General features: G+C 40.6%; 1 protein-coding gene and 1 long non-coding RNA gene across 6 annotated transcripts; both read right to left on the bottom strand.

Moving 5' to 3' along the window:
* Window positions 1-23614: 23614 nt before the first annotated feature.
* On the bottom strand, window positions 23615-35200 carry LOC140116575 (uncharacterized). Its single transcript, XR_011852827.1, has 3 exons — window positions 35146-35200; window positions 33583-33728; window positions 23615-24176 (listed from the first exon to the last, which is right to left on the bottom strand). It is a non-coding gene; the product is annotated as an uncharacterized lncRNA (long non-coding RNA).
* Window positions 35201-105061: 69861 nt separating this feature from the next.
* Window positions 105062-486988, bottom strand: CFAP47 (cilia and flagella associated protein 47). 5 transcript variants are annotated; one of them, XM_072135929.1, is made up of 65 exons: window positions 486847-486984; window positions 482491-482654; window positions 480013-480164; window positions 473045-473160; window positions 465905-466043; window positions 463099-463324; window positions 460629-460789; window positions 456453-456583; window positions 453416-453651; window positions 451595-451784; window positions 444668-444890; window positions 442938-443090; window positions 441766-441952; window positions 440516-440612; window positions 439994-440210; window positions 435520-435764; window positions 433737-433867; window positions 433349-433471; window positions 429011-429142; window positions 426604-426681; window positions 424208-424352; window positions 422530-422624; window positions 412880-413048; window positions 410919-411019; window positions 408493-408652; window positions 407415-407613; window positions 402691-402897; window positions 388507-388604; window positions 386554-386697; window positions 368362-368581; window positions 366074-366286; window positions 360094-360175; window positions 356588-356725; window positions 350196-350382; window positions 342633-342730; window positions 342432-342548; window positions 340529-340663; window positions 328651-328763; window positions 323894-324044; window positions 322285-322373; window positions 316907-316993; window positions 313344-313396; window positions 302737-302882; window positions 301497-301605; window positions 281232-281449; window positions 277748-277940; window positions 272176-272372; window positions 269075-269218; window positions 267025-267198; window positions 265295-265406; window positions 262312-262437; window positions 247248-247345; window positions 194775-194950; window positions 193367-193474; window positions 192944-193055; window positions 186418-186522; window positions 172095-172251; window positions 163003-163098; window positions 141850-142009; window positions 140223-140317; window positions 132463-132621; window positions 125087-125258; window positions 123804-123965; window positions 118028-118196; window positions 105062-105337 (listed from the first exon to the last, which is right to left on the bottom strand). In XM_072135929.1, exons 2-65 carry the CDS (start codon window positions 482650-482652, stop codon window positions 105128-105130), a joined length of 9498 nt encoding a protein of 3165 aa, XP_071992030.1. In that variant the 5' UTR covers window positions 482653-482654; window positions 486847-486984; the 3' UTR covers window positions 105062-105127. The 5 variants fall into 5 exon arrangements, with proteins under 5 accessions (XP_071992030.1, XP_071992031.1, XP_071992032.1 ...); XM_072135930.1 differs by having other exon boundaries at window positions 486811-486984; XM_072135931.1 differs by lacking the exon at window positions 486847-486984 and adding an exon at window positions 486739-486819.
* Window positions 486989-487587: the final 599 nt, after the last annotated feature.

The raw sequence follows: 487587 nt of genomic DNA on the forward strand, positions 1-487587 counted from the left end.
TGGGTGGAAAGCAGCAGTATTTTGGAGGATCCAGGAAGCCACTGAAAACCAGCAGAACAAGTGAAAAAGGACCAATTTGCTTCCATCAGCCCATGACCATATCATTGACTGCTAATACTCATGCTAGGGACCCAGGAAATGAAGGCCATCCCACAGGGTCTGTAATGTTGGATTTTTCTCACATAATGCAAAAGACACAACACATGGCCAAAGCCTTAACAATATGAGCACCTCATATATGAACAGGCACCTGCAGAGTAAACATGAGCTACAGTGGCTAAGAAACCAAAATAGCTTGCCAAAACTTAAGGCTCCCCTTGCTTCTTCAGATGGCATTGCCGATCCCAGGGATTTCCAAGTCACAAGGCCACACAAAAGGAGGATGTGATAACTCTGTCACCTCAATAACCATCACCAGCAGCAGCACCACCACTACCGTCACAAAGCTTGTGCACACTATTCGCTCAAACATACATCCCCCAAAACATGGAGAGAAAGCAAAAGTTTTGCCCTTCACACGCAAAATCCCTGGTCCTGAATACTAGCATTTATAAATTGCTGGCCTATGAAATGCTACAATATAGGCTTGGGGATATGGAAACATTTAAAGATCTGATGGTGGTGCCTGTTTAACAGTATCACAGTATCAAGTTCCCATCCACCACTACTTTTCCCGGCAGGCAGTCTGCACCAACAGGTTGTGAACAGCACCTCAAGTTGCCTCCTACTCCTACCCCATTTTCTATTTTCCTTTTTCCAAATCCAGTTAGTGCAGCAAGTTCCAGGCCAACTATACAGATGTCAACAGAAAATAAAGAAAGGATGGCACTCATACATAGATATGTCCTGTAAATTGCCCAATGTATAATATGCAGAAAGCAAAAGGTGGGCGACACTGGAAAAGGTATACAGCAGCACTCTGCAGTAGACTTGTGCCATGCGCATACTGCTGGCGCAAGTCCACTGCAGAGTGCAGGGAGATGCCGAGCAATGATTAGTAAACAGCACACTTAGACCGCAGCTCATTTTGCCAGCTGAATATACAGTTACTAAAACTGAACATATCTTTTATGGTGTCATCAGGATTTGTAAGAGACTTTGGCTGGACTATTGCATAAACATAGTTGAGTGCTAGGTCACATTCACGGGGTTGGTGCTTGAAGCGTGAATACCTGTGTGTAGATACATTGTGCACAAGCGCATAAACGGTACACCAGTTCTGCGCTCTTTACCACTGCACATAGTCCAGGTTGCAAAATGAATTTTGTTGTGAAATTTCAGACAAACCTGTTTAAAAAGCATTTCGATAAACCTGCTGAACTCAAGTTACTGCCCTTTAAGATTGGTGATTCAATAAGTTGGCGAAGTTGGTGAAAGCTATTTATGTATGAATCTCTGGATTCCTTTGAGACCAGGCATGACCTACTTACTATGCTTCCATAAAGAGTTCTGTGTATCTCCTTTTTATAGACATCCAGAAGAAGCTAAAACTTAGGTAAGTGTCTGCCTTGCTGTGCTGATTCCAGATATTATTTGGCCACTTGCTGAGATGGATAATAACACCACGTAGAGTTATCAGATTTAATACTTGTTGTCTGTTTGTAAAAAGTGGAGGGAACTCTCTGAAAACTGTAAATGCCAATAGGACTGGTCTAAGCCTTTGAAATGTATATCTCCTAGAGAGTTAGTTATGTTATTCAGATATGGGTGGGGGAAGTTAGTGATGTAAACTGGCACTGTTGAACATAATGGGGCACATTTACTAAGGGTCCACGGACCGCATTTCCTTCGGGTTTCCCGACTATTCCCGATTTGCACCGCATTTAACCGGGGCTTTTGGCACATGCGATCGGATTTTGTGGCAATTGCGCTGACTTTCATGCGTCACAAATCAGGGGGTGTGGCCGTCGGACAACCCGACTGATTTGGATTAAGCACAATGCACTCACATACACCGGGAAGAAGAAGGTGAACACCAGCGGACCTCAGCGGGGAAGCGACACATGCAAGATATCGGGTGCACGATCTTAGTGAATCGCGCCGGACTTCATCCTCATTGGACAACGCACCTCGGGGATCGCGAAAGTACCGGGTAAGTAAATGTTCCCTAATGCTTCCACTCCCTGGCTGTATGGTTTATACTTTCATCACAGAATAAAAAGAGGTTTGAGGATTCTAAAACTCTGAATTAACATAATAGAGCACAGCTGGTGCAGTTCACACTTCCAAAAATGTTTGTCTCGCTAAAGACTAAGGATCCTACCCCATGTACATAAAAATTGAAGTCTGAGCATACGTATTTGCAGAAAAGTTTATTTGTAAACAAGTGACATTTTGGCGTGTAAGCCTTCTTCAGATACACTGTACACTAAGACAGTGCAGCAGTACAATACCCAGCGCCCTATGCCCCGTTTATGGGAGTGTGCAGTGTATCTGAAGAAGGATTACACGCTGAAACTCCACTTGTTTACACTACCTTCTGATCAAATAAACACACTTTTCTGCAAATTTCTACAATCAGACTTTTTATATAATACGTCACAGTTATCTCAGTTTATGAATATTTTTGCCCGCTCTTATTATCTACAATGGGCTCAGATTGAGGCAGTGATCTGTCACCCTATAGCTATAGAAACCATACAGTGGCTTCCATTGTCTGACAGACCAATGCTAATGTTCCTCACCCAAACACTACAGGTTAAAGGGGTTGGTCATTTTGCCTCAAGTTTTTTGTAATGTTTGTGTAATTGTTGGTTGTTCGGGGGGTTCCAGATCCTGACACGGTTTTGCTAGGGGCTCAAATTACTAGAGTTTCTAAGTTTATTAACCAGTTCGCGACCGCCCACCTTGATTCACGGTGGCAGTCCGGTCGCGCTGCATGGAGAGGGCTCACGGGCTGAGCCCTCTCCATAGCCGGTAAGTCTTTGCTGCATATTGCATGAGCGCCGCTATCTTACCTGGGATCGCCGCTCCCCGTGACGTCATCGGGGGCGCCGATCCGTCTCCATGGTAGCCTCAGGTCTTCCGAAGACCCAAGGCTATTTCATCTTAACCCCTTCATTACAATGTGCTGATAGCACATTGTAATGAATGAGGAGGAAAATCCCCATATACTGCCATACTGTAGTATGGCAGTATATGGTAGGATCGATCAGACAACCTAGGGTTAAAGTACCCTAGGGAGTCTGAAAAATAGTATAAATAAAAATAAAAAAAGTAAAAAAAAAAAAATTTTTGCCATTTTGAAAAATATAAAAAAATCTATAAAAAGTGATCAAAAGGTCGTACAGTCCTAAAAATGATATCATTGAAAATATTATCAAATTTCGCAAAAAATGACACCACCCACAGCTCCGTACACTAAAGTATAAAAAAGTTATTAGCGCCAGAATTTGTCAAAATCAAAAAAATTATTTTTGTACAGGAGGTTTTAATTTTTGTAAATGTATGAAAACATTATAAAACCTATACATATTTGGTATCCCCTTAATTGTACTGACCCAAAGAATAAAGTAGACATGTCATTTGGGGAGCTCAGTGAAAGACGTAATATCCAAGCCCACAAGAAATGACGCAAATGCGTTTTTTCACCATTTTCACTGCATTTGGAATTTTTTTCCTGCTTCCGAGTACATGTCACACAGCTCTTTACGTGTAAAAATAAAAAAGTTATAGATTTTTGAAAGTGGGGAGTGAAAAATGGACATGAAAAAACAGGAAAGGGCCCGATCCTTAACCGGTTAAATGTTTGTGTTCTTGGTTTCCAAAATGAATATTGCAAGCTCATGGCGGAAACCAGATATCATTAAATCACAAGAGGTAAATTGTCTTGGATATTAGTTGACAAGAAAATTTTCAGGATCTGGGGACCTTGGAAGTTCCATTAGGGCACACTCTAACCATTTCTGTTATACTATTAGAATCCTTCTCTATTGCCTTCATCTTGTCCCTACCGTTCCTACATTCATTCCCTTTCCCTGACCTCACCACTTTTTTGTTTACTATTTTTTACTACATATATATTACATTTTCTGTTATGTAATGTGACTTACTTTGCAAACTGAATATGTCTAATGGACCATCATTGGTCACTATCAATGGCATTAATGATGTGTTAAGATTATGACTGTGTATCAGTTCTGCTCCATTTTGGTTAGGTCAATAATACAGAGGATGTACCCATGTGGTAATGACATTGTATATTTATAGCAATTCATTAAAACAAAACATACATTTTGACCTACATTTCTGGCACAGGGTTTAAAAGGGTTTATGCTCTTAGATATATTAGAAATATAAATATTACCATTACTTTTCTATTCTATCAGGACCAGTTATTACTAAAACAAACTGTATTATTAGTATTCCTGAAGCTGATAGCATAAGCAAAACATTATAATTCTCTATGCCATCAAATTGCAGTGAAATACACTTAGTCATTCCCTATGCATCATTGTTTTTGAACAGAAGTAAATATTTTCTGTGCAATTACTTGTAAAGCAGTATCTGAAAAAGCTTAAGGGAATAAAACATTAACCATCATCTTGTCAATTAAATACTTTGGTAAACAAATGCATGAATAAATAAATAAGCCAAAAATATTTGTAGTTTAACCCCTCATCTCCTTACTAGAGATGAGCGAACATACTCGTCCGAGCTTGATGCTCGTTCGAGCATTAGTGTACTCGAAACTGCTCGTTGCTCGGACGAATACTTCGCCCGCTCGAGAGAATGGCATCTCCCGCCGTTGTGATTTTTGGCGGCCAGAAACAGAGCCAATCACAAACCAGGAGACTCTGCACTCCACCCAGCATGACGTGTTACCCTTACACGTCGATAGCAGTGGTTGGCTGGCCTGATCAGGTGACCCTGGAATAGACTAGTCCCTGCCCGCGCTGCTCGTATCATTCTCTGTCTGGATGCCGCTAGAGAGAGAGTTGCTGCTGGTCAGGGAAAGCGTTAGGGTGTTCTATTAGAATAGTGTTAGGCAGGAGTGATTCTACAAGAACCCAACAGCCCTTCTTAGGGCTACAATAACGTTTTATTTTACTTTTTTTTGGTTTGCCTGTGGCTGGGCTTGCTGCCATTAGTAGTGCAGCTAGTACCATATTGTGAGGAATTTGCAGGGAGACTTGTGTTTAGCTCTTAGTGACACACATATCCACCTCAAACACCGAAGTGGGACAATTTATTAGGGGTTTGATTTGAATTACGCCGAGTCTGCTGATTTTTTTTTTTTTTACGTTTATTTCTTTTTATAACTTAAAGTTATCTGGCAAAGCAGTGTGCTTTGAGTGTAGGCTAGAAAATAGCCATAGGAGAACCCCAACGGCTTACTTAGGCCTACAATAGCGTTATATTTACCTTTCTTTTGTTTGCTTGTGGCTGGGCTTGCTGGCATTAGTAGTGCAGCTAGTACCATATTGTGAGGAATTTGCAGGGAGACTTGCTACCGTTGTGTTTAGCTCTTAGTGACACACATATCCACCTCAAACACCGAAGTGGGACAATTTACTAGGGGTTTGATTAGAATTAGGCAGAGTCTGCTGGTTTATTTTTTTTTACGTTTATTTCTTTTTATAACTCAAAGTCATCAGGCACAGCACAAAATCCAGTTGTGTGCTGTCAGTGTAGGTTAGAAACTAGCCATAGCAATAGGATAGCATCGTTTTGTTTAAAAAAATAAAAAATAAAAAAAATAAACACAAAAAAAATTTGTTTAAGTTTACACTTTAATTTGGAAAATGTTTAACCCGAGGGCTAGGGGTAGAGGACGAGGGCGTGGACGTGGGCGTCCAACTTCATCAGGGGTCAGAGGCCGTGGTCCTGGGCGGGGTGAGACACCACCTGCTGATGAGGGAGCAGGGGAACGCCGCAGAGCTACACTCCCTAGGTTCATCATGTCTCAAGTTACTGGGACTCGTGGTAGAGCACTGTTGAGGCCAGAACAGTGCGAAGAGGTGATGTCGTGGATTGCGGACAATGCTTCTAGCCATTTGTCCACCAGTCAGTCTTCAATGCAGTCCACCGATGTCACCGAAATCAGCACTCCTACAGCTCCTCCACCTCAGCCTCCTTCCCCCCAGTCTTCCCCCTCCCAGCAAAATTTGGCATTTGAACAACAGGCATACTCTGCCTACTCTGAGGAACTGTTTTCTGGACCCTTCCCACAGTCACAAACCACTTGTCCGGTTGCTGCTGAGCTATTTTCCGATGCCCAGGTTTTCCACCGGTTGCAGTCTTTGGGTGATGATGACATTATTGACGTAGTGGAAGAAGTGTGTAAAGAGGTGTCGGACGATGAGGAGACACGGTTGTCAGACAGTGGTGAAGTTATTGACAGGGCAGGAAGTCCGAGGGGGGAGCAGACAGAGGGATCGGAGGATGATGAGGTGGCAGACCCAAGCTGGGTTGATATGCCGGGTGAACACAGTGCTTCTGAGACGGAGGCGAGTCCTATAGCACAACAGGTTGGAAGAGGCAGTAGTGGGGCTAGATGGAGAGGCAGGGCCCGAGCTGGTGCATCAGCGCCAAATGTTTCCCTTAGTCAAGCTCCCGTGGCGAGGGCTAGATTTTCAGAAGTCAGGAGGTTCTTTAAAGAAACACCGGATGACCGACGGACTGTGGTGTGCAACCTGTGCCAAACCAGGATCAGCAGGGGTTCCACAACTACTAGCTTAACTACCACCAGTATGCGCAGGCATATGAATGCTAAACACCCCACTCAATGGCACCAAGCCCGTTCACCTCCGGCCGGTCACACCACTGCTCCTTCCCCTGTGTCATCTGCTAGTCAGCCCCCTGCCCAGGACCCCGTCCCAAACACCTCCCATGAGAAAACCCCATCTTCGCCTCCACGATCCTCCACAGCATCCACCAGCGTTCAGCTCTCCATACCCCAGACGCTAGAGCGCAAAAGGAAGTATAGCGCAACCCACCCACACGCCCAAGCCCTCAACGTCCACATCTCCAAGTTGCTTAGCCTGGAGATACCGCCCAAGAGCTATTACAGGGCATCACGGCGCTGACCGATCTGTGGCTGGCACCGCTGAACCTGAAGCCAGGCATGGTTGTGTGTGACAACGGCCGTAACCTGGTGGCGGCTCTGCAACTCGGCAGACTGACACATGTGCCATGCTTGGCCCATTTGTTAAATCTCATAGTTCAGCGTTTCCTCAAGACATACCCCAATCTGTCTGATTTGCTCACGAAGGTGCGCCGCATCTGTGCGCATTTCAGGAAGTCCAGCACAGATGCTGCCACTCTCAGGGCAGCGCAGCGCCGCCTCCAACTGCCCGCTCACCGACTGTTGTGCGATGTGCCCAAGAGGTGGAATTCAACATTAACCATGTTATCCAGAGTTTACCAGCAGCGCAGAGCGATTGTAGACTGCCAGATGTCAACTTCCACCAGAACTGGTAGTCAGGTCAGTCAGCTTCCTCAAGTCTACAATGAGGAGTGGACGTGGATGTCTGATATCTGTCAGGTGCTGAGTAACTTTGAGCAGTCAACACAGATGGTCAGTGGCGATGCCGCCATCATCAGCCTCACCATCCCGCTGCTTGGCCTGTTGAAAAACTTTTTGGTCAGCATGAAGTCGGAAGCTTTGCGCTCGTCACAAGAGACGGGGGAAGAAGATTCCCTTGTTGATAGCCAAAGCACCCTTAGGTCTGTTTCTCAGCGCATATCGGAGGAGGTGGAGGAGGATGAGGAGGAAGAGGAGGAGAATGTTGGCGAGACAGAAGAGGGGACCATTGTTCAGTTCTTCACTGTTCAGCATGTATGGGCAGAAGAAGAGGAGTTGGAGAAGTTGGAGGAGGAGGAAATGGGCAGTCAGGCCAGTGAGGGGAGTGAATTCTTGCGCGTTGGGACTCTGGCGCATATGGCAGATTTCATGCTAGGCTGCCTATCCCATGACCCTCGCGTTCAAAGAATTTATTCCAGCACCGATTACTGGGTATTCACTCTCCTGGACCCACGGTACAAGCAAAATCTTTCCACTCTCATCCCTGGAGAGGAAAGGAGTGTGAGAATGAATTAATACCAGCAGGCCCTGGTGCACAAGCTGAAACAGTATTTCCCTTCTGACAGCGCTAGCGGCAGAGGGCGTACTTCTGCGGGACAAGTAGCGAGGGAGAGTAGGCGAGCAGGCAGCTTTTCCTGCACTGGCAGGGGTACGCTTTACAAGGCCTTTGCCAGTTTTATCTCACCCCAGCAAGACACTGTCACCTGTCCCCAGTCTCGGCAGAGTAGGGCTGATCTTTACAGAAAGATGGTGAGGGAGTACGTAGCTGACCATACCATTGTCCTAAATGATCACACAGCTCCCTACAACTACTGGGTTTCAAAGCTGGACATGTGGCACGAACTGGCGCTGTACGCCTTGGAGGTTCTTGCCTGCCCTGCCGCTAGCGTGTTGTCCGAGCGGGTTTTAGTGCAGCTGGTGGCATCATCACCGATAAGCGTACACGCCTGTCGACTGACAGCGCTGACAGGCTGATGCTTATCAAAATGAATAAAGCCTGGATTTCTCCGGATTTTCATTCTCCACCAGGTGAAAGAAGCTCAACCTGAATAATGTATGCACTCCTCCTCCTCATTGTCCTCCTTCTCCTCCTCTTTGTACACTAAAGCAGAGGAAACTGGCTATTTTTTGCCAGGGCCAACTGGCTCTAGCTATAGTACTCTATGTATTTAATTTTTCTGGAGGGCAACCTACCCGGTCCTCTGTTTTAAGCAATTTTTGGGAGTGCCACATACAGGCACTCAATCTATTTAATTTTTCTGGAGGACCACCTACCTGCTCCTCTGGTTTGAAAACTTTTTTGGACTGCCACATACAGGCACTATCCAAATTAAATTGTCTCCATAGCAGCCTTCACATGTCGTCTTTTTAGCTGGCTCCACACGTTGTCTCCATTGCTACCTCCACACGTCATCGCCATAGCTGCCTCCAAAAGTCGTCCATATAGCTGCCTCCATACATCGTCCCCTTATCAAACGAACTGTGTCAGGCAGAATTTTGGGTTATTTTCATGGATTCCACATCAAACTTGTTAACTTTGTCGCCACCCTGCTGTGTAATCCACAGAATATACTGGCAAACTTTTATCATTTACCGATATTATTTCAGCGCTTCTTGCGCATCTGTTTACATTCCCCTCACCTGCCATTACCCAAACTTATAAGAACGCTACTACACTTGATCTTATACAAAAGGTTCTTAGAAGTGCTGTTTGGGGAGTAGCCTAGAGACAGGGGCTTGGATTGGCGAAAGCTCACCTGGCAGCGGAGCGCCAGCTCCATCTCAAGATCCAACTAACATAGTTTTAACTGCAGTACCTTTAATCTACTACTAGTTCACTGCCTCCATACATGGTCCCCTTATCAAACGAGCTGTGTCAGGCAGAATTTTGGGTTGTTTTCATGGATTCCACATCAAACTTGTTAACTTTGTCGCCACCCTGCTGTGTAATCCACAAAATAAACTGGCAAACTTTTATCATTTACCGATATTATTTCAGCGCTTCTTGCGCATCTGTTTACGTTCCCCTCACCTGCCATAACCCAAACTTATAAGAACGCTACTACACTTGATCTTATACAAAAGGTTCTTAGAAGTGCTGTTTGGGGAGTAGTCTAGAGACAGGGGCTTGGATAGGCGAAAGCTCGCCTGGCAGCCAAACTGCAACCAAAATCCACTTATTTACCGTGAAGTGCCAACGTGGCATTTTAAGCAGCATCTTATTGCTACCTGTTCTTCCACATCTTTCAATTGTATCAGCCGCCTAATGCCACTAATAGAGTTGAAAGAAAGAGGGCAAATAGCTTCTCTCCAGGGTCTCTCTGTACAGGAAGAAAGGTGGGTCCAGCAGGATGACCTCCAAAGATAATGCAGTTCTGTCAACACCTTCTTACTTTCCCCGCAGTTCCAAACAGCCAATGAAGTGTCACTTTAAAATAGCGCTGAGAGCAGCATCTCATAAGTTGCCTGCGACTGCAGAAAGATTTGGTGGATTTGGTCCTGTTTGGTGAACTCTGTCCTGCAGTGATGGCCTGAGTGCCAACAGATAGGGCTCTTAGTGCCACCTCTGGCACCCGTGCCATAGGTTCGCCACCACTGGTATAGAGGATGGAAGGGTGTAATTCATGTATAGAGTCACTGTATAGAGGACTTGGGTAGGTGTGATTCATGTTTAGAGGACGGGGGATGTAGTTCATGTGTAGAGCCACTGTAATTTATGCCACTGTAACAATTTATGTATAAAGCCACTCTTTATGGTTGTGAGGACTGTATTTAGGGGGAAAGAGGGGATGCTGTATAGAGGGCCAGCAATGGAGAAAGACGGTCACTGTATAGATGAAATGGGCCAAAACTGAATGAAATTGGCATTGTATAGTGAGTGGTGCTGTAAAGTGCTAAATATAGCTTTAGTAAGGAGGTACTCTGTATATATATATATATATATATATATATATATATATATATATATATATATACATATATATACATACATACACACTCACCGGACACTTTATTAGGTACACCTGTCCAACTGTTCGTTAACACTTAATTTCTAATCAGTGGTGGCAATTCAGTGCATTTAGGCATGTAGATATGGTCAAGACAATCTCCTGCAGTTCAAACCGAGCATCAGTATGGGGAAGAAAGGTGATTTGAGTGCCTTTGAACGTGGCATGGTTGTTGGTGCCACAAGGGCTGGTCTGAGTATTTCAGAAACTGCTGATCTACTGGGATTTTCACGCACAACCATCTCTAGGGTTTACAGAGAATGGTCCGAAAAAGAAAAAACATCCAGTGAGCGGCAGTTCTGTGGGCAGAAATGCCTTGTTGATGCCAGAGGTCAGAGGAGAATGGGCAGACTGGTTCGAGCTGATAGAAAGGCAACAGTGACTCAAATCGCCACCCGTTACAACCAAGGTAGGTAGAAGAGTATCTCTGAGCGCACAATACGTCGAACTTTGAGGCAGATGGGCTACAACAGCAGAAGACCACACCGGGTGCCACTCCTTTCAGCTAAGAACAGGAAACTGAGGCTACAATTTGCACAAGCTCATCGAAATTGGACAGTAGAAGATTGGAAAAGCTGCGACATTCGGATGGTAGGGTCAGAATTTTGCGTCAACAACATGAAAGCATGGATCCATCCGGCCTTGTATCAACGGTTCAGGCTGGTGGTGGTGGTGTCATTGTGTGGGGAATATTTTCTTGGCACTCTTTGGGCCCCTTGGTACCAATTGAGCATCGTTGCAACGCCACAGCCTACCTGAGTTTTGTTGCTAACCATGTCCATCCATTTATGACCACAATGTACCCAACATCTGATGGCTACTTTCAGCAGGATAATGCGCCATGTCATAAAGCTGGAATCATCTCAGACTGGTTTCTTTAACATGACAATGAGTTCACTGTACTCAAATGGCCTCTACAGTCACCAGATCTCAATCCAAGCATCTTTGGGATGTAACAAAACACATGGAGCGTGTTGCTCACTCACGTGAACCTTGCTGAGCCGCAGGAAACACTAGTGTAGTCCGGTGCACGAATCCAAAGGACTTGTCGGAACGCCCCAACGTAGTAGAGAAGACGAAAATAAAGGTGAGGATCGGCACTCCAGGCTGACTAAAACATGGTACTTCTTTATTCAAAATTCCTTAAAATCCATAAAGAGGTCATAGTGCATAGTCCATAGACCTACGCGTTTCGAACATTAACATTAGTTCTTACTCATGGTCTGAGAAACATTGGCAAGGACTTGCATTTAAAAAGAGGATACAACAGGTGGAACTAACTACGTTGATTAGCACATGCGCGAAGTGGAATAGCCGAGTGTGTTGATGTGTAAACATGGAAACAAGGTGTTAACTATTAGCAAATTTGTTGCAATACATTTGAAACATATATCGGTTGCAGTGCTTGTAGTGGACAAAGTCACATAATATATTAATAGAGATACATTGTGTCTGTTTTGTTATTAAGACCGCTGGGCATACGTGTATCTAACTGGAGGATCCACAACATTTCTCGATTACGGAGTTTGTGTGTACGATCTCCGCCTCTGCTAGGGGCGGTAACTCTTTCTATGCCAGTAACCAGAAGGTACGAGAGATCCCCGTCATGTCTTTCTAAAAAATGTTTAGATAGACTAGATATGTTCTTGTCAGTCAAGCGTATTTTGGAGCCGTCCGTCATATGTTCTGCAATCCTTTTCTTTAGAGGGCGGATTGTACTGCCCACGTAATGAAGATTGCATTGTGTGCATTCCGCTAAATATACTACATATTTTGTGTTGCAGTTAATAAATGATTTTATGCTCCATTCTCTGTTGGTAATGATATTAGAAAATGTAGTAGTGTTACGCATGTGGCTACAGCAATTACATCTGTTGCCCCCACATCTGTAAGAGCCTTTGACAGAAAGCCATGTGCAATGGCCTCTGTTATGCTGTGAGACATATGTTGAGGGGGAGACTGTGTTGCCAATTGTGCGTGCCCTACGTGATATGAACTGGCATCCATTGTTCAAGATTTGTTTTAGTTTGCTGTCTGCTGTCAACATAGGTAAGTATTTCTTGATTATGGTTACTATTTGTTCAAATTGATTACTGTATGTGGTAGAAAAAACCACCTCAGCATGAGTATTAGATTTGCGTCGGCCGTCAGATAGTAGTGATCGTCTCGTTTTGGTCTTGGCTATATCTATAGCTCTTTGTATGTCAGATTTGTGATATCCTCTTTCAGTCAACCTTGCAGTTATAACGTCACATTCTCGAGAAAAGGATACCTCTGTGCTGCAACTCCTGCGAGCACGAATGAACTCGCCGACTGGCAAATTCCTTACCACATGACGGGGATGACAGCTAGAAGCTTGTAACACCGAATTACCATTGGTACTTTTACGGTATAGTTCTGTCTGTATTGATTGTGTCCTTGAATCACCCATCAACATGACATCTAAATATGGGATTTTATGTCTATTAGTTTCATAGGTAAATGATAGGTTACAGTCGTTGTCATTAATATACCGTATAAACTCAATGACGTCCTGCTCACATCCGTCCCATATGAGCAGGGCGTCATCTATATATCTTCCGTACCAGTGTATTTTACTGATAAAAGAGTTAGTACTGCTATACAGGTAGTTGCGTTCCCACCAGGCTACATAAATGTTAGCCAATGATGGCGAAAAACAAGACCCCATCGGGCACCCCTGGATCTGCACATAAAAGGTTTTGTTAAACGAGAAGAAATTATTGGTGAGTAGTATGTGGGTAACTGCAAGGATATATTGTTGTAGCTCATAAGAATAATCAGTAAAAAGACTCATATGTTGTTCTAGAGCTATTAGTGCTTTATCATGAGGTATATTAGTGTATAGTGAGACTATATCACACGTAATCCACAAAAACCTCTCTCTCCATTCTAATTTCTCCATAATTTGCAATACTTGTTTAGTATCTTGTATGTAGCCCGGTAAAGCTTTCACCATGGGCTGCAGATGAGAGTCTAGCCACCCACTAAGTCGTTCCAAAAGAGAATTTACTCCAGAAATAATGGGGCGTAAAGGTGGGGGAAAAATATTTTTGTGTGTTTTAGGAAACGCATGAAAAATAGGGCACAAAGGGAAATCTGGAACCAAAAAAGAAGCCTCTTTTTCTGTGTGCAAACCCAGGGATAACCCCCACTGTATGTTTGCTATTACCTTCTGTTTGATGTCATTGGTGGGGTCACTGGTTAATGTTTTATATACCATGTTATCATTTAGCATAGACATTATACATTTTTCATAGAGGCCACTGTCCATAACAACAATAGAACCGCCTTTATCCGCCATGCGGACGGTTACATTTTCATTATTCTGAAGCTCCTTCAGTGCCTTCTCTTGTGCCTTGGACAAATTGCGGTGTAAATGTTGGTGTTTGTTGTTAAGTTCCTGTAGATCCCTTTCCACCAGCGTTTGGAACATGTCCATTTCATTAGTTCTAGACCCTATAGGGTAGAATTTGGTATTTTTGATGGATATTGATGGCACATTATTTTGCTTGATTTTATTCTCGTCTGACAATTGTTGCAGATTATATATTACACATTGGTCCCGGAAAGTATGGTCTTTAAACTCGTTATATATATCCTGATGGGGTATCTCTGGAACGTTAGCTGTTTGGTTTAAATCCACCGGATCTTGGTTGTAAAAATGTCTCTTAAGGGTCAATAACCGTACAAATTTATTAACGTCCAGCAGTGTATGGTATAAGTCAAAATTAGTGGTAGGTACAAAGTTAAGACCTTTGGCAAGAACCTGTTTTTGTTCTGTGGTGAGAACACAGGCAGATAGATTTAGTACGGTCAATTCTTCCGCTTCTTGTTGCTGTTGGAATTTGTCGCCCTGGTGTTGTATTGTGCGCTTGTGTCTTTTTCCTGCACGTCTTGTGCGTTTTTTTGATTTTGGTTTTTGGAGTTTTTTTGATGTTGTTGTGTTTTGTTGTTTTTTGTCTGATCTGGCTTGTAAGTTTGTCGGGTTTGATTATTTGCAGTTGCACCTTCACTATCAGAGTCCTCTGAGACCGCATCTGTTGACTCCTGTTCAGATGACGTAAAGCCCACTTTATTTGTACTCTGGGAATATTTACGTCTATTTGTGTTTCTTAAGATGGATGATGTGGCACGGTTGTGTCTCCTGTAGGCATGCCACGTATACACACAATCTTTCTCATAATCTCGCAAATCTCTGTTGAATTTATTCTGTTTAATTTGTGTTATGGCATTTTCCATGTCTGTAATATTATCCTTAAGTTTCGCATCTAGATCCTTAAATTCCGGTTTTTCTACATGCGGTTTGAGAGATTCACGTATTTTTGCAATGTCCTCCTCTATGGCTGATAACTTGTCTTTCTCCATAGAGATGATGAGTTTCATTAGGTTCAAGGAACACTCAGACAATATTTGGTTCCATTGTTTGGAAAAATCATCATTATATATTACAGTCGGAAGTTTCTTGATCCTAAGACCCCTCGGTATCATTGCTCTTTCTAAATAGGACTGTAGTGTTGTATAGTCCCACCAAATTTTCACTTGGTCCGACATCTGTATTTCCAATTCCTGCATCAAAAACCGTACACTTGAATTTTCTGTTCCTTGTTTTGAAAAGATTTCCGCTGCTCGGTTTCTTCTCGTGCTATTATCCACATTTTCAAAGGCAGTGTTATTAGTATCCATAGTTCCTGTTGTATCTTGTTTAAAAACACCTACGCAAATATGAAAATTCTAGAGAAAAAATATATGAATAGATATATACCCAAAAAAACTGTGGGGAGGCCAAGACTCACATAAAAAACAATTTTACGGTGTTTCCTGATATATGTATAGGTATCCTATTGTAGCATGGATACTCTAAGCAAGAGGTTGCACTGAATTATACGCATGCAATATATAAAGGGCTCATGTGCACAAGGTTCCGTTCACACTTGAAAAACTCATTGTTCACAGAGTCATTATCTTGAAAAAAAGAGAAGGCAATCGGCATGTAGAAGTGCGAAGTGAGGTGCAAACTGCTTCACCCGACAAATTTCAACAATAGGCAACAAAACACATGGAGCGTGTTGCTCACTCACGTGAACCTTGCTGAGCCGCAGGAAACACTAGTGTAGTCCGGTGCACGAATCCAAAGGACTTGTCGGAACGCCCCAACGTAGTAGAGAAGACGAAAATAAAGGTGAGGATCGGCACTCCAGGCTGACTAAAACATGGTACTTCTTTATTCAAAATTCCTTAAAATCCATAAAGAGGTCATAGTGCATAGTCCATAGACCTACGCGTTTCGAACATTAACATTAGTTCTTACTCATGGTCTGAGAAACATTGGCAAGGACTTGCATTTAAAAAGAGGATACAACAGGTGGAACTAACTACGTTGATTAGCACATGCGCGAAGTGGAATAGCCGAGTGTGTTGATGTGTAAACATGGAAACAAGGTGTTAACTATTAGCAAATTTGTTGCAATACATTTGAAACATATATCGGTTGCAGTGCTTGTAGTGGACAAAGTCACATAATATATTAATAGAGATACATTGTGTCTGTTTTGTTATTAAGACCGCTGGGCATACGTGTATCTAACTGGAGGATCCACAACATTTCTCGATTACGGAGTTTGTGTGTACGATCTCCGCCTCTGCTAGGGGCGGTAACTCTTTCTATGCCAGTAACCAGAAGGTACGAGAGATCCCCGTCATGTCTTTCTAAAAAATGTTTAGATAGACTAGATATGTTCTTGTCAGTCAAGCGTATTTTTGTGCAGATCCAGGGGTGCCCGATGGGGTCTTGTTTTTCGCCATCATTGGCTAACATTTATGTAGCCTGGTGGGAACGCAACTACCTGTATAGCAGTACTAACTCTTTTATCAGTAAAATACACTGGTACGGAAGATATATAGATGACGCCCTGCTCATATGGGACGGATGTGAGCAGGACGTCATTGAGTTTATACGGTATATTAATGACAACGACTGTAACCTATCATTTACCTATGAAACTAATAGACATAAAATCCCATATTTAGATGTCATGTTGATGGGTGATTCAAGGACACAATCAATACAGACAGAACTATACCGTAAAAGTACCAATGGTAATTCGGTGTTACAAGCTTCTAGCTGTCATCCCCGTCATGTGGTAAGGAATTTGCCAGTCGGCGAGTTCATTCGTGCTCGCAGGAGTTGCAGCACAGAGGTATCCTTTTCTCGAGAATGTGACGTTATAACTGCAAGGTTGACTGAAAGAGGATATCACAAATCTGACATACAAAGAGCTATAGATATAGCCAAGACCAAAACGAGACGATCACTACTATCTGACGGCCGACGCAAATCTAATACTCATGCTGAGGTGGTTTTTTCTACCACATACAGTAATCAATTTGAACAAATAGTAACCATAATCAAGAAATACTTACCTATGTTGACAGCAGACAGCAAACTAAAACAAATCTTGAACAATGGATGCCAGTTCATATCACGTAGGGCACGCACAATTGGCAACACAGTCTCCCCCTCAACATATGTCTCACAGCATAACATAGGCCATTGCACATGGCTTTCTGTCAAAGGCTCTTACAGATGTGGGGGCAACAGATGTAATTGCTGTAGCACATGCGTAACACTACTACATTTTCTAATATCATTACCAACAGAGAATGGAGCATAAAATCATTTATTAACTGCAACACAAAATATGTAGTATATTTAGCGGAATGCACACAATGCAATCTTCATTACGTGGGCAGTACAATCCGCCCTCTAAAGAAAAGGATTGCAGAACATATGACGGACGGCTCCAAAATACGCTTGACTGACAAGAACATATCTAGTCTATCTAAACATTTTTTAGAAAGACATGACGGGGATCTCTCGTACCTTCTGGTTACTGGCATAGAAAGAGTTACCGCCCCTAGCAGAGGCGGAGATCGTACACACAAACTCCGTAATCGAGAAATGTTGTGGATCCTCCAGTTAGATACACGTATGCCCAGCGGTCTTAATAACAAAACAGACACAATGTATCTCTATTAATATATTATGTGACTTTGTCCACTACAAGCACTGCAACCGATATATGTTTCAAATGTATTGCAACAAATTTGCTAATAGTTAACACCTTGTTTCCATGTTTACACATCAACACACTCGGCTATTCCACTTCGCGCATGTGCTAATCAACGTAGTTAGTTCCACCTGTTGTATCCTCTTTTTAAATGCAAGTCCTTGCCAATGTTTCTCAGACCATGAGTAAGAACTAATGTTAATGTTCGAAACGCGTAGGTCTATGGACTATGCACTATGACCTCTTTATGGATTTTAAGGAATTTTGAATAAAGAAGTACCATGTTTTAGTCAGCCTGGAGTGCCGATCCTCACCTTTATTTTCGTCTTCTCTACTACGTTGGGGCGTTCCGACAAGTCCTTTGGATTCGTGCACCGGACTACACTAGTGTTTCCTGCGGCTCAGCAAGGTTCACGTGAGTGAGCAACACGCTCCATGTGTTTTGTTGCCTATTGTTGAAATTTGTCGGGTGAAGCAGTTTGCACCTCACTTCGCACTTCTACATGCCGATTGCCTTCTCTTTTTTTCAAGATAATGACTCTGTGAACAATGAGTTTTTCAAGTGTGAACGGAACCTTGTGCACATGAGCCCTTTATATATTGCATGCGTATAATTCAGTGCAACCTCTTGCTTAGAGTATCCATGCTACAATAGGATACCTATACATATATCAGGAAACACCGTAAAATTGTTTTTTATGTGAGTCTTGGCCTCCCCACAGTTTTTTTGGGTATATATCTATTCATATATTTTTTCTCTAGAATTTTCATATTTGCGTAGGTGTTTTTAAACAAGATACAACAGGAACTATGGATACTAATAACACTGCCTTTGAAAATGTGGATAATAGCACGAGAAGAAACCGAGCAGCGGAAATCTTTTCAAAACAAGGAACAGAAAATTCAAGTGTACGGTTTTTGATGCAGGAATTGGAAATACAGATGTCGGACCAAGTGAAAATTTGGTGGGACTATACAACACTACAGTCCTATTTAGAAAGAGCAATGATACCGAGGGGTCTTAGGATCAAGAAACTTCCGACTGTAATATATAATGATGATTTTTCCAAACAATGGAACCAAATATTGTCTGAGTGTTCCTTGAACCTAATGAAACTCATCATCTCTATGGAGAAAGACAAGTTATCAGCCATAGAGGAGGACATTGCAAAAATACGTGAATCTCTCAAACCGCATGTAGAAAAACCGGAATTTAAGGATCTAGATGCGAAACTTAAGGATAATATTACAGACATGGAAAATGCCATAACACAAATTAAACAGAATAAATTCAACAGAGATTTGCGAGATTATGAGAAAGATTGTGTGTATACGTGGCATGCCTACAGGAGACACAACCGTGCCACATCATCCATCTTAAGAAACACAAATAGACGTAAATATTCCCAGAGTACAAATAAAGTGGGCTTTACGTCATCTGAACAGGAGTCAACAGATGCGGTCTCAGAGGACTCTGATAGTGAAGGTGCAACTGCAAATAATCAAACCCGACAAACTTACAAGCCAGATCAGACAAAAAACAACAAAACACAACAACATCAAAAAAACTCCAAAAACCAAAATCAAAAAAACGCACAAGACGTGCAGGAAAAAGACACAAGCGCACAATACAACACCAGGGCGACAAATTCCAACAGCAACAAGAAGCGGAAGAATTGACCGTACTAAATCTATCTGCCTGTGTTCTCACCACAGAACAAAAACAGGTTCTTGCCAAAGGTCTTAACTTTGTACCTACCACTAATTTTGACTTATACCATACACTGCTGGACGTTAATAAATTTGTACGGTTATTGACCCTTAAGAGACATTTTTACAACCAAGATCCGGTGGATTTAAACCAAACAGCTAACGTTCCAGAGATACCCCATCAGGATATATATAACGAGTTTAAAGACCATACTTTCCGGGACCAATGTGTAATATATAATCTGCAACAATTGTCAGACGAGAATAAAATCAAGCAAAATAATGTGCCATCAATATCCATCAAAAATACCAAATTCTACCCTATAGGGTCTAGAACTAATGAAATGGACATGTTCCAAACGCTGGTGGAAAGGGATCTACAGGAACTTAACAACAAACACCAACATTTACACCGCAATTTGTCCAAGGCACAAGAGAAGGCACTGAAGGAGCTTCAGAATAATGAAAATGTAACCGTCCGCATGGCGGATAAAGGCGGTTCTATTGTTGTTATGGACAGTGGCCTCTATGAAAAATGTATAATGTCTATGCTAAATGATAACATGGTATATAAAACATTAACCAGTGACCCCACCAATGACATCAAACAGAAGGTAATAGCAAACATACAGTGGGGGTTATCCCTGGGTTTGCACACAGAAAAAGAGGCTTCTTTTTTGGTTCCAGATTTCCCTTTGTGCCCTATTTTTCATGCGTTTCCTAAAACACACAAAAATATTTTTCCCCCACCTTTACGCCCCATTATTTCTGGAGTAAATTCTCTTTTGGAACGACTTAGTGGGTGGCTAGACTCTCATCTGCAGCCCATGGTGAAAGCTTTACCGGGCTACATACAAGATACTAAACAAGTATTGCAAATTATGGAGAAATTAGAATGGAGAGAGAGGTTTTTGTGGATTACGTGTGATATAGTCTCACTATACACTAATATACCTCATGATAAAGCACTAATAGCTCTAGAACAACATATGAGTCTTTTTACTGATTATTCTTATGAGCTACAACAATATATCCTTGCAGTTACCCACATACTACTCACCAATAATTTCTTCTCGTTTAACAAAACCTTTTATGTGCAGATCCAGGGGTGCCCGATGGGGTCTTGTTTTTCGCCATCATTGGCTAACATTTATGTAGCCTGGTGGGAACGCAACTACCTGTATAGCAGTACTAACTCTTTTATCAGTAAAATACACTGGTACGGAAGATATATAGATGACGCCCTGCTCATATGGGACGGATGTGAGCAGGACGTCATTGAGTTTATACGGTATATTAATGACAACGACTGTAACCTATCATTTACCTATGAAACTAATAGACATAAAATCCCATATTTAGATGTCATGTTGATGGGTGATTCAAGGACACAATCAATACAGACAGAACTATACCGTAAAAGTACCAATGGTAATTCGGTGTTACAAGCTTCTAGCTGTCATCCCCGTCATGTGGTAAGGAATTTGCCAGTCGGCGAGTTCATTCGTGCTCGCAGGAGTTGCAGCACAGAGGTATCCTTTTCTCGAGAATGTGACGTTATAACTGCAAGGTTGACTGAAAGAGGATATCACAAATCTGACATACAAAGAGCTATAGATATAGCCAAGACCAAAACGAGACGATCACTACTATCTGACGGCCGACGCAAATCTAATACTCATGCTGAGGTGGTTTTTTCTACCACATACAGTAATCAATTTGAACAAATAGTAACCATAATCAAGAAATACTTACCTATGTTGACAGCAGACAGCAAACTAAAACAAATCTTGAACAATGGATGCCAGTTCATATCACGTAGGGCACGCACAATTGGCAACACAGTCTCCCCCTCAACATATGTCTCACAGCATAACAGAGGCCATTGCACATGGCTTTCTGTCAAAGGCTCTTACAGATGTGGGGGCAACAGATGTAATTGCTGTAGCCACATGCGTAACACTACTACATTTTCTAATATCATTACCAACAGAGAATGGAGCATAAAATCATTTATTAACTGCAACACAAAATATGTAGTATATTTAGCGGAATGCACACAATGCAATCTTCATTACGTGGGCAGTACAATCCGCCCTCTAAAGAAAAGGATTGCAGAACATATGACGGACGGCTCCAAAATACGCTTGACTGACAAGAACATATCTAGTCTATCTAAACATTTTTTAGAAAGACATGACGGGGATCTCTCGTACCTTCTGGTTACTGGCATAGAAAGAGTTACCGCCCCTAGCAGAGGCGGAGATCGTACACACAAACTCCGTAATCGAGAAATGTTGTGGATCCTCCAGTTAGATACACGTATGCCCAGCGGTCTTAATAACAAAACAGACACAATGTATCTCTATTAATATATTATGTGACTTTGTCCACTACAAGCACTGCAACCGATATATGTTTCAAATGTATTGCAACAAATTTGCTAATAGTTAACACCTTGTTTCCATGTTTACACATCAACACACTCGGCTATTCCACTTCGCGCATGTGCTAATCAACGTAGTTAGTTCCACCTGTTGTATCCTCTTTTTAAATGCAAGTCCTTGCCAATGTTTCTCAGACCATGAGTAAGAACTAATGTTAATGTTCGAAACGCGTAGGTCTATGGACTATGCACTATGACCTCTTTATGGATTTTAAGGAATTTTGAATAAAGAAGTACCATGTTTTAGTCAGCCTGGAGTGCCGATCCTCACCTTTATTTTCGTCTTCTCTATCTTTGGGATGTGGTGGAACGGGAGATTCGCATCAAGGATGTGCAGCCTACAAATCTGCGGCAACTGTGTGATGCCATCATGTCAATATGGACCAAAATCTCTGAGGAATGCTTCCAGCACCTTGTTGAATCTATGCCACGAAGAATTGAGGCAGTTCTGAAGGCAAAAGTGGGTCCAACCCGTTACTAGCATGGTGTACCTAATAAAGTGGCCGGTGAGTGTATAGGTTCCATTATACTGTAAGCAATTGTGGTATCTTTCAGGGCACAGTGGGGAGTTGCGCTACCAAGAACTGACACTACAGGGGGTGCTATAGAGGCTGTAATGAGGTTGCAATGTAGAAGACAGTAAACAGTGAGTCATCAGATAGAATTATATTATAATCTCTTAGATAATCTGCAGAGCATTTCATTTTTAATTTGGTTAATTAGTTTTTATGTATTGTCTTTCATTACATATATTTGTGCGGGTATACTTTTGCAGTGTCATAGGTAGCAGTATGGTGATATTTTTATTCGGTCATGATGCAGGGATAATGTTAGTGGTATCGTGGTATTATTCAGTCATGATCCAGAGGTAATGGTACTGGTCTTGTGGTGTTATTCAGTCATGATGCAGTGGTAATGGTAGTGGTGTGGTGCTATTATTCGATCATGATTCAGGGGTAATGGTAATGGTGTGGTGGTAATATTCAGTAATAATGCAGTGGTAATGGTAGTGGTGCGGCGGTATTATTCGTCATGAAATAGTGGTAATGGTAGTAATGTGGCGGTATTATTAAGTCATGATGCAGTGTTAGCGATGTTGCAGAATTATTCAGTATTAATACAATCGTAAAGGTAGCAGTGAGGAGCTATTATTCACTCATAAAAAAGTGCTAATGGTAGTGGTGTGGTAGTGCGGTAGTATTCAGTCATGATATAGTGTGGTGGTATTATTCATTTCTAATGCAGTAGTGTCTGTTCCTAAGTATTTTCCTTAAAGAGGACCTGTCACCTAAATTTTCGTCACTAGGAGCTGCTTACTAAAGTAAGCAGCTCCTAGTGCTTGATCAAACGCCGCAGTGTTATAGTGATAGCGTTACCAGAAACCTCCGGTAACGCTATCAAACACTGCGGAGGGGTGCAATGTAATCATCGGACAGCTTGCAAAGCTGTCCGATGTATTCATGGGGGGGCGGTCCGAGGCGCTGCCTCTTCCCCGGAACGCCCTGCTAGCTCCATAGGCCGGCAGTGACTGCCGCGTGCTAGGCGGCAGTCACCGCCCCTAGCCACGCCCCAACCCCGCCCCCTCATGAATACGTCGGACAGCTTTGCGAGCTGTCCGACAATTACATTGTACCCCGCCGCAGTGTTTGATAGCGTTACCGGACGTTTACGGTAACACTATCACTCTCACACTGCGGCGTTTGATCAAGCACTAGGAGCTGCTTACTTTAGTAAGCAGCTCCTAGTGCTGATAAATTGGGTGACAGGCAGGGCCAGATTAAGGGTCCCAGCGGTATGGAGCACCTCATTTAAGATGGGGCCCCCCAGCTCGGCAGCCAACGCTGGGCCCCCTTCCACAACAATATATGTGAAAAAAAGATACCACATAGTTATCCTATTACAAATATCAGCGCCATACTACTACCAGATAATGATACCACAATACTGTTACCAATTAAAACTATCATAAAACCAATATTCCAAACTATTCCAAAAGATGCCTCGAAACTGCAACCCACAGCATCACCACAACATAAATAAAATACCAACATCCTGATACTGAACACAAGACTCTGTACACAGACCAGTATTACCAATGATTTACCACATATAAACTCCATTTATTGATGAACTTGATGAACACCACCGAGCAAAGGGCAATATCACTAATGACACCTCTGTACCAGGACCAAATAATAACATTACATCCTGATTATCACCACTACATAATGACTGGATAATACTGCAATACTATATGATAACCTATACAGACAGACCAGTATGTACCAGCATATAGTAACTATATAGTAGTAGATCCCAGTCCTCAGGTGACGCCCCTGATGTTGTCTCTTCCCTCCTGTCTAATCTTCAGGGAGACTTCTTGCAGCCAAGACTCATCTCTGCAGGTTTATAAAACAGAACTGGTTGGCATCATCCTATATACATATATTTAAATACCCCTTACAACACAACTGACCACACTGTGCCCCCACATATATCATATATACCCCTCACACTACAACTGACCACACTATACCCCCACATATATATCATATATACCCCTCACACCACAACTGACCACACTGTGCCCCCACATATATCATATATACCCCTCACAGTACAACTGACCACACTGTGCCCCCACATATATCATATATACCCCTCACACTACAACTGACCACACTGTGCCCCCACATATATCATATATACCCCTCACACTACAACTGACCACACTGTGCCCCCACATATTTCACATATACCCCTCACACCATAAATGACCACACTGAGCCCCCCATATATATCATATATACCTGTCAGGTTCGCTAGGGAGATTGCTGGGACTTCTGGTTCTTCTGGTGGTACCAGCAGCGTTCTCCGAACCCCGGCGCGTATCCGCGCAAATTCCACCTCTCGTCCTGGGCAGCGGCTGCTAAGATCTCGCGCTGTCTAGGAGTGGCTGGGACTTTGAACCTCTGCTTGGTGCTTGGTTGTTTCTGCACCATGAGGGGTTAATTCCCAGATGCTGTCCAGCACCTATCAGGTTCTGGAGGTGGAGTTCTGGCTGCATAAATTGCAGCTTCACTAGTCACCAGTGCCAGTGTTTGAAAATCCCTTTCTCCACCTGGTTGCTGCTAGTTTGTATTGCTCTGTATCTGTATCTATATTGTTGCTAACTCGGCTAGTTTTGGACTTTGACTCTTGCTTACTGATTCTGCTTTTGACGTACCCTCTAGTTGTGACTCCGGCTTGTTTACGATTCTTTTATGTTTTATGTTTGTCAGTCTGTTTGTGTTCCCCTTCCCACACTTACCCAGAATATTTCGAGTCTTCAAGTAGTCGCCCCACGGTTTAGCGTGGGGGGGCTATAGGAAGGGACAGAGGTTGGGGCAAGCTCAGGGCACACTATCCCCTGTCTTTTGTGTACCAATCCTAACAGAAACACTGGCCACACATAGGTCTGCATCCTGTATCCGACCTGCTACATTCTCTCCTTCCATGGAGCCTTTGTCAGCTGTGGTCGCTCAGGTCCAGACCCTAACTCAGCTTGTTCAGGATCTAGCTTCCCGTCTCCAAATTCAGGAATCTATGCAGGTTCCACGGCAGACATCACCGCAGGATCCACTGCCACCCACGCCTGAACCTAAGGTTCCTCTCCCTGACGTGTTTTTTGGTGACCATTTTTTTTTCATTTCGGGAGGGCTGTAAACTTTACTTTTCTTTACGCCCTCGTTCATCGGGCACAGAGATTCAAAGGGTGGGCGTGGTAATTTCCCTGTTGCGTGGGGATCCGCAAAATTGGGCTTTTTCTCTCCCACCTGACTCTCCATCCCGTTCTTCTCTTGACGCTTTTTTTTCTGCTTTAGGCCAGATTTATGACGAACCTGACCGGCGAGCACTTGCAGTTTCCCACCTTAGATCTCTGTGTCAGGGAAAACGGACAGCAGAAGATTATTGTGCCCAGTTCAGACAGTATGTGACTGACTCTCAATGGAATGACTGCGCCCTAAAAGACCAATTTATGTCCGGACTGTCAGACAGAGTACAGGATTTAGTCTTAGCTTATGCCGAGCCTCAGACATTAGATGATGCTATGACTCTGGTCATCCGAGTTGATCGTCGCCTAAGATCCAGGCGATCACCTCGGGTGTCCTCGGACTGTCAGCCAGCGGCCAGTCCGTCTCCAGGTAGTCCAGAATTGGAATCCATGGAGCTGGATAGCATCTCTCCTGCACAGCGGAAGCAACATCGAATAAGACGCCATCTTTGTTTCTACTGTGGAAGTCCTGATCATCAGATCAACACCTGTTCCAAGAGGCAGCAGCAGGAAAACTTCCGCTCCTAAGCAGTAGTCGGGGGGACTGCTTAGGAGCTCAGGTACTCCCTATTGTGTCTAGAATGTATTTACCTTGTACGGTTAAGTTTCAGTCTGTTTCCTGCACTGGTCGCGCCTTTTTGGATTCAGGTGCTGCGACTAATTTAATCGATTATAATTTTGTCTCTCAGTTTTGCATGTCATTGATTCCATTGTCCACTCCTATCCAGATGTCGGGTGCGGATTTGACCCCTCTACAGGCAGGGTTGATCAAATTCAGAACCCCGCAGATAAAGCTTATGGTAGGAGCTATGCATGAAGAATGGTGTTCTTTTCTAGTTATGGAAAACCTGTCTGAAAATGTCATTCTTGGTCTACCCTGGCTCCGGATCCATAATCCGGTAATTAATTGGGAAACTCTGGAGCTGGTTCATTGGGGTCCTCACTGTAAGGATCACCTGACCAGAGTTTCACTATGTACAGTAGTGACGGAAGATCAGGGTCTTCCAGGTTTTCTCTCGGACTACTCAGATGTGTTTTCAAAACCCTTGTCCCAAGTCCTTCCTCCTCACAGGGAGTTTGATTGTAAAATTGACCTTCTTCCTGATGCTAGATTGCCAAAGGGTCGTATATATAACCTGTCAGTACCAGAACGGGAGGCACTGAAGAGTTATATTGATGAGAGTTTGGCAATCGGACATATTCGTCCCTCTGAGTCGCCCACTGGGGCCGGGTTCTTTTTTGTTGAGAAAAAAGATGGTGGTTTACGGCCGTGTATTGACTATCGAGAATTAAATAAGATAACGGTAAAAAACTCAGGTCCCCTCCCCTTGATCCCGGATCTCTTAAATCAGGTTTCTGGGGCCCAAGTTTTCTCTAAATTAGATCTCAGAGGGGCTTATAACCTGATTCGGGTCCGAGAAGGGGATGAGTGGAAAACCGCATTTAATACACCTTTGGGGCACTTTGAATACCTGGTTATGCCCTTTGGTTTGAGTAATGCCCCAGCGGTTTTTCAAGGCTTTATGAACTCCATTTTTCATGATTACATCGGTGTGTTTATGGTGGTGTATCTAGACGATATTTTGATTTTTTCTCCTGATATGGTTTCTCACCAGCAACATCTCCGCCAAGTACTTACCAGGTTGCGCAAAAACCACCTCTTCGCTAAGCTGGAAAAGTGTGTTTTTTGCGTCCAGAAGGTTTCCTTCTTAGGTTATGTTGTGACTCCCTCTGATGTACAGATGGATCCGAGTAAGGTTCAGGCGCTCACGGACTGGGTTCGGCCTACCAATCTTAAGGCCCTACAACGATTTTTAGGTTTCGCTAACTATTATCGGAACTTTATAAAGAACTTTTCTGTGATCGCCAAACCCCTCACGGATCTGACCCGTAAGGGTGCTGATCCAAACAACTGGTCCCCTGCCGCTTGCTCAGCGTTTGAAACTTTAAAAGCGGCATTCTCGTCAGCCCCAGTTTTGGTTCAACCTGACCTCTCTCTACCGTTTGTTGTGGAGGTTGATGCCTCCGAGGTAGGAGTAGGTGCAGTGTTGTCTCAGGGGTCCTCCACTCTCACCAGACTTAGGCCCTGTGCATATTTCTCTAGAAAGTTTTCCTCTTGTGAGAGGAATTATGATATTGGTAATCGAGAGCTCCTTGCCATTAAGTGGGCATTTGAAGTCTGGCGACACTTTTTGGAAGGAGCTCTTCATCCGATAACTGTGCTCACAGATCATAAGAACTTAGTATATTTGGATACTGCTAAGCGTTTGAACTCACGTCAGGCTAGGTGGGCCTTGTTTTTCTCTCGCTTTAATTTTGTGGTCACCTACCGACCTGGGTCAAAAAATGTGAAGGCTGATGCCTTGTCCCGTAGCTTCGGGACTCCTGAGCTTCCAGCGACTACGGACAGTAATATTTTGTCTCCAGGTGTTGTGTTGGCAGCTGTCTCCTCCCACCTCTCCTCTCAAATTTTAGCAGGACAAAAATCTGCACCCAAAGACCTTCCGGAAGGCAAATTATTTGTTCCTCTTTCTTGTCGTTTGAGAGTGTTGGAGGAGACGCATTGCTCAGTATTGGCAGGTCATCCGGGAATGCGGAGTACCTTGGATCTCTTAAAGAGAAGTTACTGGTGGCCTCACATGACTAATGATGTGCACGCATTTGTCCAAGCCTGTCAGGTCTGTGCGCGAGGAAAGACTCCCAGGAGACGTCCTGAGGGGCCTCTTCTTCCGCTTCCAGTTCCCACCAGGCCATGGTCTAAAGTGTCAATGGATTTTGTCACTGATCTGCCAGCATCTCAAGGCTATACAGTGATTTGGGTGGTAGTGGACCGTTTCTCCAAGATGGGACACTTTGTTCCATTAAAAAAGTTACCTTCAGCTGAAGAATTGGCTGATTTGTTTATACAGAACATTGTACGCCTCCATGGTATACCAGATGATATTGTGTCTGATAGGGGCGTACAATTTGTTTCCAAATTTTGGCGAGCATTTTGTTCTAGACTGGAAGTTAATCTGTCATTCTCCTCAGCGTTTCATCCTGAGTCTAATGGTCAGTCCGAGAGAATGAATCAGGAGATGATTCAATATCTGCGACTCTTTGTCTCGGACAGTCAGGACCAGTGGGTGAAATTCCTTCCGTTGGCAGAATTTGCTATTAATAACCACTGTAGTTCGTCCACACAGGTATCTCCGTTTTTCTGCAATTATGGTTTTCATCCACGTTTCTCTTTTTCATCTGTGCCTGTCTCTAATATTCCTCGAGCGGAAGCCATTACATCCAAGTTGCGCTCGCTCTGGTCACAAGTTCGGGAGAATATTCAGAGGGCACAAAATTCTATGGTCCAACAAACTGAAAGAAGGCGCACTAAATCTGATACGTTTGTGGTGGGGGATAAAGTGTGGTTATCAACAAAAAACCTTAAATTGAAGGTCCCCTCTTTGAAGTTTGCGCCCAGGTTTGTGGGTCCGTTTGTTGTTACTCATATTGTTAACCCGGTTTCCTTCAAGATTACACTTCCAGCAGGGTGGCGGGTCCATAACACCTTCCATAAGAGTCTTCTGAAGCGCTATGTTGAGCCTGTTTTGCCTCTTTCTGACCCTCCTTCTCCATCTATTGTGGAGGGGAATCTGGAATTTGAGGTGGAAAAGGTGGTGAATTCCAGATGGGTAGGTAACTCCCTGCAGTACCTGGTCCATTGGAAAGGTTTTGGTCCTGAGGATAGGTCTTGGGTTCCGGCTAGAGATGTTCATGCTCCACGGTTACTCAGGTTATTTCATCAGACCTACCCTCAGAAGCCATCTTTAAGATCTAGGGGTCCGAAGGCCCCCCGTCAGGGGGGGGGTACTGTCAGGTTCGCTAGGGAGATTGCTGGGACTTCTGGTTCTTCTTGTGGTACCAGCAGCGTTCTCCGAACCCCGGCGCGTATCCGCGCAAATTCCACCTCTCGTCCTGGGCAGCGGCTGCTAAGATCTCGCGCTGTCTAGGAGTGGCTGGGACTTTGAACCTCTGCTTGGTGCTTGGTTGTTTCTGCACCATGAGGGGTTAATTCCCAGATGCTGTCCAGCACCTATCAGGTTCTGGAGGTGGAGTTCTGGCTGCATAAATTGCAGCTTCACTAGTCACCAGTGCCAGTGTTTGAAAATCCCTTTCTCCACCTGGTTGCTGCTAGTTTGTATTGCTCTGTATCTGTATCTATATTGTTGCTAACTCGGCTAGTTTTGGACTTTGACTCTTGCTTACTGATTCTGCTTTTGACGTACCCTCTAGTTGTGACTCCGGCTTGTTTACGATTCTTTTATGTTTTATGTTTGTCAGTCTGTTTGTGTTCCCCTTCCCACACTTACCCAGAATATTTCGAGTCTTCAAGTAGTCGCCCCACGGTTTAGCGTGGGGGGGCTATAGGAAGGGACAGAGGTTGGGGCAAGCTCAGGGCACACTATCCCCTGTCTTTTGTGTACCAATCCTAACAATACCACTTACACCACAACTGACCACACTGTACCCCACATATATCATACATACCCCTCACACTACAACTGACCACAATGTGCCCCCACATATTTCATATATACCCCTCACACTACAACTGACCACACTGAGCCCCCCATATATCATATATACCCCTCACACTACAACTGACCACACTGTGCCCCCACATATATCATATATACCCCTCACACTACAACTGACCACACTGTACCCCCACATATATATCATACATACCCCTCACACTGTGGTAATATGTAGAAGAGCCCAGAGGTCTGGATTACGGAAGGTACCTGGTGTCGGCGCTCATGAACGGACTGCTCCGCGAATGGTTGACTACTTAAAATAGTGTTTTATTGAAAATGCAACGCGTTTCGGCCCGGGAAACGGGCCTTCGTCAGGCATAAAACATTATGAAGTACACACATTCTCAGTTGTATATATACATATATCTGCCCGGTGACCGGAAATGGTCATAGGGGGGGCACGTTAGAACTGCCGGTCAGTCTAAAACAGTATTAAATACATTGAACATAACTAGATATAAAAAAGATATAAAAATGATAGAGTTCCTGGTTATAAAAGACAATTATATAATCATAATTAGTCAAAATGCAGGTCTAAAAGATAAACCGGATGGTAGAGGTTACTTGAAGTTACTTGTGACGTCCGGCTTCCGGTTTGCCGATTGACTTCCGGATAGCCGGCGTCCCGTTGCTAGGCAATGTGGCTGTTACCTGCCGAGCTCAAGACCTTCCGGTGTATGTTTGGTTGCGGGGCAACCCTCGTGTTATGGTATAATCAGCACGGGAGGGAGATACAGTGTGGACACACAGTGTATTTCAGTAAGTAGTTTAAAACGATTAATGGGTATTAATGAGTCAGGAAGGGGATACACAAATTCATATTGTGGAATCAGAACTTTTCTTTTATAAAAAACTAAATGTAATTAGAATTAAAATGTTGATAATAATAAATAAATAATAAATATGAGGAGAGATTAATGCGGATATAGATAATAATTATTTTGTTATATTGTTTCGAGTTTTTCATTTAGACCATTCGGTGTTAGGGTATTTAGCTTATATATCCAGAATGCTTCTCTTCTATTGAGGGTTTTGGTTCTGTTGTGTTGATGGACAGAAATCTGTTCTAAAGGAGTCACAATAAGGGTTTCAAAAGAACAGTTCTTTTCTATAGTCAGGTGCTTGGAGAGACTGTGTTGTAGAAAGCCCGTTTTGGCTCTGTGTCTATGTCCGTTCAATCGGACTCGAAGGGATTGCACCGTCCTCCCCACGTACTGGAGACCACAAATGCAGTCTATTACGTATATGACGAAGTTGGAACTGCAGGACAGATTCTGTTTAATCATAAACCTTTCTCCCGTGAGTTTTGATGTCAGGTGTTTTGCTCCCACGTTAATGCTTTTGCAACAAAGACACTTTGGATGACCACATTTCTTCACTCCGTTAGATGTATTCTTAGTTGTTTGGTTCATTTCGATCTTTCTTAGTTTGTTAGGGGATTCCACAATATGAATTTGTGTATCCCCTTCCTGACTCATTAATACCCATTAATCGTTTTAAACTACTTACTGAAATACACTGTGTGTCCACACTGTATCTCCCTCCCGTGCTGATTATACCATAACACGAGGGTTGCCCCGCAACCAAACATACACCGGAAGGTCTTGAGCTCGGCAGGTAACAGCCACATTGCCTAGCAACGGGACGCCGGCTATCCGGAAGTCAATCGGCAAACCGGAAGCCGGACGTCACAAGTAACTTCAAGTAACCTCTACCATCCGGTTTATCTTTTAGACCTGCATTTTGACTAATTATGATTATATAATTGTCTTTTATAACCAGGAACTCTATCATTTTTATATCTTTTTTATATCTAGTTATGTTCAATGTATTTAATACTGTTTTAGACTGACCGGCAGTTCTAACGTGCCCCCCCTATGACCATTTCCGGTCACCGGGCAGATATATGTATATATACAACTGAGAATGTGTGTACTTCATAATGTTTTATGCCTGACGAAGGCCCGTTTCCCGGGCCGAAACGCGTTGCATTTTCAATAAAACACTATTTTAAGTAGTCAACCATTCGCGGAGCAGTCCGTTCATGAGCGCCGACACCAGGTACCTTCCGTAATCCAGACCTCTGGGCTCTTCTACATATTACCACAGCGTCGTCTGAATCCTTGGAGCAGATAACCGTGAGGAAGGAGGAACCGGCAAGCCACATAGGACAACTCTGCATATAAGCGCTAACATTAGCGCTACAAGGTGAGCGCATGATACTTACCCTATACACCTGTATTCTCTGTATCAACCTACTACACTAGGAAAGCGCCTGTTTGTTCCTCTCTCCCTTCCTATTCCCTTCTCCCATTGAGTTACCCTGGTTATTTCGGGGGCACCATACGGAGGGATTCCAGTATTTTTACACATACCCCTCACACTACAACTGACCACACTGTGCCCCCACATATATCATATATACCCCTCACACTACAACTGACCACACTGTGCCCCCACATATTTCATATATACCCCTCACACCATAAATGACCACACTGAGCCCCCCATATATATCATATATACCACTTACACCACAACTGACCACACTGTACCCCACATATATATCATACATACCCCTCACACTACAACTGACCACAATGTGCCCCCACATATTTCATATATACCCCTCACACTACAACTGACCACACTGAGCCCCCCATATATCATATATACCCCTCACACTACAACTGACCACACTGTGCCCCCACATATATATCATACATACCCCTCACACTACAACTGACCACACTGTGCCCCCACATATTTCATATATACCCCTCACACCATAAATGACCACACTGAGCCCCCCATATATCATATATACCCCTCACACTACAACTGACCACACTGTACCCCCACATATATATCATACATACCCCTCACACTACAACTGACCACACTGTGCCCCCACATATTTCATATATACCCCTCACACCATAAATGACCACACTGTGCCCCCCATATATCATATATACCCCTCACACTACAACTGACCACAATGTACCCCACATATATCATATATACCCCTCACACCATAAATGACCACACTGTGCCCCCACACCACTACCATTACCACTGCATCATGTCTGAATAATACCGCCACACCACTACCATTTCCCCTGCATCATGACTGAATAATACCACCACACCACTACCATTACCACTGCATCATGTCTGAATAATATGACCACACCACTACCATTATCGCTGCGGTATGACTGAATAATACCACCAGACTGCCACCATTACTACTGCAAAATAATACCACCAGACCGCTACCATTACCACTGCAAAATAATACCACCTAACACATACTCAATAAAAAAACAGTACCAAAAAATGCATTAAAATTAAAAATGAAATGCTCTGCAGATAAACAAAAATATTTTAATATAATTATATCTGATTACTCACTGTTTACTGTCTTCTTCATTACAACCTCATTACAGCCTCTATAGCGCCCCCTGTAGACTGGGATCTCTTCTTCATCCGGTGTAACTCTTCCAGCTGTGATGAATTCGCCCCTAGATGTCTTCAGCTCTTGGCAGCACATCTGTGCCCTTAAAGATACCTCAATTACTGACAATATCATGGATATATATATAGACAGCACCTGCTTACTAAAGCTATATATGGCACCCCCATTTATGAATGAACAGTACCCCTGCTATAGGCCACTCACTGTACACTGCCATTTACATTCATTTATATAAAGCTGCCCCTGCTATACAGCAACCGCCACTTAACAACTAAACCCAAAACATATAAATGACACCTCCTCCCGTCCCCTATACAGTGGCTCCTCTATATATAAATGACACCTCCTCCCGTCCCCTATACAGTGGCTCCTCTATATATAAATGACACCCCCCTCCCCTATACAGTGGCTCCTCTATATATAAATGACACCTCCTCCCGTCCCCTATACAGTGGCTCCTCTATATATAAATGACACCTCCTCCAGTCCCCTATACAGTGGCTCCTCTATATATAAATGACACCTCCTCCCGTCCCCTATACAGTGGCTCCTCTATATATAAATGACACCCCCCTCGTCCCCTATACAGTGGCTTCCCAATATATAAATTACACCCCCCCCTCGTCCCCTATACAGTGGCTTCCCTATATATGAAAAATTACACCCCCTCGTCCCCTATACAGTGGCTCCTCTATTTATAAATTACACCCCCTCGTCCCCTATACAGTGGCTCCTCTATTTATAAATTACACCCCTTCATCCCCTAAACAGTGGCTTCCCTATTTATAAATTACACCCCCTCTTCCCCTATACAGTGGCTTCCCTATTTATAAATTACACCCCCTCGTCCCCTATACAGTGGCTTCCCTATTTATAAATTACACCCCCTCGTCCCCTATACAGTGGCTTCCCTATTTATAAATTACACCCCCTCGTCCCCTATACAGTGGCTTCCCTATTTATAAATTACACCCCCTCGTCCCCTATACAGTGGCTTCCCTATTTATAAATTACACCCCCTCGTCCCCCATACAGTGGCTTCCCTATTTATAAATTACACCCCCTCGTCCCCTATACAGTTCCTTCTCTCTCTCTCTCTCTCTCTCTCTCTCTCTCTCTCTCTCTCTCTCTCTCTCTCTCTCTCTCTCTATATATATATTACACCCTCTCCCGTCCCCTATACAATGGCTCCTCTCTATATAAATTACACCCCCCACTCCCCATACAGTGGCTCCTCTATATAAATAACCCCCCTCCACTATACATTTGCTCCTCAACATATATAAAATACACCCCCCATATACAGTGACTCTTCTATATATAAATTACACCCCCCTCGTCCCCTATACAGTGGCTTCCCCCTCTGTCTCCTATACAGTGCCTCCTCCATATATAAATACCCCCCTCCACTATACATTTGCCCCTTAATATATATAAATTATCTTCTATCTTCCTTTCTGGGCCCCTGTAAAACAATAAAATAATAAAAGTCCACTCACCTTTCCAGACGATCCCTCGCAGCGCTGACAGGATGATCTGCACCAAGGCTCTTCATCCCCCTGCAGTGTGGAGACACAGACGGCGCGATCTATGAGTCATAGATCGGCCGTCTGTGGAGGACTGAAAGTGCAGGCAGAGGTCACTCTACCTGCACTTCTGCCACTCTATGGTATCTGTCCCTTAAAGGCACAGTACCATATAGTGTGTGCGTGTCAGTATGGGGCTGCTAATAGCGTTTAGCAGCCCCATACTTAGCAGCTGATACCTGCGGGGGCCCCTGTAGCATGTTCTTGTGTACAGGGCCGGATCTACAGCGCCAGATGCCGGGGCCCCATAGAGAGAGGGCTGAACCCGGGGCCCGGCGCAAGTGCTCCAGGAGCGCCAATGTAGATCCGGCTCTGGTGACAGGTCCTCTTTAGATATAAAACAGGACAAATAAATATATCATATTTACTCCAAAAGCACTGAGAAGTTTCTGTACATGCTTAGATATATTCCAGGTAAAAACAAAAAATAACTACACTGGGGTTTTTGCCAAAAGCCAGTCTTATGGGAGAATAAGTGAATAGCCAGCTTTATGCAAAGCCAAATGCTGAGATCAAGAATTAAAGGTCATGGAACAATGTCTGTCCACGTATTGTTTGTTTCACTTTGGTAGAGATGTGATTCATCCATCAATAATATAAAAAAGAGATGAGAGATTCTTACAAAATCACTGTAAGTCATGCTAACCTTTTAGTTCTTTCCAGCAAATAAAATCAAGGGGATTGCAGCAGTTTGAAAAAGCAGATCAAGGAGTATTATAAGTGCTTGAGTTCTATTCTTCTATGGTCAATCATACTCTTTATTATACATAACTTTGAAAAAAACTAGATCACTTGATTTTCTAGTAACCATTTTCTAGATCTTGAACATTCCCAACAACATAGCAGGGTGTCACAGGTGCTCCTGCCCCTCTCTGCTGTTCCAGGTCCCAGGCGATCCACTCTGACAGTGCGGCACTCGTGTCCCTGCCTCGTAGGGTGCGCGCACCAGCTTCAAGAAATTTAAAGGGCCAGCGTGCCGATAATTGGCGCTGGCTGGCCAGCCACATTGCTTAAATTTTCAGCCCCTTCCAGTGTCCCCTGCTGGATCTTTATGCCTCAAAGCCTTAGAAAAAGCTCCCTAGCGATTATCCTGCATTTCTGTGTCTCCAGCATTCCTGTGTATTCCTGTGTATCCTGCATTCCTGCTCCCATGTGTTCCTGCTCCTGACTTCCCGTGTCCTGTGTCCCGTGTGCCTGTGTTCCCATTCCCATCTGCCAGGACCTCCCGTTGGTGACCCTAGATTGGACTTGATGTTGCATCTCTGCTGCCTGTCCTGACCTTGTGCCAGGACCTGACCCCAAGAATGTCTCCTGCTAGGGTTCCTCGACCTCGGCTGCCACCACTGGCTAGTCGCACCTGTGGAACGACCTGGTGGTACCCTGCCGCTGCAAGTCCAACCCGCTTTGCGTCAGGCTCTGGTGAAGACCAGGTGCCACTTAGACTTTAGTCTCAGGTGTTGACTAGTGCCACCTCCTGCGGTGGTCTAGTGGATTCACACATCCCGAATCCTGACACAGGGAAGCCATAAATGGTTAAAGTAGATTTTATTATAATTTATATTATTTATTGTTACTAAAGGTTTATAATACTACTAAAAAATGTATTACATGCCAGCATATTTTTTTAGTTAATTTTGACAGAATAAAATTACTTGCCTTTTTATAAACTGACAATATAATAACAATAGGATCACCCATGCACAATACACTGTCTACACCCAAAAACCAGTAGGGCTGCTAACCAGGAAGCAACATTTAACCATTTAAGTTTCATAGCGACTTACAGTGATAACTATAAAATAATTAAACAAATCCTCTCACAGCATTGGCCTATCCTGTTAAGCGAACCATACCTTAAAGATATACTACCCAACCAGCCCAATATATCTTTCAGAAGAGCAGCAACGCTGAGAAACTTTCTGGCACCAGGATTGTTTAGATCCCTACTCCGGGGTTCATATAAGTGTGGCAAACCAAGATGCTTCTGCTGTGACAACATTACATATAAAAGAAATCCTTTGAACACATGAATCCTTTGATATTAAGACTTTTTTAAACTGTGCATCTGACTTTGTGATTTACCTCCTACAATGTCCTTGCAAGATGCAATACATTGGACGCACTACTCAGGAACTCCGTATGAACAGCCACAGAACAAATGTGATACGAGGATTCCTGAAGCACAGTGTATCATTCAATTTCCTGTTACACCACAAGAAGGATTTCAGCAAGATTTCCATTACGCCCATCAAACAGATCCCGTCGATAATACTGAATAGATTTCAAATGCTAAGACAGCGGGAGTCTTTTTGGATCTACAGGTTATGCACCCTTACCCCCAAGCTCTAAACCACACTGTGGAGGTGTCCTTTTGAGTACTTTACAATCAGACCTTGCACCTGTGCACCTTCTTCGGGGCTAAAACGGCTTGCACAGCTATTTAAGAAGTGTGTGTGCTTGGATAAACAGTCTGTTAAACAGTCCGACTGATTCTAAGTGCCTTATTTAACTTTCAAATTGTGTTGCACGCCCTTTGTTAAAGATGCACCACAAAAAAGATGATGAAGTCAGTCAGTAATGTTTATTCATACTTTATTAACTGTTTATAGGTGTACATATATATTTATTTATTGATTTATTTATTATGTTCTGTATATGGCACATATGGTTTACACCAACCTTTTCATTCACAATTGTTCCATACTAATTGTACCTTCTGTCTTGTCTTGTTTTATTATTTTCCTAGTATTGTTGACCTGTTGAAGAAGCTAGCTCAGCGTCGAAACGCATAGTCTGTCTATACTTAAATAAATGTATTTATTCGTAGGCTTATGGATATAAGCCTCTACCTGGAAACGCTCCAACATTCCCTGTATTTTTGAAAAAAAACACAATTTCCATGCACAATATAGTCGGTACGGAAAGTGCTCATTAATTTACACCCCGCACCCCGTCTTGACAGAAAATTGAAATTTTAATAAATTAGAAAAAATATCAACAACAAAAACTGAAATTTCACATGTCCATAAGTATTCAGACCCTTTTCTGTGACACTCATATTTATTGAGATTTATTTGGTTAAAAAAAAAAAAATTCCCTCATGAATATCTTCTCCTGTCTCCTTCTCTCAAACTCCCACCTCTCCCCCCTCCATTACAAGACAAGGTCACACACAGACATTCCTTCCAACAAGCAGCAGTTTGGAGAGACTTGCTTTACATGTTACAGGCAATACAAGGTCTTTATCAAGGGAGGGAGGAACTATGTGTGCTTGTTATAGCTCAGATGTAGCAGAGCTGAAGTGTGTCATTGTGTGGTAAATGCATCTCATGGATCTCATCATCTCTCTTCTGATTTCTCTTTCTATGTGTCAGATACTAGTACAATGTTCAGAAGCTAAATAAAAGTGTAGATAAAACTGTACCCTGATGATATAAGCACATTGTCAGCACACAGCATCTCACAGCACTAGAGGGATTATCAATTAGAGAAACCCCTGCCCACACTCTGGAATTTTACAATAACCATCACTGAGTGATTTGAAGCTAAAACAGTAGTAAAACTGAGTAAAATTGGAAAGTAAGGGGGTTAAAAATGTTCTTTATTGTGTAAACATCACTAGGGGATTCAAATTTGAGAACTTTATTTCATGGGAAAACCCCTTTATAAATATATAAAGGAACTTAATAATAATTCTTTATTTATTCTTTATTGCAGAGCAGATTACGCAGCGCTGCAGAGAGCTTGTCAAATCAGTCCCTTTCCCCAATGGGGCTCACAATCTATTTAACCTACCAATATGTTTTGGAGTGTGGGAGGAAACCGGAGGACCTGAAGAAAACCCACGCAAACACTTGGAAGAAAGATCAGGTAATATAAGTGGAGACAATTTTTGCAGAAGCAAGAGCTTCCTCTGGCCCGTAGGACTATGAATTAGAGGAAACCCTTCCCCTAGTTCAGAGTACTATGGATAAGATGAGGCTTTTAACTGCAACAAGCTGGTAACAGCTTTGGAGGTGTATAGTTTGCATAGACAGCCTGCTGGTTTAAATCAACCTAATGATTTTATACTGTATTTTTACTGAGGTTACGTTTGCCTCGATTTAGAGGAGGAGTGGTGGCCCTCCCCTCTCCATAGCGAAATATTTTACATAGAACCAATGTTCCTTACTAAGGTCATTCTTCAGAAATAAACTCAGAGATAATTACATGGATATGGTTAGAGCCTTTCTACTGGGTGCTATAGGTGTGCAAAATGTTAATAGTTCTGTTTGATTAAAGTACATAGTGTCAATCTAATCATATTGTAGTCTGTTCTTTTTCTTAGCATAAAATTAATTTTACAAGGTCATTTGCCAAAACAATGCATCAAAAACACTTTAATATCCAGAATATGGTATCTTTTAGAGATGAGCGAACATACTCGTCCGAGCTTGATGCTCGTTCGAGCATTAGCGTACTCGAAACTGCTCGTTGCTCGGACGAATACTTCGCTCGCTCGAGAAAATGGCATCTCCCGCTAGGGAGAGAGCTGCTGCTGGTCAGGGAAAGCGTTAGGGTCTTCTATTAGAATAGTGTTAGGCAGGAGTGATTCTACAAGAACCCAACAGCACTTTTTAGGGCTACAATAACGTTTTATTTTACTTTTTTTTGGTTTGCCTGTGGCTGGGCTTGCTGCCATTAGTAGTGCAGCTAGTACCATATTGTGAGTAATTTGCAGGGAGACTTGCTACCGTTGTGTTTAGCTCTGAAGTGGGACAATTTATTAGGGGTTTGATTTGAATTAGGCACAGTCTTCGGATTTATTTTTTTTTACGTTTATTTTTTTTTATAACTCAAAGTAATCTGGCAAAGCAGTGTGCTTTTAGTGTAGGCTAGAAAATAGCCATAGGAGAACCCCAATGGCTTACATAGGCCTACAATAGCGTTATATTTTACTTTTTATTGTTTGCTTGTGGCTGGGCTTGCTAGCATTAGTAGTGCAGCTAGTACCATATTGTGAGGAATTTGCTGGGAGACTTGCGACCGTTGTGTTTAGCTCTTAGTGACACACATATCCACCTCAAACACCAAAGTGGGACAATTTATTAGGGGTTTGATTAGAATTAGGCACAGTCTGCTGATTTATTTTTTTTTACGTTTATTTCTTTTTATAACTCAAAGTAATCTGGCAAAGCAATGTGCTTTCAGTGTAGGCTAGAAAATAGCCATAGGAGAACCCCAACGGCTTATTTAGGCCTACAATAGCGTTATAATTTCCTTTTTTTGGTTTGCTTGTGGCTGGGCTTGCTGGCATTAGTAGTGCATCTACTATCATATTGTGAGGAATTTGCTGGGAGACTTGCGACCGTTGTGTTTAGCTCTTAGTGACACACATATCCACCTCAAACACCGAAGTGGGACAATTTATTAGGGGTTTGATTTGAATTAGGCACAGTCTTCTGATTTATTTTTTTTTACGTTTATTTCTTTTTATAACTCAAAGTCATCAGGCACAGCACAAAATCCAGTTGTGTGCTGTCATTGTAGGTTAGAAATTAGCCATAGCAATAGGATAGCATCGTTTTGTTTAAAAAAAAGAAATAAAATAAATAAACACAAAAAAAAATAATTTAAGTTTACACTTTAATTTGGAAAATGTTTAACCCGAGGGCTAGGGGTAGAGGACGAGGGCGTGGACGTGGGCGTCCAACTACTGCAGGGGTCAGAGGCCGTGGTCCTGGGCGGGGTGAGACACCACCTGCTGATGAGGGAGCAGGGGAACGCCGCAGAGCTACACTCCCTAGGTTCATCATGTCTCAATTTAGTGGGACTCGTGGTAGAGCACTGTTGAGGCCAGAACAGTGCGAAGAGGTGATGTCGTGGATTGACGACAATGCTTCTAGCCATTTGTCCACCAATAAGTCTTCCACGCATTCCACCCATGTCACCGAAATCAGCACTCCTCCAGCTCCTCCACCTCAGCCTCCTTTCCCCCAGTCTGCCCCCTCCCAGCAAAATTTGGCATTTGAACCGGCATACTCTGAGGAACTGTTTTCTGGACCCTTCCCACAGTCACAAACCACTTGTCCGGTTGCTGCTGAGCTATTTTCCGATGCCCAGGTTTTCACCGGTCGCAGTCTGTGGGTGATGATGACATTATTGACGTAGTGGAAGAAGTGTGTAAAGAGGTGTCGGACGATGAGGAGACACGGTTGTCAGACAGTGGTGAAGTTGTTGTCAGGGCAGGAAGTCCGAGGGGGGAGCAGACTGAGGGATCGGAGGATGATGAGGTGACAGACCCAAGCTGGGTTGATAGGCCTGGTGAACACAGTGCTTCTGAGACGGAAGCGAGTCCTATAGCAGAACAGGTTGGAAGAGGCAGTGGTGGGGCCAGACGGAGAGGCCGGGCCAGAGCTGGTGCAACTCGGCAGACTGACACATGTGCCATGCCTGGCCCATGTGTTAAATCTCATAGTTCAGCGTTTCCTCAAGACATACCCCAATCTGTCTGATTTGCTCACGAAGGTGCGCCGCATCTGTGCGCATTTCAGGAAGTCCAGCACAGATGCTGCCACTATCAGGGCAGCGCAGCGCCGCCTCCAACTGCCCGCTCACCGACTGTTGTGCGATGTGCCCACGAGGTGGAATTCAACATTAACCATGTTATCCAGAGTTTACCAGCAGCGCAAAGCGATTGTAGACTGCCAGATGTCAACTTCCACCAGAACTGGTAGTCAGGTCAGTCAGCTTCCTCAAGTCTACAATGAGGAGTGGACGTGGATGTCTGATATCTGTCAGGTGCTGAGTAACTTTGAGGAGTCAACACAGATGGTCATCAGCCTCACCATCCCGCTGCTTGGCCTGCTGAAAATCTCTCTGGTCAGCATGAAGTCGGAAGCTTTGCGCTCGTCACAAGAGACAGGGGAAGAAGATTCCCTTGTTGATAGCCAAAGCACCCTTAGGTCTTTTTCTCAGCGCATATCGGAGGAGGTGGAGGAGGATGAGGAGGAAGAGGAGGGGAATGTTGTCGAGACAGAAGAGGGGACCATTGTTCAGTCCTTCACTGTTCAGCGTGTATGGGCAGAAGAAGAGGAGTTGGAGGGGTTGGAGGAGGAGGAAATGGACAGTCAGGCCAGTGAGGGGAGTGAATTCTTGCGCGTTGGGACTCTGGCGCATATGGCAGATTTCATGCTAGGCTGCCTATCCCGTGACCCTCGCGTTCAAAGAATTTATTCCAGCACCGATTACTGGGTATTCACTCTCCTGGACCCACGGTACAAGCAAAATCTTTCCACTCTCATCCCTGGAGAGGAAATGAGTGTGAGAATGCATGAATACCAGCAGGCCCTGGTGCACAAGCTGAAACAGTATTTCCTTTCTGACAGCGCTGGCGGCAGAGGGCGTACTTCTGCGGGACAAGTAGTGAGGGAGAGTAGGCGAGCAGGCAGCTTGTCCAGCACTGGCAGGGGTACGCTTTACAAGGCCTTTGCCAGTTTTATGTCACCCCAGCAAGACACTGTCACCTGTCCCCAGTCTCGGCAGAGTAGGGCTGATCTTTACAGAAAGATGGTGAGGGAGTACTGTAGCTGACCATACCATTGTCCTAAATGATCACACAGCTCCCTACAACTACTGGGTTTCAAAGCTGGACATGTGGCACGAACTGGCGCTGTACGCCTTGGAGGTTCTTGCCTGCCCTGCCGCTAGCGTGTTGTCCGAGCGGGTTTTCAGTGCAGCTGGTGGCATCATCACCGATAAGCGTACACGCCTGTCGACTGACAGCGCTGACAGGCTGACGCTTATCAAGATGATTAAGCCTGGATTTCTCCAGATTTTCATTCTCCACCAGGTGAAAGAAGCTCAACCTGAATAATGTATGCAAATTAAATTGTCTCCATAGCAGCCTCCACACGTCGTCTTTTTAGCTGCCTCCACACTTTGTCTCCATTGCTACCTTCACACGTCATCGCCATAGCTGCCTCCAAAAGTCGTCCATATAGCTGACTCCATACATGGTCTCCATATCAAACGAACTGTGTCAGGCAGAATTTTGGGTTGTTTTCATGGCTTCCTCATCAAACTTGTTAACTTTGTCGTCACCCTGCTGTGTAATCCACAAAATATACTTGCAAACTTTTATCATTTACCGATATTATTTCAGCGCTTCTTGCGCATCTGTTTACATTCCCTTCACCCGCCATAACCCAAACTTATAAGAACACTACTACACTTGATCTTATACAAAAGGTTCTTAGAAGTGCTGTTTGGGGAGTAGCCTAGAGACAGGGGCTTGGATTGGCGAAAGCTCGCCTGGCAGCGGAGCACCAGCTCCATCTCAAGATCCAACTAACATAGTTTTAACTGCAGCACCTTTAATCTACTACTAGTTCACTGCCTCCATTCATGGTCCCCTTATCAAACGAGCTGTGTCAGGCAGAATTTTGGGTTGTTTTCATGGCTTCCACATCAAACTTGTTAACTTTGTCGTCACCCTGCTGTGTAATCCACAAAATATACTGGCAAACTTTTATCATTTACCGATATTATTTCAGCGCTTCTTGCGCATCTGTTTACATTCCCCTCACCCGCCATATCCCAAACTTATAAGAACACTGCTACACTTGATCTTATACAAAAGGTTCTTAGAAGTGCTGTTTGGGGAGTAGCCGAGAGACAGGGGCTTGGATAGGCGAAAGCTCGCCTGGCAGCGGAGCGGCAGCTCCATCCCAAGATCCAACTAACATAGTTTTAACTGCAGCACCTTTAATCTACTACTAGTTCACTGCCTCCATACATCGTCCCCTTATCAAACGAGCTGTGTCAGGCAGAATTTTCAGGTGTTTCACCAGATACATAGTGGAACTCGGCCCATCTGTCGCCGCCATGCTGGAGACATGAAGTTGCAATCATAGCAGCGCAATATGGATGCCCCATACTGTCGCTCTTAATCATGGAACCATTTCCGAAAAAACTATTAAAAATAGAACCACTATGCTATTCCATTATTCCTAGGTGAAATATTCAAACGTCCCGGCTTTGAAAATTATAATTGTTTCAAAGTAAACGCTTCTGGCCCCCAGGCCCATTTTGGGTGGGGAGGAGCCGAGAGACAGAGGCTTGGACAGGCGAAAGCTCACCTGGCAGTGGACCGCCAGCTCCATCCCAAGATTAGGCAGCCTCAGAGGCATCCATGCATGCTGCCCCTGCTGTTTCCTGTCCATTTTGCCTCCACGATCCTCCACAGCGTCCACCAATGTCTCCATGCGCAGCTTTCAACTCTCTATACCCCAGACGGTGGAGCACGAGAGGATATGCAGCACATCATCCCCTTATCAAACGAGCTGTGTCAGGCAGAATTTTCAGGTGTTTCACCAGATACATAGTGGAACTCGGCCCATCTGTCGCCGCCATGCTGGAGACCTGAAGTTGCAATCATAGCAGCGCAATATGAATGCCCCATACTGTCGCTCTTAATCATGGAAGTCATCTCCATGGCTGCCTCCACATGTCGTCCCCTTATCAAAAGAGCTGTGTCAGGCTCATTTTTCGGGTGTTTCACCAGATACGTTATGGAACTTGGTCACTATGTCGCCACCATGCTGTGTTATCGACTAAATATACCGTCAACCTTTTGTTCACATAGGAAATCATTTCAGCGCTTCTTGCTCACCTCCTTTGGTTCCTCTCTGCCACCCATTGGTTTGAAGCCTGAGTCCATTTAGGGTATGTCGCCATGACACTCTCTAGCCTGCCGCTGCTGCCGCTGCCTCTGCATGCCATCCCCTATAGTGTCAGAGTCAATTATTGCATGTTTTAGATGCTATCTAGCCTCATTCGGTCACTCTGTCATGGCCATGCTGTTGCCCATAATTTTGGCATAATGGTACGATTAAGCAGCCTCAGAGGCATCCATGCATGCTGCCCCTGCTGTTTCCTGTCCATTTCCATGGTGTTTCCATCCTTTTCTGAAGTTCCCAGGTGTTTGGCCAAGCTTCCCTGTGCAGAGCCTTGGTCCCCTTGAAAAATGCTCGAGTCTCCCATTGACTTCAATGGGGCTCGTTATTCGAGATGAGCACTTGAGCATCGGGAAAAGTTCATCTCGAATAACGAGTACCTGTGCATTTTAGTGCTCGCTCATCTCTAGTATATTTTCTTTAGCTTCTGAAGTAATGTATAAATAGACAGTTTGCTTGTCTGTTCTGGCTAACCCCAGCTGATACTTTCCAACTTATGTTTTAAAGCTGTTTTCATGTCTCTGCTCCAAGAACAAAGTTCATGGCATTATTAAAATCTCTTTTATTGAACAATGAAAGGTTATCTAAGTCATCGGGCTGAAGTAAAGCGTTGACTCCTGCACTGAGAAATATTGTAAAAATTATCATTGTATTGACTGAAAATAAACATTCTGAAAGGTACAAAGTCCAACCATTTAAAGAAGTGAGTGATTAAAGGGGCTGTCTCACAATTGATATAAACCCGTTATACACATATGTATAGTGCGGTGATCACATGTTTGTATATATTCTATGAGAAATGAATCATCTACAGGAATTACCGTATATACTTGTGTAGAAAGCCGTCCCGAGTATAAGCCGAAACCCCTAATTTTGACACAAAAAAATGCATTGGGGAATGCATTGGTCAGCACCCTAGAGTATATAACCTGCCAGTCCCCTGTAGTATATAGCCAGCCAACCCCTGTAGTATATACCCTGCCAGCCCCCTCAAGTATATAGCATGCCAGCCCCCTCAAGTATATAGCCTGCCAGCCCCCTGGAGTATATAGCCTGCCAGCCCCCTGGAGTATACAGCCTGCCTGCCTGCCCCCTCAAGTATATAGCCTGCCTGCCTTCTCCCTCGAGTATATAGCCTACCTGCCTGCCCCACGAGTATATAGCCTGCCAGCCCCTCTCGGTCCGTCGCAAGCTGACATCATAGTATGTGCTGATGCGGCTGACGTCACGAAGACTGTGATGGACCAGGACCCGATGTCGGAGCCGCGATGGATGCTGGGGAGCATTACAAGGTGAGTTCACTTTTTGTTTTTTTCCTTGATTCGAGTATAATCCGAGTTAGGGTTTTTCATCACATTTTTTGTGCTGAAAAACTAGGCTTATACTCGAGTACATATGGTAATACACTAGGATCTGGGTACCAGATCCAAGTTGCTTACAATATGGGCACCCTGGCATCAATACATGTCAAATGACTAATAAGTTTTCCAGATATGATTGCCCCAACTTCTCCCCCTGTCTTCTGCAAACAGATGGCGGAGGGTAGTTCAAGGATCTTATTTATGGTAAAAGCTATTGTGAGGACCCTGGTAACATTTCCTCCCCATTACAGCTCTGCTACTCCCCCTGTCTTCCCTCACCCTCTATCTTTATCAGTGTCTTGTCAAAATCTTTACAGGTTTTTAGGTTCTACAATTCCATTATCCTTTTTGTTATATATATTATGTAGTTGTCTTCAGAGAAATTCATATTAAGACGGACCTGTGTCTCTTATGTATTTTGACTGATGTAAAGTCAATTTTTCCAATTGCTTGCTTCTGATATTGTCACTACCTGTCCAGCAACCGCAACCAGGCTTGGTGCTAGCTGTCAGACTAGGTAAGTGGTGGCGAACTCACCCTGCGACGTCCCTGTGGGCTAGGGCCCTGCCTGAAGCAGATAAACCGCCCTGATAAGGGAGAACCCACTATCAGGAACCTGACGGTCCCTGAGTGACCCTACAAGATGACAGGGAAGACTTACTGCTGGATGATGGAGCGGACTGTTAACCGGAATACAGGTATAGACCAGTGATCACACTGTTACACGGAACCGACACAAGATTGAGGGACAAACAGTAGATACTGGCAGACAAGCGGAGACAAACAACTAGGTCAAAACTAAGATGGCTGCAAAGGTACAGAATTGAATACAAAACACAGAATACAAAACAAGATAGTAAAAGCACTAGATACACAAGTAAGACTGAAATAACCAGCAAGGTATGATGGGAGTAGGCATGTATATAAGGCAGTTCCCGGTCACGCCTCCAGCAGCACTCTGGGGAAACTGTCCATCAGGCTAGTAACAGGGCTGAAATGCAAGGAGCAGGGTGTGGCTCAGTAAATCCAAACACAAACACTAAGTCACAGTTCACACACAAATAAACGTCATCTATTACGCAAACTGTGAATAGTGCGATGTTTAGGCACGGACGTTACAGATATATATTTTAGTTCTTTGTTGTTATATTTCTTATAAAAGTTAAGAAACAACAGTTTGAAAAACTGCCGATCTGATATCTGACACTCTATTTAAAAGTTGCCATTTTGTTAGCCATGTTTGATGCCACTATTAAAAGTAATTATAGCATTTAAGTTATTTTGCAAAGATAAATGATACTCTGTTAACTGTGGCACTGATGGGTTTCCTTGGTACTTGAGGGCTTAATATTGCAACTTGGAGTTTAAAAGAGTGCCTTCTCCACTTTGTCAGGTATAATAAACTGCAACATCATTATTTAAAAGTAAAACTGTCTTTCCCATTAAAAATATTTCTGCCACATGCTTGAGCATAATTGGCTTTGACTTTGGTGGCCAGCCAAAATGCCTCTAATGTGTTGTGCCATTCTGGACCCCTTAGGGGTATGCAAGGTCAATTAGCTATCGTTTTTCATGGACACCCCCTAAACACACAGATACTGGGAGGCACAGGACGTGAACCCCTGGTATGGCAGAACACTTGCGCAGAACCCTGAGTAGCCCTCCTAACCCTTTTAACTTCCTTCTAACCCTTGGCAAGTGCAAGGAACACCTTGCAAAGGATTAACTACAAAACCTCAGATGAATTCTAACCTCTCAATGGGAGGTTGTAGGTGTTCAGTTCCGGTGCCATCAAACTCGTCTGGATCTCCAATATCTTTTGAGACTGAACATGACCCACTTACTATACTCCTATTGAAATATGTATCTTCTCATCCCCAGAATAGATTGAGACCCAGCTGGGTGTTTGCTGGGTCTCTGGTGTATCTGGTTTCTGGCTAGAGATGACCATAATTTCATAACTGGCATATTAGGTTATTGGCCACATACGCTTTTGAAGTTTTGGAGGGAACTCTAAGAAAAAACTTTAGTGCAAATGAGTCTATATGAGGGTGTGAAGTAAGCTTTTTAGGCTCTCTTCCCAGATGATTAATTATTCTCTTCAAAATAAGGCTGTAGTGGTGATGGATAGTTGTGACATGTACTGATGTATATGAAAAGACCTGACATGTGCCCCCTTGCTGTAGACTTCTATATTCATCACAGTTCCCTTTGTATTACAATGATTTTATTGGTTTTGCATACATAAAATAAGTGCAAAATCCAGCATAAGAACCATGATTTCTCCTTATTATTAACTTAAAGTGAACATGTCACGTTTCACAAAATACTAACAACCACAGGAAATGTATGAAATAATCTTTCTGGAATTCATTCTTTCATATTAAATCACAAGTTTACCTATGAATAATCTTCTCTAGTCCATATTCAAATTAGCAGAGAGGAGTCAAAACTTTCAGAGGCCGATGGGGGGGAGGGGCAATTTCAATATAATAGTAGCTAGAAATATGCTTTTGGTGTCACATTAAAGAGAGGAATTTCCTTTTTTAAATTTTGTCAGGATTGAGGTTCATTGAGCTGCAAAACTGGAAATATAGGCAGTTAAAGACAGAGATGGAAATACAAGCTGACCAACTATTTCCTTAACTGCCTGTATCCGCGGTTCTATAGCTCACAAAACCACAACCCTTATGCCGTTTAAAAGATTAGATTCTTATCTTTAATGTGAAAAGAATAAAAGTGGGGTGCTCCAGAACAGAGGCGTTCAATGTAAGTGTATTTAAAAAATATGATCTACATATATATAGTTTCCATCAATTTTCTATGGTATTGGAAAACTCCTTTATTGCATAGAGACATTAACCCGTTAGGGACGTGACCCTTTTTCGTTTTTCACTCCCTACCTTCAAAAATCTGTAACTTTTTTTATTTTTCCATGTAAAGAGCTCTGTTTGGGCTTGTTTTCAGCGTAACAAATTGTACTTCATAGTGACAGTATTTATCATTCCATGCCGTGTACTGGGAAGGAGGAAACAAATTCAGAATGCAGTGAAAATGATGAAAAAACGCATTTGCGCCGTTTTCTTGGATTTTGCAGCTTTCACAGTGCGCCACAAATGACATGCCTATTTTATTCTTTGGTTCGGTACGATCACGGGGATATCAAATTTGTACAGCTTTTATAATTTTTTGCGACTATTGATAACGTTTTTAATGCTATCATTTTGAGGACTGTATGGACTTTTAAACACTTTTTATAGAATTTTTTATATTTTTCAAAATGGCAAGAAAGTGGAATTTTCGACTTTGGGTGCCAATCTCCGTTACAGGGTTAAATGCTGGGAAAAATTGGCAATATATTTTGATAGATTGGACATTTTGGGACACGATTATACCTAAAGTGTTAATGATTTTTACTGTTTATTTATATTTATGTCAGTTCTATGGAAAGGGGGGATTTAAACTTTAACTTTTTTTTACTATTTTTTCATTTTTAAATTTAAAAAAAAAAATGTTTTACAATTTTTTACCATTATTTTAGATCCTCCAGGGTAATTTAACCCTGCAGGGTCCAATTGCTAATACTATGTACTACTGTATTGCAGTATATAGCTATTTTACTATGATTTTTAGTAGCCTGCCCTCTGCTGGCTATTAGAAATCATTGCACATGGCAAGCCTGCGGGTCTCAATGAGATTCTAGGCTGCCGTAGCAATCGATCGGCATTTAACAGTAAGTTAGGTGACGTGGTCGGGTTCGACTGCAGCACTTAACAGGTTAACTGCCGCAATCGGTGCCAGTGGCCAGTGGCAGCAGTGACAGGCGGGTGTTGGCTGTTTTATACAGCTCGTGAGCTCTCTCCATACACCCTTTGTCGCATGAGGACGATATAGTTCGTCCTTGGACAGCAAGGTGTTAATCAATGTTTATAAGAAAACAAAAGCTGGGCTTTATTTGTGGCTAGCAACCTCATCTTTTCTTTTCAGTGCAATTATTAACCGGTTCGCGGTTCGCGTCGCGCTGCATGGAGAGGGCTCACGGGCTGAGCCCTCTCCATAGCCGGTAAGTCTTTGCTGCATATTGCAGCAAAGGCTTACCGGTAACATCCGCGATCGGTGCTAGCACCGATCGCGGGTGTTTTTACAGCGTGGGCTGCCGGCAGATAGCGATCCATCTCCATGGTAGCCTCGGGTCTTCCAAAGACCCGAGGCTATTTCGTTTTAACCCCTTCATTACAATGTGCTGATAGCACATTGTAATGAATGAGGAAGAAAATCCCCATATACTGCCATACAATAGTATGGCAATATATGATAGGATCGATCAGACAACCTAGGGTTAAAGAACCCTAGGGAGTCTGAAAAATAGTATAAATAAAAATAAAAAAAAGTTTAAAAAAAAAAATTATAATAAAAAAACCTAAAATTTCAAATCACCCCCCTTTCCCTAGAACTGACATAAATATAAATAAACAGTAAAAATCATAAACACATCAGATATCGACGTGTCCGAAAATGCCCGATCTATCAAAATATGATAACGGTTTTTCAATGCGTTTAACCCCGTAACGGAAAATAGCGCCCAAAGTCAAAAATGGCCCTTTTTTGCCATTTTGAAAAATCTAAAAAAATCTATAAAAAGTGATCAAAAGGTCGTACAGTCCTAAAAATTATATAATTGAAAATATTATCAAATTTCGCAAAAAATGACACCACCCACAGCTCCGTACACCAAAGTATAAAAAAGTTATTAGCGCCAGAAGTTGGCAAAATCAAAAAAATTATTTTTGTACAGGAGGTTTTAATTTTTGTAAATGTATGAAAACATTATAAAACCTATACAAATTTGGTATCCCCTTAATCGTACCGACCCAAAGAATAAAGTAGACATGTCATTTGGGGCGCTCAGTGGAAGACGTAATATCCAAGCCCACAAGAAAATGGCGCAAATGCGTTTTTTTCACCATTTTCATTGCATTTGGAATTTTTTTCCCGCTTCCGAGTACATGGAATGGAATATTTAATACCATCACTATGAAGTGCAATTTGTTACGCAGAAAGCAAGCCGTCACACAGCTCTTTACGTGTAAAAATAAAAAAGTTATAGATTTTTGATGGTGGGGAGTGAAAAATGGACATGAAAAAACAGGAAAGGGCCCGGTCCTTAACCGGTTAATGAAGATATATGCCCTTGGTAGGTGAAGTACATGTAATACACACTTTAGATATATAAAGAGGAAAGAGATTGTCGAATATAGTAGACATGTCTTGATAATAAGATGTTGTATGTGATGTTTTTTCTTTGTATCTTCCTGTGTTGTATTTGTGTCTGGCTGTAGTTGATTGGTTATTTGTTGAACCCATACATTGGCCCAGACATTTAATCAAGTGTGTTGCTGATGCCGTTCCCAATATTTCTTCAGCTATCTACTTGCATAGAAAATTACAGAAAAGAAAACTGTGTTTACCTGGAAAGAAATAAGCACATCTTCTGTTTTATTCCATGAAATGCCACTCTGCATTAGTTTGATCTATACATTTGTGAGGACCCTATCCTCAAATACTGAGAATGATAACAGGAATAAAATTGAATCTGTAGAGAGAAACCAATGATCCATAACAATGTGAAATTAAAGTATCCACCATTATTTATTTGTTGTTCCACAAAAGAATCATCAATCACATTACTACAGTTGAAGTCTTTTATACTGCAAAGCTTTTTGAAATTACTACGTGATATTAATCTCCCTGGTCCAAGATATATGACACATGGTGATATTACAAGATCTAACCTGCATTCAGCATGTTATAGAGCAGGACTAATATTTATTGGTGCCGTTCTTCCTTGCACTCCTCCCCCTGCGGACCGCAAAAACAGGTCAGCCGGAAGAGCCGCGCCCCGCCGGTCTCCAACAACCTTTACTAGTTAGGCCCACCCATCGCCTCCACCAGGCCACTGAAAAAAGCAAGTAACTTTATATATAGTTATATGTATATTTGTGTATATATTTATGTGTGTATATACGCATATATGTCTGTGTGTACACATATACGCATATGCCGCATGTGTTTATCTGTTGTATTTGTATGTATATGATGTGTGTATATGCTCTATATATACGCAGTATATGTAGATGTTGTATATACTGTATGTATGTGTGTATAAGGATATATATATGTATATGATGTATGCATAATATATGTATGTATATTATGCGTATGTACTATGCAGTATGTGTGCAAATTTGATGTGTATTTATTGTATGTGTGTATAAATGTATGGATGTGTAAATACTGTATGCATGTATATACTTTAAGATTTTTGATATACTGTATGTTAGAGTGTATATATCAGTGCATAAATGTGTGTGCATAAGTGTATATGACTATATAAAAGTGAGTCTAGTGTATGAGTCTAGAACTTTATGTGTGAGTATATAATATAAATGTTTGTATGTGAGTGTGTGATTGTATAAATGTGTGTTTACAATATAAATGTGTGTTTACAAATATGTTTATTTAATTTTTAAAGGGAAAGCGGGGGGCCATGCAGAAATCTGCTATGGGGCCCAAGCTCTCCAAGTTTCGCCCTTGTTGGGCTTGGCAGAGTCTTCTCATGAATAGATTCTCTTGTCTACAGACTGCAGTGTGCTCTCTGCCCATTACAAGAGAAACTCACACACACCGACACTTCATGCCAGCAAGAGTGCTGACAGTTTGTGTTATAGGTGAGTTAGCAGGGTGTCATTGTATTTTATATCCATCTCATGGATCTCATCATTTCTCATCACTGATCTGTCTCACCTCTCTTTTTCTATGTGTCAGATACTAGCGAATGTTCAGAACCTAAATGAAAGTGTAGATAAATTCTGGACCCTGATAATCTAAGCACATTATCAGCACACAGCATCTCATAGCAAACAGGGATCATAATGTGTCTGTCTAGAGGTAAGTGAATTTGCCAATAAGTCCATTGTCAAGATCACAGATTTAGGTTCAGGAAAGGAGACTATTGGGTCATTCTGGACCACGCTCTGACATGACTCATCATATCTCACGCTGACACTATTCACTAGTTAAATCAATCACTTCAGGTAACGTTGTTGAATCGTTAGAACACAAGAAATTGTATTATATTAAAGTTTTAATATCACAAAGGACAGTGCTTTCAACGGCTTAATAAAATAAAAGGGATAAAAAGTCTGCTGCCTGGGAAAGCAGGAATACCCAATCAGAGTCGCTACTGAGGCACCGGACGACCGGAGAATCCTCTGGTGGAGAATCCTCTGACCATGGGGCTACAGCGCCAGGTAAGTTTTCCTTTCATTGTACCCGCAGGCTGGCAGACCTGCAGGACACAGCAAACAGCTGTGGTGGCGAATGGTGGGGCTTCGTCTGTAGCATCTTTCTGGGAGCTTTCAGTCCGGAAGATACATTCATTTTGTTGCCCTGCCACTCATAATTACTCACACAGCACAGTGAAGGTCACACTGATGATAATTACCCTAGCATTGGTTGGTTGAGCTGTCATTCAACCCTCAGCCAATCAGTGCTAAGGTTATTTCTGCCCCCCCCCCCCCCCAGCAGAATAGAAAGAGAGACCTGCTTTCTTCGATTATATGCAGAGGTAGCTGGCAGCCTGTGATACAGCAGACATTTTTAACATCCTGCAGGTTTTATTTTTATTCTAGCTCTTTGTAAGTAATCTGGGATCTGGACTGTGATTGTTAAATCATTATTATCATTTAAAAATAGGTCAGTGGTGGGGAGGCAGTGTGTCAATGTATTAGAAATATCATATACATATAGTAGCTCATCTTCTTACATACCACCCATAAGAGACAGAGGGATCCTCCACCCTGCCACTGACAGTAAGGAAAATGCTGCTGTGGGTGGATGGCCCTCAATCAGTTGCCAGATATTCCAATTGAGGTTAAGGCTCCAACTTCTCTACCACTGTCAGTAAAAAGGTGTGAAAGCTCTTTTGATCACTCAAAGGGGTTGTCTAGTCATTCAAAATGTCTTATATATGGCTGGCGGGCCACAGCCTTAGGTGTCCCTGTGCCTAAAAATACCTGATCTATCAAAGACAATAATCAGTTATCCCTGACAGTGAACACTAACAAAATAAAACATCCAAATCTCTGCTGTTTTGGCAATTTTCCACACTTATACATTTTAACCCCTCAGGCCACTGTGATGTTGGGGAACGTCATGGTGAGCTTCTGTCCCCAACGTCATGTGGATTGCATGACAGCCAAGCCTTTGCACGAGCATCCGGGATCGCGATAGTCGCAATCCCGGCTGTTTAACCCTTTGTTTGTGAAATCTTTTTATTGTTATTTTACATTTATAGTGCAAACAGCAAATACAATATGATATCCTTATAACAGTGATGCATTATAAACAGAAAATGGAAAAACAGTGAGGCAATTTACTATTTACTAAGCAAAAATGCCTTGATCAGGAACCATCGTAGAGAAATAATATACAAATGACAATAATGAAATCAATAAAGGGAGGTGTTGGATGGGGTATATGGCGGGTGAGGATCCCAAAAGTAGCCTATGCGGTCTACCCTAATAATGAAGGATCAGGTATGGAGAGTAGGCAGTTGGGGACAGACACCGACTCACTCCAATAAGGAGGGGGGGTGAGTAGAACAAGTATGAAGGGTTATGAAATGTGGGGGGAGTTCCCCTGTATGCCAAAGACTTAAAGGGGTATTCCCATCTGGGCATTTACATTTAATTAAATTCATTTGCCATATGTAAACATTTCTTCAATTGGATGTTATTAAAAAAAATGTTCCTGTGTGCAGATAATTTCTCATAAATGTAGCCATGTTGTCCCTTAGAAACGAGATAGCTTCCTTGGATACGACCACATCATACTCTGGCAGCGGTGGCCAGACTTGCGCTATAGAGTCCTGCCGGACCACCAGGATTCAGAGATCATTACCACAGGACGGCTGTAGGATATGCAGTAACTCCAGGACATTTTATATACAATAACCTTTTGTTTCTTTGTGCACTCAATCTATCAGTCGTGGCCGTATCCGAGGAAGCTAGCTCGTTTCTAAGGGACAACATGGCTACATTTATGAGAAATTATCTTCACACAGGAACATTTTTTTTAATAACATCCAATTGAAGAAATGTTTAAATATGGCAGATTAATAAAACTGAATGTAAGTGCCCAGATGAGAATACCCCTTTAACTCATTCTATCTTATTGTATACAGAGATGTGGGCACTATAAAGAATCTGTCTCAGACTTCCTTGACCACAAAAATTATTTAATTTATGCAACATACAACAATATACAATAGTGATAAGAAATAATATTCAATAAAGTGTTTTACAGGGAAAATATTGTTATTAATGGTTTCTGGTATTATTATTAGTTCATCAAACGTTTGATACTATAGTCGTTCTTTCCTGATTTGTGGATAAATTCATACGTATGAAAAAATTAAAAATGTATAAAAATATTTAAAAATCAATATAAAGCAACGTTTAAATTAATATGTGTAAATACTGTATATAAAAAATAAAAAATAGAAATAGAATGTGTATTCAGTCTTTGTGACCAAAATGATGGGCCCTATGCCTGTTGCATTGCTAAGTTAAAGGTCAACTTAAACAGCTATTAGTTATTGCAAAATTCTTATGGAATTACTATTGTGCAAAAAATTTACTGTTGTTGTTGGACGTTAAATAGTCCAGCACTCACGATTTGTAGATATATCACCATACTGGCAATGTTATTGTCCTCAAGGCTGTATCAAGTTCCTCGGTGTTTTCTCTCTGCGTCCGTTTGACAAGCCTGTTATGTTGGGACATGGGGAACGAGCTGAAGAGCGTCCGAGGTTTGAATAAGTTTCTTGCGTTCTGTGATGACGTTTGGAACGCTGTCTGGAGTGTCGGTGTTCAGCTGGCAAGTCTTCACCACGTGCAGCCCAAACAAGATGATGCCGGCACATACAGTGTGGAGAGGTTTACCTCTGGAGCAGGGCATCAGGTATCGCAGCGTCTTTTGCTGGGAATCTCTTTTAATCAATCTTGGTGCCGGTTTGATGGTAACAGAGGTTCTTTTTCTCTTTTTGTGGATACTTTTTGTATCAAAGGTGGTTCACCGTTTGTATCATAAATAAACTGCAGTATTTTGTAAACAAAAGGCCACGCTGGCAAGCTTGTTCCTGTCATTTCCCTAGCTCTCAGGGAACCACAGGAAATCAGATAAACTTGGTGTGTATAAAAGTCATGTCACTTAGCTTAATTGGACAAGAATAATGCCCCCATCAAGTGGGTCAGTTCATAAAAGTATTCAGACTTTTCCTGCTTGACTTTGGACGCACGGTCTGCCTGTCTGCAGCCTCTGGGTGAGCAGGTAGTAAGGCGACGTCAGTGATCTGTAACCAGGATGGTATGTTGTTGGGATTTAGGCCAATGTCAGCGCAGATAAGGTCTTCAGGTCTCCAAATTATTTTTGTTGCGCCGTTGATTTGGAAGGATAGACCAAATGGGAAAAGCCAACAGTATTGGATTTTCTTTTGAAGGAATGCATCCATAATGTGCCGGATAAGCCTTCTTTTGTTGATTGTTACAGGAGGGATGTCTTGAAAGAATGCCAGGGTTGCTCCTTCGTATTGAAGATCTTGAGAGTTTGTAGCATTATGTAAGATGGCATCTCTGTGGGTTGAGTTAAGGATTTTACAGATGATATCTCTTGAAGGTTCATTGTCTTTGGGTTTAGGGCGCAACACCCTGGGGGCTTGAGAGACACTTTCAGGCAACCCCTTGATTCTATGGTTATTGCGTCAACCCCTGTTATCTTGATCTTTGACATAATTCAGTAGGCTATTAAGGTGTCATTTTCTATTATTTATCAGGAGTCCATTGCTAAAGATGTGGCTGCGCCGTGAGGAGGGATGTTTGATTCTCTTCTGGTTGTTCCAGGCAACTTCCCAGGTGCCCTATGTCCTTATTGATGTCATGGAGTTCTTTCATCACCAGTTTAAGGGCATTTTCTATAATTTTTTGCATGGATTTCTGAGATGTTTGGATGGATGAGTCCATGTTGCCTTCATCACCTTCACTTTCAGACGTCGCAGACTGCAAATGAGGATACTTGGGTGTGTTCTGTCTTCCTAAGGGGGATTTTTACGAAGGTATTTATCTAAATTTGGGTCTTTTTGTGTTTCGGAGTGCAACAAGGGTCTTTGTTGGATCCTTTAACCATTCTGTGTCTTTATTTGTCCCAGTCTTTGTAGACGGTGTGTGTTACAGGCAGGGTAAGGTTGTCTAGTTTAAATGGTCTGATTGGTGTTGTTCACCACCCCAATCCCCTAGCACTTAGCAAGCTGTGCCATCTTCCATGCCAGGTAGTAAAGGTGATTGGGGAGCAGATGTCGTAGTATAGATTCTCCTGGGAGAGTTAGTGCCCCCTTGGGAAGCTTGAGTGGGGTTAAGGCTGAAATCCCGGTGTGGAGTGAGAATAAGAGATGGCATAGCAGAGAACGGGCAAACGGACCTGGTGGTTGTATATCAGCGTCCCGTTTCGCCTGGTAACCGAAACTCCCTTTGCAGCCGGTTTAATGCTCTCACAGGAACACTGACCTGATGGATGTGTTTCAGTGGCCTGGATTTTAGGGATCCACTGTCGGCAGGAAAATAGTGATTGTCCTTTCCCTCCTGATGGAGTGGAGTTTGTTTCTTCCCCTTTAAGAGATGAGGGGCTTATTCGCTAAAGGGCTGAGATGAAGGTGCTTAGTCCAGATTCAACCCTCCTGGGAGTGTTAGGTGTTAGCCGCCCACCAGAGTATAGAAGGGCTCCTGCAGGTCCTGGAGTGCTTCCAGCTTGGCCTATAACTTTATGCCCCGGCTTTTTGGGCTTAGCTGCCGGATTTGCTGCTAAGTGGGTTTGCAGGACAACTGGGGGTTGGGGGGGATCGGGTGGCTGTAATGCTGGTGTTCAGGCATTGGGGGGAGTCTCAGCTGGCTGGAGAGGTGCACCACTGGGGTTGGGCCAGAAATCGAGGTCCCGGCTTTTCAGGCCAAGTGGCTGGAATCGCGGCTGGGTGGATTTGGATGGCAGCTGGATGTAGGGAGGGGGCTTGGGTGGCTGCCAGCCGGTGTTCGGGTGTTGGAGGAAGTCTGGGAGGAGTACGGAGGGGTAGGGAGGCACTGCTGGAAGTGGGCCAAAACTTGTGGCCACGGTTTTTTGGGCCTATAGGAAGTAACTTGGCTGGAGTGGCAGAGTCTCCGAAATTTTCTGAAACCTGCTCTAGACAAGACTCGGTGGTGCTGTTGGTCCACTACAGGTGAGGAAGGGCCGAATCTGTGTCTGTGGCACTTAGATGTTCAGGAGCTCCAAAATCATGCGTCCTGCTCTATTGGCAGTGAGCCAAGCCCCCCTGTTTAACCCTTTGGGCACCACGGTCAAACATAAAGCACCTAAAGATGCCCAGAGATGCCTTACATTACTGCCTGCTGGGTTGGACCAATCAGTGCATTTATCAGCCTATGCATTTGCATAGGCTGACTGTTCTAATATGTTGACAAAAAAAGTAAAAAAAGAAAAAGTTTAATAAAAAAATTTCTTAATACAAAATACAAGTCCCCTAAATGCCCCACATAGTGTAAAACTCCCAAACACAATAAAACATGGGGAGCGTGTGGGGAACGCCTTAAAAAAAAAATAAAAAACAAAGCAAAAGTTATGATTTTTGAGCATCCAACAAAACAAAAAAACACCATAAAAAGTGATAAAAAAATCACATACCTGTATTTTTTGGACTATAAGGCACACAAAAATCCTTTGATTTTCTCAGAAAACAAAGATGCGCCTTATAGTCCAGTGCGCCTTATACACTCACCGGCCACTTTATTAGGTACAGCTGTCCAACTGCTCGTTAACACTTAATTTCTAATCAGCCAATCACATGGCGGCAACTCAGTGCATTTAGGCATGTAGACATGGTTAAGACAATCTCCTGCAGTTCAAACCGAGCACCACTATGGGGAAGAAAGGTGATTTGAGTGCCTTTGAACGTGGCATGGTTATTGGTGCCAGAAGGGCTGGTCTGAGTATTTCAGAAACTGCTGATCTACTGGGATTTTGACGCACAACCATCTCTAGGGTTTACAGAGAATGGTCCAAAAAAGAAAAATTATCCAGTGAGCGGCAGTTCTGTGGGCGGAAATGCCTTGTTGATGCCAGAGGTCAGAGGAGAATGGGCAGACTGGTTCGAGCTGATAGAAAGGCAACAGTGACTCAAATCGCCACCCTTTACAATCAAGGTAGGCAGAAGAGCATCTCTGAATGCACAGTACGTCAAACTTTGAGGCAGATGGGCTACAGCAGCAGAAGACCACACCGGGTGCCACTCCTTTCAGCTAAGTACAGGAAACTGAGGCTACAATTTGCACAAGCTCATCGAAATTGGACAGTAGAAGATTGGAAAAACGTTGCCTGGTCTGATGAGTCTCGATTTCTGCTGCGACATTCGGATGGTAGGGTCAGAATTTGGCGTCAACAACATGAAAGCATGGATCCATCCTGCCTTGTATCAACGGTTCAGGCTGGTGGTGGTGGTGTCATGGTGTGGGGAATATTTTCTTGGCAGTCTTTGGGCCCCTTGGTACCAATTGAGCATCGTTGCAATGCCACAGCTTACCTGAGTATTGTTGCTGACCATGTCCATCCCTTTATGACCACAATTTACCCAACATCTGATGGCTACTTTCAGCAGGATAATGCACCATGTCATAAAGCTGGAATCATCTCAGACTGGTTTCTTGAACATGACAATGAGTTCACTGTACTCAAATGGCCTCCACAGTCACCAGATCTCAATCCAATAGAGCATCTTTGGGATGTGGTGGAACGGGAGATCATGGATGTGCAGCCGACAAATCTGCGGCAACTGTGTGATGCCATCATGTCAATATGGACCAAAACCTCTGAGGAATGCTTCCAGCACCTTGTTGAATCTATGCCATGAAGAATTGAGACAGTTCTGAAGGCAAAAGGGGGTCCAACCCGTTACTAGCATGGTGTACCTAATAAAGTGGCCGGTGAGTGTATATGGACTATATATAATAAATGGGAGGTGGCGATTTATCGATCAGGATGTACTGTATATAACTGACGTGTGGGGGCTTATGAATAAAATAAAACTGATGATTTGGGGGAATCTATATTTGGGGGCAAGATCGTAATTAAACTGGAGGAAGCGGCTACATGGGACACTGTATATTATCAAACTGAGGGGAGATATAAATATGGCCGGCCAGATAGTAATTAAACTGTATATGGAGTATGGTATAAGCTGGTATGGCTGTACATGTGTATTTTGGAGCTGTATATAATTTATTTGGAGGGAGTACTAGATTTAAGCCTTTAAATCCCGCATGTTTTGGACTATAAGCCGCACATTTTAGCAAGAAAAAATCTTGCTTATAGACCGAAGGTCAGGAGGATCCCGCACTGCCAGACCCTCCTGACCGCTGTAATGGAGATTGGCTGATGCCCTGACCTAGCGCTTTATCTGATCTCCCAGAGAGGAGAGCTTCCCCACTGCTCTCCCCTCTCCAGGGTGTCCTACAGGACCTGCAGTGATGTCAGCATCATGTGAATGATCACATGCCTCTTACATCACCACAGGTCTGATACTGCCATGCTGTGTTGGGACAGTGTAATAAGAAGGGGAGAATGGGGAAAGGGGTTAAGGGTTCTATATGTGTGTAGTACTTCCCAGTGTTTTCCTGGCTGTGTATGTATTCATATGTGTAGTACTTTCCAGAGTGTTCCTTATGTGTGTATAGTAGAGCTCTGTATGTTTTCATGTGTGTAGTACTTACCAGTGTGTTCCTTATATGTGTATAGTAGAGCTGTGTATGTATTCATATGTGTAGTACTTCCCAGTGTGTTCCTTATGTCTATAGTAGAGCTGTGTGTGTGTACTTGTATACTATGTATATAGTAGCGCCCGGTCAGTGTGTGTGTATAGTAGTGCACAGTGTATGCAGCAGTGGTGAGTGTTCCTATTTCTTTTTGTGTGTGTGTGTATAGCTGATCTGTGTGTGTAAATGTATGGATGTAGCAGAGCTGTGTGTGCTTTAGTGCAACCAACAGGGATATTTAAATTGGTTTAAAATATATTTTTCCTTTTTTGGAAGCCTTAATCTGGGGTGCGTCCTTAAGTAAGAAGCGTCTTATAGTCTGGAAAATACGGTACATTAAAGGGGGGACTGTATAAATACAAATTAGGATATACAGTATATCTGTGTATATATTTATTAAGGGATGCTGTATATATCCTTTGGTCAGGGTGGCACTGTATATAAAATCATTAGGGATTGTATGTTGCTTTATAATAACAGGGTGGGTTATGCGGTGTTATGCATACTATAATTCTAGTATATATATACACTCACCGGCCACTTTATTAGGTACACCATGCTAGTAATGGGTTGGACCCCCTTTTGCCTTCAGAACTGCCTCAATTCTTCGTGGCATAGATTCAACAAGGTGCTGGAAGTATTCCTCAGAGATTTTGGTCCATATTGACATGATGACATCACACAGTTGCCGCAGATTTGTCGGCTGCACATCCATGATGCGAATCTCCCGTTCCACCACATCCCAAAGATGCTCTATTGGATTGAGATCTAGTGACTGTGGAGGCCATTTGAGTACAGTGAACTCATTGTTATGTTCAAGAAACCAGTCTGAGATGATTCCAGCTTTATGACATGGCACATTATCCTGCTGAAAGTAGCCATCAGATGTTGTGTATATTGTGGTCATAAAGAGATGGACATGGTCAGCAACAATACTCAGGTAGGCTGTGGCGTTGCAACGATGCTCAATTGGTACCAAGGGGCCCAAAGAGTGCCAAGAAAATATTCCCCACACCATGACACCACCACCACCAGCCTGAACCGTTGATACAAGGCAGGATGGATCCATGCTTTCATGTTGTTGACGCCAAATTCTGACCCTACCATCCGAACGTCGCAGCAGAAATCGAGACTCATCAGACCAGGCAATGTTTTTCCAATCTTCTACTGTCCAATTTCGATGAGCTTGTGCAAATTGTAGCCTCAGTTTCCTGTTCTTAGCTGAAAGGAGTGGCACCCGGTGTGGTCTTCTGCTGCTGTAGCCCATCTGTCTCAAAGTTCGACGTACTGTGCATTCAGAGATGCTCTTCTGCCTACCTTGGTTGTAACGGGTGGAGATTTGAGTCACTGTTGCCTTTCTATCAGCTCGAACCAGTCTGCCCATTCTCCTCTGACCTCTGGCATCAACAAAGCATTTCCGCCCACAGAACTGCCGCTCACTGGATGTTTTTTCTTTTTCAGACATTCTCTGTAAACCCTAGAGATGGTTGTGCGTCAAAATCCCAGTAGATCAGCAGTTTCTGAAATACTCAGACCAGCCCTTCTGGCACCAACAACCATGCCACGTTCAAAGGCACTCAAATCACCTCCTTCCCCATACTGATGCTCGATTTGAACTGCAGGAGATTGTCTTGACCATGTCTACATGCCTAAATGCACTGAGTTGCTGCCATGTGATTGGCTGATTAGAAATTAAGTGTTAACGAGCAGTTGGACAGGTTTTCCTAATAAAGTGGCCGGTGAGTGTATATATAGTATATATATAATCAGTATTTAATGAAGGGATGTTTTATATGTCTAGGAGAGTGAGATAAGTTGTGTTGTGAGGGTGGCCATGAATCCAGCATTACGTCATGGATGGGAGAACCCGAAATAAAGTCCTCTATGAAAAAGATTGTCATCTATAAGATACTAGATGCAGACAATGGGGCAAATTTACTTACCCGGTCCATTCGCGTTCCAGCGGCGGCTTCTCCGCTCTGGATTCGGGTCCGGCCGGGATTTAATAAGGTAGTTCTTCCGCCGTCCACCAGGTGGCGCTGCTGCGCTGAAAGTAAACTCATCGCGCCGGAATGCACCGAGCTGGACCAGGTGAAGGTAAGCGGTCCTTATGCGACACATTTTCGGTTTTTAAATGCGGCGGTTTTTCCGAATACGTCGGGTTTTCGTTCGGCCACGCCCCCCGATTTCCGTCGCGCGCATGCCAGCGCCGATGCGCCACAATCCGATCGCGTGCGCCATAATCCCGGGGCAATTTAAGTACAAGCGGCGCAAAACGGAAATATTCGGGTAACACGTCGGGAAAACGCGAATCGGGCCCTTAATAAATGACCCCCAATGTCTCTAAGAATCTGTGGACACCTTTAAAAGAATAGAGGTAGGCTACTGCAGGAGGAGGGAGGAAGACATTTTAATTTTCGCCTCAGGCACCAAATGTGCTAGAATCATCCCTGAGTGCACGTGTTTGTATGTAGACTTTGGTGTAGATTTGATTTTCTGGTGTAGGAGCCTAGTTTTAACCTCTTAAAGGGGTATTCCCATGAAGACAATTTTCCTGTACTGAGGATAACAAAATAACACATTCTCTAATTCACTGTTATTAATAAAAATGCAGCATTTCACAGATATAAGTCCAACCTGTCTCTATCAGTCCTTATGTATTCAATTTCAGTTGCCTCTAGACACGACCCAGTAACTTCTGTCTTAGGATCGGGCCGCAATCTTGGATTGGTATTTCCAGTGTACAAGAAGATAAGTGATCCGGGGGAATTGGGATGCAGGCAAATATCTGTAAGCTGTAGCAGAGCTTACAGTGTAACAGTGTAAAAGTCTGCAGCCTCTGAGTAATAGGCATCATGCAACTCATGTATCTCTGATCTTTTCTCATCTCTCTCTTTATGTGTCAGTGTGTTAGTACAGAAGCCAGATGAAAGTGTATTTACACCTGTAGGCTGATAATGTAACTGCAACATCCCCCACCAGGGCCTATCCATTTTCTTGGGGCCTGGAGGCAACCAGGGCTCAGAATACCGGAGTGGCTGGCAGTTGCGGCCTAGGCATGCTAGTGTCACGGTGCTTGGTATGGGGACCGGAGGGCTGTCCCACAGCCTGGCAGGTCTCCAGCAGGTGGTGTGAGCAAGAAATTGTAGAGAGGGAGAGGCTGATGTACTGGTTCTCCCTGGGGCAACCCCTTAGTGTGTGTAGTATATGTCCCTGGATTATAGATGGGGCGCCCTTGATGGTGACAGCCGTAGTAGGGACCAGGCAGAGGAAACGTTGTGAAAAAATAACTTACAGTTCTTTATTCGAACCAACAGCATTCGATTCCGTACACATGGCCGGATTACTGGGAAGGTGCTCATGGATAGTGAACCACAGGAGTTTGGTCACCAGCCTGGTTGCAGATGCAGGCTGGGATGTAGCTGTGTTTCCAATGCTGGAAACTGCAGCTTTGTCCTGGGTCTTCGGTTTGTCTGTGCTAGTGGTACACTGACACTCTGTAAGCTCTATATTGAGAGCTGAGGCCTAGGAGGCCTGTAGTAAGTGCATGTGCTCTAGGAGCTGCTTCTCTGTCAGAACCTGGATCCTAAGAGAGCTTGTTATTTCCTGTACAGAGGTTTTGTTACTCCCTCTGGTCAGGTGGTGGCTCACTCTCCAATCACACTCCAGTTCACAATGAAGCATGTAATTGAACAATAACATTATGCAATAATATTAAATAAGGTTAACCCTTGCCTATCCAGGCAGTATCTACCACTGCATATTACCTCTTGGTGTACTTAATGGTACAAGGGGCTTATTCGCAACCACTCCTCTGCCATGCGCATTGGCAGGGGTGTTGCATAACCACTTCACAGAACTAGATGGATAATACAGTAAAGTGTCTGCTCAGAGAGGCCTAGAGTGTGATAGTAGGTAAAACAGCAATAAAACTTAGTAAAATTGTAAAGTAAGGGGTTAAAATGATATTTATTGTGTTAACATCACTAGGGGACTCAGATTGAGAATTTTCTTTCATGGGAAAACCCCTTTGAGTACATGGCCTAAAATGGCCTTTGGGACGCAGCATTTTTTTTCCCTGCTCAAATTCCAAAAGGCATAACTAGACAGATCCTGTTTCCTCTGGCTCTCTCCTTTGTTGAGTGACTAAATAGGCAGCAAGGAGAGCTGTATGTAATAGCCGGTCTCCTGCTGTGGACGGCAACTTCTGGCACACTGAAAGTGACACCGTGATCAACAAGACAGGATAGCTTGTCCTTATGTGGGAAGTTCCCGATAACTAGGACAATCTATCTTGTCCTGTGTTAATACATACAATTTTTAATAAATGCATTTTTTCTCTGGCCCAAGGAGCACCGGTCTTGATAAATGTTTTCCTATTTTTCATATTTTAATAACTATTTCTTGTATCTGCACACTTTAGCTGGAACTCATATGTTTTCCAAGTATGGTTGAAATCCATATTGTATATATTCCGTAGTTGAAGGGTGGACCCAAAAATTATTTGCACTGATGGGCCTAGAGGATTCCAGTCCAATACTGTACACAATCAACTCTATCTGCTAGGGATCAACAAAAGAATGACAATTTCCTATGTCCAAACGTATACTAAATATCACTCTAACATCCTCCCAGCCCCATCCTGTGAAGACACAAAAGAGGCAAGGAATGGGTTAATTGCTGTTTAACATACTTATGGTTAACATACTTTTAACATACTTAAGGTCAGAATCTTTTTATGCCGATATCTTGCCATGCGGGCATCCTACAGACTTGGCCTTACTTCCAAATGAAGGATCCCCTCTATATAACATAAAATACCTTAAATTGTGCATGTGTAACTACAAGTCGTACAATTACCTTCATGTTTTTAGCCATTTTAGTTGACTGTGTACACCATTAATTGGTTCACTATGTTGTAATATGAATGTTTTGTTATACTAAACCTATCCTTAAATGTTATGTATAATAAAACATTGAATGCCATCTCACATACATATAATTACATTATACACATTTTACATTATAACACACATTGTTATTAGTTTATTTTTATTTCATGCCTTGATTTGATGGAAGTAAGTTTGCGGTGAATAAACTGACATGAGAATACACCATATGCCAAGAAGAGACTGAAAAATGTGTGATAGAAGCCCTGAGGGAGAAAGTATGCCTAGTGTGAGGAATTCTCACCAGATAACATCAAGCTGTATTGTTCGCTACCTCAATGAATGTGAAATATGCTTTGAAAAATATAACTTTTGAAAAATTCTTTAAGAAACTGAAAAAATAAACATTATAGAAACTATAGATTAATAGTCTATCCTTTCCCCTGTAAGCACACCATGGCACATATGTGTCTGATTATATGGAAATATATTTTACATGTATTTAATCTTTTTAATGAACAAACTGCAAAATGAAAGTTAAGTAAATTATTCCTGTATCTGTAAGATAAAGAATCCAGGCTTTCAAACATCCCATATTTAACAAAAAAAAAACCTCAATAGCACTTAGTAAGTAGAGTAACCAATACTTCATATGATACACATAATTAATCTTTATCAGTCATACACAATGACCAGAAAAAAGTATTTAAAAACACCCCATTAAAAGAGATACACATAAAAAAAAACCAACAGACAGTGATAATATCTGGACTGGGAGTTATTATATATGAAATCAAGGTTAAATACACATAGGGGCAGATTTACTTACCCGGTCCATTCGCGATCCAGCGGCGCGTTCTCTGCGCTGGATTTGGGTCCGGCTGGGATTTATTAAGGTAGTTCCTCCGCCGTCCACCAGGTGGCGCTGCTGCACTGAAGAGCATCGGAACGCACTGGAATACACTGAGCTGGGCTGAGTGAAGGTAATTGCAATTTTCGCGACACATTTTTTTTTTAAATGCGGCATTTTTCCGAATCCGTCGGGTTTTCGTTCGGCAAAGCCCCCCCCCCCCCCAATTTCGTTGCGTGCATGCCGGTGCCGATGCGCCACAATCCGATCACATGCGCCAAAATCCCGGGGCAATTCAGGGAAAATCTGCGCGGATCAAAAATATTCGGGTAACACGTCGGGAAAACGCGAATCGGGCCCTTAGTAAATGACCCCCATAGTCTAGTTTAATACTCTAAATCACCCCAAATTATTTTGAGACAGCTATGACACAACCATAATACCAACCAGAGGCCATACTACACAAGTCCAGTACCACACTGTCCAAACACCCCGACGTACGTTTAACACCCTGCTTTGTCAGGGGGTACCGGAACAAAGTGCCACAGAGCCATTTAAAGACCATATACAGGTGGAGATAATTACCAGTAAGGGCTTTTTTTGTCACGGTGCATGTCAGGAAGCCTCCACGACATCTCAGAATTTGGTCACCAGCAACACAGATCCGGCACCGCCTTCCAAACAATGCAGGAGCCGCTAAGCACGCCCACCGGAAGGTGGCCATCTTGCAAGTGGGCAAAATTGCCCTATCCTCATAGATCACCATAGAATACACCATATGCCAAGAAGAGACTGAAAAAAGTTTAATGGAAGCCCTGAGGGAGAAAGTATGCCTAGTGTGAGGAATTCTCACCAGGCTATGCTATCTCAATGAATGTGAAATATGCTTTGAAAAATATAACTTTTGAAAAACAGTTCTTTAAGAAACTAAAAAATAAACATTATAGCAACTATAGATTTATAATCTATCCTTTCCCCTGTAAGCAGACCATGGCACATATGTATTTATTGTCTGATTATATGGAAATTGATATTTTATAGGTATTTAATCTTTTTAATGAACAAACTACAAAATGAAAACTAAGTAAATTATTCCTGTATCTGAAAGATAAAGAATCCAGGCTTTCAAACATCCCAATTTAACTAAGAAAGTCTAAACATACATATTGAAAAGCTGCTAAATTAAAGTTTTCTGGGTGAAAATGGTATGGATGTCGTCCAATGTAAATTACTTTGCCAGGTACAATTTCAGATAAGTTTATCTAAAAGCTGTGTGAGCTTTTAGAATCACAGTAAAATGATCTGAAATAAAAAAGTAAAATATAATTCCTAAAAAGCATTTCCCGTATTTTTCGCACAATAAGACGCACTGGACCATAAGACGCACCTAGGTTTTAGAGAAGTAAAATAAGAAAAAATGTTATTTTCCCCAAATAGTGTGCTAAAATATTTTTTAAAGTAACAGTAAAGTAATAGCGGCGTACGGAGCAGTGCGATTCAGCCATGTTTCTCTTTGTAGAGGGGCAGGGGCAGGGGCGAACAGCGCTCACCCCCTCCTCCTCTCCAGGGCTACGGTACAGTGGCCACAGATTCTTGTGGGACAACCTAAGGGGACTGTGTAGGAGATATTTTTATTAGGGGTCATTGTGTGAAATTTGGTGAAGTTTTAATAGTGTACTTTGTTCGAGGAGAATTAATGGGGAAACTTTACTAGGGGACATTTTATGGGACACTGTTACCTGGTGCTAAAGGAAGACTCCCGTGCTGACACTACAAGTGTTCCAGCAGATTCAGCTCTATACAAAACACTGGGTGGTCGAGGCGAGTGTTGTTCCTTTGACCCAACACTTATTGGCTAAGGCTTGGTTAGCAGCAAGCTCAGTCGACCATTGTTGGGGGCAGAATACTCCAGTCAGCATGCACTGCATGCTGCCGCTGTCTTAAGTTGCCATGGGCTGTGCTTACTGCCAATAGTTTTCACTGGCAGAGCCAGGGCCAGATTGAGGATAACCAAAGGATAGATGTGGTATAGCCAAAATAGTAGATCTATTCCATATGTGCAGTTTTGATGTGTTTGTATCTCTTCAGCACAGTGGTTTGACCAAGTGAGACTGTAGACTAGGTTAAGGAAGTTTTCATCCTCTTACACAGTCAACAGCCTCTCCGTTGGCCATCCCAGAACCCTACAAATGTGCTGTCGAGGTGCAATCACATTGAAATAGCACTTTCAACAGTTGTGGATTTCCATATATTGGTGAGGCTATTATCCAACATAGTGTCATTAAGTAAAAATACAAAAAAAAGAAAACAAAATGGTACCAATAAAAATTTATAAACATAAAATTATAAACAAATTATGTCTCCAGAATTATACTGACCAGGAGAATAAAGTTATAACGTTATCATGCTGCATGGCAAACAACTTACCGTATATACTCGTGTATAAGCCGAGTTTTTCAGCACAAAAAATGTGCTGAAAAACGTCCCCTCGGCTTATACACGAGTCATATAGGAAGTTAAAAATACTTAAAAAATAATAAACTTATATACTCACCCTCCGGTGGCCCCGATGTGCAGCGCTGCTCCCCCAATGTCCGCGCCGCCATTGTTCTTCTCCCATGCGGCGCCTAGTATGACGTCAGCAGCGGCGCGTCATACTAGGCGCCGGCCGAGAGAGAGAGCAATGGCGGCGCCCGGCAGTAGAAAAAAGACGGGCGCGGAAGCCTGAAGACGAGCCGCGCGGACATCGGGGGAGCAGTGCTGCACATCGGGGCCACTGGAGGGTGAGTATATAAGTTTATTATTTTTTTTTAATGCTGGGGCACGCTGTATACTACTGGGGGCAGGCGTATACTACCGGGGGAAGGCTGGGCTGGGCTATATACTACTGGGGGCAGGCTGTATACCACACGGGGCAGGCTAGGGTGCTGTATACTACTGGGGGCAAGCTGTATACTACTGGGGGCAGTGCTGTATACTACTGGGGGCAGTGCTGTATTCTACTGGGGCAGGCTGTATACTACTGGGGGCAGGCTGTATACTACTGGGGGCAGTGCTGCATACTACTGGGGGCAGTGCTGTATACTACTGGGGGCAGTGCTGCATACTACTGGGGGCAAGCTGTATACTACTGGGGGCAGTGCTGTATTCTACTGGGGCAGGCTGTATACTACTGGGGGCAGGCTGTATACTACTGGGGGCAGTGCTGCATACTACTGGGGGCAGGCTGTATACTACTGGGGGCAGTGCTGCATACTACTGGGGGCAGTGCTGTATACTACTGGGGGAAGTGCTGTATACTACTGGGGGAAGTGCTGTATACTACTGGGGGCAGTGCTGTATACTACTGGAGGCAGTGCTGTATACTACTGGAGGCAGGCTGGGCTGGCTGTATACTACTGGGGGCAGGCTGGACTGGCTGTATACTACTGGGGGCAGGCTGGACTGGCTGTATACTATAGTCAATATGTTTCCCCAGTTTTTGGTGGTAAAATTAGGGGTCTCTGCTTATACTCGGGTCGACTTATACTCGAGTATATACGGTAAATCAAAAAGTCCAAAAAACTGTCAGGATGTAATTATTTTGTAAATTTATTCTTAATTAAGGTTTAATACAATTTAATCAGCAGAAAGTTTCACATAAGCAAGTATTTATGGAAAAGTATAAAATGTATGTTTTCGTGACTCTACCTCCACCCTTACATTCTTTAGTCCCCTGCTTCAGTTGATGGAAATATGTGTTTTCAACCATACTAGCTATGTAATTACAGGCAACCTCTGAAAACCTGAGTACGTCGGCTCTGTCTGCAGCATAAAACAAACATATGGGAGATAGCTAGAAGGAAATGTATTCATATTAACTTTCTTAAAAGAATAAATAGTTATTGTATACAAGAAACTTTAGTAACTCTTTGAAAAAGAATATTTGCATCAAAACATTGAGGGAGATGTAACAATGTGGCACAGGCTCAAACAGTTTTTTGATGTGCCACATTTATCACTGTGATGATAAATTCTGGCGCAGTTTAAAACTGTTGTGTTGTACTTTATACCTTTAAAGTCTAAAAGTATTCGGCGCACAGGCTATTCCCAAACTGCTTTTCCACAGGCCACGCCCCCTTAGTAGGACCAGTCAGAAAAATATTAATAAATATGGCGGAAAGTCTGAAAGTCACCAGAAGTCTGAAATAATTGGCTTAATACATCTCCAGCATTATGGGACACTTTTACTTGGAAAGTAGGAAACTGCACTAAAAGTGAATTGTCTGTGTATAATGCTGCTTGCGGTGATTCACTAAGATTGTGCGTCAGAAATCATTTCCCGGCACTGGCCTGACAGAGTTCACCATATTTTATGTGTTGCACCTTTAACATATGACGTGTGACACAATTTTCAAGTTAAATATGTCGCTCGGTCCGAATCAGTGGGACTGACCAACGGCACGCCCCCTAATTTGTGCCGCATGGAGGCCAGCACAGCTGCAGCACAAAAGGGTCGCATGCGCCAAAATAACAGCGCAGACACTTCTTAAATACCTGTGCAAGCTGATTTAGCCTAGAAGAACGAGCACAGTCTGACCAAAGTGCGCCGCAAAGCCCTTAGTAAATGTGCCCCAATGTCTTAAAACATCCCAGTAGGTAGCACTAAGTCTGTAGATGTACAATCAGTGAAGGGAGTCTCAGAAGAGAGCCAACAAAACTCATCTTTGTTACCCATAATGGGGGATATTTATCATATCGCCCCGCTGCTGCAAATTCGCAGCCCTATACATCAAGAGGCTTCTGCCTCTTGATGTATCGGGCTGCCAGTAGCGCAGCGTTTATCCTACGCCAGGCAGGGCCTGGCGTAAAAAAAAGCGCAGCCAGCGACTTTTCACGTATGAAAAGTCGCCGGCAGCAGCGAGTGCGGAGGCGCGGGGACAGTAATGCCCCGCGTCGGCCCACTCCCGTCCGGCCGCGCCCCCCGCTCAGCCGGCCGCGCCCCCCCCTTCACGCCCCTTCACGCCCCCACTGGCGTGAAGGTGGCAGATTGGGGAAAATAATCGCAAAAGCTAGCAATAAGCTAGCATTTGCGATTATTTCAGGGCCTCTGCGCCACTGGCGGTGCGCAGAGGTCCTGATAAATATCCCCCAGTGTGTTCATTGCATTTTGCAACAGGAAGACTTCTGCATGGTCAGAGCTGTCATAGCTCTCTTACATATACTCTTTATTTACAGAGCTGCTCCAATGATCTCACATTTACCTGATGTGTATGCAAAGAGCACAGCAATTTTCTTCATCAAAGGTTACGGCATAAATATCAGTAATTGAGTTAAATGTAACAGCGATGGTCTTTACAATGCCAGGTGTTCGTCTCTGAGTCCTGTCAGCTAAAATAAACAACTGTGTTTTTCTATAATCCCTAATTGCATTTCAGTCATTTTATTTAAATAACTTGTTTAAAGATGGAGCAATTTAATGTTACCCAAATGTTACTTCAATGTCTGAGATGTAATTTATAAAAGAACCTGAGACAAGATAGCAGACCGCATCTGAATTCTTCTGGTGACTGGATAATCATGGTAATCCCCATGCATATAGCTTACTCAATGTGAAAGTGAAATGCTCTACATTCCCTTGACTGATGATTTCTCCGTAGTTATCAAATCTAATTTTCGGTATGTAAAAATAAAATATTGATACAGTGTCTTTGATGCGCTGTTGCTTTGCTTTCTCATAATCATTTGATTTTGTTCACATGAATGGTGTCATTGATGTATCTTTGTATGAACATTAACTCTTTATTGCCAATGGGGTTAACCTTTGGTCCATGATGGTCCTAACATATTAAAATTCTCTAATAATAACACTACTCTGCCCAAGGTGCGCAGAATGGTTGCTATATAGTCTTACAGTTAGGCAGTTTTAATAAATTACGGTGTGATATGTTAGGTCTCATTTTGTCTTGCCTTGTACGGTCTAGTAAGATTGTCTATGTTACCCATACTAACTAACCACTGTGCTGCTAACTAAATGTAAAATGACCTATGATTGGTTGCTATGAACAACGTCGGCAATCCTACTGTTATTTAGTGTGGATAAATGGCGCTCATCATGGAATTTGCAACATTTTGTGCCATATATGGCACTTTTAAAAAGGTGGGCAAGGCACAAGGGGGGGGGGAGTTGTCAGGGCACAGATGCCCTGGTAGGCCATATTTAATATAACCTGCACCAAAAAACTGTCTCTGGTTAAAGTTGAAATCTATGCTACTTCCGGATTTAAACTCCAGAACTGGAGTGCTGTGCCCTCATTATGTAGAGGTTAGAACCTTTTAGTAATTCTGGCATAATGAATGCTGGGTACATGGATAGTTAAAAGTAGATCCAATGTGCCAGTTTTTGGATCTAATAAAATCATTAAATAAATCATTAAATAAATGAACAACAGACAGAGATTCCTGCTAACAGGAATTGACAATTGATTTAAAATAATAGTACACTGCAATACTGAGTAATATAGACTAGTAAAATGTTACTAGAAATAAACAAAGAAGTGTTATCTTTTTACAATATATCTATGTGTAATTTAGTGCTTTTACAATCCAGAAGATCTCTTGTGCTCAGTAGTCATCAAAGCAATTCTTTGACTATAAGTCCTGCCTTTGGAAAACAACAAATTCTGAGAATTTTTTGCCCACATTTATCAAAAACATGAATTGTGGCGCATGTTCTTTATGAATCTCCACTGCTCCAACAGAGTGCACCAACCTTTTTTGGTGTACCATTAACATAGGACATGTAACACAATTCTGTCAGATACTGCATGATAAGTGTGGTGCATGGTCCGTCTGTGCAGCGGAACACCCCTTTCAGTGCAGAATTTAGTGTTGTATCGGGTACAGTGCAGCTGCAACACAAATGTGTCACATAAATACATGTGCAAGCACTTTGCACTGAAAACAATGTGCAAAGTCAGACAAAAAACTGGCGCAGGGGCTTTAATAAATGTGGGGCATTAAGTGCAAAGTTCTTCATTTATCATGTTTTGTTTTCAACAAGACCTGGCTCCTTCTATTTAGCCCTCTCTAGTCACATATCCTGATTTCGGCCTTGATCTTTGGCTACTACTGTTCATCTCTTGACTTGACTGCCTGGGATGAACAACCACAGCTTTTCTCTTTGATTTCTTACCTTGTCTTTGTATTATACTGCATAATTATTGCCACTTATTAATATTTCTAAATTAGTTTTACCATATACATTAAAAAAAACTGTTTTAAAATATTAACATGAACAATTAACATTACAATGAATTGTAATGTGATTATTTATATATAGTATGAAGGCATTTTAAGCATTAATAACATATTTCAGGACTAGAAAAATACGATTATGGAAATGTTTTATTTAAACATTTATTTTGTTTCTTTTTTTTTAATGTTACTATGAAATATTTTTATCCCACTTTCAAAAATCTTTCTCTAAATGTATTCATTGGATTTTTTTGTTTGTGATCCGCATTTAAAATGTTCACCCCAGAGCACTATATTACTGTATATTAAGTCATGAAAGAATAGCATAAGTCAACCAGATTTACAGTATAAACACAGCGTTCTTTGTTCTACAGAAAGTCATTTACATTTATTTCTAGTATCACACGAGTCAAACTGCCATATATTTCTTATTTGGGTGATGTATGCTTGTAGAAGGAAAGAATCAGGAGCAAGCTATACATATAGCAGTGCAGTAATAAGAATTATGGAACCACAATAGATTTATGATACTTCAGCATAGACCTGCAGTCCTGAGAGAGTTTATGAACTGTTCTTTGTATTATGTCATAGAAAAAAAGGGACTAACAAGAATCTGTTTTAAGTTACTGCTAAGCAATAAACTCCCTTGGAACATGCTGTGTTGTAGTGTCACATAAACGGCAGAAGACACTTAAAAACAAGTAAAAAAATGGATAATGTTATGAATACTAAATAAGAGAATTCATACTTTTAGGCATTATTCTATAATTAGACACAAATAATATAATAATCAAACTCTTTAGAGAATCATATTCCTGAAGGTGACTTGTGAGTAGTTCATTTATATTGGTCATCAATGAAGAATGTATCTTGAATGATTGGCAAATATTTAGCAGAAATATTAACACATTCACAGCTGGTCCACAAAAAATATGCTGAGGACTGAGCTCTTTTCATACTAGGGTGGGGTCTGCTGCATTATCAGGCAAATATCTGCCATTATCTGGTGCAATAGGTGCTTATGTAATAGTAAAGTAGCATCTTCACAATGTTATGTAATACAGTAATAACTATAATATATACGCAATATGACCCCTAAGGTTTATGAAAAGGTGGAATACTGTCACGCATTTGAGGCCAAAGACAGTGGCCTCCCTGGACCACTGCGGAGAATGATGGTACTAGCCGCAACCCGGGAGCGGAGTCTAAGTGGACCCCTGGTCTTCGCCAGAGCCCGCCGCAAAGGGGGATGGTCTTGCTGTGGCGGGTGAGCCACCAGGTCGCTCCACGGGTGCGACTAGGCCCGCGGTGGCAGCCAAGGTAGGGACACAGGGTAGGCAGGACCTTTGGAAGGCAGGACCTTTGGAAGACAGGACCTTTGGAAGGCAGGACCCCGGGAAGGCAGGACCCCGGGAAGGCAGGACCTCAGGGTGGCAGGACCTCGGGAAGGCAGGACCTCAGGAAGGCAGGACCTAGAGAGCGGGGACCCGTGCGGCCTAGTCCAGGATGGGAGCCAGGATGAGGAAGATTGGGACCAGGAGTGGGGAGAGGTGAGTGTGGGTCTGGGGCATGCCACAGAGCAGAGCATGGGTGCACCCACGATCCGAGATATGGATCGCGGGGTCACTTATGACAAACACTAGTAAAAAATATAAAAAAAATTTAAAAATTCCAAGCACAGAATACAGTTCTAAATAAACAAATAAAATCATAAACATATAAGGGATCCCAACATCTCAAATAGCAAATGTATCAAAATGTAAGAAGAATACGTATCCCTTAGGTTTACTTGATGGAAATGGAAAATACTTAATGGAAAATATTTAAATGTCATAATCCCCACCTTTTGCCACCCATAAAAATGTGGATAAAATGTTCCCATTTGACATTCCGAAAATAGTACCAGTTTAAAAAATTGTCTCTATATAAGTTCTGAAAGCCAGAACATATTTTCAAGAAAATCAACAACTAAATGATCAAATAAATATGATGTTGATCTTCTCTGTGGTGACCAAACAGATACATCTGGTTTTATAAGTCAAAGTGATGATATCTATCCTCATGAAAAAGGATGTGAGTTACACGGCGCCATCTGTAGCCCCTGCTGCCTAACTCCTCTAACCTAAATAACTATTGATCTGGTTCCATGTGCCATTTTTCCTGCAACCATAAGGTTTCAATCATTTTGAAGAGCATTTCAATAGAGCTCTGAAAGCAATTGTACGAAATTAAAGTCTCTTGAAATTACTGTGATCTGTGGCAAAGTAATAAAAAGTAATAAATTGTAAGTTTCTCAGAAGAGCACGGCAGACATATATACCCACACTTGTGAATTTATAACAAGCCATAACAACTGTACTGTAACATTATCGTTTGATCCAGAGGTTCAAAATAAGTTATGGCTGTCTCAGGACAGAAGCTCCTGCTTTGTCTTTCTACTAGAAATGACATTATCATTATTTTATTTGCTCATAGCACAGATGGTGTTTTCTTTGCTCTATGGCAGTGATGGCTAACCTATGGCACTGGTGTCAGAGGTGGCACTCAGAGCCCTTTCTGTGGGCACTCAGGCCATCACCAGAGATGACTCCAGGTATCTTTCTGCAGTCACAGACAGCCCAGGACTTGCTGTGCACAGAGCTATTTTAAAGTGACAGCTTTACCTGGGACTATTTTCTGCTTTATTTGTGTCCTCAGGGGCTGGTATCAATGAAAACTGTGACAGAGAAGGGAGTATAAATCACAAATGAATTTCTGTGTTGGCACTTTGCGATAAATAAGCGAGTCTTTGTTGTAGTTTGGGCACTCGGTCTCTAAAATGTTTGCCATCACTGCTCTATGGGATACAACATTACATTAGATAAACATGGTTGTTGCAGTAGAAGTGTAATCGCTTCACATTTCTAACCTTTTGTGGTAAACCACATGCATAAATAATGACAACTTCAGCTAAACTAGTATAAATACATGAGCGTTGCATTTTTTCAAGTAACATATTGTAATATAATTTTTTTCCAGATTTCCTAGTTCAGGCTTTGTATGTTGCGTGTAATAAAAAAATTAAATGTGTACACCCATTTTCTTTGTCTCCAATTGGAGTTTGACTTGAAAGGGCTTGAAAGTCCTCAAATCTGAATTCTAAGATAACTTTTAACCATTTACTAATTTTTGGCTTCTTTTGGTCTTCTGTAGCTCCACAGCGCAAAATTCAGCTCTGTGGGCAGGTACAAGCTAAGAAGTCACATGTCACTATCATGATGTCACTAGTCTGAGTGCCTCTTACACTAGTTAAAGGCACTAGTAAGATTTACTTGTGACTTTTGGAAACCAAGTGATACATCCTGTAGTGTAAGGGGGAGTATCAAGCGGGCTCAAGGACTGAGCCCTCTGCATACTCACTGGGTGTTTGCTGCACAAGGGAGCAAACACCTTTCACTAGCACCCTTGATCGGTGCTAGCAGCAATTAAGGGTGTTAACCTTTTGATCGACGCTGGCAAAGCTGCCGATGGCATTAACGAGCCGGTGGCACATGGGCTCCTCCATCTTTGCTCGGATTGTTGCTCTCCATGACATCATCAGGGAACTGCAATCCGATGTCATGCCTCGGGTCACACATAGATCTGAGGCTATCATATTTTAGGCTATCTATTACAATGTGCAATTTGCACTTTGTAATAGATGATGTGCCAAATCGGTATATACTACCATACTGTAGTATGGCAGTATAAGGTAGGATCAATAAGACAACCTAGGGTTAAAAGACCCTAGGGCAGTGGTGGCGAACCTATGGCACGGGTGCCAGAGGTGGCACTCTGAGCCCTCTCAGTGGGCACTCAGGCTGTTGCCCCAGCACAGAATTCACCAGAAAGGACTTGAGGAATCCTGCTGGAGGCCCAAGTAGCCCAAAACGTGAAGCATCTTGGTCTACCTGAGACAGCAGGAAGAGAAGGTGAGGACATAGTCAGATTATCATTGGAGCCATTGGAGCTCCTGTTCTTGGCCCCACAAATTTTCATGTTCAGGGAAGCTCCAATGGCAATCTGAACTTTCCCACCTTCTGTCAACAATATCGGTGTCCTCAGGACCGTAGAAAGCTGTGGTATAGCAATGAGCAAGAAGATTTTAATAATTTAATGCTAGAATTGCTGTGTTGGCACTTTGCAATAAATAAGTGCAGGTCTCGTTTGCATTTTGGGCACTCAGTCTCTAAAAGGTTCGCCATCACTGCTCTAGGGGGGTCTGAAAACTAGTAAAAATAAAAAAAAATTTAAAATAAATTATATTAAAAAAACCTAAAAATTCAAATCACCCCCCTTTCCCTAAAACTGATATAAATATAAATAAACACATTATCGCCGCGTACGAAAATGCCTCATCTATCACATTATAATAACAGTTTTTCACTGACTACAGGAGGAGGCTGGAGGATAGGAGACTACAGGAGGAGGATGGAGGACAGGAGACTACAGGAGTAGGATGGAGGACAGGGGGCTACAGGAGGAGGCTGGAGAAAAGGAGACTACAGGAGGAGGCTGGAGGACAGGAGACTACAGGAGGAGGCTGGAGGACAGGAGACTACAGGAGGAGGATGGAGGACAGGAGACTAAAGGAGGAGGATGGAGGACAGGAGACTAAAGAAGGAGGCTGGAGGACAGGAGACTAAAGGAGGAGGATGGAGGACAGGAGACTACAGGAGGAGGCTGGAGGACAGGAGGCTACAGGAGAAGGATGGAGGACAGGAGACTACAGGAGGAGGATAGAGGACAGGGGGCTACAGGAGGAGGCTGGAGGACAGGAGACTACAGGAGGAGGCTGGAGGACAGGAGACTACAGGAGGAGGCTGGAGGACAGGAGACTACAGGAGGAGGCTGGAGGACAGGAGACTACAGGAGGAGGCTGGAGGACAGGAGACTACATGAGGAGGCTGGAGGACAGGGGGCTACAGGAGGAGGCTGGAGGACAGGAGACTACAGGAGGAGGCTGGAGGACAGGAGACTACAGGAGTAGGATGGAGGACAGGGGGCTACAGGAGGAGGCTGGAGGAAAGGAGACTACAGGAGGAGGCTGGAGGACAGGAGACTACAGGAGGAAGATGGAGGACAGGAGGCTACAGGAGGAGGATGGAGGGTAGGAGGCTACAGGAGGAGGATGGAGGACAGGAGGCTACAGGAGGAGGCTGGGGGGCAGGAGACTAAAGGAGGAGGATGGAGGACAGGAGACTACAGGAGTAGGATGGAGGACAGGGGGATACAGGAGGAGGCTGGATGACAGGGGGATACAGGAGGAGGCTGGAGGAAAGGAGACTACAGGAGGAGGCTGGAGGACAGGAAACTACAGGAGGAGGCTGGAGGACAGGAGACTACAGGAGGAGGATGGAGGACAGGAGACTACAGGAGGAGGCTGGAGGACAGGAGACTTAAGGAGGAGGCTGGAGGACAAGAGACTTAAGGAGGAGGCTGGAGGACAAGAGACTAAAGGGGGAGGCTGGAGGACAGGGGGCTACAGGAGGAGGCTGGAGGACAGGAGACTTAAGGAGGAGGCAAGAGGACAGGTGACTAGAGGAGGAGGCTGGAGGATAGGAGACTACAGGAGTAGGATGGAGGAAAGGAGACTACAGGAGGAGGCTGGAGGACAGGTGACTACAGGAGGAGGCTGGAGGATAGGAGACTACAGGAGGAGGCTGGAGGACAGGAGACTACAGGAGGAGGCTGGAGGACAGGAGACTACAGGAGGAGGCTGGAGGACAGGAGACTAAAGGAGGAGGCTGGAGGACAGGGGGCTACAGGAGGAGGCTGGAGGATAGGAGACTACAGGAGGAGGCTGGAGGACAGGAGACTACAGGAGGAGGCTGGAGGACAGGAGACTACAGGAGGAGGCTGGAGGACAGGAGACTACAGGAGGAGGCTGGAGGACAGGAGGCCACAGGAGGAGGCTGGAGGACAAGAGACTAAAGGAGGAGGCTGGAGGACAGGGGGCTACAGGAGGAGGCTGGAGGAAAGGTGACTACAGGAGGAGGCTGGAGGATAGGAGACTACAGGAGGAGGCTGGAGGACAGGAGACTACAGGAGAAGGATGGAGGGCAGGAGACTACAGGAGGAGGATAGAGGACAGGGGGCTACAGGAGTAGGCTGGAGGACAGGAGACTACAGGAGGAGGCTGGAGGACAGGAGACTACAGGAGGAGGCTGGAGGACAGGAGACTACATGAGGAGGCTGGAGGACAGGGGGCTACAGGAGGAGGCTGGAGGACAGGAGACTACAGGAGGAGGATGGAGGACAGGAGACTACAGAAGTAGGATGGAGGACAGGGGGCTACAGGAGGAGGCTGGAGGAAAGGAGACTACAGGAGGAGGCTGGAGGACAGAAGACTACAGGAGGAGGATGGAGGACAGGAGGCTACAGGAGGAGGATGGAGGACAGGAGGCTACAGGAGGAGGATGGAGGACAGGAGGCTACCGGAGGAGGCTGGGGGACAGGAGACTACAGGAGGAGGATGGAGGACAGGAGACTACAGGAGTAGGATGGAGGACAGGGGGATACAGGAGGAGGTTGGAGGACAGGGGGATACAGGAGGAGGCTGGAGGAAAGGAGACTACAGGAGGAGGCTGGAGGACAGGAGACTACAGGAGGAGGCTGGAGGACAGGAGACTACAGGAGGAGGATGGAGGACAGGAGACTACAGGAAGAGGATGGAGGACAGGGGGCTACAGGAGGAGGCTGGAGGACAGGAGACTACAGGAGGAGGATGGAGGACAGGAGACTACAGGAGGAGGCTGGAGGACAGGAGGAGGCTGGAGGACAGGGGACTACATGGGGAGGCTGGAGGAGAGGAGACTACAGGAGGAGGATGGAGGACAGGAGGCTACAGGAGGAGGATGGAGGGTAGGAGGCTACAGGAGGAGGATGGAGGACAGGAGGCTACAGGAGGAGGATGGAGGACAGGAGACTACAGGAGGAGGATGGAGGAAAGGAGGCCACAGGATGAGGAGGGGTGGGGATAGGAGTACAGATAGAATTATGTATAAGTTTGGGGAGATAAAAGTGGAAAACCAAATGTAAAGGCAGAATAAAATTAAAGATGGGTTTTATATGTTGCAGAGTTGCATTAGGGGTTATTATATTGGTCCACGGGAGGGGGGGGGGGAATTAAGAGCGTTGTACCATGTAGGGACCATCAAGTTCGATATTATACTATGCCTGCGGGTGGGGCAATGGGCGTGGTTTAGAAAAAGCAGGAGGGGCTTTGTGTCCCTCCTTCTCTTGCCCAAAAGTTGGTAGGTATGCATATAATAGGTATATGTGTGTATGTATGCATGAGTTAGCAATGTATAATGTGTGTAAGTCTCTTCAGTATGAGTGAGTAGAATATATATATATATATATATATAATGTATATACAGATATATTTGCAGTATGAGTGAGTATATGAGTGTATATATATATGTAATATATTTGAAAATAATCAGAAATCCAGAAGCATCATACAGACAATATTATCACATAGGGCGCATGACCCTATGGCCTTTACTAAATAAGTGGGTACTTTATTCACCCAAGAGTGACATTTCAGACCCTATTCAGGATCCTTTTCCAAGCAATGTTACAGATCAAACACTTCATATAAATAGAGGACAGGGGGCTACAGGAGGAGGATGGAGTACAGGAGACTACAGGAGGAGGCTGGAGGACAGGAGACTACAGGAGGAGGCTGGAGGACAGAAGCCTACAGGAGGAGGCTGGAGGACAGGAGCCTACAGGAGGAGGCTGGAGGACAGGAGACTACAGGAGGAGGCTGGAGGACAGGAGACTACAGGAGGAGGCTGGAGGACAGGGGGATACAGGAGGAAGCTGGAGGAAAGGAGACTACAGGAGGAGGCTGGAGGACAGGAAACTACAGGAGGAGGCTGGAGGACAGGAGACTACAGGAGGAGGCTGGAGGACAGGAGACTACAGGAGGAGGATGGAGGACAGGATACTACAGGAGGAGGCTGGGGGACAGGAGACTACAGGAGGAGAATGGAGGACAGGAGACTACAGGAGGAGGCTGGAGGACAGGAGACTACAGGAGGAGGATAGAGGACAGGAGGAGGCTGGAGGACAGGAGACTACAGGAGGAGGCTGGAGGACAGGTGACTACAGGAGGAGGATGGAGGACAGGAGGCCACAGGAGGAGGCTGGAGGACAAGAGACTAAAGGAGGAGGCTGGAGGACAGGAGACTAAAGGAGGAGGATGGAGGACAGGAGACTACAGGAGGAGACTGGAAGACAGGGGGCTACAGGAGGAGGCTGGAGGACAGGAGACTACAGGAGGAGGATGGAGGACAGGAGGCCACAGGAGGAGGCTGGAGGACAGGAGGCCACAGGAGGAGGCTGGAGGACAAGAGACTAAAGGAGGAGGCTGGAGGACAGGAGACTACAGGAGGAGAATTGAGGAGAGGAGACTACAGGAGGAGGCTGGAAGACAGGGGGCTACAGGAGGAGGCTGGAGGACAGGAGACTACAGGAGGAGGCTGGAGGACAGGAGACTACAGGAGGAGGCTGGAGGATAGGAGACTACAGGAGGAGGATGGAGGACAGAAGACTACAAGAGGAGGATGGAAGACAGGGGGCTACAGGAGGAGGCTGGAGGACAGGAGACTACAGGAGGAGGCTGGAGGACAGGAGACTACAAGAGGAGGATGGAAGACAGGGGGCTACAGGAGGAGGCTGGTGGACAGGAGGCTACAGGAGGAGGATGGAGGACAGGAGACTACAGGAGGAGGATGGAGGACAGGAGGAGGCTGGATGACAGGGGACTACAGGAGGAGGATGGAGGACAAGAGGAGGCTGGAGGACAGGAGACTACAGGAGGAGGCTGGAGGACAGGAGGAGGCTGGATGACAGGGGACTACAGGAGGAGGATGGAGGACAGGAGGAGGAGTACAGATAGAATTATTTATAAGTTTGGGGAGATAAAAGTGGAAAACCAAATGTAAAGGCAGAATAAAATTAAAGATGGGATGGATTATATGTTGCAGAGTTGCATTAGGGGTTATTATATTGGTCCACGGGAGGGGGTGGGGGGCAAATTAAGGGGCGTTGTACCATGTAGGGACCATCGAGTTCGATATTATACTATGCCTGTGGGTGGGTCAATGGGCGTGGTTTAGAAAAAGCGGGAGGGGCTTTGTGTCCCTCCTTCTCTTGCCCAAAAGTTGGGAGATATGCATATAATAGGTATATGTGTGTATGTATGCATGTGTAAGCAATGTATAATGTGTGCAAGTGTCTGCAGTATGAGTGAGTAGAATATATATATATATATACACATATATCTGCAGTATGAGTGAGTATATGAGTGTATATATATATATATATTTGAAAATAATCAAAAATCCAGCAGCATCATACAAACAATATTATCACATAGGGCGCATGACCCTATGGCCTTTACTAAATAAGTGGGTACTTTATTCACTCAAGAGCGACATTTCAGACCCTATTCAGGATCCTTTTCCAAGCAATGTTACAGATCAAACAATTCAGGTGTGTACATTAACACTGTTTACATATCTCAACTAAATAATAATAATAATAAACCAATATATACAACCGCTAATCACACTTTCGTTGGACTGTGCGTTGCTTTTGGTATCTGTACAGTTCTGACAGGTATTTAACAGGTGTCTGCGCTGAGATTGTGTGGCACGCAATTAGATTGTGGCGGATTGTTTAGTGTCTCAGTTCTTCATGCACGTTTTCAATGCAATTTCAATGCATTTTTAACGCGCGTGAAAATGACTCAGGACTGAGGTCTATCTTTTCTATGGCAATTGATGCTTGAAAATTGCAAGTGTGGAAGGGGCCTTAGGACAGGGTCTGATCAGGGTGCAATCAGGATTTGGACAGTGAAAAACTGACATTTAGCATCAGAGTTCAATTAGTTTTCAGTCTTTGTTTGTTCAATGTCTCAGTTTTTCACACTCGTTTTCAACACATTTTCAATGCAATTTCAATAAGTTTTTCACGCGCAGATAACCCATGTGAAAAGGACTCAGGACTGAGCTCTATCTTTTCTATGGCAATTAATCAGTGAAAAACACATTGCCCTTGCATGTGTCTCAGAGTGCAATGTGTCTCCATAGACTTGTATGGTGCATTTTTCCCGCGCGTGACTTGCAAAAGTAGAGCATCCCGAGATTTAAACACGCGTTAAAAAACGCACATGTGTGAGTGAAAAAGAATGCAAATCTGAAAAAGCCCATTGATTACAATGGGGCAGATTTACTTACCCGGTCCATTCGCGATCCAGCGGCGCGTTCTCTCTGCGCTGGATTCGGGTCCGGCCGGGATTTAATAAGGTAGTTCCTCCGCCGTCCAGTAGGTGGCGCTGCTGCGCTGAAAAGCATTTTAACGCGCCGGAATTCACCGAGGCCGTCTGAGTGAAGGTAAGCGCGTCCCGAGCGACACATTTTCCGTTCTTAAATGCGGCGGTTTTTCCGAATCCGTCGGGTTTTCGTTCGGCCACGCCCCCCGATTTCTGTCGCGCGCATGCCGACGCTGATGCGCCAAAATCCCGGGGCAATACAGGGAAAATCGTCGCAGATCGGAAATATTCGGGTAACACGTCGGGAAAACGCGAATTGGGCCCTTAGTAAATGACCCCCAATGGGTCAGAGTGCAATGCAAGTTCCGCGCGTCAAAAGCACATGCAGAACAGACGCGTGAAAAATGCAATTGTAGAAGGGGCCTCACTGGGTTTTGAGTCATTCTCTGCTTCTGCTTCTTTGAGCATGCCCAAAACTATACTATATATGTATTCAAAACCTATCACAGGTTCCAAATATGGTTCAGCACCACAAACTGCATAATCCAGTTTCATGTGCTTTACCACCACACATAGTTCCTTATAAATATTATCATCAAAGCCCATTAATGAATATAACAATACTTCTAACTGAAAAATGGAACACCTGATAAAACGCCATAGGAGATATTTCTTCTGTGCTAAACTTATGGGGCAGATTTATAAAGCTGTCTGAAAGTCAGAATATCCTTAGTTGACCATGGCAACCAATTACAGCTCACCTTTCATTTTACCAGTGCTCATGAATATTTTAAAGGGGAGCTGTGGTTGGTTGCCATGGGAAACTAGAAATATTCTGACTTTTAGACAGCTTGGACAGGTATTTAGAAGGGGATTGTGTTGCACAATCGTGCCAGCTTTCATGCAACAAAAATCAGGGGGGGGGGGGGTTGGATGATCCAACAGATTCAGACTGAGCACGGGATTTAACTTCAAAATTGTGTCGCAAGACACGCACATTTATGCACTGGAAACAAGAAGGTCAGACCTGAGTGGGGAAGCAGAGGATGCAGGAAATTGGGCGCATGATCTTAGTGAATGGCGGAACAATGCACTTCGGTTGAACTCCTCGGACAGGTAAATATTTCATCTGTGTAATTTCTGGAATAAGAAGTTATCATCACTTATGCTCCTACATGTACAATATATTATATGCAACATTCCTGATTAAAAAGATTTCTTTTGTTTGATTTATCAAATGGCTATACTTCATTAGAACAATATCAGATATCTAAGGCAACAAGAGGAGGAAAAGTTTTTACATGACTGCCTTCAATGAGTAATCCACATTTAAATCTTCCGGTTTCAAAGTGCCCAGATGCCATGAGGTGTTCAGGTTACGTCAGCCTCAGTGCATCCAGCTAATCTGCATCATTTTTAAATCTCTTTTTGCAACTAATAGTGCCATTGCAGCACTTACTAAGTACATTTCCAGGAAGTTCATAACAGAGAGGTCATGTTCCAAACTTCTACCATCAGTTAAAATGGATGGTAGATGTCCTTTAAATTTGTATGCATATATGATTGAGTAGGGATTCTTACATGCAAAATACAAGCAATTTTATCTAAAATTAAGTAAATTCAACATTAAATAAGGAATGCACATCCCATAGATTCAACCATATCATTTACTTACCAAAAATTAGGCCAAAGGGGTCTTTGAAGATTTAATGGTGTGCTTGGGATCGTTGTCCTGACCCAGTTTCAGGAAAGTCTTGGATACTTAGTCTCACTTTTGGTTTCTGTACACTCTTTGCAGTTGATTTAATAACCCCTAGTCACCCAGGTCATGTAGCTGAAAACCAAGCTTTAATAGTGACTCATCCAACCCATGCTTGACAGTTGCTATGAGATGTGTGAGCTTGGTTGTTGCAAAATATGATGTAGTGTATCACAAACAAACACGTCCACTTTGATATTTACTGTCCAAAGGACATTGATCCAGAAGTATTTTGGTTCACTCGTAAGATGCTTTCACACATGAAATGGAAATTGATTGATTTTGAGTTGTACTCTAGAGTTTAAGTTCATCCTAACCCCCCACGTTAATGTCCATGATTGGTTCTGGCACCGATAGTGGGCACTAACTCTTTAAATGCTGCTGGCAAGTCTGGGCCAGATGAATATCCCCTTTGAGTCTTTGGTTTTAATTATCTCGAAATGCACAAAATTTGCCCCTAAAAATGCCGACAAACTCCACATAAATGTGGTGGATGATGTGGAAAATATAGGCCATGCCTACTTGCGCCAAGAAAAGACAGACGAGTTGGGATAGTCGGAAACAATTATTCTTTCTGGCGCCAACTCATTATAAATGATCTTCAACAATTATGCGCCATAAACAAACGTAAGTTCCCAACACTTTTAGGGGGTAGATACGATAATACATCTGCCCCATTGTATATCAGTTTCTAAATAAATATAAAATGCATGTAGTATGCTTTAAATTTATTATGTATAAGATTGTAAGCAGTATGCATGATCTCGAAATGCAGCCACTTAATTCCAGATTAAACCTCTCAAGCACATTTAAGAACTATTCTTTTCTCTCTGTTTTAGAAATTGTATGTGTTTTATAACATTGCCTTTTCAAAAGAAACAAACTAGGGATTTATACAGGACACAGAAAATTGCAAGGTGTACAGGTTGTTTTACAGGGAGAACACTGCCCCGCGTAACCTGAAATGATTATTTCTGAAACAAAATATCTGAACCCTTCACCAAAATAAAAGTACTTAGTGATAACAAACACAGCATACTATGTAATAAACAAGTTCCTAACAGTCTTGTATCTTTCAAAGCCGCATAGGACAAACTTTAGCCTAGAAAAGTCATTTGCTGTACGTAAAGTATTGGTATAAAACTTTTGATACTTGACAAATGCAGAACTTAATATATAAATCAGAAAATGAAGTGTTTGTTAGTCCCAGGGCTGTGGTGGCATGGAATGAGGAGCTCTGTCCAAATTGACAGAAAAAAAAAATGTTGCTAGTGTCAGAAAAGAAGCTAAGTTTCTTGTGCCAATATATAATAAATATAGTGCACGTTCCACAGTGAAAAAAAAACATGGCCACCAGAAAACTGGTGCAAAGCCAAAAATAAATACACCTCACTATCTAATATTGATCCCCAACTTAAAGGTACGGATTTAATAATTAATACACCTTACACTGGATAACAGAGCATTCACTTGTAAAAATAGTTCTACGCCAATTTGGCATTTTGCTAATAGCTTTTTCACTTAATTATCCCATATACATTATGACTTGTTTTGGCTAAACATACATATGTTGTCAAAGTGGTGATGAAGGAAATTGCTGACTGGCATCTGGGGTGGCAGCTGATCTCCCCTTAAACTCAACATGCCAGATCTTTTTTTACTGCCAGCATTATCTGTTACAGACTGCATAATATTTCTTATAATAAGCAATAATCTTTATTAGTGTTGATCAGACCTGAAGTCCCCTGGATAAGACCCCGAGAACCATTAGAATTTAGGGTCCAGCCTTGGCTCAATTTCTGCTGGTAACACCCATGATTGGTGCTGGCAAAAGCTTTCAGTGGAATTGAAGCCAATTCAGGTTGCACAGGGTGCCACCATTCTGGGGAGTATCATCGGGAGCAATGACGCACCCCAAAATTCTGGCATGCAGCGTGTGTGAAGCCACAGGGGCGCCTTTGACGTTGGCATTCATAGAGTTAACACTAGCAATTGATTCCAGCACTGAACACAGATGTTACTGGAGGGACTTGGGTTCGGTTTACATACCCAAGGAGATGTATCAGATTTAAATTTTTTATAGGTCCCCTTGTCTCTAATATCTACAAGTGGATACACTCTGCATTCAACTGTCGCCAATTATTTATAACCACTTAATGCCCAAGCACTTTTGTTACTTAGTGATTCACCAAAATTTTATCTGCTTGCTTCCTTGAATCTTAGTGTGGATTCTCACCATCACACTTTCAACTCCTCAAGTAGTGAATGAAATATCCTTTCTAGCATTCACTTTTTATGTTAAATCTCAAGCATTTACCATAAAACAACTCATCCAAAGTCATGGGACAATAAGCAGGGCAGATGCATATTTGATTGAGACAAATTTTAGAGCCTGCAATAGAAGTGTCACTTCAAACACAGGGGATTAGAAGTGACACTCCCCTTGGAGCCTCTAAATTTTGGTTTTATAGTTCCTAGAAGCATGCTGTGTTATATAAAAGATAGGGATCTTTTCTTTCAGATCACATTAAGCATGTGGTTCTATGAGCTACAGAACCGGAGATACAAGCAGTAAAATAATAGGTAGGAATTAAATCCTTATTTTTTCATTGACATGAAAGTATTCAACCTTGCTTTATGTAAAAGAAACTGTAGCTGTTCAGTTCTTCAGTTCACAACAGGCTTGTACCCAGAAAACGACAATCAATGTAGAAAAGAAAAGTTGCATCTCCAGCCAAAGAATTTCCTCCACCATCAAGAAAGACGATTCCACAACACCAACCAAATTCATCAAGAGCCTCAGCTGTTCGCGATCCACTGTGGACCAGCAGGTAGGTAATCAGTGCGAAATAGGAAGTTGTTCACGGCATCAGTAAAATTACAACATCTTTATTGTTTCTTGATGATAAAAGCATTACTTTTATCACATAGCATTGAGAGAGAAAGTCACTATGTAATGCTTTTATGATCAAGAAACAATAAAGATGTTGTGATTTTACTGATGTTGTGAACAACTTTCCTTTTCACACTTGTACCCAGTATAATATGTATTTATATTATTTTATACAAGTGTAATAAATGAATGGTAGTTCATTATTTCATTCTATCATTTAGAATAAAATGGATGCATTGGCATACTTCTGGAAATGTTCTATATATCCAGAGGTATAAACCAGATGCACTTACTCCAGGCACTGTGACTGTGGTAATATTCTAATATTTGTCATCTGTGCCTTCCTTCCTTTTAAAAAAACATTGAAAATTATGCTAATTAGCCCGAAGGGCTTTGGGGGTGTTACCGTTCTGCCTGCACAAGCTGTTATTGCACTACAGCAGCACGTCTCTCACATGTAATCTCAGCAGCAGTGATCACACAGTGGGAGGGGGAAGTGCTCCTTCACAATGTAATGCCCTGTGGAGCTTCTGATTACGTTCCCATAGCCCCTCTCGCTCATTAGCATAATTGTAAACATTGATTTTAGAAAGAAGGAGGCAACGGATAACAAATATAAGAAGATTACCAAAGTCACATGTCAGGGGCTGTGGTATGAGTAAGTGGCCCTGATTTATCATGCTTGATTTTGATGGTAGATTTTCTTTAATGGGAAAGACTAAAAAATGTTAAGTAAAAATACTCAATGCATCGCATAATTCTAAGAATCATCTGTAGTGAATGAAATGAAGCATTTACACCAGCCTTGTAAGACTTTTGATTGCAATAGTTGCTATAAAAAATATTAACTTGCTCTGACTACCTAATAAATCTCTAGATTCTAATGTTAGCCAGAAGCATTTCCCTGAAAGCAGTTTCCCTCCCGAGATATATTAATATTCATTGGTTTCAAGAAGTGAAGAAGACAAATGAGCACTGAGGCTAAAGTCAATTAAAACTATAGCCAAAGTACAATAAGTGCTTCTTATTCATGGGACCAGGGTATACAACTTGAGTCTTTGAGGGACGCTGACTGGACAGATTTTCCAGTGCAAACATAATGACCATGGAAACCAAATGAATTACTTGTGAAATTCCGAACTCCCAAAACTATAAGCTATCATAAAATGACCACTGCTAGCCATTAATGTACTTTCTCCCATCTGTCTTTGACCTTATAAATGTTATTATTAGAATTAATTTGCAAGGACCTGCTTTAGAGTGTCAAACTACAATAGTGTGCAAAGACAATTCCCGGCTAATGTGCTGGAGGTTAATACAAAACAAAATTACACAAAATAAGGGACATTTCTAATGGCATTTTAAAGAAGTTGCGAAAATTTCTATAACTAATCTAAGCATCAAGTTATGCATAAATTAGAGTTGATAAATCTGTTGCAAAAAACAACAATAGGTGTTTATAGCCTATTTGGAACACCGTATATACTCGAGTATAAGCCAACCCGAGTATAAGCCGAGACCCCTAATGTCAACAAAAAAAACTGGGAAAACCTATTGACTCTAGTATAAGCCGAGGGTGGGAATTGCATTGGTCACAGCCTCCCAGTATATAGTCTGCCAGCCCCTGTAGCATACATCCTGCCCAGCCCCTGTAGCATACAGCCTGCCCAGCCCCCTTAGTATACAGCCTGCCCAGCCCCTGTAGTAGAAAAAAGAAATAAGACTGCACTCGCCTTTCCGACCTCCCCCGTAAGTCCTCTTGTGTCTCAGACTGTCTCAGACAGAAGAGGACCTATGGGTGACGTCAGAAAGGTGAGTTTTGACTTTATTATTTTAGTTGACTCAAGTATAAGCCGAGTTAGGTTTTTTGAGCATAATTTTTCTGCTGAAAAACTAGGCTTATACTCGAGTATATATGGTAATTGGGAAAATATTGTGTGAATAAGCGAAAAATAAGCCACCAGTTCAGGGAATAATATATAATGTATTTGTAATACCAACTCTATAGTTTGTTATTCATCCCTATAATGACACCGAAGGTGAAAGACATGGAATGAATTGCCCTTAGTTTCTTTAGCACATACATATTAAATTCAGATGTTCAGGTCTGATGTTCTGGTACAAATTTCCTCCGGTTTTAATGGATTCTTGACAGCTACAAGGTCTTTACGTTTCAAACTGCTGAGATGTTACATAGAAAGGATGAACAGAACACCTGCAGATTTTTCAGATCTTATTTTCTCTCAGATATTTTATGAAAGAGTTCATAAACTGCAGACTTTCTGCCTTGTGAATTTGAAGGGAAATCCCCAATATGTGTTTCATGTCAACATTTTTTGGTTGAGCTATATGTGAAATTCATGAAGATATTCACAGTGAAATATGAATGAAAATCCACAGGTTTTTTTATAGAGTAAAAATGGTACTCAAATCAAGAGGAAAGTTTTAGTTTTTTTTCAGTTTAATAAACGGGATTACAGACACTAAAATATTGTTACTCACTGTATGGCGGTAGGGTCCCTCACGGTATGGCAGTAGTGTTTCTCACTGTATAGCGGTAGTATTCTTCACTGTATAGCAGTAGTATTCCGCTCTATATGGCGGTAGTGTTCCTCACTGTATAGCGGTAGTATTCTTTACTGTATGGCAGTAGTATTCTGCTCTATATGGCGGTAGTGTTCCCCACTGTATGGCGGTAATGTCCCTCACTATATCGCGGTAGTGTTCCTCAGTATGTGGCAGCAGGGTCCCTTACGGTATGCTGGTAGTGTTCCTCACTTTATAGCAGTAGTGTTCTTCACTGTATGGCAGTAGTATTCCGCTCTATATGGGGGTATTGTTTCTCACTGTATGGGGGTAGTGTTCCTAACTGTATGGGGGTAGTGCCCTTCACTGTATGGGGGTAATGTCCCTCACTGTATGGCAGTAGTGTTGCTCACTATGTGGCGGTAGCTTTCCGCACTGTATGACGGTAGCGTTCCTCACTGTATGGCGGTAGTATTCCTCACTGTATATCTGTAGTGTTCCTCGCTATATGGCGGTAGTGTTCCTCATGAAAAGGTGGAAGTATTCCTCACTGTGTGGCGGTAGTACTCCTCACTATATGGCGGTAGTGTTCCTCATTGTATGGCTGTATTCTTCACTGTATGGAGGTAGTGTTCCTCACTATAGGCGATAGTGTCCCTCACTGTATGGCGGTAATGTTCCTCACTGTGGGGCGGTAGAGTTCCTCACTGTATGGCGGTAGTGTCCCTCACTGTATATCAGTATTATTCCTCACTGTATGTCAGTAGTGTTCCTCACTGTATGGCGGTAGTGTTCCTCACTGCAGGGCGGCAGTTTTCCTCACTATACGGTGGTAGTTTTCCTCACTTTATGGCTGTATTCTTCACTATCTGGAGGTAGTGTTCCTCACTGTATGGCGGTAGTGTTACGTACTGTATGGCAGTACTCCTCACGGTATAGTGGTAGTGTTCATAACTGTATGGCGGTAGTATTCTTCACTGTACGGTGGTAGTGTTCCTCTCTATATAGTGTTAGTGTTTCTTCCTATGTGGCGGTAGTGTTCCTCACTGTATGGCGGTAGTGTTCCTCACTGTTTTTCGGTAGTATTCGTCACTGTATGGCAGTAGTGTTCCTTACTATATGGTGGTAGTGTTCCTCATTGCATGGCTGTATTCTTCACTGTATGGAGGTAGTATTCCTCACTATATGGCGGTAGTGTCCCTCACTGTATGGCGGTAGCGTTCCGCACTGTGTGGCAGTAGCGTTCCTCACTGTATGGTGATAGTGTCCCTCACTGTATGTCACTAGTGTTCCTCACTGTATGTTGCTAGTGTTCCTCACTGTATGGCGGTAGTGTTCCTCACTTTATGGCTGTATTCTTCAATGTATGGAGGTAGTGTCCCTCACTGTATGGCGGTAGTGTTCCTCACTATATGACGGTAGTGTTTCTCATTGTATGGCTGTATTCTTCTCTGTATGGAGGTAGTGTCCCTCACTGTATGGCGGTAGCGTTCCTCACTGTATGGCAGTAGTGTCCCTCACTGTATGTCGCTAGTGTTCCTCACTGTATGTCGCTAGTGTTCCTCACTGTATGGCAGTAGTGTTCCTCACTTTATGGCTGCATTCTTCAGTGTATGGAGGTAGTGTCCCTCACTGTATGGCGGTAGTGTTCCTCACTGTATGTCGGTAGTGTTCCCCAAAAATGGCGGTAGTGTTCCTCACTCTATGACGGTAGTTTGCCTCACTGTATTGCGGTAGTGTTCCTCATTGATTGTTGGTAGTTTTCCTCACTGTATGGCTGTATTCCTTATTGTGTGTCGGTAGTGTTCCTCACTGTATGGAGGTAGTGTTACGCACTGTATGACGGTAGGTTCCCTCACGGTATAGTAGTAGTGTTCCTAACTGTATGGCGGTAGTGTTCCTCACTGTATGGTGGTAGTGTTCCTCTCTGTATGGCGATAGTGTTCCTCACTATGTAGCGGTAACATTCCTCACTGTATGGCGATAGTGTCCCTCCCTGTTTTGCGGTAGTGTTCCTCATGGTATGGCAGAAGTATTCCTCACTGTATGGTGGTAGTGTTCCTCACTATATGGCGGTAGTGTTCCTCACTATATTGCGGTAGTATTCCTCACTGTATGGCGGTAGTGTTCCTCTCTCTATGGCGATAGTGTTTCTCACTATGTAGCGGTAGCATTCCTCACTGAATGGCGATAGTGTCCCTCCCTGTTTTGCGGTAGTTTTCCTCATGGTATGGCAGAAGTATTCCTCACTGTATGGTGGTAGTGTCTCTCACTGTGTGGTGGTAGTGTTCCTCCCTGTGTGGCGGTAGTGTCCCTCAATGTATGGGAGTAGTTTTCCTCAGTGTATGGGGGTAGTGTCCCTCATTGTGTATGGGGTAGTGTCCCTCATTGTGTATGGGGGTAGTGTCCCCTCAGTGTATGGGGGTAGTGTCCCTCAGTGTATGGGGTTAGTGTCCATCAGTGTATGGGAGTAGTCATCCTCAATGTATATGGCAGTAGTGCTCCTCACTTTATGGCGGTAGTGTTCCTCACTGTATGGGCATAGTGATCATCACAGTATGGCTGTAATCTTCACTGTATGGTGGTAGTGTACCTCACTGTATGGCGGTAGTGTTCCTCACTGTATGGAGGTAGTGTTACGCACTGTATGGCGGTAGTGTTACTCACTGTATGGCAGTAGTGTTCCTCACTTTTTGGCTGTATTCTTCACTGTATGTGGGTAGTGTATCTAAATGTATGGCTCTATCCTTCACTGTATGGGAGTAGTATTCCTTACTGTATGGGAGTAGTATTCCTCAGTGTTTGGGGTTAGTATCCCTCATTGTGTATTGGGGTAGTGTCCCTCATTGTGTATTGGGGTAGTGTCCATCAGTGTATGGGGGTAGTGGCCATCAGTGTATGGGAGTAGTTGACCTCACTGTATAGCAGTAGTGCTCCTCACTGTATGACGGTAGTGTTCCTCACTGTATGGGGTTAGTGATCCTCACTTTATGGCTGTATTCTTCACTGTATGGCGGTAGTGTCCCTCACTGTATGGCGGGAGTGTTCCTCACTGTATGGTGGTAGTGTCCCTCACTGTATGGGAGAAGTTTTCCTCACTGTATGGATGCATTTTTCACTGTATGGCAGTATTGTTCCTTACTGTATGAGGGTAGTGTCCCTCACTGTATGGGGGTAGTGTATCTAAATGTATGGCTCTATCCTTCACTGTATGGGGGAAGTATACCTCACTGTATGGGAGTAGTATTCCTCAGTGTATGGGCTTAGTGTCCCTCAGTGTATGGGTTTAGTGTCCCTCAATGTGTATGGGGTAGTGTCCCTTATTGTGTATGGTGGTAGTGCCCCTTAGTGTATGGGGGTAGTGTCCATCAGTGTATGGGAGTAGTCGTCCTCACTGTATGGCAGTAGTGTTCCTGACCGTTTGGGGTTAGTGATCCTCACTGTATGGCTGTATTCTTCACGATATGGCGGTAGTGTACCTTACTGTATGGGGGTAGTGTTCCTCACTGTATAGGGGTTGTGTTTCTTATAGTGTGGCAGTAGTATTCCTCACTATGTGGCGGTAGTGTTCCTCACTGCGTGGTGGTAGTGTCCCTCTCTGTGTGTCGGTAATGTCCCTCACTGTATAGCCATAGTGTTCCTCACTGTATGGCGGTAATGTTTCTCACTGTATGGGGGTAGGGTTCCTTACTGTATGGCGGGAGTATTCCTCACTGTATGGCTGTAAAGTTCCTCACTGTATGAGGGAAGTAGTCCTCACTGTATGGGGGTAGTGTCCCTCACTGTATTGCGGTAGTATTCCTCACTGTATGGGGGTAGTGTACCTAAATATATAGCTCTATCCTACACTGTATGGCGGTAGTGTTCCTTACTGTATGGCTCTATCCTTCATTGTATGGGGGTAGTATTCCTCACCGTATGGCGGTAGTGTTCCTCACTGTATAGTAGTAGTCTTACTCACTGTATGGGGGTTGTACTCCTCATAGTATGGTGGTAGTATTCCTCACTAGGTGGCGGTAGTGTTCCTCACTATATGGCGTTAGTGTTCCTCACTATATGGCGTTAGTGTTCCTCACTATATGGCGGCAGTGTTCCTTACTGTATGGCGATACTGTTCCTCACTGTTTGACGGTAGTGTCCCTCAATGTATAGGGGTAGTATTCCTCAATGTATGGCGGTAGTTTTCCTCACTGTATGGCTGTATTCCTCACTGTGTGGCGGCAGTGTTCCTCACTGTACGGCAGTGGTGTTCATCACTGTGTGGTGGTAGTGTTCCTCACTGTGTGGCAGTAGCTTTCTGCACTGTATGGCAGTATTGTTCCTCACTATATTACGGTAGTATTCCTCTCTGTGTGGCGGTAGTGTTCCTCACTGTATGGCTGTAGTATTCCTCACTGTGTGGCGGTAGTGTTCCTCACTGTATGGTGGTAGTGTCCCTCACTGTATGGGGGTAGTGTCCCTCACTGTATGGGGGGTAGTGACCCTCACTGTATGGCAGTAGTATTCCTCACTGTATGGGGGTAGTTTACCTAAATATATGGTTCTATCCTACACTGTATGGAGGTAGTGTTCCTTAATGTATGGCTCTATCCTGCACTGTATGGGGGTAGTATTCCTCACTGTATGGCGGTAGTGTTCCTCACTGTGTGGCAATAGCTTTCCGCACAATATGGCAGTAGTGTTCCTGACTGTATGGCTGTAGTATTCCTCACTGTATGGCGGTAGTGTTCCTCACTGTATGGCTGTAGTATTCCTCACTGTATGGCGGTAGTATTCCTCTCTGTGTGGCGGTAGTGTTCCTCACTGTATGTCTCTAGTATTCCTCACTGTATGGTGGTAGTGTTCCTCATTGTATGGCGGTAATGTTCCTCATTGTATGGCGGTAATGTTTCTCACTGAATGGCGCTGTTGTTTCTCACTGTATGGCGCTATTGTTCCTCACTGTATGGCAGTAGGGATACCAAATTTGTATAGGTTTTATAATGTTTTCATACATTTACAAAAATTATAACCTCCTGTACCAATATATATATATATATATATATATATATATACACTCACCGGCCACTTTATTAGGTACACCTGTCCAACTGCTCGTTAACACTTAATTTCTAATCAGCCAAGCACATGGCGGCAAATCAGTGCATTTAGGCATGTAGACATGGTCAAAACAATCTCCTGCAGTTCAAACCGAGCATCAGTATGGGGAAGAAAGGTGATTTGAGTGCCTTTGAACGTGGCATGGTTGTTGGTGCCAGAAGGGCTGGGCTGAGTATTTCAGAAACTGCTGATCTACTGGGATTTTCACGCACAACCATCTCTAGGGTTTACAGAGAATGGTCCGAAAAAGAAAAAAACATCCAGTGAGCGGCAGTTCTGTGGGTGGAAATGCCTTGTTGATGCCAGAGGTCAGAGGAGAATGGGCAGACTGGTTCAAGCTGATAGAAAGGCAACAGTGACTCAAATCGCCACCCGTTACAACCAAGGTAGGCAGAAGAGCATCTCTGAACGCACAGTACGTCGAACTTTGAGGCAGATGGGCTACAGCAGCAGAAGACCACACTGGGTGCCACTCCTTTCAGCTAAGAACAGGAAAATGAGGCTACAATTTGCACAAGCTCATCGAAATTGGACAGTAGAAGATTGGAAAAATGTTGCCTGATCTGATGAGTCTCGATTTCTGCTGCGACATTCGGATGGTAGGGTCAGAATTTGAAGTCAACAACATGAAAGCATGGATCCATCCTGCCTTGTATCAACGGTTCAGGCTGGTGGTGGTGGTGTCATGGTGTGGGGAATATCTTCTTGGCACTCTTTGGGCCCCTTGGTACCAATTGAGTATCGTTGCAATGCCACAGCCTACTTGAGTATTGTTGCTGACCATGTCCATCCCTTTATGACCACAATGTACCCAACATCTGATGGCTACTTTCAGCAGGATAATGCGCCATGTCATAAAGCTGGAATCATCTCAGACTGGTTTCTTGAACATGACAATGAGTCCACTGTACTCAAATGGCCTCCACAGTCACCAGATCTCAATCCAATAGAGCATCTTTGGGATGTGGTGGAACGGGAGATTTGCATCATGGATGTGCAGCCAACAAATCTGCAGCAACTGTGTGATGCCATCATGTCAATATGGACCAAAATATCTGAGGAATGCTTCCAGCACCTTGTTGAATCAATGCCACGAAGAATTGAGGCAGTTCTGAAGGCAAAAGGGTGTCCAACCCGTTACTATAATGGTGTACCTAATAAAGTGGCCGGTGAGTGTATATATTTCAAAATGGAAAAAAAGGGCCATTTTCGACTTTGGACGCTATTTTCTGTTACTGGGTTAAAAGCAGTGAAATAACATTATATTTTGATGGATCGTGCATCTTGGATGTGACGATAGCTAATTTGTTTATGATTTTTACTGTTTATTTAAACTGAGGCAGCCTCGGGTCTTCGATTTCGTCACGGGTAGCAACGATCCTCAGCTTTTTGAAGCTGCCGGTAGTTTTGTTGGCGGCGTTCTGCTGGTTGACACCCGCGATCGGTGCTAGCACAGACTGCGGGTGTTACTGGTAAGCCTTTGCTGCAATATGCAGCAAAGACTTACTGGCTATGGAGAGGCCTCAGCCTGTGATCCCTCTCTATGCACCCACAGCCGGCATGTGACGTACCGGCACATGCCGTGATTCGTTTCGATTTGGTTTGAATCGCATTTTCTCTGAAAATTCGGCGAACCGGGTCGAATCGAATTTTCACTAATTCGCACATCTCTAATTGTGAGTCATCTTAGATCTCACTGATAAACCTCTTAGTTTCCCTTCTTTCAGCCCCAGTACAGATATCATATCCATTACACTTTGTGCTATACATCCCAGTTCATTCTTTGATTGGAGCAATACTGCAGCTTCATTCATACAAAAACACAAGGATTTGACTTTAATGATCCGTGACCTTGGCAGTTATACACTGGTTTATAGCAGAGCTTATAGAAAGACATCCTTTGAGAATTTTACTAGTCTCAGATTTAATACTGTTAAAAGCAAAGTTACTCAAGAGAGATTACTTGAATAGCATCGAACACACTTGCGGTCTGCACATAACTCTTTCTCTTATCAAAATTCTTACGGCAAAACATACTTAAGCATCACATGAAGTTATATATCTTGCTGCTACTAAAGTCCAGTGGCCAGGATGCAAAATATAAAATATAGTTATATATAAAAAAGACTACTTTTCCACCTTTCTAATATGCAATAATTACTTATTTCGGAAACCCAGCACATACCGTAAATGTATTATGTGGATAGTTGATTGACTCCACTTAATTTCGTCAGAATAAAATCATCCACCACGGCCAACCAATATGAAAGAACAATTGGATTACCAATGAAAATAAAAGTTTACCTCATTAGTAGTAGGCCTTCCAGATCTCCATGCTTTCCCTCCTACTTATCAATTATAAATTGGAAATTATCAATCATAATTCTTTATGTACAGCTTTATTTTTATGAATAGTTTAGACAGTAGCCCATCTAATCCATCTCTCATCTATCTCTCCTCAATGTCAGTCTCTCTACCCATTGCATAACAAAGTTAGTTTAATACATTAACATGACTGTCCAAAACCCGTTCTCTACATACATCTCTGACCTAATCAGCCAATAATCTGGCTATTTAATCTTCAATCTTTGCAAGACCTTCTACTCCAGTCTCATACTATCCACTTTATACCGATGTATAGCAGCATATTACATCAGGCATTGTATGCATTTTGCATAGGTCTACAGGCACAATATAACAGGTATCCGATTAAGGCAGCCCATTAGAGGGCATTACCAGAGCACCTCAGTGCGGAAGCATCACAGGGAGCAGAACATGTCTTATTTTCCTGCCCTGCTCTCTCCCACCTTCCTCTACCTTTGTAATCTAGCAGCAGCAGGAAGTGCAAAGGGAGGGGAGAGCTCTTTGTAACAGCGAGCGAAAAAACATCATTGAGGTTCTATGGGAACACCCCCATAGCTCCACATGCTCATTAGCATAATGTAAAAAATATTTTAGAAGGAAGTAGGCCATAAATAACAAATATAAGAAGATCGTGACATTTACAGTGTCTTGATCTATGTGTGAGTGTCCCTAGTTTATCATAATGGATTTTGATGGTAGATTTTCTTTAAGCTCTCTACTTTCAGGTGTGTCTTTTTGAGTTGACACATGCAATTTTGCCCCACTCATCTAACAGTTGGAAACCTATTACCATATCGGAAGTCAAAACCAATATCACTGATAGCTTAGTAAAAGGTAAGAAAAAAATACAACTGTACTATAATAGTGAAGCAATGTTTGTTAAAGAATGCAAAGAGCTGAAGTTGTTGGAGGTGGTGAAAGTTGATTTTTCCATTAGGGAGTGGGAGCAGAAGAGTGATTTGGCCTTCTATGTTACATAACCCTATCAACAATGTACAAATATGAAAATCCTGTGGATGAAGTCTTAAACACTCAGACATAAAAATGGAATGTGTAAATGTAAGCTGAATGGGTTTACATGAATGTATACTCAGTTTTTTTTACATTTTTGTACAGGTTAAGAAAATATGTTAATCTTTGTGATTGATTCATATAAGTTACAATCATTGTTCCCTGTAGACTTTATAGAGACAAACCAGATGAGAATCTGTAAAATGCATGTTTTTGGGAACAGAAGATCATAAAGAACATTTGTATTTGTCAGATCCACATTCACCCTCTGATTACAATCCTGAGGGATATCTGCACATTGGGGATGGTGATTACACAGGTTTCAGAAAGTGGTTTGCTAAATGTCATTTTCATTTGATTTTATTAAATCACTTGAAGCTGGCAACGTTTTTTGACATGTGCACACTTGTCACAAAACAAACGTGAATCCTGCTGCTTTCAGCCATCTACCACAAAGTACTTGAGACCGGCCAGCAATCAGCGGCTGCTGGACCTGCAAGTGCATTGCAATTGACTGAAATATTTCAAACTGTTATCTTTCCCCTGGTCCAGTATTGTGGCTAGTGGTGGGTCCACAGCATCGCTGCTAAAACATGATTTTAAGTTAGCTCACATAATTAGTGACACCACGGGAAGTTCAGAACATTTACAACAACAAATTATACAGTATATCCTACTCTGAAAACAAAATGAAATATACAAATATAAAAGTCATGAAAATGATCAAAGAGTTACTAGCTGATTAACATCGACTATAAGTTAAATCTACATTTTGTTTATGTTTCTTGTTATTTGTATTACATTTTTTAAACTATATTTAGTTGCAAAATACGGAAAGCTCTTTAGACAAGTGCAGAAAATGTTTTAAGTTCATCTTACAATTCTAGCAGAACAAACAACAAAAGAAGTGAACAGTGGAAAGGGAATAAATTAAGGAAACAATAAAGGTAAAATAAAAAATAGACTAGGGATCCACGAGTAAGAGTCCTTATGATGAAAATCAACCAGTGCCCTGTGAGCATTTGTCAGGTAATCAGCAACTAATGGGACGGTAACACAATACATGGTAGGGCATGAATGGGAGGAGGACAGCCAGGGTAGCTATATCTTGCAGTATCGGTATTGCAGATTTTATACATAACTGTGAAACTCTACTGAGTATGGTTCAACAAACCTGTTGTTTAGCAGCACAAGAAACAATTAGGGGACTCAACCGATTAAAAAACAGCCATTGCACACAACCTTATTAGCCCACGTAACTGTCAGCACCTGCCTAGCAACTGCACAACCACCACCGCTAGATAAATGGTTAAGGTTGAACTAGATATCACAGGGGACTGAAACTAGAGATCTACAGATCACGGGAGACAGAAAAAACATTAACCAGCAAGAAGTCCAGGATAAACTGGCCACTTATAGGAACTAGGCACTGCCTCAGGAGGAAAGAGCAAGCAATTACAGGTCCAGAGTATTAACTCTTGCAAGACAAAATCTTAGGGGTGTGGCAAACAAACACAAACATTAAAGCACACTTCACACACTTATTATTGCCACAGTGCAGCGTTTTGGCACAGACGTGACAGTACCCCCCCCTTTTAAGAGGGGCCACCGGACTCTCACCATTCCCACAGAGGTTGGGAGGGGGCAATGGTAGCAAGAACATTATCAGAGCACAAGGTTTTTTCAGAGGAATTGGTCTGAGCATTATCTTGCATGGCCTCATGCACTGGATGAGATAAGCTGAAATCCCCTTTATTGGGGCACTTAGTCCCTGGGGAAATATCAGTCTCACAGTTGAGAGACCTGTGCGAGGTTAATGACACTGCAGACTCTTTGACCAGAGCTTTAACACAATCCAAAGAATACTTAGGGAACACATATAAGTACAAAGCAGGCATGAAAGGCTTGGCAGGATACACGGTGGCCCAAGGCAGGCTTGGCAGGATACATGGGGGTCCAAGGCAGGCTTGGCAGGATACATGGGGGTCCAAGGCAGGCTTGGCAGAATACACGGTGGTCCAAGGCAGGCTTGGCAGGATACACGGTGGTCCAAGGCAGGCTTGGCAGGATACACGGTGGTCCAAGGCAGGCTTGGCAGGATACATGGGGGTCCAAAGCAGGCTTGGCAGGATACATGGGGGTCCAAAGCAGGCTTAGCAGGATACACGGTGGTCCAAGGCAGGCCTGGCAGAATACTCGGTGGTCCAAGGGTAAGTAAGGCTTGTTAATATGTCAGCACCTGGCCAGAAACTGCGCAACCACCATCACTAGATAAATGATTTAGACTGAACTAGATATCACAGGGGACTGAAACTAGAGATCATAGGGGACTAAAAAATTAACCAGCCAGGAGTCCAGGCTAAATTGGGCACTTATAGGAACTAGGCACTGCCTCAGGTGGAAGGAGCAAGTAATTACAGGTCCAGAGTATTAACTTTTGCAAGACAGAATCTGGCAAGAGTTAATACAGGGTGTGGCAGACATTAACAGAAACATTAAGGCACAGTTCAGACACCTCTTAACGCCACCTACGGATAGTGCAGCGTTTTGGCAGTAACAAAAGAGGTATGGTTTTTCTTGTTCCATCCTGGAAAACATATTTGCATATTTGCCAAAATCCCCAAGTGAAGCATTGATAGCTATAAGTCTCCACGTGTCTACACGGTGGCCTTAATTGGCAAAGACTCTGTAAGGAGAACTCTAACTTATCGACAATAGTCAAAAGCCTCTCACTCAGCTAAGCCAGTTATCTACACTGAACTGAAGAGATGCAACCACATTGAAACACTGCTACAGTTAGGAATCTGTTCTCTCTGGAATAGATATACTGGTTTGGCTTTAATCCCACATCATACCATAAAACTTCCTGATATTCATGCTTCATGTTAAAGGGGCTTCCTCAGAAGGTAGCAAGAGAGGCATTGTTTTCCTTGTCCCATCCTGGAAAACTTGTTTGCATATATAAGGGTTTCTATAAATTAATAGCTTTATGTGAAAAAAAAAAAATTTCACACTACACTTCCAATGTATAGGCAACAAAGCAGTTGATATCATACAGCAACAGATAGCTTCTTCCTCCCTCCTCCTGTGTCCTGCCACTACATTTTCCAAACTGCCCTCTAACATTATGTCACAGCGTCACAGGACTTTTACAGTGACCCAGTTAAAGAGCCCTTACAGTTTTATTTGAGACCACAAATAGAGCCAAGGATTAATGAAGAAGAATCTCCAAAGGTCTTTAAAGCAGTGCCTTCTACACTCAGATTTTCCCTACATTCAGACAACAGGGCATCCCACTTTATGAGTTGCTCACTGGTAATCTGCCTGCTTTTGCAAATTGCCTGGTAACGTATATAGAGGACTTTGAAGAAAGTTTCAAATATATGATGTGCCAACTACCATTATTGATTGATTCTGTCAGGGAAGGACTTATATTCAGGGTGTAGAATTGTTGCACTATATGACAATTAGTATGTCTTATTAGTCCAGGCAGCTTTTACAGCTTGATAAACTCTGACCTGAAGAATGTTCTGTGATGACTACAACAGACATTTGGTCATCTGTTCTCCACACCTACCCTCATGCCTGTATCAGGACTTGGAAACAAAGAACTCTTTAAATATTCCTGGAATCTCTCATTAACACTTTGTCCAATCCTGAATGACCTTGTGGTCTTATTAATCAATGGGAGGTTCTGAAACCTGAACCAAATAGAACATATACAAAACATTGTGAGATTCAGATATATGGGGTTCACTCTATACATCTATTTGGACGCACTGTACACTATACATCTTTTTGGATGCACTGTACATCTTACGTAATTAAAGCGTTTACTTTAATTTTGGTTCCTGTATGCTCTGCGAACTCATAGCTTTGTAAAGTGTGGTAAGCTGTGTGACTGCTAGAGAGCCGAGTGTGCATGTCTAGTGGTGTAACAAGGTGGCTGCTTGAGAAACAAGAGTGGATGTAGAGTGGGATACTTATTGGTCCCAGTATAAATGCAATAAGTGGTGGCCGCAAATTAATAATTGGAGTGCTAGAGATGTATGAGGTATAATTTATACTAAATTTGTGTCCTGAGTAAAAGGTATGCACAAGTTGGAGTTGGGCTAAATTAACCTGTACATTTGCACCCCAAGTCACGTGATGAGGGAGCGGTGTCCTTGCCATGACGTTTCACTACAGCAACTTTATACCACTTTATCTTTAATAAACTGTTCAAAAGGGGTTGATATTTTTATTAATCTTTAAAAATCAGTAATATCAGCAGAGTGGCGCGCCACAGACTCAGCTCTGTGCATCTCTCTACTGACCAGTTTCTAAAGCCATAAGATAATGTCAAATTCTTATTTTTTTTGTCAGTAAGACACATTTATCTTCTATTCCAGATGTGCACAGTTGCAAATGACATTTATCATTCCAAATTGTCTAAAATTTGCTTCATTTTGTGGCGCAAAAAACTCCAAACTAATCTATACTTGAGGAAAACTTAGAAAATGGAACAAAGTTACTTCCAACATTTGTGCGACTTTTTCGGGACATTTGTAACAAATGTCTCAGAAAGAGATCTTAAAAAATCACCCATTTAACACTAGGAAAAAGTGAGATTCATTATCAAAGAAGCAGACAGAAAAACGACAAAAACTAGCCAAAACAAACAGAGGTAAGATAAATGACGCACTATGAGCTGATCTTGTTCCAGCCAATTCGGGAAATTTATTTTCCAGGAACATCCATTTGTGTGCATATCTGCAAAGCTGCTACATGTCACCAGTAGCTGCAGCAGGGAAATTACTGGCCACAACTTATTTAAGCTGCTTGCTGGATGTGCCTGTAGTGGAACCCAAGGCAGTCTTAGAGAATCACCAGAGACAACCAAATAATGTTATGAGTGGCACAGAAAATATTAACTTTAATTCTTTTTAATGTAAATACATTCTTCATATACATTTTATAAAATATAAGAAAAACATTACTTTGCTTTAAATAGTAGAGATGCCCCCTTAACTGGGGAAGACACTGCAGTTGTTGTAAGGTTGAGGTTTTCACGTAGAAAGTTACGTTTCTGATATGTCATTGGCTTTATGACACCCCTGGAGCATATTTTTGCAGAAACATTTACAGGAGGAGTGGTTTTTGGAGGAATTCCATTGATCTCATAGGTCCATTGCATTGATGAAGTCTATAAAAGGGAAAAATAGATAAAATGTTATAATAGCATCACATAGTTTTTTTTTATATGATAGGTTTTCTTTGCCAAAAATATTGCACCTGTGTGTGGCTGTTTTGACACGTCTCACATTTCTGGTAATAAGTAAGGATGAGCTGACCCAAACTGTAATGTTAGGGTCCCCAATACTGACTTCATCCTGGACTTCATCCTGGATTTAAGGTTCAGCATTCAGGTTCTCCTCTGCCACATTATGTCAACGCCAATCCCAGGGAAAGTGGGGGCCAACCAGTAGCATTTAAAAGGTCAATAACATTGATTAGTGCTGGCACTGATAACGGGTATTAAAAAGTGATGAGTGAACTTGACACTGCCTGGGATCTGTGCCAGCACTAATAATGGGTGTCACTGGCAGGTGTTTGAGGTTCTTTTGTTCGAGGGTCGGCCAAACTAGATGTACCCGAAGAAAAGAAAACACAGTGTGGCTACCATATACAGCCAAAACACATTCATGTTACCAGCAATGCAATGTAGCCTCATGATAAGCCTGTATTCTCATGATAAGCTAGTAGCTCTTTACATGGCTTTTCCAAAAACACATACTTTAAAATTCTGTTACAGGGCTGAATATGGTAAACAGGTTACATGTAAGGCTACATTCACACAACCGTAGGGGCATGTATGTATGGCCAAAAGCTTGCAGTCACACATACGTTCCCCCATATGTCGGCAATGGGCGCACAGACCGATACGACATATCCGATCTTTCTTTAGTTTAAATTAAGTTTAAATTATTTATTCCACCATCACATCTGTCTTTTTTTGTATATTCATCATAACTTTCCCCATGTTACGGTACCGTGCACTATATATCACTATAGAGAGGGGAGGGGTAACCCCTCCTCCTCTCCATGGGGCCGGATGTATGCCCTCCTGGTTGTAGCCGTGCGGGCATACATTTGTGTAAATGTAGCATTACTGTGACAGATCACCTATTATAATATTTTTAAAGTCCATTTTGGCTTTATGAAGTCATACTGACAGTTTAATCTATGTGTACTAAGATGTTATACCCCCTTGCACACAACACTTTTCCTATGTGATATTTAGATAATTATTGTTGTTTCTGTAAAATGTTTGTGTCCATTATTAGATGCCATCAGTTTTTAACCTCAAATCAGCACAACTAACAGTAAAACTGATCCAAAGATGCTGATTTGAGGATAAAAACTGATATAACTAATACATGCGAAGGCCCTTAAAAGGCTTGTCACACCCACTTTTACAAACTTGAGTGAATATTGTAGAAATACAATTTATGTGCATGTGGGCTCGAAAAACTTGAAAATGTTATTCCTCACCTTGTATCTTTTTCTACTCTTCCATATAGAATGTGAGCCCTCACATGCAGGATCTTTGTAGTTTTTGTATTTTGTACTTGCATTTGGTAGTGTCTTAATGTAAAGTATGTGAATCCCTTATTGCTTCTACAGCATAATGGATTTATGGTGCCCTAGAAATAAATACCACATACACTCAAGTGTAAGCCGACCCAAGAATAATAATATTACGACAAAATACTGGGAAAACGTATTGACTCACATATTGGTCACAGCCTCTCCGAGTAATAAAATGCCCAGTAACCTCCCACAGTAATGAAATGCCCAGAAGCCTCCCCGAGTAATGAAATGGCCAGTAGCCTGCCATAGTAATGAAATTCCCAGCGGCCTCCCCCCAGTAATGTAATGCCCAGAAGCCTCCCCCTATAATGAAATGACCAGCAGCCTCCTCCATTATGTAATGCCCAGCATTCTCCTCAAGTAATGAGAAGAGCATGCAGCCTCCTTAGTAATTAAATGCTCCATGCAGCGCTCCCAGTAATTAAATGCCCATTCAGCCTCCCCAGTAATTAAATGCTCTGCAGCAGCCGTTCTAGGTAGTGAAGTGAAATACATCATGTAGCGCCCTCAGTAATAAAATGGCCAATGCAGCAGCCCCCTTCAGTAACAAATTCCTCTGCAGCAGCCTTCCCCATAAATAAAAATCCCCATGCAGTGCCACCATATCCCCTTTTTTGTATAAAAAAAATAAACTTACATACTTACCTTCCAGCGCTCCCTGTGGCTCCTTTTCCCTCTCGTCTTCATGTAACAGAGTAGGCAGAGACGCTTCCATACATTTTGCCCGTGCACTCACTATGAAGCGGCAAAGTTGCCGCTGATGACGTTGTGCTGTGTTCGTGGGCAGAGTGCAAAGACGCCTCTCTGCACACTCTGTTACATGAAGATGAGAGGGAAGAGTTTTATTGCGGGGAGCGGTACCGTATTTTTCAGACTATAAGATCCTCCTTACAATAGGATATATCCCATATTTGGACACCATAAAAAGGAAAAATATATCTGACACCAATTAAATATCCCGTCACACACATCTCTGCAATAGCTCCGCTACCTACACACAGAGACAGATGTGCTACATGCACACAGCTCTGCTACTCTTGGACACCCCATCCCCACCCTCATTAGTTTTTAACCCCTTAAAATGAATAAACCCCCTAAATACCCTCAGCTCCTAAATCTGCTTTCTACCCTTTTTGTTTACCCTACATACCTGTTTTAAATAATACCCCCTTCACCTTCCCGTGCTGCTCTCCAGCCCCACAACTACTCACATCTACTCACAGCATCCAGCTGCAGAGCACAGGCATTTCATCAAGTGTACACAGTCTATTTTTCCAGGTTATGTGACTTGAGACTGCCACGTGACCTGATGACACAATTGCAGGTCCAGTTGACCAATAGAAGGAATAAAGACATGCACAGAAAAGCTCATCAATACATTCTTCCAGGTTATGTGACTTGAGACTGCCATATGACCTGATGACATCATTGCAGGTCCTGTTTCTTACATGATGGCAGTAAGAGGAGAGCGGGTGCACACGGACTTCTCTCATAAAAATCGGCTCTTTATCAGGTCTGGCAGTGCTGGATCCTCCTGATCTTCTTACCATAAGATGTAAGCACTTTTTTGCAAAAAAGTGCCTCTCTCTTCACTCGTGTATAAGACACGTTGGGTTTTTTCTGCATATTATTTGTGCTGAAAAACTCAGCTTATACATATAGATATGGTAGATATTTTATGTAGTCACCTATTTAATAAAAGGAATATTCCTTTTATGTTCACATACCACAGTCTACCAGTACCATTTACTCTAAAAACAGACGCTCCCCGCTGACACATTTCCATTACATTACATTGGGAACTCTTTCCATTGTTTATATAATTGATAGTATAAAAGAATTCAGACATAAACTATCCATACAAGATGTAACTAAAATTATCTTCTCTTTTATAAACACCTTAAAATGGAAATAGTTAACATGAGTGTGGTTTACCCCATTTACAAAATCAATTAAAATTTGTTAATGTTTCCAAATCCTTAATAACATTGGACGGTCCATAAATGACTCATTTAGACTGCAGATGGCAGTTTAATATAATGATCATGTTTAATATAATACCAATGCAGAGGACAGAAAAAAAGGTCACGAAGAAAAAGATGTAAAAATAAAAGTGTAAGATAATATCATTTTAATGACCACAGACTGGACTATTAAGTTTCTGCTGTATTATTTTATCATCATTATTATTATTGTAATTACATTGGGAAAATATTCTGGCAGCTTAATTAGTTATTAACGGTACCCTTGAGGGGGCCTCATTATTAATCAAAACCCTAAAAACACAGTACATTGCACATTCCCCCCAGAAACCACTACTACGTAACACTGTATTTGTACAATAAGTAACATAAACCCCAGGCTCCAATACAGTGCACAAACAATTTGATAATGATGAGGCAGCCAGCCAGGTATTTATATTTATCTACTGCACAGGGCAAGCCTTCTTGCCTTTTTGCTCCCTGAGGTGAAAAGATTTTAGCTATTATAATACTGCCCCTAGGTACAAGAATATAATTACTATAATACTGCCGTCTATGTACAAGAATATTACTACTATAATACTGCCCCCTATGTACAAGAATATAACTACTGTAATACTGCCCCCTATGTACAAGAATATAACTACTATAATACTGTCCCTTATATACAAGAATATAACTACTGTAATACTGCCCCCTATGTACAAGAACATAACTGGTATAATACTGCCGCATATGTACAAGAATATAACATAAGACAAATGAATACAAATATACAAAAAAATACAAAAGAAAAAGGATTCCATAGGCACCCGCACAAGTAGTAAATATAGTATTCCATTTATTAGTTATCTATTGTTAAAATGCCAAAAACACAGATATTAAAAAGTGTAGACTGTATGCAACCTTTATGCCTCTATGATTACAGACTAGAAACTAATCTTTATGTAATCTGATCCTGTTATTATCATTCCTTCAGGGGGATTTATGACCACATTATCATGTTTTTGTACTACTAACTATACACTTTTAAAGAAGAACTGGAAAACAAAAAACATTAGGGGAGATTTATCATAAGTCTCTTAAAGCAGAACTGTTCTAGTTTCCCATGGCAACCAATCAGAGCTCAACTTTTATTTCCCCACAGCTGTTTATAAAATGATTCCATGGGTAACTAGAACAATTTTACGAAAGAAACCTGATGATAAATCTTCCCCATTGTGTTATCATAAACCATCATTGTTGTTTTTTTCTATAACTGCAATAGCTGAAAACTTACATGCCAATATAAATGAAATTCCTTTATTGGAGTGGTTTAGTTGTTAATGCTCTGCTTTCCTTCTGTCTCAGCCTCTCTCCATTCTTCTCTGCATTCTGGTTGCTGTGAACTGTCCATAGAATAAAACAGGATACAGACTCGGGTGAGGGGGTGGGGCTAAGCATCCTTGCTAGGTCTGGTCTTTGCTGACTAATTACAGGAAGCAGCTCCTTCATGTCTGTTCTGTCCAGTTTACAGTCTTTTCTCATGTTAACACACACAGTCCACCTCCTCCTCCTGCAGCTACTCAGTATAATAAAGAATCTATTATCATCCATAAGCCTTTCCTTCACACAACCAACTTCTCTCTAGACTTTGGCACAAGGTTTTCATGTTCTATATCTCCTCTGTTCTCTGTACTCCTCATCCCTCACTGTCTTGGGAAGAGCAGAGAGTGATGGCATCTGCTGAACAGCGTGGCTGAAACATCCATCTTAGCATATAGTATGAGATTTTATATCAGTGCAATGGTGTATATGTATAATCTGTGTGTTTAGGTGACTTTGAATTTATCAGGTTATAGTCACAGCTGTACTTCACAGCAGTAACACCAAGGAGATGATTCAACCTGAGATTATTTGTCCTGATTAGCTGAGCTGTTAGTGGTGGAGAGGAGAGCTTAGCCTTATGGGAAGTGAGGGGAAACTGCTCTGGCCTCATTCTCCTTATCTGATGTCACAATCAAGAAGTGCTCGTCCACTTCAGGAGAAGCTGAAGATAATTTTATTAGTATGGCTGATATCCTGAATCTCATGCTAGGTAGCATCACGATATAGGTATGGTTGAAAATTTTGTCATAGGCTCTCTCCAAACTATTTTTGGACAGGTTACTTCGGAGTTGTGCATTAATTGTGCCTGTGGATCATAATGCATGCATCAATTTAAAATGCTACTTGTCATTGTATAGCCTCAGCTCAGTCTGTGCTCACATCTAACAACTATGCAGCAGATCCTATTAAGTTTTGCCTGGAAAATTGTTTTGCATATAGAATAATTTTTTGCAGTCAAATGACAGATGCCATGATGCAACGTGACAGACATTATAATATTATTTTTGTGCCCCTATGATGGAACAGAAAATGTGACTGATAAACAGCAACCTAAATTTGAATCTTACATAACATGTTTGGCTATCGTATGATCCTAAGCACTGAAATGTACTTTTTTTTGTTCTTTTTAAAACTGGGATCAGGAAGTGAAATGCACAGTAGGGGGGAGGGGGTTATCATTATTTTTCTGTGCTTTTTTGGTGGAAAAAACCTGCAAAAAAGGAGCATAAAGGTTTTTGCGACTTTTCATTGCTAAAAAGGTGTGTAGGACTATTCTGGCGTAAACATAGAAATGCTGTTAGTGCAACATCGTGCAAAGCAACATTCATGACTTGTGACTTCTTTTAAAAATTGCATAAAAGTTGTATAGTCACTCCAGCCCCCTGCTGGTGTACATACTGTGACTTTTTCAGCATTCTGCACAATTTTTGCGACTTTTTGAGAGAAAAATGCTGGACACATATAGAGCATAAGAACATTTATTAAAGGGCCAAAACCACGTTAATGAATCTGACTAGCAGCTCTAAAGACAGACATAGAACTCTCCCAAAGATCCAGGCTAATGATAAATCTCCCCCAATGGGTTTCAGGCAGAATCCTATAATAAATTAAACTAAAAACCAACTTGAAACAACTGAAAGTGGAGTACTGCAGCATAATTTCTGGTTTATCTGCAGCACTGGCTTATACTGCCTATTAATGAACTAATGGCTGATTATAGTAGCCTCACTTCAATCAAGTAATGTGCTGATTTCAATCTGTACAACAACACTGGTTTTAATAAGCCTTCAACCCAGAGGGGATCCTAATTGCTTTGTTAAGTGAAGCTGAAGGTGAAACAGTTTATCTTTTTTGGATTCATGGAAATGTACCCTAGGGTTATGCTCACTGTGAATATGATTCATTAACCTCTGTTAAATCTTAGTACAGATCCAAAAAAAAAGCGGCCCAGATTTACATTTGCTTCACATTTATTCATTTTAACAAAATGCTGTGCTTTTGTTATTTTATGCAAGCAGGGAAGAAATCTTAAGCATTTTCATTGTCTCAATTGTATCCTAATGACTAAACAGGGAACCAAATGAACTTAACATTTTATTCTGCATAGAAAAATAAAATAGATAAATAAATAAATAAATAAATAAAAGGAAGCATGCATGTATGTTACATTCAGTTCTTTCTATTATTCTGCTTATACTGTACATACTGTATCAGAGCTGACACCAGAAACAGAACATCTAGCAATAAGTTGCTTGTCAACCTATTTGTCAACAAAGTGCTTGATTTAACATCCATTGGTGAGCGTAAAATAGTCAGGTCACAGCAATCTAATATTGATGGCTTATTCTATTTATAGGTCATAAATATTCTGATCTGGAAAATACATTTAATATTATCATTTCTATATGTTAGCAATTTAATCAGAACCTAAGCCATTATGGTTAAACAGCACTGAACTGGATTTTCATTGGCCAACCAGATAAAATTATTCTGACAAGCCTTGCTTTGTCTATACAGATTATGTATTTTCCACATTTTTTTTTTTTTTAAACCCAGGTATACAATATAATTCATAAAGTTTAATAGAAGATAAATGCACAACAATCTTAGTTGCTCCAAACATAGGTTTAAATGTGCTGTTTCTGTTGGGCTATTGGAGCTCATTTGTCATAAGAATCAAAACCAAACAGTAGATCCTCCATTACTTTGATGAGATAGAAAAAACCTTGAAAAATAGCTTGAAAAGCAACACATTATGCCTTGTGTAGCCCTGCTCCCCGTTATTGGGTCCAATGAAATTTAAGTTCATAATGAGGAATATCTTGTGAAAAGAATAAATCAAGTTTTTACTTGGATTAAATATAAAGGAGCAAATACTTAACAATAATTTAAAAAAAACAATGGTAGGAATAAAATAGAAAAACCTAAAGCTTGCTGTGCCACTGGAATTGGCACCCTTTACATTAAATTAGTATAGGAACACAGTGGGGGGTTTTACTACTTGTGCCGCAAGGACGACTGTCGGCATCGGAGATCAGCCCGATCGAGCACAGCCTGATGTATTAAAGTGGCGGCTGTTAGTGATTACTGGGTAGACAGAACTAATCAGTCGTGCGCCAGAAAAATGCCGACATTAATGAAGTGTGCGCCCAAATCTTACATGGACTGCGCCTTAATTTTGCTCTCAGACCAATTTTTTCCTGGTCTATTGTGTGCCTAAATTTGCGCCTAAAAATGTCGGCAAGATTCAAATATATGTGGAGGATAATGTGGAAACGTTAGGCCACGCCCAATTGCGCAAAAAAACCTGAAGGTGTCGGGATAGACGGAAACATCTGTTCTTTCTGGCGCAAACTCATTATAAATCTGCAACAATTCTGCACCCAAAAAAACGTAAAATCCGGCATTTTTTGGGCGCAGATACGATAATACTTGTCCCCCGTTATGTCTCGTCTGTGGTAATTTACAATTGAGAATCACCTGTGATTATTGTCAATGCCTGTGTGACATGAATGAGCCACTGAATAATGTCTTCAATGTTTTAAAAAGCCACACAGTATGCCCTGCTTCTTTGTCACACTGATGAAAAGAAAGCATCTGAGGACATCAGAACTGCTATTAGCAAACACAAGATTTCCAGAGGGAAATCACAGTTTTAAGAGTGTGTAATGTTATCAAGAAGTTTGCCAAGCATGGAACCATCATGAACCTCGCTGGACGGGAAAGAGGAAAATTGACAAGAGATATCTTTGAGTGTTCATGTGAATGGTGGAAAAAGCACCACATCAAACATAAAAGATCTGAAGGCCAACTTAGAACTCTCTGGGGTCATGGATTCAACAAGCACTAAGTGAAGCACAGTAATCTTGAAGAGCTTCATGGGTGAAGGCCAAGGAAGAAACCATTGCTGAAGATAAGAAATAAATAACAACTTATCTTTGCCAAAGAGTACCTTGACAAACCACAATCCTTCAACAATATTCTGGGGACTGATGAAAAGAATATACCGTATTTTGCGGCTTATAAGCCGCACCGGACTATAAGGCGCATTAGTCCGATGCGCCTTATATATGTAATAATTACATATATAAGGCGCATCGGACTATAAGGCGCGGGGTCTGGGGGTGTGGCGGAGGTCCGGGGGCGTGGCGGAGGCCCGACGGGACGCGACGGGACGCGACGCCGAGACGCGACGCCGAGACGCGACGGGGAACGCGGGGAAGGTGCGGGGAAGGTGAGGGGGAGGTCGAGGAGGGCAGCGGACCATACTTACATAGGTCCCCGCTACCGGAGACAGCAGATCTCCAGCGGGAACTGCAGACCACGCGGCAGAAGTTGTTCATGCCGCGTGGTCTGCAGTTCCCGCTGGAGATCTCCGGTCTCCGGTAGCGGGGACCTATGTAAGTATGGTCCGCTGCCCTGTGCCCAGCGCCATACATAGGGCGCACCGGACTATAAGGCGCACTTTGGATTTCCACGGAAATCCAAGGCTTTTAAGTGCGCCTTATAGTCCGGAAAATACGGTAGAGCTTTTTTGTAATGCAAAGCAACGGTTGATTTACAGATGAAATGAAGCTCATAGGGAGAATAATTCCCTATCAACAGTTGAGGGTAGTGGAGGACCCATAATGCTATGAGCTGGTTTTGCTACCTCAGGTACTGGAGATCTTGATTGTATCACTGGAATCTTGAAATTATCAAGGGCTTTTAGAGCAAAATGTCCTACCCAGTGTAAGAAAACTGGGTTTGAGTTGAAGATTATGGGCCCTACCAGAGAATCCTGTGTCCCAAGCTGCACCTCTACCACTTTCTCAGCCTGTAATCTAGCTAGTCTCTCCTGCCCTGCTCTTGCATTGACATCTATTTTGCAACAACCACTGACTCCTATTTGCCCTGCTTCTCTAATACTGAAACGCTCCTCTCCTATACTGACTTCTTCGATCCACTGACCACACGCACTGCCTGCTAAAAACAGAAACCTGATCATGATACCGTCCAAACACAGTCTTTTACATGGAAAAATAAAAAAGTTATAGATTTTTGACGGTAGGAAGTGAAAATGAAAATTCAAAAAACAAAAAAAAAGTATCCTATTTGATATAGAACCCATGATATATCACCCTTTAAGCTTCTAAGCTTGACTCATCTTTGCTTATGTTTAGCGGGATGAGATGGCATGTTCATTAATATTACTTTACACCAGTCCATGGTCATGAGATGTCACATAGGTGCAAGTCTCACTGTATCACACTCTCTTTGATAGTAAAGAGCTTTGACATCATATGACCATGACCATGGCCAAGTGCTTATTCCCAGGAAACAATGATTAACATTGCTAAATGACAGCAAATAGAGATTTAGAAAGCCATGAAGAATTGATACAGATAGTATAATGCAAATTGTATAACTTTTAATTGCACAAACAATATCAATTATATGCTCAAATTTGCTTAAGCCCTTTATGCATTATCACGTTGTAACAGGATTGATTATTTATTGTCTTATCAATGTGATATACTGTATATAAAATAGACCTATTCTAATTCTATTTTTATGTGAACACTCTATATTGTAAGATTGATTGAAAAACAGTCCGTCAGTGCTGACTTCTCCCATGTTCTATTTATTGTATATCCAGTTTTGGTCAGGGCTAAAACCCCATCTCATGCTCAAGCCTGCACCTCACTGCTGAACCTTGCAATTAAATTTAGTCTAAGGATTCAAGGCTCTATCACATCTATAGTCTTGCCTTGGCTGGAACAAAAGATGCTGTGATCCAGCATGAATATAGTGCTAATTTGGGTCTGTCGAGGTTTGGTTCTGTCATGGGGGACAGGAAATGGCTCCCCAAAAGATAATTCAACTCATTTAATCTCATCATTACCATAGCCAAGTATCAATTAATTATTTTTTCCATCAATTGTGTTGTTCTTCATTATACAATGTCATTCTTTAAATTTTGTTAATTACACAATTTCATTCTTTCACTTTTTTTTCAAAAAAATTTGCCTACAGATATAAAAGTTAAGGATGTATGAAAAGGGCTCATGGGCTATGCCCTCTTCATATATGATGGGTGTTGGCTGGAGTATGCGCTAATTACTATGTACCCCACGATGACAGTGCAGGGCTGCTAATGGCTTAGGAGAAGGAGCGGGCAATAACAGCAGCTTCAAAATTTTTAAATGACTTTGATCAGGAGTCTGGTAGTCTTTTACTGCATGACTACTGCTGTAAACATACCGGGCACAGCTTATGTGCCCACGTCTTCACTGGACAAAACTCTCTGACCAAATAGAGCAACCCACTGCCACCATAAATGTACTGTTTTTTTCAGTTTGCGCCAAGGGGGTCAAACCATATGTTAGAGGTAGACACAAAAACTCTCTTTATTAATTGCCTTTTTCATTTTCAACGCCATTTGTAAAACAGTTGTATGAAAGTTGGAAGAAAGTTAAATTAAATAATGAAAACATTTTGCCTATTGAACTAAATAATAAAATACCTCATGAGCTCCTTATTGATGCATTTAATGAAAATTACTATATGGACCAAAATCTTCACAATATAAAGTTTGTTTTGTCAATTAATTTGTCACTTACAATAATAAAGTAGCATTTGCCACTATCTGAGACTGGTAATAAGCAGACCTCCAATTCTAAATCAAAATACAGATAACTAAGTGGTCACGCCAAACACGGAATGCAATGTTTAAGTGTTGTAATAACTGATATATAGTGCCTGCAGAAAACAGACCCTCAAAGAATGTATTATCAATCTAAAATATGACAAACTTTAAGGTACCAGCTTTGCTTACTGTGTCTTTATTTATGAAGACAAGCTTCATATGTTTCTTTTGCTAGAAGTTTTCTATTTTGCTTTTGAAATAATTTGATCTAGGGCAGTGGTGGCGAACCTATGGCACTGGTGCCAGAGATGGCACTCGGAGACCTCTCTGTGGGCACACGGGTTGTCTCCCAGGCACAGAGTTTGCCTGACATGGCACCTTGCTGGAGTCTCAGGCAGCCCAATAGTAGTGATCTGCCATTTTATAGTGATCCATTCTGTGCTGCATGGTCCTGAAGGTGTGGACAGGGTGGAATTGGAGCTCAAACATTCCGGTAGCAATAAGTTTGTTACTACATAAATTGCCGTGTTGGCACTTTGGGAAAAGCTAGTGTGTCTTGGGTCTCATTTTGGGCACTCGATCTCTAAAAGGTTCTCCATCACTGATCTAGGGTATGCATATGAAGAAAGATCAGTCACTATTTCTGATGGGCTCGTTTTAGTCACTGAATCTGGAAACTATGGATTTTCAGGATTCTGGATTTTTTCTTAGAACTCTACATTTTGGTGTTCTGCTGTTATCATTCCTGGAAATTTATAAATGAATTGACAACTGGGTAATACCATTTGGGGTGTGTCCATGCACAATTTGACATTGTCCAATCAATGCAGTTACGTTGGTGTAATGATCTGAACTAGTACAGCTCATTAAAGCACCACACCATGCATCTCTTCAGATTGAAAACTTCTAACACATAATCAAAGACCCAAAATTACAGAGATGTTGCTGGGAACCGAATGCATTGCACATTATTTGATGTAGATGTAATCCTATGTATTTTCAAAGGGTTAAATCTGAGGGGTAATGTGCAGATTGGATTCTGGAGTTAAAATCTTGTCATTGATATGTACATTTATGTGTGTGGAAAGTTTACAAGTCCAAAGTGCATATCTGCCATTTGAGAACATTTCCCTGTAGGTGGAACAGGTGCTCAGGTCCAGAACAAGCCAACTCCATTTGGACTTACTGCATAACTAGTACTACTCATGTGTCAACCATTTATGAACTTTGCAAAGAGTTAGTTATGAACAGACATTCAAAGTACCTGTATTACTAGCGTAGCTCTCTGTTTCTTGCTGTACATTGCAGGTTTAAAACCAACAGTTATTAATGTTCCTGCAGTTCCAATGGGAAGAAGTTCTCCAGATTGAGGAGACACAGAGAACTCCAGATCACTCCCTTGAATAAAATATGCACTGAATGGTTCTGGGTACCTGGTAAAAAGAGGAAGAAAGTATTAAGCTGTAATTAGGGTTTTTATTTTCCAGCTTTGTTTTATTAAAAAAAGTAATCAAGATGCTACAATATTAAACTGAAAAGAAAATACAACGAAAGTACAGGTGTGATTTTAACCCTACATAATCCCAGGATGTCTCGGAAGCATATCTCTTTCTACTTTGCTGATTAGCAAGATAGAAATGTCAGTAGTAAACTGCAGTTCAATCCGTCACTCTGTTTTGGCCTCAAATGCCATTACACCTATGTCACGCAGCATCGTGTGCCCTGGGAAATAAGCAAAGGTCATACACCTTAACAGTAAGTGTTCCAAAGACTGATTGAAGTAGTTTATACTTGTTGTACATGTCCTGGGCAATATGTTACACTTTTTTCTTTTTATACACAAATTATCAGAAACGGTCACTTTTTACTTGATAGAAATGTACTTATACATTACACTCTTCATCCCAGTAATGTTTGACCATATTTTAAATTTTCTAAAGTAATAGGTTTTATGCACAATTTAAAATATTTCTCTGGCATAAAGATTACACTTAATTAGGGAAGACTTTCAACAGAGAATGTAATTTATTATTTTATATATATTTTTTTATATATTTATTATATATCCTATCATGTGTAAATTAGCAGTGTTGTGAGTATTTCATAAATTGTATATATTCTAAAGCCCAGAATAAAAATCCAAATGATATTTGTGTAAAAGAACACTTATCAAAATTAGAGAACACTTTCAGATACCAGCAAGTTATTGGTGTTAATTTGTCTCCTGGTGCTTATATCCTAAATTATTTAACAAACACTTTTTAACTGGTGACCTAATTTTCCAGTTTTACCCGTCCTTCAGGCAGCAGGTTGTCCAGGTGAAAGCAAATGGCTGACCCTATCAGCCATAGCAAGAGAGGTTGGTCATTTCAAGTCTGTGATTTTTATAATATTGCATCTTTTCAACTCAACTCATTCAAGTCCCTCAAGAAGGCCGGTCACCCTCGAAAGACAAAGGCAAGAAAGGACAGGATAATGCAGAGAATCTCCATGGGTAATCTTTTGAACATTGCACCTGGAATTGCTTGCAAGTTCAGCACTGAACAGGGTAAGGATCTGTGTCATCATGCAGTGTCTTGACATTTAAGTGCATTCGGACTGAGAGCCACTCTGCAGTGGCCAAGCCTCTTGTTATCAGAAAGAATCAAAAGGAAAGACTCACCTTTGCTAGGGGAATGCTGTGCAGACATATAAATGGTCCACAGTTCATTTTAGTAAACAAAGCAAGTTTAATTTAATTGGGTCTGATGGGAAACGTGTGGTGGCTCCTAAAATACCTAAGAGACTGTTTCAAAGCTGTGGCACCTGGGGGGATGAAGAAGCCCTGTACTGAACCTAAATGGTATTCCTGTATATTTTTTGGTACCATGCCATAGGTGGTAGATATAATATTTCTCTCTATCCAAGACAGACACGAGAGTACAGGATTTAATTTTGGGATGGATTAGTAGCCGCGGGTGCATATGCATTAGTAGCATCTTAAGGGCCCTGTTTTTATTCAGCATATTTATTTTAGTGATCACTCTGCACATTCAAATTGATTGGTAGTGAATAGCTCACAAACTATCAAAAGTCATATGCAAAATTCTGGAGGGAGAATTTTTCCACAATCAGGATAAGACATTTCCAGACAAATTTCTGTGCAGCTTGTTAGAGATTGTTATCTGGAGGAAGCAGGAAGAGTACTTTATAAGCAACACGTAGAAGAAAGTAACGGCACTCACCCACTTGTTAGAAAAGTGTAATGTCCTTTATTCAGGTGAAGAAGCATAAAATCACATGCAGGGAGAAGCAAGCCTTGGCAACGGGTCCGTTTCGCAAATTGGCTTGAGAAAGCGTCACTGAGCGCGAAACGGCCCCGTTGCCAAGGCTTGTTTCTCCCTGCATGTGATTTTATGCTTCTTCACCTGAATAAAGGACATTACACTTTTCCAACAAGTGGGTGAGTGCCGTTACTTTCTTCTACGTGTTGCTTATGGACTTTTATGTTTATTAACTGAGCACCACAGCATGGTCTTGTACCGTGATCTCTGGTTCCAAGATTGGTCTGTGGCTTAATGTGTGTCGAGTGGGGATACTGCTCTGATGGAAGATAGTGCCTGCCAGTTTTCCTTCATGTGAACTTTCCACAGAGTGTACTTTATGTCTAAGTGGGCCTAAATGCTTTGGATTTATTAGCACCAACTTTTAGCAATGCTTTATAGTATCAAAAAAGTGGATAAGATTTAAATATTGGGTGAACATTGTAGTAAACTTACAGAAAATTGTGAGAATATCAAACTTGTTTGGAGTTACCTTTAAAGGAAACCTACCACTTACAAGTGGTAGGTTTAGACACATATACATGGCACCAGCTCAGGGTGAGCTGGTGCCAGAGCATATTTTTGTTAGGGGAACAAAGCCCCTATCGCCGTTTTATAAGTTATATTAACTTATAACTCGGCGCACCGCACTTGGGCACGGCGCACCATGCGCGTGCCCGTGCGTGCCCCGGATTCTAACGTGCTGGAGAGGCGGTGACGTCACCGATCTCCCCGGCACACGCGCGCCTGCGCAACTTAGCACGGGGAAACAGGCCGTGCTAAGTTGCGCAGGCGCGCGTGTGCCGGAGAGCTCGGTGACGTCACCGGCTCTCCAGCACTTTAGAATCCGGCGCACGCACGGGCACGCGCATGGTGCGCCGTGCCCAAGTGCGGTGCGCCGAGTTATAAGTTAATATAACTTATAAAACGGCAATAGGGGCTTTGTTCCCCTAACAAAAATATGCTCTGGCACCAGCTCACCCTGAGCTGGTGCCATGTATATGTGTCTAAACCTACCACTTTTAAGTGGTAGGTTTCCTTTAAGGCAAACCTGTCACCAGGAATGTAATTTTTAGCTGCTGACAGGGCCCTATAACCTATGCTATGATGATTTTAAAACTGCCTTTGTCAGCATTCTGAATGATTTCAGTACTTTATAAAACTTTTTTTCACATTACTTGGCTTTCTGCCATCAGCTTGGGGTGAGTCCTGGGGAGGAGCAGCTCCCCACTTTTTTCCACATGCATTGAACAGGCGGGGAAGGGAGTTCACATTGAAGGTGGTTGCATGGAGAAGAAGGAGAGGGCATCAAGGAGACTGAAGGGGGGGGGGCAGGTGAACCAGCCTGTATGCCTGTGTCTCAAACTCTTTGATGCATTATTCCTGTATCCATCCCTTTCCATGAATTAAAGTTTTTTTTTAAAGTACTGAAATGATTCAGAATTCCAGAACAAATTTTTAAAATCAGTATAGCAAAGACTATTGGAACCTGTCACCAGTTACAAAAGACATTCCTGGTGTTCCGAGAATTAAACATAGACTATTGTTGTTAAACAAAATGGGTAGGAATCAAAGTATAAAACAGTTTCAAATGTTCAGAAAGCAATGCCTTGTAGCACTGTTTAGCAAATAAATTTGACTCATCAGAACACAAACATTGGGGCAGATTTATGAAGCTGTCTGAAAGTCAGAATATTTCTAGTTGCCCATGGCAACCAATCAATGCTTAGATTTCATTTTACCAGTGCTAATGAATATTTTAAAGGGGAGCTGTGATAGGTTACCATGGGCAACTGAGAATATTCTGACTTTCAGACAGTTTGATAAATCTGCCCCATTTTTTCCATGTTAAGAAAAAAAAGAAATATGAAGCTCAGGTTTTCAACGTTCCATCACTCAAAATCTGAATGCCTACATAAAGTCCAGGCAAACATTTTTAACATTTTGTGACCTATGATGGTAGCATCACACTATTAATGTTACCCATGCCAAGACTCAGTCCATCCAACAGTGAACCCTGGGATTTTAAGTTAAAAAAAAAACTTTTGTGCTTTATTCACCAAAGATCGTAATGTTTCTGCTTTTTACACATGGAGCACAATAGTTTTTAACTTAAAATCCCAGAGTGCTGCTGTTCTTTGGATTATCTATCTATATACTGTATTATATTAAAACAAAGTAACATAGAGATGTCTCTTGTTGCAGTGTTATGTCTAAAATAATAAGCAACAAAGCAATGATTGCTATAGCGACACACACTGTCCTGTTGAAATCAGGATTAATTATAATAACTAAATAGCCATTTCACATAACAGAATTTCTTGTTCCATTTAATTGCTGCTTTTGACCTTATACAACTTTTCATTGCTTAGCTTAGGAATCTAGTTGTGATGAAAACTAAATAAATAAAGTCATATTTAATGTTCTAATCAGAAACTAATCCTCCCTTGCAACTGAAATGAAATTCATACAAACAACCTGCTCCTACAGTGTGACTTAACCTTAGCAAATCTTTACCAATTAGAAAAATAATTTAAAGCTTAAATGCCTACTAAAATAATTATAAGCTGGAATACAAGACTAATTAACAATTAATATCAACCTGATCATTAAAAGTTGGAGAAATAAATAATTAGTTTAACAGTTGCAAAAATTGGATCTGATTATGTAATGCTGCAAGGAAAGGGCAATGTAACAATACAGTGTTATCTCAGACAGGGCAGAATGTGCACTTATCCCACCATGTGGGAAGCTATTAACTATAGCCTCTTCTAGAACGGAGAGTTTTTGGTCATTATTTCATATATACAACTTAACCAAATAGAAATAGTGATGGCCTGGCTATTGTTATGAACTTTATAATACATATACACAGGTTTTTATATTCCCAGTTAAGCAAGACTTCAAAAATACAATACATGGATGGATTTTCTATGTGATAAACCACAGTAAAACCTCAATAAATAAACAATTGTTAAATAGCATATAAATCTATATAGACATTCCATTGCTGGTGACATACTAGTAGAAATCTGAAACATGCATTCCTTAAAAAAGTTAGCATGTCTTGTCTACCATATGACCCAATTATGGCACTAACCTTTTCCAATCTACAAAAGTGTACAAAACTTTCTAGTAGGACATAGTAGGTGAGTCTTTCAGCACAGTATATGCAGTGGCATATCCACATAGCAAAAATAGCACTATTATTCCAATTCCAATTTTACCTTCGACAAGGAAAAAACATATACCCTATATGTGACATGCCCTAAATAAACATAATGCAATGTAGCATGAAATAATGAAGATATGTAACAAGGCAGTCATATAAAGGGTACACAAGCCCACGTAATCCATATTGTAATGATGACTGCCAAAAAGAACATTCAACATCATTAGATAAAATTTTAAAGAAGTGACCTGATTTTTACAGATTCTAAAAATTGCAAGACATTTTTGGACAGGTGGGAGGGATTTGCCGGGAAATACCTACATGACGAGACGATAATCTTCCATATTAAGGTTTCAAATACTGTGCTATGGGTCAATGTGTAAAAAAAATAATATAATTTTTAGAATATCTCCAATGCTCAAAGGGAAAAGGGGTGGGAGCATCTTAGACATAGTGGGAAGGAGATGATATGTTGGTTTCTTTGCTTTATTTGCTACAAGAAATAAAAATTAAAATAAAAAAAAAACAGTAAAATATAGAATGAAATAAAAAGGAAATTCTGGTACCTTGTCTGACTAGTTAGTCTGAAACCAACTGCCGATTCTTTGTTGAGTCCAGCTGCTTCAATCTGAATTATATCATCCACATTTGGTTCAGTGGCAACAAACTGTATAGGAAATTTCCATATTCCACCGGTTACACACTGTACAATTAGTAGAGCAGAGTGCCTGATATGTATAAAATATAACGCAATAGAAGAAAGAATTGTTAGATATAACAGATGCATCAAATCGAGGCACAATTGTGTGTACAAAGGTTTATAATAAAAGTTATGTGCACTGTCTTACATTCTATTTATGTTTGAGTAATGTCCATGCATATGGTTATAAAGTGTTGCAGATTATGATGCCGCTATATAAATACAGCTTTATTATTATTTATTATATAGTTCCTTACAAATCTATGAAATCCCAGCTGAAATCAAGAAGTACATGCTATAACGCTATCAAGCTGATGGATTGTATGTACCTATCAAACACTATTCCAAACACTATTCCACACTAAGTACATTTTGTGTAACAAATAACACATTGATGCTGTATTTGCTTCCAATTAAATGTCACATAAACTACATACCGTATATACTCGAGTATAAGCCGACCCGAGTATAAGCCGAGGCCCCTAATTTTACCACAAAATACTGGGAAAACCTATTGACTCGAGTACAAGCCGAGGGTGGGAAATGCATTGGTCACAGCCTCCCCAGTATATAGCCAGCCAGCCCCTGCCCCAGTGTATATAGCCTGCCAGCCCCTGCCCCAGTGTATATAGCCTGCCAGACCCTGCCCCAGTGTATATAGCCTGCCAGACCCTGCCCCAGTGTATATAGCCTGCCAGACCCTGCCCCAGTGTATATAGCCTGCCAGCCCCTGCCCCAGTGTATATAGCCTGCCAGACCCTGCCCCAGTGTATATAGCCTGCCAGACCCTGCCCCAGTGTATATAGCCTGCCAGCCCCTGCCCCAGTGTATATAGCCTGCCAGCCCCCGCCCCAGTGTATATAGCCTGCCAGCCCCTGCCCCAGTGTATATAGCCTGCCGCCACTGCCTGACAGATCGCACAGAAGATATACAGGGGTCACCGGAAAGGTGAGTTTAGATATATTTATTTTTTGACTCAAGTATAAGCCGAGTTTGGGTTTTTCAGCACATTTTTTGTGCTGAAAAACTAGCCTTATACTCGAGTATATAAGGTATGTGTCTATTTCCTAAAATATTAATGAATATGCATACTTATAATGTGAACAAGAATAAAATCAAGCATGAAATTATACATATGTAATACTTTACCTCATTGACTTATTGGGTGCAAAAATGATGTTGAAAATTAATGTGACGATCCCAGATGGTGTATCACGTTCCTTCCTCACTAGCTCAATTCCCACAGATGGTTCCAGCTGAGATTTTGATTCTTCAGATTCATACCTAATTTCATATAGAAATTCTTCTGTGGTACTAAAACCTAATATTAGAAACAAATGGTTAATAGTTTTGCTGACAGTTTCACAAAGGTGATATATTGGCTTCAAGCCTTACATTGTAACATGTAATAAACCGAGTGGAAAGTAAAAATTTAACAAATACAGTAAGTGGCAAGATGCACCAAATCTAGGAAACCATATACATATATATGTGTATATATATATATATATATATATATATATATATATATATATATATATATATATATATATATATATATATATATATATATATATATATACATACCATATGCACAAAGGGGACGCAACATGTAATAGTGTAAAGTGCAACCACACTCCCTCAGAGATTAAAGCCTTAAAATAGCTAAAAAAGTTTTATACCAAAGATCATATAAGCATAGTAACCAAAGTAACTGATGAGGCACAATCATGTTGGCACATACTTCACAAGCTGTTACAAAATAATGAACTTCTCTTTCACATAAGACTGCTAAAACCAAGCTGGTAGGCATTTGATATCAGCAATACCAGGGTGCCCTGACAATACAGAGCATTCAGAGGGGTACAAACAATTTATCCACAAGACTATTTTTGGGTGTAAAATCTTGAGAATTAGCAATGTTGGTGGCAAGCAAGACACCAGAGGACAAGTATATTTCAGGAGTAGATTTGTGGTACTGTAACCAGAGCATTTGCCTTTTAGAGTATCAGAACTATAAAGAATAAATGGTCTACGACTGCCATCCTTCTCCCCTGTACCCAAACCTTATCTCGGAAGACCCAAAAGAATATCAGAGGACAACATAAAAAGAAACACTATGAACTCGGAGTGACTTGAGCCAACCTTTAAGGATACCTGAGGGGTTTTAACACAGATTGTCCCACCTCTCAATGAAGCAGATTCCACTCTGGTAATCAGGAGAGGAGGATCTAACTAATTCCTGTGTAAATTCCGTGCAAATGCACAATCAATAAAGTTAGCAGCAGCCCATAAATTTAATGAAGCCGACACGGATGTAACAATATTTTATCACATCATATGCTTCTATAAATTAATAACACATAGAGTAACCACAGTCTTACTTTAATATATCAGTTATGAAGAAACAAAAGTAATCGCAAACTTTAATATGAAACAGTACAGAATGTTCATAACTTTATGACAGATAAGAGAAACACAAAATTAAAAAAGAACACTTCTTTTGTGTTTTAAGTGTTCCCCAAGGCAGTTTTATAATAGTATTGTTTCCAAAGATGTTTCCTAATTTTAAGCCCTTTCTACAGGGTATGTTGTTTCTAATTGGAAATAGCACTGTCAAAAAAATCTGAAAACAAGTAACATATAAAACAGAAAACCGCTCATTGTTTCGCAAAATAAAGTAATCTATGAATATATCATTTAAAAAATCTATTTATTCTAAGGAAGGAATCGTTTTAATACATTGCTCTCTTCCAAGCTGATTATGTTGCAGAAAATGGGGTTAAAAAGATAGCATACATTGTCATTTCTATAGACTAGATAATTCTGATAATGTGTAGTTGTCATAGGAGCTGTAACATGGTAGCTATATTCTTGTAGGGATATACTGTCTTATAAAAGATATACAGCATACCGTATTTTTCGCCCTATAAGGCGCACCGGACTATAAGGCGCATTAGTCCGATGCGCCTTATAGAATGCATATAAGTGTATATCTCTTTAATATCATATAATAAAGTGAAACCTCCCTTGGATAAGTACCGTATTTTCCGGACTATAAGGCGCACTTAAAAGCCTTGGATTTCCGTGGAAATCCAAAGTGCGCCTTATAGTCCGGTGCGCCCTATGTATGGCGCTGGGCAGCGGACCATACTTACATAGGTCCCCGCTACCGGAGACCGGAGACAGCAGATCTCCAGCGGGAACTGCAGACCACGCGGCAGAAGTTGTTCGTGCCGCGTGGTCTGCAGTTCCCGCTGGAGATCTGCTGTCTCCGGTCTCCGGTAGCGGGGACCTATGTAAGTATGGTCCGCTGCCCAGCGCCATACATAGGGCGCACCGGACTATAATCTTATAGTCCGGAAAATACGGTACTTATCCAAGGGAGGTTTCACTTTATTATATGATATTAAAGAGATATACACTTATATACATTCTTGGTTACACAGGGAGTAACATGCTATTTGAGGTATATTATATTCCATAAAGAACAGCATTGCAATAGTTACATTCTGTGAGGATTCAGATGATATAAATTGTCCCCTTATTTAAAAAGTCCCTTGGCTGAGCACCACACCTTGGTGTAATGTTTTGCGGATGGCTGCTACCAGCTTGGTCATATTATCCTTTGTGATTCTTTCAGGTAATCTGATGTAATTTGCTGTGTTTCTGACCTCTTGCCTTTGACTATTCTTTTGCCTCACAGTTTTGGTTTGCTTGCTGTCTGATGTGTGTGTTTATTTTGTATCTGTACTTTGAACTAGAGATAAGTGGACCTGAACTTTTCATTCAAATGCACCCCACCTGACCCAAATAAATGTCTGATATGGCTGTTAACACCACTAGCTACTAGCCATGGCTAGTACTAGCCACGGAACAATAACAATAAAAAACATGGCTAGTTGCTATGGGCATTAATATGGCAGATTAGCTGACTGATAGACACCCAAATCGGCAATAGGCGTAGGTCTCGGGGTATGCAACCGGACGGGAAGTTTGAGTCTACTAATTTTTACTGTAAACTTATCCATGATCGGGATTGGCAACCAAACTTCCTTTCTTCATTGACACTCTGTCTGTAGCCCATCTATGACTTACAGATACTTCAAACTTCTTCTCAAATCACCAAAACTGTGTTTTGGGTATTTCAGTTTTATAGTATTCACTAAATGGGACAAATACTAAGTAGTAAAGATTTTACTACTTTTACTACTTCAGACATTTTCAGATGCAGTAACTGCACTGCACTGATTGTTATTATTTTCTCTATTTTAATAGCCAATTCGGCAAAGTTGCATAATTTGGAGTATTCATTATTTTGTGGTTTAATCATGCAATTATTGGACCAAGTATAAGACAGACTGCAAGTCTGTAATATTCTCATGCCTTACTTCCAAGTTGGGATTAAGTATCCATCAATGTCTGAAGACTAGTATACGAAAAAATACCATAAAAACAATGATACAACAGTGTCACTGTTTACAGGGAAGCAGGAAAAGTATAAAAAAAGCAAATACAAGTATGATGTCAAGGATACAATAATTATGCTCTTGTTACTAGTAATGCATAGGTACTCGGTAGAAAGTACATAGTATTGAAGATCTTAATAACAAGAGAGCCACCTGTAAACATACAGTATAAGAAGAAAAACAAAACAGCAGCAAACTTTATACAGCCTACAGTGGTTCATAGGTTTGTACACATTGTTCCTACAAAAGGTATCTCTAAGGCCTCATTCTCATTCGATACTTATAACTCATAACTAATATTTCAGGAAAAGTGGGGAAAGGACCTTAAAATGCACTTCACTTAAGAACAATGCCATTTCTTATTCACAATCGGTAAAAATACATTCAAATGGGCAATGATATATCCTGGAACTTCAAAAACCCTTGTGTAGCCTTCTTAAGAATATAGCTAACATTCAAGTTCCATGGGGCAGAAGTTGCCCTACTCTCTCAGCCTGGAACACCTTACAAACCACGACATAACCATAAGCTCACGTGTTTTATTGGTAACAATTCAACTATTTAAACCATTTCAGAACTTACGACATCCACGCACAGTTCTTTTCTTATGCAACTCCATAAAGTCCACATCTCAAATAAGAAAAAATAAGTGCTTGCAACATATTTGTCTCCTTTGGCTTTAATGGGTATGTGCATTCTGTGTTTTTTACTGACAACACTAAACTAATAAATAATTTTTACAATCCTTAGTAAAGTGTGTTGCATTTGCAGTATTCACCATCCACTACTGATTTGACATGCAATGTGAGGAATAAATTCTATGTGACAGCGCACAACTGTATGTTTACCCAGTACAACTGTTCTCCAACTGCATTATTAACAATATAAAATCACATTTTCAATTCTACTAAACCAATCATCCATAAACATTATTGTATTGTAAAAGATGTCTCAGCCTCTTACAGGTTTCACCTGCATAATCATTTTCCATAATTCTTTCCGTTTAATTATGTCGACTATGTTTATTCAGCCAATGTTGCCTGACATGCTTGATATTATTGAGAATCTCCAGGGTTTATTCTTGGCTAAGTGGCTCAAATATGGGATTACTGATTTGCCTATTTACATTTCTCTACTTTGCGATTATTCTGCCCTATTTATGAACTGGAAAATTGTCTTAATACACAAAACACACATGTGTGATTTCAATACTACAATATTATTTAGAGAAGCACATTTCTGCAGACATGTTTAAGTTGGTAGCTAACAAAGTATGAATGTGCAGCAGATGGTTTTATGACAGGCATCAGGTTTATATATGACTAGTACTATTATAATACCACCAAGTACATTATGGAATCTGTCAATATTTTAAATGATTCTAGATTCGTATGTGTCAGAGCATTTCATTATTAGTCTCTTAGCCTGGAAGAATGTCATGTTCCAATCAATACCTGCCTTTTCATCCAAACACAAGAATCCGTAAACAAGTTTTATTGCGATGGCATAAATAGACTCTGATACCAGTGGCAAGATTACTTCTCTCAGTGCAGAAAAACCCGTAGCCGCTTGAATTAATAAAATACCATACTGCGGCAGCATTAAATATAATTTTATTCTCCCTACTGTACCTCAAGCTGTTCTCTTGGTAATTAATTGAAGTCAAGAATGCAATAGGCACTTGCTATGAGGATGTACATTAATGTGACATAGTGGAGACGATTAAGTAACAGCACTTAAACTTGCACCAAAGGGCACTAATTAATAACCCCATAGAGTTGTCATTGTTTGTGAAGACATTGAAGTATGAATCAAAGCAACAGCAGAAAAGTCCTTTAGGCAAAATCTGCAGCAAGGAATTTGTGCCAGTGTTTTTCATTACATATAAAAATAGAATTCGAAAGTTTTGTGCACATATTTTCACATGCTAACAAGGTTTAAAGTTTACTTTTAGCTTAACTATTCAGTTGGATTTACAAGCAGATACTGAATCATCCAAGGAGCAACATTTGTATTTATTTACTTTGCCTATACAGCAGAACCAACGTTTACTGCAGAACTGTGTAGATATTGATATCAGGCACAATCTAATTTCCCTACCTGAATCACACACTGGAGCCAATTAACATATGGGTCTGTTTTGAAAGCGTTAAAGGAATATCCAGAGGAGACAATTTACAAAGACCATATACAGTACATATTGCCCTTGTTTAGATTTGGTAAACAGTAAGCCCCCATTCTGCCTCAATCAAAAATTTTAAATATACTGTAGCATACTGATTTGCACAGAGAATAGAATTTGGGAAGCTGTGGAGGAGGGTTGAGAACTGGATACAGCAGATCAGCTCTCAGGAACTTGAATAGTGGCTGAGTTGCAATTGCTAAACATAAACATTACTAAGAGAAGGCTTTTTTTGTATCTTGTTCCATTCTCAGGGCACCAACATCTAAGAACAGCTGATTGATAAGGTGTATGGTATCAGCCCCCACTTATTTGATTTGACGAGCTATCCTAACAACATCTAGTAATCCAAAAATTAAATCCAATTAAAATATGCAAGAAATTAAAACTTCAAAAATGTTCTACTATGGCGCCTGCTATAATAAAAAATCTGATGTAAATACTTTTGTGTAAAAACTACAAAAGTGCTTAAGGAATGATACCTTTATTGGCTAACCAGAAAAATTATATTTGGTGCAAGCTTTCAGGGCACACAGGCCCCTTCTTCAGGCATGGATACAAATGAAGCACTGAGAGAAAAACACAATATTTGAGGGATGTTACAATCTCCAAGCCATTCTTCATAAGGACAACAGGCTAAAGGACATATTCCCGGACCTACCCCTCCTTGCTTACAAACAGCCACCAAACATAAGGAATCTCCTGGTAAGAAGTGCCCTCTCACCACCAACACAGACGGGCACTTTTCCCTGCCAGAACAAAAGATGCAAGACGTGTGTGCATGTTCTATCATCAAGCACAGTCCACATCCCCAACACACAACAGGAGTATAAAATCCCAGGCACATTCTCCTGTAGATCCTCCAATGTTGTGTACATGATACTGTGCATGAGGTGTCACACAAATAATATATACATTGGGGAGACCCAACAAAAACTTCAGAGGAGGATGAATTCTCACAGACACACCATAAGTGAGGGGATGGACACACCTGTGGGAAAACACTTTTCTGGACCAGGCCACAGCGAGAAGGATTTAAAGGTCCTAATACTGAAAGGTGACTTTAAGGACAGCAGAGAAAGGAAAACCTGGGAGTTCAAACTGATGATGACCTTCCAGTCACTGACACAAGGCCTCAATATTGCACCTGGATTTATGGCTCATTACATGGACTGACTTCAATCCCCACAAGAGACTAACTCCAGACCCCTGCCATCCTAGCCCCCCACCCCCTGCCCATCACCCTTCTCTGTGTAACATAACCTCTAGTTTTATTGCCCCAGCTTATCTTAATTGAGTCTCACCATATGTACTAATTATCTTGTTGTAACATCCCTCAAATATTGTGTTTTTCTCTCAGTGCTTCATTTGTATCCATGCCTGAAGAAGGGGCCTGTGTGCCCTGAAAGCTTGCACCAAATATAATTTTTCTGGTTAGCCAATAAAGGTATCATTCCTTAAGCACTTTTGTAGTTTTTACACAAAAGTATTTACATCAGATTTTTGATTTTTCCTGGCTAACACGGTACGTCAACAATTTTCTCAACATGCTATAATAAAAAGAAAATCTTAGAATAGTACATTTTCATTATTTGATCCCTGCCAGCTGCTTGACAGCTTCTAGAAAAAAAAGTTTTTTTTAATTTTATTTTGCACTACTTTTTTATGGTAAATGCATTTTCAGACATTCTTATGTTATACGTATATGAAGTCATTTGTAAAACTACAGTTGAAATATCTAATGAACAACTTGACAGTTTGACACAAGTGGGGAACTGAAAGACATAGGACAGGTTCACAGTCTGGTCGTAGCCTGATCACATACTGTAAAATCTGTCTAGTATAGAAAACAATTTCATGCTTCATGTACTAACCATTGCTGACTTGAACCTCTTCTTGTACATATAGTGCCTTTTCCATTGGTTTTATGTTTTGACTTGATGGCAACATAGCAGATTGACCGGGAACAACACCAGTTAACAATACTTCTACTCTCTCTTCAGTCCGAGATCTTGCCTTGCAACACACCACAGCTGGAAAATGAACCATAAAAATATTCCAAACAAATAGATGTTAAGTTTTGAAAGAATTCAATCACAAATTCATACTTTAAATGTATACTTTATTATGTTACATATTTATAAACCAAAAAGGGCCTCTACAGATGGTGAAAATAAATCCCAAAACCCACTCATGAATGACAAACAAAATAAAAAGAGTCAAGCAGTAAGCAATATATAAAAATGGAACCTCAATGAAGCCAAACTAACATAATGCAATCTAGTCTATCAATATTAAGTAGACTAGAATGGCATAAACCCCTTACAATATCACAAGATTATAATAAATAGTTAATACCAATGTCTATAGACTAGTATACGAAAAAATACCATAATCAAAAAACAATGATACAACAGTGTCACTGTTTACAAGGAAGCAGGAAACGGAAAATGAAAGCAGCAAGAACTAGGGAAACTGGGAAGGGAAAACTGTCCTTTACTCTACGGTTAAGCTAGTCCCTGCCTGGGGATGATAACTAGCTTACCCGGACTAGCTCTGGACCCGACAACTCCTCTCTCTCTGAACGCGAAGACCTTTCCAGATAGTAGGGAAAGGACTAAAGTATCCTAGGGTCTGGTGTACTAAATTTCGGCCCCCCTAAATAAACAATTACTGCAAGTAAAATCTTGGCGGACAAGCAATCCCTGCATGCACACAAACACACAACCGAGACTGACTGCTGGAAGAAGGGCAATAGAAAGGACAAGAATATTGGGTAACACCCAGAGCAGGTCCAGAAAACACTCACCAGAAAACAAACACAGACAAAGGATGACAGACAGGAAAGTAGTGAATAAATACAGGTGAAAAGACAAACATTAGTTTACTATTTATCACCTGTACTTTTAATTTCACAATCAAAAAAGCTTCAAATCTTTAGTTACGCTTTAGCTTTATAGACTATGTACATTGGCATCTCTGTTAAATAACTTGAAATTAAATGAAATGGGGTTATTTGTCCAGTTTTGGTGTTTATCTGTGATTGCATTCACCTAAATGTTCTGATTCATAATACCATAGAATTCAAAGTGAGTTTATTTTCTTTACTTTTGTTTTATATTTATGGTGCACCTACTGTACTGTATACATTCTTAATTTTACCATCCAATTAAAAAAAAATTGGATGGAGTGAGCATGATTCGGTTTTCAAAGAGACAGAAGGAACCATAACAATTTTTGGACAATTGGTGGATAAAGCACCAAGTTAAAGGAAACCTACCACTTCTGAAGGTAGGTATGAGATGTAAACACCGGGCACCAGCTCAGGGTGAGCTGGTGCTGGAGCTTACCTTAGCTAGTGTTTTAAACCGCTATATCGCGGTTTAAACACATTTTGATTTACAGCCCCAAGGTAGCTTCAGCGCTGTGCGCGGCCGTGCGCGTGTGACGCCTCCGGCACTTCCTATGGAGGCGCGCACGGCCGCGCGCAGCGCCGAAGCTACCTTGGGGCTGTAAATCAAAATGTGTTTAAACCGCGATATAGCGGTTTAAAACACCAGCTAAGGTAAGCTCCGGCACCAGCTCACCCTGAGCTGGTGCCCGGTGTTTAAAACTCATACCTACCTTCAGAAGTGGTAGGTTTCCTTTAATATTATTTTTTTCGATTTAGGGTGCACCCATTTTTTTTTTGCTGTGTAATGCTGGTCACATACCTGAGACATAACCCCAAGTAGATCACATAAATGATGCTGCTACTTTTTGATATTGCTTTCTTCTTATATACAACTGTATTACTAAATACTATACTTAAGGGAACACACACACACAGTGATTAACTGCATTCTGTCTTACATAGAGATAATTTTTTAGCTTAGGAAGCCCTGACTCACTGTGTTCTTCGGAGCAGTGGTGGTGCGATCAGGTCAATGGGAGCACCAAATATTGTAAAGCAAGCACTTAAATCTTGTAATATTTGGACTTTAGACAGCATAACATTAGATTATAGAGTCTTAAATTTTTTCCAGATTTATCACGTTGGCTGATGCTGTATTAAAAAGTTTGTGCATTTTAAGACAGTCTCGTATAAATATACACCTATTAGATTGGTGTGAATCAAATGATGCATGCACCAGCATTTTGTCACAATTTTGATTTTAGAATGTTGTTTCCTAGGGCCGCAAGTGCTTTATATTTCTATCTTTTTCAAATGTATATGTTTTTGGTTTTTTTTTTGCATGAGTTGCTATTGGAATGTTCAATAAGCAATGGAGGGCCTGGAAAAAAAAAAACTATCTAAGTGTGAACATAGCCTTAAGCTATATAGTGTAAGTATGACTAAACTTTTTTGTGGAACATTTTCTCTATTAATAAATTTTTTTTTTCATTTTTGAAGAAATGTCTCTCTTTCGGAAGAAACTCATTAATCTTGAGCTCTGTTCAGTTTTCTATGTTTACAGATCATTAAATTGCTCACAGGTGATTGCAAAGTGTGAAACCAGCAGGAGATTGTTTCCCTCAGAAAATAATCAAGAAATCGAGCTTCATATAACTGAACTTTAAAAACATTCAACCTTTATACTTTTACATTCCACACACAGACATACAAGATATATTTCTCAATATCTGAAATCAGAATAAACCTTTTTATTACTGTATGCAAAGTCAAGTTTCATTAGTATTTTTAGTAAATTTCATTAGTATTTGGTACCATTTCCCTTAAAGGGGTATTCCGGGAATATGAACATCTGATACAAAAACCCATGATGCTATAAATAAATGAATATAACAAAACTCAATGTCATTAGTTAGAAAATGGAGCTTAAACAGTTTGATTTTATGATTCATAAAATTTTATGGCCTCTCTATGAAGTTTTAACCAAGATGGCTGCCACTGGAAACTGCAGGTCCCTTGCTCCTATAGTTCTCACTAACTCCTCCACCATCTTATTTTCTGCCCCCAGTGAGGATGCAACTGTCCTGCTTTGTTACCATAGTAACGATGTGTAATTGCCATGATGGCACATCACCAAAACACTGGCTTTACTGGATGCACTGCAACCAACCGACGACAGCCAAACATAGTGGTGATCACATGACCCGTCCAGGCAGGTGCAGGCTATGTGATGTGGACATGTTTCCAGCAGCCATCCTCTGTCCTGTGTCTTCTCCGCACAAAGGAAATGAATTGACTAATTAAAGGGCCAGTAGCATTTTAATTTTCCATCACAATGTATGTCAGCAGCATTTTAAATAACAGCTAATTACATATAGGCTTATATTTTAATGTTTAATATTTTGTATATGAATTATGCCTATTTCTGGAATTCACCTTTAAACTGTATTACTCGTGTGAATTCCATAGGCTTCTCACAATAGTTGGTCGAAATTTGGGCCCACTTATTCTGACAGAACTGGTGTAACTGAACCATATATGTAGGCCGCCTTGCCCGCACTTGCCTCTTCAGCTTTGCCCATAAATTTTCAGTAGAATTGAGATCAGGGCTGATGGCCTCTCCACAACATTAACTTTGTCAACCTTAAGCCGCTGTGTAATCAGTTTTGCAGTATGCTTGGGGTCATTATCCATTTGGAAGACACATTTGTGCCAAAGCTTTAACTTTGTGGATGATATCTTGAGATGTTGCTTCAGTATTACCACATAATGTTCTTTTCTCCTGCAGCCAGTGGCGTAACTACCGCCGTAGCAGCCGTAGCAGCTGCTACGGGGCCCATGAGGTTCAGGGGCCCGGGGATGCACGGACCCTGTGGTCAGTGCTTTGCCAAGTGGTCCGGCAGTGCACTGCCAGGTGCCTGGCACATCGTGTCCCCGGGCCCCTCCCTCTGTGTTCCGGCTACCGCCCACCTCTCTCCTGGCCCACCCTCCACTCCTGGATCGCCCAGTCCCTTCCCCGTCCGCCGGCACAGGTAACCGCGGCCTGCCTACCCCCTGCATAGCGAGGCACAGTTGATGACCACGCCCCCCGCCCCAGCGAACGCACCCCTCTCTCCCTCCCGCTCCAGCCAACGCATCGCCCTCTCCCTCCCGCCCCAGCGAACGCATCGCCCTCTCCCTCCCCCCCCAGCGAACGCATCGCCCTCTCCTTCCCGCCCCAGCGAACGCATCGCCCTCTCCCTCCCGCCCCAGCGAACGCATCGCCCTCTCCTTCCCGCCCGGCGAACGCACCCCCTCCCCCGCCCGAGCGCACAACCATAAACCCCCCCCCCCCTCCTGCCCGAACACCCGCCGGAACAACCGCCTGACGCCACGGCCGGGTGGTCACCTACACATCCTAAAAGGTAAGTAAATACATATGTATTTATCGGTCTGTATATGTATATTGTATAAATATATATGTATATACTGTGTATATTGTATATATATATATGTATATACTGTGTATATTGTATATATGCATATACTGTGTATATTGTATATATATATATATATATATATATGTATATACTGTGTATATTGTATTTATGTATATACTGTGTATATTGTGTGTATATATATATATATATATGTATATACTGTGTATACTGTGTATATTGTGTATATTGTATATTTGTGTATATTGTATATATGTACATACTGTGTATTTTGTATATATGTGTATACTGTGTATATTGTATATATGTATATACTGTGTATATTGTATATATGTACATACTGTGTATATGGTATATATGTACATACTGTGTATATGGTATATATGTGTATACTGTGTATATTGTATATATGTGTATACTGTGTATATTGTATATATGTGTATACTGTGTATATTGTATATATGTGCATACTGTGTATATGGTATATATGTATATACTGTGTATATTGTATATATGTACATACTGTGTATATGGTATATATGTACATACTGTGTATATGGTATATATGTGTATACTGTGTATATTGTATATATGTACATACTGTGTATATTGTATATATGTGTATACTGTGTATATTGTATATATGTGTATATTGTATATATGTACATACTGTGTATATTGTATATATGTACATACTGTGTATATTGTATATATGTATATACTGTGTATATTGTATATATGTATATAGCGTGTATATATGCATAGATGCAAATGCTGTATTTATTGTGTGTATATATATAAATATATGTATATGTATGTGTGTTTTTGTATATGCTGTGCATATAGTATGTATGTATATGCTGTATATACTGAATGTGTGTGTATTTGTTGTATGTGTGTATATTCTGTATGTATATGCAGTATGTGTGTATTTGGTCTTTTTATACTGCATGTGTATATATGGTCAGTGTATATACTGTGAGTTTGTATACACTCTGTATTAGTGCACAAATGTGTGTGTATACTTGTATGTATATGGGTGCAACTATACACGTGTAGAACTTTATGTGTGTGTATATAAGTATATAAAGGTGTGTATAAATTTGTGTAATTGTAGAAATATGTCTGTGTAGGGGCAATTCACAAGAACGTATGGGGGACGTATATCTGGCTGCAATTTGCTGACGGATATACATCCCTCATAGGCGACTATAGTGCCTCGGCTCGGTACGGTGAGCACAACGAGTACTCACTGTTTCGAGCTGTGGCCGCAACAGAGATCTGTGGCCATAAGAATGACCATGCGGCTCTATACTCTATGGAGAGGGGAGGGGTGAGCCGCGATCACCTACCCAGCGCGTCTGATGTGTGCCTGCCAGGCTCTAGCCTGGCGTGTACACGTTTATGTGAATGCAGCCTACATATGTCTATTTTTTTGGAGGGGAAGGGGGGGCCCCATGCAGAAATCTGCTATGGGGCCCAGCCTCTCCTAGTTACGCCACTGCCTGCAGCAAAACACCCACAGAACATGATTCTGGCAAGCTTCTTCCTTTTTCCTCAAAACATAACAATGGTCATTATGGCCAAACAGTTCAATTTTAGTTTTGTCAGATCACAGGATATATCTCCAAAAAATAATGCCTTTTTGACTCTGTGCATTTGCAAACATTAATCTGGCAGTTTCTTTAGGAGCAATGGATTCTTCCTGGCAGAATGCCCTTTCATCCCATGTCATACAGTACTCATTTCACTGTGGATAATGACATACTGTTACCTGCTTCAGCAAACATCTTTGCAAGGTCTTTTGCTTTGTTCTTGGGTTGGTTTGCACATTTTGGACCAAAGCAGATTAATCTCTGGGACACAGAACCTGTCTCCATACTGAGCGGTATGATGGCTGTACATCTTCTTTTTATTTGAACAATGTACCTTCATGTATCTGTAAATTTTACTCAAGGACGAACCAAACTTGTGCAAATCCACAATTCTCTTCCTGGTATGTTGGCTGATTTCTTTACACGTTACCATGATGTTACATAAAGAAGCAATTTGTTTCAACTGTGCCTTAAAATACATCCACAGGTGTGTCTCTGATTATCTCAGAGTATGCCAATAAACTAATTAGAAGCTTTCAAATACATGAAATAGTCATATGTACTGTCCCAAATTGTTTAAAGGCATAGTAATCTTGTGTATAACAAGTGTATATACACTTTTGACTTTGCAGAAAGTAAAAAAAATAGCCTTAAAAATGATCTCTCTCTTTAATTTCAGAGAAATGTGAGAAAAAATGCATGTGTGTCAATCCATAGGTCTTCAAAAGGAGTTGAAAATTTCTAATGTGTAGGTGCAATTAATTGTTGTAGGAACAAGCTTGAAATTATTAAAGGGGTATTCTCATCTAAGCACTGATATTCAGTTTTATTAATCTGCCATTTATATACATTTCTTTAATTAGATGGTATTAACATTTTTTTACCTGTGTGAAGATAATTTCTCATAAATGTAGTCATATGGTCCCTTAGAAACAAGACTGTGTCCCTGGATATGACCACCTCTGTAGGAGAGGTTGCACAAAGAAACATAAAGTTTCTGAAAGTATATGAAATGTCCAGGAGTTACTGCATGTCCCGCAGCCGTCCTGTGGTACTGATCGATGAAGCCAGGTGGTCAGACAGGACTCACTAGCGCATGTGTGGCCACTGCTGCCAAAATCTGAGGTGGTTGTATCCAAGGAAGCTATCTCATTTCTAAGGGACAACATGGCAACATTTATGAGAAATTATCTTCACACAGGAACATTTTTTAAATTAACATCCAATTGAAGAAATGTTTACATATGGCAAAGGAATTAAATGTGAATGCCCAGGTGGGAATACCCCTTTAAGGTTACAAACTGATGAAGCAATGCAGAGATTTATCTATATAAATAGATGAATATCTCTATATTGCTTAAACAGTTTGTGATCTATTTCTGCACCACTGTTATTGGTTTGGGAGGTATTTTGGAATAACGAAGATGGAAGATCATCAATAGTGGAAATGTTTTAACATTACATGCACTTTAGATATGTGTCTAATGCCTACACCTGGAAATATTAAAGACAGCATTCATTACAGCTAATGAAAAAAGTTCCAATATTTTAGATAGGGCTTGTGAGATAAGCAGTTAAAGTTAATCTACTGAAAGCGTTTATTTCTGCTAATTATGTTACTGCTACATTAGTAATTATGTTATGCTATGCTAATTATTATTTTATCGTTCGAATAATCAACACAGTCATATGGATATTACGGAAAATACCTGGAGCTGAGTTGGATGGCTGAGATTCTGGAATTCCATGAATTGGATAAATCCATCGGATACCTGAAATGCTTCCATCCTCTGTCTTTGAAATGCTGTTTAAAACATTTTGATATATTTAATTCAGAAATAGATAATATTCTAGTGTATGATTCATAAAAATGTAGTAATATTAACATTTTACCAGTTTTGTAATTTGTTGGTAGGTCAAGAATTTTATAATTGCTAAACTTTATTTGGTGGATAAAGTTATCGTAGATTATAATACACCAACTCAATGTCAAGGTCATCAACTAGGTAAATGAGTAAAAAAAATAAAGGTGGGGGATAAAAATAAAAAAGTAGATAACCCTTCAAATGTTGCCTCTTCAAATCACTGCCCTGCCTCCTTGTACTTAGAGACCGTCTGCTAATATTCAACTACAGACATATAAAGCTCTATGTACAGAAGGGAAATATTGTGTTACATTCACGACATGTGACCAGCGTGACATAATTTCAGGTACTTTTGCCTTCTAAGAATAGCAAACTGTACACCATGTATGTGATTACATGAGATCACAGCAGCCTCCATTGAGGATGGAGAAGAGTAGAAGTCCATCGAGACTGCTGTGACTTCATGTGGTCAGATATATGCACATTATTAAGAGCCTAAAGTACCTAGGATGATGTCACTCTGGTTACATGACATAAACTGTGACCAATAATGAGGCATAAGGCATGGGGAGAATTAGATGGGAGGGGCTGGCCAAGCAGGACACCGCTCCTCTGATGGCAGCTAATATAAGATAAAAGGTGATTTATGTGAATGTAAGCGAAACTATTTTTAGCTAAAAGAAGGGTGTCAGTAAGGGAATACAGTTCTATAGGAACCTGTCACTAGCTGTATATGTGCAAATGTGGTTCCCTTTAAAGGACATCTACCATCATATTACCTGTAAGTAATTTATTCATGGTAATCATAGCATTCCCTCTGACTTTCTGCTATAATTTCACACAGCAAGAAAATTGCAGAGGGAAAGCCGGTGATGTCACTGACACTGGGAACCATGAAAAAATCGACAGAGCCAGGAGGTGCTCAGCATATTTTTGAAAGCAGGTAATTTGATGATAGATGTTCTTTAAGTACTATTGGTACAGAGATACAATTTATTTATTATTAATAGTAAACAAATAGGATAAAACATTAAAAATTTAGAAATATAAGGAAAAATGTATTAGGATATAAGTAATGATCCCATGGTATATATTCATCAGCAATTATACACAGAATATTTCAGTGATGCTTATGGAGTACTGTGTGTATTAATTTTTATAAAAGGTTGTCAGTTTAATAGGGACTTAATAAGAATGCAACATTTCATGTGACATATGTCTACATTTTCATGCTTCAGATGTGTTATCCTCTCTATCCCGGTATAAAATTCCAAATCAATGTAATCCCAGGAGTAGTTTAGCTAGCTGCAAAGCAGGTCTTAACTCACATTTTTTAGTTTTATTAAATTTTCCTGTAGGAAATACAGCATATTTAAGGAAAAAGTCAACTGCTTACTTCTACTTTCATTAATGAATTTATAGTAATGTTCTGTTTTGATTTGTCATTGCTTGTTTTATTGCCAGAACTCACCTTTTTAATTCGGTACTTAAATCTTCAAAATTCCCATGTTCCCAATTGCTTCCGTTTGCTTTCACCATATTGACAACTACCAAGGCATCATACAGTTTCATAGTATCTGGTGCAAAAAGAACCGGGATATCCACCTTCTCTTTGGCAGCTAAGGGAATACCTAGATATAGTTCATACCAAGTTAATATTATACATACATTCAGAAAAGTGCATACAATATACAGACATGATGACATGATATTATACTTATTAAATAAGTAATATTTTGAATACAGTGAATAAGGGTTTTCACAAAAAACATTTATCACCTATGCATATACATATGATTTTTGAGGGTACAACTCTAACTGATCAACACAATAAGCACACCAACCCCCGCACTTTGGCTTATAGAGGTACATGAGAAAGGTCATCAATGTTGTTTCCAGGAGTTCCCTTCAACTACATTAACACATATATATATCTTTTTTTATGAATATTGTTTTGCACATTAAACCCTTATCACTGACACTAGTTTTCAGCTCAATGACCAGACTCGATTTTTCAAATCTGACGTGTGTCACGATAATTGGATATAACTTCAGAACGCTTTAACATATCCAGGTGATTTTGAGACTGTTTTCTCGTGACACATTGTACTTCATGTTAGTTACAAAATTTAAGTGATAAGTTTTGCGTTTCGTTCTGGAAAAAAAGTGAAAATTTGGCAAAAGTTTGTAAAAATTCTTCATTTTTCCAAGTTTGAAATGTTCTGCTTTCCAGACAGGAAGTAAAACTACCCAAAAAGCTTGATAATTAACATTAATGGAATGTCTGCTTCATGTTGAAATGATATTTTATATGTCCTCTCATTTTTCTAGGATGTTATGAGGCGCAGAACTTTAGGTGCCATTTTTCTCATTTTCATGAAAATTGCCAAAACTCACATTTTAAGGGACAACTCAGCCTCCAAGTGACTTTGAAAGGCCTAAATAATAGTAAAACCATATATATTACCCCACTATAGAAACGTCACTCCTCATTGTGTGTAAAACAACTTCTATTAAGTCTATTAACCCTTTAAGTGTTTCACATGGGTTAAAACAATATGGACCTGCGATTTAGAAACTTTCAAATTTTTTTGGGAAAATACATTCATTTAGGCCAAAACTGACAGTTTCAGAATAGATTAAATGATGAAACGCTCTGCAACATTTGATTCTCAATTCCTCCCGATTGTAGCGATACCCCATATGTGGTGGTGTCCTGCTGTATGGGCGCACGGCCGGGCATAGGATGAATGGAGGCGCCCTTCACAGAAGATTTGTATTGTCACATTGTACGACCTATAAATTTTTTTTTTTGGTAATGTGAACATATGAGGCTTATTATTTACGGGATGAGATACAATGTATAAATAATTCATTTTGGGAGTCTAAAGCTTATTCATGAGATTGTATTAACTATTTCAAGCGGGACACAAACAAAATCATTAATTTTTATTTGGGATTTTAGCATTTTTTTCCCTCCGTTTACCGTAATGTAAAAATAATATTTTATCTTTATTCTCTGGTTCACTACGACTGCGGTGATACCTCATTTATATAGTTTTTCTCATCTTTGCTCAATTTTCCTGAGAAAAACCAATATTGGAGAAAATCGCATTGTTTTTACTATTGACAACTTTTTATTGCCGTAACTTCTGTATTTTTCTGTTGTCAGATCTGGTTGAGGGCTTATTTTTTTGCACGTTCTTTTCGTTACGTTCTTTACGTTCTTTTCAGTCGTATCATATTAGGGAATGTAACTTTTTTTGATCACTTTTTAGAACATTTTTAGTGATGGTGTTTGATGAAAAATTGTATATTACGGGAAGTTTTTTGAGTTTTTTTTTTACGGCGTTCACCGAGTGGGTTCAATATTGATTTAGATTTATTGTACAGATTGATATGGACGCGGTGATACCAAATATGTACGTGTTTTTGTGTTTTATATACTCTATTTGCATTTTATGTGTAACTGGGGAGATTATGGGACTTTTATTTTATTTATTTATTTAATTATATTCTAAAATGACTAAATCTTTTTTCATTAACTTTTTTACATTTTCTACTTCTTGGCTTGAACAAGCGATCCTCCGATCGCTTGTTCAAGCCCTTACACTGCAATACACTTGTATTGCAGTGTATAGTGTAAGTAACTGAGCATGCTGAGCATGCTCAGTTACATACAGCCAGGTCCTACCAGGAGGCTGAACCCGCACAGAGAGGATTCTGTCTTGTCTTCTTTTTTAATCTTAATTGAATTTTCTGTATCCTAAATTGCACTTGTGCCTGTTAGTCTAACCTTGACACTGACCAGTGTAAAGGAAAAAAAAATTGCAGAGTGGGTTATCCTGCTTCTTACTGCCAAGTTTATCACCTGAGACCTTTGCACACTTTTTTGCCACTTTTCAAAAGTTGCAGATGCCCAATACAAGTGACTTTAGTCTAAACAGCTGGACTCCTTAGATAAGTAAAGCAAATCCACCCGAAAACTGTTCACCATGAGTTGTGGAGAAGATATGGAAATGTTGCAGAAAAATGTGCAAATTCACAACTGCTCAAAAATCAGAGACTTTTTCATACTAAGTAAAATAAAAATAAATCTTGCCTTGGAGTCAGTTCTAACCCCTTACCATATAGGTCAACAGATTGACTGTAGATACAGAATATAACACCCCATGCAGAGCCCTGGTCTATTATATAAATCATTAATAAACTAGAGCTGATCATGATGGGGGTTGTTCATACTACATTAAAGTTATATTGGAGCTGCAGAAATTGAAAAAATATATAACGTAATTCTAAATGCACTACTAATTTGCTTCAACTTAGTAATTTTCCATCTACAGTGTGCAACGGCCACACGCCAACCCCCCGGCCCAAACTCACCTCTCTCCGACGCTCCTGCTTCCCATCCCCGATCACTTTTTTTTTAAATGGCAAAAAAGTGCCATTTTTGACTTTGGGCGCGATTTTCCGTTACGGGGTTAAACGCAGTGAAAAACCATTATCATAGCACATGGTAATGAATGGGTTAACCCGAAGTAGCTTCGGGTCTTCGTGAGACCAGAAGATACCATGTTGACGGATCGCCGCTCCCCGATGATGTCACGGGGAGCGACGATCCACGGAAAGATGGCAGCACCGATAGCGGGTGTTACCGGTAAGCCTTTGCTGCAATATGCAGCAAAGACTTACCGGCTATGGAGAGGGCTCGGCCCACGAACCCTCTCCATGTACCGGGACCCGACGTATGACGTACTATTATGTCACATGTCGGTAAGGAATGACCTGGGGGCACCCTGCCACAGCAAGACCATTTGGCCTTGAGGCGGGCTCTGGTGAAGACCAGGTTCCCCTTAGACTCCGGTCCCGGGTGTCGGCTAGAACCATCTTCGTCTCCCGCAGTGGTCCAGAGGTTTCACTGGTTCACAGACTCCTCCATACGGACTCTTCCTACAGAGACTCTAGTTCTTTTGTCTGTGTACTATTACACAGTGTTGTATAAATTCCTACAGTCAATATAATCGCAGGAAATCTTTATGGTTTTGCAATATAAAGGTATCAATCCCATAATCTGTAATAAAAGCAGGGTTCCCAATGAGAAATCAGTCCCCCATAAGAGCAGCCCATGCTCCTTTCTCTATCCTTTAAACTGCTACAGCTGTGAGAAACAGAAAGTAGTCATAAGCTTGGTATGGAAAGCCTTCCCAGAGGTTTGACCTTCTGGAAGGTTTCAAATCTACTGCATGGATGATGTTCTTTCTATTTTTTATTGACCATGGAGTCTATATAAGAATTTTAAAAAGCTGTAGCAAAAATGTATTCTTTCCAGGGTTGCTATGAGCAAAACTCAAAAATGGAAGCCAACCCCACAAGTTAATCTTGACTACAAAATAGGTCAGTAGAGAATACAAGTTTTCCTTCATTGAATCATTACACTCTTGTTTAGTTGAAAATCGAAGCTATTTAAATCTCTGGACCACTGCAACTGGGTTAATGTCAGTTACTGCTGAAATAGTAATAAGGCATAGGGACTGTCACTCCTCCTCTATTCACTATCTCTAACCATTCTGAAAGTAGCTGTATCTGCCCTGCAGCAGTGAAGTGGGTGTGAATCCTCTTTATGTGCCCTTAAGTTGAGTCTTATTTAGTCAGCCCACACTTCCCATAATGCCTTGTGTTTTCTCATTAAATAAGTTAGTAGTAAATCCAGTGAGATCCCTACAAATAAATCCACTGAACACTGCCTATTGCACATACAGGGTGCATATAGTGACTTGCCTGGAAGCTTCAATCACATAAAGGAACATGGAGAATAAAATAAATAGTTAAAAACAGCTGTGAAATACTTACATAAAGTGTGGAGTGGTGTGTGAACAGTAATATTTAATAACTTCTCTGCTTTGCAGAACGTTTCCAGAGAACAGAAATGGAGGAGTGTTCGATAGAGGAATGTATGATACCACTTGAGATGCAGAGAGATACAGAGAAACTTTTGCAGAATGCCAAACTGGGAACAAGGGACTGATAGGAAACAGGGGAGACATTTACCTAACTATTCTGTGTAGAAGACTTTTGCTTTCACATAGCAGTACACATGTAGATACTCAGGGAGGTCATAAATTGAGAAGGATAGCAAAGAAATTGCAGGATATAGGCAATCAACATAATAGTAAAGTTGTTGTACTATTGATTTGTGGAAATAATATTAGAGTTACTCTTTAAGCTTTTCAATGCAGTCAAAAAGGAATGCTAAATGTATACAAAAAACACAAGCAAACCTCTGACCTGTGGGTCAAGGATACAAGCATGTATAGTATGCATAATGTATAGATGCAGGTTGGCAGTGCTAATGCACATGTATTTAACCTCACAAGAATTCATCTTTTACAGACACAGATATGTGTTAATATGGTACATAGAATGTTGTCTTCTTGACCACCCTGTGATGGAAGGGCTTAAGTCCCTTTAATACCATGGGTGCCATAGCAGCTGTTATGGCCGATATCTCTTTCACTGCCAATGATATTTTATTGCTATGAATCTATATTTTTCAGTTTCATTTTCATAAATATTTATAATTTTGTTGTCAGACTGTGTTAAGAGCATACAATAACAGCTTGATACAATCACATCTTTATAAAGAAAGCTGAGAAATCAACACACTTCTCAAATAGTATATCAGCAGACATTGTTAAAGCCCTCCATCTCATTAATCTTCTCAGATGAGGAAACAGACTGCTGAATATTTCTGACAAAGGGAAAATGAATGTGCCTTTGTTTCAGGTACAATTGGATTTTTAGGCTCGTCTTATGTTTGATCAGGTGTGACAGATAATTACATTTTTATTGTTTAATACTTTTCTTTTTCCTATAATGTACTTATTATAATTAAATGTAAACTCTTTAAAGAGACATAGAGGAATTTTCATAGGAATTATTGCTATATGCTATATTAACCCCTTCACCGCTACTGTCCAGCTATCTACGTCGTATTTGTGCATACCTCTTGCACATTTATAAACATCATGACGGTGACCAGTAATATATAGTATATATGTTTTTAATTTTCAAATTAACTCAAACGGGGATACTGTATTTATGATAGCCCCGCATCTGCATTTTCACGGCCTCTTGATGTATCCAGTGGGGTGCTGTACAGCATTCATTCTAGAAATAAATGCAGCTGGCGACTTTTCACTTGTGATTGTTATGATATGTAAACTTTCCGATAGATATTATTGTTCATTATTATTAAAGATTGTATTATTAAAGAATTGCATAACAGAACTGCAAAAATTGACATGGCGTGCAGGCACCAATCACCCTATGTGGCGAACGGGTTTACTAGAATATGACTGCATTACAACATGCTGTTATACCTGCCTTATTAAGTAACCAAAGGAAGGGGATACATAGAGGTAAGTAATACTGCTAGATTAGGGTTTGTAGTTTGTACACAGTTGGCAGCAGAATATTAAAAAAAAGGATACCGCAAAGTAGGACCAAAAGTGGATCATGTTTTTAGGACTATGCTCCACCACCACAGGTGAAAATTCCTAGTATTTGCTTTCCCTTTGAACACCCTTTGACCGGGCAACTTCTTGTTTGCTAACAATGACATTGGCATGGAGATATCCCTCTTTCCAAAGGTGACAAATCAGCTTCTGCATCACATATGTTAATGAGATTAAGATAATAGGGTAATAATAAGTCAGAATGAAAAGTTACTATAAGAATCTCTCTCCAAGAGCATGTATTCTCAGTAAAGAGTATACAAAAATCCTTAAGCCTCAAGCAAATCCCCAATTGTGCAATATGGGCTGCAACTAGGGGAAAATTTGTGGCCAATATTGCATAGGTGGATATGGGCGGGTGAGTACTGTTCATCCAGCCCATTTCCATGGGAACTGAGTGGAATCTTGGCTCACTAAAAGTGCGGTGAGACACTATGGACACGCACAATGGACTCCTATGGGGCTAATTTATGCAGCTAACACATGGCCCCCATCTACAGTTATGTGCAAGAGGTCTAAGAGGTATGTTGGGCTTGTATATCTCCCTTGAAAACAAAATGATTGGACATGTTGAAATGCAGCAGTAGATCTATTATCCCACAAAGTGCTTTCAACAAAATCAGGAAGTTTGGCCAGGGGTTATCAATATCTTTGTCCACCTAAAATTGGAAAAAGCAAGGAGCTTCACAAACCATTAACGTATTGGGGTTTATTTACTAAGGGTCGCAGATTGCACTTCCTTTGGACTGTTTGTCTGTTTCGGTGATTGCACATCTTGGACAGGTATTTAATAACTGTCTGCGTTGGCATTGTGTTGCACGCAATTTGTTTTTGACTAAGCTGCGGTGGCTTTCATGCAACAGAATTCGGGGAGCGTGCAGTCGGGCAATCTGACTGATTCAGACTGAGCTTGGGATTTAACTTTCAAATTGTGTTGCAAGACAATGCAATTACTTGCACCACAAAGAAGAAAGTGAACTCCGTTGGACCTGAGCGGGGAAGCGACACATACAGGATATCGGGGCACAATTTAGTGAATCACAGCATGGTGCATTCTCGTTGGACAATGCACTTTCGGGGACAGTAAATGTGCCCCATTGTGTATAAGTATGGCACTGATATCTCATAAGTTCAATGCCTCCATTCTAACTTTAAGAAGTTCTGGATAAGCACTAATCATCTTTTGTTTATTTTGCATTCAAAATAAGTATTTGTCTCACCACAGGCCGATGATGAAAAGATTACAAATAGCGAGTCATATGCAAAATTCTCAAGAACCGAAAATTAACATTACCGGAAAAGAAGCCTTTAACTGTGATTTATGCATTTTCCAAAGTTCTGTATAAATCAGACAGTTGTATTTTAGAAAAAGGGAGTTTTCTTGCATCTGCATAAAAAGAAAACCTAATATAATTGATGTCATGTTTTTAGAATTGCACATATTTCTCGCAAGTAAAATGGAAGTATGATCTTATGTTTTCAACACAATGGAATGGAAGAGCACTAATGAGCACTGAAATTATTATTTTCTTCTCAGATTTATACAGCTGCTAACACCTTCTTTAAAACATTTTCAATTTTTAGACATAATTTTGGCTGAATATTCATAACTAGAGATGAGCGAACACTAAAATGCTCGGGTACTCGTTATTCGAGACGAACTTTTCCCGATGCTCGAGTGCTCGTCTCGAATAACGAACCCCATTGAAGTCAATGGGAGACTCGAGCATTTTTCAAGGGGACCAAGGCTCTGCACAGGGAAGCTTGGCCAAACACCTGGGAACCTCAGAAAAGGATGGAAACACCACGGAAATGGACAGGAAACAGCAGGGGCAGCATGCATGGATGCCTCTGAGGCTGCATAATCGCACCATTATGCCAAAATTATGGGCAACAGCATGGCCATGACAGAGTGACAGAATGAAGCTAGATAGCATCTAAAACATCCAATAATTGACCCTGACACTATAGGGGACTTCATGCAGAGGCAGCGGCAGCAGCGGCAGGCTAGAGAGTGGCATGGCGACATACCCTAAATGGACTCAGGCTTCAAACCAATGGGTGGCAGAGAGGAACCAAAGGAGGTGAGCAAGAAGCGCTCAAATAATATCGGTACATGATAAAAGTTTGCCAGTATATTTTGTGGATTACACAGCAGGGTGGCGACAAAGTTAACATGGAAGCCATGAAAACAACCCAAAATTCTGCCTGACACAGCTCGTTTGATAAGGGGACCATGTATGGAGGCAGTGAACTAGTAGTAGATTAAAGGTGCTGCAGTTAAAACTATGTTAGTTGGATCTTGGCATGGAGCTGGCGCTCCGCTGCCAGGCGAGCTTTCGCCAATCCAAGCCCCTGTCTCTAGGCTACTCCCCAAACAGCACTTCTAAGAACCTTTTGTATAAGATCAAGTGTAGTAGCGTTCTTATAAGTTTAGGATATGCCGGGTGAGGGGAATGTAAACAGATGCGCAAGAAGCGCTGAAATAATATCCCTAAATGGTAAAAGTTTGCAAGTATATTTTGGGGATTACACAGCAGGGTGGCGACAAAGTTAACAACTTTGATGTGGAATGCCCTGTAATAGCTCTTGGGCGGTGTGCCTTTTATCGCCTAGGCTCAGCAGTTTCAGCACCGCCTGCTGTCGCTTAGCGACGGCACTGCTGCTGTGCCTAGAGCTACCGACTGATGGCGCCATGCCCACGGATGGTAATTCGGAGGAGGAGGAGGTGGAGGAGGGGTGGGAGGAGGTATAGTAGGCCTTTGAGACCTGGACCGAGGTAGGCCCCGCAATTCTCTGCGTCGGCAGTATATGACCAGCCCCAGGGTCAGACTCGGTCCCAGCCTGCACCAAGTTAAGTGTAGTAGCGTTCTTATAAGTTTGGGATATGGCGGGTGAGGGGAATGTAAACAGATGCGCAAGAAGCGCATGATGCGCATGGAGCTGGCGTTCCGCTGCCAGGCGAGCTTTCGCCAATCCAAGCCCCTGTCTCTAGGCTACTCCCCAAACAGCACTTCTAAGAACCTTTTGTATAAGATCAAGTGTAGTAGCGTTCTTATAAGTTTAGGATATGCCGGGTGAGGGGAATGTAAACAGATGCGCAAGAAGCGCTGAAATAATATCCCTAAATGGTAAAAGTTTGCCAGTATATTTTGGGGATTACACAGCAGGGTGGCGACAAAGTTAACAACTTTGATGTGGAATCCATGAAAACAACCCAAATTTCTGCCTGACACACCTCGTTTGATAAAGGGACGATGTATGGAGGCAGCTATATGGACGACTTTTGGAGGTAGCAATGGAGACAACGTGTGGAGGCTGCTATGGAGACAATTTAATTTGGATAGTGCCTGTATGTGGCAGTCCCAAACATTTTTCAAACCAGAGGAGCAGGTAGGTGGCCCTCCAGTAAAATGGGATAGATTGAGTGCCTGTATGTGGCAGTCCCAAAAATGTTTCAAACCAGAGGAGCAGGTAGGTGGCCCTCCAGTAAAATGGAATAGATTGAGTGCCTGTATGTGGCAGTCCCAAAAATTGTTCAAACCAGAGGAGCAGGTAGGTGGCCCTGCAGTAAAATGGAATAGATTGAGTGCCTGTATGTGGCAGTCCCAAAAATTGTTCAAACCAGAGGAGCAGGTAGGTGGCCCTGCAGTAAAATGGAATAGATTGAGTGCCTGTATGTGGCAGTCCCAAAAATTGTTCAAACCAGAGGAGCAGGTAGGTGGCACTCCATTTTGGAATAGATTGAGTGCCTGTATGTGGCAGTCCCAAAAATTGTTCAAACCAGAGGAGCAGGTAGGTGGCCCTGCAGTAAAATGGAATAGATTGAGTGCCTGTATGTGGCAGTCCCAAAAATTGTTCAAACCAGAGGAGCAGGTAGGTGGCCCTGCAGTAAAATGGAATAGATTGAGTGCCTGTATGTGGCAGTCCCAAAAATGTTTCAAACCAGAGGAGCAGGTAGGTGGCCCTCCAGTAAAATGGAATAGATTGAGTGCCTGTATGTGGCAGTCCCAAAAATTGTTCAAACCAGAGGAGCAGGTAGGTGGCCCTGCAGTAAAATGGAATAGATTGAGTGCCTGTATGTGGCAGTCCCAAAAATTGTTCAAACCAGAGGAGCAGGTAGGTGGCCCTCCAGTAAAATGGAATAGATTGAGTGCCTGTATGTGGCAGTCCCAAAAATTGTTCAAACCAGAGGAGCAGGTAGGTGGCCCTGCAGTAAAATGGAATAGATTGAGTGCCTGTATGTGGCAGTCCCAAAAATTTTTTAAAACAGAGGACCGGGTAGGTGGCCCTCCAGAAAAATGGAATAGATTGAGTGCCTGTATGTGGCACTCACAAAAATTGTTTCAAACAGAGGACCGGGTAGGTGGCCCTCCAGAAAAATTAAATGCATGAAGTACTATAGCAAGAGCCAGTGGGCCCTGTCAAAAAATAGCCATTTTCCTCTGCTTTACTGTACAAAGAGGAGGAGAAGGAGGAAAATGAGGAGGAGGAGGAGGAGTGGATCAATTATTCAGGTTGAGCTTCCTTCACCTGGTGGAGATTGGAAATTCTGAGAAATCCAGCCTTTATTCATTTTAATAAGCGTCAGCCTGTCAGCGCTGTCAGTCGACAGGCGTGTACGCTTATCGGTGATGATGCCACCAGCTGCACTGAAAACCCGCTCGGACAAGACGCTAGCGGCAGGGCAGGCAAGAACCTCCAAGGCGTACAGCGCCAGTTCGTGCCACATGTCCAGCTTTGAAACCCAGTAGTTGTAGGGAGCTGTGTGATCATTTAGGACGATGGTATGGTCAGCTACGTACTCCCTCACCATCTTTCTGTAAAGATCAGCCCTACTCTGCCGAGACTGGGGACAGGTGACAGTGTCTTGCTGGGGTGACATAAAGCTGGCAAAAGCCTTGTAAAGCGTACCCTTGCCAGTGCTGGACAAGCTGCCTGCTCGCCTACTCTCCCTCGCTACTTGTCCCGCAGAACTACGCACTCTGCCGCTAGCGCTGTCAGAAGGGAAATACTGTTTCAGCTTGTGCACCAGGGCCTGCTGGTATTCATGCATTCTCACACTCCTTTCCTCTCCAGGGATGAGAGTGGGAAGATTTTGCTTGTACCGTGGGTCCAGGAGAGTGAACACCCAGTAATCGGTGCTGGAATAAATTCTTTGAACGCGAGGGTCACGGGATAGGCAGCCTAGCATGAAATCTGCCATATGCGCCAGAGTACCAACGCGTAAGAATTCACTCCCCTCACTGGCCTGACTGTCCATTTCCTCCTCCTCCAACTCCTCCAACTCCTCTTCTTCTGCCCATACACGCTGAACAGTGAAGGACTCAACAATGGTCCCCTCTTGTGTCTCGCCAACATTCTCCTCCTCTTCCTCCTCATCCTCCTCCACCTCCACCTCCTCCGATATGCGCTGAGAAACAGACCTCAGGGTGCTTTGGCTATCAACAAGGGAATATTCTTCCCCCGTCTCTTGTGACGAGCGCAAAGCTTCCGACTTCATGCTGACCAGAGAGTTTTTCAATAGGCCAAGCAGCGGGATGGTGAGGCTGATGATGGCGGCATCGCCACTGACCATCTGTGTTGACTCCTCAAAGTTACTCAGCACCTGACAGATATCAGACATCCACGTCCACTCCTCATTGTAGACTTGAGGAAGCTGACTGACCTGACTACCAGTTCTGGTGGAAGTTGACATCTGGCAGTCTAGAATCGCTCTGCGCTGCTGGTAAACTCTGGATAACATGGTCAGTGTTGAATTCCACCTCGTGGGCACGTCGCACAACAGTCGGTGAGCGGGCAGTTGGAGGCGGCGCTGCGCTGCCCTGAGAGTGGCAGCATCTGGGCTGGACTTCCTGAAATGCGCACAGATGCGGCGCACCTTCGTGAGCAAATCAGACAGATTGGGGTATGTCTTGAGGAAACGCTGCACTATCAGATTTAACACATGGGCCAGGCATGGTACATGTGTCAGTCTGCCGAGTTGCAGAGCCGCCACCAGGTTACGGCCGTTGTCACACACAACCATTCCCGGCTTGAGGTTCAGCGGTGCCAGCCACAGATCAGTCTGCGCCGTGATGCCCTGTAATAGCTCTTGGGCGGTGTGCCTTTTGTCGCCTAGGCTCAGCAGTTTGAGCACCGCCTGCTGTCGCTTAGCGACGGCACTGCTGCTGTGCCTAGAGCTACCGACTGATGGCGCCGTGCCCACGGATGGTAGTTCGGAGGAGGAGGTGGAGGAGGGGTGGGAGGAGGAGGAGGCATAGTAGGCCTGAAACACCTGGACCGAGGTAGGCCCCGCAATCCTCGGCGTCGGCAGTATATGAGCAGCCCCAGGGTCAGACTCGGTCCCAGCCTCCACCAAGTTAACCCAATGTGCCGTCAGCGATATATAGTGGCCCTGCCCGGCAGCACTCGTCCACGTGTCCGTGGTCAGGTGGACCTTGTCAGAAACGGCGTTGGTCAGGGCACGGATGATGTTGTCTGACACGTGCTGGTGCAGGGCTGGGACGGCACATCGGGAAAAGTAGTGGCGGCTGGGGACCGAATACCGAGGGGCGGCCGCCGCCATGAGGTTGCGAAAGGCCTCGGTCTCTACTAGCCTATAGGGCAGCATCTCCAGGCTAAGCAATCTGGAGATGTGCACATTAAGGGCTTGGGCGTGCGGGTGGGTTGCACTATATTTGCGTTTCCGCTCCAGCGTCTGGGGTATGGAGAGCTGAACGCTGGTGGATGCTGTGGAGGATCGTGGAGGCGACGATGGGGTTTTTGTGCCAGGGTCCTGGGCAGGGGGCTGACTAGCAGCTGACACAGGGGAAGGAGCAGTGGTGTGCACGGCCGGAGGTGAACGGGCTTGTTGCCACTGAGTGGGGTGCTTAGCATTCATATGCCTGCGCATACTGGTGGTAGTTAAGCTAGTAGTGGTGGAACCCCTGCTGAGCCTGGTTTGGCAAATGTTGCACACCACAGTCCGTCGGTCATCCGGTGTTTCCTTAAAGAACCTCCACACTTCTGAAGATCTAGCCCTCGCCGCAAGAGCCCTCACCACGGGAGCTTCACTAGTTGACAGTGGCGCTGATGCACCAGCTCTGGCCCTGCCTCTCCGTCTGGCCCCACCACTGCCTCTTCCAACCTGTTCAGGTCGAGGACTCTCCTCCGTCTCAGAAGCACTGTGTTCACCCGGCCTCTCAACCCAGCTTGGGTCTGTCACCTCATCATCCTCCGATCCCTCAGTCTGCTCCCCCCTCGGACTTCCTGCCCTGACAACAACTTCCCCACTGTCTGACAACCGTGTCTCCTCATCGTCGGACACCTCTTTACACACTTCCACTACGTCAAGAAGGTGATCATCACCCACAGACTGTGACTGGTGGAAAACCTGGGCATCGGAAAATTGCTCAGCAGCAACCGGACAAGTGGTTTGTGACTGTGGGAAGGGTCCAGAAAACAGTTCCTCAGAGTATGCCGGTTCAAATGCCAAATTTTCCTGGGAGGGGGCAGACTGGGGGGGAGGAGGCTGAGGTGCAGGAGCTGGAGGAGTGGCGATTTCGGTGACATGGGTGGACTGCGTGGAAGACTGACTGGTGGTGGACAAATTGCTCGAAGCATTGTCAGCAATCCACGACATCACCTGTTCGCACTGTTCTGGCCTCAACAGTGCTCTACCACGAGTCCCAGTAACTTCAGACATGAACCTAGGGAGTGTAGCTCTGCGGCGTTCCCCTGCTCCCTCATCAGCAGGTGGTGTCTCACCCCGCCCAGGACCACGGCCTCTGACCCCTGCAGTAGTTGGACGCCCACGTCCCCGCCCTCGTCCTCTACCCCTAGCCCTCGGGTTAAACATTTTTAAAATGAGAGTTATAACTTTATTTTTTTTTTTACTTTTTTTTGTTTTTTTTTGTGTTTTTTTTTTTTTTTTTGTGTTTTTTGTTTTTTTTTGAGTTTTTAAAACCAAACAATGCTATCCTATTGCTATGGCTATTTTCTAGCCAAGTATCAAAGGAAGCACAGTACTATGCCAGATGAGATGACACTGAGTTATTGCCTAATAGAAATCCAACCCCTACTGAATTTTGCCACTTCGGCCTTTGCTATGGATATGTGCGCCACTAAGCGCAGAACACAGCGGTCGCAAGTCCCACTACAAATTGCTCAGAATTGGCAAGTACATGCACTGCAGAAACTACAGCCACCAGCAGATCAACCAGAAATCAAATATATAGAACGCTACTGTAGGCTTCAAGATCAAGAAGCTGTTTGTATTCTCCTATGGCTATTTTCTAGCCAAGTATCAAAGGAAGCACAGTACTATGCCGGATGAGATGACACTGAGTTATTGCCTAATAGAAATCCAACCCCTACTGAATTTTGCCACTTCGGCCTTTGCTATGGATATGTGCGCCACTAAGCGCAGAACACAGCGGTCGCAAGTCCCACTACAAATTGCTCAGAATTGGCAAGTACATGCACTGCAGAAACTACAGCCACCAGCAGATCAACCAGAAATCAAATATATAGAACGCTACTGTAGGCTTCAAGATCAAGAAGCTGTTTGTATTCTCCTATGGCTATTTTCTAGCCAAGTATCAAAGGAAGCACAGTACTATGCCGGATGAGATGACACTGAGTTATTGCCTAATAGAAATCCAACCCCTACTGAATTTTGCCACTTCAGCCTTTGCTATGGATATGTGCGCCACTAAGCGCAGAACACAGCGGTCGCAAGTCTCACTACAAATTGCTCAGAATTGGCAAGTACATGCACTGCAGAAACTACAGCCACCAGCAGATCAACCAGAAATCAAATATATAGAACGCTACTGTAGGCTTCAAGATCAAGAAGCTGTTTGTATTCTCCTATGGCTATTTTCTAGCCAAGTATCAAAGGAAGCACAGTACTATGCCGGATGAGATGACACTGAGTTATTGCCTAATAGAAATCCAACCCCTACTGAATTTTGCCACTTCGGCCTTTGCTATGGATATGTGCGCCACTAAGCGCAGAACACAGCGGTCGCAAGTCCCACTACAAATTGCTCAGAATTGGCAAGTACATGCACTGCAGAAACTACAGCCACCAGCAGATCAACCAGAAATCAAATATATAGAACGCTACTGTAGGCTTCAAGATCAAGAAGCTGTTTGTATTCTCCTATGGCTATTTTCTAGCCAAGTATCAAAGGAAGCACAGTACTATGCCAGATGAGATGACACTGAGTTATTGCCTAATAGAAATCCAACCCCTACTGAATTTTGCCACTTCAGCCTTTGCTATGGATATGTGCGCCACTAAGCGCAGAACACAGCGGTCGCAAGTCTCTCTACAAATTGCTCAGAATTGGCAAGTACATGCACTGCAGAAACTACAGCCACCAGCAGATCAACCAGAAATCAAATATATAGAACGCTACTGTAGGCTTCAAGAAGCTGTTTGTATTCTCCTATGGCTATTTTCTAGCCAAGTATCAAAGGAAGCACAGTACTATGCCAGATGAGATGACACTGAGTTATTGCCTAATAGAAATCCAACCCCTACTGAATTTTGCCACTTCAGCCTTTGCTATGGATATGTGCGCCACTAAGCGCAGAACACAGCGGTCGCAAGTCTCACTACAAATTGCTCAGAATTGGCAAGTACATGCACTGCAGAAACTACAGCCACCAGCAGATCAACCAGAAATCAAATATATAGAACGCTACTGTAGGCTTCAAGAAGCTGTTTGTATTCTCCTATGGCTATTTTCTAGCCAAGTATCAAAGGAAGCACAGTACTATGCCAGATGAGATGACACTGAGTTATTGCCTAATAGAAATCCAACCCCTACTGAATTTTGCCACTTCAGCCTTTGCTATGGATATGTGCGCCACTAAGCGCAGAACACAGCGGTCGCAAGTCTCACTACAAATTGCTCAGAATTGGCAAGTACATGCACTGCAGAAACTACAGCCACCAGCAGATCAACCAGAAATCAAATATATAGAACGCTACTGTAGGCTTCAAGAAGCTGTTTGTATTCTCCTATGGCTATTTTCTAGCCAAGTATCAAAGGAAGCACAGTACTATGCCAGATGAGATGACACTGAGTTATTGCCTAATAGAAATCCAACCCCTACTGAATTTTCCCACTTCGGTCTTTGCTATGGATATGTGTGCCACTAAGAGCTAAACACAACGGTAGCAAGTCCCCCTGCTAATTCCTCACAAAATGGTAAAATATGCAAATTAAAATAAAAAAAGTAGAACGTTATTGTAGCCCTAAGAAGGGCTGTTGGGTTCTTTGAGAATCACTCCTGCCTAACAGTAAGCTAATAGAACACCCTAACGCTTTCCCTGAGCAGCAGCAGCTCTCTCCCTAGCGGCATCCAGAGACAGAATGATCCGAGCAGCGCGGCCAGCGGCTAGTCTATCCCAGGGTCACCTGATCTGGCCAGCCAACCACTGCTATCGACGTGTAAGGGTACCACGTCATGCTGGGTGGAGTGCAGAGTCTCCTGGCTTGTGATTGGCTCTGTTTCTGGCCGCCAAAAAGCAAAACGGCGGGAGCTGCCATTTTCTCGAGCGGGCGAAGTATTCGTCCGAGTAACGAGCAGTTTCGAGTACCCTAATGCTCGACCGAGCATCAAGCTCGGACGAGCATGTTCGCTCATCTCTATTCATAACGTATTTAACAGTCTTATAGCCCAAAAGTCAGGAGGATCTAGTGCTACCAGACCCCAATGACCTCTGTCCGCCCTTCACCCGATCTCTGTGAGGGCATAGCCTCTCTCCCTTTCCCTGCTCATCCCAACAAGACCTACATGGTGTAAGGAGCATGGGGGGAACATGTATCATTACAAGGGTCTTAACCACTTCGCGTTGCAGCCTTTTTTGTTAATTTCTTGTTCCCCACCTTCAAAGGTTTGTAATTTGTTCATGTTTCTGCATGAGGGCTTATTTTCAGAGTAATAAATTGTAATTCTCAGTTACGGTATTTATTAATTCATGCCATGTACTGGGAAGGGTGAAGAAAAATCTGGCATCACGGTGATACCAAATTAATGTAGGTTTTATTGTGTTTCCATACATTTTTACATACAATATGAATACAATAAAATATAAAAACATTTTGTACAAAAAAAAGTATGATATACTGTATAATAGCTTTTTCATGCTTCGCCGTATGAAACTGTGTAAGATACAGTATAAGAAATAAGCTGACAATTTATTGCTACCATTTTGAGGATCATGTGACCTTTTGATCACTTTTTATTACATTTTTTATGTGATGTAAAAAACAGTACCGCACTATATGAACATAGTGGGGCACATTTACCATACACCGGCGCTAAGTACACCAGTGTATGATGTTTCCCTGCCTTGGCCCTGCAAACAATTGTGCCGTAGTCTGTGCCTGTACAGATGGAAACAATAGCTAGTGTCTATGCCCACTCCCACTGTAATGATAGGGAAAGACTCTGGGGGTTATTAACAGGAAGAGGAAGGGGGAAATGCTGAAGGAGGAGGGAGAGGAGGAGACATTGTAATAGCATGTGAAGCTACAGCATGCAGGGGCTCTGATAACACCCCCAGTGCACTTCTGACTCGTGAGTTTCATTTCAAACATTGCTTTTACAATGATTGAGGCCATGGATAACCAATTACCCAAGATTACCACACTCACGGTGTCTGGATCTATAAGTGTCCCTGGGTTATCGTGCTTGATTTTGATGGTAGGTTTCCTTTAAGCTAATAATACAAAGGCTTTACAACACTGGCGCATGTGAAAAACATGTTCAAAAAATGTTTGATGAACATGAACATGAACATAGCCTTATAAGTATTCAATGTATTGTTACCCAACACAATTTCTAAAATTTCAAAACAGAAAAAATATAAAATACAAAGCTGTCCAAGATGCAATCATTATTTAATTATGCCTTACAACATCTTAGTACAATATATTTAGTATTTTATCAAATAAAAGGGGTTTGCAGGGGTTAAAAAATCATATGGCTGTAAAAATAATATACTCACCCCTGAAATTCCTGCTTTAACAGATACATGGCACCACAGGTAGGGCCGGCTCCAGGTTTTAGTGGGCCCCTGGGCAACAGAGTCTTAGTGGGCCCCTTTGTGGGCCACCCTCCAGTAGCCAGAATGCAAACACACTGACCCCCCTCCCCCTGCGGACACACTGACCCCCCCTCCCCCTGCGGAATACACTGACCCCCCCTGCGGAATAAACTGACCCCCCCTCCCCCTGCGGAATACAATGACCCCCCCCTTCCCCTGCGGAATACACTCACCACCCCCCTCCCCCTGTGCAATACACTGCCCCCCCCTTCGCCTGTGGAATACACTGACCCCCCTGTCCCTGCGGACACACTTACCCCCCCTCCCCCTGCGGAATACACTGACCCTCCCCCTGCGGAATACACTGACCCCCCCCCTTCTCCTGCGGAATACACTGACCCCCCTCCCAATGAGAAATGCAGTGACCCCCCTTCCCCTGGGGAATACACTGACCCCCCTCACCCCCTGTGGAATACAATGACCCCCCCTCCCCCTTGCGGAATACAATGACCCCCTCCTGCGGAATACACTGCCCCCCTCCCTCTGCGGAATGCACTGACCCCCCCTTCCCCTGCGGATTACAATGACCCCTCTCCGGGAAAGAAAAAAAATCTCACCTTTCCTGGTTCCCCTGGAGCAGCGCACGAACAGGCTCCATCTTTCTTCAGCCTGGGCCTCCCATACGCACCGGCCCCGAAGCCGGCACACGTGATCTGATGATGTCACCATGTGCGCCGGCTTCAGAGCCGTCGCATACCATGCGGTGCACCGCTTCAATGGAACCAGGACAGGTGAGCTCTGGATTCTGCTTCTATGCTCTACACTGGTACAATTGATCCGGGGGCTCCAGTGGGCCCCTCCAGCTCCCCGGTGCCCCGGCACTTGCCCGGGTTGGCCAGGTGCTGGCACCAGGACTGACCACAGGCCTCTGTATACAAACAGATATCGGCAGTGATGTACAACGCCAGTAAGTATGTTTATTGTTTTTAAACCACCCAGCAATATTTTATTTTCCCGAACATGTACATTTTTGTACATGATGACTATTATTTAACTTTAAAGGACACAGATCACCATTATACCTGTTTCCAGCTGTGGCATATTTCTCTCCTTCTTACCTCAGTGTATGTATTAAAGTAATTGACAATAAGGAGAAAATGTTACCTTACTTCTATAGCGGGACATGAACTGTCAACAATACCCTTATATACATTTAACCCATTAGCGCACCGCGATTTACAATAACGTTGTGGTGCTATGGAGGGTTATAGAGAGAGCTCACGAGCTGAGCTCTCTCCATACACAGCGGGTGTCAGCTGTATAATAAGGCTGACCTGACACCTCCCACTAACTTCTGGGGTTGATGCTGGCACTGATCAAGGCAGTTAACTTGTTAAGTGCTGTGGTCTAAACCGACCATGGCACCTGACAGTGCTGCCGGTGGGTGTTGCCATCTTGGATGGCTGATCAGCGCCCCTTGAAATCATTCCAGGGCACCGATTTATTGCCATGGCAGCTTACAGTATCATGAAGACTCGTAAGCCTGTTATGGATTACTATATACGGTACTTCAATACAGTAGCATCGCTGTATATAGAATACGTGATCAGACCCTCCAGGATTAAAGTACCCTTGGGGTCTGAAATAATAGTAAAAAAAAATAAGAACCCCCTTTCCCTAGAACACATATAAAAATAAACAGTAATAATCATAAACATGTTAGGTATTGCCAAGTCCAAAAATACCAGTTCAATCAAAATGAAAAAGATTTTTCTCGGCCATGAGCACTGTAACAGAAAATAGTGCCTGGGCCATTAAAACAAACTAACTTGTTAATGGCACTCTATAATGCAACATATACATAAAGTTGATGAGTACAAGAAAATGAAACTTAAATGTGTGTGTGTACCCCAGGTATCCTTGTGTTTCCTGGAGCATACATATCACTCTTACACACATGCCTGCTCATCTAACCCTAAGAACTAGATCTGCATTAACTAACCAAAAATACAGGGTAATGCAGGAGCAGCTTTAGGGGGTAAAACAATGTAATTTAAATCATAAGATAATTACATTTTAAATGTATAACTAGTTTTGAAGTTGAGCTGATCTTTTTCCAATGTTTACATTAAATGGGTATTCCTAATTTCAGCAAATGAATGTTATTGTTTGTATGATGAAAAATTATACGATTTTCCAATACACTTTCTGTATCAATTCCTCACTGTTTTCTGAATCTCTGCTTGCTGTCCTTTTATGGAAAGCTTCCAGTGGACAGAAATCTGACCATAGTCATGTGATGTCACACAGACAACAGAGAGTAATCAACGCTGTGTGATATAACAAACCGGGCACATGTGTGACCATGGTCAGATTTCTGTCCTCTGGAAAAAAACGATGAAGGTTTCTATAGAAGGACAGCAATCAGAATATAGAAAACCACGAGGAATTGAGACAGAAAGTATATTGGAAATTTGTGGAACTTTTTATTACACAAACAATAACATTTATTTGCTGAAATGGAAATCCCCTTTTAATGTCCTTTCAATACCTGAATCCCTATACATTCCTTTAGGAATCAGTACGGTAAATATGGAGTGGGGTATGGGAAGATAAAGAGAAAAAAAACAACTCAAACAAATTGCTGATAGAGAATAAAAGACATTGAAAGTCCTAAAACAAGAAAGCCAAGTGGGAATAGGAAATAGCAAAGGGCTGTGTTCCCAAATGTGAACTTTGCCCTGCCCTTGGGCCTCCCTATCATTTGATTAGAATACACTTCAGATAGGAATACCATTCCGATAACATTTTTGAGTAAGCAACATACTAGCTTACTGCACAAGTGGTTAACACTCCAACAAGAATAGATACGCTGATAACTGTACATAATGTATAACCATACACACGAGGCAGATATTTAAAGTAAAGAAATATGCGGACATATTAGATTTGCATACAAGAACCAGATAAAAAAGACACAACACCTGCATATGAAGTAAGATGATAACACCAATGTGCTATTTCTTCAACTATGTCAAGATAAGACAACTAAAATAAATACCTTGTGTTTGCTTCAGGGGCAGACAGAACGCTGACTCTTTATTGATGGAGTGGCGCAGAACAGATGCGCTAAGCCGATGCATAGTCTGTTCTTGATCTGAAATATGTAACAAAAAAAGATGGAATATTTTCTTATACTTCAATGTCAAACTCAAGGAAATAAATTCACTGATGGTTGAAATGTGATCAAAGGCCTTTTCTAATGAAAGTACTTCACGGATGAATGTTCTTCAAAGTACACTCTCAAATAGGAGGTGACAGCATCTCCCTTTCCTTTCTTTTCCCTTTGCATTTTTAATCATGTTGCTTGTCATGCCTGTGATAATTTGAGGTTTAACCTGAAAATCACACTAACTATCCATACTAGAAATTACAAAAGTAATCAAATAGCACTGAAAATATTAAAACACTGAACCATCGTTTCTACATTACCTTCGGACAGTCTGGCATTTACATTATAAATATTGGCAGAAAATAATTTCAAAAAATTAGTTTCCATTTTAATCTTTACTATGTTAATAGGATACTATACTTTATACTAGGATATAAATCTTAGCTCAATCTTAGAGCACTTTTCATAGTACATTCATTTTTTTTAGGTAACTTTTGTCTTTAGGCAGAATTTTTAAGCCATTTGTTAAATGCGGATATGCCCTAGTTAAAAATGGGATATTATAAGTTCTGGTCCACTGAGCTATTATACCTCACGGCACAGAATACTATTGTGATGTGTGTATAATAGGTCACTGAAAGTAATTACATGTGTAAGAGTCCACTACACTTAAAAGTCTGCTGAATACATACAGATAATGATGTTCCTATTGCCCCCGCTTCGTCCCATTAACCCATTTACTGTAGAACTAACACTACTGCAATATACATTGGCTGTCATTCCTACAAAGTTGATATGAATCAACCTCCCCCCCCCCCCATGACTGATGTTAGCTGAAGTATAAATCAGTTAAGGAAAGAGAAAGTAGTAGACACAGGAGAAGGAGAAATTACCCTCTTCAGTCCATCCCCCTCTCTCATCACTAATATACATAAGCTAAGAAAGAACATAGGAGAAGACACAAGTATAGGGAAATCTGTCTACTTTGATCCATTCTTTACACTAATTACTCATGGTTGCTGAGAAGAGAGAGAAGGATTTTATAAATATAGTAGACTTAAGATTAAAATACAACTGTAACAACCTGGATTTGGTTGAAGTCTAGCCATAAAACTTCCTTTGGGAATTATAATTGTACTCCCCACATACCTGATTTCTAGTAATGTGACCTTGTGGTTACTTTGAATTAACATTGGCTATGATTGGTCAAAACCATATTTTAATTGTTTTCCTAACCCATAGAGTTTTTCAGCATTATCATTTTGTTCATACATTTGATAACAAAAATTGGAATGAGAAACTGCCTATTATAAAGATTTGGAATTGGCAGGACAGACTTCCTTAACATATTTTCCAGGTTTGAAGGGGAAGAAAATGTGATAAATTCTTAAATAATATTGATACCCATTCATATTAAGTGGTCTCCAACTGGTTGGACAATGACATTCTGTACATGCTGCAACTTATCACTGGCCAGTTATTGGCTGTAATGACCATGTGTGCGTGTCTGGTATACCATCACTGCAGCAAAAGTCAACAAGAGTTATTCAGCTGTCATTATGTGCCATTTACCAGGTAAGTTGAACATTTTTATTTTATTTCACCACATTGCCTGTCTCTTGTAGAAGCTATCAGCAACCCCACTAAGCCTCATATAAATGTGAGTCGTTAACACCAGCCAATAGACTCCAAAACCTAGAACAATCAGATTATAACAATAATAGTAACAATTTCAATAAGTAAAAAAAATCTGGTTGTTTTAATTATATGCAATTTAATATAAACAAACAAGTAGAACAAAACGAATTCTCACTAGATCTCACTCTTACAAATATGCTTCCATTTGTATTTCCAGTTACTAAGGCACAAGCCAAGCAGAAGAACATGATCAATGAATTCTTTAATCACTTCGGAATTGTAAGCACAAAGCACGCACAGTACTGCTTGTATAAATACTGAAGAAAATAGACATTAAGCCAATCCTACATTCAAAATGTTCTAGGATGCATAATCCAACCATTCACTCCTATTTGTCTTCCAGAAAACTGACACAAAAATAACCAATGCCATTTTCTAAGCAAATCAGGAAATCAATGCTCTGCTGGAAATTGTCTAACTGAACATTTGTACACATACAGATGTAGAGGACCTGAACTTGTGATGTTAAACAAATCATTGTAATATTATTATGTGTGGTCTTAGGTTTTCAATAGTTTTGCAGGTTAGCTTGGTTGAAGTTATTTACCAAAACTGATGCTAAAGAAAACATTATATAAATATTTTGGGATTCATTTGGCAAGGAAGGGGGGCCATATGCTAGATTTCCATGTGCATCCTACTTAGCACAGAACAACCTCTTACCCAAAACTGTACATAAGCTGTAAAAACTCAGACAGACTGGCTTTAAAGGATGATTTTTAACACTTTTGCAGACCCTTTGGAACCACAGGCTTCATAGAGCTCCCACCAAAAAGAATCTTTGAGACATAACTTCAAAAGAGAGTTATGAATCCTAGCCAGATATCTGGTACGTTTCTGGGATCTTGGAATCAGGGAGAAACCTGGTCTGTTCTCACCCAGTTTGGGAGCCCATAGATGAGGAGATGTAATATGATATGAGCTCACTAATAAACTCTCTTTTTATCAGAATGTACAAAACTGTTGTTTTAGCTACATCTAATTTGTCTTCTGTCTGATGGATTTTACTTTTTTCCCGCCTAATGGTGGCCTCATTCAAAACAATTGAGATCCTTTGACCACATGTTGAGGGTTCAGAGCTAACACTTCCAAATGCAAATGAAACTTCTGCAATCAACCCCACATGTCTGCTAAATTCATGATGGGTCATACAGGGAATAGCCCGTGCAACCCACTACTTAGCCATTTAGATAACTGCCCAATGGTCAGTTGGTCCCTCATAAAAAGAGAAAGCTACATATTGAAGAACTTTAATTCTAAGAAGAACTTTAGATTCACTTAATCTAAGAGTCTGTATTGATTACATAACTGTGTCTTGCATATGTTTTGGTAAGCAGCTAAAATCAGGGTTGCATTATAGGGTGGACATCCGGAAAAGGAGCCCTAGGACCTCCACCAGTGAACAGGAGGAGGAGGTCTCCACTAACCTCCTTTTCCTGAGTTACACACTCCCTCTACTATCCTAGTTCCTGGTCCTCGAGCCAACCTGTTAAGAAGCACCTGTTAATATACAGATGTGTATCATGAGGTTCTGCAGCAGATGAGGTGTGTATTATGAGGTTCTGCAGTAGGTGAGGTGTGTACTATGGGATTCTGCAGTAGATGAGGTGTGTATTATGAAGTTCTGCAGTAGGTGAGGTGTGTATTATGAGGTTCTGCAGCAGATGACGTGTGTATTATGAAGTTCTGCAGTAGGTGAGGTGTGTATTATGATGTTCTGCAGTAGGTGAGGTGTGTATTATGAGGTTCTGCAGCAGATGAGGTGTGTATTATAAGGTTCTGCAGTAGATAATGGTATGTATTATGAGGTTCAACAGCAATTTCAGTTTGTAGTATGAGGTTCTGCAGCATTTGATGTATGTATATTGATGATGTGCAACAGTTGAGGTATAAAGGATGATGTTGGGCAGCAGCTGAGGTGTGTATGATGAGGTTGTGCAGCAGCTGAGGTGGTTGTGCAACATCTGAGGTGTGTTTTATGAGGATCTGTAGTCAACAACTTGGGATTTGTATGTGTGTGTGTTTAGACCGACAGGAAATTAGTATGTGAAATATAGCTGTGAAAACTAAGATCTTGTAAAATGGAAAGGAATATTTGAAAAACTACACATAACTGATCAGTAATTCATAGGTGAACTTTATAATAAATAATGAATGAGCAGGAACATTGTAATATTTTTCCAGTGCGTAAATGAAGTTTACCTGTACAGCTTCCAGACATAACAATTCTCAAGGATATAGATTTCTCAAACAGAAATTAAAGCAGACATAGCTGCCTGGGGGAGCCACAGCTGCTTCTGCACACATTGAACTGCAACATTTGTTGGAGATAAAGTGCTGGGTAATTTTCTTTCTGCCGCTCTTTGTTACTATTGTTATCACATTTACATTAACAGGGCAGAAAGCAAAAAGTTTCTCAACAGAAAACCACTTCTCTATGACCTCTATTTTAATCTGTCTTTGCTATGCAGGGAAGCAGTTGCATCCGCGCTGCCTGTCATTTGTTTCTGCCCAAGTATGCATGCTCTTCAATCCTTTTGAAGGAAGAATAGTGTCTTAGCAGATGTTGCTCCAAAAATCTATTAGAGGAAAGTGAGAGTCTGGTAAAACAAGCCCTAGGACTTCCCGCTGGAAAAATTAGTTCAGGGTAGTTTAGCACATTTTTGCTGGAAGCTAAGGAGAAATTAAATTAAATTAAACTCTGTAGGTTAAAAGTTCAGATTTAACCCCTTTCATTTATTCCATCTTCTCTATAAAAGAAAAAAACCTGTTGTATAGGAATCAAGTGATGTGATATGGCACAATTTGAACTCATTTGGAAGCTTCACTCGCTATAACAAAATAGAAAACTTTCAGTTTTTGTTTCCTTTTTTGTTAAGAGACAAATAACTATGCTTGGTTTTTCATATTTCCATCAGTATTGGTGGAAAGTGATACCATTATTTATCAAGTATTTTTGACAGCTTCAAGACTAGTACAATAAAGGGGAGTGGTGTCTCAGCAACACACATTATACAAATGTTGGTCCATACACCAAACATACAACATTCATAATTAGAAACTTTAAAAAATTTGATAGATTTAATTAACTTTTAAATTTTAACAACATCCACTGTGCATGTATAGCATGTAGTAATTTACCCTAAATGGAAAGGACTCACAGGCTCATAAGAGGAGACACCCATTGCTATGCCAGCAACCTTTACATTAGTATGTTTGAACCAGACTGTGCCACTTAAAAGGTAGAGGCCTCAACATCTTGGCCACGATCAACAGCCCTTTCTACGGTGATTTCAGGTTACCATAGTAACAGATAATTTTTGATAGTGAGTGTGGGCAGCATTGTGAAAAAGAAATTCTGCTTAGTTTGTAAAGAAACGGGCTGCAAAGTGCCCCCTAGTAACTGTTTTACTTCTCTGTTGCGAAGAGCTATCTGACAACCAGAGCTGAAGACAGGACTCTCTTTACTCCTCTGTTTGTTCAAACAGCTGTGAGCGGTGACTGTTGACCCCTTCTGCTCTTCCCGTGTGCATTATTATACTATGAGCATTATTTTTAAACATTAAGCTGACAGTGAAGCTGTTAATCCTAACTGCTCATAACTATGATAACAAACACAGGGATATCACACAGGGATATTAGATGAGCCTGTTTCTTTACAAATCAATCAGGATTTCTTAACAAAGCATATAAAAGAAAATTCCTCTCACACAATATTAAAAATTATCTGAAAAGGTTGTTTAGTTTAATAAAGTAAAAAAGAAATATGTTAACAATCCCCCCACAAGCACACACAGCACAAAAATGTGTGAGTCGTGGCAGACTTAGATTCTTCAGTTAACCCCCACAAATAAAAGACACACACTGTACTCTACATAAGGCTGAGTGCATAAATATGAAATTAAACGCTGAACTCCAATTGAAACAGGAACTCAAGGGAACAAGAAAAGTAAATTGACAGCACTTTGGAATATTGTAATGTATTTATTAACTACAATTTAACCCCTTAACGCAAAAAGACATTCCTGAACATCCTGTAGTGGATTGGGAGTATGAAGTGGGCTCACAGGCTGAGCCCTCTTCATATTCACGTGGTGTTTGCTGCACAATGGAGAAAACACCTGTCGCTAACATGCTAGCACCAATTGCAAGTGTTAACACTTTGATTGCCACGGGCAAAGACCCAAGGCCTTCAGGTTTTAGGCTATCTATTACAATGTGAGATTTGCACATTGTGATTAAAGATGGGCAAATTTAGGTAAATTGGATTTGATCCTGTTCGCTGAATTTTCAGAGTAAATTCGATTCAAACTGATCACGGCTGTGGGTGCATGGAGAGGGCTAATGGGTTGAGCCCTTTCAATAGCCAAGGCTGCTTTGGTTTAACCCATTCATTATGATGTGGGAAATCAACATATACTGCCATGCTGTAGTATGGCATTATATGACAAGATTGATCAGACAACCTAGGGTTAAAGCACTCCAGGGAATTTGAAAAATAGTAAAAATAAAAATTAAAAAGAGTTTAAAAAAAATTAGAATAATAAAACCTAAAATTTCAAATCATACCCCTTTCCCTCGAACTGATAAAAAAAAAAAAACAGTAAAAATAAAAAAAAAATTAGCTATCGATGCATCTATAAAATCCCGATCTATCAATATATAATAGCGTTTTTTCACTGTGTTTAACCCTGTAATGGAAAATAGCTCCTAAAGCTGAAAATGGCATTTTTTTTACATTTTGAAAAAAGATTTAAAAAATCAATAAAAAGTGATCAAAAGGTCATGCAGTCCTTAAAATAATAACAATAAAAACATCACAAAAAGTCGCAAAACATTACACAACCCATAGCTCTGTACACCAAAGTATAAAAAAGTTATTAGCGCCAGAAGATGGCAAAATAATTTTTTTTTAATTTTTGAGATTGTATGAAAACATTATAAAAACTATACAAAGTTGGTATCCCTACCGCCATACAGTGAGGAACACTACCCCCATACAGTGAGGAGCACTACCGCCATATAGTGAGGGACACTACCGCCATACAGTGAGGAACACTACTGCCATACAGTGAGGAACACAACCTCCATAATATGAAGAATACAGCCATACATTGAGGAACTCTACCCCCATACAGTGAGGGACACTACCCCCATACAGTGAGAAACACACCACCATATAGTGAGGGACACTACCGCCATACAGTGAGGGACACTACCGCCATACAGTGAGGAACACTACCGCCATACAGTGAAGAATACAGCCATACAGTGAGGGACACTACCGCTATACAGTGAGGAACACTACCGCCATACAGTGAAGAATACAGCCATACAGTGAGGAACACTACCGCCATACAGTGAGGGACACTACCGCCATACAGTGAGGAACACAACCTCCACACAGTGAAGAATACAGCCATATAGTGAGGAACACTACCGCCATACAGTGAAGAGGACTACCGCCATACAGTGAGGTACACTACCCCCATTCAGTGAGGGACACTACCGCCATACAGTGAGGGACACTACCGCCATACAGTGAGGGACACTACCGCCATAAATTGAGGAACACTTTCACCATACAGTGAGGAACACAACCGCCATACTTTGAAGAATAAAGCCATACAGTGAGGAACACTACCGCCATACAGTGAAGAAGTCTACCGCCATAAAGTGAGGTGCACTACCCCCATACAGTTAGGAATACTACCGCAATACAGTGAAGAATATGCCGCCATACAGTGAGGAATACTGCAGCCATACAGTGAGGACTACTACTGCCATACAGTGAGGAACACTACCTTCACACAGTGAGGAATACAGCCATACATTGAGGGACACTACCCCCATACAGTGAGGGACACTACCACCATACAGTTAGGGACACTACCGCCATACAGTGAGGAACACTACAACCATACAGTGAGGAACACTACCGCCATACAGTGAGGAACACTACCACCACACAGTGAGGGACACTACCACCATACAGTTAGGGACACTACCACCACACAGTGAGGGACACTACCACCATAAAGTGAGGGACACTACCGCCATATAGTGAGGAAGACTTCTGCCATACAGTGAGGAACACTACCCCTTTACAGTGAGGAATACAGCCATACAGTGTGGAACACTGCCGCCATACAGTGAGGGACACTACCACCATACAGTGAGTGACACCACCACCACCATACAGTGAGGGACACTACCTCCATATAGTGAGGGACACTACCCGCATACAGTGAGGAACACTATCCCCATACAGTGAGGGAAAGTCAGTAAATTTGAAATATCACTTTTTTGTCATTTTCCTAAATATTAGAAATATAATAAAAAGTGATCAAAAGGTTGTACAGTCCTCAAAATAATAGTTTTGAAAACGTCACCAAAAGTTGCAAAAAATGACACCACACACAGCCTCGTACACTTAAGTATGAAAAAGTTATTAGCACCAGGTGACAGCAAAATGAAGAATTGTTTTTTGTACAGATGGTTTTAATACTGACCCAAAGAATGAAGGAGACATGTCATTTGGGATGCTCAGTGAAAGCATAAAATCCAAGCCCACAAGAAGATGGAGCAAATCCGTTTTTTCACCATTTTCATGTATTTAGAAATGTTTTCTCGCTTCCCAGTACACGGCATGGAATATTAAATTCTGTCACTATGACGTCCAATTTGTTATGGAAAAAAACAAGCCCATACACAACTCTTTACATAGAAACAAAAAAAGTTATAGATTTTTTAAAGTGGGGGGTGAAAAATGAAAACACAAAAAAGAAAAAGGGCCTTGTCTTTAAGGGGTTAATTGCCAATTCTTTATACAGCTGTCTATCATACTGAAATATCTCCATCTGATTTGACACTCATGCACAATATATACACTTCCCACTATAAATCAGAAATAAATGGATAAATCAGCCTCACACCTACTATTTCATCATTAATGACAAGTTAAAAGACAATACAATAATGGAGACTAATAAATGTGCAGCTGCCGATTCTACCTGGCAGTGATAATGTCCTTTAACCCCAATGAATGCAGAGTGCTGTGATAAGAATTTTTTTTCTCAATTTCTTAGCTATTCATTTTCATTATGATTTTCAGACAGTGGATGTATTGAGATATTCATCATTATTAAATACTGAAGCGTGTTCATTTTCACCATCTCATTATTATACATCTAACCTTTTGATTCTGTGTGCAAGTTTTAATTCAATTCAAAGCATTGCTGGTTTGTAAAAAATGCACTTTTATTGTTAAGAAAGTACATTACCTGTTAGAATAACATCAATGAGAACATTTTCATTTGTTGGGTTCTTAAAGGAAATGTTGATTGAGGCAAGGCTTCCAACATTCGTGCTAATGCTTGCTGGTTCCATAGGTTGAGGGATGAGGCCCACTCCTGATACATGAAATGTCCATTCTTCAAACTGTTCAAAAATTAACAGTTTTAATACGATGAAAACATAATACGAAAGATAGATAGATAGAGTTTGCACAGTTGCATTTACAATCACCAAATGTTGCACACCTGCTACATTTACTTAGAAACTCCACTAAAAGTGCTCTTTCCATGTATAATGCTGGGTGCGACCGGCTCATTAAGAACATACACCAGATCAAGAATCTGACGCTTCCCCACACTGGACTGACAGAGTTCACCAACTTTTTTGTGGTGGACCTTTAACGTAGGGCGTGTGACACAATTTGCAAGTTAAATCCGGTTTTCGGTCAAAATCAGTCAGGCCAGCGCAGCTGCAGCACTAAAAGGGTTGCTTGCAACACAATACCGTGCAGACACTTCTTAAATACCTGTGCAAGTTGTTTTAGCCTAGAAGATCAAGCACAGTCCGACAAAAGCGTAGGGCAGAGCCCTTAGTAAATGAGCCTCTTTGAGGCTAAATATTAACCTTGTACTTTCAAAAATAGACTTATTAACCCCTTAACGCTCTGCGCCATAGCTCTACCACCAAGGACAGGTAGCATCCATCCTAATGTGGTGAGTGTTTTTCCCAGTGCGCTAGTATAAGTGCAGTAGCACAATTTTTTGTCCCTGCAAGACCAAATTTCTTTTGGTCTATTTTCTTTTAGAGCGTCCAATAATGGCTATGACACATATGAATTGTGTTGGAATTTCCACTCCAAAGCCAAAGTAACACTCCTTTTCGGAGCAGAGTCGAAGCAGGTGGAAAAAGTCATTTTTTCTGGTGCTTCCAGCTAAATACGTTGGAAAGCAACATGCGGTGAGAGCACCACAAAACTGCTGAAACCCCATAGTAAATGTCCCCCACTGTGTCTGATGCTGGATGAATAATCTGGTGCAGTATAAGACTGGTGTGGCCATGCCCTCTTTTTGAACAAATTGGAAAACTCTCTAAAAATGGTCTAAACATCTTAATGAATGTGAAGAAGCTTTTTTGGCAATTTGGACATATAAGGGCTTATTTTTTGTGACATGAGATGAACTTTACAAATATTTCATTTTAGTGGCTCATTAGCTTATTGATGAGATTTTATTAACTTTTGAATGTATGGGTAAAAAGAAAATTGTCAATTTTAGTTTCCTTCCTTTTAGAATTTTTTGGGGGTCGTACACCATACACTAAAAATATTATATCATCATTATTCTATAGATCACTACGATTACATTGATACCTCATTTATATAGTTTTTCATTTATTTTTACAGTTTTACTAGAAAAAAAACTAATTTAGAGGAAATCTCATTTGTTTTTGCATCGCCATATTTTCAGAGACGTAACTTCAATATTTTTTGGTTGACAAAGCTAGTTTAGGGCTTATTTTTTTACATGTTGAGTTGTCCTTTTCAGTGGTACTATTTTGGCGCACATAACTTTTTTTGGCGATTTTGCAGGGTTTTTTTTACTTTATTACATGTGTAAAGGGAATGTTTGTGTTTAGCGGACTTTATTTAATTCTTTTTATTAAAATGTGATTTTATTTAATGTTTTTAACTTTTTAATTTACTTTTACAGGTTGGCTTGTTCAAGCTCTTCTTCGCCTTACACTGTGTAATGTAACACACTGAGCATGCTGGCTCCCGGAAGAGGATCGCACAGCCCCGGGACACTGGCAGTCCCTGGGCTGCGATCGGAGCAGCGACCCCCCCTGGTAAGTGCCGCAGGTCAGCGCGACCGTGGCATGTTAGGGGTTAACACCCTCGATCTGAGAAATCTCAAATCGCAGGTGTTAGAGGCGGGTTTCGGCTATAGTATACAGCCGACACCCGCAGCTTCTGGTGCCAGCTGCGTTTAGGAGCCGGCGCCAGAAGCTTGACGTAATATTACTGCATAATGCGGGAACGCACCTCCAGCCATGCAGTACAAATGTTGGTAAGGGGTTAAAATATTCATGAGCCCTGGTAAAAATGAAAGCTGAGCCATGGGGAACTAGAAATATTCTGACTTTCAGACAGCTTGATAAATCTGCCCCAAAGTCTTGTAAATTAGGAGACATGGCACACTAATCAACAATAACACTAAGCCCAATAGCCAGTGATTACCATTACATGTTACAATGGTATCTGTCCAGAGGTGGGATATAGAAAGCAGCAGGAAGCAGGAAAACTAGGATAGGATATAGATCTGAGTGACTTTGACAAGGGCACAAATTGCTGAAGCAAATGCTGAAGTTACTGCTGAAGTTAATTCTTTCTCTGAAAGAAATGTATCACAGCTTGCTGGGCAGGGGGTGCAATATACAATGTTGTAAAGGAGGTTTTATGGTTGTGGTTGATGGGTCGATATTTAGACACTACAAACACTTTCATAAAAACAGAAAAAGATTGGCAGTATTTTTAAACCTTGATATCACAATTTTTTCTTGGTATAAAACACTGGGGTTGCTCATGCAGAACATGCAGAAGAAGCATCTGGCTAATCCGTTCTCTGCCCCTTTATGGATGACCCCTTCTGGGAAAATCATGGCTTCACAATATGGTTTTCCATGCTATGGCACCTGTGTCATTTGTATTCTCTTTCATTGTCATATGTTCTGATTGAATAATCTTCTGATTATCTTGAACAGATTGTTAATTTAACACTGGTATTGCTTTTTATAGCTTGGCATTTCTGTTGTTGATATTATACATTTACATAGTAATGCATCAACTATTTTATCATTTCTGCCCCAAGAAATATTAAACTTGCAAAGGTGGAAAAAGTTTAGATTTGTTTTTTTTTTTTATAAAAAATTCAGATTAATGATCAAATTCCTTTTGTTGATGTAGGCAAAGAGGTTCAGAGTTATAGATCAACTCCAAAAAAATTCAATATGGCGCTCGTATTTCATAGAAAACAATGTAGGCTTTTTATTTATAAAAATGAATTTAAAAATGTACAAACATTTAAAACAAGAAAAATTTGTATATACAAAAGTGATACGCGTTTCAAGACAAGGACTGGGCTTGTCCTCAGGGCTCCATTTCAGTGCCTACTTCTGTTCTCGCTGTCCTCCACATCATATACATTATATACATTTATCTCCCTTGTATGATACCAGTTTGTATTTTTATTTCTAAAACTAAATTGCCTCTGTTTCATGATATAAGTGGTTGTGGTGGGGTGATTCCACAGTGGTGGATTCCAGCTTTCATACACACCTATCTCTGGTTTATTTTGCCAACCTTACTACTGATCCCTTCCCTCTTCTCCTTGCTCCCTACCCTCTCAGTCAAACACACTTTAACTGAAAGTTCCATTATTGAACTTCATGAAATTGACTTTGAGCATTGCCTTCTTTAATGACAAAAGACTTAATATCCTTGAGAAGAGATTGGATGTTCTATTTTCATAAACATTGTGCTCACATACTGTGCATACAAGAATGCATTTTAAAATGGTTCATGTGTCCCCTATTAATAGGCAATACTATCCTATGTCCATTCACAGCACAAAACCACTGAGAAAAACTAAGAGTGTCTCTATATTCATTCACAAATCCACCCCATGTTTACAAGTCTCTGCTTGACAACTTATCCCCTTAACTTCTTGGTGCCTTAAATTCCATCTCTGATTCAGTTCTCTTCTGCTCCTCCTTTCTATATGCACATATTACGGAAATCTCCAAAGATGGTAAGGACCCTCAATTATGTTCAAGCTATATACCCATTTCCCTAATCTACTCTAATAACAAGATATACTCTAAATTTCTCAACAATCAAGTAGCTTTTCTCCTGGGGCCCCGGTTCGCCTGGACCAAGTAGGTCGCAACCAGGCATGCTGAAAACATATTAGAGCCTTATATAACTACCTTGGAGCACAAATCAGGGTAAATGGTTACGGTAACTCCCCCTTCACAATCGGTAACGGGACTAGGCAGGGGCTCTCCCTTTCACCCGAGCAAATACTACAGACACTGAAACAAGCTCCTAAGATTCTCTCACACTGATCATAGATAACCCTTGACTTCCTCCTGGACAACATGGCCACCTTCCTAGCTCCATTGTGGTCTGATACTCCTCTCACTTTCAGATAATTTCTATATACAAATAATTTCTATGAAAAAATGTGTACTGCCTTCTCAACTACAATTAGACCAATTTCAGTGATCTATTCCTTGTATTTAGATAATTGGGCTGAATATGACATAGTTTATGTGGATGGATGGCAAAACATATGACTCAGAGAACTAGGCTAAAATGTTTGAACTGAGCCATAGGTTTTCCATCTCATGTAAAGGACATGAAACTAACGTTTAAATCTTATCTAGATGCTACTGAGTGCCAATAAGACTACATTTAATTTACCCTTCTTGCCCAGCAGAATGTTGGAGATGCAGACAGACCCGGCTACCGTGCTTCACATTTGGTAGGAATGCTCTTTACTCCAAGCAATATGGCCACAAGCTTGATATTGACCCTGCTGCCCTTTTGCTTTCTCTGTTCCCAATTTCTGTTTCCGATATGAGACTTACTGTTGATGCTAACTGTACTGCAGAAAAACATTTATTGGTATGGGGCCTCTTGTCCGATTTCCAGCACTCTCCAACATTTGATAATATAGGAGAATTATTGCCTGCCTATGTATGCTTTTTTTTCAGGCAAGTCACCATGACATTACACATTTTAAAGTAAAGTAGAACACAGCAATACAATAACTAATTTTGGTTAACTACACTGCAAAAAGTGCAACTTATCCCAATTGTATACTTTCAGTCATGTTAACCAGTTCTACATCTTTAAATCCAACAGTCAAGGGGATTTGTTTCCACCGGTAGCGTACATTTATATTCTGAGAGAACTTCTACTTAGACTAGACATTTATCATTAAGGCTGAAATTAATTTTACGTACAGGGGTTTCACCCTTTCAGTATTGAAAAATTGTTTTCCATTTCTTACTTTATTTTTAGGCATCATATTATTTTGCTGTATTCCTGCACCAATCACATCTGGGTATGGTGCTTTTACAGAAGAACTTAATCTTGCAGAAGTTCTGACATGACAGATACCAGATTTTTATATTTATTGCTGACAATACATATGTAGAACCTCATTGCACTAGCAAGTACTTTACAGTGAAAACAGATTTTCTTTTCATATCTAAAAGACATGAATTCAGAATTTTTCTTGTGTTCTGCTCTTCTTTGTCCAGGTTGAATACTTCATAAACAGCTAAATCTCTGGTGACCAAATCATGTCTCCAAAGAGATCCTATGCCAATTTCATTAAGGATCAGGTGCATCGGATCAGCACATATTTCAACAATCTTTGTAGATGTGCCAGCTGCTTATGGGTAGTCCTGGTATGCTTGTTGATCGTATCAGGTTTACTGTGTCCACAATTCCCTAATGGATCCATGTTTGTAATTGAAGATTTAGGAGCAGCTGTACCAAAAATAATCCTCTTAAGCTAAGATACTATAAGCTTTGATAATGAATTTTATCAAAACTTCCTTTATCTTCTGTGTGCCACTGCATTGACACATACCATATATTGTAAATGATATTATCATGTATTTTAGCTCATGTAAATTTAAAGTAAATCTACCAACAGGATGAAGGATTGTAAATCAAGCACACTTACATACAGGTGTGTGCCCCCTCTGACAGGAACTGCTTTTCTTTTAGCTTCTCATGCCCCTGTTTTTACCAAAAAAAATATCATGCACATTAACTTGAGGGGCTCCAACCTCAATTAACAGCTATGGAGCCCAGTGGACGTGCCCAGTTGCCCAATCACTGAGGGATTCGGTGACATCAGTTTTGTCTAGCATAATAGATGTGCCATTTCCTCTGGCCCCTGAGGTACGCTTGCTAGGGATATTGGATGAGGAAGCATGGTAGCATCATATGAGGATATCCTTTTATTTGGCGAGGAAAGTGTTTCCACTACGGTTGATGGCCCTGGGCCTGCCAACATTTTGAATGTGGAGAAAACTCTTTCATTCATCTAAACTGTCTAGTATATAAGGGCAGAGGATGCCCAGAGAAATTTCAAAAGGTGAAACACAATTGCTTCTTTTACAACTCAGATAAGTGCCATGAGACACTAGTGTCCTACTATAAATAAACAAAAGGATGTGTACGGGACGAAATTGTCATGGGTGCCCCTGCGACCCTTGCCTCGGGTCGCAGGTGCATCCTTGTACCTCCATGTGCCACGCTGGACGTCTTACCTCGCCGGGATCCAGCGGCGTCTCCTGTGGCACCTGTGGACCGACCTGGTGGTAACATGCCACAGCAGGTCCAACCCACTTTGCGGAAGTGGTGAAAATCAGGTGCCACTTAGACTCCGGACAAGTCACGGCCGCCCCGGAAGCAACTGTTGGCTGCTCAGCAACAGCGTCCAGTGCATACGACACCTCCCGTTTCTACAGCTTCATGGTCTCCTGCTAAACCGAGGTTGTGTCTATCCATACCCTCCAAATATGACATTGAGGCAAAGTTGTGCAAGGGCTACATTACTCAGTGCTCCCTACATATCGAACTCATGCCTATGCAGTTCGCCACAGAGCGGGCTAAGGGGGCTTTTGTGATCAGTCTTGTTTCTGGAAAAGCCATTGCATGGGCTACTCCCCCCTGGGACAGAAACAATCAAGTCACTGCTATTCTCACTGCGTTGCTCACTGAATTCCGGTCTGCCTTCAAGGAACCTGCCCAGGTGTCTTCAGCTGAGTTCACACTACTGAACCTGCTTCAAGGGGATTCATCTGTTGGTTACTATGCAGTTTGGTTCCGTACTCTGGCCTCTGAGTTAGCCTGGAACGAAGCAGCCCTGATTGCTTTCTGAACAAGTTAAAGACGCGCTGTCTGCTCGTGACTTGCCGTCTACTCTGAGTGGTCTCATCTCATCTGGCCAATCGGATTGATATCCGGTTTGATGAGCGTTCTGAGGAGCAATGTCTGGAACAGCTGCAGACCAGGTCCCGACATTTTTCCCGCCTGGCTACTGTCTTCCAAAGTCCATGGCTGCCCCCTGCAGAGTCTGCTACAGAGGAACCAATGCAGGTAGATGGAGCTCGTCTGACCCCCCCAGGAGCCTTCCAGGGGAAGACAGGAGAATCTCTGCATTTATTGTGCTAGTCCAGAGCACTTTCTAGAGACTTGTTCAGCCCGTCCACATCGTCCTGGAAAACGCCCGCGCCTAGGGTTCATGAGAACCAAGCTTCCCCTCGTCTGAATGTCCCTGTTCTTCTCAGTTTTGGAACAGGCAAACCAGTTCAAGTCTCAGCCTTCCTGGACTCTGGCTCGGCAGGGAACTTCATGGATGCTTCCCTGGTCTCCCAGCATCACTTTCCGGTGGTTCACCTAGAGAAGCCACTGGTTATTTTTTCCATCAGTGGACAGGTTCTCCATGACCCGATCCCGCACCGTATGGAACCTAAGTCTCTGCAAATTGGGGCGTTGCACAAGGAGAGACTGACATTTTATGTACTCCCCCAGTCTACGTCTTCTGTGCTTTTGGGTCTCCCGTGGTTGCAGCAACACGCTCCAGTGCGCGACTGGCAGACTGGGGAAATCCTTCGTTGAGGAGAAGAGTGCCTCTCTCACTGTCTCATGGCTCTCCATCCAGTTCCCTCCATGTCATCTCCAGACTCCTCCAAGCAGCTGGCAGGTCTTCCCGCTTCTCATAAGGACTTTGCCGATGTTTTCTCTGACAAGCAAGCAGAGATTCTGCCCCCACTCGGGCCCTAGGACTGTCCCATTGACCTGTTGCCGGGCACATCTCCACGAGGTCAGGTATACCCGTTATCTGTGCCTGAAACTGCGGCCATGTCGGCCATGCCTACATCAAGGACAATCTGCAGAAGGGATTCATCCGCAAGTCATCTTCCCCTGCCGGTACCGGATTCTTCTTTGTGGCCAAGAAGGATGGCTCTCTTCGCCCATGCATTGACAACTGCTGCCTCAATAAAGTCAGAGTGAAAGACAGTTACCCATTGCCTTTCATCACTGAACTTTTTGATGGACTTCAGGGTGCAAAGGTTTTCACCAAACTGGATCTGCGAGGGGCATAAAACTGCACCCGCATCCGTGAAGGTGATGAGTGGAAGATGGCCTTCAAGACTCGTGACGAACATTTTGAGCTTCTTGTAATGCCCTTTGAACACTGCAATGCACCAGCAGTGTTCCAGGAATTTGTCAACGATATCTTCTGAGACTTGCTCTACACTTGTGTCATCTGGTGTTTTCTCCTGAGCTACAGTCTCATCTGGTCCACAGCCGTTCTTAGGCGCCTAAGGGCCAATCACTTGTATGAAATGCCAGGTTCATCAAAGTGGCCTTCCGTTCCCGTAATACATTATTTCTGACAAGGGTCTACAGATGGATCCTGCCAAGCTGTCTGCTGTGCTTCAGTGGCCTCGCCCAGTGGGTCTACGTGCTATACAGTGATTTCTGGGCTTCGCCAACTATTACCGGCAATTTATTCCACATTTCTCCTCTCGTGTATCTCCTATTGTGGCGCTGACCAAGAAGAACGCCAATCCAAGACTCTGGCTTCCGGTGGCTGAAGAAGCTTTCTCTAAGCTGAAGTTTGCCTTTGTCTCTGCTCCAGTTGTCATACAGCCTGATACTGAGAGACCGTTCCTGCTTGAGGTCGATGACTTATCCATTGGTACTGGAGCCGTTCTCACCCAGAAAGGGCCCAAGGGTCGAACCCTCACCTGCAGCTTCTTCTCTAAAACCCTTTTAGGAATTAATCAATAGGTGATTGCTCATCATCCGGTCTGTATCTATACTGACCACAAGAATCTCCTGTTCCACCAGACCGCTCAGCATATCAATCCTCGACAAGCTAGCTGGTCTTTTTTCTTTTCCCGGTTCAACTTCTTGATTCATTTCCATCCAGCTGAGAAGAACATCAAAGCGGATGCCCTCTCTCGTGGCTCTGATTTTGTTGGGGAAGAACCGGCTCCTCATCATATCATCTCCGGAACTTCTGGTTGTTGCGGCTCTTGCGGACCTACGGCAGCTTCCTCCTGGCAAGATCTATGTCACACCAGCTCTTTGGAAGAGGATACTAACTTGGGGACACTGCTCATGTGGCTGGGCACCCTGAGGTGCTCTCATATCTCGTTACTACTGGTGGTCAGATCTAGTCAAAGACATTCAAGATTTTGTGAGTTCCTGTACTTCCTGTGCCCCTAAAAAGTCTTCTGGTTCTCAGCCAGCAGGTCTGCTCCTGCCGTTGCCGATACCGAGTTGCCAGTGGATTCACATAGCCATGGACTTTATTACAGATCTCCCATCTTTCTCCGGTAATACAGTCATCTGGGTGGTAACGGATAGGCTCTCCAAGATGTCCCACTTTGTGCCTCTGTCTGGTCTGCCGTCAGCTCCACGTCTTGCCAGCTTGTTCTTTCCTCCACATCTTTTGGCTTTGGTTTATTTCCATGTTCTGGTGTTCCTTGTGCAGCCAGCAAGTTAAGCTGGACATCTCTTCTGCCTATTATCCGCAGTATAACAAGTGGAGAGGGTCTGGGCTGCTATCTTTGACACTTTGTCTCTGCTCATCAGGATGATTGGTCTACCCTCTAACCTTTGGCAGAATTTTAATAAAATTCTCTGGACTCTGAATCCCCCTTCTTTGCCGCTCCCCTCTTTGTTGTCTTCAGGCAACATCCAATCGCTACTTCGGGCGTCCGCTTGCACCAAGACCCAGGCCGGCAAGAGACGCAGGCCTCCTCCAGTGTGGCTGTCTTCAAAATATGTCCGGCTGAAGATTACCAGCTACAAGCTTGGTCCTCGCTATCTGGGTCTATTTGAGGTGCTGAAATGCATCAACCCTGTGGCCTACAAACCGCCCCACCAGGCGCATCCCGAACTCCTTCCCTGTTGAAGCCTGTCATCCTGAACTGCTTCTCCCGGCAAGTACCACCTCCAGCTCCTGAGGCAGACTCCTCTGATGAAAAAAAAAGTTAGTACTCACCCTCCGGCACTGACCCCTGATGTCCTCTTCGGTTTCCCTGCCAGGCCGGCAGATGCACAAACTATGACATCAGCAGGTGGCAACACTGCGACGTCATAGTTTCTGTGCAGACAACTTGCATACACAAGCATCTGAATGCCCGGTCGGGACCCAAAGGGGAGAAGAGGGAACCAGGGTTCAGTGCCGGAGGGTGAGTACTAACTTTATTTATTTTATATAGCCGAGTTCTACTTGAGTATGTATAGCAGCTCTTTAAATGCCGCTAGCAAAGTCTGCAGCAGCGTTTAAACCTCAGTGGATGCCTGGATGCATCAGACCCATAACCTTCCTCAGCACTGGCACATGGGAGACCACCATTATTGAAATGCAGGTTTTTAAAATACAGGTTCAGCAGAACTTGAATTTTAACAGGTATGCTAATCACAAGTTATGGCGATTGGAAAATAATGATGGATTTCTGTTTTCCCCCAAAAGGATCTCATTATGCAAATGAAGTTCATTTAAAAAATGTAAATGACCCAGAGCAAAAAGATTTATATGTTATTAAAGTTCTACAATGTTTTTAAATTTACTGCACAGATAGGCTTAATAAAAGTTCAACAGAAGTATATAGGAAAAACTATTAAAAAAAGAGACCTCATATAGCTTTGGTGACCAGAAACTAAGAAAAGTTATAGCTTTTAGAAAGCTTTGATTTAAAAATACTGAAAAATAGCCAAGGAAATACTGTTGAACATCAGTGTGGAGATAAGGGGCCCATTTTCACTTTTTTAGATAATTCACTACACTTCACTTTCAAAAACCCATGGAAACCCATTTTACAATGTATGGGCACATATATCATAAGTCTGGCTTTGTCTATCTGTTTTTATCACATAAAATTGGTAGAAATTTGGGAAATTGGGAAATATGTCAGAGGTGGTTGAGAGCAGAAATGTTCTACTTGCCCATGGCAACCAATCAGAGCTGAGCTATCATTTTCCCACACCAGTTTATTAAACTAAAGCTGAGCTCTTATTGGTTGTCATTAGCAACTAGAACAGTTCCGCTCTCAGACACTTCTAATAACTCACCAGTGTTTGAATATACTGTATGTATAGTCACCCTTACAATAGAAGTGCAATGTAGAAAAGTGTAAATACAGTACTTTAAAAAAGACCTGTTATTATCTTGAGTAAACTAAGTTGATATTTTATATAATAAAAGTATGTAAACTTCTACAGTCTGTTTTCCCCCATAATGGAAATTTTAAATGTGAATGAAAAATGGTGAGAGAATGCAAGATCTTTATTGTGAAGGACTTTTTCATGCAGTTTAAACCAGAAATAAATGAAGCAGATAATAACTCTGAGCAGTTTCTCTCAATTCAGCAAACAGGCACAATCAGAAACAGTTAAAGCTTACCCTAGAAGAACTATCATTAGTTGATTTTAGATTAGTCAGCTACCCAGCTATGAGATGGCTTAAATTGCTAGAACTGTCAGTTCAGATACATTTAATCAGTGAAATCAAGGGAGGAAAATCAATGCCATTTCCCTCTAAGGTTAAAAGTTGCATCAGAAGCTACAGAGAGTAAAGAAAATAAAGAGAGAAATCATTTTTGTACCATTGTTTGAGATGTTCTCACATTGGCTATTGATCATGGACATGGCATTTGTTGTGCTTTCAATGTGCAGGTAACAAGCCAGGCACAGTAGGTCAGTTTCAATGTCATGGACTTCACTTTACACAAGAGTGATGCATTAAACACACAAAGATGTAAAAGTTAATGGCAGGACCCAGGCGGAAAAGGTTAGAGCCAGATAATAAAAAGGTTATGAAGGCAAGGATAACTGAGACAACCTTGGATAATCATCCAGAAGAGCAGTTTAAACCCATTTATCTTGGTAAAAAACAAACTAACTTTCTTTTAGCCACATACTATATAGCTTTTTCATTTTTATGTCTCTTAGGAAATAAAGTTTGTAATGCATAAACTCTCTATTACTCTTTGTGTACTGTACAGCAGTGTGCTGTGTGAGGGCAGTGTAACCTATATGTACAGGAAAACAGACTGCACATAGCTGTGTACTGCCTGTTCTGGAAATGTTGTGTAACCAAAACCACTATTAAAATCCCACAATAGGCTTTGTCTTACACTTTTTGTAGCAAAGAGGTGGTCTACATGTGCATTCACCAACATCTTTGTTGTTTCTTTAACTTTTACAGGTTATACTGGAAAATGATTGTAGCAAGTATAATTAATACTAGTAAGGATGCATTCACACGGCCGTCTGTGGGGATGTATATGCGGCTGCAAATTATATGTCCACAGACTGCAATGGCAGCTCGGTGACGGTATGGTGCCACACATGTGTGGCACCATTCCATGCCTTACAATGGGAAAAGATAGAGCATGCTCTATCTTTTCCCGTGTGTGCGGCTGTGTGCTGCTGTTTTCTATGGAGGGTCACACAGACGTGTGTATATACCCTAAATTGCATAGAAAGCCACTAGAAAGACCTACGTAGACCGAAAAAGCCACAAAGTAGATGCATAGAATGGGAGAGAAATGAAACCCCCTTATATGACTGAAACCCCCTTGTTGTCCTTTTACAGTAACTCACTATTTGTCAGGGAAAATATCAGAAAATATCACTCTCTACAATTTCTTTTTCCATAAATAACCATACCTTTGATCTTGAAAATCCAAAGACTAAATATTCATTTCAAAGAATTTTTGTCTTTGGGGCTAGTTTAAACTGTCTTTAGTAAACACCCAAAATTTATAATTTTGATAGAAAATCAATCAATCAATCAAATTGTGTCAGTAATAATGTTATATTGAAAAGGGAAATCACTTAGCCTATTGCGTTTTTACTTTTATACACAGTAAAAGTTATATATTGTGCATGCACTTAATAAGTATTGCAATGAGATTAAAACTTAGAATTTATTTTATCATCTCCCTTCGACTTTGTCCCTGAAAGCATTAAAGAAGCCAAGTACTTCATTATTTATAATTTACATTAAAGTGACCTACATAACATTAAAGCTCCGATTCTTATACTGTATACTTATATTTCTTCTAATCATTGAAATAGTAAGTGGCCACTCAACAGAAACCTTCTTGCAGCTTAACTGACCAAAGCCCCCTTTTGATGTCATATTAGATTACCTCACTGAAATCCGCCTATTTGATTGAAACCCTCTTGTGATATTGCAGTTGCATATCAAACTGAAATTAGGCTACATTCACATGACATTGTTCCTTCCGTACCGTAGTATGGCTGGCACATGGTGGCGCATGGGAGAAGATGAGGGCTGCTCATCCCCGCCCCTCTCCGTAGCGACATATGGTGCGCTATATTACGAGAAAAGATAGGACATGTCCTATCTTTCTCTCGCACAGCAATCTGCGCCCATTGCCGTCTATGAGGGTTGTATATACGAGTATATACCGAGGCCGCATATACATCCTTCATACAGCAGTGTCAATGTAGAAATCTTCTAGTGAAATCACAGAAATGTACCTAGCTACAACTTCCCTGTTTGACCGCTATAATCATGTAAAATAATTTCAGTCAACAGTAATAATCAGAAGAAATGGCCAATCCATGTGAAAGGGTTAATGAAGTACAGTGTATTTAGGGGAGTTAAGCTGAAGGCCAATGAAAATAATTGCAGAGGCAATGTGGAATTGGTAGATCCACAACAGAAGGACCATAAAAGAGGACAACCTTAGGAAGTAAAACCTGTCCCACTATTATATTTTATTTCTACCTTATGGATACACAATGAGATTATTATTATTGCTCCAGACAATCAGTGCCCCATTGCTATGTATAAAATAGTGGAGATTCTATCATACTATTCAATGTGTACTATGAATTTACCACGAATCACAGAACATGAATGATTATGTATAACTGACAAAATAAGTATAAATAGAACCTGAATACTGAAGAAAAACAAGTCGACAAGTCCTCATCTCAGTAATAAATGATACCCTTAAATATAATGAATTAAAGGCTGGATAACGCATGATTTATGGTGACCTGATTGTTTATGTCTGTCGAATATTAATGAGATTATCATAACAATTCATCTTTATCTCACTATTATTATTGGATGTCAACAAAGATAATCTTCCCACCTGTGTGCTGCATAATGATATGTGAATACGAGTTTGGAATACTGTAAATAAAGCCAGTCTTCTAGAACCTACCTGTGGATTTTTAAAAGTTATAGATGCTGTTTGCCTTCCTTTTCCAAGGGATGATGGACAGAATTGAATGGGGACTTCAGTGGTGGAATTAGATGACATCAAAAGCTGTAGAAAAAAAGTGTAATATTTATTCAGATCACATATTACATTCAGATTACAGATTATAGTAAAATAACACATACTAGCATTATGTTTTTTATGCGTAACCTGTGTGCACTATATAAATAACAAAATTATTATTATTATATTTCTATTACATTTTCTCTATTTACTGAATATTTATTGTAATTAAAGTGTGTATTGCTAAATCAATAGTCACCACAAGGTCAACTGATGCCATATGACATATCTGCAACCATTATTTTTAGAAAAGTTAAATATAGCTTGTTACAGTATTTGAATACTAGTGCTGAATATCTATAAAATTATTTTGCAAGAATTCTTTCAACCAACCTGGTTAATATAATAGGTTAAAGGGGTTGGCCACTTTACCTCATGTTTTTTGTAATGTGTTTGTAAGTGTCCGATCGCTAAAAATTTAATACTAGTTATTCCCAGCGTTTAACTGAAAATAGCACTAAAAAGTCCAAAAGAACCCTTTTTTGCCATTTTGCAACATCTAAAAAATCAAATGGCCCTACAGTCCTCAAAATGGTAGCAATCAAAATGTCTTTTCAACGTCTTTTATTAGCACCAGAGGGTGGCAAAATGAAGAATGTACATGTTTTAATTTTCTAAAGTGTATTTTATACAATAAAACTATAAAAATAAAAATATATACATTTTTTATCCCCATGATCATACAGACCCAAAGAAAAAAAGAGACATGTCATTTCGGGCACAAAGTGAAAACCAAGAAAATGGTGCAAATGCCTTTTCCCACCAATTTCACTGCATTCGGAATTTTTTTCTTGCTTCCCGGTACACGGCACGTAATATTAAATACTGTCACTATGAAATGCAATTTGTTATGCAGAAAACAAGCCCCCACACAGCTGTTTACATGAAAAAATAAAAAAGTTATAGATTTTTGAAGATGGGTGTGAAAAATGAAAACGCAAAAACAAAAAAGGACCTGGTTGTTAATATCCTGCCTCCCACACTTACACACACATTACAAAAAAACATGAGGTAAAGAGGCCAACCCCTTCTGAATTTTAAGCATCTGTAATAGCCTAAGTTACAGTGGAAATTACCCCCTGTGGGGGCAAATGTTTGATCAGAGCTGGACTGAGTCTGATCAGACCCAGTAACGCTAATTAACCCCTGCAGAAGTGACCACTGGGTCTGTAATGTAATGGGTCTGTAATGCTGGCAGCAGTGATGCTCTACTCCTCTCTGTATTACGCTACTTCAGGGTAGTGCTGTGAAGATCGGAGAAGTAGGAATGGTAATATACTACTTCTCACTAGGGTTTCCAGCTGCCTCTGACCGCTAGAGACCCGGCCCTGCTCCCATGATAAGCAAGGGAGCAAAACAAAACTGCAGCAATGTCAAAAGATGTTGCTGCAGACTCGGGACCCATGCTCGCTGATGTCTAATGTCAGTTGCCAGTCAGGACAAGGTAAAAGATTATTCTGGGAATTTGAACTTATGAAACCCATTATGAAACCCATAAAGATATAAATAAATTAATACAACAAAACTTATTGGGGGGCATTTATCATTTTAATTTGGTCTTTGACTATTTTTTGGGGGGGTTTGTCTCATAACATTGTTCTTTTTTTTTTTTTTTTGCATTTTTCACAAAATATGTCACTCTAAGGAGAAATGGATCTTAATAAATTTGGTAGTGTTTTTTGTCCTATTTCTACACCAGATGCCAATGGAGTCATTTTGCTAAAAAACATGTGTGCAAAAACAATGTCATAGACAAAAAACCCAATGATAAATTCCATCGACTGTCATTAATCACAAAATGGAGCTTAACAGCATTGTCATTTTTCGATCTGTAGCTTGTTTATTTTTCCATGTAAAGAGCTGTGCATGGGCTTGTTTTCTGCGTAATAAATTGCAATTCATAGTAACGATATTTAATATTCCATGCCATGTACTGGGAAGCAGGAAAAAAATTCTGAATGCAGTGAAAATGATGAAAAAACCGCATTTGCGCCATATTCATGTGGGCTTGTATTTTATGGCTTTCCCTGTGCACCCCAAATTACATGTCTACTTCATTCTTTGGATCAGTATGATCAGGGAGATAAATTTGTATAGGTTTTATAATGTTTTCATACATTTACAAAAATTAGAACCTCCTGTACAAAAAAAACATTCTTCATTTTGCTGTTTTCTGGCGCCAATAACTTTTTCATACTTTGGTGTACAGACCTATGGGTAGTGTCATTTTTTGGGACTTTTGATTATATTTTCAATGCTATTATTTTTAGGACTGTGTGACCTTTTAATCACTTTTTATAGAATTCTTTATATTTTTCAAAATGGCAAAAAAGTGCCATTTCCAACTTTGGGTGATATTTTCCATTACAGGATTAAACAGTGAAAAACCATTATTATATTTTGATAGATCAGGCATTTTTGCGGCAATACCTAATGTGTTTATGATTTTTCCTGTTTATTTCCAGACTTCTAAGGAAAGGGGGGTGATTTTAATATTTTGTTTTTTTTATATAATTTTTTTTAACTTTTTTTATTTTTACTATTTTTCATACCCCCTAGGGTACTTTAACCCTTGGTTGTCTGATTGATCCTACCACATACTGCCATACTACAGTATGGCACAATATTTTGCACACCATCTATTACAATGTGCAAATCACACATTGTAATAGATAGCCTAAAACATGATAGCCTCGGATCTTTGTGTAACCCGAAGCTGTCATGGCAATGGATCGCTGCTCCCTGATTACCTCATAGGGAGCGACAATCCGAGCCAAGATGATCCTACACGCCGCCAGCTCGTTAATGCCGCCGGCAGCTTTCCCAGCTGTGCTCAAGGGGTTAACACCCACGATCGGTGCTAGCACTGATCGCGAGTGTTAGCATCAGGTGTTTGCTCCATTGTGAAGCAAACACCTGATGAGTGTGAAGAGGACTCCCCCCTAAGCAACATTTGTATGGTGGGTGGTCAGTGGATGGTCGCGCTGCTATTCATAATTTCATATATCAACAAAGCTTTTTATGCAAAGTGACAGTTGTTCGTTGAATGAAAAGACATTTATTTCACATAAAAACAGTAAGTTTAAGAATTCATCGGTAAAAGATTGGACGACGCGTTTCGGGGTGTATTAACCCCTTCTTCAGGTCCACGAGGTTCTATAGGTTGTAATAGTGTATCATCAGATTTTGGGTGTTCACGCGGAATTTATACAGGGGTACAATTTATGATTTCATAAAAGATGACATTATTGTCTATAGTCAATAAAAATACATAAAATAAAGTAGGAGTACTACTTAGTGTACATAGTTAAAAGGTATAGTAATAGATAGAAACAATCATTATTATAAAGCCAGTGTCCAGAGGTATAACAAAAGTTTAGATTCATTATTATAACAGAGAAAAGACATCTATTGTTACAACTCATAGAGCTCATAAGTGGGTGTACTGACCTTTCTGTATGTCAGAGATCGAATGAATAAATCTTTTTTTGGGAACCAGTACTGTTTTGTGGATACTAAAATCACAAAACAGTACTGGTTCCCAAAAAAAGATTTATTCATTCGATCTCTGACATACAGAAAGGTCAGTACACCCACTTATGAGCTCTATGAGTTGTAACAATAGATGTCTTTTCTCTGTTATAATAATGAATCTAAACTTTTGTTATACCTCTGGACACTGGCTTTATAATAATGATTGTTTCTATCTATTACTATACCTTTTAACTATGTACACTAAGTAGTACTCCTACTTTATTTTATGTATTTTTATTGACTATAGACAATAATGTCATCTTTTATGAAATCATAAATTGTACCCCTGTATAAATTCCCTGTGAACACCCAAAATCTGATGATACACTATTACAACCTACAGAACCTCGTGGACCTGAAGAAGGGGTTAATCCACCCCGAAACGCGTCGTCCAATCTTTTACCGATGAATTCTTAAACTTACTGTTTTTATGTGAAATAAATGTCTTTTCATTCAACGAACAACTGTCACTTTGCATAAAAAGCTTTGTTGATATATGAAATTATGAATAGCAGCGCGACCATCCACTGACCACCCACCATACAAATCTTTGCACATCAGGACCTATTCCTGTACAACAGAGGACGCAGCAGCTAGATGCCATTTTTTAGAAAACTTTCCTCTAACATCCCTTCTATTCCCCTCTACCTCCTAGGAGCGCGGTGAAACCCCCTTTTTTAACCCTAAGCAACATGACCTACCAAAACTTTTTTTTGCGTTAAGGGGTTAAATAGTTTGCTTTTATGATTGATGTCTTTCTAAAGTATGAGCTTCAGAAAGGTGAGCAGATGCGGCACATCCTTAAAACAATGTTGATCTTTATTCAGGTTTCATTAAAACATCACGGGTGGTAGAGATATCGCCTACGCGTTTCGAGCACGTTGAATATGAATTAAGCTTTTTCCTGGAATACCCCTTTAATGCTTGCTACTTTTTCCTGAAAACAAACTCCTTTGAGATAGCAAATTTGAATAAAATTTCATATCACACATTATATTATATTATCTATCTGCATTAAAATAATAATTTTTAAAATTTCTAAAGAAAATTAAAGATCAGCTAATTGTTCTAGAAATACAATTCCCAGTTTCACACTAGAACTAAGTTATGAAAAAATAAAGTCAATTGAATGGGCTTTTCAAAGGGTCTTTCCATTTTATAGCAATTCAATGCCTGATGACATTTAAGCCAGTGTTAATGAATCAGACACACTGGAGATATTTTTAACTCTCTGGACAGTTCACTTGCAATATGCAGAAGTTAAAAGTCATGATAATTTATTCCAATTCATTTCTATGTAAATGATTTGTGTTACATAAAGTAAACCTAAAGCAGTATTCAGAGAACTATTCAAAAAGATAATAAATATGATGAATCTCCTTCATGTGAAGCGAAGTTATAAATGACCAATAACAAACAGTTGCCTATTAACTATGGGTTAGTAGATTCTACAATTTTGTTATAACAAATAAGACATGTAATGTGCATTTCTTCTTTACAATTATGTAAATATAGTAAAAGTGAAAGAGAGAACACTTCAAAAACTGCTTTATATAGTGTATCATATTCCTGTTGAATGCATTAAAGGGGTTTGCCCATGAAAGATCGTTCTCAAATGTTAATCCCCTAGTCATGTATCCACAATAAAATAATTTTTACCCCCTTACTTTACAATATAAGTCAGTTTATTGCTGTTCTTAGCTCCTATAGCTCCTATATAGTGATGGGCAGTGTAAACCCAGCGTGTGGATGAGGACTCTCTAAGCAGACACATCATGATTCCTCTGTACTATGAGATGCTGTGTGCTGACAATGTGCTTAGATTATCATGGTACATGGTATTTGTACACTTTCTTTTTTCTAATTGTCAGATACTAGTAGAATGTTCAGAAGCTAAATGAGAGATAAATCAGGAGATGGATATACAGTAAAACACAATGACACACTCAGCTCAGCTACCTCACCTATAAAGCACACTGCTACCTTCCCTCCCTTCGGATCCACTGCTGGACGGGAAGTGCCTCCTTTAAAACTGAGACAGCTTAGTCAGGCCTTAAAAACACAGAATTGTTTGTTTTTCCCCAAATTCCAATAGCTGTAGCTTTAAAACTGGTTTCATCATGTAGCCATGAGAGCTTTTTTGTGATGTACTTAAGTTTTACTTAGAACGTAAAAGTTATAAGTACAATATAATAGACAAAATGAGGTTTAAGTGTTTTGAAAAGCATAATATATTTCTTGGGATGAATATGAATTTTTGGTGATGCTTGATGTTATAATTGCCCCTTCCGCTGCACCTGATATATCCAGAGGTTCTGGCCGGAGAATTCTACACCACATTCCACATCCTTCCATGCCCACTTGATGTGGGGGTGTTGTAAGGATAAAAATAGGTTGGGAAATGTGATTTTTATCAAGGCTAATATACCAGATGATAAATGCCCCCTTTGTGTACTTTTTATACATGCGTAGTATGCTTTTTTAGGGTAATGGTCTGTGAAGACAGAGCAGGGGAGCCTCTGGTAGAGCCCTACTGGCTCATTAGAATAATTTTAAAAGTTGATTTTTAAAGGAAGGAGGCCATGGATAACAAATATAAGATTACCACTGGCTACAGACCTCTAGATTTTTTGTAGGTGGGAAAACTTATTAAATCAGCCATGTATCAAATTCCTATTTTCCCCACTATATTGTAATTTATTATCAAAAGGATCATTGTTTATATATTATATGCTTTAAAATGAAAAACAGTTTTTGACTATTTGAACAGCAGGGTGAGATTAAGTGTAATAACTTGTTTAGAAGCCTGGCTGAATTGCCATAGCAAGAGTATGATTTTATGAAGACATCACTCGGCTTAACTTTTACTTACTGGTTTAGTGTTTTCCAGTTCCACTAAGAAATGTTCAGGATTACTGTTAACAGCGTGCAGCTCAAAAGTTTCCTGTGTAGGATTAATAAGAGGAAGAGAGATACGGGTCCACCTGTAGGGTAGCAAAAGTGGAAATCTCACATTTCATGAGTAGTAAATAAGGGATCATGTATGGAGATATAAAAGTCTATTTTTTTATATAAAATATATAAAAAGTACAAACTAGAAACCGGTCAGAGTTAGAAATCTATTCCAAAATAGTAATTTTTGCTGTATTTTCTCTAAGTAGTTTGTTTGCAATGCATATGAATAAAGATAATATGAATAACTTTCTGATAATACAAATAATTTTACAACTTTTTGTTTCAATTTCTTAATGTTCTTACTAATCTAATGTAGTATTACTATTCCAAGTTCACTTACTTTCCAAGTTCACAGAATATTTCAGGAATTTTAACAGAATCAGGCTTCTCTGATGTTAGCACTAAATTGTACCAGAATTCGCCAAAAGTTTCACACTGGAAAACCACACTGGAAAAATATGGAATTTACAAGTTAAACAAAGGAACGGATTAGTCCAAAAATATTTAGCTCTCATGTTGAAATTTATTATAAATTTTAAGTAATCAAAAATGATTGCTCAAAGAATACTCTAGTTAGAGCAATGATAAAAAAATATATAGTTAAAGGGGTTGGCCCCTTTATCTCATGTTTTTGGAATGTGTGTGTAACTGTTAGGGGCAGGATATTAGGTAATTTACTAATATACATATATTAAAAGTTCTGTTCTTCTTTCTTGATATGTAAATTGAAGCCTCCTGTCTTGTACTCATCATCCAGACAAGACAGGAGAACTTTATTATAGTATTCCAGAATATAAGATCAGGGTTCTGGCAGGGCAATTGTTTATGGACAGATAGAGAACACATGACCCTCCAAAAGGTGTCATAAAAAGGAGATTAACAAACATTTAGCCTTCCTCAAGTCATTATAGGCCAGGAGTGGGATGATGGTGTAAGGGGATGTTGTAATTCTTTCTAGGTAGCAGTGTTACTCCAGATCCTTAGGTGGATTGATTGCTTATTTTGACTTCCCCAGGCACTACCAACGTCACATAATGTACTAAGCTCTGTTTTTATACCTTTTATTTTATATTCCTTTTTTATTTAAAAAAAGCTGTTTGTTCACATTGTGGATTAAATTATTAACAAAAAACTGTCTAGAATGCCTTGTGCCAAATTTATAATGGCTTTTGGGCCTTTTTTAACACTTTTCTGGCTTGTTCCGACAAAGGAAGGATGGCCTCTGGAAAGGGGGAATGGCCTCTATAAGCAGGTTGTCTCCACATTCTTTCTTCTTCTACTTCGGACTATCTCACTCACTCTCTGAATTCATACGACAGGGAGTGCAGAGGGAGCCGGATGAGTGTGGAGAAAACTAACACAAGGTGCAGCTGCCACCTCCCTGGGGAATCACCACACACTGCTGGGAGGGTATCATGTAATGTAAAATAAACTATTAAAACTACAGAAATGATTCAGAATGCTGACAAAGGTATTTTTTTAATCAGCATAGCATAGGTTATTGTAACCTGTCATTCACCATAAATGACATTCCTGGTGACAGGTTCGCTTTAAAGGCAGTATCAATTCAGTGCCACCCCCTATTGCATTGCACATAGTTTTAACATTATTGTTATTATTATTATTATTATTACAGCAAATCTAGCAAAATATGACTACTAGATGTTGTTACATGTGGAAATTAAAAAATACACTTTTTATATAAATTCCATGGGTAAAAAAGAATTTATTTTCCTAATATTACTTACCTCCCATTAGAAATCCCTGTTTTAGTTGGGGAAAACTTTGCTACATAGGAGAAAGTTTCCCTTGGATGAAGACTGAAAACATTATCCCCAATGACTCCATCACCATTCACTAGTACGTGGAAATGAAGAGTATCCATTGAGGGGTTTGTAATTGGTATATTTATCCCAACATTTTTCTGCAGAAAAAAAAATCAATCATTTAAACCATTGTACTTGAAAATATCTATATTTATGAAAAATAACTATTTTTTTTAAACTTTTGTTTGTATTCTGAGGAAACTAAGTGTTGTTATTGTCTAGGCTCTCAGTGTTTCTAAGTTTAGAGTTGAATAACTTGGGGGCTAGCCAGCATCTAGAGGCTAGACAAATTGCTAATGCTCAGTTCACATAGGGCTGGTTATTGTTTTTTCTGTTACTTGTGGTACTCCTCTCAGTTTTCCTGACCATGTGTATCCCAGCCTAAGCCAGAATTTAGTTTAACCCCAGTCTGAGCCAAAACCCTTTGAAACCCTATCCTGAGTTGGAACCTTGTGTACCACCAATCTGAGCCAGAACCCTGTGTATCCACAGTCTGAGCAGGAACCCCATGAACCCACATCTTGAGCCAGAACCCTGTGTACCTTCAGTCCGAGCAGGAACCCTGTAAACCCCCATCCTGAGGCAGAACCCTGTGTTACCTGTACCTGGCCATTAATCCTTTTTGTGCTCCTTTCTGTTTTTGGAACCCTCTACCTGACTTAAACCCTTTCTGAAGTCACCTTCATTCTCTGTCTGTACTCCAAAGTTAGTTTAGGAAATGCCGACCAGAAGTTGTATTAGGGTTTCCAAGGCTTGTTAGGTAGGTGACAGGGGTTGAGAGTAAGTTTACGGCATGCCTCCCTTGCTCTACAGTGACATTTATGATTAAAAGTTCTCTTATTTTAAAAAAAAATCTGTTCCAACATACATCCCAGCCATTAAAACGGTAAGCAAAGACATTATTTTGAAGTAGAATACATCACAAAAAGGGGAAAATACATTGATAACTGTAATCTTATCTGAAACCGAGAAATGGTAGGGCCGATTCTTCGGTATTTTTTCGGTATTACATTTTAATCAAGACAGTCCAAGCAAGAGGACATAGTGACAAAATTGTAGAAGAGCATGAACCACACATCTAAGAGGGTCTATGGTTTATAGAGTAAAACAGCACATTTAATGCTTCCTACTATTCATTGTGAATAATTAACTGGTCTTTGCCACATTGTAAATAATGCATTTGTAAACAGGAAATCTCAATATTATTTGTCTTTTCTAGGAAGTATTGTTTTTCATTAAATATTTTGCAACTCATTACAGTTCACTTCTTATGCATTTGACACTTTAATGAACTAGTGATTTAATTGCACATTATTCTCAAGAGAAAATGTTAACATCAGGAGAAGCAGAAAGTACAGAATGACACTGCTTTGTTATCTGTATAGTTGTCTGAATAATGAACATCTACCTGTATCTCTAAAAGTGTTCAAGGGAAATCAATGGTACAAAGGGTAAAAAGAATAATGTACCAGCCACTAAATAGTACAAACTATCTTCTCTAAAGAGACCTTATGGAATAACATTAGTAGTTTAACTTAAAGAGCCAAAGAAGCATTTGTATAACACAGAGTAGCAGAAACCAATATCATGTATTGATAAAGCATATTAATAGGAGCTTATCTTTCTTAAACAGAAATAGAAAGAGATAATATTTCAGATAGTGTTAAAGAATAAATGTAAGGATTTTTTTCCCCACAAATCAATAGCTCTTGGGATGTAAAACAACTTTGCCTATTATCTTTGTTACCTATAGCCAGCAGTTTATTTGCTATACCCCTCAGATTATCTCATTGCTGCAATAGCTGCTTCCTCTGCCTGTGCTGACAAGCCCTGGAATCCGTAGTATAAACAAACTCTTCAAACTCTAGGGACTCCTTCAGGGGCTGCTGCTTCCTGCTCACAGAAAAGGAGGTCATGTGACAGAGCTCTCTCTGTGTATGTAGCATACCTGGATGTGTTCAAGACTGTGGATACAGTCTCCTGCACAGAACAGTGAGGTACAAGATCTGCCCTGTTCCTTAGCAGTCTCTCCATCCCAGTCTGTGATTCTAAAGAACTTTCTCTCTCTCTGCACCTCTTGCTGCATCCCTTGTCATCGGCAGTATCAGCTCTGTGCAGATAAATCATTAACGCTTAATGCTCACACAGCACAGGATGTAGACTTCATGTAACTGGTTTACTTATGATTTCTTTCACTTATTGCATGTTCCCTGCTCCTCCATGGGATTGAAGCTGCCAGGTCAGTCACCTTATAATCCTTTATGTGCACTGTGCAGTGTTCAGTAGATTTATTTATGAAAAACTAAATGGATGTAATGCTAAATTACTTTGAGAGAGAACACAAGGCATTATGGGATCTGTGGACAAGCTAACTAGCGTCAGCTTGAGGGCATAGAGAGACAGACATTAGTCTCCGCCCACTACACCTCTGGTAGTGGTAAAAGTGCTAAAAATCCAAAATAAAAATTGATGATTTTGTTTGTGTTCCCCTTGAAATAGTTAATAAAATCTCATGAATAAGCTTTAAACTCCCAAAATTAATTCTATACATTGTATCTCATTCCGCAAATAATAAGCCCTCATATGTTTGCATTACCAAAAAAATTTAAATTTATAGCTTGTACAATGCGCCAATACAAATCTGCTGTGAATAGTGCTGTTTTCATTCTATGCCCAGCCATGTGCCCATACAGCAGTTTACCACCACATATAGGGTATCAGTACATGAAGGAGAAATTGGGCATCAAATATTGCAGAGTGTTTCATCATTTAATTTATTCTGAAACTGTCAGTTTGACCTAAATGAATTTATTTAAGAAAAAAATTCAAAAGTTTCTAAATCGCAGGTCCATACTGTTTTAACCCACTGAAACACTTAAAGGGTTAATAGACTTAATAGAAGTTGTTTTACATACGTTGAGGGGTGAAGTTTCTATAGTGGGGTAATTTATGGGGTTTTACTATTATTTAGGCCTTTCAAAGTCACTTGGAAGCTGAGTTGTCCTTCAAAATGTAAGTTTTGGGGATTTTCATTAAATGAGAAATATCGCACCTAAAGTTCTGCGCCTCATAACATTCTAGAAAACTGACTTGATGCATAAAATATCATCTCAACATAAAGCAAACATTCCGTAAATGTTAATTATCAAGCTTTTTGGGTAGTTTTACTTCCTGTCTGGAAAGCAGAACATTTCAAACTTGGAAAATGAAGAATTTTTACAAACTTTTGCCAAATTTTCACTTTTTTTCTGACCGAAACGCAAATCTTATCACTTAAATTTTACAACTAACATAAAGTACAATGTATCATGACAAAACATTCTCAAAATCACCTGGATATGTTAAAGTGTTCCGAAGTTATAACCAATTATCGTGACACAGGGCAGATTTGAAAAATCGAGTCTGGTCATTAAGCTGAAAACTAGTGTCGGTGATAAGGGGTTAATACATCTCATAACAAACATCACAGTTCTGTTAAATTGGAACCATAGGTCATCACATCATCAGACAGTGAATTTAAATTTCTTATTTAGTCAATGCTTCTGTGTATTAATAGAAAACATTGACAGGGAAAATCATGTCTAGCTTCCTCTACGAAGAGCTTTTTACACTCCTTATTCAGTAAGCCAAGCAGTCTCAAGGGTGACAGTGTAAGATCGAAGTGGAAGGTTGTCAGTATGAAAACCCCTGGGCTCATATACTGTAACAGATTATTTCATAAACATAGGTCTAGTTAGAAATCTACAAACAGATCATGTTGAAAAGACAAACTAATATAAACTTCTTTTTACAACAGAACATTTTTTTATAGTAAGACTGTACGATATTATGCGAAATGTGAGATGATAATGGTCTGATGTTATGTGATTGACACAGTGAATACAGGTCATGGTGACACAATTACTACTTCCCAGAGTAACTGGAGCAGCAGAAACTGCAGCGTTATATTTTCTATTTGATTTTTAAACCCAGAAGAAAACAATGCCAACTACTAAGTAATTCAGTTTCTGACTTTTTACATGATAAACATTATGATGAGCAAGAATAGTCTATTATCTACCAATAAGTGGTGGCACAAAATGACACTATGAGGGAGATTTATCATAAGTCTCTTAGAGCAGAAGTGTTCTAGTTGCCCATGGCAACCAATCAGAGTCCAGCTTTCATTTTCCCACAGTCGTTTATAAAATTAAAGCTTAGCTCTGATTTGTTTCCATGGGCAACTAAACCACTTTTACCTCAGAAACTTGATGATAAATGTCCTATATTATATCCATTGTATACAAAGGAAATTTGCCATAATGATTTGCAGTGGTGAGCAATCGGTGTCCTGTAACACCCTTCCTTTGAGTACTCGAGTCTGTCAGCTTTAACATAGTTTTCAAGGTTATAGGTAGTGAAGATCGACTCAAGGGAATCTCCAAGCAATTTGGATAAGCACCAGTATGATTTGGAGGAAAGTCCTCAGACTACTGTGTTGATTGATGTCTGTATTCAAACTGTTCGCCAACCCGCCCTTCCCAAACACACATGCTGTAATATCTAACCAGAAGCCCCATACTGCTCTTATTCAGAGATGGTAAAAGGACTGTTGAGAAGAACAGTAAAGAGATCTCACACACATGTCTAACCCAGTGCACCTAGTCCTGTCATAATCCTGGATTGTAAATGCATTTTAATTACAGTTCTGTGTATGATTACACCAAGGCTACTGTCTGTGAGTGGTTGAAAGCAATCCATGCAAATGTCACAACCCTTACTCACACTGCAAGGGTTTCCTACGGTTATAATAACAATTTCTAACTGGAGTAGTCATACAGGTAGGTAAAATTTAACTTTTATTAAAGAAATCTTTAAAATAACCCCAGTGTGACATACATAACATATGTATCCAGAATGTGCAATGTGTTAGATGATATTCTGCAGAGCCAAAAATGAGTTATATTTTGCTGCGGATATAGGCAAATTATATTAACTCATTATTAGTGTGGGCAAAGTTGTCTGGGTTGAAGCAGCGGCAGTTTGTATTAGGCTGCCATACGATCCCTCCATGATCTGAGGTCATATTGCTTCTAACCCAATTGCCCAATTCTCGGCTCAGAATGGCTACAGATAGCTTATAGTCTCATAATCCCTATGCTCAAGCTTTACGCGTTTCGCCCAGGATACGAGGGCTCATCAGGAGACATAGAGCTGGGACGCAAAGCACTGTTGTGTCTAATCTAGCACATACAGACGGAGACAACATAAAACATAGAACGCCGGCTTCCTGATGGTGGGCGCCGGCGTGTATTAGTCGTAGCCACTGGCGCGGCGGATCAGCTGTCCTTATATTAAATCATAACCATATTAATCATATTAATCATAACCAACTCATCATGGACCTTCAGGTGTTCATATTAGAACATAACTATTTTTAATTTGACGGACGCTTCTTCCACCAGCTCAGGGGAACTGCAATGGGGAGCCCAGCGGCTCCCACATACGCTAACCTATTCCTGGGCTGGTGGGAGGAGCGTTTCGTCTTCACCGAGGAAATGGATGCATGGACATCTAAGATATGTCTTTGGACAAGATTTATAGACGATGTCCTGCTGCTATGGACAGACACCAGAGAATCATTGTCTGTAGATGGAGGAGGATCAGGTAATCCTAATTGTGCATGACCAATCACCCTTCCAGGAACTTGTGATAGTATTCAGGAATACAATATAAGTTCTTTGAAGGTAGATTGCTTATGGACAATTATAGATCACATGACCCTCCTTCTAGGGTAATTGTAATGTCTAATTATGTAAAAGATATTTCTGAAATAAGAACTGTACATTTGAAGAAAGCGGCACAGAACATGTAATAAATTATATTGATAAGATAACCTTAAATCTGTTCCCCTGCAAAAAAACGTAAGTAAAATGGCCAACCCCTTTAAGCTATGAGGATCTTTTTGCATCATTATATAGATACAGAATTTCTATTTTAGTGCTATAAATTTAAAGGATTTACTGAATATGAACATCTAGAATCCAGTAAAGGGTACACTAAATTACAAAAAGCCATGCAAAGGGCATATTAGTGCTTCATTTGTCTTGGACAGTTAAATTAAATTATAGGCAAAAAATACACATCTGCCTTAATGAAAAGCATACATCATGATTAAACTATGAAATATAGATAATGTTACAGTCAGGCCACAGTCACAAAGGGTTGTAGTCACAGGAGCAGAAAAATCTTACACGACTGTGTCCGCAGTATGTGGAAGCTATTCATGTAAGGAAAACTGTAATGTTGATAGATTTGTGTTGACCGTATCAGCAGTAAGCCTGTTAACTGTCAAGTCTGAAAAACCAAATCATTAGTTTTGGATTGGCATGCTGGCTTCATCCCTTTTCAGTGACTCTTTCGGGACTGGTTATGAAATGGCAATCATGTCAGTGAATGTTCATGAATAAAATGATTGCTTAAAGCAAGTGGGAACTTGTACATAGCTCAATGTGATTTATAAATGTAACTATCATCTCTACTCAGGGCCATTGGGGTGAGTCATTAGGCTCTTCTCTTTTTCAGCAATTTTATCCTCATTGTGTTATTCACTAGTTAGTAAATGCGTAAAGCAATCATAATTTTCTCTGTATTTATAGAATATGAAACCTTTGTTTTGAAAACTGAGAATTCAATGCAAGATCATGGTTGTGATATAATAAATATATCAAAGGAAAACAACCAGAAGCCTATTTGGGGCTTAAAATTTGATTTTGCACAGTTTTGAATTGAATTGTACTTACTCACTTGCTGTCAGTGCCCTTTCCCCAATGGGTTTATTTTCATTTTATGGTGGTTGGGTGATTTGAACTTTTATTTAATCTTTTTTTTTTACAGTTTTTTTTAGACCCCCCTAAGGTACTTGATCCATAGGGTGTCTGATTTCTCATACCATGTACTGCAATATGACTTCTGGCCTCATGACCCATTATGTATTAAAAACTCTGTATGTATAAATAGGGCTACTTCCTACATCCTTAACAACACTGTGACATACAATTCTGTTGTATCATTAGTTTTGGATACAATTATAAAATGTTAAAATGAATGACAGCGACCTTTTACTCTGCAAACATAGTTAAAATCTAGTCAAACAAAGACGTTTGGAAACAGAAAACCCTTGTTAATAAATAGCAATCAATTCTCCTGACATTTACTTTAGTAAAAACTTTTCTCACAAATCTATGTTCTACAATACCTCAGCTATTCCTCCTGGAAAGGTTTGAATAACATTATAACTTAGCGTGTCAATTCTGCCTGAGGCATGTCAATAGACCGTGACCTTGAAAACCTTAATACAGATCAATCAGCGCACACGGTGTAAGAAAAACCCTTTTGACAAGCAGAATACTTATGAGCCATTGCCAATGTACTCACACATTTCCAATAAAAACGGAAAGAAGCAGTGGAATGTAATAATCTAGAAATATACTTAAAAAATTCTATCTCATTGGGAATACACATACCATATATACTCGAGTATAAGCCTAGTTTTTCAGCACAAAAAATTGTGCTGAAAACCCAAACTCGGCTTATACTCAAGTAAAAAAAATATATAAAAACTCAACTTTCCGGCTTCCCTCGCTGCTGGCTATATACTGGGGAAGGGGGCTGTCTATATACTGGGAGATATGGGCTGGCAGGCTATATACTGGGGGGCAGTTGCTGGCTATATACAGTACTATGTGGCAGGGTCCGCCAGGCTATATACTTTATCCTTCAGTCCTAACAGATTATAGAGTGAGAATGATAAATCTCAAATTTAATTTTAAAGCTGTGAATTTTTAACATGCCCACCGGGACCTAACAAGGATTAGGGTAGTTATAGCCCCTAATAATCAGCACTCCTGGTTGATACCAGTCCCAGGCTGATGGTATAGGGTAGGCTGGTGATGGTAAATGTGGATAACCTGGGAACACATGTGGAGACAGATGATTCCAAATTACAGCAAAACAGTAGTGCCGGATCTGTCCCAGGTAGCAGGCAGGGCTGAGGTAGAACTGGAGGCTGTAACTGCCCTTTTTGATTACTTGTTTTTTAATCAGTTTTCATTATAAACACTAAAAGAACATAGTTTACACAGATACAAACTTTGATAAGTCAGATCACCTCTTTCCATGGGTAGATTTAAGGATCTTTCTGAGCGATCGATCACCTAAACCTCTCAGGCACATACAATGTAATTCAGAGAACAACGTTATTTCATCTATTAAAATCCATGCAAGCAATAGATAGTTGCCTGAACGACTTCATGAATGACTACATGAAAGCCGTACCATGAGTAAGAGTATATCGAAACGCGTAGGCTTTGCCTGGTAGTTGTTCATGTGCCTTTACAACTATTTATTGCTTGTCATACTCTAAAACAGTTTGCAAAGCACATGCAAAAAAAAACTCATATTACTGTACAGGAAAGTGAAAGAGGTATTTCCCAATATTCAAATGCAAGATTTCAATATAGCCAGTGTATACGAGCTAGTATATAGAAGTGGTTTCAAGAAAATTACCGTAAACACCTCCAGTCTGCTATACACTAAATGAGCTATTAGTGGAAAGTATTTTTTTTCTTTTTCAGGCTGTGCATATAATTTTTCCAGTCTTACAAAACAATTCACTGAGAATGAATACACTCAGAGCAGTTGCTTGTGATATTTTAATAATCTTGACATTATACATGGTTTGCCAGAAGGCTACAGGGCTTTATAGCAGAAAAGCCACTTCAAGAACATCACAGAATACTTCCATCATTTTGCTACTTACATCCTTTGGCCAGAAAAAATATAAAATGTCTCCATAAATTCAGAGCAAGGGTTTAATATACTTTGGCATCCTAAGATTTAATATCAAGACATGTCAACATATATAAGGGATGTTTAAAAAGTATATAAAGTATATAAATATAGTATATAAAGTATATAAAGTATAAACAAAAACACAATGTTGTGATATAGGTGACAAGCTTGTCACACAGCTACATTCCTCTTCACCACAAGAAGTGATGGGTACATATTTAGAAGGAGTTTATATAATATTTTCCTTGTTTTTACACCATCATGCTGAGAAAAGAATGTAAAAATCTATAGAAAGTAGTATTTGAATATTTATTTCTATTTATTTATGGTTACACAGTATACAGGCGGACCCCTATTTAAGGACACCCGACTTACAGACGAACCCCTCTGCCCACTGTGCCTCTCGTGAAGTAAGGTGTAAGGTGTCTGTAAAGAAGCTTTATTGATAATCCTTGGTCCCGTTACAGCAAAAAATTTAGAAACTCCAACTGTCACTGGGGCCAAAAAAAATTTTGTCTGGAGCTACAATTATAAAATATACAGTTCCGACTTACATACAAATGCATAATATGTATAGATAATTTAAGGAGTATGTAAATTTGCAACCTTTTAAATGAGATTTTCAAGGGTTGTAACTAATTTAATGATTTCCTTTAAACGTCTTATTATTTTAGACCCAATGTTTGCTTTAATGCTTTATTTCTGATTGAAGGAGTTTCTAGACTTCTTACTACAACTACTGTATTTCCCAAAAGCCCCACAACTCAGCACCTGACTGAACATGTGACACAACAGAACTCTAAGCTATCTGCTGCACTAAAGACAACTGTACCTGCAGTAGAGAGATACTGGGACAGACCCGCTACAAGATAAATGCCATTAAGTCAAGCTAAATGTTAAATATGGCCTCCCTATGAGGTACCAACGAGGCTAAGTTTTAATTTTCCTAATATGGGACACATATTTGCTTATTTGTTCCCAAAAACCCCAGCGAAGCATGGATGGTCTTTACAAAGAACTTGTCACCAGGAATGTCATTTTTACCAGGTTAAAATAGCCTATGCTATGCTGATTTTTAAAAATGCCCTTTTCAGCATTCTGAGACATTTCAGTAGTTTATATAAGTTTAACCCCTTCATGACTGATGGTAATTGGTGCTTGAATGTCCATGTCAATTTTTGATAATATCTCAGGAAAAGCTTTACATATCATAACAATTTTCACTTTCTTTTTCTCATGACAAGTGAGACTTTAAGTTGATGGGATAGTTTTATTAATTACATATCTTTTTCTTTAAAGAATTTGCCAATAATTGACTACAAATGTAAAAAAATATGCTTTTTTGTCATTTTTTTAAAATAAGCAGTAACTTTTACCAAAATATGTAATAAATGTGTACAGCATTCTTTCATCACCCTTTCCCTGGTTGAGCTACAGGTGCAGAAGGTGCATGTACTTCTGCAGTGAAAGTGAAAGTCTCCTGCTGCTTCTTCGATATTCTTCAGCTGACAGCCGGGAGGGGCGTACACTTCAAATGCCTACATCTACTGAACCCTTGCACATAGAAACACATACTTATGTCATATTAACCAGGAGAGTTTGACAAAGAGATTGTCTATGAATGCTTAAGAGAACCGGAGATATTCACTCTTAATGTTACAATCGGGAATAGAAAGTTGTGCATAAAAATATATATTTTTTAGTGCAACTTTAAGGGTAGATATCTCTGGCTATGGTAGACATCCATACACAATAACTCATATTAAAGGAGATATTCTTCTGTTTAAAATGACATAAAAGGGTTCAGGAGATCTAGGCATTTGAAGTAGGACACTGTCAAGACGTTTATAGATCTCATTTCTGCAAAGGGCATGTGCAAATAGGAGGTATATAGCCAGATGCAGCCGTGAAGGGCTTAATTTACATTACCTGGCTCCCTGCCAGCAGAATGTGGTGAGTCCCTGGCAGCATGAGCGAGCGAGGTGAAGCCAAGCGAGGGGCGTGAATTCATGCCCCTCATCTGACGTCCCCTCCTTCACCCAACCCAGGTGCGGGGGCAAGCAAAATTGGCAGCCCGGAGTGCCAGGCATCTTCTTCTTGAATCTGGCGCCACCTTAACTTCTCTGTGTGCACCATTTTTTTAGGTGCACATTGTTCATGCTGCAGAATTGTAACACAGACAGAATTGTGGTTCACGTTGGGGAAAGAATTGTGGTGCACTGTTCTACTAAGCAGTAACATTTTTGGTGCACATTTTTCCTGTCTTGTCAGGTACAGGGCAGCCGCAACACAAAACTGGCGCAGATACTTATACATGAACAAATACATGTGGAAGCAGTTTGCACGTTCTTTTGAGACACTTTAATAAATGTAGGCCCATGTGTTTTTGGAAACTTTTCAGAAAACACATTTTAATTAATATTCTGGATTGCTACTCTATTGTTACAGCTCCTTTAGGAGTCTTCATGAAATAATAGCGATGTTAGTTGCCATTTAAAAAAAATATACACTGTGCTGTAATTCAGAAACAAGTTCAATAGAATAGAGCAAAGTTGGGGGGCGTGGCCAGCCATGGAAGAGTGAGGAGGGGGGCGTGGCCAGCCATGGAAGAGTGAGGACGCACGGAATCTGAGCTCCGCTGTGCACCCCTCTTCATCCAACGCCATCAGGCATCCGGGCATGGGGAAACCCACCAGAAAAAGGCTACTTAAGACCCCACAAACGAAATCGACAACCAAGAAGGGTATTGGCCATTTCTTTACCTCCACTCCGGAGAACATGGACCTTGTGCCCCCGACCACGAGGAGCCAAGATGGCCGCCACTGCCAGCCAAGCTCTCCACTGCGACCAGGCACAACAGAAGCTGCGCAGCACGTAGCCCTCGAAACCGGGCCGACAACGGGAGTGGACACAGCTCCGACCTTGCCCAGTTGCTCGGCGCCTCTCCCGGGTGGCACACCGCCGGAGCCAGCGGCCCGCGCCGCAGAAGGTACAGTGGCGCGCACCGAGCCTGTAGATCTGGCGCAGCCCGCGACCGATCCCCGAGCCTCCTCATCCCTGCCGCCGACACAGACAGTGTCCCAACCGCGATCCCTCGTGGGCACATCCATAGGGACAGAACAGACTCCCGACATGGCCCACGCCAACACCCAACGGCAGGTACCTGACAAGGGGCCAGAGGAAGAGGTGCTGACTCCAGAACAAGGAGCAACGAGGGCCAAAACCCGGGTTGACACCCCTAGAGGAATCCAGCTTACATCTGGGGCAGGAGTTCCAAGGCCTTCAAGCCCCAGCAGCTCAGGCCCAGGCCAGAAGCCTTACAGTGAGTACGGGGCTGGAGTCCCCTTAACCTCCCCCAGGCAAGAAGCACCATACCTTGGGGCTGTGCCCACTTCTGTGCATTCAGGACATATAACTAATCAACATGTGGGAACAATCACCACTCCCAAGGCACAGTTGCATGACCCCATATGTACACAACCTACTCCCACTGAGGAGAGAATACCCACCTTGTCAGACCTCCACACCTTGCTTGCCTCCTTACCTACTAAGGCTGACATGTCCAACTTCGCAGCGCAGATAACCGCCGACTGCAAACAGGAATTTGCTAAACTTCACTCTGAGATCTCAACGCTCTCCAGTAGGATTGATGTCCTGGATCAGGCCAAATCTTCCACAGAAGCATCACTTGAGACCTTACAAGACACAGTCCTGCGACAACAGACCCAGCTATTTGCCATACAGCAACATATAGATGATATTGAAAATAGAAGCAGACGCAACAACCTGCGCATCAAGGGTCTTCCAGAAAGCGTCTCACAAGCTACTCTGTTCTTGACATTAACCACCATTTTTAACGGCATCTTAGGACGCCCACCTGACACATACATTGAAATTGACAGAGCACACCGCGCTCTGAGACCCCCTGATCCAAACGCTCAAACAGCTAGAGATGTCATCTGTCGGATTCATTTTTATGCGTTGAAGGAGCAGCTTCTGTTCAAAATCCGCTCTCAGAAACAGATAACATACCAAAGCACTGTCATTAAAATCCTACCGGACTTGTTCCACTATACGCTAGCTCAACGGGCTGCCCTCCGACCCTTGCTAGACATGCTACGGGAACGCGACATACCCTACAGATGGGGTTTCCCCTTCGCTTTACAAGTCCGCCAAGGAGGCAAGGAATTCTCCCTTCGCTCAGCTGACGACCTGCCATCCTTCCTACGCAACCTGAATTTACCTGCAGTCCACTTATCTACGTGGCCCTCTTTTTCCATACCACCCAAAGGAAACATCAACCCACATTCAGCCAACCTGACGCCACTGGGCCTCCCGAAAAAAAGCCCCAGGAAGCGTCCTCATCGTCCCAACGGCCAGGATTCCGTTCCTCCACTCGGACACACGGGTCCGAACCGCCACAGCAACAGTCCCTGAGTCTGAATCTGAATGCTTCTCCTTCTCATGAACCTGTACCCTTCCTGATGTAATGTATACTGGTTTGCCCACTTTAGCTAGTATCAACATATTTTTGTCATTGCCTGATGGCCTATATTCTTGCCATCCTATCCAAGGGGGTTCACTCACGGCTCAATTGGCTAGAGTCTACCACCCTGTTAGTTTGAGGATCTCGGTCGACACTGGTTGTCAGTCCGACACCCTCCATAACACTTGTTATTAGTTACTGCTGCAGCTGCCCTTTTCTTTGAGGCGCTGCTCGTGTCTTGTTTTTTGTTTTGTTTTTCTTCCCCCCCCCTTTTTTTTTCCCACTACTTTCCTTTTCCCCCTCTCCTCCCCAACCTAATCCCCATCCCCCTCCCATACCCTTCCTCAAGTATAACAATTATCTCAACGTCTAACTCTTCTCTCCCTTAGTACCTAGAGGTGTGGAAATTCTATAACGTGATAACTCACCTTACCGATGGCTGACCTCAAGATAGCTTCCTTCAACGCCCAGGGACTCAACTCCCCCTCCAAAAGAGCCCAGGTATTGCACCACTTCCACAGGAAAAAGGTACAAATCTTATGCCTGCAAGAGACACATTTTAAAGTTGGCCATTCTCCTTCGATGAGACACAAACACTATACCTCCTGGCATTTTGCTAATAATCCTCAATCACGCTCCTGTGGAGTGGCCATAGCGATACATAAATCCCTACCCCACACAATAATTGATTGTACAGTGGACCCCAACGCCAGATATCTCTTGCTTACCATCGACATAAGCGGTCACATTTTCACCATTCTCAATGTCTACGCACCCAATCAGGGTCAGGTGGCTTATATACTTAAGCTACTCAACGATGTACTTCCCCTGATACAGGGTTCTGCTATACTATGTGGAGACCTAAACCTAACCTTAGATCCTACCCTTGATAATTCATCGGGTAAATCCAGCATCGCTTATTCAGCTCTGAAAAAAGTGAAACGAGCCCTCAGACACCTACAATTGTGTGATGCCTGGAGGATACAACATCCCTCGGATAGGGATTACAGCTTTTACTCTTCCCCACATGGTGTTTATAGCAGACTAGACTACATCCTAACACAACATAGCACTCTTCCCTGGTTAGTCTCCACTTCCATTGATAACATACTCCTCTCGGATCACGCACCAGTTTATTCCTCTTTTAGACTACCTTTCTTGACCAAGCGAGAATGGTCGTGGAGGCTAAACGAATCACTTTTACTAGACCCCCTTTGCACTGCTGAAGTGTCTCAAACTATAAACAACTATATTCAAGAGAGAGAGCAGGACACAACACCCCTCTTGACTAAATGGGACACACTCAAATGGCTCATAAGGGGTGTATTCGTCAGACACGGGACCCGCCTGAAAAGGGAAAAGGCTCATAAATTGCAATTAGCCCTACAAAGGGTTTCCTCCCTTGAAACGCAACATAAACATGCACTAGGGACTTCAACGCTACGTGAATTACAGATGGCCAGGTTGGAAGTCAGACGCCTGCTTGACCTGGCGTATGGTGGAATGCTGCAAATTTGCCGCAGTAAGTTTTATGAATATGGCAATAAATGTGGGCAAATGTTAGCTAGAGCCCTAAAGAGAAGGGCAGCCCAATCCTTCATCTCAAGTATTAAGTCTGCCCCGAACACAATAGCACACTCTACCCCAGATATTTGTGAGGCTTTCCAATCCTTCTATGCAGACCTATATAATCTCCCGGCAGCCCCACCTCCCACCAGAGACATGAGCATACACCCCCCTTCCCCGTTTACCCCCCTCACAGTAGGAACCATCTCAGCCCTAGAACAACCCTTCTCACATGCAGAACTAGAGGCGGTGATCAAAGCCCTCCCTGGAGGTAAGAGTCCGGGCCCTGACGGATACACAGGGAAATTCTATAAACACTTCCTGCCCATTTTGAGCCCTATTCTACTGAAAGCATTTAACAGTGTCTCCCCGGAATCCCCCTTCCCCCCCCAGGCTACTTCCGCACATGTCGTAGTCATCCCCAAACCAGGCAAAGACCCTCAATCCTGCACTAGCTATAGGCCAATTTCGCTCCTAAATGTAGATCTTAAGATTTTTGCCAAGCTTATAGCCAACCGATTGAACCCCCTTTTGCCAGATCTTATTCATAAAGATCAAGTAGGGTTTGTGCCTGGCCGAGAAGCCCGCGACAACACCATAAAAACCCTTGACATCATGAAATACGCCCAGTCCCATAAGATTCCTATGATGATACTATCCCTGGACGCGGAGAAGGCCTTTGATAGGATCTCATGGTCCTCGCTAAGAGATACACTATGTAATATAGGAATTGGTCCGGGTTTCACTGCCAAAATACTGTCCCTATATAAAAACCCATCAGCCAGATTAAAAATCAATGGTACCCTATCCGCTCCCTTCTCCATCAGCAACGGAACCCGACAGGGATGCCCCCTCTCCCCGCTCCTATATGTTCTGGTGATGGAGCACTTGTTAGGAGCCATACGCGACGACCCTAATATCCAAGGTATCTCCATCGCTGGAACCGAGTATAAATGCTCGGCTTTTGCAGATGACCTCCTGGTCTATATCACCAACCCTACCCAATCCCTACCAGCCCTGATGTCTACACTTTCAGTGTTTGGGAAATGGTCCAACTTTAAAGTTAACACGACAAAATCCGAAGCACTGAACGTATCACTCCCCCCCTCTGAAGTTACAACCCTTAGGGCAAACCTCCCTTTTGCATGGCCCTCTGGGGGCATTACATACCTGGGTGTTAAGATCTCCAGCGACCTATCCAAACTGTTTAACAACAACTTCTCCCCCCTCTTGGCCAGCTTCACCTCAGACCTGGACACATGGCGGAAAAAAGACTTCTCCTGGTTCGGCAGGCTAAACATTCTCAAAATGACCCTCCTACCTCGACTGCTATACCTCCTACAAACCATCCCCATTGCTATCCCCGCCACCTTTTGGGATAGAACCAGAAAATGCTTCTCCAAATTTGTCTGGTCCACAGGACGCCCCAGAGTGAAGAGAGAAACTCTGATACTACCAAAAGATAGAGGGGGGTGGGTCTACCAGATTGCCGCCTTTACTACTTGGCAGCAACATACGCTAGAGTGCTTGACCTTTTTCATAACAAACACTCCAAAACATGGGTTTCACTGGCACAGGGTATATGCCCCAGGGAAATTTCCACCCTTCCATGGACCTGGTCCCCTGCTTCCAGAGATGCCATCCCTCTCTCATTTTCTACCGAACACACACTCCGAATTTTAAAAGGTCTGGGTTCTAGGTACTCTCTGGTGGACAGGCAAGGTCCCCTCACACCCATCACAGACAATCCCCTCTTCCCACCTGCCCTCCACAAAGGCGAATTCCTAACGGGTGCACAACATAAACCCCTTCGTTTCACACATGTCCTGGCGGGTACCAACCTACAACCACTCTCAGTGCTTTTACCAAGCAGCACGCCAACAGCCACTCACCATTTTCAATATAATCAACTCCAACACTTTCACACCTCCATCAAATCACACTTCCAACTCTCTCGCACCTTGACACATTTTGAACAAATGTGCATTGCACGCTCTCATACGCCCCACGCCCTTTCAGAAATGTACAAATTATTAACCACTCCCAACCGCACGTCCACACCTCCATTTTGTAAAGCCTGGGAAAGAGAACTGGGGACGACATTCACAGAGGGACAATGGTCACAATACTTCTCCTTAGCTCAGAGAGCAGTTATAGCCTCCAAACATCAAGAAACCAGCTACAAAATTTTGACAAGATGGTACAGGGTACCTTCACTTCTACACAAAATATATCCAACAGTCCCGGACAGATGCTGGCGTTGTGGGTCTGCGAGTGGTACAATGTCCCACATTTGGTGGCAATGTCCTCGCCTACAAAGCTTTTGGTCCAATGTACTCCGAGTCATTGAAGAAACCACAGGCCTTAAAACCCCCAACTCCCCTGAGGCAGTCCTATTATTTATGTTCGACATTCCCGTCTCAACATACAAGAAATCTCTGGCCAAACATCTCTTGCAGGCAGCTAAGACAATAATTCCACGGAAATGGAAATCTGACTCCCCTCCCACTTTGAGTGAATGGTTCGGGGAAGTTGCCCTGACGCACAGAATGGAGGAATTGATCGCTCAATCTCCAAAAGATCGCACACGATTTTCAAAAACGTGGTTTCATTGGAAGCAGTTCCTGGGCTCCCAGTCCTACCGCACACTTCAAGATTGAGGTTTCTGTGGAAGTGGTGCAACCGGGGAAAAGAAACACCTCGACTACACTTCTAGTACCACCTAGTGCCCTTGCTACCCCCCCCCATCCCTCCCATCCACTCCTATCCCCAGTCACCCAACCTTGTTTTCCTTTTCTACCCCCCCCCCCCCCTCTATCTTTTATCTTCCCTACCTATACTTGCATTGCATAGCGGCAGTTTTGCTTGTTTTAACTCTGCCACAATTATTATATATCTTCTGAGAATAAGACAATGTATAGGCAGAGGCCGGTTCTCACCATTTGTTCTTGCTATAAATGCCTTCTCCTTACCTGTTTAATCTGTATGTTGACTTGTTAACTATGCATGCCCTAAAGGCAATAATGCATTATCTTACGTTACTTTGTATGTACCTTAACTCTCTCAATAAAACCTTGAATGAAAAAAAAAGAATAGAGCAAAGTTAGAACTAGTGATGAGCGGACACATCAGTATTCAGTCCTGGTGGGTTTCTGAACCCAGAGCCAAGTCCAAACACTGGTGATTGGTGCTTGCTCTGATTGCATGTGTTAAATGGTTCTGCTCCCCTACTGGTAACACCTATGATTGGTGCGGGCACCGATTGTGGTTGTTTTTCTTTACATGACACAGGCGACTTTGTAAAGGATAACACCCACAATTACTGCCAACTCTGATTGTGGATGTTACTACTGAGGGGGTGTTCGGGTCTGCTTATCACTACTTATAACACTGCAGAAAAACCATAGACCAGCCACGTTAAAGACAGAATACAAATCTAAAAACTAATTGACTAAATGAATATTAAGAACCAGTTGTCATGGGGATGATCGTACAAATTTTATGTTCTAGGAAGCAGTCTATGAAAGTTTCACCAAATTACTGAAAAATACTTTAAAAAGGATTAACTGTTTTCTTTAAGAAATATTAAATGTATCTTATGGTAGAACAAGGACACTGTGCTATTCTCATTTATGGGTAGACAAACGTTTTTTATTCATTGTTCTTATAATGTTCTCAAAACAGATTATTCTGCATTTAATAAATTGTCTCAGAAAATAATAGTAGTATTTAATAGTCGAGTAGATTAGATGAGACTCATTTGTAATATGAGTCAAATAAGCCAACAGGGGCTCCAGCCTAATGATTGAAAAAAGCCACTATCACCTACTGATGAGATTCAATTTGCTGCAAAAGACTAATGAATACAATATCACTACAATTACCCTACTTAAAAAATGTAATTTCTCCAGAAGACTTCTTATTCTAGACAGCATTTAAATAATATTACACAACAGTTAAATAGAAGAGTATAAGGGAAATTTACTGAACAAACAATTCTGTAAAGCAGCACAGCTTTCTACATGACAAGGTCAGCTACGCTGGTGTGTTTAAGAAGTCCTACATCCATTTTCCCTGTAGGAGTTCCATTAAATAAAGATGGATGGGTCCAGACTTCACACACACAGAAATATGTGTTCTTCCTTGTCTTTGATAATACAGCTCGTTACAAAGAAGATCCTTAAAAGGTCACTGGGATTTTTTTTATCTTGAGAGATTTAACATTTTTAAATGTCATAGATAACACAGCACGCTCATATTAGGACATGGGCCTTCTGTAAAAAGGAAAGGTGTCTTATTAACAGTTCACAGTTTTATCATACAAAAGACCCTCAATGCTTTTTATGGGCTTGTAATAAAGTAATAAAGTATATGGAAAGGTCAAACTCATTGAAGAGGATTCAAAATTTCAACCTTCACCTTAAATGCTTTACTTAAAAATGGTAGTGTTAAAAATTAATTCTATTAGTTCAGATTTACAGGCTACTGCTTATGGCAGCACTGAACATGACAGCAACATGCTTAATGAGGACCTGTCACCCATAAAAAAGGCAATAAATGCTCCTAGTGCCAACCCATTTTTAGCAGTGATTTTTATCAGTACCCTCCAATAAAGCTAGAAGACACTGGCAGGAAGTACAATAGAAATGCACTCAACGTGTTCGGCGTATTCATGAAGGGGTGGGACTAGGAGGTGGTGACTGCCGCATGAAGCTCGGCAGCCACTGCCGGCCTATGGAGTGAGAAGGGCGGTCCGGGGAAGAAGCAGCACCTCGGACTGCCCGCTCATGTATACGCCAGACTGCTTTGAGCGCGACTCGGCGTTCCTATAGTACTTTGCGGCAGTGTCTGCTAGCTTTATCAGAATGTTCAGATAAAGCTAGCTTTTTATCACTGCTAAAAATGGACCAGCGCTAGGAGCTGATTACTACTGCTTAGTAAGCAGCTCCAAGTGCCTTTTTTTATAAGTGACAGGTCCTCTTTAACCCCTTAAGGACCAGGCCCTTTTTCGTTTTTGCGTTTTTATTTTTCACTCCCCACCTTCAAAAATCTATAACTTTTTTATTTTTCCATGTACAGAGCTGTGTGATGGCTTATTTTCTGCGTAACAAATTGCACTTCGTAGTGATGGTATTAAATATTCCATGCCGTGTACTGGGAAGCGGGAAAAAAATTCTAAATGCAGTGAAAATGATGAAAAAACACATTTGCGCCATTTCTTGTGGGCTTGGTTTTTACAGCTTTCACTGTGCACCCTAAATGACATGTCTATTTCATTCATTGGGTCAATACGATCACGGGGATACCAAATTTGTATAGGTTTTATAATGTTTTCATACATTTACAAAAATTAAAACCTCCTGTACAGAAAAAAAATTCTTCATTTTGCCGTGTTCTTGCGCTAATAACTTTTTCATACTTTGGTGTATGGAGCTGTGGGTGGTGTCATTTTTTGCGACTTCTGATGACGTTTTCAATGCTTCTATTTTTAGGACTGTTCGACATTTTGATCACTTTTTATAGAATTTTTTCTATTTTTCAAAATGGCAAAAAAATGCCATTTGCGACTTCGGGCGCTATTTTCCGCTACGGGGTTTAACGCAGTGAAAAGCGGTTATTATATTTTGATAGATCGGGCATTTTCGGACGCGGCGATACCTATTGTGTTTATGATTTTTACTGTTTATTTATATTTATATCAGTTCTAGGGAAAGGGGGGTGATTTGAATTTTTATGTTTTTTTAATATAATTTTTTTTTTTTTACTTTTTTTAATTTATTTTTTTTACTATTTTACAGACTCCCTAGGGTACTTTAACCCTAGGTTGTCTGATTGATCCTACCATATACTGCCATACTACAGTATGGCAGTATATGGGGATTTTGCATACCATCTATTATAATGTGCAGATCGCACATTATAATAGATAGCCTCGATCATGACAGCCTGGGATCTTTGTGTGATCCCAGGCTGTCATGGCAACGGATCGCCGCTCCCCGGTGACGTCACGGGGAGTGACGATCGGAGCCAAGATGGCGGCGCCCACGCGCCGCCGGCTCTTTAATGCCGCTGGCAGCTTTGCCGGCGGCAATCAAAGGGTTAACACCCGCGATCGGTGCAAGCACCGATCGCGGGTGTTAGCGACGGGCGTTTGCTTCATTATGAAGCAAATGCCCGGTGAGTATGAAGGGGGCTCAGCATGTGAGCCCTCTTCATACTCCCACATGCGCAGTAAGACGTAAGGGTACGTCTTATTGCGCTATGGGGTTAAGGACTCCCAACTCAGAGATGACCCCAAGTTAGAGACGAACATCTCTGCCCACTTTGACCACTGATAAAGCTCTCTGGATTCTTTAATTTAGTCCCAAGCTGTAATGTGTCTGTAATGAAGTTTCATTGATTACTTTTGTTCTCAAGGCAAAAATATTTAAACATCCAATTGTAACAGGGACAAAAAAACCTTTGTCTGGAGTAACAATTATAAATTATACCTGATCCCACTTACATACAAATACAACTTAAAGGGAACCTGTCACCAGGAGCTCATTTTTGGTCTACCCCCATTCCCCCATAGCCAATGCTTAGCATATTCCCAAACTGTTTTTAAAATCAATCAGGGTTTTTTTTTTAGATAAAAAAGAAAAGTTAAATAAGTTAATTAAAACTCCCAACTCCCTCATCCCTCCTTTCTCCTCAATTCTCTACCCTCTAGGGCACAACTATGTACCCGACCCTTGCCTCCTCTTTTTCTTGTTTCATGATTTCAGATAGGGGATCTGATAGTTTTGATGTCAGTAATACCTTAATTTCACTTATGGTACAGTTTCCAATCTCCAAGGCTGATAGATCTCTATAGTAATTTCATCTTGTAATCTCTGCTCACATTGCAGGGTGAAATTACTCTAAGGAGCCTATCAATTTACCACATAAATCCCCTCCATCTCTCCTATATGATGGATTTATGCTAGATTTACTCCCCTAGGTTTCTAACACCCTAATGTCTTGATATAGTTCGCAGCCACCTCCTACACTTAACTAGTCAATAGGGTCCTAGCCTTACAAGTTACAGTACAGTTCTGTACAATGCCACTAGCTACTTAACAAGCTCTATATTTCCCTGAAATATATAGGTAATGCTATCTCTTCAGAAGTACAAGTAAGAGACTTGTATTTCAAATTCAACACACACTAGTGTAGTGCTATACAAAAAGAGCAGTCAGAATAAGATAAAAAAAGACTATACATACAGTAAAGTGCATTGTAAACAAGCTTAAAAGTAAACTAGATAAAATAACAAATAAAAGCTTACTGGTGCATAAAGTATTATCTGTTATTGTACTGGTGGTGGTCATCATGTGTCAGTATTATATGTCCTTTGTATAGTTGTATGGTTAGTAATATTGGATTATATAGCAATGTTGCCACGTTGAAATAGATACATGGGTTTTGGTATGAAGTTTGGACACTCCGCCTCTGAAAGCTTTACATCACAGCCCTAAGGGGTTAAATATAAATAGTAAAAAAGAAAAAAAATTAATCTGCCCTGATCTATACAATGATTTTCCCATGTGGTAAACCCTCTGGGAATAATAGTACAAAATATAGCCATAACTTTTTGTTTGAAGTCCTCCTCAGTAAGTAACCCATAATAGGTCTCTACTTTAAGCCTTAAAGAACTCAATTTTCTGAAGAGATAGTGTTACTGATCTCAATTTTAAGTGATCTTATAGCCAATTGGGCAATTTTTAATTTTTATAAATCGATGCATATAGTATTGGTGGTGGTAGTGAAATAGTTGAGTGAGTGTCAGGACTAAGAGAGTGCAATTTAGTGTAAAGGCGCCATCTCCATCTTGCTTAGGTTAGAGGGGCTATATGTGCTAAATTGTGAGGTTCTTTAGTGTAAGTACATTCTGTGACGAGACCTGAGAGTGGTGGTTCATTTACAAATGCCATAAAGTAAAAATGTCCAAATCACCACTTTGTCAGTTAGGGATGTCTCATTTGGATAGAAAGTAGGAGCTATATTAACAAGGCCCTTAAAAAGATGAGGCAACTAGGTTTTCTTTTTGTCAATTTTATAGCATTTGGAATTTTTTCAAGCTTCTCAGTTCATTGTATGGAATATTTAATGCTTCCACTTGAAAAAAAATAATGTGACCAACAAATAAGCAGTTTTTTGTAAGTAAAAACAGAAATGCACAAACACAAAAGGGTTTTAAAGATAACTTGTCATCAGTATTTGAGATTTCCCCTAATAAGATGTTTCTGTAACCTTTTTTTAAAGGTAATTTCAAATTTACTTTAATAATAACCATTACTGGACCTACTCATTTTTAAAAGTATATAAAAGTATGCAGACGGAAATTGACTTTGATTTCAGCTGTTGTCTACAGTAAGAAGGGGAGGAGAGAGGGAGAAAAAGAGTTGTTGGAGTAGTGAGAAGATAATGATGATGCCTAAATGTCTCAATGCAGTTTGTTGGCAGGGTGGCAAGTATACGTTTATCAACTTTAAAAGTGACTAGAACCAGTAATGGTAATTATAAAAGCAGATTAGGAATTAGGAAACTGTTATTAAGTGAAAATCTGAAGTCAATATGAAACGTTCCCGTAAAAGATCTGCCGAAGGAAAAGTTGAAATTGGAGACCACAAGTCACCAAATTAAAACAGCAACACAGACCTGTAGACATTCATCTAGCCTTTAATGTGCTGTTTAATTTTCGCCTTTTGACAAACGCACAACCTGCTCTCTTAACTCCTGAAACTGTGCCAAAAGCCCAATAAGTGAATGGATTATAGCTCAACAGTTTCTGTCAGGGTTTTGCAATACCCTGTACATATTTACTCATGATGTATTTCAATAACCATTAGTCACTTTTTTACCGTAGTTTTGCTGTTATTTTTAAAATGAATATGCTTTCAGCGCTTTTAAGTCAAAATAGATCTATTTCAAAGATGAGTATTTTGTTGTATTGGCTAGTCGTATTAGAACATCGCTGATTTACATGAATGCTTGATTGTGTTTCTGTTATATACGTCACCTTATGTCATTGTGCTTTTTATGTACTATTCAACAGATTGGATGTTCATCCAGACATCCATTGTTAGCTTTATGCCCAGATTTTATATCATTGTGCATCTGTTTAACAATGTATGCTCACACTATTCACTTTGCTGCCTTTTTTCAAGAGTTTCACAAAAATGAAAAAAAATATATACATTCTGTAAAAATGTATACTTCATAATTGACTTATCATTTCTTAAAATTGATGTACTTTGTGCTTTATAAAACCACATTATGATGCAGATGATTATTTAGATTTCAACTACGGAATAGAAATATAGATAGGCTAAGTAGGCAATAAAGTGAAAAAGCAAGGGGAATTGGACTAGCACTTGGTTTGTGAGAAACCATTGATCAGAAAAGCATCATAGAAGAAGTCAATATACAGTAGATAAGGGCTTCATTCTACTACTTTTCCTCTGAGGATATTGATTCACTAGTTTAATGATTTTTGAAGTCCCAAGGAAATCAGTAAATCACCTGTAAACATATAGATTCATATATAGATTCTAGATGTGTGAAGTCAACTATTCATGATTTTAGATTCTATAAGTAAAATATACGGAATTCTGTGAACAGCAAGTTTGTGTAGTAATTCATATTTGAAAACTTTTTATAAGAATACAGACACTGCAAACATTCATGAATTTCAATGGGCTCTTAAACAGAGCAAAATATTTCACTTCTCTGATTTACTGGATATATGAATTTTCTGCTCGGGAATCATTTTAAAACAAAGAAAGAAAAACAGTCAATGTAATCTTATTCTGAAATAATTAATGTCTCTGAGGCATAAAAAGGATTTTATTTTCTGAAACTTCTAAAATATGTTATCTCACACTAACATATGCAGTCTTTCTTGTGGAATTGTGCTGGAAAGGAAACAAATTAGGCACCTCACAGATTCCTTTCCCTCACTGATCCTAAATATTGCCTTGACTTGCACAGCTCATTACTATAATTTTCCATTTACTAGTAAAGAAAATGAATGATTTAACTTCTGGTATAATGCTGCATATTTCACAGCTACAGTCATATGTGCCCACCTGACACACTTTACATGCCCCATTCTCATTATACAGTAGGTGCAGTTTTCACAGTTTCTACAGCTATTTATGACATATTTTCCCTTTAAGGGAAAATTTTAATAGACTTTTTCACTTCACAGATGAAATTATATTAGACACTTGTTGCTAAAGAGTAATAGAGGGTTCAGATGACACACGGCTTAAAGGAAATCTACCACTTGACTCGGGCTGAAATGACCTGAGCACACCACCCTCCGGGCTCTGTACTACTGATCTCAGCACACAGTTTGATTAGAGACAAAAAAACGATAATGTATTCACAAAAAGGATTATACAATATATTCAAATGAGGCTCATGTCACCAGGCCAATGCTGCGCACCTCCGATAATTAATTATCCATGCATCCATGTTTGTTCCTATCATACTAAAGATGCATCAGGAGACAGCTATAGACTATCATTTCTGCCTGCTGAAAGGGCAGTGGGATAATTATTTTATAAAAAATTGCACTTTACAGGGGTAACATTTATGATACCTAGAGATGGGTCAGATGGGCATATAAGACCAATTTCTTGTGATCCCTGTGCCTGTGCAGTACTTTGGTGAAATCGCAGCTGTATACCTTGGTTTTATTGCGTGAGAATAGAAAATCAGGAAAGTATTACTGTTCTAATATTGCTGTTTCTATCAGAAATCAGTGAAATGAAGAGATTAGTTAAAGGTGTAATATTTACATTGCAATAAACAACGGATTAAAACAAAACAAGTGAAGTAAAGTGTATCTAAACAAATTCAACCTTTATGTGGAAATATTTTTTAAACATAAATCATGCTTAATCCTTTAAATGATTGTTATCTAAATTTACATGTGGAGTATCTACTTATTTTTCATGTATAACCTTAAAGAGGACCTGTCAGGGGGTCCTTATAGACCTATGGTTTAGTGTCTCAAATCGTCCTTTAGCAAGTCCCTCCACTGGCGCTATAAAAAAAAATTATACTTACTCAGAGATCACCATATTGAACCCACCTCTTGTGATCCCCTCGCCTGCGCAGTACTTCAGTGAAGCCGATGCTGTACACCCCAGCTTCATTGCATGAGCACCGAAAACCAGGTAAGTATTCATGTTTTTTATTTTAATAGTGGGCACCTGGGAACTTCTGAAAGGCAATTTGGGACACTATATCAACGGTCCATAAAGACATATGGGTGGTTTGGTGTACAAATCGCCCATACAGGTCCTGTTTAAGATAGGCAAAACCTTTCCCTTCCTAGAATTAATTAGAAATATTAAACAGATCCCTGAAGAAGTCTTTCTAGGTACACTTGATGTTTCAAGTCTGTATACATCCATTGAACATCAAAAAAGTATCTTAGCTGTAAGAAAGATGTTAAACAAAACTGACTACCTTCCCCCAGTTATTGAACTACAGTATATATGGAATTATCTTTTATCCTACACAATAACCATTTTTTGTTCCAAGAGTCTCTTTTTACAGATCAGAGGAATAGCTTTGGTTTCCAAAGTTGCCTCCATATGCTAACTGCTACATGACAGAATGTGAGAAATGATTTGTATATTGCAATGAGACTTTACAGATAAATGCAAACTGCTGAAAAGATACATTGATGATATCTTTTGCATATGGGGAGGGCTTGGTTGACTGCTAAATGGTGTTCCATCAAACCATGAATACTATATGGCCTGGAACTACAATTTGAATTACCATAGTCAAAAAATTGATATCCATGATACCACTGTAATCAAGGATACCACAGGCAAACCTTCCATTTTAACCAGATAGGCAGAGGTGATCTTCTTTCATATTCCAGCTGCCATCCATTACCATGCAGGAAATTACTACCCATCCCCAATATGAGCATACTTAAAGAATATTCACAGATGAAGGACAGAGGGGCATTAGATTGATTACAATTACAATTGTCTGAAACAATTGTCCAGCAAGAGATTTACTTTTGTACATGGGTACCATTACACAAAGCCATATGATTCCATTGGCCACTTCTCCAAAAGGGATTTCCACAGATCCTGGAATTCTAATCACCATTTCCTCCATGTTACAAACAACCACCAAACTTACATGATAAGCTTGTAAGAACAGATAAAGGATCACTTATACCCACACCTAAAATGGGTACTTTTCCCTGTTTAAGTTGTGCATAGTGAAATTATGTGCAAAAGGTGACCATATACAGCATCCCCAAACTGGCAAACGAATTCCCATTGAAGGTTATTTCACTTGCTATAGCACATATGTGATGTACCTGATAAAATGTCCATGCAGTCTCATATATGTGGGAGTAACCCTGGCTTCATTGATCATGGAAAATAACCAGAATCCATGTTCTAATCTTTACCAGCCGGCTCATACATACATTAAAGTAAACAACTAACAGTCACAGATGTAAAGAGATTGTTTGGGGCATGTTGTAAGCTTTTCAGACATTCTGCACCTTTATTTTAATTTCTAAACCATCTGTTATTTAAGACCTCTTCATGCAAATTAGGTCTCAGTGCACCAGGGGAGTGATTGTATCTGCTTGTCTACTCGTTTTAATTTTACTATGATCCTCTGTACCAACAATTAGTACCTCTTTACACAATGTCTAACACCCCTTGATGGAAGTAGTTATAGAAAGAAAAAAAAAACAAGTGCACAAGGAACAGCCATGTCCTTTGAATTGAGAAGCTTATTTGGATAAAGATAAAAACACAAATCTCTAATATAACTGTTGGCTTTAAATGACATCTACCATCAGATTCCCTAATGATAGATCATTACTACACAACGCCCGTCCTGACCCCCTTTGCAGTTATCTGATTTCAGTATCAATAGGAACAGCCGCATTTAGAAGAAATTATTCAAGCCATGTCACAGTGCCTGTTCCACAATAGCCATGTCACAGTGCCTGTTCCACAGTAGCCATGTCACAGTGCCTGTTCCACAGTAGCCATGTTACAGTGCCTGCTCCCTAGTAATCATGTCACATTAAGGTAACAATAAAAAAAAATGTTGTAGCTCAACAGATGCAGATTCCGGCTTGTGCGCCTCTGACACTCTTACCCAAACGTTTTGTGGCTGCACTATTTATCCTCTTATATCTCGGGTTCTGACTACAGCGTTTTTTTTAAAAAGGACTATGTATTCAGAGCACATTGCCAGCTCCCCAGTAGCCATCGATCTTACCTCTTGACCAATGGCTTTCTGTGGCAGCTCCTGCTGTAGTGCGGCAGAGCTAAGCTGTACTGTGCACTGGGACTAGCAAATGGGACGCTACAGTGCACTCTGGGCATGCAAGTCAGTGCAGCGTGTAGCTGGAAAGGAGCCGGATCGAATTTGACCCACGAACCTTGCATTTGACGCCTGTGACCTACAGTGTCCAGGTAGACAATGTTTACACTTTATTAATATAATCTTCTTTATGAAAATGCAAACTCTCATTTATTATCTTCAAAAACATTAGACTGGACTAAATGGATCTTGCTTAGGCATATAATCAGGTTACACTTATATTTTCATTTTATAGTTCTGTATTTTACCCAGGAGCAGAACAAATATCATTCTCTTTTGTTCCAATTCATGCAGTATTTATGGCATTATGATAAAATTTTGCATCTTCAAGCATTTTACATTTGTAGACATAGAGTTAAATGCTGACAAAGATGATAAAAGACTTTAACTTTGTGAAAGCTAACAATCTAGAGAACATCTCGATGTTTGTCTAAATCACTCTGTCCTCTGGGGACTAAGCATGATGTATAGATATGTGCCATGCTTTTAATATCTTTCCTTTTATATACCTCATGGGTGTGCCTGTTCTATCTATAGTACCACTGTGCCCAGCTGGACAGCCATGCTTCAAATCTTTGGGGACTACTGGTAAAAGAGCCCCATCCATATAAATTACTCTATATCTAAACAATTGATGATGTGAAAAGAAAAAAGAAAATACAGAGTGGCTTGATAAACAAATTCAAGTGAAATGCCACAATAAGTACTAAAGATTAATTTATAATTCTAACATGGAAAGGGGGGGGGGAGAGTGACAGACAAGGATTACTTATACACATACAATTCCAAAGCTAAGGCTAAATTCACACTGCCGTGAGCCCGCCGCACCGTAGAACCGCGGGCACACGGCAGCACGGGGAGAGGAGGAGGAGGTGAGCGCAGCTCACCCCCGCCCCTCTCCATAGAAAGTAATGGCGCACGGCGTCGTAATACGGGGAAAAATAGGACATGTCCTATCTTTCCCCGGGCTACGGAGCGGTACGGTGCCGCACGTGTGCTGCACCGTACCACTCCAGTACAGGGCCGTGAGCCCATAGAAGTGTATGGGGGACATATATCGGCCGTATATACGTCCCCCATACTGTAGTGTGAATGTAGCCTAACATCCAGGCAAATACACTTACAATCAATCCTGAAAAGACAAGTGTATTCCTAGGGTACAAAAGAAATTAAACATATCAAGCTGCTTTTGACTTTATATAACTCTATATGTAAAACTTTTTAACACAGAATGGACATCATGTAATGTAAAACATAACACTGAGCTTATTAATAGGTAAATAGCAATAGTGTTATTTAATCAAGTCTGATTCAGCACAACTGAGGGAGAACTGGTTATCGCAGTCATAATACAGATGCTTTACCCTTTCAGGACTCAGCCTATTTTAGCTTCAAGGAGACAGCCCCATTTTTCAAATTTAACATGTGTCACTATAAGTGGTTATAGCTCTGGAATGCTTCAATATATCCAGGGAATATTGTGATTGTTTTCCCACATTTCCAAATTAACCCACATTTATTAAAGCTTCTGCAAATGCGTTTTGTCTGATGTTACACGTTCTTTCAAGTGTAAACTGCTTGCATATGTATTTATAAAGTGTTCGGGTATAGTGGCTGCACTATATAATTCACTGGAAGGTGCATTCCAGTTCACAGTCAGATCATGCGCCACATTTATCATGCAGTTTCCAAGAGAATTGTGTCGCACACCCTATGTTAAAAGTGCACCAAAATAAATGGTGCACTCTGCCGGAGCAGTGCGGGGTGTGGCAAATTAAGAACATGCGCCACAATTCATGAATCCGGTGCCCTCTGCAAACTACACAGGCACACTGCACCTAGTGCAGTTTGTACTATTTTTGATTAATGCAATTGTACTTTAAATGAACAAAAATGGAAATTTGAAAAAAATTATTCTCCATTTTCAAAGTTCTAAATTCTGTACTTTTCAACCAAATAGTCATATCACCCAAATGAATTCAAGTCTTACATTTCCCAAATGTCTTCCTTATGTTGTCATGGATTTTTAGACTAGATTTTTCTAGAATGTTAAGAGGCTTAGAATTTGGGTGCAATTTTTCATACTTTTTGGAAAATCGCCAAAACCTTTATTTAGAGGCACCTGCTCAACTTTCAATTGACTGTGAGAGGTCTAAATAATAGAAAAACCCTGTAAACTAGAACTAGATGGATCATAATGGGGCAGATTTACAAAGCTGTCTGAAAGTCAGAAAATTTCTAGTTGCCCATGGCAACCAATCACAGCTCAGCTTTCAATTTGCCAGTGCTCATGAATATTTTAAAGGGAAGCTGTGATTGGTTGCCATGGGCAACTAGAAATATTATGACTTTCAGACAGTTTGATAAATCTGCCCCAATGTGTCTGTTAAGAGAGGCCACGTCCACACCCCAGGATTTAGCACTGAGCAGCCAAAGGAGTGATAGGAGCCAAAAAAAGCATAAGTAAGGGGATAAAATTATCTTTTTGGTGTTAACATCAGTAGGTGATTGAGATGTGGGAATTTTCCTTCATGGGAAAACTCCTTTAAACAGAGGTTACCAAAATGAAAAAAAAGGGAATAGTTACACGGACTGTGCAAGTTAATTCAACACAGAATCACAAGATACAACGATTAGTTTCAGGTGCGATGAAAATTACAGGATATTATTTATTAATAATTCTGTTAAATCTTTTGCATGCAAGACATCAATCTCATATATTACTTAAAGACAGACAGTACATGTAGCTATAGCTAGTTATAGATGGAAGATAAACACAGTTTTAGTTGATCTCATGTGTTTTGTTTTGTTTTTTACGCTGGGCATTGAATACTTGCAAAGTTTGACAATCCAATTTCAGAAAAAAAGGACTGACTCAAAAAAAAAAAACCTAACTCAAGACTAATTTCCATAATTATCGCTGGAAATACAATAGCGGGTAGAAAAGGTTCCATTTTGATTTCTGCTAAGGAACCTTTAAAGTATACCTCTAAGTAGTATGAGAACTATTTCTATGTACAGTAAACACTGCTGTTATATCCTAAAGGAATGTTTGTGACATTTTTGACATCTTTTGTATTGGCGTTACATAGAATAGCCTGTTTGATAGTTAGAATGTAGAATCACAAGTTACTTTAGTGTTAGAAACAATGGCTAAACGAGAACCTAACATATGTATCGCTAATTGGTGAAAATCTACATGAAATGTTATATTTATAACAGCTTTAATATACTTCCCCATTAAACTGATATCAATCATTTAAATGAAGGGCTAGTGTATTAAAACCATACACCATTCTCTTGTGTTTTCATGTTTATCATCCCTCAATGCCAATTTTTTTCTGCACAGCTGGAAAAACACATTGTTGCGACAATGCCTACTGTACTGTGAATGGTGAACTAAGCCAAGTGAAGCTGAATGTCTTAGAAGAGTAATTGTTACATTATTTCAGAATAAATACATGTTGAGAAAATTGCTGACATTATTCTTAAAAGGGCAGCAAATACAATAGAAAACATCCCTAAAGCCCACAGAAATGAAATACGGAAAATGGGTAACAATGAAAGAAAGTAATCAGTTGTGCTCAGTATTAAAAGGTTACTACTTATACTGTAAAGGTGAAACTTAATCACATGTACCTTGCAGCAGATATAGAAGAAAAATACAAAAGCTGCAACAAATCAGTATCTCGGACAATATACGTGTATTCACTACAATATTCCACATTAAGTGCCTAAACAAATATGATATAGTTAATTTTAAAAAATGAATTGAGGGTTAATGACCCGAATATACCGCCCATGGATGAACAAGATTCTACATAAAATTCCATTAAAAATGATAACAGTACCAAGTGGAAATAAATTCACATAAAAAGATGACAATATGGTAAGGAACCAAGTACTCTAAAATGTTAATGAACTCATTTCTTAATGATAAACTAATAAGTTTCTCATAAGAATTAAACATTGATCTACTTCCCCCCTTAACAACTTGGCCATTTTGCACCTTTCTGACATGGCACATTTTTTCAAATCTGACATGTGTCTGTAAGTGGTTATAACTTTGAAAGACTTTGACATATCCAGGTGATTTTGAGACGATTTTCTCAGGAGACATTTGTACTTTGGGGGTCATTTACTTACCCGGTCCATTCGCGATCCAGCGGTGGGTTCTCCGATGCTGATTCGTGTCTTCCGGCAATTCACTAAGGTAGTTCCCCCGATGTCCACCAGTTGTCGCTGCTGCGCTGAAGTCTGTCAGAGTTCACTGAAGTTCACCAAGCTAGGCTGGGTGCAGGTAAGTGCGTGTCGAAAAAGGGTCCTAGTACCCGAAACGCGTTAATAGGACTTGTTCCTTAATATTCTTCATGCAAACTGCTTTTATTGTTCTTGTATTTGGTTTTAAACTTTTAATAAATTGGTTTCCTAGACACAATTTTTGTTTCCTTGGAGTATCCACTTAAGCCCCTGTAGTGCTCGTAGCTTTTTCCGATATTTTCTGTATTTATTACCGGTGTCTATATTTGACAACCAGTTCTCTTTGAGCACTGGGAGCTGCTTTATACCTTTCCTGGAAACTAGTGTCACACCAGTGGACCAAAAGTATTGGAACGTGTATTGGACCCCAGGTTGGGCTATTTATGCATTCTACCAAGGATTTCACAAGGTGAGCACATTATACATGTTAACTAGGATTATCCATTTCCCAGACGATATTATCCGAGACGCCATCCTCTGTACCTTTTTTCTTGTTTCCTTGTTAATACGTGGTAAAAGAACAGATAAAAGAAAGTGGTAATGTGTGGTTTTTTTTATCTTAAAGAGGTTCGTCACTCTTTTACATAAGCTGTCCATGTGTCTTTACTGCCTTAATACTACCTTAATGATCCATGAATGTTCATCAAATGATTTAGCTTCCTGCTACTTTTTTTTTTTTTAGTCAAACTTATTTTTATTGATTTTTGTATACTTTTACAAAAACACACAACAATTATCCATAACAGGCAGTCAAATGTACATTCTGAGGAGATACATACTGAATTGACCAAGCATGGCCTTTATTATCCCACAATCCTGGAGTACAATAGACCTAAGGAAATCTGCCATAATATAAGTTTCAAGTGAACAACTTATCATAACATAGCAAGAAAGAAAACTAACAAAAAGAAAATAATACCCCCCCCCCCAGAGTCATCTCCCAAGGGTAGAGCATATGTGCCCAAAAATGATAGTAGTACTCCCTACTTTACCAATGTATCTGAGTAACTAACTGACTTATACAGCTAGGGAGAGTTGATACTGCAAACTTGACCTTATTTGTAACAGCTGTTGCGATGGTAGACCTGCCGTATCCATCCATTTCCCCCAGATCTTTTCAAATTTAGCTATGGAGTTCCTTTTCAAATAAGAGCCATATTCCAGAATGATCACATTATTAACCCTATTTATATATTCCCGCACAGTTGGGGGCCGTGGCCTAATCCAATGTGCAGCTATCAGCTTCCTCATTTGATATAAGGATCGCTGAATCCCCACCGTTTGGAATTTCAGTAAATTCTCTATTTCCAATATCCCAAACAAACAGGAGAGAGGTATAGCTGGTATAGTTACCGAGAACACCCTGCCTAAGATTTCTAGCACTTCTTTCCAAAGACTTTCCAGTTCCCCACATTCCCACATCATGTGTAGGATGCCCGCTTCTTCACAGCCACATCTAGGGCAGTTCGAGTCTCCACGGGCCCCGATTTGATATAACAACTGTGGCGATCTATATGCCCTATGCAGCATGAAAAGATGAGACATCCTATGGGCCTCGCTAGGGGATAAGGTAGGCACCATCTCTAGACAGTCTGACCATTGTTCATCAGTTATAGGACCTATATCTCTTTCCCATTTAACGCGACTCTTAACCTGTGCATTGCCTAGGGAGTCGTTCAATAAAACAACATTATAAAAGGAGATTAGTCCCTTAGTTGTAGTAGATGTCAATACTCTATTCAAGGCCCCGCAAGGTCCCACAGTAATCTGACTTGTACGATTCTGGGTATCATATGCATGTCGCAGCTGAAGATATTGGTAGAACCATGCCTGTGGTAGCTGATATGTATTTCTCAGCTCTTCAAATGTCTTACATATACCATTAGAGCATAGATCCTCCAAAGTAATAACACCTTTACTTTCCCATGGAGAAAACCCCTCCAAACGAAAAATTTCAGGCAAAGCAGGGTTCCTCCATATGGGGCTGAAAGTGGTATATTTAGAGACTCTCATTATAGCTTTCGCCTTAGTCCATATTTTCCCCATCAATGTCAAAGTAGGTTTTTTACTTATCTGACCACCTCCAAAGTTAGCTTCTAATGCGTGCGCTGGGGTGGGAAACCCAGTCCAGGACACAATCAGTCTGCCTGCTGAGTTAAGCCCCTCTACCTTTCCCCATCCCACAAAATGCTGAATCTGAGAGGCTAGAAAATACATCCATGGATTAGGGATAGCAAGTCCACCATCTGTTTTACTCCGCTGAAGAGTGTCTAAACTAATACGTGCCTGCTGTCCCTTCCAGATCAGTGTGCGAAACAGCCCTTGGATTCTGTGAAAATAAGTCTGCGCTATCCAGATTGGGGAGTTGTGTAAAATATACAAAAGTTTCGGCATGAGGACCATTTTAATTAAATTTCCCCTTCCTATTGGGGAAAGAGGCAATTTGCACCACATCTTGATTTTAGTCGATAAACTAGCAAGTAGCGGTTCTAGATTATCCTTTATATAATCCTTTGGCTGTTTAGTTACCATCACCCCCAAATACTTGATTTTGGATTTCACCTGTATAGGACCCAAAATATGAGGGTCCCCCGGTATCGGATCAAGGGGAAGTAAAACTGACTTATTCCAGTTGATACTAAATCCTGAATACGATCCAAAGTTGCCAATTATATCTATCGCTCCTGTGAGGGATCTATCCGTGTCGCCAAGGTATATTAACAGGTCATCCGCGTACAGGGAAACGCGTTCCTCCCTATCTCCACCTCCGAATCCCTTTAGTTCCAAACTGCTTCTAAGTAGGGCTGCTAAGGGTTCTATTGTGAGAGCAAATAAAAAGGGAGAAAGCGGACAGCCCTGTCGCGTCCCCCTTTCCAATTCAAAGGCGTCCGAGACCAGGCCATTCACCTTGATTCTTGCTTTCGGACAGTTGTATAACAACTGGACATTTCTGATGAATTTAGGGCCAAAACCCATTCGTCTCAGAACGGCCCATAGAAAGTCCCACTCGACGCTGTCAAAGGCTTTGGCAGCGTCGAGTGAGAGAACCGCCCTACCAGTCCTTCCACATCTCTCTGCCTGTATGTTAAGGTATAAACGTCTTATATTAACCGCTGTGGACCTGTCTGGCATGAATCCAGATTGGTCCGTATGCACAAGTGAGGTAATAACATTAAGGAGACGATTGGCCAGGGCTTTAGCTAATATTTTAACATCCACAGGGAGTAGGGATATTGGACGATATGAATCCAAGCTCTGTGGATCCTTTCCTGGTTTAGGCACCAGCACTACTATCGCTTCTCTCATCGATGGTGGGAGGGTGCCCTGCTCTTCTGAGTCTTCAAATACCTGCAATAGCCTAGGCAGTAGTAGCTCCTGATGTTTTTTGAAGAACTCCCCTGGCAGCCCGTCTAGACCCGGGGCCTTGTCATTAGGAAGAGATGTCAGTGCGGCCTCTAACTCTTCAAGAGTCAGGGGGGATTCCAAACCTTCAACTTGTTCCCGTGTTAAACTAGGCAGATCTATAACCTCCAGATATTCTTGTATGTCATGTGCACTATAACCAAGCCTGGATTTATAAAAATCACGGTATGATGTATGAAAAACCTCCAGTATTTCTTTATCACCCGTTATTATGGAAGAGTCTGGGGCCTGTATCTCCCTCACCTGTATAGTGCCCCTCTGAGCAGAAATTATAGTTGAAAGTAAGTGACCCACCGCTTCTCCTTGGACAAAGTATTTTTGTTTAAGGAAGAATCTTTTATCCTCCGCTACCTTCAATGTATGTTCTTTCAAGAGGGTCTGGGCCTCCCTCCAATTAATTTCTGTTGCTGGTATTGGATTCTGCATATATATCTGTTCAGTAGAAAGAACCCTCTGCTGTAAATGCATCGTGAGTTCACGGGACCTAGCCTTATGTCTATTAATCTGTTGTCTATAGATCCCCCTGATGTACATCTTCATTGCATCCCATACCAAGCCAACAGTGGTTGAATTATCATTATCCTGAAGAAAAGTTTCTATTTCCCTGTTAAACAAATCCCCTTTATCTACCAGTTGTATCCAAAAGGGGTTTATTGGCCAGCTTCCTACCTGGCGTGGTACTACAGAGGGGACAGCAACGGCGACTCGGACTGGAGAATGGTCCGATACACTTCGTGGCAGATATTCAACTTCCCGAATATATCCATGCATGGGCGGTGATATTATAGCCATGTCTATTCTGGAGAGGGTGTTATGTGAGCTGGAATAACATGAGTACTGCTGTACGTCAGGATGTGTGACCCGCCAATAGTCATACCATCCAATCTCATCTAACATTCTAGCCAGTACAGTAGCGCCTTCAGAACCCACTTGTGTCGCGCCCCCAAATCTATCACGTCCTACAGAAAGGACCATGTTATAATCCCCCACCATCAGAACCGGTACCTGTGGCAATCCATTAACAAACGTAAGTACCTTTTTAAGAACCTCACATGTAAACGGCGGAGGAACATATAGCGCTACTGGTATTTGGGGTACCTTGTGAATAGAACAATGTAGGCACACAAACCTCCCTTCTGCATCTATCAAAGTTGAGAAACATTCAAATGGAATTGTATAAGGGATTAAAATACTAACCCCTCTAGAATGTGTTGAGAATGTAGAATGATAAGTATGTGATAGCCATTTTCTTTGCAAGCATTGCGTGTTTTCTTTCGTTAAATGTGTTTCACATAAACAGAATATAGCCGGTTTATGCTGCTGTATCGTAGAAAAGACTGCCATCCTTTTTGTAGCGTCTCCCAGACCTCTTGTATTCCATAAGATTACATTATATTCCCTAGCCATTACATTTAAGGTTCACCAGATATGTTAAAGGAGTAACCTTATCATTGTTAGGAATGTTCCCCAGGAGATGACTCTTCCCTCCCCCCAAATAAAAAATTCCCCAACCAATATTCCCTCCCCCAACACTTAAACTCACAATAATGACATTCTCCCCGTTGCGGGAGATAGGGGCAATACATTTGCCTTCCCGTACCATCGTAAAGTGCCAAACTAACATTTGTGACCTATTCATATAGAACATTTACTGTATGTACTATACAATACTAACATTGCTTAGCTGAGCTCCTGCCCTTGCTAAGGTTTAACATACTCATATTAGCAGATTATTTTCCAAAACATTAGAAGTTAACTAACCCAAGACCATATTAGACAGAAGAAGAATCATAGGAAAACAAAAGTGAAAACAAATCGTTTCTCACGACTCCTCTCGAACCGCATCACGAAGCCGTCTTTCATTTGCATCCAACCATTTTGCAGCTTCTGTTGCCAAATCGAAAAAATGAGTCGTGTCAAATGCCACAACTCTCAGCTTTGCAGGGTAGAGCATGGAATATGGGACCTGTAATGCCCTCAGCCTTCGTTTCACTTCCACAAATTTCACCCTCCTTTTTTGAACCTCTGCAGAAAAGTCCGGGTAGACAGATATTTTCTGTCCATTGATAGTTAAATCCGGGTGATCTCTTGCCGCTCTTAGAATGGAATCACGATCTTTGTAATGCAGAACCTTCATGATGAGTGATCTAGGTGCAGCTCCAGGTGGTAAAGGCCGAGATGGAACCCTGTGGGCTCTTTCTATTGCAAACATCGGGGACAAAACTTCATTCCCCATTTTTTCCCTTATCCAGGCTTCCATAAACGCCACAGGATCCTTGCCTTCCGTTTTCTCAGGAATACCAATGATCCGCAAATTATTACGGCGTAAACGGTTTTCAAGATCATCCGATTTCGATATAAGCAAGGACACATTGTGTGATAAGCGCTTCAACTCTTTATGGACAGGGGGCAGTTGGTCTTCAATATCACTGACTCTGTCCTCCACCGCATGGACTCTCTCGTTTGCTCTACGGAGATCTTGACGGATTAAGTTGACATCTTCCTTCAGGCCTCCAATGTGATTATTCATAGCCAACAAAGCTGAGCCACAATGAGCCACAGCCAAAAATACATCTTTAATAGTAGGTTCGTCAGGAACTTGCAGAGAGGCTTCAAGATCCGCTGCAGGACCAGGTTGCAATGGTCCTTTGGGGCCCCTTTTTGAGCGCTGGGGTAAAGGGTTGTCTTCCACATCCCCATCAGAAAGTGCCGACTCAGACCCCATCAGTGAGGCTGTCCCTTTAGCAGTAGCCGTGGATGTTCCTGCCCCCTCCCGCGCAAAACGCTCCAAGCGTGCAGCTATATCATGGAACTGTGCTGTGGAAGCATCTTTTTGTTGTTTTGCTGGGGTGTTAGGGCCACAATCTTTCCCCTCCTTTTTCCGGGCCCCTGAGCGTGACATAGTAGGCTAATAGTCCTGGTTATAGGTCCGGTATCGTGGGACTAAATAAATACACCAGGTATTTCTTTAAATGGAGCCCCCTCTGTGTTAACCTTAATAGGGTGTTAATATATCCACCGCTCCTCTGTAAGTTGTGCTCCCCTAGTATATAAAATAGGAAGCAATAGGCAGTGACATGCAGCTTCTGCCTTCTAATACTGGGCCTCCACTCACACTGTGGCACGATTCACTCTGCCTGGAAACAGCCCTCTGGTGCCCCCAGTCTTGCGGTTTCAGTGACCGGAGCGGAGTTCTGAGCCACCGCACTCCCCCGGTATCTGTTATGTCACCTCACTGTTGCACCGCGCCACGCGGTCTCCACATGGACAAGATGGCCGCCGGAGCTCCGGATCCCGCTCAGGGAAGCAGCCGCGCACCACTCACTGCCTCTCCGTTCCGGTCCTCAGGTGAGGAGCAACTACAGGAGCGTTCCTCCGTTCTTTCCCCCGGTGAGAGGGTGCAATCTGCCAGTATGCAGGATAATTACTCAGGATGGTCGGCAGGAGCTCTGCTTCGTGCGACTTACTCCATCGCTGGTTAGGACACGCCCCCCAGCTTCCTGCTACTTACTTTAGTGCTGCCTGCAGACTCTCCATGTAGGAGGGGCTGAAGGAGGAGATTTATGACTCGTCTTACTCTCCACCCGCCCCTCACTATCTGTCTGTAAATGAGACAGACTGTGAGAGAAAGAGACACAGTAGATGAAACCATAAGGACTGACTAAAGGAGGCAGAAACAGGAAGTTGTGTATATATGTAGAGTGCAGCATGAGGAGAACAAAAAAAAGTTGAAGCTTTCGAAGGAGGCAAACTTATAGATACATATATACCTAGAGACATGTATATATAAATATGTGAAAAGTGTCTTATTGGTAGAGTCTGACTACTGGGATCCCCATTGACCACTTGGATTGAGGTTGGCTTCTCTTCAGTCTTCCTATAGAGATAAATGAATTGGGCTTGCACATGCTTGACTATCGTTTCATTCATCAAGGGACCTCACAGCATCATTTACCAGTTAGCACCAATAATATTACAAGAGAATATCTATGCTTGTAATGGAAAATACCAAATACCATACTTCAATTGATTATTATAATATATCAAAAATTACCAAATATAACTCATATAACATACAACTCATTCTTTACTAGTTTGAGTTATGACCAATGTCAATAATGCTTAAAAAATGCATCAAACATGCAATGTAGTCATTCAGTATAGTTTTTTTTGTAAAATAAATGAGGTCTTCTCACATTGATCTGACTCTAAGAACATCAATCATCATCATATCAGCTATGTATTAATCATTAAACAAGCTAAAGTAAAGATACCTAGAAGGTAAGCAGACTCCATCATAGGAACAAAAAAACCCTAAATTTAAAGGGAGCACAGCAGTGCTCAGTTGAAAGTTATGGTTTCTTCACTTACTACCAAGCACATACTGTACCCTGGCATTGCAACTCAGCCCCATTCATTGAGACAAATTTAAGTGTTGTTACTGGTCTGTGAAACAAACCTTCATAGCATGCCCTGACATCTATAGGGAGTGTAGGAACCTATTGACAGAATAGTGATCACAAATACTCTAGCTATATATCCATTATTTCTACCACGAGGAGCGGGCTGAAGGACAGATTTCAAAGGACCCCGAAGAACCCAGGTGATTAGAGAAGAATTTGCATTCATGAAGCAATCTGCAACCTAAATCTTAACATTGTCTGAACACAGTGACAATGAACACAGTGACAATGGTCATATTTGTCAGGGCCCCTGCACCACGTCTGCGCCACACAATGAAAGAATCAGAAATGCTGGCTTATTGCTAGCACTAGCGATTATTTGCCCTGATCCACCAGTGGGGTGTGAAGGGGCATGAAGCAGCATAGCCGGCCAAGCAGAGGGCGTGGGCTGCCGGGACAGTGACGCCCCGTGCCGGCTCACTCGTTGCTGCTGGCATGTGAAAAGTCCCTGGCTGCATTTAAAATAAACGGCAGCCTGCCCTGTACATCAAGAGGCAGAAGCCTCCAATGTATCCCCCAATGTTTTTAGTTAATTTTAAAAGTTAAAAAAAGTATGCATCAAAAACTAATGTGAAGTCCTCTTATCTATCTAATACCTTAATGGGGCCAGTATTAACATGTGCTATTTTTTTAATTGGAACCTAACTATTAAATAAAGCAGTAGGAGACCAACATGAAAATGTGATCATTGCTGTAAATCCACAGCACGCACCTTCCTAATTATAATGTGATATGTCACCTTTACATCTAGCACTGTGGGTTGAACATGAAATATGACTATAGTTACATATGCAAATCTGGTCAGAATAAATGTAGGACAAAATGCCATACTCCAATGTGTGAGATGTGATAGGTGTTAGAAGAAAATAATCACTTGCAAAGAGAAGTCAATGTTCTCAGTTATTTAGACGCAGAGCGGAAAAGTCTGATAAGAAAAAAAATACAAGCAATAACATTAAACCCGCTGGGAAATTTGAAGTGATATTATAAAAAATACACAAAGTTAAGCAAGGTCAGTAGCAGAGGAAAAAAGAAAACATGAAAAGTAAAGCATGACAGCATAAAATATATCCTGTATGTAGGTCAATCCAAGCAGAAGACATTAAATGCTTTGTGTATCTCATGGTCTAGGAGAAAAAGTAGCCAGGGTGTTTATAGCTACCAATGAGAGTCTATGTTGGATTTATTTCAGTACAATTTAGGAACCACAACCTAATCCTGATTGGATGCTTTTGACAAAAAGGTCAATTTTTCTCTGAGACATTTTGATTCATGATGCTCATAGTGTAATGGGGGATGCTGGAGGCTTGCCTGTTTTCTAAGAAACTGTGCTCACATAACTGACATAAAAATTCCAATTTTTGCGTGACAGTAATACTACGTCTTAGCCTTTTAAGAACACAGCAAATGTAGAAAATCTAACTCAACCTATACAGCACATGTACTGGAGCACTTTCATAGCAAATCTACCATGAGCGACGAACATACAAAGCTCAAGACAGTGTTAAAGGGGTGTTCCCATTTTGGCAAATTAATGTTATTGTTTGTATTATAAAAAGTTATACAATTTTCCATTATACTTTCTGTATCAATTCCTGAGAGTTTTCTAGATCTCTGCTTGCTGTGATACTATAGAAATCTTCTATGATTACATCCAGTAGACAGAAATCTGTCCATGGTCACACAGATGCACGGCTCGTTATAACCCACAGCTCTGATTACTCTTATGATACTAACGATCTGCGCACCTGCGTGACCATGGTCAGATTTCTGTCCACTGGTAGCAAAAATAAAAGCTTTCTATAGGACAGCAAGCAGAGATCTAGAAATCCATTAGGAATTGATACAGAAAGTATATTGGAAAATTGTATAACTTTTTATAAGACAAACAATAACACTAATTTGTTGAAATGGGAATTCCCCTTTAACCCCTTAACGCTCTGCGCCGTAGCTCTACGGCGCAGAGGTATAAGGGATGTATGAAGAGGGCTCACGGGCTGAGTCCTCTTCATACAGAGGTGGGGGTTTTTGCATTTTGCACAAAACCCCCACCGCTAATAACCGCGGTCGGTGCTTGCACCGATCGCGGCTATTAACCCTCTAAACGCCGCCCGCAAAGTCGCGGGCGGCGTTTAAAAGACGGCGGCGCGCGGGCACCGCCATCTTTTTTTCGATCGCCACGCCCCCGAACGTCATCGGGGGGCGGCGATCGGTTACCATGGTAGCCTCGGGTCTTCTTTTGACACGAGGCTACATGGTTTATGCAGGTTCGTTACAATGAGCCAGTGGCTCATTGTAATGTATGACCTGCAAAAACGCCATATATTGCAATACTGTAGTATTGCAGTATATGGTAGGAGCGATCTGATCATCTAGGGTTAATGTACCCTAGATGTTCTAAAAAATAGTGAAAAAAAAAGGAAAAAAAAAGTTTAAAAAATAAAAAAATTAATAAAATATTAAAAGTTCAAATCACCCCCCTTTCCCTAGAACGGATATAAAACATAACAAACAGTAAAAATCACAGACATATTAGGTATCGCCGCGTCCCAAAATGCCCGATCTATCAAAATATAAAAACGGTTACGGCCGGCGGTGACCTCCGAGGCGGGAAATGGCGCCCAAATCTCCGAAATGCGACTTTTACACCTTTTTACATAACATAAAAAATGAAATAAAAAATGATCAAAATGTCGCACAGACCTCAAAATGGTAGCAATGAAAACGTCGCCTCATTTCGCAAAAAATGACCCCTCACACATTTCCGTGCGCCAAAGTATGAAAAAGTTATTAGCGTCAGAAGATGGCAAAATTTTTTTTTTCTTTTTTGTACACATTCGTTTAATTTTTGAAAATGTATTAAAACACAATAAAACCTGTATAAATTTGGTATCACCGCGATCACACCGAACCAAAGAATAAAGTAGGCGTGTTATTTGGAGCGAAGAGTGAAAGTCGTAAAAACTGAGCCCACAAGAACGTGACGCACGTGCGGTTTTTTTTCAATTTTTCCACATTTGGAATTTTTTTTCAGCTTCGCAGTACACGGCATGTTAAAATAAATAACATTACGGGAAAGTAAAATTTGTTACGCACAAAATAAGCCCTCACACAGGTCTGTACACGTAAAAATGAAAAAGTTATGGATTTTTGAAGTTGGAGAGCGAGAATTTAGCCGAAAAACCCTCCGTCCTTAAGGGGTTAAGCACTGGCCTCTGAGAGCTGAGTAACTATACTTTTATGTGTATGAATTGCAAAAAATGTAAGTGTGGTAGCTGAATTTGGTTCATTCCTGTATGAGAATTATTTGCTAAACAAAGCATAGACCCTTCTGCATTAAGTAAAAGCTGTAATAGGATTCTGTTTCGATATTACAGCAAAGGGGAATGGATGGGGGGAGTTTGAATGTAGAGATCAAAGAACACAGCAGTTGGAGGAGAAAATAATCACATATAGGTTTTGTGTGTCTTACAACCTCAGTCAAAGCTTCCTTCTTTACTCACTGTCCTGTGTCTGGCTGACCATAAAGCAACTGGCTACAGCTAGTACCTCTTTTAGTACCTCTATCTACAGTCAGACACCATCACATTCTCTGTGTTTTCTGCTGGATCTTCTAGAAATCCTTCAGGCCGCGTCCATACAGTCCCAGAAAATAATTTTCATTCATTCATAATATGGTACACAGTGTAGAATGCAGAATACTATAGAATGATGATGCTGGACAAAGACTACTTTGTAGAAGAAACATTGTCCATATTAACAGAAAAATAAGTGCCTTAATAAGTTAGCTGCCCAGGTCATCTTCCCAGGTAAGGGTATTACCCACTTCCCATACCATGACTCAACTATATATCGTGGTGTGGTTAAGGTTATATGAGCTATACAGCGCAGGTGTATGAAGTATTACACAGTATGTCAAAAGACTTGGAACTCTTTAGTAATGCAAAATGTACATTCTTTTTTATTACGTAGAGAGTATAGCAATTCAAATAACATTTGCAATGTTTAGGTCAGCCCTCCATCAGGTTTGGATTACTGAAGACTGCTGAAGAAGATGGCACATTGCTTGTGCCTCCTATGCCTTAAAGGGGTATTTTCGTCTGGGCATTTACATTTATATTCATTAACCCCTTAGCGCTCTGCACCGTAGCTGTACTGCACTGAGTCCCGCGAATAGCTCTCAGCGCAGTACAGCTACTGCGCAGAGATGATGCCGGTTCAGCGCTGCACAGCAGCTGAACCGGCATCGTTAGCCGCAGGATTTCAACGGTAATCTACCGCTGACATCCCCGGCTAACACCCGCGGTCGGAGTGGGCTCCGATCGCGGGCGTTTAACCCGTTAAATGCCACGGTCAACGCGCCCGCGGCATTTTACATGCCTTCCGGGGGTCTTTACCCCATGATCGCCCCCCCCCCCCCGCGCCGTTTTCGGGGGGGAAATCGAGGCTATGGCACCTCTGGGGTCCGATCGGGACCCCAGAGAAGCCTGAAGGCAGTGCCTTTAAGATGGCGTATATGATGTCATCTTAAAGGCAAAGTGTCAGCCTATGCATCTGCTAATACCCTGCAATACATCAGTATTGCAGAGTATTATCATGAACAAGCAATCAGATGATTGTTTGTTCATATCCCATGGTGGATCAAGTAAAATGTTTTTCAATAAAAAATAACTTTATAAATCACTAAAAATGCCCATAAGCCCCAAAACATATAAAGAGACATATAATTCTCAAAAAAGTCTAAATCATAACACAAACCCCACATATATAGTATCACCGCATCCGTAACAATCCATAGAATAAAACTAACTAACTACTGAACCCATATGATGAACGCCATAAAAAAAACGTTAAAAACCCGCCAAAAATTATGATTTTTACCTATTATATCCTACTAAAAATGCAATAAAAAATGATCAACAAAACATTTGTACTCCAGAATGATACTGTTGCAAAGAACAACATGTCCCGCAAAAAACAAGCCATCAACCAGCTCTGTAGCCAAAAACGTAACAATGTTATGCCACTTGGAAGACGGCGATGCAAAAATGATAGATTTTTCCCCACATTAGGGTTTTATTTGGCAAATTTAGTAAAACATAAGAAAAAATATTCATATCTGGTATCCCCGTAATCGTATCGACCCATAGAATAAAGATAATAGGATTATTAGTATATACGATGAACACGAAAAAAAAAAAGTTAAAAATCCAGTACAGAATTGATGCTTTTCTACCTCAAAAAAAGTTCCAAAATTTTCAACAATAGGTGATACCAACCCCAAAATGGTAACACTGGAAAAAGCTTCTCATCCCGCAAAAAAATGCCATCCCAAATAACGGAAAAACGAAAATTTTATAGCCTTCAAAAAGGGGCAACGAGAAAACTAAAATCCTGGCAGCTGCAGGGTGCTCCTTCCCTTCTGCGCCTCGCTGTGCCCCCATAACACAAGTAATGTCCACATGTGGGGGGTCGCTGCACTCAGGAGAAATTGTAGAACAAATTTTATGGTGGTTTTTCTCTTTTTTTCTTTTAGAAATGTGTAAATTTTAGGGCTAAATGAACGTATAACCGACAAAATTTGACCATTCTAAATTTCACCGCCATTTTGATTCAATTACTATGAAGATCTCAAGGGGTTAACAATCTTTGTAAATGCTGTTTCTGATAGTTTGAAGGGTGCAGATTTGGAAATGGGTAGATTATATAGGGGTTTTTTATGTTAAATATGTAAAATTTAATTTCAAACAGTATTTATCCCCAAAATAGTCAATTCTGAAAATACAGAAAATCGCTATTCGATTTGTAGGCCGCGTGACGTCAAAATAAATTATCCAAACATTTCAAAAATTATGAAAATGTAAAGTAGACAAATGGGAAATGTTATTCAGCAAGTTATTTAGGTGGTAAATCGATCTGCCTGAAAACGCGGTGATTTTGAATTTCGAAAATGGCAAATTTTTCTAAAAATTCATCATTTTTTTCTTTTTTTTTGTAAATAAACGCAAAACTTATCAGCCAAAATTTACCACTAAAATGAAGTACAACATGTGGGGAAAAACAATCTCAGAATCTCTTTGATAAGTAACAGTGTTCAAAAGTTATAAACATATAAAGAGACGCAGGTCAGAATCCAAAAAATGGGACTGAGCCTTAAGCTGTAAAATGGCTGCGACCTTAAGGGGTTAATCTGCCATATATAATCATTTCTTCAATTAGATGTTATTAAAAAAATAATTTCTCATAAATGTATGTCATATGGTCCTTTAGAAACAAGACTGTGTCCATGGATTCGGCCACCTCTGCTGTAGTGATTTTACAAAGAAACAATAGTTTTTTTGTATATGAAATGTCTGAGGAGTTACTGCATAACACAATAACATATTTGTTGGCCTCTGCTGCCAAAATGTGAGGTGGTCATATCCGAGGAAGCTATCTTGTTTCTAAGGAACAACATGGCACTACATTTATAAGAAATGATCATCACATGGAAACATTTTTTTAATAACATCCAATAGAAGAAATGTTTACATATGGCAAATGAATTAGATTAAAAGTGAATGCCCGGATGGTAATACCCCTTTAAGCAATCCATGCCTGATAGAGGTCAGACTAAAGACCGAAACGTTGCACATATTTTTTAGATTGCTGTCACAGTTCTGGGTCTGTGGACCCTCTGGACCACCGCGGGAGATGATGGTTGTAGCCGACACCCAGGACCAGAGTCTAAGTGGCACCTGGTCTTCACCAGAGCCTGCGGCAAAGCGGGATGTTCTTGCTGCAGTGGTGTGCCACCAGGTCCTTCCACGGGTGGGACTCGGCCCGTGGTGGCAGCCAAGGTAACAGGGAGCAGGAGGAGATGCAGGCCACAGTCCAAGCCTGGGGTTGACAAAAGGAGAACGGCTTGGAATCAGGAGCTGGCACACGACACAGGCAGACAGGAACGGACAGGCCCACGGATGCGTGCTGGTGGCTTGCAGGACACAGGAGCCACCAGGGAACACAGGAGTCACCAGGAGAAGCTGGGAACACATGGAAGTTCCTCAGGGCACAGAAGATAGGGCTTTCACTTACAGGAAACAATGCTGAAGATATGGCGGGGCAGGAAGGGAGATGCCAGATTATAAGGGCTGGGCCGGATTAGCCAGCGCCAATCAGGAGGACGCTGGCCCTTTAAGGCTGGGAGAGCCAGCATGTGCGCCTTAGTGATCAGGTATGTGCACGGCCTAGTTGGAAAGCAGGAGCATTGGAGAGGTGAGTCCGGCCTGGGGGGTTGCTGCGACACACGGAAGGGAACTGGTGCAAACCCGATCCGAACCGAGGATAGCGGGTGGGGCCATGGCAATTGCTATACTGTGTACTTAATAAAAAATTATCTAGATTTTTCTTCAGTAAGGAGTGACAAGTATTAGGATATACTCTATTAGAATGGATTGCTTGTGCACCCAAAGTACCCCATATGCAGTTAAGTGTACTATATCTACATATGCAGTATTATACAGCAGACATCTGCTGTTAACTGCTGTAATCACTAATTAGATAAAGTATATTACTAAGCTGGGAGGCTGTATATTGGATATGGTATATTACTAAGCTGGGAGGCTGTATATGGGATACAGTATATTAGTAAGATGGGAGGGCTGTATATGGGATACAGTATATTTCTAAGCTGGGAGGCTGTATATTGGATACAGTATATTACAAAGCTGGGGGAGCTGCATATGAGATACGGTATATTACTAAGCTGGGGGGGGGCTGTATATGGGATACAGTATATTACTAATCTGGGGGTCTGTATATGGGGTACAGTGTATTACTAAACTGGAAGGCTGTATATTGGATACAGTATATTACTAAGCTGGGAGGCTGTATATTGGATACAGTATATTACTAAGCTGGGAGGCTGTATATAGGATACAGTATATTACTAAGCTGGGAGGCTGTATATGGGATGCAGTATATTTCTAAGCTTGGAGGCTGCACATGGGATTCAGTATATTACTAAGCTGGGAGGCTGTATATGGGATACAGTACATTACTAAGCTGGGGGCTGTATATGGGATACAGTAAATTACTAAGCTGGGAGGCTGTATATGGGATACAGTACATTACTAAGCTGGGGGGCTGTATATGGGATACAGTATATTACTAAGCTGGGGGGCTGTAAATGGGATACAGTACATTGCTAAGCTGGAAAGCTATATATGCGATACAGTACATTACTAAGCTGGGAGGCTGCATATGAGATACGGTATATTACTAAGCTGGGGGGGGCTGTATATGGGATACAGTATATTACTAATCTGGGGGTCTGTATATGGGGTACAGTGTATTACTAAACTGGAAGGCTGTATATTGGATACAGTACATTACTAATCTGGGAGGCTGTATATGGGATACAGCATATTACTTATCTGAGAGGCTGTATATTGGATACAGTATATTACTAAGCTGGGAGGCTGTATATTGGATACAGTATATTACTAAGCTGGGAGGCTGTATATAGGATACAGTATATTACTAAGCTGGGAGGCTGTATATGGGATGCAGTATATTACTAAGCTGGGAGGCTGTACATGGGATACAGTATATTACTAAGCTGGGAGGCTGTATATGGGATACAGTACATTACTAAGCTGGGGGCTGTATATGGGATACAGTACATTACTAAGCTGGGAGGCTGTATATGGGATACAGTACATTACTAAGCTGGGGGGCTGTATATGGGATACAGTATATTACTAAGCTGGGGGGCTGTAAATGGGATACAGTACATTGCTAAGCTGGAAAGCTGTATATGCGATACAGTACATTACTAAGCTGGGAGGCTGTATATGGGATACAGTATATTACTAAGCTGGGGGGCTGTAAATGGGATACAGTACATTGCTAAGCTGGAAAGCTGTATATGGGATACAGTATATTACTAAGCTGGGGGGCTGTATATCTGGGGACAGATTTTATTTAAGCTGGAGGGGATGGGTATATAATTTAATTGGGGGCCAATAATGAGGCCTTTAGATATATGAGAGCAGGGCTTTATAAAAATAAATTATTATATATATGCAGTATATATTCATTAGGGTGTGCTATATATTTACATTGGTCAGGGGAGCACTGTATATAAAACATATGTAACACAATAACAGGGTGGGATATATTAGTTATAGGATATAATAGATTACTTTGAACTAGGTAAACCCAATGTTGGGGGGTCTGTATTAATAAATGAGGGGTGTTGTATATTGATTGGAGTGATGAGCATGGTATTATTCCAGTAGAATATATATATATATATATATATATATATATATATATATATATATATATATATAATGAAGGGATGTTTTATATGTGGGGAAAGTGAGGTCAGTTGTGTCGTGAGGGGTATATATTATTAAGGAGCACAGTGTTGTTATCCAGGAGACTTCATACTGTAAGTGACTGTGGTATTTTTAAGGATGCCGGGTGGAGATGTGCTGCACGGAGCTGAAGATATCTGGCTGTGAATTCAGCAGTGATATGTAATGGATTGGAGAATACCGAATAAAGTCCTACTGATGGAAGAGATTGTCATCTATAAGGTACTAGATGCCACTAATGACTCACAGAACATGTAGTCGGTCACACAGTGTCAGTGAGCCTGTGGGGATGTTAATTGTTAGTAAAGTTTTCAGCATTACTGAACAGGGAGCTGGCATTGGAACAGGAGTAGGGGGTGGTGGTTAGTGCAGCATTTTAATATTCGCCTCAGGCAGCAAATATGCTAGAATCGGCTCTGGGTGTTAGGCTTTAGTATAAACTGTAAAAAGTTTTTTTTTTTTTTTTAAAAAAGACTATTACAATTTTTTTAATGAAATCTAGAAATTCTAAAATCACTCCCCGTTCCCTAGAATGCATATTTAAAAGAAGAAACAAAGTGCTAAATATTTTATGTATCCTCACCTCTCAAAATGTCCAGTCTATCAAAATAAAAAACTAATCCCATACAGTAAATCCTTAATGAAAAGACTGAAGCGTGTTAAAAGGGAGAATAGTACCCAGGATGGTTTAAAAAAAACTTTCAGGGGTATTCCTATCTGGGTATTGGCATTTATTTGAATTCATCTGCCATATACATACATTTCTAAACTTGCTAATGTCAATGTCCATATAAGAATATCTCTTTAAGCTCCTCCTGCCAAAGAATTACAACTCACATTGCTTTGTATGCCAATCAGGGATGCATTTGCCATGAGGTGGGATGAACATGGACCCATGAGGGGGGGCAGCAGATAATTAGTAGTAGAGATGTACAAAATTCTAGCAAGTCCAAACTACTGTAAAATAAATTACATAGGCGTAACTGGCAATGCAATTGATGTGCTGAGCTGTGCAGCATAAACCAATGTTCCTGCACCCCTCCGCATGACATAGGCCTGTGTGACGTCATCATTTCTATTTTTTCTATTTTTAATTATATTCTACTCGTATTTATATATGCTACCTATTTAATAATTAGGGGGGCAGCTGTTGCTGTATACTCTTTCTATATATAAATTAGGGAATGGGCTCTGGCTGTATATGCTACCTATATATTACTTAGGGAGGGGGCTCTGGCTATATATGCTACATATATATTAATTAGGCAGGAGGGCTCTGGCTGTATATGCTACCTATATATAAATTATGGAGAGGGCTCAGGCAGTATATGCTACCTATATATTAATAAGGGAGGAGGGCTCAGGCTGTATATGCTAGCTTTATATAAATTAGGTAGGGGATTCTGGCTGTGTATGCTACCTATACATTAATTAACGTGGAGGGTCTGGCAATATATGCTACCTATATATTAATTAGGGAGGGGGATTTGACTGTATATTAAACATATGTATTAATTAAGGAGGGGTTATGGCTGTGCATGTTATCTATATATTAAATAGAAAGGGGGTCTGGATGTTTATGCTATAAATCAGGGAGGGTCTCTAATACTGTATATATATATATATATATATATATATATATATATTTTATTTTTTTTTTCTTATTGGTTCTGTACATATTTTAATTTATTCGGGGGATTATATTCTGTAAACATGATGATTCATTTGTACATTCAGTTGTGTTAGCGGTATACATTATGACAGTATACTGTAAGTGACTGTGCCATTTTAAGGTGCACAGTATGGGGGATTTGCTGCATGGAGCTGAAGAAGTCATAATGAAATCCTGTTTCTATCAGAGTTGATCATAACCTGTAAGGCACTAGATGCCACTAATGTCTGTGTCACTGACTGACTCCTAGTGTGTGATGTTCTCAATTGTAAGTATTGTTGTCAGCATTTTATCATCAGGTTCTAGATGCTTTTTCTGGATTTGCTTGCAATTTTTGTTGAGCCAAATACAGCAGGGGATCTGCTATCTGTAGGCTGCTTGGGTGGATACACTTCACTTTTAGCCTCAGGCAGCAAAAAGGCCAGAATCGGCCCTGATGCCGCATTATGAAAACATGAAAATATAATACAAATATATATATTGAGGGGACTTGTCGAGGGAACTGTACTCTTAAAGTTGTGAAACAAAGTCTGCAAGAAAAAGGGTAAATTGCATTATGTTTGTCAATTCCATAGCATTTGGAATTCTTTCCAGCTTTCCAGTATATAATATTAAATAAAGCCACTAGGAAGCACAATTTGTCCCACAGATAACAAATCCCTCATCTAGATCGGAAAAATGGAAACAACTTTAAATGACGGGTTAAGCATGTATAAAAAACACAGATAGGTCAGTTAAAATTAGAATTGCTTCTTCCGAGAGGCCACTTCACTGCTATATGCTGAGGCAGGACCTCACACAATAACACCATATGCATATGTATCAGGCTCTATTACCACATGATTATTTCTTTTTATGTAATAATTTAATTAGAATTTTAAAAAGTTATATATTAGAAGTGGATATTTCTTTAATACTCACTAAAACAGAACACGTAACATCAATTGTCCCCTCTGGTGGTGCGGGCATGCTGTGTATTTCCAACGAAAACCAGACTTTGTACGGTGATGATTTTGTACCTAAGAAGAAAACAAACATCATTTCACTATATATATATATATATATACACAAACACACACAAACACATAGGTAGGGAGACAGAAGAAGTTGAAAAGTTGGTTCCATGTCACTGAATGGGCTGTGAGCCTGCACAATACAGGTGGTCCCCTACTTAAGAACACTCGACTTACATACAACCCATAGTTACAAACGGACCTCTGGATTTTGGTAATTTATTGTACTTTAGTCCTAGGCTACAATGATCATCTGTAACAATTATCAAATGTGTCTGTAATGAAGCTTTAGTGTTAATATTGATTCTTATGACAACCAAACATTTTTAAAATCCAATTGTCACAGAGACCAAAAAAGTTCTGGCTGGGATTACAATGATAAAATATACAGATCCACTTACATACAAACTCAACTTAAGAACAAACCTACAGACCCTATCTTGTATGTAACCCGGGGACTGCCTGTAGTTGCACATTCCAATTGATACAGATGCTTATAGCCAATTGATGTAGGTTCAATGTACCTGTTTTTACAGGGATAGCTGATTAGTGCAGGTATGAATACATCCCATCCTCCATGCTTTCATATCAAGCTGAAGGTCAACAATATACACTCACCGGCCACTTTATTAGGTACACCATGCTAGTAACGGGTTGGACCCCCTTTTGCCTTCAGAACTGCCTCAATTCTTTGTGGCATAGATTCAACAAGGTGCTGGAAGCATTCCTCAGAGATTTTGGTCCATATTGACATGATGGCATCACACAGTTGCCGCAGATTTGTCGGCTGCACATAAATGATGCAAATCTCCCGTTCCACCACATCCCAAAGATGCTCTATTGGATTGAGATCTGGTGACTGTGGAGGCCATTTGAGTACAGTGAACTCATTGTCATGTTCAAGAAACCAGTCTGAGATGATTCCAGCTTTATGACATGGCGCATTATCCTGCTGAAAGTAGCCATCAGATGTTGGGTACATTGCGGTCATAAAGGGATGGACATGGTCAGCAACAAGGCTGTGGCGTTGCAACGATGCTCAATTGGTACCAAGGGGCCCAAAGAGTGCCAAGAAAATGTTCCCCACACCATGACACCACCACCACCAGCCTGAACCATTGATAAAAGGCAGGATGGATCCATGCTTTCATGTTGTTGATGCCAAATTCTGACCCTACCATCCGAATGTCGCAGCAGAAATCGAGACTCATCAGACCAGGCTACATTTTTCCAATCTTCTACTGTCCAATTTCGATGAGCTTGTGCAAATTGTAGCCTCAGTTTCCTGTTCTTAGCTGAAAGGAGTGGCACCCGGTGTGGTCTTCTGCTGCTGTAGCCCATCTGCCTCAAAGTTCGACATACTGTGCATTCAGAGATGCTCTTTTGCCTACCTTGGTTGTAACGGGTGGCGATTTGAGTCACTGTTGCCTTTCTATCAGCTCGAACCAGTCTGTCCATTTTCCTCTGACCTCTGGCATCAACAAGGCATTTCCGCCCACAGAACTGCCGCTCACTGGATGTTTTTTCTTTTTTGGACCATTCTCTGTAAACCCTAGAGATGGTTGTGCGTGAAAATCCCAGTAGATCAGCAGTTTCTGAAATACTCAGACCAGCCCTTCTGGCACCAACAACCATGCCACGTTCAAAGGCACTCACCTTTCTTCCCCATACTGTTTCTCGGGTTGAACTTCAGGAGATTGTCTTGACCATGTCTACATGCCTAAATGCACTGAGTTGCCGCCATGTGATTGGCTGATTAGAAATTAAGTGTTAACGAGCAGTTGGACAGGTGTACTTAATAAAGTTGCCGGGTGTTGATGAGGACAGGGCTGGAGATAAATCTGTCATGATTAAGTAAGAATCACACCACTGGACACTTTAAAGGGAGGCTGGTGCTTAGCATCATTGTTTCTCTTCTGTTAACCATGGATATCTCTTAAGAAGCACGTGCAGCTAATATTGCACTGCACAAAACTGGCCTAACAGGGAAGAGTATCGCAGCTAGAAAGATTGCACCTCAGTCAACAATCTATCGCATCATCAAAACTTGACTGTACCATGACTGTAAAAAGAGTTTTTCTTCTTATTTTAATCCACACCAAAAACAACAGCAGAGAGCAGAAAAATCCAGATAGACTCACTTTTTGACACGTTTCCAGTCAAAATCGACCCCCAAGTCATAAATACATAAATAGTGAGTATACAGCTGAAGGTATTTGAGGAAAAACCCAAAAAGCTCCACTCAACACTATTTCACATTCATGTTGTATACAGTAGATATAAAACATTTGCAAAAAAAAAAGCAATTTTTAAAATAAAACACTGTGATTTAAATAGTTCAAGATCAAGTCATTACATAAATTTAATCATTTTGGAAGGATGCAATCGATTAACAAAATCCAATACTCCTCCCTATTGAGGAGGAGCCATCTTAGATCTCTTTCATTTCAAATTGAATCTCATGTAGGTTAAATCTCCTGCACAAACATAATGAAAATATTTTGATACATTGGAAATATAAACATTGTTATTGGTCGGGTCAGACCCTCCAATATGTTCTCTAATCCTGTCCTTTAATCATCTCCTGGTGTATCCCACATACAAAAGCTCACAAGCCAATCCTTCAGTTCCGTTTCCTTCTGACCTAGTGTTGTAATTTATAAAACTTTCCAGATTAACATTTTTGTTATCTATTTTGGACGGAACAAATCTTGTTTGATGCAATAGTTTGCACCACAACAAAAAAACTCTTTACTATCTAACCAAGTTCATCCACAAGATATTGGTCGAAATTGTTTATGGGTAGCTTAGAGATAAAAGGGGATCTAATGTTGTTCCAAACATCATCTTCATAAAATAAGGGAAGATATTTTTATATCATCTCCCTTACTTTATGGTATTTCATGCTGTAGGTGGTAACATAAATTTTTAGGGTTATGTTTACATTTTTGAACAAAGAGCAAATCATTACTTTTCCTGTTACTGATTATAGTTCTAGCTCTTTTTAAACTCGACTGTGAGTACTCAGGGAGTTTCCCCATTTGACTTACCCACTTTATCAGCATGCAGCCCTCAACAACATGGCGCTGGATCACCAGATGTAATTCATGCAGTGAGACCAGTATCTGAACAGCTGCTCAAAACATTATTGGGGGACCCGCACTCTTCCATTCAAAAGGAGATTCAAGGAGCGCTACATACGTTCCGTACTGAGTGTATGATGTTAGGAGAAAGAACTGCACATGTTGAAACCAGGATGGCGGAATTTACAGCAGCCCATAATGATCTAGTAGACGCTTACAACAACCTATAGGAAGAAGTGAGGGAATTGCGTTGTAGCTGGCGGACATGGAGAACTGTTCACACAGAAATAATGTGCGGTTTATGAGGATCCCCAAAACAGTGAAACCAGAGCAACTGGAAGAGTTTCTTACTGATTTTTTTGTTGCATTATTACCAGATACTCCTCAAGCAGATCTACTGATAGATAGGGTGCATAGACTACCCAAAGAGCGGTACAGAGTAAAATCCCATATTTGATAAATAGTGCTAATGAGAAGGTGTTTGACCCTTAAGGTATAGCTGACGAAATGGCAAATTTTTATGCCACATTATATAATCTTAAAGAAGACGTCCATACTGTACAACCTGAAGAGGAGGAGATAAATAATTTTAACACGTTAATAAGTTTAACACCAGAACAGTCTGACCAATTGGCAGTGCCCATCACACAGCAAGAAATATCCCTAGCTGTTAAATTGCTTAAGCGAAATAAGTCTCCGGAGCCTGATGGACTGTCAAACGAATACTTTAAGGTATTTTCGGACATATTGACTCCACACCTGGAGGTCATATTTAATGCTATTCAACACACAGGGTATATTCCTCCAGAAATGTTAAAAGCCAAAATTGTCACACTCCCGAAACCAAGTAAGAAACCGGATAGGCCCGGAAACTTTTGCCCTATATCATTATCAAACTCAGATTTAAAACTATACTCCAAATTTTTAGTTATTCATTTAGTTATTTATTCCTATCTGGTCTAATACATCATGATCAGGTTGGATTTGTAAAAGGTAGATTATCTTCAGATGGCACTAGAAGATTCATTAACATTATAGATTATGTGGGACAGCGTCGAAAGCCTTCTCTGCTTCTCTTATTGGAGGTGGAGAAGGCGTTCAACAGGATTCATTGGGGATACCTAAGAAGAGTATTACATAATTTTGGTTTTAGGGAAGAGGCACTTGCATGCTTTATAGCATTATATACATCTCCATCTGCCTCAGTGGGGTCTGGGGAATGCGTTTCTAAGATGTTTTCGATTACTAATGGAACCCGACAGGGGTGTCCATTATCCCCACTTATTTTTACATTAGTAATGGATCCTTTGGCTCAAGCTACCTGGACCGTATACCTTCCCAGTGTAAAGGGAGGTTTAGGATTACCTCATTTGATAAGCTATTACAACACAGCTATTTTAGAGCAAGCGTGTCAAAAATGGGATTAACCAACAAACATTGTATTCAGATTGAAAATGAGGCATTTGCGCAATCTCTGTTGAAAGCTAGGTTATGGGCTTCAGTATTCAACAAGGGAAGGGACCCCTGTTGTACACTTCTAAAGCTAGTCTAAAAGTTTGGAATGTGTACTCTATGGATTTCCTTTTGATACATTTACATATTATAGATATGCCGGTATTGGTGGGAATAGATCTTATAGAGATACCATTGGGAGACAGAACTATAGTATTTCATGTGACCACTACGGAACTTAATTTAATTGCATTGGAAGACTATAAAAGTATTCGCTTTTGCCGAGATGACTAATAAAGTAAATGTTAATTGTTTGATGGAACAAGCAGTAGCTAGGGATGAAGGCACACAAGATAAGTTTAACAGGAAGTGGGAAAAATGGATAGGTTCAATATACTACCAGGTGTCACCAAGTTTTGATTACAATGAGTAGATATTACCATATAATATAATATATTGGAGAGGAAGAAGATATATCTATAATTATAAGGTGGTGTCAGAGATGTGAACACAAAAAAATGTGTATTCTACGGAGAAATGCGATGTATTCCTTTTGCTGTCCTATATACTGGTTATGTTGTAAAAGTTTTTCATTTGATATGTTCTATGATATCGACTGTGATAGGAGAAAACATAATTGTATGTTATAGAAACAGTTGTTTCTTATATTTCTATATGGTAAAAGATAGTCAAAATGCAAAATGTATATCGAGTGAGAATGTACAACATGATATAAATGTATGACTTGTACTTATATATTTGGACTCAAATAAAAATAATGTTAAAAAAAGAAAAAGAGTTTTCATTTAGATATTTAATAAAGTCTGGAAAGGCTGCCTCCTCAGTTGACCACACTATAAGCATGTCGTCCATATAGCGACCATACAGTGCAGTGAGTTTTCCTGGGCCACTGAACCAACAAAACCACAATGAATAATGTCTATGTTGATATACCGCACATGTGAGTTGAAGATAACACTAATTAGCCTGGGAATTTCACCACTGTAATTTCCTATTATTTAATGTGTAACTAAACTTTTTGACACAATTAGAAAAATCCATAGAGCAGATGATAATAGTAAACTTTATAATAAACTTTATTAAAGGAATTAATGTGCACCCCTTTATGCTCCTTTGTGTAAAACATCTTTCTGTCCTGTACACTATTGACAGCTGACAGATAAAAGGAATTCGATAAAGATTCTAATGACTTAATTCTTTACAGACAGTCCCTGGATAGTACAATCTTCTTTGAGAGATGAATTATTAAAGGGAATATTCTCTAGGTATGGAAAGAGTTAAATATCCTATCCTTATCTGTCTGAAGTGGACAAGATCAGATTGTTGTTCACTACAGGAGAAAGCAGCAAAATAAGAAGCTTTTTTTCTTAATTAACAATATTAAAAATATAACAATCATCACCTGATTTATTAATTTCTGAAATAACTTTCTTTAAAGGTTTAGTTATACTCTGAGTAAATCCAGTCAATAGACACTTTATTCTAAAGTTTGCAACAGCTGTTTTTTTTACATATTATATTACCTTTACTGGATTATGGTTCTGTTTAATTTTTATTATATAGATTTCATACTAAAATATTTATTAACTTTTCAACCAACTTTAAAATTTGTATGATTTACATCAAACAAACAACAAGACTGAAGCTTACTGGGGTATCAGATTACATTTAAGCTTAATTGAGGAGGAAGGGAGCAGTAATTTACAGGAACAAAAACACCAACCAGCTTCTGCAAGGACAGACAAGGCTACAGAAATTAAATCTACTGGAATATGAACCAGCCACCAACCCACCTGAGCCTTTTAGCTAAAAAACAAGAAAAAAGATAAAAACTTGTTTTCTATAATGGTACAACAACAGATTCAAGAAAAAAATGTTAAATAAGAAAGCTAAAAGATTTTTAAGTTACAAATTAAGTTCTCATTTTATCCAAATAGCTGTGCTTGACAGCTGGCAGTGACCATATGCAATGTGCCATCTAAATTTAATAGTCTAGAAAGTGAAAGGCTAAAGAAATATCCAATACATAACACCCCTAAAATCTAAACTTGACTCTGCATATATATATTGCCGACAAGGTCAATAAAACCATATGGTTTCCTTTGGCTGCAGAATGATAGATTTGTTCTATATTTTATATTTTATGTATTGCCTTTCATTAATTATAAGTAATGTCCCCAAGTTGCTCTAAACCAGGGGTCAGGAACCTTTTTGGCTGAGAGAGCCATGAACGCCACATATTTTAAAATATTATTCCGTAAGAGCCGTACAATATGCCCATGCCCCCAAGTAGATAGGTAGTCCCAATGTCACGGGTGCCCCTGCGATCTACATCTCGGACCCAGACACACCCATGCCCCTCTCTGTGGCAGCGCCCCTTTCTGAGCTCACTCACCTCATGTTCCCACTCCCGTCCTGGCTGGCACTCGTTTGTTTTAAGGGCCAGCGCACCGCTGATTGGAGCTACGCTCTTCCCGGGTTCCTATAAAGACCGGCGGCTCCCAGCATTCCCCGCCAGATCTTAGTGCTTCATGCCTATGAGGAAGCTTTCCACAGTGTTTCCTTCCCAAGTGTTGACCTCCTGTTGTTACCCCGCACCTGTTCCTGATTCTGCTCCTTCGCTGCCAGCCCTGACTTCTTGATCCATCCCCGACCTTGCATCACTGCCTCCTGCCTTGACCGTCTGCCTGTTCCTGACCAAGAGACTGCCTAGTGATCCTGCACCTCGACCTTGGCTGCCACGCCTGTGGAATGACCTGGTGGTACCACGCTGCAGCAAGACCATCCTGCTTTGCGACGGGCTGTGGTGAAGACCAGGTGCCACTTACATTCCGGTCCCAGGTGTCTGCTTACATCATCGTCCGCTGTGGTCCTGGGGGTTCACTATTCCAAATCCTAACACCCACCACATGCCTCCCAGTACATAGGTAGCCACAGCACATGCCTCCCAGTAGATGGTTAGCCACATTGATCAGTCTAAGGCCCTTCCACACTTCAGAGTGTAATGCAAGTTCTGCGCGTCAAAAGCACGCGAGTGAAAAACGCATGTGTAGAAGGGGCCTAAGAGACACACAGCAGCCATCACTGTTTATTAAAGACCTGTCTGAGAGCCAGATGCAGCCAACAAAAGAGCCATATCTGGCTCCCGAGCCGTAGGTTCCCTACCCCTGCTCTAAACAAACTAACAAAGGAAATAATTGCATTTAATAGTCAATGGTCCAGTGAATTCATGTACTCCCTGACCGGTTTTGTCCATGCGGTAGAAAGTCAGTGGAGAGCTTTGTAATCACATCTTTGCATATAATTTTATAGATTTCTCATTGAAAAAGTTCTTCCCTCCTGAGTAACTGCTGTAGTAATCAAACAGAAGCCAGATACAGCAATGAATAAGCTGAGGAGTGGGGCTGTGCTTTCTTTCACACACCAATGCTTCAAATCTTTTGCTTGTGCTGTTGCTACTAAGAGTCCTATGGCTACTTACAATACACACAGAGGTATTGTTCAACTGCTCTCTAGGACACATGCAAACATGGTGTAGACAATTTATGCATTTGTTCTTAATAAGCAAAAAGTAGATAACTTCTTCCAGTTACCTATGGTAATAGCTCACGGTAAAGAAAAGATCCAGCATGTTGAAATAACAGTTGCCCAGTAGTGGGCCTTTCACTACCTCTATCAACTCCAACTCTGTGCCTCCTTTAAAAGGTGACAATCCCTTATATCAAGTAACTATTTTATGCAAAGTTAATTGAAAATATAACTAGAGAACACACATATGGAATCCAAATAAAAACTGTAACTTCAATAGCCACAGTGAATTGATTTGAACCTTGGTATTTAAAGCTAACAAGAACAAAGTGCTTAAATAATCCAGTATATAGTAGTTACTGGCGTCCTGAACTTTTGAACTTAATATCATGAAAGCAAATGTACTACTATAGCTATGAAGATTTAGGTGTTAGAAATTAAAGAAGAAAATAGTTTAATAATGCATAACCCTTAAACACAACACAAGCAGCCGTAGGCAGCTCGTAATGAATTACTAAAGGCAGTAAGCATGTTAAGGCAATTGTTGTGAAAGTAACAGTTCTCTACTGATATGTGGTAATAAGAAAGGCTTGAATAAGCAATGTTACTTATTTACAATCTCAATGGAACAAAAAGGCCAAAGTAGCTGTAAATGTAGATTCATAGAAGAAAGAAAATGATTGGAAGGGTAATTATTTAATAATGTTATATATTACAGCTATTCTCACAAGCAGTTCCTGAGAACAAAATTTCTCGGCTAAACTATTAAATCACATCTCCATGACATTGTTTATTGGCCAAGTTACATGATTAAACAGCTAATAACAACCCTTCCGCACATCAGACAATATATAAAATGTAGAAACTGAAAAGTGTGCCTTACAAAGAAGAGCAATTAAGCCAAAAGAGAACTCCAATAAATGTCAAACAAATTATATCCATGTATTATAGCTATGCTTAATGGATCTGTAATTGTATTCCCAACATCCTCTGAAATATTGACACTGAAATCAAAGGTCAAACGTCTTACTCCAGTCATAAGAATGAATGCTGCTTAATATATGGGTAAAGTAACTCATCAGGAAATTGGTAATTATTTGTTCAAAGAAAAGGTGTAAAAATGCTAATCTTACCAATAAAACACTTTGTCGCTTCACAATAATCAAACACAGCGTTCTCACCTACTGGTCATTAAAATAATGAAAAATCATGGTACTTGTAGATGTATGTGAACTATTTCTAAACCAAATAAGAATCACATTTTCTGATGCCACAGAATAAACATACAAGTGTATATATAGATGATGTCTACATCATTTACTTCATCATTTTTATGTGGGTAGCACACGACCACATTCACTACAATACAATACAATGGCAATACAGCCATCCATTTACATGACCGTATTGCAAACTGTACTGTACCGTTCCATGAGCGGGATGTAAGAAAATATAGAGCATGTCCTTTTTTCTCCAGTATTTCCGTTCTGTACGCCCCATAGAAGTCTATGGGAATGTTTCAAATATAATATGTGTATGTACATGTGGCATCCAGGGATTTTGGGGTCAAACCACCACCTATTTTATATGTATATGGTCACGTACACATACAGTACAATCAAAAACCAGCATTTATATACGGCCAATTATGGCACTGAAATTCATGACTGAAAAAAGCATACGTTTGTGGGAAAGGGGCCTTAGACTGGCATTTTGTAAACTGGTCTTAGTCCAGAATATGTCGGAGTTAAGTGTGCCAAATTTGTGAAGAGGATCCAAAATAGACCATCTTCCGTTGTTTTTAAAGTTAAAATATTCAAGTTAAAAATTCAAATTCCATGTATATTAGCCATAAGTAATGGAACAGACTGTAGAAACCAGATTAAGACTAGTGACCTAAGTTACAATAGGGCCCAGAAACTCTATACAGCTCTGAACTACAGCTACAACTACAGCTGGATACTGGCTCAGAAACAAGTTCAGTTTCAGACTGGGGTTCACGCTACTGGCTCAGGCTGGATATTGGCTTAGATACAAGTACCAGTTCAGACTGGGGTTCAGGGTACAAGCTCAAGTTGGATATGGGCTCAAGTAAAAGTTCAGGGTTTCAGGTCCAACAAAACAGAAACAGACAGTAGTACTATAGGTCACAGGCATCATTCAAACCACAGCTGAGACCAACATTGAGCTCCAAATTTCCCGAAATCGGATACTGCATGGCATACTGCAAGACAGCCCTTGAAGTGGCTGACAAACTCTAAATTCAGCATCCATTCAGAGGATTCTGAAGGTTGTAGTGAGAACTGAACTGATAGGGCAGGGCACTGTATGTGTGGGATTCCTCTTGCTTAAAGGGGTATTCTCGTCTGGGCACTCACGTTTAGTTTTGTTACATCTTACATATATAAATATTTATTCAAATAGACGTTATTAAAAAAAATGTACCTGTGTGAAGATAATTTCTCATAAATGTAGTCATATGGTCCCTTAGAAACAAGACTTTGCCCTTGGATACGGCCACCTCTGCTGGGGTGATTGCAAAAGAAACAAAAGTTTTTTTTGTATATGAAATGTCTGGGAGTTACTGCATGTCCTACAGCCGTCCTGTGGTAATGAACGCTGAATCCAGGAGGTCAGACAAGACTCAACTGGCCACCGCTGCCAAAATGTGAGGTGGTCGTATCCGAGGAAGTTATCTCATTTCTGAGATACAACATGGCTACATTTATGAGAAATTAACTTTACACAGGAACATTTTCTTTTTATTAACATCCAATTGAAGAAATGTTTACATATGGCAAATGAATTAAATTAAATGTGAATGCCCAGATAAGAATACCCCTTTAAGGTCAAAACTGGGATAAAATATTCAGAGTAGTACTATGCATAATGTGCTGATATATGTGCATTATTGTTCTGCACTCGTAAGACATTTGTCGGTGGGTGGTTCACCTTTCTCATGTGTGTCTGCTGTTTGCACTTTATGTGTGTACAACATGCTTAGGATAGCTCAGTCATCAATATCTGATCAGACTCCATGCAGCCTTGATTAGTTACAACTGGAACCAAACAGCACCTTATAGTGAATAGAGATCAACAAACATTGTGCAATTGTAGTTCACTCAAGAACATGAGACTGAACTTACTGTATAATTACTGGCTGCTACACAGTATACAAAGCTATGAAACTCCAATAAATCAGATTATGGTTAGGTTTTTCCAGTCATTGATTACTCTTTTTCAATCATTTCCTGCTGCGCACAAGGTGGTGCGCTCATTCCACACCTCAATGTATTCTTACTCAGGGTGTTCATTACATTCATGTTACATTTTCTTTCCGAGACCATAATACATTAATTGTTTCAAAATAAATAAAAGCAATTAAAACAAAGTTTTAAGAGGTCCATTGGCAGAATTGTTCCCTAGAGTATATTTGTGTCTCTATGTGTTTCCCTTGAGTGTATTTTTAAATGCACAAAAGCATCTTATAGTATTGATTTTAGGTCACATTTTGATAAGGTGACAGGCATGAATGTTCACAAAAACCCCAACAAACTGCAACAAACTGAAAAGAAACATTCAAGCCAAATTTTGTATAACATGGGTCACTTTTACCATAAGGTGAATGATCATCTGCAGATGTCTTACAGTCTAACCTTCTGCCCTTATGAAAGTGATTTCCTCTGCCTAAAACAACCCAATTCTAGGAGCCAAACTCTGACAAAGACATGTCCTTTATATTTGTTATCTTCCACCAGAGAAATAATATTATATCAAATGACACGATTCCGAATAGCGATGCATTAGACATTATGACATACTGAATGCAGTTACCATTCATGGCTAAATTTGAGTCTGTTAAGATAACTGCAGGCAAAACACTAAAGAGCATCTGTGCTGCAGGTTAACGGATAATTAAGGGAAAGTAAAGATAGAGAAGTAATTAGAGAACAAAATCTAATCTGTCTAGCAGCTTGGAGCAGGCATTTCATTTAGATGGGATTGCCCCCTAGAACTTTCAAATCCCAAAGTATTTTTTAAAGGGAATTTAGTTTGTTATGCACATTTATTAAAGATGAGAAAATATTGGCATAAATATATGTGTCATTAGAGGCACTTCTGATGTCAAGGAAACATAACTACAGGTATTATATTGCTCATGCATACCCCAGTATGTACAATGTCTGTAAATAGACAGCATACAATTTCCTCCTCACTGCTTTTGCTGTAGACACTAAGCTGAGAACATCTTATGTGAGACAGCATACTAAAAGCTAAGGGCTGATGTGTTCAGGCAAGCGGATTGCCATCACAAAGAAGTGTCACATCCTAAAACAGAGATGTTAAAAGGCAAATCAAGTGTTTTTTCCACTCAAACAAACTATTTCATGTCCGTGACCCAAACAATGCAAAGCTGCAACATATCAATTTCACACATTGCAAGTGTTAGAAAATCTCCAGCAAATAGTTATAAGACTGCACTCAACATATCTCTGTACAAATCGTGCTGGGAATTGGACTTGTTTGTTGAATATATTTGGTTTGCTTAAAAGGGGTTATGCAAAAATTAATATGGAAATACAACAAAAAGATATTTTTGACTAATTATGAACATAATTTGCTGCTCCTTCCATTCTGCTTGCTGTATGACTTAGTTGTCATTCATCACATCAACAGTGGAAAGCGTGCCAATGATTGTGTGTACCGATAGGTCTGGAGATCAAGGACCAATGTGTCAAATGTAGAAGAGAGAAAGACAGCAATCTCAAAATTTTTTAGTGTTAAAAATTTGAAAATCTTCTTAATTTAAGTGCATTATAAGATGTAGGTGTATTTGAGGAACAAAGCCCCAGTGACCTACAAATTTTAGCCCTCACACCTTACTCATGGTTTGACCCCACACATGCTAACTGCTTAAATAAGTGAATGCAAATTATATTCAAATAGAGATAAACTCATACAGAAAATACATTAATAGAAACTGGAAAAAGACACGTTATATACAATGAAGTACAAATGGTAAAGACAGACAGTGTTTCTAAACGAAGACAGCTCCTGATGAGGTTAATAGCACAAACCTTTATGCTCACTGTAGTTAATAACAATGGGTGCGATCTTGTTTCGTGTTTAGCCTGTATGGCTGCATGGTTTCACAAAGTTAAAATCCATTTGGCCTCATAGCTCAATTTTTTTTATTACGATACCTTCCACGTATTGGATAGATTTGTAAGTCTGATTTGTTTCTAAACCTGAACATGAAAAACCAAGGGGCACATGTATATTTTTCTTATCTTTTTCAACAACTTTTTAGAAACGTATGTGGCATTTTCCCTTCAAACTTTACCATGGGCAGGTTTTCTGTAGTGTTTCTGAATTATCGTCCAATTCCAGTTGGATACAGCAACGTTTTTTTTTAAAAAGTCACACAGTTTGGCACAAAATAATAACTGCCTTTTCTAGCAAATAGTTCAGAGCTGTTTGCGACTTTTTTGGGACTATTTTCGACTTTTGTTAAAAAAAAACACAAACTCACAAGAATCTTAACAAATATGTATTACAATGCAAGGAAACTTGATGACAAATCTAACCAGCAGAAGAAAAAACGCTGGAACACAAACGCGAAGTTAAGATACAGGTGCCCCCATGTGTATTGGCAGGATGACATTCTCTAAAGTGACAAGAATAGTCAGAAAAATATATTGCTATCAGACAGGTGCTTCCAAATAGCTCAACTAATAACCATCTATTGCTCCTAAATGGCTCAACTAATAACCAATACACAAACAATGGACTTTACTTTATGTGTGTCCTTACCTGAGGTACTGTATATTGTAATATGCTGTCAATAACTGGGGGTAATTTATCAATAATGGTGCAGAGTAAGGGAGCACAGAGTTATACTACACAGTCTTAGGCTACATGCACACTGCCACGTACCGTGTGCATGTGTGCTGCACCGTACCGCTCCCATATGGTGCCGTGAGCCCATAAAAGTGTATGGGGGACATATATCGGCCATATATATATATATATATACGTCCCCCATACATGTGTGTGAATGTAGTCTAATACTACATCATATCTACCACTATGACTGATGCTGTATGTAGTATGATGTCTCATGCTTGTGTAGCATAACATTGTCCAGTTGTGCTTTGCAATCTATTAGTTAGTCTAGCTTACAATAGAAATCTGCATAATCTTTAGCGAATCCTTTTTTTTTATGTGAACTAGTCAGAAAGTGCCTAAAACAGTCTAATACTCTTATGTGGTGCAAGGCATTTCAGACAGTATTTTGCCGCAAATTACACCAGAATTGTCTTACGGACACTTTAATAAATCTACCCCTATGTTTAGATGGTCTTTGACATTATTTTTTATGTTTATGCAGTTGTAATTTATCTGTGTGTGTATATATATATATATATATATATATATATATATATATATATATATATATATATATATATTATGAAGTTCTCAAGGCACTTTTGAAGACACATCAAGTAAAGTCATGCTTTTTCTCCCTTGTGTTTGAAGAAGTTATTTTCTTCTTTTTGATGATAATACTGACAATGCTAAGATCTAATATCTTGTTGAATATTTAAACGATTTTATTAAAACATGATATCAATAAAATAAAACAGTAAAATCAGTAAATCAGTAAAAGCTGCAATGACGTCACTTTATAGGGTAACCACAATAACATAAAATAAATAGCACAGAAAAAGAAAGTCTAAAGACTAGTTTATTATTTCAGCACTTTTGAACAATGAATATTCTTACTTGATGTTCAAATGTTTAGCTGACATCCAGGAACCATTAAGAGACTGGAGCATTACAGAAATTCACATATTGACAGATCCTTATTCCCAGTGCAATACATACCTGCTATCCCTGCATTAGCAGACTGAATTCCATCTATTTGAACAGCTTCAGTAGCATCTGCAGAAACTGGTGGGCTGCCACATGTATATTGCTCTTCTTCATCTTCCGCAACAAATGAGATTATACCTAATAACAAGTGGATACCAGATGCTGTATTAATAGATATATTTATGTTTAGCGAGAAACTTCACACTTCTGCACAAATTTAACTTTTATGAAGGTTGTAATCTAATAGAACAAGAATAAATACATTTTCAGATATATAGATAGATAGTAGTATAAAGCCAAAGCCTATCAAGGACAAACGAAAAGAAAATACATCCACTAAAGGGGAGAATTTGTGTCACGTGAACTGCAATGTTATTTGTAATGTTTAGAAAAATATATATATTTTAAGGAATTAAAGCACCTTTCAGTGTAGCAGGGCAAAGTCCGGTGCAATAGGATGACAAAGCATTTTACTCCACTGCTACCATCAATAACATTCAGTATTTTCCTGTACAGCATTTTAATGTGGGTACTGACATTGAGTGTAGGAAAAGCTACAATTGATGTCCACTATTCTGGTGAGTGGGTAGTTTAGCTGTGTTCACCCACAAAACCCGGCCCCTGGCGGGTGAATGAGTGCCACAGTGTACTCTACGTTTTAAACAATTAGTTGCAAATTTGATGTCAATATATGTGTGCAAAATACAATGGTATTCAATTCTAATTGTTCATAAATAGTATCCAGTGAATTATATAAGTTCATTATAATAAGCAGAAGCATCTGGGCTGCCAGTGTCCTTTACCTACCCATCAGTTTTTTTCTGGCCATTGATGCTATATACCCCTAACTACTTGTAAGAGTTTACTGGCATATAAAATATGCAAATACATTTTCCAGGATGGGACAAGTAAAACCACACCTCTTTTGATACCTTGTATGGCAGCCCCCTTAACATCAAGCATGACTTTCAGGAAACCTACCAATGTGGAATTAAAGCCACACCACTATATCTAGGAAGAGCAAAGGAGGAATGATTTTCCTGTCCAATAAAGAAAACTTATTTACATATTACCCAGAACCCCTTAATGGTACAGCAATGGTTGCAAGGCTCCACATGCCTGCAAGGCGTCCTTAATTGGAAAAATCTCTGTAATGAGAAATTTTACTCCTGATCCTGGTATATTAAGGAATTCTAAAACATGTCTACTATCTACCACTCATGTAGAATGTTGGCACTATTTTAGGCAGCTTCTTCAACAGAAAGCTACCTGAACAAAGGTTTCTAAGTTGCTATTGTTCTGCAAGTGTTTATACTCTGTCTTTTTGAATGTTTTTTACCTGTTTTGTAGAACTCAGACTTGTTTTTACATCCGAATATGTGCCAAATATCCAGACTTATAGCTTGTTTAACAGGCTAAGGCTACATGTACACGAACATATGCAGGCCAATCCGCACCCGGGCAGGCATGAAAAGGAGGAGGGGTGACCCCCTCTCTGTAGCAATGCATTTGGTATGGGCAGTAACATGGGGACCTGTCCTATCTTTTTTCCGTATATGGAGCATTACGGTGCCGCACATGCGGCCATTGCCATCTATGGGGGACGTATGTCGTATAACATATGTCCCCCATACATTAGTGTGAATGCAGCCTAAGCAATAGCTTCCTTTCCTGACCTTGGATTGTACTGTGACCACATACCTTCCTGTCCCCAGGTGACATATTCAACTGTCCTTTGTCCTTTGAGACAACTACACTAGAGATGGTAGCCTTACTACGTTATCACATTAAAGTCCTGATCCCTATACAGGGGCTAGATAGTAAAAACCAATGGGGTGAACTGAATAATGCCAGAGGGAGTAGCCCATAGCCAAAATGGATATGGAGTACAGAAGGCCCAAAACCTGCTTTAAAATTAAAGTATTTTTTTAACTTTTTTCTTCTATTTGTCTACTCCCTCTACGTGATTTAAAAAAAAATATCTGCAATATAGATATATATAAAATAAAAAAATGTCCTATAATATTTATATTCATTTTTAACACTTAATTCTTAATGGAAAAGCAGAGTGATCACATGCTGAGCTTTCTCTATGTAGGGCAGGTAATTATTTAACTATACAGCAGACACCTACCATCAATACTACGCTTGCCATCAGTGCCACCATCTTGGCTGTGATTGTCCCCCCCCCCCTTCCTCTTATGCCTGGTGACCACTTTTTGGCTTTTAATCACACATAAAAATTAACATAGTCCCAATATGATATAAATGAAAATGTCAGGTGTTCCCATAAAAATTACACCTTATCCATCAGTATAGATTGGAAAAAAAGAAAAAGATAAAAGATTTACATGATTTAAAATGTGTTAAAACCTACTGCATATGCTGTAAATTACGTAATCAAAGAATAAAGGGGATGAATTATTTAAACTGCATAGTAAAACAAAGAAAGTAAGAAAGTTGCACAAATTTGTTATTGGATCCATTTCACCGCAATTGGATTATTTTCCAGCTGTCCAGTACATTGCATGTTTTACTAACATTTCTTATTCAGAAAACAATCCTTCACACATCTCTTTAAACAGAAAACTAAAAGGAGTGAGGGGGGGGGGATAAAATGGAAAAGCAACGATAGAAAACAGCTGCAGCGGCAATATGGCAATATGTAGTATGTGCATTGCTTATGTAACAATTCTGACAGAAATCTTTAATACATGCAAATCAGTGGAAATATTCATTTAATGACATATGTTTTCAATGTTCAATATCAACTGGTAACAACCTAAATATGTTTAATTTTACTTAAATGTTGCGCTATGTGTGCCTCATCAACAACAGAAAAAATGAATAAAATGGACACACCTACTGCTAAGGTTACATAAAATACATTTTCCATTCACTGCTGGTTATTCTTTTTGTATACATTGTGTGGGTATAAATAAACTCTAATACTTGTCAATATAATTGATGTCATACTTGTACAGGATCTCATTACCTTGGAACAATCCACGTTTCCATGGTGATACATTCAGAGTATAGGAAGATGATGTACCAGGTTTGACGGTTATTGTTTGGGATCCGCCAATAATTGGAATGTCTGACACCACCTTCATTTGAATAAATTAAAGCAGGTATAAATACAAGCTATAAAATAAAACTGAATTCTATCTTAAATATCAATATCATTTTATGACATAATGGATAGGAAACAACGCTCACGGACAGAATGGATAAGCTATAAAGAGGCATCCGTGAACTAAACAAACATCATCCATTGTTTAACTCATGATACTGCATAAAGTAAGAGAGAATAGCATCTGCCTGTGCAAATAAAAAAGGAATAAAAACATTTATGTAGATCATCTTTTATATAAAGTGCACGTAATCAAACAAAATAGCCCTAGTTTAAGAAAAACTGGAGATCTTGGTATCTTTCCAACTACTACATGTACAATACTAACTGGGTTTGAATGAAAAGATACATCAACCCCTGTAGGTAGTTCAATTTTTAAAAGAATTTCTTAATAATGTAGTTGGTCCATCATTTATTAGCACAATGTCACACACATAGTGCAGAAAGTAGCCCAATCATAGTGCAGTTTATATTCCTTTGATGGAAGCTGAAACATACATTTGTGAGCACAATTTTCCATATTTACTTACATCTGTGACACAGACAGGGGCTGGATATGTCAAATATGGCTAATAAGGAGGAATTCTTAGAAGAACTTGGAAATCTGAAAATCTTCCCCACAGCATCATTATTTGTTTGGGTGGAGTTTGGATCTGAAAGATTCCCTGTTGGCTGGGCAAGTTTTATATATTACGGTATATCTTTTTTGCAATATGCTTTAACAACTGTCTGGATCCCTAAGCAGGTCAAAGGACCATAAGACCCTTTTAAATATCATGCATTGCAGACATTTAGCATGGGTTTGTTCTATGTACCATGTTGGAAGTCCAATGGTCTAGGGACGAAATGTGTCCTATTGTCTTTGGCACTTCTTGCTCAATCCATAGGATGAGCTGAAACTAGAGCTGGTGATACAAGCCAGTCCCCAGTTCTTCTGACCAGAACTCATAGGGTCTTGATAGCTTCTTAACGGTATGGGGTCTTATCTTTATATGATGAATTTGTGATTTTATGTATTATTTACCGTACTAACTTTTTGTGGCAAGTATAATGTTTGGTTTTACCATCAAAACTTTGCTGTGGCAAGAAAATAACAAAAACTGTATTCCCTAGGCAATACAATTACCACTAATCTTATAGACTTGGTTTACATTTTACTAGTTTTGCATATACTACAGAAAAAAAGTTTTGGGCCTTCATTTGTCCCCCAGATAACAGCAGTGCCCCTGTGGGATGTTGATGGGCGAGAGAGAGAGATCCTCCTTTCTATAAAACGTCTTAGCTTACATTTCTAGCAGATGAGCTTCTAAAGGGTTAACCAGAATAGGAACTTTTGAAATCCTGGGTGTTAGAGATTTTTGGCTGGAAGCAGTGCTTGATATCCTACTAAACTTCTTTCGAAGCACTGTAGTAGAAAGTAGCACATCCATAGAAGCACCTTCATCAGCCGTTGTACAAACATAATATGGAAGTTACTAAGGTGTTAAAGATTATAAAGCAATTAGAATAAACAAGAAAAACTATCAATTTGAACAATAAACACAATGGCTAACTTATTATTTCAAGTATCTGACAAATATTCTAAACCTTACCTTGAAAGTCAATCTGTTGTTGGTATAATTGGGTACCATAAGGACTTTCTGTGTAATTTGTCTTACTTGGCAATCTATCACGATATGATCAAGAGCCAGGGGTTCTTGGCCAATACCTCTGAGGCCAAATATATGTTCAGTACCATCTGTTTCATTTTGAAGAATTAGTTTACCCTGTTAAAATGGGAAGGTGTTAAGCCTTTGGCTGTAAAGTTTCATTTTTTAATTTCCAAACTGCTCCTTATGAACAATTAATTTACCGAACAGAAAGAACTGAATTTTGGATGTTCTTCATGGTTTGGTTTTACATTATTGCCAGTAGCTAAGCAAATAGGAATATACATTCATAAAGCTAGTGTATATTTTATTCCGATTTTAATTCATGGATCAAGAATTCAAAGAATTTAAACTATAATCCATTAAGCTTCACAGGTATTTCAAAACATAAATAATTTGGATGCTATTTAAAAATAATTTGTATATTATATTATTTGTATACTGTATATTTTTGGCCTTTGGACAAAATACTCCTAAAATGTACAATGAGAACATTCGGTCTGCAATCCTGCCAGAAGCACTCCGGAGTGAACTCCACTAAAGTTGGCTGGCCAGTATGCCAGTAGGAATCCGCCAGCAGGCATACATATTTCATGCAATAAGCAGATAAATGATAGAAAATGGACAACTAAGGAATTGATTATCCATTAGTAACACTTCTCTATACATCCATGCGTCCCATTCATGATAACAGGACACCTATTTTATACATATTCATATACATATACACATGGGGAATTGTGCAACATTTTTCAATCTGGCATAATGCTCCTGTTAAAAGAAAACAGGATATATATTGTAGAACCCTCAGGTAGGTTATGAAATGTTCCTTTTTAGAATTACTGTTTTTGAAATCTTGGCCACTTTCAAATTACTTCCAAAGTTATGTAAAAATGGAATTTCCTTTATTTTATGTGGAAATTCCCTATTGTAATTGCAATTGGGTAACTTTTGAGGGCTAAAGGGGGAGCATCATTTTAGCTGTCTTTGGGTCTTTAGTATGTAGAAGCATGTCATTGTTGTTATATTAAAGATAAGAATCTCATCTTCAGATAGTAACGGGCATGTGATTCCATTATCTATGGAACCAGGAAGTTAAAGCAATAGTTGGGAACTGGATCTTTATCTGCAGCTCATATTTGTATTTAGCTGCCTGTTTCTCTGTAAATAAAAATGTAATCCAATAACTCCTTTAAGATGCAAATAATGTTTCTTGTAGAAAATATTGCAATATAAGTGAATTTGTGATGTTCTTGCTTAGTCACGTCTTTGTCAAACACACTAGCCATATATCAAAGATCGGAGGATCAAAGAAGATAAGCTGGCCCAGGATATGGACATCTGCATGTCCGGAAAGTTTGACAAAGGCCTAAATAGGCGAAAGGTCACAAATTCATTCATATTACCATATTGTCTACAATAAAATATTATTCAATATACAATAAAACATTTTTTCAATGCTTGGATTACATTTTGATTTACTACAATTGGGGTGGCTACCCTTATCCAATAGCGCCAATAATTGATTGAGGTGTGGGCGCACACCCTGGAATTTGCCTGTATCTGGTTTTGAAGCTCATATCAAGCCGGGGCCAATCTAACAAAAGTTATCTTTAATGATACCAAAACATGGCTCTTACTCTTAACCAAAGATTGAGGTATCTGAAGAGACACTCTGCTCATTTGCAACGGATGAAATTTCACATGGAGGACCCTACCTGAAGTTGCTGGTAGTTTTATGGGTTAAATTCTGCCATGCCTTTAAGGATTACACTGCCATTGTCAGTGCAAGTATTTTTATACAATTTTTATAACAAAGATCAATTGAAATAATTGAAATTTCTTATTACATATTAAAAATAAATTTTAGATTATTTTCATCCCACGCTAAAGGTGCATAGTGTTTTTTTGTTCTAACGAAATGTTAATTGCTAATAAACAGCTAAAAAAATACTTTTTGTCATTGCTTCTTTTCATGGGTCACAATACTTACAGTGCTACTACTTTCAACAATAGGCTTAAACATTAAAGGATAATGAGCTTTTTCTCCTGCTGGGATATGCAAGAATGGAGGACCATAGAATCGATCTCCTTTAAGAATGGCTGTCAGTTTCCAGACTTGATGAGTCATATTGCTCTAAAAATAGAAAAAAAATTATGTTTACTCCTAGGAACCCAAAACTCAAGAGCATGCTTAGAAAAAGAAAATGTCTAATGATGGCTATGACACCAACCCAGACACACTTTAATTCTTTTACATCTAGCTAATGATGTGGGACAGATCGACAAATCCTCATTAACACTGCTTTAAAACACTTGATACAGTATACAGTGTACCAGTCAATATTATTTTTTTCATCCATATAAAGTCATAAAATGTTAGCTCTAAAAATAATTAATAGAAAAATAGAAAAATGTAACTTTATTACACCAGACCAAATAAGAGCTAAGTCTTCATGGATGATTATGTAACAACACACAAAAAACATGCTGTATGCATATGGGGGATGCATTCACAGAATGGTTAATAAGTTAATTAAGAATCTTTCAGATCATTTAACTTGCTCTGGGGTTTGAACAAATAGAAACCTTGCATGCACTGTATTACAGAACAGCACAAAATATGGAAAAAGAAAGGAAATGAACCAGAAAATGACCATAATAAATACACACCAAAGTATAATAATGTAGAGCAAAGTGGCACATAAATGTACAAACTAAGTAAACACAGAAGGGTAAGAAGTCCAGAAAATAAGATGAAAACATGTTTAATTTGATGTCTTGCGTCTAAATATGAAAATAGTAAATTTAGCCACATCTAAGATATAAAGCTAAGTGTATGTATGTATGTATGTCGCTAAAGGAATCTGCACCGTTGAGTTTACAATTACCAAATTTTGCACAGTCACTGTCTGTGACTCAGGGAGTGTCATAGTTACAGTTTTGAGACGAAAATTTCACCACTCGCTTTCCAAAATCCACTTTTAACCACCATACACAGGAGCCATTGTCTGCTACTGGCAGAAACAGACACTCGAAGAGTGTCAGAGACAGACAGTCACTGAAAGAGACTGCCAGAGATAGACAGTCACTGAAAGAGACTGCCAGAGACAGACAGTCACTGAAAGAGACTGCCAGAGACAGTCACTGAAAGAGACTGCCAGAGACAGACAGTCACTGAAATTGACTGCCAGAGACAGACAGTCACTTTGTGCATGTTGCTCCACATTATTTAATAATGTCACATGCTTAATTAATTAGGTCCGTTTTCAGGATGTGCACATGGTGCACTTGACTTAATGCTGTTGCGACAGAATTGTGTTGCATATGAGTTATAAAATTATGTCTGACAAAATGCAACCACAACATAATTGAGTCACACAGACAAAATAATTACACATGAAAGACACTTTTATATACAAACCAGGACAAAAACTGGCATACACACAATAATAAAGTATATCTGCACCAATGTCTTTTTGCTGCTGGGAACTAAGACCCCAAACTTGGTAAAATCAGACCTATTCACACATAAAATTACAAATTCATTTACTTTTTCTATTTCAGAGATAAATCCAGGATTTATCTCCTATGCTTTAGTTTCATGGATATTGCATTGCATAAGAGAAAGAGAGTAGGTACGTCTCATTTTACCATGCAGGCACTCACTGACATAGGGCTCATTCAGGTGGCAGTGTGCGTTGGGGACCAAATCCCGGGGGGTTAGCGCTCCTCACCACTCCATAGGAAGAAAAGCGGTCATGCCACAAATCTGCCAAAATATGGGACATATTTGGTGGCACAATGCACGGACACAGAATGTGTGCACACCGCATTGTGTCCAGAAGTCTTAGGGGGCCATGGTCTGATCGCAATCATGCACCATACCAGCCTTCGGATGAGCTCTTAAAGGAAACCTGTCACCAGGGACCTCATTTTTACTGAAGACAGGTTACAGAAGTCCATTACAGCTGCGTTGCAAATAGGCCTTTCTGCTTTCTCTAAGCATTAGCATTACAAAATAATTGTGTGTAATAACTTACATTACACCCTAACAGAAACCTCTGTGTTTTCCTAAAGGTTGGTCTTTGGTTTGGATGCATTTCAAAAAACAGCGTGTAACTTGTGTGTACTGCAGACTGCTCAGCTCTTGCCCCCCCCCACCTTTGAGCTCAGATTTCTGACAGAGAAGGCATTCAAATTTACCTATAATCAGAACTCTCCGCCAGGTCAGACCTAGTTTAAACAGGTCTATTCTGGCAGTGATTGTGCCCAGATTTACTAGGAGGATGGATCAAGTCTTAATAAATTCCCGTTAATATTTTTATCTGTGATTTTCAAAGATTTGATTAGTTCCATAAATGAAAAATTAATGGGATCAGAAATCATCAAAGATTTTATTTTGCTAATTATGCATGCCCACACCACCTCCCTCACAAGGGCTGTGAATTCTCCTGGAGCGTTCTGTGCTGCTAATTATAATTATATTTTATTTTCTAGGTGATCCCGGCATGTCAAGACTAGTGATGGAAAGCACCGAGATTAAGATTAAGAGGAGCAGATCTGAGTATTTATAGGTTTTTATTTGTTTTTTTTAGAGAAGGTCTCTACTCCCTGCACTTCCTGCTGCTGCTAGATTACACAGGCAAGGGGAAGTGGGAGAAAGCAGAGGGTTGGTTATGACATTTTATGTCATTTTAACAGCCTGTGAATCTGAGGGCATAATCAGAGCCCCTCAGGCTCATAAGCATAATAAAAGTTGTTTTTAGAATGAAGGGGACAATGGATAACAAATATAAGAAGCTTACCACAGTCATGTTGCCTGAATCTATGAGTAAATGTTTATCAAACTTTTATTTTGATGGTAGATTTTTTTTTAAATGGGTGACATTATTTTAGTTAGAATTAGATGAGAGTAGTCTAAACTTGCATGGTTTGCATGAAAATACAAACTTAAAATTCATGCAGCACAATGTTTAAACATCTAATATTTTGAAATTAAATACTTCATCAACAGCAACAGATATAAGTCCAGTCTTCAAGATGGATACATTGTAATATAGACCGGTAATGAAGCCATGTGGTGTAACTTACTATTGGAATATCTTGAATCAGTGCTTCACAGGCTGGGGTAATAAATTCCAATTCTGTTTCAGCGCTGCATGGGTTGACGACACATTCAATCATAAAGACTCGTACATCATGAGAGGAACGTAGCAAAATTTTACAGGTATAGCAGCCAGGTTTCTCAGGGACAAATTTCATTGGAAGTAAAACTCCTTTTTCTTTATCTGCACCAAAACAATAAATAATTACACAAGATACATTACCCTTCCACATAATATCCAATGCAAATTTGGCAAGAACTATGCAATTTATCTTGGTTTGTCAATGCAGAACAGAATAATTCATTTAATAAAACTATATACAACACTAAGAAAAATCCTGGTTTTATTCAAGCCAAGTATACTAGTTTTTATCCCTTGTTTACAGAGAACTGTAATAAATTATGTTGACCAGTAAATAATAAATCTTGCGTCGGGTATACAGTCCAAGCCGTGTATGGAAGAAACATTTTTACAAATATAAAGTAACACAACAATAACATTGATTTGAGTGAACATTCAAAGTGATATACATCAAAATATCTACTGTATATCATCTATAGCAACTGATCTGAGTTCAGCTTTTAGTTTGTAAACAATACTAAATATACAGCAAATGTACAGCAACAAAGTTCTCACTTAATTCATCTTATCTACATCTAACTTAGTGTATCTTCTGAAGATACTCAACTCTACAATGCTACCAAGATCAGCCAATAATATGTGGTTAAAACATTGAGCAAGAAAGTCAGCTTGGTAATATTGATGTACTGTTTGATATATTTATTGTTATTATACTTTTACACGTAATTCATTTTATTCCTCTATACTGAACTCTGGCAATACTGGGTTTTTGCACTACACAATGGACATAGCTGCTACACCATGGACATGGATCCCAATATCAGCTAATTTATTAGTACCTTTTGTTGGACCTCAACCAATCTGATGAATGATCTGTCTTAGGGATGAGGCATCAAATTCTTTAGTCCAGAAAAACCCCTATAACAGTGGTGCCGAACCTCTGGCACAGGTGCCAGAGGTGGCACTCAGAGCCCTCTATATGGGCACCCTTGCCATCACCCCAGGGCAGGGTTCGCAAGATAAAACTCAAGGCCTCTTGCAGTCCCAGGCAGCCGAGCACCCTAGAAGGAAGCTACAATGATAAGCCAAACTTCCTCTCCTTCTTTCTACTGCATTGGTGTCCTCAGGTGCCTATACAATTTAAACCTGTGACAGAGCAAGGAGTAATAAGTTACTGCTTAAATTGTTGCATTGACACTTTGCGAAAAATGCGTGGGTTTTGGTTGTAGTTTGGGCACTCAGTGTCTAAAAGGTTTGCCATCACTGCCCTATAAGCTTTTAGAAATACTGTATATATTCCACTATAATCAAAGATTTTCATAACAATTTTTGTACTGAAAAAGCCCCACTCGACTTATACTTGATAGATAAAAAAATAAAGTTTGTACTCAACCTCGGTGCCCTCTTCTCCCTGCAGTTCCTGGCTGGGCCGGCAGATGCACGTCTATGCAATCTGCTGGCACAGAAACAATGATGGCTACTGACGTCATAGTTTCTGTGCTGGCAGATCATATAGACGTGTATCTGCCGATCCGGCTGGGAACCCGAAGACGTGCTTCAGGGAAAAGAGGACGCAGGGAGTCAGTGTCGGAGGGTGAGTACTAAGTTTTATTTTGAATGGGGCTCCCTGCTGGACATTTTATTAATAGGGGCACTCTGATGGACATTACATTAATGGGGGCACTCTGCCAGACATTACTTTTATGGGGGCACTTTTCAGGCCATTACTTTTATGGGGGCATTCTGCTGGACATTTTATTAATGGGGGCACTCTGCTAGACATTATATCAATGGGGGCACTCTGCTAGACATATCAATGGGGGCGCTCTGCTGGACTTTTTATGAAACAGAGGGGCTGCTGTGGACATTTTATTCATGAGGGGAGACTCCTGGACATTTTATTGATGATGGGGGGCCTACCGGACATTTTATTAGAGAGTAACGGCTGCATTTCCCACCCTCGAGTTAATACGTTTTATCAGTTTTTCGAGGTAAAATGAGGTGTCTCGGTTTATACTCAGGTCGGCTTATACTCGAGTATATAAGATATGTAAGCAAACCAAGTACCTTACTAAAAAGCAGCATCAATAAATATAACTAACTCGTGGTTGCATTCTTGTAGAAAATGACACAGCAAGTAATTTACAGTGTACTGCTTGAAAAAGATTACGGGAGAAGTTATATAACTCATTGACAAAATTTCAGTTTATAAAGCATAAATTGTAGTTGTAAATTAGATTCAGGGCTACGGAATGTGAGGATCACTTGGAGGCATCAATATCTTTGTCTTCCAGGAACTGGATGTGGCTTGGGCCACATGATGAATTAAATTGTCCTCCATCACAGAATTTCAGGGACTGGTAGAGAAGTGAGACTCATTTCAATGTGTCTGATTATGACTCTTAAGGATTTTATACTAAAACTTAACAGAAGTCAAAGTATTGATGATTATTACATGGGATTTTGTACAACCATATAAACATTTGCCTCCGAAGACCAATACTGACCCATTGCTTAATTGGGAACGCTAGTAGATGTTGAAGGTAGTATAATGTTCACAACTATATAATGGCCATAGTGTCGCTGTATTATTTGGTCCTTGTATAGTGCTATTAAATAGTAACTGTATGACTGTACTTATAAGCTCTGTTGCAGTGCTGCAGACTTTGTTGGTGTGATGACCTTTTTTCTGTGAACACCATCATCCATATACAGTAGACTTTACTGTGCCATCTGCAATAAGTTTAGTTCTGGCTTTGTACCTATGTAATATGCTTTTTTCTGGTGCTGTACCTTTGTCATAAGCTTATTTGTGGCACTGCTTTTATACTATTTTGGCACTGTTTGGATTTTTCTACACATTCATTGGGGATTGAGTCCTGAATATTTTGTGACCCTTTCTATGCCCTTGGTGAGTACCATGATATACACAAACAATTACTATATACATCGGCTATTTATCTTAACTGTCTTACTGTGCTCACATGTGTGCCACTGTACTGTACCATGCATGGGAAAAAGATAGAGCATGCTCTATCTTTTTCCGCATTTACGGCCAGACCATGCCTTGTTATGGAGAGCTCTGCTCACCCCTCCGCCTCTCTAGCATGCTGCTGTATGCCCACCCATGCTATGGCTGGACGACCATACGGCAATGTGCAAGAAGCCTTAAAGTAAGACTGGCACTGTTGCCTATTGCACCCAACCACATCTCAGTTTCTGTTGATTTAGTTGAAAAATGAGGCTGGGATCTGATTTTTAATGATAATTGTCTATACTTGGCAGTGTAGATAAATTGGGATTTTTCAACATTTACTTCACCAATAATCATGAGGTTTATCATAATCCATAAGTCCATAAATGTTAAAGCACCATACTAGACACAATAGCAGGCTGTTTCACCGAGGGCTCTGCATACCGTGTGACGTTTCGGAGGTAACGCCTCCTTCCTCAGAGGAATGGTCTGAGGAAGGAGGCGTTACCTCCAAAGCATCACACGGTATGCGGATCCCTCGTCCCATTTTTATTCTGAACCCATGACGACGGAGGTGAGCCCCTGCCTTTCGGAGATCTGATGCACCTTGGTATCTGGTACTTCGGCCACCAGCGTGGACTAGGCAGCACCCAATGCACACTCTCACAGTGTTGTGCCTGATCGCACAACTATTGAAGGTGAGCGCATTACCTTACTAGTAAGGACACTATTGGGTTATCCCAAAATTTATTGCACCATTTATTGTTTTTTCTTCTTTTTAGTAATCTTGAGATTTAAAGGCCACTATCTGACAAACACATTACAATCTTAAATAAAGTATGTAACATAGGCTCATTGTCAATTAATGCTTATATAATAAGCTAAACAGAAAACCAACCATTTCCTGTACATTCTATAATATCTGAATTGTAGAACAGCTTATACCTAAATTCTAAGGCCATGATTAATCCTTCCAATGTATTTAAGTTTAATCCCATGATCAGTAATTTGCACTTAAATTGCTACCATTATCCAATTTAAACTAAATATAATAGAGCATTACACCCTCAAAGTGTAATGTGTAAAATCTTACCTTTGTTACCAGTCTACAATGGCAGAATAACATGTAATCTACTAAATCAATTTCAAAATTACAGTTATTTTCTGAACAATGAAATGTTCACCTGTGTAAATTAAACTTCAGAAAAATAATTTGACAATTTTCATAATATGTCAATGTTATCTAAACCTGAAAATTACACCTACAGCAATATAAACGGCTCTGCACAAAGAAATAGATTAACATTTCAAGGGCAGATTCACAGTGAAAATTTACCATGTGCCATACGTTTTGCCCCCCAGGACTAGTCAGCCAAAATTGCCAACTTTGATGGGACTGACAGTATCTTGTATATACTGGAGTGTGGGGCATTTCCTATAAAAGTGTGAGGCCATCTTTAAAAAAAATCTCTCTCAAATTAAATTCAGAACACTTAGGGGGAATTTGTCATATGTTGGCGCTGATATGATAAAGCCCCCCCTCCCCGTGTCCTGGTGGATACATCAAGAAGCGTAGAGCCTGCTCAATCTCTATGACATACATACATGTCAGGATGCTGTAAAAGACCTCTGGACTTTGCACTCACTTATATTATATTTGTTGTTCTGCTTTCCCACTCTTTTCTATATTTATACTTATATGTATATATATATATATATATATATATATATATATATATATATACTATATATACACTATACTCTACTAGTTACTCTGTGCTGCAATGACTGCTTTTAACAATACACAATGTAAGTAGTGCAATGTATTATGTAAATGATAAAATTATCAAATAGTGTAGTCCCCAAGGAGGACTAAAATAATAATAAGAAAATAAATAATAAGAAGATATTACAACATCTATTTCCCCAAAAACTGAAAATTAAAATAAATAATAAGAATACACATAATGGTATTGCCTCGTCTGTAATCACCCAAGATATAATGGTCACATTATTCAATCAGAGAATAGTAATCCCCATTAAAAAAAAAATATGAAAAGTGGCACCTAAAATTTATTTTAGTTAAACCAACTTAGTCTAAAGCAAGGACTGGCCCTTTTATTAACTGTGTTTATAACTTATCTTCAACTCCTCAATTTCTATGAACAGATTAAAGAGCACTACGATTCCATTAAAAGGATGAAGGAGAGCAAGATGACAAAATGCACATGTTTTTTGTTGTGTGTCAGAGCAAAGTAATAGAATATGAGTGTCCCTGAATAGATGAAATGTTTAAGTGACTTCATCAATTTAAAAACCTTGTCATTTAATAAAAAAAGAGTAAAGGTACGTGTGTGGGGTTTTGATTTTGTTTATGAGCTTAACTTGCTAGCAAACTCTAAACTTTGAGCCTCCTGAATGCATAAAACAAAGCAAACTTTTTGATTATTACTAAAAAAAATATCAACATACATTAACTAATGTTACAATGTACCTATATTACCTTGCTTTTCAGATAGCTGTCCTTCTTCCACAGATACTGGATTATCAGTAACCTGAATTCCTCCAGAAACTGGAATGCTGATTTTCTTTGGTACCTCAAAATACTGTGGCATGCTTACTTCTACATTATAATCAATTGTCTGGCACTTTTTGGAAGCAGAGGAGAATGAAGAAGACCGTAATGAAACTTTTACCTTAAAAAACATAAAAGAAAACTTAAAATTAAAAAGATATCATATATTTTTTAAAAACTTCTGTAACATAATGAGATGGCACCGAAAGTAACTTATAGCCAGAACTCCAGTTTATTCAATTAATAAAAATCTGGTCTTTATTTAATTCACATAAAACTATGCTATAACACCTAAGATAAATTAGGCTAAGGCCCCTTGCACACAAACATATCCTTGACTGGGCTACCAGCGTGGTCACAGTGCTGTGAGACAGCGCGTGCTCACCGCACTATGATCAGGGGACATACATCAGTGGGGGCCGTGACGCGCGCATATCAATGGGCCCTATACATTTGTGTGCATTGGGCCTAAGAACCAAGCTAAAAACAAAACTAGCCTGACAGAAAACCCGAAAGAGAAAACAAAATCTCTCCCATTAGACTGATCAACTGATTTGGCCAACTTGATGACTACCATTGGCTTTAAAATGACAACTCTAGATGACTTTCAGATGGTTGGTTAGTGTTTGTTGACAGCTTCAGGAAGTTACATTCTTTAAGAAGCTGAAGTGATACGAGTTAGTGATTGCAGCTGCATTCTGTATATGTTTGCATATTGCAGTTGATGATACTACATCAAAATATGAATACAGTAAGCAATGCATTGTCAAATTACATTACATAGCAGCAAATTTTTAATACCCCCTCCCAAAAATTGATAACGCATTCTTAGCATGATTTCCTTGACTGAGGGTAATTTTTGTGCAGATAAGGTACACAACCGAAAACAGAATGGTTGTATTGCATATGCATTGTTTCACATTAGCATTTTGTTAACTGAAATACAAATATAATGAATCCATTTGAAGTCTCATAACTCATTTCCATTCAGTTGCCTTTCACATTGTAATTATTTTAAGTCCATTTTGACCTTTAAAACACTTGAAAAATATGGGCAATACAAGACCATGGCAGTACAACAAACAAATAGACAGAAATGAATTAAATAGGATTTAGCCTTTACAGCAGAATATGTGTCACTGCCCTTTCCAGCTGGCATTCAAATTTATTCTAATATATTCTGATAAAATTTTGGAAAAAAAATGATATATATTAGTGTTTGGATCAGTTTTCAAATATATCTCAAAGGTTGACCATAAATATTAAAAAAACTGACAAGAGGCTAATAGCTCTTTGTCAAAATAAATCTAATAGGTATTACCCACTTAACCACTTGCCACTGATGTCCTTTTTGTGTTTCCATTTTTTACTCCCCTCCTTTCAAAAACCATATTTTTTTTATTGAACAGTTCACAGAATTGTATGAGTGCATTATCTAATAGCGCATGCAATGGACTTGAAAGCTGGAAAAAAATTCTAAATGTGGTCAAATCAATAAAAGTATGCATTTTGCGCATACTTGATCAGGGTCAGCCTGATCACGGTGAAACCAAATTTTTAAAAGTATTTATGAAGTATTTATGCATCTTAAAACATTTAAATCTTTTATTGTACTGAGCTATGTAAGGTTTCTTTTTTTATGGGGTCGAGCTGAGATTTCTATTGATACCATTTTGGAGACAGCAAAATTTTGGTCAATTTTGGTCATTTTTTTTTAGGCATTTTTTTCCATTACATGGTTCGCTGCAGGGACTAACTGATTTTACATTATAAAAAGCATAAAGCATAAATGGTTCACACCCATAACCGATGCCTTAACCAATCATTTCATATTAGATGTGGAGATTTGCATGAGGGCTCAGTCCGTAATGGTATACTATGTTTCTTCACATGTCATTAAGATACAATAATAAGGACCCCCATTGACTTTACTATACTTGGTTGAAGTTAATTTATTTACTTCTTTTTTAAAGAAACATTTGATTGTGGTCCCTGCACACACAGCTATTTTTATTTTTCTGGAAATAGTTCAGGTTATGATAGTACACTTTGTAAAATACTTTATTTATTTTCTTGCTTTATTCTCCTTTAGTGAGCAGTGTATAATAATAATAACGCTGGACTGAAGGCTAGATACGAACTTTCATACCATGAGAATATTTAACTTGTAAATTTAGTTATGTTAGGAGATAAAAACAGGGACTGTCTGTCTAGAGTTAAGTAATAAGAATCTCTCATCTGCAAGTTCTAGACACTTCTAAAAGCAGTAAAAAGAAAAGGGGTAAAAAAACATAAACACATTTCTCTAACTTGTCTGGGACAGCCCGATGACTTTAGACATTAGCGGCGCAGGTCCCGAGTCTGCAGTGACGTCTTTTAGTTTAGTTTTCTACTGCTCTCACGCTAGGACCATAGGGAGAAGGCAGATGCGGTTCATTACCGCTGCTGCCGGCTCTATAGACTCGATGGTCACGGTCTGAAGGGGTTAAACAGTGCTGCTGGATCTTATTAGACCCAGTACAGCTCTGATCAGAATTCCCAGCCACAGGTTGTATTTTCCTCTGTAACTGAGGCTCTTATAGATGCCTCAGTTACAGGGGAAAACTTGTAAAAGAAAAAAAAATAAAGTAAGATAAAAAAAAAAAGAGGAAATGTCCTCCAGGGGTCTTTTATGACCTCATGGAGGACATATAAAGTAAAAACACACACAAAAATACTAAAAAAAAGCATCAACATAGTCACCCTGTTTGCCTGAGACTATACATATTGTATATCAAAATACTGAAACAAAATAGAGAATTCATTAATAATGTTCATTTTGAGTTTATTTGAACATATTTTAAAAAGTACTATAAATAACAAACAAAAGCCTTTTTTCCACATTTAACCTCAAATAAAAATGAAAAATGTTGAAACTTTTATTACCTTTTTAACTAGCTTGATGTGTCCCAAAAAAAACACAGCATTCCCTAAAAATGCCCGGTCACTACAGCCTTTTCAGGCTCTTTGTAAATTACAAAGTTTACTGTTATCATCTGCACAATTGATTTATACAACTTGGTTAAAAGTTTAGTTATACCTGAAGTTCCTCATACATGTGAGATGACATGCCAAATGTTTGGTTCTCGCTAATCTCTGCATACAGATTCTAAAAATTCATTAATATGAAAGCTCAGTGAGCACTTGACAGTCCAGCTAGCAAGACAGAATTCAGCAGAGATTTCAGAGTGAAATAGATTAGAAAGGAAAGAGGGAAGCTGATAAGAGCCGAAGTAAGTGGATAAGAAATCACACTGCTTTGATGAGACATATTACAAACATTTCTTCACTTTTATTATTGATTTATGCATAGTCTGTTAAAAAGTTAGTTAACATTCCTGTAATCTAATATAAATACTTTCCATTGACATACCTCTTCGACGCCATCTCCTGCTAAAGCCACAGCAGCTCGCACACTACTACTCTCCAAAGTGCCAGTAACTTTTCTACGTTCATACTCTAATAAAGTCATCTGCATCTGAGCTGCAAGTGCCAATGCCTTCTCCCTCCTTTCATTCACCAATGGAATTTTCAGATCTTCCTCCAGGATGCTATTTTCTTTGCATTTAAAGTAACAGATCTTCTGTGCATCTGTATTGCAAAAATATTGAAAAAATATTACAGCAAAGCTTTACTGATTTACAGTACATGATATTTAGCTATTGTTCAGGATAGTGGTAAGAAAGCAAACAAATCTTCCATCAAAGAAAGAACTGTCAGAAAAGTGGTGACCGAAAAACTATTAGAAGAATTCAGAATTTATTGTTGAATGTTATCTTAAAATTTTAAAAAAGCAAAATGTACAAGCATTTAATAGTATTTACACTTAACTCGATCCCAACCACCTACTGACTTTAGAGTCTGCTGCGGCGTCTATAAACTTTACACTGATTGGTGACTGTTGTAACCTTCAGGAAACTTTATGATAACCTTTCTCTGTGATACAGTTATTTCTGTTATGATCGGCATGGTTTTTTGCAAAAAAAGGTATACTCTGGTTATTTTGTAAAACACTGTGACATGGTGTATCCCTTATGAAAAATCCATCAAATGTTGATCAATGGAGAATACATTGTTTCTGAAAAAATAAAAGTCATATTATATTGTTCTCTAATTTATATATCCAATATGTATAGATACCTACATATATACAGTGGCATAACTTAAAGCTGATGGGCCCCAGTGCAAAGTCTGTGCCAGACCCCCAACTATAATGTATGGTTTATAGTACTAGTCTTCTCATATGGGACAGTGACACTTGGGGCGTTCTTGCCCATTGCCTGTGCAATCTTTAAAAATCAGCGAACATTTACCAGCAAATGTTCACAGTTTTTTACTGTATTATAACTACATATGGTCAGAACTGGCATATTTTTTTCGAACAATTACCTGAGAGCCTGCTGGTCAAGGCACTTAGGTAATTGTGGGACAATAAGTCTGTGATTCTCAAACCAACCAACAAGGGTGGGGCATTTGTATTCATGGATAAATTAGATTACATCAATGAAGCATACCGTCAACTGTCTGATCAGGAGGTATACATCCCCCATCCCCCATGATCCATTTCTATCATTTAGGTAGAAAATTCAGGCCACACTAAGGGTACACTTACAAACTGGCACCATAGACAACTTTATGATCAAATTTCTCACCAATCCACATCCATTTACCCAAGTGTCCTACATGTTACCTAAGTTTCATAAGACTCTTCAGAACTCCCCTGGTAGATCTATAGTAGCATCAACTGACTCTATCCTAGAACCATTCTCCACAGTACTAGAAGAAATCCTTATAGCACAGCAAAAAACTTGCTTGACAATACATTTTTACAGACAACCAGATCTATCTCCAATTTACCTTCAGAGGTTTTTTTTAGTCAGTTGGGATGCGACAATCTTGTACGTATCCATTCTACATTAGAAAGTATTGGTATTACACAAGAATGAAACACCATCTACACAAATGTGCTTTGTGACTGATCATCTTAGGTTGGTTTTACAGGAGAACTACTCCCGGTTTAAAGACCAATTTTACCTTCAGAAACAGGGAAAAGCCATAGGGTTCAGTGGGTCCCCCCATATGCAAATTGTATCATGGATTCTTTTGTGATCCAAAGAGCAACACAAGTTAAATTTTATATTTAATTTCCTTAAGGGCACACTAGACAAGGAGTACACCCAATATATATATATATATATATATATATATATATATATATATATATATATATATATTTATAAAATTCAAGGGTAGGGCTGCAAGTATGAGCAATTCGTATGTTAGTTAACTTATGTGTGGGCCTAATAAGACCTGAGAGTTCAAATGCACTTGATGGTAAATGGATCCCAGACCAAAGACAAAAGCATCAGGGGTGTTCCGATTATATTAGGTGTAGACACACCCCTGCACTCCCCAATGAGGGCTCATAGGTCCCTTCTACCTCGTATTAAGTCCAGGACTTTGGTGAAGTCAAAGCTTCTCAAGGGGAAGTTGTAGGTCAGGATTCTGGTATAATTGGATCCAGGTGAGTCACTGGATAACATTGATACTAAACTTGGTCCCATCCCAAGATATGTATAGCTCTGGACTCAATGATGCTAGAGCCTTGGCAATTGGGGCACTGTGATCCCCTGACGATAACAATTCCAAAAATGTAGTTCCCCTTGGGCTTGGATGGACCATAACTCCATAAATAACATATTGTTCTGAAAGTTGTATGACTCATTGCCCCAATTAGTCAATGAGGCTGTGGAAATTTTTGAAGCTACCCTTCCTGGAGTGATAGCTAACACCCTAGCTAGCTCAATTAGGCTAATTAAGCTGAGATTGGGTGAAGTGAGGGACATGGGTGGAGGGTTCACCGATGGCTTGATGAACGGGATAATATCTGTGGATCTCCCTTGTTAATCATATGCTCATTGGACACCCTTCTCTCACTCCACAAACATATTAATTCCATCTTTTCTACGCTGAAATTTACACTACAATATGAAAAGGATTACATCAGTTTTCTAGTTTTCTGGATACCATAGTACACAAAACTCTTTCTGGCCAACTTACCACTGATATTTACAGAAAACCTAAAGACCACAACAGTCTACTACACTATAAGAGCTATCATCCACTATCCACTAAGAAATACATTTCCAGATTGACATTTATGAGATTAAAAGGCTGGTTACTAACCCTACTACACAAACTCTCCGGTTACAGGGAATGACTAATCGATTCCTTTCTATGAGTTACCCAGAAAGGGTTATCCAACAGGCACTCAATGTAACATCACCAAATCCACCAAGAAATCTCGCTAAGAAACAGGTCCCCTTCATACACACTTTCCACCCAACTGCCAATAAAATCCTCAGTATTTTACAAAGTCACTGGTCCATCCTCACAAAAGCATTTCTTGGAGTTGAGGAATTTCAGAATCACATTCTTACCGGCAAACATGGCCCTACGAATTTACGTAATATCCTTTTCAGAGAAGATATAGGATCCAATAGTGTCAGGTCCAGACAACTATTTTTAGGGTCTATTTGAAAACTTCCTGCCTGCATAGTTCTCAATGCACCAATCTACAAAGGGGTAAATACTTTGTCGGTCCACATACTCAGAGGAGATTCCCGATCAAGGACAATTTTGTTGTGTACTTGATCAAATGCCCATGTGGCCCTGTGTGTGCAGGTGAGACACATAGGACAACATAACCCCTATAACCCCTACCAGCACATTTCCACAGCAAGAGACATAACCTGGCACAATTGAGATATCAGGTCAAAGAGAATGTCCCTCAACTCAAACATGGCGATAACAGGCACAGCTTTTGAAAAACATGAGGTTTTTTGGATCAACACACCACAGAGCCTTGAACCAAAAGGTCTGAATCAGGACTATGATATTCAGAGCTTCTTATAAGCGCTATGACTTTTTAGACAATTTATGCCTATACTGGTCACCTTCCATTAATGTTCGAATTTATCAGTCAGTAGGCGAATCCCTTCTTATATGTGCTATTATTGTTCATGTCATTATGTATATATTTTACCTATATGCTTTACTAATTATATGTTCTTGATTTTCTTTCAGATTCACTAGTAGATACCTCTATATTCCCATTGGGAAGGATGTCACACATAGTCTGTATATATGTCCATGTACTTGTTTACTTGCCGCTACACATGTTCTTTGTTGTTGTTTCTACCCCGTGCATACATATCTATTTTACAGATTAATTTCACTGTCCCCTTATGTATTCAGCACGTTTTTACATTAACATATGACCATTCTTACAATATCACATACCACAATATACTCTTACTATCATTCTACATATCTGTATAGACACATGCTCAATACACCACACAATACAGTATATCCCCTAGGACATTCATTACAACACTCCCTACAGCATATACTCTGTAGCATTCCACATACATACCTCACAGCCCTTTGTACTCATATTCCAAGCAAATACATTCAATACCCGAACACGCGAGTTCAATCCTACAGTTAGGCTTTATCACATCCATGGCCTCTGTACCTTCTCCAGCTATCTTTACTATGCACATGCCGCGTGTCTCTTTCGAGCTCAGTTTACTTCCACGCTATGAGGTATCCTTGAATACTGTCCCCGCCCAGACTACTTCCTTTATAAAGCCCACACACACATTACAACACTAATGCCATACCAAAGTGTGGCTGAACCATTACATCCAGCGTTCCCTATCTTTAACACAGTTTTCAGTAGTGAGTGTCCATTATTAACTTGTTTTCTTTTATACTTAGTTATTATGCTTATGTAGCTCGCAATATCACAGATGTCTGAAATAGCTCATGTAGAACCGTTTCTTCTATGAAACTGCCATTTATAATCAGAGGACGTTGTGGACATTATATGTGTTTATCATTGCAGACATTATATGTGTTGATCACTGCCTTGCATCCAGGCTAACTATGAACATTATGCCTTGGATCTGATAACTTTGTACTTGTGTATTACTGGATATTCATAGAAAAGATCTTCTTTATGTTGCACATAAATATTTCTGTATTAGAGCTCCCTAAGATATTTACTATGTACCATATATACTCGACTATAAACCGTCTCGAGTGAAAGTCGAGGTACCTAATTTTAACACAAAAAACTTTGAAAAACTATTGCCTTGAGTATAAGCCGAGTGTGGGAATTGCATTGGTCACAGCCGCCAGCTAGTATATAGCCTGCAGCCCTGTCCCTCAGTATATAGCCTTGCTGCATATTGCATAAACCAGCTATTGCTAATACTCGCGGGTATGAACCTCTTTGATTGCCACCAGTGGCATTTAAAAGATAGGGGAGCGTAGGTTGCCAGCATCTTTGTTGAGATCGCCTCTCCCAGTGAAGTCAGCAGGGAGCGGTGATTAGTTGCCATGACAGCCATGGGTCTTCGCCAGAGGCTGTATGGCTTCTGGAGATACGTTACAATGCGCCAGTGGCCCATTATAATAAATTCTATCTAAAAATGCCATATATGGTTGGAATAATTAGACCATCTAGGGATAAAAAAATAGTTAAAAAAATAAAAAAACTAAAAATTCTAATCACCCCCCTTACCCTAGAATGGATATAAAACTAAATAAACAGTAAAAATCATAAACATGTTAAGTATCACTGCGTTCCAAAATGCAGATCTATCAAAATATAAAAACGGTTATTCCCTGTGGTACACCCCATAACCGAAAACAGTGCCCAAATGTCCAAAACACCTAATTTACACTATTTTACATCACATAAATCGAATAAAAAGTGATCAAAAGGTTACACAGTCCTCTAATTGGCAGCAATGAAAAAGCACAAATTTTTTGTTCACATTGTTTTAATTTTTGAAAATGTATTAAAATACAATAAAATCAATATAAATTTGATAATACTGTGATTGTGCTGAACCAAAGAATAAAGTAGACATATCATATGGAGAGCACAGTGAAAGCTATAAAAACTAAGCCCACAAGAAAGTGACATAAATGCATTTTTTCACCATTTTTCTAGCTTCCCAGTACACGGCATAGAATAATAAATAAGTCACTGAGAAGTAAAATTTGTTACACAGAAAAGCCCTCACACAGCTGTGTACACAAATGGGTAATTAAAAACTTTTTTTTCATTAAGTTTTCAAAAAGTTATGTACAAAAGCAACATTGTATACAAATTTGGTATATGAGCATACATTCATGTATACAGCACTGTTTAAGAGCATGCATTTCAATTATACGCTGTGCTGTTAGGGTAGGGGGAGAGGAGGAGATACTTGTAGGAAAGAGTCTTACTTACTTAGAGTAAGGTAGAGGAAGGGTATTTTCAAGGATAAATAAATTAACAACAATCTAACCTGTAGAACAAAAAGCACTGGTTGTAGATGACTTCTTTATAGAAACTAGTACTCTTCTAAGGGAAGTTGTGCACTTGTGTTTGTAGTTGTATTTGACCTTACTTAGTAGTTCTTTCTAGGTTCCTGATAGGTGTTTTCCTGTACTACTGCTACCTGGGCTGGCATGAGGAGAGAAGCGGGTGAGAGTTTGTGCTAGAAATTCCATTAACTCTGAATTTTGACCAGGGCTCCCATATCTTGGAGAATTTATGGTGTGACTTAGTTTCCCAATGAGCCAGTTCCTCCATTCTAAATATGCAGTCCACCCTGGACAGCCACTCTACGATTAATGGTGGTTCAGGTTGGAGCCACCTAGAGGGTATTACCAATTTGGCTGCCTGAACTAGAAGTATCACTAGATGTTTTTTTTTTTTGGGTCGTCATGAATTGTTTTTTTTTTTTTTTTTTTGCTGTATTTTCTTTTTTTTTTTTTTTTTTTTTTTTATTAATTTTTTCAAAGGAAACAAATACACATGGAAATATATGCCTTTTCACAGGGTGAAGATACATCTAGAATTAACAAGCTTTGTTGTTTAGAATATTGTCACCATAGACATCTATAAGTTCTTATGTCCTGGATAAAAACACCTGGAGTGACTGTTCGTCACTAAATAGTTAGCCACTCTTTCTTCTAGTGCTCCAATATCCAGTTCTTTCTTTCCTTGTTGTTGAAGAAATTATGGTTTAAAGTCTTTCCATGTATATAACACATGTTATTACAAAACAAATAGAAGGCAATTTGCAATTCTCCAAACTTAGTTGACGTTGTTTAGCCTTCCTTAGCGTAAAAACAATGAAGTCAGTTAAACATAACCAAAATTAACAATAATGACCTGAGATACATACATATGCTTGTTAACATTATTCAGCGAAGTACGGGCTTGTTGTCCATATATTCCAGTCTTTCGTGTACTTGTGGTGCGAGTGATTTTGGAAGGAGATAGCCCTCTCATATCTGCAGCTAGTGTTAACTAAAGAAATAATCTCTTCAACTTTGGGACAGCTTGTCTCCTTCCAATGTCTTGTAATAATGAGCTTGGTGGCCATTAAGAGATGTGTTGCTACATTCCTACAGGCGGGGGGGAATTTATTGACATCTATTAAGAGCAAAGCTGTGGCTGGTGATATTTTAACCTTATTCTGGGTGATTCTGTTGAGCATTTCATTTATCGCGTTCCAGAGGCCATGGATGGCAGGACATGCCCAAAGAATATGTAACAGCGTACCTGTTTGTCCACAGTTTCTCCAGCATAAGTTACATGTAGAGGGAAAGATTTTATTGAGCCTGTAAGGGGTGAAATACCACCTCAGGTGTGTCTTAGTAACTGCTTCTAAATGAGATGTGCACCTGAGATGCGCGTTCGCCATGTGCAAGGCACCCTTCCACTGCTCGTCCGTAAATTTTGCATTAAGGCTTTGTTCCCATCTTGTCATATGGGAAAGTTTAGAAAATGTTTTCTTTCCTTCTAGCATATTATAGAAGATTGAGATCCCTTTTTTAAAGCTAGAGGTGCTTTGTAATAGTTTAGCTAAGTGATCATCGTAAGTGGGGCCTCCGGGTGCTAGGTCCTGCAAGAAATGGCGAATGCGCATATATGAATAAAATTCCTTTACTGGAATACCGTGTTTTCTCATGAGCATATTAAATGGTGATATTGTGTCTCCTGACCAAATGTCCGCTAGAGAGTGGATTCCTAAGTAATACCAGGCGGAAATATTCAAGTCAGGAATGTTCAGTTCCACCAGGTCTAGCGGAATTTGTTGTAGGGGGATAGCTGTTATGGCTTTGGAGCGTTTTCTCAATTTGCACCAAGCGTCATCAGTTGCTCGGATGGTAAGACACTTAGACTGGGGTGGTGTGATATCCCAAGCAAGGGATAGAAGCCTAGTTCTAAGAGAGCCTTTGGTCTGGTATTCTTCCTCTATTGAGCGCCACACTTGATTGGGCGAGCTTATCCACCAATGTTGCGATTGTTCTAGAATAGCGGCTAGACTATAGTCTTGTAAGTCGGGGACCCCTACTCCTCCCACCGTCCTATGTTTGGTTAAGGTTTTGAAGGATATTCTTGGTTTGCTATTTTGCCAAATGAATTTATTAAGTTGGGCTTTGGTTCTAGTGAAAAAGGATTTAGGTATAGAAATGGGGATAGTGCGGAAAAGGTACAGGTATTTAGGCAGAATTAGCATCTTGTAGGTTGCAATCCTGCCAAACCATGTCAAGGTGTATTTAGAGTATGTTTCTATCTCAGTGTCGATTTTAGCTATTAGAGGGGTATGATTAAGTTTAACAAGATTATTCACTGGGTATGTGAGTTTAATGCCTAAATAGTCAACTGACTGGTCCTTCCAATCTAGTTTGTGTGTGTTTTTAAGAGAGGCTAATTCCTCTTTCCCTATGTTAATGGGGAGGACTTGCGATTTTGAGTTGTTGATTTTATATAAAGAGACTTTGCTAAATTCTGACATTTTATTAAAGATATGGGCTAGTGAGGTATCTATGTTGGTAGTTATTAGGATAATATCATCTGCAAATAATGCAATTCTGTGGTCCTGTCTCCCTATTTTTATTCCAGTAACATTTGGGTGGGATCTGATAGCAACTGCCAGAGGTTCTATAGCTAAAACAAATATTATAGGGGACAGGGGGCAACCTTGTCTAGTGCCATTTGTTAATAGAAATTCCCGGGAGCGGACTCCATTTATAAAGACTGTTGCTGAAGGGTGAGAATAGAGAGCTTTTATAGCCATAAGCATGTGTCCTTCTATGCCAAACTCCCTCAATGTGGCAAAGGCGTACTCCCAATTGACTCTGTCAAACGCCTTTTCGGCGTCCACAGTAACAAAGGCAGCTGTAATCTTATGATGTTCACAATATTGTAATAAGTTGATAATGCGTCTTGTATTGTCTGAGGCTTGTCTGCCTGGAGTGAAGCCTGCTTGATCTGGAGTCACTAGGCCTGGAAGAACTAATTTTAGTCTATTAGCCAATATTTTTGCATATATTTTTACATCCTCGTTTAGGAGGGATATTGGACGAAAATTAGCAGCTCTATCTGGGGTTTTCCCCGGTTTTGGGAGTGTGATAATTATTGCTTCCAACATCTCCTTAGGAAATTTTCCTGTTGATGCTGCTAAAGAGTATACTTTAATCATATAAGGTGAGAGTGTAGATGCAAACTTTTTATAGTATAGGCCGGGGAGACCATCAGGGCCTGGAGATTTATTAGATGGAAGTGTTCTAATTGTTTTTTCTATTTCGGATGTTGTTAATGGGGTATTTAGCTGTTGTAGTTGGCTAGCACTGATCTTAGGAAGATGCAGTTTTTTTAGGAAGGAGTCTATAATTTCTGGGGAGAGGGGGGGTATTCCGTTTTCTCTAGTTAAATTGTATAAGTTGGAATAATAGTCCATAAAGGCATCTGCTATGTCTCTTGGAGACATTAGTTTAGCTCCTGAAGTATGATGATACACAAACGGGATTTTAGATTTCTGACTGCGCTGTTTAATGCGTCTTGCCAAAAGTGCTCCTGCCTTTTGGTCCTGCGAGTAGTATCTAATTTTAAGTTTTTGTAAGGCTGTGGAGTATTTGTGTAAGAGAAGAGTATTCAGTCGTTCTCTTAGTTCATTGATGGTTGTTGTAAGTGATGGTGAAATTGCTTGTTTATTTTCTCTTTCTAGAAACTGCATATGCATTAGAATTGAGGTAATTTCTCTTTCTCTTTCCCTACGTAGCCTGCTATTGAGGATTGTAAGTTCCTCCTTTACAAACATTTTGTGAGTAAGCCATAAAGAAAAGGGGCTAACCTCTTCTGATTGGTTGCTTGAAAGAAACCCCTTTAGCTTATTTTCCATTTCTGAGCTATGTTTTGTGGATGCTATAGTAGACATGTTAGCCCTCCATATAAAATCTGTATTGCATGAATATACATCAGAGAAGGTTACTGTTATGGGAGCGTGGTCTGACCACTGAATGCTACCTATAGTGGAGTTGGATGTTTTGTCCACCACATATCTATCTGCCAGGATCATGTCGATTCTTGAGTATGTTCCGTGCCTAGCGGAAAAGTAAGTGTAATCTTTTTCCGAAGTATGTTGTACTCGCCATACATCAAATAGATCGTTCTCCCATATAAGAGGATTTAAGGTGAAGTTTCTGTGGTGGGTGTGGGATGTGGTGTCAAAAGAGTTGTGGCCGATTGAGTTAAAGTCCCCACATATAAGCAAGGATCCTCTCTTAATCTCTTTTATTTTCTTAAAGAGTTTAGTAAAAAAAACTCTTTGTCTCCTATTGGGGGCGTATAGGTTCACAAGAGTGTACTCTATGTTATTAACCCCTTCACGCTCCGTGACGGATATATCCGCCACGGAGCTGTGAAGGTTGTATGAAGAAGGCTCACGGGCTGAGCCTTCTTCATACAGTGATGGGCTTTGCTGCATATCGCAGCAAAGACCCATCGCTATCACCCGCGGTCGGTGCTTGCACCGATCGCGGGTGTTAACCTCCTCTTTGCCGCCGGCAAAGTCGCCGGCGGCACTTTAAATTTGGCGGCGCGTGGGCGCCGCCATCTTACCTCCGATCGCCGCTCCCCCGAACGTCATCGGGGGGCGGCGATCGGTTGCCATGGTAGCCTCGGGTCTTCGTTTGACCCGAGGATACATGGCTTCTGCACATGCATTACAATGAGCCTGTGGCTCATTGTAATGTATAGTGAGCAGAAATGCCATATACTGCGATACAGCAGTATTGCAGTATATGGCAGGAGCGATCAGACCATCTAGGGTTAATGTACCCTAGAGGGTCTAAGAAACAGTGGAAAAAAAGAGAAAAAAAAAAGTTTAAAAAATGTAAAAAAATAATAAAATATTAAAAGTTCAAATCACCCCCCTTTCCCTAGAACTGATATAAAATATAATAAATAGTAAAAATCACAGACACATTAGGTATCGCCGCGTCCCAAAATGCCCGATCTATCAAAATATAAAAACGGTTACGGGCGGCGGTGACCTCCGGAACGGCAAATGGCGCCCAAATGTCCAAAATGCGACTTTTACACCTTTTTAGATGACATAAAAAATGTAATAAAAAATGATCCAAATGTCGCACAGTCCTCAAAATGGTAGCAATGAGAACGTCGGCTCATTTCGCAAAAAATGACCCCTCACACATCTCCGTGCGCCAAAGTATGAAAAAGTTATTAGCGTCAGAAGATGGCAAAAAATTTTTTTTCTTTTTTGTACACATTCGTTTAATTTTTGAAAATTTATTAAAACGCAATAAAACCTATATAAATTTGGTATCACCGCGATCGTACCGAACCAAAGAATAAAGTAGGCATGTTATTTGGAGCGCAGAGTGAAAGTCGTAAAAACTGAGCCCACAAGAACATGACGCACATGCAGTTTTTTTCAATTTTTCCACATTTGGAATTTTTTTGCGGCTTCCCACTACATGGCATGGAATAATAAATAACATCATGGGAAAGTAAAATTTGTTACGCACAAAATAAGCCCTCACACAGCTCTGTACACGGAAAAATGAAAAAGTTATGGATTTTTGAAGATGGAGAGCGAGAAATCAGCGAAAATACCCTGCGTCCTTAAGGGGTTAATAGTGCAGAGTACAATTATGTAGCGACTATGTGGGTCTATGCAGGTCTGGTTGATGGATATAGCTAAGGAATCTTTAAAAGCAATCAGAACCCCTCTTTTCTTTTTGTTGTAGGTTGACCAGAGTACCTTTTGGAATTTTGGATGTGATATTTTAGGAGGGTTTTTCTGGCATATGTGTGTCTCCTGGGCGCATACTATATCTCCTTTGCTAGCTAGAGCCTCTTTCCAAAATAGCGATCTTTTGAAAGGGCTGTTCAACCCTTTCACATTCAGTGACATTAGTTTAATGCTCATTTTTAGTATCTATATGGGAGCGTGTGAGATGAGGTGCCACCTGGTGGTAGTGTCGTGCATCAAGCCCTAAATTTAAATGTAGAATAGTTATACTGACATATTTCAGGTCTAACAAAACATGAGTGTTAAACATTACAGAGTAACACTAAACTTAACAGTACGGTACAAATTCTTAAGATATAAGTACTCAGTTAGGGGGTAACAAAAATGAACCAAAGTTGTGGAAACGTGTGCCTCTCAGCCACGTCCTTACCCGACATCAAATGACTCTTATCTGCTGGAAGAGAGATAAATCATGTGGCTCCCCGGGTATGCCATTCTGGATCTACCCTGGGTGTTTCGGATGCCCTGTTTCTTGCTCTTTCGATGGCCTCTTTAGGGATGCCCCAGCTTGCAAGAATATCCAGGCCTTCCTCTCTTGTTTTGATTACAACGATGCTGTTCTGACGTTTCACCAATATTTTGGTAGGATATCCCCATCTATATGGAATTTCATTGTCCCGCAAGAGTGAAGTAATAGATGTGAAGCTTCTCCTGGCTTGTAATGTTGCCGCTGATAAGTCCACAAACAGCTTAAGTGACTCATATGGGGATGGCAGCGTTGAGGATTTCCTTGAGAAAGAGAGCAGCTGTTCTTTGGTATGAAAAAAGGTAAACCTCGCTAGTACGTCCCGGGGGACCGTATCTGGGAGATTTGGAGGTTTAGGAACTCGATGAGCTCTGTCAATACTCATTTCATAATCCGCAAGATCTGGTATTAAGGCCTTGGTCATCTGTTGAACATACACTCTCAATTGGGAGTTTGGCACTGTTTCTGGGATGCCTCTTATCTTTATATTATTACGCCTGTCCCTGTCTTCTGTATCTATCTGCTTTGCTTGAATTAGGGACACTTTGTCCTCTAGCTCATTATGGGAATCGGCGAGTTCATTGAAGGAGTTAGCAAATTCCGCCATCTTGTTCTCTACATGAGAGACTCTTTCTCCTATCTCATCTATAGTGGATTGTAGTGGTTTAATCAGAGATGATAGGTCCTTTTGTAAGGAAGATCTTAAAGCCTCAAGCATGGATTTCAACATACATTCTGATACATATTGATCCGATGTTTGAATTGAGGCAAACATATCATTTTCTGCAGATAGTGATCCGCCATTTTCTGTATCAGTTCTCACCTCAGTGCTGATTTCTTGACATTTCTGTTTCTGTTTAGCTGGGCTGCTTGTTGGGGACCTGGAGTTTACTGGTGGAGAAGTGGATCCCTCAGAGCTGCTGCCTTGTTGCAGACACAGGGGAGGCATGCTGCAGTCATCTTCTACATGTGCTGGTGAGGCTGCATTTGATATAAATGACAGATGGGAATTAGTGCTCCATCTGTTCGGCACCTCAAACATAGGGGAGGATCTTCTTGGAGCCGCAGCGTTTGTGCTCTGCGGAGTATGCCGATCACTCCTTGCTTTTGCAGGTGCTGCTGTGCGCGCCACACTGCCGGCGCCATCTTGGCTGCGGCTCGTACCGCCGCTGAAAAATTGGCCTATCGGCCGATTACCGGGGTCTTTCGCTCCCCTTTTCCTCCCTGCTGGTACCGCTGTCATTCCTGAGGCTTTACCCGGCATTTTCACCGGAGGAGCCGCTGTGTGAGTCGCTCGGTGGATGTCGGGCGGACGGAGCCCAGCGCTCACGCGGCCATTACTCCTTGCGGCCAAACCACGCCCCCGGTCGTCATGAATTGTTGGGCAGCCATAGCAAAACCATTTCAGGGGATAAAGATATTGGGGTATTCGTGATATTGTGAATAGTGTTCTCCACCTCGGTCCAATATGGCTTCAGCACTGCGCATGACCAATAAATATGGACTAGAGAGGCATTGGGGGAATTGCATCTCCAATAGACGTCTGAATGTGTTATCACTATCTCTTTTAATTTTGTTGGGGTGTTATACCATCTGGTCATTATTTCATAGGAATTCTCTTGTACTCTAACACACCGAGAAAAACCGTGGGAATTATTATGTATTGTCTTCATTTGTTTGTCTGTTATGGGCATCCCTAAATCCTTTTCCCATAGGCCTAGATAGGCAGGTTGGACCTCTGGGCTCTGGGCACCAGAATATCATAGAAGTTCAAAATTAGTTTAGGCTGTGTAGTGGGCTTCAGAAGCCAATTTTCTATCCACAAGGGGTCTTTCAGAATTGGGTGACGTTTGTGAAGTTCCTTTTTATTTATACTAAATTCTGCCTCTTGTAGGAAGTTGTGGGGCATATTAGTGTTTTTTTATATGAAAAAGTTCTGTAATGTCTTTTTTGTGAAAGATACAAAGCGGGATCCTACAGAATTGGTTCCATAAACTAGTGGTTGGGTTTGCCGTGGGTTTTAGATAAAATGGTAGGAGGTTGCTGGGTAGAAGGGAGGGGGGTTATGTAGAGCTGCTAATTGTTCACTCACCCATTTGATTATTTTGTGTCATCGCTACAAACCTTCAAAACAATATGTAACAGAGCTACAGTAACTTTCTGCAGCTTCAAAAAATCTGATCTTTTATAAGTGTTTGGGACCTTAGTCTGCAAAATTTGGGGAGGGGGCCAGAGGGCTGATCCCACTGATTTAAAACTCTCTGGGGGAAGGGGGAGTCCAGCACATGGTGGTTTGCGCCTGATCGGGTACTACAACTCTTACAACACTTACACTCTACACAGCCGTTGGTGGTCTTCCTATGTCTGGGCGACTTCCCTTTCCCTGCTGGCAGCTCCATGAGCTGCTCGGGGACCGGCAGTCAAGATTGAATGTCCAGAAGTTCCATGTCTAGGATGTCCGACGCCTTGCTGAGATCTTTGGGACCTTTGATGGTAGATCTACGGCCCACTGATTGAAAGGTTAGGCCAAAAGGGGATAACCATTTAAACAATATCTTCTTATTTCTCAAGTGATCAGTGAGATGCTTTAAGGAGTCTGCTTTTATACAGTGTTGAGGGAGCTATGTCCCGGTATATGGACACTTGCTGTTCCTCGAAACTGATATCTCTTTTTTCTCTTGCGGTCCGTAATAAGTCAGCAGTATCCCGGTAGCTTAATAGGCCGCAAAAAACATCCATGGGAGGCTCAGATTCCTTAGGTGGTGGTCACAGGGAGCGATGTATATGCTCAATTATGATGGAGTTTGCCCTCTCTGTGCTTAGCAAGCTCCGAAATAGCTGTTTCGCTGTGGTGGTGTGTGCTCATGAGAAATAGTTTCAGTTTTCCACGTATTCTCAAGTTTTTCCACCTACTACGATTTCCCTGGTTCTCTATGAGGAGTAAAGCAGTATTGAGGGCATCAGCTTGCTGGGATAGGTTATGGGCGATAGCCTTGCTGTGGTCTATAATGGCGGCCTGTGTATCCTCCATTATCTCCACCCTCTGCCCAATGGCGCTTACCTCTTTATGTATAGCGCTGAGTTCCTCCATGATAGGTGAGAGTGTCTGGGCCAGCATCTTTTTCAGAATAGGTCCGGAAAGAGGAGTATGTTTCCTCTATTGTGCTATCGGCCTCCGAGTCTTCTTGTTGTTCCGCCTCCTCAGCAAGCGTGGTGGCCATCTTGCAGAGCTTCGCGGGTGGCGTGGTAAGTTTTTTGCGGAGGAATTTTTCCATGTCTCCTTGTCCTCTGCTTACTTTGAGTGTCTATGGTCTGCCTAAAGCCTTTTCTCGAAGCGACATATCCATGTTGCAGCAGAACAGGGTCGCTGATTAGTATGCAGCAGAGTTGTGTTGCGGGAGCTCGAAGGCATGCGTCCGCCATGCAGCTCAGTTAGGCTCCACCAAAAATGAATAATTAAAGACTTTTGAAGGTGGAAAGTGAAAAACGAACAAAAAAAAGCTCCCCTTAAGGGGTTAATGACAGCATTTCATATTCCATGCCATCCCATTTTTTGTGGGATGTTATGACGTTTTCATTGCTACCATTTTGGGGACCTTTTTACCGCATATTTTATGTATTGCAAAATGACAATAAAATGTGATAGGAGAAGGCATATGTTCATCACAGCTAGCTTAAAGGGAACCTGTCACCCGTGACCTCATTTTCACTAAAGACAGGTTGCAAAAGCCCATTACAGATGCAATGCAAGTATGTCTTTCTGCCTTTTCTGTGCATGTGCATTACAATATAATTTTGTGTTTTAATTTACCTTCCACCCTGACAAAATCCTGTTATGAGTCCTTGGTCTGCTTTGGTTTGGCTACATTAAAACAAAAAAAAAAAACAAGTGACTTTTCTGTGCTGCTCACTCTCTCTCTAGGCTCTCAGCCCTCACCTTTGTGCTCTCTTGTACAACCCCTCCTGCGTGGTGACAGAGCTCGCACTATGGTGAGCTGACATCAGTGGGGGAGGAAGGAGCTGTACAGGAGCAGTAAGGTGGAGGAGTGAGTGAGCAGAACAGACAAGTCACATTTTTTCTTTTTTAATACAGCCAAACCAAAATAAACTTGGAACTCAGAATAAGATTCTGTCAGTGTGCAAGGAAAGTTAAAAATAATAATACTATTATGTTGTAATGCAAATGCACAGAAAATGATAAAAGACATCTTTGCAATCCAGCTGTAATGTGCTTCTGCAAACTTTCTTTAGTAAAACTGAGGTCCCTGGAAACAGGCTTTAACTGTTGTCAGCCCAGGACAACGTCAGGAAGAAACAAATGGGTGGAGGAAATTAAGGAGTGAAATAAAGCAGTGTTCAGACTACTGAATGACTGAATGCAAACTATGTACAAAATCACAGTCATCAGCTCATCTTCTTCAGAGGATGGCACTGAAGTTTGATCAGTTACAGATGTTGCATGCAGCATTATAGACTCAGTATTGCTGCAACAGAAATTTATGAAGAAAGACAAATAGTTAGATGTATAAATAATCCCTACATTTATTTACCAGACAGGAGGTGTATAGACAGCACAGTCAGATGAGGTGCACACATTACTAAAACAACATGTATGGACATTTAGTTTTTCAATGCTTAAAGGCATGAGTTTCAGATTTTTTTTCTGACTGAGGCATGTAAGAGTTTGTTTTTGCAGTAAGAGTTGTATTTTCAAATGGATAATTGTTAGGGTAAAAATAACATAATAACACTTTCCTGCAGAGGAGCAGAATAAATTGGCTGTTTACACTTTTTTTTATTAAATTCTTATGCATATCTATACAGTATTTTAATGTGCTAAAATTAGTTTTTAGGTTACTATGATTAAGGAGACCAAATATGTATAGGTCTTATATTCTGCTAAAAGCAAAAATAGCATATCTATATTCATAGTATCATAGTATATGAGGCTGGAAAAAGACGCAAGTCCATCAAGTCCAACCTTTAAGAATTAAATAAATGTTTTATCCCCATAATCCGTGATATTTTTTCTCTCCAGAAAGGCATCCAGGCCTCTCTTGAACATGTACATAGAGTCTGCCTGTGGCAGAGAGTTCCATAGTCTCACTGCTCTTACAGTAAAGAACCTTTGTCTATGCTGATGGTAATCGCCTCTCCTGTAGGCGTAGAGGATGCCCCCTTGTCCTGGTCACAGGCCAAGTATAAAAAGATCTTTGGAGAGATCCTTGTACTGTCCATTCAGGTATTTGTACATTGTAATGAGGTCTCCCCTCAGTTGTCTTTTTACTAAATTACTGAATAATCCCAAATTTTTTAATCTGTCATTGTATTCTAGTTCCCCGATTCCCCTAATAATCCTGGTTGCTCTCCTCTGCACCCGTTCCAGCTCTACTATATCCTTTTTATACACTGGTGCCCAAAACTGTACACAATATTCCATGTGTGGTCTGACCAGGGATTTGTATAAGGGCAAAACTATGTCTTTATCATGAGAATCTATTCCTCTCTTGATACATCCCATCATGTTATTTGCTTTAGCAGCAACCACCTGGCTCTGGTCACTAAAATTAAGTTTACCATCCACTAATACCCCCAAGTCCTTTTCAGCTCCAGTTTTAGTTTCCATGGCCCAAGTGCATAACTTTACATTTATCTATGTTAAACCTCATCAACCATTTCTCTGCCCACTCCTTAAGCTTCCACAAATCCCTCTGTAATGCTAAACTATCGACCTCAGTATTTATTACTTTACACAGCTTAGTATCATCTGCAAATATTGAAACTTGACTGTGTAAACCTACTACAAGGTCATTAATAAAAATATTAAAAAGAAGTGGCCCCAATACTGACCCCTGTGGCACTCCACTGGTAACATCAACCCAATCTGAGAATGTGCCATTAATGACCACCCTCTGTTTTCTATCACTAAGCCAATTACTTACCCAAATACACAGATTTTCTCCTATTCCAAGCAGTCTCATTTTATATACCAACCTTTTATGTGGCACGGTGTCAAATGCCTTTGAAAAGTCCAGATATACAACATCCACAGCGTCTCCCAGATCCAGTCTTGAACTTACCTCCTCGTAGAAACCAATCAGATTAGTCTGACAGGACCGATCTCTCATAAACCCATGCTGACGCTGGGTTATAAGGTTGTGCACAGTGAGATACTCCATCATATCATACAATTATACAGAAAACATTTTAATTATTAAACATTCCAAATTGAGCAATTTATAATGTTGACACAGCTATTTAAATCTGACATATCTGGATATATTTCTGGACTCAGATCACAGTTCTAATATCTGCAGTTTAATTTCCATTCTAATGATCTAGTTTTAGAATAATTGTTTTGGCTGTTTCAACGCTAAAATCTCCATGTAAATTGCAGAATTAAGCAATTTGCTCTTGTCAAGATGTATACTTGTTTGCTCTTTCTATATTTTTATTCTTTTTATAGTTAGTGTTTTACTGTGGTTTTACTATAATGGGCTCTATAGTTATCATGTCAAGTGCCTCTTCATGTACACTGGAGATCAAAATTAGGGAAAAATGTATCATCACTTTCAGAAATAATTTAATTTGAAGGATTTTTGTAAGGTGTACACTACCCCACTAGGACAGTGCTTTACAAAATTACCTACTGAATATTGTAAAAAAAACCTTTATTTTGAAAAAATGATCATAATTAGAGAAAATCAATGACTGTAGGACAGAGAAAGAGTATAACATTTTTTCTGAAGATTACAACAGTTACTAGAGGGACGTGTTCAGGGTTATTGCATTGAGTATCCAATTTATTCTGGGGGAAAACGACAGAAGGCATGTGTATGACTTGAATCCAGGATTCTAAAGTTCTCCCAGATTAGTTTATACCTCCCTCTTTTTGGATTTATTTCTAGTCCTAGATGGTCCCCTGATGATTCACCGCAACTGATGATGAAAATCGTAGGGAAAGGAAGGACGGGGAGCACTTCTTCTTGAAATACCCATAGGGCAATACAGTGCACTTGTTGAGAGATGATATGGGTACTGTCCTTGTCAGGACAGGAGCAAGTGGGGCTATAGGGACTGTATAGTGTTGAGGGTGAGTATATATAATATTCCCCTCCCTTAGGTCTACCACAGGAATACACATCCTGAAGCCTGATACTCGTCCTGGTAAGACTGCTCCATTTTTTAACCTTTATGCTGGTTTGTTTTCTGCATATGTGTATATGAGTTTTGGAAGTGACTTTTTAACCATTTATATTAGTAAAAGTTAAGTTTTAAGTGAATAGTCTTTTCCTTTGGCGGGAAGAGAAACTAACTACATGAGGCAGGGTTACCTGACTGTATTGTGCAAAAGAATAAGAAATGATTTTTCATTCACGCTGCCACCTAAAAATATACTAAAAAGACCTCTAGGGATGTAACATATTTCAGAAGAAGGTACTGTTGTGGGATTGGGGGGGTCAGTGTGGCTACGCGGGGTAGGTCATTATGGCAACAAAGGGAGGGGGGCAGTGTGGCTATGTAGGGGATACCGTGTGGCTACACGGGTTAGGACAGTGTGGCTACTAGAGGGAGGCCCATGAAGGGGCCCACCAAGGCTCTGTCTCCAGGGGCCTACTAAAACCTGGAGCTGGTCCTGTCTGTGTATATTTTTTTCTTTTGTCATTAGCAAATGAGTATGTAAAAAGCATACATTCATGCGAATTTATAAAACAATTTCATATAAATTGTTAAACAACCTTACTAAGGATACATACACATGAAAGTATGCTTTTTGCATACTCACTTGCTGATGACAAGAGAAAAAGACTACCCGAGCCACATACTCAGGTAGGAGTAGGACCTGCTCCATAATTTGTGGCTGTTATTAACAGCTAGCATATGCCCAAAATACAAAAACCTTAACTGTGTCTTCTGACCAATAGCAATGTCCCCAAAACTTTCAATAGACTAAATATTAACCTAAAAAAGTGTTTACCTGGATTTCCATTCTTCACGTGGAAAACATTCGGACTAATTACAGGACTGAACGAAGAAGGCAGAGGTGGAGTACCAACTCCTTCAATCATGTATACAAAGTCACCAATCTAAAATAAATTTGCAGGGAAGAAGAAGTATTATAACTGTGAGTCATGTGTTTGTCATTGTATAGAGATTTATGAAAGAATGGAGTTATGATTAGAATCTCAAAGGCTATCTGTTTATAAGAAGACACATGTATTTTGCAGCTTTTTGCAATTACTGCATTACATACAATTAATTATATGAAAACATCAACAGCAACGGGCAGATAGTATATAATTATGGGCAAATCAGTTTTCCGAAAATAAAAAGTAAGTATTGTATAAATTAAAGTCTTTTACCAAAATTATATTGAAAAGGTTAATTTGTGATTTAATGTTAGTAAAATCAGTTAATCTTAGCTGAAGTAAAGGGTATAAAACAACAGATTAAGTGAAATGTACTGTTTTTCTGTGGAGTATCTGTAATTTGTGTCACTAAAGCTAAACACATAAATTGTGTTATCTGTAATATAACTCTCAAACTCCATAATTAAACACTGGGAGCTGCCTCATACCTCTCTAATCAGGTTGTCTGTCCATGATGTTCTCCACTCTCACCATGTACATATAATGTGACAGCCTTTTTCTGAATGATTAATGGTACCCTTCACATAACTGATCAGAAAGTCTTTCTCACATTGGAGACCACTACATTAACTTCACTGAGCTGAAGTTTTTCTAGCAGGTGCAAAAAATGGATAGATGCTTGAAGAAGGCAAGGAATAAACTTCTATAGCTAATTCACTTTATTTTTGTAATGCTGACTCATCTTTACACAGATAGATAGATAGATGTAAGGGGATTTTCCCCTTTTCTGTCCCCTCTGAAGCTAGTGATTGGCTTTCAATAGCTCATCCTCTTATAAAAACCTTTTTGGAAGTCGCAGGAGCAAGCACTGTGCCACTAGCACTGCTACAAAATGGTTAATTTTATCACAACACTGCAGTAAAACTGCTATTAGGGCATAAAGAATGGTCTAAAATGGTTTTACAATCTTTAAGTTCTCCTTTAACAGCCAAAAGGAACACTATGTGAGCCCATGTGTTACATTGAAAGGTCAGGAAACTAAGGCCAAGAGACTGTAGGCTGTACATTTCTTTTACTTTATGGCCAGTGAGAGCACATGCTATATAAACAAATATACTGAACACTTACCTCTTCACTTGTAAAAACAATAGTGCAGAAGCGTTTTCCAAGTCCGAATGGAAGAAAATTAACTTGCAAGTTAGTGGAAATGCCTTCTTTTAAGAAAATAGTGTTTACTGGGCAGAAGTACTGACGCAGCAGATTTGACTTGCATTCTGTAAGCAAAGGAAAGCACCTTTTACCACAAACATTCTTTTACCTAATTCTGAAAGTTTTGAATAGAGATGAGCGAACATGCTCGTCCGAGCTTGATGCTCGGTCGAGCATTAGGGTACTCGAAACTGCTCGTTACTCGGACGAATACTTCGCCCGCTCGAGAAAATGGCAGCTCCCGCCGTTTTGCTTTTTGGCGGCCAGAAACAGAGCCAATCACAAGCCAGGAGACTCTGCACTCCACCCAGCATGACGTGGTACCCTTACACGTCGATAGCAGTGGTTGGCTGGCCAGATCAGGTGACCCTGGGATAGACTAGCCGCTGGCCGCGCTGCTCGGATCATTCTGTCTCTGGATGCCGCTAGGGAGAGAGCTGCTGCTGCTCAGGGAAAGCGTTAGGGTGTTCTATTAGCTTACTGTTAGGCAGGAGTGATTCTCAAAGAACCCAACAGCCCTTCTTAGGGCTACAATAACGTTCTACTTTTTTTATTTTAATTTGCATCTTTTACCATTTTGTGAGGAATTAGCAGGGGGACTTGCTACCGTTGTGTTTAGCTCTTAGTGGCACACATATCCATAGCAAAGACCGAAGTGGGAAAATTCAGTAGGGGTTGGATTTCTATTAGGCAATAACTCAGTGTCATCTCATCTGGCATAGTAGTGTGCTTCCTTTGATACTTGGCTAGAAAATAGCCATAGGAGAATACAAACAGCTTCTTGAAGCCTACAGTAGCGTTCTATATATTTGATTTCTGGTTGATCTGCTGGTGGCTGTAGTTTCTGCAGTGCATGTACTTGCCAATTCTGAGCAATTTGTAGTGAGACTTGCGACCGCTGTGTTCTGCGCTTAGTGGCGCACATATCCATAGCAAAGGCCGAAGTGGCAAAATTCAGTAGGGGTTGGATTTCTATTAGGCAATAACTCAGTGTCATCTCATCTGGCATAGTAGTGTGCTTCCTTTGATACTTGGCTAGAAAATAGCCATAGGAGAATACAAACAGCTTCTTGAAGCCTACAGTAGCGTTCTATATATTTGATTTCTGGTTGATCTGCTGGTGGCTGTAGTTTCTGCAGTGCATGTACTTGCCAATTCTGAGCAATTTGTAGTGAGACTTGCGACCGCTGTGTTCTGCGCTTAGTGGCGCACATATCCATAGCAAAGGCCGAAGTGGCAAAATTCAGTAGGGGTTGGATTTCTATTAGGCAATAACTCAGTGTCATCTCATCTGGCATAGTAGTGTGCTTCCTTTGATACTTGGCTAGAAAATAGCCATAGGAGAATACAAACAGCTTCTTGAAGCCTACAGTAGCGTTCTATATATTTGATTTCTGGTTGATCTGCTGGTGGCTGTAGTTTCTGCAGTGCATGTACTTGCCAATTCTGAGCAATTTGTAGTGAGACTTGCGACCGCTGTGTTCTGCGCTTAGTGGCGCACATATCCATAGCAAAGGCCGAAGTGGCAAAATTCAGTAGGGGTTGGATTTCTATTAGGCAATAACTCAGTGTCATCTCATCTGGCATAGTACTGTGCTTCCTTTGATACTTGGCTAGAAAATAGCCATAGGAGAATACAAACAGCTTCTTGAAGCCTACAGTAGCGTTCTATATATTTGATTTCTGGTTGATCTGCTGGTGGCTGTAGTTTCTGCAGTGCATGTACTTGCCAATTCTGAGCAATTTGTAGTGAGACTTGCGACCGCTGTGTTCTGCGCTTAGTGGCGCACATATCCATAGCAAAGGCCGAAGTGGCAAAATTCAGTAGGGGTTGGATTTCTATTAGCCAATAACTCAGTGTCATCTCATCTGGCATAGTAGTGTGCTTCCTTTGATACTTGGCTAGAAAATAGCCATAGGAGAATACAAACAGCTTCTTGAAGCCTACAGTAGCGTTCTATATATTTGATTTCTGGTTGATCTGCTGGTGGCTGTAGTTTCTGCAGTGCATGTACTTGCCAATTCTGAGCAATTTGTAGTGAGACTTGCGACCGCTGTGTTCTGCGCTTAGTGGCGCACATATCCATAGCAAAGGCCGAAGTGGCAAAATTCAGTAGGGGTTGGATTTCTATTAGGCAATAACTCAGTGTCATCTCATCTGGCATAGTACTGTGCTTCCTTTGATACTTGGCTAGAAAATAGCCATAGGAGAATACAAACAGCTTCTTGAAGCCTACAGTAGCGTTCTATATATTTGATTTCTGGTTGATCTGCTGGTGGCTGTAGTTTCTGCAGTGCATGTACTTGCCAATTCTGAGCAATTTGTAGTGAGACTTGCGACCGCTGTGTTCTGCGCTTAGTGGCGCACATATCCATAGCAAAGGCCGAAGTGGCAAAATTCAGTAGGGGTTGGATTTCTATTAGGCAATAACTCAGTGTCATCTCATCTGGCATAGTAGTGTGCTTCCTTTGATACTTGGCTAGAAAATAGCCATAGGAGAATACAAACAGCTTCTTGAAGCCTACAGTAGCGTTCTATATATTTGATTTCTGGTTGATCTGCTGGTGGCTGTAGTTTCTGCAGTGCATGTACTTGCCAATTCTGAGCAATTTGTAGTGAGACTTGCGACCGCTGTGTTCTGCGCTTAGTGGCGCACATATCCATAGCAAAGGCCGAAGTGGCAAAATTCAGTAGGGGTTGGATTTCTATTAGGCAATAACTCAGTGTCATCTCATCTGGCATAGTACTGTGCTTCCTTTGATACTTGGCTAGAAAATAGCCATAGGAGAATACAAACAGCTTCTTGAAGCCTACAGTAGCGTTCTATATATTTGATTTCTGGTTGATCTGCTGGTGGCTGTAGTTTCTGCAGTGCATGTACTTGCCAATTCTGAGCAATTTGTAGTGAGACTTGCGACCGCTGTGTTCTGCGCTTAGTGGCGCACATATCCATAGCAAAGGCCGAAGTGGCAAAATTCAGTAGGGGTTGGATTTCTATTAGCCAATAACTCAGTGTCATCTCATCTGGCATAGTAGTGTGCTTTGATACTTGGCTAGAAAATAGCCATAGCAATAGGATAGCATTGTTTGGTTTTAAAAACTCAAAAAAAAACAAAAAACACAAAAAAAAAAAAAACACAAAAAAAAACAAAAAAAAGTAAAAAAAAAAAAATAAAGTTATAACTCTCATTTTAAAAATGTTTAACCCGAGGGCTAGGGGTAGAGGACGAGGGCGGGGACGTGGGCGTCCAACTACTGCAGGGGTCAGAGGCCGTGGTCCTGGGCGGGGTGAGACACCACCTGCTGATGAGGGAGCAGGGGAACGCCGCAGAGCTACACTCCCTAGGTTCATGTCTGAAGTTACTGGGACTCGTGGTAGAGCACTGTTGAGGCCAGAACAGTGCGAACAGGTGATGTCGTGGATTGCTGACAATGCTTCGAGCAATTTGTCCACCACCAGTCAGTCTTCCACGCAGTCCACCCATGTCACCGAAATCGCCACTCCTCCAGCTCCTGCACCTCAGCCTCCTCCCCCCCAGTCTGCCCCCTCCCAGGAAAATTTGGCATTTGAACCGGCATACTCTGAGGAACTGTTTTCTGGACCCTTCCCACAGTCACAAACCACTTGTCCGGTTGCTGCTGAGCAATTTTCCGATGCCCAGGTTTTCCACCAGTCACAGTCTGTGGGTGATGATGACCTTCTTGACGTAGTGGAAGTGTGTAAAGAGGTGTCCGACGATGAGGAGACACGGTTGTCAGACAGTGGGGAAGTTGTTGTCAGGGCAGGAAGTCCGAGGGGGGAGCAGACTGAGGGATCGGAGGATGATGAGGTGACAGACCCAAGCTGGGTTGAGAGGCCGGGTGAACACAGTGCTTCTGAGACGGAGGAGAGTCCTCGACCTGAACAGGTTGGAAGAGGCAGTGGTGGGGCCAGACGGAGAGGCAGGGCCAGAGCTGGTGCATCAGCGCCACTGTCAACTAGTGAAGCTCCCGTGGTGAGGGCTCTTGCGGCGAGGGCTAGATCTTCAGAAGTGTGGAGGTTCTTTAAGGAAACACCGGATGACCGACGGACTGTGGTGTGCAACATTTGCCAAACCAGGCTCAGCAGGGGTTCCACCACTACTAGCTTAACTACCACCAGTATGCGCAGGCATATGAATGCTAAGCACCCCACTCAGTGGCAACAAGCCCGTTCACCTCCGGCCGTGCACACCACTGCTCCTTCCCCTGTGTCAGCTGCTAGTCAGCCCCCTGCCCAGGACCCTGGCACAAAAACCCCATCGTCGCCTCCACGATCCTCCACAGCATCCACCAGCGTTCAGCTCTCCATACCCCAGACGCTGGAGCGGAAACGCAAATATAGTGCAACCCACCCGCACGCCCAAGCCCTTAATGTGCACATCTCCAGATTGCTTAGCCTGGAGATGCTGCCCTATAGGCTAGTAGAGACCGAGGCCTTTCGCAACCTCATGGCGGCGGCCGCCCCTCGGTATTCGGTCCCCAGCCGCCACTACTTTTCCCGATGTGCCGTCCCAGCCCTGCACCAGCACGTGTCAGACAACATCATCCGTGCCCTGACCAACGCCGTTTCTGACAAGGTCCACCTGACCACGGACACGTGGACGAGTGCTGCCGGGCAGGGCCACTATATATCGCTGACGGCACATTGGGTTAACTTGGTGGAGGCTGGGACCGAGTCTGACCCTGGGGCTGCTCATATACTGCCGACGCCAAGGATTGCGGGGCCTACCTCGGTCCAGGTCTTTCAGGCCTACTATGCCTCCTCCTCCTCCCACCCCTCCTCCACCTCCTCCTCCGAACTACCATCCGTGGGCACGGCGCCATCAGTCGGTAGCTCTAGGCACAGCAGCAGTGCCGTCGCTAAGCGACAGCAGGCGGTGCTCAAACTGCTGAGCCTAGGCGACAAAAGGCACACCGCCCAAGAGCTATTACAGGGCATCACGGCGCAGACTGATCTGTGGCTGGCACCGCTGAACCTCAAGCCGGGAATGGTTGTGTGTGACAACGGCCGTAACCTGGTGGCGGCTCTGCAACTCGGCAGACTGACACATGTGCCATGCCTGGCCCATGTGTTAAATCTGATAGTGCAGCGTTTCCTCAAGACATACCCCAATCTGTCTGATTTGCTCACGAAGGTGCGCCGCATCTGTGCGCATTTCAGGAAGTCCAGCCCAGATGCTGCCACTCTCAGGGCAGCGCAGCGCCGCCTCCAACTGCCCGCTCACCGACTGTTGTGCGACGTGCCCACGAGGTGGAATTCAACACTGACCATGTTATCCAGAGTTTACCAGCAGCGCAGAGCGATTGTAGACTGCCAGATGTCAACTTCCACCAGAACTGGTAGTCAGGTCAGTCAGCTTCCTCAAGTCTACAATGAGGAGTGGACGTGGATGTCTGATATCTGTCAGGTGCTGAGTAACTTTGAGGAGTCAACACAGATGGTCAGTGGCGATGCCGCCATCATCAGCCTCACCATCCCGCTGCTTGGCCTGTTGAAAAACTCTCTGGTCAGCATGAAGTCGGAAGCTTTGCGCTCGTCACAAGAGACGGGGGAAGAATATTCCCTTGTTGATAGCCAAAGCACCCTGAGGTCTGTTTCTCAGCGCATATCGGAGGAGGTGGAGGTGGAGGAGGATGAGGAGGAAGAGGAGGAGAATGTTGGCGAGACACAAGAGGGGACCATTGTTGAGTCCTTCACTGTTCAGCGTGTATGGGCAGAAGAAGAGGAGTTGGAGGAGTTGGAGGAGGAGGAAATGGACAGTCAGGCCAGTGAGGGGAGTGAATTCTTACGCGTTGGTACTCTGGCGCATATGGCAGATTTCATGCTAGGCTGCCTATCCCGTGACCCTCGCGTTCAAAGAATTTATTCCAGCACCGATTACTGGGTGTTCACTCTCCTGGACCCACGGTACAAGCAAAATCTTCCCACTCTCATCCCTGGAGAGGAAAGGAGTGTGAGAATGCATGAATACCAGCAGGCCCTGGTGCACAAGCTGAAACAGTATTTCCCTTCTGACAGCGCTAGCGGCAGAGTGCGTAGTTCTGCGGGACAAGTAGCGAGGGAGAGTAGGCGAGCAGGCAGCTTGTCCAGCACTGGCAAGGGTACGCTTTACAAGGCTTTTGCCAGCTTTATGTCACCCCAGCAAGACACTGTCACCTGTCCCCAGTCTCGGCAGAGTAGGGCTGATCTTTACAGAAAGATGGTGAGGGAGTACGTAGCTGACCATACCATCGTCCTAAATGATCACACAGCTCCCTACAACTACTGGGTTTCAAAGCTGGACATGTGGCACGAACTGGCGCTCTACGCCTTGGAGGTTCTTGCCTGCCCTGCCGCTAGCGTCTTGTCCGAGCGGGTTTTCAGTGCAGCTGGTGGCATCATCACCGATAAGCGTACACGCCTGTCGACTGACAGCGCTGACAGGCTGACGCTTATTAAAATGAATAAAGGCTGGATTTCTCAGAATTTCCAATCTCCACCAGGTGAAGGAAGCTCAACCTGAATAATTGATCCACTCCTCCTCCTCCTCCTCATTTTCCTCCTTCTCCTCCTCTTTGTACAGTAAAGCAGAGGAAACTGGCTATTTTTTGACAGGGCCCACTGGCTCTTGCTATAGTACTTCATGCATTTAATTTTTCTGGAGGGCCACCTACCCGGTCCTCTGTTTGAAACAATTTTTGTGAGTGCCACATACAGGCACTCAATCTATTCCATTTTACTGCAGGGCCACCTACCTGCTCCTCTGGTTTGAAACATTTTTGGGACTGCCACATACAGGCACTCAATCTATTCCATTTTACTGCAGGGCCACCTACCTGCTCCTCTGGTTTGAACAATTTTTGGGACTGCCACATACAGGCACTCAATCTATTCCATTTTACTGCAGGGCCACCTACCTGCTCCTCTGGTTTGAACAATTTTTGGGACTGCCACATACAGGCACTCAATCTATTCCATTTTACTGCAGGGCCACCTACCTGCTCCTCTGGTTTGAACAATTTTTGGGACTGCCACATACAGGCACTCAATCTATTCCATTTTACTGGAGGGCCACCTACCTGCTCCTCTGGTTTGAAACATTTTTGGGACTGCCACATACAGGCACTCAATCTATTCCATTTTACTGCAGGGCCACCTACCTGCTCCTCTGGTTTGAACAATTTTTGGGACTGCCACATACAGGCACTCAATCTATTCCATTTTACTGCAGGGCCACCTACCTGCTCCTCTGGTTTGAAACATTTTTGGGACTGCCACATACAGGCACTCAATCTATTCCATTTTACTGCAGGGCCACCTACCTGCTCCTCTGGTTTGAACAATTTTTGGGACTGCCACATACAGGCACTCAATCTATTCCATTTTACTGCAGGGCCACCTACCTGCTCCTCTGGTTTGAACAATTTTTGGGACTGCCACATACAGGCACTCAATCTATTCCATTTTACTGGAGGGCCACCTACCTGCTCCTCTGGTTTGAAACATTTTTGGGACTGCCACATACAGGCACTCAATCTATCCCATTTTACTGGAGGGCCACCTACCTGCTCCTCTGGTTTGAAAAATGTTTGGGACTGCCACATACAGGCACTATCCAAATTAAATTGTCTCCATAGCAGCCTCCACACGTTGTCTCCATTGCTACCTCCAAAAGTCGTCCATATAGCTGCCTCCATACATCGTCCCTTTATCAAACGAGGTGTGTCAGGCAGAAATTTGGGTTGTTTTCATGGATTCCACATCAAAGTTGTTAACTTTGTCGCCACCCTGCTGTGTTATCCACAAAATATACTGGCAAACTTTTACCATTTAGGGATATTATTTCAGCGCTTCTTGCGCATCTGTTTACATTCCCCTCACCCGGCATATCCTAAACTTATAAGAACGCTACTACACTTGATCTTATACAAAAGGTTCTTAGAAGTGCTGTTTGGGGAGTAGCCTAGAGACAGGGGCTTGGATTGGCGAAAGCTCGCCTGGCAGCGGAACGCCAGCTCCATGCGCATCATGCGCTTCTTGCGCATCTGTTTACATTCCCCTCACCCGCCATATCCCAAACTTATGAGAACGCTACTACACTTAACTTGGTGCAGGCTGGGACCGAGTCTGACCCTGGGGCTGGTCATATACTGCCGACGCAGAGAATTGCGGGGCCTACCTCGGTCCAGGTCTCAAAGGCCTACTATACCTCCTCCCACCCCTCCTCCACCTCCTCCTCCTCCGAATTACCATCCGTGGGCATGGCGCCATCAGTCGGTAGCTCTAGGCACAGCAGCAGTGCCGTCGCTAAGCGACAGCAGGCGGTGCTGAAACTGCTGAGCCTAGGCGATAAAAGGCACACCGCCCAAGAGCTATTACAGGGCATTCCACATCAAAGTTGTTAACTTTGTCGCCACCCTGCTGTGTAATCCCCAAAATATACTTGCAAACTTTTACCATTTAGGGATATTATTTCAGCGCTTCTTGCGCATCTGTTTACATTCCCCTCACCCGCCATATCCTAAACTTATAAGAACGCTACTACACTTGATCTTATACAAAAGGTTCTTAGAAGTGCTGTTTGGGGAGTAGCCTATAGACAGGGGCTTGGATTGGCGAAAGCTCGCCTGGCAGCGGAGCGCCAGCTCCATGCCAAGATCCAACTAACATAGTTTTAACTGCAGCACCTTTAATCTACTACTAGTTCACTGCCTCCATACATCGTCCCCTTATCAAACGAGCTGTGTCAGGCAGAATTTTGGGTTGTTTTCATGGCTTCCATGTTAACTTTGTCGCCACCCTGCTGTGTAATCCACAAAATATACTGGCAAACTTTTATCATGTACCGATATTATTTGAGCGCTTCTTGCTCACCTCCTTTGGTTCCTCTCTGCCACCCATTGGTTTGAAGCCTGAGTCCATTTAGGGTATGTCGCCATGACACTCTCTAGCCTGCTGCCGCTGCCTCTGCATGCCGTCCCCTATAGTTTCAGGGTCAATTATTGGATGTTTTAGATGCTATCTAGCTTCATTCTGTCACTCTGTCATGGCCATGCTGTTGCCCATAATTTTGGCATAATGGTGCGATTATGCAGCCTCAGAGGCATCCATGCATGCTGCCCCTGCTGTTTCCTGTCCATTTCCGTGGTGTTTCCATCCTTTTCTGAGGTTCCCAGGTGTTTGGCCAAGCTTCCCTGTGCAGAGCCTTGGTCCCCTTGAAAAATGCTCGAGTCTCCCATTGACTTCAATGGGGTTCGTTATTCGAGACGAGCACTCGAGCATCGGGAAAAGTTCGTCTCGAATAACGAGTACCCGAGCATTTTAGTGTTCGCTCATCTCTAGTTTTGAAATATATTATGGATTCTCTAAGAGAAAAACTAGCTGAAAATAATAATACTGACTCATCATAGATACACATTGTTCAAGATTTTCATATAAAGGAATAGTGTCTCAACAAAGCCAACCCCTTTCCCCATTCCCTGAGATCTCCTGATATCTTTTTCACAATATTTTAGTAAGGCTATATATGACTTGAAGGTTAAGAATTACGTTCGAAATACCATGACATCCTGAACTTTTCAGTACAAACATCTCTTCAAAATGATAAAACATTTTTCTTCGATGAGCAAGTTAGCAGAATCATTGGATAACTTGGGGGTACCAATTGCATTTTGCCTTTTAAATTAAATGTATTAATGTAACAAATCACTATATGTTAAGTATTAAATTATTCTATATGTGGCATTACAGTAAGAGTAAAAATAAAGATCTGAAATAGTACGAGGTGCAAAAAGTCTTGGATTACTGCAATAGCTTCTACAGAATAACACAAGCTTCATGGAATTCCGGCTATACTCAAACATCTCTTCACTGTCAAGATGACTTAACACATTGAACAGACTTTATATAGGCTGATATACAATTCTTTGTGAATCTTCCTTTTGATCAGCAGGGACATGTCACATGCTAAAAAATAGCTGTATGTTCTCTGCTTCAGAAAATGTAATGCCACAATTATTTAAGATCACATTGAAGAGCCTACACGAGTATTGCTATGGCAAAATAGAAGTGTTTCATATATGGTAGTTCTATTTTTAATGCTTCCATACTTTGACATTTCCATATTCAATTCATTCACATGCAACTTTTCCATTCCAATGCACCATTCCATTAGCATCCCAAGCAGCTCTATTGTCAGGTTGAGCTGTTGTGATTTTGCATTGCACCCAGAAAATGTTTAACATGAAACCATCTCTGTAGAGGGATTTGAAACATGGTCATCAATTACAAACAGGCTGCACAAGCACCATGTAAAACATAGGCCTCTGGACTTATAAGAGGTTCCCCTACTATATAGGTCAATACATTTAAGCATATCAAACAAATGGGGGCATGTACAGGGGCTCACTGGCCAAAAAATAAACAAAAACATTGTGGATATGCAAGATTTTCATAGGCTGCTTTGAATAAGGTACACAAATGCATTTCTACCCTACTCGGAAATTAAGGAACACTGATACTTACCTTGATTTGAGTCACAAATTACCCTAGAAAGATCATTATATGTAGTCTTGGAACTGTCAAAACAGGAAAAAAACACAAGGTAAATGTAATATATCTGTTAAAGATTGGTAACAGTAATAGCTTAAGACAAATTTGCAATAATAATTGAATTAAGTGACATGATAAAATCTCTGCCTACAGAGAAGATGTGGCTGCCATGTTCTTGAGAATGATTCATCTGAAGGTTTCTATTGCTAAAGTTATCTGAATAGTTTCAATCCCTTGATCAAGATCTGAGGACCCCTCCTCTATGTTACACTCTGGTTCTATGTGATCTCAATGACAGTTTAGTTGCAGTTCCTTCATTTTTTAGCCTCAGAAATATCAGTGACCTAGCCACAGGATAGGCTACTAATAAGGTACTGGTTGAGGTGCAATACCTTCCAACATTGACTATCTGCTATTTAACACTATAAAAGGAGCGGGAAAAGAAGACAACACACAGAGTTACTCCAATGATACTTCCATAACAATTCAATCCTATGGCAATTGAAGCTCAGGCTCCATTTTCCCACAGCAGTGTCTAAAATCAAGCTGAGCTCTGATTGGTTCCCATTAACAACTAGAAACTTTCTGCTCTCAGACACTTCTGATAAATCTCCCTGAATATCTCTATTTAACTGTCTTCTTTTCTCTTTGAGCATGAGATCAGCAATTCTAATCCTAATACTGATGTATAAGGCTGCTACTATCTAAATCACTGATGGACAATTCACTGTAGTACTAGATTTTCTCACACATGCTATGGTTTATTTTATTGAACAACAGTTTAAAGAGGAGATTACCACTCATAGATAAATCATTAATATTAATTGAAGAGGAAACACACCGCTGGTTATGTTTTTAGTTGAGGACAAGGACTCACACACCATACAATATATTAATATAATGTCATTTCAGATAAACAAGTCAAGGTGGAGTTGCAGCATCTAGCCCCGTAACTAGATGGTGGTCCAGAATGAGTAAACAAGCAAAGTAAAAAAGAACAGGGTAAAATCGAGTAATGCACTAAACCAGAGTAAGCTGAAACAATTGCGCTCCAATGCCGGGAGGAGTGGCGCTAGCGTGCAGCCACTCCTCCCAGCATTGGGGAGCAACGGTTTGGATACCGACCAGAGATCGATCTCTATCATCCCCCTCTTGCAGATTTGGACCTGATGAAGACACCAATACAGTGTTGAAACGCGTTGTCAAAATAATAATCACTAATAAAACTTCTAATACCTTACTCTGTTGCGCGTCACTCAATTTTACCCCATACTTTTTTAATTTGCTTGTTTAATCTTTCCGGACCACCACCCGGCTCAGGGGCTAGATGCTGCAACTCCACCTTGACTTGACCATCATCTTATTATTCTCCACAACACAACTCTACCCCTAACACCAAGCGATTCCCGCTGCCGGCCCAGCTCCGGTGCCGAGCTAAACTGGCATTGTCTCAGCGCCGTACCGTGCCTGATTTTGTAGGTACCTAATTTTACCACAAAACATGTGGGCGCAGATTCATTAATTGTATACTCGAGTATAAGCCAACCCAAGTATAAGCCGAGACCCCTAATTTTAACACCAAAAACTTGGCTGACATAATACTGTGTGCCAATGCCGTTGCACATAGTAGGACGTCAGCAAGCGGCTGACATCACAATCCCTGCAATGGACGGCACTTGGACACGGGGAAGATACCGGAGCATCAATCGATTGAAGAGGACCCCTTGAGGGGGAGTACATGGTTTGTTTTTTTTTCTTGACTACAGTATAAGCCGAGGTAGGGTTGTGCTAAAAAACTTGACTTATACTCGAGTGTATACGGTACTGTACTTGGAGTTGCACATCCACAACATACTGTACTTAGGGGAACAAATCCATTACATACTACAAAATTTGTGTTCATTTCTATATATATATATATATATATATATATATATATATATATATATGCTAACAACTGTTCCACTGTTATAGTCAAATAACAAGAGAAGGAAAAAGACTTTTTGACTTCTCTAAGGCAAAATGATATTTTTCAAATCTTATTTTAAACGCCTTCTTGGGATACATTGGATATGAATTATTGCTCTCAATATAACACTTCAAACAAGCTCATGAACAACGATGAATTACTCAGAATTACAACTATCATAAAAATGATGATTCCCTTGTTACTGACTATTCTTTTCAAATTCTCAATTCTGTATTTGCCACACAAACATAATGATAGGTCTATAAATATAATAACGCACATAAAAACATTCTGTGAATTATTCCACAATAGATAAAAAGACAAATTCAAAAGCCAAAAGAAAGCCTTCTTCACTAAACATGTGCAAAATGAAGTATTATATGTTTCATTTCCAGTAATACTAAAAGATTACTCTAGAATAAAACATTACTTTTTGTGTCCATAGCTATGTAGACTATGTAGATTGGAGGTAGCCACACTTTACCCTTTAACAGTCCTCCAGCATGGGAGTTAGTGTGTATATTGGCTCTCAACCCTATTCCAAATAGAGGGTAATCAAAAGGGGTGTTTAGAAGGGGACTTTCTATGTATTCCCCAAAGAGGCACACTGACATAGATTGTGATCAGGGGGCAACTTATTTAGCCTTTCAAACAAATAAAATGACATTTCATATAATAATATGCATAACAATAAGGATCATATGTTAAATACTCTGATAAAAGCCAACTTTGGGATCATAAATTATATGTCACAAAACAATAAAATAACCAAGTTAGGTAATAATGAAGTATGAGTGCATATACAATATCACATATAGTAACACATCACTCAGCTCTGTACCATATATATATATTATACCTAGTATCATATATGATACTTAATAACACATTACTCAGCTCCAGCACTGATACATCACCTAAAATGTAAATATGTTCAAGATCACCACTTGTTGTTGGTGGACAAACACTTTTTATTACATTTTATTTTTATATTAACAGGCATTATGCCAGTCCTAATTTTGTCCAAATTACACAGGTCAACAGCTCTCTTAGTACTTGTAGATAGCCATTCATCAGTTTAGTTCCAAATAATAACAACAGGTTTTTTAAGGTTTTCTCAAAGACTTATACTACATTAAGCACTCTTGATTGAGTAATTTGCTGAGTAACACTAACAATTGCTAAAATATTTTTGTACCATGTTAGCCAGTGGTTAAAGATGAGAGATGAGAGTCCTCAATTGATGATACCTTTTATTGTACCAGATTTCAGTGAAGGAACAATAAAGATCTCACTCCCCAAGTGCTAGAACATTTATTGCTATTAGTGTTTACTTTTCTTCATCCATTGATTGTCCTGTTTCATATCACTTGTCTCATCAGCCATAGCCTTACGATGTCATGTATATCAATTTGTGTTCTATTCAGATGTTGCCTTATACCATGCCTGATGAAGAGACTCAGTAGTCTTGAAAGCTTTCAACTGTTATCACCTTTTTAGTTAGCCAATAAAATTTATCATCAACTGAGGTTTCTCATCTTCATCTTACTAACAATTTAGAAAGTACCTGAAATTTTTTTCATCTTTAATTTTTACAATTTCATCTTGGAAATCTGGAAACGGTAAGTGTTTTGTAGATTCCACTAAAATTACTCTGTAATATAAGAAAAAAGTTGCTCCGATAAACAAAATAAATTTTACATGGTAATTCAAAAATCTTCATTTTGACATAAAGTTCGAAAAATTACACATGCCATGTTATTTTGACAAAATTATTCAATTTACATCTTGAAGTTCAACACTTAAATACTTGATTTCAAAAGAAGACATTGCCTAAGATAAGATGTTTTGCAATTTTATGGCTGTCAAATAGAGCTATGATGTTCTTAGGCTTCACAAAAAATGTTAAAAATGCATAATAATCAGATTAGCGGTTGTGTACATCATACTAATATGAGCAGAATGTTAGAAAATTGACTATAGTACAGAGTCATTTCGATGTTGAAAAAGCATTAGCATTAATATTAGGCTTGAGGGAAAGTTACGTTTTTTAAAAAAAAGTCTTTGTACTTTTTTCAATTACACTTAATAGGGAAAGAAATCAATTAAATGTTCCTTTTATCTTTACAGTAATGCAATGTTAGAAATCTCAAATATGATAATACACGGAAATACTAAGTATACATAACCTTAATGGCCGTTACAGCATGCAAAATATTTGTAGAAGTGCTATATCATGAAATATTATAATTACCGCTCATTAACGCTTGTTCTCTTCAACAGATTTTAAATGACTCTTAATGAGTACTAACTGCTAATGCAACATGCGGAAAATATAAAACCACTGTTTAGGAAAAGCTTTTAAGATTTCCCAATATCTTCTATTTAAATGCTAGGAAATTGCAGGTTATTCCTGTGAACAATGGCCCATATTTTTAAAAACTTTCTAAAATAAAAATAGATTTTTTTGCCCAAAAGCAGCCAGAGATTTGATTTTCTACATTGCTCTAAAAAATTAAAAGCTTCAGTTCTTGTACTGCAGCCAGATCTTGTTGCAGTGTGGCAAATAACCTATTTAAGAGCAATCAGAAAAGTGAATGTGCATTGATCCTAAGTGGTGCAGTGGTAAGTGGGACATAGGATTAAGTGAAGGAGTTCTTTTTTTGGATCCAGCAACAAGTGCATTTAGAAAAAAATTCTGATATTCTTTTGTGTGGGAGGTATAGTGTTGGTTAAGTCTATGAGGCATTCACCCTTGTGGTGCTACCTAATTAATAGAGGGGTGTAATCTAATTAGCAGCATTTATATACTTCTGTTGTCAGTTTGTCTGGTGGTTTGCAGCCAGATCTTGTTGCAGTTAACACAGGGGCTTAGTGGCAAGTAACCTATTTAACCACTTCCCGACGAGGCCCTTTTTTTGCGTTTTAATTTTTCAGTCGCCACCTTCAAAGAGCAAAAACTTTTTTATTTTTCCATTACAGAGCTGCAGGAGGGCTTGTTTTCTGCGTAACTTCCTAGTGATAGTATTTAATATTCCATGCCATGTACTGGGAAGCAGGAAAACAATCCAAATGTAGTGAAATTGGTGAAAAAACGCATTTGCTGGGTTTCCTTGTGGGGTTGAATTTAAGGGATTTTACTGTGCACCCCAAACGATATGTACACTTTATTCTTTGGGTTGGTGCAATAACGGGGATACCAAATTTGTATAGGTTTTATAATGTTTTCATACAGTTACAAAAATTAAAACCTCCTTTACAAAAAAAGAAATATTTTTATTTTGCCATATTCTGGTGCTAATGACATTTTTATACTTTGGTGTTCAGAGCGGTGGGTGGTGTCATTTTTTGCAACTTTTGATGCTACCATATTTAGGACTGTAAAACCTTTTGATCACTTTTTATTGAAATATATTTTAATAGATTGGACATTTTTGGAAGCGATGATGCCTAATGTGTTTATGATTTTTACTGTTTGTTTATATTTATGTCAGTTCTAGGGAAAGGGGGTTGATTTGAAAAAAATAATTAATATGATTTTTTTAAGCTTATTTTTATTATTTTTTTTTTTACTACTTTTCAGACCCCATAGGGTTCTTAAACTCTTGGTTGTCTGATCGATCCTACCATATACTGCCATACTACAGTATGGCAGTATATGGGGATTTTCCTCCTCAGACATTACAATGTGCTAATCGCATGTGGTAATGAATGGGTTACAACGAGACAGCCTTGGGTCCTTGGAAGATCCGAGGCTGTCAAGGTGACCAATGGCCACTCCCCGATGATGTCACGGAGAACGACGATCTTCACCCAATGTCCCATCATTCTTTTGAAGCCGCCGGCAGCTTTACCGGCTGTGATCGGGTGTAAAATTAGACTGCTGGAACTAGGGAAAAATCTGTGTATTTGGGTTAGTAATTGGCTTAGTGATAGAAAACAGAGGGTCGTCATTAATGGAACATTCTCAGATTGGGTTGACGTTACCAGTGGAGTGCCACAGGGGTCAGTATTGGGGCCACTTTTTAATATTTTTATTGACATTGTAGGGGGTTTACACAGTCAAGTTTCAATATTTGCAGATGATACTAAGCTCTGTAAAGTAATTAATACTGAGTTCTATAATTTAGCATTACAGGGATTTGTGGAAGCTTGAGGTGTGGGCAGAGAAATGGTTGATGAGGTTTAATGTAGATAAATGTAAATTTATGCACTTGGGCCATGGAAACAAAAAAGTATAATTATGTTCCAAACATTCAATTACTTGGTAAAACTGGAGCTGAAAAAGACTTGGGAGGTATTGGTGGATGGTAAACTTAAGCAAATAAAATTATAGGATGTATCAAGAGATGAATAGATTCTCACAATAAGGACATAGATTTGCCCTCTTAGAAATAACTTGACCACACATGGAATATTGTGTACAGTTTTGGGCACCAGTGCATAAAAAGGACATAGTGGAACTGAAACAGGTGCAGTGGAGAGCAACCAAGATTATTAGGGGAATGGTGGGATTAGGATATGATGACAGATTAAGAAACTTGGAGTTATTCAGTTTAGAAAAAATACGACTGAGGGGAGACCTCATTACAATGTACAAATACCTGTATGGGCAGTACAAGAATCTCACCAAAGATCTTTTATACCTAGGCCTTTTACCAGGACAAAGTGTCATTCTCTACAACTAGAGGAGAGGCGGTTCTACCTTCACCATGGACATTAGTTATTTACTTGGAGAGCAGTGAGATTATGGAACTCTCTTCCATAAGAGGTTGTAATGGCTGATAATTTGAATATGTTCAAGAGGGGCAAGGATGACTTTCTGGAGAACAATAATATCACATCCTATTGGAATAAAACATTTTGTTAACAGTTTCTGTTGATCCAGGCAGTTATTCTGACCGCCATATTAGGGTCGGGAAAGAATTTTTCCTTGCTTTAGGTCTTGCAGTTTTCTTCTGGATCAACGCCAACCAATGTTTGAGTTGCACTTGATGGACTGATGTCTTTTTCTAACCTTTTATTGCTATGATACTTTTGTATACACGTAAACAGGTAATTGTGATCCCCAGAATGAACCATGTCATATAGATAGTGTTGTCGCAATGTTTTCAGTGCTAAGATGACATGAGACAGCAACTAATAAATATTAGACACTGGTCATTTAAAAAAAATAAACAACACAAAACATACCCGATGTTATACTACATACTACTCTATATCTTGTAACATTGTAAATTTGTTGTAACATATGAATAATTATGCTTTTAAAATCATGGTTACCAAAAGAATATTCCTACAAAAGCTCCTTCTGACTTTCCATATGTTTGGAAATGGATATGACACAAGTAAAATGAAAACTTCATTTTATCATAATTGTCTAGCCATCTTTTATACAAAATATAGATGTATGTATAAAAATCATCATGAACCAGTCATTTTTTTATGGTATCATATTATAATATCATAGTACAGTATATAAGGCTGGAAAAAGATGCAACTCCATCAAGTCCAACCTTTAAGAATTAAACAAATGTTTTCTTCTTTATAAACCGTGATCATTTTGCCCACCAGAAAAAACAAGTACATAGAGTTCGCCATAACAACCTCCTGTGGCAGAGAGTTCCATAGTGTAACTGCTCTTACAGTAAAGAACCTTTGTCTATGGCGATGGTAGAACCACCTCTCCTCTAGGCGTTGAGGATGCCCCCTTGTCCTGGTCAAAGGCCTAGGTATAAAAAAATCTTTGGAGAGATCCTTGTCCTGCCCGTTCAGGTATTTGGTCTCCCTCAGTTGTCTTTTTTCTAAACTGAATAACCCCAAGTTTAGTAATCTGTCATTGTAGTCTAGTCCCCCCATCTCCTAATAATCTTGGTTGCTCTTCTCTACACCCGTTCTATTATGTCCTTTTTGATACAAGGTCAAAACTATGGGGGATATTTATCATACGCTGGCACTCGTTCTGCCTCTTGATGTATCGGGGCTAATTGCAGCGCAACGTCTATCCTACACCAGGCAGGCAATTTTTCACGTATGAAAAGTCGCCGGCAGCAGCAAGTGCGCAGGCGCGGGGACAGTAACGCCCCACGCTGGCCCACTCCCGTCCGGCCGCGCCCTCCGCTCGTCCGGCCGCGCGTCCCCTTCATGCCCCACTGGCGTGAAGGTGGCGGATCGGGGCAAATAATCGCAAAAGCTAGCAATAAGCTAGCATTTGCGATTATTTCAGGGCCTCTGATAAATATCCCCCTATGTCCTTATCATGAGAATCTATTCCTCTCTTGATACATCCTCTCTTTAGCAGCAGATGCCTGGCTCTGGTCACTAAAATTAAGTTTACCATCCACCAATATCCCCAAGTCTTTTTCAGCTACACTTTTACAATTACAAAGTAATTGACTATTTAGAACATAATTGTGATTTTTGTTTCCAGGGCATCACTTTACAGTTACTTACATTAAACGTCATCAGCCATTTCTCTGCCCACTTCTCCAGTTTCCACAAATCCCTCGGTAATGCTATACTATAGGCCTTAGCATTAATTACATTGCAGAGCTTAGTGTTAACCCTCTACAAAGTCATTAATAAAGATATTAAAAAGAAGGGGACCCAATACTGACCCCTGGGGCACTCCATTGGTAACATCAAACCAATCTGAGAATGTGCCACTATTGATGACCCTCTGTTGATATGGTTAAATTATAATATGTAATAGGCTAGTCTAAAAAGATGGGTGCTTAAGACATTCCATTCTGTAAGTCCATTACAGGAGGAAATAAAGGATGCAGCACTGTTGAGAGAGTCACAGGCACAGGGTGGAAACATAGGGTTAGCTGGAAAGAAATATAAGCCTTAAACCTAAAGGTTCTAAAATCACTACTAAATCATCTAATAGAGACTAGTGTGTTAACTCATTTGCATTACTCCTGAAAGACAAAAGACACTCACCTGAACTTCCCATGACATTTGTAAGGACTTTCAATGGATAACGTGATTTTTTCCAACTCATAGCATGGAGATTCCTGCTTTAGTTGAGCCTATAAAAAATAATTATCAGTTATTATACAACCATTAAAACATTCTGAGCACCAATGTCTATATCTATTATCTTAAGAAGTCTTATGGGCTACTACTTTGTTAGCAACAACACGCAGGGATCTCGAGGTTATCATTCCACTCGGCAGAAGCTATTTCTAAATATAAAATGTCATGCAGTTCTCCTTCATCGTCTCATGTTAGTGGCTACAAAGACAGAAGTAGAAGGGCAGCCAAAGTACAACTGTCAAGATACTGAAGTGAGGATAGTTAATCAATGACAAGTAATGGATCATACTTCCTCTCATCTTCAGAATCATATTAACTTTTACTATTTGTTGCACAGAACACGCAACATCTTCATAACAAACCTTAGATTTTATTGGAATTTTTCTTTTTTTTACCACATTTGTTAGCAAACCAATAAAGACCATTTAGAATTTGTGTGTTGTGACTTTAGTGTAACTTTAAAGGGAACCTGTCACTAGGACCCCTTTTCAGTGCACATCAGCAATAGTAAGCCCTATCCAAAACATTTTTCATAAAAATCCCTGCTTTTTTATTAACTTCAAGAACTTATATAATTTGCCTACTCTCTTCTTGTGTGTCCAATGTCAGCTTGGTGTGTTCATTGAGGAGCGGTTTTCTCACCACCCATGGGAAACCTTTCCTTCATCATGCAGATTAAAAATAAAAAGAAAATCTATCGCATTACTACCACCCCTCCCCCTTTGATTCTCCTGTCCTGACATCCCAATACTGGACCCATCCCTGGCTTCTCTTCCCGCCTGACCTACAATTCTCACACCTGCGTGCTCAGTATCTTCTTGTGGACATGCTCAGATGAAGTGGAGCTGATTACTTGGTCTCCACTTTGATGTGCTAGGGTTTGCTAGGCAGCGAAGCAGGTACGCAATTCACTACAGAGTTTGTGTACCTTCCGAGGTCCCACTGTCTAGCATTTCTTAGTGCAGTGTGGTGCATGTGCAGATCGATGTGAATATCGGACGGTTCGGTCCGCTTGTACACAGGAAAATGCTGACAGCGCAGGCGTGCCAATTACCTGACACAGTGAGCAAGAAGAGGAGCCAGGGGTGGGACCACAATTGGGATGTCAGGAGGAGAGAATCAAGGGGGTTGGTGATAGTAATTCCATGGATGTGTTTTTTTCTTTTTATCTGCATGATGACGGAGCGGTTTCCTGAGGGTGGGGGAGAAAGTGCTTCTCAATAAATACACCCAGCCAACACTGGAAACACCAGAAGAGAGAAGGTAAACTTTGATATAAGTTTATGAAAGTAATAAAAAGCAAGGATGATTATAAAAACAGTTTTGGATAGGGCTTACCATTGCTGATGTAAACATGGAGTGCACTGTAAAAGGGGGCCCTAGTGACAGGATCTATACTACCCATGTAATTACCGTATATACATTAGATATTTATACCACTTTGCATTCTGATTTATCATTACAAGTGCCACAGGGATCACATCTTAACAGGCTTAATGAATAAAATACTTACAGTTGGAGATAGATTAGTAATTCTTGATAGAAGAGAGAAAGACAATGTGGTACCCCCTGCTCCACAGGTAGGTTTAGATACCAGTAGCATGGTTGCTACAGCTGGGTGCAAGAAACGACTCTTATACTGTACAGTCAGGTCCACTTGGCTTCTGCAGAATAAATGTTCCCATTTTGTTAATTTGTCATTGTTTTTCTTGTGTTAGATGCTAAAAATACTATAGTTCCTTTTCTGCATCAAAACTGCTATACTGGTTATTGTTTCTTGGTATCTAGTTTTGTTTTAATAAGATATCATTTGCCCTTATTTCAGATTTCGGATAAGATCTATACAGGTGTACATTTACTTATACAAATAGGGACAGGACCAGTGAGAGCTGTATTCCATCTTCTCATTCATCTTCTCTGTAAGTAGCTTCAGTACATCTACCTACAGTCATTCCCAAGGAAGAATAGCAGAAAGTACAATTCCATATTTGATTGTCAAATATTCATTATGTAGTAGTATTCAGGAGATGTACTGTATGTAGTCTTTTTTATTAAATAAATATATTTCTATAGTTGGGAAAACAATTTTGGGCATAATGTTTTTGTCATCTCTGAGTGTGTCGGGAACTGCATGTCCACACATTTAGGGGAGTCAATGTATATATGTGGCTTGCTTTCCACTCCAGCTTTCAATAACCTTCCCACCATATAGAATATAATTAACAATATAGGAATATTGTAATATAGCATTTATACATTAAGAATATCTTTATTCAGATTGGTAACCAATTTAGAATCAGAAGGATTAAATTATAAATTATAAATGATTTTGAGACATTACACATAATACACATAATACATCCTTATGATGACACTCTTTTTTCTTACTGTAGTCAAGTTAAAATAATTTCTTCATATTCTATATTACTTTGATAAGCAGAAGTACTTGGTATAAAGCCTGCAATATAGGCATCTTCCGCTAGAAAAGTCATTACTGTCTCAGCAGTATTTCAGTGAGCTTGGTCCCATGAGAGATAAACATTAAAAGGAGGTCACAGAAATGATTCAAGTTTTTGACCTCTATGTGTAAAAATTCCTTAGAATGCTTATATTGCACATATAACATATCACAATGTCCCACAGAATCACCAAAATTAGAAATGGATTTTTTCCCCCATCTATCAAAACCATCTTTCCTTAGAGGAAACCTGTCAGCAAATCTATAACCCACTTGGTTAGTAAGAAACTCGTACAGACCATCCCCTTTATCACAAAGAACAATGTTTAGTAGAAATATTGGGGAAGATTTGCCACGCTCGTTTTGTCAAGCTAGTCGTAGGTGAGCCCGTAAACTATCTCCCCCATTGTGTAACAGAGCGGATTCTTCATTCTTGGCTTAAAGGGGTTGTCCACTTTCAGTAAATAATCTATATTGATTGTGTAATGTTACAATATACAATTTTCCATTTTATGGTTTTCTAGATCTCTGTTTGATGTCATCCAACTCATTGTTTATTTCCTGTGGAAAAAAAACTTGTACTCAGATCATTATAACACACTGTCCTGATTACTCTCTGCACCTGTGTGACATCACATGACTAGTGAAATATATCTATCCACTGGAAGTAAACAATGAAGTCCTCTTTAACTTGATTGTGACCGCGCAGTGATGTCTTTTGGCATTGCTGCAGTTTCTCCTGCTCCTATGATCTGGAGAAAAAGAAGTGACCCACCTTTCTTCACTGCATTGCACTACTTTGACAGTGCCATTACCTCTACAGACCCAGTGGTCAAGTGACCTAGTACAGCTCCGCCCCAGACATATACCCCCACAGGGGGTTGTCTCCCTCTGTAACTCAGGCTCTTATAGATGCCCCCATTACAGTGGAAATCTTTATAAAAAATATAATTATAAAAGCTGTGAAAATGTCCCCCAGGGGTCTTATAATCAATTGGGGGACAAATAAAATTAAAAACACACACAAAAAATATAAATAAATATTTTTGATTAAACATGAATATTTTCCAATAAAATAAAATAAATCTCTTTCTACACTATAAAAAAAACTTGCCATAGTCACTCCCTTGACTATATATATATATTATATATTAGAAACCACCATTACACAGTAGGGAATTAATTCCTAATGGTCATTTTGAGTTCATTTGAAGATTTTAAAAGTATAAATACTACATTATAAAAAGCTTTTTTTTTTTTTTTTTTACACTTTCTGTAAGTTTAAAGGGGTATTCCCATCTGGGAATTTACATTTAATTTAATTCATTTGCAACATGTGAAAAAAATGTTCCTGTGTGAAGATAATTACTCATAAATGTAGCCATGTTGTCCCTTAGAAACGAGATGGCTTCCTCAGATACGACCACTTCACATTTTGGCAGCGGTGGCCAGACATGCGCTATTGAGTCCTGCCTGACCACCTGGCTTCAGCGTTCATTACCACAGGATGGCTGTAGTATATACAGTAACTCCCGGACATTTCATGTACCAAAACCTTTTGTTTCTTTGTGCCAGCCCTCCAGCAGAGGTGGCCATAACCAAGAAGTCAGTCTGGTTTCTAAGGGACCATATGACTATATTTATGAGAAATTATCTTCACCCAGTTACATTTGTTTTTATAAAATCCAATTGAAAAAATGTTTACATATGGCAAATGAATTAAATTAAATGTAAATGCCCCTTTAACCTCCCCCCCACCAAAAAAACTGACATAAAATTATATTTGATAATTTTTAACTATCCTTATGTACTGAAAAAATGTTTAAGGTAGCACACAACAAAAAGCTGTGGCCCTCAAACCATTACGAAAACTTGCTGAAAATGCGGTTTCATTCCTCGTCATTGAGGGGTTAAGAAAATGGTAAAAATAACTACTGTAAAAATAAATCGCTTTACTACCTTATTACATTACAGATCTCTGTTATAGTGACCTTAGTCTGCTAATTATGTAGAAAAATGTGATAAATACAGTATATAAGGAGCCAATAGCTTGACATTAACCCCTGATGTTAAATGACAGCATGCGATTTAGGCTGCCAGCCAGGGATATGAGTAGCCTCTATATAGTGCTTATAAGCATTTGAGTACAAGCTTATAAAATATGGTGACATATATTATGACAGGAGCTGCTTCCCCCCATCAATCATCCTGCTGAGTGCAAGGACTGAGATCAGTTAGAATGAAATGGTCAAATCAGCAATGCTGTTCCTGTAACACAGAATCTAATGCCAGCCTGGAACCAATTTGGAATGTTTTGTTATTCTCCTGCTGGAAACAAACCAAATGGAAATACTGTACATCAAAAAGCATTTAACTATAATAAAGGGCTGTGCAGTGCAGCAATTCTGCATGCATCACCAACAGCTCACATCATTTCTTCTGCCAAATTAGCGCTGACATTGTGTAATGACAGTTAAATATGAAGTGAGTTTTCTTCCAAAAGTATAAGGTGCTGATAAGGCATTGAAAAGGAAAGAAAGAAACAAGCAAGGTATTAACTTGTCAAAAATGCAAGCTGTTATTTTAAATTATATTATGCTTTGATCCGAAATTCATTACTGACAACTAAGTACAAGTAAATTTATAGTCTGCTGACGTAAGTCTAAAGGTACAAAGCTTTCTGGGGAAGTAGCAATTCACATTTAATAATGGACTCATTACAATTCTTTATAGAGTTTGTTATACCCTGAAAAATGGGTGAAGTATGATGGCTGTGTATCCCTGCTAACAAATCTAATGATGCTTTTACAAAGTCACTTTCTGGTAGCAGGACATAGGACTTCCTTTGACATCCTGAGTCCTTCTAGCTTCCAGTGAATCAAGGAGGCTGTGCAGTCTCTGGTTTTAGGGGTATGCGGATGCCTTGGAATGCCCTCCAACCCCTGATACAGTGGTGACTCCACAACCCACTTTTTTTGCCTGAAGTCTGCAGGGCATTGTACATCAAAGGAAGTCCTGCTGCCAAGCCACATATACCACATCTCCCGTGGATTACAAAAGGGTAAGTACAATATGGATGACCCTGTTACCCTAGTAAAGTTTTTACTGGTGGTCAACCCCTTTAAACTTTTACAATTTAAAAAGTACAACACATTTTTACTTGGGGGAATTACAGTATGGTATGTTTTTTTTTTAAGGTCAGGGTTATTCCAAATGGCATTTATCTTCTAGGATAGACAAAGGGTTGGAATATCAGAAACACATTTAGTGGTTTGAGCATTGTTTATATAGTGTTTTGACATGATGCAACTGTGGAAGATGCAGTTGGAAAAGGAGGCCTCACAGCTTCTCTTGTTATGTAAAGACATAACTGGAACAAGGTCAAGAGAAGGAGGATTGTAGAACTAACAGGCAATACACTTCTGATGCAGATTTCACTCCCTGTCATCTTTAGTATTCAGAATATACTGAATGATATAAAAGATGGGCTGAACAAAAATACAGTAAATGTCATGCATGTTTTACATCTCAAAACACATTCCTCCACTTGTTATGTCATGGTATCAGAGAGGTGACTGTCAAAGAGCTAATTGTGTAGAAGATATACTGAAACCACCATAGTATAAACTAGAGAGATAAGCCAAATGATGTATGTTCAGCATTTACCACATATGCATTATGTAAACATCTGGATTTCCTCTGGTTAAAATGAGATCTTTATTATTCATAATTAATAAGCAGTGTTTGTATATTCCATAGTCAGGCTGTCTGAGCTGTCACTTTCAATAAAGACAATGAGAAAGGTTACTTACTTTGGGGCAATCGTTACTGTGTTTCCTTTAGGCAATGAGAAATCAGCTGACTCTCGACCTACGATTGTAGCCTGGTACACTAGTGGCTTGTTGCTTGGATTTTTCAGTCGGACCTATTCAAGAAGCATAAAATTACAAAGGTCAGACTATTGATCAGCAGTAGAGATGAGCGAGCACTAAAATGCTCGAGTGCTCGTTATTCGAGACGAACTTTTCCAGATGCTCGAGTGCTCGTCTCGAATAACGAGCCCCATTGAAGTCAATGGGAGACTCGAGCATTTTTCAAAGGGACCATGGTTCGGGAATAAAATGTGTTATTTAATTGAAAAAGAATGTCTTCTGATAAGTTAGCAGATGTATGCAAACATCTGCAATCTATTCTTCACTGTTCCGCGCGTATATTATCTCCCGACAAGTTAGCAGATGTGAAGAACAGTGAAGAATAGGATCATTTAAGTGAAAAACACAGTGAAGAATAGATTGCAGATGTTCGGCACATCTGCTTACTTGTCGGGAGATACGCTGTCTCCGTGCCCCGCTGTCTCCGTGCCCCGCTGTCTCCGTGCCCCGCTGTCTCCGTGCCCCGCTGTCTCCGTGCCCCGCTGTCTCCGTGCCCCGCTGTCTCCGTGCCCCGCTGTCTCCGTGCCCCGCTGTCTCCGTGCCCCGCTGTCTCCGTGCCCCGCTGTCTCCGTGCCCCGCTCTCTCCGTGCCCCGCTCTCTCCGTGCCCCGCTCTCTCCGTGCCCCGATGTCTCCGTGCCCCGCTGTCTCCGTGCCCCGCTGTCTCCGTGCCCCGATGTCTCCGTGCCCCGCTGTCTCCGTGCCCCGCTGTCTCCGTGCCCCGCTCTCTCCATGCCCCGCTCTCTCCGTGCCCCGCTCTCTCCGTGCCCCGCTCTCTCCGTGCCCCGCTCTCTCCGTGCCCCGCTCTCTCCGTGCCCCGCTCTCTCCGTGCCCCGATGTCTCCGTGCCCCGCTGTCTCCGTGCCCCGATGTCTCCGTGCCGCTGCCTGATGTCTCCGTGCCACTCCGTGCCGCTGCCTGATGTCTCCGTGCTGCTGCCCCATGTCTTCGTGCTGCTCCCCGGTGTCTCTGTGCTGCTCCCCGGTGTCTCTGTGCTGCTCCTCGTTGTCTCTGTCCTGCTCACCGTGTTCTGCAATGTGTTCTTCACACATATATATTGTTCTTCACATACTATTTTGTTCGCACCGTTCCGCGCGTATCTTCCGACAAGTAAGCAGATGTGCCGAACATCTGTAATCTATTCTTCACTGTGTTCTTTACTGTGTTTTTCACTTAAATGATCCTGTGTTCACTGTTTTTATTCTATTCTTCATTGTTCTTCACTGTGTTTTTTTAATTAAATGCTCGATCTCGAGCAGGGGAAATACTCGTCCGAGCAACGAGCCGTCTCGAGTACCTTAATGCTCGAACGAGCATCAAGCTCGGACGAGCATGTTCGCTCATCTCTAATCAGCAGTTGTGAATAGGTACTGTACTGACAGATTGTGATTGAATACAAGCAATAAAGAGCATTGCTCAATTGAGGCCATGACAGCTCGATTACCGGAGAAAATATTAACTTGTTAACCCCTTTTACCCTTTAGCGTTCCCGCCTTTTACGCTACTCTACTCTGCCCTCTAATAAAAAAGCCCCCCTACACATATCATTCATATCCCTTTCTGTGCTGCAGCTTAGCAGTAGGTGTACTTCTATGAGAGCCCCAGGTATAATGGGAAACGACCCCCTGTGGGGAGAAATGTCTGCTCAGAGTTGTACTGGATCTGATTAGACCTAGCAGCTATGATTATTCTTTTCAAACCAGTCAGTGAAGCAACCCCACGGCCCGGCTACTGCTTTCACCGAATAGTGCTATTTCAATGTTATACTGTGAAGAAAGGAGAAGAAATAAGTAGTGTGGGGAATTGCTCTGGTAGTTGACAGGTAGCAGTGCAAGAAGCAGTGACACACGCAGGTTTAAAAGTCCAACTTAAGTGTTTATTCACACTTGCAAAACAGAACACAAATTCAGCCTTGGCTTAGGCACATGCAAAAACATTATAAAAAGTAATTCCTGCCCGGCTAGGCGCTGTCTAATACATTATGAGGACCCTAGCTATCCGGGTACCAGGCTGCCTGGCACACGCTCTTGGCCAGCAACAAGACAGGAGACTCTCAGTTACCTTTGCTGTGAGAATGCAATCTCGCTTTCAGCTCTCCAGGTAGGGCCTCTCCTACTGCTTCTGGCCTGCAGACTAAATCAGGCCCTAACGAGGCCTGTGACCTGCACCTGTGGGCTATACAAAAGCCCAGGACCGAAGCCCGGGTGGATTAGGAGTCCCACTACCAGCCTACCCCTACTCCATAATAAGCAGGCCCAGTACGGACATTACCAATGTGTCTGTGTTAGCTAGGCCAACACAGACAAAACAGACTATTCCTGCTTATCATGTCTGCATTAACCCTTGGGTTACTGCAGACAAACCCAGGGCTTTTACCACCAGCATTTCATCTGCCTGTAGGACAGATAGCGGTTTTCCCACACAACACCTCTCATTTTCTCACATACCCTCCCCCTCAGTTCAGACCCACCGGGGCGAACTCCTGACATTAAGCAATGCGTTCGGGACAAGGCATCCGCATTGCCCTGTAGCTTCCCGGCTCTGTGCTCCACCATGAAACTGAAATTTTGGAGGGACAAGAACCACCTAGTAACCCTGGCATTCTTCTCCTTAGTTCTACTCATCCACGTGAGAGGAGAGTGGTCAGTTATGAGACGGAACTGTCGTCCCAGCAAGTAGTACCGTAGGGACTCTAATGCCCACTTTATCGCCAGACATTCCTTCTCTACGATACTGTAATTTTTTTCAGCTGGCGTGAGCTTCCTGCTCAGGTAAGTAATGGGGTGTTCCTCGCCATTCACCTCCTGAGACAGGACAGCTCCCAGTCCTACATCTGACGCATCCGTCTGCACAATAAATTCTCTCTTGAAGTTTGGCGCAATGAGGACGGGAGATCCACACAACGCAGACTTCAATGCCTGAAAAGCACCTTCTGCTTGTTCATTCCACCGCACCATGACAGGCCTTTTACCCTTCAGCAGGTCTGTCAGGGGAGCGGACATGGTGGCAAAGTTTGGTATAAACCGTCTGTAGTACCCTACAATGCCCAGGAATGCCCTGACTTGCTTTGTGCTCACTGGTTGAGGCCAACCCTGTATAGCGTCAATCTTGTTGACCTGAGGTTTAATTATACCTCGACCGATCACATACCCCAAATAGTGTGTCTCCTCCATTCCCAGCGCACACTTCTTGGGGTTTGCAGTCAGGCCCGCTGCCCTTAGAGAGTTCACTACGGCCTGTACCTTGGCCAAGTGACTCGCCCAGTCTTGGCTGTAGATGATAATGTCATCTAGATAGGCGGAGGCGTATCTCCTATGTGGCTTTAACACTATGTCCATTAACCGTTGAAAGGTAGCGGGGGCCCCATGAAGCCCAAACGGTAATACAACATAGTGAAAAAGGCCCTCAGGGGTGATAAAGGCTGTCTTTTCTTTAGCCCTATCTGTCAGGGGTACCTGCCAATATCCTTTAGTTAGATCCAGGGTGGTGAAGTACCGAGCACCCCCTAGTCTCTCAATAAGCTCGTCCACCCGGGGCATGGGATAGGCATCAAACTTAGACACCTCATTCAATTTTCTAAAATCGTTGCAAAATCGCAACGTCCCATCCGGTTTGGGAATTAGAACAATTGGACTGGCCCACTCACTTTTGGACTCCTCAATAACCCCTAGCTTCAGCATCTTCTGAACTTCTTCTGATATGGCTTGTCTACGAGCTTTGGGGACTCGGTACGGCCTTAATCTTACCCTTACCCCTGGCTCAGTGACAATATCATGTTTAATTACAGATGTGTAGCCAGGCAACTCTGAGAACACATCTGTATTTCTTGCTACAAACTCTCGAGCCTCTCGCTGTTGCTCTTTGGTAAGGGTATCGGCTATTCGCACTTCTGCCTCCGGCACAGGCTTATCTGCAGCCTGTGAGGGTAGCGCAGGAAGTGGACTGGCCAGGACCATCTCTGTATGCAGACTCTCTCTGTCTTTCCAGGCCTTCAACAGATTTACATGATAAGTCTGCTCGGGTTTTCTCCGTCCGGGCTGACGTATCCTGTAGTTCACCTCTCCTATTTTCTCTATAACCTCATATGGTCCTTGCCATTTAGCGAGAAACTTACTTTCTACAGTGGGGACTAGCACCAACACACGATCACCGGGACTAAAGCTCCTTACTTTTGCTGACCTGTTATAAACCCGGCTTTGAGTTCTTTGTGCCTCCTCCATATGCTCTTTGACAATGGGCATGACGGCTGCCACCCTGTCCTGCATATCTGCGATATGGTCTATTACACTTTTGTGGGGGGTGGGCTCTTGTTCCCATGTCTCCTTGGCTATGTCCAGGAGACCCCTGGGATGTCTGCCATACACTAACTCAAACGGTGAGAACCCAGTAGAGGCTTGTGGGACCTCTCGGATGGCGAACATTAAATATGGCAATAGTACATCCCAGTCCTTCCCATCCTTGTTTACCACTTTTTTTAGCATACTCTTTAAAGTTTTGTTGAACCGTTCTACCAATCCATCCGTCTGAGGATGGTACACAGAGGTGCGTAACTGTTTAATATTAAAGAGCCGACATAGCTCCTTGGTGACTTTTGACATAAAAGGAGTCCCCTGATCTGTGAGGATCTCCTTGGGAAGTCCCACCCGACAGAACATGGCAAACAACTCTTTAGCAATTAGTTTCGCAGAGGTGTGCCGCAGTGGGATGGCCTCAGGATATCGGGTAGCATAGTCCATGACTACCAGGATATGCTGATGCCCCCGAGCAGATTTAACTAAAGGACCGACCAAATCCATGGCGACCCTTTCAAAGGGTACCTCAATAATGGGCAGAGGCACCAACGGACTTCGAAAGTGTACCATGGGAGCATGCAATTGACAATCAGGGCAAGTTTCACAATACCTTTTTACCCTATCATATACTCCTGGCCAGTAAAAACGCTGCAAGATGCGTTCCAGAGTTTTTGTGGTACCTAGGTGCCCTCCCATCACATGCTTATGTGCAAGGTCTAACACCATCTGACGATATGGCTGAGGCACCATTAACTGCTCCCGGGTTTCACCGTGGACCTTATCAATGCGGTACAACAACTCCTGATTTACCACCACACGAGGGAACAACTTATCCGCACCTGGGTGCTGAGGTACGCCATTAATTTCTACCACATTTTCTCTGGCGCGGACCAGAGTGGGGTCCTGGAGTTGGGCAGTACCAAAGTTGTCACGGGATACCTCCAAATCAGACAACTGCGGTCCTGTCACTACCTCCTCAGTTTCGCCTGCCATAACATCTAGGGGAAACATTACACTTCCATCTTCTGTGGCGGTCACCCCTACGGCAGGAACTCCAGAGTCTGGGTCATCAGGCTCGGCTTCAGAGATCTGACCAGACAACACAGGAGAACAACCCCCCAACTCTTGGTTTCCCCGCCATAGAGTCCAGAACATGGGGAAGTCCCGTCCCAAGATAAGGTCATGGGGCAAGTTCTTGACAACCGCTGCCTCATGTAGTGTCTCTCCACAAGAGTGGAAGTTAATAACTGTGGTGGGGTAGTCCTTTACGTCCCCATGGATGCACAGGACTCCAATTGTGCGCCCTGTGACTGCCTTGGGGTCTGTGAGGGACCCATTAATCAAGGTCACCCGACTGCCTGAGTCCAGCAGGGCCAACGCTGGATGCCCTGCCACAGTCACCCGGCACAGGTGGCGCTCATCAGCAGAGTCGGGGCTAGTAGCTGTGTAGACAGGGGCAGCATAGAGAGAAACCCTTCTGGCGGAACTGCAGTCCATGGGCTCTGAGGAATTGGGGCAATGGGCTGCAATATGACCTGGCTCATGACAGGTCCAACAGGTGGGAGCCTCCCCCCTCCTCCTCCCCTGGGGTACTTCCCGGACATTGGGCGTTGTCCTGCCCCGGGAATTTGTGGGTGACAAGACCTTCCGTGCCTTAAGGCCTGTCTTGGTATAAGGGGCTTTCTTTGTTAGGGCCTGAGTGGCACAAAACCTCTCCACCAACCCCACCAGCGCATCGGCATCAGACGGGTCCCCGTGTCCCACCCATTGTTGGATCTCACCCGGCAAGGCCCTCAGGAAACGGTCCAAAACAACCTTCTCGACCATCTGGGCTGGGGTTGATGTCTCCGGCTGAAGCCACTTGCGGACCAAGTGAACAAGTTGGTGCATCTGCCCCCTCGGTGGTAGCGCCTCCTGGTATCTCCAGCTATTCACTCTTTGAGCGCGTAGATGCTGATCCACTCCTAGTCGGGCCAAGATCTCTGCCTTTACCTTGGAGTAGTCCCGGGCATACTCCTCGCTCAGGTCGTAGTATGCCTGCTGGGGATCAGCGACGAGGAAGGGGGCCAACACCTCTGCCCAGTGTTGCTGTGGCAACCTCTCTCGGGTGGCCACCCTCTCAAAGCCTGTCAGATAGGCCTCCACATCATCCTCGGCGGTCATCTTGGTCATAGCTTTGCGGACCTCTTTCCTGGCGTCCTTCACCGTCATTGCTGGGACAGTCCTTTGCTGAGCAGCGGTCAGGGCTGTTATCTGCTGGAGCAGCAATCTGTTTGTCTCTTGCTGCTGCACGTTGGACTGGACAAGCTGCTTGATTAACTCCTCCATGGCTGTGGCTTGCAGCTTCAGTGCTGTCAACTTCCAGGACATGCACTAGTGTATACTTCACTGCACTTTGCCCGCTCCAATCCACCATATGTGGGGAATTGCTCTGGTAGTTGACAGGTAGCAGTGCAAGAAGCAGTGACACACGCAGGTTTAAAAGTCCAACTTAAGTGTTTATTCACACTTGCAAAACAGAACACAAATTCAGCCTTGGCTTAGGCACATGCAAAAACATTATAAAAAGTAATTCCTGCCCGGCTAGGCGCTGTCTAATACATTTTGAGGACCCTAGCTATCCGGGTACCAGGCTGCCTGGCACACGCTCTTGGCCAGCAACAAGACAGGAGACCCTCAGTTACCTTTGCTGTGAGAATGCAATCTCGCTTTCAGCTCTCCAGGTAGGGCCTCTCCTACTGCTTCTGGCCTGCAGACTAAATCAGGCCCTAACGAGGCCTGTGACCTGCACCTGTGGGCTATACAAAAGCCCAGGACCGAAGCCCGGGTGGATTAGGAGTCCCACTACCAGCCTACCCCTACTCCATAATAAGCAGGCCCAGTACGGACATTACCAATGTGTCTGTGTTAGCTAGGCCAACACAGACAAAACAGACTATTCCTGCTTATCATGTCTGCATTAACCCTTGGGTTACTGCAGACAAACCCAGGGCTTTTACCACCAGCATTTCATCTGCCTGTAGGACAGATAGCGGTTTTCCCACACAACACCTCTCACTTTCTCACAGTAGTAATAACCCACGTCGGCGTTCTCCTTAGGATCTGTGGCTGTCTCAGACAACGTGGAAGCATGCTTAACTGCAGAAGCGTCTAAAGATGTTGCTAAAGACCTGCACCCACTGAGGTCTAAAGTCAGTGGGCGGTCAGGGACAAGTTAAGTCAAAAGAAGTTAGTTTGGACAAAGCAACCCATAAACTAACTTCAGTACTGCTGTGTTGGCAATTTGCATTAAAAAAGTGTGTTTAGGGTTACAGTTTGAGCACTTGGTCCCTAAAAGGTTTGCCATCATTGCCATAGGGGTCAGATCACAGAAATTGTGAATATACTGTTTCTCTAGTATGTAAAAGGATTGGAAAATTGGAAGATCGCCCTAGGATTCACAGTGACTGACCCTACGGCTTTCCACCATGACGGCCTGGAAAACAGCAAATGGCAAGATTGCTGTACCCATGCACTGCTTGTGACATCCTTGACTGGGTTCAACTGTGGGTTGTATAATTCAGCTGAATCCCAGATCTACTGTGTAACAAAAACATTGCTGTAACAGATTAATATGTAACATTGTTCACTTTCTACCATGTGCCTTTAGCTCTTATTTCTGCTTTCTGCAGGTTATATTCACATGCTGCACTTCAAACTCCATCACAACTGCATCGTAAAGAACAGCATTCAGCTTTCATTTTTTATTGTATACAGTTTTTGATTTTCCAAATCAAACCTGTTCAATAGCTTTGTTTCACCGGACCAGTTCATCTCTTTTACCAGCTAAATTTAGAAACTGCATCAAAAATCACAACATAACTAACAGCAGTTCATTATAATACAGTTGTGAAGACATTTAACTGCATTGTGTGAACACACGATCGCAACTACAAGGTAAGCAACTATGTTAAGTTTAAATGTGGTTTTTGGTCTAATTTCTTTATTTATCTACTTTCAGCAAATATTGACCTAGTAAACCACTACCAGAATTTTATTAAGCAGAATAACACCGTCCTAATCAAGTTTTTTACATGGTCCCGTGTTGAAGCAACATTCTGTAAACCAAATTGGTTTGAAATTTAAATTTGTTGTATAAATTCACAGGGGCGGAGATTTTAGCACTAAAGCGAAGCTCTCCATGCGTCAGAACATCCCATTTGCTATGACTGACTGTCAGGTTCGCAGGGGAGAACGCTCTGACTTTTGGTCCTTCTTCCGATGCTTCTGGCGGTGCTAGCAGCGTTCTCCAACCTCCTGCCCTTCTTCACACAGACTCCACCTCTCATCCGCTACCAGCGGTCTCTGGAACATGCTCTGGGCAGCGGCTGATAAGACCTTGCACTGTTTAGGGGTTGTGTTCTGGACTGCTGGGAGTTGTAGTACCTCTGCATGGTGTCTGCGATTGTGCCTTGTTGTTCTGCACCATGAGGGGTTAATTCCCAGAAGTTATCCAGCTCCTATCAGGTTCTGGAGGTGGGGTTCTGGCTGCATAAATTTCAGCTTCACTAGTCACCTGTGCCAGTGTTTGAAATCCCTTCATCGCTTGCTCTCTGCATCTAGGTTTGACCTGCTCTTTGTTCTGTATTGTTGTGATCTCGGCTACTTTTGAGGTTGGCCCTTTTGCTTCCTGATTTTGCTCTTGACATACGCTCTCGTTGTGACTCCGGCTATTTTGCTTCTCTTTTGTGTTTTATGTTTGTCAGTCTGCTCGTGTTATTCCCTTCCCGCACTTAGCTAGTGTATTCCGAGTCTTCAAGTAGTTGCCCCATGGTTTAGCGTGGGGGTGCTATAGGAAGGGACAGAGGTTGGGGCGAGTTCAGGGCACACTTCCCCTTTTGTTAACTAACCCTGAAACTGACATCATTCACGAGACTCCTGGACAGTCATTTATAATGTCCCTGGATGCATCTATTACAACAGAGGGGATGTTCTGAGGCAGGGGGAGCTTAATTTTATTGCTGAGCTTTCCTTTTCTGTGACTTTTTTTGTAAATGTATATTTATTAAATATTTTAACATTTTTCCAAAAAATAACAAGGTCATAGAGTTAGTTTGCAGAAGTTTACAGAAATCATGAACAGCACAAGTTTACAGAAATCATGAATAATTCAAGAAATCTTTCTTGTATTTGTTCAAACTCAGGATGTTTTACTTTAACAGCAAAGATGTAATTTACTCAATGGTGACACACAGACAGAGGGGGAAGACAAAAAAGGGAATGAAATATGTGTGATTAATGTCAATTTGGGCAAGTTTCATCTTTATTTTTAGGTTTTTTGTTCTATGGGATAAATACTGTTAACCCCTTCCCGACGCACGCCGTACTAGTACGGCACGCGCCGGGTCCGGGTGCATGGAGAGGGCTCGTGGGTCGATATTGCAGCAAAGGCTTACCGGTAACACCCGCGATCGGTGCTAGCACCGATCGCGGGTGCTTTCACTACGATCGCCGCCGGCAATGCTGCCGCGGATCATCGCTATCAGCACATTGTAGTGAATGAGGAGTAAAATCCCCATATACTGCCATATTGTAGTATGGCAGTATATGATAGGATCGATCAGACAACCTAGGGTTAAAGTACCCTAGGGAGTCTGAAAAATAGTAAAAGTAAAAGTAAAAAAAAGTTTAAAAAAAAAAATTATAATAAAAAAACCTAAAAATTCAAATCACCCCCCTTTCCCTAGAACTGATATTAATATTAATAAACAGTAAAAATCATAAACACATTAGGTATCGCCGCGTCCGAAAATTTCTGATCTATCAAAATATAATAACGGTTTTTCGCTGTGTTTAACCCCGTAACGGAAAAATCGTCCAAAGTCAAAAATGCCATTTTTTTGCCATTTTGGAAAATATAAAAAAATTAATAAAATGTGATCAAAAGGTCGTACCGTCCTAAAAATGATAACAATGAAAACGCCATCAAAAGTCGCAAAAAATGACACCACCCACAGCTCCGTACACTAAAGTATGAAAAAGTTATTGCCGCCAGAAGACGGCAAAATAAAAAAAAACAATTTTGTACAGGAGGTTTTAATTTTTTTAAATGTATGAAAACATTATAAAACCTATACAAATTTGGTATCCACATAATCGTAGAAACCCAAAGAATAAAGTAGACGTGTCATTTGGGGCACACAGTGAAAGCTGTAAAATCCAAGCCCACAAGAAAACGTCGCAAATGTGTTTTTTCACCATTTTCACTGCATTTGGAATTTTTTTCCTGCTTCCCAGTACGCACTATGGAATATTAAATACCGTCACTACGAAGTGCAATTTGTTACGCAGAAAATAAGCCATAACACAGCTCTTTATGTGGAAAAATAAAAAAGTTATAGATTTTTGAAGGTGGGGAGTGAAAAATGGAAGTGAAAAAACTAAAAAAGGCCAAGTCGTTAAAGGGTTAAGGAAATTTAGCCTGAGTTGGTACTGGAGTGAAAGTACAAAATACTGTATGTGTCATTTTACTTTTTTATTTTGAAGGGGGCATAACTTAATTTTTTAATTTTTTTTATTATTACTTTGCCCTGAAAGGGGCACTGACAGGAGTACACTTTTACCTATTGCACTGGCAGATTGGAATGCAGCAGAGCCTACAAAGTGGAACCTGTCCTTCCTTTACATACAATGTGAGGAAGCCATTCCTTTACTTAAAAAGTGACCATGGAATCTGAGGGGGTGAAAGTCTATTCTGATTTTGCTGTCAAAGTAAGCATAAATACCATTGTTTACATATAAACTATTGCAAAATTACTACAGAATTCAGGTACATTTTTCATTGTAACTCATCAATAGCTGTAACATACAGTGTTAGAGTAAAATATATAATCTTTTGTTTTTGATAAAAGCTGCTACAATGACCTTGGAAAAAATGAATGATAGCTAAAAATACCATTAGCAGTCTAAAAGTGCTTTATTTTTTTAACACCCAAAAGTGGTGAGTCCTGACTGAAAGAAATGAGGCTTCTCACAAAATGAATGTGTCATGTCTGGAAATTGGAAATCTTGACCCTTTGAATGGCTTTCTGTCTCTATTTCCGAGTTAGCCAGGTTCCAAGTGATCAGTCATAATCAAAACAGAGCGAAAATGCTGTACTTTCTCTGGTCAGGAGTCAAATTACTGTACTTGATCCCAGACGCTGCTTCAATGGGGTTTGCATTTAATCCAAATTCTCATTTTATTATAGTTTTTACTTGTTTATATTTGACTTATAATACAAATATAATAAACACAAGGAATCTTCTTAAAATACTCCTTTAAGAGTTAAGTCTCACAAAACCTCTAATACGAAAAAAGCACAATATGACTGTTACTCGTTATAGTTTTGTCTCTATGAAATTATTATTTTAGCATTGAAGCAGGGGCACAGGTGAGAGGTGGCAATGTAAACATACAGATAATCCATTAATAATGAACATTTAGTTACCTGGCGTGATACTGTTTGGTGGAGAGTCCCATCAAATATAATTGTTTTCTTAGGCACATACAGAGGAAGTTTTTCATGGAGATATACACAAAGCATTAGCATGGTCACTGGATTTGGATCACAAATGTCAGTGGCCTACAAGTAAGTTAAAATGTACATGTATGACAATCAGTAACTGCAAAGTCACATTCAGTGGTGGATTATAAAATAGGCGATTTGGGGCCCAAGCCTTCTAAGAGGCCCATAGCAACCTAAACCCCCAACCAAATTTTATACAGAGAAGGACCTTTATTCATGACATCCTTGTACATCTGTTCCTGCTCTCACTACACACATAGGGGCAGATTTATCAAGCTGTCTGAAAGTCAGAATATTTCTAGTTGCCCATGGCAACCAATCAAAGCTCCCCTTTAAAATATTCGTGGCCACTGGTAAAATTAAAGCTGAGCTGTGATTGGTTGCCATGGGCAACTAGAAATATTCTGACTTTCAGACAGCTTGATAAATCTGCCCCATAGTGTAGTTCTGGTAATGAATTAGGGCCACACATTAATTTTAATGTTTAAAAATATAGCAAAATTCAAATAAAAAAACAATACACCACTGTACATTTGTTTGTGTTTCATTCTATTTATTTTTTTCTCTTTCATTGCATACATTTATAACTTGTTAGAGGAGCAAATGTTAATTACTGTTAAAGATGGACTAGTTGGAGCCAACACTACAGGGTCCTTCTCTATGAGAGCAAGTGCACAAATTCACACCTCTGCTAGCTCTTCTCTGGAGACAAAGTGATCAAAGGAATAGGGGATATATGTGAGTGCTTTTGCTGTCAGAAAAACCATCAGACAAAGGAAATACCATAGCTGTCCATAACTAGGGCATAATTCATTATTTTGGTCCCCGGTTACACGGGACAGTTATAGGATCTAGATTCGCTCCTGGAGCGAGTATTGGAAGCCTAGCGTCAGAGGAAGTCAATTGCAGAACACCCCCAATATTAGGGTTAGACACGCCAAGTGTGATATGAGTGTGATATGGGGAAAAAGGTACTCGGTTGATTGGAAGCAATGGCAAGGTTGTGCCATCTTCCAAGCAAAAGTTATGGGGTTTTAATAAAACCCCAGACCCATAGAGTACCTCTATGATGGGAGGGGGATAGACAAACTCCCCCTCACGGTGACATCACAGCCAGGGGTGGAGGTCAAAAACCTTGTGGCTTTAAATTAGTGAAGCAGCCACATGGCTGGGTTCAGTGTAAGGACTCTATAAATTAGAAGACTGGATCGCTCTCCATGCCCTGTCCTCAGGCCAAGGAACTTCTATCTATCTATTTCCATAGCAAAAGTTTTTTGTTTATATTTTACCTAACTGTTGGTAAGTATCGTATGTGTACTGTTTTAAACTTTCTTTTTATTTTTGTCTGACAATATTATTTTTGAGTGTCAGATTTTTTTGTTAGTTTTTTATGTAAATTAAAGTTTTAAATTTAATAAGCCTCTGCCTGTAGCCTTAAAGAATCTGAGTCTCCGAAGGGAATTACGTTACCAGAGGTAATTTTTAGCATGGTGTATGTAGTAAGCAATTGCATGTTCTGTGTGAATTCATCATTTTAATATAGTAAAAAAATTGTGAGTGCATGTGCTGTGTAAATCATCAGTGTGCTTTGTCTGTGTGGTTGAGGTGCTTATGGCCTTCTTTGAGTAAGTAACTTGCGGGTGGTGGCAGTGACTGGATCTGGGTGCAGAGATTGCATGGAGCAAATTTAGTGTTAAGACACCATTTTGTGGAAGTGGGCAAACTTTAAGGGCTAAATTCTAAGACTCCATAGAGTAGGTGCACCCCATGTTTGGTCTCTGGTGTGTGGGGTTCATGACATTTATGAAGACAGTTAGAAATTTACCTGTACATCAATGTTGAGATTGACAGCCCGAAATGCATTGACCAGAATAAGGCAATTGTGCAGGCACTGCTCCGGTGTCTCTGGGTTGGTGTACATATCTATGAAGTGGGTGGAAATCTGGAAACAAGAAAAGAGAGTTTTTTTCAAAAAAGAACTTTACAGAGCATGTGACATACTGTGCTGACTATACATGATACTTACAAGATAGGGACAATAAACTGCCACCTGAGCAGCGAGAACAAGCCCATCTAAAATGTCCTTATCAAAGTTCATAATCCATCGTGTAGGCGGTATGTCACCTAGAAAAAATATATATATATTCCAGTAATTGTAAACTTTATACAATATTGTAGCAGAAAGATATAACAGCATTTGCAATGGGTTTACATAATATAACACAGCAGAAGTCACTATTTCCAAAAACAATTATTATTTTATTATATTTTTCACAATGTTGTTTATGGTTTGTTGACTCTTTAAATCAATTACATTCCATTCATAATGGATTTAGGAATAGATATGTTTCACTATTTTTAGCATTATTAACAGAACAGTTATTAGTGATTGTATTATCCTCAACGACAGATTGTGACTCATAAAGCTGATGTAACGTCTTCTGGTCAAATCTCACTCCAAGTCTGGCGTTGTAGACTGATAATGAACCTGCACACATAGGTTGCTGGTAGAGTATATTCTCAATTGGCAGATTTACGTCAGGCATTTCTGTAACTGCCGATCTGAACAGGGCTTGCAGAAATCCATCTACTTCCCACCAGGATTAATTGAAATAAATGGATCAGAAATTTCAGAAAAACAAATCTGTGTGAAAATGCCCTAAATAACCATGCAGACACCTACAGCTTCAAGGGGGTTTACCACAAATGCAAATTTTAATTATTATTCTTTTCATAAAGTTAGACTTTTTAGTAATTGGAATGTTTAAAAATTATTTCTGCGCAGCTCAGATTTATGCTCCATGCTGCTACCTTACACTAGGTATCTACACATCACTTGTGGCTGTTCATGTAACACACATGCAGTATAGCTAAATGTTCTATCCTCTGGACCCTCCCTATACTTGTTTAGGCACTCGCAGAGAGATGGAAAATAATTAAGTATGTGCAAAAAAAGGCTAATTAGGACCAAAATTGTTCACTCTTAACCCTTCTTTTCAATATTACTAGCCTACTGGGAGAAAGGCAGTTTGTTCTTCATAGGCAGCATCAATGCATTTAAACTTCAATGATACAATATAGATAAAAGGTTATACAATTTCCATAGTTTATGCAGAGCTCTGATACTAGGCAATACATTTGCCATGCAATGCTTAGTGTTACATATTGATTTTGGAACACAGTATTAATGTTCTGAAAACATGCAGCTGCGTCTTCAGCCTTTCAGTTTCTAATAACTGTTGTTCTCTTAAATCTATGAATAAAATAAAGATTCCATAGCTGTGTGAATAAACCAATAGAATGACCTCAGAGAACCTTGTGTACGACTTGGAAAACAATATCTAGAATACACAGAAAACTAATTACAGGTGTCTGAGTAGAAAATCTAAGCTGCAACATGGCCTAGAGCCGATGCCATTCTCATATCCCTGCAATATAGGCTTCATTTTCTTTTCCTTGATAATGCTGATAAGCAACAACAATAAGGATAACACACAGATACATGCAATGCTTAATGTACAATGTCTATTACAATTCTTGCCTAAAATATGTAATCTTATGTACAGGATGTGGGAGAGAGGATTATCTCTTAACCTTAAGACTTAAAAAGCCAATCTGTAAAAAAGGTCCAGCTGGATTATACGCCTTGCTAAGAAACCCCATTACCTGGAAATAACCATATAATCCAATTATAATGCAAAAAATATAGAAAAAACACAATCTACAAGCATTCCAGAAAAAGTTTTACCAAGAAGTTGTGAGTCACAAAAAGTATGAAGGAATAACAATTTTAAATAAAAAAAACATAGCAAAGTTACATGCTGGTGTCATACCTCCTAGTGCAATATTTTCTCTAATACAGGCAGTCTGTAGTTTTGTTCTTAAGATGAATTTGTATGTAAGTCGGAACTGAATACTTTATCATTGTAACCCCAGCCAAATTTTTTTGGGTCTGTGTGACAATTGGATTTTAAAAATGTTGGATTCTCAAAAGAACCAGGATTAACAATAAAGCTTCATTACAGACACCTTTCATAACTGTTATAGCTGTTTATTGTAGCCAAAGGCTAAAGTACAGTAAATTACCAACATCCAGAGGTCCGTTTGTAACTAGAGGTCCTCTGTAAGTCAGGTGTTCTTAAGTAGGGGACCGCCTGTACTAAATATTATGCTATACTGTATTTCGTTTTTTTTTCACATTTGCAACATACTCGTATTTTATGACCGTAAAGTATTGTAATGAAAGATCAATTCATCATATCTCTTTTTTAAACTATTATATTGGATATACAGTGCTTCAATAAATAGGAAATATTTGAACTGCAACACTAGTTACTAAAAATATTATCCACCAAATTTGTTTAGCAGTATTTTTTGTTAACAGTAATAACTCATTACTATAAAATAACTAGTTTTATGTACAAACAAGAGTCCACAGGGTCTGGTCTCTGAACACAGCTGCATAAGTTTGGAGGAAGAGTTAAGGTTTTCCCAAAAATTTTTAGCAGTTATTGACCCCTATGGGTTCGGTGGTCTTCTGAGAGTGTGTTCAAACACTGGAGTTTAAACTACATCTCAACTGCATTGTAATCAGGAGCATTTTCTTCATTTAACAAGTGAAAGACATTAACTGAACAGGTGAAAGGAGTAATCTGTTCAATAAATATGATTCGCCTAAATCTGGATTGAATTTAATTTCATTGTAAAACAACTTTTATTATAGCCATAGCAATTTTTTTGTTATCCCTGGATACTTACATACAACAGTGATGTATTGTATTGTGTATTCTGCAGAGATTATGCAGTGGAAAAAGTAGGATTTTATAAATAATTAGTAACCAATAAAACTGTCTTTGTTCTCTGCCTTATTATTAACGATTTGTAATTAAGCCTAAGTTGCACAAAACTAATTAAATCACATTATAAAAATGCCAGCTGAAATTAAAAGTATTTTTTAAAGTTAAACAAAAATAGTAATCACAAGAGAGACTTCGGCTTCTTAGGTCAATATCTGCTGGCAAGCTCCCATTAAGTACCCATATGGCAACGCTATCATTCCAATTTATCACAATTTCTCCATGCCACTTTTATAATTATGATGAGGTTATACACTCACCGGCCACTTTATTAGGTACACCATGCTAGTGCTGGAAGCATTCCTCAGAGATTTTGGTCCATATTGACATCACACAGTTGCCGCAGATTTGTCGGCTGCAAATCCATGATGTGAATCTCCCGTTCCACCACATCCCAAAGATGCTCTATTGGATTGAGATCTGGTGACTGTGGAGGCCATTTGAGTACAGTGAACTCATTGTCATGTTCAAGAAACCAGTCTGAGATGATTCCAGCTTTATGACATGGCGCATTATCCTGCTGAAAGTAGCCATCAGATGTTGGGTACATTGTGGTCATAAAGGGATGGACATGGTCAGCAACAATACTCAGGTAGGCTGTGGCGTTGCAACGATGCTCAATTGGTACCAAGGGGCCCAAAGAGTGCCAAGAAAATATTCCCCACACCATGACACCACCACCACCAGCCTGAACCATTGATACAAGGCAGGATGGATCCATGCTTTCATGTTGTTGACGCCAAATTCTGACCCTACCATCCGAATGTCGCAGCAGAAATCGAGACTCATCAGACCAGGCAACGTTTTTCCAATCTTCTACTGTCCAATTTCGATGAGCTTGTGCAAATTGTAGCCTCAGTTTCCTGTTCTTAGCTGAAAGGAGTGGCACCCGGTGTGGTCTTCTTCTGCTGTAGCCCATCTGCCTCAAAGTTCGACGTACTGTGCGTTCAGAAATGCTCTTCTGCCTACCTTGGTTGTAACAGGTGGCGATTTGAGTCACTGTTGCCTTTCTATCAGCTCGAACCAGTCTGCCCATTCTCCTCTGACCTCTGGCATCAACAAGGCATTTCCGCCCACAGAACTGCCGCTCACTGGATGTTTTTTCTTTTTCGGACCATTCTCTGTAAACCCTAGAGATGGTTGTGCGTGAAAATCCCAGTAGATCAGCAGTTTCTGAAATACTCAGACCAGCCCTTCTGGCACCAACAACCATACCACGTTCAAAGGCACTCAAATCACCTTTCTTCCCCATACTGATGCTTGGTTTGAACTGCAGGAGATTGTCTTGACCATGTCTACATGACTAAATGCACTGAGTTGCCGCCATGTGATTGGCTGATTAGAAATTAATTGTTAACGAGCAGTTGGACAGGTGTACCTAATAAAGTGGCCGGTGAGTGTATATTGGTACCCTTATAGTGGCTACAAAATAAGGAGAGTTTATATCAACTTAAAGGTGTATTCCCATTTCGGCAAATTAATGTTATTGTTTGTATGATGAAAAATAATTTCCAATATACTTTCTCTTTCTATTCCTCATGGCTTTTTGGATCTCTGTTTGCTGTCATTCTATAGAACGCTTTATTGTTTACTTCCAGTGGACAGAAATCTGACCATGGTCACACATGTGTACAGCTCATTAGTATCATAGAGAGTAATCAGAGCTGTGTGATGTAAGGAGACGCGCACCTGTGTGATCATGTTCAGATTTTTGTCCACAGAAAATAAACAATGCAGCTTTCTATAGAATGACAGAAAGCAGAGATCCAGAGGAATTTATACAGAAAGTATATTGGAGATTTGTAAAACTTTTCATTATTCAAGCAATATAAATTATTTAATGAAATGGGAATACCCCTTTAACTTATGGTGATCTATGTTTAGTTGGGTATATCTAAAGGAGTTATTGCAGCCACAGTTGAGCACAGGCTTAAATTGTGGGCCAATTATGATATATACAAAGATGGGTGGAGATTGTATATTAATGAGCAAAAATAAAAAAGAATGGTTGTCATCTTACCAGTTGGTTTCAATGAATCAAAGAGTGAAAAATGTAAAGGAGTCTGAATACTTTCTTTACCCACTGTATAATGGTATACATTACCATTAGATTGATTATCTGGATGATGCTACCAAACTGGGCCAATAAAAACATGATTAGTAAGGTGCTAAGCTACTTTAACCCCTAGGCGCACCAGGACGTTATAGTACGTCCCCGGGGCTAGATGCTTAGCGCACGGTGACGTTCTATAACGTCCTGCTTCTGGCACCGGCTCACGAACGGAGCCGGTACCAGAAGCAGCGGCTGTCAGCTGTCTAGTACAGCTGACAGCCTGCGCTAACACCCGCGATCGGAGCCGGCTCCGATCGCGGGTGTTAACCCCTTACACGCCGCGGTCAAACATGACCGCGGCGTGTAAGTGTGTTTGAGCTGTGGATCGGATCCCCCGTGCTGCTTACCGGGGGATCCGATCCACTTCTGGGCAGCTCCGAGGACTGGCATGTGCCCCGGAGCTGCCCGGTCTCCATGGCAGCCAGACCCCTTCCGGGTCTGGCTGTAAACTGTCTGAGCATGCGCAAGCTTGCTCAGACAGTTTACACTGCTCTACAATAAAATAGTATTGTAGAGCAGTGTATTGAACTTAAACCAGTGATCAGAGCATCACTGGTTTAAGTTCAAGTATGTATAATTAAAAAAAAGTCAAAAACACTAAAGTTAACACATTAGAATAAATAAAAAATAAATACATAAAATATAAGCCCCTAAAATGTCACTTTCCCATAAAAAAACTTAATAAAGTATAAAAAACATAAAAACACAAAAAAAACCCGCATATTTGGTATTGCCGCGTCCGTAACAATCTGCATAATAAAACAGAATTGTTACTGGACCCGCACGGTAAATTCCGGAGGAAAAAAACGCAAAAAACATTCTGAAAAAAGATAATTTTTAATTAATACCCTATAAAAAATGCTCTAAAAAGTGATTTAAAAAATGATATGCACTCCAAAATAAGCCCACTAAAAGGACAACTGTTCTCGCAAAAAATAAGCCCCTAACAAGATTTATCTGCCAAAAAATAAAAAAGTTATGCATATAAAAAGATGGTGATGCTAAAATGAATAAGATTTTCCCCAAATTAGTTTTTATTCAGTACAATTGAATAAAATACACAAAACCCCCACATATTTGGTATCCCTGCGTCCGTAACAATCTGTATAATAAAACAGAATCGTTATTAGATCCGCAAAGTGAACCCCGTAAAAAACAACCTAAAAAACTCTCTCTGATAAAGATGATTTTTTATTAATGCCCTTTAAAAATGCTCTAAAAAAGTGATTTTAAAAAGTTACGCAATCTAAAATAAGACCACTAAAAAGAGCTATCATTCTTGCAAAAAATAAGCCCTTAAACAGATTTGTTAGGGGAAAAATAAAAAAGTTATGCATATGAAAGACGGTGATGCTAAAATTAACAATTTTGCCAAATTACTTTTTATTCAGTAAAAATGGGAAAAAATAAAAAAAAAATATATAAATGAAGTATTTTCATAAACGTGGCGACCCATAGAATAAAAATAATATACTATTTTCATGCTATGGTTAACGGCCAAAAAAAAAAAACACATAAAAATTTTCCTAAAAATTGATGATTTTCATTTCCTCCACCAACAAAGAGTTAGTTAAATCTCACCAATTAGCTATAGATGCCCCAAAATTATGTATTAGAAAAGTGCATCTCATGTGGCAAAAGAAATAAGCCCCTATAGGTCCTCAATAAAAAAAAGAAAAAAATTATAGCCTGTACAATGTGACATAGCAAATCTGATCTGGATGGCGCCTCCTTCCCTTCTATGCCCGGCCGTGCGCCCATAAAGCAAGTTACCACCACATATAGAGTATCCGTGTACTCGGGAGAAATTGGGTAACAAACTTTGTGGAGCCTTTTTTCATTTTATCCATTACAAATGTTTAATTTTCCACCCAAAATGAGTGTATTGTGAAAAAATATTACAATTTGCAGACTCCACCTCCATTTTGTTTTAACCCCTATAAAACACATAAAGGGTTAACAAACTTCTTAAAAGTGGTTTTTCATACGTTGAGGGGTGTAGTTTCCACAATGGGGTAATTTACGAGTCTCGCTATTATTTAGGCCTCTCAGTGTCAATTAGAAACTGAGCAGGTCCATCTAAATACAGGTTTTGGCGATTTTACAAAAAATGTGAAAAATGGCACCCAAATTCTGAGCCTCATAACATTCTAGTAAAATATGTGGAATCTGAAAAACCCATGCCAACATAAAGCAGACATTTGGGAAATGTAAGTTATGAATTTATTTGGGTGCTATGACTTTCTGAATCAAAAGTAGAGAATTTAGAACGTTGAAAATAAAGAATTTTTCAAAATTTTTGCCAAATTTTGTTTTTTTTCATAACTAAACGCAAAAGATTTCATCCAAATTTTTAAACTAATTTGAAGTACAATGTGTCACGAGAAAACAATCTCAAAATCCCCTGGATATCTCACAGCGTTCCCACGCTATAACCACTTATAGTGACACAGGCCAGATTTGAAAAATGGGGCCGCGTCCTTTAGGCCAAAAGATGCTGTGTCCCCTAGGGGTTAAAACATACTTGTTTTGAATTATTAGATCAATATCTGCTGACAGGTTCCAGTTAAGTACCCATATGGCATTATTACAATGCAATGCTAACATTCCAATTTTTCACCTTTTTCACAATTTCTCCATGCCACTTTTCTCATTCTTTCATAGTGGACATTGAGCCAAGTAAGAAGAATTCTTTCTGATGTTGAATATATGTTGCTCGATAAAGGCTCTGAACTGATTTTTGGCATACAATCTATCATATTGTCATCATCGCTTGTTCTCTGTGTAACACGTGACAGGACAAACACCTGAAAAACAAAGCAAAGCAATAAATGCAGGCTGCTTTATTGTCACTGCTAAAATACGCAAGCAAGAAGAGAGTGAAACCTTTGGAATTACATGACTTTTTGCAAGATTACTAAGATGTGATTCTTATCTAAGCACACATATAGACAAACTAAACTTAATAGCAGTTGTACAGTTGAGCTCTTCAACCAAGCACAGCCAATTTCATTTTAAATGCAGATTACAGGTGGTCCCCGAGACACACAACTTACAGGTAACTCCGTGTTCCTTACAACCCCCTATACCAGTGGTGGCGAACCTATGGCACTGGTGCCAGAGGTGGCACTTGGAGCCTTTTCTGTGGGCACTCGCCAGAGAGGACTCCAGGTATCTTCCTGCAGTCCCAGACAGCCCAGGACTTGCTGTGCACAGAGCTATTTTAAAGTGACTGCGCTATCTGGGACTACTGGAGGAGTGGGAAGGTGTGGACAGATTTGGATTATCATTGTAGCTCCTGCTCCAGCCCTGACAATTCCTCCTGTTTATGGGACCCTGGAGGGAAGCTACAATAATCATCCAAATTTCTTTTATTTTTTGCTTTATTGGTTTCCTCAGGGTGTGATTATGAATATAAGATGTGACAGCAAGGGGTAAAAACACAAATTAAATTTCTGTGTTGGCACTTTGCGATAAATAAGTGGGTCTTGGTTGTAGTTTGGGCACTTGGTCACTAAAAGGTTCGCCATCACTGCCCTATACCCACCCATTCTCTCTTCCTCAATCAATTTACACCATCCAACTCCCATACTCCCTCCTCCTACTTTTTTTGCTCAGCCTGCACCTTTCAAATACCCTATTCCCTCTACCCCCCATTCTCATGCAGCCAAAATATACCAGTTCTGACTTACATACAAATTAAACGTAAGTTTTAACCTAAAGAGAATTCCTTTTTTAAATGTACCTGCTGAGTGGCTAAAACTGGTGTACATGCAGTACAAAACACATTTCTTATGAATTTTAAAGACTAGGGGGGACATGTATCATTATTTCTGCTAGTCAAATTATCTCATTTTTGCAACTTTTGTCGACTTTTTTGCGACTTTTCACTCATCGTTTTTCAAGTACGCCTTGGTCTGCACCTTGTGCAATCCGCCTAATGTATCTTTGTTTCCCAGATGTTCTGTGCGACTTTTCACTTATGTATCACTTTTTTTGCTTATTTTTGCAACTTTTTAGGCGCAAATCTGCACCTGGTCAAGGTCCGGTGCAAAGGAAGGATTTTTTTCATGGACCCTATTATAACATGTAAATTGGAATTATTTCACATGCTTTAAATGTTTACAAATATACACATTAACCTGTTTTTTGTAAATTCAGACATTTTATTTTTAATTTATTGGTTACTTCTATGGGTGAGGTCACACTGTTAACATTTGCGTTTACAAAACGTAATATAAACGCGATGTTATAGCATGTGGTTATATCCCTTTTACTATGCGTTTTGTAAATGCAAATGTTAACAGTAATGTTATTAGGCAAATAACCTTTTCTCAGCTGTTGTAACAGGTTTCAAAACACAATCAAAATGCAACAAGTGACCTCACCCTTAACACCACGTTTGACCGCAGCCTCATATTTCATCATCTCCCTGGGGTGTGACTAGAGTGCTTAAAAATGCAGGACACAGCAAAAATGCAGGACACAGCCTCAAATCCCAAATTAACAATAGTGTCCACTCTACATATACATACACTGCCACTCAAAAGTTTGGGGTCATCCAGCCAATCTTGTGTTTTCATGCAAACTCATATGTTTATTTTTCATATGAGTTGCTTAAACCCTTACCACTGACACTAGTTTTCAGCTTAATGACCAGGCTCGATTTTTCAAATCTGCCCTGTGTCACGATAATTGGTTATAACTTCGGAAAGCTTTAACATATACAGGTGATTTTGAGAATGTTTTCTCGTTACACATTGTACTTCATGTTGTAAAATGTAAGTGATAAGTTTGGCGTTTGAATTGAAAATTTGGCAAAAGTTCATAAAGATTCTTCATTTTCCAAGTTTGAAATGTTCTGCTTTACACACAGAAAGTAAAACTACCCAAAAAGCTTGATAATTAACATTTACGGAATGTCTGCTTTATGTTGAAATGATATTTTATGTATCCTCTCATTTTTCTAGGATGTTATGAGGCGCAGAACTCTAGGTGTTATTTTTCAAATTTTCATGAAAATCCACAAAACTCACATTTTGAGGGACAACTCAGCTTCCAGGTGACTTTGAAAGGCCTAAATAATAATAAAACCCCAGAAATTACCCCACTATAGAAACTTCACCACTCAACGTACATAAAACAATGTCTATTAAGTCTATTCACCCTTTAATTAACCCTTTAAATTAATTTAGGCCAAAAGTGACATAAATTAAAATGATTAAACACTCAACATTTGATGCCAAATTTCTCCCGAGTGTATCGATGCCCCATATGTGGTGGTAACCTGCTGTATGGGCGCACGGGCGGGCGTAGAATTAAAGCAGCGACATTCACAGCAGATTTGTATTGTCACATTGTACAAGCTATAAATTTAAATTTTTTTGGTAATGCAAACATATGAGGGCTTATTATTTGCAGGATGAGATACAATGTATAGATAATTTTGGGGGGTCTATAGCTTATTCATGAGATTTTATTAACTATTTCAAGAGGGACGCAAACAAAATCCTCAATTTTTATTTTGGATTTTTAGCACTTTTTTTTCCTCCCGCTCACCGAAACGTAAAAATAATTTTTTATCTTTACTTTCTGGTTCACTGCGATTATGTTGATACCTCATTTATATAGTTTTTCTTATCTTTGCTCAATTTTACTGAGCAAAACCAATATTAGAGGAAATCGCATGCTCAGTTACATACAGCTGGGTCCTGTCAGGAGGCGGGGAGAGAAGCCGGCAGCCTTGGGGCATTTGGCAGACCCCGTGGCTGCAGCAGGAGGGATCGGAACCCCTGGTAAGCTCACCAGGGGATTTGATCCATGGCAGACATACTTACATGCCACAGTCAAGCTTGCCCGCAGCGTGTAAGGGGTTAAACACCCGGGATCGGAGTTTTTCTGATCCTGGGTGCTAGCGCCGGGTCTGGGCTGTGATATCACAGCCTGACACTGGCACCAGACTGACCCGATGTCCCTAAATCTTTTTTATGACGAGCCACCTTAGAAAGGCGTCGCGTCAGAAGAAGTACCCTTAATGACCACCGTAAAAATCTGATAGGGTGGTCATTAAGGGGTTAATGAATAGAAAATATAGTCCAGACATTGACAAGGTTTGAAATATTTACTTTTTCATTTGAAATAATAAGAATAATTTTCTCTTTCAGGTCAATTTTAGCATTACAGGCCTTTGGCATTATAGCTGTTAATTTGCTGAGGTAATCTGGAGAAATTTCACCCCATGCTTCCAGAAACTCCTCCCACAAGATGGATCAACTTGAAGGGAACTCTTTGCATACCATATGGTCAAGCTACTCCCACAACAGCTCAATGGTGTTGAGATCTTTTGCTTCCAACTTCATGCTTCTTCCCTAAATAGTTCATGCATAATTTAGAGGTGTGCTTTGGGTAATTGTCCTGTTGTAGGATGAAATTGGCTCCATTCAAAGGCTGTGCACAGAGTATGGCATGGTGTTGCAAAATGGAGTGATACCCTTCCTTTTTCAAAATTGACATTGTACAAAATTTTTATTTTTTATCTATACAGGCAGTCCCCGGGTTACGTACAAGATAGGGTCCAGAGGTTTGTTCTTAAGTTGAATTTGTATGTAAGTTGAAACTGTATATTTTATAATTGTAGATCCAGACAAAACAAATTTTGGCCCCAGTGACTATTGAAGTTTAAACAATTTTTGCTGTAATGGGACCAAGGATTATCAATAAAGCTTCATTACAGACACTTTATAGCTGATCAGTGCAGTCTGGGATTATAGTAAAGCATTCAGAAAGCTTCACTAGAGGTCAGAGGGGTCTGTCTGTAACTATGGGTTGTCTGTAAGTTGGGTGTCCTTAAGTAGGGGACCGCCTGTATATCAGGGGGTTCTAGGTACTAGGGCTTCACATTACACAGTTTATTGACAAGTTGTAATTTAAATATAATATCCTTCAAAATTGCAGTGTCACAAAATATATCATCAAGCCCTAAGTAAACACTGGATTTGCTTATTCCAGATTGGCATCTGTTGGTTAGTTTGAAAGCAGATAAACCTTGAAATATAAATACATGCACGGCAATACTGTAAACAGTCAAGATAAGTGACATACTCTATGTTCCCTAAGAACAAACCTTATCAAAATTACCAACAGATCTATAGATCTGTAGTCTGTAAAATTGTTCAAAGATAATGGACATTACCATGTAGACCATTTGCTTTAGTGCTTTTATTATGTGGCTTGTAATACTACTCGACCTCTATGGACATTATAAATAGTATAGCTAGAGTAATGGTTGCTACTTGCGTTATTGCATGATTATTAGTACAGTAAAACTCTTTTGATGTTCAATAATATTCACTTATTCTAGACGTATAGCTTTCTCTTCCCAAGGAGTATGTATCAGTTTGGTGCCTTATTCTCTAAAATTTAATTGAGTTTGGCACTAGAATAAAACACAGTAAATAATAGGTTTTTCATTGGATTTTGGAAACCCCCTCTGGTTACTTTGCATCCTAAACTCTCTTATGACTTTGTGCCCCAGACCATCGTATTACATTGTTGACAAACAATGATATGATATTTCATATGCAGCAAAAATAAGTAAAACAGGTGTACTTACAGGTTTCACTGACAACCCCATGGCTATTCTGTGTCACAAGTGGCAGCCATGGGGATATCTGTCAAGGCAGGAAGTGTGTAGTGGGAGACTGGACTGCCTGAGTCTCCCTGAATCAAAGTAGTTGTCAGATTGATGGTATAGGTCAGCAATATTTATGCTATATACTCCCAAATACAGATGTAAATGAAAAGTCTTCAAAATATTAGATGTGTTAATGGTTATACTGTGTAATTTGGTGGTGGTAGAGGTTTAACCTTTGGGTAGACACCCACAGTATAAGCAAAGTTATTACTAAATTTAACATACTACAATGATTGCTTATAGTTAAACGATGTACCAATTTCTAAATTTCTAAAATGACAAGTGAAATCTGCACAACATAGTGTAATATTACTTTGAGATGACCTTGACGATCATATTAAAGGGTTAAAGGGGTTATCCGGCTATTAAAAATTACTGAGGGCTGGGGCGGGCAAGTTAAACATAATAAACATGTAATTACCTCCTCCGGCACCGCCGATGTACCGCGCCACAGTCCCTTCGATCTGTGCTCCTGTTTGTTTACAGCTGAGCGCAGGGAACTTCTGGTCCGGGATGTGGCCGGCTCCACCCATCCGTCCCTATCTCTCAGTGTTGTAAGCGCTGGTAGATGGTGTCGGATAGGAGCTTCCAGCCGGCTGGTAGCTCCCTGTGCACCCCTGTATACATACTGGCGCACAGAGGAGACGGACCCCTGCCTGGCCCTCAGTATTTTTTAACACCCGGATAACCCCTTTAACTTCCCAAAGAAGATCGCCTGCATATCTAATATATAAAGCTGAGTGTATGTGTGTGTGCAAGTATGCATGTCTGCTAAAGGAATCTGCACCATCCCGTTTACAATCACCAAATTTTACAGTTGCTCTGTTACTCAAGGAGCATCATAGACTAGGTTGCAAGCCAAAATTTTCACCCCACACTTTCCAAAAAGCACTTATTAATCACCATATACAAGAACCATTGTCTGATGCTGCTGTGGCAGTTAGAAGCTGAGCTGGTTGCTATTCTGCCACAGGTCATTAATATGAGCTCTGAGCTTTGATTGGTTACTATAGGCAATGAGTATAAGCCAGTGAGCGTGAGAAAGACAGGGAGAGTGAGAGACAGTGAGTGATAGTGAGTGCAATAGATGCATAGATAGATATATTACCTACACCTAGTGTGTGTGTATATATATATATATATATATATATATATATATATATATATATGTCACTGCCTTTTCAAAGGAGTACAGGGTATGAAAACTTGTATGATATATAGCAGGACTAAAAATCTGGTCCACATAAGACATGATATTCTCAGAGGAGTTATTTTGAATAAATTTTACTGTAAATATAAACTGCAAATAATAATCTCACCTTGTATATCTGTAACAGTATATCGGTCCATACACGTTTACTCATAGACTGAAATATTTTATTATTTATACGATGCAAATTAATATCCAAATGATCTGCAGTCTTCTTGCTTGAAGGTTGCAGCTTTTGAATTTGAGCCTTTAGAGAAAAAGTAAATATGAAGAATGTCATAACCTGTGAATGTTATATTTTGTCACTTCATTACTTTAGGAATATTACTTCCCGTTGCCCTTTGAATTGGGCTAATGCATGTGTAGTGAAGTAACACAAATGTACTGAATTGTCTTTTTGGGCACATCTAGTTATTAACAAGTCTGACTGATCTACACAAAAAACATCAAGGCAAATAATATATTTAAATAAACGCTTGACTGATAATTACACTTACCAATTGCCTATGGTGTGCACATGCACCTAATATTGTCACTTTAATTTGCGCATGACACATAAAACTATGGATTAATGGTTGACTCTAGGTACACTGAGGATCTCCTGTGCTCTTTCGATACGACATTTAGTGGAAAAAAATTGGATTAACTAAAAATTTAGGAGAGGTAGGCTCCCCTCCCCTCTGGTTTTATTGCCCAAGCAGCCTGGTCTGGAATGGAGGACTGTCAGTCTTTCACAAAACCAGAGATCCTATAATAAAATGAATGCCTGTGGATGAGATTCTCTTCATATCTTCTCTTCATAATGGATTCTGTTTCTTTAGTCACAGCTGGAAAAACCACTCTTTTTAGACACATCAAATAAATGTTTGCTGTTTGCTCTGCTGTTACAGTGTCAAAGGCACTTCACAGCAATATGAAACAACTAAATAACTCCCAAAATTGTAGTACTGACATTGTCACAATTAGTATGTATGCATAGGGGACATCATGAGAGAAAAGATGGAAGACCAAGTTTATAGGACACCTGCATGGCAAGATATCAGCATATAAAGATTCTGAGGCACATAGGCATACCAGTCATAAACAGAATTTAACATATTCCAAGCCTCCTTTGTGTCATCACAGACAGAGGGGCTGTATTTGGGAATCATTTATGCGAGGTGTCTTGCATAAATGATATATGATGAGTGGGGGCCCGATAGCCTCCCTTCCTGAACCTAAGTCAATGATCCTGACACTATATATCAAGCTTAAATGTTTACAAGTATTAGCAAGATTGGGTTATGCAAGCACAAAATTGACAGTAAATTTGTTGGTATATGCAAAAGTGAATCTCTAAACACTATAAAAATAGCCATTTCCCTCAAAAATTCCAGCTGTTCCGACTATTTTTTATCCCTATTTTTATAACTGAGACAATGATAATTAAATTAGACTAAACAAAAAGCATGTTAATATTTGCAAGTTGTTGCTAGTAAAACCATTTGCTTTTACTGTTTTGCTCTATGTTTCTGGGTTTAGCGAACAACAGAATCATGAGTTATTTGCTAAAAATGTCATCTAATAGCCACATTTTACAACAAAGTACATGCCAGTTGCAGGCATCAATCCTTTGTTCAAATTCCTGCCGTTGTCTTTGTAGTAATTCAATTTAATTTTAGTGTTTTCCACTAGACAAAAATGTAGTTACCTGCACACGGTCCTTGTAAGAGCATATCAGAGGATATTGTCAGAGGAGTTGGGTAATGAAAATTGCTTGATATTTTATAGAAGAGTAGAACTGATACATTATGTTTTTTTCATCTCAAGGACATAGTCAGAATTACATCAATAAGACATAATTACATAGGAATTTTCTGTAGAACAGGTTGTTCAAAAAAGGATTTTTTGTTTGAGAAATAAAATAGCATAGTATTTTCTAGTATAACTGTAACAGACATTCTGTACCTGTCAATATAATTATTCAGTCTAATCAGCAAGCAGCAGGCAGAGTTGAGATGATTGTACATACACAGGAGGGAATTTATCACAATTTTTGGCTTGTTGAGTGTTTTTTTGTGCTTGCATGGTATCCTTTTTTCCCATCCAATCTATACTGTGCCTGGCTTTGTGGTAAAATGTTATACTTTTTACACCTTTCTTACTACTTTTTTACACCTTCTACAAAGTATCATATCCCGAGTGCAAATTGCAATTAGAAAAACTTGCAGAAAATGCACCAAATCAGGCACTATACCACCTGTCAGGCTAGCAGGTTGTGGATCTTCTGGACCACTGCAGACAATGACACAAGCCACTACCTGGGACTGGAGTCTAAGTGGTACCCGGTTTTCACCAGAGCGGGTTAGACAAGTTGTGGCGTGGTACCACCAGGTCATTCCTCAGGCGTGACTTGTCTGCAGTGGCGGCCAAGTTTGAGGTATAGGAATCGCAGTGAATCTCGAGGTCAGAGTCTAGACACGGGATCAGGGCAGGCGGCAGAGAAGCAACGTCAGAGTCCAATCCGGGGTCAGCAACAGGAGGTCCAAGCAGAGGGGTACGGAAACACAGCACACAGGACAGCAGCACGGAACACGGAGGAGCTGAGGTAACACAGGAACACGGAGGAACTCAGGAACGCAGGAGACATAGAAATGCAGGAAAATCGCAATAGAGCTTTCTCTCAGGCTGTGAGGCACAACGAGGCATAGCCTCATGGGAAATGGCCAGCGCCAATTAATGGCGCGCTGGCCTTTTAAATTCTCTAAACCTGCCGCACCCTAAGACACGGTGACACGTGCACATGGAGCAGGGCCGGGACTCAGGAGCGGGGACAGGTATGAGGCGCTGGCGCTGCCCCTGTGAGGGGCACGGGTGAGCCCGCGATATGTATGATTGCTGTTTTAATTGCAACATTTGAAACACAAAACCCAGTGATTTCATTGACCAATAAGTCCCTACATGTTTGAGTGCACATCACACAAATGTCGCATGAAAATCTGTAAAAACCCAACAGGGACAAAACTGTTGCAAAAACTGCAAATCAGAAAACCAGTCAAACACACTGATAAATCCCTCTACCATGATCCCTACTATGCAGGTTTAATATGTATGTTGGTTTCTAGAGGAGTAATTGCTGTGAAGATACAGTATTGAGAGAACAAGTGTGTATTAGAAGTATGCATTTCCTTGTATGTACAATCATTACACATATATGATGTATATTTACATGGAATAAAGACTCAAATTTAACAAATAACCCTGTGGTCCTATTTACGGTAATAGGTTTTAATGTTATTGAGATGGAGTAGCTGACCAAAATTCTATATTGTTTTATAAGAAAATATAACCCATCATTTGTTAATTTTTATTTTTATAGTCAGTGACTGACTGCCTTCTTTAAATGTATATGGCGATGAATGTCGATCTACCTTCTGACTTGTAAAGTGCAGCACAAAATTTTAGATTTTTATGAATAAATTATAATTATTTTCATAATTGTTGGAGGCTTCCCTCAACATTCTGTTGCTTTTGTAGATCCTTCAGACCCTCTGGGTACAATAATGTAGTATAAGAGGCTGCTACCTGAAAAGTACGAGTTTTATTCTTTCTTTAATGTGTTGGGGTCAAACATACCTGTATTTGTATCCATCTTTCATAATCAAGAGGTTCAAAGAGATATTCTGGCTTTATGTGAGCAAGAGATGCTCCCTGGTTTCTGTTTAAAAACATAACAATATCAATGTTATATAATGAGAGCAAATAATTTACTGTTTTAAGCTTAAAAAATATGAGCTAACCCCTGTATGATAAACATATATGTAGAGCTGAATTTTCCAATTTATCAGAGTACAATCTGGTACTTGAGATTTACAACAGCACTGCAGGAAAGCAGCTCAATTACCTTAACCCAGTGAGTTGTCACGGTACACAAAAGAAACAACCTATTGATACATTTAGCTGTGTAACATCTTAAGTACATAAAATACACACAAGGTTGACAACTAAAATACAGCAGAAATTCTATTCAAGAGTTTAAGGTAATAACAATTTAGCATTTATGACACAAACATCTGTTTTGAGAAACATAGAGAAGTGTTTAAAGGGGTATTCCAGGAATATGATTGTCTGATACAAAAACCCATGAAGATATAAATAAATAAATATAACAAAACTCAATGTCATTAGTCCCAAAATGGAGCTTAACTAGTTTGATTTTATGATTTACAAAATGTATGGCCTCTCTAAAGTAGGTGGAGTTATCACCAAGATGGCTGCCACTTAAAACTACAAGTCCCAAGATCTTTTAATTCTCAGTAACTCCTCCTCCCTCTTATGCTCTGCTCCCTGCGATGATACAATAGACTTTATTGCTCAGTTACCATAGTGATGATGTGCAACCATCACTGCTCTTTGCATCAGTGAGATGAAATCTCACCACAACCACATCCATACTGGTTGCACTGCAACCAACCGATTACAGCCAAACAAAGTGGTGATCACATGACCTGCCCAGCCAGGGGCAGGACATGTGATGTGGAAATGTGACCAGCGGCCATCTTTTGTCCTGTGTCTGCTCCGCTTGGAGGAAATCAACAGACTGAGTAAAGCCAGTAGCATTTTAATTCTCCATTACAATGTCTGCCAGCAGCATTTTCTGCTTAGGGGAGCAACATTTTCAATAAATTACATTTAAGCTTATATTTCAAGTACCCATTTGTATATGAATAATGCTGATTCTTGGAATACCCCTTTAACTAGTGATGACCCTGGTTTGGGTACTGAACCTAGAACCCCACTAGTGTTTACTGTTTAAATGCAAAGTCGCCATCAGCATTTACTGCATGCACCACCATTGGTGTTGATTTTGCCAGTGGCATTGTGGGCATGAATAGAGTTTGGTTTGAGCCATACTGGCCCCAGCCCTGAACTTCTAATAAAGTTCAAGGTCAGGTCAAGGGGTACATGAACCAGTAAAGTTTGGTATGAACCTGAATGTGGTAGCTATGAAAGTCTTTAGGACACACAAGATGTACACTTACAACACAATATATACTCTTATTACATGCACCAACCAATGGATCATTGTAGAAAACATACAACTCCATAGAACAGACATATATGGAACTTCCTGAGTTACCATTTAGCCTTCTTAACTGTGCACAAGAGTCATGCTATCTACTAATTGAAGATGACTTGAAGACCAAGAGCACTTGATATTACAAGTACCTAGATATACAGAAACATTACCAAAGAATGGCAAAGAGGAATTTCACAAAAAAATATTGATAGCACTTTGTTGACATGTATTGGTAAGATTAAAATCTTCCTTGAAACATAAGATAATAGATAAGGTTGAAAAAGGTTGGTTTAAAACTATAAATCCTAGAGTGTTGTTCCAGTGGAAAGCAAAAAAAAAACTGGGCTATAGTAGGGGAAATTATAATTCCAAATCCAATACAGCAGCGGCGATAACTCCCTGGATGGACAACAACTATTTACAAAAAATTTTGTTCCCATAACATATTTCCTCCCAAGGAAAGCATCCAGGTTCCTCTTCTCTTTAACATGTGCAAATTATCATCCATCACAACATCTTGTGGCAGAGAGTTCCACAGTCTTAGACTGCTCTTACAGTAAAGAATCCCTATCCATGGCAATGATAGAACCACCTCTCCTCTAAGTGTAGACAGGGCCGGTTTTTGACAAAGTGGGACCCTATCCAAAATTAAAAGTGAGCCCGCAAATTTAAACTATTTTATGTCACAGTCACATTAAGTAAGAGGCTCCCGTTATCCCTGCACAATAATAACACTTTGTAATTTACAAACAGTATTATGGTAAGGTAATCTGTAATATGGGACTGTAGGACAATTTTATATGATATAGATTTAGAGATACATTTTAAATGCATAAATATAAAGTAGATTCTATACAGATAGCTAGATATATGATAAGCATCTTCATCCTGGTATTCAACCAAGGGGCATTTAAAGAGCAATATATCTTATGCCCACAAAAGTTTACATGCTGGGGACCCCTTTAAGACGGGGGCCCTAGGAAAATGCCAAGTTTGTCATCCACTAACTCCGACCCTGGGTGTAGAGGATGACCCCTTGTCTTGGACACAGACCTAAGTAAAAAAAAGACCAAGACCAGCTATGTTGATTTTAAACGGAACTATATGCAATCTGATGTTAAATAACCCTTTATGTTAAAGCGGGAAGAGGATCTCCATCTGACCCAATCAACAAATAGATGTGAAGGTTTTATTTGATAGTCTAAAGTTCCACATAGATTTTTCTTGGTTCCCTCCAGGGTCCATGTTTTCTATGCTTTGATCTTTCCTTTATGCTTTAGGGGATGTGACGAGGAGGGTACTGTACTTTATATTTGGTAGACCTGTAAGGCTATATTCACACGAACGTATGGGGGACGTATATACGGCCGACGTATATACGGCCGATATACGTCCCCCATACACTCCTATGGGCGCACGGCACCCTACGGGAGCGGTACGGTGCCGCACACGTGCGGCACCGTACCGTTCCGTACCCGGGAAAAAGATAGGACCTGTCCTATCTTTTCCCGTAATACGGGGCCGTGCGCCATAGGTTGCTATGGAGAGGGGCGGGGGTGAGCTGCGCTCACCTCCTCCTCCTCTCCCCGTACACTGCCGTTGCCCGCTACAGTACGGTACGGGCGGGCAACGGCAGTGTGAATATAGCCTAAGTTTGTAGTCTGCTTGTATCTAAGCTGGCAGAGATTATGGAACATACTGCTACTTGACACTCTACTTTTTGTTTATTCAGTGGGAAACCTCCATGTATAATATTATGTTGAAACCTCCCTGTTTTGTTTACTTGCAGCATGTATTAATGTTGCCTCACAATGCTGTAAAACAGATCTGCATTTCCCTACAGTAGTAGAGAGAAAGTCAACTCAATTTTGCTATATGAAAAGATTGCTAATATAAGGTTGGACTCTACAGACCATTTCCAAAAAATCTGGTCCCCTTAGATATCCTCCCTCCACTGCCCATATATGCAGTATTATGAATCTTTATAATGCTTTGGAATCATTTCTTTATGTGATGACCAACTCTCACTGGAGCAGTTATATGCATATGGTGCTACACTGTATGGAACTGTTATTGTTTTCTTGTATTTAAAGCATAGGAAAACAATTAATGGAGAAGCAGCAGTCATATCACTATACAGGTCATTCCAGAGAACAGAACTAATGTGAGATAGAAAACTTAAAATAAGCTCCAGCATGCAACTCCATGTCTGTGCCTGTGCTTCTCTGTCATTTAGCTACTTTTTTCCTACAGTTTCTTTAGATTTGTAATGTTGATGCTTCGGTGGGCTGGAAGTGCATCTTGTGAAATAGATATATATCAAAGGAGAGATTTTATTGTGAATGTAACTTTAGTGGGCAGGTGAAAAAACCTGATAAGAATAGAAAGAGGCATTTTATCTAATGAGATTCAATATTAAAGTTTTCTATTGTATTTGTTTGTACTACAATTAAAATTACAATTTTGTCGAAACATTAGTGACAGCAAAATTATTATTTCACTAATTAGATACTACATTAATGTTTAACTAACTCTAAAAATCTTACTAATAATTCCAAAATAAAAGTCTATAAACTGTTAATTATCTCATATTAATGAGTGTTTTACTATCATAAGGACAGATGCGTTTATGAAACCTTTTATCAAATATATTTCCTATAAGCATGAGAATAAAATATCTATAAAATATAGGAAATAAAAATGTCTTTACATCAACCATAGAAAATTGAACTAAGACATATTCTTACACACACTGGCAGTTTCCAAATTTTGGATAAGGAAAAGATGACTAAGTAAGTAAAGTGCCTTTCTAAGTGAGAAATGATTGTTCTTCTCCCCCAAATCACTCCTAGATAATTTATCATACATTAGAGGTTCATTAGATGTTTATTGCTTGTACCGTCTGCTTAAGTGATGTCAATTAGCTTTTATAATTGATCTAGCCAAGATTTTCATTGAGTACCAGACTAAGTTGTCCACTTTAATTAATTTCTCAAAATTCTAATGATTGCTGTCAACACAAACAGGTCAGTAGCATTTATATTCTATTTAAGAGAAAAATCTTTTTCATTTCTGAGAACAACCAGACAGGAGACAGGAGAGAGTCTTAGTGAGATTTATCAGCTGCCTGTTCTATCTTACTTGACCATTGGATCGAACATTTATTCATTTAGTAATGACACCCATGTATAGCCATCTGTTTCATCAAATCCAATAAGGAATATATAGATGCTATCAACAACTCCTTTTTTAACACCAAAAAATAATAATAATAGCTTCAGAAACAGATTACATTCCCTTATAAGTACAGTCATATGCCCATATAATTTATGCTACTGTATGTTCAGACTTCTTGTACACTATTTGAAGAATATACATCAGAAAATGCTCCCTAAACATGAATTAGATATATGTTCAGGTGTATTAATGTACAAATCCTTAATGGGCATCCCTTGGACATACATTTAGTGGTGACAAACATAGAATATAGTGGCAGAGATTTGCCTTATGCCACATTTATCATGACTTTTTAAACAGTTTTTGATACTTTTCCAACTAGTACGATAAACGGGTGTGGGTTCTGAAAAGGGGCTTCTCCTGTTCAGTGGAGAAAGCTATTTCGTGTTTTTTAGGTGGCAGTCAAAACTGCTGTCTATTGCTGGACTGCTGGAAATCTGCAACCTTTGTTCTGGACAAGAAAGGGTTCAGGCTTGCACTTTGCACACCTTCAGAGTTCTGCCGCTCTCTCATCTGAAGCACTCTGATTGAAGCTCTGTGTGCGCCATCTTTCCTTGCAGTTCTTGCTTTTTACAGATTATTTGATTCTGCCTACCTTCCTGACTAATCTCAAGTCTTTTCAATTCTGTATTTTACTTACTATGTAGTTGTGACTTGGATTGTTGACCTCCTCTTGGTATTGTGATTCTGTGTTTGTTAGTCTTGTTTTGTGTCTGCACAGAGACCTAGGGAGGGAGTGTCTTCTAATTGTCCGGTGTCACTAGGACACGCAACCGCAATAGACAGGTGTCAGTATTGGGGGCTCATTATAGGGCTCTCTGTCCTTGTCTGTGACCTTCCATTACAGTACACATGGACAGTTTTTGTTTGTTCCAAACATTATGGAGAGCTATCCACAGATATTCTAGGCATGTAGCCTGCTCAAATCCTTCTGCCTTTTTATTTAATCCCATATACAATCAATGTTCTTGAGAGCAGTGATGTGTCGGTTGTGGCACCATCTTTTGTTCATTTACTTTGCATAAAGTCTGTTTAAAATATAAAGGCTTTTTTTTTAAAATGGAGCATTTTCATCACACCTAAAACCATCTCACAGTACGGTACCTCTACATAGCAAATATAAAGTTAAGCGAATAAAAAAAAGGAACATTTAAATACTTCTATTTTCATTCCAATACTGTGTCTTCCCCTTAAGGTATAAGGGATTCATGTTTGCATGAATTTGTCTTGTTTATTCCTTCTCCATTTCTACAATTTTTCAAAGCTTTTATTTAAATCTTTCAAAATGTCAATGCTTACTTGAGGAAAGTGAGCAGTGTCGCATGCTGCCAGTGAAGCTGTAGGACTCTTTCTGTGGGATCAGAGGGCAATGACTGGCTTGCAGTAATTCCAGGCAGCATCTGTCCACTCAGGTAGAACAGCATGTCATAAATGGTTTTTGTCTGCTTGCCAAGATTTATTGTTTTTGGTGCCTTTCCCTCAGACTTTGACAGCTTTACTTTGCATACACCACTAAAAACAGAAACACAAAAGACGTAAAAATACACTCTTTGTCTACAATAATACAATGATCATCATACTGTAGATAGTGATAATTTAGGCTATAAATAAGATAATTTATACTGTTGACAAAGATATTTAATAAAGTTTTCTAATGCAGGAAAAATTAAAAGCTAAACATGATAAAAAGCTATTTTTCTGGAGGAAAAATAGTACTTTGTATAGGCTCCATTTAATATTTTGTGCCATGTACTGGGAAGCTGAAAACATTTCCAAATGTAGTGGATTGGCAAAAAACACAGTTGTGCTATTTTCTGATAGACTTAGTTTTTACAGCTTTCACTGTGCGGTCTGGATGACACATCCCATTTATTCTCAGGCTTTAAAAGAAAACTTTTGTGGTGCCTTATTCTGGCACCCACAACCTTAATACTTTCGTATACAATGTTAGTTAAGGTGTAATTCTTTTGCAGGATGGGATGATGTGTACAATTATTCCATTTAGAAAACTGTCCAACCTTTTAATCACTTTTTATTTAGTTTTATAGAAGCCAAACTTAAAGAAAAAATATATTAATTTGGGCATTTGCAATGTTCATAGCTGGAAATAATAAAAAAAATAACTTTTTTATGATTTTCTTATTTATTTTTGTATGCATTATAAGGAAAGGGGGTGAATATTTTAGGCCCTCTTAGACATCAACTGACATGCCCTGATAGTGGCAAGATCGTTAATTAATGTGGGCTGGTCGTCAATTAGTTAAAAAGGACCTGTTTTCAAGAACAAAATGCTGAATGAAATACTTCTAGAGACACACCCCCAGATAAAATAAAAGGGTCCCCTTGTCTAGTAAGAGCTTATTCACATATATACTTCCGAATGGGGTGCATTGATGTTCTCCTCAGGTTTTGGGACATGAGACAGGCGCTGACTTACTCGGAAGCTTTTCCTTAAAAAAGGCTTTTTTTTAATTTAAGCCATAAATGGCGATAAAACAATAAAAGGTTCTTACAATTAAAAATTGGAATAACGCGTTTCGCGCTAGGACTTAGCGCTTCCTCAGATTCCTTGAAATACAATTAGCTGCTTGACATCTATAGATGACAGGGAGCAATCAAACAAACAAACAGGAAGTCCAACAGTGAGACTTCCGGCCCAGAACCGCATGGGGATAGGCGGGCCAGTGGCGACATCAAAACCGTTGCTTACAACAAGTTAAAATAGGTTAAAATAAAATCAAGTATTAGCAGGTGAAATACATAGGACTACAAAAATGAAGCTGCCCTTGGAACTACAACTATGGAGACCCTGACGGACCAGTGTGGATCCACTGACATGGCTACTACTTTTTGAGACTTTTGTCTATTTTGAGACAAATAAGTCTCAACTGAAAAAAAAAGGAAAAAAGTCTCAAAAAGTTGTACAAGAAAACAGACAATGTGATGATAAATCCCCCCAAAACAGAATGGCTCCACCCTTCATGGACAGCATATGTTAATCTACACAGGTCCACCCGTGATATTATGACAACAGTACAAACCTACTATGGGCTGAGACCTGTATAAGGGGGTGATAGGAGGAGCTTCACTGGAGTGGAGGTAAGGACTATGGTGAGTATTAATTCTTTCAAATTTTAGAAACACTATGAGATAGGATTTTCTCTACTAATCTCTATGGCTTTTGTATGAGAAATTGGATTTTAGTAAATCTCTACTGTTGCTGTATTTTGTCTTTTCTTTTTGATTGCTGAACTTGCTCATTCAGTGTTTGTCATTTGCACATGGAGATCATTTGGCTTGGGAAAGCTGGAAGTTTTCATTTTCTTTTGGATTCTTTCTAATCTTTATACCACCTGGGGCTAAAATTAATAAAAAATATCAATCATAGGCAACCCCTTTAAGCTAATTTCTAGTTGCATGGGAGGATGTTTACTTCCATGGCACATAAGAGCAGCCACGTAAATTAATTTGATCTACTTAGTTCCATATCTCCATTTATTCATTATTTCACTATCAAACAATAGATCTGTATTACATATTAGATAAATATGGAAACAAGAGAGTTTCCAGCTGCTTTTCAGTTTTACCTCCATAGAGATTGTGGAATAGTAATAGGATTACAGCCACTAGCCCATCCAAACAGGATAAACCAGGTTTGAACTGAAGTTAGAACTTTCTTAAAAAACATCCATTCTTCAGTGTCTTCTTCAGGGTAAAATGATAGCTCCAGCTTGTCCTTTATTTTTTCATACTGATTCTCCTCATCTCGTAACTGTGTTCTTTCAATACTTGACATATTGTCATCTTCTGCAATATATTAAGGAATATTGTATGTTGCAACACTATGATCTTAACTGCAAAACATTTTAACATCAAAATATTTCAAGTCATCTTTGTTACCCCACTGCAGTGTAATCAATAAACTTTAGTAAAGAGTAAATGTGCTGCTTTCTGAGATAATGTTATTAATGGCATTAATCTAACAGAAAAGCAGTTTCCCGCTATTATGTGCAGCTTTCACAGTTGACTAAGGCAATGGATGAAACAACAAGAAAGTTTATTTTACAGTTTTGTTTTCATTAAGCACTTGGTGATTGAATGTTTCACTTTACACAAATTACCAAATAAATTACATTGCGGCTGTTTTTGTTCATTCTAGCAATGTTGTGAATACCCATGAATAGTAGATAAATTCAGTGCTAGAATAAAAATTCTGTAACATCTATTGGTAACACACTTCAACAAATTCTTCAAGGGAATGTCTTATAAAACAAATCAGTCCAGCAAATATTGCAACTACAACCAGACTTGGCACAAGCTATCAGACTGAGTAAGTGGTGGCGAACTGACCCAGCCACGTGGCTGTGGATTATGGCCCTGCCTACAGCAGATAATGCCACCCTGATAAAGGCGAATCCGCTATCAGGAAGCTAAATAACAGATCCCGGAGAGACCCTGCAAAGTGACAGGGAAAACCTAATTCATCTGGCAGCTACTGAATAGTGGAATGGACAGCTAACAAGAAATCAGACACAGGACTGTGTCCACAAAAGGACACAGAAATACGACAAGGCAATAACCCAAAAAAAGTTTACGCTGGTACAGTCGTCCATTACTCAAGCAACAACTGCAGGCAAGACGAGCTCAAACATACACCTAGCATTCCCAAAGGAAAGATCCTGAAATGGAGCTGTCAATCAAGGCAGCCATCAGTGTGGTTTTTAAGCAAGAAACCTGAAACCATACAGTGCAATGCATTGAGTTCTGAAATATATCCCCTGTGCACAAGATATGGAATTAGTATCAGGTTATTGGGGATCCTATTGTTTAACTACCGAATATACTCAAGTATAAGCCGACCCGAGATTAAGCTGAGACGCCTAATTTTACCACCAAAAACTGGAAAAACTATTGACTCGAGCATAAGCGGAGGGTGGGAAATGCATTGGTCACAGCCCCCCCAGTATATAGCCAGCAAGCCCCCAGTAGTATATAGTCTGCCAGCTCCCAGTAGTATACAGCCTGCCAGCCCCTAGTAGTATACAGCCACCAGCCCCCTGTAGTATACATCTAGCCAGCCCCTAGTAGCTACAGGCAGCCAGCCCCCAGTAGTATACAGCCAGCCAGCCCCCATGTAGTATACAGCCAGCCTGCCCCCAGTAGTACACAGCCAACCTGCCCCCAGTAGTATACAGCTTGCCAGCCCCCAGCAGTATACAGCCAGCCAGCCCCCATGTAGTATACAGCCAGCCTGCCCCCAGTAGTACACAGCCAACCTGCCCCCAGTAGTATACAGCTTGCCAGCCCCCAGCAGTATACAGCCTGTCAGCCCCCAGTAGTATACAGCCTTCCAGCCCCCAGTAGTATACAGCCTGCCAGCCCCTAGTAGTATACAGCCAGCCCCCAGCAGTATACAGCCTGCCAGCCCCTAGTAGTATACAGCCAGCCTGCCCCCAGTAGTATACAGCCAGCCCCCATCAGTATACAGCCTGCCAGCCCCATGTAGTATACAGCCTGCCAGCCCCATGTAATATACAGCCAGCCAGCCCCCATGTAGTATACAGCCTGCCAGCCCCCAGTAGTATACAGCCTGCCAGCCTCCAGTAGTATACCTCCAGCCCCTAGTAGTATACAGCCTGCCCCCCCCCAGCACTTAAAAAAAAGTAAACTTATATACTCACCCCCGAAGTCGGCACAGCTTCCCGATGTCCCCGATGTCGGCGTGTCCCATCTTCTTTCTTCCCTGTGGCTCTTCTTCTTTCTTCTGTCATGAACACGGCCATGTTTTCTTCCAGCAGGCGTATCCATGACGGAAGAAAGAAGAAGAGCTACAGGGAAGAAAGAAGACAGGACGCATCGACATCTGGGATATCGGGGAGCTGCACCAACATCGGAGGGTGAGTATATAATTTTATTTTTTTAAATTGGTTTATTTTTTTTAAGTGGGTTTTATAATAGACTCGTGTATAAGCCAAGGGGACGTTTTTCAGCACATTTTTTGTGCTGAAAAACTCGGCTTATACATGAGTATATATACGGTAACTTCTATGAGACTTTCACTTTCCCAGCAGCCCAGAAAAAAATGAATAGATAGCTGGTCAGGCATCCAAGGGATTTTCTTCCAACCACCGTTAGATTTCAGCAGTCCGACAATTAGACTACTGATCATTTCTAGTTTGTAGGATTGTGGGATTGAGTAATTTTACTAAGCTAAGTGCACAAGATTTTGCTATGTTTGGTGCTAAGTAGAAAGCAATTGCATAAAATGCATTAAACTGCACCTAAACTGAGTCAAAATTTTGGAGGAAAAAAAAAGGAAAAAAGATGTAATAAAATGTCATTTATATAGGGGGCATATAACAATGGGATAGAAAATAAGCATAGTGGATTTGATTACACATGGAGTTTAGCAGATTGATATGATGCACAGAACCCCTTCCCCAGAAGTGGTTAGCCCATGACACTAGGTTCTGCACTGTCTGTAATCACAGGCTGATCCTAAACATTAATAGTTAATAGAACGCCTCCTGAGGAAGCAACAAGCCAAACGCGCGTCGGGGAGAGTGTGAGACGGTAGCCAAATGACAAAGGGTATTTATTTCCTTAAGAACAATATATACTTGTTTAGGCAAAAGGGGTTTATATTTTGGGACAAACCTTGTGCTAGCTAATTATGAGAAAGCATAGAGAACAATGAATACAGTTATAATGTTTAGCACTTTACTGAGCTGTTTATCCCCCGGTTATTTGGTACAATTTTTTAAGTGTAATTGTGTAATATATATGTAACTTTTAAAAATTATGAAATAAAAATGTAATGGTTGTTTTATTATAAAAGTGGTAAAATGTTGTATTTATAGGTTATGTAAGGTAGTTTGGTGGGAATTTCCCTGAAACTACCGTAAGAGAAAAAGGACAACATTAAATTGGTGAAATAGTTGATAGAATGTCTTTTTAAAAAATTCCTTAGAATGTATTGTGCAAAATTACTATAAATTTACGCTGTGCTTCAAGAACAACCTGTTGCAGTGACATAACTGTTCTTGCTCATGTGATCGCTGAGGCCAGTGCTTGGGGCTACATTAAGAGATGCTAGCTGTGATAAACTATTTTGGAATTTGCAGCATTCATTGCTACTAAACCTTTATTCTACAGAACTAAATTCTACCTGTATCGTATAAATATGAAATATGTGCACTCATAGGCATATGTATAAGCAACTAGGGTGGAATTCTGTTTTAATAATGCTAATTATAAAATCATTATCTGTCCGTTGGTGATTCTTTTGGAAGAGTTATTTCCTCTAGGATCCTGGGAAGACACTGTAAAATCTTGACAGCTGCACTTTATCTTTAGGACTGCTCTGTGCAATATGTTTGAAAATAACAGAAAAACTGTAAAGTAAATTGGAAAATAACATTGTTTTCTCAAATGAGTAGTAATCCCTAAAATAAATGCATGTGCAGTGCAAAATAAAAATATCACATATATAAAGTAAATGTCTTTCCAATAATACATGTCCGTATATTTCACTATTTAAATTTTGATAAAAAATCTCTATTTTTAACCCAGTACAGGCGGTCCCCTACTTAAGAACAACTGACTTACAGACCACCCCTAGTTACAAACAGACCTCTGGATGTTGGTAATTTAGTCTACTTTAGCTCTAGACTACAATAAACAGCTATAACAGTTATTAAAGGTGTCTGCAATTAGGATTTACTGGTAATCCTGGTTCTTATGACAATCCAACATTTTTTAAATACAATAGTCACAGAGACCAAAAAAATTTGTCTGGAACTCCAATTATAAAATATACAGTTCCAACCTACTGTAAGGGATTAGCTCCGGGGATCGTCGTCTCCTAAGCAGACGACCAGCACACACAGGGAATTCACACAATGCGAGTAAGGTTAAAACTGGCCTCAGCCAGCTTTATTTGGCAGTACACAAACTCAAAACATAAAAATAATACCTAAGCCTCTCCGCCACTTACTATACATCGAGGTTCCCTACCTCACCAGGTGCTGGCCTACTGCCAGCCACCCCAAAAACACAGTAACAGTTTACTGCCACCGCTCCACAGGCCTTTGCCGTTGCCTGTCTCTTCCCCAGGGTGGAGCCCAGTGTGAAGTCTGCCCCATGTATTAGTGCAGCCCCTCCAGCTGAAAACTAATCAACTTAATTAGACAGACCCAACTTTTCCAGGTCTGTCTTCTACTCAGCTTTTCATAAGGCAAAATGCACATTTTACGCCGAAAAGCTTCTCTAGTGGCAGCCACCCTGCCACATATCCTCCCCCTGTGATCAAGGCCGTAGGCCTGATCAATAAGCTTAATTCTCCCTCCGGGGTCAAAGCTCCTATATTGGGGTCTAATCCCTACGGTTCCTAAAAGCACTGCAGAGACCCTACTATCTACTACATCTTCTATACCTGGAAAATGACAGCTTTTTTCCTTAACTGCAGGAGACACAGGCAGCTCAAAATTAGTCCCAGCATCTCTTCCTTCACACAAGTGATCATCTTCAATCATGTCTCTATTAACAATGATAGATTTTCTTCTCCTCTTTCTCTTGCATTTCACTGGAGACTCCACATACCCCTCAGGGCTTGGCATGGTTAGGCCCCATCTCTTCATCACCTTGTGGATGCCGTCACACCGGTTACCATCCACTGAGGCATATGCACTGTGCTTATTCCCCTTAGCATTGCACACGACACGCACGGGTTTGCCCGTTTTCCAGTCTTCAGCTTCGGCACCTTCTTTGTCATTGAAGGGGGCATTACCGTTCAGAACCAGGGCACGATTCACATTGGTGAGCTTCTGGTCACATGTCTGCAAAGCTCAACATCAGCATCATCCTCATCACCTCCAGCTAACACTTCGGACTTCGGACCCAAGTCCTGGCATGGACTTTCCACAATGGCAGCCTTAAGCTCTTCATGGCTTGCACTAGGTTCCTGGCTGACCTCTTCCTCGGTCAGTCCGTCATACGCCTTGCTGGCCAACACCTCAGTCTTCACCGAGTCTTTCCTGTGTAGGAATTTCGAGGGCTCTGTTGACATTATATCAGACACCGTCTCCTCACATCCACTGCAGTCATCACCCGGTATATCTTCAAGGCACTTCTCACCATCCGGACCATCTTCACTTTCGCTCTTCAGATGATCAGGCAGATCTACCGTTGGGTGCAGCTGTGCTGGAGTCTCTGTAGGGCCCATCTGGGTATTCCTCCACTTGCCCAGAGAATGCTGGCATGCACTATGACAGAGACGAGACGACAGAGCTTCCACACGTACACAGCAACTCGGCTGGTCCCTTTGTTGTAGACATGGCGCCACTTCAACCTTCTCCACAGGTTCAGCAGGCTGAGACAGCTCTTCACCTGTATTTGGGGGGTAACCATTAACCCATTCTTCGGATTTTCCCAAGACTGTATTCAGACTACTGGTTATAAGCGATCCCACTTGGGTGGCCATCACGGTTGAGACTACAGACTTAGTCACACCCACACCGCCTTGTACTGCACCAGCTTCCCAGCCCAATATATCGGACGTCGCACCTGTAACAGTGTCTCGGGCACCAGTCACTGTATTTGTCTTCAATACGGCTTTTCCAGTTGGCTGCTGAAGAAAAGCCAGGTTGGACTCCTGTTTCCCCAAACCTTTGCGAGCAAAGTCATTACTTGTGGCAACCGGTGGCTCCAGAATGCCTATGAGAGGCCTTGATCCAGTCACTGTAACGTCAGTCAAGGGCTTCTCCTCCTTCTCAGCAACATCACGATCACTGCGGATGCATGGGCGACCTTCCCTCACAGAGTTGTAGACTGCACTCACCACACTGCAGGCAGAACTACCAAAGGGCTGGTGCATCACATGTTCCACCACCTTCTGGGGATCTGGGGTCCCCTCATCCGTAGGTGTATGATTAAGAGTGGCGCTTCCACCCTGTTCACACACAATTTCAGTCAGCACGCCATCATGCGTATTCTGCGGTTCATCAGCAGGTGTACAGGGGTCTGGTTTACGCCTGGTCTCCTTCCTAGGACACTTCTGGTGCCACATCACGACAGAACACACCTGGAGGTCGGCATCACCATTTTGGCACTTTCTTTTGTTCCCCGAACACGTACACATGTGAACCTCCCATTCACTTTTCTTTGCAAACACTGTATCACAGAAAGGACAGTACGAGATATCAATCTTCAACTCATGTTTCTGTAATATATGTCTCTTTAGGTCATCTTTTCTTCTATAAGACACGTGACAATTGTAGCATTTATACCAGTTATTCCGCAAACCAGTATTCACATGACGCTTCAGTTTATTGATGCTTCTTCTGGCCTTGTTCACACACGAACTCAGTACATCAATCTCCTCAGAAGCCTCAGGTGTATCAGATGTCTGGTTTCCCCCTGACATTTCCTGAACACAGATGTGAGACTCCTCCACAGGTGACTGACACAGGCTATCCTCACCTCCTGCAGGTTCTGAGCGAGTAGCTGCTTCTCTAGGGCTCTGTTCACACTCACTGTTTGTGTAACTCTGGGCTGAAGGGAAACCACTAACAATCAGGATCTCATTATCTTCACCCGCCCTTGCTATGGCGGTATCCCTATCTGAACTTCCATTAGCTACATTACACATCTCAGGCTCGCTACCTGTGTCTTTACAACTCACAACCTCTAGGGGCACCTCTGAGCTAACTCTCTCAGTATCTAGGGCTGCACCTAGTTCACACTCTGCATAATTCTGAACAGACATTGTAAGGCTATCAGATGTTATCGGCATTGCAGAATTGTCACATGTTACAGGTAGTGTCATATAATCACAGTTAACACTATAATTACAGGTTAGAGGCAGATTATGCACAACATTACACTTTTCTGGTTTAACTTCAGAAATTAAGGCATCACAAATATTATCATCATCACATAGTCCATCAGACTTTATCAGTCTCAGTGGCAGAGTCTCCTTCTGTGGGATCAAGACTAGAGATGAGCGAGCACTAAAATGCTCGGGTACTCGTTATTCGAGACGAACTTTTCCCGATGCTCGAGTGCTCGTTTCGAGTAACGAGCCCCATTGAAGTCAATGGGAGACTCGAGCATTTTTCAAGGGGACCAAGGCTCTGCACAGGGAAGCTTGGCCAAACACCTGGGAACCTCAGAAAAGGATGGAAACACCACGGAAATGGACAGGAAACAGCAGGGGCAGCATGCATGGATGCCTCTGAGGCTGCTTAATCGCACCATTATGCCAAAATTATGGGCAACAGCATGGCCATGACAGAGTGACCGAATGAGGCTAGATAGCATCTAAAACATCCAATAATTGACCCTGACACTATAGGGGACGGCATGAAGAGGCAGCGGCAGCAGCGGCAGGCTAGAGAGTGTCATGGCGACATAACCTAAATGGACTCAGGCTTCAAACCAATGGGTGGCAGAGAGGAACCAAAGGAGGTGAGCAAGAAGCGCTCAAATAATATCGGTACATGATAAAAGTTTGCCAGTATATTTTGTGGATTACACAGCAGGGTGGCGACAAAGTTAACATGGAAGCCATGAAAACAATCCAAAATTCTGCCTGACACAGCTCGTTTGATAAGGGGACCATGTATGGAGGCAGTGAACTAGTAGTAGATTAAAGGTGCTGCAGTTAAAACTATGTTAGTTGGATCTTGGCATGGAGCTGGCGCTCCGCTGCCAGGCGAGCTTTCGCCAATCCAAGCCCCTGTCTCTAGGCTACTCCCCAAACAGCACTTCTAAGAACCTTTTGTATAAGATCAAGTGTAGTAGCGTTCTTATAAGTTTGGGATATGGCGGGTGAGGGGAATGTAAACATCTGCGCAAGAAGCGCTGAAATAATATCCGTAAATGAAAAAAGTTTTCCAGTATATTTTGTGGCTTACACAGCACGGTGGCGACAAAGTTAACAAGTTTGATGTGGAATGCCCTGTGATAGCTCTTGGGCGGTGTGCCTTTTATCACCTAGGCTCAGCAGTTTGAGCACCGCCTGCTGTCGCTTAGCGACGGCACTGCTGCTGTGCCTAGAGCTACCGACTGATGGCGCCATGCCCACGGATGGTAATTCGGAGGGGGAGGAGGTGGAGGAGGGGTGGGAGGAGGAGGAGGCATAGTAGGCCTGAAACACCTGGACCAAGGTAGGCCCCGCAATCCTCTGCGTCGGCAGTATATGACCAGCCCCAGGGTCAGACTCGGTCCCAGCCTGCACCTAGTTAAGTGTAGTAGCGTTCTTATAAGTTTGGAATATGGCGGGTGAGGGGAATGTAAACAGATGCGCAAGAAGCGCTGAAATAATATCCGTAAATGGTAAAAGTTTGCCAGTATATTTTGAGGATTACACAGCAGGGTGGCGACAAAGTTAACAAGTTTGTTGTGGAAGCCATGAAAACAACCCAAAATTCTGCCTGACACAGCACGTTTGATAAGGCGGCCATGTATGGAGGCAGTGAACTAGTAGTAGATTAAAGGTGCTGCAGTTAAAACTATGTTAGTTGGTTCTTGGCATGGAGCTGGCGCTCCGCTGCCAGGCGAGCTTTCGCTAATCCAAGCCCCTGTCTCTAGGCTACTCCCCAAACAGCACTTCTAAGAACCTTTTGTATAAGATTAAGTGTAGTAGCGTTCTTATAAGTTTAGGATATGGCGGGTGAGGGAAATGTAAACAGATGCGCAAGAAGCGCTGAAATAATATCCGTAAATGGTAAAAGTTTGCCAGTGTATTTTGTGGATAACACAGCAGGGTGGCGACAAAGTTAACAACTTTGATGTGGAATCCATGAAAACAACCCAAATTTCTGCCTGACACACCTCGTTTGATAAAGGGACGATGTATGGAGGCAGCTATATGGACGACTTTTGGAGGTAGCAATGGAGACAACGTGTGGAGGCTGCTATGGAGACAATTCAATTTGGATAGTGCCTGTATGTGGCAGTCCAAAAAAGTTTTCAAACCAGAGGAGCAGGTAGGTGGCCCTCCATAAAAATGGAATAGATTGAGTGCCTGTATGTGGCAGTCCAAAAAAGTTTTCAAACCAGAGGAGCAGGTAGGTGGCCCTCCAGAAAAATGGAATAGATTGAGTGCCTGTATGTGGCAGTCCAAAAAAGTTTTCAAACCAGAGGAGCAGGTAGGTGGCCCTCCAGAAAAATTGAATAGATTGAGTGCCTGTATGTGGCACTCCCAAAAATTGTTTAAAACAGAGGACCGGGTCGGTGGCCCTCCATAAAAATTAAATGCATAAAGTACTATAGCTAGAGCCAGTGGGCCCTGTCAAAAAATAGCCAGTTTCCTCTGCTTTACTGTACAAAGAGGAGGAGAAGGAGGAAAATGAGGAGGAGGAGGAGTGGATAAATTATTCAGGTTGAGCTTCCTTCACCTGGTGGAGATTGGAAATTAGGAGAAATCCAGACTTTAGGGTGCGGTCACACGTCGCGTTTACCGCATGCGTTTAAAAACGCATTGGAATAGCTGGAGAGTGATTTGCCTAATTAAACACCTCTTAACACTTGTGTTTACAAAACGCATGCGTTAACCGCGATGTTAACGCATGCGTTAACAGTGTGTTAACGGTTGCGTTTTGTAAACACAGGTGTTAGCAGCTGTTTAATTAGGCAAATCACTCTCCAGCTATTGCAATGCGTTTTTAAACGCATGCGGTAAACGCGACGTGTGACAGCACCCTTATTCATCTTGATAAGCGTCAGCCTGTCAGCGCTGTCAGTCGACAGGCGTGTACGCTTATCGGTGATGATGCCACCAGCTGCACTGAAAACCCGCTCGGACAAGACGCTAGCGGCAGGGCAGGCAAGAACCTCCAAGGCGTAGAGCGCCAGTTCGTGCCACATGTCCAGCTTTGAAACCCAGTAGTTGTAGGGAGCTGTGTGATCATTTAGGACGATGGTATGGTCAGCTACGTACTCCCTCACCATCTTTCTGTAAAGATCAGCCCTACTCTGCCGAGACTGGGGACAGGTGATAGTGTCTTGCTGGGGTGACATAAAGCTGGCAAAAGCCTTGTAAAGCGTACCCTTGCCAGTGCTGGACAAGCTGCCTGCTCGCCTACTCTCCCTCGCTACTTGTCCCGCAGAACTACGCACTCTGCCGCTAGCGCTGTCAGAAGGGAAATACTGTTTCAGCTTGTGCACCAGGGCCTGCTGGTATTCATGCATTCTCACACTCCTTTCCTCTCCAGGGATGAGAGTGGAAAGATTTTGCTTGTACCGTGGGTCCAGGAGAGTGAACACCCAGTAATCGGTGCTGGAATAAATTCTTTGAACGCGAGGGTCACGGGATAGGCAGCCTAGCATGAAATCTGCCATATGCGCCAGAGTACCAACGCGTAAGAATTCACTCCCCTCACTGGCCTGACTGTCCATTTCCTCCTCCTCCAACTCCTCCAACTCCTCTTCTTCTGCCCATACACGCTCAACAGTGAAGGACTCAACAATGGTCCCCTCTTGTGTCTCGCCAACATTCTCCTCCTCTTCCTCCTCATCCTCCTCCACCTCCACCTCCTCCGATATGCGCTGAGAAACAGACCTAAGGGTGCTTTGGCTATCAACAAGGGAATATTCTTCCCCCGTCTCTTGTGAGGAGCGCAAAGCTTCCGACTTCATGCTGACCAGAGAGTTTTTCAACAGGCCAAGCAGCGGGATGGTGAGGCTGATGATGGCGGCATCGCCACTGACCATCTGTGTTGACTCCTCAAAGTTACTCAGCACCTGACAGATATCAGACATCCACGTCCACTCCTCATTGTAGACTTGAGGAAGCTGACTGACCTGACTACCAGTTCTGGTGGAAGTTGACATCTGGCAGTCTACAATCGCTCGGCGCTGCTGGTAAACTCTGGATAACATGGTCAGTGTTGAATTCCACCTCGTGGGCACGTCGCACAACAGTCGGTGAGCGGGAAGTTGGAGGCGGCGCTGCGCTGCCCTGAGAGTGGCAGCATCTGTGCTGGACTTCCTGAAATGCGCACAGATGCGGCGCACCTTCGTGAGCAAATCAGACAGATTGGGGTATGTCTTGAGGAAACGCTGAACTATCAGATTTAACACATGGGCCAGGCATGGCACATGTGTCAGTCTGCCGAGTTGCAGAGCCGCCACCAGGTTACGGCCGTTGTCACACACAACCATGCCTGGCTTCAGGTTCAGCGGTGCCAGCCACAGATCAGTCTGCGCCGTGATGCCCTGTAATAGTTCTTGGGCGGTGTGCCTTTTATCGCCTAGGCTCAGCAGTTTGAGCACCGCCTGCTGTCGCTTAGCGACGGCACTGCTGCTGTGCCTAGAGCTACCGACTGATGGCGCCATGCCCACGGATGGTCGTTCGGAGGAGGAGGTGGAGGAGGGGTGGGAGGAGGAGGAGGCATAGTAGGCCTGAAACACCTGGACCGAGGTAGGCCCCGCAATCCTCGGCGTCGGCAGTATATGACCAGCCGCAGGGTCAGACTCGGTCCCAGCCTCCACCAAGTTAACCCAATGTGCCGTCAGCGATATATAGTGGCCCTGCCCGGCAGCACTCATCCACGTGTCCGTGGTCAGGTGGACCTTGTCAGAAACGGCGTTGGTCAGGGCACGGATTATGTTGTCTGACACGTGCTGGTGCAGGGCTGGGACGGCACATCGGGAAAAGTAGTGGCGGCTGGGGACCGAATACCGAGGGGCGGCCGCCGCCATGAGGCTGCGAAAGGCCTTGGTCTCTACTAGCCTATAGGGCAGCATCTCCAGGCTTAGCAATCTGGAGATGTGCACATTGAGGGCTTGGCCGTGCGGGTGGGTTGCACTATATTTGCGTTTCCGCTCCAGCGTCTGGGGTATGGAGAGCTGAACGCTGGTGGATGCTGTGGAGGATCGTGGAGGCGACGATGGGGTTTTTGTGGCAGGGTCCTGGGCAGGGGGCTGACTATCAGCTGACACAAGGGAAGGAGCAGTGGTGTGCACGGCCGGAGGTGAACGCGCTTGTTGCCACTGAGTGGGGTGTTAAGCATTCATATGCCTGCGCATACTGGTGGTAGTTAAGCTATTAGTGGTGGAACCCCTGCTGATCCTGGTTTGGCAAATGTGGCACACCACAGTCCGTCGGTCATCCGGTGTTTCCTTAAAGAACCTCCAGACTTCTGAAAATCTAGCCCTCGCCGCAGGAGCCCTCGCCACGGGAGCTTCACTAGTTGACACATTTGGCGCTGATGCACCAGCTCTGGCCCTGCCTCTCCGTCTGGCCCCACCACTGCCTCTTCCAACCTGTTCTGGTCGAGGACTCTCCTCCGTCTCAGAAGCACTGTGTTCACCCGGCCTCTCAACCCAGCTTGGGTCTGTCACCTCATCATCCTCCGATCCCTCAGTCTGCTCCCCCCTCGGACTTCCTGCCCTGACAACAACTTCCCCACTGTCTGACAACCGTGTCTCCTCATCGTCGGACACCTCTTTACACACTTCTTCCAGTACGTCAACAAGGTCATCATCACCCACAGACTGCGACTGGTGGAAAACCTGGGCATCGGAAAATTGCTCATCAGCAACCGGACAAGTGGTTTGTGACTGTGGGAAGGGTCCAGAAAACAGTTCCTCAGAGTATGCCGGTTCAAATGGCAAATTTTGCTGGGAGGGGGCAGACTGGGGGGGAGGAGGCTGAGGTGCAGGAGCTGGAGGAGTGCCGATTTCGGTGACATGGGTGGACTGCGTGGAAGACTGACTGGTGGACAAATTGCTCGAAGCATTGTCGGCAATCCACGACATCACCTGTTCGCACTGTTCTGGCCTCAACAGTGCTCTACCACGAGTCCCAGTAACTTCAGACATGAACCTAGGGAGTGTAGCTCTGCGGCGTTCCCCTGCTCCCTCATAAGCAGGTGGTGTCTCACCCCGCCCAGGACCACGGCCTCTGACCCCTGCAGTAGTTGGACGCCCACGTCCCCGCCCTCGTCCTCTACCCCTAGCCCTCGGGTTAAACATTTTGAAAATGAGAGTTATAACTTTAATTTTTTTTTTTAACTTTTTTTGTGTGTTTTTTTTTTTTTGTGTGTTTTTTAGTTTTTAAAACCAAACGATGCTATCCTATTGCTATGGCTATTTTCTAGCCAAGTATGAAAGCACAATGCTATGCCAGATAAATTTTCCCACTTCGGTCTTTGCGATGGATATGTGCGTCACTAAGCGCAAAACACAGTGGTCGCAAGTCTCACTCCAAATTGCTCACAATTTGCTAGTAGATGCACTGCAGCAACTACAGCCACCAGCAGATCAACCAGAAATCAAATATATATAACGCTACTGTAGGCGTAAGTAAGCCGTTTGGATTCTCCTATGGCTATTTTCTAGCCAAGTATTAAAGCACACTACTATGCCAGATGAGATGACGCTGAGTTATGAAAAAAATAAACGTAAAATAAAATAGGAAATGGCAGACTGTGCCTAATTGAAATACAACCCCGGGCCCTAATAAATTTTCCCACTTCGGTCTTTGCGATGGATATGTGCGTCACTAAGCGCAAAACACAGTGGTCGCAAGTCTCACTCCAAATTGCTCACAATTTGCTAGTAGATGCACTGCAGCAACTACAGCCACCAGCAGATCAACCAGAAATCAAATATATATAACGCTACTGTAGGCGTAAGTAAGCCGTTTGGATTCTCCTATGGCTATTTTCTAGCCAAGTATTAAAGCACACTACTATGCCAGATGAGATGACGCTGAGTTATGAAAAAAATAAACGTAAAATAAAAAAGGAAATGGCAGACTGTGCCTAATTGAAATACAACCCCGGGCCCTAATAAATTTTCCCACTTCGGTCTTTGCGATGGATATGTGCGTCACTAAGCGCAAAACACAGTGGTCGCAAGTCTCACTCCAAATTGCTCACAATTTGCTAGTAGATGCACTGCAGCAACTACAGCCACCAGCAGATCAACCAGAAATCAAATATATATAACGCTACTGTAGGCGTAAGTAAGCCGTTTGGATTCTCCTATGGCTATTTTCTAGCCAAGTATTAAAGCACACTACTATGCCAGATGAGATGACGCTGAGTTATGAAAAAAATAAACGTAAAATAAAAAAGGAAATGGCAGACTGTGCCTAATTGAAATACAACCCCGGGCCCTAATAAATTTTCCCACTTCGGTCTTTGCGATGGATATGTGCGTCACTAAGCGCAAAACACAGTGGTCGCAAGTCTCACTCCAAATTGCTCACAATTTGCTAGTAGATGCATTGCAGCAACTACAGCCACCAGCAGATCAACCAGAAATCAAATATATATAACGCTACTGTAGGCGTAAGTAAGCCGTTTGGATTCTCCTATGGCTATTTTCTAGCCAAGTATTAAAGCACACTACTATGTCAGATGAGATGACGCTGAGTTATGAAAAAAATAAACGTAAAATAAAAAAGGAAATGGCAGACTGTGCCTAATTGAAATACATCCCCGGGCCCTAATAAATTTTCCCACTTCGGTCTTTGCGATGGATATGTGCGTCACTAAGCGCAAAACACAGTGGTCGCAAGTCTCACTCCAAATTGCTCACAATTTGCTAGTAGATGCATTGCAGCAACTACAGCCACCAGCAGATCAACCAGAAATCAAATATATATAACGCTACTGTAGGCGTAAGTAAGCCGTTTGGATTCTCCTATGGCTATTTTCTAGCCAAGTATTAAAGCACACTACTATGCCAGATGAGATGACGCTGAGTTATGAAAAAAATAAACGTAAAATAAAAAAGGAAATGGCAGACTGTGCCTAATTGAAATCCAACCCCGGGCCCTAATAAATTTTCCCACTTCGGTCTTTGCGATGGATATGTGCGTCACTAAGCGCAAAACACAGTGGTCGCAAGTCTCACTCCAAATTGCTCACAATTTGCTAGTAGATGCACTGCAGCAACTACAGCCACCAGCAGATCAACCAGAAATCAAATATATATAACGCTACTGTAGGCGTAAGTAAGCCGTTTGGATTCTCCTATGGCTATTTTCTAGCCAAGTATTAAAGCACACTACTATGCAAGATGAGATGACACTGAGTTATTAAAAAAATAAACGTAAAATAAAAAGAAACTGGCAGACTGTGCCTAATTGAAATCAAACCCCTAATAAATTTTCCCACTTTGGTGTTTGAGGTGGATATGTGTGTCACTAAGAGCTAAACACAACGGTAGCAAGTCCCTCTGCTAATTCCTCACAATATGGTACTAGCTGCACTACTAGTGCCAGCAAGCCCAGCCACAAATAAAAAAAAAAAGTATAACGTTATTGTAGCCCTAAGAAGGGCTGTTGGGTTGTTGTAGAATCACTCCTGCCTAACAGTAAGCTAATAGAACACCCTAACGCTTTCCCTGACCAGCAGCAGCTCTCTCCCTAGCGGCATCCAGACAGAGAATGATCCGAGCAGCGCGGGCAGCGGCTAGTCTATCCCAGGATCACCTGATCTGGCCAGCCAACCACTGCTATCGACGTGTAAGGGTACCACGTCATGCTGGGTGGAGTGCAGAGTCTCCTGGCTTGTGATTGGCTCTGTTTCTGGCCGCCAAAAAGCAAAACGGCGGGAGCTGCCTTTTTCTCGAGCGGGCGAAATACTCGTCCGAGCAACGAGCAGTTACGAGTACGCTAATGCTCGATCGAGCATCAAGCTCGGACGAGTATGTTCGCTCATCTCTAATCAAGACCCCTTGGTCACAGTTCAGACTGCAACCTGTTGAGACTCCACCCACCATCACCTCAGGTCGCTGAGACTTCTCCAGATCGTCCTTTGGGGAGATTGGGACTGTACCCGATGTCAGAGGGGTCTCCCAGGAAAAGCAGCTATTCCCACTACTTGGAATACTTTCCCACAAGTCCCAGAAAAAAGGGAGGTTTTTCCCCAGGATGAACTCCACCTCCAGATCTGCACAAATCTCCAGCTTATGTGTCACAATCGCAATATCACTTTCAAAGTCAATCCAGACAGTCTTACCCTTCCCTGGCTGGTACTTCAGGAACAATAAGATGTCCAGTTTAACTCTGGAGACATCCTGAGAACAGTCCAGTTCCACCATCAGCGGGATTCCACCCACTATCATCTCACAGGTCTTGACTGGCAACTTCTCTGGTCTCCTGACCAGAGGACAATGAGGTGCACTGACCTCACATGGCACAGCCGCATGCTGTCGCCGTTGGTTGCCCCTAGCAACCACATCTTTGCGCTGCTGCATACACGCTGCAACACGTGGCCACTTGGCCGCCGGACATTCCGCCACACACCGGTTCATCCGTAGACATCTGCAAAGCTGCTCCCGTCGGTTGCTCCCGGCAACGGCACATAGCAACCTCTCCTCAGGAACTGCAGACCGATCACAGACATCTCGAACCATCGGCTGGGATCCGCCCGCCTTGGCAGTTGGGGTCTCCATAACCCGAATGGCTTCTGGCATTCCAAGGTCCTCCCACATCATCTGCCGCCAGCGTCTCTGGAACTCATCCATCGGACCCAAGGTGATTACTCCCACAGCAAACAAGCAGTCTCTGTATATCTCTCACACCAAGACAAATCTTCCCGTGACCACAGCGCCTCCAGCAGCAGGAACAACAGTCTCTCACATGAGGGTTACTGGCCCTTTAAATCTCGCTGTGTGTGCTGATTTCCATGCCACAGCATACCGCCACCATATGTAAGGGATTAGCTCCGGGGATCGTCGTCTCCTAAGCAGACGACCAGCACACACAGGGAATTCACACAATGCGAGTAAGGTTAAAACTGGCCTCAGCCAGCTTTATTTGGCAGTACACAAACTCAAAACATAAAAATAATACCTAAGCCTCTCCGCCACTTACTATACATCGAGGTTCCCTACCTCACCAGGTGCTGGCCTACTGCCAGCCACCCCAAAAACACAGTAACAGTTTACTGCCACCGCTCCACAGGCCTTTGCCGTAGCCTGTCTCTTCCCCAGGGTGGAGCCCAGTGTGAAGTCTGCCCCATGTATTAGTGCAGCCCCTCCAGCTGAAAACTAATCAACTTAATTAGACAGACCCAACTTTTCCAGGTCTGTCTTCTACTCAGCTTTTCATAAGGCAAAATGCACATTTTACGCCCAAAAGCTTCTCTAGTGGCAGCCACCCTGCCACACTACATACAAATTCAACTTAAGAACAAACCTACAGAACCTATCCTGTACATAACCCAGGGACTGCCTGAATTGCTCTAATTGTTCTTATCACTCCTTCAATAAAGCCAAACAGTGGGGAACTGTTGTTGTGTGCAGCACTGTAATGAAAATGTATTATCTTTTAGCATTTATCTTTAGTCAGGATATTTATGCTTTCCTTTTTATGTTTTGTCCGGGTTTTGGGCTTGTTTGATCTATGATTTATCTTAGAGGTTAATATATCAGGCAGCTGAGACTGTGGCCTCTTTGTGTGGTTTTTAATTTTTTAAGTAGCAGAAAAGTAGCAAATTCCATCGACCCCTTCAAAATCTTTGCTTATGCCTCCTCAGGACTGGAGTTTATCTGCACTAAAGTTACAACTTTAACCACGGTTTATGACAAAATTGGGACTTTTTCATATGTCCTCATCTGGATTTTATACATATATCAGGCGGAACACTGAAAAATTCTTGCACTGATAACTTTGCTAGGTGACTAGAAAAGTCAAAAAAATTGAGAACAAACATGCCAATGAATCAAAAAAAGATGACCCCCAGTGGCACAGCTAGGAGAAATGCAACACATGCTAGTAAAAACAGAATAACCAATGTACGTGAAGATGTACACACCTGAAATAGATTCTTCATAAGTGGAACTTGTAACAACCCCAAGTGAACTAGAGGATGTGCTTTGAGAAGGAGTTTCCGGTATGTGGCAAGGGCGTAGAACAGCTTCTCCTATGCCACCATTTTTTCCGTTATTTCCAATATGACCTAAATAAAAGAACAGTGTATACAAGAACATAATAAGATCACTAAAAAACTTATCACATGCAAAAAGATAACCATAACTGTATCATTAATTTAAAACAAAACTAATTTTGTAAAATATCTATAAATCATTGCTAGGTCTAATGGGTTGTATGGTTTATCTGAGGCCTTTTAGAAAAAGTATTTTTCTATATGCACAAACTATGCATAACTATAACATAACTATGCAGATAAAATAGACATAGCAGAGAGCAAGTTAAGATGTATATTGAGAAAATGTCTAAATCATTTCGGAGGCTTATCTGCTATTGGATGAAGACATTTGCCATTTGAAGAATATAAAATCACTTGTCATATCCAAAGGTCTTTGTTTTTATCCCAATGTAGAAATAGATTAGTTTGGCATTCATTTGTCCATTCAAATCAGCGTGAATTCTGTATTGATCTTGGATAAAAGCTACATACATACAGCCATGAAAAAGGTAGAAGCCATCTGATGTGTTCCAGACCTTAGCCATAGATCACAGACCAAACTAAGTTCTGAAAAGTGTAAGATAGGTTCTACCTTTTTCAAAGCTGCATGTATGCAGCTTTTATCCAGGACCAATATAGAATTCACGCTCATCTGAGTGCCGATCTAATCTAGTGTAACGGTACACATACAACAGAAATAGAGTCTCTGTGGGAAGAGTCTGTGGAATGCTGGAGGCTTGGAGGAGTCTGGGAATGCTGGATACACAGGAGCTACCAGGAGCGTCTGGGCACGCTGGAGTCAGGAAACACAGAGGCGTCTGGAAACACTGGAAGACACACAGGAACATGGAGGTGTCTGGAAACGCTGGAAAACACAGGAACAAGGAGGCATCCGGAAACTTTCGAAGAACAGGAGCATCTGGAAATGCTGGGAGGGCTTTCTCTTCAACAAGAACCGCTGTGGGAAGCGAGGTGTGGAAACCTTGGAAGTTCCTTGTATAGTGCTGAAGATCCGGCAAGGCAGGAAGGGAGGTGCTGGATTATAAGGTGAGGCCGGATTAGCCGGCGACAATCAGGAGGGTGCTGGCCCTTTAAGGCTAGGAGATACAGCACACTCCCTAGAGAGCGGGTATGCGCATGGCCTAGTCGGAAAGCAGGACCGTTGGAGAAGCAAGTCCGGGTCGGGGGTCGCGCACCACATGGAAGGGCACAGGTGCGGCCGTGACATCTATTTCTAAGTTTCTATGTGAGGGGAGAGAAAGGCGTACCTTGAAGATCATGCACCTGCAGTAGAGAGGGTTCATAAGGTTTTATACAAGGTTGGGATTCTATTCCAAAGTACCTTGATTTTATATTCCAGTAAATTATTAGTGGTTTCCAATAGGACTGATATTAAACCTAGCAAGTTAGATAAACTGGCACATGGTAAATGTAAACAAATCATTAAATTCACTCAGGTCCGTTCCATAAGAACCTGTGGATGGTTGATTGTTCTAAATTGCCCTGGCACGTCCTCTTTAACCCATTCAAGACCTTGTTTTTTTGTGTTTCCTTTTTTAACTCCTCTCCTTCCACAAGCCATGACTTTTTTATTTCTTTGTTTGCAATATGCAATATACATTTTATTTTCTAGTACCATCATTTAAGGTGGTGGAATTGACAAAAAAACACAGTTGAGCCATATTTAATCATAGTTAATTATTTCTCTACCAAAGGCATTGATATTTTTAATTTATTTTGAGGCTTATACACAATTTTTCGAATCTACTCAGGGCAGCAAAAAACCTTGTCCCAGCCATGATCAAAAAGATAATAAGCATTTAAATTTTAAGAAATTACCACTTTTCAAAATAACTTGATCTGTGCGATGATATGCTAGGTATGGATAAACTGTTAATAAGCAGTTTTCAGCAACAGCAGCAACCTGGAGGGGAAACCTGAAAAAGAAAAAAAATATTTGTAGATGTACAATAATGTAGCAGGCGTTGTGGAATTTTAAATTTAGACACTACAAATTATTTATTAAACCCTTAACAATGCGTGACATATTACTACATCACATGTTGGCTGCAGGTGTTTGGAGAGGGCTCTCCATAGCCAGTGAGCTTTTTCTGCAAATGACTGCTTTCTATACATTCTAGTAGACATACAGAGCACCTGTCCGATTAACTATTATGCTACTGAACAACACAGACCAGGTACACCACAGATCTGACTGAGAATCATCAGTGGAAGGGATGACTATGGATGATACAGAGCAAGATCTAGAGAGAGAAAGAGAGAGGATGTATATACAGTACAGAAAGTAAGGAACTTTAGAAAATAGAACTAAGAGATGGTCACAGAGTTGTTCTGAGGCCTCCGTTTTGTCATTTTAGCTGTAAGCTAAGGGTCATTGTTGAAAAGGTAAACCTTTAGCCCAGTCTGAGGTCCAGCACTCTGGAAGAGGTTTTCATCCTGGATATCTCTGTACTTGGCTGCATTCATCTTTCCTTCAATTACAACCAGTCTTCCTGTCCCTGCAGCTGAAAAACACCCTCAAAGCATAATGCTGCCACCACTATATTTCACTTTTGGGATTGTATTTTGCAGGTGATGAGCAATGCCTAGTTTTCTCCACACATACCACTTAGAATTAAAAAAAATAATTTAAGTTTAATCCTTGTCTCATTAGACCAGAAAATCTTATTTCTCATAGTATGGAAGTCATTCATGTGTTATTTGCAAACTGTATGAAGGCTCATGTGAACCCTCAACTTGTGGAAGGCTGCAGTGACAATTGACTCAAACTTTCCAAACTTCTTCCATTTAAGGATTATGAAGACAACTGTGCTTAGGAACCTTGGTTGTGTCAAAAATTCTTCTCCAACCTTGATCAGATCTGTGACTTGCCACAATTCTGTGTCTGAGCTCCTTGGGCAGTTCCTTAGACCTCATGACTCTCATGTGCTATGACATGCACTGTGAGCTGTAAGATCTTATATAGACAGGTATGTGTCTTTCCTAATCAAGTTAATTAAACACAGATGGACTCCAATGAAGGAGTAGAACCATCTTAAGGAGGATCAGAAAGAAAGGGACAGCATGTGAGTTAAATATGAGTGTCACAGCAAAGGGTCGGAATACTTATGACATTTATCACTCATGTGATATTTCAGTTTATACAGTGATCTTCCGTATAGGGTATTCTCAAATTCAGAATGCTTAAATGATGCTGGTAGGTCGAGTTTTTTTCATTTATAAAATAATTTATTTTTACAAAAATAAAATTATCCGCCAGGACAATAAAATGGTTTAAGAACAACACATTTCGCGCTTGGACCAAGCGATTCATATGGCTCATGCAAACATAATCACAGGCATAAGATTTATAGGGGTTAAGACACAATTACCGGAAGTTACCGGTTGTTCCCGGTTAGTTTGTTATACAAATGAGTACTCAAAATTCATGCAGGCAGATCGTTCTTTACTAGTAACATAGTAGACACACAATATAGCAAAAATGATAATGATATAATTTACATTGTTGTTATTATTTCGATTCCACTATAAATGTATACCTTTGTGTAACATTGGGTAAAAGATTACAGTTATGGCAGAATCTTAGTGAAAGATGTAAAACTACAAGTACAAGTACCGGAAAGGATCAAGGAAGGTAGACAACGCAAAATGGGATCAAAATAATTAGGCGGCACCCTGTGAAGGGATGACAAAACTACAAGTACGGGTGCTGGGAGGGAACAAAAAGGATAGATGAAACAAGATGAGATGGACTGTCAGTGGAGCGATGTCCTGTCCAAATGCGGATTTAGGTGTTATAAAGAAGTTGAGATGCCACAGTAAGAATGGTTTAGATTTTTAACTTTCTCAATGCTTATCCTATCAAAGTATAGTTTCATTGATCTCATTTGGCGACAACATGTCTAATTTGTAAATCCAATAGACCTCCTGTCGACATAGGGTCAGGAATCTATTTGATACAGTAACCAGTACATGATCGATTGGTGTAATCGAGGTGGGAAACTTTATTTTCAGATGGCATAAAGCACAGTTCTTTGACACACCATGTACTAAGATTTTTTTTTCTTTATATTTTCCCTATGTTTATTTTGGTGATTGCGTAAAACTCAACCCACGAGTGCCATTTTAGCGCTCTGAATTTAAGAATACCCTATACGGGAGATCAATATATAACTGGGAACTGTTTTTCCAAAACTGGGGAAGGAAAGAGCACCATGAACGCGGCAGCAGTAAAAAGCTCCACCGGAGAAACAACATTAGGAGTTGTGCCAACAGGTTAGTAGTTTAATGCACTACTAAATTGATTGTGGCTTAAAAAGGGTAATACACCATAGGAGCGTCCCTTGTCTTCCCTATTCTTTCCGCATCCAGAGTATACAGTGGGTAATTTCAGTACCCATAGTAAATAATACAGAATTATAGTTCTGTTTTGGTGATACAATCCTGCAGTAAAAAGAGCATTATGTCAACAAAGTCTGATTGTTTATAAACTACTCTATGTAGTAAAGTGATTTCTGAATATTGTGTATATCTTCAGGTAGTACTTGTACTGTCCATTACAAGTTATGGATTCCCCAATCTATATCAACTATGTTTCTCTTAAGTTCTCATATCAAATGTTATTTTAAAAGCTATTATGCTATATTTAAAGGAAACCTACCATTAGGAATACTTGACCTGGCTGCATGCCAGATATGATAACCAAGTTGATTTTATGGGGATGTGAGGGAAACAATTTTTAGCTAAAAGAAGAATGGCATTTAGATAATAGAGCTCTAGGGGATCTTGCCACTAGCTGTATTTGTGAAAACGTGACAGGTTCCCTTTAACTAATGTAACCTAAGTGCTATATAAGAAAATCTGGTTTTGTTGCGTTTGTTGTACGCTATTCCACATAGGTGCGCAGGAATATGTAACTGGAATGAAGCGCTGCTTCATGAGAAGTTAGGCTTATTTGTCTTTGTCTATTTTATTTGAAATGTAAATAGCTTGTAATTATTATACTTCATGACAAATCTATTAGATGTAGGACTATTATTAAGACATCATTACAATCCATTGCAAATATAAAAATGAAATAGTCACATTGCAATATGAGTTCTGCTGAAAATATGCAATGAAATAACATAAATGAGATTAAATGAGCAGATTAAGGAATTTTGTACAGGTCTTTCTCATTCATTTGTTTTGAAAAAAAAAATGTATTAATTTACTGCAGTTTATTAAAATTACTTTGTAACTTAGTAAGTGTTCTAAAGTCAAACAAATCAGTCTAATGTTCTTCCAGATAACAATACAAAAAATAATTAACTACAGTATAATAGAAGTGAAGCAAAAGCTACAGTCCAACAGTGCTGCCAACAGGTCATCTTAATATTATAATTTAGCATAAAGTATACTACATAAAGCAAGATACACAGATGGTATGCAATGGCAAATGACAGTTATATCTCCATACCAAACTGTTTTTACAATATATGAAGAATGCAAGTTTGCCAGTCCTTTTGCCCTTTTTCAAAATGGCCATTAACACGCCGGCAGAGATGTACGCATGCACCGGAAGCGACGTGGACCTCTCATCTCGATACAGCGACTGGAATTGGTAGGCTGGTTGAATGAGAGGGCGCAAACTCCTGTTTACATGCACCCAATAGTCTGCCTCTGGGTAGGTATCGATAACTTAATTACCACCTGGATTGGGTACTATATAGGAGTCCAACACACACTTGTCCAGCACCCCCTGACGAAGTGTGACTGCATTTTATTCTGTACGATGACCGGTGGTTGGTATCAACTCTTTCTTGTTCGCGACATGGCTTGTGACAAATGACACTTTTTGCACATCCCAGTTGATTTGGGGTTTATTGTATATATGATGTGTTATGATAACGCTTTCTAAGTAATATAACATCTTTGGTAAAGATTATAGGCCAGTATTCATGTATATAGGTTGTTATTTTTCTTCCACAGCTAGGATATTGTTGTTTTGGGCACTGAATTTTCCATCAAAGTGCATAAGGCCCATACATGTATTTTTGTGCTGATTGTATTTCACACTGTCCATGTTTTTTGTATGTTTTTATATATATATGTTTTTATGTCATTTGGTGTCTATAAATAATAAATATTGATATATTGGTGTTTTGCATGAATTTTTGAGTATATATATTATACATAGGGTTTGTGATTTATAGGTTACACAGCGCTGCCAACATGTTCAATCTTAAAGGAGTGTGCAGGGGGCCTTTGAGGCATCTAGCATATATACTCAAGTGGCTTACATTCAACTCTATAAAAAAAATTAAAAATCAATACTCCGATACCCCCCACAGGTCCTCTTGCATTCTGTCAGTGGCCGGGGGCAGGTCCTTGTGCTCTGACTGTGCACACACTGACACACACCAATTGCTGACATCAATTGACACACATCAATTGCTGACAGGCTCTGCATAATGGTGGTGCACACACTATTATGTCAGCAAGCGGCTGACGTCAAAGTGTGCATGGCCAGTGCACAAGGACCGGCCACCAGCAGGACGCAAGAAGAGGACATGCAGCGGGCATCGGAAAGGTGAGTACAGGGTTTATTTTTTTATTGGCTGGGCAGGGGGCTGGCAGGGTATATTCTGGGGGGCAGGGGTGGCGAGCTATATACTGGTTGGAGGCTGTGACCAATGCTTTTTACAGCCCAGGCTTATACTCGAGGTTATACTAATATAATACTGATAGGTTTCGACAGTTTGTGTTAAAATTAAGTACCTCGACTTATACTGGAGTATATGCAGTAATTTATATCTAGTTTTTGGGTTATATCTTGTTTCTTAGTGAAGTTTTATGGAGATACATTTTAAATGCCAGTCACAAATGTGATATTTGTTTTAGTATAATAAGTGTATAAAAAAAGATGTATATAAATGATAACCCTACTTATTTTTTATCATATTCTCTGTTTGACTAAATTAGTATTTCATAGCAGAAAGAATAAAAATAGTGCTATGTTTCGGTCAAAAATATTGTTCTATTATATTTCAGTGCTTGATGAAAGTCTTTGAGACTCTAACGTTGCACCATTTTGGATTGCAAAAATACACAATAAAGATAATTTTTAACTCCTTACGTTGCAATTTAAGTCAGTTTTATTGCTGCTTTTGCTCCTATCACTGTCTTGGTTGGTCACTAAGATTCAGCAGTGTGGGCGGGCACTAGGTGAGCATATATATTCTCATTCCTCTGTGCTGTAAGATGCTATGTGCTGGCACAGTACTTAGATTACCAGGGTACAGGGTTCAGCCACACTTTCACTTATCTTTTGAAGATTTTACCAATATCTGCACATAAAAAAGACATATGAGATGGATATAAGACACAATGGCCTTGATCTATTAAGCTAGCTGCACCAGTTTCCTGTCTGACTTTGCACTAGAAAGAACATCTTTGGAACTTGCATATGTATGTAAGACGTATCTGCACCAGTTTTGTGTTGTGGCTGTACTGCACTGACAGAAAAATGTGCACCTAAAGGAGTGTGTTAGTGCTTGCAGCAAAGTCAATACAGCAACTCGAAAGAATTGTGTTGCACGCTGAATGTTAGGTGCACTAAAAAAGATTATGCACACTTTTCAGGTACACCACATGATTGAAGACCAGACGCCAGTATTCAATAATCTGGCACACCCTGCACATTCGTGAGGCAAACTGCACTTTTGATAAATCTGAGCCAATGACACACTCAGCTTTGCTGTCTCACCTAATCAATAAAACACACAGTCGGCACTGCTATGCCCCCCTCCCCTCTGAACCAGAGTTTATCTTGTCTGTAGAGCTGCTGCTATTTCCTTGGCACACTGTTGGACAGAAAGTGCCTCTGTCTGTAATGCTCTCTGCCTCATGCCCTTCTCATGCAGTACAAGAGAAGCTATTCATGCCAGAAGAATCTGCCTGACCATAGTCAGGATTTTATGATCGTTTCCAGGGACAACCAAAATATTAACATCAGGACTGATACAAACAGGTTGGAATTATATGTGTGAAATTTCTGTTAGTAACATTGAATTAAAGAATTTGTTATTACTGTATAATTTATTTTGTTATCCTAAGTATATTTGTGAATCTGGTCTTTGTGGGAATACCCCTTTAAATGAATGCCAAGTTCTTGATGTTATGAAATCAACACAAATTTCTAATTATGCAACCAATATACCCAATTTAAGTGGAGTGGAATAATCTAAATTAGTTTGGCATAAATTATACGTAAATGATATTTGGATGGAGTTGCAGCACCATGCAAAAAAATGGCTGATGGAAAAAATTGCAACATCGCCATGAATCTACTGGCCATACTAATGACTGCATAGACATGGTCAAAATATGATGAGCAGTGTACAATTAAGATTGAACTCACTACTACTTGGCTAAAAAGTAAAAGGAAATCTACCATCAAAATCTAGCATTGTAAACCAAAGACACTTCATCACAGATTATGCTAATGAACCCATCAGCATTACCAGAAACCCTTTATGCTCTGGCTTTGCAACCTGTTACACTGTGCAGTAACAAGTCTCGCCTCCTGCTCCCACAGAACTTCTTTCTCTCTGCTTGCTGTACTCCCTCAGAGTGTAACAGCCTGTGAAGCAAAAGCATGAAGGGGCTCGTTAACAGAGGTGCAGGGAATGTATGAAAAGGGCTCACGGGCTGAGTCCTCTTCATACAAGGGTAGGGGTTGTTGCATATTGCAGCAAACACCCACCGCTAATAACCGCGGTCGGTGCTTGCACCGATCGCAGCTATTAACCTTTCCGTTGCCGATGACGTTCGGGGGAGCGACGATCGGAATAAAGATGGCGGCGCTCACGACGTCTTTTAAATACCGCCGGCGACTCGGGGCAGCGATCGGTTGCCATGGTAGCCCCGGGTCTTCGTTTGACCTGAGGCTACATGGCTTCTGCAGATTCGTTACAATGAGCCAGTGAATGACCTGCAAAAATGCCATATATTGCAATACAGAAGTATTGCACTATATGGTAGGAACAATCTGACCATCTAGGGTTAATGTACCCTAGATGGTCTAAGAAATAGTGAAAAAAAAAGCAAAAAAAAGTTTAAAAAATAAAAAAAATTAATAAAATATAAAAAATTCTAATCACCCCCCTTTCCCTAGAACTGATATAAAACATAAATAAACAGTAAAAATCACAAACATATTAGGTATCGCAGCATCCCAAAATGGCCAATCTATCAAAATATAAAAACGGTTATGGCCGGCGGTGACCTCTGAGACGGGAAATGGCGCCCAAATGTCCGAAATGCGACTTTTACACCTTTTTACATCACATAAAAAATGGAATAAAAAGTGATCAAAACGTCGCACAGACCTCAAAATGGTAGCAATGAAAACGTTGGCTCATATTGCAAAAAATTACACCTTACACAACTCCGTACCTAAAGTATGAAAACGTTATTAGCGTCAGAAGAATTTGTTTAATTTTTGAAAATGTATTAAAACACAATAAAACCTGTATAAATTTGGTATTACCGCGATCGTACCGAACCAAAGAATAAATCTGAAGTGTTATTTGGAGCGCACAGTCAAAGTCGTAAAGAACGTGTGAAATTTTTTTCCAGCTTTGCAGTACATGGCATGTTAAAATAAATAAAATTACGGGAAAGTAAAATTTGTTACGCACAAAATAAGCCCTCACACAGGTCTGTACACGTAGAAATGAAAAAGTTATGGGTTTTTGAAGGTGGAGAGCGAGAAATGAGCGAAAAAACCCTGCGTCCTTAAGGGGTTAAAGGCATTGCAGACCCCTTCCTGTTCATTAGCATATTTTAAAAAGTTGATTTTAGAAGGAAGGAGGGAATGGATAACAAATATAAGACTTCACAGTTACAGTGACTGTATCTATGAGTAATTGTAAAAAACAAAGAGGAAAGCGCCTCGGGTTATCTCATCTGGCAGAAAATTCCTATAGAGCAGTAACATTAACAACATTTTACTTGGTTTTAAATTCTCTACCCCTTACTACCCCCATAAAAAAAAAAAAATGTTTGGGTCCCCATTAATCTAAATGTTTTCGCTCATCACTACCCCAGGACATACTCTATTGCACAAATACTGAGCCATGAGTACAGCACTCCCAGGCAGAATGAACTGATATCAATTGGACATTATTACAATAGAACATACATTAAGCAGTCGCTACATACAGATGTAGCCAACCTTAATTTGAACTGTATAACATGCTGTAACCTAACATCCCACACACAAAAAACACTGGAGTCAATAGAGAAAGTCAAGGAAATCTGTGACTGTCAATTTAACAGGTTAAGGCCAGTTGCCCACAAGGAAGTTTGTTCTGAGAAAAACGTTCTGTGTGCAGGAGAAATTCTCTGGACAGAACATTGAATCACTGGACTGAATTGGCATGCTGAGTTCAGTGGAGTAATATGAGGTCCAGAAAATCTTTCTACACAGAGTTTCCCTTGGAACAAACTCACCCATTTGCAACTGGTTGAGTTAAATTGTCTAGACAGAAGATAGTCTAATGGTACTCTGCAATAAATCCCTCCCAACATGCACTTGCTTGTCATTGATCATGCATCCTGTTGGATGTGAGAAAGAAGTTTAAACCCTGACATGCGATATCACTATGATGAAAATAAAAGCTGTTAGCCTTCTGGCGAAGTCCACTATCGAAGTCCACTATCGTATTCACTTCTCCATTTCTAGCAGTTGTAGGACAACTGTCTCTGATACCCGGTCTGGAGGTGGGTGTAGGTTTCAAAGATGGAATTCACATGTGTGGATGCAACATGTACCAGATGATAAAACTCCTAAATTCTATGCTAAGAAAGTGCAGGGGGAGCTGGAGACCGAGAAATGTGGCTGAACAGTGTGACAACAGCCTGCGAATCCAGAGCACAGAGGGCTTCTGATTACATGCCTTTCTAGCTCGTTAGTATCATTTTAAAAGTTGATTGACAACTGTCTGGTTAACAATCCTAAACTGAAAAACATGATAAAACATTTGAAGTCTAGTAGTGGTTCCTTGTTTTACTGCTGTTTTACTTTGTTACAGATTTAGCCAGGGAATCATCTGAGAGAAGTGTGTATTGTCTTGAAATATTTCAGTCACATGGGTACGCACTAACTATCCAGAATATCTGACCTTAGTTATATACATTTGTCTGAGACAGGAACATTACATTGTGAGCTGAGAGGCAGATGTAACGGAAAGTAATCTGTGTACAGCTGTGTACTTCTGACTATGTCAGCATTCCATAAATTATGTATAATAATAGATAACATTTCAGTCAATTTGGCATAGCACAATAGCTTTCAGTGTAAATGAAGGTGGACATTTTATTTCCACATCTGAATCACACTAAAAATAAAAAAATAAAGATGCTTATAAGGTTTCAAAAGCCTCGATATTGTGTGAGCTCCAAATTATATTTAGACATTTTGGGTTTCAGTAACTAGGTTTTCAATTTTAGGTCTTAAAATAACAGTTATTTCAGGTCAGTAATAAGTAAGAGTTCTCTTTATGGAGAGTTTGCCAATTAAGGCCGCCTTATAGGCATGTGGAAACTTATAGCAATGTATGCTCCACTAGGGAATTTCGGGAAATAAGGCAAACTCTCCATAAGAAGAACTCTTACTTGTTGGCCCTAGTCAATAGACTCCTACACAGCTAAACCAGTTTCCTCACTGTACTGAGGAGACCCAACCAGAGAATTTGTTCCTTCTGGAATAGATATACTGGTTTCACTTAATCGTGTTATTAGATTTCTTGTAAGCTATGCTTGGTGTTAAGGGGGCTGCCTTTCAAGGTAGCAAAAGGAGCCAATGTTTTCCATTTCCAACCTTGGAAACCTTATTTGCATGTTATCTCATATACAGGGACAATTTATTTTAAATTTAGTTATTTTACCATCTGAGTCATTTTGCACATTTACTACTAGAGTTGCCAGACGTCAGACTGTTCACCTTTTCAGGGCTAAAATGGCTTGCACAGGTATTTAAAAAGTGTGTGCACAGGGATTGTGGCGCATGTGATCCTTTTGTGGTGCAGCTGCACTGGCTTCCATGTGACAAAATTTATGAGGCATGTCGTCGGTTGGTCCGACTGATTCGGACTGAGTGCAGGATTTAACTTTCAAATTGTGACGCAAGCCCAAGCACTTACATGCACCACTAAAAAGAAGGTGAACTCTGTCGGAGCTGAGCGGGTAAGCGACACATTCATGATATCGGGCGCACAATCTTAGTAAATTGCTGCACTGTGCAGTATAGTCGGACAAGGCACTTTATGTGAACTCCGGTGACCGGATAAGTAAATGTGCCCCATTATGTTACATCCCCTGGTGTGAATTGCATCTCTGGAACCTTCACACATCTCCAGAATGGGAATCAGAGACTCCTGTCCTACAACTGCTAGGAATGGAGAAGTAAATACAAACAAATCAGACTTCTACACTACCAGTATACAAAGAACTTTTATTTTCATCTAAATGATAATGCATATCGGGGTTCACATCAAATAGGATTGAGTAAGTCATTAGATCAAGGACAGCCAAGTGCATATTGGGAAGGATTCATCAATGTGTCGACCATTGCAGAGTATGATTAGACTTCTGCTACTATTATTGTTTCTGATGATAAATGCTGTAGTTTAAGACTGTGTAGTTGTACTTTGCACCCTCTATTAGTTGGTCTAGTTTAATGTGCCAAATGAATACATTTTTTGGTTCTTACGTTTCTTAAGTTCATGGCCTTTTTCCATAGGAGTTGGAAAAGTGTCTAAAAAGGGTCTTTATACCCCCTCAAAAATGTGGCAAAGGCATTTTAAACAGATTTTGGCACAAATGACTCTAGAATTCAGATGCAGACAGCTTGATAACTATCAGGTATTGAGTTCAGAAACTGTAATTTGTGATACCAGCAATAAACACTGGTTTTATACTCAATAGGGGGATTTGCACGCCAGTCTAAATATTTCCTCCCATCCGCTTATGGTGTACCTTATTTATTGAGAAGTCTTTTCGTAGATCCGGAAAGGATATCCCCCAGTTCGGACCTGTTTAGACCAGGTCTTAATTAGCAGAGAAAGCTCCCAATAGGTGCTTTCAGTTCTCCTCTTCAGCAACACGGTTCATAATACTTAAACCAGCCCCATTTTTTTCCTAGTCTATGCATACACACTGGGATATTAGATAAGAGGGTATTCCCATTGCATATGTATACATGTACACTAAAAGAAGCAGCTAGTAAGCAATAACATGAAACTGAGTTACTTAGAAACAGTTTAGTCATAATGTATCCAATCAAAAATCCACAATCTATGTTATTCAAGGCAAGACTCCCAATATTCCCAATATAGTTCCTAATCATCAGCTTAAAGGAGTAAAAATAAAAGCTAATAAAGAAAACTCATGAAATTGCACTCTATACGTTGCACATCCCCATCTTGAAAGAGTGGAATGCATTTGTTCCCATCAGCCATTCTGCTGTTTGCATACTTATTTCCCTAATGTGCACTAGCAAAGAAGTTACAGAAAATAGGCAATAGTCATTAAATATATTATGTGCATCAACATTTGCAACCTGCTGTTAGCCAAAAAAAGCTCCAGCTCCGACTGCGAAGACAAAAAAACTCATAAACGCAGGAAGCTCATTTTCATTAAACATACTCTGTGATTTTGTCATTTATTCTCAAAGAGAAGACAGGCTCATTTATTTATTTATTTGGATTCTTTCCGTTTTTCTAATCTCCCGTCTAATCCTGCAAAGTATTATGACATTTTCCTCAATGGGTACATCGTTGTGTGGCATACATTTAACAAATTAGATGATAGGTAATTGATGACTACTGCACAGAACGCTTCTGGAAAAGATAATATTTTTTTTGCTGTGCTTTATACACTGCGGAGTTTCTCCAAAGAAGTCGTATTCAAAGTTTTAGATTATAATCTTTCGTTTCAGACATTGAATTTTCAAAGGGAATAATTAACGGTATTATTTAAAATTAAATTCAACAGAGTATCAAAGTCTATTGTTAATATTATTCAGTACGGCAAAACAGCTATAGGGTTAACCCTGCCTTACAAAATTACAGATCTGGGAAACAAAGGAAAAGATGTAGTATTCTTCTGAGAACTCAGGGAAGAGGGACACAGGAGTGTATCTCTAAGAATTTATGGTTGCTGAAAAGGATGTTCACAATTTAATTATTGATAGGCTTCTAACATTTGGAGAATAATAAATGTCTGAATCATCAGGTCAGGTCTATGTTTGAATCAGGATGGAGCAAGTCTCAAATATAAAATAACATTTTGTCTACTCCTCACGAAATTAAATTAGAGGGTAAAAGCAAGGTAATGTCATTCTTTGATGTAGAGGTTTTAAACTAAAATGCTTAAGGGAAGAAAGCCAAAACTGCTAACAATTTGAGCGTATAACCCTATACACAACAATTGTAACCTTAAATGGCTTATGAGTAACCTTATGAGTTCTGGTATCATTGGATCAGGGGGACTCCCTGGATCACATTGATACCAAACCTGACATATTTGCTATGGTCCCATCCCGAGATATGTATATCTCTGGACCCAAGGGAGCTAGAGCCTTGAGAATTAGGGCATTGTGATCCCTTGATAATAACAAATCCAAAAATGTAGTTATACTTGGGCTGAGATGGACCATAACTCCATAACCAACATATTGCTCTGAAAGTTTTATGACTCATTGTCTCCTCTTTAACAAATGTAGGGAGATCCATGGAGAGATCCAAGGAGTAGAAGCGGCTGCAGAAATCTTTTGAAGCTACCCCTCCTGGTGTTATAGTTAACACCCTAGCTAGCTCAGTTAGGCTAATTAAGCTGAGGCTGGGGTAAGTAAGGGATATGGGTGGAGGATTCACAGATGGCTTGCTGAACAGGACAATATCTAGTATATGAATCTCCCTTGTTCATCACAGACCCGTTATACTGTAAGTTACTGTAGTTTTTTTTAGTGCTGCAGTGTGAATATGTGCTGCATTACATTTGGCAGTGAATTAAACAGTGATAAACCAGGAAGTCCTTTAGATCGTATCCTGGAAGGTAATAGATGCCACTGATGTCATTGTCACTGACTAATCTACAACTGTGTGAGGCAGAATCAGAATGTGTAGTGTCAGTGAGATGGTGTCACTGTGTAAGGATGTTATCAATTGTTGTTGGTGTTGTCAGCATATTCTGATAAGGTATTTCACCCATTTTAGGGGTAGCTTGCTTGGGGAGGAGCGAAATTTGAATTTGAGCCTTAGGTAAATAAAAAGGCCAGAATTTCCATGAGCAACTAGAACAGTTTGTCACTTCTGATAAATCTCCTTCTAGATAGACTAAAATGGGTCAGTATACAATCCTTGTAAATCACGAATATTGAGGAAAAAAAAAATGAAAAACAGAAAAATACGTCCCACAGTCAGATTCCAGGTTTATAAATAATAACCCAATAAATACATTAAAATTGGAACAAATTGTATTCTTTTTAACCCCACTGAATTTACCAAAAAACAGGGTAAAATAAACTCTACCATTGTTTTGGGGTATTTTTTAGATTCAATTTTTAGAGCTTTTATCAGGCAGTATAAATGTAATTTCGCTTTATTCATTGTGTCGATAATATTACAAGTGTATATAATTTTTCTTATGCTTTATTAGTTTTAATAAAAATGAGCTTTGCAGTGCCATATTTTAACAGGATGGATACCTAAGCATGTTAATTACAGGGAAGGGGGCTTTCTTAAGGAAGACAGAGGTTGACATTTTTACATTTATCTCCTACTCAGGCACCACAGCAGGTATCCAGTGTATCCAATGTGCCATGTACAGCAGATATTAGGAAGGTGTTGACATATTTTATATTATAATATACATAAATATAAATTTAATAACAATTTATAAAGGAAACAACATTGCAAACAAGTAAACATATGTTAAGAGCAAAATATATCTTACCGGTTGTTATTTTCATCTATGAATAACAGATCAGCCAAGCAAGAAACTGGAGTGGCAGATTTGAAGACAATTTTGCAGACAATTTTTTCGTTCAAGTGACTGGAGCCTGAAATAGTTTGTCCATTGGGAAAATGCACAGAAAACAGCTTTTGTCGGTCACCGTTGTCAAGTACCACCTCTGGAATTTCCACTTTTAATGCAGAAGGCCTACAGAGAGATAGACTATTGTAGTTAAACAAACATTAGCAGCTGTACACGTAGTGGAAACTACTGTACACACAAATGGATGAAATATGTCACCAAAATAAAATAGTTTGGTAATTCATATACTGTAAATTCCTGTTTATGACTTTTATGATTTTTTGAATTTCTTATCACATTATTATATTCAACCAGAATATAGCCCAGCCATTAGGGGGAGAATAATGGGACTTTATTCAGACAGGAGATGAAACCTGGGTCCCCGGAGTCCTTTTATTCATGCTTCCCTTTCAATATCACTTTTATAGAGGTGGGATCCGAACAGGAAGAACCCAGGTCCCAGATCAGATACCAACTTTTAGTTTAGCAGCAGAGCACAGGAACTTTCAGATAGTGAAAAAGCTGCAGTGCAGATGGAGTCTAATGACGCATCCTCCTGCACTCTGTGCTTTGTGCCCTGTTTACTACTATGGGAGCACTATGGGGATACTATATTTAATACTGTGGGGGCACTGTCACTATATTGGCTACTGTGGTTTCTCCATTACTATATTGGATACTGTGGTGGCACCATTAATTTACTGTCTATTGTGGGGGCAGCTCTACTATCATGGCCACTGTGGGCGCACGTTATTATATTGGCTACTGTGTTGGCACTGGTAATTTAGTGGCTACTGAATGGGCACTGTGACTATTTTGGCTACAGTGGGAACATAATTACTATATTATCTACCATGGAGGCACTACACTACTATAATAAATAGAGTGGCAGCACAGTTAGTCCTCCAAACAAAGATGTCATCTCTCACCAGATTTACAGTAAGGGCTGGTGTTAAACATGATCAAACAATTCTAAAGCATTTTCTCTCTTCTTTGACTCTCTGTTTTCTTCTCCTATGAGGGGGAGCTACATGGTGACAGTCTTATAATTCATCAGATTTAGCATAGTGAGACTGTGATAAATTTGGTGCAGTATAAGACTGTGGGGCAGATTTGTCATCTTTGTGACTTTTTGCTTTGTATATACAGATGTCCTATCCCTGTGTATCCTGTACATGGTGCGGCTGCCGTCACCTCTCCTTTCTCACATACATAACAAGGAGAACTTGTGTGGCTTAGCAACGTATCCTTACACTGTATGTCACTGACAGATCACCGTGTGCACATAGAGGGCTATACGCTGCCTGAACCCCCCCCCCCCTGAATGCAGAGGGAGGAGTCAACAGCGCCGTATTATGGTACATTATATTGTTAAGCTATCATTGTTTTCTGTTTAAAAGAATAAATTTAAAAAAAAATTAAAAAACAAATAGAACAGCTGCTTGTGACAAAATGTTTGTATGAAAATTAAATGTTAAAGTTGCAAAATTAAATATTTTTGTTTATATCTAAACACAGGTTTTTTAAATTTTGACAGTAAATCAATTAATTTAACAGATTTGAGTGAGTAACATCCACTTTCGTAATACAGTAAAATTAAAGTGAAGGTAATTTGGAATAAAAAAAATAATGTATAAAATGCATTTTTTTCTTCAGCGAAATGGTTCAGTACAGAAAATAAAATACTGATCATGTTACTTTACTTGTGCTTCCTCCTTGCTTTTTTGCATGTTTTTTTCACATTGAAGTCTATGGGAGAGTGAAAATCTGCATCAATGTGCAGTTTCCATGCATAATTCTTAGTCAAAACGGATGGGAGAAAAATAGGGAAAAAAAGGCATGAAAAAAATCTGCATTAAAATTGCATATAAAAGAATGCACATATTGGATGTAGATTTTGAGCATGACAATCTACAACCTGCCAAACAACACAGGCAGTATTTTTTACCTATATTTTAAAACCAAAAAAAGAAGAAAGTTGATTTATCAAATTTATCAATTTTCTTGGTTATCTAGGCCTGCTCTACAGAGGAGCACTTTTGAGACTTTTTTGAGACATTTTTTAAAAGTTGCATGTCATAAATTGGGAAAATCATCTGGATTACTAAATTAAATAAGGCAAACTTGGCTTAAATCCATGTGCCGCTTACTTTTGGAAAGTCTCCAAAAAGTCTCAAAAAGAGATGTCAATATGGTACAAATACCAAAAAAGTTGCAAAAAACAGACCAAAAAGTGGCCAAAAAAAGATGATAAATCTGCCCCCGTGTGTTTGGCTCTGTGCATGTTGTAGATTGCCATGCGCAAAATCTGCATCCAATACATAATTTCACATTAACCCCCCCGGCCAGCCTGAATACATATATCACTGGGAGCTCCCCCAGTGATATCAGTCTCCATATAAGGGCACTGACCTCATTGGGAAACCTCCAAATACAATGGAAACAGCCAATCACTATCTTCTGTGGTTGACTCTTCCCCCTGCATTCAGGCAGAAGGATCAGACAGCATATAGCCCTCTTTACTCACACAGTGATACATCTGTGACATACATTGTAAGGACACATTGCTGAGCCGCACAAGTTCTCCTTATAATGTACATTATAAAGGAGTGGTGACTGCAGCAGCACCATGTACAGGACACACAGTGATAGGACATTTCTATATACAAAGCTGAAACAGCATTAATATCATTAAAACATAAAATTATATCCATTTTTTGCCTTTAATAGTATTTTTTTATATAAAATATTAAAAGTATTTAATATAAGTCTGTGGAATATTCCTAAATGTTAAATGATTGTATGTTGCCAGTAGAAATTTGCTCAAGCTAATTTATAATATCCAACGGGTTTCCGCAGGTCCAGTAAATGTATCCAACAGTGTGGTTTCTTAAGTCCAGGTTCGTGCTGTTATTCCCTGTTGTAATTCTCGCAGGTAGCTGAGCAATAGCGAAGCCCCGGCCGGTAGCTTCAATAGGTCAAACTAGTAAACGGATGTACCAGTGACATCACCCAAAAGGTAGGGATAGTCCAGAAGGACATACAGGAATTTCCACCGACGTGTTGTCGAGAGCAATGGCTCTCTTCCTCAGGGTAAGATTCAGGAATCTTACCCTGAGGAAGAGAGCCATTGCTCTCGACAACGCGTCGGTGGAAATTCCTGTATGTCCTTCTGGACTATCCGTACCTTTTCGGTGACGTCACCGGTACATCTGTTTACGATTTGGTGTCACAGGTCAGTGTTCTACCAAATACGATAATTGGTCTCTTTAGAGTTTATCCCGGTGCAAGAAGTTCAGTTCCTTTTTTCCCCCGTACACACTATTTTTTATAACATACACATACTCACCTTTTTCAGCCAGCGCAGGTATACCCCATTATTGCTCCTGCTTTTAGTTAATAGCGGTGGAGAGGCACACACCGCTGATACCAGCGACGGCAACTGTTCCAACTATACCTGTAGCATGCGCCAGTGTGATCCTCAACACACTCCTAATTTATAAAATGTTTTCTCATTGAGACTTTTTACAAAAAGTCACAAAAATATGAAAAATTCTCAAAAACACTGGAAAAAAACTGGAAGAATGCCACATCTATCTATGCAAATTTTGACATTAGACAAATATGGCGCAAAATAGAGACATTTTAGGCGCAAAAAAAATATGCAAAATAAATAAACTTAAGATGTGTGTCTCTCTCTGCTTGGTTTTCATAACATATATGTTTTTAGTAACCCTGGTTTTAGTAACCTGTCTGTGCAGTAAACTTTGTTCTGGACCTGTATATATGTAGTCATTTTGTATCTGGTCCTGTAGTTGGTTCCAGTACTGTTCCTAGGTAGTTATCTTGATTATGTTTCTCTGTAGTAAGCTTGGGTCCTCTGCTCTATCTATGCTGTGAGATTGGTTTTCGTATATATGCTTAGTTCTGTTATTCTGTTTAACAAGTTTTGTTTGAATACAATTTTCATGCACTTATGCACGAAACATCATTTATAAATTCTAGACCATTGCAAAAACCACAATCTATTTACAGCAAAGGGCCAGAGATTGTCTTAAACTACTACTATACCACATCACAAAAATAAGATGTGGACTAATACGTGCACAACATTTGCTAGTCAAGGGTCCTGAAATTCCTAATGGTGGCCTTGCCTCTACCAAAACTTTAGTAAACCTACAGTATATTACTAAATGAATTGCCATAATCCTAAAAAATGCAATCAGGAAAATAGGAATTCTGCAAAACGGACCATGGCTTTCTGATGTGTTTTTCTATATGTCCACTGACTAAAAATAAAGTGTTTGGATGGACCTGGCGAGAGCCACATTTTCTTTCATTCCTGAGGATTTTATTTGGTCTTCTTTGCATTTGTCCCGTGCTAAGCAGCCCTGTATCTTACGGGTTCCATACAGATTCCTACTACATGTAGTCTAACACTACTACATTCAGGAATACACCTATTAATGGTTGGGAAGTACTGCCGGGTTTTCTTCCACTAAAAACCATATTTACTCCCAGGAACTACTTTAAATCCTGCTTGATGTCAGTTTATAATACTAGTAAACTTCTTTAAAATTATGGTTATTTCTAGAATAAGTTCTATACATATATAGGTGATTTTGTTAGAAAACATATTATACCTGTTATAATTTGACGGCAAGACATCAACAACTGCTTCGACTTCTGTGTCCAAGGGCACAGGAGTTAGTATAACAAGTGGAGGATCAAAGCTTATCTCTGGTTTTTTGCTACTACCAAACAGATAGAGGGGCATATAGAGAGTATCTGGATTATCATTTATGACTATTGGAATTTCAGCTTTGTAATTTCCTGGTCCAACTGTAGAAAAAAAGAACATATAATGAAAATCATGAAAAATAAAATTAGAATCTTAAATCAAATCTGTAATGCTAAAAATTTGGCTTAAATGTTTCACCATACTCTTAACCCCAAAGTGATCAGTGATTAAGATCAAAAATAAAAACTTATACTGAATCTTTTTCCACTACACTATCTGCTCTGTTCCACTTGCTCCATTACATGATCACTTTGGGGCATATTCATCATAGGCCGGCGCTCGTGCATCAGTGTATGATATGCCCATTGCTGCATAGTCGCAGTGCCCGCCTCTTGATGTATCTGGGAAGGCTGCTGTGCAGCGTTTATAGAAATAAACGCATGTGAAAAGTCAGATGGTAGCAAGTGCGCAGGAGCGGGGACGGTAACATCCCATGCCGACTCACTCCCGGCCGCGCCCTCCACTTGACCAGCCGCGCCCGCCCCCCCCCCCCTTCACGCTACTTCATGCCCCGCTGGCGTGAAGATGGCGGAGAGGAGCAATAAGCTGATGAGGCACAGGGGTCCTGATAAATATGCCCCTTTATGCTTAAATTTACACAGAGGAGGAGATTTATTAATCTGTCTAGATTTGCACTAAAAAACAACGCATAAAATCCAGCACTCTCTACATAATGTATCACTATTGTGATTTGATGTCTATAAGAATGACCTACAGTAAATAGTTTGAAATTCTCTTTGAAGTCACAGCAGCAAAGTGATACAATAGCATTTTAAGTTTATAACTACATGAATGAATTTCAGAGTTTTTAGTAGGTACTTATTTTTTCTGTTTAAAGGAACATGAAAATTGCTGTAAAATCTCTTGAAAACCGCAGATTCACCAAAAACCGTTAACTATAATTTCTCCCCCATACTTACCCGGGCAAAAGTGAACATTAATCTTGCTTGTTTCTCCTGGATCAAGCACACCTGAACTTTTACTAAACTTGAAAACTCCATTCTTCAATGTTTCTAAAGTCGAATCACGATTTAACCTCCATGACACAGTCTTCTTTGAAATATTGCTAAGCTCAAGTACCTAAGAAGAGAACTAGACATGAGGATCTTAAACTAAAGATACGGTTCTAAATATTTTTTAAATACTTGTAAGCATTTACTAAATGATACAATGTACACCAATGCTTTGCTTTGAAATGTATCTGTACTTAAAGGAAACCTACCACTTGAAGTGGCAGGTTTCAGATGGAAATACCGAGCACCAGCTCAGGGTGAGCTGGTGCCAGAGCTGATTTTTGTTAGTGTTTTAAACCGCGCGACCGTGCGCGCGGCTACATAGGAAGTGAAGGAGAGCCGTGCGCATAGTAAGCGCCGAGCGCGTACCTCCCTGCGCCAGCTATATAGTTTAAAAAGTGTTTTAAACCGCAATACAGCGGTTTAAAACACTAACAAAAATAAGCTCAGACACCAGCTCACCCTGAGCTGGTGCTTGGTATTTCCATCTGAAACCTGCCACTTCAAGTGGTAGGGAAATATCCCTTTAATACCCAAAATAGGTCAGACATTATGGAAATTTTTTATCTAAGACCAGATCTACCTTAAAGAATACCCAAGGCTCCAAATGTAGGTATTTGGTAAGGCAGGTTTGTCACCTGAATATGCTGTTCTATGTAAGATGGCATAATACTGGGACAAGACAAAAGTATGTTTACACCTAGAGTAGCAGTCAAAGGGGGTCATTTATCTGAATTCTAGAAGTTTGGGCCCGTCTTTATTTGTTGGGTTGTGGGCTTTTTTTGACTTATCTTAGAGGGTAAAATACTTAGCATCTGAATCTGTTTTATTTATATTAAAGTAGCACAAAAGTAATAAATTCTTCTGCAACCCCTTGTAATGTCTTTCCTACACCTGCTTGGTAGCATTTGACTTTTGTAAATGTACCCATCTAAAGATATATCAAGCATAACAGTGAGAAACTCTGCTGTGTCAAACTTTGCTGAGCAAGTGGAAAACCTCGGGGGAAATGTTTTGGGCAAATTTTCAAAAAAAGTCAATGATGCAAAGACGAAATTCTTTTCATTGTGGATAAAGTATGGCAATCCATGCCACTACACAGCCCCCATAAATCATGATAATGAAAGTGGGTGGGGCCAATGGGAGTGTTTAACAGTTTAACAGAACATAATAGCTTGCTTCAGCATATAACAGAAAAACACAGTCCATATAAACAGGCTTGACAGTCCTTTGTAGGTTGTGTATCCTTTGTAGGTTGTGTATCCATCCACCAGCATGAGCAGACAATGTCATTATTGTTGATCCTTGGCTGTGTAACACCTCCAGTTCTACATGCAGTACAGAAGACTCCCAAACTGCAGAAACACCAGCTCACCTGAGCTTCCTGGCTTTATCTGTCATACAAAACCTAGCCTGAATATGTTGGAGTAGTCACCCACCCTGCTCTTTGACTTCTCCAATGAAAGCCAGCGGATCAACTGCATTAAACAGCTATACTACATTAACAAAATGTCAGAAACCTAGGGTTCCTTAACCGGCTCACTTCACTGAGGCCAGGCATCTCAGTGACACATATCTGCCATCAATAATGGCCCCTTGTACCTTCTCACTATATATATATATATATATATGCCCTGTGCAAACCTAAATGGGTCTCACAATCAAGGACATTTGTGGCACATACAAATTAAAGAGCATGTCCGCAGCTACAGCATAGGTTCCCCATTTCCATAGTTCCTCTACAGTTTTCCCATGATCCTAAAAAGCTTTATAACCCCCCGGTCTGATGGAAATAGCATCTTTGCCATTCAAAGATATAAGAAATAAAGCTTGGGGTGCACTGGGACAGGACGGAGAGGTATGTAATAGTCATCTATCATAAGGTAATCTTATGGTAGATGTCCTTTAAGGGAGATTCTATAGAATATATGGCACAGATTGAGGATATGTCATAAATGTCTGAGATGGGAATACTGCTTTATAACCCAACTTTTTCGCAATATGGTGTCAATATAGGGATCGTGGGAACCCCTAAATTTTTTCAAAAAATGGCTTTGATCTCTGAGATTGAAATAAAGATAACATTTTTACTTGATTGAGCTATATGCTTAGCATTTCACAAAAATGCTACCATGCCTAAAAAATATATCCATAAATGCTACTTTATGTTTATAAAATCACTCCGGATTGTTTTCCATGAGATAAAAGCCAATATATCTGTGTGTTACCATTAGTGTAGGACCTAATATGGCTTTTGGGAACAAATTATTTTCCTTACAATAACTCTGAACTTCTCATCTATGTTTCTTAAATATTGTGTGCAAGAGTCTTACCTGCAAACAAAAAGATTCATCTGCAATGCCCAGATCAAACACTCCAGAAGGTAAATCAAAGGCAATGTGGGTTGTGGAGAGTCTCAGCAGCTGCTGCAAAACTGTGAAAAGGCATAACTAAAATAACTATACTGACATGTAAGACATACATTGACAGGCTTATGACATGTCTATAGGAGTAAAGATTTAATTCTATTATGATAAATTTAACATTCTAATATACAGGAAGATCTCGGGTTACGAAGTTGAATTTGTAGTTGAGTCTGAACTGTATAGTTTATAATTGTAACCCCAGCCGAATTTTATTTGGTCTCTGTGACAATTAATTTTAAAAATGTTGGATTATCATAAGAACCAGGATTAACAAAAAAGCTTAATTGCAGACACATTTGATAATGGTTATAGCTGTTTATTGTAAAGTAAATTACCAATATCCAGAGGTCAGTTTGTAACTAGGGGTTGTCTGTAAGTCGGGTGTGTTTTTAAGTAGGGGACCGCCTGTATATGGAAATTTTTGTTTTAATTCCTCACTTCAAGTTCACTGCTCATTGTTAATGAATGGAAACATCCACTGTCTAAATAAAGAGGCTGAAAATCCAAACAAGTCTTCAAATCTTAGAGCTTTGATTTAACAGAATCCTGTCCATGCAATCCTTTGAGAGTTAAAGCATAACTCTTGGGATGTAGGACAACATTGAATATTACTTTCATCAACCATGTCCAGCAGTTTCTTTGCTATCCTCCTAAGTTTGGCTTTTCTTTGTAGTAGCTGTTTCCCCTGGCTGTGCTGCTTATCTCTCTATAACTTTCCTTTGTGTACATTCATTTTCTGCTCCTGCTTACTTTGGAAGGAGGGGGAGGTCATGTGATGCCCCCTCTGTGTAGTTAGCATGAGAGCTGTGGTGTGCAACTCTGTGGATACAGAATTCTCCTGCAAAAAATAGTGAGGCAGAAGTTCTCCCATATTCACTATCTGTTCCTACATTCCAGTCTGTAATGTATTTCACTGCTGGTTTCTACTACTTTTTCCATTCTTCATGTGTCTCCATGTGATGGAAGCTGCCAGGCTAGTCATTATATAGGTTAGTCTCCGCTTTTCACTGCAGTTGAAGACGTTTTCTGACAAGTAGATTCAGAAGAGAAAATGCCACAAGGCAAGGAATTTAATATAGGCACAATTCTGTTTATTTTGAAAGGGGGAATCACAACTGATATTTTGGTTAAAAATCATTATGAAATTGGAGTTACATTTTAAATACAGTAGTTTAGCAGCAGAAAAAGTTCTGCTGTCACTATTGCTTGTTGCAAAAGGCAAAATTCTATTCTATGCATGCATGGTCAGACAGATGCAGGTATATATTCATATCTACCATTCAAGCAGTTTTCAAATGAAAGGTATTTATGTGAATATGCTGTTTCCGTAAATCTCACTTATAAGAGTTGCTAAGTTCTTCACTGTTTAAAAGCCGACCACCTGTGCGTCTCTTACATCTGCATTTGTCAGCAGGGATGGGGATCTGCAAGGAGCACCATGGTGGCTTCATTTTACAGATAGGTACAGGTCTGAAATGTGGGGACTGCTTAACACTATAACAATAGGCAATGTTATCAGGTGGGCATGAGTTACTTGTCAGAAGCACCCAGCTACCCACAATTCTGACAATCTGAGTTATGAAAAAAATTTATATCTACTCAGCTAGGAATGAATAAAAACATGACAATAATTCTAGATGTATTCCCTTTAAGCCCATAGTATACTTACATGTAATGAGAATCCAATGCTGCTTTGTGTACAGAAGGAATATGTAATGTCATACAGGTACAGAACAGTGCACTTATAAAGAAGGAGTTCAAGGTCAGATAGCATCTAAATGACTTCATACTTCATATTCTCTATCACTTTTTGGATTTGAAGGCACTTTAGCTCTATTAATAGATTAAAGACAAACGTATTGACATACCAGTAGCATTTACTTTACAGGCTGGAGTGGTGACATTCACAATTTGAGGCCTTGGAACAACAATATGCTTTTCTGAATGAGTTGGGGTGACAGGAGCAGAGCTGTCAGCATCAGATAATTCGCCAGTGAAGTTAATATTTACTGGAAGTTGAAAGTCATAGGCTGCCACCTGCAGTACAAAATCTATAGTTAATACACTGCTGCTAATGCAGTTACAGATTAAAAGCCATTAATGCATACAAATGACTGGAACCTGAAAAGAAAAACATGCATAGGTAACCAGAATTTCACTTAATTAACACTAAATGAATTGCTGTTGTTATTGCAGTCACCACAAGGTCTTAGCATCCTCAACAAATCCACCATTAATCACATTTAACCTGCAAGAGCATAAAAAAACAAGGCAATTATTATGTAATCGATAAAGAAGACCCTGGATTACTGATAATCACGAGTTACATAAACATGGATTAAGCAGAGAGGAGTTATTCAACGGATACTTCTGTCATCTTCTCGAAAGTCTATTACTAACTATGCATAGTAAATTAATAAATAGTCATAATTATTTTCTACATCTTTATGTCAATAGCTTCTACTCAGGCTGTAATGTCTCCAATGCCAAAGGTAATCTGATATAATCTTATACTTTACTGTAACTAATTCATCCTATTTCCAAAAGAATGGCCCCAAGTGCCAAACCTTTTCTCTGCCAAAGCTGCTGCGGCAAAGGAAGATATCCATGCATGTATATCCCTTTCCATTTACTTCTTTAGGGGGTTCAAATAAAGTTGAGCACATCTCTCCATTCACAGTAATGAGTAGGACCTGTATCTATCAGCCATTTATGGTATACAAGTGAAGTAAAATACCTATTTTAAAAGGAAATCTGTAATCACGATTTACCTACCTGAACTAAAGATGGGTTATTAAGGGCTATGCCACCCATGCATTTGTTTTTATTTTATAGCTGCTCCCTCTGTGCCAAAATACCACTAGTGTCTTCTCTCATCCTACCCCTTTAAGATATGTCCCTTATGGGTCCCACAAGATGTGAAGCCGAAGCGCTGTGGAGGTCTGCTAACATCCCCCAAATCACTTCCACCTTGTTAGCATATTTCTAAAGTGAAGTTTTAGCATGAAAGGATCAGCTGGAAAAAAATAAAGGTGTAGATGGAAAGAACTCCCAGTTTCATATGTCACTAGTACAGGGGACTAGTTAGTCTTCCATTTTTCTAACCAATGGAAGACCCACGGTGAACTGCAAAATATAGTCAATTGTAAATTGTGGCCCTTTCCTTCAAAGTCACACTCCTTGTTGGACAAATGCTTACAACACATAGGGGCACATTTACAAAGAGTCCGCAAGGCGCATTTTTGTCGGCTTTCCCGACTATTTCCGATTTGCACCGCATTTAAGTGGGGTTTTTGGCGCAATCGCGCCGACTTGCATGCGACACAAATCGGGGGCGTGGCCGACGGACAACCCAACTGATTCGGACTTAGCGCAGGATTTACAATTCAAATTGTGTTGCAAGACAATGTACTCACATACACCGGGAAGAAGAAGGTGAACTCTGGCTTAGTTCAGAGGGGGAAGTGACAGATGCAGGAAAATGGACACACGATCTTGAAGAATCGCGCCGGACTTCATCCTCGTCTGAGAACGGGTCGGGGATCGCGATAGAACCGGATAAGTAAATCTGCCCCATTATATTGTAAAGGCAATGACACAGATTATATCCAGAACTTTAAAGGCATTCTGCTTAGTAAATCTACACAATTGTTTCAAGCTTCTCTTACATTAAATTTTATTCCAATTTTTAAACGCAGCACTAGAGCAAAAGTCTATTTTTTTTCTCCATGATAAATTCTAGCAACTTTATCTCAGTATAATGTACCTGCACATATTGTAGCTGCCAATGCCTATCTGCTAGGTGGGACATGCCTCATAAATCCTCATCCCCTCTTGCAAAGACATGTAATATAATTGTCTATCATCTTGAAATCTGCATTCAGGTTGAGATCAAGCTGCCTGATTCATTTTATTTAGTAAGAAAATGAACGTAATTTTAAGTCTGTCTTTGTGATTGATTGCTGGATCTTCAGACTGTGATTCTTGTATATTAAGAGGTGTCTGGCATCTTTAATCAATATCTTTGCACATTCCTTATATGCTACACCATAGTTTTTTTATGCAGTCTCAGGTTGCTTATCTGAACATTTCAGTTTCTTTTTTTTCAGTGTCAGAAGATTATACAACTTACTTTTCTAAAGAGTTACTTTAAGACTTGTCATGAAATGAAGACATTTCTGCTGTAATAAGGTGTTCAAAAAGTTTCTAAGAATGAAAATCAGACAACATTCCTGAACCCTAATGAGCACTTTATGTGTCCATTCTATATTTTCGCCCTTCATTTCATGGAAGTGTGACAGCCATATTAGCTGTCATGTAGCTTTGTTTCTTGCCATCTTGTTGCCCAGGAAGTCATCTCCTAAACCTGATACTAAGACACAATGATATAACCTCTCCTCACAAATTCTCATTAAGCAGAAGCAAGCTTGACTGAATCCACAGTATGCAGTGTACCCTGCCCTGCTTGAAGCCCAGGATTTTTTCTAAAAAGTATTATTTAAACAGGTCTAGAAGAAAAAAGAAAACTTGCTTTAATTTTTACTGAGATTTAAGCAGGAATTGATTAATCTGTCTGCATGGGACATGGCAGAAAGGTAGAACATACCATGAAGGGATTCTGTGTTCATTTATGTAAGCAGTTGTTAAGCTTTTAGCAGATGTAAATAATTTTATTGTGTTGTAAAGATCATTTATTACCACAGACAAGTAATATCAGATTAGAGGGAGGTTGACTTCGATCTAAAGGTTACTGTGCTAGGGTCTATTGGCTCATTATTGGTTAAAGAAAATCTACCACCAAAATCAGGCATGACAAACCAGCGACAATTACTCATAGATCCTGTGCCTTTGGTAATCTTCTTATATTTGTTATCCATGGCCTCCATCCTTCTAAAATCAACTTTTAACCCCTTAACGCAAAATGGTCCCTCCGTTTACTCACAGGGTGTTTGCTGCACAATGGATCAAACACCCATTGCTGACACCAACGATCGGTGCTGGCCGATATGGCGTTTGTTTTTCAGGAGTGTGCCTCTCTTTGCTGTATGAAAAGAAAAAGTTCTTATTGACTTAAATGGGTGAATTTTTTTGTTTTTAGAATCCCCCTACCCCACCAAATTGTATCTGTATATGCTAATGTATTAGATTGATTGAGGGAAAGCAAGGAGAAGCCAACAAGGAAATTCTGTTATCTGTAGGGGATCCTTTGTATATCTAACAGAAATAAGAATAAAACAATTTAATTGTACAACTACTACAATTTTAGTAAAAAGGGGTCTTGCTGCTATACTGTACTAATAGAGAAACAACTTAATAATACATTTTGTAATACTACAGTGACGAGCCTAAGATTTTTCACAATGAAGAGCTTGGGGAAAGATTTGTTGATAACATAATGAGGAATTCAAATGCTTCCTGTTAAACAACTTTGCCATTCTCCCCCCAAAAATTTATGGATTTAACACATCTCTCACAAAGTATGGGGCATTTGACCTTTAGTTCTTTGTTGTGTGGAACAACAAAACACTGAAGTCACTGTGAATGAGTTATATGCATTATTATGCTAGCTGATGAAGTCCTATGCAACACAATTGCCTAAATTTTTAAGCTTTATGATAAGTATTCTGGCAGTCTTTGCACTTAAACACATGTGCAAACAGCTTCCACATGTATCTATGAAACTTCTGCGCCAGTACTGTGCACCTAAAGGGGCGTTCCGGTGCATATTTGCACCATGGACCACATTTATGTTAGCAATTCCATAAATGTGGCGCACGCCCGTGCCCCTACCCATGGCGCACCCATGCCCTTCTCTATGGCCCCGGCCCTTCCTACTCCCCCGGACGTCACTTACCTCTCCGCGTTCCTGCTCCTGTCCTGGCTGGTCAGTGCGGGAGTCCCTGCGCCGGCACTCACAGATATAAAGGGCCATCACACCGCTGATTGGCGCTGGCACTTCCGGGCTTCCCATAAAGACCGGTGGTTCCCATCACTCTTCGCCGGATCTTTGAGCTACCTAGCCAGAGAAAACTTCCCTGCATTGCTCCTGTGACCTTCCCGTTTCATTCTGCGTTGATCTCTGCATCTCTGCCGCCTGCTCTGACTTTGTGCCTGTTCTCGAGCCTGAAAGCTGATTCTGTACCTTGACCTTGGCTGCCACAGGGGGCTAGTTGCACCTGTGGAACGACCTGGTGGTACCTTGGCCCAGCAAGACTATCCCGCTTAGCGGCAGGCTCTTGTGAAGACTTAGATTCCGGTGCCAGGTGTTGGCTAGTACCATCTCCCGCAGTCGTCCAGAGGGTCCACTAACCCCGAATCCCGACAGCATGTTAAACTGAGTGCACCAAAAAAAATCCTCTATGATTTGTTAAGCACTACAGAATATGATGGTGCTATATAAATACAGATTACTATTATTATTATGCGCTATCAGCACGTGCAGGGACTGCCAGATTATTGAAGACCATATTGAGGAATCTGCACATTAGTACAGGGTCTGCCTCACTATTAATAGATGTGGGCAATTGTCTTGCCGAGGGGTCCAGGAGGCAGAGGTCACAGAATAAATGAGTTAAGCAAGGTGTGTAATATATGTAAATGGAAATATGTTTGCATATGTAACAATGAAATATTTCATTTCATTATCCAATTCACAATACAATATAAGCACATACAGCACCATTATTCAGGAGCATGTAGCATTTTATCATCAGTAAATTTCATGCAAACATAATGCATGATATGCAGAAAAGAAACATAAAAGGATGCAGATAAAAAGAAGGTAAAACATCTCAACAATTAGTTATATGTAATGAATGAACGTCGGCTTTAATTATTCTGGAGCAACACCTTATTTAACATCTTAACATTCAACCTTGTGTTCATTATCTAACCAGGAATTTTTAATGCATTGATAATAAAAAATGATGAAACAGGACATCAGCAGGTTATAATGCTACTTATAAATACTAATGAGACAATAACATATAATAGTGTGTTCATTACGCCAAAGTTGATATGGCTCCCTAGGTTCATTTTAGCGAAATTATAATGATTGCAATTTTGAGTGCAACACAATGTATCGGACCCTGCAACGTGAATAGCATGGCAATGTGTTGCTTAAATATTAAAGAGGTAGCACTTGTGAGTCAGAGGCTGGATGTGATAATAATGGCTTGGAACAGAAGATCCTTTCCTGCTGATCTTTTTTCATTTCTGTGTTCTAGGAGAAGAGTCACAGCACCATGAATGCACTAGGCATGTCTCATGGGGGCGCACAGTGATAGCTTTACAAACAGCATGGCAGGACCACAGGAGACATCAGTGCAGATACTTCACAGCATATCAGGGTAATGAGAGAACAGTGTGACGTGGGTAACATGAAGAACTGAAGCATTTCATGTGCTTTTTATGGGTCCTATGTTGCTATGAATACCAAAACTGTTCTATATAGAAAAACAATTCCATATATATCTTAAATTATCTAGATATGTTCCTTTCTGTCACCCTATATTAAAAGCTGGTTATCTGATGTCACTTGTCTTTGGATCATGAGGGCACTTCAGGTCCATTAACCAGGACAAGAGCACATTGCACATCTCAACTTACACAAACTGCATCTTACACATCTGAATAGAGTATTATAAGAATTCTTGTTTCTAGGAGACTTTCAATAAGCTATTACCAGTGAGTGTAAAAAAGATTGTAAGCTCCCAAAAACGGAATTATCTGAAGATAATGTTTTATTCATTGAGACTACAACTGATACTTTCTTCTAGAGAAAGATTTTCCATACTATGTATTCTGGTAGTTAAATAAGAGTGGGTTCACACCTCATTATTTGCCATAACGTTGTAAGAACATGTCAGGAGGATTCCAACATGGCCTTTCAATGTATATACTGTATATACCTATACAGTGGGATACGTCTCCCGGGGATTGGCTGCTGCTGATGAATGGGGTGTTACCACAGTGATGTCACTGTCCTAATATGAACAGTGACATTAATGGGTCATCCCTCCTACCGAGCGACGTATGCGCTCGGTGGGGCTGTAGAGAGAGGTTCAATACATTGCATCTACTCCCCATAGTCGTCAATTGTCTCAGCTGAGTGCATTCGTCGTTCAGGCGGAGGTTACATAACTTGCAACGTCTTTCCATCCTGCATATTTTTTGATGGTGGGGAAGTATAATGGCAACAACTATGCCTCCATCTGCCACTGTTTGTCAATCTATATGCTAAGCATATACATCGGGTGCTTTCACAACGTATCGTATACAAAAAACGTGATGTGAACCCAGCCTTATTTCTACTTTAGCCAACTAAAAAGTTAATGACAATTGCAAGCTTTCTAACTGCTATGGTCTCTTCATCAAACATGATATATCATGAATCATTCATCATTACTCTTATAATTGTCATCAACCTTCTTAGACCTAATGTTAAAATTCTGCAATTCCCCATGGTAATACACTGAACTATTGGAAGGTACCCAAGGAAGAACTCAGATTACCTCATAGTGGGGATAAAAATTGGGAGCTGGCAATGTCTTGTTCTGCAAGATGTCTAGTGTGCACTATTTTATGACATTATATTGCTAAAGGATAAATTTACATTCATTTTCTTGTTGAGTTTTATATTTTTCCCGTTAATGTAACCCCACTGGATCTGGAACCTGTCATAAAAGCTTTATAAATTAATTTAAAAAATACCATATCCACATTGAAAACATGTGTAAAAGACAGGAGTCATCTGAATCCATAATTTGTAAGGATTAGATTTCGTAATAATAAACTGTGCCCATACTAAATGTAAGGCCAGGCATCTGTATTACCCTGTTAGCAGCTCGGGTTTGGACAGATCTCCCCCACTGTCTTTTTTGATTTGCTACAGCTAGAATTATTATGCTGTCTTGTGTGTGGATAATTACTAAAATATAGAGTCACAAGTCAGAATCAATAACTGGCACAATGTACTGCTGAAGGCTCTGACTCTCTACTTGGCACAACCTCATTTGCATTATATGTAAACTAATTAGTGACACATTAGGCCCATTCTGAAAGCTAGCCTGTAATTGCTTGCGGATGTGAAGTAATCATAGATGTAGCAATGTGCTCCTGACCCTTTGGCTGGAAACAGTAAGGTGAATTTTGGCTAAACTGAATGAAAAGAGATAACGGAAAATAAATGAGACATTGTGACACTTCATTTATTTCTCTAGCAAATCCTGTTGACCACAAATAATTATTAATGATTATTAATTAAATATAATTAACCAATACTTTCTTCCCAACAATTAACTGTTATCACAGTTTAAGATAATTAAGCAATAGATGTGAAACCAAACCTAGGTCATACTGTACATCTCGGGAGCAGGAAGAAAAATTTCCAATGATGTCACATCTAAGGGCGGATTCGAGGGATTCGGACTGAGTGTGGGATTTAACTTTCAAATTGTACCGCAAGGGGAAGCAACAAGTGCAGGATATAGGGCGCATGATCTTAGAGAATCGCGCCAGAGTGCATTATCGTCAGACACTACGTACTTTGTGAACTCCTCCGGACTGGTAATTAAATGTACCCCATCATATTCCTTCCCAGTCACAACATACCTGCCTGTTAAGTAACATCATACTGCAGACACTACTTTAGTTGAATATTGATACACTAAACAACTAGACTAGCGGGTTATATAGCGCTATATAAGTAAAGATTATTTTTATTATTATGCACAAATGTGGTAATGTGTTCGAAGTCTATATCATAAACATTTCTTTCTGTTTGAGACACTTAATACACCTTGCTAAACAGTTTTTAAAAGTGAATTGAAATTACACTGAAATTACATAAAAAAAATGTCTGACTTATAGCAATATGCAACAAATCTAGACACTGATAAATTTTAGGCAGCCTCTAACTGCCCCAAAACATTTCCACCACTAATACACACAGAGACTGTGATAAATATATACAGCCCCCTATAATAACTATATACAGCCCCCTATAATAAATATAGAGCCCCTTTATAATATATAGAATTCCCTGTAAAATCTAGCCTAGCCCCTTGTAATAATTATGTACAGCCCCCTATGCTAGAAATATGCTGTACACCCCCCTATACCTTTATACAGCCCCCTATAAGTACTATATACATCTCAGCAATAACTATATAATGCCCACTGTGATACATATATACTGCCCTCCTATTATAACTATATACAGCCCTCCTATTATGACTATATACAGCCCCCTTAAACTATATAAGGCCCCACATAATAACTACATAAAGCCACCTTATTATAACTATATACAGCCCTCCTATTACAATTATATGCAGCCCCTACTACTATATACAGCCCTCCTATTATAACTATATACAGCCCCCTATAACTATATACATCCTTGCTATTATAACTATACACAGTCCTCTATAAGTATACATAGACCTCCTATTATAACTGTATACAACCCTCCTATCATAACTAGATACAGCCCCCCTATAATAACCATATAAAGACCCCAATTTAACTAGATACAGCCCCCTATAACTATTTACAGACCCCATTATAACTATATAATAATTGGCTTATTCTCGAGTATAGACAGATGATAAACATAGCACACACAGAAATAACTTAAAGCTTTATTGCTCCACAATGTAAGGCTTCTGGGCCATGTGTGAAAACTTCCTCTGCACCATTTCAAGTTAATCATAATTTCAGACTGTCTTTGCAGGGGTTCTCTACCTTGAAAGCAAGGGGATGTGAGGATAGGATTCAAGCAATGAGCACAGTAGTGGATTATAATTGAGGTGGTTTGAGAGGTAGCCCGAGGCCCAAGCATTCAAGGTGGTCCATGACCACCCAAACCAGCCTCCAAATTTCATCCTACAAATGACCTTCACCCAGGAAATCCACACACATCTGTGCATGCTCTGTGTATCCATTTCAAGATCTTTGTTGGTCATCCAAAGGTCCTGAATCTGCATATTGAAAGCAGGCAGAAGGGATGCACTTTCCATTTCCATTCTCCAAAAGTTTGATTCTGGTAGTACATGTAGTGAGTGAATTCCAGATTTGTAGGGGCTATAATATTCATACAGCCCAGGGACCATGTGAGTCTTAATCGGACTCTGCTCAAGAACTCAACCATTTTTCCTCTGGTTATTCGTCTGTTCTTTCCACTGCTTTCTTAAGGTGCAATAAATTGCTATGGTCTCATATACTGAAAATACAGCTGAGAATTTCTCAGCACCATATACTAGCCTACTGCTACAAAAAAAAAAAATAGAGCTGGTCCTATTCTTGACCATGTTTGTGTCTCAAGTCCCATAGAAGTAAAAATAGTACCACAATCGGCACTAGGTTGCACTACATGTGTTGCCTGTACTTGCAGTGAGTTGCAACATAAAGATTACATGACTAGATTTGAAAGTTCTTCTTTTGCACTCCTGCAAACACAGGGAAGACAAGGGCAATATTCTTTTGGTAGATTCAAAATAGTAAACATATTACTTACTTCTTTAGGACTAAATTGTAGCGCACATTCAAGAGTTTCCTTCTCTTCTAAGTCCAGTGTATATAAATGAGGATATAATGGATTAACCTCAACCACTAAAGGAGAAAAAGAAGAGTAATTAGAACAAAAGTATACAGATTTCCCTGCCCACTACTGACTGGATGTAGTGCTGTCCTCTCATCAGCTCCTACAAAACATGAGTGACATAAGTGCAGTCATGTGTGTAATTTCAAAAGAAAAGATGTGCCATAACAACCCAAAAATAAATATCAAAGTTACTTTATTCATACAAACAACAAAGACCAGACAAACAATATAAAAACATTTAAAAAGTGTAGAGAACTACACTAGAAACTCGATGTGGTGAGTGGAGTATGCTCACCAGCATCCATCCCTGATTGCACTAGTCCTAAGGGTTACTGCTCATGTATAAACACAGCATTAGGGGCAAAGATGAGACGTCCCTAATCCACACAATACAGTAAGATACATATATACATGCAATGGTATTGGTTATTGAGGTTATCATGCCTTGGCTGTGTTAAGCATATATTGTATTGACTTTTATTCACTATACTGATTCCAATACCATTGCATGTATATATGTATCTTACTGTATTGTGTGGATTAGGGACGTCTCATCTTTGCCCCTAATGCTGTGTTTATACATGAGCAGTAACCCTTAGGACTAGTGCAATCAGGGATGGATGCTGGTGAGCATACTCCACTCACCACATCGAGTTTCTAGTGTAGTTCTCTACACTTTTTAAATGTTTTTATATTGTTTGTCTGGTTTGTTGTTTGTATGAATAAAGTAACTTTGATATTTATTTTTGGGTTGTTATGGCACATCTTTTCTTGTGAAATTACATGTCTGTACAGTGCCCATATACCCACTGTTGATATATAGTTGTGCGGGACCCACAATTCTCTTGTATTTGAAGTGCAGTCATGTGAACAATGCTCATTTTCATAGGGACTCTCCTAGCCAAATACATACTGTGACTTGTGTAAAGAGATATTATTTAGGCTGTTCCTAAGCAGTTGGCCAACTTTTCAGGAAAACAGCGGCCAAATGATTACTACATCCATACCAGTGCCCCGGTATAAAACCATCTAACAAATGAATTTACTTGGCTTTTTACTTATGATCCCGTTCCCAATGTGCCTCAGCAGCAGCATCTCTGAGTGAGCAGTCACCATGTTAAGTGGCACGTTCCAATGATGTAACTATGTGCGCTCCAAATACCAAAGTCTGAGAAAGTTGCAAGAATCTCAAGCCTGTTCAACTCAGGATAGACACAGCAAGAAACTCGTGGGGCATAGATTGGAGCTGCAAGAATACATTTACGGACGTTCAGGAAGCCATGGAGTGAAGAATGCCCATTCATGACTCCAGAATCACTTCGGAGGATTGCAACAGCAATGCCTTCCTGTTACAACAAGATTATATAACCATGTATAGTTTTTATTGAATTTATTAGTTTTAAAGTGACCAACCCCATACATTTTTTCCAAACCATTTCATTCTCTATATTCAGACTTTATGCCTATATGTATACAGTTGAATACTTTACATGCAGCCAGGTGAGATCATGTATTACTCAAACTTTAGAGCAACCAAAAGTAACACAAAGGGTAGTAAAGGTAAACCTAAGTTTTCAGAAATTGATATTACCTGCATCTTCTTTAAATGCCAAAGAAAAATCTTCATATTTTGAAAGGTCAAATTCTACTCTTGCACGAGCCGACCCTTTATTCTGAAGCTTAAATGGTATTGCTTGGGTAGCACTTACATACACCCCAGGAAAAAGGAATGAGCTCTGAAAGGCAAAGAGAGATCACACAAGAATAATTCAACTTCAAATTCAGTCTTAATGATTTATTCATTATATAGTTTTGGAAGCATCTTCACATTCATACTGAGTAAGGATCTGAAAATACCTATTAACTACCTGCTTGTTGTTTTAAAAGAAATCTACCATTAAAATAAAGCACGATAAACCAGCATAAGAACCAGTTTCTCATAGAACCAGGCATCTTAACTGGGGTGATCTGTCTATATTTTTTACCCATGGCCTCCATCCTTCTAAAATCAACTTTTAAAGTTATGCTAGTGAGCTAGGAGGGTTCTGGGGGAACTTGCCAGAGCCTGTCCTTGCTGTAGCTTCACAGGCTATTACACTGTGCAAGTCTCCTTCCCACTCCCTCAGCCCCCCCCCCCCCTAACTTAATGTACTCTCACTGTTGCAAAGCACACAATCGGAGGATTTTAGATGTTAGTATGCCATGGATAGCAAATATAAGATCACCACAGTAATGGTGTCTGGATCTATGAGTAAGTGTCCCTGGTATAAGGATATATTTTTCAAACATAGCTTATAAACTATATATATATATAATATACACTCACCGGCCACTTTATTAGGTACACCTGTCCAACTGCTCGTTAACACTTAATTTCTAATCAGCCAATCACATGGGGGCAACTCAGTGCATTTAGGCATGTAGACATGGTCAAGACAATCTCCTGCAGTTCAAACCGAGCATCAGTATGGGGAAGAAAGGTGATTTGAGTGCCTTTGAACGTGGCATGGTTGTTGGTGCCAGAAGGGCTGGTCTGAGTATTTCAGAAACTGCTGATTTACTGGGATTTTCACACACAACCATCTCTAGGGTTTACAGAGAATGGTCCGAAAAAGAAAAAACATCCAGTGAGCGGCAGTTCTGTGGGCGTAAATGCCTTGTTGATGCCAGAGGTCAGAGAAGAATGGGCAGACTGGTTCGAGCTGATAGAAAGGCAACAGTGACTCAAATCGCCACCCGTTACAACCAAGGTAGGCAGAAGAGCATCTCTGAACGCACAGTACGTCGAACTTTGAGGCAGATGGGCTACAGCAGCAGAAAACCACACCGGGTGCCACTCCTTTCAGCTAAGAACAGGAAACTGAGGCTACAATTTGCACAAGTTCATCGAAATTGGACAGTAGAAGATTGGAAAAACGTTGCCTGGTCTGATGAGTCTCGATTTCTGCTGCGACATTCGGATGGTAGGGTCAGAATTTGGCGTCAACAACATGAAAGCATGGATCCATCCTGCCTTGTATCAACGGTTCAGGCTGGTGGTGGTGGTGTCATGGTGTGGGGAATATTTTCTTGGCACTCTTTGGGCCCCTTGGTACCAATTGAGCATCATTGCAACGTCACAGCCTACCTGAGTATTGTTGCTGACCATGTCCATTCCTTTATGACCACAATGTACCCAACATCTGATGGCTACTTTCATCAGGATAATGCGCCATGTCATAAAGCTGGAATCATCTCAGACTGGTTTCTTGAACATGACAATGAGTTCACTGTACTCAAATGGCCTCCACAGTCACCAGATCTCAATCCAATAGAGCATCTTTGGGATGTGGTGGAACGGGAGATTCGCATCATGGATGTGCAGCCGACAAATCTGCGGCAACTGTGTGATGCCATCATGTCAATATGGACCAAAATGTCTGAGGATGCTTCCAGCACCTTGTTGAATCTATGCCACGAAGAATTGAGGCAGTTCTGAAGGCAAAAGGGGGTCCAACCCGTTACTAGCATGGTGTACCTAATAAAGTGGCCGGTGAGTGTATGTATGGAATAGGTAATTAAATCAACCAATTTATGCATGTCCTACCATGTCCTACCATTACATAATATTGTTTACCATTTGAAGACTAACTGAGCATTGTATCATGTACGGCTTAGGGCTTAGTAGTTCATTACCAGCAATACCCTTGCAGCCTTACATGTTATTTCGATGTTAATAATGCTGCTGCACAAATGGTCTTATCAAAATGCAGAACATTTTACTGTTGAATACTAGGGGTTATCCATGAGGAACAGACACAATATCAGCTAAATTCCTTTGAACATCCAATTACAACAATGCATTTATTTGTCTAGGGCAGTCATTGTGAAATGTGTTTCATCATGTGACCTATTTATTCTAAACACTTGTTTTGCTACAATATATCTGACAGGATTTTAGATAATAACCAGCATTATGTAACAATAAATTGAGGTAAATCTACTTACAACAGAAATGTCTACTTCTGGTGGCACAACCGATCCGCCGATTCTTAAGTCTAAAGTCTTTGCATTACGGACTGATACCTGACAGGAAAGGACAATATGTAGAATGCAATCAGATGCAAGTTGAAATGGGAAAAAAAATGAAATAAATGAATGACTTTTACAATATGAGGAAATTTTAACAATTTAGGAATTAAGTGTATGGACAGAATTTATACTTTTATATATTTTACTTTGTTTAGGTATTCATTTGAAACAATGCATTTATTTTGTAATTTTGTCATTGTTTCATTTAGTACATTTTTGATTTTTTTTTTCCATTACTGGTTTCAAAAGTGAATTATAAGCAGAAATAGTTGTACATAAAAGCATGCACTATGTTTATTTATTTATTTGAAAAATTGAAACTCTTCTACTTAGTTCAACAGTTCTCTATTAATCTGATCATGAGCACAGAGACTGCATTGAAATGCATGGGGTCCCTAGAGCTTTGTAAAAAGGGGAGTAATGAAATAATTACTTATTATATATTTGTCATGGCTAAAATGATGAACCAGTTTGGAGCTAAATGAACCATGAAGGTTCAGAGATCTCATTTCTAATGGACAACATGGCTACATTTATAGGAAATTATTTTCACACATTTTTTTAATAGTGTCCAATAGAAGAAATGTGTGCATATATATATATATGATAAATTAGATTACCGTATATACTTGTAAGTACTTGTATGTATGTAACTTACTTGTATGTAAGGTTTTTTTTATGTGCTTGGCAAAATGATGGCTAGCTGGCTGTGTACTACATGGGGCTGGCAGACTGTATACTACTGGGGCTGGCTGGCTGTATACTACATGGGGCTGGCTGTATACTACTGGGGACAACCTGGCTGTATACTACATGGGGGCTGACTGTATACTACATGGGGGAAGGCTGTATACTACATGGGGGAAGGCTGCATACTACATGGGGGAAGGCTGTATACTACATGGGGGAAGGCTGGCTGTATACTACATGGGGCTGGCTGGCTAGATACTACTGGGGGGCTGGCTGGCTATATACTACTGGGGGCTGGCTGGATATATACTAATACACAGTTCAAACCCTCAAGGGGGTAAAATTTTTGACCCTTTTGGTATCAAGCAACAGGTGGATGGGGTATACACACAATTTATTAATTTCCAATAGTCGCCCAGCTAGCGACCAAAAAAAGCCCCTTTCATATCCACCAGGGCTATAGTAAGTGATTAAGACGTAACCTTTATTAAATCCATTGTTTAAGAGCAAGACATGTATATTAAAACCACAAATAGACAGCATCCACACTATTTGATCAACCAGGATCTATCCTTGCTGCTATACAGAGATATACTCTAGGTGGGTTGATCAGTTCCCACCTATTTGCAGAGGGTAAATGGAAAAATGGAAAGTTGCAGCTAGGGTATAGAAGTCACTACATCTCCTTTTACTGTACTTGGGTACAGCAACAATTTCTATATATACCTTCGGGCATTTAATATCCAAACCCTACTTCTTTCTTTCAATTATGGATAGCTATCTATTGCTGATTAAAAGTAAAACAACCGGTCAGCTTTGTCCACCCAACATGTTTCGCCTTACAGGCGTCATCAGGGGTTAGGGGCTGACTAATACTATATACTAATGGGGACTGGCTGGCTATATACTACTGGGGACTGGCTGTCTATATACTACTGGGGGCTGACTGGCTATATACTACAGGGGGCCGGCTGTAAACTACATGAGGGCTGATTGGCTATATACTACTGAGGGCTGGCTGGCTATATACTACTGAGGGCTGGCTATATACTGCTGGGGGCTGACTGGTTATATACTACCGAGGACTGGGCAGCTATATACTACTGGGGGCTGGCTGGCTATATACTACTGAGGGCTGGCTGGCTATAGACTACTGAGGGCTGGCTATATGCTACCAGGGGCTGGCTTGCTATATACTGCTGGGGGCTGAGTGGTTATATACTACCGGGGGCTGGGCAGCTATATACTACTGGGGGCTGGCTGACCATATACTACTGAGGGCTGGCTGGATATATATACTGGGATGCTGTGACCAATGCATTTCCCACCCTCGGCTTATACTCAAGTCAATAGGTTCTCCCAGTTTTTGGTGGTAAAATAAGTATATACAGTACATGTCAAGCCCAGCTGAGAATACCCCTTTGACTCGAGATGAGAATACCCCTCCTAATATAGAATGGAATATAGAATGGTATGGAAATAGTTAATGTTTAGCCTCATACCCTTAACTATCTGCTGTGTACAGATTCCAAATACACTTCTAACTGAAAGAGAAAGGAGAGCAGAAGAAAGGCACAGAGAATCTGATTTCCCTAATGAATTTAATAATAATTTAACTCAAATACGTGTTTACCTCAACTCTAGTGTCAAATTTCATGACTGCCCTTGGCGTGAAGAAGATTGTGAGAGCAGCATGGCCTCCAACAGGGACTACTCCTTGGGATGGAGCAATTGTCATGCCAGGCAATGGACTAATATCTACAACCTATAGAGGAATGGGAAGAAAATGCAAAAAAATGTCACATAAAGGCAAAACTAGATTTGTTTTCCAGCTGCTGACAGCTAAAATCACAGAGACAGATAATAAACAGGCATTGAGTGGCATAAATGGTTGTATGGGTCATCAGTGAGATGGGGAGGTGGGATGGGGGTTCTGTTATATTTAATTTGTTATGAAATTCTCTAGTTGGAAAGACTTATGTCTACAATCAGATTAAAATGCAAAGTGTAAGATATCTTTAACTATATGACACATGTGCACTCACCGGCCACTTTATTAGGTACACCTGTCCAACTGCTTGTTAACAATTAATTTTTAATCGGCCAATCACATGGCGGCAACTCAGTGCATTTAGGCATGTAGACATGGTCAAGACAATCTCCTGCAGTTCAAACCGAGCATCAGTATGGGGAAGAAAGGTGATTTGAGTGCCTTTGAACGTGGCATGGTTGTTGGTGCCAGAAGGGCTGGTCTGAGTATTTCAGAAACTGCTGATCTACTGGGATTTTCACGCACAACCATCTCTAGGGTTTACAGAGAATGGTCCGAAAAAGAAAAAACATCCAGTGAGCGGCAGTTCTGTGGGCGTAAATGCCTTGTTGATGCTAGAGGTCAGAGGAGAATGGGCAGACTGGTTCGAGCTGATAGAAAGGCAACAGTGACTCAAATCGCCACCCGTTACAACCAAGGTAGGCAGAAGAGCATCTCTGAACGCACAGTACGTCGAACTTTGAGGCAGATGGGCTCTCAATCCAATAGAGCATCTTTGGGATGTGGTGGAATGGGAGATTTGCATCATGGATGTGCAGCCGACAAATCTGCGGCAACTGTGTGATGCCATCATGTCAATATGGACCAAAATCTCTGAGGAATGCTTCCAGCACCTTGTTGAATCTATGCCACGAAGAATTGAGGCAGTTCTGAAGGCAAAAGGGGGTCCAACCCGTAACTAGCATGGTGTACCTAATAAAGTGGCCGGTGAGTGTATACCATACACATATGGACTTGATGCCCTGTTTATTTTATGTATAACATAACAAAACCTTGCAGCTCATTGTATTTAATTGTATTTTTAATTTATTAAAAACTCAGTATTAGTTACAACCAATAAGCATACATTATTATTGCTATTGTATTGATTTTGTAAAGTAAAGCAACACATACATACCCCCAAACACTCCTTATGCTTAGTTATGATAACATTATACCATCCCTTGAAATGTTACTGATTCATCTTGCTTTGTTTCACATGATGTTCTTGATGTATATTTGTGTTTAGATTACTTTTTGATACTAATAACAGTTGGAAAAATTGCATTATGACTCTTTATGCAGACACTACAGGTATTAGAATGTGGAAACAAAATATCAATTTCACTGGGGCACTGTATAATGATAGTGTCTGATTATTGTATATCGTTGTACATATAGGCTTGAGTAAGGTTGCATCCCTTAGGAGCTGAAATGTTGCAATGGTTGCAACTGAAGCCGCTAAATCATTGCAAAAGATTTTTTAAAATGTTGAGGTGAGAAGTTATAGCCAGTATAAGCAGTGACTGGTGCGTCCTGTTATTACCTGCCACTGTGTCTCTGTCTATCTGTGAATCTGTGCAGGTCGGGCATGTGCGGTACAACTTCCTGCTCAGCTACATCTATCTATGCAGTCCCCATATACTGTGGTTACCTCACTGTTTGGGATAAATTATAAATAACAATCCCCCTTCTATATATCAGCAGTAAGGCCACATTCACACTGACGTTTGCTCGCACAGCTACGGCCGGGCAGGCATACGTCAGCTGGGATGGAGTGGAGGACAGGCGACCTCTCCCCTCTCCATAGCGATCCACAGTGCACACCCCATAACAGAAGGAAAGATAGGACGTGTCCTATCCTTTCCCCGTGTATGGAGCATTACAGTGCCGCACTTGTGGCCATTGTCGGTCTAAGGGGGACGTATGTACAGCTGCAAGCTTGCAGCTGTACATACGTCCCCCTACGGTCATGTGAATGTGGTCTGAGAGTACCCTGGAGCTGGAGAGCTACTGGCTGCTGAGCCGGCATTCATTGTAGTCAAGACTAGTAGGAGGTTGAACACAGAAGAATGGAAGTCCATGAAAGGCATTATGGGGCGTGTAGGAAAATACCATCAAATGTTTGCACAACTTCCATATCTCCCATTTTCTCTACACAATAATTACAGTTAACCCTTCCTTTCAGCATTACTAGCATAGTAGGTGAATTAAGGAGCATTGGAGCATATATATAATTTAATTTGCTATTTATTTTTTATTTTGTATTTAATTATTTTGCTTAAGGCAACCTTTCTTCAAAGTTTGTCACAGTTGAGTTTTCACCTGATTCTAGATGATTTTTTTAAAAGTTGCACAAAAGCAGAAATGTTGCTATAAAAACACACCCAGTTGCCCCAGGTGTAGGTAGTAGTCTGGAGTAAATTGCAACTTTTTTGTGACTTTTTAACAAAAAGTGGCAATTTAAGTAAAGGAGCGTAACTCCTCAGATGCCTGATGTATCAAACAGAAAGAAACAATGGTTACCTAAAGTATTCAGACCCCTTTGAATGTTTTACTCTTTGTCTTATTGCAGACAATTAGTAAATTCAAAAAAGTTCTTTGTATATACACTCTGCCCCCATCTTCACAGAGAAAAATAGAAATGTTGATTTTTTTTTTGCAAAAAAACTGAAATATCACATGGTCATAAGTATTCAGACCCTTTGCTGTGTCACTCCTATTTACTCACATTTTTACCATTTCCTTCTGACCCTCCTTGAGGTGGTTATACTCCTTTTTTGGAGTCCAGCTGTTAATTAAACTGATTGGATTTTATTAGGAAACCCACACATTTGCCTATATAAGACCCCATAGCTCACAGTGCATGTCAGAGCACATGAAAATCAAATCTCAGAGAACTGTTCAAAGAACTCAGAGACACAGTGGCCTCCATAATCTTTAAACTGAACAAGTTTGAGATGATGGGAGAAAGCTCTATGAAGTCAACTATCACAGCAGCCCTCCACCAGTCAGGGCTTAATGGCAGCATGTGTGCTGGCAGCCTGCATACAGTTTGCAAAAAAACACATGAAGGACTGTCAGACTATGATTAATAAGATTTTCTGGTCTAATGAGATAAAGGGGCATATTTATCAGGACCTCTGCGCCGCGCCATCGGCGCACAGACCCTGAAATAATTGCAAATGCTAGCTTATTGCTAGCTTTTGTGATTATTTGCAACGATCCGCCACCTTAACACCAGTGGGGCGTGAAGGGGCGTGAAGGGGGGGCGCAGCCGGCAGGCTGGGAGTGGGACGGCGCGGGGCGTTACTGTCCCTGCACCTGCGCACTCGCTGAAAAGTCGCTGGCTGCCTGACGTAGGATAAATGCTTCCGCTTCTTGATGTATCGGGCTGCTAACATGCAGCGGCAGGGCACGAGCGCCAGCATATGATAAATATGCCCCAATGACTGGACTTTTTTATGTTAATTCTAAGCAGTATGTGTGAAGAAAATCAGGCACTGCTCATCACCTACCTAACACTGAAACATGGTGTTGGCAGGGACAGGACGACTGGTTGCAATTGAAGGAAAAATAATTGTGGCCAAGTACAGAGATATCCTGGATGAAATCCTCCTCCAGAGTGCTCTGGACCTCAGACTGGGCTGAAGTTTCACCTTCCAACAAGACGATGAACCTGGCACATAGCTAAAATAACAAAGCAATGGCTTCAGAACAACTCTGTGACCGTTCTTGACTGGCCCAGCCAAAGCCCTGACCTAAACCCAATTGAGCATCTCTGGAGAGAATGTCAGTAGATTCCCAAATAAAGGTGTGAAAAAAGGGGTTTGAATAGTTTCCATACCCACTGTACATCTGACCACCATAAAAGCAAGAAAAAACAATCCTAGACTAATGATGCAAATGCCCCAAAGACTGTTGTTTAACTACCCCTTTCAATTGAAGTGTGTCCAACTAACTACGCTTTCTCAAGCAGACACATCTTTTGGTAATAAATCATGCTTTTTCTTTGTTCAAACTTTGGAGTGTTGACATTTTGGTAATTTTCTACACTTTAATGGACTCTGCCTAGACCGTGGGCTGTACATATATGTATGTAGTTATGGTAGAGATGGTAGTTAAGTCCAAGACACACATCTGAACAGGATCCATGATTACCTGAAAGTATGCATGGTTCACTCCAGTGTTCTGAATTATAGCTGTCTTAAAGGTTGAGAGGCCAAGCGGAGCATGATGGAAGAGAATCCTTTGGTCAGTAAACTGGACATTTGTTGATCCAACCTACAAATTAAGAAACAACCATCAAAGGAGTTTGCCATGGTTTGAAATACATGGTAGTTTTTTCCCCAAAGACAGTGCCACATTTGTCCATTTGTCTGTGCAACTTAGCTCTATTCATGATACGTTCTGACCTGCAATACCACAAACAACCCATGAACTTATTCAAATAATCAATTGAAATTGTATGCACAGAATAACTTTTTGGACAATCTGATTTATTTTATTGTGAGATAATGTATAACACATGCAGAAAGGCTTTGGTTACCTCTGCAATACATTTTAGCTTGTGAGATATTTGCTTCTGTACACATAGATTGAATTCTCCTATGTCTGGTGAGCTGAATCCTGGATGCCATACAACTTCACATTCAAGGTCTTCATAAGCTTCAACAATGCCTAACAGGAATGAATCACAGAGTTAAATGAAATGTTTTCCTGATAACTTTAAACACCACAAAGCGCTGTAAGAAACTATTAGTTAGGATTATAGGAAAGCGAATGAGAACATTATGATCATAATTTTCAGTTTTTGTTGCTTTATAAAGCCCATTTCTAGATGAGATAGCCCAAATCACTTATTTATTCACCCTGAAGTGCTTATTAAGCGTAAATGAGGACCCAGTGTCCTCATAGCACTAAAGGAACAGATACATTTTTCCACTGACCTGGCCTTTTCTCCCTACATGCAATATAGAAAGTGGAGCAGCTTTAGAAATAGTACCTAAAAGTTAGTGCAAAAAAAAAATGCAAAGTTTGGACAGTCATAAAATGTGCCAGATACACTCACCGGCCACTTTATTAGGTACACCTGTCCAACTGCTTGTTAACACTTAATTTCTAATCAGCCAATCACATAGCGGCAACTCACATAGTGCATTTAGGCATGTAGACATGGTCAAGACAATCTCCTGCAGTTCAAACCGAGCATCAGTATGGGGAAGAAAGGTGATTTGACTGCCTTTGAACATGAAAGCATGGATCCATCCTGCCTTGTATCAACGGTTCAGGCTGGTGGTGGTGGTGTCATGGTGTGGGGAATATTTTCTTGGCACTCTTTGGGCCCCTTGTTGGGCCCCTTGTTGAATCTATGCCATGAAGTATTGAGACAGTTCTAGCATGGTGTACCTAATAAAGTGGCCGGTGAGTGTATATTAAAGTGTTTGATGCTGTGTGATAAATGGATCACCTAAACTGCCACCTTATAACCCAGTTATGGTACATGACTTTGTCACAACCCTTTTAACCAAACATTAAATCAGAGGACAGATTTCTGTGGATTTACTGTATATAAGTGTATAGTATATTACTATATATTTTACTGTATATTCAGCGGGTTTATTCAAGGCCACAGGTGATCCAGAAAACATGCAGAATGTGATTGTCTATATAAGGGATTTTCTTACAGTAAGTAAGTGGGTTTACTGTAACATAAATAGTGTAATATTAGCCTAACTCAGCCTTACTAACTTCCAATGGCTCTAGTGGCTGTGTACTAGTTTACTGATATGATCGCTAGCTCATTCATTGCCTACAATACCCATAAGATTGTATATTTGTCCCTAAAAACTCCATAGAGAGTAAATGTGGATCCACCATCCTGTAGCATGTATCTGTTGTACTTGTGCCTTACTACATATGAGGTAATAGATCACTGCTGACTTTGGCCTCCTTATTTAAATAACTAGATTTGCATAACTTTAAATGATATATTCCCTTTCCATATGTGGAAATGTTGTTTGTCTTTTACATATTACTTATAAACTTAGCAGTATTTCTTCCACTCATATCTGTATGTGCTTGCAGCCGCCAGAGTATTACACTATATTACACTATATGCTAATGTACAGCGATGTACATTCTCCAAAATGTATACTACTGCATATGACAATATTTCAAGTCCTCATATATAATGGAGTATGCATATTATATTTTTCAGTACAGTTGTTACATTGATTTCTACTGATATAAGCAGTTCATGGATATATATATATATATATATATATATATATATATATCTCTTGTGCCATTTATCTTTCTAGGTGCATTACCTCTAGCAGGACGTATTGAAAACGCAATTCCCTTTTCTGTTATGATTGGCTTCCAGCTAAATTCTGCAGCATGATTCCTGCGGTTATACAATCTTATGGACGATCTAAATCCTGTCTCAGCTAAGAAGTCGTCGTTGGGTTTCAGAACCAGCTCGTGAGAAGACAGCTCAAGGGCAATGGGAACTGCTTTTGCAGTTACTAAGATATGTCCGATATGCTTGTTATTCACTGAGTAGGAAATTGACCTGCAAGTCATAATCAGGAAAATACATTTTATTCTTACTGTTTGGAAACAGAATGATTGTAATAACAAAAGAAAAGTCAGCATAATGGTTGAAATACATAAAACATATTCCTGGCCTTAATGCCTTATCATTGTGGGAAAACAGTCTATTACATAGAGTATATTTGTAGTGCATAAGTTCCTCGTTTTAGCCTCAGGGTCATAAAGCGGTGTATCTGGAGACCATGTTGGCTCATACAGGTGACTGATAAAAGAATGTGTTTAAAGATCCCATCTATTAGTAATGAGGGAAAAGTCCTGGGGAAGCTGCAGCAATAAATAGAATGCTGACAGGAACCAAGAGGTGACTCCCACATGTACAATAGCCATGGAAGATGTTAACTGCTTGTTTGCCAGGCCGATAAAAATATGCGTAGTTCATTTACACTAGGTGAGTAAAGTACAGTTTACATTTTTTTATAGATTAATATATATACATAAAATATATTTATTTTAAAATTTGGGCTGGGGAATTTTGCCTAATATATCTGAGCAGGATAGGTTCCCTGTCTGGGTAGCAGTCAGCTTGTGACTGGATCCCATCCCTCTATGTTGCTTCATATCTTAAAGAGAACCCGTCAGGCAAAATAACCCCCCTAAACTAAATATATTTTCATAAACTGCCATTAGAGAGCATTGCCTCTATCCCTTCATTGTCCCTCTACATGCCTGTAAACCCAAGCAATGAGGTCCTAAAGCTGTATGCAAATGACCTGTGAAATGTCCAATGAAGCATTAGCATATTCAAGCTGTCCACTCTATTCATGAGTGGGAGGCACAGCCACACCCCCAGTGCTTGACTGACAGCCTGTATAATGGAGTGAGGCTGTATAATGATGTGCTTCCTGGTGCTGGTGGCCACGCCCCCATGCAACCTGTGTGTACATGTGTGTGTGTATAGGAGAGATACAGCAGCTCCAGGCAGCCATGTTACAGCAGAACATGTCAGATTCATGTGTAGCTGATGTCTGTGTCTCTCACCTGTATATTAGGAGGATGCAGTATGTCAGCAGATACAGCACACACACTAGCCATGCTTTATTATACATTACACACAGACCTGAGCAGGGGGAGGAGAGGGGAGGGGTAACAGCGGTGACATCACTGCCTCTGACCATGTGACCAGCCTCATTTACATAATAAAGAAAATATGATTTTATAATGACTAATGTATGAAATAACTAGATAAGGGCTGGGATGGGATCCTTGTGAGCTGCTCCAACAGGTAGAAGTGACAGGACTAGTGACACAGACCTGATGACAGGTGTCCTTTAATGTGCCCCTTCTTCTTATCTTTCTAGGCCGCAACCAATTACAGCTCAGCTTTAATACAGTTCAGTGCTCATTAATATTTGAAAGGGGAGCTGTAATTGGTTGCGATGGGCAACTAAGCACATTCTTACTTTTGGGCAGCTTGATAAATCTACCCCATAGTATATGTCTCCACTTCTTATCACTCTATACCCACCAAGAGGCTGCTGGGAGCTAAAACCAAAAGCTCCTGTCTCCTACCAGGGGTAGTGCTTGCAGTATTTCTGAGAAGAATTGTGTACAAATAAAAAGGCTAATAGAACTGACAATCAGAAGTTACAATTTTCAAAGAGTGGAACCAACTACTCAACCTGGAACCCGCAGCTTGACAGAATTTTTCAAACAAAATGTTGCTCAGTTAAAGAGAACCTGCCATTTAAATTAACCCACACAAAAAAATACATATTCCGGAATCAAAGGTCTAACTGCTAGGACATGCTATTGTATTGCAACTCATAAATAGGGACCTTCTGTCGATATTCAACTACAGATAGTGTTCTCTTATTATTAGGGGTAGAAAAAGCTGTGTAAAATATTTTACACATTGGCTTGCTGGAACATTGAGAGAGAGCTCCATTGAGCACTTCATGTCAAGTGGCCAGGGGGATGTCATCTAAGGTCCTTTCCTTTACTCAGTAACATTTGCAAAATCTACCTTATGTATATATATTATCTTATCAAATTAAATCATAGCATGTCTCCATGGAGGCATATGGAGGCATATGGAGAAGTAGAAGTCCATGGAGGCATGCTGTGACTTCATGTGAACAGATATAAACATGGGGTAGTTCTGAATTGTGAGAAGGCATATGGCATGGGGTGTAGAGGAAAGGGGCTTGCCAAGCAGGACACACCCTCTATGATGCCAGGTTAGATAACAAAGTTGATTTTATGAGAGAAACTATTTTTAGCTAATAGAAGAGTGGCATTTAGGTAATATTGGTATTTGTGAAAAATGTGGTGACAGGTTTCCTTTAAGCATACAGCTATGTGTATATGTATATAAGTGATTACTTGTATGATCACTGTCAGATACTGAGATTTGCCACAATAGAAAGCAAAAGCATTTCCTCCCCTGCTCTATAAAAAGTCTCTCAGATGTTACTTTTTGATAGTGTACTTCTTGGCGGTAGTAAAGTGACAGCTCCAAATGCGACTATGACCAAATGGCCCACCAAACTAACAACTGCATGCCTTCTCTAACCACTGCTCTTAACACCTACAGTAGGTGTTCAGATGTATTGGGTGTGATGGTTATGAGAAGGCATGCACACACAGCAAATAAACTGCAGATACCACATACAAAATGCCAACAGAGGATCATTTTATCCACCAACATGCTTGTGAGCAGTAGATCTCCTATTAGTGCTTTCAATCAGGTCCCTATTTATAAAGAAAGTTCAAAATCAGGTCCCTATGTACAAAATTACTTCAGACCAGGGCTGCCACTAGGAATTTTGGGGCCGCCCTCGGCACACATTAGTTTCCCGATATATTCTACTACAACACATCAAAAACATCTTTTTTTTAACCAAAACATTTTTATGCCTGCCACCACAACAAAATAAACTACAGGCGGTCCCCTACTTAACACTCGACTTACATACGACCCATAGTTACAAACGGACCTCTGAATATTGGTAATTTATTGTACTTTAGCTCTAGGCTACATTAAAGAGATGAAACAGTTATCAAATGTGTCTGTAATGAAGCTTTAGTGTTAATATTGATTCTTATGACAACCCAACATTTTTAAAATCCAATTGTCACAGAGACCAAAAAAGTTCTGGCTGGGATTACAGTGATAAAATATACAGTTCCGACTTACATACAAACCTACAGACCCTATCTTGTATGTAACCCGGGGAACGCCTGTATTTTGACAGGGACTTTTTTTTCTCTAACCAATTTTTATAAAGTTAATTTCACACAGGGGTAAATGTAGTTAAATGCACCCTATTGATTGCAAAACAAAAAAGCACAACTGTTGCTTTCTGACACATTCATAAGCACTTTTGCAGTCACGCTTTCTCATTGAAATGCAAAAGGTGAAAAAAAGGTGAAGAAAGGTGAAAAATATGTTCAGTGTCAAGTGGTTAGTTTGTAGTGAATAGATCCATCCATTATAGACTAAATGTCTATCAATTGACACCCTAAGCTATGATAGTCCCAGTTACTGAATAATATTGTCCTGCAACCACAGATAGCTTGAAAACAAATGCCTGGGCCACCAAGAATAGGGCAATATGACAGGAGGTTAACCCACTGCATTTTACAATGGCACTGCAGTAGTTGGTGATCAGCTCAGTTACCCTACTCTCCTTCTTGTATAGATAACTTTATCTAATTACACCATTCTACGACCCATAGAATAGTCAGCCTCCCACCCAGTTTCCAGATAATTCAGCAGTCCCTTCATAGGATGAAATAAACCCTTTTTGGCTATAGCCCCTCACTCTAGAATAAACAAAACAAACATGTTGTCTTGGTACTTGTGAATTTTCTTGACCACTGAACATTACTTATCAGTTATTGAACGTTCAAATGGGAGACATATGTAGGCAACCACACTAAATTTTATAACTAATTTTATAAAGCAGGAATAAGAATGACCAAACTGTTCATTTAAAATGAACACATCTTTTTGAATGTGAGTACCTTGCAGACACTGGTTTTCATTTAAGTCTTGCAGTTTCAGCTTTTGGCAATACATTGTTCTAGATTTACTACATTAATGCTGGTAATGTACAGCAATAGTTATATAATGTTTAAGCAATTTCATTCAAACTTTAAAAGTGACTTTTTGTAACAAGCACAAGACAGGTATTATGTAAAAAAATATCTTGGTATGTGTATGAATAAAAATATATTTCTACTTACTTCTTAAATTTCCCCAGTGTGTTTTTCTCAAAGACAACGGGGATCTCGGTCTTTGACATTGGCGGCACCACATGAGAAAGTGGGCTGGTTTGCTGCAGCTCGTCACAATCAATCTCCACCTGAACCCAGATGTACGTGGGAAGACTATTTATTATATTCATTTCTTTAACCGATGTGGAGGAAACACAGACTTCTCCAAAGTCTATTGTAGAAGGGCCTGTTAAATGTTAAAAATAAGTATAAGGACAATGTTAAAAACTTCAAAAAGACAAATTTAATTAAATTCTGATAAGCTCGGCTGCATTTATACTTGGCCGTCTTGGAAAAAATAAATAAGCTACCTGCTGAACTAGTTCAAGCAATTCTTATATTAATTTTCTGAGAAGTCTGCTTCCTTGCACATTTATATATTTATCTCTAGCGTTAATTATAGAGCTCAACATCTTAAGTTTGAATACAGTCTGAAAAGAATAATTATTGCCCGGGGCCTTTCACTTTCTTATTTCATGTGTCAAGTCTTACCGATAACTACGTGGTGAAGTTGCTGAGGTGTCAGAACAAGATTGCAGTCTTCCTTCTCTGTTGCAGTGCGGGGCATTGCATTAAGACCTTCATTAATCTGTAGAAAAATATTAAAATGTATAGTTATGATACTTAAGATGTTACGCAATTATTATGGTTTAACATAATGCAATGACACATATTCCTGAATGAGGTCAGTAAACACATACATTATGGGGCAGATGTTTCTTTTTATTTGCATTTTATTTCTTTCATTTTCACATTTTTTTGCACATTTTTTGTGACTTCTCTGAAGCTAGTGGCATGCTGTTTTTTTTACCGTTTTGTGCCACATTTATCTTGAACTGCATCTGCTGACAGATGCTGGTGCATGATTTTCACTGATTTGCACCAAACATATTAAAATACCAGCTCATGCTCCCAGTATAGAGTCAACTTATGGCCCCTAGTATATAGTCACGAAAGAAAAAAAAGGCCTGCTCACCCATCTGTAAGCATGTAGGTTGGTCCATGCTGTAGATCCCTCCTGGACTGGAGTAAAGCCATATTCACACTTCAAGTTCCTTAGATCCAGCAAACAGGACACTTTAACCCGTTATTTCAAAGATAAAACTTCATGCTTTATTTTTGGGCCAGCCATGAGGCATGAAATGCGTTGCTGATTTATGTGTTTTAAGCTGTTACGTATGGAATTTTGGTTATAGTGTCCTGTTAGCTGGATCAAAGGAACTTGAAGTGTGAACATGACCCCTAGTATATAGCCTGCAAACATATGCCCTCTCAGTATATAACCATCCAGCCCATGCCCCCTAGTATACAGCCTCCTGACCTCAGTATGTAGCCTGGCCCCTGCCCCCAGTATATAGCCTGCCCCCGTGTCGCTTCGATATAGGCACACTGGGCGTGAAGATGGCATAAAGGAGAAAATAATTGCAATTACTGGAAGTTCGCAAGGCAGGATAATAAGAGAAAAATGGCTTAAAAGCCCTAAAAGACCGGATAGCACCTGTGTATCTTGATTTTTTTTTTCTCAAAAAGAAGCACAAAGATGGAATTGATGTGTGGTTTGTTTTAAGAGGATACTTTTAGAAGAAACTCTTTTAGGTAATGCTGCAGACATGTGACCTTTCTTTGTGGTTTGGTGAAAAGAAATTTCTAATGAACATAAAAATGGATGACATTGCCACATGAACACTTAACAGATGAAAAACTGACATTTATGTGTGAACAAGCCTTAGACAGACACTTACTTCTCTTGTTATGGATCTAGACTCCCTAGCAGCAAGCTCACGAGTGGTCAGCATGCGGCTCTTACTATTCAGAGCTGCTTTTGGCTGTTTCTGCACATAAGGGCATCCATAATTTGTAGTTGGTGGTCGCAAACCAGCTGCTGGCACAATGCCAATGTCAACATCATTGTTAACTTCTTGTTGTTCCCTAAAAAGAGGAAATTCACATTCTTATTTAAAGACAATCTATCAGGTGTTATGGTAATACAAAGCTGGGGACAGTGTTAGCTATTGGCCCTGACTGTGTAACTATACCATTGTGTGTGTTGTGTAGTGACTGTGAAAACTGAAATTATAATCCAGGTCTGCAGATCTTTCAAGGGCTCTAGGCGGGTCTTTAAGCCTGAAGAACTTTCTGTTCTCTGCTCTGTGCTGCTCCACTGCCCTCCCATTTGCTACAAATAGGAGCTGTATCAGGATTTTGGTTTCATACTTACCGCATTCAGTAGGAGAAGAAGGGAGGGACAGTGCACAGTTCACGTCGAATAGCAGGAAGTTTTTCAGGCTGAAAAAAACCCCTCCCACAGAGCACTTGTAGGAGCTGCAACGTTGGAATAAAGTTTACTTTTCACAGTCCTGCTGCAACTTACTACACACACAAATGTATTATTACACAGCTCCCGGGGATTTTACTTAGCACTCTTGAGATTCGACAATCTCACTTAATTTTTGTACCATTTTTAGTATGATAGAATCTAAAAAAGACCCAACGCTTAAATAAAAAGAATTTCCTTGTATAGCATTGGATATTTCTTAGTACAGGATTTTCTAATTGATTTTATGGCTCAGTTACTTATTATTTTCAAGGTTTCCGCTCACATAGGAAATATGTCAGCTTGTGATAATCGATCAAAGATGTTTCATACCCTTGGGCCTATATCACTCTAAGGGTATACAGGTTGTATGTGTTGATTGTTTGCCTGTCTTAATAACACTATGAAATAGAAATGTAAACATTACAATATTTTTTTCAGTAAATAAATCTCTCTATGTCCAAGTATACAGTATGTGCACCTAGTACCTGACTATAATCTTTCTTAGACAGATGAAATGGCAGGAGGTATTAATATTACATATACAGCTATTAAATGCCAGACAAGGTTAATTACGACTTTTCATTCAAGCCAACTAACCTATCCTTCTCTTCTTTCAGACGATTTTCTCTTCTGTTCTTGATATAATTAGAATAAAAGTCCTTGTGAGCTTGTTTTAACTTTTCTTCATCTTCTGTGTATGCATAATCTGGATCCACATAATTATACCTTTCAACTTTGGTGAAAATAGTTCTAGGATGAGTAAAAATTGTGGACAGTTAGTATTTATTTCACTAATAATAATAAGAGGAATAATGGTAACAATAATCATAACATTATCTGATGTTTATATGTCTTCAATTTGCTATGTTATATATAAAAAATAATGGCGGGGTATTTATCATATGCCAGCGCATTGTGTCCCAGCGCATCCTGAAAGTCCTGCCCCTCCAAGGCACCGGATTCATCAGGAGGCTTTGGCTTCCTGGTGTATCCGAAGACCAGATATGCTGGTGTAGAATTGGGCTATTACCAGTGACCGTTCAGAAACTCCATCACCAGCTATTCCCTCTTCACCCTCCTTTGTGCCCACTTGGAATGGAGGTGGCATAAAGGGGATAAAATAACAGCAATTCCTAGTGGTTCACTAAGAATTACGATTATTTCAGGGCAAGTACACCAGGAAACTAGTGTACAAACCCTGATAAATCTTCCCTATAATCTCTAATGTATTGACTGTGTATCCTTAAATGTGTTGTCCATTTAAAGGTGACCTTTCATTATACACACCAACTCCAGCATTTTACATCCTTTGAAAGCTACACATTCATAGCTTCTAGTACAGTCCTTGTTTAGTCTGTTACTATCAATGCTCTCATTCCCAGCCATGGCTGTCCCAAAAGAGGGCTTTGTCATGACTACAGCAAAAGTTATCTGTCAATGGGGTTATTTATAATTGGTTTTGCTGGGCTTTTTGCATTGAGGGATTTTTTGTGACTTTTCACTGCTAAAAAGTCACACAGGGCTATTTCCGCCACTTCACTATTCGTGAACATAGAACTACTGCTAGTGCCTTGGTGTACATAGATTCATGATATGCAACCTTTTTAAAACTTTTTAACTTTTTATGCATTTTGCAACTTTTATGCTTTGAAAAAAAAAATCCCAGGCAGCAAGTAGAGCATAAGAACATTTATTAAAGAGTTAAAACCACTTTAATGAATCTGACGGCCAGCAGAGTTCCAAACAACCTGGGACATAGAAGTGTCCCAAGGAGCCACCATAATGATAAATAACACCCAAGACTGGATGTAACAATGATAAGCCTCTGTGTCAGGACACAATAACTGGAGCAGGAAGCTTACCAGGCAGGATCAGGAATAAAGCAGTGGTGGATCTGCGAAATTAGTTTGGCTTTTATTATTGCATAAGTGCAGATGTAGGGGATGTATTTATGACACACATACAGAAATACAAAGGGGGGATATAAATTTGAAGAACACATGTTTAACAGCAAGTATGCTCCAAACTACTGCTATACTATCTACTGGTGTTATATTGAGCCTGCTTATATTAATAAAATGTGCTACAAAATCATTATCACATTGAAATACGAAATATATATATTTTCCATTAATAAATGGCAACATCCTTCATGGGTATCTGTAGCATATTAAACTTTGGCACTCTTCCTAGTACATTGCACATACAATACACATTTCTACTATAATAAACATCTAAGTAGAAGTGTTCATATGAGATTGTGAAGACAATGAGATACTTAACAACTTATGCCTTAGCTATGTATCATGTGCATGGTCATTACATACCTGTAATGTGTATTACGATCACTTGGTCGTAAACTTGCAGCTCGATCATTTGGAAATGACAGCATGATATTCTTGTCTGCAGCGAGTGTCTTCTGGTGATCATGGATTTGTGTTGTGTCTGCCTTCAAAGTAGCAGTACGGGTGGGTCCAGTAAATATTGCTGTTTCTTGGGGTTCAGCTTGGACAAAATGTCCAGTTGGGTTACTTATTATAGGTGTTATACCTGCAGAATGGACATTGCATTATTAAGATTATTTACTCAAGCTACCAGAAATTTCTGAAAGAAGAATATTAAGGATTAACAAGGGAAGGCTACATGTACTTGAACATGTGCAGTTTTCAGGAGCCAAAAATCTATCATTTGCGGTCCCTGTGTCATTGGCATGTGAAGTCCATTTCAGGGCCGATAACAGCATGAAAGATTTTCCGAGCAGCAAACACAGGAACAGGACCTGGTCTAAATTCTGTAAATCGGACAGACTGCTCAACCTAGCATCTATGGAAACCATAGATGCTAGGTTGAGCAGTCTTTGCGATTTACAGAATTTAGAGCAGGTCCTGTTCCTGTGTTTGCTGCTTAGAAAATGAAAAGAAGTGAATTGAGACATTTGAAAAGTGAGATTTATAAATTACCAAAGTAGCAGACGTAAAAAAGACAGGCAAAAACAAACCAAAACAAACAGAGTTAAAGGGTTCGTATAGAGCTCTATTCTTCTTAAGCTAAAAATAGTTTAGCTTACATCCATATAAATCAGCTTTTATCTTTTATTACCTGGCATCAGAGGGGGTGGGGGACGTGTGCTTCTTGTCCAACCCTTCCCATCTAATCCTCCTCATGACTTATACCTCCTTACTGGACACAGTTCATGTCATGTGACCAGAGTGACATCATCTCAGGTCCTTTAGACTCTTAATAATAGAAAACTATACCCCATGCTTGTATCTGACTATATGAAGTCACAGCAGCCTCCATGGACTTCTACTCCTCTCCATCCTCCATGGAGGCTGCTGTGATTTCACGTAATCCTATACATGGTGTACAGTTTGCTATTATTAGAAGTCTGAAGGACCTGTGATGATGTCACTGGTCACATGTCATGAATGTAACAAAAGGCACTGTGTAAAAAGATTGACACAATATTTCCCATATGTATATAAAGCTTTATATGTCTGTAGTTGAATATTCAAAAAGTACAAACGACAGTTTGTGGAGGAAATACACAAGAACACAGGTGGTCTAGGACAAGGGGATCTCCGGTTTCCCCTCAAATATCCTTAAGCAAATCCAATATTCGTAAAAAATATAGCAGCATTTAGAAATATAACATAGTATAGCTTGCAATATATTAGACCTTAGACATCGAGAGTGAACTCAATGATTTCTGGTAGTGGAAGTGGTAGTGGAGTATAACTAGCCTGTGCAAATGTGTGCCGTGCATGTCTGATGAAGGGGGCGTGTCCCCCGAAACATCACAAACATGTGGCTCACATCATTTTTTAATTATGCTATACTGGCGATAAAGTAAATGGACAGCTTGAAAATCGAGTTCACTCGTGATGTCTAAGGTCTAATATATTATAAGTTATACTATGTTATATTTCTGCTATATTGCTGCTATATTTTTTATGAATATAGGATTTGCTATGGATAAAATTTGAAGTAAAGTGAAGAAAATTTATATTTTGTGGTCCCTAAGTACAAGGAGGCAGAGCAGTGATTTGAAGAAACACAGACCTGTCGGTCACAATAATCGGGTGTGGTTCACTGGTATCTCTGACTCTTCTCTTCTCTCTGGAGAGTCAGAAAGGCTGACTGACCCATTGATTCCTACGATGAGCAAATGTTGTCTTATTCTTTTATGTTCAGAACATTTACTTTGACAGTTGAGCTGTCACCAGATTTTAAATTAGCAGCTCTCTTTGCCCTCTTATGAAATGTCTGAAATGTGAAACACTGTAAAATTTGCATCTGTAAATCGATTACAGGCGCACTGCAACAAAAAAAATCCAAGGAGGGATTGGAGAGCATAAAGGGGGTGCATACGGCAGGGAGTGGGCCAGCACGGGGCGTCCCTGTCCCTGCACACTTACTGCATCAGGCAAAGTTTCATATGTGAAAATTTGCTGGCTGCGTTTATTTCTACGCCAGGCTCTGGCTGCGCAGGACCAGGCCAGATACATCAAGAGGCCGGAGCAGCTTGATTTATCAGGCTGCAGCGGAGCAGTGACGCACAAGTGCTGGAAAATGATAAATAACTCATATTACCTGTATTAACTGCACCAGATTGACCTTGTTACCACTATACCACACACTCAAACCTCTCCACCATGTTGCCCAAGGAGCTGTCTATGGACACCAGGGAGAAAATTGTAGACCTGCACAAGACTGGGATGTGCTACAAGACAAGGGAAGAAGCAAGCAGCTTGGTAACAAGTCAACAAGATCTGATGCAATTATTAGAAAATGGAAGAAACTCAAGATGACCGTCAATCTTCCTTGGAGCTCAATCTTCGTGGGGCTACCCTCTCTATGTGGTAAGGATGATCCTGAGAAAAGTCAGGAATCAGCAAAGAACTACACAGTAGGACCTAGTCAATGGCAAAAAGTGAGCTGGGACCATAGTCTCAAAGATTAGTAACACTCTGTTATGGATCAACCCCTTTCTGAGACGTGACATACTACTGCTGCACAGCATCGGTAAGCGGGTATGAAGAGGGCACAATTCAGATTCATTCAGGATGGTTGTTTGCTGCATATTGCAGAAAACACCCACCAGTAACTCGCTGTTGGTGCTGGAGTTAACAATTTAAATGGCACTGGCAAAGCTTCTGGAATCATTTAAATGCTGGTGACCAGAGGTCGCATTAACGCCTCACCACGCATCATAGACGCGTGATGAGGTGCAATTACCCCCCAAAATAATTGCCATGCGTAAAAGAACGCATGACAATTGTTCCACGCAGGCTGAGCGGTCTGGCGCGCGCTGCAAAAGAGGGAAATGTAAGTAGCGGGATAGCAGCTCGCGCAGGGCCGCTCAGCAGGACATGTGACAAAGTGTTCTGTGTCAGCAGCGCTCCGGAGAGACCCGGAGCGAGAGCGCAGGCCCCGGGAGACATGTGGACAGCAGGGCTGCTGCTCCTCGGACTGTAGGATCCCGGCATGACCGGAGACCAGTGCCAGGTGAGTGCGAGGCACACCTGTGGATTGCACCGCCCACACCGCGCTCACTGCACTCTTTGTAGTGAGCGTGCTGTTTGTGCTCTGTGTGTGTGTGTATGTGCTCTGTGTGTGTGTGTGTGTGTAGTGAGCGTGCTGTTCTGTGTGTGTGTGTAGTGAGCGTGCTGTTCTGTGTGTGTGTGTGTAGTGAGCGTGCTGTTCTGTGTGTGTGTGTGTAGTGAGCGTGCTGTTCTGTGTGTGTGTGTAGTGAGCATGCTGTTCTGTGTGTGTGTGTAGTGAGCGTGCTGTTCTGTGTGTGTGTGTGTAGTGAGCGTGCTGTTCTGTGTGTGTGTGTGTGTGTGTAGTGAGCGTGCTGTTCTGTGTGTGTGTGTGTGTGTGTAGTGAGCTTGCTGTTCTGTGTGTGTGTGTAGTGAGCGTGCTGTTCTGTGTGTGTGTGTGTGTGTGTGTGTGTAGTGAGCGTGCTGTTCTGTGTGTGTGTGTGTGTAGTGAGCGTGCTGTTCTGGGTGTGTGTGTGTAGTGAGCGTGCTGTTCTGTGTGTGTAGTGAGTGTGCTGTTCTGTGTGTGTGTGTGTGTAGTGAGCGTGCTGTTCTGTGTGTGTGTGTGTGTAGTGAGCGTGCTGTTCTGTGTGTGTGTGTGTGTAGTGAGCGTGCTGTTCTGTGTGTGTGTGTAGTGAGCGTGCTGTTCTGGGTGTGTAGTGAGTGTGCTGTTCTGTGTGTGTGTGTGTGTGTAGTGAGCGTGCTGTTCTGTGTGTGTGTGTGTGTAGTGAGCGTGCTGTTCTGTGTGTGTGTGTGTAGTGAGCGTGCTGTTCTGTGTGTGTGTGTAGTGAGCGTGCTGTTCTGTATGTGTGTGTGTGTGTAGTGAGCGTGCTGTTCTGTGTGTGTGTGTGTGTAGTGAGCGTGCTGTTCTGTGTGTGTGTGTGTGTAGTCAGCGTGCTGTTCTGTGTGTGTGTGTAGTGAGCGAGCTGTTCTGTGTGTGTGTGTAGTGAGCGTGCTGTTCTGTGTGTGTGTGTGTGTAGTGAGCGTGCTGTTCTGTGTGTGTGTGTGTGTAGTGAGCGTGCTGTTCTGTGTGTGTGTGTGTAGTGAGCGTGCTGTTCTGTGTGTGTGTGTGTGTGTGTGTGTAGTGAGCGTGCTGCTCTTTGTGTGTGTGTGTGTGTGTAGTGAGCGTGCTGTTCTGTGTAGTGGTGTGCGGTGAAGATGATTTTCATGTATAAATAGCGTCTGTTAACATTATATACAGCTAGGAGTTTTATATTTGTATTACAAAAAATTAAATACTCCTCCTCGGCTAAAAATACTCCCCAAAATAGGAGGAGGAGTATTATTACCCTTCTGTAAAAATCTTAGTGCGACCTCTGCTGGTGACACATGATCAGTTGATCACTTGCTATGACAGCTGCACAAGAAAAATGATGGATGTATTTTTTTCACCAATTTCACCACATTCCTTCCCAGCAAGGAATCAGGTGTGACCTGGGCTGTATGAAAATTATAACCACCTACAAGTCAGGAATTCACTTTCTACACTCCTTGGAGAGTGGAGGATGGTTCCCTTCTTCAGAGGTCCTGAAATGGCTCTTGTGTACATGTGCATTCAGATGTACAAGGATTCCATTTGTGAAGGTCCTTCATAGTATAAAATTTGGTGGGTGGTTTGGGTGATCATTGGCCTCCTAGAAGGCTTGGACCCTGGGCTACCGCCAAAAACATCTATATTATAATCCACAACTGCATGGGATATTAACACCTTGCCGACCGAGGACGAACTATATCGTCCTCGCGCGGCAAGGGGTGTATGGAGAGAGCTCATGAGCTGAGCTCTCTCCATACACAGCGGGTAAGGGCAGTATAAAACAGCTAACACCCGCCTGTCACTGCCGCGGTCGACCGCAGCACCTAACTTACCTTTACATGGGCGCCGCCATCTTGGATGCCCGATCGCCGCCCCCTGGCGATCGGTTGCTATGGCAGCCTAGATTCTCATAGAGACTCGTAGGCTTGCCAGGTGCAATGATTTTTAATAGCCACCAGAGGGTAGGCTATTAAAAATCATTGTAAAATAGCTATATACTGCAATACAGTAGTATTGCAGTATATAGTATTAGCAATAGGACCCTGGAGGATATAAAATAATGGTAAAAAAAAAATTCAAAAATGTAAAAAAAATATGAAAAAATAGTAAAAAAAGTAAAAGTTGAAGTATGTAGTAATGAAGTAATTTTTTTTTTGTACAGAAGGTTTTAATTTTTTTTAATGTATGAAAACATTATAAAACCTGTACAAATTCGGTATCCTCATGATCGTACCGAACCAAAGAATAAAATAGACATGTGATTTGGGGTGCTTAGTGAAAGCTGTAAAATCCAAGCCAACAAGAAAACGGCACAAATGCGTTTTTCATCATTTTCACTGCATTCTGAATTTTTTTCCCGCTTCCCAGTATACAGCATGGAATAATAAATACCATCACTATGAAGTTCAATTTGTTACGCAGAAAACAAGCCCAAACAGAGCTCTTTACATGGAAAAATAAAAAAGTTACAGATTTTTGAAGGTGGGGAGTGAAAAATGAAAATGAAAAAATGAAAAAGGGCCACGTCCCTTACGGGTTAAATGAGTCACTGAGGAGTACAATTTGTTATGTTGGAAAAAAATCCCTCATACAACTCTGTACATGAAAAACTAAAAAAGTTATGGATTTTTGAAGTTGGAGAGCAATAAATGGAAACACAAAAATGAAAAAGGGCCAAGTCATTAAGGTGTTAAAATTCTGCAAAGCATGGTCTCCCTGCTTACACCAACACATGTCTAGGTCCAACAACCATCTGAATGATCCAGATGAGGTATAGCGGAAGGTCAAGTGGTAAAATGAGACCAAAGTTGAACATTTTGGTAAAAGGATAAGCAAAACCCCACTAACAACGCCCCAACTATAAAGCAAGGAGTTGGGGAAACATCATAAAGGCATTGATGATGGATCTTGGTAGGATCTTCCAGCATGACAATGACCCGAGGCACACAGCCATGCGCAGTTCCATAAGAAGCATATCATAGTCCTGAAGAAGTGAGTCTCCAGACCTGAACCAAATAGAAACTCTATGGAGGGAACTGAAACTCAATGTTGTTCAGCTAAAGCCCGAAACCTCAAAGATCCGTAATACAAGAGTGGGTCAAAATCCCTGCTGTAGTTTGTGCAAACTTGGTCAAGAACAAAAGGAAACTTCTAACCTCTGTAACTGCAAACAAATGTTTCTGTAACCAAAAATTAAGTTCTGTTTTCTATTGTATCAAAAAAATTATGCAATAAAATGCAAATTAATTATTTAGAAATCATACATTTTCTAGTTTTGTTTTAGATTCTGTCTCTCAGCTGAAGTGTACCTACAAAAAAATTGCAGACCTCTTCATTCATTGTAGGTGGGACTGGCAGTGATTTACTTTACTTAGTAGGAAATGTATGTACCAGCCTCACTAAATTATATAGCTAGAAGTTGAGATTTCTAGGCAGAGTACCTGGGGTTCATTTTTACATACCCAACACACAGCTCACCCTCTGTGGCACCATTAATGGATTTTAGCAGCTTGTCTTTATATTTGTGCTCATATATTTAACCTTGGCCAAAAGTCACACACTATGATTTCTGGACAATCAAAGCTTATGGAATAAAAGAGCACAGCAACTTTCAATAGACAATTTGTCTAAAAGTCATAAATCAGAACACAAGAACCAAAAGAGAACTTAGGACAACTTGCCTGGGTTGATTTTCATGATAATTTTCTTGGTTAAAGGTTTGCAGATTGCTGTAAAACTAAGTTTTTTCTTATGAAAGACTTTCATTTTCAAAGGTGGCAAATTATCATCCGACGTGGGAGCCAAAATATCCACCACTTGTTTCACATTAAAGGTTCCTACTTGATGTGGTATGAATGAAAACATCACTTCCTAGAGGGAAAGAAAGGACGTAGCAATAATATAAGATAAGAAAAAAGACAGCAAAAGAATTGATTGCTATATTTTTCCTGCTAAAATTGCTCTTAGGGAAAATGTCTTCAATTTTAGGGCTTTTAGCTACAGGCAAGAAAATGTCAGCAATCCGAATGGTGAGAAAATAAAACTATAATTCATTGTGTTTTCTTGAACTATTACTTCCTCTGCAATGCACTTTTAAAGCTCGGCTTTAAATCTGGATTCTTCTTTTTGCTGAATGATTATCCATGATAAATTGCCAATGCTAAATTTCTGAAATATATTTAACCTGAATATTGCAATTGAAATGTAAATGTTGTCTTCTCTTTTATATGTAGAACTGTTACATTTAGTTTCAATTGTGTGTTCCCCTCATGAATAAGTGGTTATAACTTATCATATTTCAATTTTAAGATGATTGTTTAAATACAATACATTCTTGGATAAAATAAAGGTACTGAAGTGAGGGAGATGTGAAATAAAAGACTTAGCATTTTCTATTCCATCATTGGGTGATGATTATTTGGGAGTACAGCTACCAAAACTAAGAATAGATCCTGCACTGATTCTGGGCTTGTGAGCACTCCCAGGGTTGGGCTCTACTTGAGGTTATGATTAGTTATACATTTCAGGGGATATTTATCATATATCGTTGCAGCCCCACTGGGTCCACTAGATGTATCAGGAGGCTCCAGTCTACTGATGTATTTGGCAGGGTCACTTCACCAGTAGACATACCTATTCCAGGCATGGCCAGGACTCCGCTGTGGCCTGGGATATTTCACAGAAACAATAAGGAAGTATGACTGGGATGGCCATCTAATGATACATTAATGTGGGTAACTATAATTTTGTAGGGAAATCCAGGTTATTTTAGCACTTAAATTAATTTCGGACTAAATATGCACTTGGATTTAATTTATATGGGGTCCCAGCTTTCAGACCACCAGTGAACAGACACTGAACGTGTGGATAAGGCATAAGTGTCAAAAGCTCTTTAAGGTGACAATCAGCAGCTGAGCAGTGGCGGGTTATAAACAGATTATGCTGGTACATGACTACTTTGCCACTGAAAACTCTACAAAAGCTGCACCACTCTAGAAAGTCAGAACAGTTTATTATGTTTTCTGTGCATTTACAGGACAAATACATTAAATAACAGATGCCTTAATGGAGTCTGTTGCCACTGGAGCCTGTCATGCAAACAGGTCAAACAAAACAGTCACAAATTATATTGTTCTACCCCCCATGATGCCAATAACAGTGCATGTACCAATAGAGTGGTCGCATTTCACCTTTATTGATGAATAAGTGACCCTACTATAGAAAGGTAATGAGCATTAATTAGCATCAGCAAGGCAGGATATAGGTTAAATATATAAAGAAATAATATTATAGCCTACACTCATTTACATTGTAAAATGATGCTCCCATTAAAGTGAAACCTTACGACTGCATTGTGAAAATATATTACAATATTGCCAAGTTAATTAATATGTATTAAGCAAAGCACAAATACTTGTTAACAGGCTTTCTATATTCAGGACAGCTTTATCTTGCATGGTAATACAATGCTACTTGGTAGATTTAGATAAATGTTTTTGTACCTGAGAATGTCCGGCCTCTATATTTCCATTAGCCGGCGAGATATGAAAATGGGATATCTTGCGAAAGCTAAACACCGCAGGGAGGAACTGAGATTCATTTTTTATTGAGCAATAAATATCGATCCTTTCACCAATCGAGCATTCCTTAAAATTGTATACTGTTCCTGGGCTGAATGTTAATGTGACAGGGAAGGCAGAGCCCGTGACAGCCAATTCCACATGGCGTTTCTTTTGTCCTATGCCAGGGATATAAAAAAAAGTAAAGTAATTAATAACTGGACTTACAATATCTTTACTATAATAAAAACTATGGAAATGTATCTTGTTTGGAGGCTTTTTAACATCTTCTAATTTCTTAAAGGCAATTACTATTTCTGTTTATTGGTATAGTTTCGTCAATGAATGACATAACTCATAGTAGAATAAAAACTTGAAAAGAACTTCCGACGATAATGCACTCTGGCGTGATTCACTAAGATCGTGCACCCGATATCCTGCATGTGTCGCCTCCCTGCTCAGATCCGACAGAGTTCACCATCTTCTTCCTGGTGCATTGTCTTGCCAAACAATTTGAATCTTAAATCCCGCGTTCAGTCCAAATCAGTCAGATCGTCCGAAGGACCGCCCCCTCCCCCATTTCTGTTGTATGAAAGTCATCGCAGCTGCGCCACAATTTGATCACGTGCAACACAATCCCAGCGCAAACCCCTGTTAAATACCTGTCTTAGCTGAGCAAATCCTATAAACCGTGAACAGTCCGGCGATCTGTGACCCTTAGTAAATAAGCCCCACTGATTACTACTACAAGCACACACTACATTACTCACACACCTCTTCTTCATACCCATTTCCACCCAGGGGTGTAACTACAGGGGTAGCGGCCATAGAACTGCTATAGGACCCGCAGTTTCAGGTGGCCCCAGCATCTGGGGTATGGGGTGTGTATATGTTGTATATGTGGGTGATGTTTATATGTGTATGTCTATAATGTATGTCTGTATATGGTATTGTATGTATGTATGTATTTTTTGTATTTGTGTGTATATGTTATGTGTATATACAGTATGTCTGTGTATTTGATACTTGGGTGTATATGGTACTGTATGGATGTGTGTATATGATATATGTATGTATATATGGTGTGTATATACGGCATGTGCTTGTAACTCCTGTGTGAATATACAAATACATATATATATATATATATATATATATATATATATATATAGCAAGAAAAAAGAAATGGGCGGAGCAGCACAATGAAAAAAAACGAATTAGGATTCGTGGTGGGTGCAAGCTTCAAAAGGATCAGATTCCAAATCCCATAGATAACCAAAATTCAAGACAGGGAAGTAGCACTCCGTGGAAAAATCAGTGTTTCATTTCGCCAGCTGTCTCAATGCAGCCATTTTCAAGCAACAGTATATATATCTATATATATACATATATATATATATATACAAATATATGTCTATTTTTAAAGGAGGCCCAGTGAGTCTGATGTGGGGCCCTCCCTCCTCCAGAACAGTGGTCAGGAAGGTCTCACATTTTTGGACCCTCTTGACCTTTTCCTGATATTTTTTCTTGCTAAAAGTTTGTTTTCTTGCTAAAAGTTAGAACAAAAATATGGTAAATAATTGTCCATCTCTGTTCATTTTTTTACAATCTGGGTCGGTAACTGTTTAATAAATGTTACATTCTTTAGAATATTGACTTTTTGCTAGGCAGTAAACAATAACATTGTCATTTTAAGGTATATTTTTTACAACACTTACACTTATATATCTACTTATATTTGGAGTCTTTCTACCCACAAATGTGCCATATACAATCTTGGACATACATAAGCCCATCTAATGAGTACAAATTAAGAATTGAGCCCCACAATCCTTAAGAACTCTGCATGATTACTGAATAGCGCTCACAGAACAAAAGGACATCTACAGTACAGGCAGTCCCTGGGTTACATACTAGATATGTTCTGTAGGTGTTTGTAAGTCGGAACTGTTTATTTTAAAATTGGAACTCCAGATAAATTTTTTTTTGGTCTCTGTAAATTGGATTTTAAAAATGTTGGGTTGTCATAAGAACCATGATTAACAATAAAGCTTAATTGCACACACCTTTAATAACTGTTATAGCTGTTTATTGTAGCCTAGGGCTAAAGTACAGTAAATTACCAACATCCAGAGGTCCGTAACTATGGGTTGTCTGTAAGTCGGGTGTTCTTTAGTAGGGGACCACCTGTATCTTTAATGGGAAGCTGCTGCCAATTTTGGCCCAATTAAAATTAGATAACAAAATATGATACTATTTTCGAATTTGTCTTTATTTTCTGAGTTAAGATATTTTTCTTCTAATTTTTGTCCATGATTATGGGGCAGCCATCTTGTCTTAGATTCATTAACAGCCTTTCATGATATGCTTTACAGCAGTCTTATGGACTTCGGCACTATGATCTGGAGCTGACTCACTGAGGTCTATAGAAAGTTATCTAGGCATGCTCTGTGGGGTGTAAATACATCATCCACTGGAAGCAACAATTGTGTTTTTATTGTAATACTATCTTGGTTGTGATGTGAATAAGATGTTTTTTGCACAGAAAACACTTAAAGAACTAGCAAGTGTCAGTTTATTATTTAACTTACTGTCCAAGATGAAAATGTAAAAAATTGAAAATATATTTAACATAAAACACTTAATCAATAGGTCATTTTCTGGTGGCACCTTTCCTTGAAAGGGTTTCCCAAGCTTTTTATAGAAAAGGTAATTTTATATTGGAAGAAGGCCTCCACTTGATTCAGCATCATTTCAGCCACTACAAACAGAAAACACTTCTTCTTCTACCTCTTTTACCTGTGTTTATTATGTTACCAGATGCAGATGGCATCAACTGCATCAAGTGTCAGTTATCCACGGGTCTGATATACCATGGATTGTTCATTTATATTGCAAATATGGAAACCCACTTCAAGAGACTTTAAAGGTGACATGTCCTGGTTATGGGTTCCCTTAAAATGGTAATTAATATACATACCTTTACAATGCAGACTAATGTCTGTATCTGGTTGAAGGAAACCATCTTTACTTCCAATGGGTTCAAACCTCATGAACACCGCATAATCCTGCTGAGATTGTTCATGTGTCCTGATGTCTCCATCCAATTGCCTGAGAACAATTTGTAAAAGGTCAGTTATAATTAAAGAAGCAGAAGAGGGAAAGGGGAAAGAATTCCTCACTCCTCCCCTCTGCATAGAAGCAAAGCGGCGGCAATCTGCCAGTGAATAGGACATGTCCTATCTCTTGCAGTGTGGCAAGAGAAGATTTATCAGGTTTCAGTTTCCCATAGCTGTTTATAAAATAAAACCTGAGATCTGATTGGTTGCCATGAACTAGATCAGTTTTGCTCTCAGACACTTTTGATAAATGAGGCCAAGTGTGCTCACCGCACAATGATCGGGTGCCATAGACCTCTATGAAATGCCGTGCTCCCCATTTATCAAGTGTTTTAGACTATTAAGCATGTCCTCTGGAAAAAGTGCATGGCCTAAAGCGGGCATCAGATTGGTCACTTTTTATACATTTTCCTCAATGCTATGTATTCTTTAAAGCACACATATCTATTATTTTTCTCTAAACACATCCTGTACACATTACATACCATGTATTCTTTATACTAGATACATATTTATTATTATCCTCTACACTCTATACACATTGGGGAGATGTATGTGTCAGTCATTAGACTAGAATGTTTCCTGCTGCTAAATGATTAATTTGATTCAGTATAGAACTGGTGATTCACACATTACCATGCCCGTAAAGTCGAAAAACTGCCTAAAAATTGGTGTAAAACCTTCAATAAATATGGCGCCTGGCATTTCAGGCAGTATTACTGCAGTATTCTAGCATAGATTGAAACATCTCCACCACTATACATGCCTCGATATGTATTCTTTATAGCAGATACACATGGATTACACTCTATACATTATACATTACTTCCCATGTATTCTTTATAGTAGCTAGATGCAGTGGGTACGAAAAGTATTCAGACCCCTTTAAATATAAAGGTATTAATAAAGGTATTTTCTTTGCTTATTAATCTACATTCTGCACTCCATCTAGACAGAAAAAACATAAATGTAGATATTATTTTCTAATTTATTAACCTCTTAATGCTCTGTGTCGTACATGTACTGCTAACACTGTACAAAGAGGCCTCACGGGGTAAGCCCTCATAATAAAGAGGTAGTATTTAGTGCATATTGCAGCAAACACCCACCGCTGATACCTGTCTCAACCATCTGCTTACCACTGGCGGAGTTGCCATCAGCATTTAAAAGACAGCAGCACATAGGCACCACCATCTTTGTTGGGATCATTGCACCCGGTGATGTCATCAGGAAGTGGTGATAGGTTGCTATGGCAGCCTCTGGTCTTTGTAAGACCTAAGACTGCATTGCATCTGCAAATTCCTTACAATGTGCCATGGCACATTGTAATGAATACTGTGTAAAAAAGCCATATATTGCAATATAGTATATGGTAAAAATTCAAATCACCCACCTTTTCCATGAACTGATATAAAACTTAACAAACATGTTGGGTATTGCCGCATCCCAAAATGCCCGATCTATCAAAATATGAAAATGGTTAATCCTGAAATAACGGAAAATAGTGCCCAAATATCCGAAATGCCACTTTTACACCATAATCACATCAAAAATTTAATAAAAAGTGATCATAAGGTTGGACAGCCCTCAAAATGGTAGCAATTAAAACACCAGCTCAAAGTATGAAAAGTTATTAGCATCAGAAGATGGTGAAAACTTTTTTTTACACATTGGCCAACAAGCAGTTTGCCTGTGTAGTGTGCAGAGTGTGCCAGATTCAGGATTTCTGGCACACGTTCTTCATGAATCTGGCGACCCTTTCTGCTCCAAAAGAGTACACCACTTTCTTTTGGTGCACCTTTAACATGGGATGTGTGACACACTTCTGTCGGACTTTGCTGGATAAATGTGACGCAAGCCCTTACTGAGCAAAAGAACGCCCATGTCAGTGCAGTGTGTCCCGTGGAACACAAATGTGTCTCAGACACTTCTTAAATATATGTGCAAGCAGTTTGGACTGAAATAAACATGCAAAGTCAAACAGAAAACTGGCGCAGGGCTTTTAATAATTCTGGACTATTGTTTTAATATTTGTATTAATGTAATTCATTTTAATAAAACCTATATAAATTTGATATCACCTTGATCGTACCAAACCAAAGAATAAAGTAGATGTATCATTTGGAGCACACAATGAAATTTGTAAAAACTGAGCCCATGAGAATATGATGCAAATGCGTTTTTCGCTAATTTTGCCACACTTCGAATTTTTTCCCAGCTTCCCAGTAAACAGCATGGAATAATAATTAACATAGCACAAGTAAAATTTGTTATGCAAAAAATAAGCCATCACACAGCTCTGTACTTGGAAAAATGAAAAAAACTATAGATTTTTGAAGTTGAAAAGCGAAAAATGAATGAAAAAACGCTGCGACATGAGAGGGTTAAAAAGGAAAACTGAAATATCACATGGTTGTAAGTATTCAGGCCTTTTGGTCAATATTGAGTAGAAGCACCTTTTGAGCTAGTACACCCTTGAGTCGTTTTGGGAATGATGCAACAAGTTTTTCACACTTGGATTTGGGGATCCACTGTCATTCTTCCCTGCAGATCCTCTCCAGTTTACTCCAGTTGGATAGTGAACATTGGAGGAAGACATTTTCAAGTCTCTCCAGAGATGCTCCTTTGGGTTTAGGTCAGGGCTCTGGCTTAGCAAGTCAAGAATGGTCACAGAGTTGTTTTGATGCCACTGCTTTGTTATTTTAGCTGTGTGCTTAGGGTCATTGTCTTGTTGGAAGGTGAAACTTCGGCTCAGGCTGAGGTCCAGCACTCTGGAAGAGGTTTTCATCCAGGATGTCTCTGTACTTGGACGCATTCATCTTTTCTTCAATTTCTTTGTCTTGTCGCTGCAGCTGAAAAACAGAGCATGAAGCTTCCTCCATGATATTTCACTGTTGGGATCGTATTTGGCAGGTGATGACCGGTGCCTGTTTTTCTCCACTTATACCACCAAAAAGTTCCATCTTCATCTCATTAAACAAGAGAATTTCAAATAGTCTGGGAGCACTTCATGTGTTTTTTTTGCAAACTCTATGCAGGCTTTCATATGTCTTGCACAAAGGTGAGACTTCTGTCGGCACAATCTGCAATAAAGCCCCAACTGGTGGGGGAGGGGGTGGAGCTGCAGTGATAGTTGACTTTGTTGAACTTTCTCTCATCTCCCTACTGCATCTCTGGAGCTCAGTCACAGTGTTCTCGGTGTTCTACTTTGCTTCTTTCACCAAGACTCTTATCCCATGATTGCTTAGTTTGGCTGGTCGGCCAGGTAGAGGAAGAGTTGTGGTTGTCCCAAATTTATGATTAAGGATTATGAAGGCCACTATGCTCTTAGGAACCTTGAGTGCTGCAGAAATGCTTTGAAAACCTTGACCAGATCTGTGCCTTGCCACAATTCTGTCTCTGAGCACAGGTAGTTACCTCTCATGTGCTCTGACATGCACTGTGAACTGTGATGTCTTATACAGACAAGTGTGTGCCTTTCCTAATAAAGAAAAATCAATTAAACACAGCTGGACTCCAATGATGGAGTAGAACCATCTCAAGGAGGATCAGAAGGAAATGAATCACATGTAAGTTAAATATGATTGTCACAACAAAAGGGTCTGAATACTTATGATCGTGTGATATTTGAGTTTTTCTTGTTTGATAAATTAACAAAAATATCTACATTTCTTTTTGTGTATATTAATGAGCAAGAAAAATAACCGACTAGGGTCTGACTACTTTCTGTATCCTCTCATCCTCTAAGTCTCATGCACACAATAGTATATGCGAGCTATGACCTTACTGCTGCCATTGGCTTCTATTATGCATGTTCATGGTGTGGTGAGGCCATGCCACAAATTATAGAGCAGGTCCTATTGCTGCTGGCATGCTACTGGCAATTACTATTCTAGTGTGGCACGAATGCATGACTGCGAAAAATAAAAAATGTCGGCCAAAACCGGCTGCAAACTTTCCTCTGTTTGAAGCCCATTTTAGCACACAGTTGTGTGCATGAGGCCTTACACGAGAAAACACTGAAACACATTACTCACTTGGGACTAAAGCAGATGGTAAGAGTGGTTTTCTGGAAAGGTAAAAGAACTCCTTCGTTTGGACAGCAGGTAAGTATATTAGATACTTCAATGTCACTTCTCCAGTTCCTGTAATCCATGTCTTCTAGAGTGGCATCTGTACTCTTTTTAATTTCAGTACCCTGTGAAACATTTGTAAAGTATGTTTATAAATATTACATGTCTGCACACCTATTTCTCCTTTGATAAGACATCATAGTGTTAGTTTTTATTATAAATTAATTATATCTGTACTGACTTAGATACAAATTTAGTCTATTTGTTTTTATAACATATACAACACGCCATAATTGGATATTGTATTGTATATTGTATGTTACTGTGCTTTATTTTTATTTTTCAACTAAGTTTTATGCAATTTTTATTTGCATATGTTCTGTTATAAGGAGTGGGGCCATGCCATTTTGGGACACACTGACATTTCTATTTAAACAGGTAATGTGGTAATTGATGTCAACTACTAAAGAAAAAACCTATAAGGCTTTGAAAGGTGACTAGTGAGTGCCTACTGTATTGTATACTTTATTGTGGAAACTCCAAAAACATAACCAATGATATTAGAGGTGGTATCAATTGCAAGAACAATTGTGACAATCAAAACACAGCCATTGCCTCATTATTAGCTGAAGCATTTATCGAGTATCCCTTGTGAAGATGAGCCAACAAATAATAACAATTCAGTGGCACCGAACTACAAAGGATTCAGAGATATTGTTAACATAGTCGGCAGCAAGTAACATTACAAGGATCACAAAGTGGATGAGTGTCTGGACACCAAATGGCTCAGAAGCCAGAACATTGATCTCCTGCTCTCCTGGAGTAAACTAAGAAGTCACTGACTACGAAAGAAGTTCATCAAAGTAGCACTTCTTGAATAAATAGTGGTTCCTTTATTCATCCATGGTTGGTTGTACAAAAACACGACATTTCAGCTTCTCCATGGAGCCATTACTTCATAATTAGAAGTTGAAATGTTGTGTTTTTGTACAATTATTCATGGATGAATAAAAGAAACATTATACATTCAATAAGTACTACTTCCATGAACTTCTTTATACTGAGACACTTGAGACGCTAAAGTCAGGTCTCCTGGATGTCAACCACCTGACATTTTGGGATTTCACTGTCACAGTACCGCTTCACTACCTTTTTCTATTGGATTTCATAAACAGACAATATATTATACAAGTACGCAACACTAAAAATGATTTCAATATTATTGTCCTCACACATTGTAAATTTGAGACAAGGGCACCAACACTTAAAAACCTTATAATTTTTAGGCTAAGAGAAACAAGGGCCATTTGCTCCTACCTGCTGCATGTCATTCCCGGTCTGTTACAAACCCACCAAACTTTTAACCTTTGACCACAGTTTTTGTTGTCAGTGTACTAAACCACCCAATTTAACAAAATTGATCCAACATGATTATGTATGATTGTGTTAAATCTGATAAAGTTTGCATTTGTGATCCTTTTACTATCCCCATTTATACTAAATGGCCTTTTTGGTAGGTGTTGACACTGCTACTTTCTGCTAAAAACATCCTGGAGACCAATATAACCTTTAGGACTAAGCCATTTTAGGGCTTTTTATGACCAAACCGCATTTTTTATATATATATAAGAGGTTATAACTTTGCTATTCTTTAACATATATAGGGTATATGTCAACCATACAGGTTCAGTGACAATTGTATTATATTGCACAGGTTGTTCCGGACGTGGTAATACCGAATATGTTATGTTTCTCATGTTGTATTTGCTTTTTATATGGGATGGGGCATAAGGGTATTTTTATTCTTTTTTAATCATTTTTTATTGGAACTTTTATTTTGTTTAAACTTTTATTTTGTTCCTCTTAGGCCTCATTTACACACGCCACATGGGGGACAAATATATGGCCGACGTATGTACTGCCGAAATATTTTCCTAATAGACGGCACATGTGCGGCACCGTACCCCATGAAAAGATATGACATATCCTATCCTTCCACGGCATGCGGCGCCGTGCGCCTTATATCCCTATGGATATGGCGTGTTCCCGTCGTGCTACGGTACGGTGGGCAAAAGCAGTGTGCATGTAGCCCTATTGTGTAATTTGATCACTTGTTCAGTGTAATATACTGCATACTAATGTATTGCAGGATATTACATAGTCAGCCTATGCATTCTGCATAGGCTGACAGCAGCACTGTTAGATGGTGCTTTCAGCCCGATCTAACAAGCATATACTGCCAGCAGCCATCAAACTCAAGGACACTCCCCTTTTTTTGGTGAGTTGTAAAGCTACCTAAAATTGTCTAAAACCTTCAATAAATGTGGTATTTGGCACTTCAGGTGCAAATGATTCCAGCTTAGACAGATTGATAAATATCCACCAATGTGTTTGTTTTTCAGAAAGGAAAGATTCTAGTTGTTGGAGAACTTACCACTTCAGCACCCACAGCATTATCATCCAGGACAGACACCCAGCTTATTGTCTCGGGACTATCATTATAAATCACTGCTTTGCGGATTTTTGATGTCCCAAAGTAGACAGATCCAAATTTAAGGCATTTGAGGGGTTTCCCACACAGATCGAGCAATTCTAGATTCTGGTTCACTATATTTCCTTTTATTTTCAAGAGCAGATCCTCCTGACCTTGTAATTTAACCCTAAAATAATCAGACAACAATAATAAGCTTTTCCCATGCAAATCATTTCTGCACATACACATAAAGAACAGATAAAAACTACAGTAAACAGGGGAATAGACATTTACCTTGCCAACATACAAAAATCGATCAAATAAAGAAATATAAAGAACAGTTCACAAGTGATGAAGATTTATCCAAGGAATCTTCTTCCATATCAGTTGAATGTATCAATTCAGTTTTCATACAATGTAGACCATATAGTTGCTTTTTTTATGCTGTTGCCAGGCCAATTATTTGTCTCCAAGTTGAGCCAGCAAAAGACTAAGGCTGCATTCACACGAGGGTATGAGCGATGTATATACGTCCCCTATATGTGTCTGTGGCGCCCGGACCACAAAGTTTTCTTACTGTACCGTGGCCACAAATAAGATACAGCATGCTCTATCTTTGGCCTTAAGAACGGCCGTGCTGCCCATTTTCTATGGGCAGCTCTCACCTCTCCTCCTCTGCAGCGTGCCCAGTCAGGCGGGCATACGTTCATGTGAATGTGAAGGCATGCAACCTAGTATGGACTTCCAATGGTATTTATTATGGCTTCTCCAAGCCATGACTATAAAGCTATGCGTATAAAACTATATTTTTATAACTATATATAAAAATATTAGTTTTAACATGAACATTATGATGTAACGTCTTTTTCTGCAGGATATGCTTTTATATTGGCTCTACATGATATATATTATTTAATTTTATTCGAGAGGACTGGGAATAAAAACATGGCAATGCTTGTTGTTCACATGAACTTTTTCTAGTGCCAATTAACATTTCAGTTAATGTTGGCAATTTAGATGGCTGAAGGGACCCAAGGACTTTGGGTGTGTCAATTGCCATCTATTTGTCCACCAGATGTATGGACCTGCCAACAGGTATATGGCAGTTCCGTAATAGGCCTAGTGGGGTTACCTTTGCATCCAAATAAGCAATCACAGCTGGAAGAAGAGGCAGCTGCAGGATCTCAGGAAGGTAAGCGACATTTAATGCGTTCCATTTGATGCTCTATGCATATTAATTTATATGGTAAGGCTGCATATAACTTATTTTGTATGGGAGTGCTAACTAATGTAAGTAATGCATGAGGAGGGGGTGCTGCATATAAATTGAATCAAGATGGGGTACTGTATATAACAGTTCACAAGGTGGGAGATACAGGCAGTCCCCGGGTTACATACATGATAGGGTCTGTAGGTTTGTTCTTAAGTTGAATTTGTATGTAAGTCGGAACTGTATATTTTATCATTGTAGCTCCAGCCCGAACTTTTTTGGTCTCTGTGACAACTGTATTTTACTTTATTTCGGTTGTCATAAGAATCAGGATTAACACTAAAGCTTCATTACAGACACCTGTGATAACTGTTAGGACTAAAGCACAATAAATTACCAATATCCAGAGGTCCGTTTGTAACTGGGGTCGTATGAAAGTCAGGTGTTCTTAAGTAGGGGACCGCCTGTATATATAAACTACTCTAAAGGATAAAGGATTGCATGATGGAGTGCTTTATAGAAATAATGCATAAGGGGTGCTGCATATTAAATGAATTTAAGAGGGGTCCTGCACATAAATGAATTCATGAGGTGTTTGCTATCTATAAACTAATGCATGGTACTGTGTATAAATTATTGCATGAGGGAGTACAACATATAAATTAATGCAAGAGTGGGGTGCTATATATAAATGAATGCATAAAAGATTGCTGTATGTAAACTAGGGGTTGCTTTACACTGTATGGACGTTAAAGTTTAAGTTTTGGCACTTCATATAAATTAGGATATATGTAGTTCAGGAAGGATGCTGTATTTATTATAATTCAGGGTAATTGTATATAACCAATTTAGTGTGTAATGTATGTATGTATTCAGGGGTATGATATTATACATTAATTTGAAAATTATGGTATAGTGTAAATTATATATTAATTCAAATATATTATAGATATATAATAATATACATTACATTAAATATATTAGAAATAAAGTATATTATAGAGGGTAACAGTGTGGTAAGTTGTGTTTGAGGTGTAAATATAAGTGTGGGACATAGGTGTTATTCAGATGGTGCTGTACTGTTGGTGTAATTTTTCTGGTTGCACAGTTTTAGGATGTGCTGCACAGAGGTGAAGGCATTTCACTAAAAATACGCCAGGAATAAATCACAGCTGGGAGAAGTCATTATGCAGTCCAGGACCTGATGGAGCATGTGAAGCCACAAATACAGCGACTCTCTCTATTAGCTGTTTGAAGGGGTTGTGGTGTTCTGGATAGTGCAGTAATCTTTTTATTGTTGGCTTTAGCCAACAATACCACTAGGCAGTGTATTAAACAGCTGTAATGCAATGCACTTTTGTGCAATTCCAAACAACTAATTTTGAAGCATCTTCATTGGTTAAAGAACTTCACACATTGGTTTGTATTACAGACTATCAATGTAGTGCAAGGTATTGTGGTTTTGCCCTATTTTACAGCTCAACAAAGTCATAGGGTGCCATTTAAGAGCCTTAATCGTGGTGCTTTTGTAAATGACTAAATAGCTTATTCACTTACTTGGCGGTTTCTTCAATGACAGCTGGGGTATCTGTACATAGGTCCACTTTAAGCATTTGCATTGTTTTGGGCTGAACTATTCCACTGGCTGGAGATATAGTGATAGGAAGGTGACCAGTGTATTTTATTTTAAAAGTACCTGATGAGACATAAATATCCTCATTAGATTCACAGTTTATTAGTAACAATTACATATATAATAGTCAGTTAAATGAAGTGATATATTTCTTCAGTTGAATGTAATGTACAAGTAGCTAGGTAATATATGAAAATTATCTGAAGAAAAACCTGCTTATTGCTCTCTCTAGCTGCGGAGATTGTCCCTAGCTGCAGAATAACACTCACCAATTTACAGCTGTCTATCAGATTCATTAGTGTGTTCATTACAGTGCCCTTATGTTTTTTTCTTGCACCGCATGGCTCATCACTGTCAGTTTAGGCACAGGCAACAAAAAACAGGACACAGAAGTCTAACTTACTTTAACTGCAGCTTGTATTCTTAAATATGAATTTATCTGCCCTAATCTCTAGTTCTGTAAATCACAGAACTGCAAGCCTGGTGTGGTTTAAATGATTAAATTATCTTCTTAATACAATACCATGGTTCTTTATGCTATAGAACCCAACATATGGCTGTCAAAAGTAACACTCCCCTTCCAGACCCTTAGCCTAGGTCATCTCTGTGGATAAAAGTAGGTGACAGGCTATTGAAATATCTTGCACACAGCTCATGCCACTGTAAACAAACATCCCAAAAATATTTATGCAAATTCTCCTGGGTATGGCATATACTATATGTGATAATAATCTACTATCTAGGTACAGGGCAGGGCTCAGAAGGGAAGGGACAGCATTTGCTCTGATATGACAACTGGCTACAGCATGAAGGGGCTCAGAAAACACCCTAAGGGCCCTTCCGACTCATTAGCATAATTGTAAAAGTTGGTTTTAGAAGGAAGGAGGCCATGGATAACAAATATAAAGACTACGACAGTCACCGTGCCTAGAGTAAGTGCCTCTAGTTTATCATGCTTGATTTTTATTTACTTTAAAAGAAGCAATGGGAAAATAACAAACCCTTCCTCTCACTGCGGCTAAAGATGTCCTGGGTGTTCAGACTGAGTTATTCCTATGGTGTTAAAAGAAGCAAATTGAAAACCACACAGCCTTCCTCTCTCTGTACTAAGTATTTGACAGATTTCAATTTTGAATCAAGCTAATACGGTATTTGACAGTTTAAAAACTGAACCCAGCTAAAGCTGAATTTGACAATTTTCATTTTGAGTTCAGCTAATGCGGATTTTGACTATTTAAATTTTAAATACAGCTAGTTGGACTCCCTAACCTCTCACTCAGGCACCGACACAGCCAAGTGGGATTCATGCATGGTTCTTCTTAAAGGGGTTGTCTTTTTTGAAAATCTTGCAGGTGGGCTGGGGAAGTAACTGTCCCTGTCTCGCTGGTCTGTGCCCCTGTTTGTTTACAGAAGCTACACTGAGTTTGGCTTCAAGCCGGCATTGCACAGCACAAATCTGATTTTGTCCACAACTTTTTGGTGCAGGGCAAGGGTGGCCTGCCAAGAAAGGTACTGTAGTGGCGGTTGGGATTTAAATATCGTGTGACAGCTGCCATACAATCTTTAATGGTATTCATCTCTACCAGCTTCAATGGCTGTATTTCAAAAGCCAACAATTTGGAAATGCTTCTATAAGACCAAAGCTCTTGAGTGAGTTTACCCAAAGTTTTGATTTCTCTCTATTATTTGGGGGATAGAAAACTTAATGGATGTGTGGACAGGCCTAGTCACTGTGGTGGTGCTGGTGGTTGTGGTGTTACATCCTTTGTTCACAGGGAGACAGGTGGCCTTGTCACTCAGGAGGCAGTGGTACAGGCTGAGTCTCCTGCACTCTGGCTGAAAAAAAATGCCACACCACAGACACCCTGTAGGCCGGCCTTTGTTTGGCCAGTCCATGGGCGTGCTGGGCAACATCGTGGCTATGGGCTGACTGCTGCACCTTGCCATTCTTTTGCATTTTCTGTTGGCTTTCTGACAACTGCCTCTGAACTATCGCTGCCTTTAATCCATGTTGAGTCTAGGACCTTGTCATCACCCATGGCAACTTCTACCACTGTGCTCTCACCCGTGCCCTCCTCCTCGGTCAGCACATCGCAGAAAGACACAGAAGTTGGCAGTTGGGACTGTTCATTGTCTCAGATTTCCTGTGATGGTTCATCATCTACACCCTCATCATCTTGCAACTCTATGGGCCAGATCTATTAAACTGGCTCTGTCAGTTTTCTGTCTCATTTTGCACAAGAAAGAAAGTGAAAACTGCTTGCACATGTGTTTATGAAGTGTCTGCACATAAAGAGAGTTTTAGTGCCAAATCAGAACGTGCACCACATTTAATACTGCAACTAAACAGAAATGTGGCCAAATTATTGAAGACTGTGTGCCAGTATTGAATAATCTGGCACACTCTGCACTGTCACAGGTGCCCTCTCCGTAGCACGCCCGCGGCCCCTCTCCAAACTTACCTCTCCACTCTCCTGCTCCAGTCCGGCCTGGACTTAAAGTGCCAGCGCACGGGTGATTGGTGCTGGCCACTTCCTGTTCTGCTATTTAATCTGGTGGCTCCCATCATTCTCTGCCAGATGTTCCAGCCTTTCGGTGTTCCAGTGTTCCTGCATTCCAGTTCCTGCTCCTGTGCTCCCATGATCCTGTTCTTGTGTTCCAGTCCTGTTCCTATGTTCCTGTTCCGTGTTTCTGCTCCCGTGTTCCTGCTGTGACTTCCAGTGTTCCATCTAGTGCTGTTCACCCGCTGTCACCCCGGGCTCGGACTGTGACCTGCATTTCCACCTGGGCTGCCACCATGGGCTAGTGGCACCTGTGGAGCGACCTGGTAGAACCCCGCCGCAGCAAGACCATCCCGCTTTGCGGCGGGCTCTGGTGAAGACCAGGTGCCACTTAGACTCTGGTCCCAGGTGTTGGCTAGTACCACCTCCCATGGTGGTCCAGGGGGTCCACTGACCAAGAATCCTGACATGCACATTGCATGCACTGCGCATAACTGATATTGCTTCATTCCCCTAGCTAATGTTTCACAACTTTTGCAGGAACTGAACTACTCTTTTCAACTGGACTACAAATTAATTTATCAGCCATACATAAACATTTCTTCAATTAGATGTTATTAAAAAAAATTACCATGAAGATAATTTCCCATAAATGTAGTCATGTTGTCCCTTTGGAATCAGATAGGTATCCTTAGATAAGACCACCCCGCACTCTTCCAGCAATGGCCAGGGATGAATTATTCAAAGTTTATTACCACAAGACAGTAACAATTTGTTTCTTTACACAATCATTCCAGAAAATGTAGTCATGTCCAAGGACATCTGTTTTTTGTTTCTAAGGAACCATATATGACTATATTTATGGGAAATTATCTTCACATAGGTACATTGGAGGATATTTATCAGAACCTCTGCGCACCGCCAGTGGCGCAGAGGCCCTGAAATAATCGCAAATGCTAGCTTATTGCTAGCTTTTGCGATTATTTTCCCCAATCCACCACCTTCACGCCAGTGGGGCGTGAAGGGCGTGAAGGTGGGGGCGCGGCCGGCCGAGCGGAGGATGTTACTGTCCCCGCGCCTGCGCACTCGCTGCTGCCGGCGACTTTTCATACGTGAAAAGTCGCCGGCTGCGTTTTTTTTCTACGCCAGGTGTAGGATAAACGCTGCGCTGCTGGCAGCCCGATACCAGCGCACGAGCACCAGCGCATGATAAATATCCCCCATTGTTTTTAATAACATGAAGTTGAAGAAATGTGCACATATGGGAGATTAATTAAATTAAATGTGAATGCTTAGATGAGAATGCCCTTTTAAACTTTAAAAAATAATAACAATAATCAGATAAATAAAGTTGTGAGTATGCCAAATACGAGTTCATTTATTGTAGGTTTTAATATGCTTTTTACCACATAAAGGATAAGTACTTAAGCCCAGAACTACATATTTGACATAAAAGATCCATATGAGCTTTTCAGGGTAGTTGAGGAACACAATGGGGCACATTCACTTACCCGGTCCTGTCGCGATCCCCCGCTGTGCGTTGTCCAACGATCATGGACAATTCACTAAGCTCATGCGCCCGAAATCCTGCATGTGTTGCTACCCCACTCAGGACTGCTGGAGTTCACCTTCTTCTTCCTGGTGCATGTAAGTGCATTGTCTTGCGACACAATTTAAATGTTAAAATGTAAATCCATCGGATCGTCCGTCAGCCCGCCCCCCGATTTCTGTCGCATGAAAGCCGGAGCCAATGCACCAAAATCTGATCGTGTGCGACACAATCCCCTTCTAAATGCCTATCCTCGAAAAGTCGGACAGGCCGAAGGAAATGCGGCTAACCGACCCTTAGTGAATAAGCCCCATTATGCCATTTAGGCTCTCTACTGTCTGATGACTGGGCCTGGGCTGGAACAAAGAGATGGCACAGTCCAGGGATTTCTGATTATGTGATACGTGAGCATTAACATTCTCCTTGCCAAAAGAGAGTGTCTTTACAAAAAATGTCACTTTTAGCATTGACTTGAAATGACACAGAGAAACAAGAAGTGCAATGTGTTTTAGGATGTAAGTCATTACTAAAGCAGGTATTTGAAAAGCACTGATATATCCTCTTCAATCATTGATGGCCTAAAGGAAACAGTCTACAAATACACTCACCGGCTACTTTATTAGGTACACCATGCTAGTAACGGGTTGGGCCCCCTTTTACCTTCAGAACTGCCTCAATTCTTTGTGGCATAGATTCAACAAGGTGCTGGAAGCATTCCTCAGAGATTTTGGTCCATATTGACATGATGGCATCACACAGTTGCCGCAGATTTGTCGGCTGCACATCCATGATGTGAATCTCCCGTTCCACCACATCCCAAAGATGCTCTATTGGATTGAGATCTGGTGACTGTGGAGGCCATTTGAGTACAGTGAACTCATTGTCATGTTCAAGAAACCAGTCTGAGATGATTCCAGCTTTATGACATGGCGCATTATCCTGCTGAAAGTAGCCATCAGATGTTGGGTTCATTGTGGTCAAAAAGGGATGGACATGGTCAGCAACAACACTCAGGTAGGCTGTGGCGTTGCAACAATGCTCAATTGGTACCAAGGGGCCCAAAGAGTGCCAAGAAAATATTCCCCACACCATGACACCACCACCACCAGCCTGAACCGTTGATACAAGGCAGGATGGATTCATGCTTTCATGTTGTTGATGCCAAATTCTGACCCTACCATCCGAATGTCGCAGCAGAAATCGAGACTCATCAGACCAGGCAATGTTTTTCCAATCTTCTACTGTGCAATTTTGATGAGCTTGTGCAAATTGTAGCCTCAGTTTCCTGTTCTTAGCTGAAAGGAGTGGCACCCGGTGTGGTCTTCTGCTGCTGTAGCCCATCTGGCTCAAAGTTCGATGTACTGTGCGTTCAGAGATGCTCTTCTGCCTACCTTGGTTGTAACGGGTGGCGATTTGAGTCACTGTTGCCTTTCTATCAGCTCGAACCAGTCTGCAGATTCTCCTCTGACCTCTGGCATCAACAAGGCATTTCCGCCCACAGAGCTGCCGCTCATTGGATGTTTTTTCTTTTTCGGACCATTCTCTGTAAACCCTAGAGATGGTTGTGCGTGAAAATCCAAGTAGATCAGCAGTTTCTGAAATACTCAGACCAGCCCTTCTGGCACCAACAACCATGCCACGTTCAAAGGCACTCAAATCACCTTTCTTCCCCATACTGATGCTCGGTTTGAACTGCAGGAGATTGTCTTGACCATGTCTACATGCCTAAATGCACTGAGTTGCCGCCATGTGATTGGCTGATTAGAAATTAAGTGTTAACGAGCAGTTGGACAGGTGTACCTAATAAAGTGGCCGGTGAGTGTAAACATGTATGGGGACAGACTGACACCGGCCATTAAAAATGTTTTAGAGTTTAACATTGCCAATGCTTTTGCAGTCCCTAGAGAAATAGAAACAGAGATGTCTAGCAGAAGCTCATTGCCACCTATTTATTAAAAATAATATTATAATTGAAGACTTCTGAATGGGCCCCCCTTGCCACTTAAAAATATACATATTACACACATACATTTCTTTACCTATATGTATAAACATACAGTTCTTCACTCATACACACACATTTATACACTTTTATATACATAAAGCCTATACACAACACCTACACACACATACAGTGCAATATACAAACAGCATACAAATACAGGATATACACAGCTTACACCATATTAACATCACGGATACACACACATATACATCACATATATGTTTATAATAGTGCAAAATATGTTTATAATAGTGCATATCCTCCATAATTTAGTGTCAGGTCAGATGACAGGGCCCCCTGACACTATGGGCCCTATAGCGGCTGCTATGGCTGCTACCACTGTAGTCATGCCCCCATTAGGGACAATGTAAACGTCAAGAGAATGTAATAGCAGCAAGCTAATAGTATCAAGGAAGCGTTCAAGGGCTAGTACCATAAAATGATTTTACTAAAAGGGAAACCTTTTTAAAGACATTGGATTCCAAAATATATTTCAGCGACCCTTTAAATCCAGAAATTAAAAAGTATTTTATCCTGCTTCAATAAAAGGTATGGGTGGCTAAGTAGGTCACAGATCACTTGCATTTGTAAACTAGCAGTGCTTGAAGTCTTTCAAGATCTCATCATTGCTTTCATTTTAATTAAACAGAACTGAAGGAGCCAAAAACAGCAGCGTATACTACTCTTTTTACGCTTCAGATCCTAATATGGAATGAGGTACGGAAGCAGTTACATGCATGCCTCAAATAAGTTAATGCTGCCACCTAGTGGAGTTATACACCATTGGAATGGTTTTTGTGCTCACATAAGATTATCATCACCTCTTGCATTCCAGGATCCTTCTAGTATATATTGTTATAAAGATACCGTCCGAGTTGTACAGGGAGACATATTGGGTCATATAACTAAACTAAGACTTATATCTGTTGTATTTAATATGAAAACACCATATGAGGACATATCATTAGCATTGGTAATATACACAATACAGATGTGTTCCATACATTACCTGGAGAAGAACCATGGTTGGCAACTGCAATCTCCTTGTAGACCACCTTACTGTTTGCCACTATGCTGCCAAAGCTGACTTCTGGATCAATTTCTAGATAACAAGATGGGGTGAAGCTGGAAGAAAAAGACAGTGATAATAGCTACACTGGTGCACAATGATATACACGAGTCAAGATGATGTTTATAACCACAACGACCAAGGAAAGCTAAACTCTGAGATTTACATGTCTATATGAAGTTCTCAGAAAAAGGCAGAATAATCTTGGCAGCAGGGGGTAACTTGAGGGGGTGCAGAGGGTGCAGTCGCCCAAGAGGCTCAACACTTTCCCATATGAGAAGACGTGTACTATGAACCATACATTATAGTCAGGGGACTAGCACAGACTTTCACGAGGCTTAATGTACGCCACTGCCTGGGAGAGACATTGAGGCAGCGTTCACATATTCAGTTTTTCAGATGCAGTTTTTAATGTCCAAACCAGGAGCTAAAAAATATCAGAAATACTGGTTCTTAATGATATGTTCTTACCCATTATGATCCACAACTTGTTTTTGGCTTCAAAAGCTGGACATCAGTACGCATCCTGAAAGTCGTGCTTACTCAATGATACAGGGAGGTACTTTAATGTTGGTATCATATTTGCAGCATTTGGAGTGTAGCTGGTAGTCTAACTAAAGTTCTGATGAATATCAATTGTTCACATTTATCTAGCTTATTCTGCCATATACCCCAGTTTGCACTTGAGGGAACAGGATTAGATCCTTTCTCAATACTATACGAAGGGTAGAACTATCTGTGGGTGGTAGAAAATTGGCTAATACAGGCAGTCCCCGGGTTACATACAAAATAGGGTCTGTAGGTTTGTTCTTAAGTTGAATTAGTATGTAAGTCGGAACTGTATATTTTATCATTGTAATCCCAGCCAGAACTTTTTTGGTCTCTGTGACAATTGGATTTCAAAAATGTTGGGTTGTCATGGGAACCAGGATTAATAATAAAGCTTCATTACAGACACCTGTGATAACTGTTACAGCTGATTATTGTAGCCTGGGACTAAAGTACAATAAATTACCAATATCTAGAGGTCCGTTTGTAACTAGGGGTCGTATGTATGTCAAGAGTCCTTAAGTAGGGGACCGTCTGTATTGTTAAAAATCAGAGGGGGGAATTTTTTTTGTCATGGGGTTCTTATAGGAGGTACTAAAGAAGAGTGTTTATTGAGTATTTTAAGAATATGTATTCTGCCCTAAGGTATAGCCAATAAGATAAGTATAGAGGCTTCTTGATTAAGGCTGGATCTTTTAATCATGTTCATTTTTATTAGATTTTACAACATAAACAATCAAATAAACATACATTACATTCTGATCGGTTGAGTGAATTTTATGAGGAGACATATTCAGGTTTTCCCTAGAATGGCCCTCATTTTCCTATAGTCCTGAAGTACAACAATCCAGAAGGAAGATGGAGAAGCATAAAAGGGAATGGAGGAGATTAGGGAGGCCCTGGCTGCATCTAAGGGTACATTCACACGTGGTATGCCATCCGCACGGCCGCACACACGGCGAAAGATAGAGCATGCTCTATCTTTTTGCAGCGTGCAGCCCGGATCTGTGCCATGCCGCTATTGCCGTCTATGGGGACCTACATGCAGGGAAGGCATCGGGGTTAGATGCTATCCCTGTAGAGCTAGCGTTTTTACAAAAGATATTCCTTATTTATCAAGAGGCTTTTGATAGAGGGGATCTGTTTGTAACAATGGAAGAAACCCAAATTACTTTAATCCCCAAGGAGGAAAAGGATAATACTCTTGTGGGTACTTTTAGACCTATTTCTTTGATGACAGCTGATACAAAATTGTTGGCTAATATTTTGGCAAATAGGTAGAGCGAGATATTTGCGGAATTAATACAAAAAGATCAGGCAGGGTTTATGAGAAGTACTACTGAGACAATTTATATTTTGTAATATTCAGATGACTCTGTATAATGCAAGGCAACAGCTGGTTCTTTCATTGGAAGCAGCCAGGGCCTTTGATTCCATAGAGTGGGAATATATGTGGGAAGTATTGAGATATATAGGTATAGGCCCTAATTTAATTAGGTGGGTTAAAATATTATCTTTTTTCTATTATGAAGCGCACAAGGCACCATTGTCTCCTTTGTTATTTAAGCTGGTGGTGGAGCCTTTGGCTTACATTAATAGAAATAACCAGGGTATTGTTGGTTTTCAGTATAGAAATAGGTGTGAGAAGATTTCTCTTTTTGCAGATGATATCTTGTTGCATTTGGGAACAGTGGACTCTATAAATGTAGTTGTTTGATGAATTTGGGTCAATTTCAGGGACGAATATTAACTGGGGGAAGTTGGTGATCATTCAGATTGAACAGGGTAGGACCTTGCCTTTACTTCCGTTAAAAAGAATACAGCAGGGAGACCATTTTAAGTATCTAGGAATCAGTATAACTAGTAATATTAACCCCTTAAGGACCAAAACACTTTAGGGCTTTCAGCCCAAGCCCATTTTTTTAAAATCTGCTCTGTGTCACTATGAGTGGTTATAAGTTCCTCTACATGTTTAAATATATCCATGTTATATGATATATGATATGATATATTTTGCGTTTAATTATGAAAAAAATGGAAATTTGTCATAAATTTAGATGAATTCTCATTTTTCAAAGTTCTAAATTCTTTGCTTTTCAGTTAGTCATAGCATGCAAATAACTTCATTACTAACATTGCCCGAATGTCTGCTTTATGTTGGCATGGTTTTTTATGCATCCTCTCATTTTTCTAGGTTGTTATGGGGTTTAGAACTGAGGGTGACATTTTTTCGCATTTTTATGAAAATCGCCAAAACCTAGATTTACATGCACCTGCTCAGTTTCCAAGTGGCTTTGAGAGGCCTAATAATAGTAAAACTACATAAATCACCCCATTATTAAGACTACACCCCTCAATGTATGAGAAACCAACTTTAAGAAGTTTGTTAACTCTTTAGGTGTTTTCCAAGGGTAAAAACAAAATGTAGGTGGAATTTACAATTTGTATTTTTTTGGACAATACATTTTGGCACAAAAATTAAAAATTCACAATGGATTAAATGACAAATTGCTCCACAAAGTTTGATACCCAATTTCTCCCGAGTATGCCGATACCCCAAACTTCAGTTTTCAACTTTTTGGGAGGGAATACTTTATGTATGAATATACTTTCTAGTTTAATGTTGGTATGAAGGTAATTTTCTAGTTTAATGTTGGTATGAAGGTAATGGAGCAAATTCTAGGAAGTGGATGAGTATAAAAGAGGAATTTGGAATGTAACAATGATGTATTTAGATAGTATAAACTAAGACATGCATTAAAGTTATTGTAGTTGGATAAAATAGAAGAATAGGACCCATATGCAGGAACTTTAAAAAAAATCGGAAGAAGAGCTTGCCCCATAGGGAGTGAGAGGTGGGAATAAATAATAATTAGTATACCATCTTTTTCATTTAACTCACAATTTTGGAGTATGCAATATTTTATTGTTAATAGGTTATAGTATAACCTATTAACAATAAAATATTGCATACTCCCAAATTGTGAATTAAATGAAAAAGATAGTATACTAATTATTATTTATTTATACACCTTATAGATTATCTAAAATGCACAAAGATCAAGATTCAAAATGTAGTAAATGTGGTGTAGAGAATGATCTTTTACATTGACTCTGGAGTTGTTTATATTTAAAAAAGTTTTGGAAAGAAGGGTTGGAAGTGACAAAAACCCATGGGTTACTTTACCCTTTGATCCCTTAATTTGTGTTTTGGGAATTCCTGGTAGAGATTGTGTATATGATAATGGGGAGAAAATAAACTCTTATTTTGGACTCGTAAAACCATATTGTTTAAAATAGTTCTCACTTGAAAAAATGCTTGTTTATGAAAAAATATATTATAGTCAGCAGAATAGATTGAGTGTATATGACAAAGTATGTAGCAAGTGGGAGAGAGAAGTGGGGGAGGAGTAGAGAGAGAGAGAGAGGAAGTATTATTGAGAGAGAGGAAGGATGTGTGGAGTACAAAAGGAAAGGAAAAAGAGTAAAAATAAAAGTAAAAACCTTGTGAGATGTATCTATGCACTGTTCATTGTATGCTCTAGTAAAAAGACATCACAGGGGGGTTCTGGAAACACCCTTAGAGTACTTCTGGCTCATTAAAATAATGTTAAAAGTTGATGTTAGAAGGAAGGAGGCCATGTATAACAAATGTAAGTAGATTACCACAGTCATGGTGCCTGGATTTATGAGTAAGTGTCCCTGGTTTATTATGATGGATTTTGATGGTAGATTTTCCTTGAGTAAAAGGTCTCCTGCATTAAATCTATCTAAAAGTGACCTAAAAGAGGTATTCCTAGCTTGTGTGTTTATGAACTACCCAGAAGATCCACAAGTGCTGTCCTACCTCTGGGTTTATAATAAATGCCCAAGCTGTGAAAAGCCTTTCAATACCCAGTACCGTGCCTACAAAAAAACTGGACCGTTATGAAGGTGGATAATGGGATTATAACTGGTCAAGGCATTAGTAATAGTATTGTGTATGGCTATGCATGCAGAGACTATCCAGCAATGTGAAGCTGATTGTTATGCCAGGAGAAGATCATGGGCAGCTGTGACACCAGGGAAAGGGCCGCATAAAACCGTCCAATTTAATTAACTGAAGCAACTTACAAGAATGAATCATAATTGGCAGAAATTAACTTGTGCACCAATGAAACAACCCAAATATGTCTAATATTAAGAATTACTGCAAGACATCTGTTACATTGATAGTGGTTAAAGTGAATTATTAAATAATGAGTCTATTTAAAACAGTGAAATGTGGATGGGCATTAATATTAATATTTTATCAACAGACTATTCCCTTCATTCATTCGCCGGCAGGTAAAATTACTTTCTTCGACACTTTCAAGCATTATTAATATATTTGTGCACCATGTAAATTCCCAGCATCATAAATCAAACTTAGGAAAACCCACCGAGATTCCTCCATACTTCATCTTCAAATGCTGATTTTATGGAATTAAAACATAGTCACTAAGCCTTTTACAGTTCTGGAACTTTCTAATACACCTTCTGTATACACTTATGCAAAATTTTGAGTTATCAGCTTGATTTCATTGAATTTAACACATTGAACACATTCTTGTTTGTTCCAGGATCTGGTCCACTACCCTGATTAAGTCCAACTAGCAAAGGTAGTGAACCAATAACCCATGGCAACCATTGTGCAGCAACTAGACCTAATGCCCTCCTTACCAACAAGAGGCAACATCTGGATGCTCTATTCTTTGGTACAAAAAACCTTTGTAATACAGACACAATGGAGGAAATGTATAAATGGGCCGGCCTTTAGACCAGCGCAGAGTAGAAGTAGACAGTTCTCTTCTGCTCCAGATTAATCCCTGTGTTTGATGCTGGACTGAATTTTCTGGTGCACTGGCTATTTTTTGTCTGGTTTGGTCTCTAGTTTCTGGGAACAATCCCCATTTTTCAGGCACTTTTCGGAAACTGACTACAATTGTTTAAAACCTTCAATAAATGTGGTGCACAGCACTTCAGGTGCAAGGCATTATTAATAGTATTGTGTATGACATTACATGCAGAGACTATCCAGTTTTCTGGCGTACATTTCCCCCAGTATTCACCTTATACAAAATTAAGTTTTTAATGGTCCAATAAATTGGTGGACAAATCCTAATTATAACCTATGGATCTGCTTAATCCATTATATAGTCCTGCAGGACCAGAGTTGCTAGGTAGTAGGCAATGACAGACTCCAAGGGTAATAGTCCAAAATGTAGAGTTTTATTCACTCAAACAAAGTATATGCAGCACACGATCAAAACATAAAATAAACACCTGCATGTCTAGGCTCTAACTAAACAGAAATCAGTTGCCTCACCTATAATATAGACACAAGTTCAGACAGTCAAGACAGTCTCCAGCTGTAGCAAACACTTTGTGAACTTCTTATTCCTTGCTAAGTAGGACAATCCGAGATACTGAGTTTCCCCGGGAGTGCCCACAAGGTGTGGACTGGAGAGGATGGGAATGTCCCACTACCAGCCTAGCTGGTAGCACTTAAATAATGCTCAGCAAACATAGTTGTTTGGTGAGAAACAGACATTCTGGATTTCCATCATCTCACCCATCTGAGCAATCTGGGTGAGATGTACTTTCCTTCCTGTATGTTACCAGCCATCAGCTTACACAAGATTTTGATGGAAAGAACCCCACTGCAGATTACTCTATTCTCACCATAATAGAAAGGAAAATAGTAATGTGACTAGAGATATTTTACAGCTTAAAGTGCACCTGTTCCATGAAAAACCAGAACGATCTGCATGTAACATAGACTGTAAACTCTTGCTCTTGCGTGGTGGAGGCCCCTGGGTGCAAAATGTTGGGGGCCCAATGCACAAATTTGTTTAATCAAGATACAGATTTTCCCCTTATAATGAACATATACAGATCCCCAGTACACAGGACAACCCCAGCCAGTGCTGGACCTGGAGGGAATAGCCGTGACAATCTTCCAGCTGGCCGTGACCATGGAGCAGAGGTGAAAAACTGAGACTGTCCCGCTGAATCCGGGACGGTTGGGAGCTATGTATATATATATATATATATATATATATATATATATATATATATATATATGTCCTATGGACATGACCACGGTATGCGAGCTCACCCGCAGATATTCACATGTGCAATATAGGACACAATCTTTCCCCCAAATTGCACGCACAGTCGTGTCAATGAGGCCTACAGATATAAGCTAGAATATTTATTGGCCTCAGAAGCATTCAAACAACATAATAAATTTGGCTAATTTTCTCCCATGTCTGATACTGTGTTGTGCTGTGTTGCGTTCATTGGCATAACGACTATGTATAATGTACAAATCTTACCCCAATAACGGCACCTCAATGGCCTCATTATCAACCACAACCAATAGTTTGTCTTGAATGTCTTCCTTTTTGGTGGGACGGTATTCTACAGATGCTATTACTTGAAGTCCAGGTGCAACAGGTTTCTCTGGGTTTTCTACATATAGCGTAAACTAAAAAGGAACAAGAGTGAAAATTACAATAATATGTATTATGTATAATAAAAAAATGTATCAGGTTGAAAAGAACTTGAGAAGATTATAGGTTTACTATTATGCACTTTTATAGTTGATTTGGTTAAATAAAGACCAAGGTTAATCTATTATCCTACAGTTATGTTTCAGAAGAAGGCAAAAATCCATAACTCAAATATGGCAGACAAAATCCCTGGATGAATGTCTCATCTTGAAAAAACTGCTCCCATTACATGTGCAAGACATCTAGGCCCCTCTGAATGTCTCAAGTGTTATTTCATCACAACCTCCTACGGCAGTTCCATAGTGTCACTGCTCTTACACAGGGCCACATCTGCCATTAAAGCCCCCTGAGAGGGATGGCAAATTGCCAGTAGTGCAGAATTACCAGACTGCCGTCCAGAAAAGAGGATGAGACGGCAGCGGTGGGGAGCACTGGGACTGGAGCCTGACGGTAAGGTTTATTATACTTTCACTTCCCATATAGGGGGGTACTGGCAGTAAATACTATCTATGGGGGGGGGAGCTGCCTGTAAATCCTATTTATGAGGGTAAAGGCAGTATATACTATCTTTAGGAATTACTGGTAGTATATACTATGTATGGGGGTGGGGTCTGGTCATATTTATGTTATTTATGGGGCTGTCTAGTTGAATATACTATGTATGGGGGTATAGGAAGTATAGTATTATTATTTATTTACAGAACACCATTTATTCCATGGTGCTGTACAATCAGTAAGGGGTTCACATACAATTACATTAAGACAAGAACAAATGCAAGTACAAATACAAAACTACAGTGATCAGGAGAAGTGGGAGGAGGACCCTGCCCATGAGGGCTCACAATCTATATGAGAGGGAAGATGAAGAAATGAGGCGATGGAGCAGTGCACTTGTATGTTGTGTTGTAGCCGATCCTGAACTGGTGGGTTTAGAGAGGTTTTGGGTTTATGTTGTGGATGGCTTTGTGTCATGGTTAGTATTTTAAATTTAATTCACTGTGCAATAGGTAACCAGTGGAGAGACTGGTAAAGAGGAGAGGCAGAGGTGAAGCGTGTGGAGTGGTTTCCCCTCCACCCTCAAAAAACAGCTCAGTCATGCATCGATTTCAAATACAAAAAACACTCCCATGTGCTCCATATCTCCTCCCTCTGTTGCTTCCCATTCCGGGCGTCATACATGTCTGCCCCATTTCTCAATGTTCACTCCCGTGGGACTAGGTACACATCTCTCCATACACAAAGGAAAACTTTGATCTTACTGATCTTTATTCTGAATAAAAACTATCAGGCAATGTGTACACTATTCTCTCTGGGGGAGCCAGAAAAAGGGAACCTGATGACGGGTTCCAGTTTAGAAGGCTTATTAAATAAACAACTGAAGACTAAGGCATCATCAATAGCTTGTCTGCAATCCACAGTGTGCATGGGAACCTGTACCTATTGAAATACAACCCTCTGTTGACATGTTCCCTTTAACAAGGTTTGCCCATGAAAGAAAGTTTCAAATCTTAACCCCCTAGTGATGTTTAGACTATAAAGATTTTTTAACCCAGTTTTTTTTATTCAGTTTTATTTCAGTTTTAGCTCCTATAACTCACTGATGGTTTCTAAGTAGAAACTTCATGATTCGTCTAGTGCTGTGAGATGTTGCGTTCTAACAATGTGCTTATATTATCAGGGTACAGGTTTATCTACACGTTTATTTAGCTTCTGAGCATTCTACTGTTGCCTGACACATAGAAAAAGAGAGATGACACAGATCAGAGATGATGAGATCCATGAGATGTATATAAAACACAATGACACTCTCAGCTCTGCTAACTCAACTATAACACAAACTGTCAGCCCTGCTATATGCCTCCCTCCCCCTATCTTATCTTGCCTGCGATTAGTAGAGTAAGTCTGCTAGTAAAGAGCAGACTGCATCATGCAGACAAGAGAAGCTATTCATGAGAAGAATCTGACCATAGTCAGAAGATTTATGGTTGGGCAACCAAAATTGTAAATACCAGGACTGATAGAGACGGGTTGGAATTGTATCTGTGAAATGCTCTATTTTTTTGTTAATATTATCCACCGATTCCCCTTATAACCTTGCTTGCTCTCCTTTTCCCTTTTTGCATCAATAGTTGTACAGTGTCCATGGCATGGTCCTTTCCACAAAGTCCTCTCCAATGTCTGCTGTATTTTACATTCAAATGTGACCTTGACAGTCAAACAGTCAACTTCCCACCCCAACCAACTGGGTTAATATCCATACCAAACCCCACATAAGAATCAATAAATGATATTGAACTATACCTGGGGATCTTTTGGTCCATGCAGTTTGATTGCTTTAGCCACATGACTGATGTTTTGCACTGTAATATCACTTCGGTAAGTCTTTCCAACTAATACATCCATGAAATGGAGAAGACCTGGAGCAATCCTGACTCCTAATACTTTATCAATTAATTCTTCCATGGCTGCAGATGAAAAATGGGAAAACAAACAATATGTACTTAGCTTTGTAAAGATCATTACTAAGGGGCGCACCTGCCAAGAGGTTAGTTGAGATTCTCAGCTCGAGCAGCGCTTCTTGAGGGTGTAGCTCTAGCCATAACAAAGAGAGAAAAAAGCAGCACAAGGCAAAATGGAGGCCAGAGGCCACAGCACACGGGAGGATGGAGGAAAGAAGCCACAGCACAAGGGAGAATGGAGGACAGAAGCCACAGCACAAGGGAGGATGGAGGTCAGAGGCCACAGCACAAGGGAGGATGGAGGACAAAGGCCACAGCACAAGGGAGGATGGAGGTCAGAGGCCACACTAAAAGGTTGGATGGAAGACAGAGGCCACAGCACAAGGGAGGATGGAGGACAGAGGCCACAATACAAGGGAGCATGGAGAAAAGAGGCCACAATGCAAGAGAGGATGGAGGGCAGAGGCCACAGCAGAAGGGAGGATGGAGGTCAGAGGCCACAATACAAGGTAAGATGGAGAACACAGGCCACAATGCAAAGGGGGAAGAAGTCAGAGGCCACAAAATGGAGAATGGAGGACAGAGGCCACAATGCAACGGAAGATCGAGGACAAAGGCTACAATACAAGGGAGGATGGAGCAAAGAGGCCACAATATGAGGGAGGATGGAGGACAGATGCCACAATATAAGGATGGAGCAAAGAGGCTCCAATATGGAAGATGGAGAATGGGAGGCAACGAAAAAGGGGGGGGGGTTCTGAGTCCACAATATGAGTGAGTATTGAGGACAGGAGGAAATTATATGAAGGTGCCCACAATAAAAGGAGGATGGAGGAGAGAATATGAGGTGGATGAATGACAGAATATGAGGAAGGATGAATGGAGGACAGGAGGCCACAGTAAGAGGAAGATAGAGGAGAGAGGCTACAATTTGAGGAGGAGGATGGAAGACAGGAGGCCACAGTAAGAGTAGGATGGAGGACAGATGCCTCAATATGAGGAGGAGTGAGGACAGAGGCCACAATATGAGGAGGTTGGAGGAGAAGGACCACAATATGAGGAGGATGGAAAAGAGAGGCCACAATATGTGGAGGATGAAAGAGAGGCCACAAATAGAGGATGATGGAGGGAAGTAGGCCACAATATGAGAAGGATAGAGGACAGAGGCCTCAATATGAGGAGGATGGAGGACAGGAGGACACAATATGGGAAGGATGGAGGACAGAGTCCTCAATATGAGGATGGAGGACAGAGGCCTCAATATGAGGAGGATGGAGGACAGAGGCCACAATAGGAGGAGGTTGGAGGAGAAAGGCCACAATATGAGGAGGATGGAAGAGAGAGGGCACAATGTGAGGAGGGTGGAAGACAGGTGGTCAAAATATAAGGAGGATGGAAGACAGAAGACCACAATGTTAGAGGGAGCATGAAGGACAGAAGGCCACAGTATGAGTGAGAGATGGTGTCAGGGGTAGTTGTACTAAAAACTTGGGTATTATAAGTTTGGGGAGATAAATAAAAGTGGGGGACAAATGTAAAGGGAGATTTAAGAGATTGTATTATATGTTGCTGAGTTTTTTTATGTGGTATTATATGGGTCCATAGGGGGGTTGGCCGCAGGAAGGAGTATTATACTATGTGGGGGCCATTAAGGACAATATTATACTATGTTTAGGGGTAGAGCAATGGGTGGGGTTTATTAAAGTGATTTTTGTTCCTCTTTCTATATCCCAAAAGTTGGGAGGTATGTATGTGTATGTGCATTGAAAATCTTTATATCAGCATATGGTGGTGTATAATTTGCAGTGTACACTAGGACAGTGGTGGCAAACCTTAAATTGCCATGTTGGTACTTTGAGACATAAAAGTGAGTTCTGGTTGTAGTTTGGGCATTCTGTAAAAGGTTCGCCATTACTGCATTAGGAACATATTCCAACAACATAGCTGTGGTTTTTGTACATTTTGATGCCTGGGTAGAGTTTGGGGTTTGTGTTCATCTCCAAATTAAATTCTAATGATTCAATTTTGTTATGGAGGAGAATAACATTGGTAACTATTGGTTATAAATGGAGTCTCTTCTGTTTCAATCAGCTCCTACACACATAACATACATGTAAAATTCCCCTCTTGTGTCTGTTATATAACAGAATATATATTCCAGGATTTGATATTTTTCCATAATATATTACGGAGGCAGGACAGGAGAGACTGTTTATTGCATGTAAGGGCATTATACAGTATAGGGAGCACAGAATATATGGTGATATGATATAAATTAGTAATATTCATATATAAAAGCTCTATAGATTAGGCATGTATGAAATAAGAACATTTTTTAAATAGGGACGCAATATATTTGGGGTGTTATATTAAAGAGGACTTTATATATAAGGGTATTCTATAAAGCCGCAGTATTTACATTTTGGGCATTATTTGAGAGAAAATTATTTGTAACAATCAGCATGATTTATATTACTATATTATGTTGGGGGGCGCATGCGGGGGCATTAATAATTTAAGTACTTTCAAATATATATTTTATAATTGAGTAGCTGCAGATTTACAAGATATATTTATAGTGGTAAAGTTGGTATTCCTGGGTTGGATCCCAATCAGATGGATTTTGCCCCTCCTTTGCTGAATCCCTAGCTAGCCTCTTCCCTGACTGCTGCAGCTACTACAATTACTGTTCCAGTCATTGATATAAACAGCGTGACGGGACTGGCCGACCTACTAGTGCTCAACATTTGGTCACATAGTCGGGTCACAGGTGTGTCGTGCTAGTAGCGCTGGCGACCCATCATTGCCAGCCAGCATATCCGCAAAGCCTCCACAAAATGCAGCAGTAGTGAGTTATGTGCTCATTCCGCATGGACAGTTGTAGCAAAGCTGAGCTGGATAGATGTACTAGATATAATGGGGCACATTTACTAAGTGTTGTGCACCAGTTTTCTGTCGGACTTTGCACATTTTTTTCTGTGCAAACTGCTTGAACAGGTATTTAAGAAGCATCACATTTGTGTCACACGCAACCGTTTTGTGTCGTGGCTGCACTATTCTTCACGCAACATAAATTTTGTCATTGAAAAGGTTACTGTGCTGAGTGGGTCCATGGGCCACATTTACTATGCAAAGTGTGACAGAATTGTGTCGCACGTCCCATGTTAAAGGTGCAGCAAAAATAAAATGGTGCACTCTGTCGGAGCAGTGCAGTGAGCGCCAGATTCATGCAGAACGTCCACCAGAAATAAAGAATAAAGGAAAATTGTCATTTGGATCGCGCAGTAAAAGTCAGTAGTATATAAACATACCCCATACTAAGCAATGTATGAGAGAAGGTTTGAGAGATTGTCTACCTTGTTTCTCGCTCTTTTATTCCTTTCACCCATGTCTTTCTCTATTGTTTCAGAAAAACAGACTGAAAAAAGAAAGAGATGGGGAGAATTGGGAGAATGACCTAGAAGGAAGGGCATAGAAAGAAAGAAAAGAGAGAGAGAGAGAGAGAGAGAGAGGGTAAATGGTAGATACATATAATAAAGATACAGAAGAGAGTAAAGGAAAATGAAAAGTGAGAGTGATAAAAAGACTTTGGAAGGTAAAAAGAGGGAGAAATCAGGCAGAGGAAAGTGGTGAAGAGAGAGAGTGGGAGAGAAAGAGACAGTTGTGGTAATTGGAGATGGAGAGAGGGAGATAAGAGTGAAAGAGAAGAAAGAATAGGAGAGATGGGTAGACAAGGTAAATGCTGCATGACAGATAGATAGAGAAAATGAGAGAAAAAGAGACACTATAAGACTGCAAAACCAGATAGAAAAAGGAGAAAGAGGAGAAAGTAGAGAGTGAAAGTGATGGATGGAGAGTGGGTAACAGAGAAAGAGACGGTCATACAGAGCTAGATGGGGACAGGGAGGAAGAGAGAAGGGGTGCGATCTAAGAGGAAGGGAGAGCAATGAAGAGAGTGCCAGGGAGCAAAAGAGAGAGACTGCAGCCATAGAAAGTAAAGAGAATGAAGACACAGAGTCGGGTAGAGCTGTGTGCACACACATGTCCGCTGTACCGGGCTGTACTATCACTGTCGGTGTTGCGTACGTACCGGGCTGTACTATCACTGTCCGTGCTGCGTACGTACCGGGCTGTTCTATCACTGTCCGTGCTGCGTACGTACCGGGCTGTACTATCACTGTCCGTGCTGCGTACGTACCGGGCTGTGGACAGGATCTCACTTTCTTCCTCCTGTCGTGGCCTCCAGTTACTAAGGTATCGAGCGTCAGTCAGCGTCCTCCGGTTACTGGGCAACGGGAATTTTTGGGCGGTGAACTGTGTACGAGATCCTCCACCAATGGGAAGCGGAGTGGGCGGGACCCGTGCGTAGAAGGAGGAGGCGGGCGGGTTGTGCATGTGTGATATGTGGTGCATATAGGAAAATAACAACGTCCTTACACACAGTCCGTATGTGATGCACAAGTTGTAGCCCTTCTTATAAACCATCAATGACTGATACATCATTCAACTGATGTATCTGAAGAGTTTGATAAAAATTGGTGACGTCTTTCATAATCTTTTATTACCAGAAAAGAGAGTTTAGAGAGTTTATAAGAATTTATGTAATTATTCCTACTCCACAGGCACCGGGATAACGAGATGATCGTGAGGGTCTTGTAATCCGGGGAACAAGGAGAAGGGCATCCAATTCTATCAGAGGATTATAGACTGAAGATGGGTGGTTAGTTTTCCAATATGTTTGGAACAACCTCCCTGTCCACATCCTTCAGAATTACCCGGTGCAAAGGAGGTTCACAAGAAAATACTCATCTGATTTAAATGTCTCTTTTATTCATTCATGTTGCAGTTTCATAATTGATATAAACTCTTCTATTTCTGAAAGCCTTGTCACTAACATTTTTCTACACCTGCCTGTAACATTTGCACAGCGCTGTATAGC

This window comes from Engystomops pustulosus, chromosome 2 (genome assembly GCF_040894005.1).
Source record: "Engystomops pustulosus chromosome 2, aEngPut4.maternal, whole genome shotgun sequence".
NCBI lineage: Eukaryota > Metazoa > Chordata > Amphibia > Anura > Leptodactylidae > Engystomops > Engystomops pustulosus.

Coding starts and splice junctions, on each gene's coding strand:
- CFAP47 (XM_072135929.1), bottom strand. CDS start 482,652: ATGGAAGAATTAATTGATAAAGTATTAGGAGTCAGGATTGCTCCAGGT. Junction 433,868..435,519: donor TTCAATACGTCCTGCTAGAG/GTAATGCACCTA, acceptor CATTCCTGTTAG/GCATTGTTGAAGCTTATGAA. Junction 408,653..410,918: donor ATGAATCTTTTTGTTTGCAG/GTAAGACTCTTG, acceptor TTCTCTTCTTAG/GTACTTGAGCTTAGCAATAT.